The 576,716-nt window shown below is 40.7% G+C and overlaps 27 protein-coding genes and 1 long non-coding RNA gene across 48 annotated transcripts in view; 11 read left to right on the top strand and 17 right to left on the bottom strand.

The window, feature by feature from the left end:
• The window catches only part of exoc5 (exocyst complex component 5), a 13,247-nt gene extending 3,173 nt beyond the window's left edge, over positions 1 to 10,074 (top strand). Inside the window, exons 5-18 of the mRNA XM_072689524.1 lie at positions 2,329 to 2,393; positions 3,024 to 3,052; positions 3,252 to 3,361; positions 4,287 to 4,331; positions 4,435 to 4,575; positions 4,670 to 4,749; positions 4,897 to 5,106; positions 6,280 to 6,427; positions 6,519 to 6,627; positions 6,715 to 6,835; positions 6,954 to 7,040; positions 7,888 to 7,996; positions 8,150 to 8,365; positions 9,040 to 10,074. Of these exons, the coding sequence (XP_072545625.1) occupies positions 2,329 to 2,393; positions 3,024 to 3,052; positions 3,252 to 3,361; positions 4,287 to 4,331; positions 4,435 to 4,575; positions 4,670 to 4,749; positions 4,897 to 5,106; positions 6,280 to 6,427; positions 6,519 to 6,627; positions 6,715 to 6,835; positions 6,954 to 7,040; positions 7,888 to 7,996; positions 8,150 to 8,365; positions 9,040 to 9,228 (1,659 nt within the window). The 3' untranslated portion in view covers positions 9,229 to 10,074. The remainder of the gene's footprint in view (positions 1 to 2,328; positions 2,394 to 3,023; positions 3,053 to 3,251; positions 3,362 to 4,286; positions 4,332 to 4,434; positions 4,576 to 4,669; positions 4,750 to 4,896; positions 5,107 to 6,279; positions 6,428 to 6,518; positions 6,628 to 6,714; positions 6,836 to 6,953; positions 7,041 to 7,887; positions 7,997 to 8,149; positions 8,366 to 9,039) is intronic.
• An 84,665-nt stretch (positions 10,075 to 94,739) lies between these two features.
• On the top strand, positions 94,740 to 100,231 carry otx2b (orthodenticle homeobox 2b). Of its 2 annotated transcripts, XM_072690424.1 has the most exons (4): positions 94,740 to 95,000; positions 97,057 to 97,256; positions 98,042 to 98,193; positions 98,427 to 100,231. In XM_072690424.1, exons 2-4 carry the CDS (start codon positions 97,160 to 97,162, stop codon positions 99,072 to 99,074), a joined length of 897 nt encoding a protein of 298 aa, XP_072546525.1. In that variant the 5' UTR covers positions 94,740 to 95,000; positions 97,057 to 97,159; the 3' UTR covers positions 99,075 to 100,231. The 2 variants fall into 2 exon arrangements, with proteins under 2 accessions (XP_072546525.1, XP_072546526.1); XM_072690425.1 differs by lacking the exon at positions 94,740 to 95,000 and having other exon boundaries at positions 96,998 to 97,256.
• Positions 100,232 to 125,220: 24,989 nt separating this feature from the next.
• Positions 125,221 to 162,214, bottom strand: tmem260 (transmembrane protein 260). 2 transcript variants are annotated; one of them, XM_072689526.1, is made up of 17 exons: positions 161,688 to 161,737; positions 154,112 to 154,143; positions 152,237 to 152,361; positions 151,326 to 151,477; positions 141,288 to 141,465; positions 140,485 to 140,598; positions 139,698 to 139,877; positions 138,296 to 138,336; positions 137,193 to 137,279; positions 135,993 to 136,101; positions 135,487 to 135,659; positions 133,755 to 133,926; positions 133,119 to 133,258; positions 131,481 to 131,657; positions 129,593 to 129,646; positions 129,404 to 129,488; positions 125,221 to 128,893 (listed from the first exon to the last, which is right to left on the bottom strand). In XM_072689526.1, exons 4-17 carry the CDS (start codon positions 151,442 to 151,444, stop codon positions 128,633 to 128,635), a joined length of 1,890 nt encoding a protein of 629 aa, XP_072545627.1. In that variant the 5' UTR covers positions 151,445 to 151,477; positions 152,237 to 152,361; positions 154,112 to 154,143; positions 161,688 to 161,737; the 3' UTR covers positions 125,221 to 128,632. The 2 variants fall into 2 exon arrangements, with proteins under 2 accessions (XP_072545627.1, XP_072545626.1); XM_072689525.1 differs by lacking the exon at positions 152,237 to 152,361 and having other exon boundaries at positions 161,688 to 162,214.
• Positions 162,215 to 176,551: 14,337 nt separating this feature from the next.
• Positions 176,552 to 196,607, bottom strand: peli2 (pellino E3 ubiquitin protein ligase family member 2). Its single transcript, XM_072690426.1, has 6 exons — positions 196,275 to 196,607; positions 189,898 to 190,027; positions 186,071 to 186,172; positions 183,192 to 183,389; positions 182,724 to 182,912; positions 176,552 to 179,498 (listed from the first exon to the last, which is right to left on the bottom strand). The coding sequence occupies exons 1-6, from the start codon at positions 196,349 to 196,351 to the stop codon at positions 178,908 to 178,910; spliced, it is 1,287 nt and encodes a 428-aa protein (XP_072546527.1). The 5' UTR covers positions 196,352 to 196,607; the 3' UTR covers positions 176,552 to 178,907.
• Positions 196,608 to 203,827: 7,220 nt separating this feature from the next.
• Positions 203,828 to 232,862, bottom strand: ktn1 (kinectin 1). 5 transcript variants are annotated; one of them, XM_072689529.1, is made up of 36 exons: positions 232,721 to 232,862; positions 227,957 to 228,570; positions 225,733 to 225,924; positions 224,719 to 224,856; positions 224,199 to 224,329; positions 223,996 to 224,109; positions 222,794 to 222,934; positions 221,735 to 221,841; positions 221,470 to 221,614; positions 221,240 to 221,336; positions 220,583 to 220,770; positions 220,403 to 220,471; positions 220,265 to 220,302; positions 220,067 to 220,157; positions 219,092 to 219,160; positions 218,964 to 219,001; positions 218,483 to 218,573; positions 217,338 to 217,406; positions 217,191 to 217,228; positions 216,973 to 217,063; positions 216,386 to 216,495; positions 216,195 to 216,282; positions 214,980 to 215,017; positions 214,774 to 214,864; positions 213,562 to 213,648; positions 209,443 to 209,532; positions 209,246 to 209,362; positions 209,016 to 209,105; positions 208,634 to 208,726; positions 208,162 to 208,230; positions 207,815 to 207,898; positions 207,005 to 207,088; positions 205,974 to 206,057; positions 205,753 to 205,845; positions 205,290 to 205,400; positions 203,828 to 204,780 (listed from the first exon to the last, which is right to left on the bottom strand). In XM_072689529.1, exons 2-36 carry the CDS (start codon positions 228,567 to 228,569, stop codon positions 204,763 to 204,765), a joined length of 3,807 nt encoding a protein of 1,268 aa, XP_072545630.1. In that variant the 5' UTR covers position 228,570; positions 232,721 to 232,862; the 3' UTR covers positions 203,828 to 204,762. The 5 variants fall into 5 exon arrangements, with proteins under 5 accessions (XP_072545630.1, XP_072545629.1, XP_072545633.1 ...); XM_072689528.1 differs by having other exon boundaries at positions 214,980 to 215,020; positions 232,721 to 232,861; XM_072689532.1 differs by lacking the exon at positions 207,005 to 207,088 and having other exon boundaries at positions 232,721 to 232,861.
• A 1,038-nt stretch (positions 232,863 to 233,900) lies between these two features.
• msh4 (mutS homolog 4) lies at positions 233,901 to 242,490 on the bottom strand. Its single transcript, XM_072689538.1, has 21 exons — positions 242,226 to 242,490; positions 241,854 to 241,988; positions 241,391 to 241,554; positions 240,433 to 240,543; positions 240,040 to 240,155; positions 239,389 to 239,562; positions 238,787 to 238,913; positions 238,657 to 238,699; positions 238,426 to 238,493; positions 238,053 to 238,127; positions 237,856 to 237,920; positions 237,330 to 237,499; positions 237,078 to 237,214; positions 236,877 to 236,980; positions 236,352 to 236,476; positions 235,970 to 236,170; positions 235,681 to 235,799; positions 234,954 to 235,082; positions 234,655 to 234,829; positions 234,425 to 234,513; positions 233,901 to 234,264 (listed from the first exon to the last, which is right to left on the bottom strand). Exons 1-21 carry the CDS (start codon positions 242,488 to 242,490, stop codon positions 234,076 to 234,078), a joined length of 2,781 nt encoding a protein of 926 aa, XP_072545639.1. The 3' UTR covers positions 233,901 to 234,075.
• Positions 242,491 to 243,509: 1,019 nt separating this feature from the next.
• atg2b (autophagy related 2B) lies at positions 243,510 to 265,196 on the bottom strand. Of its 4 annotated transcripts, none has more exons than XM_072689535.1 (43): positions 264,956 to 265,196; positions 262,226 to 262,607; positions 261,672 to 261,834; positions 261,426 to 261,578; positions 260,965 to 261,067; positions 260,287 to 260,449; positions 259,809 to 259,988; positions 259,127 to 259,223; positions 258,838 to 259,008; positions 258,526 to 258,680; positions 257,869 to 257,980; positions 257,522 to 257,765; positions 257,025 to 257,190; positions 256,812 to 256,904; positions 256,290 to 256,478; positions 255,910 to 256,183; positions 255,592 to 255,700; positions 255,280 to 255,487; positions 255,061 to 255,203; positions 254,805 to 254,962; positions 254,430 to 254,602; positions 254,178 to 254,328; positions 253,723 to 253,922; positions 252,376 to 252,456; positions 252,165 to 252,271; positions 251,763 to 251,855; positions 251,574 to 251,644; positions 251,168 to 251,244; positions 250,841 to 251,008; positions 250,516 to 250,648; positions 249,740 to 249,942; positions 249,250 to 249,479; positions 248,912 to 249,029; positions 248,221 to 248,412; positions 247,970 to 248,071; positions 247,189 to 247,267; positions 246,839 to 247,046; positions 246,644 to 246,713; positions 246,456 to 246,538; positions 246,218 to 246,339; positions 245,821 to 245,975; positions 245,330 to 245,479; positions 243,510 to 245,233 (listed from the first exon to the last, which is right to left on the bottom strand). In XM_072689535.1, exons 2-43 carry the CDS (start codon positions 262,385 to 262,387, stop codon positions 245,003 to 245,005), a joined length of 6,240 nt encoding a protein of 2,079 aa, XP_072545636.1. In that variant the 5' UTR covers positions 262,388 to 262,607; positions 264,956 to 265,196; the 3' UTR covers positions 243,510 to 245,002. The 4 variants fall into 4 exon arrangements, with proteins under 4 accessions (XP_072545636.1, XP_072545637.1, XP_072545634.1 ...); XM_072689536.1 differs by having other exon boundaries at positions 258,526 to 258,677; positions 258,838 to 259,011; XM_072689533.1 differs by having other exon boundaries at positions 258,838 to 259,011.
• Positions 265,197 to 266,356: 1,160 nt separating this feature from the next.
• gskip (gsk3b interacting protein) lies at positions 266,357 to 269,304 on the top strand. Of its 2 annotated transcripts, none has more exons than XM_072690427.1 (3): positions 266,357 to 266,435; positions 266,959 to 267,204; positions 267,698 to 269,304. In XM_072690427.1, the coding sequence occupies exons 1-3, from the start codon at positions 266,373 to 266,375 to the stop codon at positions 267,854 to 267,856; spliced, it is 468 nt and encodes a 155-aa protein (XP_072546528.1). In that variant the 5' UTR covers positions 266,357 to 266,372; the 3' UTR covers positions 267,857 to 269,304. The 2 variants fall into 2 exon arrangements, with proteins under 2 accessions (XP_072546528.1, XP_072546529.1); XM_072690428.1 differs by having other exon boundaries at positions 266,428 to 266,460.
• Positions 269,305 to 269,836: 532 nt separating this feature from the next.
• LOC140564257 (NPC intracellular cholesterol transporter 2-like) lies at positions 269,837 to 272,282 on the bottom strand. The gene is made up of 5 exons (XM_072689540.1): positions 272,178 to 272,282; positions 271,748 to 271,851; positions 271,003 to 271,110; positions 270,635 to 270,807; positions 269,837 to 270,371 (listed from the first exon to the last, which is right to left on the bottom strand). Exons 2-5 carry the CDS (start codon positions 271,827 to 271,829, stop codon positions 270,285 to 270,287), a joined length of 450 nt encoding a protein of 149 aa, XP_072545641.1. The 5' UTR covers positions 271,830 to 271,851; positions 272,178 to 272,282; the 3' UTR covers positions 269,837 to 270,284.
• Positions 272,283 to 272,439: 157 nt separating this feature from the next.
• On the top strand, positions 272,440 to 275,468 carry isca2 (iron-sulfur cluster assembly 2). The gene is made up of 4 exons (XM_072689539.1): positions 272,440 to 272,688; positions 273,851 to 274,019; positions 274,115 to 274,230; positions 274,900 to 275,468. Exons 1-4 carry the CDS (start codon positions 272,627 to 272,629, stop codon positions 275,072 to 275,074), a joined length of 522 nt encoding a protein of 173 aa, XP_072545640.1. The 5' UTR covers positions 272,440 to 272,626; the 3' UTR covers positions 275,075 to 275,468.
• A 1,870-nt stretch (positions 275,469 to 277,338) lies between these two features.
• On the bottom strand, positions 277,339 to 349,613 carry eml5 (EMAP like 5). Of its 2 annotated transcripts, XM_072689541.1 has the most exons (44): positions 348,936 to 349,612; positions 322,301 to 322,460; positions 319,136 to 319,234; positions 318,656 to 318,724; positions 312,567 to 312,752; positions 310,227 to 310,362; positions 309,478 to 309,679; positions 308,961 to 309,098; positions 308,477 to 308,733; positions 308,168 to 308,380; positions 307,906 to 308,073; positions 307,322 to 307,428; positions 307,101 to 307,219; positions 306,795 to 306,981; positions 305,227 to 305,332; positions 304,448 to 304,541; positions 302,766 to 302,866; positions 302,312 to 302,505; positions 302,061 to 302,172; positions 301,727 to 301,854; positions 298,869 to 299,010; positions 297,161 to 297,313; positions 296,644 to 296,775; positions 296,046 to 296,134; positions 295,598 to 295,774; positions 295,171 to 295,372; positions 294,861 to 294,987; positions 293,490 to 293,504; positions 292,824 to 292,832; positions 292,630 to 292,708; positions 291,896 to 292,025; positions 289,099 to 289,197; positions 288,905 to 288,925; positions 287,241 to 287,414; positions 286,929 to 287,137; positions 285,455 to 285,612; positions 285,050 to 285,164; positions 283,677 to 283,865; positions 283,330 to 283,502; positions 281,576 to 281,738; positions 281,168 to 281,271; positions 280,674 to 280,827; positions 279,979 to 280,079; positions 277,339 to 278,680 (listed from the first exon to the last, which is right to left on the bottom strand). In XM_072689541.1, the coding sequence occupies exons 1-44, from the start codon at positions 349,130 to 349,132 to the stop codon at positions 278,644 to 278,646; spliced, it is 5,925 nt and encodes a 1,974-aa protein (XP_072545642.1). In that variant the 5' UTR covers positions 349,133 to 349,612; the 3' UTR covers positions 277,339 to 278,643. The 2 variants fall into 2 exon arrangements, 1 of the variants encoding a protein (XP_072545642.1); XR_011980526.1 differs by lacking the exons at positions 277,339 to 278,680; positions 279,979 to 280,079; positions 280,674 to 280,827; ... (9 more) ...; positions 289,099 to 289,197; positions 291,896 to 292,025 and having other exon boundaries at positions 292,652 to 292,708; positions 292,824 to 292,935; positions 348,936 to 349,613.
• Positions 349,614 to 352,072: 2,459 nt separating this feature from the next.
• Positions 352,073 to 392,617, bottom strand: itpk1b (inositol-tetrakisphosphate 1-kinase b). The gene is made up of 11 exons (XM_072689545.1): positions 392,364 to 392,617; positions 391,412 to 391,596; positions 379,494 to 379,518; positions 370,218 to 370,343; positions 367,272 to 367,389; positions 359,182 to 359,280; positions 358,735 to 358,775; positions 357,397 to 357,562; positions 355,062 to 355,129; positions 354,697 to 354,859; positions 352,073 to 353,424 (listed from the first exon to the last, which is right to left on the bottom strand). The coding sequence occupies exons 2-11, from the start codon at positions 391,504 to 391,506 to the stop codon at positions 353,087 to 353,089; spliced, it is 1,239 nt and encodes a 412-aa protein (XP_072545646.1). The 5' UTR covers positions 391,507 to 391,596; positions 392,364 to 392,617; the 3' UTR covers positions 352,073 to 353,086.
• A 1,616-nt stretch (positions 392,618 to 394,233) lies between these two features.
• Positions 394,234 to 402,890, bottom strand: plk4 (polo-like kinase 4 (Drosophila)). Its single transcript, XM_072690430.1, has 16 exons — positions 402,711 to 402,890; positions 401,778 to 401,873; positions 401,543 to 401,638; positions 401,146 to 401,260; positions 399,672 to 400,635; positions 398,311 to 398,396; positions 397,822 to 398,174; positions 397,586 to 397,690; positions 397,378 to 397,480; positions 397,134 to 397,283; positions 396,641 to 396,774; positions 396,238 to 396,332; positions 395,922 to 396,048; positions 395,368 to 395,511; positions 394,644 to 394,750; positions 394,234 to 394,558 (listed from the first exon to the last, which is right to left on the bottom strand). Exons 1-16 carry the CDS (start codon positions 402,738 to 402,740, stop codon positions 394,459 to 394,461), a joined length of 2,805 nt encoding a protein of 934 aa, XP_072546531.1. The 5' UTR covers positions 402,741 to 402,890; the 3' UTR covers positions 394,234 to 394,458.
• Positions 402,891 to 404,044: 1,154 nt separating this feature from the next.
• On the bottom strand, positions 404,045 to 419,575 carry hspa4l (heat shock protein 4 like). The gene is made up of 19 exons (XM_072689546.1): positions 419,178 to 419,575; positions 417,727 to 417,784; positions 417,449 to 417,589; positions 417,214 to 417,336; positions 416,870 to 416,969; positions 416,296 to 416,429; positions 415,812 to 416,056; positions 415,167 to 415,243; positions 414,504 to 414,655; positions 413,102 to 413,208; positions 412,772 to 412,905; positions 411,125 to 411,321; positions 410,249 to 410,326; positions 409,985 to 410,128; positions 408,380 to 408,505; positions 407,894 to 408,001; positions 407,366 to 407,485; positions 405,858 to 406,019; positions 404,045 to 404,971 (listed from the first exon to the last, which is right to left on the bottom strand). Exons 1-19 carry the CDS (start codon positions 419,282 to 419,284, stop codon positions 404,810 to 404,812), a joined length of 2,475 nt encoding a protein of 824 aa, XP_072545647.1. The 5' UTR covers positions 419,285 to 419,575; the 3' UTR covers positions 404,045 to 404,809.
• Positions 419,576 to 420,666: 1,091 nt separating this feature from the next.
• Positions 420,667 to 424,895, top strand: chmp3 (charged multivesicular body protein 3). The gene is made up of 6 exons (XM_072690431.1): positions 420,667 to 420,785; positions 421,508 to 421,568; positions 421,740 to 421,919; positions 422,462 to 422,583; positions 422,780 to 422,894; positions 423,123 to 424,895. The coding sequence occupies exons 1-6, from the start codon at positions 420,741 to 420,743 to the stop codon at positions 423,263 to 423,265; spliced, it is 666 nt and encodes a 221-aa protein (XP_072546532.1). The 5' UTR covers positions 420,667 to 420,740; the 3' UTR covers positions 423,266 to 424,895.
• Positions 424,896 to 426,733: 1,838 nt separating this feature from the next.
• Positions 426,734 to 441,887, top strand: reep1 (receptor accessory protein 1). 2 transcript variants are annotated; one of them, XM_072689548.1, is made up of 8 exons: positions 426,734 to 426,950; positions 430,257 to 430,329; positions 430,453 to 430,529; positions 430,640 to 430,760; positions 431,345 to 431,458; positions 432,098 to 432,266; positions 434,075 to 434,346; positions 436,942 to 441,887. In XM_072689548.1, the coding sequence occupies exons 1-8, from the start codon at positions 426,919 to 426,921 to the stop codon at positions 437,017 to 437,019; spliced, it is 936 nt and encodes a 311-aa protein (XP_072545649.1). In that variant the 5' UTR covers positions 426,734 to 426,918; the 3' UTR covers positions 437,020 to 441,887. The 2 variants fall into 2 exon arrangements, with proteins under 2 accessions (XP_072545649.1, XP_072545648.1); XM_072689547.1 differs by lacking the exon at positions 434,075 to 434,346.
• Positions 441,888 to 441,949: 62 nt separating this feature from the next.
• Positions 441,950 to 446,095, bottom strand: mrpl35 (mitochondrial ribosomal protein L35). The gene is made up of 4 exons (XM_072690432.1): positions 446,040 to 446,095; positions 444,626 to 444,791; positions 443,956 to 444,100; positions 441,950 to 442,305 (listed from the first exon to the last, which is right to left on the bottom strand). The coding sequence occupies exons 1-4, from the start codon at positions 446,068 to 446,070 to the stop codon at positions 442,123 to 442,125; spliced, it is 525 nt and encodes a 174-aa protein (XP_072546533.1). The 5' UTR covers positions 446,071 to 446,095; the 3' UTR covers positions 441,950 to 442,122.
• A 4,961-nt stretch (positions 446,096 to 451,056) lies between these two features.
• On the bottom strand, positions 451,057 to 458,589 carry LOC140564784 (uncharacterized). The gene is made up of 9 exons (XM_072690433.1): positions 458,207 to 458,589; positions 455,888 to 456,055; positions 454,955 to 455,093; positions 454,772 to 454,860; positions 454,490 to 454,553; positions 453,863 to 453,951; positions 452,429 to 452,541; positions 452,030 to 452,186; positions 451,057 to 451,821 (listed from the first exon to the last, which is right to left on the bottom strand). Exons 1-9 carry the CDS (start codon positions 458,253 to 458,255, stop codon positions 451,664 to 451,666), a joined length of 1,026 nt encoding a protein of 341 aa, XP_072546534.1. The 5' UTR covers positions 458,256 to 458,589; the 3' UTR covers positions 451,057 to 451,663.
• A 289-nt stretch (positions 458,590 to 458,878) lies between these two features.
• nt5c1ab (5'-nucleotidase, cytosolic IAb) lies at positions 458,879 to 466,342 on the bottom strand. Of its 2 annotated transcripts, none has more exons than XM_072690434.1 (6): positions 465,843 to 466,342; positions 463,087 to 463,254; positions 462,429 to 462,558; positions 461,868 to 461,990; positions 461,601 to 461,785; positions 458,879 to 460,200 (listed from the first exon to the last, which is right to left on the bottom strand). In XM_072690434.1, the coding sequence occupies exons 1-6, from the start codon at positions 465,945 to 465,947 to the stop codon at positions 459,850 to 459,852; spliced, it is 1,062 nt and encodes a 353-aa protein (XP_072546535.1). In that variant the 5' UTR covers positions 465,948 to 466,342; the 3' UTR covers positions 458,879 to 459,849. The 2 variants fall into 2 exon arrangements, with proteins under 2 accessions (XP_072546535.1, XP_072546536.1); XM_072690435.1 differs by lacking the exon at positions 465,843 to 466,342 and adding an exon at positions 465,175 to 465,312.
• A 3,532-nt stretch (positions 466,343 to 469,874) lies between these two features.
• On the bottom strand, positions 469,875 to 482,178 carry zfyve28 (zinc finger, FYVE domain containing 28). 2 transcript variants are annotated; one of them, XM_072689549.1, is made up of 14 exons: positions 481,763 to 482,178; positions 478,582 to 478,722; positions 478,360 to 478,497; positions 477,876 to 478,078; positions 477,598 to 477,687; positions 476,474 to 476,563; positions 476,215 to 476,316; positions 474,507 to 475,913; positions 474,042 to 474,134; positions 473,329 to 473,492; positions 472,765 to 472,881; positions 471,824 to 471,925; positions 471,294 to 471,397; positions 469,875 to 471,113 (listed from the first exon to the last, which is right to left on the bottom strand). In XM_072689549.1, exons 1-14 carry the CDS (start codon positions 481,799 to 481,801, stop codon positions 470,982 to 470,984), a joined length of 2,922 nt encoding a protein of 973 aa, XP_072545650.1. In that variant the 5' UTR covers positions 481,802 to 482,178; the 3' UTR covers positions 469,875 to 470,981. The 2 variants fall into 2 exon arrangements, with proteins under 2 accessions (XP_072545650.1, XP_072545651.1); XM_072689550.1 differs by lacking the exon at positions 474,042 to 474,134.
• A 929-nt stretch (positions 482,179 to 483,107) lies between these two features.
• cfap99 (cilia and flagella associated protein 99) lies at positions 483,108 to 489,486 on the top strand. 3 transcript variants are annotated; one of them, XM_072690436.1, is made up of 16 exons: positions 483,108 to 483,189; positions 483,293 to 483,417; positions 483,546 to 483,690; positions 483,786 to 483,880; positions 484,085 to 484,197; positions 484,366 to 484,543; positions 484,794 to 484,874; positions 484,958 to 485,026; positions 485,137 to 485,223; positions 485,346 to 485,434; positions 485,973 to 486,177; positions 487,419 to 487,560; positions 487,674 to 487,825; positions 487,927 to 488,132; positions 488,401 to 488,593; positions 489,250 to 489,486. In XM_072690436.1, exons 2-16 carry the CDS (start codon positions 483,310 to 483,312, stop codon positions 489,361 to 489,363), a joined length of 1,977 nt encoding a protein of 658 aa, XP_072546537.1. In that variant the 5' UTR covers positions 483,108 to 483,189; positions 483,293 to 483,309; the 3' UTR covers positions 489,364 to 489,486. The 3 variants fall into 3 exon arrangements, with proteins under 3 accessions (XP_072546537.1, XP_072546538.1, XP_072546539.1); XM_072690437.1 differs by having other exon boundaries at positions 483,159 to 483,189; positions 483,297 to 483,417; XM_072690438.1 differs by lacking the exons at positions 483,108 to 483,189; positions 483,293 to 483,417 and having other exon boundaries at positions 483,627 to 483,686.
• Positions 489,487 to 489,561: 75 nt separating this feature from the next.
• rtkn2 (rhotekin 2) lies at positions 489,562 to 496,622 on the bottom strand. Of its 4 annotated transcripts, none has more exons than XM_072689554.1 (13): positions 496,300 to 496,622; positions 494,969 to 495,073; positions 494,028 to 494,230; positions 493,306 to 493,358; positions 493,169 to 493,222; positions 492,742 to 492,859; positions 492,445 to 492,645; positions 492,256 to 492,350; positions 491,973 to 492,079; positions 491,712 to 491,843; positions 491,359 to 491,521; positions 491,157 to 491,264; positions 489,562 to 491,072 (listed from the first exon to the last, which is right to left on the bottom strand). In XM_072689554.1, exons 2-13 carry the CDS (start codon positions 495,056 to 495,058, stop codon positions 490,486 to 490,488), a joined length of 1,911 nt encoding a protein of 636 aa, XP_072545655.1. In that variant the 5' UTR covers positions 495,059 to 495,073; positions 496,300 to 496,622; the 3' UTR covers positions 489,562 to 490,485. The 4 variants fall into 4 exon arrangements, with proteins under 4 accessions (XP_072545655.1, XP_072545652.1, XP_072545656.1 ...); XM_072689551.1 differs by lacking the exon at positions 496,300 to 496,622 and adding an exon at positions 495,529 to 495,687; XM_072689555.1 differs by lacking the exon at positions 494,969 to 495,073.
• On the top strand, positions 496,055 to 506,174 carry znf365 (zinc finger protein 365). Its single transcript, XM_072689556.1, has 5 exons — positions 496,055 to 496,546; positions 498,574 to 499,298; positions 499,544 to 499,715; positions 499,830 to 499,876; positions 500,811 to 506,174. The coding sequence occupies exons 2-5, from the start codon at positions 498,586 to 498,588 to the stop codon at positions 500,950 to 500,952; spliced, it is 1,074 nt and encodes a 357-aa protein (XP_072545657.1). The 5' UTR covers positions 496,055 to 496,546; positions 498,574 to 498,585; the 3' UTR covers positions 500,953 to 506,174.
• Positions 506,175 to 515,225: 9,051 nt separating this feature from the next.
• Positions 515,226 to 516,761, top strand: adob (2-aminoethanethiol (cysteamine) dioxygenase b). Its single transcript, XM_072690439.1, has one exon. It carries the CDS (start codon positions 515,499 to 515,501, stop codon positions 516,261 to 516,263), a length of 765 nt encoding a protein of 254 aa, XP_072546540.1. The 5' UTR covers positions 515,226 to 515,498; the 3' UTR covers positions 516,264 to 516,761.
• A 2,001-nt stretch (positions 516,762 to 518,762) lies between these two features.
• Positions 518,763 to 523,456, bottom strand: egr2a (early growth response 2a). Its single transcript, XM_072690440.1, has 2 exons — positions 523,282 to 523,456; positions 518,763 to 521,732 (listed from the first exon to the last, which is right to left on the bottom strand). The coding sequence occupies exons 1-2, from the start codon at positions 523,391 to 523,393 to the stop codon at positions 520,651 to 520,653; spliced, it is 1,194 nt and encodes a 397-aa protein (XP_072546541.1). The 5' UTR covers positions 523,394 to 523,456; the 3' UTR covers positions 518,763 to 520,650.
• Positions 523,457 to 534,761: 11,305 nt separating this feature from the next.
• On the top strand, positions 534,762 to 538,464 carry nrbf2a (nuclear receptor binding factor 2a). Its single transcript, XM_072690442.1, has 4 exons — positions 534,762 to 534,931; positions 536,814 to 536,898; positions 536,991 to 537,031; positions 537,485 to 538,464. The coding sequence occupies exons 1-4, from the start codon at positions 534,902 to 534,904 to the stop codon at positions 537,863 to 537,865; spliced, it is 537 nt and encodes a 178-aa protein (XP_072546543.1). The 5' UTR covers positions 534,762 to 534,901; the 3' UTR covers positions 537,866 to 538,464.
• Positions 538,465 to 538,550: 86 nt separating this feature from the next.
• jmjd1ca (jumonji domain containing 1Ca) overlaps positions 538,551 to 576,716 on the bottom strand; it is a 64,479-nt gene continuing 26,313 nt past the window's right edge. Inside the window, exons 3-27 of one of the 2 annotated variants that reach the window (XM_072689563.1) lie at positions 574,404 to 574,517; positions 557,631 to 557,733; positions 557,000 to 557,124; positions 556,485 to 556,622; positions 556,327 to 556,368; positions 555,999 to 556,125; positions 554,021 to 555,759; positions 553,153 to 553,307; positions 550,430 to 552,990; positions 549,633 to 549,834; positions 548,762 to 548,991; positions 548,342 to 548,494; positions 548,167 to 548,256; positions 547,955 to 548,079; positions 546,970 to 547,081; positions 545,368 to 545,531; positions 544,948 to 545,238; positions 544,531 to 544,699; positions 544,165 to 544,255; positions 543,632 to 543,762; positions 543,346 to 543,468; positions 542,473 to 542,612; positions 541,279 to 541,482; positions 540,542 to 540,673; positions 538,551 to 539,582 (exon numbers count right to left, since the gene is read on the bottom strand). In XM_072689563.1, the coding sequence (XP_072545664.1) occupies positions 539,478 to 539,582; positions 540,542 to 540,673; positions 541,279 to 541,482; positions 542,473 to 542,612; positions 543,346 to 543,468; positions 543,632 to 543,762; positions 544,165 to 544,255; positions 544,531 to 544,699; positions 544,948 to 545,238; positions 545,368 to 545,531; positions 546,970 to 547,081; positions 547,955 to 548,079; positions 548,167 to 548,256; positions 548,342 to 548,494; positions 548,762 to 548,991; positions 549,633 to 549,834; positions 550,430 to 552,990; positions 553,153 to 553,307; positions 554,021 to 555,759; positions 555,999 to 556,125; positions 556,327 to 556,368; positions 556,485 to 556,622; positions 557,000 to 557,124; positions 557,631 to 557,733; positions 574,404 to 574,517 (7,566 nt within the window). In that variant the 3' untranslated portion in view covers positions 538,551 to 539,477. Of the gene's footprint in view, positions 539,583 to 540,541; positions 540,674 to 541,278; positions 541,483 to 542,472; positions 542,613 to 543,345; positions 543,469 to 543,631; positions 543,763 to 544,164; positions 544,256 to 544,530; positions 544,700 to 544,947; positions 545,239 to 545,367; positions 545,532 to 545,683; positions 546,529 to 546,969; positions 547,082 to 547,954; positions 548,080 to 548,166; positions 548,257 to 548,341; positions 548,495 to 548,761; positions 548,992 to 549,632; positions 549,835 to 550,429; positions 552,991 to 553,152; positions 553,308 to 554,020; positions 555,760 to 555,998; positions 556,126 to 556,326; positions 556,369 to 556,484; positions 556,623 to 556,999; positions 557,125 to 557,630; positions 557,734 to 574,403; positions 574,518 to 576,716 lie in introns of those variants that run through there. The other variant, XM_072689564.1, reaches the window with a different exon arrangement.
• LOC140564270 (uncharacterized) lies at positions 541,274 to 547,690 on the top strand. The gene is made up of 4 exons (XR_011980527.1): positions 541,274 to 543,810; positions 544,658 to 544,750; positions 544,964 to 545,229; positions 545,391 to 547,690. It is a non-coding gene; the product is annotated as an uncharacterized lncRNA (long non-coding RNA).

Here is a 576,716-nt window from a genome sequence, read left to right on the forward strand (position 1 = left end):
AGTTTTTGGTTGATGCTGTGCAGACATGTGGAGTAATTGTTGAGTTGAACAGTACTATGCAGTCAACTCAAGGCACTCAAACGGTTTAAAAATCTGTTATCTGGCCGATGATTGTTTTTTTTTTTTTTTTTTTTTGTAAAACACTAGCTAAAGTCTAATAAATACAAATATTATTGCAGGGGGAAAAAGTCATTTATATCTTTTGTGCTAGTTATGAGAACGCAGGTTAGGTTCTGGATTTCTCCTCAATTCTTCTGGCCATTACATAGACTTGTTTTAGTTGCACTGCTGATTTAACTTCTTGAAGAATTGATAAGACATACCGAAGATTACAGATAATACTCAGCATCTCTTCTGTAGAGGGTTGGAAATGGTTAAACGGCCAATTGACGTGTATAATTAGGGCTGCACAATGTATTAAGCATTGCCATCAAAATGTGCCCATGTGCAGACATCACATTGTTGGACGTGTAATGTCAAGTTATCATTCACGTCACGCTACAATGCTTTTTTGATACTTATAGAAAAGGGAAATGTACACGTCTCTTTTTTACTCCAATCTTTGATATGTGCATTATTAATGTCAAGACATGTTGGGTCATTGACTTCTGGTGAAATCTGGTGAAAATTCTTGTTCATCACAGAGATGCACGTAGAACCAAGGGGACAGAAAGTAGCAGAAAGCAGACCTCTTCATACTAGGGAGCAAAAATGACAAATTAATGAAATTAAACTGCACCAACTGCAGAGAAGATAAATGCAAAATGCTTAATATCCCAAGGGGATCACATCCCTTTACCAAAAATTGTTGATGATGAAAAATGAAACTAACCGACAGCAGCTCTGACACTGTATTGAGTCTACAGCTGAATAATGTTACAACCTACTGACCGGCTATGTTTCCAAAGTGCTTTTGCCCCCTAACTGCGCTTACACCCAGTAATGTTTGTAAACAGGAAAGCTAGTCTATATATAGCTAAAATAAAATATCATGCGGTGCAGCCCATGTAATCACTTTTTTTTTTTTTTTTTTTTTTTTTGGTACGATTAGTGGTGTTCTGAGCAAATACACACATTGTTCAATGATTTTTCTTTTTCTCAGATACGTAAAACTTTTGCACTGTACAGTATAATTGCAAATTGAATAGCCATAGTGCTCCACCACCACTTATTTTAGTAAACACTTATGTGTTCAAGCATATATAATGGCAATCTAAAGCATAGATTTGATCATCACAGTATTTTGATGTGTGCCAACTTAATTGGAAATGCCCTTCATGTGTTTATCTCTCAAGTCACTCCGAAGAGTTGCAGTGTGATCAACCATGGGTGGCAAGTATTACATCTGGAATGCTATTAGCATTAGACCACCAACACACTTGGTGCGAGAGACGTGTGGGAAATATACCCGGCAGACTTCTTCAATATTTCTCAAACGTGGCCCGCCTCCAGTAGAGAAAAGAGGGGAGCTGCCGGTGAATAGCTAAAGGGGGGGTTAAAAAAAAAAAAAGGGAGAGGAAATGGAGGGAAGGAAGGCTAGGCTAATCCCTGTGAAAGAGAGGGCCGGGCCCAGGCAGTGTGGAGACAAGCGCTGGTAAAAACCCCCACTGCAGGGAGATGGCTACATCACTTACATGGGATTTAGCTAATCTTAGCTGGGGGACAGATACTTAGAAAACCTCGGTGAGGAGAGCAGAAAAAGGCTGGATCCACCTCACGGGAGCACAGTAATGATGTTAGCTGAGGCAGGCAGGAATAGCAGATGGGGGAACAGAGGATGTGTGGACGGCAGGGCCTTTTTCCGTCCCCTTTTTTTTTTATTTTTTTTTATTCTCTCCTTGTGTGTAAGGGGGTGAAGAGCGAGGTGGGGAGTTCTTGTCAGGGTTCCTGTTTTTGGCGAGACCTCCCGCCTGCCCATCGGGACAGATTATGGGAGGCGATTTAGCGAGGCTGCTACGGGATTAGCCGCAGCCCATTCATAATAGTTATATGAAAGTGAGTGTAAAGAGTTAGCTGGGCAGCGGCAGGCAGAGTGGGGAGTTAGTGGAGCTGCTCTGCTGCTGCTGCCGCTGCTGCTGATGGGGCGCAGGTGTACTGAAGCTGAGCTCGCTCTTATCAGCTCCATGCTGGACAAGAGGAAGGAGGGGTAAAGGGAGGGGAGACACGGAGAGATTTACCGTAAGCTGATCCTCAGGTTTAAGGCCAGTGCCTGTGGCCTTTTCTCATGTCCATTTCCCCCCCTTGCCAGCAAGGTGCCCATCTCTTCCTTTCTCACTCACTTCGCACACACAGTATCTCTTATCGTCTAATCTGTTTCATTCCGTGCAGATAAAAGAAGCTGCTGACATCATTCAGAAGTTGCACCTGATTGCTCAGGAGCTGCCTTTTGACAGGTAAGCAATGTGCGAGGCAGCGGAGGTCGGGAAGAGGCTGTGCAGGGAAAGGACAGACGATTGCAAGATATTAAGCAAAGTCATGCATAGGGTAACTATAGGGGTGTGACAGTTCTCAAAGTTGGACAATATACATTTTTCAAAGCAGAACAAACAGAGTGCTTGAAAATCTTCAGTGTAGTAGAACATTGATCAGAGAAGCACAAGCCTTTTGTCATAATACATTAGCTACAATCCAATAAAATAGCCCCAAGCTTATATACATATACCTACCCATCTACCTGGTGTTGATTTCAAGGTGAAGTGAAAGTGGGATGGGAAGGATGGTCTATACTTATTTTGGAGCTGCTTGTTTAATCAGCATTACAATTAGTACTTTATTTTCTTCAGTCTGATAACTGTTTTGTTCTATATCTGCATCTTCAATTGAGGCTGTTATTAAACAGTACAGTATTATACACATACATTATATGTATTGTTACATTCACAATTGTTGCAATTGTCATAAATCCATGACTTCACAGTCATGATAAATAGTTAAATTTGCTACTTTGAATGGGTTTTGTAAAATGATGTATTTATTTCCTTGTATTTCTCTTTCTTGCTTTCTCCTTCTCCATCCTGTTCCAGATTTGCTGATGTTAAAGCCAAGATAGCGAGTGAGTAGGAGTTTTCTTTTCTTTAATACACTAAAGAGCATTATTTGTGAAAAGGAAAATGGATAAACCCAGTTGTGATGTACAATAATAGAGTGGATTAGTATCACAGGAATTAGACTTATTTTATTAATTGGAGCCCATTAGACTGTGTGTATGTGTTAAAACCAATGCATCATGGGATGTGTGTGGTGTTTCTAAGGTAAATACCATGACCTGGAACGACAGTTGATCCAGGAGTTCACAGCAGCTCAGCGCAGGGGAGAGATTGGACGCATGAGAGAAGTGGCTGCAGTCCTGCTGCATTTCAAGGTGAGGATGAGGCTGTCTCAGTAACACCCCTGTGTGCACCATATAGACTAGGGCTGAGCCAATATATCAGCTGGGTGATAGACCATGCACTTTACAAAGATTGCTAAACTGGCTGTGACTGATTGCTATGTTGCAACACAGGCTAAGCTGTTAAGCTATGAAGGTTAATATAACCGAACATGCAAAGTACATCCAGACCTAACCTATAACCTTAGCATGCAATAACATACTAGTCTTCATGAGAGGACTAAAAAAAGAATATTAATGACAAGAAACCAACAAAACTATTAAGCATCCCGAGAAGCTCCAATCCTTGCCCCACAATATTTGTAATTTAAGACATTGTGAGCTTCTGCTAAATATTTAAGTCTGAAAATAGATGACAGACGGTAATATTAGATGGGTCTGTTGGTGTAGCGTAGTGGGTAACAACACCTTTACTATGCCAGAGGGTTTAGTTTCCCAGGTGAGTAAGCACACCACCACAACACCAATAAGAGTCCATGGGGCAAGACTCACTACGTTCGCTTACATGTCAAACATCAGCAAAATGCCATAAATGTAAATGTGTAGCTAAATATATAAATTAAGCCTTATTTTAATGATGCGGTATAGATTATTTTAAGATGCTAAAATTGTTAACAAATAATCTGCTATTAACAGTAATTATAGGTTTTGAGTTCATTTAGGCTTTAGAGTTAAATTGACAGTTCAGATTACTCATAAAATATCATAAGATGTTGTATTAATAAAATATTTGTTATATTAATTAATAAAATATCTGTTGATGTTCATAGGATTTTTGGATCCTTAGATTTGTGATATTAGTGACAACATTTCATATAAATGCAGGAATAATGTAGGTTATACCATTATCTTTGTACTGGGATTGTTGTCTCACATTCTCTCTGCTTTTTTTCCTCAGGGGTATGCTCATTGTATAGATGTCTACATCAAGCAGTGTCAAGAGGTGAGCCCTTTTTAATAGAAATAGCAAAATGCTTTTACAGATGCTGTTAGATTTGTCAAGGCTAAGATAACTTTCTGTTCACTCTCTCTTTCTTTTATCTCAGGGTGCATACATGCGTAATGACGTGTTTGAGGACACAGCCCTTCTCTGTCAGCGAGTCAATAAACAGGTGGGAGAGGTCTTCTGCAGCCCAGAAACCGTGATGGCAAAACTCATCCAGAACATCTTTGAGAACAAGCTGCAGGTTTGTCCTCGGACTCATACACAGGGTAAACGGTGCACATACTAGCCATTTGCTTATCTTAGGTCTGGCAGCTGACTAGGCTGTATGCTTTCAGGCTCATGTAAAGGAAAAACTTGAGACTCGTCCCACTGAGTTGGAGCAATACCTCAGAAACCTGTATGACCTCTATACCAGGTATTTTGCCTTCAGTCTCCTTCTTTCTTTAGTTTTGTAGTTCGTATTTCTGTTAATTCAAAGAGATTAAATGTCTGTTTGGCTTTTTTGATTACTTCTTGAGCAATGTCCACATATTAAAGCCATGTTTGGACCCTCTGTTTTCAGGACAACGGCTTTGGCTGCTAAACTAACAGAGTTTAACCTGGGCTCAGACAAACACACTTTCCTGTCCAAACTGATTAAGAGCATATTCTCCACTTACCTGGACAGCTACATAGACATGGAGCAGCAGTATCTGCAGAACCGCAGTGCCTCAATTCTGCAGAGATACTACGACTCAAAGAACCACCAAAAACGGCCTCTAGGCACCGGGAGGTAAGGAGCTCTCTAAAATGTTGGTGTCTGTCTGGAGGGGTAGTGTTGTGTTGGAAATGACAAAACTCTTTTACTCAAATGTGTCCGCTAGTGCAGTGCAATGTATCATTGGTTTGTTATCCCAATATTGCTTTTGTACAGTGGCATGCAAAGGTTTGGGCACCCCCTTTCAAAATGTCTTCTACTGTGAATAGTTCAGGAAGTAGAATATGGACTGCTCTCCTAAGGTAAGATTACAGTCAAAGATGGAACATCCTTTTTACATTTTAAGCAAGGTGGTAGGAATAGGAATGGTAGGGGTCAAGAAAACCTTCCTAGAGAATTGCTCGTGGGATTACTAGAAAAGCAAAAAAAAAAAAAGCAAAATTAGCAAATTTAGGAGTGGTGGTGCACTGTTCTACTGTGCAGCAACACCTGCACAAATATGATCTTGGAAAAGTCAACAGAAGAAAACCTTGTGTGTGTCTTAACTTTAGCATTAGAACCATTTAAATGACATTTAAAGCCTAATGCATCTTGGGAACAATTCCTTTAGGTTGATAAGTAGTTTAAATAAAACTCACACACAGTGGTCACAGTGATTGAAGATATGTAGTTTTGCATGCCACTGTAGGTGCTCTGATAAATTAAGGTATTCATGTGATCTGATAAATGTAAAATGGAAATTAAGGTTGTAATGATTGCAGTTGCTAGAGCATTATAATTCCACTGCTAGTATTTTACACCATTATTACTTTTATTCCAGCAATTTTAATACAGACCAATCTAGTACAGTTAAACCATCATGGTTAACATAGCGGCACATGTAGAATGCATACAGACCTAAATTGGACCTTAGCATGTTCATTTATTGCAGTATAATTGGAGTGCAGGTATTTTGTTCTGTATTTTGTTATTTTGGTATATTATCTAACTCTAGTGTCCAGTTTCAGTCATAGGCCAATTTTATTTTTTTTGGTCTGTAGCACTTATGGTTTAGGGTCTTTCTTTTCACAGTTGACGATGAGTGTACATTAAACAGCAGTGCTGTAGTCCCCCGGGACAGGCTGACATTTCTGCTCATCTATGCATAAACTGTTTGAGTGCCTGTGAAAGTGTTTGGGGAGAAACATACACACCACACACACACACACACACATATATGCTCATTCTGTCCTCCTCGCATGCACACAGTATACAGGAGCTGAAGGAGAGGATCAGACAGCGCACAAATCTGCCCTTGGGCCCCAGTATTGACACACATGGAGAAACCTTCCTCTCACAAGAGGTTGTGGTCAACCTGTTGCAGGAAACACGGCACGCCTTCCAGAGATGCAACAAGGCAACAAACATTTCATATATTTCTTGACTTGTTTAACTGTTAGCTACTCCTGAATGGTGGAAGTTAATCACTAACCTTTGTTTTCGCACAGTTGTCTGACCCAGCTGACCTCCCTAAAAATGCATACTCCATTTTCCTGCTCCTGGTAGAGCACCTCTGTGTGGACCATATAGACTATGCCTTAGAGATCGGCCTTTCAGGTAAGAGAATACTCATGTCATGTGTACTTCATTTATGGCATTAGCCTGTTGAGTGCTGTCAGACATGATTCTCACTTCTCTCCATAGCTATTCCTTCTTCAGATGCCAAAAATGCCAACCTCTACTTCTTGGACGTGGTCCAGCAGGCTAACACTATCTTTCACCTCTTTGATAAGCAGTTCAATGATCACCTCATGCCACTTATAAGGTGAGTGTGAATGATAACGGATCATGTTCATCCATCATTTTGTGGAGAACAACAACATCATTTTCCTTCTTCTCCTTTACTGGCTTCTTTGACATTCTGTGAACTGTGACTCTTGTAGTTCATCTCCTAAGCTGACAGAGTGCTTGCAGAAGAAGAAGGAGGTGATTGAGCAGATGGAAGTGAAGTTGGACACTGGGATTGACCGGTAAGTTTTTCCATTATAATACTTAAATGTCCATTATTGACTTAAAGCTGTCTGGACTGGATGTTTTGTGCCAGAACTTAAACCACTGATCGATACATGAGCATTGTTTTTGGGGAATATGCTTTCTCAGCCCTTTATTATATCGTTGTTGCTGGATATGCTAAATTTATAGACATATTTTAAAAACGCAGGTATGCTCTTTTATAATGTTTTATAAAGGCTTAAAAACAATATTCCAGTATGTCAGTCAAATTATGTCTAACTATGCTTTGAGTTGAATGTATCCAGCTTTTTTGGCAACTGTAAGCCAAGCATTTCTGGGGAGGTGTGTGTTGGGCTATGGTGTAGAGTACTGCATTTATTTGACGCAGAAATGTAAATTGTCATTAACGTGCGACCCTAGTGTAACTGGATGCGGAAGTAAAAAGCACTTCAACACGTACAGAATTTTTGTTTCTGTAAATGACGGAAGATCATGAACAATTTTGAGAAACGTTTGGGGTTCCAGAACATGGTGGAGCATTTTGTATTTTGCACACACGCCATAGCGGCTATATCAGAAAATGGAAAACAAAACAAAGTACTTAAACCATAAGGGAAATACATCTGTAATACTGCAAGCTGTGGTCAAAAAAGAAAGCAAAAGTAAAAAAGCAGGTCACCATGAACCTCTGACCTCGTCTGAATGTCATCACAATGTGTCCTGGGGGTTTTACAACTACCTTTTCTGAGGTCAAGTGGAACCTCAAGCTGATTGCCAAAAACATGCATGGAAAAAGCCTCTTTGTTCATAATTCCATTCAGCCAATGCTACATTTCCATCGGTCTTGATTTTGTTTGTTTTTAGGACTCTGAATTGTATGATTGGCCAGATGAAGCACATTCTGACCACTGAGCAGAAGAAAACTGACTTCAGGCCAGAAGATGAGAACAACGTCATGATACAGTACACTACAGTAAGAGACCCAACCCAAACACAGATATTTGCAGTCAGACTTTGCACACAGTAAGAGCTACGTTGGGGAGCTTTACTTTTGTCCCTACCAATACAATATCTCAGTGCTGCTTCTGGTTGTCTTAAGTATTGTGTGTTCTTTTCTTTTCCTCAGGCATGCTCTAAGGTGTGTGCGTATGTGAGCAAGCAGGTGGAGCGTGTGCGAAGGTCTATGGACGGGAAGAATGTGGACACGGTCCTGACAGAGCTGGGCGTGCGCTTTCACAGGCTCATCCACGAGCACCTGCAGCAGTTCAGCTACAACTACATGGGGGGCATGCTGGCCATCTGCGACGTGGCAGAGTACCGCCGCTGCGCCAAAGACTTTCGGGTAAGGAGAGGTCAAGGGCCGAAGGTTGTAAGAGTGTTAATTAGGTCTGCAGCTATTGAATATATTCATTTTCAAATAATCTATTGAATGAGAAAAAAAGCTCAAAACACAATTTTTAATTGAATTACTAAATGGAAAAACAGGACAAAAAAGAAATGCTCAGATGCCAGTTTGCAAGCCTTTTTACAACTCTGTTATTCTGCCGATCTTGCAGCAACAGCATCAGCTTGCAAATTCTGTGCATTCATAGCACAGTTTAAATGAAAGAGAGAATAGATTTCACTCCGTTATGTGCTAACTTTGAGCTTACCGCAGAAACTAGTTAACTAGCTTTCCAGAACTAGCTGGTTTATTGCCAGACATTGATGCAAATCAGTGCATGCTAACTAGAGTTCTGGAGCAGCAGGAAAGATATTAAAATTGCAAGACCAATGTTGTTGCTTCCAGTTAGAGCTCTATTACATTGTTAGAAGTTGGTCTCTAGTCATTTCATTCATTTTGTGTTTCATAAAAGCGGTTAAATGATGTTTGTTTTCAATTGACCAATTTATTAAATTTAAATGCATATTTCTTTCAGCTATTGTGTGACTGGTGATTTTATGTTGCAATTTGTGTTATTATTTTAAGAATAAAACCCAACAGGCAAATAATAGCTGTGTCTGTATTCTTCTCAGGTTCCTCTGGTCCTCCAGCTCTTTGACACACTCCATGCTCTGTGTAACCTCCTGGTTGTTGCTCCTGATAACCTGAAGCAGGTGTGCTCTGGCGAGCAGCTGACCAACCTGGACAGGAACCTCCTACATGCCTTTGTGCAGCTGAGAGCGGACTATCGCTCGGCCAGACTAGGACGCCATTTTAGCTAATGATGGGGCATAATGCCTGTGTGCTGCACAGCCGTCCAATCAGAACAGCCCTCTTGGTAGGCAACAACACTACACCCAAACTTTTTTTTTTGGCTTTTGGAATTTTTATATTCCTAAAAGTAACCCCCTCCACAAGAGAATGAGACTGTGTCATCCCACCTGTACTGAACAGTGAATATTTGGACATGGCCCACTCCATCTGTCTTTACAGTTTTTATTTCTGTATTTCTGCTTTTTGCCTTCTGCGCTCATCTTTTAACTACTGCATATGAGAATGTGTGGCATTTCATTTGAAATGGTTTCCTTCACTTCACAGCGTCCTTGCATTACAATTTTAAGGCCTATTTTAATACAGGTGATAGTGATCTGTAAAAAAGAAAATGTTGGAAAGAGGGCTGTTTGTTCATTTTTCTCTGGATTTTGATGTGGAGTGGGTGATGTAGGATAAATTACAATGGACCAGATTTGAAATTCTGCAGAAATCTGAGGGAGAAAAGACTCTACTTATTTGCTTTTGTTTTTATTTTACCAAATATATGTGGCTCTGCTGGCACTGGAGACACTTCAGCAAGCTGCTCTAAAGGATCATGAGCTAACTCACTAATGAGCAACTGCTAAAACCATTTTTTTTTTCTTCTTTCCCTTCCTCACATAGAGTTTAATATAAATCAGATGTGAATTCTGTGCTTGGTTTGCAAGTTACAGACTTGCTCACCACTTACTCAATATGCAGTTCATGCAGTTCAATGTAGTCAAGACCAAGCAACAAAAACCTAATTGCAACACACTACGCTGAACATGTCACTGATAATTAATTAAATAAATCGTCTGAATTGGTAAACAAAACGTAGTAATTCTGATATTTTCCATCCTGGTAGCGAATGTTGTCCTGTGGTACCTGTAGGTCTGTTGTTTTTGCTTATGAACATATGGCACAATCCACTTCTCCTAATCGGAGGATGTGATGAATTAGAAGGGCTGAGCAATATGATGATGGTATATTTTATCCCAAAGAGAGCACAATTATTTCATGTGGTCATGGTTTTAAAAGAGGCTGTATTGGTTTGCTGGTGCAATCTGTTTGTTCTCAAACCTCAGAAAAACACGATGGTATTTAGTGTTGTAATGATATTGTGTCTTAAGTCTTGTCATATTTTTGCCTTATAGCTTACCTCTTTTAGCACATATTCAGTTTAACTGGTAAACGTGCAAAATGACAACAGTTTGGTTAAAATATGATTGCATCATATGCTGTGGAACACATTTAGTATTGTAAATATTGCAGCTTTCCAAAGTGAAACATATCTGCCTCCCACTGACATCTGTGCTCTGGAGCAAGTTTAGCAATCAAAAAAGCATTTGAGCAATGATTTATTTTTATGTTTAGGAAAAATAAATGAAAACAAATGAGGCAAATGAGTTTTGATATATGTAAAATGTCATGCTTTTGTTTGATCACTTCCTAATAAAGTTAAGGGAAAAATACTAATTAATTGCTTTAGACATTTCAATTTAAATTCATGCAGGCTTTATTCTTTTCAAAATTCACTTTTAAAGTTGATCAGACTTATGCAATAACGAATATAGGTGAAAAATCCTAATTAGGGATTAGGATCAAAAGTACTGAACTGGTAATTGCTCTGCATTTTTACATATAATTAACACTTGCAAGCAACGTCCAAAAGTCTGATGCAGTGTCGTATGACTCCTTTTACTTTAACCTTAAAGATCTATGTTGGTGGCAGGGACGAGTGACCCCTGTCTGACCTAGGTGTTCAACAGCTGGATCAGGTGGACATTCAGTGCTTGAGCTCATACATTTATTAAAAAACAGATATTGATATACTGATTGACTGATGGTGAAGCGGCATGATTTGTTTGATTTTATTGGAAAACAATAACCGCATCATGATTTGTTCTCACAGAGGTCAACACCCTGACCTAACAACAAAACGACAAAGTAGGCTCTCAATGACTCTCATTATAAATAACACCGCTGTTTAGAGTAAATTCTGCTCACTATCCTTATAATTATAGCTTATAATATTAATGCTAATCTTTATAATGTCCACACTTTTATTTTATTATAATTAAAATGAACAGTTAATTGAAAAACTGAATTTACGCAATGTCTGTTGTACCATCAGATACATTAGCTAAGTGTCTTGAATTTCCTCCTTTGGATTTGTGTTAACCACCAATGAGTGAATATCCTTCAGGGTCCAGAGTTCAGGTCTAGTCTTGGACGTTTCCTCCTTTATCTTTCCTGGTGAAGCTGCGTTGTCCAGTATTTAACCCCAGTCGGGAAACCAGCCTGTGGAAGTTCGAGGCGCAGCCGTAGACTCACACAGCTTCTTAACGTGTCCTCGCAGCTTCAGTCAAACACTAAAAAGCAGATACCAGACATATCCTGCCATAGCTATTACGCTCGGAGTAAGAGAAAACTGGTTAATCACTTTATTTATTTAGGAATGGGTATAACGGTCGGTTTCGTTTGGGAGCTCCTTCGCAGACCTCCACAGACACAGACTCGCCTCACCTCACAGACTCATCGAGTATTCTTAACCACGGAGGTTTAGGGTAATATATTCCCAAAGGAGGAAAATTATTCTCACAGTTAAAGCGACAGAAAGGGCCAAACTGCTATCTTAACCGCCCAGCGGTGTGTGAGCCGTGTGTGGTCGCGGTGGCTGAGAGAAAGCTAGGCCTGAAAGCTAGCTAAGCTAAACTCTGTCTCCGCCAAAGCGTGCTGTTGTGTCGGAGGTAGGTACACAATGACAAATGGGCAAAGTTAAACAGCGCAATTAATTAGGCTAATATTAATATGATCAATGCCGTGGAAATTCAATTCTCCAAGCCCTAATCACAACCGGATAGCTTGTAAAAATTATTTTGTTAGGCCCCGGTGCAAACACGCAGGCCTTTTCCAAACATTTGAGCACTATTTGTTTTCCGTGGCGATTAGCGTTTACCGTTAGCGAGCGGGCGGAGGGCCGATAAGAGGAGAGAGAGAGAGAGAGAGAAGCGAGGGGGAGAGGGAGCATCCCGCGGGCCCGGCTAACTCACTCACTCACACACACACACACACACACACGGTTAGGGCTGCTGTTTCGGGGGGGCGGGGGGTGGCGCTGTGTTTGAGCAGGTGGCGCGGATTAGGTGCACTGTCAACAAGCCTCCTCAGCTCTACTCATTAGCCTTCATGATTTTACCAGTTCCTCTCCCACACATCCATATCTGCTCTTCTCTGTAAAGATAGCATTTGTTTTGGGAAGGGCTAGTGTTCACTTTCGAATCCCCTTGTGGAAAGCTGCTATTTCTACTGCTCGCTCCTGTTCAGGTGCGGTAAGGCTTAGGGGGCTGTGATAAGGGGGGCAGAAATACAATATATGATACTTTACAATGATTTTTACTCAGTATTTCACACACTGTGCAGCACAGAAAACTAATTCTGCTCTCCGTAATGAAAGCAGGAGGAGCAGTCGCACTGGGACCCATGATGGGGGGCAGAACTCGTCACCTGGCCCTCCTAAAATGCTGGTACTCAGATATACAACCGTGATTTACAGAAGGACCATGTTTCTTACAGTTTAGCTTCAGTCAGCACTACCCAGCCCAGACAAGTTCAAAAAGGGTCTCCCTGATGGTCACTGGTTTTAAACAGATCCCTGGCAACATGTGACCTGATATAGTCATTATTTATCATTTTTATAAGGTATTAGATTAGATAATATAGATGTTATATGCTGGTGGGCACATTAGATATAAAAATCATTTCTTTTATATGGTAGGCTTACATTTTTATACTCTCCCAGCAGGTTTTTTTGTGGAATATTTTTTTTTTTGTTTTTTGTGTTTTTTTGTGACCAGTAGCAGCAGCAGTAGCAGCAGCAGTAGCAGCGTCTAAAATTGTGTGCATGTTAACATTATGAAATTTAGCAGGGTTTGGTCATCATACCTCACTATGAAATATTCTTATTTTGAATCAGTATGACGCTGGCATGTAATTTTGGAAGACGTTGGATTTTGTTTACTTAACATCTCTATATAAAACCAATGAAATATCCATCTGCTGCCGTCATTATTCTGCGTCAGATTCACATTGGAAGTAGACGTTCTGACATTAAATTTAGCTCACCCCACTTACATCACACCTACGTTTAACCAGATAACTGTCTATTGGCATTAGTGGCCAGCTTGGCTGACCTTTAAGATCCCAGTTATGCCCCTGAGTTGGACAGCTTTTTTTATATACCCACAGTTTTTCAACCATTTGTTCAGAAAAGCTTTCATTTTTAAGGATACTGATAAAATATAATCATACTGGGCTTCTGGAAATAAGATACTGAAACACATTTATTAAAACTGCTTTTTCTTGGAAGTGAGGATCTAACACAGTGACTGTGAGACCCATCTTAATATGCTGTCTGGGAATGAAAGAATTGAATGATTGAGGGACGGAAGTACATGTCCCTCCTTTCTAAGGGGTTAAGGCTCCAGACTTCTGGTACATTACTGAGACCTAAAGGAGCCATTAAGATTTCTGAGAGTCACTTCATGTCTCAGGTGTCTCTTATTGTCTGTCTTCAGCCAACAATAACACTTGTCCTGTTGTTAGTGTCCTTCCTCTCAACCATGAGTGGCCGATGTGAAGTGCTTCAGTGCCTCAGTGCCTGCTTGAGCTGATGATTCCCACATATTCTGGGCTACAACTTAACTCAAGAGTCTTATGGACACTCTGTCCCAGCCTAGACCCCCTGTGGAGGGGTTTTTTCCTGTAGTGCTATGTTAAATCCTTTGAGTTATCTCTTTGCTCTCCTCCTCTTTCACAATTTTTTTAATCAGTGCCCCAACTTGAAGATTGATTGATTGGACAAGCTTCAGCAAAGAGTCCAGGCCAACTCTTATTCTAATGAGTCTCGCTAAAAGTTCATGAGAACTTAACAGAGTGTTGTTTATCTAGAGGGTGTGCACCCACACACACATTAAATGGTAATTACGCCTTAATTGCGCTGTTCCCGCTGTTATTGCGATCCCATGGTGGAGCGTTTGGTCCACCCTGCCTCCAGTCCCCTCCAGTGGTTCTAGCAGCCCACAAATCCGAGCTTGAGCGCATCACTCTCTCAAATGGCCCTCCCTCTGCCTCCTGGAGCAGTGACAATACAGCATTACAGCAGTCAATCCATGTCAACAGCAGCTTTGCTTAATGCCAGCTAAAAGCTTTTAAGCTAAATCTTCACCTAATGATGCAGAACGATTAGCACTTGGTCTTTTGGTCTGCCGATGGGCTTCTATCAATTAGTGCTTGCTTGCTTATTTGCTTATTTATTTATTTTTCTATTCTGGCTGAGTTATATAGATATGAAAGCCTGGTTGTTTACATGGGGTTGTGCTTTAGCAGGCCTTCAGGTTTACAGATTCTTTAAAGATTCGAAAGCTCCCTGCTCTTGCAGATTTGAAGGCCCTGCTTTAGAACACAATACTCCAGCTTTACCATGGCCCATCATTAGACTCCATGAACAGAGTGTTTATGTTTTTGTCCTTACAGCACTCTGTGATTAGGTGTTCAGGAAGAAAGTGTGTATGGGACTGAAAACAGATGTGCAATGCCAGTCCTCTGTTTGTCCCCTGCTGCCATGCAGATGTTGCCCTCTGCCCTTCTTGTTTCCGTGCCCACTGGTAAGTCCATGACCACCACAGATTGTACACTGTGACCTAACAGTGCTCAATAAAATAGCTGCTGTATGAGGCCTTTTAATGTCTGTTGGTAAGGCGGGTAGATTAAATAATAAAATATGTGGATTATACTGTGATCATCCAGTGCTGACAACATATTTAATGTTATATTCATATTTAATATTATGTTGTTTAGGCATTTTATTTTAAAGTAGTGGTTTTTACTATGCACATTATTTTGGCAGTATAGTACCTTTTAGGAGTGTAAGAAAAGACCACTGTATTGAAGTATTCCAATATGTTTTCAATATGAATTAATTCTCAAACACAGGTTTGATTTTTAATTAATAGTTTACATGCAAAGATTGGTGGCCACATTTTGAGTTGGTCCTCAGATCCTATAAAAAGTTACATTTTATGCATATGATGGTGTGTTTTTGCCAACACACAGCCCTTGTATCTTCTGATAATAATAAAAGTCAGATTATAACTGACCTGTCTTATGAATAGCTGGCTTTATTAGCTATATAACATATTTTAGCAATACTATATCAATAATCAAGAAAGAAACAGAGGCAGTGTAAAGTGATAACACCCATGTTTATAGACACATTATCCATTGAGATACATTCATATCTGTTCCTGTAACATGAATATTTGCCCTTTAGTTTATGTTTACGATATTAAAGTGTTTTTTGTACATGGATGAAATTTAAGAATGCTATGAAATGCTCAGTGGACCTTGATAATCCAACTCATTGAGCTGTTTTTTGGAGACATTAAGCCTAATCTTAAGCTACATTATCCTCCCAGAGCCAGTTACTCAAACCTAGACTTACAATAGAGGACTCACTTTCACTGACTGTGTAGGTTAAAGAAAGGGTTCACTGAAAAATCACATTCACACAATGTTCCTCTGTCCCCAAACCAATACCCCAAGTCAGTTATTCAAGAAAAATCCAGAAATTTTGAAAAAAGATCATTTAGCGTTTGGATGATTTGGATGGGTTAGGAGAAATGTGAAAAATGCTGGTGGAGGCAGTTTGCTGCAGGCCAGTTCCCAGAGGTTCTGTTTTAAATGTGGGGTTATCAATTATCAGGTCAGCCCTCACTAAATATCTAAAATTTTAAACTTTGAACGGAACGCCAGCTGTACACCATCATTACTTCCTATCTGCGCTATATGGACAAAAGTATTGGGACACCCAATCCTATTTATCCCATTCAACTTCATAGAGTACTGTAGCTCACTACTCGGATGCTCAATACTTGGATGTAAATTAATTTCAGGTGACATTTCTGTTTTATTGTGTGCTAAAGAAGTTTTTTGGGATCTGCAATGTAACCAATGTATGTATGTATATATATATATATATATATATATATATATATATATATATATATATATATATATATATATATAAGGAAATCTACACTATAGGACAGATGCACAGAGACACCTACTGATTCTTCTGAAATCAAAGTTGTTAAAAAAAAGACTTAATCCTGCTTTTGTTGGTCAGTCTCTACTGCTCAGCGAAGGCTTTCTACTAGATTTTGGAGGAGCATTGCTGAGCTCAGGATGTTGGATGATCACCACCCTACTTCATTCCAAACTCCTCAACTCATCTCAGACGTATTGGATGGAGCACTGTCATTCCACAGAACACAGTTCCACTGCTCCACATGCTGGGGGGCTTTATACCTATCCACCCCACACCTTGCATTAGGCATCGTGACAATAGGTCCATGTAGATCTGCACCAGAGAGTCCTATTCTAATAGCAGTACTGTTTTACAGGGGTGTAAGTTGGCTGATTGATTACGTTTTGGGGATACAGAGGAAATTGTGTGAATTAGCTTTTCCAACGAACCTTTCCTTTAATCCAGACTTGCTAAACACACTCCAGTGGAACGTGTCTTTAGTTTGAGACTAAACACTGAAGCTCATGTTTTCGGGCATCATTTCTGAAGCTGTCACTCATCTGAAATTTCTTTCAGTGTAAAGTTTTGCAGCATTTTCACTCCAGTTCACTCCAGAAGCCCTTTACTTGTCCAGTTTGTCCTGATTTCGTGAGGTTGAGTGGTCTGAAAATAAGGCAGAGAGCAGAGTGGTTTGGGAGGGGATATATGTGTTAAAGTGCAAAACGCAAACTCAAGCCAAATTCAAGCCGAGAGCGTGTCGGTGTGCTGACTGAGCCCCACGACTGAGTTGAATGCAGTGCCCTTTGCGAGCAGGTAGAGGGCAGTAGTGCTCTAAAGCAGCCAGCCTTTCCCTCGATGAGCCCTCTCTTCCTCTCAGCTCTTCACAATGGGAGTGCGCCCGGGGGGGAAGTGTTGCTTTTTTAGGTCTATAAGCCCGTATCCCTTAATCCCTCACCATGATTGACAATCATGATTTAGGGTATATGGTGTCCCATTCTAATCCACGAGCACTGCTTTCATTTGCATACTTGCCGTGCGTGGCCTCATTTTCAGGGGAGGCATGCTGCCTGCTGCCTTTGTAAGAGATGCAGAGAGAGGGAAAGAGAGAGAGAAAGAGAGAGAGAGAGAACAAAAAGGGAAATAGCAGATAGAGAGAACGAGCTGAGAGAGGAGAGAGAGGAAAATTTAGAAAGGAGGCAGAGTAAACGGGGTGGGGGGGAGTGGCACTGAGAGATAGAGAGAGAGAGAGAGAGAGAGAGAGAGAGAGAGAATGATGAGAAGTAGATAAATACAGAGAGAAGGAGAGATTAGAAATCAGGAATGCTTGTATGTGTCTGCCAGAACGGAGGATGAGTGTGTGTGTATATGTGTGTGTGTGTGTGTGTGTGTTTGTGTGTATGTGTCTGTCAAGTCAGTCAGTCAGTCTCTGCCATCAATCCACTTCACTGTTTCTCATTATTCCTCTCAAGCACCGAAGATGTGTCCCATGGCACATGGCACACACACACACACACACACAGAAACATACATTCACAGAAAGAGAAAAAAGATTAGCTGGAGACTAAATTAGCATTACTTAATGAGGCGTTTGCAATCACAACATTTCCTGATAACGTAAACAGAACTTCACCAATAACCTGCGAATAACACTACAAATTACACTACTACAATCCAATCGGTGATTTCACTATACTTAGCATATCGTCGCTGTCACGCAAACAAACTCCTATCTCCATTAAAAAAAAATATTTGATTCAATTTTAATCTGGAACTTGTTCTTTTACATTCTGTCAAAACCTAGACAGACAAACTCTTTGGGCTCTGAGCGCTCCAGCGGCATAAGGTGCTGCCACCCTGGTTCGAATCCCAGATCATGTTGCTTGCCATCAGGGATCAGCAGCCAGAGCCTGAGGTAGCACAGTTGGCATTGTGCTCTCCGGGTGGGTAGATGGTTCTCTGTCTCTCTCTACATCACTTCAGGTACTGGCCGGCATGGGCGTCATGAGTTGGGTACCCACCGCTTTTCTCAGAGTGTGTTGCATCGCTGCGTCTGCGGGAGTTCAGTTAGAGGTGGGGGTGGTACTGAACCTCTAGATTATTATAATAAATATAGTAATGGCAGCCAAATGTCAGTGCTTTACTTCATGTAATAATACGAGGTTACATTTCTTTACACTGTAATAAGAAACATTTGTTATTTTAGGTTTAAAACAGTTATATTGCCTGTAAAGTGTGCATGTAAATTGAACATCAGATAGTAAGTTATGAGTACAATTATGGTGTATGTTTCATTTTGTTAAATTACTACTTTAGATTCAATAAAATTGTGCAGATGTAACATGCCATGACATATTGTAAATGAAACCAGTGGAATTTCTTTGAAAGTTACAGAATAAAAATCTCTTTTGTAATAACAGCGTGGGATGGTAGTGCCGCACGCTGGTTGTATAGGAATAGGCTAAGTGTGTGACAGGTTCTGCTGTTTTTACCCAAGAGAAAACAGAGGCTCTCAGTACAGACAGAATTATTAGATTCATTTGGAAAACTGAAGACTGAGTGATTCTAATAGCCCTTTTATAATGAAAAGCCTCTGTGAGACAAACGTGCCGCTGTACTGAAAGCAATATGCGGCCCGATGTACTTGCGCTTCTCTTTATAACAGCCATAGTGAAAAATAAAGAAAATCTATTGCTGCCTAGCTGTGTGTGTATGTGTGCGTGAGCCGTGCTTTTATTGAAATGTGAAACATGTGCCCATGCATGAAGAAGAGCAGGATAAAACATGCCTAAAAACAATACACAGCACTCAGCTCTGTATTAACGCTGCTGGTGTACAAACCCTGCTTCAGTTGCAGTCTTTTAGAATCCAAATCAAACATCAGATCTTTGTCAAGTACAAATAAAATTAAAAAAAAAACACAACTATACTATAAAAATGGGTTCTTCAGGTTCTTTAGTAATGGCATTGGCTTTATAGACAATCGTGACAATTTACAGAACCCTTTGAATGTCTAAATGGTCCTTTACCATCATGGAAATACTGTTTTAAAACAGATGGGTTCTACAAGCCAAATATCTCCTTTCAGCACTATCTGGAGCCTGTCTATGCTAAAAGTGTAATGTGCTGTACTGTTAATGGATTATATGTTTATATGTGATGTCATACACTCGTGAAATAAGAGTTCTATAGGGAGTTTTTACTAAAGGTAATGAATGGTTCTATATGAAATTATGCCAACTCAAACCCACATTTTGATACTTTAATGTTTTTTTGGTTAAAGGGTTCTTTGTATTGGTGGAAAATCTTTTAAGATTGGTGGCATGTATCTATAGTGTAAATGGATCTGTGGAATTACTATTCTTTTTATTATAATTATTACTATTACTATTAACGATAATATCTCTGCATAGGATGGTGACAACCATTTGAATGCATGAAGGTTCTTTTCCTGGTTAAATGGTTCGTAATACACAAGGAAAACCTTTTGGTTTCTTTAAACAACCTTTTAAAAACGCGTAAATAAATAGTAGCACCAAATAGGGTTCCACTGTTGTTACCACTGAAATAACCCCATTTTCAGTCCTATGTGGAACCTTTTTTTGCAAAACAGGCGTTAGAATTTTTTCAGATTTTATTCAGACGAAAGAATAAAAGATCTGTCTGAGAGAGTACCCACTTTAGTATGTTTGTATATGTGTGTGTGTGTGTGTGTGTGTGTGTGTGTGTGATGGCTGTGATTGTCTCTGTTGAAGGCTGTGTATGATTGTATCAGTATGTGTGTGTGGAGTCGAATGGGTTTTTACTCACACCATAAACAATCATCAGTGTTTACCAGTGTAATTGATTTCCTATCACCATCTCTTCACTTACTTAGCTAATTTGTTATTAAGTATGAGAGAGGCTGTGTGTGTGTGTAAATGTGTGTGTGTGTGTGTGTGTGTGTGTGCATTCTAGCGCCTATCTGTGTGTGTGAGCCAGGCAGGGAAAGGGGGGGAAAAAACCTTCACTTATTCCCCCATTTTGAGAAATTATACTCTTGTACTTGATCCAGCTAACAGGATTTTCTTAAATTACTTTATAAAAGACCATCTTTTAACTTTCCCTCTCTCACACACAATCCATTCATTAGTAGGTCTGCCTGAAGGGCCTCCCCACATCAATTGCTTGGGTTAAAGTTCCAAACTTAGGCAGCTCTGTGATGCTCACGCTCACGGTGGTTTGCGGAGGCGGGGGCCGGAATTATTAATTTCTCAAGTATTAGGGAAAAAAAAGCACGAGATTGAATTAAGAGTATTGGCCCTCCGTTATCCTGCACAGCTAGCCTGAGGGCCCAACTGGAGTGGAGGACATTATGCAAATTCTCTCTCTCTCTCTCTCTCTCTGTTTCTCTTTCTCTTTCGCTCTCTCATTCTCTCTCTATCGTCTCTCTCTCTCTCTCTCTCTCTCTCTCTCTCAATCTCTCTATCGTCTCTCTCTCTCTCGCTCAATCTCTCTATCGTCTCTCTCTCTCTGTCTTTTGCTCTCCCTCTCTCATTCTCTCTCTATCGTCTCTCTCTCTCTTGTGCACTATCCCTCTCATCCTCTCTCTATTCTCTCCTTCTATTTTCTCTTTCTATTCTTTCTTTCTCTCTTTCATTTTCTCATCCTGACTTTCACTGTCTTTCTCTCTTGCGCACTCTCTCTCTCCTCTCTCACACACACTCTGTCTCATGTGCCCTTTATCCATTTCTCTTTCTCTTTTATTCTCCCTTTCTCTCTGTCTACAGTGGGGGAAAAAAGTATTTAGTCAGTCACCAATTGTGCAAGTTCTCCCACTTAAAAAAATGAGAGAGGCCTGTAATTGACATCATAGGTAGACCTCAACTATGAGAGACAAAAAGAGAAAATAAATTCTGAAAATGCCATTGTCTGATTTTTAAAGAATTTATTTGCAAATAATGGTGGAAAATAAGTATTTGGTCGCCTACAAACAAGCAAGATTTCTGGCTGTCACAGACCTGTAACTTCTTCTTTAAGAAGCTTCTCTGTCCTCCACTCATTACCTGTATCGATGGCACCTGTTTGAACTCGTTAACAGTATAAAAGACACCTGCCCACAACCTCAAACAGTCACACTCCAAACTCCACTATGGTGAAGACCAAAGAGCTGTCGAAGGACACCAGAAACAAACCTCCTTCCATCAGCAAGGGCATTGAAGATAAAACGTGGCTGGGTCTTTCAGCATGACAATGATCCCAAGCACACTGCCAGGGCAACAAAGGAGTGGCTTCGTAAGAAGCATTTCAGATCCTGGAGTGGCCTAGCCAGTCTCCAGATCTCAACCCCATAGAAAACCTTTGTAGGGAGTTGAAAGTCTGTGTTGCCCGCCGACAGCCCCAAAACATCACTGCTCTAGAGGAGATCTGCATGGAGGAATGGGCCAACATACTAGCAACAGTGTGTGCCAACCTTGTGAAGACTTACAGAAAACGTTTGACCTCTGTTACTGCCAACAAAGAATATATAACAAAGTATTGAGATGAACTTTTGTTATTGACCAAATACTTATTTTCCACCATTATTTGCAAATAAATTCTTAAAAAATCAGGCAATGTGATTTTCAGAATTTTTTTCTCTTTTTGTCTCTCATAGTTGAGGTCTATCTATGATGTCAATTACAGGCCTCTCTCATTTTTTAAGAGAGGGAGAACTTGCACAATTGGTGACTGACTAAATACTTTTTTTACCCACTGTATCCTTTCTCTCTCTCTCACTCTCTTATTCTATATCCTCTCTCATTCTCTCTCTCTCTCTCTCTCTCTCTATATATATATATATATATCCCGTCTTTTGTCTATTCAGTAGCTTTGCGGTGTTCTGTAATCGTACAGTTTCTGCGTGGCTGTTGTGTGATGGTTCTTGGTCCAGTGTTGTCCTGTTCTTTTTCTCCTTCATTTCTTCTTTATTAACAGTAAATGAATATCCTCCCCTTTAGCCGTAAGCTCAGTGATTCAGAGCAGAGACCTTCTGAGACTGCGAGCAGGGCAGCTGTCAAAATATTAACCGTTCCTGTCGTCCCACCCACTCTCTGTTGATGAGAAGTGTAAAAACTTTGTCCAGTGCCACACAACTGCTCCAGCTCAGGACCTCCCTTATTGCTTCATGCCTAAATATAGGGCTGCCTGTCCTTAAGTCCTTCTGACTGTAGAGCCTAGCCAATTAGCAGTTAATTAGTAATTAGTCACAGCCAATGGTCCTTCACCACCTTTGCGGTGCAGCTTTGACATTGAAACCTTCATGGTCAATTTGGGCCTCTAATTAGTTGAAGTCTAGGCAGGCCTTCCGCGGCGTGATGGTGGGGAGGCAGGAGGACGGAGATAGAGCGGGCATGTGGTCTAACGTCATGGGGATGGTGGTCTAACAGCCCAGGAGAGCAGTCAGTCAGTGTAGCCAATGTTGGAAGAGAAGGGAAGGAGAACAGACAGATCTGATGTCAGTAAATATTAGTCTTTGTACGTGTGTGTGTGTGTGTGTGTGTGTGCACGTGTGCGTTGTCTCCATTTCTTGACAAGTTGATTGCATATTCAGGGGCAGATGCTGCTGTGGTGGTGGTGAAGGAATAGAGAGAGAAAGTGGGAGGGGGGGCTACTACTGTCAGGGGAGAAGGTAATTGGTCCCCAGGCAATGGTGGCAAAAGAGAGAGAGATAGAGAGAGCCTCACTCATCCTCCATCACCCCCTCCTTTCCCCCTTGCCTGCTCTCATCTCTCGTTCTGTGCAGATCTGATAAAGATAAACATACAGCAAACGTGTGGGTTGATGAGGGCGGCTCAGGGCAAACAGAGGCAACATGATGAGCCTGTGATATTCCTGCATAAATGTCAGCGGGAGACCCCCCCCACACACACACACATCCACACACACACACACACACACATACAGACCCCTCCTCTCTCTCTTTCTCTCCTTTACTGTCTTTTGAACTGATCAGTTGGAGTCATCATTCTCATTTTAGACTTTGGCTCGTAGTGTTCTGTGCTATTAATTATTAAGAGTGGCTCTACTCGTCCTGATGTGTCAACCATCAGACTAATTAAAGGCTACATTGTGCTTACTTCTAGCTGGTGAATGCACCATGCTGAATGATTTTAACCTCCTAAAGTACTGATTTATTCTTCAGTTATTAATCTTAAGACATGTTACTACATAACTGCTATATGTTATACAGTGACTAGGTTAATAATAATAATGTGTTATTTATTATAATGTACATTACAGTGGGAATATACTTTCTGATGAGCTCTGCATCAGAAAGTATTGAACATTTTTATATTACATTTACATTTACATTTATGGCATTTAGCAGACGCTCTTATCCAGAGCGACTTACAAAGTGCTTTGCTATTTACCCAAGAAAAGCCTTAGCTAGTTAGAATAGACCAATAATTCAAAGGATACCTCTAAGCTTAGACATTACTAAACACAAGACAATAAGGTGACCATAGTACTCTCATCGTCCAAGTATTCTCTGAAGAGGTGGGTCTTCAGTCTGCGTTTGAAGACAGCGAGCGACTCTGCCGTTCGGACACCCAGGGGAAGCTCGTTCCACCACTTTGGTGCCAAGACAGAAAAGAGCCTGGACGCTTGTCTTCCGCAGATTTTGAGGGATGGCGGGTCAAGCTGAGCCGTACTTGAAGCTGGAAGGGCTCTTGGTGCGGATCGGCTTTTGACCATTGCCATCAAGTATGGAGGGGCTGGTCCGTTCTTGGCTTTGTAGGCCAGCGTCAGGGTTTTGAATCTGATGCGGGCAGCTACAGGAAGCCAGTGAAGAGAACGCAGCAGTGGAGTGACATGGCTGATATTAATGTGGCATATATTAGTACATAAGACACCAGACTTCACAACCATATATAAATTCTAATCAGTATGTATATATATATATATATACATATATATATATATATACACACACACACACACACACACACACACACTGCTTCTCTCTGTAGAGAAGTGCTGCCAATACAATAGGACTTTCTATAGCAGATAAACATGAACCTATTGGCACCATGCCTAATGCCAGGCATGGGCTAGAGGGGTATAAATCCCCCCAGCATTAAGTTGTGGAGCAAAGCATCTGTGTTCTCTGGAATGATGGTGCTCCAGCCAATATTTTTGGGAGGAGTTGGGGGTTAAGGTGAGGTGGTGATTATCCAACATCCTGACCTCACTAATGCTCTCATTGCTGTCTGCAATCGAACCCTCACAGCAATGCTTCAAAATCTAGTAGAAATCCTTTCCTGGACAGTAGAGACTGTCACTCCAACAAAAGCAGGAATTCTTTTTAATGCTCTTGATTTCAGAAGAAACAATGAATGACCAAGTGTCCCAATACTTTTGTCCTATAATGTATATTTTCATATATATATATATATATATATATATATATATATATATATTGATTCTTTTGCAAATCCACCATACATGGGCCCACATACACATCCTTGCATTGAAAAGAATTAGTTAACGCAGGCAAATATTAGAAGGAGTCTCGAAAAATAGTTTTTTATGCCATATTATGAGGATCCTTTGGCTATACTTCAGGAAAACTCAACCCAGCTTGGTAAAGATTTTTTTCCCTGGAAATAAATAGAAGTATTTGGCAAATGACTGGGATGTTTAATTTAGTTTCATTTCATACACACATATATATAATCTTGCGTCTGGGACATGTGCTGGGGTTACAGGGGCATATTTTCAGCAGTGGCGTCAAAGAGACGTTTATAGAAGTTCTAAGAAGTAAGGGGTAGGGGAGGCAGGTGAAGGGAAGAAGTGAGGGACTGCCTTTGGACCGCTTCTGCGTGATTTTGCGTGCGCATGAGAGTGAGTGAGAGAGTGAGGGAGATGTGCTTTGTTAATGGAGGAGCTCTGTGTGTGCGCGTCAACCAGCTTTGAAAGCCAAGCCCGCTGGGTGAGTGCTGTGAAGAGCTCGAATGAGACATGCACAATCAGTTCCACTCCTCAAATCTCCCTCAGAAGCATATCTACTGTCACAGCCCTGCCTTCATGTGCCTCTCCATCAGTTAGTGGGCTGTGATCTGGCACATGGTTTTGGCAAAATCACCCTGTACTCAGCGAGGAAGAAATGGAGACTCTTCTCTTATTTTTTTTTTCTTCCCCTCCTCACTTCCTTTTTTACACTTTCTCTCCCTATCTACAACTTCCACTCTGAACCTGCGTCTGCCTCCACTTTCCCTCCTTTATTCTTCCTCCTCTCCTCTTTCAGCTCGCTCCGCAGGGCTCCGCACCAAGTGAAAGTCTCCGTCTTCCTAAGCCAATTGTCTTCTGTCAACAACTTTCACGTTGAGAATATTGTAATTGGCAGTGCAAAATGGCTTAGTTTGAAGGGAAGAGCGCTGAGCCAAAGTGGCCATCTCCTCTCCAACCATATTCCTGCCAGTGGAATACGTGGACTAGAGCTGCCATGGGGCTATATAGTTTAAAAGCAGTTCTGTAATTACACAAATAATCATATAGTTCACATTAATATAGACTTTACATTCTGTATCAGCTAGCTTTCAGTGATCTAAGGACTTTCTTTCATTTCCATCACTGTGCTGGAATTAGAATGTGAAAAAAGTCCAGCTCCAGGTCCTCATGCTGATTTGTTCGCTGCATGATGATGCTGCATAGTTGTATATGTGACTGTTCACCCTGCATGGACTCTACACCAATTTTATCTATTGCACAGAACACTACCAGCGCTGAGAGGGTAAAGGCTAGCACATGCTTCCTTTGAGACGTGTGGAGCCCTACAGCATCTTTCACACTGGGGATATCGCAACACCATTGTTCAGCTCAACACACTTGAAGGAGAGCGCTAACTGCCAGTTCTATCACCTTAGCTAACAGACAGCCATGTTGGCTAGCATCGCTCTGAGTGCTGGGGGGAGAGGAAGGAGGGCCGTTTATGCTCTCTTGACCTCCTGGCCATGAATGAATGTGGCATCACCAGTGACTGAACTTGCAAGCTTCCAATGATAGGGCTAACATGTAGACAGATGAGCCCCAGAACACACACTTCTGACAGAATTCCTGAATTTCAAGGCGTTTTATGGCATAAAGGAAATTAGGAGGATTAACAACTGCTTCAAATGACATGAACATTTACATTTACATTTATGGCATTTAGCAGACGCTCTTATCCAGAGCGACTTACAAAGTGCTTTGCTATTTACCCAAGAAAACCTTAGCTAGTAAGAATAGACTAATAGTTCAAAGATACCTTTAAGCTTAGACATTACTAAGACAATACAAGACAATAAGGTGACCATAGTACTCTTCTATTCCTCCAAGTATTCTCTGAAGAGGTGGGTCTTCAGTCTGCGTTTGAAGACAGCAAGCGACTCTGCTGTTCGGACACCCAGGGGAAGCTCGTTCCACCACTTTGGTGCCAGGACAGAAAAAAGCCTGGACACTTGTCTTCCGTGGATTTTGAGGGATGGCGGGTTGAGCCGAGCCATACTTGAAGCTCGAAGGGCTCTAGGTGCAGATCGGCTTTTGACCATTGCCATCAAGTATGGAGGGGCTGGTCCGTTCTTGGCTTTGTAGGCCAGCGCCAGGGTTTTGAATCTGATGCGGGCAGCAGCTACAGGAAGCCAGTGAAGAGAACGCAGCAGTGGAGTGACATGGCTGAATTTAGGGACATTGAAGACGACCTGTGCCGCTGCATTCTGGATAGGTTGCAGGGGCCTGATGGTGCGCAGAGGGAGACCAGCCAGAAGAGAGTTGCAGTAGTCAAGTCTTAAATTAATGAGAGCCTGAACGAGCACCTGGGCGTCCTCTCTAGAGAGGAAGGGTCGAATTCTCTGGATGTTGTACAGGAGAAATCTGCAGGACTGAGTTACGTTTGCAACATGACTTGAGAACGATAACTGATCATCCAGGCTTCGAGCTTCTGTAGAAGGAGTAACCAGCGAGTTCTGAAAGGAGATGGCAAGATCATTTTTAGGTCCAGCAGTTCCCGGGATGTACAGCAGCTCCGTCTTGCTGGGGTTAAGTTTGAGGTGGGAGAGCTGGAGAGAACATGGAGAGCTCAGGCTTGCCCAAAATGAATGTGTATGTAAAGTGTGTAACAATCTGTGTATTTGACCCTTAACATTATGTTAGGAATGTTTAGTGCGTGCAGTAGTACAGACAATACGCTGTAGCCTAAATGCAAAGGTCTGCATGGCGTTGGGACCAAATGCTACGCTTTTCTCAAGCTAATTGGCGTCTGACTATGGCGAGTGCAAATGATCCACAGGAGCTAGAAGACCCACTGGCTTTTTCAAATCAGCAAGGGTGTTTTTGTTTGTGTTTTTGATGAGAGAGTTGGGCTTAAACTTTAAATGGTTTAATACATCCTAAGTGGAACAAATTTACAAATTAATGGTGGAATTTATTTTCTACCTTTATAACATAAGAGCTCATTTTTATTTTGCTGCTTATAACAGTACAGTGCTCCAACTACCGCAGGGGGAAAATATAGCCTGGTGTCAAGAGGATGTTGATCACATGTGCCTAAAAGACCATTTCAGGATTCGTACAGTGTGTACTAAATATAGGTTGACCCTTGTGTGTATAACGATTTGAACAGTGAATGTTATAAAGCAAACAGTGCAATTTTAGTACCTGAACCTCAACCTAAACTTAACCTACTACACCTCATTCTAACCTAAACTTAACCTAACTCCTACCCTAACCTGTTTAATTTTAGTACTTGAACCTACACCTCAACCTTAACCTAAACTTAACCTACAACACCTAAACCTAATTCTAAGCTTAACCTCACCTAAATGTAACATAACCTACACCTCAACCTAAACCTAACCTACCACACCTAAACCTAATTCTAACCTAAACTTAACCTAACTCTTACCCTACCCTGTTTATTTTTAGTACTTGAACCTACACCTCAACTTAAACCTAACCTACAACACCTAAACCTAATTCTAAGCTAAACTTAACCTAAACGTAACACAGCCTAAACCTAAACTTAACCTACCACACCTAAACCTAATTCTAACCTAAACTTAACCTTACTCTAACCATAACCATAACCCCTCTTTTATGAATTTTACAATGAAGAAAAGCAGAATGCTGAGGGGCTGCTGTTTCTCAGTTCTGGATGAGTTTCTCAGAGTGGATGCGAGCTTCTTGTGACTCGAAAATAAAAATATGTGCGAAATACTGCAAATGTAGTGGTGTTTGTGAGTTTTATGTTGCCTATTTCCACGTTGTATGGAACTTGTACCGGACTTGATGTTCAAACACTGATGTGTTAACCAAACCATAATTTCTATGAACTGTTGAAAAACTGAAGAACCTAAGTTAATGATTATAGTATTCATTCACAGTGTGATGAACCCCTTGTCACTATGGATGTGCTGATTGACATCACATCCTCATGGTTTAGTGGGGCACTGTCCTGTGATAATTTACCCTGGTCAGGGATAGATATTGTTTTTCTGACCCGAATGAAACTCTGCACGTCTTTAGGGTGGGGGGTACACATTCAGAGGGTGCCTCTCTGGGGGTCACCATGTTTGAATCTTCTTGCAATCCCTTTGGAACAAAGGCATCATTGACAGGAGGAATGTGCCAGGCCACCAGGACATGCTACCACCTCCCCTTCTCCCTTCAGCTCTCCACTAATGCACTGAACCTAACCAAGTGATTAGTTGGGGATTAAAATATTTGCTGTGCAAATACCTGCCTTGGCTGTCTGAATCAACGCCACAGCGTAGTTCAAAGACACTCGTTGAACTCGAGCGAGACCCCTAAACCCATTCCTCAGACCCACCCTGACTGCTACTCAGCACAACTCTCCCTTACCCCTAATGAGCTGTCTGTAGTCACTGTTACGCAATCGAAGCTAATTTGACTCTTCTTGTATTGTGCAATATAAGTAGTTGTTCCTTGGCCTGCAGTATTAATATCAGTGTTAATGGGTCCCTTGCTTTGCAGTTTGTTTGGGTTTAGGTGTTCTAGGTTATCCAGTTCTAGTGGAATCAGTGGTTTTCAGTTGGGAACAAGACATACTTCAGTCATTTGGTCAGTCATTCTTTAAAACAGGTGATATTTCCATTGAAAAATTTCCATCATGAGCATAAAAACAAAAATCCATGTAAGATATATATATTCTCCATGTTCAGAATAAAATGTAATGGGATGACAGGGTGGTAATCCTAAAATGGCCACAGTTCTTCATGTGGTCAAGTTCCCGACGTATCACACATGCCAATCAATTTGAAAGATCATTTTCTTTGCATTAATAGTTTAAACCATAAAAAATTGGGAATAAGGGGGTGGTAGGATTAAGCTTGACAGACCCTGTGTTAAAACAGGGTTACACTACACATCATTCCCCCTGATTTTATCCCTGATTCTCAGTCTGGCTGTATCTGTGCTGGTTGGCTCTAGTTGTGTGAGGGATGCAGTCTCTGATTTTTGGCCTCCCGGCTTGGAGCATATCAAACAATTTTTTGACCCAACTCTGAACACAGTCTAGTAGTGTATACTGGTCAGTGACTCAATCTTAAGGGATCCGGTTAATAGCCAATGAAAACGAGCATGGAAAGCGCAGTTTTTGCAGGGCTGCACATTATATCCCTTCAATATAATATGCGCATGTGTGATAGTCACATCCTAGGACGTGCAATGTTAAATTATTATAACACATCATGCTTCATACTTCTTAACTGATTAATACATTGAGAAAATCTGTATTGTTCTCATTTTCCAAAACCTTTCCACCAGATGCATTAGGATTAACTGACCAGTATAATTTATTTTACTATTTTGGATACAGAGGTCATTTTTAAATTCCTGTATTTTTTTGAATATCATGTATTTTTAAAGTACTTTAAAGATTTTTAAAGAATCAGAAAAGGAAATAGGTGGGCAAAATATTCCAAGACTGAAAATGTTTGGGGCGCACCCTCTTTTTCTTAATTGGATTAAGCTTGGATTAGAACAGATGTAATCCAGTCCAATCTTAAAAGCAAACAAAGACAGTGTGGCATTTTCTTAGTTGCTTCAAATTCTAATAAATAAAGACTTATGGATTCATGTTACTTTTCGAATATTATACCTTATACTCAAGCCATCCACTCTGCTGTGAAAGCAACAGCAACTGTTGTTTTTTAATTAGAAAATAAAGTGGAAATTCAGGTTTCTATAAACGTCTTAAGAAAGCAAACAGGAAAAAACACCTGCCAAGCACATTATGGCCTCACAGGTGGAAACAATGCTGACTGTACACACATGCTCTTTGCAACCAAAGGCGCTCGCTCTCAGCAACCTCAACCTCCGCTCCGAAAAACAATGCGGCCCCACCAAGCGTTTTCTGCCAGCTCGTGCTATTCCATTATTAAGGCACCCTAACCCCTGCCACTCTGGCCTCGCATATTATATTTAACCTCCAACAGTCATTTGGCACCAACCTGCCTTAATTTCACCACCCCCTCTCTTTCTTCTTATACCTTTTCAGTGTGCTGCACTCTTGCGCACAAGGCAGGTTGTGGAAGCGAAGGTTTAATTACTTTCTGCTAAATTAATTTGAGAAGGAGAATGAAGTGGCTGGTGGTGGGTCTGCGGAACAAAAGGCAACGAACTGTTGGGAGCAGCGAGTGGAGTGTGTGTGTTGCTGTGTGTGGCGGGGCAAGGGGGGAGAGCACCACAGTCCGACTCCAACAGGTTTCAATTAAAGGAGACCCCCCCTCACACTCAGCCCGGACGGCCCAGGCTACAAGCAAAGTCTGCCACAATCTTAATGATGCCCGCCCTGTACACATCAATCACTGTCAGCCAACTGCACCGTCCACTGCTAATGTATCCTGCTGTTAGTGCTTAACATTCACATTTCTTTAATGCATGTTACCAGAATCATCAGTCTGCTACCAATGGTATAACAGGAGATAGTGAGTCATTTTTGTAGCTTTATTTATTTATTTATTTATTTATTTATCATTGTCATAAAAAAAAATCCTTCTAAAACTTGTTAAACCTAAAATCGAAGGTTTATAGAAGGACTAAATGAATAAATGGAGAATGTGCTGATTCTGAACTTAGTGACAGCACATAAATATGCAGTGGAATGAAAGATTTTGGACACCCTTGATCAGGACTTGTTACTATGAATAGTTAGGTGAGTAAAAGATACCCTGATTTCAAGACATGGGCCAATCCAATACCTGCATGGTCGATCGATCGATTGCCAATACCGATGGAGGGCGGAGCTGGACACTACATTCACTTTTCCAGGCAAACTTAGAAATATATCATCATGCAGGGCTTGATGTAATGATGCATTTGCTGTCCCTCAAGATGAAATGTACTTTACTTTCTGAAATCGACCACATTTAAAGTGCTGTGGAACTCACTGAAAGAGCCCTGTGAATTCCTGTGTGAAACTGCACCGTGGAGCTCAAAGTGGAAACACAGTATCCGATTAGTGATGTCTGCTTCCTCCACAAGGTATGTTAGTAAAATACATGCTACAAATATACGAGTTAGATTTAGACACTGTGAAAAAACAAGCAAACCTCAAGGCACCTCAAAGCCCAGCTTCTGTGATCCTCAACTCGTGAATATAATCTTTCCCTGGCTCTCTTTTACAGTTTGATAATAATGAAAAAGACTCAGTACTCAGTTACAGCCATTTTGGGAAGTTTTTTTTTTTCTCAAAATACTTGAAAACAATGTTTAGGTGTTCCTTTAAAAGCATCTGACGCTGTGGTGGGGACGCAAAAAAGGTTTTCGTCATATGAGTTTTTAACAGAGGTCGTATTTGTGCAGGTGTTGCTGCACAGTAGAACAGTGCACCACTACTCCAGAGCATGCTGAATCTTCCTGAAGGTTTTGATGAACTTTTCTAGCAATCCTACGAGCTGTCCTCTGGGAAAATATGGTGTAATGCTTACAGAGCTGTTCCTGAACAGAAATCCAATCTGGTCTGTGTAGGTGACGGTGGGGCAGTTAGCAAGTGTAGATTCTTTGACAGATTGCTGAGTGTATGAAGCTCTCATTGTACTGCTTTCATATATTTGATACATCATACATTCACCATCAGCGACACACAGCACATAATCAAAATGTCAACAGAATTCCTAATAAAAACTAAAGATACAGTTGTGTTCATTACCGCATTTTGTTTGTGCACACATTCAAACATCATTCAGAATTAATTTTCTATCTACAGACAAAACATGTTTTCAAAGGTGTTGTAAATATTGTTTATGTAAGTAACACAGTTAACAAAATTTAGTATTAAAAAGTATGTAACTTTTTTTTTCTTACAATTTTTCTTTACAGTAAATAGTAAAGACATGTAACACATTACTTTGTACTGTTACCCATAAACTGGCATTTCAGTGATCTTATGTGACATGATTAGGTCATTACGCTAGTCTCTGCAATACTGACTCAGATGTGTGTGTGTCTGAGAAACAAGACGAGATTGAAAATGTGTGTCTGTGTATGTGCAGAATCAGGTCCTGTTCTTAATGCTGAGATTTGGGCCGACTCCAAACCTTTTAGGAGCTGCACTCCCCTTTCTAATCTGACATTCATCAAACTGTCACCTTGCTCTCTGACTGTATTTTACATCTAAACCTTCTTGTGGGTATTTAGTACAGTGGCTTTACTGCGATCTCACAACAAACCCAATAAACAGCACTAATGGTCTACTTATGGGATTACAATGCAGGTGCATGAGTGTGTATGACTGTGTTACAGCACTGCCAGCAGTCTCTGCCAGTATGTGCATTAAGGGAAGCACAGTTACATAATCTCTCTGCCATTGGTGGTTGCTTTAGTGAGGCTATAGTGTTTACAAATACTGAGCATTATCTACACTTAAAATAGTGCCATTAACAGATCAGTAAGAGTAATAGTAGTACAGTTCAGTGAATTCCTGCAATTGTTGCATGTTAGAGTTAGATGTTAATAATATGGTAGCACTTCAGGATTCATTATATTTACGGCAGTTGTCAGTCGACTTCATGGACACTACTAATCTTTCTGACCATTCACATTTATGATCATTTTTCATTCAGACACATAAATAGCACTCCTAGGTCTGGCTCTAGAAGATGTGTAGTCTGTCTCCTCCCTCCAATGTGTTTATTGTTTATTCCCATCTGCAGGTTAAGACTTTGACATGGAAGGGGGCCCTCGTTTTCTTAGACTTCTGAGCATGGAGGACTGTGGTGTTGACAAGTTTTGACATTCTTGACAAGCAGACAGTTAGACAGTTGTGCCACTCTAGAGCTGTGAAACCATGTACACATCTATGTCCAAGAAAGAACAGAAAGGTAAAACATAGAACTTATGTTTTTATGTAGTGTAATTTCAAAGCTCTAGAGTGGCCTAACAGTCTAACTGCCTGCTCAGCAAGTGTGAGGAAATCATAAGTTTAAATCCCAGCCAGGGCAGAGGCCACCTAACAGTCTAACTGCCTGCTTAGCATCATGTTGCATGTATCCACAGCGCTGTGCATGAAACAAATGCAGATTTGCTCTCTAGTCGTGCTGGGGACAGAACAAATAAACCATAAACAAGCCTGTGGAGCATATTTTGAGTGGTTTGAGGATCAGTTGGCTGAAGAAGTACAGTGTTATAAGCGGTTGTATAGGCTGTGCCTGAAATCTTGATGGCTTGGTTCCTGTGCTGTCTCAGAAGTCAGTACATTAGAAGGCAGCATTATGATGAAGGTACTTACAACCGAATCACATTTCAGATGCACTTCAGAAGCAGCAATGTGTCATGAGGTTTCCAGGATACCAATGACTACTGCCAGTTAATGATGTATATCTAGCCAGAAACATAAAAATTAAGGGAAAATAATCTTTAATAACTGACATTTTACAGATTGTTGCTTTCACTATGTTGCTTATTCTCTTGAGACAAGCTGACATTAACCCAGAGAGTCATGGAATACGTAAGGTAGCACTGACTTTGCAATTCGTCCCGTTTCTGCTTTCGCATATTGCCTAATGCAGCATTTATTGTGTTTTAGGCACTGCCATAGTTTGTCCTGAAGTATTATATAAACAATAAAGTAAGTTTGCCCCCTACCGCAAATGTTCGCAATATGTTGGCAGACACATGTCACAGATGTGGAAATTTATTAAATAATTAATTAGGCTTAAAAAAAATTCTGAATTTCTGTAAAATGCTACCAGTAAAATAAAGACATATGTTAATATGTATATTATTATCTGTATGCATCATCATAGCCCAATAAAAAACATTTAACTCCAAAACAGCAACTGTACAGGAGAAGGAAAAATATGTTCTTAACTTTGAATGGAAGTCAATGTAAAACATTTTATTTAAGTCATTTTGGAGCATTGCTATTGGTCTACTCATTAGTCACACAGTGTACAGGGCAGCTACAGGGTTCAAAGGATGGAAAAACTAAAAATGGACAAAAGTGAAAATACATAGTTTACATTTGACAGCAGCGGTGTATATGTATATATATTTTTTCATATATAATTTATTTGACTATATATATATATATATATATATATATATATAATTTTATGATTTTTATTTTTTAGAATCTACATGGGAGATTATGTAGCAAAATCTTTTTTTTTAAATGACAGTCAGTAATTATGTGTATAGCAGCATATTTTTGATAATTATTACTACAAACCGACAGTGTTATGCTTAAGTTATAGGAGTGAAAAATGGAAGCCTGCACCTGCTGGTGGGTCCTGAGCATTTAAGAGGTAATAACGAAAACGTGTAACCTGCATAATTCTCCAAATCTGAAATCCCTCTGGTGCACAGCTATCAAAAAATCATTCACATGTTTGCAAAGGTTTATCTTTCTGCATTTTGAAATCTGCTATGCGTTTTTGAGCACCCTGTTTTTTTTTTTACCTTTAAAACGAGCGGCTTCTGGGTGGTCACAGTCATGTCTCTCACAGCTGTCTGCCCACCCACAGAGTGTAGGTGTGGGGAAATGGGTGTAAAATTTGGACAGGAAGAGAAATGTGAATGTGTTTCTATAGCCCACAGCAGTCTAAGCCCATTATGCCACCTTAGCCCACAGGATGTGTGCGGTGTCAGTGTAGTGAAGCTGGCATACCAACAAATCGTACATTCAATGAGCGCCACGTTGCTTCAGAAGATGTAAGCTCGCTCTGCGGTGAGCACAGTCACTGAGAAATGAACAGACATTATTAAACAGGAAGGTACACAGATGGGTGCAAATGTGAGGCACGTCTGCAGTTCTGACCCAAACACAGTCCCACTAGACACACCAATCCATCTAGACAGTGGTCTATATGTCTGATCATACAGGATGATATCCCCACTGTCCAGTGGTCTGCGTTCTAATTGACTGCCAGTCAAGCGGTGGTATGGCATAGCCTCTGATCTGGTGCTGGACTGTTTTTAAACAGACCCCACGGGCTCTCTTAATCACGTTATCAAGTTGTGAGATCAATAAAGCTTAGGGCTTAAGCTGTGTTTTACTTTAACAGGGCAAAATGGAGGCAGTGTACTCGCTAAATGTTCTTACTGGCACATGTGAATTTCTTAGTACTCAAATTAAGCAGGATTAAACGGGTGAGGAGGTGAGGGTGCGCGCGTGTGTGTGTGTGTCTGTGTGGATTGCCGCAGATCCTGTTCAGTTTGGGTCAGGTGACTAGCTGAATGGTGTTCAGTGTGTCTTGTACCAGACAATCCCAGCTCACACAAACTTACTTTGACAGCATGCTGTTGCCATATAGGTCAACTCTGCATTTGCTTAACTGTAATTTTGAACCATTTCTGTAAGCCCATTCATGATGCACCAATCAGTCATAACATTAGTACCATAACATTAGAACTGTGAAGCGATTATCTTTTAGAATCTGTCATGGGTGGGTATATTAGGCAATAAGTGAACAGTCAGTTATTAAAGTTTCTATTAAAAGCAGAAAAAAGGGGCAAGCATACGGATCTGAGCCACTTTGACAAGGGCCAAATTGTGATGGCTAGATACTGAGATGATCTCCAAAACATAAGGCAGGATATTTGGGTTTTTTTGATGTGCAGTGGTCAGTACCTACCAAAAGTAGTCTAACAAAGGACAGCCGGTGAACTGGTGAAAGGGTCATGGGTAACTAAGGCCCCACCTCAAAACTTTCAGGACTTAAAGGACCTGCTGCTAACATCATCCCACAGGATGCTCTCAGAGGTCTTGAGTAGTCCATGCCTCGAATGACCAGATCTGTTGTGGTGGCAAGAGAGGGATCCTACTCAATCTTAGGCAGGAGGTGGTAATGTGATGGCTGATTTGTGTAAAATTAAAGGGCAGCTGATGTTTTTAGATACTGTAAAGAAAGAAATGGAATGACATGTTTTTTATGACAGTAAACTTTTCTTGGAGATGAACTCCATGAGCCATGAACTTAATTTCAACTTGGAGAGGGCCAGATTTATGAAAACCCTCTGCCAGATTTACAGTGATGCTAGGAGCAGATTACATTGCAGAATAGCATTTGCTTGTTCATAAGCGGGGGACAGAATATCTCAATGCTTTTTTCTTTTCAACTTTTTCAATGCTTTTTACAGCTTTTTTTTTTTTGCTGCCATGGATAGTTTCATATCAGCTATTTCCTGTATGTTTACCAACATACCAGTATTTTTTAGCGAAGAGTACTTTTGCCTATGTTTCTTTTTTTTTGTTGAATTATATGTATTACCACTGAGCTTTATGAATCTGACCCAGAACCTCTACACCAGCCTTCTTCTGAAATGAAATCTTTACTCCAAAAGGGGAAAAAAAACATTAATAATAAAACAGTTCTTTAAATGTGCGAAAGAATAGAAAACTGTACTAATTTGGCATAGTTTAATAATGAGCGTTCGATACGTGGAAATGACAAACTGTGAATATCACACACCTCAAACCTTGTTCATCTTCCTTCAAAAGAAAACTACCTACACTGTTATGTAACCGTCTTGACTCATCAACATGTACGCCCCCATAGTTTACATGCACCAGTGTTCTTGCCTTAGTTCAGGATGGTGGTAGGCTAACACGCAGCAGCCACTTTTTGGGAGTGTGTTGCTTTTGTTACTTTTGTAGTCAATGTTCAGAGACAGTACATAGTATTGTCCCTTCCCCTGGTCTGTTGCCAGGGAATGGGCGTGAAAAGCAATGTGTAAGGAAGTGAAAGCGTTGGGCACAAACAGGTATTCATACTAGGCTAAAGTCTAACCCTGGCCTATAGCATGATTCCAGATGAGTCCATTCAGCAAGCAACTCTAGGGTAGCAGCACTTCTCGTAAAGTTCTGCGTTGGAATAATTGCAGTAGTAATTACAGTGTTCTTCTTACAATGCTTAAAACAAGATGCTGCCTCACTCTAAACCAGCCAATCAGAGCGGAGTTCATCACACTATTCATGAGCCCACCATAAAAGGCAAAACAGCCTGTATTACTTTAAGGCTAAGTTGTAGGACTGTAGATGGATGTGTAAAACCGCATATGGTTATTTTTTAAGTCAGAAACCTTTTTTTAGACATCAGAGAACAATTTAAAATACAGAATAAATGAATTATTTGACTCCTGTAATGTAACAAGATTGAAATAATTTTGACCTGTTTCTTTGTGTCATTTTCAATAAAAATGTAAAGGGCAGCTGGTGTTTTGAAGCATTACTATTTAGCATTTTTACCCTCAAATACAGCATCAAAATAATGGCATTAACAGGGAGAACAGCGCCTCTATCGTTGATACTCTGAGCTCAGCACGCTGCTAACTGCAGTATGTAACTCTGAAGAAGCGGGCAGGGTAATGCTCACAAAATTGGTGTAACGCAGTCATATTTTAATAAAATATACCACGTCAGTCCACATTATTTCATTTATCTCTCAGCTTGCCCAGAAAACCATGTCTTTTGATGTTGGCTGATGTTGGAATTACACTTCCTGACTTTAGGGGGAACCCAGGAGTAAGAAATGCATATTTTCCATAGTGTTGCTTTGAAAACCAAAACGTAAGGGAAAGCAAACTGTATAAATAGATTTGCAAGTTGTCGGTAGGTAAAAAATCATACATCCCAGCTGATCCACAATTGTCATTTCAAAGACGGAGTCACCACCAGTACCCTGTAGGTCCAATCTGCGGCCTTTCACTGCAGAAGCAGCCCAGTGCTGATGTTTGATCTTTGGCTTTCCAGAAACATTCATTGTATTTTATTCGTAACACATATTTGTCAGAAAATTAGTGAAATCGCTTCATACAATACAATAGTGCTCAATTACCCTTACTTTTAATTAACAGTCATGTTCCGGAACGCTGGAAATCAATTCCACTTCTGTTTATTTCTTTTGTTTGTCTCAGTTTATTTGAACCATCTCTAAGCCCTGCCTAAAAAATAAAAATACAACTCCAGCTGCGAAGGAATAGGAGATGAAGGGAAGACCAGAAAGTGAAAGACAGAGGGCAGGAAGAATGAGTGTATGTGTGTGTGTTGTGTGTGTAACTGTGGGTGGCATGAGGGGCAAGAGAGCTAATCTGCTGTGCCTCACTACACCCCAAACAAGGATTATACACCATGGCCAGGCCTCATGACCAGCCGCTGCGGTAGCGCGCACACACACAGACATAGACACACACACTTATGTTTGCATCAGCGTCTAATCCATTTGAATTAAGTAGATAAACTGGGCATTTGATCAATGAAATGAAAGCATTTTACAGTTTAATTAAAATACCGCCACAGCAACAAATTCATCAAGATATGAGTGCTCAGTGTGTCTCTTCTTCCAACGGAACATAAATGTTGAACTAATACGTTCCATGTATTCTCTCTTTCTCTCTATTAGTTAGTTGATTGTGCTAATGTGTGCTGATCCAACACCTTTTAATCCTGGCAGAACTGAGCAAAAGTGACTTTTAATCAGGGAGGAAAGGCTGCGTGTGCTTCAGATTAGAGTGGGGCAGCATTTTGGTGGACACAAACCTGACTAGTGAACTAGCATACATTAGGAAATGACAGGAAATCCTTATTAGGTTTATAGGTTAACTGGCTAGTTAGCTGGCTATGCAGCTAGCTACATTGAAGTGACTCACCAATAATTATTATTTTAAAACCTTTACAGTACACACAAGTTCAGTGCTTTAAAAGGGAACGCCGCTGTTTTGAAATGGTTTATCAAACATGTTTGTGTGACACATTTTCAAAGCAACATTAGCTGATTTTGATGCTCCATTGACATACGTTAAAAGGTGTCTCAGTCATTGCCAGTACAGGTTTGGCACGCTGCTAACTGCACTATGTAGCCTAAATAAAATGGGCAGGACAATGCTTGCGATAACTACATAACGCTGCAAACCATATGACCAAATGACCAAAGTCATATTAGTGTAAAATCCTGTAATAGCACTCTGCCGCCTCTGTCCACATGCTTCTTTCACTTTCAGTGACAGTTCTATATCATTCAGCTTGTCCAGAAATCCCTGTAGAAAGCATGTCCTTTATGGGTGGCGCAAATTACACTTCTCCTCCTGTAATTCTACAGTTGAATATCCTCAAGGGGAGCCCAGGAGCAAGAAATACCAATTTCTGCATGCTTTAAAAAGCTGTTCATGGCGGAGAGATAATTCAGGATGTTCTAGGGCAAAGTAGTCCCCAAAGAAAACGTTTTGCTAATTTTTCACTATTTCACATTTTTTATTTTTACAGTTTTATTATTATTAACATTACATATAAAGCTCAGTAATCACGGGCATACCAAAGTTCTAAAAACTTGCTTGTTTTCCACTGAAGCTACCAGGACTGTTTTGATGTTTTCGACTGTTTTTGAAGGAAGACACAGGACAGAGGGAAGGGTGATGCCATATGAGGAAAAACTGAAACGGAGGGGCTGCTCTGCATCTTTGCAGTTTAACTTTGAGGAAAAAATGAATAATACATAAATAACAAAAACAAATAATAAAGAATATTCAGTTATTTTATTTTATTTAGATTACTGTCAAACATTAGACAGAACTTAGTATAAATATCCTAGTCATTATTGAATGTTCAGCTCGTGAACTGCTTTTATAGTCCTTACAGGCAAACAAAACAAAACAGAAAAATAGCAAAAACACGTAAGAGTTGAAATATACTAATTTCATTAGTTTTATTTGTTGTTGTGGTATTGAAATTGATCCTGAGAATCAATCAACTTTAGTGGCATTGGTACCGACTACCACATTTCTGCTATTGTAACATCCCTGTTTGTCACCTGATATTATAAACAAAATGGCTAGCTGTTAACAACTAATTAAAAAGCTGTGCACAAATGTATTCAATGTAACATTTATTTAAGCAATACACGCACAGTGAAGACACCTGCAGCTTGTAATCCTATCACAGGTAAAACAGAAACCCTTGCAACACGTGTGTCGCGTCCGGTGTAAAAGAACAAGCTCTTCGCAAGGGTTCCGACACACCACACATGCTGTGTCACTTCTAGTGTGAAATGGGCTTAAAAAGCAACCCAGCAAACCCTAACACCAGCCTCAATATGAGTTATTGTCACAGTATATGTTACATGACTTCATTGTCATTCCGCAAAAACCTTTATGCACAGTAAAAGTGATACACTGGTATCAAAATTTGATGACGAATGGGCCAATAGAATTGCTTGGAACATGACTTGGAATAATATCTTTACATTGACTTGCACTGAAAGTAAGAAATGGCAGCAGTGAAAAGTAGGTGGTTGAACACAGTTCAGTTTATATCTTCTCATCTTCATTGTGCCTTAACTCTGAATCGTGCCATAACTTCTGTTCTCTCTTTCTTTCTATTAGTTAGTTGATTGTGCTAATGTGTGCTGATCCAACACCTTTTAATCCTGGCAGAACCGAGAAAAAGTGACTTTTAATCAGGGAGGAAAGGCTGCATGCGCTCCAGCTCAGAGTGGAGGTGCGGGCCTGCGAAAAAGAAACAGCTCTGGAGGAGCCGTAAGAGTGAAATCCTCCCAGTGTGAGTTATTTGTCAGGGTGTCTGCCTGCTCTCTCTCCGCCATCTCCCAGCCCTGTAAATATTCATGAGGATTTGAGGGGTATAAATAGCAGAGGTGTCCACACTGCCACAACGCTTTCTATCTGCATAGGAGTGAGAGTGAGAGAAAAAGGGAGAGAGGGGAGAGCGAAGGGGGGGAAAAAAGACGGCTTAATGGGCTTATTATGAGGCACATTACATCAGCAATGCCCAATTAAAAATCTCCAAAAGGGGACAGGAGGAGACTGGTGCTCTCAGGGCAAACTTTGAGCAGTCTGCTGGAAAAGTTGCATGCAAAGGCAACTTCTGAGTGCCAAGTTAGGCTGTGCTAAAGAATGTGATGGAGTGTACTTGAGCCAGTGTACTGGATCCACCTTCCCCCTCTACACACACACACCCTTTAGGGTTTAGAGGAGGACATCCAAGGTCATTCTTTGAGTCTATGAGGATGTAGCTTAGCCTCATCTGCCATTGCTGTGAACATGAAATGTCTGCTGAATGTCAGCTGCAAGGGTATGCGTGGTTTAGTTGGACGTTAATTTAGAAGTCAACACACGATTAACCTTGTAGAAAAGTTGTAATGGTTCTGCAGGAATAATTAGCACACTGCTGCAGGACACGGACACTTGAGATGGTACTGGGGAAAAGACATCATTCTTAATAACATGAGATCAAACTGGGCATACCATGTTATTCAAAGGAACAGCAACAAATTTACTTGTCAAACATAGCATTAATAGCAGTGTAGTACTGTGATCAGCAGAACAGTTACTTTTGCCATCAATGACAACAATAAAATAAAGCACTTTCAGTAAAGCAGAACGACAGATATTAAACACTAATAGGCCTCTTTTCCACTGCAGGGCCAAATGGTTACTAAGGCCACGCCATACCGTTCTGCACCCTTGTGGACCCATTAGATTGGTTTCTTTTTCCATTTGCTGTGTTAGCTAAACCAATACCAGAAAGTGCGCCATGTCCCGTAAATAACTATGTTGGATGAGGCCTTCTGACGGGCAATGCTAACATGGCAGGAGCGATATTGGATGAGGCTCATAGCCGACTACACTATGCTAAAGTTTATTATGCTACGGTGTTATATAAGTGTACTTGAAGAGATGCCAACTGTTCTTGTACATATTAGATACAGTCCCTGCCATTTTCTGTACTAGAAATATAAAGACCCAGGATCTTGTGGTACAAAGGTAAAGCAAATATGGAGACAGTCAGTGGATCCCTACGCCATTAAGCCCTCCCTCTGAACGGTTCTGTGATCCCAAGTACGGTTACATAACCATGCTCAGCCCGATTTGTAGATGTTCCGTGCCGAGATGTGTTAGTGTGGAAAAGCTCTAGAACAGTTACTCTCCATGCTCACAACCGTTCAACCCTGCAGTGGAAAAGCGCCCATAGACCTCCGTTTACTCCTGGTCACTTAACGTGACTAGTATCTGGATTCTATCCTCATAACATTTTATACATATGTGTTTGCACTTGGTAGTCCAATGCATCTTTGATTAGTCAGACTGAAATCCGAAAGCTATGTGGGATGGAATATGCAAAATTGCTGCTCGTGTTGCAATTACTACTGGTGTTTTGGTTGTAATGGGAGAGGTTTTGGTTGTCGAATGTGTCTTGGAGAGGCGAGGATGTGTTTACACTGCTATAACATGGCACAGACGAGTTTCAGATAAGACTGCACCTGAAAGAATATATGATGTGCATCCAGATTGGCGCAAGCCTGTTACATTGCATCTTTCACTAAACTCCACAACTAAATTTAGCGTTTCATAGTTCCATAATTACAGCTGTAGGAAACCGGAAACTCAAACAGCAACCAGTGTTATGTTTTAGATTAATTACATGAATTCATTCAGATGAATGCTCTTTTTTAAATCAACAGGAGAGTCTTTATTTTTTTTTCACTAAGTTCAAAATATAGGCCTAACATTAATGGTAACACCTCATAATTCTTACTTAATTTATACTTTTACTACATCACATAACCCCTTAACAATCTTAGCACATATATATTCTGTATTGTCATCTATCTGCTTTATTCTTTATAACTGCACTGCCTTTCATCTCTGGTTGGTTTTAAATGTATATTTTTTTTACATTTATTTTATTTATTCTTGTTATTATTGTAATTATTGTATTGTATTACTGTGCTGTATTGTGCAATTGCTACTGACTGCAAAATTTCCTTCGGGATCAGTAAAGTATGTTTCTATCTATCTATCTATCTATCTATCTATCTATCGATCTGTCTATCTGTCTGCCTATCTATCTGTCTGTCTGTCTATCTATCTATCTGTCTGTCTGTCTGTCTGTCTGTTTATCTATCTTTCTATCTATCTTTTTATCCATCTGTCTGTCTAGGGGTAAGGTGTATTACTCCAGGGAAGTCTGTACAAACTGGTGGGGCTATAGAAGTTTGGAATAACACTTTTGGCCCGCTGGCGGGGCATGAATTGATTTAGGGGTTAACTGATGTTTAAAACCAGGCACGTTTGTACGATAACTCAAAAAGTAAAAAAGATATCTAATTTACACAAATGCAGGATATGGTGTACTTTGTGCACCTTTGGTTATACCCAGAGGCTTTGCCAGGGATTTTTGGCCCATAAAAACAATTATTCCACTGTACCCCACAACTTAAATTACAAGCAGATAATTAAGTGATTGTAGCTACCCATGAGTCATTGGTGTAGAATTGTGAATATAGTTATAGTAAGGGTATGACATAAATAAAACTTTAGGGAGGTATCTTGCCATGGGCCCAGATCGACCCTGTTTATTTACTTTCTGCTAAAAGCCAGTTAGCATGAGGCCACTGAAAACTAGCATGAAACCTGGCATTCAAGTCGATATGCGGAAAACAGCTAAAGCAGGTCATACGATCAAGATAAAGTGAACAGGGACATGAATGGTGGGGCGCATACAAAGGTAGGGCAATAGGGTTTGGCGATATAGGGAGGGCTCTGCATGCTCTGCCAGCCCCTGGAAGTATGCTGTAGATGTGGGCAGATTGTGTGGAATAGGCCTAGAGGCACTGTAGCGAGAGGGCAGGTGCGAGAGAGATGGAAGCAGAGATGTGGAACAGCGATCTCACAACGAGTCGGAAGTCTGATAGCGAGCGAGAGATTGGCTCAGTCGACACACGAGATGAGGATGAGGAGGGCGAGAAGAAGAGGCAGCAGCGGGGATCGGCGAAGGACGAGTGTCAGCAGGCGCTATCAGCAGGCAGCCCCGGAGGACTGGAAGGACCCAGGCCTTCCCTCACCGGGTGCTGGTCCAGATGCAGATGTGAGGAGGGGAGAGACAATCGGGCAAGGCGGCCGGGTGGGCACACGGGGAGGGAAATGGAGAGAGGGAAAGAGAGAGAGAGGCAGAGAAAGGGGGGGGGACAAGTACCATCCCCGCCGCTTTTTATCACAGCCATTGATCGTGGCATGTGTGCATTGATCCAAGTCGACCATCTGCTAGAGTTAGATAAGCGTGTGAGGGCCTGGGCATTGTACTGTCACTCAGAGAGAAAGAGAGAGAGAGAGGCAGAAAGTGAGAGACAGAGGAAGAGAGAGAGACAGGAGGGAAAGAGAGAGAGAGAAAGAGAGAGATTAAGCAGAGACATGGTGAGACAGAGAGTGAGAGAGAGAACGTTAGAGACAGAGGCATAAATAGAGCTGGGGGAGAGAGGGAGGAGAGCAGTGATGATGGGGAGGGAGAGAAGGAGAGATGGAGGAAGAAGAGGGGGGGGTGCTTGCTTTTGCTGCAGGGAATTACGAGGGCAGGATTAGCCTCTTCACTCCCAGGAAACTGAATTTTAAACGGCTGTCTCCTGGCTCCCTCTCACACAGACGTAACCCCCCCCCCCCCCAAACATGGCTCTGTTTTTCTCTGTTTTTTCACATCTCTCTACTTCATCAGATTTGTCAGTGTATGGATGTCCCCAGTGGTGGAGTGAGGAGCAGCATATGATGTACCCCCAAGTCCAACTGAGTCATCCCTCTCTCTCTCTCTTTTACTCTCAGTCTCTCTCTCTTATACTCTCAAGCTCGGCTCTAAATCCTGTTCTCCTTTCTTGTCATCTTCTCCTCTTGTTACGCCTGTTTCAGCAGGATGGCTCCTCCACCTATCTGTCTGCTCTCTCACTCCACCTTATTTCATGTGATATCTGCTAACAGGCCCAGGACTGAGATGTTCTTCAGGGCCTTGTTCTTTGCTCTTGCTGAGCTCTTGAAGACTTTACATTTAAACATTGGAGAAAACACAAAAAGGGTCTCCAAAATGTAAAGCTAACACTATTAAAAATAAAGATGCCACAAAGGATTCTGTAAGCGACTCCATAAAATAACTACTTCTGGTTTCTTAATGAACCATATTTGTAGCAGAAATATGTAAGTGACCAAAAAAGTAAATATTCATCTAATGTAAAAGTTATTTTCCTTTATTTAATCTCTATTAGAAACATGGTTATTTGTGGGCTTTGTCCAAAGAACCCTTTGTACCACCTTTATTTTTAAGAAGAGGTAGAGAAGATGAGGACAGATGGTCTGAATTTAAGAAATATTACTAAATACAAATATCTTTTGAATTATTTTTACTGCTCCTTTGGTCTTGGAATAGTTCAAGGCAATTAGAAAGTAAAGGGAAGCTGACGTTAAATTAAATTATTCTTTTATTATTATTTATTATTTTTTAATCCAGAAATCTATAGCACCAGTTTATACATTCGGAACATTTCACTGTCTCCAAAAGTTTTTCAAATAATTGGAACCACTGCTTTTGGTCCATTCATCACAAAATTTCAGTTTTTAAAGAGCAGCTTGGTCTTGAGTATACAAGGGATTCTCCTCACAGTCATAGTGTGATACTCTGAGAGAAGGTTTACAACAATTTAAACCTTCACATTATCTTACTTACTTAAAAAAAGATGCCACAAAAGTTCCTTCTGTAATGCTAGAGAATAACTATGTTCGAACAAGAGATTTGTGATGATGACAATTTGCCAACATAACCAACATAGTACACCAGCTTCTAGGGTTCTTCCCATTTTACATTATGCGAAAGTGCTCTGAACTTCTACAGTATGAAAAGTTCTTCATACTCACTCTCAAACGCAGTAGCTGGATTTCCAGTCAGACATTTCACAACTACCATGATTAGGGGCAGCATCTAAACAAGCAAAATGAAGAGATTTTACTATTTTCTTTTGCTCTTAGCAGAATTGTTTTATGACTGTGTTGTTTGCAGTTCAGACACACCGGGCAGGATGAGCAGTGGCCAACCTAATTAGGGCTGAAACGTCTGTGGCACCCCAGCAACGTCCACCATACATCTGGGAGCGCAAGAACACCAGACAAATCTGGTAGAGCAGTGCAGGGACAATTTATTCAGGCAAACTTTGTATTGGACATTTTAGAACGTCGAAAGAAACCTTTGAAAAATTTTGGCTTTAGATATAATCAAACCTTTTTACCTCATCCTAAAATTCTTTTTTTCAATATTTGTGTGTTTTTTCTATTCAGATTTTTTCAATCTGCAAAAACTTGGTGGATGGAATATCTGCTGTTTACCCAAATGGCTCTCTATTACTGTCACCCTTACTGTCACTTTTATAATAATTACTGTAGGAAGTGAATGTCTCAAGATCAGGTAGGCTTGTGAATTTTGCAGAGAAACTTTTGACTATTAGAAGAATCGCTGTTCTCTCTATATTAAAAGATACACCCAAATACTGTACTAGACTTCAGTAGTTCTTAAAGAGCTTGATGCAAATATAGGCCTTTCACCAAAACTCAGCATGTGGAAACAGTATTGCAGTGGAAGAACATTTTGATATGGCTAAACATGGAGTGTGATGAGCTTGGTGGTTAGAGGGATGCTGGCCATTTGGTAGCCAAGGAGGTTCCCCCTTTTCCCCCTTGTAGCGGGGCTTTATTTGGGGGGGGATGAATGTATGAGGTTATGGGGGAGTCCCGTGGAATACCCTGTTGCCAGGGAAGCCACAAAAGAGCAACAAGAGCTTTTGGGGGGACACAAGGTGCTGTGCCACCCACACCTCCTTTAGACTTCTCCGTCCTCCATCCTGCTTATCTTTCACTCTATTCTTCTGTGTTGTGGCAACTTTTACTTCACTCCATTTTGCTCTTTAGAACGTGCACATTGGGGTCTGACTCCCAGTCAGGACTACGCCATTGTTGAGGTGTACGGGGTGGGGGGGTGATGTGGGGGGAGGTTCCATTGGGGTATGTGGGGATTAGCGGGGCCGGTTGGATCATCTTACAGCCGCCAACCCCCCTCCCGACCAGACCCGCGGACAATGGGGATTAAACTTCTCTTATTCTTCCCCGCGAATCGACGGGATGACAAAGACGGTATTCCTCTGGGCCTTTTAACACTGGGCTGCACAGCTGAAGTTACGGTCGGGGGTGGCTGGGGATTGCGTTGGGGGGGGCCTCACCGAAAATTAATCCTATGGAATTTTCTCCCTCACCTCTCCTTCTCCTCCTCACTGCAAAGGGAGCTTCGCGGCCTCGCTGCACTGTTTCTCCTTGCCCGTTGCACCCAACGCACAGGCACACACACAAACGTCAGTCAGTGAGAGCGGCAGAGAAAGGACAACACTGATGCCTTGGTTATCGTTTAACACCCTTCAGTAGAAGAGTCAGCGGGCTCTTAGCGAGAAGGCCTTGAATAGGCCTTGAGCTGATACCAGTCAGTTTGAGCTAGTGTGCTGTTACAGACAGAAGTGTCAATAATTGGATTTCTTTCAGGGTAGGTTGTCAGTGATAGCATTAATTATGTGTCCTATATGACAGTCTCCCGCTGGACATCCACTTTGGTTAATCAGTGCATGCCATTTAGAACTGGCCTACATGCATGATGGCCCTTATGAGTGCCTCCCACATCATTTCCACACAATTTCAGCTCATTGGAACCATGGCTACTGGAACAGGCTCTCTAAACAGAAAAAAGACATAAATTAGAGCTTATTACTCAAACACCAAACCAAAATACCAGATGTATAGTGATGGTCTGAGCTTAAGCTGATGATCTTTGTTAAATATGCATATAAAGGCAATGTGGGTTTACCTAACTTCCAGTTTAGCTTATGATATCAGTTATTGCAGACAGAACCAATATTAGAGAACTGCAGCTCTGAAGTGTTCTGAATTCAGTGCTTTTAAGCTTAGCATTGTAGCTCTGCAGTAAAACAGGCCTCTCCTTTACCTGAACATTAACCATTTTGAACAAAAGCATGGTGTAATTTAAATTCATGTAAATAAATGTCTCAGAAATGGAAACCTGTAGAATATAACCTGAAGGTACACAACACATCACAAAAATGGAATTATCATCAATGTTTTTAATAAAAAGGAATCCCATTTCTACCACTACGGTTCAAATACCTGGTCAGAGAGAGCACAATTGGCCTTGCTGTCTCAGGGGTGGGTTGATGGCCCTTTCTCCGGCTTTGGCTGGCCACACCTGTGCTAAAGGAGACATGTGCTAGTCTTCACCCTTCTAGTGCTGGGGACATTGCTAGTGATGGGAGTTCACAGCATTGGGTAATTCCTTCCAAAGTAAGTAGAAAATAGGGTACCTTTTTAAAATGATTAAAAAATAAAAAAAGGAATCCCATTGGTTTGCAGATGAATATACCAATCCACCATTGTGTAGCCCCCTCTTGTGCTCCATAGCAGTCTGACCCATCAAGTCATGAACTTCGCAAGACTTGGACAGCATCTGGTGCTACAGTAGCTCTTGGGATCAGACCAGACAAGCTACGCCTGACTCCCAGTACGCATCCTTGAGTCTTGGGCGCTCATGATGTAGCTTGTGATGTTCTGGCCTAGACCTCCAGCCATCCCAATTGGGTCCTTGTCAAAGTCACTCAGATCCTTCTGCAATCTCTGCATATTGCTGGCTTTTGCTGGAGTCACTCTAGTCTCTAGTTTGTGTTTTTTTTTTATTCAACCTGGCTGCTGTGCTCCCAATGCTTTGCTGTAATGCCATTACATTTACAGATGATTGCTTAATACACTGGTGTGTTTTGAAGGGGTTAATTGTTGGGAAATCTCAAACAACAAATGACACCCAACACACACACAAACACACACACTCCCTCTGCAGTAACAACAAAACGATTTGCCTCATAAAAATGCATCTTTTTGATTATGAGGCTAGAGTATACAGAATGTATGCACGTTATCTTGTTCTCTTTACCCTACCCTCTCTCACAACCCCCCCTCCCCCCCTTTCCTCCTCCTATCGCTTCTCGTCCCTCTCTTTTTCTCTCACACGTTCGTTCTCTTTCTCTGTCTCTCGGGCCTCCTCCCTCCACAGTAAATAAAAGATTAAATGAGTGTTCTAAAAACACAGACTGGTCACCAGAAGATAATTGTTTCAGCTTTGTTTACTGTGCGTGTTTTCCTCTCTCTCCTCCTTTTTTTTGTTCCTTTTTTTGTCCTTTTTTTCATTATGTCCCGTAATTAAAATTCCTTTATTTTCAAAGTAGTTTGACAAGAAGGAGCTAAATTGCCTTTTCCGTGTGTATGTTGTTGTCATTAGCCCACTGTTGTATTTGAGAGAGAGAGCGAGCGAGAAAGGGGAGGGGGTTGGGGTGGACGAGAGAGGCAGAGTAAGAGACAGAGTACCCAATGTCCTTGGAAAAGAAGGGAAGATCAACTTCATAGCATGTGTTTCTTGTCTTTACTCCCTTCTTTCAGCATCTCTCCTTCATTTCATCCTCTTCTCCATTACCCGCTTTCGGAGCACACAGACTCAATGTCATTCAGTCCCAAGTGGTTAGATGTTATGAATTATGTTACTCCAGGAAAGTCAAGATGGAGTTGGTCAAATAAATACCACTACAAACTAAAACCATTAGATGTTAGGACATAAATGTAATAGAATTCCTAGCTCGCACGGTCACTGTCGAGATTCTGCCTGGAACAAAAGTTTGGGCACACTGCAGTGCTTAGTGTCTCCCCGCTTGGCAAGTATCACAGCTTGTAAGTGCCTTTCTAGACAACAAAGAGTTCCTCTTAGATTATTCATTCAAAAGGTCAAGGCCTCTTGTCTTACTGCTAGTGATCATGATGGATATCACGTAAGAAGGGCATACACTAGAATTCTTCAGCATCACTGTCCAATAAAAACCGGTATCTCAAAAATGGTGACTTTACAGAGGAAGGCAAAGATTGTCTTAACTTTGAATGGACATTAATGTAAAATAAGCCTATCTCAAGTAATTTAGAGCATTTCTATTGGTCCATTCATCCAGACCTATTTGCACAGTTTACAGAGCAGCTACAGAGTTCAAACCATGGAGAAAACTAAACTTACTAAATGAACAGAAATGGAGATAATTTTCATTGGATAGCAGACATAACCTCCAACCAGCTAAAACATTGTACCAAAATTGTTTGTTACAATTACAGTAATCCCAAACACACATCAAAGGTTGTTGTGGAAATCAACAAATTTAACCATCAACCAGTTCTATCAAGAAGACTAGCCAGAGGAAAATAATAGAACTCAGATGCTGATCTGTGAAGTCTCAGGAGAATTTGCTCAGAATAGCATGAGACATAAGATCTCTTAATTTAATCTCTTTCAGAAGAGATACAGAAGTTAAGGACTAAAGCGTTGTAAACGTATTCAGTTCAGTTTCAATTCAAACAACTGTAGAGACAGTTACCCCAACTTCCTGAAAAGCAGGATAACCTCTTTTTGAATAACTTTGACGTCAGAGCTGAAAAGGCTGTTAGTCCTGAATGAGGATGGTTGAGTTCATAATGAGACTTCTGTCTTTAGGAAAGAGGTGTTATTATTTAGGCAGATCTGAGCACAGTGTGGGACTTTACTGAGATCTGTACTAAAAAGAGGAGACGTGTGATTACTGAGGTCTTTCTTTTTTGGGGGAATTTCCCCACTGCGGGACTAATAAAGGACTATCTTATCTTTATCTTAGGAGACACATTTGAGCAGCAGAAGACTCAGGAGACTGCTCTCATTTATTTTTCCATCTGAGATCTTTGTTTAGATTTTTTGGTTGGAGATTTACGCAGAACTCTGTCAGATGCTTGTTGATGGCTGCCTAAAGCATCTGATCAAGGTGCAGTTTGCTAAGAGACATTTGTTGTGTCCATGTCTGTGATGACTGTATATAAACTTCTGACCACAACTGTATCATATAGATTGTCTCTGCCATTCAAAACTGTCTAGATGAATAGATAGAAAGATAGATATGTAAATGATGGGGTGATTTTCAAAGTGTAAATAAGTAAACAAATTAAATATGGATGAAATATCTGAATTTTGCACATTATAGAGCACACTTCCAATTTGTTTGCTGGATTTTAGCAACTGAAAAAAACACTAGGACTCTTTGCTTTCTGCATCAGTGTAGACCACCTCCTCCAGATAATGAATTCAGAGAACATCATGTGTTTGTCTGTAGTGGGAGCTTATTTAAAAGGTGGCAATGAGATGTTGAGCTAAAATTTGCCTTGTGCTTCTTTGCTTCCTGTACAAGATCGTATTAGATGGGCTGAATGTGAATTGACTTCAGAGTGATGCACTATGGGAGCATGTGTGCCCTTGCACTGTTGTTACAATGACAAACAATGGCAGTTTGGCAGCTTCAGCCGAGGTGGACGAAAAATGACACCTTCTCCCACAGGACTGCATCCTTATAGCAGGTTCTTCGCAGCGAGACACCACCAAGGGCACGTCCACCAAATATAAAAAATGAATGCCTTTGTGAAAATTGTAGACACTAGAATGAATTAATTGATTCATGAAATCTCTGATGGGGCAATTAGAGTTTTGAAATTTGTCACAATGACTCAAGCGATAAACTTACAAATTTACCAAGTAAATCAAACACACACACTCACACTTACGCAGGCTGCTCTCAATTCCGATGAAGGCTTCTCTGCCTTTGCTTAGTCAGGCACTCATAATTGAATCTCAGGTCAGGATTAATTCTAGCAGCCACACTTGACTCGGTCAAAAACAACTATTACAGAGATCCAATGTTTTTTTTTACACAGCACTTCACATTGATTAGGCAATGTGCGGCCATGAGAAATTGCATTGGATTGTAGATGACTGTTATTTGCATCAAATGAGGAGCCGGGGGGCACAGGGGACCCTGCCTGCCCAAACTCCAGTGGAGTGGAACGGGGAGGAAATAACAGCAGTGGAGACGCTGTACAGTGCTTATGACGATACACCAGCACAGCACACCAGCATGGGTATGATCGTTACCTGCCGTTTATTCAGCCCTGAGAAAACAAACACAATGAAGCTGCAGCCTTTTGATCTAACTGCTCATTTCACATAATTATTCCACTGCTTATTTACACAAGTGTGCGTCAGCCTGATGAAATGGTCAAAGAATAAAGAGACAAAATAGTTCTGAAATTGTTTTAGCGTTAGTCTGTGACTACACAGTGCACTCATTTATCTCTAAACCTTCAGAATTGTCATCGCTGTCACACAAAGAAAACTTAACAAATAGCATCTCCAAAATAGCAACTTAGAAAATAAGAATTTATTCCAAGTCATTTTTGAGCATTAATATTGGTCCATTCATCATGTAATTTGGATAGAAGATGAAGAATAGCTAGCAGATTTAAATGAGTAAAAGAAATTAAAAACAGCAAAATTGAGATTTAAATTGAAATTGAGATTGAGAATTGAGAGTTTTTGTGTGTCAGCAACACTTGGAATAAATTAAATCAACCAAAATATGTTGTCAATCAGTGGCTAAAATGAATCTATTATAATCTATTCTAATATTCCAGTGTTGTGCAGCATCTCAGGTCTCAAATATTTAGCAGAAAATTCAAAATCTGAACATTAAAAGACATTGTAGATATATCCAGAATGATGAGAGAAGCTGTAGATGATTGTGAAATGTCTGAGAAAGCTGTAGAACAGTTTTAAATATCTAAACTGTATTGTAATGCTGGAAATATGCCACAGAATCAGGGTTTACTAATGTTATATTTAATATATATATGAAAACAGTTTAACCGTAATTGAATTCTTTAAAAATCACAAGCTGCAGCCTGCTCAAAACAGCGTGTCAGATTGCAGAAGGATTGGCAGTGGCATTAAAATGTAATTAGCAGCGCCAGTGTAGTAAAGGTAGATCTGTAGCGCTAGCTAACTGTGCAGACAAGATCAAATCATGGATCTGGTGGTATTCTTTTATTATTATGGCTGGGGTTTTTTGCATGTTTTTATGAAGTGATGACACCCACTGACACATGTATTCACTGGATCTGACTGATATAAAATGTCATAAAGCAATATTTTCAGAAAATGAACAATACAGAAAGTTTGCTGTGTGCTTATCTCACAGCATGAAGCTGAAATTCCACCTTAACACAGCACCGCACTTACATTCTGGCTCCAGATCAGTTATCACACAGTTATCACACTCCAGTTATCACACAGTTTTAGTGAACAATGAGGGAAAGACATCACAGGAGTGTATGTCAAACACAGAGCTTAAACTAGCACACAGAGCTTAAAAGAGCAAGCATGTGGCCGGTATGACCAGCAAACTTGCGCTGAATAAAACAGGTGTTGCTGTGTTTATGTAGGAGCTGGGTACTAGGGGACGTAGGGGAATTAACTAATTGGAATAAGGATAAGTGACATAAATACATCACTAACTCTGATTGGTTCTTTGGCCAATCGGACATTTGATGGGCCAGATGTAGTCCTGCCCAACCTCAATCCAACAGACAACAATAGAAAAGACCAACATCATTTTTCTCTCTGCCAGTTCAGAGTAAATTCATCACTACTATAGATAACAGAAAAGAATCAGGACAATGAGTAGACACAGGCTTTAATGTTATAATTAACAAGAGTATTCTGAATACTTCATGTTTCAAACGTGGTTCTCAAATCTTGAGGCTTAAAACGGGATAGAATGATTCTAAAGAGATGGTTTCCATTTTATGACAATACCAATTTCTTAGTATGTCTTATTGTTATCTAGTTAATATAATTTACATTTTACTTTTGAACTTGGTAGTAGTGAATGGTACCTAATAAAGACCTTAGTATTCATGTAATTCAAAAATACTCATTACACTATTAACAATGAAGGTGCTTCAAATGGTTCTCTGAGCGATGCCATAGAAGAACCTCTTTTGGTTCCATAAACAGATGAGTGAGTGTAAAGAACCTTTATATCAAGTGTTAGGGTTCTGAAAAATTTCTTCAGTTCTTTACACTCACACATCTCTTTATGGAACCAAAATAAGTTCTTCTGTAGCAATACTCAGAAGACCCTTGTAAGCACAATTTTGTTTGAGGTTTTAGGGGCGTAGACTATTTCATCTTTTCAGCATTAAGCATTTTTAAACTTGCAACTTGAACGGAAAACATGAGCTGATCTAGCTTAGCTACTTCATAGTGGGAAATAACTGTTCTGGATGTTTTTTCTTTTCTTTTCTTTTTTTTTTTCTTTTTTTTCGAGTTTAAACAACAGGGAAATGTGTCGGAGGCGAGAAAGCAGCGGTTGAAAGCCAAGCACATAATACGCTGTGTGGGTTAGAATGCTGAAGAAAGCATTTCAGTCATCAGCAAATTGTCTGAAGTTCAGTCGCCCAATGCAGTCGTCGTGCCGTTCTGGTATCAAAGCAATATTTGTCATAAAGCCTTGTCAATACAACAGTGGAGTTAAAAGCCTGGAATTGCCTGAATAAATGCTCTGTGTTTTTAAGCTTTTGTCATCTCCTAACTTTGCTATGCGAAGAGAGGGAATGGTAATGGAGCGCAGTGAAAGCTGCAGGAGTGATGTAAGACTTGAGGCAGTGTTGGAGGGAGAGAGTGAGAGAGGCACAGAGAGTGAAGGAGGGTAAGAGAGGGTGACAGTGAGAAAGCAGAAGGGCAAGAAGAACGGAGCGGGGGGGGGTGTAAGGGGGAGAGGGGGGTGAGTGATGTAAGAAAGGGGGGTGTTAAAAAAAAAAAAACTCTTTTTCATTTCAGAATGAAAGGCCAAAAAACGTTTTCCTTGCCTCCTCCCGAAGCCCTGTCAAAGTGGATCAGCCGTGAGGGCTGCTGATGGCCGTTCATTGCCCAGACTCTTCTTGCGGACAATGGAGTGCGCTGTGAGCCGCTACCACACACAATCACACACATACATACACACACACACACACACACACACACACAAACACTCCACGAAGCCCACATCCAATCATGGCCTTCTTAGAACAGGCCTGTCAAAATGAAGGGTGAACAAAACCCCTCAGACACATTATTTACTGCACAAACACCAAACACTGCAGAGCCTAAACATACGCAGTGTGTATGTTTCATTTAGATCCCCCGTTAGCCAGTGGAGGTATTGCAATTTGGTGTAATAAATGCAGGGACAAAAAGGGAAGAAGCAACAATGGATATCTTCCCAAGCAGGTATCCCTTCTTCTCTCCTGCATGGGGTTTAGGGAAGGAGAGTGAAGCGTAAGCAGAATCATCCACAAACCTCAGCAGATGGGTCGCTCCAAACTGCAAGACAAATGTAATCGCATCCACAAACTCTTCTCTGATTTGAAAGCCACCCAAATTGGCCCACAATATGGGCGAGGTAAAATGCCTTGAGCCCCAAGCCCTCTGACTCTGAACCCGTAAAGGGCCTTGAATAGGCAAGCCTCAAATCATGTTGTCGAACAAATCTGGTATTAAAAGGAGGAAGAGAAGACTTTGCCCCAATTTACCGTCCCTGAAGACTTTAGTTAAGCTAGTTACTCTGGAGCTTAGGTGGAGATGAGGGGGCTCTGTGTGTGTGTGCCTGTGTGTGTGTGTGTGTGTGTGTGTGTGTGTACAAATCCCTCTTCACATCGGCAGGGCCTGAGAGAAAAGGCCATTGGTCGCCAGACTCTCACTCTCTGACACTCCTTCAACTTGAACCCCTCCTCTTGCCAAGCCTGTGTTTACCCCCACCAAACAATAGGCCTACTATTGGCAATTAAATGCCATTTGGTGATCCCCAGTGCAAGTTAATGGTATTACTGTTGCGATTCTTTCTCTGAATGGTGTGAGGGATTTCTTTCTGCACCAATAAAACACAGCTCACCGTCTTACCAGCATTACATAGCTTACCTTAGGCTTATGATTCACGCCTGCGTGATTACCATTTGACTGTTTCTTTAACGCCGCAGTCACAGCTATGGCTGCCGGGGCAATCTGTTGGATTATTGGGCTCCCTCATATAATTAAGCCTCATTACCTATTTCGTTTGTCTTGCCATATCGCCTGGCCGTCTCGAGTTGATTGCTGCTAATCTCCGATATCAAATTTACATCTGATTATTCAGCGCGTTCAGGCGGCCTAGAACTCACTCCGGCTTGATTCTGTGCCTGTCTTATCTCGCTATTCATTGCCGTCCTGTTCCGTCTGTCAGATGTAAACAAAGTTAATACTGTATATAAAATATGTATACTCCTCTCAACAAAATAAAAATACCCGGGCCTGCATTTTCATCGTCTGTAATAAGGCTCTGTAAAAAATAAGAGAATTCAAATGACTCAATTGTAAACAAAAAAACTGCACTTATGCCTTCAGTGATGCATTCTAGATCATACCAGCAATAATTCCACGTAATAATTCATCCAGTTCATGCCGTGTGTCATATCTCAGTACGTGCCAAATGATGAGATTCTTCTGTTTAGTATACACAACAAAGGCCGCAGAGAAAGGGAATGTGGCGAAGAACCGCATAAAAGGCCAGTTATCTATTTTCCCACTGCTTTCCTTACCCGAGTGATACTCCATGAACAATGTGTGCTAAAGTCCCCCCTGTCGCTTAGCCCTCTCTCTCTCACTGTCCCTCCTCGCTTGTTTGCCCAAAGATCCTGTTTAGTGTGTCGCCTTTTCCTCAGACAAGGGGCTTTGAGAGGAATATGAAAAGACAGATTTAAAGGTGAGAGGTGGCCGGGAGGAGGGTGGGGGGTGGTGGGGGGGCGTATACTATAACAGCTCTCTCGCTACATTTAGATACTCCTCTTTTTAACAACAAGCAGAAAAGCTGGGGGGAGGGGAGAGGGGGTCTGTTAATATAAAAATCCCACCAAAGCAAAGGTCAACTTTCTAAGAGTAGCTGAATTAAACAGGGAGGCAATCTGGGACTGTGTTAAACAGGCCAAATGATTTGTGCCCACGATGTGAGATGGCGTAGCCATGGTAGCTCTCATATAGTCACAGTCTGCGAGATTTCTATTATTAAACCAGCAAATCAAAATCAATGCTTCCTGAACTGCTGTAGAATCTACTGTTCCAAAACATGACCATCACACTGGTCCTTAGGAGGCTGGAGAGTTCATGTTCAGGAGGTTTCATTTAAGTTTCACATATAATCAGTGACACAGAAACACTATTACACACTAAGGTGTATTATTCAGTAACTACAGGGGCTTCTCTACAAACTGGTGGGGCAATTGTTTGGTAATAGAAGTTCGAAATAACACTTAGGCTGTTTAAGGGGTTAAAGTGGATCATGGGGAATATACACAGCCTCTTATGTGCAGTCATAGCCTCAGGGACACTCAACTCTCACTCACTCCATGTACCTGTGCCAAATTATAGACATATACAGTTACTGACTCTGGAATTATACGGTTTGTGTGTGCTTTTTTCCTACATCATAAATAAATTGCAAGATCACATACTTTAGAGTTTATATTATTATTATTATTATTATTATTATTATTGTTGTTGTTGTTGTTGTTGTTGTTGTTGTTTATTAATGTATGTATTTATTTGATTGTGCATGTGGAAATTACCTATAGCCAAGAAACAGCTGGGATATGGATGAGACCTTGTGTGTGACTTTTAGCTATAACTGACTCCGATCAAATCTTCATCTACTATTCCAAATATCATTGACTACTATTGCTTGTCATAAGACACAAAATATTATAAAATATTATAAACATAAAGAAAATTAAAAAAAATATATATATATATAATACAAAAAGATATTTTAATCCAAATAATAAAAACAATAAAAACAAGCAAGGCTACAACAATACATGTAAAAAACAGGTAACAAAACAATTTTGAAAATTACACTTATTTTTATATTAATCTAGTTATATCACAGGTATTACATCATGTGTATGTATCATGTATAAGCTAATATTTAAGTCAGCATTAATATAGTTGACAAATGTGTTTTATTTGAAAAATGACACTATACATAATATTAATCAAGTTATATTAAAATATTTTACAGATATAACATAATAAAATAAGATAATATTTAAGTTAGCATTAATAAAAAGGTAATAAATTCATGCCTACTGAATGCTGCTACTACAAGCTAAATGAATGCCTTAAAAGCCTGATGAAGCTTGTTTTGTCTGTTTAAGTCCAACTTTTTTTCCTCACAAATTATACCAAAGGGAGCCTTACACAGTGTGATAACCGTTAACCAGACAGAAGCTACATATTTAGAATAGAAAATAATGAACTACTTGGCTACAGGGGAGTCACTATTTTATGGACATTATATAATGGCTGTAATGCTCATTATCTGTCAAATACAATGCTAATACCTGAAAACTGCACAGCAGTATCACAGTCACAGTAATCTGGTATAGACGAAATTGTTGGCTTTGTTTTAGTCCAGACTGAATGCAAAGGGAAAGTAACTGAAAGCTAGTGATATTGAGGGATGATTTTAGGGTATGGAGCTGTACAGACAATAAATACTAAGGTTATCTAGCCTAAGTACCAAATATACAGATTAATAACACAAGCTATCAAGCTCACAAGCTTGAAAAGCTCACTAAGGTGGAGTTGGATGAGGCAAGAAAAGGTTTTGTGTAGAAAGATCTCACCTTTAGAAACTGAACAAAATGGTGCTGTGCTGATCAGTGTGCAGCTAAAAACAGGAATGAACTGAAATAACTGAGTGGGGCGGGCAAGCACAATTAGAAATATTGTGTGTACAGAGATCATGACCCTCACCCTCTAGACACCGAACAGGGTGCCCACATCTAGGCCATTATTCCTGTAGGCCACACCTCCATAATTAATGACGTGAGATAAATGTACCCAAATCCTCAAGCGGTATTGTGTCATTGAACCTCTGGCTTCAAATAAAAACCCAGTGCCAGTTGCTGTGCTTTTTCTGTCAGTATATGAAGGTGTAGCAGTGATTTCCCCCTCCCTCACTTTCCCTGGGGACGTGCCTCCTGTAGCGCTGCAATTTAAACCATTTCAGCCCGAGCTATGATCTTAATTAGCTACACCTCCATCGCATTTCTCTCTTACGTGCAATCTCTCTCTCTCCCTATCCCCCTTCTCTTCCTATCTCTCTCTCTCTCTCCTTCCTCTCCCTCTTCCTCTCTCTCTCTCTAATTAAGCTCGCAGTGATCCTTGGCCGAGGGCCTCCGTGCAGGCAGAAGAGAGAGAGAGAGAGGGAGACAGAGAATCTGTTGGCCAGGGATTACAACCTTAAGCTAGGGCCACATCACAGGCAATCATTGCCCACCCTCCACTACCCCCCCAACACACACACACACACACACCCTCCTCATCCCCGAGCACTAGTGCAGCACACAGCTATTTTGTCCATTAATTTGCTTTGTATATTAAGCAGCTCCTTCACTTGAGTCAAAGAGGATTTCCCTCTCTCAGGCAGCCACTGTAATGAGCAGTGTCAGAGGAGGTGGCTGGTGTTAGCGTGGCAGACAGGAGACGAGCGCCGCAGCCTTTTGTAGCCTCCAGATCCCGCTAGTGCCCTTCACTTAAGAGATGCATTCGGGGGCCAATATGCACTCAAGAGCCCGCTGCACTTCTGAGGGCTGTTGTGCCAAAGGGGACGCTTTAGATAACGTTTAGGGAGAGACTAGGTGTCAAATAATGAGGGTGTAGTTACAGCATAGGTTATACATCATACATATAATGCATATTAGAAGTGAACCTGGGCAAAATTATATAACATTTTGATTGTGCTAATTTCATGATATTACAATAGAATAAAATACATTTAAAAATACATTAAAAAACAATAAATGCATTTACATGATATTTGGTTGCTGTCACCTTTTATCTCCTTTTCATAATTTTAATCTGTCAGTTGTGTCACAATTGAACGATGAACGAACCAATAGAAATGCTCCAAAATTACTTAGACTAATTATTTTTTTTTACTTTCTTTTACGTTTTTTTCCATTGGTCTAGGTAGTAAGTATTTATGTGGTCAGTAGAATAGTAATATTAGAACAAATACAAATAATGTTGACTACAATAGTGATAAAAATATAATAATTAATGATTGTATGAAAGCTTCTGTGTTTGTTTAATCATTTCCAAAGCTTCCAATAGCCATGGTGACCCAGTATTACTTCTATCAGTATCATTCAGTAACTGGTTTGGCTAATCAGCACTCCATTATGTTAAATTAAGCTGGTGATGGAATTAAACAAATCCATGTGTTGGCTGTGGAGTCCAGAACTAAACCTTGTTCTTAAAACTGCTTTTTACAACATAGAACATTCTTGGTCATTTGTACTGTCTACATTTTTACATGGATCTGTTTGACTGATCTGTTGTTGTGTTACAAGATATGGATAAGATACACATACACATATGCACCAATTAACCATAACATTAGCCCCGGTGAAGTGGAAAATGTCATTGATTATCTGCAGTGGCATATGTCAAGGTGTGGGAATTATTAGGCAGCAAGCGAACAGTCAGTTCTTAAATATTATGTGCTAAAAGTAGGAAACATGGGCTAGATTATAAATGACTCTTCTGAGACATTTCTGGACAACTGGGTTAGAACGTCTCCAGAACATCAGACAGGTCTTGGGTGTTGTTTTTATTATTATTATTTTTATTATTATTATTATTATTATTATTATTATTGTTTAGTATGCAGTGGTCAGTACCTACCAAAAGTGATCCCAGAAAAGACAACTGGTAAACCGGCAACAGCTTCATGGGAACCTGAAGGCTCACTGATGCTATCCATGGACACCCCATGCGTTATTTTAAAAAGAAGCCACGCGTAGCATCTGCTCTCCTGACATACCCATGAATCTCCTAAACAGACAAAACACTTACTCATCAGTGTGCTGTACTAAAATCATTATAATAATAGTCATCATAACCTTAAGCAAATATAACTGGATGTGTCTGGCAGTACTATTACTAACGTGTGTAGTAATGGGATGTCGAAATTCAAAAACATCAGAAAATCATTTTAACTCAAGCGTTTATGGAAAACCAAACCAGATCCAATTCCTCCCTCTTTTCCTCTCACTCTCTCTCCCTCTCTCTCTCCCTCTTGCGCGCACGCTCGCGCTCCCTCTCTCAGGATGAAAGTGCGCTAGCCGCTGGGTCCACTCTTGCCGAGAAGCAGGCCAGTGATTAGTGGGGCGGAAGGCCAGTACAGCCCCTTTCATTTGGGCCCGGCTTGGGGGGGCCGAAGGGGGGGCCGCGGCGGTGTATCTGTGGCTGACAATGGCGATTACCTTCCCCTTTATCTGGCCAAAAGAAGGGGCTTTGAGAGAGCAATCTGAGGAGCGGAGGAAATGGCACGACACAGGATTAGCCACACAACAGGACGGTAAATTAAATGTTGGAGATGAAAGAATGAGCCTCTGACATGCATCAATAGAGAACATTGGCTGCATTCTAATAACACAGAGGAGAGAAATACCTGCAGAGATTAGTGAGAAAGAGAGAGAGGGGGTGTGCAATCACATACAGTATATGGACAACCATAGCTATGAATGTTAGTAGGCCTCTGTGTGTTTGTGTGTGTACGTGTGTGTGTGTGTGTGTGTGTGACAGATCGAACATTATTCCGTTCTTACCTACCTTCCTTTTTTTCAAAAGGCAGCTGAGATGTCTGAATGGAGTGCGCTGGCTCTCAGAGTGACTTTACTGAGAAACCTGGATTTTCAGTAGATTGGCCTTAAGCTTCAGAGAGAACGGTTATCCTGGCATCATTGCTGTACAGCCTCATACATAAACACTACACACACACACACACACACTAAAGCTCAGGAAGACACTACCAGAAATCTCACCACATAGCTATCACTTCTTATCTCGGATCTTTATTCGTATGATCTGCAGAAGGGAGCTGGAGCTCATGCATACGCAGCACACCCACACTGGGAGAGGGAGAGAGAGAGAATGTAGCAGCTTAGACTGGTCTACTGGGAGCACACTTTCACTCACACACTTAGGTGAGGTGGGTAGAGAAGGGCAGAAGAGCATACGGGACTACAATCTTAGACTGGAAAGGATTTCGAGAGGAAATTCATACATTAGAGACCTGGACTGTGTTTTACCTGACATCTTGTCAGTGTTGCATTCAGACACTCTGGCTCTGCAGCATTTAATCTGTCTCCAGAGTAATGCGTGTACTTTCTGGACGTAGTTAAATGTGTCAGCATGTTACATTAGAGTGGTTCCTCTATGGAAAAGAAGCTCCATGCTGTCTTTATTGTTGGATGCACTTTGGTTGTTTGACAGATACGTTGATATGAGTGAACCTACAAACAACGACACATATATTCAGAAAGATATAAGATCACTAGTGGCTTATTGTTGATTTATACAATATAATGTGTAAAATATGTTTGTTTTGTTCCTCAAAATAAATGTTTATGACAAAACTATGAATGTTTTGCTTTATTATATAACTTGAAAAAGTTGCTAGCTTCATTTTTGCCTCAGCATTAAAGAGGTAACCTACACTACATGGACAAAAGTATTGAGACACCTGCTCACCTGCACCTGTTTATTGTGAAATAAAGGGCATTAAAACTTAGCTGGTCAGTAGGTTGTATCGTTAGTCAGCTGCTGTAATCAACCTAGATTTGACACTGTTTATGAAGTCTTGTTGACTCAAAAATATAGTTGGATTTGTTATTTTAATTTTCTATGATTTTTGGCAAAGCAGTGTGATCCCCTCAGAATATTAAACATTTTATCTGAGCTTGGTGCAGTTTAGTGCACAACAACTCCTTGTCATTTTTGCTCTCTAACATGAAGAGTGCTGCTTTCGCACTAAGGACTGGTTCCTTTAAGGACTAAGGCATTATATATTGTTAATGTTTGTTTCCAGCAAAGCTCAAGCATTTAGCAACTGATAGATTACTGTATACATGGAGCAGAAGACTTCCTCAGAGTTTAGCTGTTCTATGGTGATGTATTTACATCAGCGAAACATGACCGACCACAGTAGACTGACAGGAGAATACCCCAGAGATCCATCCATAAGCCCCCAGTTGCTCTATAGCCGAATACAAACAAGTAAAAACCCACAGTCGCAGGTTTGATCAAGCCACAAGCAACAGTGCGTTGTAAATAATAACACATCAACAAAAACACACCTCCTTCATTAGGCTCTCTGCTGTTGACTGACAGGTATTATATATGGAGTAAAGGTGGTAGAAAAGATGAACCGAAGAAAGTCTTCTGAGACGATAGAATTCGTAACGAATTAGAGGATGAGGAGGGAGGAGAGAGAGAGAGAGAGAGAGAGAGAGAGAGAGAGAGAAAGAAAAAGAAAGAAGACAGACAGAGGCGAGTGAACAGAGATGATTCTATCAAAGCGATGCTTTATCAGCGTTATTAACCCAGCCAGTCAGAAAGATGAAGAGGGTTTGAGCTTAAGCTCAGCAACAATAGCAGCGAACAAAGGCACTCCTCCAGCCACTATCACAGCCATATATCAAATCAGCTGCCTGAGAATGATCCTGGCCCACAGAGCCGGCAGGCTGCTGAACCTGTGGCCTTACACTCGCACTTTCTCATGCAGGACAAGCGCACAGATAAGGAAGCACTTAAACACACACACACACATGTGCTACTGATAAGAGGCCATTTCTTTCTTACATAAATAGTGATACGTTCCCCTTTCAGTCGTCTTCTTGAGGAAACACGTGTTACGGTGTGTATCTCTCGATTTAAAAAAAAAGTCTTGATGTCTAACAAATCCTATGAAGAGGTTTGGCAGCAATACAAAGCTAAACATTTCCTGAAAGGAAAGCGATTATGACACATATTTGCTGTTAACACTATATTGTCACAATCAGCACAAAATCTTGTATCTCTATTTTATTTATTTTATCATTTTAAACTGCCTGCCTCTCTGTGGTTCCTGGAATACAGTATTTGTACATTACTTTTCAGGAAAGTTTAGAGTGTTTTCAGTTTGGAGATACAAGGCTTTGTTTCGATGGTGACAGTTTGATGGTTAATACTTTTGATTTTATAGGCTATTTTGCTTTCACATAACATGAGAAAGAAAATAAGACTAACATGTGGAAGAAAAACTCACCAAGCATAGCAGGACACAGTAGCGCAAATACAAATCGGTGGCTCAGCGGTTAGAGCGCCGGGATATCGATAACAGGGTTGTGGGTTCGATTCCCGGGCTCGGCAAGCTGCCACTGTTGGGCCCTTGAGCAAGGCCCTTTACCCTCTCTGCTCCCCGGGCGCTGGAGTTGGCTGCCCACTGCTCTGGGTGTGTGTGTGTACTCACTGCCCCTAACACGTGTGTGTGTGAGTGTGTGTTCACTACCAGATGGGTTAAATGCGGAGGACACATTTCACTGTACAGTCCACACTGTACAGTGACGAATACGTGCACCTTTATCCTTTATCCAAATCCAGGGTAGGTTTAATGCTTGGTACAACAGAGGCTCTGTGATGAGATTTAGACTATGTTCACATTACAAGCCTCATTAGTCAATTCTTAGTTTGAGTTTTTCCTCAGATCAGAATTGGCTGATTGGCAGATCTTGGTGGTTCACATTCATAAATGTAAGTGACCTGTATCTCTCTGTAATGTGAACAAATCTGTCCTTGAAATGGCACACATGCACACATTGATACGTCACTTAGATTTATGCATGTTGCCTCCGTCCCCTGCTGGTGCTGGCTGATGGTGACAGCACTAAGCGCATGCGTACAGGCAAAAAGACACATGAAATCTGATCCGACTGTTCACATTTATGACGAGGCCCATGAGTCAGATACGTATCCGATCTAAGACAGCATATGGCCGGATTTGACATGTCCACACAGCCCTATAAAAACACATCTGGGACACATTAAAGCAAAAACATCAGATTTGAGTTACTTTAACCTGGTAATGTGAATGAAGCCCTGTTTGCACTGTTTATGTTTATTAATTAGGAAAAAGAGAGTAATTATTTAACTAATTATATTTATGTGTGATTCACTTAAAAATGACCAAAGCATGAAAGTGTTTTTTATAAGTTTATTTATGATATTCCTAAACAGTTGAAAATTCTTCTTAATATTGTTTAACATTTCACTCACTCACTAACAAGTACATCGTGGCTGAGTGTGTTCAAGTAAGTTAAACATCACACAGCTAACAGGTAACATCTCCTGAAATTGTTCTTAAATTTAAGTACTTCAATTATTAAAATATTTAAATTGTGTTTTGTTCTTGTTGAGGCCAGCCTGCAGTTTGTGTAATGCTAACTGCTGGAGATTACCTTTCACTAATGGTTTGCTGTATGTGTTTGGACTGAAGCCTGATTACGATGCCAGTTTTCCAATTTGCCTATTTGAATCTTTTACCCATGCCATATTTATCACATTATACACATTTACCAAGTGAGGGAACCTTTTACTGCCAGCTGTCATAAAATGATTATACAGAACAAGTGTCATCTTCCCCTGTATTTTAGAAAAGTAGTTTAGTCTATGTAAGCATTGAATGCCATCACAGAGGGAACAAAACCTTATCTCAATTTTGTTTGTTTTTTATTGATTAATAATTCATTATTTTATTTTTCATTGGTTCATTTTTATGGAATTGGAAAATATCTGTTGTTTTGTACATTGTAAGCATTTCATGATAAGCAGACCAATAGATAATGTGCAAATGAATTTATGTAAGGGGTACAATGTGTTTTCCATCACTCGTAGGGTGTCCTCAAGCTAAAAGTAAGACTTTTAAAAACTTGTTAAAGCTTTTTATTATTAATAATTGGGATATAGCGCTTTTAACAACAGACATTGTCGCGAAGCAGAGATCTGGGTCCAAGAGTCAAGTGAGCAAGCCAGTGAGACCAGTGACAGGATCATTTATTCAGATGGTTTTTCAGGTAATGTCAGCACAGATAAATACAGGCCATATTTTTTGTGGAATGCCATGGGTTTTAATAGGGCAGTTTAATAGGGCATAAGTGCAGTTTTGCTGGTTTCTGTAATTTAGTTTTTGTTTTTATTCCATGTGCACAAGAACACATTAATAATTAGTAAATACTATTTTACTTACACAAGTGAGCATGTGTTTATAAGCTTCTAAACTAAGAATTAAATATTTTACAATCTCATTTTACTCCTTAATTTTATTCATTGAATTAAAAAATGTAAGTTTCTTGGAATAATTGAGCCCTTTAGTCTGTCTATTACTGGAATGTTGCTGCTCTTTAGAATCAAAATATATGAAACTCATAAACAAACTCTTAAATAGTAATTTAAAAGTAATGTTTTGATGATTATTGTTATTATTAATTATTATTATTTAATTAATTTGTTTTAGCTGACAATAACCAAATGGCCAATACCCATGACCATTAATGAATAATAAAACATCTTAAAAAATAAAATGCTATAGCCAGTTTGCCCTTCTTCTCAGTAGGAACTGCTTTAGACTAAAAGTGTTTTTCTTTCCATTTCTGTAATTAATCAAATATCTATAATAAAAAGACTAGTGAATTGTGCGTCCCTAAAGGAAATATTAAAACGACTTACACCTATATTGCCATTTTCTAGTGTATTTTAGCTTAACAGCAGGTACAATTGGCTAGTAGCACAAGATGTTGTAGTAGTGTGGGTATTTGTGCTGGGCTAAATCTTCTTAGCCTTCTCTTCTCTTCATCATCCACTCTCTTAAAAACAAACTGGACTACCTCAGACTAGAGGTAACCACACATCAGATGGGGAGCTCAAAAGCACCTCATATTAATTATATCAACCCCAGGTAAGTAAGTGGGAGCTAGGCTAAAAACTAACACTACCCAACTAGCTACAGGACACTGATAAAACCTTAGCAACATTATACTGGCGGTGCAGTGACATAAACCAGCCAATCGGTGCAGAGCTCATTTTTTCGGAGGCGAAGTCATAGAGTTGTTATTTGGCTGCATCTGGCATTGCATTTTTCGCTCCAACCAATGTACCATACTTACTTATTATTTTATCATTAATGAGAAACTTAAAACACCTTTAAAGGCTGCAAGTCTGAATGACACACAGTTCTTTTTGGAAATATAAGAGTCGGAAATTGTAGGTTGTAAGGAAGTTGTATGAACTGAGGCTACATAGATGTTGTTTAAATCATGTAAGCAATCTTGTGTAGCATGTGACATGCATAGATCTGAAATATTGATCTGGCTTTTTAAAGATCTGAGGTCAACCTGTGTAAAGTTACCATACAAGGTTTTGTTAAGGCAGCATCAAAAAAAAGTTCCTGAATTACCTCCTGAGCCGTCACCTGTGTTCTACAGTCAGAGCACTCTGTAAGGGACACAGACTCAGTCATACAGCACCTCGCTGAGATTATGTAATAAATTAATACTACATTTTACGTAGTGTAGAAAGTATACAAGCAACAAGAAATGAGTGACAGTGTGTTGTGGCTATATGTCTGTGTGTGTGTGTGTGTGTGTGTGTGTACAAAACCAACGCAGTGTGTGTGTATGTCATCTACTCATGAGCACTCCCTCAGCCTCGCTGCAGTTTCTGACCCCATGTTACCACTAAATGCCACTCTATCAAACTCCATAACCTCTCCCAGAAGCCACACCACACATGGTGACCTTTGAACTCTCAAAGACAAAACCTCCCTCTCGCGCTCCCTGCCATACGGCTGAGCACTAAGTAAAATGTCCTTGCGCCGGATGGCACTTGGCAACAAGAGACAAACGCCGCCAATTTCATTATCCTACAATGACAGGCTAATTATTGTGTTTGTTTGCCACAAATCACTGTACAACAGACAGCCTGTCTGTGTCCTGTTTTCAGCATCTTAATTACTTCTTGTCCTCTCTCTCTCTCTCTCTCTGTCTCTCTCTCTCTGTCTCCTCTCTCTCTCTTCTTCACCCCCCCCCCCCCCCACTCGCTCGCTCGCTCTCTCACTCTCTCTGCTTCCTTGCCTCGACTGTTTGTTTGCATATAAAAGGCGGAAGCTAATTGTCTGGACTATAAATATTCGGCATGCAATTAGCAGGCTGGCCTGCCTTTGCTGAGTGTTATCACCCCAGCGTTTGGAGCATGGACCAAGCTGCTCGCTCAATTCCCCGTATCTAATGGGAGTTTGATAGCAGCAGAGGTCCTTTTGTTTCAAGGAACAAACATCATCCCGACGTTGCCCTTTCTGATATTCCCGTTTTTCTCGGTTTGCGGCGGAAAATCAGGCATGGAAGATGCTTTTCTGCAGAAATGGGCGGCAAAACTGAAAGAGCCGTGTTTAGCACATTTAGCCCTTCCTCTGTGAGGCCGCCAAACCTAACGAGGGCACTGTGAGGCCATGAAGTCAACTCACCCAGTGTTTCCCAATTCCCAATAGGACCATTTTGGAGTTTTTTTTTAGATGTTACTGAGTGCTTTATTAGATTTCTTGCAATCACAGCATAAATATTATCTGTGTTTTTAATATCACAGTTTTGTCAAACAGTAGGAAGTTACTGCCAAACTGCTTAACTGTGCCAGTTTAATACACTGACTGTTCTGCTTTTAACTTTCAGCCAGAGTCCAAGTAGATGGGATAGTGAGGTGGGAAGGGGAATAAAAGATGAGAGAGGAAAAGTGCAGTTGAAAAGACGAGCAAGAAGGAGGGAGAGAGAAAGAGAGAGAGAGAGAAGGGGCGACTCTTCACGGATGAGCGCTGCCCAGCTTGACCTGCTAAAGTGAAGACACAAAGTCTTTCATCTACCCTAAGCACCACTCTCCACGGAGCAAATGAACCTGTCAGCTCACACACACACACACACACACACACACACATTGCACTGTGAGCAATGGAGTGTGAAGACACAACACGGCCTGGGAAAATGTAGGCTATCTTTACCCTCACTTCCAGGATAAGACGCAGCTTAGAGATCCTAAATGATTTTCACATGGATAACTGTTTAAAGGCATGAGAGAGAAAGTGAGAGAGAGACAGACAGACAAGGAATGAATCATGAAACGTCTTAAATGCTGAGTTCTAGGTAGTCAGCACTCAGGAATGTAAAAGGCTGTTGTTATTACATAGGTTTTTACATGCTGTCAGTGATTACAGAATTTCAAAAATCAAAAAATATTCCTCTGTATTAAGAATATAAAAATATTGCTTTGGAGTCAAATCCTAAGATCCATTGCTGCAGAGACTTCTGTAGGCTAATGAAGGGCTACATGATTAGAGTGGCAGGTGAGACTTTGCTAATTATGCAAACTATAGATCCCCTGACCTCCGAGGCAGGGCTGGATCTTGGGAAGGGTTGAAGGGGTTCCCAAGTCACATGAAAGGTAAAAGGAAAAAAAAGCTCTTTGCTAGTATCTTTCATAAGTAGCTTAATTTCTATGTGAAGGTGGCGGGTTAGGATATATCAGTGGCTACTTGAACTCCATGTTGTACAGACTTGGGGAGAGATTATCTTTCATTGACAGAATCCAAAACATGATTACAACAACCCCATCACCAGCTGAAGAGTCCCTAAAGTAATCATTATCATTGTCAGCCTGGTACTTTGAAAGTGCGGGCAGACCAAGTGTACTCAAGACTGTAGCAAGGGGGACCCAAGTTATTGTTGGATTATCAATCATTACATAATTTTACACCCACAACTCCTAGATAGCTTTAGTTCCTTTACAGCTATTAGCGAAGTTTGTGCATGGCAAATTATGTATATGCAGAAAATAAAATAATGTATCTACCTATGTTTTAATAATTTGGGATTTTTGTATGCTGAATCCTTTATTAATTGTTCTTGTTCTTGTTGTTAGGATAATGCACTGAAATAACTTTGTAAGATCCTTACTATGCCATTATCTAGCATACATTTTGAAAATTAGTTAAATAGAAACATTTGTATTAACCCATATTGTGTATTGGATGTGTTGGAGGAAGGCGGAATTTTGGTACTAGGTTTCGTTTCAGGAGTTAAGTTACATTTATTTGGGATTGGAGGAAATTTGAAGGAAAAACCATGCTGTAATGTTAGTGGCTATTCTGATTTTACCCTGCTCCTGATACACTGTGGCAAAGTCAAACATCTGAAGCTAATCTGAACATCTGAGGTGAGTATAAGTCTTCACACTTCAGATATTACAGAGAGACAAGAAATTGCCATGCCATTACCCAGTGGATTGTGAATAATGGGCCCAAGGACAAGAGCTAACAAGGTAAACGACACACTGATCCCACATTCCCCAACAAACACTAATGTGCTAGAGCTGTCGGCCAGCTTTATACTGCTCCAGAAGAACTGACAATTCACATGAATCATGTTTCTCCCAACCATCACACACATGGTGCACTAGCCAAACCCTGGGAGGAACAAAATGAGAAAATATAGGGCTTTGGGGTTTTGTTATGACAGTAATACTGTACATTCCTCAAATTTCTCCTCAGCATCCAAGTTATTAAAATGTCTCATCTTAAGATGCATTTAAACAGTGAGTCTATCATCAGTGTAGGTTTTCTGGCTGTCCTGTTCATGGCCTACATCCTGAAATGGAGATCCCATCATTAATATGGACCCCTTGTTCACTGGCTAATGTTTATAAATTGCCCAGCTGTCTCCACCTTGCCAGAAGACGAGGAGCCCTGTTTACCCTTGAAAGCCAGTAACTTTTACATTTCCTGTTGGTGTGCCCCAGCCGCAGGCTCCATTATCCGCCATGACTATGCAGACACATGGCCGGGTAATGAGATGCGCAGAGTCAACATGTCCCACCGCCCGAGCCCTGCTGACTGCTTCAAGCCAACACCCCGTTCTCCCGTCTCCTGCAGAGACACCCCTAAACGTGCACCCAAACACACAAAACAGTGCCTCCTGTGAGGACACCCTAAACACACATACACGTATCATGTTACTAGCACTCAGCACCCACAATTCTTAGATCATCACATGTATTTCCTCAGGATAGCACATATTCGCCATTAGCTGGATATTCTGCTAGAGAGGGCAGTTGGTGACACCAGCCATAGACAGTGATGATATTACAGTGTCCTGTCTTATTGAGATAGAGGAAGATTTGGTGCTTGGATTACTACTCAGTGCTACTACTCAAATTTCTGCGACTGTCAGCAAGTTTCTGGAGTCTTGTCTTATTAAAGTCAAAGGCTATCAAGACTCAAGACAAAACCGGCCCAATTCAGGTTTTGAGCTTCACTATTCCTATACACAGAACCTTCCTCGCACTAGCTTAAGATTAAAGTTATCCATCTGATTAGCTCTCAGACGCCACAGAGGGAGGCCACAGAAGAACCACTTTAGGAAGCCCTTCAGTGGATGGTTCTTTCTTTCTTCACAGAATTATTTTTGTAAATAAGAGGTACAAATGTAAAGAACTTTTTAAAGTCTGTAAAACGTCTACAGAATGCAGAGGTTCTGTGGCAATACCTAGAGCAATGCATCTGAGCCAACAGCCACTAAAGGATAATGAAATGTGAAATGTGGTATTCAAGACAATGTTATGTGCCCAGAGGTTCAATGTCTATAAAAGCTGATTCAAAGTTATTACATGAAACACTTATTAATACATTATCTGATGCTTTAGACATTGTTATATAGTCTATCTGACAGAACGTGCAGGGCCTTTTGAGACTTAATAGTACCCAAACAAAAATTATTTTATTAGCTTTACCCCTTAGCTTTTTTTTAACCATTATTACCATTGCGTATAAAAGTTCAGAAATTACAATGAGTAGCTTTGATGTAATACTTGTATAGCAATTTTAGTTTTTTTTTTGAAGAGGTTGTTTAATACTGGGTTAATCAAATGTCACGTATGCCCGTCTTTGTGTAGTTTGTCAAATGTCAAATTAGTTCAGATATCTGACTTCCATGGTCAAAATTTCTGTTACTGTGAATAGTTAAGTGAGTAAACAATGGTGACCTGATCTCCAAAAGGCATAAAATAAAAGACAAAGCACTCTATTCCAAATTATTGATGCAAAGTACAAAATAAGAAAACAACAGTATCATGCCAAGGTTGATGCACCAAATGGGATTCAAGCTCTCAGATAACTTTTATCAAGGTCTAAGACCTTTGCTAGAAAGGCAGATAAAAAACTGCTAGATTGCAAAAGACCTTCATGAAGATTCATCAGCCTCTGGAGTGGTGGTGCAATATTCTATTCTGCAACACCTGCACAGATATAATCATGGATTAGTCATGTGGTACAACTTTTCCTGTGTTCTCACCACAAACCTGAGCATCAGACATTTTCAATGGAAACAAGTCCTGTGGGCCAATAAAGATAAAATAGAACTTTTTGGCTGCAGTGAGGAAAGGTATGTTTTCGGGGGGGAAAGGATAGGAGCTTGTGAATGTCACAGAAGCTTTCGAAAATTCCCAAACAGGAACATTGATAATTTTTTAGCTCCTTCAAAACACATTTGCGAGCTGTGGTACCAGAATCAGAATCTCTGTATTTCGCCAAGTATGTTACACATACAAGGAATTTTACTTGGGGAGAGCAACACAAGTATGATATGCAACAACAAACACACAGACTGTTAACAAGTATTACACTAAGAGAGAAAATTACACTAAACAATAATACACAATACACTAATCAATACTTCCCAAAGTTACTAATTACCAACTGTACTACTGCGACCATGCAGAACATCCAAACTACCTATACACGCTAATTGGCCATTAAAACTGCCATCCCAGTGATAAAGCATAATGACGACAAATCAGAAAATAAAACCTTGAGGACTAGCACGTCTCCTCCAACATCCTGAGGCCAGCCACCACCTCTTTTGTGCTGACCAACATCACACTAGGAGTGATGTGGGGAGGAAGTGGCATCAACCCACCCTGAGAGTGCAAGGCCAATTGTGCTCTGTGGTACTCTGGCTGCTGATGGCAAGCAGCATGACCCAGGATTAACAGCACTTATTGTTGACAAAACATTGTATGATTCAGGTGTAAGTTGGTGTTTTGTCTAAATAGATCTATTACTTTTATGACTCTTTGGTGAGGAGGGGTGTGTGTGGTGATGGCGTAGTACAGGGCAGTTCAAAAAGTAAAAGACTGGATCATGCATACATAAGTTGTTTAAGGTGACAGAAAAGTGGTGTAGTTGTCTTCTTCCTTAGGCATGCAGAGAACTGATGACCCCTAGGTTCCTCTACACCCCTTAACACATCAGACCAGACCTAACAGAATGGCCTGGTCCAGTCTCTGCCCGATTGCATGCAAAAGTGTGAAAGCGGCATAGGCCCAGCTTCAGCTCAGCCGACTGCATCACAGTCATGCCTTCCTGCTCCCTCCACAACCGCACCACATCTGTTCCGTCTCCAGAAAGGGGAAATCAAACTTGTGCCTCTTCCAAAACAAATAACTTCAGAGGTGGAGCGGGATAGGGAGTTTGGAGTGTGTGGAGCAGTCTCTCCTCGTAACTGCACTCGCCGCTCCGCTGCCTCCATCTCTCCCAGCAGCTCAGCCGTCTGCCCCCGCCGAGCCTGCCTGCTAATTAAACATCCACGCCATCAGGCAGCCAGCTGCCGGGCCTCCCTCGAGGATGCCAATTAAGTCAGCAAAACATTTAGACTACAAAACTGTACAAGGGGAGCCATCGTACTACAGCAATCATTTGCACGAGTCCCTCGAGGCACCCGCACTGACCTCCCCGGCGGCCCCCCATCTGTGAGGTACTCGGGGAAATACCACCTATACGCGCACCGCGCACTCCCGAGGCCTGGACTTATGATCAGGAGTATATTAACATTAGATCAAAGTAATAATTATGTAATGGCAAGACTTGACACAAACGTTACCAGTCAGAGGCCCATGAATTATTCATTGCTTTCGCAAAGAGTGTATAAATAATTAATGGACAATGTAAACTGCTACTGGTTCAATTAGTGGTGGATGTTCAACACCTGTACTTAAATCTGACAAATGGCAGAAGAAAACACTGAGCATGGAGCGAACTGATGTGGTGATTCAGTAACAGCAAAATCCTTCAGGATGTTCAAGAATTAGGTCTGTGTTGATCCACAGCTTTATTACACAGTTAATCTAGAAAATCTCTGTGATTTGCTGAAAGGAGTGAAAGTAATCTGCTATCTTTATATTGAGGGCTTCTGCTTGGAGTCCTTAACATTTTACAGAACATATTTTGCAATTAAATCTAATTTAATTTAATCTATAGCAAATTATACTGTATGGACAAAAAGTATAGAGACACCTTCTTATTCGTTGTTTATTCTGAAATCAAGGCTATTAAAAGGTAAAGGTGCACGTATTTGTCACTGTACAGTGTGGACTGTACAGCGAAATGTGTCCTCCGCATTTAACCCATCTGGTAGTGAACACACACTCACACACACACACATGTGTTAGGGGCAGTGAGTACACACACACACCCAGAGCGGTGGGCAGCCAACTCCAGCACCCGGGGAGCAGAGAGGGTAAAGGGCCTTGCTCAAGGGCCCAACAGTGGCAGCTTGCCGAGCCCGGGAATCGAACCCACAACCCTGTTATCGATATCTCGGCGCTCTAACCGCTGAGCCACCACTGCCCCCCTTATAGCTTATACTGCCTGGTGAAGGCTTTCTACTAGCATTGTCGTAAGAATTTTATTACATTCAGCAACAAGAGTGTTATTGAGGTCAGGATGTTGGATGATCAGCACCCCACCTCATCCCCAACTCTTCCCTGAAGTATTGGATGGAGCACCATCATCCCAGAGAACACAGCTCCCCTGCTCCACAGCTCAGTGGAGCCTTCTAGCCTATGACTGGCATTAGGCATGATTCAATATGTTAATGACTATCTGCTATTCTATTGGCAATACTTCTTATAGGGACTAGACAAGTTGTGTGTGTGTGTATTTATACATCTGTGTCAGCAATGGGCACATCATAAAGTAGCTGAAATAGTGACCACAAGCATGAGTGCCGATTTTCCTACTCTATCACTCCTGCTAAACCTGGCTATTAGTTGAATCAGGTGCGCTTGTCAGGGTAAAACACAATAGTGTGTAGGATAGCGCATAGAAGAACCCCTTTTAGTACCTTAAAGAACCTTTCAGGGTCTCCTTCTTTAAAGAACCATATTGTACAGATGAGGTATGTGAGTGTGAGTTTAAAGAACATCCACAAAGTAAAGTTTAATGAACGTCCACATTATCAGAGCCAGGTTAAAATCCTCTGGTGGCCCTAGACAGTTGTGGTTCCAATCCCCACAAACTGTGCAAGCATAACACTCTTCTTGTTACACACATTTATCTATAGCAACACATGGCCAGGTATGCTGACGAGAAGGCGTCAGCTCACTCATTAAGATCACTAATGACTTAAGGCACACGTTAAAATGATGTTTCTGTAAATTTAGATGGCAGTCTGATATGGAACTTCTGAATCTATTCATAAGTTTTATGATTTATTGGAATAATTAAAAACTTAATTCTCTATCTGTGTGTCAGATGTGGCCATTCACAATGTAAGACATGTATACTGATTATTTTTCCTAGTCCCGTACTTCCAAGCCTGAAAACTATTTTGGAGCCTATATTCTGTAGATCATAGATACCAATCAGCTGGGCAATCCATTTCCAACAACTGACTTAGTGATGTTATAACAACAATGATTTGTTAAGGAGCCTCTAACAAAACTAGCTTTAGCAGAAAAGACCTCAAGTCAGGTTTTTTTGTGCCTCTAAAATGTAAAATCTATATCACTCAAGCAATATTTCCCTCTTATCACAGCCAGTGTTCTCCAATCATGTGCAAACCTCCTCAGCCTCAGCCAAGGGGCTGAAAGACAGAGTGACAGTGTGAGTAGCTAATTAAGACAGGATGTGTAAACGATCGTCTCATCTCCATCCCAGACCCCCCTGCTCCTGCTCTGGGCTCCTCTATCAGTGCTGATTAGCCGTGATTCATTTGGAAGTTAAACGAAGTTACCGCATGTAATCAGTGTCTCTTTTGAAAGATTGTCCATTATGTCAATACTAACTCTGTTTGGATTTCTTTAAGACAACATTGCCTCCAAGTGAGAGTTAGACAAGATGTCAGTGATGGAACAGAATGGGAGAGGGGAAGAAAATGAGTTAGCGAGAGCAAGGTAGCGTGCACTTTCTATGAATAGATGAGTGGGTTTTTGTGACATAATAGTCAGTCCTTAATGCACAATGAAGGTAACTGTTCCCTCACAAAAAAACAAGTAACACTTGTTTTATAAGGTGACATTTTTTTTGTGAGGTAACACTTGTTTTATGGGATAAGATTGGTGTTTGTGAGGTAACACTTGCTTTATGACGTATAACTTGGTATCTGTGAGGTAACACCTGTTTTTTGGGAGGTAACACTTGTTTTTTTGTGAGGTAATACTTGGCATTTGTGAGGTAAGACTTGTTTTGTGACGTATAACTTGGTATCGGTGAGGTAACACCTGTTTTTTGGGAGGTAACACTTGTTTTATGAGGTAACACCTGTTATTTGTGAGGTAACATTTGGTATTTGTAAGGTAACGCTTGATTTTCTTTAAGATTACACTTGGTTGGTAACGCATGCAAAGTTGGTTGGTTACACTTTATAAGGGTACGCACATAAGCATGGATTAAGGTATAGAAGGCAATCTTTTTTATAAACAGCTTTGGTAAGTATTTACAAGATAATATAAAATGTTCTATAAATAAAATTATATTGCCTTAATAGAAGGGGCCTTTAGCTATAGTGACAAATATTTGTTTTATTCATAACATTGTTATAAAGCTTTACTTCTATGTATAAAGCAGAGGACATAATGTAGGAATTATAAATAACTGGTAATTTTCCTACATATCTTCCTAAATACCAGTGGTAGACATGTTTTTTTCTCTAGGTACTCCAGAACCTCTCCTCCCAGAACACACATGGAAGGAAAATTCTTCATTTTGATGTCATCTACAGCTCCATCTGAAATGTCTTGTAATAAATGGAAGGCTGTGAAGCTGCATTGGAGCTAGCATATGAGAATAATTGCATACATTTAGCTTCATCTAAATGAGGTACACTATATGGACAAAAGTATTGACACCTGCTTATTCACTGTCTCTTCTGAAATGGTATTAAGTCAAAGGAATTAAAAAAAGAGTCTATCCTGCTTGTTGGAGTAACTGTCTCTACTATCCAGGGAAGACTTTCTACTAGATTTTGGAACATTGCTGTGAGAGTTTAATTCCATTCAGTGTTGATCACCACCCAACCTTATCCCTAACTCCCCAGCCTATCCCAAAAGTGTTGTATGGAAGACCATCATTCCAGAGAAGACAGTTCCACTGCTCTGCAGCTTAATGCTGGGGGCTTTATACATATCTAGCCCACACCTGGTATTAGGCATTAGGCCAGTAAGATCATGTTTATCTGCTTCACAGAGTCCTATTCTATTGGCAGTACTTCTCTACAGGGACTAGACAAACTGTGTGTGTGTGTGTTTATTTGCACATCTGCATCAGCAATGGGTGCATATAGTGTTTGTGTACAACATTTGTACATATAGTGTGTGTACATGTGTTTTTGGACACGTTAAAATCAGAACTCTAAGTAATATCTTAATAATCCCCCAAACGCTCTTTTGTTCTCCTGTATTGTGGCTGTATCTGATGACCTCACCGCTCTGACATTGGGGGCTGAGTGGCACTTTGGAGATGACGGCCGCTTTGTTAACAGCATGAATATCATCTCCATTTTATGCTTTTTAGAATGATCACTTCCAGCCAGTGTAATTGGGCAAGGCTGTCGCAGAGGAGTGAAGAGAGGTCAGCTAATTTAATGAACTGTGTGTAGGTCAGTGGAAATAAAAGAGACCTCATTCTGAAGCAGAGCATGGCGAGAAGCCACTCGGCATAACAATATGTACGAATTAAACAGCAACGGTGACTGTTTCTGACCTCAATCAGCTGGAGGTAGGAATGAATAAGAAATTGGATCTGTTGAAGAATTATCTACACTCAGTCTACAGCTGTAGTCTGTCTGCTCCCCGTTTACAGTACTATTTAGACAGAGACACATTTCTAGCCTCCGCACTACCACAACAAATTTGAATTGCAGTAATTTTTAATTTGCCTATTTGTAATTCTACAAATTGTAATTCTACAATTGGCTGATAAGCAGTTTCATGACCAGGTGTGGCCTGCTCCCTTACTATATCTATTATGATCTAATGTTGAATTTGCATTTGGTAGCTATTCATGGGAACTTTCCATATGTGATCCAAAGGAGGTGTTGATGCAAGTCAAGGAGGTAAAAAAAATTCAAAATGGTAGGAGTGTCAACAGTTATATCAAAAAGAACTACATAAGCTTAGCAACACCAAACGGCCTGGAAAACCACAGAAGGTAAGTAAAGTCACTGAAGGCAGAATTAATCATTCTTCAGTTATCAAGTAATAGGAGTAAGGAGTGCTGGGAGTTTTGTGCTTAACAATTTAAACAGACTATTCCAAGACTATTTTTGCTGTTTTCCCAAAAGAAGGCCGATTTGTTTTAGATTATTATTTGAACAGCTTTTCTGCAGTCTTCTGCAGGTTTGTTTAAAAAAGTCCATGATCCCAATAATGAACGAGCTCGCTGATAAAAAAAAAATATATATATATCAGGATTTTTCCACACAAAGAGTCTACATCAGCTTGATATGTTAAAATGCAGAAATGTTTTTTCTCTCTAAACCAAATATGAATATTTTTAAGTGAGCTAAAGAACTAACAAAATGTCAATGTTTGGGGCAACTGTATATCTTTAAAAGGGATTATTTCATTCAAAGAAGGCATATTAGTTTCTAGAAATTAGAAAATACATACTGATTTAGTGTTAAAGTATTAGTCTTATTCCATTGATTTATTTTGTAACAAAAGGGTTCAGTTTTTGAATTGTCTAATTAGGATTCTGTTTTAGTGAAATCTAGGTAGATATGTCAAGCAAAAGATTAGAATCAGATTAGGCACTTGTAGTTGATGTACAATGGGTGGGACCAATTTCATGAGAAGCCTTTTGGAAGTCTTCGCCCAACCAGGATTTAGTCAGTTGCTACAAATGAAGAACAGTATCATCAGCTCTGGCTCAGGGTTCTTTATTGAAGGAGTCATTGTTAAACTGTAAATCACCATGTTAAGTAAATGGCGACATCTGCAACGTATATATGTGTCAATGTCTGCAATGTTTTCTACAAGGTATATCTGTGTTTAATCTACAATATTCAAAATAGGCCTCAGCTCTTTGTCACTAACTTAGCACAAACACAATGTAGTACTAAAATCCCATAGAGAGCTTAACCATGATGTAGAGGTGGTGTTTGGCTTCTTTTCCTTTTAAAGAGTTTTGACATTTATGGCCCAAAGTGAAGGCATAGGTCAAATAGTCACGACTCACCACTCCATATGTGTTTCTGTATATAGATGCATGTCTGTATAGGTTCTAAACACAGAACCCAGAAATGCACAGTACAGCTTATATTAGTGCAACAGTTCTAAACACCAGGAATACTGCAGGGATGACTTTTAAAGCCATTCCTTTTTTTGGTTTTGGAAGCAGTGAAAAAATAAATGGCAATATCTCCTTAGTTGTAATTTTCTTGTCAGTGTTAAATTTCCTACAACCTTATCTTTGTTTTCCCAAAACATCAGTCTTGATGGGCACATGCACACACACACACACCCGGGCACACACACACACACACACACACACACACACACGTGTAATGATGAGTTTTATGAATATCCACAAACTGCATCTTGAGTGAAAATCACACAAACTAATGAGATCCTTTCTTTACAATGAGCAACATTAATATATATGTAAATTAGCAGAGAGAACGAGCTGTCATTGCTATATTGCATTGCCTCTCTCTCTCTCTCTCTCTCTCTCTCTCTCTCTCCCTCACACTTCTCGCACTGCCTCTCTTTCCTGAACACTGGCTTGTTTATAATGCTTCCCTGTTCTACCCGCATCAATTTGTCCTGCATCCATTAACCTAAATGTAAAGATTTCTTTGAGGTTTCCCGAAGGCACCCTAATCACAGTGTGCTTCCTTCCTACATTTATCACCTTCAGATCTTTAATTCCTGGACAGTTAGATGGAGAAGAGCCACATGGTTTGTCTTGGCCTGGTCATTAAGTTTATGATGGATCTGGGAATACAAATGTCTTTTTTAACCAGACATTCAGGGTCTTGTTGATGTTGCATGATGTGATCTGCTTTAATCTATTGTTCAGAACTGATCTGTTCAGATTTGGGTTGATGGGTTCAGCTCTGCATTTGCAGCTTCACTGAGGGTCATTCTGCACAGGCAGTGTGACTGTTCCTGGGTCGGTCAGCGAGTGGCACCAGCATCAGTGTGTAGAGGGCAGCTATAAGGACGGGGGGCTGGGTCTGAGGGCTGTAGGTCGGCTGTTCAAAGCAAACTCTGTGCATTGTTGGGCAGCTGAGGATTAGGTCTCTCCAGCCCTGCAGAATTTGCCTTCTAATTAAAAGGGATAAAGAGGTAGGAAAATAGTGCCGCACTGTTGGGCGGGTGAGAAAGGGAAGGGGGTGAGAGGTGGGTTTAGAAACACACTGCTTGTAAGAGTATTTACCGGCTCAGCAGTATAGGGCATATGGTAGATACAAAGATACAATGCAGTGTGGCCTTTAGGGTTTCTTCTGTTATTATTGTGCTAGCACAACCCTACCTCTTCAGAAAAAAAGAGCAATGCGGTTTTGTACGGTCTGGAAACAAGTCATTCTAGTTAGTAAGAAGCCATAACCATTAATCACTGGTTTTGTGGAAAGGCTAAATCTGCAGACCCCTTGACTCCTCTGGACTGAAGATACCAAAGTTTAAGACGGGTTCCTAAACCTTTTAATAGGATTTGGGGTTCCAAACTCTACAATAAAGACATGAGGTTATTCAGAACCTGCCATTTGAACCTGTCAAATTATAAAATAACTGAAGAAAGAAGGCTCCTGGTTCTAGGTTTGGGTGTACAGTTTTGAAAACAACTTTGATTAGGATACATCTATGTTATGTCCCAAATGGCGCAATCTAGCAAGATTGAGCAACAATAACCTTTTATTAAATAATGTTAAATGAAACTGCCCATAGCTGTGCTAATGTAGCTTTGTGCAAGTACTTGTACCCTTTAGCCAGAGCATCATAAACCACCATGAAAACGAACACTTTATTAAATATATTCCTAATGTACTTTCAATTTGGGTATTTTTTGCTGTTACTTTTAGGTATTTTGGCAAAGTACTCAGGTGTTCACTGAGTGTTACAGTTCTTCTGTAAATCTGCAGACCTGTTGACTCTTCTGGGCTAAAATGTCTAAAGTGTAATGAATAAATAGATGTTCTGATTAATGTTCTATCTCATAGACAGTCTTAACATATATGGTTGTAGGCTAGGACATAAAAGTTTAACATTATGTGGGGGTTCTTCAGGGTGTATGAAGTTTCTTCATGTTAATGTGCCTTTAAAGAGTAATTTATTGAAAGGTTCTTGAGGGAATTAAAGGTGATTCTTCGATTATTTAGATTCAAAGAAAAGAGTAGCAGCTATAATTAAACCAGAAACTGCAGTAGGTGGACCATAGTAGAGACAATTCATGGCCGTCTCAAAAGCTCGGGTCAGCACCTCTAGTCCAGTCTGGCAGGGGTACTTAGCAGTGGGTCCATGCCCACAGGGGACTCTATGTCCTGGGGGTGTTTTTGTTTAAATCCCCCCCTCTCCTCCTCCAGTCCTACCCTTCTCGTCAGCTCACTGTTGGCTTGGAAGCCCATCCCCAGGCATGGGGTCTGCCTCGCCCTCCAGGGGTCCCACAAACAAATGCCCCATGCTATAAGCCTCCACAGCAGCTCCGATTCTCCACAGAGACCCAGGAGGTTAACGACGTAGCAGTGGAAAACATGACCCCCTCCACCTCCTTATTCTCTATCTCCACCTCCCTCGCAATCTGCAGCATTCACTCACCCTCATCAAGCCCTTTGTTAAGGAACAGGTTAAGCCATGCGCTCCAATCTTCTACCTGGAAAGTTTTGCTTATAGAGTTTTTACTGTTTTAAACATCACCCAGCGAATATGCCAAGATGGATTCTGTCAGAAAATGACACATCTCTCTCTCTCTCTCTCTCTCTCGAGCATGTCTGAGATTGCAAATTAGGTAAGCATGACCACAAAACAACCAGCGCTTCAGACGCAGAATTAAGTGATGCCCAAGAGATGAAAATGCAGTTTGACACTCCATTGATGTGGTGATCTAAAAAGGGGAGAGCCTGTCTTTATCTAATTACTGGAGATAAATAGTAAGGCAACTTCGCTTGATGATTATAGCATGTCGCCATTTTGGCGCTTGCATTCACAATTAACCTTTCTCATTTGGTGATTTGCAACACAGGCAAATCCTGTTATCAGCAAATATAGCACATGGCTCATAGACACTCAGCTCCACCACCAAACAACAGCGAGAATGGTGTTTATGGGCCATAACGAGAACAACAAAACAAACAGAGGCTAGATCCGCCCAGTACACAGAGCGCAGCTAGTAATACTGCTATCCTAGTCAACAGTCAACAGACATGGAGAGAGAACCCTGTGCTGCTCATTTAGAAGTCATTGTTAAAGACAAATCCTGGTTACCTCACTTGTCTTCACTTCATGTATATTCACAATAGTGGGGGATGCTTTGGGCACAGCCTTCTATTCAGGTTCTAGTGACCCAAATTTCCATCAGAAACCATTTTAAAACTGTATAGCTGTCACTTCTGTTTCCACATGTCCAGCATTACTGATTTGAGTTCTGTAGTAGTGAAGGTAAAGATTCACTGTGCTCTGAATTCAATTAGGAAATGACTGCCATATAGTGTTGCAATGGTTTCTGAGGGAAACATGCTTCAGCAGTTCCTTAAACTTTACTAGTTAACAATCTTAAGACTTACTTATGGAATCCTAAGAGTGCAGAATTTAATAATGGACCCATATGCAGATTGTTGTTGTTGCACAAAGGCCTTATATATCCATTCTTTTTTACATTTGTCACTTTATAAAACATTTGAATGGACAAATAGAAATGCTCTAAAATGACTATGAATAAAATCTTTTTACATTGACTTCCATTGAAAGTTGAGAAGGTTTCCTTCTCCTGAAAAATTGCAAGATTTTATCTCAATAGCGATGAGATCCTTAAAAAATGGTTCTTCTGTGGTTCTATACTAAAGGGAAAGATTATATTCAGACCTGTGAACAGTCAAAAAGACTATTTAATTGCATAAGTCAAATAGTCAAATGGTTCTTTTCTATGTGTGTGAACCTCTCGATAATGTCAAAGACCATTTTTGGTACCATGTAGAACCCTATGTAGCCAACTGTAGAGTCTAAGGGGTTAACCTCACATATAAAGAACTTGGTTCTTCCAGTGATACTAGACGTAGCCCACCACTTGATGGCAGTAACTGAAATTACTCATTGCTTCTTTGTTGTTTAACGCATTATGCCAGTGGATCGCTGCCAGTGGATTGCTCCTCGCGTGACCTCCTCTGTGCTTCCACTGGGGCCGAGTGTGATATTCTCGGGGCCCACATCCCACCCAAACTCTCGCGCTTTGGCAAACATCCCACTCACATTGTGCACAATCATGAAGGCCTGCTACTGTTGCCATGGGGATACGGTAAGCTTGTGTAGGACTTGGAGGTTGGGGCTGTCAGCCCTAATAGCATACACAGCAGAGGAGGAGAAGCTGTGCTGGATTAGATGATGTCTATGGGGAAGACTAAGACGAGTACAAGAAGAACAATGGATACGTGGAGAAGGAGTGAGGCAGGTCTGCTGGCACATCAGAATAAAGAAGGTAGCCCCAAAGGGCAGAAATGTCAAAGCAAAAAATGAAGGTTAAGGAACTCTGAGGGACCAGTGTGTGTTACACAAGGTAAATCAAAGGACAGGATTAGATGCTTAGTCTCTCTGCCAAAACTGTTTTTATTTTGATATTATGCCTGTCACGTGAAATCCTTGTAGCCACATTGGAATATTTTTTTCGTATTGACTTCCATTGGATGTTGTAGATACAAGGTTTTGGCATGACTGTAACAATATGCTCCGTTATACAGAGATTCCAAATGGTTCTTTGCTTGCCTAATTGGTTCGTCATATGCATATAAATTGTTATTTATATTGTTATAGAGAGTATTTTAAAAAGGATTCTATACAAGCAAAAATAGATCCACTGTTATAAGTTAGTACTACATTTTTTACCAGGATTTTTTAGTAGTACATAAAACTATGTCAGCTCAATGTAATTAGAGAACCACTCTAGTTGTGCCAAATCTGCCCCACAATGATATGTTTGTTTTATAGTACTTTATTTAATATATAGCATAAATTATTATTATTATGGTTATTAGTGTTATTTTTGCTGTTCTGTCTGTTGGCATTATCGTGTAATTGCCAGCCTGATGTATACATAGTTCTTTAAATAGCCTTTTACCAAAGGGTTTTCAATTTTCTTGCTAGTAATAGAACCTTCTTTGGCACTATACAGAAGCCCTCTCTTCAGAGAGTGCAGCAGTGACACAGCGATATCTGTTGCACAAAGTAAGCCCAGGCACAATATGACATCACAGCCTAATCACTCACACACACTACAGAGGTTGCTGTGGTGGGGCAGATCGATTAGGGAAGGCTTTTTTTCTGAGGTTTGGGTCTGGGCCATTGGTTGGCAAGCTGATTTAGCAAGGCTCCAGTTGGTCCACTGGGGGCTGGCTGAGTGATGGGGGAGGAGGGGCCAGGACCAGTCTGGCCCCGGTGAGGAGGGGGGGATCTGGTGGGAATGGCGGAGGGGTGCTGGATTGGGGCCCAGAGTGGTGACTGCCTGTCTGTCCAGGCGCTGGGCCACTCCAGCCTGCTCCTCCAGGCTTCTACCCCTGAGTGGGCATTTCAAAGGGATATGCCTGGCCTCTCTCTTTCAGTCACACTTTTGCCCTTACTCACTCGCTCCAACTCACTTGCCTCTCTCTCTTTCTCTCTCTCTTACACACACACTAGCTCGACCATATTGTCATGCTCATCTTCGCCTATGCACCATCACCCTTTCTGCCCAATTCATCAGAGTCCTAGCAAACTCACTGTGGCGTGAGAGTGGCAGTGAACGAGAGAGAAAAAGAGAGAGAGGGCGACTGAGAGTTGGAGAGAGGGGAGGGAGTTGTAGTGCTACACTGGACCCATCTGCCCGATGTCTTCCCCTGCTGTGGAGCATGATGTTGCACCATGACTCGATGGGCTCCACCGTGGTGCAGACCATTATGCTGCTGCTTTATTGAACTGGGGCCCCATAAGCTCCACAGCCGGGACCATGATGCCTCCAGAGCTACCGAATCAGGCTTGTCCTCCCAGCACTTTCAAATGTTGTACATACCCCAGTTACAAAGACTGTAGCATTGGTAAGATATGTTACGTTATTGGATAGGCTTATTATTATCATTGTTGCTGTTATTGATGACATGGAAGATTTACTTATATTTTCAAGAAATTCTCCCCAAAATACGCCAACAACTTCTACAATGGCCAGAATCTGAACCCCATGCTTTGTACCAGACATTAAGGAAAATCATTCTGCTCCAATCTGCAAAAAAAAAATGAGTTCTTAAGCTGCAACTGCTTTGACCACTCTATCCACCCATTCACTGTCAGCTCCTGAGCCGTGTATCCTCCATGAGCAGCACCAGCCATTAACAGAACTCCCCCATCTTTTCCTCGTTTTCCGCCTGGCATTTTCCTGGCAGTGGGTCCACTCAAATTCCTGCATCCCTGTCGCCAGCCGTGAGGCGCTGGCCACAGAGGCTTCTCAGAGTCTTCCCACCCCCAACACATGCGCACACACACACACACACACACACACACACTGTGCCCTATCCCAGGCTGCAGCTCCATCAGATTCTGCATTCCATTCAGATGTGCTTGGTTCCTCTCAGCAACCAGGAGAGTAAACCAAGCTGTGACCTGTACTGTAATGTTAAAATGATCCACTGAAAGACTTCCACTCTGGGAAGTGTTACATTCTAGATGATGTGACACCATGACTTCCAGAGAATCTAGCAGAGGGACTATGTAACTGTGTAGTGTGTCAGATGAATAGACAGCCTGTAGAAGTTCATCAATTTTGTTAATTTGGTAAAACAAAAATTAAAAAAAGAATACTCATGTTGAATGTGTAAACACTGCAGCACTGCACTGAAACTGGACTGTTAATACTCTTAACTGTGACAATAATTATGAATTTTAAAATGTTGCAAAAAGATTAATTCAACAATGAACGAATGCCTTAAAACCCTTCAGCACAAGCCAAACTAACCAACCCAAGATGGGGATTAAATCCATTTAGTGAAGTTAGCTTTAGGGTACATTTGTTTTAAAGTTTCTAGAGCTGAGGTCAAGTAGTATAATAGTAGTATAATACTCAAACAGATGTTCATCTTTTATCATTCTCAATCAGGGTCAAAACGCCACTCTAGACCAAAATGAATGATGCCACTTTTTTCAGTTGTGTGCAGCAAAACACAACTACACCATTAAAATGAAGGTTATTCAAATGTTTGTTTGTTTGTTTTTTTAGTATCATAAAGTGCACTGGGCCTAATTGATGAATATTTCCCTAATAATTTTCTTAAATTTATTCTTCACAAACAAATGCCTACAAATGTCTTTTAGTCTTCAGTCAAATAAGAAATAAGAAAGCCTCAATAAAAAAGCATTAGAGTATGTCAGAATCGTTGTGAAAACTGTGCTTTTGGGGTTTTTAAGAAGTACTTTCTTCTTAAGAACAGATGGTGAGTAAGGCCCCGTGTTTGTAAAAGAGATATGTGAGTGTAAAGAACCTTTACAGCAAGTGGAGGTTCTCTTTTGTGAGCATGGCTATTTATGGAACCAAAAGTGGTTCTAAGAACCTTTTGAAACACCTTTATTTTTAGGAGTGCAGACGTCCTGATTAAATGAAAATTGCTTGGGTCATTTTCCTTTGATTAAAAGCTATGCAGCAGAGTAGGTCGGAGTCATTTCAGAGTGAATGCAGTGGAGAAAACACTTCAGGGAAAATGAGGTTAGATTAGCCAGTTTAAGCACTGTCACTGCTTCTCTGTCAATAACCTGTAAGTAAGACATACGCTACAATCTGGCTCCCTGTTGGCACACAATACTGTCTTACTGACAGATAAGTGAGATAAGTGTGTGTGTGCCTGCATTTGTGTGGGTGTGTATGTGTGTGTGTAGACTCCACACTGTCTGCTTATCTTGGCCTATTCCCTCTCCAGAGGAGAAAGAGAGAGATGGAGAGATCACACTGATGAGTGTCTGGGTGTCGTTTTATCATTGCTGGACAGCTCACCAAGCTTCAGGAGCCAGTTCGACGCCTCCTTACAAACACACACACACACACACACACACACACACATGCGCCACACAAACACACACTCCGTAGGGCCTTGTGTTTACTCTCCTAATTGGAGGGGAGGGTTCCAGTTGATGGACAAGCCCTCAGAGATCCCCAACTGCTCAGAGCGGCTGGCAGCCTGAGGCTGGGAGAACGGAGGAGCGCAGGCTGGGAACGGGACGGACACGGCAGGAACAGTGGGGGGGACACGGTGGGGACAGGGTGGGAACGTAATGGAAACGTCCAAGTGTCAGGAGGGGAGTCCCGACAGACAACATCCACCAGCCGAAAGAGATATTAAAGAGTTGAGAGGAATTGGCAGTGTCAGGATCAGTGCAGATGTGTGTGTGTGTGTGTGTGTGTGAGAGAGAGAGCAAGGTTCAAGCAAGGGAGAAAACAAAAAGGACAAAAATGGAGACATTTTTATTGGACCAAAGTGATATACACTGCTATTACACTGTTACTACATATAGGGAGATATAGGGAGTTAGACAGAGATATTTATATATATTTGTGTGTGTGTGTCTGTGTGTGTGTACCATGCTCTGACAAGGTATGAAAACAGCTATATTTGAAATATTTCTCCTGTAATTTAATTTGCAAATACTTTAAACTCTCCATATCTCTGAAATCCTCTTCACACATTTAGACATTTGGGCTTTAGGATCTCCCCTTTGAATACTAGCCTAATGCCAAACATTTACACCTGCGGGTAGAGAGAGGGAGCGAGAAGAAATTGTGTGTGTGTGTGTGTGTGTGGGTATATTTTGGAGACTGATGGAGGGTCTGCGAGCACGAGTGCCAGAGTGTCACTCAAAACAAAGTGGGGTTTGGACAGGGCACAAACAAGGAATGCTCAACCCACATGGGGGCTCGTCCTCAGCTCATACGCTTTTCACACTGGATGGAGGGTTAATTATATCACATAATTAAAAGCACAATGGTGTGGCTTTATGTGTGTGTGTGTGTGTGTGTGTGTGAATTCACAATGTGAGTCTGCCTTAGGGAAAATAGATGATGCTGATAAAATGCATCGTTTTGTGTTTTTCCGGGTTTTAAATCAAATAAAGAAATGAGGATGAAGAAAACTCCTGAAACTTTACCTTCAGCTTTTACGGGATATTTACAGTTATTCTCAGCCAGCTCTGTTGCCACTCTTTTCCTCCAGAGCTTGTGGGATATTTTTTCCCCATAATGAGCCAACAACGAAATTAGAAATGAAGTGATGACCATGTCTATACGTCATGGGCTTATCATTTCTAAGCCTTAGAGTTTGGTTTCTGCATTTCCGAACCTCTGGAGAGTGAATGAAATCTCCTACCTTCAGTATGGTGCTATTTCACATCTGTAAACCCACTAGAGTGTACCTTTAAATGAGATGAAGGTACAGTAAAAATGCTTTCTTTAATTAGCATTTTCTGTCAGACAACCTGGGTGTTTGCATGTGTTGTTGCGTGGGTGTCTTAAAGGGCACATGCACTGTATACATACACACCTCTACCTCTAAGGTCGAAGCAGAAGAAAGAACATATGACCACAGACATAAATAGCCATTTCTTGTGCTCACTTGGTGAATTTATTATGGGGATTTCACACAAAATCTCACAATGTAACATTTCTTAAACGTGATCTCAGGGCCTCGCACACTACAATTCAAATCCAGGGGTTTACCAAATATGCCTGAACAAATCCAGCCCTCTGAGCTCCTGTGCCTTTGAACTCGGAGAGAAGGGTGATCTCCACACTGCAGGGCAGGTTCTACCACACACACCACCCTCACACACTTACTCTTACACAGCACAGCAAGAAGGACCAGCCCTGAGAGAGAGGAAGAGGGTTATGGGTTTACTATCACTACTACTGCTATCATAACTGCTACTGTTACTACATTACTACTAATTCTAACATTACTACTGTTACTATTACTAACAATAACCAGCATCATCAACTTATTATTATTTGACATTGTAAGCATTACAACAACTACCACAATTTTTATTATTATTATTATTATTTTATTATTATTATTATTGTTGTTGTTGTGGTTGTTGTTGTTGTTTTTGTTGTTGTTAATGTTGTTATTAGCTGTTATTACAGTCATAAAGATCACTCTGGAACAAGTAAGTGCATGTGTGTGTGTCTTTATGTGTACACCCTTGTCTGTAAAATGAAGGGCTGACTTTACCTCCTCACACTGATGATATGAAGTGCAGACTGTGTTTTAATTGAATGTGTTTGTTTGTCGCTTGGCTCCTGTGCAAACAGCAGACAAACAATTACTGTAGTAATTAATAACACTGCACATTAACATTGCAGCACCCACACCCTCTACACCCTCTCACTGCTGCCTCCCTCATGGGACCAAAAGTCACCTACAGTGTATTATAGCTGCTACACACTTTCTCTCATTTAGAAATGTGACTGTGGAGAATTTGGCAAGAAACTGTCCAGCGAGACTGAGGTTGATATCCTATTTTCTATGAACTTGCTAAAAATGTTTAAATAAAGATAACAGATGATGATATCTCTATGTATTATTTAATGAACCAAAACACGTTATGGTGCTTTTTATATACTATATAGGCTACACAGTCACATAGTCACATAGTCACGTGTTATGTACACAGATTTGCTTTTGCTTTTTTTTTTTTTTTTTTTTACAGGAAATGTAAAGGCATTGTTCACTGAAATGGCATTTTATTTCTTATTGTGTAAAATCTGCTAAATAAGCACATCAGTACCTAAACAGCTAACTGTAATTAGGAGCTGTATGCAGCCTAATTATACCCCCACACATCATCACTGTTCGATAAGGAGGTGCTTCGGCACACAGTGAGGTTCATTACGTTTGTAAGTCAGAGTACTATCACACCAGTAACTCTCCTGAGCTGCAGACTGTTCAACAGACATCTTACCAGGTTAAAATAAACGTAACCTCTCTCTCTCTTTCTCCCTCCGTCCCTCTTTCTCCCCCCCTCTCTCTCTCTCTTTCTCGCTGCTGTGTTACACAGTGTTGGGAAACGCTCCTGCTCTTCTGCCCTGTGGCCGTGACGCGTATCATTTAACCCGGTTTAAGTTGCTCGCGGTTCTCGTATACCTCACGGGCCGCGAGGGAAATTAGGAATGTCAATAAGGATCAAACGGGCTCTTTTATTCACACTAATTACTGTGTGCAAATACACCTTCACGTTCAAGTGCTTCTCTCATTAAACCCGCGCGCTCTGATACCACATTTCAGCTCCTCACAATTATGATACATTCAGGGAAATGCAGCGCGAGACCGCCGCAGAACCACAGCAGACCAGTGTGGCCAGTGTCCAGGAATCCGGTAGCCCATCATTGCCCAAAGGTCAACGCGGGTGACCATTTCAGGACTGGTTAATGGGTACCAGAAGCTTTGATTGATAAGAGTTCATTCGAATCCGGCTGTTTTGTTCATTTGTATTTGGTGGATCTGCAGTTGGTGAGTGTACATATGATGATGAGACAGCTCGCATACATCCCGGGTTATTGGGAATATTCATATCATAATTTCATTTGCAAATACCTTAACCTCTCCATATCTCTGAAATCCTCTTCACACATTTAGACAGTTGGGCTTTACGATCTCCCCTTTGAATACTAGCCTAATGCCAAACATTTACACCTGCGGGGAGAGGGAGAGATTAGGGCCTTTAGAAGTGTCAGTGTGTGTGAGATAGTTAGGGCAGTCTGATACAGAGAGTCAGGGCTGAACAGATAAATAGATGGGCGTGTTTATAACCAGCTCGAGGGAAAACTTTTGGATAGCTCTAAAACAAAAAGAGCTACCCGGCTTAAATACAGCACTGTACCTCACTGTGATCATCACACCTGCTATTTATATTATTAGTTGAACCTCTAATTGCCGGTGTTAAGATAATAATTACAATAATATTAATAATGGCAATAAAAAACAATAATAACAACAATAATAATAATACTATTTATTGTTATTATTATTATTATTAGTAGTAGTAGTAGTAGTAGTATTAATAGTATTATTGAGTTCTAATTGTATTATTGTTGAACATGGACGCCAAAGGTAATGTTAATTATCCATACATGCATTTGGTAATAACAATATTGTATTATAATAACACTAATTATTCTTGGTGTTGTTATTATTACTACTATTCTATATCTATATTGTTATTAATAATAATTATTATTATTAGTAGTAGTATTAGTAGTAGTTGTAGTAGTATATATATATTATTTATAATATAATTTAATAAACATAACATTTTTATTAGCGTTGTTAATAATATTATTGTTTATATTGTTGTTATTATTATTAGTAGTAGTAGTATTTAATTCTACAACAATTTGGAAATACTTATTGAGGGACTTTTACCGTATACTGACGTATGAGCTATGTAAAGTTATTAGAAGGACAGATAAAGTAAATGTGTGTGTGTGTGTGTGTGTGTGTGTATGTGTGTGTGTTTTGGAGTGATGAAGCTCTCTCTGTTCTTCTGCTGGGTTCTGGATCTAACCCTCAGCGCCTGCAGCAGCTCAATCCCCTCCGGAGCGCGCGCGCGTTTAGCGTTTGATAAATAATTTAGCAATTTAAAGAGCGCGAGGCGAAGCTGCGCGAGATCCCCGAGATAAAGGCGCGGGCTTCGACACTGCTGGAATGGAGCACGGCGCGCGCGCCATCTTCACAAATAACACAACATAGAAATAACAAAATAATATTAATAATATTAATAATAATGAGTAATGTGTTTTCTGACTCGACTGTGCACAAGATTCCAAAGCCAGTGTTCACCTATAAATCAGCTGATTTCTGTTTAAAATGATGAAGTGTAGAATTAGTTTAGCTGGTGTTCACTATTGCTCCAGTACTAAAGTACTAGCGATAAAGACGCAAACACAGACTAGCACAGTGTTCTTCTGCTGCTTCAGCCGCACTGCTTCACTGTATCACTAAAATTTCCCAAGATTTTCACTGACCCAAACAAAACACTTGTGTTCTCCCTATCAGCTCTATTGGCCTGCTCACTGCTCAAATCATCAAATCACACTCACAAAGTTGTGATGCTCCAGAATGCAAATATATCTCATCATGATTGGTTTTAGTATCATGTCATCCATAACCTCAACAAAACGGTTCAAACACTGCAGTCTCTGATCAACGCAGGAAAGACGATGAGGAGCGAGCATCACCGAAAAGCTTGATTATCCTTCTGGGCGAATGAAATTAATACTAGAATTACTGCTAGAATTGACGAGTTTTACTGTGACTTTACACCAGCAATGAATCGATACTGGTTTAATATTTGACTTTAATAATAATACTCAAATACTCGTTTTGACAATCATTACAGTGAATAATACATTTCTTTATTACAGTAAATGCAGTATATTATTATTATTATTATTATTATTATTATTATTATTATCATTTTGTTGTAATGGGAAGTCTATATAACGTTTAATTGCAATAATAATGGAAGTATATATAATAATATATAGATTAATATAATATATGTATATATATAATAAAGTTACTATATATTACATATATATTTTATCTAAAATCGATCACGTGAAACATATTATCTGCTCTATTTTAAAACATGTTAAAAGTAAAAACAAGTCAATTTGTTAGCAGAAGTGGTGTAAACACAAAAATCCATGTATACTCACCAGGATCCAGCAAGTGCCTAAATCATTGGCAGATCACAGACACATACAGCAATAACACACTTAATATAATTTGTATTCATACATAAATAAATTCTTCTTTTCTTCTTTTTTTTAATGAACGTTACCTGTTCACTGCAGGCTGGGTCGTGCTGATCGTCCTCTGTGTATGTACTATGTCTTTCAGGACATGTTTAAAAACACGGACTAAACTCTTTCACTATAGTCGTCCTCTCTTCCACGCACAGGAGTCCCGGGTGCATGCTCGTAAATAAAAACACACGCAGTGTTGAATGTGCGCTGCCCCGCTGCCTGCTGCTCTCCTCTCCTCTCCCGCTCCTCTAGCTTGTCTTATAAAAGGCCTTAATCTAGCCCTGTGGCTCTGCTCTCCAATCATCTCTGCTTACAGTTCGGTGTATCAACTTGAGCACTCGCAGTCTGAACGTCATGTGGACGAGAGGACAGTTTTTAAAGCATTAAGTCCCCCTAAATCCCCTCGGCTACGCAGCAGAATGCAGGAGGACTCTGCGCATAAGCGTGTGTATTCATCGTTTGCGTTTTCCCCCCTTTCACCCCGGCGTTTATACACGCTCTCAGGGATAAAGAGGGGCTGAGTCTGCTGGCCTTTTTTCCCTCTTACTCTGGATTGATAATTATGCCTGAGATTAAGGCCATACTCTCTGTCGGCACCTTTAGCTTACAGTGGAGTGAGGAAAGCGATTCACTGAATCAATAAAAGAGCCGCGTTTATTCTTTCACCACACATCTCCTGTGGAAGTGAAGTTGGGGTGGATTCGTGTGAGACAGGTGAAACTTTATTTTACCTGAGTCGTGTGTGGAAACGGGACGGAGACTGAAAATCTCGTTCTCGCGCTGCTCGGCTTGCGGACACCAGCGCACAGTGCACCCAGGCCTTGCTCTCATTGGTTGAAGAGTTTGCGTCAAAAAAGGGAAAAAAAGAAAAAGTAACTCGCGACATTTGTTTCCCCCGCGAGAGCGACCGACTCCAGTCGCGAGCCTCATCATTGGCCAGCGCATCCCGCGAATCACGCGCGAGCAACTTCGCCCAGAAGGAGCAGCGATTTATAACCGTACGGACTTTAATCTCTCTAAAGACTCCACACACATTGTCCAGTTTTGTGCACGAGCTGGGGCTTTTGAAGTGTTTGGCGCTGCTCGGCTGACGGCTGTGTGTGTATTTCTATCGGTTAGAATGAAAACGGTTTCTTTTTAAAAATTTAAGGTTTAACAATCGGATGTAAAAAAAAACTATCGGACGGATCTTCTGTCTCTGAACTGCAGAACGCCACAGAGTGGTTCAGTAAGTAGCTCAGCTTTCTCTGATCATTTAGCTTCACTGGTTCATGTATTATCACTACAATCAGCCTGTCAGAATTTTTTATGATTAAAATAATACTATTATTATCGACCTTTTTATTATAGTGTTTATATACATTAGCTTGCAATTGTTATTATTATTATTATTATTCATAATAATAATAGTAGTAGTAGTAGTTTTGTTATTAGTATTATTAAGCCCGTATTGACCCTTATAAACAACATTACGATTTGTTTGCCTCACTCAGTCATCGATGCTTCTACTAAACTTGTCCTCCAAACTTGAGGCGACCGTTTGACTCTGTTTAATGTGGGAGTATCAGCTGATTCTTCTGCTAACTGTCAGTTTTGTTCGTCTGAACTCCAACTGGGGGTGCAGAATTCAGAGAGACCACCACCCCACTTGTGTAAAGTTGTTTTCCCTCCCGCCTCAGTGTGAGCTCTGGACTGGGGCGAAGTGAAGACAAAGGGAGATGATTAGAGAGAGAAAGAGAGCCATCCGCGAAAACACAACAGTGTAAATAAGACACCGTATAAACACACTACTGGCGTTTTAAATATTAACCGCGTTGTGTTCCGCGTGTTAGGCCACGTTTACCTAATACGGGTTGGTTGGTTTTGTGTAGGCTGGAGAGGAATCATGTGTTAGATGTCCTGCTGCTTTGGGCCTATTGTTATTTCACTCATTTATCTAATTTAGCGCGGTTACGGCGATGCGAGATAAATAGCCCGAACAGAAATATTTAGTTGGGCTAATAAGGTCAAATTATTTAGCACGGAACAAGGCTAATATGAAGCACGAGTGTGTTGGAGTGTGTGTGCGTGTGTGTGTGAGAGAGAGATTTGTCGTCCCGCACTGAATCAATGAGGCCAAATGTTCAGCTGAAGGGTAGCGTCCAGTAATTAGGGGAGCGCGTGCCATCCGGATTATCTCGTTAATTTATCAACAAAAACATTTATCATAATTAATTCTTGGATGAGGTAATTACTATTGAGCGCTTGTGCAACTGGTAGACGAGGCATACTTTAAGTGACAGATTGAGGGGGAAAACCGTTAGATATTAAAAAAACACCCCAGCCCCTTAGTAATTAGGCTACAGCGAGGGGCTCCCACTTTAACATTCGCCTCTTCACGTTTGTGAATGTCTATGGACGTAAGAACTATTTTATTACTGGAATTAAAAAATGCCTTTACCTTTTTATCGTTTATTACGGAATTTTGTTCATCAATAAAACGAAGCCATTCGTAGTCCTGTAGTTCAACAAGGGAAACTTTGCACTGTTTATCCCAATCTCACGTTCTTTGATGCCTAATATTAGTCATGACAGTGAGGTGCGTGCTTTACCTTCTAACCCTAAAGCACTTCGGTTCGTCTCATAACAAAAATCCAATTAGAGAGGCGTTGAATGAGGTGCTAATAGTAAACGAATTCTCCAGCCGAGTCATTAAACACTGTTACCTATCGTTAGTCAAATAGTCCTATTGGCATTCACGAGGATAGTATGGGATACTAAAACACATCATTATGAGTGCATTCATTAATTTAATGGTCACTGTAGGCCCACTGAGTGTAGAAGGATGAGGTCTTCTCGTATTGTTCCCTTTTGCCTCTCGCCAGTAGGGCTTTTGTTATCGGACTTATTTATCAGACTAACAGCGGCCTTTGTTGCCACAAATGGCCTCCAATCAGTTCCCTTATGCTTGAGACAATTAGCTTGGTTCCTATGCAAATCGTTATTCCTCGCTGTGGACTGATGTATGCACATTAGAAAGGCTGTGGTTTTGTGCATTGTGGGGACTTGTTGCAATTAGATGTTACTTTTTTTTTTTTTTTTGGGGGGGGGGGGGGGGGCGTGATGACGGGGTGTGGTGGGGGGTGCCAAGATGAGCCTCGCTCCCTTCTCGAGGCCAGCTGGAGGTCCAGAGCAGCTTTAAGAGCACGTTGCGCCGTGGTCTGAGTTTATTCGTCGTTAAGTTTCCAGTCCGAGTGGCCCCGTCAGCTCACCGTTGGTGAACATCTTTGCTTGTGTGTGTGCAGTTTTGGAAGCAGCCTGGAGCGAAGACAGCAGCCGGGCGAGGAAGAGCGGACAGGACCAAGCTCCAACATTTTCTCCAACTTCACCTCCAACACCAACTTTAGCATGATGTCGTATCTCAAGCAACCACCTTACACGGTGAACGGACTGAGTTTAACCACGTCCGGGATGGACCTCCTGCATCCGTCCGTGGGATACCCAGGTGAGCAGCAAACCAGAAAAGTTCATAACTGTGTGAAGTCTTTTGGTTTCCCCCAGTCAAGCTTACTAATCGTATGCATGAAATTTAGTACACTTCTGCGTTCACACCGTTTTAATTCACAATCCAGAAATCTAGCATATGTTGGGATATTTCTTGTATCAGCAATAAACAATGATTGTGAATATTAGCTGACATAAAAGTTTTTTTGCTATTTAAAAAATCAGTTGAACCGCCAACAATCCTGTCTGGTCCTGCATGGAGTTTAACATTTATAGAAAGCCTATAAATTTGGGGAATAATATTAATAATCTTTTTCCCATGTGTACATATTTTTTAAAGTCAATTGACGGAAAATAACGTTTACGAAGAAAAAACGAAAAATAATTGATTAAATAATCAAATATAAAAAAATATTCGGAATTAAGTAAAGAGTTGTTGCGTGTTTGGTATGTGTAGTGTATATATGCTAGTGTGAATTTGTATGATTTTATATGGGATTATATATTTTTAAAGGTGCATCCACATATACATATACGTTAACATATTCATATATGTTCAAATATTTTAATTATCGTTATGAATTGATTAACAATAATTTTATTTTATTAAACATGTAGCAAGTTTTTTACTGTAAACGCAAAGAGACAACGTTTAGTGTTCTTTGTCGCTGCAGTTGTGATTGAAGTAGATAGAAGAGAGTTTTGTATGATTGTCATTCTGATAGCAAAACTTTTCCCCATTTCTTTGGTAATTAATTACTTTGATTTTTTTCCCCCACTAAACAGCTACTCCTCGAAAGCAAAGGAGGGAGAGAACGACGTTTACCCGCGCGCAGCTAGACGTGCTCGAGGCGTTGTTTGCCAAAACGCGCTACCCGGACATTTTCATGCGCGAAGAGGTGGCGCTCAAGATCAACCTGCCGGAGTCCCGCGTGCAGGTTAGTGCAGGCTTCCATTAACAGGGAAAGTAGCCTAAACCAAGGCTCGTTAACACCAGATATTATATGAATATGCTAAAATTAACCAGTCAAATTGGGTTACTATAATAAAGCCCTGGGTGTGCAGCACTAGTTTGACTGACATTCTAAAACTACATGATAGTTATATTGCATCTTGTTTGAACCCAGTTTGTTTGGTCGTTCTGAATGTTGAAGTTCTGCTATTATTTCAGGTTTGGTTTAAAAACCGCAGGGCGAAGTGTCGCCAGCAGCAGCAGCAGCAACAGAACGGCGGCCAGAACAAGGTGCGTCCGGCCAAGAAGAAGAGCTCCCCGGCGCGCGAGGCTAGCTCCGAGAGCGGCGCGAGCGGCGGGCAGTTTACACCGCCAGCCAGCAGCACCGTGTCGGCCGTGCAGGCGGCTGCGTCCACCACCACAGCAGCGGCGCCCGTGTCCATCTGGAGCCCGGCGTCCATCTCGCCGCTGCCGGACGCGCTCTCTACGTCCTCGTCGTGCATGCAGCGCTCCTATCCGATGACTTACACGCAGGCGTCCGGCTACGGGCAGAGCTACGCGGGCTCCGCCTCTGCCTACTTCGGCGGTGTGGACTGCGGCTCATACCTGGCGCCTATGCACCACCACCAGCTGTCCGGCCCGGCCTCGGCGCTCAGCCCCATGGGCGGCGGCGGCGGCGGCGCTGTGAGCGGTCACCTCAACCAGGCAGCGGCCACGCAGGGCTACGGCGCCTCGGGCCTGGGGTTCGGCTCCGGGGCCGACTGCCTGGACTACAAGGAGCAGGCGTCCTCGTGGAAGCTCAACTTCAACGCCGATTGCTTGGATTACAAAGATCAGACTTCGTCCTGGAAGTTTCAGGTGTTGTGAAAACGAGGAGCGTCCAAAACAAACAAACAAACAACAAAACACTGAGACACTAAAATAAGAACAACAAAAGACAAGACAACAGACACCGCAGACCTGCCATGCTTCCAAAAACACACACGAACAAAACTAAACAAAACAAATTGAAGGTGTTCCGTGCTGTGTGAAACTAAGACGGATGGGAGATTCTGTGCCCTGACTCCAGCAGGTCATCATGAAATCATTATGAACGGTCTTAAGGTCGCACAAGGCGCGGCCGCAAGCTGATGAAGGAAAAAGAGAGAGTCTAAGTGAGTTTGTAATAACTTAGATCACAGCCACGGAACAAGTCCTCACCCAAGAAAATAGAAGGAACGAAAATACATCTAAACAACGACACCATCCTACACGATAAAGGAGCCAATGTTTGGGTGAAGTGTTTGGAAAGGGCAGGTTCCTATAAAGCCTCTTAAAGCTCGCCGACCTGTTTCCATGTTGGCAAGTCGAGAGACACTTCCATCAGGAGAAAGAAAGTGAGAGAGTGAGTGTGTGAGTGTGTGTGCGTGTGTGTGTGTGTGTGTGTGTAAGTGCGCGCCCGCGCTGAACGCCCCCCGTGGCGACCTGGATGCACTACTTTATTTAAGAAAAAAAGTGTTTATAAGGAATCAATATGTAGTTTTTAAGAGACAATCAATGTGTGTCTTCTATAAATGGTACATATGTGTTTTTTTTATCTGTGCTAGCCTTCGAAACTGTGATCTGTTGTAACTGTATGCAATTTGTGAGCTCCCTCGCGAACCGCGAAGACTCGGCTGTGATTTTAATAGATTTTTTCACGTTTTTTTCCTCCTTCTTTGAAGAACCAGTGCGACAAATGATATTAGTCACTTATTGGAATTGACCGAAGCTGGACCTCTACAAAGACCAGTCTGTATGGACACTGGAGAGAGCTGGGGCTCTGCGGGCCGGCTCTTCACTGGTCTGCAGTGTCCTGCTTCCCACGACCTCCAGCGTGGACCTTAAAACTTGTCTGGATTGCTGATGTGGTCCCACCATTGCAGAGAATATTAATAAACGATTTCAGATCTGACTTGATATTCAAAGGCATTTCATCTGACTGAAGGGAGTAGTAAAATATTGTTCTGCGTGTCTGTGTGAGTGTCTGTGTGAGTGCGTGTGTTTGGAAAGTCACATTAGATTAAATTAGTCCAGCAATTATAGATATGTTTTTTATTCAAATTGAAAAACCGAATTCAAATGTTCGTTTACCGTTTAGAAAAACCAACGCCATTTTCGTTTAATATTTTAGTATTTTATCTTTATATTTAAAGATTTACCATAACTCGAATTTAGATAATAAATCTAAATAGTAATACATTATGAAGTTTCGCTTTTAAATAATGAGATGTTAACCTGCTTGGTCCATTTCCCACAGTATTCCAGAGTTTAAGCAGATTAAGGCTGTTCTTCCAAACCCACTTCATGCGGTTTCACTTTTGTTCGTTGACACGTGACAAGTGTGGTTTAATTCTGCAGGCCGTACAAATGTGAACCGGTTTAATATCTAATTCTGTAATTGTGTAAACGGGTTACTACCGCACTTTATTCAGCCCTACCTAAGAATATGTGAACTTTGCGTCCTCATGTTCATTTTTGTAATTGGACTTCCACAAGTGGAAGGTTCAATTAAATGTATTTCTGCTGTGGTATTTGCTTCCTTTCTGTCTTTCCGCCGCCGGCTCCGCTCTTTTCTCTTGGAGCGCTGCGACAGCAGGAATGCGCGCTTTGGGAAAGTCGCACTAATCCCAGCCTCAAAGAGCAGAGCGGCTAATCCCGCTGCTTCACTTCGGCCTTTTCCTCAGGCCAGGGGGCAGGATGCAGAGTGCGGGCCTCTTCTTCCTCCACCTCTTCCTCTTCCCTCAGCTCCTTCATCATTCGGCTTTTTGGCGGTCACTTTACAGATGTCTGTCCCCACTTTTAGCGTTTTAATATTATGTGCCCTGTGTGTTTCTCCAACGGTTATAAATAAGAATGTTGTGGAAAAATAACTTACAAAATAACACGCAGAGATAAACTTCAAATAGTTTAAAAATAACAGAAAGAGTTTAAATTGTAATGATAGAATAGTGTTGGACTCTAGTGTTTACTGGTGTAAAATGTTACAAATTATTCACGTTTCTTTAACTAATACAAAAGTTCACATGCTAAAATGTGAAGTGGTGTAGACCAAATCAAACTGCTGAATTTATGTTCTTCATTAATAAGGCTCTGATACGGAATGGTGTAGCTTATAACATTTTTTTTTTTACAATTATTTTGATTTGTTTTTGTAGGTAACTGGTTATAATGTGTAGTAGTGTAGAGTATACATTTTTAATTAGCTTTTTTCGTTGTTCTTTTTTATGAAACAGGACTTACAAAGTGAACACATCCACCCCACAATCCTCAACAGATCAGGGCAACCTAGAGAGAGTGCTACTAAACGGGCCAGAAAGTTTGTAGAGGACTTGGAGAAACCGGCGGTTCGGTGGTTAATTTCACTCTAAAGTCTCGACTTGAGCCGTAATTGCGGAAACTAGAGGAGGACAGAGAGAGAGAAAGCGCGAGAGAGAGAAAGAGAGAGACGCCGAGATTCGCCACGGCCTCCTTCAGAAACTCAGTGCAGCTGAACATTCAATTAACGCCCTTGACATTGCCAATAATCTCCATTTCATGCACGTCCCCATTGAAGACGCCTTGATTAAAAGAATAGCTTGAAATAATGGAAGGAAATCGTTCGTTTTCGTTTCTCCGAAAGAGTGGAAGCCCTGAAACAACAGTGTTTGAATTTACACTACAACGTCCGTCCGGTGCACATGCGCACAGCCTGCTTTATCAACAAACTGGAAATAAAAAAAAAATATGGACGTAATATATTTTATTAATGTGTAACTGACGCACACAAATATTATTTTTTCATTGAGGAAAAAAGAAAATGCCGCAGTTAATTTTCAGTCGCACGAAATGGACTTTTCTTGACATGTCGGAACTTAAGAGAATGAGATTCTGATTATCTTAAATTGATCTGAAATATTCTCGCAGTTCTCAGTTGTTTGCCACAAACTGTTTCTCCCTCAATTTCCTTCAACCATCCACCAAAACGCGGTGAAGTGGTGAATAGCGACCTAACGGAAAAATGTAAATGTTACTTCATGCATTGTCACATGCCTGCACAGTCTAATAAAGCCAGACTGATATGACTGCAACACAACACACAGTCGCCGTGTGAAGACGGACCAACAACAATGCGCAGTAGAACAAAGGCGTTTCACATGAAGCCAAATTGCACATTTAATTGGCGTCTCCTCCTGTCATGTGAACAGTAATTATTTGTCACTGGAAAAACGGCGCAAATATTGTATCGATCATTACAGAATATACCTGATACTCGATACCAACATAATCTCATAGTACATTAAATAAATGTCACATTATTAATCAAACTCTAACAGACTTTAATCTAAAATAATAATGATCTCAAATAAGCTGTGAAATTTACTAAACTATCTCGATGTATTTCTGTGAATGATCTATAATAATCTATAATTATGCTCTATTAACTGTTAATAAGTTATTCTTTAAACCACGTTTAGCTTAAATGCAAATCTTTTAAATTAGATCATTTATGGAAAAAATATATATATTTTATATACAGTGTTTTGTAAACTTGAACAAAAATACCATAATACCTGCACTAGTTTACACATGCACGTTTTCCCCTAACTGATATTAAGACACGGGGCTTTTAGATAATCTATATCACTTTATGCTCTGATCCAATTATAAAACTCAGTAATGTCATATGGGAAAGAGCCCAGGAAACAACTAAACAATAGCTTTTACCTTCACAAAGTGGAAACTAGCTTATGAATTAGTGATGCCCATCTTGTGATAATTCCCCAATAAACAGCTACTACAGCAGCGTGGGTGGTGTCCATCAGATCTAGTAAATACTCGGTCTATGTAGGTCAGCGGCGACAGTTACTACCATTGTGATGAGACAGACAAGCAACAGTTAATTGAATTTCTCAGTGACAGTTAAGCGAAACTGTACTGTCGCTCCCCTCCCCAGACAGCACAGAACCCACACACTGCACTAAACCAGTCTCTGAACTGAAATTAAACGCTGTAAAAGCGAGGTGGATTGCACATTTACTAAAAGTCAAATATATGAAGAAAGTTGGGAAAGTTGTCTCATAAAGCTGAAAAATATTTTCCTTACATTATATATTGTATATTATATTATATATTGGTTTATCTAAATCAAGCGAACAAACGGTCTACATTTTGAAATAAAAGTAACTAAACACGCCAACATTTGAACGTGGAGAGTGTCTCCTGCACTGTGAACATTAGATTGGATTAGGGTAGCTTTTTATTCATTTGTGAAGGCAAATCAGATTCACCAGTACCATCATCCATTTCTAAATATAAGAGGTTTAATTAACTACCTACTACTTATTACTTTTTAAAATAAAAACAGGACGCGTGACTTTTACACCGTGTCTGTGGTGGAAGACACGTATGATCTGTAGACTTGTAGACTCGATGGACAAGTGTCAGCAGTAGACAGAGATCCGTGGTCACTTGGTGTTACAACTTTTCCAACAACGATCTTCTAGCTCGACTGACTGACTGCTCCACAATACAATGGGATTCTTCCAGGGGTTCTAACTCTGAACTTGTTGTTTTAAAAGTGCACAAGTCACCCTTAGATCAGACCTGTCTCGAACTAGGGGCCTCCATTCCTGCAGAGAGCATCTTTCTTTTTTAATTAAGGCCAACGCGGCCCTACAGTAACATGTGGGACGGGCAGACGCCGGGCTAATCCGCACCCCACCCTGTCCAGGGCTGGACTCAACAATGTGCCACTGTTCTTTAAGCTCTCCCGGACAGCCTGCTTTCTTGGTCCACACGGGCGACTCCAAGTCGCATGATACAAGCAATGGACATGAGAGGAAAAAAAGCCGAGTCGCAGAATAGGCGCATAAACTGAAAACACTGTAGGTGCAAAGAACGCTGATCAAACCCAAACCGTAGATGAGAAGTAGGGCTCCAGCTATACATCTAATAAACCAAATAAAGGCAATATGATGAACAAAAATAAACGAACTATTGGATTTAGCATCTGGTTATCAAATATAATTTTTTTCGTATTATGATATATCTTTAATAGGTTGGATTGAACAAATATATATACTTTTAAAAGATGTGGAATTATATACATATATAATTATAATTAGATCAGTATTACATAAAATAACATAGCAATAATAACAACAACAACAACAACAATAATAATAATAATAATAATAATAATAATAATAAATAAATAAAAATACAAATAAAAGTAAAAATATAAATATAAATAATAAAGGCCCTAATCAATTGAACAACAGGGTTATCTGGTTGTCCACTTATCCAGACTAAGCTGACTATGTTTTCCACTACTTATTTAAGTTTATGACATCATCAATGAATTTGGTAATCTTGTCAAAGATTAAATTATAGGGGTTTTGTGGCCGTAATAACAGATTTAGATGTTTTAAAAATGAAGTCTAAAGGGATTGGGTTAAGCGCACTAAAAAGCATGTGATTTTAATTTCTCCCACTGCTCACATAAATCTGTGGATTTGTGGAGATCCGATACTGATAATATAGTGCTAGCAGCTTGTCAGCTCGGATGGGTGATAATGTACAGGCCACACACCACACAGTCCCTCTCTTTCTTTCTCTGTCTCTCTCTCTCTCTCTTACACACACATACAAACACACGAGAATATCTGTATATGATACAGTTACATGTTATTAGTTTAAAGCTTAGTTTAATTGCAATTGTAGTGTCTTGCTACACCAAATACAGAGTAAGAAGCGTGGTCAGTCTGATCACTTCTGGGAGGCTGTTAGCATATTACTCTCTTCTTTCCTAGCAGAATAAAACTGAACAAGCAAGCAGGCCTCCTACCATTAGACAGAATGCTGTTTGGTTGAAATGGTGGAAAAAAATACATAAGCTGCTTAAGAGGTCTCAACATATGCTGCACTGAAACTGCGTGTCATAGCTCCGTCCACTGGTCACTTAATACCTAGTTAGCTAATGCGCACCCAAGGTCTTCAGTGAGAGTCCATTTAGGCCCCCAGTGAGAATATAAAACTCGTGGATTATGCTGGATGGAACAGCTACACAACATCTAGCCTATTTCCTCAGTTAGAACATTAATGAAAAATCTCCATAAGGAGACAAATGGAAATACTTTTATAGAGGATTACTGGACTCTAATGGTGATATTTTTTCATGGATGCAGGGAGTGGTAAGAGCGAAATGGTAGCCTAATCCCAGCCATGAACAGAAATTCTGGGGAATGTGACGCTCAACATGAACCACATTATTAAGCTAAACGATATCGCATGTGAAACGTTTGGTTTCTACTCTCTTTACAGCAGCATTAAACAATATTCTGGTATTGTTTCTTTAGTATTGTATTTCATAATCTACAGTATACGTGTGGTCAGCATTTATCAGCATCAAACAAAGTCTGTCAGGTGCTATTCTTTTCTTGTTCTCCTCTTACTGAACTGTATTTAGGCCTACTATAAATATTAAAAAAGCTAAGGAGCGCAGGGTGCTCTAATATGTCTAAGAATTGAGTGACCTCCACAAATCATGTTACGTCAAGAATATCAACAATGCGTCACACCGGTCACTGACGTAAGGATATGACACGATGGTTTCGAAGTTGGGGAAGCTTCCCTTTGGCTTCTTTAAATAAAATGATGTGTTAATGAGTTCCCAGGAGCAGGCTCATTATAACTAAGTTTCATGGGAAAGTCCTAAAAGTCCTCAATGTAGGCTAGCGGACTACGTATGTGTCACAACTACGTATATATATCACGTTCTCAAATATCTCCTTATACATAAAATACATAGCCACATGTATTTTAGCTATATGGTACTCTCTGCCCTGTAGACTTTGAATTGTGTGCATGTAAAAATCATACTGTTGCGACCTAATTAGTGCTTTACATAGAGAGCATTTTTATGATGACATTCATGACTTAATTAAGTTAATGACTTTGCCTCAAGAGAATAAAAAAGCTGAGGTAAAGGTCATTTCACCAGTAGTTTTCACCAGAGTAAATATAACAAAATAACTTACAGGTAAACATTATTTTAAGCAAATGACTGTAAGCAAAATTAAGGGGTGTATGCAAAAATACCTTGACATTACCTTGGTAGAGGATGTGTGTTGCTCAGGTACAGTCAGGTTTTGTGTTCAGGTCCCAGGTGTAGCAGGAGTGTCACTTGAGATGTATAGGTAGGCAATATAAGCTTTTACTAGGGTGGTCTTGGGGCATGGATAAATAAAGGAGCCTCCAATTTTTAAAGGATGTATTTTTGGTGAAGTTGCCACAGTAGATCACTCTTAGTCATAGATGTGAATTACATGCTATCCATCAACATTTAATGGATATTCAGTACTGTCAGTCTTTTTTTCACCATTTCTTTAACAGTTTAGTAACAAATTTGTTTTGAACTCAAGTTTAGTTGAACTCAAGGCTTATATTAGCAAGGTTTTAGTTTGAACTGCCTTCTGATTTGTAGTCTAGTCTATGGTTTCAACTGAAAGAGTGGTCACTAACATTATGTTTCATCTTTATAGTTCATTTTCACTATTCTCACTATTCTCCTGCTACAGAACTATCCCTTCATATTCGTAAAGCTGGGATTGCAATAAACAAGAAAGGATAAAATTAAACAAAAACAGAAAAATGAACTGTATTTTCAAGAGAACTCTATTTTCAATTATCATAGAATTAGATTAGAATTATAGTTATATATTTAGAATTATAGATTTTTCTTGTTGGAAAAGGAGTATGAGTAATTTAAAGTGGTACAATCTCAAAAATAAAGGAGCTACAAAGAAGTAATTTTGGCCAATGTCATTGAACAACCACTTTTGGTTCCATAAAGAACCAATTTTATAAAATATGTAAGTGTGAAGAATCTTCAAATTAGTAAAGAACATCGATAGACCTTTATTTGAAAGAGTAGAAATCAGGTTTTTAAATCAAGAGGATGCCACTCAGTACTTTAGCAAGCCCTTCATGTTTCTAAAACATTTACTTCGATCTTCACTATTAAAGTCTCTGGTCTTCATTACACAGGTTTATGGACATCTGAGAGCACAAAGCTGAGTGAATGTTCTTATGAGTGTTTTACTGTTTTCAGTCACACATAGTAGACCGGTTCATCCATGTTTGCTTGCTTTCCATCCTACTTGAACTTAGCATGTTGCTAAATTCACAACTACTGCGGGCTTGTTTTTTCCTCACCTGTTTTCAGAGCGTGACTTCACCAAACAGCTGTTTTGGTGCCTGGATTCTAGTTGTTTCTGTGAATTGCAGCAATCCATATGTTTCAGCTGTTTGTCACAGGATCACTCTGAATTTTTGTTAAATCTGTTTGTACAGTCAATCGCACAACAGCTCTTTCTTGTTTTTGTGGTTTACCAGCCTTCATACTTAACGCTAAGTCTCTATAGTGGTTTGGGGATGCTCCAGGACAGCTTGTAATGTCTGTAGACAAAGACATGGTTAAAGCAGAAATATTTTGTAAATTGAAAGTGCAGACCATAACCCAATATAAAGGTAAAGGTGCACGTATTTGTCACTGTACACTGTACAGTGAAATGTGTCCTCCGCATTTAACCCATCTGGTAGTGAACACACACTCACACACACACATGTGTTAGGGGCAGTGAGTACACACACACCCAGAGCGGTGGGCAGCCAACTCCAGCGCCCGGGGAGCAGAGAGGGTAAAGGGCCTTAAGGGCCCAACAGTGGCAGCTTGCCGAGCCCGGGAATCGAACCCACAACCCTGTTATCGATTTCCCGGCGCTCTAACCGCTGAGCCACCACTGCCCAAAAGCTGTGGAAGAAACAGTTCATGCAAATAAGCAGTTCATGCCAATAAGCCCATTCATATCATTAAGTTAAAGAAACAATGGGATCACATGTCATATCATCAAAGATTCCAACTTCTCTGCATTTGAAGTCTCTTGCTCTTTCTCTTACTCCCACTCTCATTCATTCAGTTATTTTATCTATTATTTTTACAGTGGAGGCTTTTGAGGGGGGGGGCAGACCTCTACTTTGCTATTGCTTTTGTTACTTTTCTACAGGCTGATTCATTCATGGATCTCCAGCAGGCACCATTAAAGGTAGCCTGTTGAAGGTTGCACTTTAAAAGCTATTTAAAGTTTTTAAAGAGGGATACAATTAGGGAGCCTATCACAAAGACATGTAGTGTGTGACCAACTAAGCCTCAGCCTGAACATTATGGATGGTAGAAACATTGTAGAATTTTTTTTTAACTTAGTTACTAGCCAGACTTTCTTATCATTTTAAACTCATTGGACTTGTAGTATTAACAAATTGTGTCTCATGTTCTGTTAATCTATTTGAACTGCAATGTGAGTAGTAACCTTTTTAAAGTCAACACCTCATAATACATTAGGAGAATACATACAGAGCTTTAGTTATTATTTAGTTTTTAGATTTATTTAGATGTTAGATGAAGGGAAAACTATAGCATACATAATGTGGGGTTTCAAGATCTAGGATAAGGTGCCCTTGTGTTAATCCCTAGTACAAAACTATCAAAATTGCACCCAAGTAAGTATAACTGAGTAAATATCAGTACACCTACATTTACACTTTATTTCTATACCTTGACTGCAAAGATTCCATCCTGCAGTAGTCTTTTTCAGGTGTAACCACTTTCTCAAGACAATCAGATAAGATTGAAGGAGCAGCTCTGTGCACCCACAGGGCTCCATTATGAGCCCAATTAGGCAGGTGCAGGAGAGGCGGTCTTACCAATCATTTACCTGTCTAACAACCTCTCACTTGCTCATAATCTCCTGCAAACAAGATGCACTTGTGAGAAAATGTTACAGTGAGTGCAAATTAATTAGTCGAAACCACAAGATTATAGCTTTGAGACTCCCTGGGTGGACAGCAGTGGGTTAGAATCTGAAAATTAGTGGAAATTAAGACTGAAGGTGTAGGGTTACTCAAGTGGGATCATGTGCTCCAGTTTACCGTCATAATAAAGGATAGCGGCCTTGCTCCTATTTCATGCAACTCAACTCTAAATGTCCTGTTTGTGTCAAGCAATGCTTTTTAGTTATAGTCATATAGTATTTATATAGTAGTTATATTGTATTTATAGTCTGTCTAGTGTAGGATACCTTTTGTGTCTTGTTACAGGTTAGGTTGTTTAATTTATGAAGAATTACATATTACACTGTCCAAATGATTAATTGTTGTGTGTTTTCTATGACTGGAAATAAGCACATATAATACTGCTCACAATATAATGTCACATAATGTGTATTTACTGTTATACATACGTTTAAGCATGTTATAAAATACAGCATAATATTCACTATTGCCATAAATCTAGCAACCATTTTTTCTGGTAAATCTCAGGATGCAGCCTTAGACAGTGTAATTAGTCCGCAAGCTCCTAATTGTTTAGGGATAAAAAGATGACCTCCTTAGAGGAATACTTCATTATCCTAATCAAAGGCAAGAGAAATCTGAACACTTAATCATGCAGGTAGAGGTTTGGTAACAGTTCTTACCGACTTCTGAATCACCAGGGTGAGCCTCGGGTAGTATTAATTCTTCTATGTATTCAATCAAACATTTTATTAAATTAGTTAGGAAATAAGAAAAGCATACATTTAGCTATGTGAGGTCATTCAAAGGCAAAAAGGTGGAACATACATCTATAGAAAATGATTTTTGTATTTCATTCCTATTTTTTAATTTTAGTCAAATGGACAACACCAATCTATGAGTCTGAAGGTTTTCTTTGTATTTACAAAAATATTTGCAAAAATCTGAACCATCAGGGGAGAAACGAGACCCAATGACAATATGGCCAGCTAATGCTGAAGATTAGATAACAAATCTGGACAACTTAACATAATAATATATCATTTGGCCATAACAGAATCGCTATGGAGTTTTTCAGTACATAACTGCTGCAAAGGTAACTTTGTGGTTTTGCAGTCTGCAGTCTGCAGTCTGCAGCCTTTAATGATACTTTTCATGACAGGATATTAGTTAGTCAGATCAGTGTTCAGGCCTTGTTTAGAACATTTATCAAATAAATCAAATTTACAGTGAGGACAAGCATCACAAGACAGGTGCATGTTCCTCTACTAGTGCATCTCAAGACAATTTGAATTGTTTTGTTCATAATTTTATTTAAAAAAGGAAACATATTTTATATTCATTATTCATGTCTCAAGCCTTTGATTTACTTATCAGTATAAAAATCAGAATACTTTATTCAATCAAACAGCAAAGAATGTACAGTATAGAAATTTCCAACTTCTGACAAATAATTTATACACCCAATGCTTGGTTGGGGCTCTTTTACCATGAATTACTGCATCAATGTGGTATGCCAGGTAGACAATCAGCTTGTGGAACTTATTAAAGTCCAAGTTGCTTTAGCAAGTCTTTCTCTTGACAACACCCTATAGATTCTCTATGAGGTTCGGTATTTGGCGGGCCAATCAAGCACAGAAATTTCATATTATGGTCAGTGAAACATTCTTTTCACCAAATTAATTGTTTTTGAGTTGCATTAATATATGTCCATGGTCTATCCTTTAAAACAAACACTACTAATCTCTTGACCCACCTGTTTGGTGCACAGACTGGGCACTGGAGACAGCGCGTGCCACACCAGCCGCTTGGCCACCGGTTATTATCCCACCCAGACAAAAGGGCTATTTAGGCTGGGCCGCACAGCCTCAGGGCAGGCAGTGGACCTTGGGGATGGTGGTGGTGGTGGTGGGGGGGGGGGGGGGGGGGTTACAAGATTATTATTGAACAAATCTGGCAGACTTCAGACTAGCAGACTGGCCCTGGCTGAGTGGTGTGTATTGTGGGCAGCTGGGCAGCAACTTGTTTGTGCATAAGGGTGTGGATGACCATGCAATAGACCTCTGAGGATTTGCTCTGGGCCTAAATAATTTTCATCTTTGTAAAAAAAAAAAAAATAAAACAAATGCTAAGTTTAGTCCAAACACTACAATGTCACCAATCTCATCTTAGTAAATCCATGTCAACATATTTACATGTTGACATGAGTAGGTTTAGTAGGTTTACACATTTAGGGTACAGTCACACTCTTAGCAAAAATAGTTTTTTTTTTTTTTACTTGTAATGACAGTGGAACCATTTCTAGTGCTAGATAGAACCATTTCAAAAGGTTTTCCACCAATAAGAAGAAAAAATACATATCATCAGCATAACATCACAGTTAATATTACTATTCTGCTTCCAAACTGGAACATAATGTCCATCTGATACCACATATTTTGCTGAGGTAAACATGGTTATGGTACTAGAAAGGGCAGCTTAATGTGGAGAAATGTGTCCCATCAATGAGTCTTTGGCACCCAGGGGTCCTTTCTTGGACTGCTTTTGGTAGGTGCAGTCAACAAGACCTGTTCTTTTGAAGATGCTCTGACCCAGTCATATAGCCATCACACTGTCAAGTCGCTCAGAGTCTTAAACATGCCCTTTTTTCTGCTTCCAACACATAAACATCTGTGAACTTGCCAATGAGATAATCAATGCCATTTACTTCACCTGTCAGTGTTTTTAATGGCATGGATGATTAAATTAAAATTAATAATGTGACTTTTTGGTAGCACAATATTAGAATTAAGTTTAATTGTTGTCCCATAAATGCATATCTGACTGGATTCTAGATGCTATATTGATTGACTGTCTAACGTACTTGGTTAACTCAGTGCTGTTGAAGCCAAAAAAAGCAGTGACAGCAGCTATTAATCTGCACTCCACCAGTTATAAATATATGGCCTAGCCCAACCCTCAGATCCTGAGTCAAGGTCAAATTTTCTTCTCCTGCTAGCATCTCACCTGGAGGGCTAAACTGTGGGTCATCTATGAATATATATTTTAGGGGAACACCAGCTCAATGTAAATATAGCCAAACTGCATTGATCTTTCTGTTTTGTTCCCTCTGCCCGTGTTGTGTGGTTTCATTGACTTCCCCCTCCCGAGGGAGTCCAGAGAGGCTGCAGAGGTCAAGCCAGAGTCTCTACAGGGAGAAGTGGCTTTAACCTCTCATTCCCCTTTAAAACGATTTATTGTGCCTCAGGCTACAATGTGCTGCATATGTCACCTAAAAATGCTACATCCAGAAAGCTGATAATACTGGCATTTCCTACATGATGCATGAAAAGGCATGAGGGATCAAGTAAAATATAAAAAAGAGGCACTTGCGGTATCTATATTCTCTACTCTTGTGACGTATTACATGTTTTATTATAAACGAATTAGTTAGAAGGTGTTGTTTTTTTTATACGTGTAAAATTATTACATGTGCCATTCGCTGGTTTGCTTGTCCTGGTTCATTACAAAAGATTTGCTTGACAGTTCAGACTTCATCGAAAGTACAATGAACAGTACAGAATCTGTAAAGCACAGCTCTGAACGGCCACAGCTCTGAACAGCGTGTGCTGAAAGCTCCTGCATCTATTCTGTGTGTACTGCACAGTCTAGACTGTATTACATCAAATCACTGCATGCTATGAGAGCTGTTTTTGTTTATTGTTTCCTTTGTCATGGCCGCGTCGCGCCAGTGACCCACAACTCCCCGTCTGTTTGTCAGCAGTTGTTTGGCCTAGTTTCCTACATACAGCAAACCCATTTGCACTGTTTTCTAGCTGTCATTTGTATGTTAATAGAGACAACACGCACTGAATTGTTTGGATTGGGTGGAAAAACAACCAAACAATGTTTCAGTATAAACCCTTACACACAAAGGCACATTTCAGATGTTCATTTTTATGTAAAATGGGATCTCATGTAAATGTTTCAGGCCATGACATGCCACATGTTATCACATTAATCACATGATTATACATGTATTTATTGGTGAGACACTTTCTATGTGTGCATGTGTTTTATACACACTTTACATGTGCAATACTGCATTCCTGTCAAAAAACTATTAAATTGATGATGCAACTTCTAAATCTGCATTACTGGAACACAGCACCTCCTTTCCATTGTGTGAGGAAATGGCCAAATCAAACAACAAAAAGGGGAGAAAGTGTAGAAAAAGGCACAAGCAAAAAATCTATTTTCCAACCACACTAGCAATACATTTTCAGGTGAGCTCTTCAAATAAAACTGTATTTACAAATAAAAAAAATACTACTACAATGGACTTTTTGAAGGCTACACAGTGGACAGAGCTGCCGTCCTGGTCATGAGACTTATGAATAGGCTGGGTAGTCAATGTCTAAAGAATAGAAACAGCACTTTTGACTTTTACCCCTCAATGTCAGAGAAGTGTCAAGTGTTCAGTCTGATCAAACCAACTCTCGTTAAAAGCCCTCCCTTGGCCTCTAGTGGGACAGCAGTAAGCACTCTAGTGTCTTCTAATGAGACCCAGCTCTAATTAGTGGGACACACTGGTTCAAAGGCTGAGTGTGTCTGGGATTTTGTGTAAGACGGTTGCGGCTGATGGGATTGGACTCGAGGTAGACAGTTTTGTTCATGTTGTACAAGTTTTAATGGTAAATAAATCTACAGCCCGGTAAATGTCATCATTAGCAACGAAACAAAGTCCTATCTTTCCCCTTTACTGTTGAGGCTAACCGCTAAACACCACACAACCATAAGTTAATTTTATTTGTTATGTTAGTTTTTATATGTCAAAAAGGTGAGATACTGTGAAAAGTGCTAGGAGTGAATGACATACAAAGCTGTTAATAAAACTGGGAAATAATGGTTTGTTCAGAAAGACGCTACAAATAAACAATATGATGAGTGTGTGTTTGCCATACCATTTCTAAAGCTTTGAGCTCCTGAGGAAGCTCAGTTACCATCCAACGCCTAGTTTATCTAGTTAATCAGCAAATCAGGTGAGCTGCTGATGAAACTGAATGCATATAGGGACTAGAGTTTACAGGGTCTGCAACCAAACCGGTGTTCTTCTAAACTGAAAACAATAGATTCTGGTTATTTTCTACTGCATTTAAGTTTATTTGTATTTATGTTATGTTGTATAGCTTGTTTATTGGAACAAAACTGTCCTATGTTTTTTCTCTATTATACATCCAACTCTATTAAATTACAGGCCTGTGTAGGCCTGTGCATTACATGTTTTTGATGAATATTAATTTTTCCATTCACGTTTTAACAAAGCATTTTAACTGACTACACAAAGACACACATGTGCTGTTTTTGAATGCTAGTGGGCATTCCTGTTGTATACACTATTGTTTCTTAATACACAGCAGGTGCTAGGGTGTGTAGGCACACTTCCTGCACATGGGCAGCATCAAAAGAGGGTGTGCCTGCATGTGTGTGTGTGTATATGCGTGTGCTTGTGAGGTTACACAGGGCGGCGGGGCCCCAGATGGGTTAATGGGGAGCTTAGCATCATGATTACAATGCAACAGTGTCAGCTTCAGATTTGGCAGTGACTGCCCCCAAGCCCACGCGCAGGACCTCACGTTCAATCTGACCTGGGGGGGCACGGGGGCGGATAAACACCAGCAAGCTACCAGTTACACCTCACTATCTACGTCCCCCAAGTCATACTGGACAATCTGCCACTCTGTCTGCATCTACATCTGCCAACCGAGTCATCGAACCAGTCCAGTCAATTTTCAAAAGCTCTGGATTTCGCAAAAAGAGTAGCATATGATACTCTCTGCAGTGTGGAGAATATCTGATGCCTCTACTGCACAAGAAGTAATGTTAAAATAAATAAATAAATAAATACATAAATAAATACAATCACATGCACATAAACAAGGCTTCAGAATTACACAATCACAAAGGTTTGTAAAGAGTATTATAATTTTTCAATTATTTTATACGTTTCAAATCTTTTGCACACTCAGCAAAAATGGTTCTATATTTAATGTACTTAAAGGTTATTTGTCTTGTAACAACAGTGGAACCCTTTTGGGTGCTATGAAGAATCATCTTATAAATTATTCTTTAAAGAACTCACATTCAAACGGTTCTTTCAGTTTTTAAGGTCCTATGCACAGGCTTAGCCTTTACAAAATTTAGCCTTTACACTCAAAAAGAGTGATAACTTAAGAGATGCAATCATTATTATATGTTATTAATCTTCACTCATTCTTGCTGGAACAAAATAAAACACTAAACTCCTTAAAACACCTGTCAGTAAAAAAGTTTAATATTTAAATCTATACAATATTAACAGTTATTAATATAGTAAGTGATTTGAAAAGGTGGCGTATGTCTGTGAAAAACAAAAGACAACACTAAACCCACACACGTGCTTGACTGTACAGTAAGAGGAACGCCCACTAAAATACACAAACACACACACACAGGCCCCCCCACACCGCGGCCTCAAACACCCCACCCACGACGCCTGTCCGTCATAGGCCAGGCTGAGGCGGGTGGAGAAGGGGGGTGGGGGAGCAGAATGAGTGGTTATGGGCAGAGACAACAGCTCTACTAATTAAATTCTGCCAGGTTAATCCCTCTGTGTCCCCTCCACTCACTCTCCATCCCACGCACGCGGAGGGGGCGAGCGAGGGAGGAGGGGGCAAACGACAAACAATAAACATTCATCATTAACAATGGAGGCAAAAAATAGTAATACATAGCAAAAACAATCAGAAAACAGCAGGCCTGATAAAACAAACAATGGGCCACTCGGGTTGAGATGCTGTTATGAGAGGGACGCATGGAGAGCATCTTAACAAACAACCTCAAAGCAGATAACAACAATAACAACAACAACATTAACAATAACAGCAACATAACAATGTCATACACCTGCTGCATGTAACAAGCAACCTATTGTCTTTACTACTAACAGGCATAAAGGAGGAGGTAAACATTTAAAGCCCTAGTAGGTCATTACTGCAAGTGGCAGCAGCAACAGCGTCATTTCACTGTTGACTAAGCTCACAGCTGGTTCGGGTTGGCTGTGGCTTTGTTAATAGAAACCAAATTAGAATCTGAACTTCAGCATCTTAACGACTGTACTGTAAGTGACCAACAAAGCGAAAACCCTAGAAACCCTAACTGACAAGAGCAACCTTTGACCCCAACCGCAGGAGGCCCACCCGTCGGCCTGGAGAGAGCGAGACCTCTGTCCTGTCATTCCTCCCAGCATGCACTGTTCATAAACACACCTCTGGCTGCCTCGCCCTCCACCCCCTCTGGAGTGGCTGGCCCTTGAGGAATGGTGTTTTGATGACCTCTTTAACACAGACTGTGAGAGTCACTCTATCACTTTATTATATCTGACAGGCCTTCAAGGGGGTGGTTAAATATACTACCTACAGCAGTTAATACATGAGACGTGTCATGTGTTCTTGTGAGACGTGACATGTCTCTTTTGAGAGAGTTTGGAAGTCTACCATACGGCCTGTCCAGAAGAGAGAATGTGAGTGTGTACACTGTTTTGTCGCATGTTTTTGTCCTCTTGTTTGCCAAAGAAGGTCTTTTAGAAGGAAGTTGCTCTGAACCCCTTAAAGAAATACCTAGTCACAGCTCAAGGATTCAAGGATTCAAGGAGACTTTATTGTCATTCGCATCACATGTGGTACATGGGGTGGAACGAAATTGTGGTACCCAAGGACCCAGTTTTACCCAGACAGCAGTACTTAAATAAATAAAATATACATAAATATGTAAAAATATATGTAAAAATGAAAATAAAATACAGAGATAGTTATAGTTAACAGAGCAAATGTGTGCTGGCCTATAGTAGTGTACCCCCCCCCCCCCCCAAAAAAAAAAAGAAAATCTGTCAGAATGTCAGAATTTTTGTACAAAAAATATTAGTGGGTTTTAATGAGACATTTCTTCATAAGAATGGTTGGTGAATGAGGTCCATTAGACACAAGACACAGACTTAATCACACCTACAAGCAATTTAGCATGGTCAATTCACTCACCATATATTTTTGGGAGGTGGGAGAAAAACAGAACACCTAGAGGACACACACACAGACACATAGAGAACTCAGGAAACTGTAATTAATCTGTAAAAGTATTCCCAATTGTGATGCTTTCATTCCACCTAAACTGAAGTAAAACACGTTATTTTACATGTTATTTCTGCAGGATGTAATTGCTCAGACCTGATCTCCCTGGAGTTGAGGCAAAAGACAATATGGGATTGTTAGAACTTTCACTTTCACTTTTAATGCTTATGTGTCTTGTATTTTCATAACAGTTACATTTTACAAAGCATTTCTCTACTTTAGTAATACTTCATCCATCATTGCTCTCTGGAAGACCTGCCCATTGCCTTCTATTATAAATGTTTTTGAGTCAACAGGTTCTCTGTATTTCACTAAGCATATAAAAACCCACTGAACTGGCAGTCCATGCTAATCAACCATATGCTAAAAAAAGGAACCAAAAATGATTTTTAATTATAAAAACAAATGGTTTTTAATCAATACCAAATGATGAATATCTTAATCTTTGGATACTGCTCTGAAACTAATATACAAGTTATTAAAGTAAAGACTTAGGCCCTTTCAGATGATTAAAGGGTTAATGTGGGCATCTTACGTACAGTGGTAATACGTTACTGGGCGTTTCAACACTTCAGTGGGCGTCTCTCACACACTCCCGAAGTGGGTGAGTGTGTATATTTGTGTGCGTGCAAGAGAGAGTATGCGCAGTTGGCGTGCTTCCGTAGCGGGCATGCTCAGAGGTGTAATGTCTGATTAGGGGATTACAGGGGAAGTGCTTCTTCGCAGTTCTCTGAGAAACAATTATTAACATGTTGGTGTCTCTAATCCTGGATAAACACAGCTTTTCAAGAACAACAGAGAGGCTCCCTCTCTCTCTCTCTCTCTCTCTCTCTCTCTCTCTCTCTTTCTTCCCTCTCTCCTCTTCTCCCTTTAAATCCATCTCTAAACCCCCATAGTCACTTGAACTCCAAAGCCTAACTAATACCAGTTGAGCAGACAGGGCACTGGCGTGGAACAGTGTCATTAGGAGAATACCTTCGCTGCAAGTGTTGCACCAAAAAGCAATCCTCCTGTACTACAGCAGGCCAACCGGCTGCGAGGAGGAGGAGGAGGAGGAGGGGGAGGGTGAATTTAGTTGGGGGACGAGATAGAATAAGACTGCATTGTGCTGTGGCAGCTTGTTGAAAAGGGCACTGGGCTGAAGATGTTTACAGTATGTAATCTTTTGTTTGTTTGTACACTTCTCCCATGTAATCAGCTTTCTGGTGTTGGGAGGAGATTTCGCAGAGTGCCGGGAATGGAGCTCCCAGGTGGGGAAGAGAGAGAGAGAGGGAGGAGAGAGAGAGAGAGAGAGAGAGAGAGAGAGAGAGAGAGAGAGGGAGGAGAGAGAGATAGTGCTCTTCTAGCAGCCCTATATGCATATAATTATTAATATAGCATGAGCTATAAACCAAACTCACTTAGTATCCAAATCCTGCACACAGACCATCCATGCATTACTGGTCCCGATGGCAGAAGTACATATTGGTGGATCATCATGCACACACGGATCAGATCCACTGAGTGTGTGCTAGACCATTCATGTCTCTCTCTCTCTCTCTCTCTCTCTCTCACTCACTCTCTCTCTCACTCACTCTCTCTCACTCACTCTCTCTCACTCACTCTCTCTCACTCACTCTCTCTGATGGAATTGTTGCCTGGAGCTCTGAAATCAGACACAGACAGGTGATCAAAACAGGCCATTAGTCCCCATTTACACACTCTCACCTTCACACACACCCCAATCTGCTGACTAGACACACACACCAGAGTGTGAACCACTTTGAAGAGTTCAAACCAGGCTTCCACTGCTGTTGCTATTGGTAACGGATGTGCATGTGTTAGGAAGCATCTCTCTGCAGGTACATTTGGAAAGGCTTGAGAAGTGATCACAGTATTTCTCCTGCCCAACGAAACAATATTATAAGCAATATTTGAACAAGACTTAACATAAACATAACCCTTAATATGACACTCCTCAACTTCAGAGCACAGTCCACATATTTTTGACAGGGATGAAGTCAGGCCATTCCAAAAGCTTCATGTTAGCCTGCTTTATTCATTCCACAAGCACCTTTTACGTGTGTTCGGGGTCATTGTCCTGTTGGAACATTGAACTGTTTGCAAGCTTCAACCGTCTAGCTGATGGTGTGAGGTTATCCTGAAGTGTTCTGAGATAGTCCTCCTCCTTGATCATTTGATCCACTTTGTACAACATGCCAGTTCCACTGGCAGCAAAACAGCCACATAGCAGGACACTATCTCCATCATGCTTAACAGTTGGTACAGTGTTTTGGGGGCTGAATGTCACACCTTTACTGTTCGAAACATCTCTGGCCAAACAACTCAATCTCATCAGTCTTATCTGATCATAAAACTTTCATTTAAACTTGAATTGAGCTCAAATGTGTTTTTTTTTTTTGGAACAGGGGCTTCTTTCTTGGACTGCAGCCTCTCAGTCCATGGCGATGTAAAACTTGTCAGCTAATGCCAGCTTCATTGCCTGCAGTCAATTGAGTTCGGCCTGTGCCTTGGTGGATATTGGGTTGTTCTTGACCATCCAAATCAAGTTCTTCTTCCTAAGGTGAACATTTGGGTCTTCTTTACATCTCACAATAACTTGCGTACAGTTGTTGGAACTGATTATCTAGAAAACTCCAGTTGTTTAGCAACAGCCCCATTCCAGAGTTCCAGTGCAAATCTATGTATACCTCATCCCTCTCAGATCTGCACTGAGCTCCTTGGACTTTCAGATTGTACTGTGTGTTGCAGTCCTATCATGCTGTCAAACAAACCTTTTTTATATGAGCACAAAGAAGCTACTATCTGTAGTCTATCATGATCACTAACAAGAAGCTGAGAGGCCATGGCTTTGACATTTTGGAACTTTCAGCACCACTGAGTTAATGATGAAAGTGGGTAAGTGTGAGTATATTTTTGAGCCTGCATGTATTTTGATCGTGGTAATTTCAGAACCCACTCCCAAAAAGTTTAACCTGTGCACTTTAAATTCCATTAAATTCTATGTGGTGTACACTCAATCTGTCCCAGAAAAAAGAACAGTTCATAGAAATCACTAAGAACTCAATATTGCCATGACATTCATGTCTATGCTGCTATGATCCATGCCATGCGTAAAGACAGTATTGTAGCTTGACAAGTCAATGGATATCCTGCATAGGCAAAAGTTTGCCACAAAACAGAAGCAACAAGCATTAAATCTTAAAAATAAATAAGAGTTTTTTGATATATTCACATAATCTGTTTACCTTTCCCCTGTAATTCTCTGATTCTGTCTTTTTTCTTTTTTAAGTTCTCCTCTTTTGGCCAATCCCAGACTAAAAACAAACTGTCACCCAAAGGTCATTCTCTTCATTCTGACCCGCAACAGACCGACAGCCTAAATGTTCTCCAAACTGAATTCACAGGACCCGTCATGTACCAAAGAATGGGTGTTGTGCACATTGATCCCTGAAGGAGGCCTGATGAGTTGGCAGTGCCTGCTGCAGTCTTATACGGGTAGGTGGAGTGGATTTCTACACAGCCAAACACTGCATGATGCAAGATGTTAAAAACATAAGAAATAAACGTCTTGTGAAATTAGTATCTTGTCACAGAAAGACATACTGTAGACTTAAAGAAGAGGCACTCTTTAAACAGCCCTGCATGGAGCAGAAAACAGTCAAATACAAACACAACAGCACAAACACATGCACACACACACACAGGGTTTTAGGCAGAGTAGGGAGAGAGAAGGACAGCATGCACAAGTCACGCATTCATGGAGGTTTAGCAAGTATGAAAGCTACCCTGTGCATCCATGGAAATGCATGGCATCTTAACAGAAAACAGCCCTCAGTGGAAACACCAGTGTGAAGAGAAAGTTGAAAAACAGATCGAGGAACATGAAAGCCCCAAAAAGCAAGATCGATGGACAGTGTTTGTGCACAAATTCGACACATCCACACACAGGTTCAGACAGATGTCACACAGAAATTAGGAAGGAACATAATTACAAAAAGCAGAGCGCGGTATACAAATACATTGCAATACCCAAAAGCAATCACCCCGACATACACACCTAACCACTGTTAATCCCCTAGACACTGGAAAGCACACACACGTGCGCATGCAAACTCTCTCTGTCTCTCTCTCTCTCTCTCGCTCTCGCTCTCACACACTCACACACATACACACACACACAGCATCACTGTGTTTATCACAGTGCGCCAGCCCACCAACACCCGTCAGTCTAATTTCGTTTGTCTGTTTAGATTCGTTTTGCTTTAATCTCCTCTTGTTTGTGCACATCTGCAGGAGCGGCACTATGAGAGAGGGGGAGGGGTGCATAGAAACAGAAAGAAAGAGGGAGACAAGGGGTGCAGGTAAAGGCAGAGAGGCCAATAAAGAGGAGATAGGACATGAAAGCAAAACTCTTAAATGTAGTGAGGGTGGCACATCCGCTAGGATGCAACAACCTATGACGGTAGAGAATTTCAATTCAGTTTCTATATTACCTGTCATGTACAACATACTATGCTTTTTTGACACTATTGCACTGTATTGAATTGTATATTTTTTGCAACTAATGCATATCATAAGGTATAGTACTGCTAAATTAAGACTAGTATATTAGATTATCGAGAGAGAGCACAGTGGGCCTTGTTCTTTCCAGGTAAGTAGATGGCTTGCTCTCTTCCTATATCACTTTAGTGTGATGCTGGCCGGCACGAGCGACTGCTAGCCGATGCTAAAAATAATATGGTAAAATGAAAAAATATTTAGGGGGCTTTGAGTGGTACAGTGGACAAAGGTGCTGCTCCTATGATCCAAGGATTGCTGGTTCAAATCCCGGGTGATGCTGCTTACTATCAGCAGCCAGAATCAGAGAGAGCACATCTCCTAGTGTGATGTTGGTCAGCACAGGCGTCTGTCAGCTGTTGTATCGGAGCTGGGAAGCCGTGCTTTCCTAACGATGCTGCAACGGTAGCAGAACGAAAATGGGAATTGTTTCAGGGAGCTCACATGAATATGAATTGGGTTTTTGGCTATTGGCCTTCCACATTGGGTAGAAAATGGGGTATCATTTGTATATAAACACAGGCAAAAATAAAGCAGGGAAATTGGCAAAAGAGACCAAAAGCAGCAATAATGCACAGGGCTGGGCAGAGCACACAGAATGCCATGCTCAGATGCGCAGTCCCAGCCTTCACCAGTAGAACAGCCAGGCAGATGTGGGCCCAGAGAGAGGCGAGGGGTGCAGCGGCCAGGCCTTCAGGCTTCTGGAAGTCTCTCCAGTCAGTCACACACAACTCGCCATGCAAGCTCCACCACCAGCACAACATTACAGAGCTCTTACACAGCATTACAGCACATCTTATTATCCCGCTCAACTCTCTTCATTAGCCCAATTGGATCCTGGGATTTCCATTTGTAAATGGGGAGCTTTTTAGATTAGCCGGTGTCTGCCCATTATGAAACGTTCTCTAAACGTTCCCCCAACGGCGCGATTAGCTCCTGTCTGTCAGGGTGGAAATGTAAACTTTTCAAAATGTGATTCATCCCTTTAAGCCCTTCACAAATATTTTCCACAAGAAATTTTGAAAAAAAATAAATAAATAAAACCTGTCAACTAAGCAGTCTCTGTTTCAATGTTTGTCACCATTATGAATCATAAACTACTAAAAACTATGCAGAGTAAACCAGCCTTATTAATCCTTTTCATTGATGCGTTTATCATCTGCTTTACTACTGCTGGGATGAAGAAAAACACACACAGCACACTGCCCATAGACTGCAACTCAGGCAAACAGAAGTGCTTCAAATGTAAATTAGGTGGATGCACTCTGTCTCTGGGTAAAAGGGTTCAGGGCAAGTACAGAAAATCTATGCTTTAGAGTGTGCTTTAGAAATTAGACTTGCTTGGGCCAACATCGGTTACCCTAATAATTTAAATAAGCACCAACATTTTTGAAGATGTTAATGCACCAGAGAACTGCTATCATTATACAGTATTATGTAATATCATAAGCTAGCCTAGTTAGCAATTATGTGGTAATTATTACAGCTGTCTTACTCCTAAACCTAATTTTTGCACAGCGTTTACTTCATTGTATTAGTGAGGCCACAAATGGACACAACCTGCGGTTGAAAACTTGTAATATCTGCAGCACCACTGTTTGAACTACTAGTCTTTCCTCTGAACATGAAAATGTAACATGTGAATGTGGGCACTATGCAGTGTACGGTCATAAAATAATTACACCTATTGGGGGACAAAAGAAAAACTGGAATGTGACATCCTTACAGTTGGAGAAAAGGAAAGCTATAGGGCAATCCTCTGTATCGCTCATATGGTACTTAATTGTAACTATACTGATAACTGTTTGTCCTAATTTACATTATTATTTAAAAACTCTATACTAATTTCAATACTAATAGATTTTCATACTTCAGTAGATAAACTCAGGCAGTTTCTCAATGCTTTTGCTTGAGTATGTGTTTTAGTCACTCTGCCCCATTCTGATGAGAGGTTCTTTTTAAAAAATTATGCGTGGTTCTTCTACAGCATCTCTTTAAAGAACATTTGTGGTACCTTCATCTTTAAGAGGGTATGTCATTGACAGTCAGAAGTCTCCAGTTACTGTGGCCATTCTGGCTCTATTCTCCGCTGTCTCTCTTTCCAGTGGAAGGCAGGCTGCTCTTCTTCCCCAGGCTGGCATTCAGACACGGCCACAGCTGCAGCAGGACACATGCACACTGAGGCAGCAAATTATGAAAATGTGGCTGTGTGTCCTCAATGGCGCCGCGCTTTCTTAATGTGGCACAAAATTAGGACCTGAGGGGTGAGAGAGAGGAGCCCGTTTAATTGGAAAAACTGCTCTGGGCCTACACATACGCGCGCACACACACACACACACACACATACATTCACACAGTGAGTAACTCATCGCATGAAAGCGGAGATATCATCTCTCACCCACCAGCAGTGCAGTCTCTTCTATAAGGCACCTCTGCTGAGGCCTGGGGGCATTCATAAAGGTGTCTAATGTGCGAGTTTACCCTCAATTATTTAAATAGTCCTATACAGAGATCACATAATGGGGGCATTCTGCCTCTTTGAGAGTCAAAGAAGATCTCTTCTAAAGTTGCTTTTGATATTCCAAATAAATATCATAGCGGTCTTATCACAGCAAGGCATGTTGTGAACATCTGCTAAACTGCATGTTTCAAAACGTGCACTGCAATGCAATTAAATTCGTCATGTTTCGTTTACTAGTACTAGCAAGCAGGTGCACTGGGGCACAGGCATTCACACACACACACACCTGTACACAATTCATCAAAAGGAGCGAGCCCATTGTCTAAAGCCCCCTCGGCCACTGAATGCCATTCATGCGCCCACATTCCTTCCTGTGTCCTGCAGTGCTATGGTGTGGCCTCATTCCTATCAGAAGTGCCCACGGACTCCAGGTCCAGTGCAGCCATGGCCAGCTCACAGCTTCCCCACTGTTAACCCCCACCCCCAAACCTCTTTCCTCCCTCTCTCGCCCTCTGCTCGCCCACTCCGGCCTGCCCAGTGCTGCTATGTGGGTCCCGGAGCCAGGGATTAAGCAAGGGGTTCAAGAATCATCGGAGGGAAATGGAGACTGTTCCCAATCCCGCCTCTCCCTAATCCGCACTGTATCTACCTCCATTGTTCGAAGCTTTAATAAAGCAAGGGATGGATGTGGAGGAGGAGGATGGTGTTGTTGTGGGGTGGGGGGGGGTCTTGTGGAGGCTAGTGAAAGGCAGTTCAACAGAGGTTGAGCGAGTAGATTTGTATAGCACTGCTTTTGAACTTAGAGTTAGAATCGTTATCATTATGCTTACTGCAACAGTGTAGTGAGTTTCAATGACTTTTATCCACTGCATTAACTCAGTAAGATGTAAACAAATATTTCAGAGAATGTGATGTGAAATGATATGTTGTGAGATACATAACCAACTGCAATTGCTTTTACAGTTAAAAGGTACATTATTTACCATCCAAAACCACTTGTAATATGTATTTTGCAGTTTTCTACATAATTAAACACATCAAAAATCAACTATCCTTCACACTGTGTAAACAGTTCATGATGTATGAGTCAATAGAAATTCTGCTACATTATTTGATTTACAATCTTGCTTACTTGCACTAAAAGCTCAGAAAAGTGCTGCTTTCTGCTGTTAATCTCATTTTGGTGATGCTATGTATTTTTGCCTTACAATACCCATGACATTAACAGATGTTACAAACATGTTTCGGACCAAAGGAATATCTTAAAACTATCATAAAACACTGTCTCTTGTGAGAAAGCTTTGTGAGGATTAAACTTTTGACCTCTGGTTCCATTTACCACCACTGTAAACACTTCTGACATGGCAAGTTTCTCTAGAACAGAGCATCTCACAGCACTATAAATGTCTGGATTTTTCTTTTCATTCTAATGATTTAATTATGCAGATATTAAAAACAAAAAACTGTGGCATTCCCATTTTAGGTAGACACCTTTTCTCTGACCTCAACTCAATTTGATTGCGTCTTTGGGACATAATACATATGTAAATACATAAACTAAAATAGCACATTTCAGATTCTGATTAAATTCAATGTTATTTTCATACAAATCTGTTTTTTTCCTCACTGGTCGTGAATTCACAGTTTAAAGGACATATTCAGTGTGACAGACAACTAAATTTTTTTTTTGTTATTGGTAGCATTAATATTGTTACCAAATTTACTACAAACATTGGTCGTCTGCTTAATATACATTGATACACACACCACTTGACATCCCTAATATCTAAATAGACCTCATGACCTCACTCAAATCAGCCCCCCTCTCAAAGCACCACATCTTCACCCTGCTCATCTTCCCCAGCTCTTTAGTATTACATTCAAATCCACAGGCTCCAAGCCAGGCTGTATATACACACATGAACAGTAATCTGCACTAGCGGCCAAAGTTTCATTTGCACCCCCTCCATAAAAGGCTGTTGGTACAGTGGCCAGCTCTTCCTATTTCTCCCCCTCTCTTCCCTCCTTCCTGTTCTCTAAACACCCCCCCCCTTCGGAGGAAGAAGAGGAGATAGGCCCTGCAGCTAAAGCCCTCTTTTCAGTGTGCCGCTGGCGGGGTCTATCGGCGAGACGCAGCGAGCGGAGGTGTCGCTTCTGCTCTGGCATTTCGGACAGTATCTACTCCTCTCCGGGCGCAGGGAGAGAAAGAAAAACAGAAGGGGGTATTATCAGGGAGGGATGAGAGCAGCGAAGGCATTTTTGTCTTTTTATTCCCCTCCTAAGCCCCGGGCTTTGCTCCCAATCCGATTGGTCGATACAGCCAGGGATGTAAATGAAATGCAAAGAGGAATAAGGCTGGCTTCCCATCTCCTGTGTGTGTGTGTGTCTGTTCCACTGCTCCTCTCTCACTCTCTCTTTTGGCTCTTGCTCAGGGTTTGCCATTTAGGAGCTGGTCTGCCTTTCTCACCTTTTCTGTGCTCTTTCGCGTCTACTTCCCAGTGTTTTTTTTTTTTTTTTGGGTTTCTTTTCTTTTTTTTAATAATGAAATAAGATCACCCTTTGGACTGCAATCCTTCTCCACTGGTGTGTTTACCCTGTCCCATCCTGCTCGTGTTTCTGGCTCTACACTCTATCTTTTCCTTCTCTCTTACTTTCCCCTCTCTCTCTCTCTCTGTCTCTCTCTCTCTCTCTCTTCATCCCCCCCACCTCCCGCTGGCTGGGCTCTCCACTCTTATCTGCTCAGGCGGCCCACATTCCAGTGTTGCCGTGGCGCCCTGCCTGCATCCGCGGTCACGGCGATTCCATGGGTTCACACAATCCCTCAGATGAGAGAGCGGCTGAGAGAGGGACAGAGAAACAGAGCGACAGTCAGCGCAGAAAGAGATCGTGAGAGAGAGAGAGAGAGAGAGAGAGAGAGAGAAACAGACGAGTCAGGGAGACAGAAATGAACAGCAAAATTCTGTGATCATTTTTCAGAGACACCCCACAAAGGGCGTCAGCACTTTCGCACCTTCCCCAACTCTCCTTCTGCACAGTGAACAAATAGCATATGGCAATCCTTCCTTATGCAACATCCCAGCTAGAAAGAAAAACAGCCTATAAATCATAATGTATAAGGTAGGACAGATTCAGATACACATTGGCCTGCATGCCTAAGTGTGTGCATGTAAGTGCATGTGTGAGCAGGGGGTGGGAGGTTCTATGTCACTACGCACTACACCTCCTAAAAGGGTCTCTGGCAATCTGACATACTGTATTCTCAGCTCAATCCATCAGGGATTACCAGCTTGGACCGTCATCTTAACAAATAGATTTATGAATATGAAAGTAAATATAAACAGGCTCATCAAATACATTAGCGTTTGGAGTTCAAAGGAGCTGAGAGCACTGTGCAGCAGAAGGGGTGGAGACAGATGGGGGGCAGGGGGGGTAGAGTGCAGAAAAGGATGGGGCCATTTTAAGAGGCTGCCCTAGATTAACAGGCCATTCTTAATCTCTTATGGCTGCTCCCAAATTGGGTTCCCCCTCCAATCTCAATCCCAGACCGCCATGCTCCTAATGTGGGAGCCAGAGACACATGACAGCAGGAGGGCTAAGGGATAATTATTAGTGAGTGAGTGACTGAGAGAGCTACAGTAAATGAGAGAGAGAGAGAGACACAGAGAGAGAAAAATATACAGACATATCTGGATATTGATAAAGAGGACATTAATATAAGAACATTGATTATATTTCTGAACAAAAATAACATTCTAACTATGCAAATGCAACAAAAACATAACTTTATAAAGTGTTCCCTCAATCAACACCAACTAATTTCAGCTTATCTGGCCTTCCACACTTTAGGACATCAACGGAAGAAACATGGTCCAGCATCTTAGAAGACAATATTGCTATATTGGAGACTTTAACTTACTAGGCTGTTCTATTATAATAACAAAATCTTATGAAAACCACAACTTTTACACCAGTTAAAGACAATATTTGGAAAATATTTAGTACACTATAAAGTCAACGTAAACAAAGGGGTCAAAATGGCTTGAAAATTCCAGAGAGTCCCGTTAAGGCCTTCATCATCATCCGACAGTTCATGTCAAATAACATAAACCAATGGCCAGTCTGTTCAATTTTACAAAGACATGCAGCAGCATAGTTTACAGTTACTTCTATATCCAGTACTGAGGTAGACCACAGCACCCTGATACACATTCACACTGTTATGCTGACCAGTCTCCAGTTCTTACAGAGAGTGAAGGATTTGATCTTTCCTTCTCTGCACTTTTTCCACATCATACCTGCATCAGCATTTATCGGTCAAACTATTTAAAGATGTCCCCGTCATCCTCCGTCCATCTCGCTGTGGCTGTTTAAACCTACACCAGTTTTTTTGAGAATGGGTCCACAGAGGTCTAGTGTTTCTGTCGCTGAGAGTCTCTGAGTCGGTCTCTTTCTTTGCGGAGGTGTATGATGGCTGAGCGGATGGCCCGCCTCTGAGAGTCTGCGGGTTCTCTCTGAAGATATAGGCTGAAGTGGTGGATACTACGGCTCAGGAGAGAGTCTGGCTGATGGCTGCCGCCCCCAGAGCGGAGCAACCGCTCGGCAGCCAGAGCCAGATTCTTATCCCAGTTGGATGGATAGTCAGCCTGGGCATCCACGATTTGACAATACAGCTGTTAAAAACAAACAAACAAACAAACAAACAAACAAACACATGTAAAATGTAACTGAAAAAATATAACTAAACGTACAGTTTTGATTTCATGGTAAAGCAAAATTAGGATGAAGACAGCCGCGAGTGTAAAAGGGCCAAATAACAGCTTCAAAAAGATACACAATAGAACAGAAACAACATGTAATGTGATACAGCTTTATCCATGTCAGAGGCCATGTTATGGCTGGCATAATTAACTGCAAGTTCATTGGGGAACATAAAGGCCAGAAATGATTTATATAAGCTTTTCCTTTGGATTTTTTTAAAAATAGAATCCTCTAAAAACAGAATATAGTAATTTCTTATTAAGCAAGCAGATGATACACAAAGAGGACCTAATAGACACCCTATACAGGTGTAATGAGAATGGCTTTTGTCAATCATAATTTCTAATCAACTAAAAACAACTGGACAGGTCCATGAAAATAAATTTGTAAAACGCTAAACTAGCTGCAACTCTCACACTTACGTTATAAGAGAGGTCATAGAGACGGGCCTGGCCCCCTCCTTCCATCCTCTCAGCAAGGTCAAAGAGGAAAAACGGCATTTTCATCCTACAACACAAGACGTGAAATAGAATTCTGGTTCCAGCTGAAATTTAATTTTAGTTCTATGTGCTTGCTGGAGGATAAGGTAAGAGTGGAGTGGAGTACATTACCTGGCCTGCCACATTTCCTCATTGGCCACTCTTTCCCATGAACCAGCAGGGAAGCTGTGAAGGGTGAAGAACACACAGAAAGTTACGAGACTTAGCTAAATGATCACTGTAGTCAAGACTGTGTGTAAGGTTCTATTTTTGGCATTCAGCTTGTAATCCAACTACGTTTTACTCAATACAGTATATCCTTTTACACAACATCAGTTCTGGTCCCAGAGTGGTCTAGTGGAATAAGGTCCCTCTGAATAGAGGATCACTGGTTCGAATCCCGGTCATGCTGCTAGCCATTGGATAGGTGTCACTTTCTCCCCACATCACTTCAGTGCGACCCTGGCCGGTGCTGGCATCTGCTGGCCCATGCATGAGGGCCGGGTGCACGGTACTTTCCTCTGAGAGCATTGGTTGCCCGGTTGCGTTCAAGAAAAAAATATGGGACGGCTACACAGAGGCTAAGAGGAGGCGCGTGCTGGTCTTTACCCTCCCAGTGTTGGGAGCACTGCATGTGATAGGCGCAGAATATGCATGGGTTACATAATTGGCAATTCATATTTGGAGAAAATGGGTAAAAGTCAGAAACTAAAAAAACTATCAGTTCTATCAGTTTATTGTGATTCAAAATGAGTCACAAGCGCACTGAAACCACATTATGCTTATGTCATTTAAAAAAATACACTGTGTTCCAACGTAAAATACAGCGATTTAAACGCGGTGAACAAGCAGAAGTACTGATCAAGCACTCGTGTCCAATTTTCTGTTGGCACACAGGGCTAAAGGAAACGAATGGCAATCCTGGAGATCATATTCTTAGCATCCTGAAAACATGCGACAGCTGATCTTAAGCAGACTGCAATCTTTAGAAGCACTCCCTGCACTAAATGACCCAAATATTTCTGCATTTCGTCCGTTCCATTTCATTGCACATAACCGTGCGGCCTCTCCTTCAAAGGAATATTTTAGCATGTGACTTCCCCGCTAATATTTGGCTGGCGGGCAGGGACGGACACGCTTGTAGCGGCCGAGAGGAGAGTAATGTCACACCATTCAACCCCGATTAGCCCGCTGAATACCAGGCAGGCGCGCAGAGCCTCTGCGCCCGAGACTAGAACTAATTTCACTTTATACACACGTATTGACACGCCGCAGTTTAGAAAGTCATTAGGGTGGGGTCAGTAGACTAATAACGACTTTGAAGCTGGAGACGGTGGCTGCTTTCCCAGCAGGATGCTGGTGCAGTGGTTAAGTGGACTTCAGTAGCTGTGGGGATGGGGGATATGTGAACGGAAGCTGTGCGAAGGTAGGGATGTGCACCTTGTAAAAAAAATTGATGATCAGAGCTTCAATGTGCTCTATGGCAATGGTCTAAATCTTGCTTTCCAACATAGTGTATTCCTAGCGTTACCCCTTAACGTCATGCTTTGTATTCAGTTATTAATCTTAAGTGGCTATTTATTGCTACTCAGTCATTAACCTAGACTGAATGAAAGGTATGCAGCTATAAAAGTTGTCCTTAGAATTGTGAATTCAAAAACATAGTACATAGAATACATGAGAAAATGTCATAAGGCATCAGTAATAGCTCACGCAGTTAAACAGCAGTGACTCTCAACCTGGCAGTCGCAAGATGGTTGTCTAAACGAGGTATATAGGTCTGCATTGTAGACTAAAAGAGCAATATATACACACACCAAGTGTAGCAGCACCTAGCCAAGCAGTTAAACTATGTGCTTATTTAGGAACATTATAAACATTATACAATTATTAGCAAACTGCAGCCATAACATCCACATTTGTACTTGTACATGTAAAACATATGGGGTGAAATTAAACTGATGAAGATTCTGATCTGGTGCATTGTGACAATGCAGTAGGTGCTAAGGTGGTGTGTTACCTGTCATGTGGCTGGCTCCAGTTGTAAAGGCGCTGTGTGTGCTGTGCCCACTCCTCAGGGTGCAAGCGGCTAGTAACAGGCACCAGCTGCTCACACACCCCCCATGGCCAACGGGAAAATGTCCTCTCCCAGCTCGGGTCCCCCTCTGACAGACCAATACATGCAAACACAGGCCTCCTAAACATACATACACACACACAGCATCAGAGATTGTGTCTTTCTTTTTTTTCTAGTAGTTAATTTATCTCAGAAGTATGTGTTTTTTTACCTGTAAAAACAAGGTAAACATTTTTGGAAAAGGCACAAATAAGCAAATAAAAAGCAAGAAAGATGGAACACTTTTAGAGGAATTCCAGTTTGGAAGTTGACATATTTTTCAACGGCAGTCTGTATATGGATTTGATTAGTTGCACCAAGGATTGATTAGATAAACAAGGTTTGGATTGTAACTTTTAATACAGCTCTTCGTCAAAACCATTTCTAAATCTGTTTAACGCGCACACATGCACAACTTCTTAAAATGTATTTGTATTTATTTAAATGTGCATTATAAACATATTCATTTTAACTGTCACAATACATAACCTTTTCACAAATGCCGAAGACCTTTTCAGAGAGAAAAAGAGAGAAAAAGGGGGGGGGTATAGAATTGTACATTTCATGGTAATAATTACATGGTAACTACACTCGTCCTGTTCAAGAGTCTTCTTTCCAGTAAGTGCTGACTTTTTTTTTTTTCTTTTTTTTTTTAACAGAACCAGCAGCCAATTAGAGCTGTCCCATTTCCAGAATTTAACTGGATTCTTTGCTCAAGTCTGTTGCAGAAGATTGAGCAAGTAATTAAAGAAATATTGATTAAGCCAAATAGCCAGAAACAAAAAACAAGAAAACCCCATTTCAAATTGAATAATCATTTAGAGCTCTGCATCAGTTGGGAATTGCAACACTAGATAATCATAAGTACAAATATTTACAAACTGATATGTAATAAAGGAGAAATCTGAGCATGGCTGGAAAATATAGACTCCTTTTAAATCCAACATAAGCCTAAAAGGTGCTTAGATTAGATGTCTGATTTTTTATTTTGCAGAATTAGTTTAGAGTTTATGTTAAAACACTAAATCTTAATTTTCTTTTCTGGGGCAAAACTACCCATCTTAACCTAATGAAAAACTATATCCTATACGTAGAGCTATTTTCTGCTGTCAGAAAGAGCTCTCCAATGAATCTGATCTGTATTCAGACAAATAGTCTTTAGTATCTGCTTCTGTCATCCATTTCTCTTTTCTCCTTTTTAATCTGCAGGCTTTCCCCAGTGCACTGGGTCCTCTGGGTAGCGCCTCTGGTGACTACTGCCCCCCACACAAGGCTGCAGGGCTTTGGCAAGGAAATACTGCCGTCTGGTGGAGGGAGGCAGTATAGAATCCAACTTTTACTTTTCATATACCTTCCTGTCCCAACATGGTATGTGTCGTGTAGTATAAGCAAATAGAAAGGACATAATAGGATGTAAATGCTGTGGTTTAAGCTGAAACAACGGAGCTAAAAGTACTAATGGATAGAGAGAGAGTATTGAAGGGCGAGTCAATGGAATGAAAAGGGTGTTTTTCTATGGAAGCATGTGCACATTTAACTCACTGCGTATTGTGCTGGAGAAACTCCTCAATGTTGAAACTATTTTTCTTCTCCGTGTTTAGTGGGTCCCAAAGGCGGCCAGGGAACCTCACTCCAGGAAGATGATGATGGAGCTTAGACACATACCAGCTATATGTCATCATCTGAGCAAATAAAAAACAACATAATCAGCAAATAAAACAAACATAATTCAGTTCTAATAATGATTTTAATTAACCCTTTGCAGTTATCTCTAGTAGCAAAAAATAAATAAATAAAATTACTTGTGACCTTTAGTTTATTAAAACAAGTGTAAAACTCCTGTGGAAATTGTGTATTCTAAGCTTTCTGTTATGATGTAAACTTCCATCTATTACATTTAGGCATGTTTTGGTCATTTCTTTCCACATAGAAACAACCAGAGAAACATCTGAAGAGCACATGTAATTGTAACTGATTTCACAATCACGTAATCAATTTATTCTTAAAAAATGTAAATCAAATCAAATATAGCAAATCAATAATATTACCTATTCAATATACATACTTATTTTTATTCAATAGTACTATACTATTGAATATACTATACTATTTTTTATTCAATAGTACTATAATGTGCTTTGCAGGTGATGTAGTGATGGGACCTGCTGCATAACTGACCTCCTGGTCAACAAGACTGACATCCGGCCGCAGGCCCTGGCAGTAATGCAGGTAGCGAAGGGTGTTGCCAGGGAGATCCCCTCGTGTCAACACCATTGAGCCATTTGGGAACGAGAACACAATCTCACGAGCAAACTTTTCCACAACCTCATTACTGCTCTGATCACACTCTCTGAAAAATACAGAAATGCACACATTACATAAAGGGCAAGAAGTCATAGTTACACATACAACTGATAACCATACCTCCAATTCTTACTTCCTTACATTAAATAAGGTGAGCTGGAGTTTTGGTATTAAACAAATCCATGCTAGGGTGCACCAAGGAGAAGAAAAAACAAACCCGTGTTCTAACCAGCTCTTTCGAAACTTTTGCACAATACTCTATGATCCCATGTATGAGAACTCAATTCATGATAACAAAAATGATATACATAACAGAGATAATGCTGAAAGGTATGGGGGATCCGTGACACTATCATGTCTCCAGCCAGTCTGCTGTCAGCTCCTTTCCCACACGGAGAAGCACGTGGTGAGTGAAAGTCTCGCAGATGACACAGCGGAGCGCCTCGCTGCTCTAATCAGACTCCGACAGGTGTGATGAACGCCGACAAGTGCGTCAGTCCAGCAGGCTGATCAAAGCGGTGCAGTGCAGAGTGAGGCAGCCATGCACCAAACCACACGGCACTAATCTACGCAACTGCCGTGGCCAGGACGCCTAATCAACCACAGAATGCCACGGCTTTAATCTGCATGACTGGTGAGGCCAGGATAACTAATCAAATGGAGAGTCAAAGAGACAGAACTTTGCAAACCCAAGAGCTTTGAAGTCTGATGAAGCATGGGCGTGCTGAGGAATTCGGGGAGAGACTACCATGGCCAAGGCTGAGTGAAAAACTACAACCTCTAGAACCCCTGAGTGGAAATGGTAGAAAATACAGCATGAAGCAATGTTCTAAACAAGCTACTGATATTTGGCCGTTCAATAGCCAGTGCAGCCCCCATCATAGTATACTACTTTAATGTTGTTTGGAGCCTGACTATGATAAAATGCACTGCAGGCCAAATGTATAGACTATCAAGTAACAAGTAACTGGTCTGCAATGATGTTCTCCTGCTAGGGCTGAGCGATATGGTAAAAATGCTGCATCACATTATTAAAAGACTTTTTTTCATGATACATGTCATTACAGACTAAAAACATCAGTAGCGACAGATTGTTAAAGACTACAATTTATATACTCTCCCGTGCTGAATAGAGTGATTTTTATTCAACATCTGCTGCTCTTCATTAAATTAAACCAGTCTAACTACACTGTTCATAATGAAACCTGCAGCTGATCAGTGTTTATTAAGCACTAACAGTATCTTCAATATGCTTAGAAAAGCATACTGTCTATTACAATAACAAAATTTATCACAATACGATAAAATATCGTCATCTTGTCTAGCTCTAACTCTTGCTATAAGAAATGATATGGAAAAGACCTCCACAGTGTTTGTTGATAACACTTATTATTTGACCAGTTTAAAATCATTTACACTAACAAACTAATTTAACCAAACTAAAAAGGTAAAAATATAAAAAGCTGTCAATTATTTTACATTCTGTTGCAGGTTAAATTTTTTTGTACATGTTAAATGTTAATGTATATCTTTATCCAAGTTAGTACCACTTCCACATGTGACCTGTAGCAGAGCTGGAATGGTGAAACCATGCATGCTTGCTTACCTATAGTTTGAGTGGACCATTTGTGAGAGCAGTCCGGCAGTAATGAGCCACGCCCCTGCGGTCCACACAGCTCTCCAGCCCAGCCGCTTCTCCAACCAGCACACAGACCAGCTCAGCCCCACACCAGCCAGAACACAAAAACCAGCATCAGCCTGCAGCCAGAACCGCTCCACCTGCCAGTATACATGTACATTAGCATCCTTGCTAAGCACCTAAAACAATAAGTCAGAGGTTGAGGGAGCGCAACAAGTTGTTACACACTCACGAACATAATGTGCTAATACACAGCACTTTATCAGATATGCTTTCTTCAAGAATAGCATATCTGATACTGAGCAGCACATCTTTGTGTTTAACATGGATAAAATGTGTTATCTGTAACTGCATAGAACTGTACTTTAGAGAGGAGTGTCTACATGAGCTGTAAATTTACATCTCACACATGACTGAAACTAATCTTTACAGAAGTATTTCTTTACAGAAGCAATCCCGAAACGGACACTCACCACTCCCAGCAGCAAGGGCTTCTCAATGTCCAGGTTGGCTCTCCAGGCAAAGAACCCAGAATACAGACTGACCATAGCAGCAAACAGCCACACAAACGCACAGCGCCTCCTGTGGGTCGAACACATGCAGAGGTTACTCCTCTATTATGAACATATGTATTGTTTATTGTTTATATAATTTTAAACTCTTGTATTCTGTACTTTGAACTCTGAAAGGACAACAAAAGGAACACAACACAGGAAACTTCAGCTGTACAAATCTGGTAACAAACATGACAACTTCAGCTTTATATTCCTGGTAACTGTGATTGATAGATATGTCAATTAAGAAAACACAGTACAGGTGAGCATTTTTTTTTTATTTTTATTTTTTAGCTGGTTGTTGATATTTTAGTGTTTGATGTTCTCTCAAATAAGAAATGGTTTAGTATGTAAATGAGATGTCATTTAATCAAATATGCATACATTTGTTAAAAAAATCCTTGTAAAAGATGAAGCAAGAATTAAAATGTTTCTTTTTGCATACTGAAGTCCTGTTCAAGCAAAACAACTTAAAAGAAAAACATGCTGTTGGAATCCAATAGTTTTTTTTTTTTTTAAATCAAAGAATAACTTTGCACTGCTATTATAAGACATATTATAATGGCATAAGTCTCAGGTCATTTTTTAGACCACTCATCATGATATACTATTGTCATTGTACTAAGATTTCACTACATAAATTTCTACATAAAACTGGATGAATGCACATATTCCACAAACATAGATTTTTGTTTCTGAATGTAGAGAACTTCTGATTTTGAGAAAAAACAAATTTAGGAATGCCTCTCTGAACTCCGCAAGAGCTCAGCGAGAGCTCAGAGAGAGTTCAGCGAGAGCTCAGAACACCTGCACATCTGCAGGAATGGTGTTATGACAAATAAAGCATATATATTCAAATACACCATTTATATTCTACACAATCAGTGGTAAATGACATGATGTGGTTGAGCTAAGCCTTCATTAAAGTTTCCAACGTTTGGAAAGTAAAGTTAGGCGTCGGTGGATCCAAACTGAAATATATATTTCTGCTGAGTTTGGATATTTCTAAGAAGGGAAGACAAATAGATGCTGTAGATGTTACTTATCAAACAAATCTGAAAACTGGTTGACCGGATCAAAACTGTCATTACCGCCTGTTGTGTTTCGTCTTAATCCTACCTTTTTAATGAAGCATGCAGCAGACCTAACGCTGCTAATATCAGCACAGGAATAGAGAGGTCCTCCACACAGTGATTCAACTGAGCCCTGTAAAACAACAAAAACACATTATTATTATTATTATTATTATTATTACTATGAACATACTCCTTAAAATCCTTGAGTGATAGAGTATCAAAATGAATAAGCCAGCAGTAGTCCTTTAATTGACTTTATACTTCTTTTTGAGGATATACACGCACATTTATTCAAACACTTGAATATTTTCAGCTGTCTCCAGTCGCCAGTCAATGGGCAATTTTCTTGGTCCAGGAGATAGCAGCCTGCCATATGCTTTAATACCATCTCTATTCCTGACAGCTTATTTAGGCACTGTAAGAGGGAGTGAATGTTTGAGACTGTGTCAGCTCCTCATGGCAGGTTTACACACTGAGTGCAACGTGCTTGTCATATTCTCTCTCTAGCATGGCCGTCCATCACTTTGGTGGGGGTAATGGGAAATAGGGGTGGAGAAGTGAAGGGTAGTAGGTTGTCTTAAGATGAGAGAGACAGAGAGAGGAAAGCACCCAAACACATGATGAGGGAGAGCCATGGAGCGGCTCCAGATCCACTGGTATATTGCACTGGCTGTCATCAGAGTAGCCTGTCACGCTCACAACGCCAGCGATCATTTCAAAAGCGAGTGCCTAAAAACACAGCAGCCAGATTTGGCCCGCTAAGCAGGTGCCATGCTGCTTTGATAGAGAGGTGAGGAAACAGGAAAAACAAAGACTGCATGCTGGGTGGCTTCTCTCAGCTCTCTAGCTTCTTTTTTAAAGCTATCTGTTGACTGCGGGGTGTAAAGTGTGGATATTTCTCAAAACGCACCACATCTACCCTATTTTACATCGGGAGAAAAAAGCAAAGCTTTCAAAGAGGTGTCTTCTACTGAAATCATAACCTGTACTTAATGCATAAGGAGCATATTAATGCATGACCAGCATATTCAATCAACCACAATATTCAAGAGATTTAAGACAATGTCTTTTTAAAGGCATATGAATAATGATCCCATAGTGCTATATATGATTATGCCTACTACAGTCTATTGCTGGTATACTTACTGCAGCATCTTCAGCAGGTTAACACTTCCCTCTGATTTTGCCTGTAATCAATTAAAGCACACACACATCCACACACACACACACACATTGCTCATTGGAAGAACACAGTCAAGATATTCCACATGGTCTTCGATCTCAGCTAAAAGTACACATAGTGAACAGCGTTCAGCTTTAGTGTGGAGAATTCAAAATACATAGAGGGGTTACACTACTATCCAAATTCAAAATACTTAGAAGGGCTACACTACTATCGGCGTATTTTTATTGTTCTCACAGTACTTGCAAGTTTCCACAAAGAGCACCTCGTCAAGGGCTGTGTTGACACAACTGATCCATTAGGAGTCGTGTCTAATATAAGAGCAGCAAAGAGCTGACTGAACCGTGCTCTACTGTGCAACAGAGAATGACCAGAATAGCCAGTTACAAAGCACGCTTATGTGTTCTGCTCGGTCCTTAACTACTAGCCTGTAAACATCCTTCAAATGTGATTATTCACACTCTTAGTGTTGCATAGGATGTGTTAAGCAGTAGCTGGTACTGTTGTAACAAAATTAATATATCACTGCTGTCCAATTAAAACTATGTGTCTCCAATTTTTCTGTGTCTCCAAATAATTCTGGATTCAACTGACCAATAGAAATGCTTCAAAATTACTTGGAGCAAACTCATATTTTACATTTATTTTACATTTCACTTCCATTATGTTAAGACCACTTTTGTCTTCTCCTGTAAGTCAACATCTGAGATTCATGTCTTTCATTGGACAGCGATGATATACAATGATACAGATACTGATAATGATACATGATACCAATATAAATAGTCCAAAATGACTTAAAATAAAATAATAGAATAAAATAGAATAAACTCTTTGAAGAGTCTTTTACATTGACTTCCATTTGAAAGTCATGAAAGTTTTCCTTCTCCTGTAAATTTGCTTTTTTGAAAATACAAGGTTTTTGCATGCCAATTTTGCTGGCTTTTGTAGGAGATGGATTGAGCTTTTGTTATGTGTGTTGTATTTTCTGATGTTTGCTTAAAACAAATGTTAGTTAGCTTCATTTTTACTTCATTTTTAGTTACACAGAAATAAACTTACCAACAAACCAATCCATGGCTAAATAAGAGAATACCATTATTGTAATACTGAATAACTTTGCACTGTGTTCATATTGTGCAGCCCTAATAGACAGCAGACACAGTTTATTGTATTCAAGCATTCAGTGTATGATTTTGTTTTTTATAATCTTTTAAGGCAGAAAATGTTAGAAATCTGTGTTTGAGACAAATATAAACGAGAAAATATGGAAAGCCCTTGTATGAATATACAATATATATGTGTCCAAGCATTTCAGTGGTACACACGTAGATTTATTATATTTGTATTAGTAACACTGTGTACCAGGCTAAATGTGCCATATTCAGTCCTCAGCAGGTGTGTCATCAAGCCACTCAAGGATGTCTGGTCTCCCCAGCTCCAGCGGGCTGTGTTGAGGAACGAGGAGATGGGCAGGTAGAGGTATGGCAGGAAGCCAGCCAGGAAACACAGGCCCAGAGAAACTAAACCTGAAAAACATAAGCCCTGAAAGAACAACATTACTAAAATTATTATTATTATTAAAATTATTAGCCTTGCAACAACTACATTCCCCAAATACTCATTTAATGATAAAACTGTCATATTTAAATATTAGAATGAAAATTTAAAGTCTCTAGCAGCACATTATTAGGCCACAAATACACAGGAACAGCACTTAGTCCAGAATGGGTTGTGTGCCCTCCCTCGGAGCAATTTCCTTAAAAACACTGCAGATTGGCAGTGTGTCCAGTAATCTACAGAGCAGCGTGCCAGCTCCTAAACACTTTCCGCAATCACAGCAGAGTGGGAGCTATTCCTGTCCAATAGAGTGCTTAACTGGTTTGCAAAGCAATTTAATTTCAAGGCGGTCCAAGCCGAGCACAAGGGCTAAGCAATTAAATACGTTTCCCTCTGTCAGGCAATTTTCTCTCAAATTTTGTTTAAAAGATGATACATTACATGCATAATGTTTCCATATGGAGGCATAAAATAATATTAGAATGTGGTTCAGCAACAAACCATGTAGCCTGTGACATTAAATGAGCACAGCACCATACATATACCTTTATGCTGAAATATGACTGCAATACGACTGTTTCTCAGTACTCACATTGTGAATGTAGAGCTGGAGCAGCACCCAGGGAATGATGATGAGCACATAGAGAACCACAGTGTGCTGGTTACACAGGCTGAGTCCACAGCACAGCGCCCCCCACAGAGAAAACTGAGGACAGACAGAAGGAGATGACATAATGCCTCCACATTAGGGATGCACGAATAAAAATATATATATATATTAAATAAAAAAAAAACTGATCTTGCAATATTTGGTTCTGTGATATACACCAGCTCAGCTCACCAATAAGAACTGGTTCTTTTAGCTCTAAAGACAAGCTTGGTTCAATGACTCTGCCAGTTTTTTCAGAATCAGTTGAACATGATTATACCTATACAGAATACAAGATTTGGCATATCAGTTTCAGTATTGGGTCAATATAAGCAGAAGATGCTGCATCAGATATTGGAGGGGGAAAAAATCATTCAATGGCATAACAAATCTTGCCTGAAATAGCACAAACTCACTGTCTGATGTCAGTGTTGGAATAGTTTAAACATGGTATTCTTGTTTTAGAAGTTCCTCTTAAATTGTGAAAGTATAAAGGTTAGTATAAAGTTTATTCGTTTTTAAAGAACAAATAGCGGACCTGAATCAGCCAACACTGATGTCAATACTGGTATCGATAAATAAAGTACAATTCGGTAGCAGTAACATGCCAACTGTTCTACAAAAGTATGTGCAGAGCTTTAGTCACTTATATGCATTAATATGACAGTTGTGACTGGCTTTTAAAAAGCAGCAAATGTGTAAAATACCACAGAAGTAAGTAGAAACCAAGTTTTACTAATCGTTACCTTCATCTTCTGAGCCGCAGTCTCTGCAGAATGAAAGCAGGCTAAGAGGGAGAAGAGGAGACCCACAAACAGGTTGTTGAGAGAGAACACCTCTGCCACTACTGACCATTGCCACACCAGTCTGGATACAGCAAAACTGCCCCCAGCCAGCACGGCTCCCGGGCCAGGTCCAGCCAACCTGAAGGGAAAAAAAAAAAAAAAGCAAGACCAGAAAGTGAGCGCTTACCTGAGTCACTGCACACAGAGCCAACTTTCTCTCTCTCTCTCTCTCTCTCTTTGGGATTACCACTGAGCTTCTGTTTCACTGCAGCTAATAAACAAAAGCTACACATCCCTAATCCCCCAACCCGGTATGGATTACAGTCTCTGACTTCTACTGTACATGACAGTAATGAACAGAGGTTACTTTTGTGGCACTGAAAAATAAAATACTGATGTAATACATACCACCACCCACAGATCATACAAATCACAGGCAGATCTTAAAGGAAGAGTTCAGAATAAAAAGTTAAATGTTACCATCACTGAATCAAGGTAACATTCAGAAATTAGCATTATGCTAGTAGGGTAAGCTGTTTCCTTCCATTTGATGTTAGCCATGTTTGTATGTTTAGCTGAGCTACTCCTGTAATTTTTTTAAAAAGAAAAAAAAGAGGGCAATACAAAAAGCATGCTTGATTCTACATGAGGGTCTGACATTATGGCAATTAAATATTCAATTTAAGTCCGTTTGCTGTAATGAGTGGCCATATGGCGGGGTTTACAGAGAGCAGCCTGGTTGGGCAGCTGGTGGCCACTCCGGGGGTTTGGCCCTCACCAAAAGGCCACAATATTGACTGCAACTGAATAACTGCACTGTTGTTCTGCTCAAAGTTTAGACTGCTACACTGATTAAGTTCATATAGGGTTCTTACTCTGGTACATAGTTTAACAGAATACCTTATAAATATAAGCTATTCTAAGTATATGTACCTTATAAGTCTTAATAGTTCAAATTAAGTGATTACAATTACAATATTATATATTTGAGTGTTAAATTAGAGAACTTCTAACAAACATAGGGACTTAAAATACCAGTCAAAATGGAGTATAGAATTCAGGTTGAATATATTGCAAGGCATATACAATTCTCAATATGAAGCAATACACATACACACACTATATATACACATGTATAATGTTTGACGAACCTAAAAAAAGTGTCCTGAATTTGTCAACTGTGTTTTGGAAATATACTCTTCTGCAGACGCCCATCAATTTCCTCTCCTTCATACCCCACTACTCTTCTTCTTTCTACAGCAGAATACCAGTCCTGTATAACACCAGTACAGATAGGATATCCCCTACTATTTAAAAAGGCATAAACACGTAAGACCAGCGCCCCCCTCCCCCAGCCCCCACCCCCACCACTATCCCCATCTCTTTAACGGTAATTAAGGCAAACTTGGGATAAGCTGTCATGTGCTAAGACCCACCACTTATTAGAAAGACACACAGGGTGAGATACAGAAAGAGAGCACACGCGGCAAAGGAAAGGCTAAGAAAAAAACAGCCTCCAAATCTGAATGTGTGCAGGGGGTAGAGGAAGCCAGATGAGCGGGAGGGAGGGGAGCAGAATCTATATGAGACTGGAGTGGATAGAAATGAAGGGTGGGGTGGGTGAAAAAAAAAAAAGAAAAAAAAAAGTTGAGAATGATGCCTGAGAGAGAGCTGCAGAGAGCTAGTTTGGGGGAAGAGGAGGAGAGGAGAGGAAAAAAAAAAAAAAAAAAAAAACTCAGACCAGTCTACCAGCACACTGGCTTGGAAAATTTTGCGGGCTTGACAATTAAAGGGGTGGGGGGGTGTAGGGGGGGGAGTAGTCAGGCAGTATGGCCCTCTCCTCATTGTAGCGAGTGGCTTAGAGTCCTCATCAGCCTATCAGCTAAGTGACAGGCGGAGAGCTGCTCTATTCAGCGGCGCAGATACACGCCGCGGGCCAAGCGGCTGCCAGGTCCCTCCTGACCCCGCAATCCCTCGCCGCTGACAGCTTCAAGCTCCATGGCAAATTAGGCGCTCTCACATTACAATCGCACAAGACAGATTCCATTAACGGTATCTGAAATTGAGTAGAGAGCAGGGCCCCCGCCTTATCAGACCTGACTCATAAGCAGCGGCGGCGCTGCTGCAGCGCGCCGGCGCTTAATCACCAGCCATGATACCATTTAGACGTTTCCAGCGCCCGTTCTGCCTGCCGCTGTGATAGTCGGCCACAAAAGGGCCTGATGAGACTTAGGCGAAGGGGAACAATGGAGCTTTCGCAGGGAAAGCAAAGTAAGTCGAGAAAAAAAAAAGCAGAGAGGAGAGGAGGGTGAGGATGAAAAAAAAGGGGAGGGGAGTGGAACTCTCATGCTCACTGACTACTTCGCCTCTTCCTTCCTCCCCCCGCCACCTTCCTTATTTTCACACTCCTTTCCTTTTTCTCTTTTCTTTTTCCGTCTCAGACGATATGGAGCATTTTCAGCGTACGCAAGTGTGAGCGTGTGCAGTTGAGCTAATGGGTTGTCACAGAGTACTGGGGGTGTCTGTGGTGATATCAGCCGCTTTCTTCCTTACCGCTCATGAAGAGGGAGGGAAGTGAGGAAGAAGCGCTTTGGTGAAGGTGCAGGACCCCCCGCGCCCTCAATTCAACCCCCCTGTGCGCCAATTAACCCCCAGCGCACTGAAGGAGGGGGAGCTGGTAGGAGGGCTGGAGCAGGGGGTGCCGCGCAGAGGTAGGGGTCCTCAGTGTGAAATAATATCACATCCGGCCTGACTTGCCCCCCCCTCACATCAGCAGCTGGGGCTGACAGGAGCACTCAGCCACATTCACTCTTTCCTCTTTGAATCTCTATCCCTCAGAGAGTGCTTGACATCTCTCTATTTACTAGTGTCACTTCGTCTGAGGGAAGGTGTCTGACAGGCGGCGTGTTACACATCTTTCGTTTTAGCACGTGCAGGACCACCCGGGCCTCCCTTTCTCCTTCTCTCTCTCTCTCAGATTTTCTCACTCTCCCTTTTCTGTGATAAGAGGGAGTGAGTGACACTGGAGTGCAGCATCAGAGGCATGCATGCTCTTATCTGTCAATGTGGTGCAGCATGCTGCTGTATGTGTGTGTGTGTGTGTGTGTGTGTGTGTGTGTGTGTGTGTGTGTGTGTGATCGTGAAGGTCTCTGCAGCTCAGAAATATTTGCTCATTCATGTAGATAAAAGTAGCTATGTATATATGTATGCATATGTACACATAACCTCAACATTGGAGTAAAGTAATCTCTCTAGAAGACAGTAAAGGTATTTTTATCTGTCATTAGGGCTTTTAATGTGCCAGAATAAGCAGTATGCTTGTCTAGTACTCATCATTTACTTTTAGCTTCTAAAAGCAGAGTTGAATGGCAATGTTTACATTTAGAAAACATGTTACTGAAGCACTGTTTTGAAAGAATTTCCTGATGCTTGTGGCAAGTTATAAAAAAGACCCTGCTACTAAAAAAGGCTGCTACTACTAAACTACTAAGAATGTACTAGTAGTACAAAAAGTATTGGGACACCTGCTCATTCATTGTTTCTTCAAATGCAAGGACATTTAAAAAAAAAAAAATTGAGTAATTTCGATCTGCGGTGAGAATTTGATTGCATTTAGCAACAAGAGCATTAGTGAGGTCAGATTATTGGGTGACTACCATCCCACCTCATTCCCAACTATAGACAGAGCCCCATCATTCCAGAAAACACAGCTCAATGCTGGGGGGCTTTATACCCCTCTAGCCCACGCCTGGCATTCGGTCATTCATATTTATCTGCTCCAGAGAGTCCTATTCTATTGGCAATATTTATCTACAGGGACTAAACCAGTTGTTTGTGCACATGTGTACATCTGTATCAGCAACGGGTGCAACTTAAAGTAGCTGAATGCATTTATTAGAAGTGGTGTCCGCAAACATTTGGACACATAGTATATATAAAAGGTGAAGTAAAACATTCAAATTCTTTTACATTTTACCTTTGGTTTGCAGGTGTGTGTGGCTCAAGCACACAGGTTGTGTTTTAAAAACCAATATTAGGCTTTTGTGGAAACTGCTTTGTTACACCACTAGCTGTGCAGGGCCAATTAGCAGAGCTGAGAGTAATATGAGGGCTGTAGGAAATGCTGGAACACTACTACAGGACAGTACAAGACATTCTGCACAGCATGTGCTGAAAACTAATCACTCCCCAAACAATAAATATACACACATTTTCCCCCCAGAATGCCATGTATAATCCCCTAACTACTCCCACCATGCGCACAAACACACTCTTAATAGAAAATAAAAATGTGTATGACATTCAGCATTTTCCCCCCACCATCATTATTTCAACAAAGTCATTAGCCATCAGTGGTCCCGTATTATGTGTAGCCCTATAGACTGTATTAATTCGGGATGTATGGTAATAAGCAGTCGCTGATCCTCTCCTTGCTTGGCGACTGCTATTAGGAAGTGCCTGTGGAGACTGAGAATTGTAATATGGGGGTAATACTGACATCCAGCGTGGCAGACACAATCTTGGGCCTCCAGGCAAGGAGAAATTAAAGTAATAGCGTAATACTGTAAAATAACTATATTCCCCTTATTCTGAATGGGGTAATGAGGGAAAAGACATCTTCATTAAACATCTGTTAAAATGTATTACTGCATGTGTGTTAAATGAACCATTGGTCATGCTGGGGGTGGCCATTTACTAGTGCTAAAAAAAAATGCCAGGGAAAGAGGAGGGTCCTCTGTATGACAGCATAGTCACATGAAATGGTCTCAACAGATATAGGGCATGGTCTGATAAAAAAATATATACTTTATTATTATATTTTATTCATTACAAAAGCTAAGAATTTAAACACTTCTCAGAACACACACTAACGCTAGTGTCACCTACCAACAAAGCATGGCCATAAACCCAAAGCACCTTAAATATTAGGCTGATAAACGGGGACATATGTTCTCTAAGCCTTAAGCTGCCAAGAGCTGTTGTTCCTGGGACGATATTCTACCTGACAACAGAGGTGTGAGAAAGCAGTAGCCAGCACACATGCTGCTTTTATTCTGAAACAAATACTTAGCACAGCCACATCGCACCACACAAATCTTCAATACGGTCACACAATTTTAATACACTGTCTAAATAAAGGTGTTACGGAAAATTCCAGTTCAGTGTGGTGATTTCAAACCTTTCACAGAAGCCCTAGCACACCGGGAACTGTAGCAGGCTGGCTAGGTGAATGTGGCGGCTACACAGAGGAAAGTACAGTCACGGCCATATGGTGAAGGCCCTTAGAAAAATACAGAACCAGAGAGACAGGTGGGCTCTGGTGTCCAGTCAGCTGTGTAATCAGCTGCTGCATGCGGGATGGGGCACGCATGACCTTGGCAGGTGTGTACCCTCACAGGTGCGACAGAGACAGGGCTTAGGCCGGGTGGGCCGGGCGGGTGATGGGTGGAGTCCCTTTCAGACCACCTGGCTGCTTCTGTTATGTAACCAAGAGCTCAGGAAGGTGTGGAAAATGCTGAGTGATTGTTGTTTACCACTTTGATATGCATCACTGACTTGTGGGTAGCCGTTTGTTTGTTTACTATAAAGCAATAGGGTCTTCGGTATGCTAAACAATTTGTGGACGTAGTACAAATGAGTTCACATAATCATTTTAGCTAATAACTTGTGATTGCATAATATTGTCAGTGATCAACAACACTTGCCTATTAAAACCTGCATCTGAAGAAAATAACTGGCTCATTGTGCCAGTTTCAGAAAGTTTCAGAATTACTATAACTTCTAAATTATTCCTGTTTGTGGGTTCAAAAATAGTTCTTGTGAACTGTGAGTTAAAATTTTTTTTCCAACACAAAAAAAGATATAGCTTCCATGCAGTTTAAATGCAATGAAAATCAACAATTACCATTATTATTGAGGCCGGCCATCCTCAAAGGCTTGTCAGGCACCAGTGTGGAAACATAATAAGACATGCAATTTGGCTATCAAACCATGTGGTTTAGAAGAGTGTTCTGTAATTGACAAATCAAAGGGAGGCCGAGTGCTGGGTCTGAGACGCGGGGAACTTCGTCTTTGAAAAGAAATGGCTTCCAAGCCCATCAGTGCTCACTCTGCAATTCTACAGGCAGACATCCACCTAATTTGAACATCAAAGACTCACGATACTGAGGATCTTCCTGAAGTTTGGATATTACTGTTCATTTGGAAATTGAAATAATGGAGAGAAAATTTGACTCATGTGCTACCAGAAAGCTACAACAACCCCCCAGCCCAAAATGCTCTAACCACACTCTCAACTACAGTTAATATATACTTTAGTTTTAAGGGTATTTTGTCCTTGCTCATCAAAGCAGCAGGGACGAGTAGATTCACACAAATTAGTCATGCCTTTCCCTTATAAGGATATTAACAATGCTCACTGTTCCTTTCTAATGCAAACAGTAACAGCCATTATGAATACCTTGCTGATTTAAATTACAGCCTGGTCAATATATATCAACTAGTTGATACTGACGACCCATGGTTGACTTCTCAGGTCGTGGCATCACCTAAACTGGTGATCTTCCAATAGCTAAGCAAAAATGCCTACAGTTGTTCCAGTGATTATCCCAAAAAAGGTCAGCCCCAGGCTAACTACATGGCAGAAATACAGGCGATACAAGTGAACAGACTACTGATGTTGTGCTCAGGGTCCAAGCTGTTTTATTAGGCTAAAAATAAATAGGTGTTTGTTTAATGAAAAAATGTTGTTTTAAGACTGTAAGTTTCTACTGTTCATTTGAGTTAAAAGACAACTGAGAACTGACAAGCATGTCTGTCAAATGAAACATTTAACTAATACCAGTTGTGTTTTATCAATATCAATATTTTAGGTCAGTGGTTTACAAACTGTAAGTCTTAGGGCCCTATTTTAGCCAGGTGCGGTCTGCAAAGCGGGGGCACGCTCCTGTTGACAATTCACTACCATGATAGCAATGAACGCCTGACTGTTGACGTCTGCCTAGGTGGTTTTAGTCAGTGGTGCACCTGTGTTTTTCGTTGCCAAGATAGCAATACGGAAGAATTTTACATCAACACACCTCATTTCGAGACAACCACGCCCATCGGCGTAGATATATTCGCAAGCATCGTTGCTATTTAAACGACGCAAGGGGAAGGCATGAAAATAGACTGTTGGCGGGGTGTAAGGTGAGCAATGAGAATCACGACACGCTTTGCGCAAGTTGTAAGATAGGGACCATAAAGTGTGCCATAAAGCAGTATAGACTAAAAGGCTTAGCTTGGACCCAACAGAGCAGGGAAAGAGATGCCCAATCACCCCCCAACAGGCCAAATGCCTGCTTTATTTACTCAACTGGTCTTTTCTTTTTATTGGAAAATACATAAGGAGCTCATTGTATTGCAGCTTTATATGTGCATCTGCTAAAGTACACTGTAATATAGCCTGTTAACAAACTGAACGTTTCGACACAAGTGGCAACAATGATTCACAGGTTTTACAGAGCAAGTGAAGCACAATCGTTTTTCCTATTTGTGAGGAAATACATAATTGTTCTCTAATGAAATAAAGTGTCTAGTAGAGCAAATAAATAGAACACAGCTGTTAAACATGCCATAAGATAAATAGAGATAGTGTGGCTGTAAGTAGGCTAACTACAATTAATACTTTACTCCTTCAGCCCTGCTCCTCAAGTGACAGACAGCTGAAGCTATTTATGGTGTTCTCACTGTGCTATGGTAGCATGAAGGCTGTATTGAACCCTTTCTGTGCTTCTTTACATTTGGTCCCGCTGACTAGATTCAGCACCAGACACTTGACTCACCAGCAGCTTCTCTTGCCAAAGTGCAAAGGCTTGGCACACCCACTACCAGAGAACACAATTGCAAGTGCAAGTTCTTCAGACCCTGAAATTGGTCAAATACAGAATGAAAACATTTAGAATTTCCAGACTCAACCCTGAGAGGACAGAGTGAGCTGGTCACCCACGGAACGAAGTGGCGCAAGGTGCCAGGGTGGCAGTCTGGGGACAGGCCTGCCCGGTAGTGCTCCTACTGCGTGTGGTATGCCACTTCAGCACACCCACTGGGCATGGACCAAGCACCTGAGGACCCCAATGCCAACCCAGAAGGGCGTCCCAGACTGTGCCGGAAGCTCTGAAGCCCCGAAATGCCCTCCCCCTCCCAGCCCTGGCATCTTGCTTCTGCCAGCTACAGCTCGCAGCCCAGCAGACAGGCACGCAAGCCAAAACCTCAGCCTCGGCCCAGACAGATAACCATCAAAGCATTTTACCCCTATGCTTTCAACTGAAAACATAGATTATATACTGACATGGCTTTGGGGTTAAAATGCATGTGTAAGAGCAAGCGTGAATGTGTATGCATGAGAGAGAGAGAGAGAGAGAGAGAGAGAGAGAGAGAGAGAGAGAGAGAGAGAGAGAGTGTGTGTGTGTGTGTGTGTGTGTGTGTGTGTGTGTGTGTGTGTACAGAAATCCTTAGTACCCATCAGCTGAGGGGAGGAGGAAGCGTGGGCTATGGGTAATGACTTTTTAGTTTCGCTAATCCAAAATTGGATCTAAATCCTTTTGGGATTAAGAGCAGGGGCTGCATTTTACATGTAGCCACAGGCCAAATCTTTGGTCAGCCTGTTTTGCAATCCCAACTAAAGTGGCTCCTCTGACCTCAGGCGAGCCATACATCATTTACGTCATTTAGGGAGTCCTTCAGAGCAGTTACATTCATCAACAAGTGTACAAGTTTGGACACACACATGCACATACATGCATCTATATAGGCTGAACAGAAAAACAGAGAAGATAGAGAGAAGTGGCTTAAAACAAACTGAGTATGAGAGGTGGCCTCATTTCCGTAATAATTCCTTTAAAAAGGCAACAAGTCCTCTGATGATTTTTGTCTCATTGTAGTACTCTGAAATTAACTCTAGCACAGTTCTTACTTATGCAAGTTTTACATCAAAATAAATAATATGTATATACAATACCATGGATGCTCTCCATAGTGTATCATTGAAATCATAATCACATCATGGAAATCATTAGTACATAAAGAACATTGCATAACTGCATGTTTAATTGCAAATATATCATATTCAATCCTGTTTAACAGAAGATAGTTTGTGAAATACAAAATCATGATAAGTTTTTAATAAATTTTCTTTTACATGCTACTCCTGGTGTTGTTGGTCCATTTCAACTCAGAGCAGAAAAATAATACTGTGATATTGTGACTATACAGACAAAAGAGGCACCTGCTCATTTATCGATTCTTCTGAAATCAAGGGTATTAAAAAAGTTTATCCTGCTTTTGTTACTGTCTCTACTGTCCAGGGAAGCCAGTCTACTGGATTTTGGAGCACTGCTTTGAGGATTTGATTGCATTCAGTGACAAGAGCGTCAATAGGGTTAATAATAATCAACTCCCCCATCATCCCAAAGGTATTAGATAGAGCACCATCATTCCAGGGAACACAGATCCTCTGCTCCACAGCTTAATGCTGGGGGACTTTAGACCCCTCTAGCACACACCTGGCCTTAGGCATAGTGCCAATAAGTTTGTGTTTATCTGCTTCAGAGGGTCTTATTTATTTTGCAATACTTCTCTACAGGGACTTGACAAGCTGTGTGTGTGCATTTGCACATCTGTGGCAGCAATAGGTGCAACTTAAAGTCGATAAATTGATTTATTAGAAGGGGTGTCCGCAAATATAGACATAGAGTATGTGTATAACACCCTGTCTACTGAAAAAAGCCTCCAAGTACCATTTTTTGTGATGTTCTTTAAACATCATTTTCCAAAATGGAAAAAGCACTGAAGCTTCTCAGAATAGGCACCAAACTGAAAATCAAGACAGGGTTTTCATGCCATGAAAAATTAGTATGTGTCACATGGGTTTTGCTCAGAGTGCAGACAAGCAGTTGCATTCCAGCAGTTTCAGCTACTTTGTGCCTCAGTACACTTGAGAAAGGTATAGGAGGTTCCTACCTGCAGACAGTGTAGCAGAGGGCTCCGCTGCTCCCAGCCCCAAGCAGAGCACAAAGTACATTGGCCCTATGTGCAGGAGAAATGCCTGGCAGCAGACGGAGGGCTAGGGAGGTCAACATGGTAAAGAGAGGGTATCCTGGGGGGTGGGCCACCTGATGAAACAGAGAGCAAACAGAAAATGCAGCTTAAAAAATAGATGGGACAAAAGTCTAAAAGTGGACTGATCTACCTATCAACCTTCCCACGCTTTTACTAAAGGGCAGCCCCCGGTTTGTGAGTTATGGCTTCATACTATTCACCATATCACTTCTGTACACACACACACACACACACACACACACACACACACACCTCTCCTCCTCCCCCTCCCGATCACCCTCCAAAACCCTGATCTCCTGTCTCCTTGCCTTCCCAGCAATTAGGAACTAAGTCCCCTCAGGAGCGATAAGGGGCTGAGCTATTAAAGGCTGTCTCACTCCTACTGGCCTGATAACACACACAGTCACGGCAGGCTAAGAAAACGTAACACACTCTAGAGCAAGGAGATGTCTGAGAGTGGGCAGGGAGGGAGGGGGAGGAGAGTAACGGGGAAAGAGAGGAAAAAAGAGCACTGTATAAAATAGGAAACCCTCAAGCAGGGTGGGAGAGTATCATCTATTGAGTATAATATGGCAGCTGTGCTGTGCTTTTTATTAGAGATGTACCAATCAGTGTTTTGGGGGCCGATACTGATCGTTTTTCAGTCTGACTGGTCGAACTGAAATGCACTTTACTGTGTGGGATCAAACGTGTAAAATGCTGTGGAACTCTGAGAGAGCCTGCAAATTCCTGTGCAGAACTTAACTGTGGAGTGGAAACAGGACTGTAAAGGGCTGCTTATCCATCACAAAAAAAACTACAGCACTACATACCTTTAGCTGCTGCTGTATTTTTGGACGTGGTTAGATAAATGTGGTCTGCTGTTTGCTGTTTTGTGTGGTCAGTGGTCTTTGTTAGCTCTGCTGTGTTCTGATACTCAGTCGCTGAGTGATGTATTCTGGAGGAGGGTATTCGGTTAGTGGTGTTAATAGTCCCAACAAGGCACATTAGGCACATTCTACAAATATATTTTCATAAAAAATGGAAAACTAAATTACATACATATATATTTCAGCACACAGAGTTTAGTAGGTGGTTGGTGTGGCGCAACAGATAACACCACTACCTGCCAGTGAGCTACCATACCGTGTGGGAGACTGGGGTTCGATTCCAGGTCTGGGTGACTATCCTGCGCTACACCAATAAGAGTCCTTGGGCAAGACTCCTAACACTACATTGGCCCACCTCTGTAATACGAGTAACCTTGTAAGTCGCTCTGGATAAGAGCGTCAGCTAAATGCCTTAAATGTAATGTAAATGTAGTACAACACAGGTTTTAATGTGCTGCTGTAGCCGTGAACTAGCTGCGTAGTTCCAACTAGCGGTTGAACAAGGAACTGCAGTGTCCGGTAACTGAGGAGTCACGCACAGAGCTGCTGTAATCCTTAATCCTTCAATAAATATCGGACGGCCGCATATTTTGCCTAAAATGAGGCCATACTGATAAATAGTCATTTTTTCATATCTAAATTATATGACAATTATTTCTATAATCTTGTTCTCTCAATTTGCATGTCAAAGTACCACCAATAGCATTCAGTTAGTAGAACAAGCAATTCCTCCTTTCTAAAGCACTAACTAAACAACGAAAGCCATATTGCCACCTATATTATTACCTAAACAGCACATAGATTATTTAATAATCAATTTGGTCAACTAATTCTTGCCTAACATTCGCCTAGAATTCAAAGTGAATAATTAGAGAGAAAGGAGAAATACAGCAGGACTGGCCGAGAAAACGAGAGAGTAAAGCCATGAAAGAGAGAGAGAGGACAGAGAGAGGACAGAAGAAACAGAGACAGTATGGCAAACAGATGGTAGGGTCAGATGCTATGCCAACAAGGTGAGCATGAGGTGGAAATGGAGGTTTGTGTGTGTGTGTGTGTCATTGTGTGTGTCTACGTTGTGTGTAGCAGGAATGCTTGCACTTGTACAGTGCAGATATATGACATCATGCAGGGCACGTGTGTCGCGAGAATGCATGCCGAAGGAGAGGAGGTGTTATTGTGCCGGTGCGTGTGTGGTACATTAACAGACGTGCAGAACACACAGCTCGAGAGCCCTGCCGCGGGGAGCTTTAAGGCAGAATGGATCCGGGGCTCCAGGGAGCAAGAGGGGAGGGCCGCCGGCCTTCTGCCCTGGAGAGACCCCTCCAACCCTGGGGAGAGCCGGCAGGCAAGCAGGCCACACGGACAGAGGGAGGGATTACTGGCATACTGACACTGCCACAGCCTCCCTAAAAGGATCATGGCGGCGTAATAAACTTTATTAAATAATAAAACTTATTATAACTGGTAACCCGATTTAGTTCATTCTTTGCGGCTTACACAGGCGCACACACATACACGCACAAAAAGAAGAGGGGTTGGAGTATAATAAGCCTTATACCGTACATAAGGCAAAGCCTACAAAAGCCATTGCCTTACCATTCAGTCTAATTGGATTTGAAGAACAGGGTTGCAAATTATAGCATTCTCTAGCCCTAACTTAGTCAAAAGAAGTGCATAGAAAAGAGGGTGAGGGGAAAAAAACCTGTAGCCTGAAAAGTAAATTAATCAGCTTTTTTTCTCCCCCATACTTAATTAAACTTCCTTAATGCCTATAAGAGTTAATGAGTGAATTGATTAAACAATACAGCTAATGCTTACCCCCAGCTCACAAGCAGCGGTGATCAGCTCTCCTGTGGTAGAAAAACAGAGAGGGAAATTAATGTAAACCCAATAATTATTATTAAGAGACAAGTCCGCTCCCGAAAGTTTTCCCAAATCAAATACTTGCACTGGGGTTTTGCATTAATTTGCCTGGATCAAAACCTGCAAATCTTCCCAGTGTGACATTTCCTAAGCGACACGCTCATTCTCTTCCATCGCGTGCCGCTCCCCTGATCCCCATGCAGGCGCTCACACACACACACACACACACACATACAGACAAGTGCATTCAGTGTTTCCATACTCCCCAGTTTAAAACAGAGCACACTGCTCATGTTCAATATGCACACACACACTCCCTCACTCGCTCACTCTCTCGCTCTTTCGTTTTTACACACACACACACACAATACACACTCCATTATCCAAAAACAGAATGATCAACACACCCTCCCAGCCCCAGAGCCTCTACCCAAACCCACACACATAGGGTACACGTGCTGCCACAAACACTCTCCTAGTGCCTGTGATCTTTCCAAGTCTTTCAAATTCCCACTCCTATCTTCCTCCAAGCCTCTCTTGATTCACCTCATTGTCTTTCCTTCTCTTTCTCAAAGGCATACACACAGACATCAGGTAAAATCAGCCTCAAAAACGAACAATCCTAAAGACCTTGCGGTAAAGAAGCCCAAAGGAGTGCAAGAGCACAACTGATTGTTGACTCATTGCTGCACGTTCTCTCAAGCTGTAGTTTGCATGCGCTGCTTTATCTGCTATTTTCTTCCGTCTTGACAAATTAACTTGTTACCTGTTTCCTGGCAACAGCTAGTCATCAGGCTGAGCATGGTAATTAACATCAAACTGTGCCATCTATTGGACAGAGCAGGTGGTGCCTTACGCAAGCGTATGTGTAGAAGTATCAAACACATGAAAATGATCCACCAAGCACCCTTTCTGAGAACGGTCACAGACCTCCAGAGCAAATCTGACTGTAATAACTCAGTAAGGCCCATCATTATTTTATTAAACACTACTTTATTATCTGAAACTAATGGAATTATGTTAAAAGATTTTTAAAGATTTTTTAGAACGTTTTCCAATATTTTTGGAATAAGTAGTTTTTCTAAATAAACACACACACACACAACAATGTCTTTGCATCTTTAAACATGCCACACAGTAGATTTAATTCCTACTACTACTATTTAATATAGGTTAAATTAAACAAACACACAGTAATTGTGCACTGAAATGTGTAGAGGATGTGTCTTTGAAAAGACTGTGAAGTATTTTCACTTAAACGGAATTATGTCATTTGACCAGGTGGGGTCCAAACTTTTGCCCATGACTATACCTGAGTAAACTTGAAGACCCCCCCACCCCCCCAAAAAAAACAGATTTAGAAATCCTTTATATATTTATAACGGAATACTTAATATATTAATAAAAGACTATGACAAAGCAACTGAAATTCAAACATGTAAACTTCTTAGTTTACATGCACATTACTTAACTTCTTAGTTTACATTTTTTCATTCAAACTACTGTCCTGAGTCGTCCTGGCTAAAGGCTTACTATTTGTAAACAGAATGAAACTCGAGATATGGTAAAAATCAGAGAAATGCTGTCTGATGCAACACTGCCTAACCGCTGGAAAATCCTATAAACTATGTTTTCTGATGCAACCTTAAATGTTCAGTGCATCACTGAATTCTGAAATCGTTAGCTGGCAGTTCCAACATTTCACTGGCGGTTGTCTGTTTTGTTGTCACGTTGGAACTCCTATCTGTGCATACAGACCCCTCACTCTTCAGTGCAGGAATTTTCTTTGCTTTCACTCTTCTGTTTAGAACAACCATGAACACAGACACATCAACTCACACATGGTGAGGTCAGGCCTACCACCGCTCCAAGTGTATGGCTTTCCTTTTAATCTAATTTTGTCATGTTATGTACACCGGCAGGTAAAGTTATCACACTTTTTTTTCAGCCATGCGTTGCTGTGTGTCTGGAGCAGCAAAGCCGGGCCTGGTCGTGAGGAGCGGGTTCTGAAAAAAAGCAAAGTGGGGGAAATGCAGCGAAAGCGGGGCAGCAGTGGAAGGAGCCAAGTGTCTTTGTGATAGCAGAGCACTGGGCACCCACAGCAGCCTTTCTGCCCCTTAATCCCCATCATTTCCACACTCGCATTCCTAGACAACAGCGGTCCCGTGGGGCGCCCGCTCAGCCTCTCCAGGGCGCAGCACACCTAAAGGGATTAGGGCTGCGAGACTGAGACCTGGAGAATTTCTGCCGAGTATTCAGCTGGCTCTATCGCACCAACATCCTGCACTGTCCCTAAACGCCACGCTCAGGGGCTACGCCGTTTTCTTCCCCCCTTTCCAAAAACACCCCTTATACCAACACCCTCCCCTCCACTGCCACCCTGGATTCAAGGCAGAGAAAAAAAGCTAACAGGACAGCTTTTCAGCCACTTGGATGTCCCTCCTGACACTTTCCTTTTTGACCCAGCAAGTTGAAAAGAAGCTTTTTTTCCCTTCAATAAAAGCAAAGGCCCAAGCATATTTTTGTGTTTACACTATGTAAGTCAGGTCTCTGTCAGCCAATACAACAGTGGACAACAAAATACATGGGGGCACTAACCTACAGCGGGCTCTCTTTACAAGCAGCTTTCTAAGTGAGAAAGACATGCCTTCTAAAAGGCTGGTTACCATGAACTGCTGGAAGTTTATAAGACTGTCTTGCCACAAGATCTGCAATTCTTTTAATATATGAAATAAAATTCTTCTACGGATTCTATATGCATCTGCAACATTGGATAAGATACATTAAGCACATAAAATGTGCCAAAGCATGTTTCCAAAGCTCAAAGCTATTGATTTAAGTGTGTTAGTTTATAAGATAAAGGGGAAATGTTCTTTAAAATAGAATTTCATTTAAAATAGAATTTTTTTATCTTTTTTTTACTAGTACACAACCGTTTCCACATGTCCGTATTGATCAACATGACATTTGCATCTTACTAAATATATGCTTTATCAAAAGTTTATGATTTGTGTGCATTCCTCAGTTTCACTTACCACCCCGTCACACTAGCTAAACAAAAAATTCTCACATTCTTTTACACTACTGAAAAAATTATATTTATCTGTTGCCTTTTCACATTAGATAGAATCCATCAAAGCTCAAGCCAACCACTATCTTATAATGTTTCACACGATGGGAGAATACAGATAGAGGGATCTTTGACCATTCCTCTTTGCACAATCTCTCTAAATCATCCAGCGACTTGGGTCCTCTCCTCTGCACTCTCCTCCTCAGCTCACCCCACAGGTTTTCAATGGGGTTGAGGTCTGGGGACTGAGATGGCCATGGGAGGAGCTTGATTCTGTGTGTGGTGAACCAGTTCTGTGTAGATTTGGCCATATGTTTTGGGTCATTATCTTGCTGAAAGACCCAGTGACTACCCATCTTCAGCTTTTGGGCAGAAGCCACCAGATTTTGTTTTAAAATGTCCTGGTATTTCAAAGCATTCATGATGCCATGCACCCTAACAAGGTTCCCAGGGCCTTTGGAAGAGAAACAGGCCCACAGCATCACTGATCCTCCCCCATATTTCACAGTGGGCATGAGGTGCTTTTCTGCATACTCAGCTCTTGTGTTACGCCAGACCCACTTAAAGCATTTGTTGCCAAAAAGCTCTATCTTAGTTTCATCTGACCAAAGCACACAGTCCCAGTGGAAGTTCCAGTACTGCTTAGCAAACTCCAAACGTTTGCATTTATGATTGTGAGTGAGAAAAGTTTTTTTCCGTGCATGCCTCCCAAACAGCTTGTTGGCATGCAGATAGCGCCTGATGGTTGTTTTGGAGACTTTATGACCCCAAGAAGCTACCATTTGTTGCAATTCTGCAACAGTGAGCTTTGGAGACCTTTTTATTTCTCTTATCATCCTCCTCACTGTGCGGGGTGGCAAAATAAACTTGCATCCTCATCCAGGCTTGTTTACCACTGTTCCAGTTGTTTTAAACTTCTTAATAATTCCTCTGACAGTAGATATGGACAGGTGTAGGTGAGTGGCTATTTTCTTGTAGCCATTGCCTGACTTGTGGAGGTCAACACACATCTGCCTTACTTGAATGGTATGTTCCTTTGTCTTTTCCATGTTGAAGAGAAATGGCATCTGTGTCACGTCATATTTATACCCCAGGGTAACAGGAAGTTGTGAATTACTAATTAAATGTTCCTACATACTCTGATCAACTTTGTAAACTACTGTAGAATTGACAGAAATACTTTAATTACATTTATTTCCTAAGAAATGTTAGGGGTGCCAATAATTGTGGAACAGGTGATTTTATGAAGAATAATTATTTCTTAGTCAGGGATTTTTTTTTCCCCTTAAAATTCACTTGAGTTAAAGGTTGGATTTTACTCTTTTTTCCATCGTGGTCCTATATTATTTAGAAAAAAACTCAATTTATTAGACACATCTTAACCAGGGGTGCCAATAATTATGGAGGGCACTGTATATATGTATATATATATATATATATATATATAGCCAATATATTTAAATATTTTACACTATTAACACAATATTTCAACTTCACCACATGAAGACCTGCGACCATTAAGGATGAAATTTACCACCGGGTCACATACCACCCCAAAATGTCTTGTGGGATGCCTTAAGCTATAGGACTCTTCAAAATACAAACCTTCTTTTTTAACCATTCTTGAGCTGATCTACTTGTATGCTTTGGGTCATTGCCTTGTTGCATCTCTCAACATCTCTTTAGCTAGAGGTCACTGACTGTTGCTCTTCCATTCTCCTGTAAAAATGTTCTGATGCACCTTTGAATTCATTGTTCTCCGTCCGGACCCAGAGAGAGCAAAGCAAGCTCGAACCATGATGCACCTCCATCATGCTTTGGAGATGAGAAGAGGTTTTGGTGTTGGTGTGCTGTGTTCATTTTCCTCCTCACTTAAAGTTGTTTGCATTTGTGCTACAAAGTTCTTCTTTTTTTTTTCAAAGATGCATTGTAGACCACCCAGGTGGTCTTTGGTAAAATTGAGATGTATTGATTTTGGACAGGTTAGTGTCGTCCATCCATGAACACCATTCTCATTCAGTGTTTCTCCAGTAGTGGATCCATGTGCATTTTTTTTTCTTCTGTAGGTCTTTTCCTGTTACCATTCATATCTTTCACACTTATCTAAGGATTGACAGGCATGTTCTTGAAGTGGTCTTATCAGGATGCCCACTCCTAGAGAGAAGTGCAACAATCCTGAATTTCCTCAATGTGTAGTCGATATGTCTGACTGTGGATTGATGTAGACTCATGTGTTTAGAATGGCTTACACTACCTAAACCATTTCTAAACATATTACAGATATAACAGACTCTGGCTCTCTGTAATGTTTCACGCAGAGTGACTTTTAAAGCATTTGCAGCTGCAGTTCTAGAATATGTGAAAATTACATAGCCTAAACTCTACAGCAAAGTTGTGTTGATTACCACAAACTGCAGATTTTTGGTTGTTTTAAGTGCTGTATGATGTGGAAGGACTAATCATTGGCTGGATTTAATGAACCAGTAGAACTGATGCTGATTGCAGTGCCACTGTCAAAAATGATTGTTCTATGTCGAACATGTGCTTGGGCACACTCATACTAACTAGAGACCAACAAACCCTTAACAAATCCCACCAGTGGAATCATACTTGCATATTTAAAAGACATTTTGTCAATTGACTCCTACAAAAGTAGATCACACAGATGATCACTTACTTTTTCTAGCCTGCACTGTAGATGTTAACTCAATAATCAATAAAACACAAACACAATAAAAAACGTTCATTAATGGTTAGTTAAACAGATTTAAATAGTTAGTATTTTGTTATATTGTGATACACTATATGCTTTTTCTGATCATACTGTGGACATCATCAGTGCTTAAAGAACATTGTACAGCTGCATGTTTTAATACAAAGAACATCATTAGTCCTGTTTATTTGGAGGAAGTGCAACAAACATTGAATAAAAATAGTATTTGGACAGCAGCCACAACTGGTGCACTGGTGCATCTGCTGGTCAAAATACACTGATGAAGAATGTGTATCACGAAAGTATTTTTAAATATTCTGATATAACATTTTCACCCTAGTATCAAGCCATCTCTATCATCCACACTTTAAATGGTCTACAGTTCAGCAGCACACCAGTTAGAATCAGACCTGTCCTGTGGTGTAGGGCACTGACTGGATCTCTAGCCGTCTATCTAAGCTAAGTCATGCTTAGTCAGCAGCCTACAAAGCCAGTGGTACAGAACAGATTTAATTTCAGCTTTCTGTCCCTCCAACAATAAAAACACTCAATTTTAATCCCTCAGATTTGGGATTATCATCCAAACTTGTATCAGTGGACCTTCAGTCACACAGAATCAAAAAGAATCAAACAGAATGCTAACCAGATCCTCTGTCCTAGTTCAGAGCCCCATTTAACATTTGCACTTAGAGCAATGATTTTGATTAAATGATCAGCGAATGGCGACACCCTGTCCTCTGTAATGCAGGGAATTCCCTGGACTTCACAACAATACTACATATACTTCCTGACATGACTCTGTATACTGAGATTTCATGACCAAGGTAAACAAACAAGTTTACAGTCATTATCTCACAACATTTAAAACACATTTTCACTGTATGCACCAGCGGCAGCAGATTTTTAAAAACTGCTATCCACATACAAGACAGGACAACCACTGGACATGAATTTGGCCTCTGTCTTACACCTGAAAACACACAAGTAATCAAACACACACAGTGACAGTGAACACACATGCCTGGAGTGGCGGGCCTCCGGGAAGCACAGAGGGTTTGCTCAAGGGCCCAACAGTGTTTATCGAACCCACAACCCTGTCATCAATAGCCTGGTGCTCTACCAACTGAGCCACCACTGTCCAATACTACCTATGGTTAATACAATTGCTGCAATCCATCCAATTAAAACAGAATTAATTACATTTTTGTAATGAAATACGCAGCTGGTAAATATTCTTTAAACACTGAGAATAACCACAATATGCTTAGGAAAAATATTCAAATATCAAAATGTATCACAATATAATAAAATACTGTCATGGTGTAATAAAATAAACAAATACATCTTTACCCACACATTGCTCTCTGTTGTACCACGGGGACCAGACATCATTAAACACACATTAAATGCACTGTGATTAGTCTCTCGAGCAATTTTAGGTAACAGGCCGCTTCCGAGTGCGGTCCTCTCCATAGGCCGCAGTAAGGGCGCACAGAGGGCGCCAGTGGGACCCCATTGATACTGAAACAGAGAAATGGGACACCCTACGGCCTCGTAGTCTTCGTATGCACACGCAAATGTGGACTCCATGCTAGCAAGTGCGCTTTTGGGAAAGGGTTTATGAGAGTACAGCGCCATTCGCCCTTTTCATTCAACGCATCATGAACGAGCGGCTTCAGCGCGCTGTGGAGAGCGGCGCTCTGATTGGCTGTGAATGTATACAAACGCACGTGACAGCCGTAGCCTACCTGAGTCTCCACCGGGGACTGTGCGCTGGACAGCAGGCAGGTACAGCGCTGAAACACCGGCTACTGTAGCTCCAGTCAATGTCCACGACCATCTGTCCGCCGACATCTCAGCCGTTTAAACTAGCTACCATTAATATGCGTTGACTATTTTCTACCGACTCTAGTCCCATTCATACTGCAGATCATTCTGGCTATGGCTATTAGCTAGCTAGCTACCTTTCTGGCCAGCAAAGGGAAATTTTGTACCAAAATGCGGCACAGCAGCAAGCTAAGAGCAAGCAAGACTGCTGCTGCTGCTGCTGCAAACAGGACAGTGTTAGCATCCAGCTAAACCCTCCCAAAACTGTGGAAACTTGAGCTGCAAAACCGCGGTGCCTTATTTCCCCTGGGTTCCGTTCATAATCTCCAGATTAGTGTTTCCGCGGTTGGACCGTCCCTCCCAGACCGCAGGTTTGTGTGCTGATTTCAGAGATCACTGCGCTAGCATGCTGGAGTTTGGGCTAATTCCGCTTCCTGCTTTGGCCGGCACTGGCGTAAACGGAGCGTCTGTGAGGAACAGCAGGAAGCGGGAGTGTGCTCAGTGACTCGAGGGGGTTAGCGGGAGGCGGTGTCCCTTTGTTTTGAAAAGGGCAGCACGAAAAAAGTACGAAATGTGGTCTGATCAGTGAGATATAGTTTCACTAGAATTTCCTTGTTTCCCGACAAACACATTAATAGCATTGTAAGCTGTGCTGACTGTGCTACCTTTTGGAGAATTTTGGAGCAAATTAATGAGTCTAATATTAACTAACCATATATTAACTTACCTCTCTTATTCTGCCATATATTTAGACGTATTAATTCATCAATTAATTAAAATTAATTCCCCCCCCCCCCCCATAAAATTAAATTAAAATCTTATGTGGATATAAAATATACAACTATGCCCTAAAGTGAGGCTATAGTCATAAACATAGGGAAGGACCAAATCTACCTTTGCTATTAATTTAATAATAATTAAATTAACTTTCTGGGACAAATGGGAACATGAATGTATCCTAAAATTAAATCAAGAAAATATCAAGAAAATATTTTTATTTAGCTGCGGAAGTTATGTGTGAAACTGCGCCCTGCCATGCAACTGTGTTAATGAACATAAATGCACAAACATTTACTCATTTACCAAAACTCAAGTGTCTCTTATGTAAAATATTTTTTAAAGGCAATTTATAAAAAAAAACATTTTTATTTTCATGCCAAAAATAATTATACAATACATCAATAAAATAAAAGAACTATTAAAGGTCAGATAACATCAAACAGATCTGTGTTTATGTAGCTGTTGATGTAGCTGTAGGTACATGTAGACCAATAGCAGCAGTGAGAAGGCGGTACTTACAGAGGTGTTTAAAGCTGTAAAAACCCGCACACAGAATGACGATAGAAACAAACGTTGACGTGAAATCAGTCCCAAATCCCGATAATCCCAATTTTAGGGAACATTCTAGGATTTTATTTTTTTCATTTTCACTATTTGCCTTCTTAACCTGCCTTCTTGAGATAAGATTAGGTGGCTAGTGTTATCTATCTGGATCAAACACTGACTGACAAGGAGTGAACTGAAGTTAATGCCACTATTACTTGAGGTTCTGTTAAATTGTAGAAATATGGCCGCTGCATCAGTCTCGATGTGTTAAAATACCGATCTGTTAAGTTAGCCTTGGTTTTTGAATTTTAAATGTGTGATTGCAGATGTTGCTTCCAACACACAGCTCCCTACTAGCACTGGGTCTTTACCTTAATATATTAATAAAAATTGGTCATCAGCTCACAGTAGCAGGTTAGCTAGTTTTAGCCAATGTTTTCTATAAAGCATTTGTGTGTTGAATTGCTAGTTTCTGGATAAGGTGTATTTTCAGGTATTATCAAATCTCTGTCAGCAAACTATAAGATACCTCATTTTGCCCAACTAACAAGCTGTTCTGTTACTGACAGCACCTTACTTTGGCTGTTGCTTACACCAATAAGCTTTAACATTTATTTTTAGTCAAAAGTCTATCTCAGATAGAGAAGAATATGTCCTTATACAAATATCTATAGATAGATGCAACATATGTTGAAAGGTTCATACACTACCTTATTACTTCAATAAGTAAAAGAGCTTTTATTTGAGCTTTTCTTTATAGGAGATTCCTTAATTTTTAACTAATGTGTTTGTATAAACTTTGTATTATGTATAAATTTTCCAAAATATGATGATTTTTTGTGGGTATTTTCCAATGATAGCATGTAGACATACTGAATGCTAAATGCATACTAAATGCATGCACCAAATGGTGGCCAATGGCAAAATGTACATATCAGGACTATATCAGGTTTTTAAGGATTCACAATGGTATCAAAATCATATCAATTTTATATATTAAAAATATCTTTAAAATATTTGATTACATTTATTGTATGGAGGAAAAGCAGAAAGTTCAGCGTAAGTAGATGTGTACGTAAAAAAATATTGGACATCGCCCCTTAACTCCCGTACCAGGTTTGCCTCACTTTCTGGAATGTAGTGACGAAACAGTATCTCCTATGCAAGGATAATTCATCACCCAACCACTGGCTGTCTGTAACTAAAAGCTCATGGCTTGAAGGCTGAACGGGACAGGCCATGTGCTGGCCTGACCTACATCCATGAGCAGTGTGTGGAGTACACTTAATGCACAATTAGCTGTGCTAACATTCTTTTTGGCGTTGCTCACAGAAGGTGGGTGTGCTATGTGGACCCTTCAATGCCACCTAAGTGGTGAGGTTCACAAGTTGAAGGGTTCCCCTCATAAAAATGTCACGCTAGACTGATTGGTAATCCTGCTGTATCTTAAACGAGTCTGATCCTTGCCTAAATTGAAAGCTTGGAGAGGTAGAGATGTGTCAGCACCTCAGAATTTCTAATCCCCACTCCCTCTCTCCCTCTCTCCTTCTCTCTCTCTCTCTCTCTCTCTCTCTCTCTATCTCTCTCTCTCTCCTTCTCACTACCATCCTCACTGTCTAATCACCGTTTAAGCCCCCTACTCTACCAAACACACACACTCTCTTTCTCTCTCTCTGTCACTCACACACATAGCCTGCACATCTCCACACTTCCTTGTGAACTGCAAAAGGTTTTATATATATAGACATATATTGTAGTATATTTTGATGTATCGAAGCAGTAATATTTCAATAAATATATATCATATATTTTAGATAAAACCATACCAAGGGCCCCGTTCCACATTTTTCTCGTATTTTATTTTTTCCCCAAGGACTAAGGCAGACCTACGGTTTTCCATCATAGTGATGGACCATTTAGTTATTCAAGAGTCCATTGCCTTTACTAAAGTGCCAGTTTATATATAGGCTTACAGAGAGAAAAGCTATGGTAAACAAATCATAAAAAATGATCATGGATAGAAAAAGGAGACACTGTTACTTATTAATTCCCTGCTGACACATTTCTGCTACGCAAGACATTCTGAAAACAAGACATTTGCACATTCGATATCCCAAGGCAATGTGTGCAATAAACAAATCATCTAACACATTGTAGAAGAGGACAAGTATTAGGATTCTTGAGAAAAGTTGCCTTAGGAGGGATTGTAAGCACAGAACTTTACCCTTCAGCAAGAGCACTGCAAGATAGGACATGACCTAATGGTTTCATTGTACTCTTTTTTGCTTCTCTCCATTATTTTCTCCTAACCATGACTCAGAGCTGGCATAGCAACATAGAAGGCCTGAAACAGCTTTGAAGACAAGAAACAGCCAGAGCCCACTCCATATTTCAGATAGGCCTAAATATCGAAATATTGCCCAGGTTCTTTTCATTATTATTATTTTGATACCCCCATAAATTCACCCACTCAGTGCATTAATGAAAGCAGGCTTAAGTTCTTCTAAAGCAGAAATGACTGCCACTCGTTGCGGCATGTTTGATCAGATGGTGTGTTGCTTACTATCTGCTTACTGACTGTAGACTTCCAATATGTTTTAATCTGAACTTTAAGAGCCCGGCAAACAAGTGGATTGTCAGTAAAGCCCCAAATCTGTTGAGAGAAAAGCCCTGTGGCGATTTGTAGTCGCTACATAAATATGTGCACAGTATTCAAAGGTTTCCATATGAAACTGCTCACTGGTACGCGGTATCTGCAGCAATGCTCTTAGCGTAGTGTACTTAAGCGGAGATCGCCGCCGTGCCGGTATTACCGAACCTGTCTGTCACTAGCAGCACTGCACAAAGAACTTATCAAGAGTATTACTAGATGAGGTCTTTTCACAAAGCTCCAGCACAGTTGGTCCTCATGTTAAAGCTGCATTTTTGGAGACTTGGTATTTTTCTGCTCCTGGACTCCCCCTACAGTTTGGGAGTGTAATTGACTTTTTAGAGTAAATTGTTGCAGTCCAATAAAAAACAGTGACTTTACAGGAAAAGGCAAAAAATGTTCTAAACGTTGAATGGAATTCAAATGATGGAGAAAACTTTAAATGGAAATAATGGAAATAATTAATTGGACAGCAAGGATAAACAAATTGCAATATAAGTGGCCCCTCAAATACAGATCTAAATATGCATATTTTGACAAGCTGATGGAAACAGAACCAGGAGCTAAAGTGACTGAACCATGTAAAAAAAAAAAGACAAAACAAAATTGTACACAAATATGACTTGAGTTACGGCTCCACCAAAGTTAAATAGTGCAGTAGCAGACTTCCAAGCCCGGGGTGGCAAAGACAGAGACGCTATTCTCCCCTTTTCAAGTCAGTCTACCATCAAAATGATTTTAAAGCCATTATTTGAAGGTAAAATTGCTACATAATGTTGCTTTAAATGTAGCGCATCTCAGGTTTAAGGTCATTGATTTGATTTTAGCCTTTATTTCGGAACATAAAAGACCCTGCTCGTTTTTGTCTGTTGGCTCCCAGCACAGAAGGATGCAAACCGGACCTGACGCATTTATTAACTAAGAGATGCATTTTGATCACCTTTGAGGCCTGTTTACCTCTTTGTGCTTTTTAAAACAGCCTCCAATTAAAACCATTAGAGATTAGGACAATCATGATCAATATTCTGCAATGGGGCTTTGGAGCATGGGCAGCAACAAAAGCAAGGCCCAGTTGGAATTGCCTTGAGCAGAACACCGAATGGAGGCCAATTAAAATAAGAGGATTCAATTTAGCCAAAGCAACAGGAACCTAAAGATAATGCATGTATCTAAAATTGCATTCTCTTGATTGGACTCTATCATGTTTGTTATGCCATTTTGGGAAGCGACGTGGTGCTGAGAAAGTTGGTGCAAACCGCCTTTTTGAACCGACTGCATTTAATCTAAGAGTCTAAGAGACTAAGAGAAGAGGGCTTGCTTTCCATAGCCAGGACACATTATTCTGGAATAGGATCTGGATACATTTGGACTGGCTGAATAGCGGTACAGTGAAATCATCTGAGTGAATGGTCCTCTCCCCAGATAAGCTCGTCTATGGTCCAAGCAAATACAATGAACTTTAATGACTTCAGTGAAAGGGAGAATTAAAAATATTACATTACGACTGTATTTTGCGCTGAAAGCTTGCTGTCGCGCAGAGCGAGAAAGAGAGAGAGAGAGAGATGGGGGGGTTGAACAAAGATTGTGTGTGAAAGAGGATGTGCGGGTGAGAGGGAGAGCGAGACAGCCCGTCACAGCATGGTCTCTATGTGGGAGCAATCCAGTTACTTAAACTGATCAAGATTTAATTAACACAACACTCGGCAATTACTCTGTAATTAAAGTCATTTGTCCTCTCGTGGAGCTGAGAGTGCCATCATGCCACTGCTTCCATGGAGCTGCAAATTAGAATGGGGGAAGACAGAGGAGGGGGAACACAAGGCAGCAACCGCAGTGTATTCATGGACGGATTGTCCGTGGTTTATCACGGAACCCTAAAAATGGAATTTCTTCACAAGATGAACCTTATTCACAGAGAATACAAGAACCATGCATGCCTTCACAATTCACACGTTACTATCCAATATTCCCAAACAACTGGAGACTGCTGTAATGCTTCTGTTACACAATTACCTTCAGCAGGCTAGACTACAATTAGCTCACAGACCTAAACTTAGTGACCAAACTGCTCAAATTAAATAGGAATGCCTGCTCTGCTCCCTGGCTATAGTGTGTTCTATTAGTTTAAGTGTCTGTGAATATATCAATCATCTCTCACATCCAGACTGAATTATTTTTGCCTTTATTCCACATTGTTGGGAGCTGTGCATTTCCACATGATGGCAGTAGGATAGAACATTAAGAGGATGTCCATAAAAGACCTGTTGACATTGTGTGTGAAATCATATCTAGCATATTTTATGATTTCCCATCTTATCTTCAGCCTTCTGTCCTCCTCTTTTGTCCTCTCCACTTGCAGTACCTACCAAAAGTGGTCCAATAAAAGGCAACTGATAAAAAGGGAAAAGGGTCATGGGCACCTGTGATCCATGAAGACCCAAACTCACAACTTACAGGACTTGTAACTAATGTCTTGGTACCAGATACCCCAGGACTCCTTCAGTGGTCTTGTGGAAACCCTGCCTCGAATGGTCAGATCTGTTGTGGTGGCACAAGTGGGACCCACTCTATATTAGGCAGGTGGTACTAATGTTATGGCTGGTGTATTCTACTTCTTCTGTCATTTTCTTAACTATTTTCTTTGTTCTCCAATTCTCACCTCTCCTCTTGCTGCTGTCCTCCTTTTCTCCTCCTTTTCTTCCCGGTTATTTTCTTTTCACCTCTCCTTCCCTGTTTCTCCCTGTTCTCTTCTCCTATCATCTTTTCTCCTTCCCTTCTCTTTTCTGTGCTCATCTTTTCTTTTTTCCTCAATACTCCTTTTTTCTTCTCTTCTCCTCTTTTCTCCTTCCTCCTCCTCTCCTCTCCTCTTCCTCCCTGTTCTCCTCTTTTCTCGCCCTTTCTCCTCCTCTCTCCTCTCCTCTCCTTCCCTCTGTTCTCCTTTTTTCTCGTCCTTTCTCCTCCTCTCTCCTCTCCTCTTTCTCCCTGTTCTCCTCTTTTCTCGTCCTTTCTCCTCCTCTCTCCTCTCCTCTTTCTCCCTGTTCTCCTCTTTTCTCGTCCTTTCTCCTCCTCTCTCCTCTCCTCTTTCTCCCTGTTCTCCTCTTTTCTCGTCCTTTCTCCTCCTCTCTCCTCTCCTTCCCTCTGTTCTCCTCTTTTCTCGTCCTTTCTCCTCCTCTCTCCTCTCCTCTCCTCTTCTTCCCTCTGTTCTCCTCCCTCCTCCTTTCTCCTCTCCTCTCCTCTTCCTCCCTGTTCTCCTCTTTTCTTATCATTTCTCCTCCTCTCTCCTCTGTTCTCTTTTCTCCTCCTTTCTCCTCTCCTCTCCTCTTTTTCCCTCTGTTCTCCTCTTTTCTCCTCTCTCCTCTCCTCTCCTCTCCTCTTCTTCCCTTTGTTCTCCTCTGTTGTCCTCTCTCCTCTCCTCTTCTTCCCTCTGTTCTCCTCTCCTCTTCTTCCCTCTGTTCTCCTCTGTTCTCCTCTCTCCTCTCCTCTCCTCTCCTCTCCTCTCCTCTTCTTCCCTCTGTTCTCCTCTTTTCTCGTCCTTTCTCCTCCTCTCTCCTCTCCTCTCTCCTCTCCTCTCCTTCCCTCTGTTCTCCTCTTTTCTCGTCCTTTCTCCTCCTCTCTCCTCTCCTCTTCTTCCCTCTGTTCTCCTCCCTCCTCCTTTCTCCTCTCCTCTCCTCTTCCTCCCTGTTCTCCTCTTTTCTTATCATTTCTCCTCCTCTCTCCTCTGTTCTCTTTTCTCCTCCTTTCTCCTCTCCTCTCCTCTTCTTCCCTCTGTTCTCCTCTTTTCTCCTCTCTCCTCTCCTCTCCTCTTCTTCCCTCTGTTCTCCTCTTTTCTCCTCTCTCCTCTCCTCTCCTCTTCTTCCCTTTGTTCTCCTCTGTTGTCCTCTCTCCTCTCCTCTTCTTCCCTCTGTTCTCCTCTCTCCTCTCCTCTTCTCTCCTCTTCTTCCCTCTGTTCTCCTCTGTTCTCCTCTCCTCTCCTCTCCTCTTCTTCCCTCTGTTCTCCTCTCTCCTCTCCTCTTCTCTCCTCTTCTTCCCTCTGTTCTCCTCTGTTCTCCTCTCCTCTCCTCTCCTCTCCTCTCCTCTTCTTCCCTCTGTTCTCCTCTGTTCTCCTCTCTCCTCTCCTCTCCTCTTCTTCCCTCTGTTCTCCTCTGTTCTCCTCTCTCCTCTCCTCTCCTCTCCTTCCCTCTGTTCTCCTCTGTTCTCCTCCTTTCTCCTCTTCTATCATCTCCTCTCCTCTCCTCTTCTTCCCTCTGTTCTCCTCTTTTCTCCTCCCTCCTCCTCCTCTCTGCTCTCCTCTCCTCTCTCTCCCCTCTCGCGCGTCATTAAGGGGGTATTTGCAGCAGTAAACAGTGACTAATTGCGGCAGACAGTAAGCGTGAGGCATTAATAGGGCGCGTGCAGCACGGGGCTCGATCCCCCGCCGCTTCAATTTGCCGCGAGATTAAAAGCGACTGCCAAGCTGCGTGAATGAGACGCGCGGGAGAAAGGGGCGCGCGCGTGGCGTGGCGTGACGCTCGAGCGTGTTTTCAACTTCATCAGTGGTCAGGGAAGGGGGAGATGAAGGGAGCGCGCGCTCACTATCTCTGGTTTACAGGCGATCACGCGCGCGAGGGTAACAGGGCGGGCACAGAGGAGCGCTGGGTGGCACCTGTAGCACGCGACCCGCCGTTCCGCTGGGGGGACACGGGGACACGAAGAGACACAAAGAGTAAAGCTTCCTAAAAGCTGAGACACCGCCAGTGCTGTTTGATTGAGGCTGCAGGAGGGGGAGTGTGTACGAACAACCACCCTGCACTGTACAGAAAACCTGCACACACACACACACACACACGCACACACACACACACAAACACAGAATAGAAACGTGCACTGTGTACTTACATGGCTACTTTCTGAGGTCAATGTGCACAACTGAAGATGTTCATTTCAAGTCTTTGCACACACAGGACATGATGGCACGTGATCAGTTCACCGTTATCCAACATTACTGTATGAAATTGTTTGATATCACAGTGTCATGCATCCCAGATAGCGAGCATATATCGGCCGCTGGCTTAATAAAGCACCACACTGATCGTTTGCCACTGATAATTGTCATGTGTACAAGATTGAACTAGTTTTTAATCTTTACAAGTTTAGAAAACTAATGCAAATATAACAAACATCTGAGAGAAAATAAATAATAACTAGATCTGATAAAAGTGATAATTGAACTGAAAATGATGTACTGATTAATTGATATAATTTATAATTCATAAAATGTACTTATAAAAAAGAATTAAATTGGTCTGTTGGTGGAAAACAAGCAATGAAAAGTAGCATTGTGTCTAAAACACTGTTGGCCAGAAAATGCTGAGCAAAATGCGGTGGACCGCCAGTGGACCGCCAGTGGACCGCCAGTTCGGCCGTTAGTGGGCCAACAGTGGTCTGCTGTCCTCGTGGTATCCGGGATAAGGCATTTGGATTGAACTATTTACCACTGTTTATGTCTTGCAATGCACACCTCCCACCTTATCTTTGATGGAGTCTCTGGGCAAGATGTTAATTCATACTGTATTAATTTTTTTACCATAATTTCAGATATTGGAAGTGGTGGATTGAGTGGATTCTCAACTCAGCGGTGAGCCTGAACATCAAGTTGTTGGTTTTACAGTGATCCTCCACCCAAAAAAAAAAAATGCAGAGGCAGAGGCATGCTCCTGGACAATTCCCATCTCCTTTGCTTTCTATGTTTTCCATCTTAGTGTTTTTGCTGTTCTCTCGCGCTCTGAATTTCTGACTGATTTTTTTAATGAAATGTTTTGCATAATTCAGTGTTTAACCTTCCCAGCATTCCTGCCTTTATCACTTCTATAACGTCTCTATAACGTCTATAACTCTATAACCGCTGTATAATAATGTATAATAAGAAGAGGTTTGATGTGAACTTGGAGCATCTCCATAACAGCAGGTCCTGAGGGGTTTCCTGGGTACCTAGCAAAGGATAACCGGTGAACCGTCAATAGGATAATGACCACGCATAGATCACTGATGCCACCCATGAAGGTCCCACATTAGAACTCACAGGACTCTGTGACAAGATCTGCTGCCTGATTCCTCAGGACACCTCCAGAGGTGTTGGGATGTGGAATCCATGCCTGAATGACTGAGCTAGTCGGATCAGGGGAGAAATGCTGCAGTATGGACCTGTTAGGAAGGGGGCAGTGAGTGTAGATAGACTGGTTTCAGATGCTGCTGATGATCTTATAAGATACTGGAATAGCGGAATTAGCAGAAGTGGCTTTCAAGTGTTCTTGAGGTTTTAACTGATGCTTTTATTTATGGAAACTCCAACTTTGCTGCATCCAAAGTGTTTATCTGAGTCAAACCAGTAAAACGTTACCAAATGAACTTAACTTAAGTTCAGGTTGAATGGACCAGCACGTTCCTTACAGTGCGCGTTTCTTACAGCCTGCTCCAACGGAAAAGACAACAACTAGGATTGGATGTCTCGCCACATCTGCAGCTTCACTTTTCTCCTGCAAGGTGGCACATCTTCCCTTTCCTCTGCGCTTTGATCCCTCAGCTACTCCCTTCTTGAGCTGGCAGGCGTCTCGCAGGCAGGCAGGCAGGAGGCAGTGAATAAAGCAACATTGTCTTCAGCTCTGCACGTCTCTCCATCTTTCTGTCTGTCGGCATGAGGTTAAACACTCCTGTGATGAGAGGCTGATTGCCATAAAGCTCTTAATATTAAGGCCAAAACAGCTGTGTGCGTGAGCCGGTTTGAGCCATCTGAATCAGAAATACAGGGGAGGCATGCGTCTCAGCAGTGTGTCTGTCAGAGTGTGTCAGCGATCAGGCAGCAGTTTGCAGGCAGCAGTTTTGCAGGCGGGGATTAAGGTTTTGTCTTTGACTTAATTACAGTAGCAGCGCCGATTCCCTGAAGAAAACCTGCCTTTGTCTGTGAATCAAAAGCTGGCCATTTGAGTTCGCTTAACCTGGCTCATCCCCATGAGATTCCTTTTTTTTCACATTTTACATTTATGCCAGGATACATGCGCGCACAGATCGCGTGGTGTACAGGGGCATATTTCCCCAGTGTTTCTTCCCTAGCGTATTACATATTACTGCACGCCTCTCTGCACTGTTATATAACATTATCTCACAATGTAGCAGAGCAGGAAAACACATTTCCACAGGAAAAAAGAAAAAAAAAAAAAAAAAAAAAAAAACAGGCTCTGTTGCCACCTCATACAAGCAGAAATGATGTCATTTTTAATAAGCCCTCTTAGGTGAGAGCAAGCCAAGCTGAGATTTCCAAAAGGAACACACTGTCACCTTTAGCACATTCACTGTCATTCAGAAAAAATAAAAATAATAAAAAAAAATCTGCATCGAGTGGGACGGAGACACATGTCCCATCTCTCCAACATCTACGGGAGGAAATGTTAATTAGCACTCATGGCATCCCGCTGATCCCCTCCTTTTCAGAGCAGCTAAATGGCATGTTCTAAATCTAAATCCTTTTATATGCCCTTATTTGTAGAGAGAAACGAAATGAAAAGGACAAATATGTCATCTGTGTATGGTGGATAATGCGGCTGCCATTATTTAAAGCTATTTCACACTGTGATTTCTGTGTAGTTCTTCGTGATGCATAGGGTGAGTTTACTATATGCAGCACAAGCTGAGCTACAGATGATCAGCTGACAGCAGTAATTCTGCTTTTCAATGTGTTTTCGGCTGCAAAAATATCCACATTTGACAGCGCTACAAAAGCCCTGGTTTGTGTGCTGAATGATTAGACAAAGGTTTCCACTGAGGCAGATTTATTTGCTGTGCTCATGCGGTGAATCTGAACAGCTATTTTCATGGTTATGATCACTGGGATAGGAACACGAGGCCCTCTTCTCAACGCACAATGCCTTTTCCTCCCTCCTTAGGAAATCACTTGCTTTTGAAGTTGTATTAAAAGCACAGGTCGTTTTTTATTAGCGATCGTTTATTGTTTGTGATTCACTCGATAAATGTATTTTTACTGCCAGTGTCAGGAACCCGAGTCACTGACTGCGCCCTCTAATACAGCTCATGTGTTTCTAAAAGCCTGAAATAGCTCTGCTGTTACTTTACAGAAACTCGACTCCAGTTCAACCGATTAGTGGGACAACAGCGCCCTGCTGCGGCGGTACAGAGTAATACACGGCAAAAATAAAAAAAAATTAAAAAGTCAGATTTATTTTTTTAATTTGTTTAATTTAGTTGGAGGTTTTTTTTTTAGAGAGGGTCATTCCAAATGACGGAATGTATAAATGCTTGTCTATAAATCTTATCACCTGAATCCTTCTGCTTAAGGGTTCTTTGTAGGCTACTCGCTCTCAGGGGCCTTATTTTGGAAATATGTATTCCACTCTGGCTCTGACTTTAGGTACACTCTGGGTTTGCCAGTTGAGGGCTAATGTGCTATACTGGTCGTACAAATGTACTTTATGTGATAAAAGAAAAAAAAAAAATTCAACTCGAATAACTGCCACGAATGAACCAAAACGAAGCGGGAAATGTTCCACTTGAAACGACGTATTTGCAGTGGAGGGCACAGATCACGCGTTTTTCTTGTATTTTTTAAGAACCAGAAACATGTAGTGTGTTACCTTTTCTAACCTCTCGTTATCCCTTATGAAATAAGCAGGCTGTTTATGCTACTGAACATAAGATCTATGTAAATATGAACTGAGCGCCTTGTATTGAGTCGATTTCAGAAAACCACCCTGGCCGTGATACTCCGTGTAAACAGCCGTAGAGCGAATATGCGTTATATATAATATACCTGATATAAACAGGCTGTTTTAATGTGTTGGGAGTGAATTGTTCAGTTTAAAACGTCGTTTAAAATATGATAGCACTGTTTACATACCAAAAAATAATAATAATAAAATAAAAATAATAATAAAAAAAAATAAAATACTACTACTAATATTTTTTTTGCTCTCATAATATGAGCTCTTTAAGGGCGGGTGATCTGAAAACACTGATTTTATAAAATCACAGAAAAAAAAGTGCTGTGGACGTAAGAAAATTTGTAGAATAAAATTCAAGTACTTTATATATGATGCCCCCTGATCTCACAACGCCAGTTCATTTGTGTGGGAAGGAGTGGGAGGTGGGCGTGACCAACTTCTTTTAATCAAATAACATACGTCCATCAAAGTCACAAAAAAAGAGGGAAAAAAAAAAAAAAAGAGTTAATCATCTCTGTATGATAAATGTGTAAATGAGAAGAGTGCTGCAAAACGAGAGTCATGATGCAACATGTGAGCAAGCCTAAAGAGGAAGATAAAGAGTGTGAATTTCAGCTGACTACTGGGAATCTGGGAAAAATGGAAAAAGCAGCTGAAAGACTTGGTGGGCAGAACTGTGTGTTTATCTGTGACCAGCAACAGTCCACAGCGAGCCTGCTGGAAACATACCCCACAGCACTGCAGTCTACTAACAGTCCATACAGTACAGAAGCACACAGGAGCATGTCTGTAGGTCTTTAGGTCAGTAGGTGTATATGTGTTATTCAGTTGGTTCACTATACATACCAGCTATACCTTTCCTGAAGTAACCTCTGGCACACGCAAAGTAAATCAAGACCAGTGTTTGGAGTTTATTAACAGTATTAACAAAAGGGGCAAGCCTATTTACAACCCTGTTCTTTGGCCTGAGAGTAGTTGTCCTTTTATGGGGGACACGTGAAATAAAAAGCGGACGAGGGAGAGCCTAACGCAAACCCTCATGTGCTCCCCGGCTCTTGATCGTACACTGCAGAGTTTGAGCATCCCTTCTGCATACAATGGCACAGGCGAGGTCACGGTCATGAGGCCTGGTTCACATAGTACCCGTATTCCCATAACTAGCAGAGTCTGGTGGGGATGTGCTGTTTTCCAGTCTGAACAACACCTTGTGTTTTGCTACTTTGCCAGCTTTGAATAAGGCTTTCAGCAGTGGGCTGGGTTTAGGTACATTTTGTGGCTGTACAAATTGATCCGTTTTCCAGCCCCGTTTTGGTTATGCTGGATTTCCTGAAGGAGGACACAACAGGGTTCGAGGTTCATGGCAGGTGAACATATCAAGCTCTCATTATCCAACTGTTTGATACCGTACAAGCAAATTTAAGAGGTGAGGCCAATCAGCAACATCAATTGGTTAACAACCAGTGAAAACTCATCACTGTATATAACAGGGTAAATAAATTCCCATTTACTATTTGTTTTTGTTGTTGTTGATGCAGGGCACTGATCTTCAAGTTGTTAAAAACCTCATAATGCAAGTAAAGACATCTGCATTCAAGTGATTTATGTCAAATCATGAAATGTCCACACAACGTAACAGACAGCTTCGTTACTCAAACGAAAAAATAGAAGTCATTTTGTGTCCCTGTGGAGACCTAGGGCAACTGCCTACTCTGTCTATAGCCTAGTGAAGAAGGGCCTATTCCACTGTTATGAATTGATTTTAATACAATTTAACCAATGCTATTCTGACATTTCAGATACCTTTGTAAGGTCCACTTGTGTGCATAAAACACAGGACACTGATCAATTCTACAGTAAATAGATAAATGCTGACGTCAGGGAGATATATATATATATATATATATATATATATATATATATATATATATATATATATATATATATATATATATATATATAAATATATATATATTTGAAAGATTTTACATTAGTCTCAACTATGTAAACTAAACTGAAGAACAAGCATCCAAAGTTTATATTAACCTTCAACCTTTTAACCACAAGGTGCCACTAAAGTACATGATTTTAAAACAGCGTTGTTCCAGAAAGATCCTTTTTAAAATGTATAAACTTTATTTATAAATGAAATCACTCTAGATGAGTGTAAATGGGACCAGCAGCAAGGCCCTGGAGTGAATCCCCCAAAACAGTAAAGGAATGCTATGCCAGTGAAGAGGAGAGATCAGACAAAAGATGAAGGCCAGATCCCAGTACCATTCCGATACTATGTCAAATTCTGGCGCCACATCAGACAACAGATGACTGAAGACCTACCTATTCAACCAATCCTCCTCACCTACTTAAATGTTTGAAAGGTTTGAGGTTGAGGGCAGTAAATTATAATTCTACACTCAGCTTACACATTCTTTCAGGAGCTAGGTGCTTCAAAACACACAGGCCCTTTGGATGGTATCTACTCTCCAAGAATCAGTTTTTAGTGTTCAGCATAAACCAGATAATATTGGTATCCTAATCATCATAACTCACATCACTGACCTCTGTAACAAACCTTACCTTTTATTAGTGCTCGTAATACAGTACTACACTGTATTAGTTTCAGTTCTTTAGCACAATTAAATAAACACTGGAAATCTGTATTTCAACTCATTAGTGACCTCATATTTTACAGAACCCTCCAAAAATGTGTATAGTATAAAATGTATCAGGTTTGAAAGATCCAGCTTATACCTACATTTTCTAATATGGGCATGATGCAGACTACAGAACCATGGCAGTTCAGTGGTCTATTAACAGTTACACTGCAATCACTATAATCTTACTACAAGATGACGATGATAATGATTATGATGATGCAATGAAATAATTTCGACCAGAAGGAATGTGTTTGCTTCAGAAAGATGTATTTGGTTCTACAAGTGAACAATTTTTCAGGCAGTGCATTATTGCCAGTAAAACAGCCCCCTCCCCCACCCCACGCCTAAATTTCTGCCTGATACGTCAATCTGACAGTCACAGCTTCCAGGTGACAGTATCATCAGGACATGATGCAATACTGAACTGGAAATAACCTTCTCTTTTTAGAAAAGGGCAGCATGTTTGAAATAATAAATAGTTGTTCTGTTAGAAAACTGTACACGGTTGTGGTAGTAGTAAAATACAGAACAGGTGACAAAAACGGGTGCTTTCAATTAGGTTTTTTAGAATCTTTAAAATGCAGTAAACCCCATATTCTGATTAAAATAGCTCATTTAAACCTCAGTAAAAAAAAATCCCCTGTTTGCAGGCACTAAAATCCATCTCTGTACAAAGGTTAAGAAAATAGAAGAATAAAAAATTCTTTCATTTGAAAACAACCTTTAGAATATATATATGTTCACATCCTTTTAAAAGATTCGAATTTCCTCTGGTGGCAAATCTGGAATCAATGAGACATGGGTAGCTGATAGCTGCCAGACTGCCACCTAAAATAACTCATAGCTCCAAAATCAACAAGTTACCAGGTTTTGGTGCAAAGCAAGTTCTAGCTCATAGATGTTTGGATGCTGATTACAGGGCGCGATGCTCTGCTCTCGCGCAGTCCTGATTGCATACTGTTCCTTTCAGCAATAAAAGTAGTTTCAGGATTTACAGTACGATGAAACAGCATAGACTGCAAACACAAAATCAGCAACTGTTAGAGAGAATCATACAGTTCAGAGACATTAGTTGGTCAATACAAATAAGAAAGCTAGAAAGTATAAACCAGTCTTTATCTAGATGCATAATCCTGTCCTTGATAAAGCATTGGCTGAGTGATCATATTTATCCCTGATCTGATAAAGGCTGGTCTAGGTAGCCTATTATTTCAGCTTTGGCAGCCATTTCATCTTTGGACAACTACTATTTTGGCATTTCATATCCAAAATGAGCATGGTGGCCAACGTTGTGGTAAATGTTTAGAAACACAGTATAAAACTATGGATTAACGTGAACTGAATTCGTGATGCGCTTGTGCTAACCTGGTGGCTACTTAACTTGGTCTGTAGCTTTTCAACATCTTATTTTTTTTAATCAGTGGATCTACGCAAGGCTCAGCAAGGTTGTCCGAGTGTTCCCCCAATGCTGGTGGGATGCAAGTTCCATGGAGTTATCCAACAGCTCATGGTACAGAGGACAGACCGCCTGTCTAGAATTTCCACGGCCAACAACTCCGTCGATCTCCAAGGCAACTTGGATATAACTGTGCAAGATGGAGAATATAAACATGCTCAGCTGGACTAAAGCTTCCTTATCCTTCGTTATTACAAAGTATTTCAGTAAATGAGAAAAGCTTCACAGCTTGCAGCGTAGCAATAATCCTTTGTAATGTCCACTGTTCCATCTACCTCTCTAACCTAGGGTCCATTCTGATAAAGCCATCCACCATTCCTGCCTTAGACACACAGACTCAGACTGGCTCAGTCTACTGGACCTTGGAAGATGAGTTTGGAGCATCCTTGTGTAAGACTGAGCTGGGTGGCACAGAATGGGCATGCAGCATGGAAAGCGTGTGTACCGTGCGGTAAGGGAATTTCTGACCAATAGCGGGCAGATTTCTCAGAGCACACATGGCCACAGGGCACAAAAGCGTGTGTTGGTGCGCCCGTGTCCACGTAGAAGGCCGCTTCACAGCCCAGCCACAACGGCACATAGGGCCCCACCGCCCTGCACATAGGGCACTCTCTCTGGGCGTTCGGCTCTCTTTCGGAGCGGTGGCCCCAGTCGTGGTAGCCGTGCACATGGCCGCAGGCCAAGTAGACCCACGGCTGCTTGTCCTCCTGTGAGGCGACGCTGGGCACTGCCCGGCTGCAGCGCTGCATGCTGGGAAAGGCCAGGGTGTTTAGGCCCACAGGGCACTGGGGACGGGCCGCATTCAACTCCTGCCGCAGGGCCTCCAGGTGCTTCTGTGTAGGGGTGTGGAAGAGACCCTCAGCGGTGCGCCATAGCAGTGTGGCTCCACACAGGTCAACCAGGGAGCCGTCCTGCAGTACATTGCTCTCACTGTCCACCTGTTCGGCAAAAACAAGCCACAGATTAGCATATAGAAGCTCACGGTCTTACCAAGAAACTGACTAAAACATTGAATAACATTTATTACTGTTATTCAACTAACTCAGCTCATTTCAGCTCCCTGGATTTCAGTTAGAAAATCTATAGCACAAAGTTTACACCAGCATTTTTTATTTTTTTATTTTTATTTATTTATTTATTTTTTGCTCTCATGCTGGACCAGAATTCTGCTTTTATTATTAGTGACGAGTAAAGATAGCCATGCTGTACAATCATTGAAAACTCAGTGAGAGACATGCAGACATTGTGCAAAAATCACTTTTGACCTCCAGAGGGTAGTAGAGACCAAAAAACCCTCACATGTGCTTCAAGCTCCAAACAGGTGATCACATCTGCAGAACGTCCTTTTGTACAGCATGCTTATTCTTGACATCTGGGGCTTTAGTAAAAAATAAAGCCATTGTAACTGTCTAATGTGTCAAGTTAGAGGCTCCCAGTTTAGTGCTTTCTGGGTCCATGTTTTAAAACATAAGCAGAGACACCACAATGCTGTCTAATGTCCATCTTCTTCATAAGAGTTCCAGCCATGACCTTTTAACATATCTATTTTGTAAATACATGTACAGTTTTATGACTACTTTAAGTCATTTATTGTTGAGCAGTGTACCTAAATCAGTATACTAGATTTAAAACCATGGCAGTGACATAATCTCGCCAGACATTAAAAGACAAAAGCCCTTCTTGGTTGCTCTGCTGCCACCCTGTCCCTACCACAAGGGAATAATTATTCTCATAGTTCTTACAAATGATAATACCATAATACCAAACTAAATTATGTCTTGCATTTATCTTAAAAGCATATCTTTTTTTGTTTTGTTTTTAAATTGGTGCTCAGCAAAAGTTCATTGCGATCTGAAGCCCCTCCATCATCATTTTTAGAGCTATGGGATTTGTGACCACGCATAATGTGTACTTCATTTTTGTACTGTTTATGTATTTGTACTCTCATCCAACTGTCGTGGACACAATAGGTGCACATTATGCATGATGATGTGTGGCATGTTTTGAGTTGGTTCCTGGTTTCGGGGTGGAGGCTTGTTTAGATAACACACACGTCCAAATGTTTGTGGACACCCCTTCTCATGAATTCAGTTTTCAGCTGCTTTAAGCTGCACACATTGCTGACATTTACACACACACACACACACACACACACACACACACACACACACACACACACACACACACACACACACACACACACACAGAGAGAGAGAGAGCTTGTCTAGTCCCTGTAGAGAAGCACTGGCAAAAGAATAGGGCTCTCTGGAGCAGATAACTGGAGCTGAAATAAATATCAGAAGTCTTCAAGTGTTCAACCTGATGTTTTTGGCCTTCTGAGACCTTTGTCTTCGCCAGAGAACATTCAAATGATAACTGTCAAATGCAATAAATTTAAAACTCAACCTTAACATGTAGGTTTACAAAACTATTCAATAATTATAAATACTTGTGTCTAATAAAAACAATAAAAATCTGTTACTACAAGCTAATAGAGCATATCAGCACCTTCTTTGCAGAACACAAATGTTTGCCACCATTCACCCAGGCAGGTCGTGACTGCATGGAAGAGACCCACTGGTATAATCAAGCACGTCAGCTAGCATAATATAAGCTAACAGGCATAGCTGCATTCCTAATTGGCTTGCAGAAACAGATGCGTCTCGGTGGAAAGAAATCAACCATTGCTCTAGTGCGCTTCCTGGGGTTTGGGTTTTTAGGACAGACAGCTAAGGCTGACTGTTAAAGCAAAGGCAGAAGGAACAGCCTTTCACCATTCGCAATGCTGTCAGCGGCTCGCCTGTCCAAAGAATGCCTGCCTACAATTCAAACAGTGGTGGGTTAAGAAACAGACATCCGTGTTTGTAGTGACCATTCTTAGCCAGAGGACTATGAACTCTTGTGTTCTAGCCACACCTCTAAGTCCAAAAGCCCCAAGGCATGGCATAGCTGGCGCCAGCGATGTATGGTTGTTTTCAGAGCAAGAGAGTCAATTAGTCACCTTGCACTGAGCACGGATAGGAAAGGTATGTGGCTCAATCATCAAGTGACAGTTTTATTGCGTATATACATGGTGTAGTCCATCTAAGTAAACAACTTCAGGAAAGATATGAAAGTAGCCACAGAAGAATAACCAAGAAATATCACTAGTTCACAATTAATACTTGTGCAAAAACTGCAATCTGTCTAGCAATACAATTTCTACAATTCTGTACTTTTAATTAATTTAAATCTTAGATTAAATAATCTAGAAGAGCTGCAACTGATGAAAGAACATTTTTTTATGATCATGTTTTTAATACTTCATTGACTAAGCTAGTTGATTTGTAATTGATAAAACAAGAGACTGAATAATTATCTTTAGCCGTTTTCACATACGAACTCAAACATGTCGTGTACAGCTGGAAATTTTCTGCGTCGGACGCATTCTCACTACAGGAAATGTTCTGCGTGGTTTAGGCAAGGGGCGGTGCCTATATAGCTTGAGTAGAAGGCACGACAGGATGCAAAATGTATGCTGCAGAAATAGCAGTGTTTTGTTTACAGCACATCAAAGATAGCAAACACAGCTACTTTTGTTCATTTATAATAATGATATAAACACACTCACTATGAATTCTCCAGAGATTCACCTGACCTGCTCTATTCACACACTGGCTCATTCGGCCATTACCCAAACTGTATATTATGGGGCAGGCAGGACAAAACCCAGATAATGTCTGGTACAACTGATCCAAACATTCCAAAATGTTTTGGGTTACCATGCATGTCTGAAAGAGGCTTCAGACTAGTTGAAATCAACATCCGAGAAAAAACGACTCTTAAAGTTCAGATAATGATGGACTTTATAATGTTTGTAATGTCATTAAAGTTTAAATGATACTACACTTAGTATTACTATGGACAACAACTTTGATATTGCAGTGATGTAGACCCTACATAACATAATAGGGTTGAGGTTCAGCAGTGAAACAACTAATAAATAGAAATAAAAGAACACTATTGACGCCAGTTAGCCTGGCAGAAACTAGCAGAAAGGTAGAACGACTTAAAAAATGCAAAGGATACTAAAAGGAATCTAATTGTTTTTCAGGTAAAATTGCTCTGTAAATCATGGCAGATCCACGACAGATAGACGGAGGGAACACTGTGGCAGCACTAACCAATTTGCCTCGTGTTTGTGCAGAACGAGTCTCTCTCAGCGTATACACGTCTCCACACACAGAGATCTCCCTCCAAACACCGGGTTTGGACTCTTCTGTGAACCCACCCCGCGGGTGCATCACCAGCACACCATTGGTCGTCAGTCCATCCATTTGGCCATCTGGATTCTTCCATTTGGCAGCCTTCTCCTGAGGATAGGTGAACATAGTAAGTGACTATACATGTACACAAACGCCTTCACACCTTCACGACTCCAGCGACTAATTCTGTAGGTGCCTGCACATGCCTATATTTACTAGGTTATTGTAGAAGTTTCCACTGAATCAGCAGAAGACGATACTTCCCTAGTCAGGACATTATGTATATATAGACAGACGCTGCCTCAAATGCCAGTTATAAAAGTAGTAGAGGTTTTGTGTAAACATGCGTTAAGCCAGGGGTGCACTCATGTAGGAGCATGCACTTACCCCTAGAAAGATGTTCTTGGAGGAGTCGAAGCCTGCAGCATAGATGCGAGCAGTATATGGAGGGTTGCGTTCACACACCACTCGACAGGCAAAGCGTGAGATCGTGCTCTGAGTGATGAGAGCGTCCTCGCTGTCTCCACCCCCTGACACAGTGTCCGTCACCACAAAGTCAATGGGGTTCTCCGTCGATCGGCCAATCTACAAACACAGCAGAAACTGCACATTGGCGCACTAGCAAATTGGCCAAAAGCGACTAAAATAGGAAAGCAAAAATAACAGTTATTAATTAAGGAAAAATAGGAGCAGTATGTGGCTGGATAAAACTGAATTTACCAAGACAAAAAAAAGGGTTTATTATCCCACACTTCTGTACAAAATGAGTGTATATAGCCCTATTCGGATGGGAATAGATTTGCATGGGGGAGTTGGAGTAATGCAGTTTCACTACAGGACATGGGTAAAACTTATGACCGATTCAAATGGGATAAAAAATCTCTGCCTCCATGACAGAGATGGGAGCAGGGACTCACAATCACCTCTAAAACAATGTGATGATAACAAATCTTATAACCCAATTAGTAATAATGGAAAACATGTAGCTGCTTATTTTCAAACTAAAAATGACACGTGTGTAGGCTATAGGCTACGTTACACAGTTGCACGGAGCATTGTGTCTATAAGGAGTGCTTTGGCTCATCTTCTGGATTTAACCGAGGTCTGGAACAACTGGAACAACCCAAGATATCTTTGCCGTTCACACCAAAACTAAATGCCTCCTCGAGTGCCTTCTTTTTTGAGAGTGACTGTGAAAACTCCTTTCCCACCGGCTGTAACAGAATATTTACATGCCGGAGAACACAGGATTATCATAAACTGATGTTATTTTTGCGGCTTATATTACAGAAGGTAAAATGAATCCTTACTGATGTGGCGCATTTACTGAGAAACTCAAATTAGATCACATTGTCCCACCTCCCCATATAAAACTAATCCTATACGAAAAGGCCTCAGGTCCAGCATGCAGAGTGTGAAGGTAAAAATGTACAAATGAATGTAGTTCAGTTAGCACTTTTCTGCTCTAGATGGTTTGATATTGTTATTTAATTATTTAATTTAAAACAAAAAACACAAAAAGAAAGGGGACCCGCATCCTTAACCAATGGCTTTTACGTGCTGGCAAAGAAATCTGAGCACGAAAGGAAATGTAGGAAAAACAGCTACACAAGCAACTAGATAGAACAGCCTAGTTTTACTGCATTTTCTCCTCTGAAATACTGATTCATCCTGCTTTAGCTCTTCCATTTTCCTTGTTTTTAATGAGCACGGCTGAAAACGTGCCTTAACTGTATTTTGTGCCTAAAACAAAATTAAGTAACATGAAGGCAAAAAAGTACCCAGATCATTTGCACATTTTATATAAAACCACACAAACAGCAGCAACAGAAAAATTCCTGAATGCATCTAAAAGCAGCATGGCCTTCATTTCACAAGTGAGAGGACAAGCCCTTCTTGGACCAATTCCATTATATTTGTGTTCTGTCTCCAAGTCTTGTAAGAGTATGCACATTAAAGGAAGGGCAGGCCTCTACAAAACTGACCTTTAAGTGGCCTTTACAGGGTGTCGGTTAGCCCTTAATATGGCTTTGGCATAAACATAATAATAGTGCTCTGAACCTACCAGAATATAAAAGGCAGTCTTCTTAACTCTTTCAGGAGTGGAGGTCAGACGCTTTTAGAAATCAGAGATTTGAGACATGGCTTTAAAAAAGCTGACCCGTACACACTTCCTTGAATACTATTTAAAAATAAGTGGGTAAGAAGGGAGACAACCACTAAAATAAACTAAACTGAGTCTCCAGCTCTAGTTCCTTTTTAGAGAGTCGCTGTTTGTTCTCTGTGGCTTACTATGGGTTCCTGTTTTGCTTTTCATTTCTGTCCATTTGTTGCCATTTCTCTGGCCCATTTTGCCTACATATGTGTGCATGGTCTCAAGTGTGCACACACACACGCGCTTCCTCATGCCTGCGCATGCGTCTTTAGCAGTAACTGGTTTCTCATGGGAGTGCTGGAATAGCTGTCTCCTATCACAGATTCAGATTAGCTGTGACGTCGATCAGGCCTCAGAGTGCACAGCACGTGTGTGCCTGATTGAGGAGGAAGGCAGAGGGAAAGAGGGAGAAAGACAGAGCTGGAGAAAGAGCCAGCAGAGACATAACAGCAGTGACAGCTCTAATATACATACACTAAACAAAATAATTGGGTATGGTACACCAAATGAACAACAGTATTGGGACACCTGCTAATTCATTGTTTCTTCCAAAGTCATGGATCTTTATCCTGCTATTGTTGGACCAACTGTCTCTATTGTCCAGAGAAGGCTTTCTACTACATCCTTAAACATTGCTGTAAGGATTTGATTGCATTCAGCAACAAGACTGTTTGTGAGGTCAGGATGTTGGATGGTCACCACTACACCTCATGCCCAATTTCCCAACGCTTTTCAAAAGTATTGGATAGAGAACAGTTCCAGAGAACACAGTTCCCCTGCTTCTCAGCTCAATGCTATGGGGCTTTTTACCTGTCTAGCACATGCCTGACGTTAGAGACATTTACGTTAGAGCCAACAGGTTCGTGTAAATCTGCACCAGAGATTAATTTTCTATTGGCTGTACTTCTCTACAGGGACTAGACAACCTCTGTGTGTGCATCTGCACATCCATGTCAGCAATGGGTGCAACTTAAAGTATCTGAATGCATTTATTAGAAGGGGTGTCCACAAACATTTGTGCATATAGTGTATGCATTGCGCAGATCTACTACAGAGATAATAGAATACAGAGATATGTGTGTGTGTGTTGTAGTTTTGTGTTTTACCATACCTGGAACATGTCGGTGTCTTTATCATGGCTGTACTCCACAACCACAGTCTGGTTTCTGGACAGAGTGTAGGAGATACTGTGCTGGCCCTTACAGTTTACAGCCTGCAACAACACAACAACAGAGATCTTGGTTATCATGTGTATCAAAACACAGTAAAACCACATTCTGAGCAAAAACCATCAGAAACATCACAGAGCAAAATTAATCTGCTTTAATCACATGAAACAAGCAAACAGATCTACCACAGGGAAGCACGTTATATTTAATCTTACATCATAACACCATGTTTACTCTGCTTTACTGAGTGTGAAAAACAACTTCTGCTTCACACTTTCCTTTTTGTTCTATAGTAACAGCAGCTCTCAAGACCAGACCGTTTTCATAACATGTCCAGAAATGAAATAATACCAACAGAGACCTGATTATTATGATATCATGGTACCCATTAATTCTGCTTTTACATTATGATGCAAAACTATTATTATTTTATTTGATATTTTTAGGAGGAATCAATAGCCTATCTGTTCCAAGCAGGATTTGAAGTATACCATGTGCAATACATATAAGATGTTAAGAAGGTCACACAGAAGAGCAGTGCATTGACCTTATTCAAAATAAGGCTGCCTCATGACTCACACAGTTGTAATGCTGCTGTTTTTATTAGAGACCTATTATGGCTTGAGTCAGGGTTACGCTGGTGGGGTACAATGCAGGGGGGGTCAAACAATTTAATTAGCTGCAGCAAACAGCCTTTAACTTTACATTTAGCACAGAAAAAACTTCTTCCATAGAGCTGGATCACATGAAGGAATTTTTCACAGAATTTTACCACCTTCCACCCCACAACCAACATCTCAGTATTCTGCGATTTCTAAATTACCCACATCTCAATCACATGTTCTCAAAGGGGAGTGAAAACTGGGCCATGTGAACAGTGGAAAGAACAGCTAGGCAGAGAAGAATAATGGGTTGGTGTACATGCAGATGATTTCTAATGTAGCCCATGCACGGAGTGTGTGTGTGTGTAAAAGGTAAGTCAAATAAGATTTGCTTTGCCAACAACATCCTTCTTGACACAGTGCATCAGTCACCAGAGCAGTACAGAGGTCAAGAGCAGGGCAATGTAGCTGTTCATGACATTTGGCAATGGTGGAGCTGGCTTGGTGGTTGGGCTGGACAATAATGACGATATTTATAATCATTGCGAGAAATTACGTCATTAAAATATGTTACAAAAAACTTCTTCAAAATGAGGAAGACATTATTTACAACTGTATCTTTTTTTTCCCTTTTTGTAATGCAATATGGGACACACACACAAACGGTTTGAAATACGTGGTTAAGTACCGAGAGGTAGAAAAGTAGTAGTCATGTAAACAGAATAAAATTTGCATAGTGTCATAAGATAATGTCCTTGTTTTTGCTATGTGTGTGTGTGTGTGTGTGTTTTAATTCAGCCAAGTCTGTTTTTCTGAGAATTTGAGTTCTGTCTCAAAAGTCTTCAGAATGGGTTAGATGATTCCACCAGTTGGATTTTTTTTTTCACCCGCATTTAGTCTCTGAATGCATGTATCCATAAGAGATCCACCACTACAATTTAAACACTCTCTGAACTGGGAATAAGAAATAATCACACAAATATGGGAATTGTAGCCCGACACAGACACCCTGGTACATATCTGCTGATGCGTTAACATTTACAAAATGTACAAATTGTGACTAAAGCCATCTAACATGAAACAGCACAGTTTCCTAGCGTCATCTTAACATTCAGCTCCTCCAGAGTCCAATAAATACCTCATTCAACACATATCATTGTGCATCCCTAGTTACCAATGGCTGGGAGTGTGATGTGAAAATACCAGAGTGCAGTTAAATCGATAGCCCATGATCTGTATCAGCACTTAAGGATAAAGGTAAGTGTTAGCGACTGAAAACGAGCAACATTCCAGTTAAATCATGGAGGAGCACTCCTTTACTTTCAGCTCCACAGGGGGTCCACCATCCCCCATCCCATCCCTAACTTACAGTGGGAGACAAAAGCAGCAAAAAAGACTAGAGACAATAGGCCCCGAGGCCCACTGTGCAAAGCACTGCCCTGTTATACTGCATCTGTGAGCAGTCTGTACCCTTTAACAATTAAGGTCTATGAGGAAAATGGTGAGGAGATGCTGTGGGGGTCACAGTGAGCTGTAGTTTTACAGCCCGCTGCCACTGAAAACAGCCATCAATACCACAAAGCTCACAATGCAACACTGACAAAGAAACATTACTCGCTGAAAAACCTCCACAGACATCTATGAACAATCACGCATTGTTCTACAAAGAGTTCTGTGACATTTTGTGACCCAACTGCCTGAATACAAGCCCAGTTGCCACAGTTCAGAGCAACACTGAGTAATCAGAATGGCTATTCTTTGTAACACTTTAACATCACAATAATGCAGCCACAGCGTGTCAACTGCTAGGCAGCAGCTATGCATCCTTTAACCCCTTCAGAACCGGTGCCTTCGAGCAGAGAAAGTCAGGACACACAGTGTTGCAGAGCCTGAGAGCAGTATGATTCACAGATGACAGTGTGTGCAGAGCTATTTTCAGGCGCTCTAACTCAGCATGACAGAGGAATGCAGAGTGACCAACAGCAACAAAACACACCCCATTTCCCCCAAAAAACTGGGAAGAACGAACGCCAGGGAATTTCACCAAGAATGGAAAACAAGGCTTGTTTTGTGGAAGTTGACATATCCTACTTTTTAATATTTGGTTCCTTTTCATCACTAAAATATCTGATATACAACCTATACCACGTTTTTTTATAAGAATGTATGAATATAACCCTGCAAGTAGGTTTAAAACAATGCCAGTGGGCTTGAGGTGAAACATGGAAGTATGCAACATGAAAACGAAGTGGCAAAATTCCATGGCTATTCTGAGCCTGTTTAAGACATGGCCAAGAGAAGGTTTTGGCTCGTTGGCGATATTCTAAACAAGCACAATGAACAATCAGCCACTTCTTGCAGACCTTTGGTCTCTAAGGAGGTGGTGTAGCTTTCCCTAACAGAGCTTATCAAAGAAAAAAAAAAAGAGAAAAAAGGTCAAATCACCTGAAACTATCAGTAGTGCATTTAGAAAGTAATGTAACACTTTTTCAGGAGGTGGGAAAAGTAACGCGAGTCGCAGAGAGACAATTTACTTTCTCTGGCGTTTTAAAAGGGTTTTCCATTCATTGAACAGTCAAATGCACTGATGAGCCACTTGTCATCAGGGACCATCTTCTTGGACAGACCACACTGACAGTTCGCAGCTAGACTTTAGCCACTAACAGGGCATAGGCCATCAGAGGGGGAGTTGCTAAACATTCAAAGACTAAAGGTTATAGACATTTACTTCAGCTGGTACAAAAAACAACAACAACATAAGACTGTATGGAAGAGGAGCTGATCTTAATACCATTTGCATGCTATTCAAAGTTAAGCCACAGAGGCCCCCGCCCAAATCCCTCAAGCACATCTTCACAACGATGGAATTTCCCAAAACAACTCCTAAAACAACTTGTTTAGCGCCAGAGAAGGCGAAAGCCTCCAAGGTCTCTCCACCTGTCGACCAGCGGAACAGTCCACAGGTTCCAGCATCCTGTGGGTAATGAAACTTCCACAGATTCCACAGCTAGCAATCCAAACTTTGCCTTTATGGTGACGACGCCATAGGTAAAGGCAACCTTTTAATGAGTTAGGAAAGACTCAGTAAGACTATTACAGATACCGTTGTTACTCTTCCACTGACCAAGAAGTAAATTCTCTAAATGAAGGTCCTGTTTTGTGGTTACCTTGCTGGACTGGGGGTTGTTGAGGATGTGTACGGTGCTGGGTTTGACACCGTTGGCCTTGGCTCGCTTGTACAGGGCAAAGCGGCTCCTCCGTCGCCCTCTATCACCATTGGGGAGTGATCCATTGTACCTGTGTATGAAAGGAGGGGTGAAAGGGTGAGTTTATATAATAAACAATGATTAATTGTTAGGGCTTAATGGATTAAACAGGAGAAAAAAAATGTTGCAGTGTGTTCTGTATCACTAAGCATGGTCAGCAACTCACTAGTACCTAATAGTTGAAACTAAAAAGCCGTATTACTGGGGGGTGGGGAGCAGCGTAGGTTGTGTAAGTAGCACTGACTGTTCTACATTTACGTGGCTTCCGTACCATCTCTTCCTGCGTGAATTTAAAACCAAACAAGATCAAATGCAGTTCAGTTCATCCTTTCCCTACGCTACCATTTGCTTAGCTAGCTTGGCTACAGATCCACAAGTATTGACGATAAGTGAAAGGCGATGGCTTTTATCCCGTTTGGACTCTTAGCTAGGCTAAACACTGCAGCACAGTCCACAGTCCAGCTAACCCCGGCTCAAATCACACACATTTAGAGGATAAAGCACAGTGAAGGGTCTTAAGGGTGTTTTTGACAGTTTTCAGGTCTCTCTTTAGATCAAACTCGCCAAACACGTCACTAGACCTGCAACTACAGTGGGACCGTTTTCCCCCCCCACCCCCACCCGTTTTCAGAGTAATCAAGCAAACCTGATACACACTCTGGAGTCAGCTGTGTATTTGAAGCAAGAGACCCATTATATTAATACTGATCGTTGCCATTCAAATAAGTTTTCAAAGTAAAAGAAGCAGAAGCAGTTTAGCGTTAATCACAGAAGATTTCATGTAAATCCATTTGACTAATTATGCATGCTTACACACTTTAGAAACATGTTGGTTGGATTGGATGGTTTCGCTTAATCTAGTATAAAGAATTGTGTCAAGACCTTCAGATTAGGTTTTTAAACTATACGCATGACAATAAAATATACACCAATCAGTTAGATCATTAAATTAATAACTGAGTATCTAGGTACAATAGCACCTGTCAAAGAGTATACATGCATCTGTACCTGTAAAGTCATGCCAAAATACTCACCAGATTAGTCTGGATTACAAAAATGACAAGTGACAAAAATGACTAACTGAAAAAATAAAAAAAAGGCTTTCAAACCCTGTGCTGTGGAAGTTCACACAAAATATCGGAAGGACCCTTTGAGAACACAACTGGTTTACAATTGGCCTCTACAGATCCAATACTAAACAGTTCCCCAGGGTATTAAAAACAGTTTCTGGCTAAAAGAGCCCTTGTCCAGACTGTGAATTGTCCAATAAGAATGGTCCAACAAGATTGGACCATTCTAAGGAAAAGGCTACAAGACAATATCTAAATGTCTTGATATCCCAGCGAGCACTGCTGAATCAATTTTGAGAAAATAGATCATACCACCAATGCAAGAAGGTGGTCTGTGGGGGAAGTCACAAAGGCAAACATTGACTCTGAAGGAGATACACGGGTGAGTGACACTGCAGTGAAGGCCCACCAAAATGCAACTGCTCTGTATGGGAGAGTAGTTTAAAAAAAAGAAGCTATTGCTGAAGAACACACATTGAAGCACATGTGGAGTTGGCCAAAACATTTTGTGGTTAGATGGGACATTGCTTATTCCCCAACAAACACTATTCCTTACAGTAAAGTATGGGGGTGGTAGCATCATTTTGTGATAATGCTTTTTGCCATCTTGTTAAAGTCAAGGGTCAGATAGATTGGGCAAACCCATCCTGAACAACCCCGGACAGGAAAAATGAAGGGGGGGGGGGTCCACTTTTAAAAGCAAAGGTTATACAAGGTTCTGTCTTAAGGGGGTTCAAATCTGCATTATGAGTATACGGTCATTACAGCTAGGGTCATCTGTAATCCAGACAAATCTGATGCCTTAAGGGGGTTGAATATGTTTGACTCTGCATGTGGTCAAGGATAAATGTTATTCAGGAGCAGCGCTTGTGTCCACCATGTACAACTGATGTCAAACTCGGCTGAGTCAGGGTGTAACATTTTTCAAAACTGCTGTAGGGTTGATCTTTGTGGTTGTGGCTTGTGGAATTTCTTGGGCTGAAGCTTTTTATCTACAGTGCTCAAATCTGAGAATCGAAAGATGCAGGGTAAGAGGAGTACGAGCCAGAGTAATGAATGGAAATGAAATCTCCATGGTATCCTCCCTCACAGAAGAGCTCAGCTGTAACTAGCTAATTGTAATCTCTTTCCCTTTTGACCTTAGGGCAGACAGGCTGGTGGAGTTATCCTCCGATACAGTGCGGAAGAGATTAGATACACCTGTCCTCAAGTCAGGGGCCTCTCGAACAGACCCATCCGCAGTTCTCGCCACAAATCACGAAGCAAAAACTGCATTACAAGGGAGGAATTTCACAAGTTTGTTAAAATAATCCAGAGGGATTACAGCAGCCATATGGCGGAATTCCTCATCTGCCATCAACTTGACTGAAGCGCCTTGAAACAAAATATAGAGGCACCAGAGACTAGAGATTTCTGAAACTAAAACACAGGAATTTTAATGTAAAAGCATGTTTAAGCATGTAATTGAACCAAGAATAAACATGAAACTGCAACTAAAAAGAATAAAAATTCAATTGACATGCCTATTGATGAAGGAGAAAGGCCTATATGCTGGCACATACACAAGTCCACAGTCCCAAACAACATAGGTTACTTGTAAGTTTCTATTCCTAGAATTAACTGAATGACATGTCTTAACATTAACACTGACATTATAGCCCTTTTATGCAAGTTAACAGTTCCCTGGGGTCTTTTAATTATCTACCAATATTAATATCCTGATATTATCATGCGTCCCTTATGGTTGCCTGTTGAGATTCATGAGTCTTCATACTAACTCCATTGCATGACCTTGTTAAGTGTTCTTTGGGAATCAGCATGTCTCAATGAAATGCCTAGAACATGCTTTTGTCAAAACACCACAACAATCAAGCGAAACAGAAACTGCCACAGATTCACAAGAAATGTGATTATTCACCACACTTTCACAACAGGAACCAAGAAGGAAAAAGCAACTACAGCTCCATTCTTCTACTGGCACTCACTGAAGCCAACAAGCGCAGTATGTCAAGCCTAGCTAAAGCTATTGAGTTCATAAAACTCAACAAAATCAAGCAGAACTGTGTATGGGTACGGGTACTGTGTATAGGTACATGTAATCCTTTAAGGGGCCATAACTGAACATTACAGCACAACACAGAAAGATTTAGAAAATATACAGGACAAACGATGCTTTAACATTTTAACAGGACCTTCTTTTTGAGTATCTATATTCACTCTTCTACTCCATAACATGACTGCTTTAATGTAATGTAAAACACATTTCCAAGGATGTATTACTAATGACATGACTAAAAAGACATGTTGTGGCTTCTACTATTCTAGCGGATGTTAGATAGATGTTAACTACCCTAGCTCTACCTGATGGTAGCTGGGTTTAGAAAAACTGAAGAAAACATGTTGGCACATCATCCATTAAAGAGAAAATACCTTGTAATGCTGAAATGAACCAAATGTTCCAAACACCAACATTGTTTGTGTTGCTTTAACACTCATACCATCACCAAAAAGAAAGGCTGCATGCACGTTACTTTTGTGATCATCCAACACCCTGATCTTACTAATGCTCTAGTCACTGAATGCAATCAAATCCTCAACAATGCTGGAAAGCCTTCCCTGGACAATAGAGACAGTTACTCCAACAAAAGCAGCATGAATGTTTGTTTTTTTTAATGAACAGGCATCCCAATACATTTATTGTGCATATTGTCCATATAGTGGATCTCTTTATAGGGGGGAAAAAAGGTCCTAATTCTGACAGACAAATGTCGCAAGCAAATTTTCACAGATGCATCAGCATTGCCATAGGGAAATCATTCATAAATAAATTTAGTATATAATTAGTAGTAATCTGTTTTTCAATGTAACACTAGTACAAACCATTTTCTGAAGATAATTCATATTAAAAATGTATTTATTCAGTATTTTAAATAGTTTTCTAATCTCTAAAAGAAGACTGGCATTGGGTGAAAAATAGCCAGATGTGGTTTTACATGCCCATCTTAGAACAATACAGGCTGTTTTCCCTTTTATGGTGGACACCTTCCTTTTAAAATTTGATGAGCTCGGCTCTGATTGGCTGGTTTACAGTGAGGTGCTGCGTTAGGGCACAAAGAATTAACATATCTATGGCAATGCTGGCATTGTGGCTAAACAATTTTTTTTGTCATTACTCCTGCCAACACAAGTCTTCGGGCTAGCCGAATGGCCTCATCTGAAATGCTGCTAGTCTAGGGTAAGCGTTTAGCCTAGCACAGACACCCACTCGCTTCCTGAGCTTTCACATCTTCGCGCACCACTTATGATGTCCCTTTCTCAGCTACTAGCATCAAGCAAAGTTGGCGATCACAAGGCCTGGTTCACGTAACTAATTCATGTTCTCAAGAAGCGGCTGTGTGTTACCACGCTGCCATCTCGGACAAGGGCAGGAACGCTGGTTTGTTGATTTTTGGGAGTGTACATAAATAAACCAACACTGTTATGGAAATTGGTTTGTTTTACAGCTCTGTTTTGGTTATGCTGGATTTGCAGTGAGGTACAATTAAGCGATGACCATATAATCTCTTATATCTACATATTTCTATTTACGAACCCTAAATTTGTATCTTCTTTTAGAATGATTGGACAGTCAAGCATTGCACTGCTACTTGTACGACGTGTAAGATCAACAAACTCTGATCTGATTTGAACAACATACCCGGAGCAGTAGAATTAAGCAATTTCAACGAGGCCATGTGCGTGACCATTCCAGGAAAGAGCAGGACACATGACACTGAAAACTGGGCACTGTCAATGACTCAATGGCTGAGAGACATCCTTCTTCCTCAGTTTCACTCCCAAAGATCAGTCACTGGAAATAAAACTCCCATGCCAGAGGTGTCTTCAGTAAGAGGCCAGCAGGGTCACACAAAGCCCCATCAATAAGCCCAGTCAGGCCAGTTAGGACAATGAACAGAGACAGCGGGACTGTGGAGACACAGTGCCTGTGCACAGATCAATAATACGCTCTTTCAGCCGTGGTCTCTCCCCCGAGTGTGCCAGCGGGCAGTGCCAGGCAGGACAGCAAAGGCATGGTACTGTTGTTAAACCTGAAACTGGGCAAAGAGATGTGCAACAGCACACTGGATCACAAACAATAATACCTTGTGAGGACTTCCTGAGGTTCACTCATCACCAGCTAAGCATGGTCTAATGTTGGCCAATCGCTGAGTGAAACCACTTGCATTCTTTGGAAATGTAAACGTTGTAATCTCACACGGATAATAAAGTGTGATCATCTCTAAAGCAGCAACCTCATTCTCAGTAGCCCCCCGAGAAGAGAAATGAAATATAAACAAGGCAAGAACAGCCACAAACGCAGGCTTAGAAAAATGTGGGAAGCATCAGTGTCCCTCTTCAATGAACTTTGAGGATCTCCTTCAGTGGCACTGGGCTCGCTTAAAGGCGCTCCACTGTGCAGCCTTGGTCTAGTTATCAAATCAAGCTGATTTACGACGGAGCTGAGAGAAAGACCCCATGTAAAAGGGGCCAGCGAACTGGCTCAGTCACTGTGGGGGAAGAGGGGGGTAATACACCTATTTCCGAATTCCTTCAGAGCCCTAAATCTCTCTGGAACTTCCTGAGCTAGTGACGAGCGGAGCCTAGCTCGGTGAAATTACTGCAACACAGTAAACTGAGCCGAGCCGCCAAAGCAGAGACCTCGAGATAGCAAGCTACCTCCAAGCGCGAGGGTTTGGGTTCGGCTAAATTTGGTAAACGTGATTACTGGCGTTAAGTAATTAACGGCGTGCGTTTAGCTGCTATAATTAGGACCGTGCAATGCGAGCTATCTCCAAATAATCAGTCCTGTAGCACGGCAGACTAAAGAGTCCGGCCTAAGTTTGGCTATTGCCTGGTGTATACGCGAAGGGACATCGCACGTGTTTCATTTGTTGAGTAACGTGAGCGCGTGAATCGCGAGAGATTGGGGGGGGGGTCCGCTCGCACTCCCGAGTACCGACCGTGTAAACAAGCACTTTCCGTGTGGAGAATTATTAGTAGGTTTTAGTACGAGGGGAAACAATCAGACAGCCGAATGGGTTCATATTGATCATCGCACAGCGTGAGCTCGAATCGGATAGCCCAATCGGCTAACTTCAGTTTTCATTAAAAAAAAAAGCCCATTTGGAGGAAAAATCTAACATTATTCAGCTACTGTTTCAAACTCACCCCAGAACCACCAGCTCCCCGTACTTTACAGGCTCTTTCGTGGGTGCACAGTGCTCCTCCTGGCCCGGTGAAAACATGAGGCTGTTAACTTCACTACTCGAGCGCGTCTCAGGATGCAGTGGTCGAGCCAGTCCAGTGAAAAAAGATCACAGGAAAAATACTTCAAAGGACGCGACTAACAGCCATTTTCCGCCTCGTCCCCGCTCCCTCTCAAGCCCCTCTCCTTCTTCAAAATAAATAGGATGGATTCAGGTATCAGATACAAGGTGAAAAGTCAAGACTGTGCCTTTGCGAAACATTTCACAGTCACGAAAAACGCCTAACTTCGTGCTTTCGCCGTTCTCTCTGCCAAGTGGAAAAACATTACACGGTAGGGGGTGGAACATACCACCCACTTACGCCTACTTTATACGGGGGGGAGGCCGGATTACAACCTTTACACACATTAAAATCTGTCTTTCCGTTTTTTAACATTTCATACGCTATAATATTATAATCATGTACGTAAACCTCAGAATTAAGTACCTGTTTGCCAAGATTATTCCCAGGGAAATAACTTGGAGGTGAAAGTACAGTCTCCCCCTTGAGTGGAGCAGCCCTGGGCCGCCACGGTCTGAGGCGGCACCTTCAATTATGTAAACAAAGAGTAACAGTTGAAAATATTTAAAGGGATACTCACACTGATGGCTGGGCTTAATCAAGCTGGATAAGCTCTCCACCCCGATGGGTTTAGTTTGTTAGAGTGGAAATGTAGTTGGAAATTTGGAATTTCTTTTAGCTGAAACTAGTTTTTTGGACGTTGCCGGTCTGTATCGAGCAGCGCTGAATGTGAGAGTGCTTTTAAGAGGGGAATTCTGCTGCTTCACGTCTTTAAACAGGAAGCTGTAGACCTAATGTTTGGAAAGAATTTATAACAGCAGGTCAGCATTTCTGAGAAAACAGGCAGACTTTCAGACACCGTTTTGCTGGAATGTTAAGAAACCGCTTAACTGCAGTAAAGCAGCTCTCTAGGTTCAGAAGACAGAATCTGAACACAGCTGAAATAAGGGCACCAATAAACTGGGACGCTCTGTTCCAGACATGTAAAACCAGTGTTTGTAGCAACAAGGTTTGGAAATGCTTATGAGGCCATAATGTGACACATCAGACTGTGCTGTTAATGGTCACTGTAGTGTACCATCAACAGCTAAGACAAACATCACCCTTGCTGTCTTTTTGTTGCTGCAAAGGATCAGTGCACATGAATGAGCCATTTGCTCTTGGACAATGTTGTTGGTCCTAGCAGTCATACCCCGGGTAAGTCAAAGACAGAATCACACCATATGACTTTCTATAGCAAATCCCTGCAGCATGCTGGAAATGAGTTTTTGAAACCTCACCCTGTATGTCTTTAGAACTGTAATTCAGCTATATTGGGCCTTGTGTATCATAAGCTCTCTATACAATACTGGACAAACTTCCCAGGCATGTCTACCTCTTGCCTTTTGTCACCGGCCCAGCCATTCACACATCCCTGATGAATGTGTCACCTCCAGTTTGCACAGTTGTCGCTTTCTGGCCCTCTCTTCCTCTGACCCCCATTTGCCAGTAAGTAAGTAAACAGGTAAGGATGTGGAATACTTAGACAACTTGTGGCATTTAAAAAAAAAAGTAAAAAAAGATCATATGTTTGACACGTACTGAAATGTTTAATATATGCTAAACATTGAAGTTTAGTCATTATTTAATGTATTTCTTTTGGTTTCACATGAAGGAAATAGCATCAGACTGTGTGTAAAGTACTTGATTTACTGCTAGAGTTTAATCTGATGTAACATTTAATTTGGGTGGAACTGAATTCTATTTATTATAGATAATAAACTCAATATCCACGTTATTCATACCGCAGTAGACATACCAGTCTTTACATTTGCAGAGGATTAGAACTGAAATGACCATTCATCACACTATAGTTGGTGAGTTTTAATCTCCACGACACTAATCTGTTTTTAATCTGTTGTTAACACAGCAGGCTAGTCTGAAACTCTGCTCCCTTTGTTTCTATTATCATGTTTATTCAGTTCACTCCATTCGGAGTCAATCAAGCCAGACCTCAACAAATCCACAGTTTGTTCTGGTGAAAGACAACGATATGCCGTAAACACCAGGCCGCTAATCCTGGGGTTACTTACAGCAACCGCTGTGTATGTGGTGTTGTGCGAGAAGTGGCTCAGCAAAAGAATACAGTAACTTTAGACCGAAAACTTTGATCCAGTCTCCAAAGCACACTCACAAACACACTTCCAGAGAAAGGATCAAAGGCTTGCGTCGCACATACCATCTTGATGGGTTACAGATGCAAGGAGCCGTTGTTCTTATAAGATATGTGTCTGGTTTTAATCTGTGCAGTGAGTGTTTGTGTGAGTGTGAGTGCACACAATAGAGAAGCCAACTGTCAGGAAGACAAAAGTCATGACACATTTCCTCAGAGTGCGGAAAGTGGGATTGTGCAATAGTGACGCATGTGGCATGTGGACTGGATTGTGACGTGTATGAGGCCTGCTGCCAATTGCTCATCATTACCGCTTCCTCTCATGTGTTATTATGGTTTTACACAGGAATTACTATGAACGTTATGCCTGCTGTCGATTGTAGCAAACCTGAGGGCCTGGGCTAAACTAGCAGGTCTGTGCTTATGCTATGCAAACAACCATAACAAATGACCTCTTGAGGATGTTCTGCCTTTGAGGCGCATGATGACAGCAAAGCGTCAAGGTGATCTTTGGAAAGGTGTTGATTCATGCAGGTATAGCTTTCCACAGAGTGGTAATGCCTTACTCTGCGTTTATATGATCTCCTTCCAAAATCACCGGCTGCAGCGAGCCCTGCTCAGCAGCCAGAGCCTAATGACTTGCTTGCAAACACAGCTGACCATCACTCTTTTACATGCTGACCGGTTAGTCCAAAAATCAGATTTACATGAAAAAAATACTTCCCCCATCTCAACTCTTTTCCATTTTTGCACATTTGTCAGTTTCATATCTTAATACAAATGTACTGTCCAGCAGGGAGAACAGGAGAAAAGACAAAGCACAGTTTTTAAATGATCATTTATCCCTTTGAAGCACGGTGGTCACTGGAAGACACTGCTTTGTTTTCTCTCCATTTTCACTTTGCATTTGTGGTCAAACAGGAAACCTCTAGATTTCCCAAAATATGTGTAATGTTTTCTAGGGATAGCTAAAAAAATAGTAGCATGCAGGAAAAGATGTGCGAACTGTAGCTTTTCTCCAATTGACTGACCCTGTGGGCTTTTTTTAGGTGTCATAAACTAACCTGTAAACCTGTAATCTGAACTAAAACTTTCCAACCTGCTACCACTGAAACATGAAAGCTATTTAGCAATCAACATTCTCATGGAGGTAAAAAAAAAGTCACCATAATGTCAAGATTACTGGCACTCTTGCAAAAATGGAAGTAATTCCTGTGCATCAACCAGACAAAGTGGTTTTATCTTTATTACAAAACATTAAACCAGACAATGCAATCCTAGAGCAAACTGAGTATTAGGTGGAAAAACTAAATGATGTAATCAGCACCACCTAATGCACAGAAATGACCCTTTGACCCTGCACCCAAAAACATTACTCCCTAAATCTGTTTTTTTACAATGGTTTGTAATTTATTCATTTCAGTAAATCTGTGATTTTGATAGAAATCCGATATCAGGTATATTAAAGAGTCTGTCCTGCTTTCACACTTAAAGTAGCTGAATGCATTCATTAGAAGGGATTTCCACAAACGTTTGGACTTATGCTTCAACAATTGCAACAACACTTTTCCTTTTAATTCAGGATTTTGACACTGCCACTTCAAAACCCTCAGTTTGCTTCTTTTAAACCATTCAGAGATGGACTTGCTTTTGTGCTTCAGATCATTGTCTTGCTGCATAACCCATTTGCACCTGAGCTTCAGATCACAGACTGAGGTTATCCTACAGGATTCTTTTGAAGAGAGCATCCTTGCACGGTTGCACTACCCATCTTTCAGAAAGGTTCACCTTTAGTTGTGACATATATGAGGCATGCCTTTATGTTTCTCTTGGTTAGCGGTGGTTTTCATCTTGCAGCTCTGCAAGACTCTTGCAGTCTGTTATTAATGGTGGAATAATGAACGCTGCCCGTATCTTAGCTGAACACAGGCTTTGATTATTTTGGGACTTCCTGAATGAGTTGTTGCAGTGCTCCTGAATACATTTTGGTCAACTCTAAGAAGATAAACCCCTGTTTATTTGTAAATGAGAGCGTTCTCTGTGCGTTCCTGAAGTCCCAGAGTCTTAGAAATGGCTCTGTAGCCCATTTCAGTAATCAAACCTGGGTGTGTCTAGTTAAATAAAGTTTTTTTAATATTCATTATTTCATTGATTTACTTATTAATTTTTTTTATACCCATGGTCAGTTGGTGTTGGGTAATGATGCTTTCTTTCAATAAATGACATTTTTGAAAGAATATTTTTTTTGTGTTGATTTGAGTCAGTTTAGTTAATATGAAACAAAGTGTGAAAAAAATAAAGACAACCACTTTTTACAGCACTGTAATTTTTCCCTTCCATTCCCATGGTTCAGAAACTGGATAACTTAATACGCTGTACTTCTGCTATTTGTAAAAGTGGATAAAAGCAGAGACAAAACTCAGCTTCAGGATCGTTTCTATTACTGTTTTTAGCTCTGGATTTTTTCCTTTTTGCTCATTTCTATAGATAACAGTATGTCATATAGTGGCAGAAAGTGTGTGAGAATTGGGGCATGCTGTTTGCACAGTGCTAAAATGCTGGTTATAAGGCTGCACTGTTAGTTACGTCAGCCTGATAGCACCAGTGCAAAACTAAAGAAGTAAACCTTGGACACCAATTAGTTCTTTAATAATCGACAGGTTTTTGAGGTCAGAGGAAAACAAAACAATGCTGTAAAGTCCTGCACACTGTTCCCAGCGTTTTCCTGCGATTATAGGAAAAAGTAATGCTTCACTAGCAGGGAAACAAATGCGTCAACCGAAGAATGAGTGCATACTGTTCTCTAAGAAGCACCACTCCTGGAATTTATTTCCAAATGTTTGCCTCCATTGCCAATTTTTGTCCTATTACTTCTTTATTTATGGCTGATACATTATGACATGAGCATTGCATGGTAACAGTTGCATGTTATCACACCATGTTAAAAAGCCGGCCTTACACTTAAAAAATGTTGGTCTGTACCATGTATCATGTTGTAGATTGTGTGAGTCATTGACTTGGCTTGGTCTGATATTATGCTGGGCAGGCTGTGCTGTGGGATTTGGGTGGGTGTTAGGATCTCCATGCTGACGAGGTCAGGGCCACGGGGAAGGTTTGGGATCAGCTGACTGCAGTGTGATATGTAGGGAGAATGGCTGGAATGTGCTGAAGCCGTGCTACACAGTCTGCTGACCTAAGAACTGCACAAAAGTGCCATTATTGTGCACGTCATGGCCCTCGCACAGAGTGGTGGGAAGTTCAGGTGGCAGAGTTGGCGAAGGTGGACCTAATTCAGAATGAAAATGGCGTCGGTCAGCTTCCCACTGTAGACCTAGTAAACATGTTCAATATACACTTCATGTTTAAACAAGTTACATCCCTCCAGCCCTGTGTGTACTCTGTACCTGGGTAATGTGGAACCTGCAATCTTCTTGTCCTGTAGTTCCTATTTTGTTACATGTACTGTCTTTTTACATTGTGTTTCATGTGACGTGACTCATGTTTAGGCCCTTTAGGTACATCAGCTCTGTGCTTTGTGTTCATTACTCTCTACAGGATCATCTTTCCCACAGTAATACATCATGCCTGAAAACTGGTTTCTTGGTGCCTTGTCATGAACTTATACTATAGTAAAAGTGACATTTGGACAGTATCAATCATGTCAACTAGTGCAGGAAGATCTCTGAGCATTCAAGTCTGTTTCCATATTTTGTTAAAGCTGACTGCTGTTTATTGAAGTCTATTCCCTGTGAACATCTGTGCTTTATAGTAAGACTTCAACACTGGGTAGGGCCTCCTTTTGCTCTCAGAACATCCTTAGTTCTTAAAGGCCTGGATTCTGCAAGATGTTGGAGCAGAAGCTCAAGGGAACATAATTGCATCACATAATTCTGCAAGTTCATCAGGTTCCCATTCTACCGCATCATAAAGCTACTGCACTGGGTTCAGATCTGGTGACTGTAAAGACCACTGACTCACTAACATGAGCCTGTGCACACTGCAGTCTCAGCTTTCTGTTCTTGGCTGACTAAAGTGGACCTAGATGCATTCTTTTGTTGTTGCAGACCAAACCGCATCAAGTTTAGATGTGTTGTGCATTCGCAGATGCTCACCTGTTCACCACATTTGCAAAGTAGTTAGAGTTACTAGTCCTTTTAAAAGGAGTTTCTGACTGCAGAATCACTGCTCACTGGCTGCCTTTTCTGTATCACACCATTGAGTAACCACTAGTGCATGAAAAAAAAACCCAGGACATCAGCAGTTCTAAAAATACTCAAACCAATCATGTCACACTCAAAATCAGAGATCACCCTCCACCTTCTTGTGGTTGATAAACATTACTGAAAGCCGTTAGTCTGTATCTGCAAGACTGTATGCATTGCCCTGCTGTCACAATTGGCTGGTTAGACAACTATGTGCATGAGTACATATTCAGGTCTTCATAAATTGCTTGGTGGAGGGTGTCAGTAAACTGTTTAGCTGTTGGATAGAAATAAAAAAGAACTCAATATGCAATAATCACACTTTTTCCTATGCATAAAAGCTTCAAGAGGAAATAAATCTGGCTGGTGAAGTGAGAAACAAGTCTCTCGCTGAATGACCGGTGTTGCACATTGCAACCTGGCAACCTGCCGCAATGGGACATGCTGGCATTGTTAAAGAACCTACATTAAAGAATGTTGTGCAGTTACTTCTTACTCACCACTGAAGCAAAAGACAACATGGCAGGTGTGGTTACCACAGTCTCACCTCTGTGAAAAGCATAGCTGAAAGTGCGCCTACAGTACCGTAACCCTCTAATACAACATGATGCACAGGGTCTAACAAATTAGAAACAGCAGAAAGTCTAGTTTTTTTTCTGGCTAAAATTGGTCTTTAGACCAAGTATCTAATTTTCCTGCTGTATGAGGCAGAAGCTGGAGGATCACTGCCCCCAACTGACTAATATGAGACAGTGCAATAAACCAACATACTGTTGCGGTCACGCAAAAAGCTTCTATCAAAATATCTTTGAAACAGCAATATTTTTACATACAGTAAAATGTCTTAACTTTCCAATGATAGTGAAACCATTCATCATGACACTTAATGACATTAAATTAAATAAATAAAATAAAAATAGATAAAAAATAGTAAAAAAGGAAATAAGGCTTTTCCTGTGATCAATAAAAATGAAATACAATCTGACCATGGTTACCCATTTATGTAGATGTGTACAATCACTGCACCAACTGTAATGTACACTCACAGAAACTGTAAAAGACTGCAGCCAACACACTAAACAAAGCAAACACGTAACAAATTTATCAAGCATCCCTTTTAATAACGGTTCACCTGTTTTACAAAAAAAATGAAATATTCTTTGTTAATGAAATTAGCAACAGTATAGAGTGTATAGATTAGATTGGAGATGCCTCTTTTTCTCCCTCTTTCTTTGAGAAGTAGTTACAGTAGAAGAAACCGCTGCTCTGCGCAACTGACCTCCAGTACTAGCAGTCAAAAAGCGCAGAACAGACTCAAACCGCCTGCTTTAGTCGTTAACACAGCTCTTACTTACAATGTACTCTGGAAAACAAATACCATAACATTCAGAAAACTCAAGAGTGTGTGTATGTGTGCACAGGAGTGTATTTGGTCGTATGTATGCGTAATGTACATACATTGCAAGACACGAGCTGGAAACAACGTAGTGAGTGTCAGTAGATCCTAACAGTTATCTTATAGTCTTTAAAATAAACACAAATATCCGCAAATGCCATTTTTACGAAAGGATTAAAAACCCCTCCTGTCAAACTGAGCTAACAAAAGTAGTATTCAAAGTGTTTTGACTGAAAAGGGGTAAAAATTAAATCGAAACTCAAGACACGTCTAACCGTTGCGTATATTCGGATGCCTTTGCTCTGGGAACTCTACTGAAAATGAGGAATGCCATTGCAGAGGAGTTGACAGCCATCATGAGAAGAAAGGATCCGGTTTGATTGGTTCTTGGAGTGTCTATACTGCCGGGTTTCAGCCCCTCCCAGTCCTCTCCTTAGCAGGGTCTTGGTCTTGAAGAGAAGGGGAGATGGTCTACCACTTACATAGCAGGTTGCAGGTGCTGTGGGTTTGGAGAGCACACATCAGATCTGGTATGAAGGGAAGCAGGAAGGGGCCAGAGTTTGACAGGGTTTAGATGGGGCGTAGAGACTGGAACTGGCCATTAGAAGACACACTGACACCACCTTTTCTTTCTTTCAGTTACTTATCTCCATTGTCCTAAGATAAGGTGCAAAGACAGAGAAAACAAAATTAGACAGTTATCCAATCAAAATCAAGTATGCAATCTGATGATCTGCTTAACATACTGCGAATCTCGAATACAGGAGAAAGTCCTTCACAGGTAAATATAATTAGGACTTCATTTATTGGACAGGACTTTATTCTTTTGTTTTGCAAAATTTCTGCATAATTTGTTTATATAACTTACAATATAAATAATTTTTCTAATGGTTCTAAGAAATCTGCTTTACGCCAAAACCTTTTCGTTAAACAATGTCTCAGTCATCAGATGACCTATTGGTAGTCATTTCAAGTAATATGATGTAACTTTCAGAGACATTAAACACTTCAGACATCTGATTCCATTCACCACCAAATAATGACTTGGTATATATCTGTACAACTGAGCACTTCACAGCCAACAACTCTAAATGACTCTTTACATCTTAATCATTTAGTTATGCAGGAATGTTGACAATTTGATGGAAATTCTTTTCAGTTCTCACCCTCTCTTGCCCCTTGGTGAGCTGTCTGTTCACGGCCTGTAGTAATTCCTGTAGTTCCCGTACTGTCTGGTTTAACCCTGCAGTCATCTTCTCCTTGCGGTCGATGTCCTCCTGGGAAAAACATAGGAAAACAAACTGGTCAGCAAATTTAGTTACATGTTGGCAAAACCTGCTACACAGTTTTTAGCATTTTAGTCGCAGTGCCAAATTGCCCACCCTGAAGTTTGTGATGAGCAGGGGCCCCCGACATAGCTTGCATGGTCTCTATGCATATTAGAAGCAGTCAATAACACGGTTGGAACACGGTACATTTTTTGACATCAGTACTGATTGCTGGAGTTGGTTTTATATGGGCATACATTTGGCATGCTGTTTCAGCTGCGACCACAACAAGCAATTTTTTTTAAACATTTATCGTCACTTGAATTACCCACAATACAAGTTACAAAGACTGTGCTCTCACCGTTTGCATGGTAAGGTTACTGTTCTGGATCAGGTCACCCTGGCCAGTCTCCTTCAGGATCTCCTCCTGGATTAGCTCCAAAGACTGCTGGGCCTGTGACCAGTACAGACACAGATGTAAACAAAGAGAGAGAGAGGTAAACACCAGAGATATACAAGCCTGTCTTGAATCAAAAGTGAATCACAACAGTAGTAGTACTATGTTTTGCACCGACACCTTACCTTGTAAAGATCTCCAGCTACTTTCTGCCGTTCACTCTCTTCCGTCTCCAGCTTGCCCAGGGTCTCGGTCAGCTGGGTCTTCAGCTGCAACAGAAAACGGCACATTCAACCAGGCTCCTCACTGTGGGTAAATTACTACCACAATCATGAACCTGCTTTGAAGAGATACGCTTGACCAGATGTTCCCAAACTTAATAAGGCTCCTGCTTGTTCCCCTTTGACCTCCACATTACAACAATGTCTGGGATCAATTCTGGGGAAGAGGAGTAGCCTAAAAGATTAACAATAGTACTGGGCTTGTCCTAGCATGTGACTCATGTTCTAAAATATATTCCCTTGAGGATAATATTAAGCTTATGAGGTGAACCATTAATGAAGCAAGTAGGAACCTGAGTAGTTGTGCAACCTTTCCTTAATTGGGTGAGAATAACATGTCTATCAGGTTTCTGTACATGCATATTCCAAAGACCAAATTTACACAAAGGCTAAAAACCGTTCTTAAACCAAGAGCACTAAACAAAACATTAGATACAAGACAAACACCAATAGAACACAATAGAAAACACGGGTTAGGACATATGAACAACCGACCACACCCAAAGACCTATATAAACATTGAGTGACACAGACAAAACAGCTGGACAGGACTGTGTTTGTACAAGTGTATGTGGTGCATTCCAAGGTTGGTTTAGAAGCAAAAGTACCAAGAAAGCAAGCTAGTTAAGTCACCCCAGGGTCACAGTGTCTAAGGTGTTAGTTAGCTGATTCAAGCATATTCTCGGCAAGGAGCATCCATCCTCCATCATGTTCTCCGCACTCCACAATGGCCACTAATCAATGTGAAACTTTGAATTAGACTTTATTTTAAAGAAAAACAACCATTCATTATGATTATGGATAGTGGATAGAAACTCTTTGCCATATAACAGCAGTGGTGAGAAGCCGAGGGACCCTGACCAGGTGCTAGCTCAGGTGTGGGACAGCAGAGCGATTTAGAGCTACTTCATTATGGCATGGGGGAAAAATCTTACCAAATTCAGCTCTTCATTCTGCCTGACTGCCTCTGTATATGAGCCATCGAGTTTGCTTTGTAACTCAGTCAAGAGATCTTTGAGCTGAAATGAAGTTTGACATATTTAAAGATCTGTGCGTGCGAGTCAGAGTGTGGAGGGGATTTAGAAGCAGATGTGAATGCCACACAGAGCACAATGAGGGAGGACTGGGTATTGAAATTAAGGGCTCCCTGCAAGTGCATTTGCACCTGCATACATCCTTGAACTGAAAGTGATTACTTAATTTAAATAAATGAGCTCTCTACTACTCTAATGCAGATACTAATAAGATAACTTTAACAATTGGAATCTAGGTAGTGCACATAATAATCCTTGTATGTGCAAACTACTATACAATCACCTGTATTCCAAAAAATATTTGACACTAGATTTACACCCACAAATAAACATCACATACTCGGCCACTGAAGACTGTAGATATAAGCCCAAGTCCTGACATTTGTTAGTGGGTAGATAATAAAAATAAATATAGATGTGTGCCAACCTCTCAAAAATACTGTTTAATGAATATGCATGATTTGTACATGAAGAATATCAGGAGCTGAGCTATCGGGTAAGACAGACCCAGAAAACTATTACCCAGAAAGGTAAAAGTTGTATAGGAACCACAAAACTCAAATGTTAGAAATCTCCACAATAAACTACACAAGCTACTGTTAGACCAAATGAAACATGATTACAAGACAAACACAGACCAAGAGACACATGACAGATCAAGAGTATAAACCAAGGCTTCTCCAGCATGCATCAGATGGCTACTTTGCTTACCTCTCTGACCTCAGACACATAGGTGGCGCTCTCACGCTCTGCTCTCTCCAGTTCAGACTCTAGGTGCTCCTTATCTCTTCTCAGCTAAAATGACAAAAATTTAAGACATGTCAGATTTAAATGTGTCCTCTAACTAATGGAATATAACCATTACACTACACAGCTCACATCTCAGTGTATTACAGTCAGCACCTGCTGGTTTATTACTGTAAACAAATTGAGTAAGTATATTGCAAACTTAACATTTATGAAACTAAGTAATAATACACTGAGGGCAAAAAATGTGGCAAAATGTCCTGATTTCCTCTTTGATTTGTATTTGATTAGAAAAATAAAAGCAAACTCACACTCTCCAATTCTCCATCTGAGCCTAGTCTGTCCACTTCCTGTTCCAGCACGGTCACCTTCAAGGTCATCTGCACAGTTCAATTAACAGGTCATTTTTTTAAAGTCTCAACAAGAGAAATGGTGAACATATTTCAAATTACAAGACATTAAAGTCTAGATCATAAAACATTATTTACACTGGAAAACTGAAATTGGGATTAGAGAGCCCCATACACACACTGGAAACAAAGAGTACAATGTTTACATACTACAGTAATCTAATTTTAAAGAGCAAAACTCAGTTTTCCATGATGTGATCGTGAGATTGATACCCTTGTCCTACCTGGTAACATGACATGGTAAAAACCCACATTGCTCACAGCAAAAAATGGGAAAGCCTGAATGTTCAGATTTCAGACTTTAATTTTGTTCTCTAGTGAAATGACAAAATGCCAGACTATTGATGCCTGGTGGAATTATTGTCAAACTTACCTCTCGGAGATCAGTCTGGGCCTGTTCCAACTTCTCCTTCCAGCGGCACTCTTCCTGTTCCACACTGCTCTGGAGCCGCTGCAAAATGCCCTCCTGACAACAACAAATTCAAATGACATTACAGCCTGGGACAGGCACAACTTCCAATCACATAATTCCACCTAGTTCACATGGCCCAAACCTACCAACACTCCAAAGAGAAGTTAAGTTCAAACACTTGGTTTACAGGATCAGCGAGTCAAAGGAACATAAGTCTTTCACTGCCATTTTTAAAAATATGACCCAACATTAAACTGCTAGTATTGGTTACTGAACCATTAAACTCTACTATGAAAACATCACATAAAAAAAAATTAAAAAGGAAGAAATAAAGCCCTCTTACAGTCTCCGCTAGAACTTTCTTGTACGTTTCGCAGTCTTTCTGTAGAACTTTCTGGGCCTCCTCAGCTTCCTTCAGCTTTTCGTTCAAACTCTGTTGAGAACATTGGTAGCCCTCAGTAACAGTATATGAATAGAGGACCTAAAATAACACACATTTGCTTCTTCCTCAAGAGAGGCTTCCTAGACACTGTCAAACCAATTCAATCTCTCCAAGAATGAAGATGTCATCACCTTGGCATCACCATCCTCTGTGGCTGGTCCAACATTTGTTTCTGTGGCAACAGCAGACTCTCCAGATGAGGCCTCCACCATGGAGCTCTCAAAGTTCTGCAACCACTTCTTATGATTCTGAGGAAACAAGATGGTCCTATTGAATCACAGATTTTTAGACTTCCTGGAAATTTCCATGTGTCCATTCATTTGCTCACCTGTTCAGTGGGCAGGGGAACGTGTGGGAGGAGTCTGTGCAGAACTGCCCGACATTCGGCCTCTGCAGACTCCAGCGCTGTCTGACTCTCCTACAGAGGAACACAACAGCGCATCCAACAATTAGTAAGTAATTCACTCAGTCAATTACTATCCGAAACATTGGCTGTAAACTGTGCACATTTCTGTGAACAATCACACCCCAAATCCCAATAACCTCACCAGTGTCAACATATGTGGGTTAACTGAGAAGACCTAGAACAGCAGAGGAGACATCCAACTACAACTCACCCGTGAGTGCCCCCCTAATGCGAACACATTATACCCAGACCATCTAAACACTGCAAACTGACGGCCCCCCTCTCTTCATTTTTCCTGAGCTGACCATTGTCCAAACCCAGCCAGTCGCACCAACTGAAAGCAGGTGGTGTAACAGACAAAAGAAGAACAGAGTCCATTATATAGACTCTTAACATGACAAATATAATAAAGCCTGCGTCTCAGGTGGTGCCATGTACTATAACCAAAGGCCCTTGATTATGCTACTGGTTGTGCCAAGTTAAGTATCTATGTGGTCACATGGACCATTTAAACACTGTAAGACTCCAGGCATGCTGAAGCGTTAAGTTGTGTTGTGTGACCAGGGCTTTAAAATGATTCCATAAAGGCTTATTATTTTCTAATGGTGCAGGAGAGTCATTGACCTTCAGGACAGGAGGCATTACACAACTTGTGTTAGACTTGTGTTAAAGGAGAGCTGAAACAATGAGAAGTAACTAAAATAAAACCAGGGAGAAAATAAAATAAATAATAATAAAAAATAAATAAATAAATAAATAAATACAAACAAAACCGGTACAAGCCTAGTACTTTAAATTTAAATCTAAATTTATGTCATATATTACTGTGTGTATATACAGTGGCATGCAAAGGTTATTACTGTGAACAGCTAAACAAATAACAGATTACTTGATTTTTCAAGAAGTATCAAGTTAAAGCTTCAATTGTTTTAATATGTTAAGCAATATTGTTTTATGTCCATCTTTTACACTTTCAGAATAACAAAAAAGGAAAAGAGCCCCAAAGCAGATGTTTGGGCACCTTTGGTGCCCAGAATTTAAAAACACCAGTTTGCTTAACCTTCCTGAAGTTCTTTTGCAGTCAGACTCGAGTGGCGGTGCACTATTATATTTTTTCTAGCAACACCTGAGTTATCAGGGGGACGAGCGGAAAACAATCCCCACAAACAAACCCAAAACACAACAACCACTCCGCACTTTTTAACCCCAAATTTTTTACGGAACATTAACCTAAGCTGGATGATTTTTGTAAAGATGTCTTGCAGACCAGGTTTTTGAGCAAGTATATTTGGACAGAATTTTAGGACACCTTTCCAGCGGTTAAGCACAGGGGTGGATTGATCATGCTTTGGGAATGTGTTGCAGCCAGTGACAAGGGGAACATTTCCCCAACAGAGAGCAGAAACGATCAGATTAAATACCAGATAATTCTGGAAGCAAACCATGTGTAAAATAGCAGAGGATGAAAAGATAATGGTTTCTACAACAGGATAAATTCCCTAAACACACCTTAAAATGCACAAGGGACTACCTCAAGAAGGCCCAGACTGATCCTCACAGTCTCCCTACCTATAAATGATCAAAATAATCCTATAGATCTCAGAACTAGAAAACTTTTGAGAGGAACTATACCCTCAAACAAGAACCCAAAAAGTCTTAGCTGATACAAAATACATTTACAAGCTGTGATGCATGCCAAAAGGGGGTGTTACCAAGTACTGACCATGATGGCTGTCCAAACTTTAGCATCAGACCCTTCCCCCCTGCTTAAACTGTGCTTAAAATATTAAAGAAATGTTTCGTCAATCTTTCATTAACTTTATGCCTTTTGGAAATCAATTTGGAGTAACAGATTCACACAGTCAGAATGTATCTTCTCAATGAACCAGTAAAAATGCATAATAAATGATTTTCCTACTATATATACACACACACACAGCCCACACAAGTGAACACTGCCTGAAAAAGAAGACGGCCAAGAGCAGATACTGTGATAATCACACGGTACGTTCTGTCCGCTGCTGCAGAAGAGGGGTCCTGGGACACAGCAGAATTACACACATGTAAGCAGAGCTTGAGCCTCAGGCCTGTTTATAGCATCACCAGTCTCTCCTCACCCTCGCTGACTTAAATACCTCGCTACATTTAGTGGCTCTGCACACCCCTAGAACGAAGAAAGCACTTTAGGAGCTGAAGTTTCTAATTACTGACATATCCTCAGGCCTAACACACCACAGGGTTGGAGAGAACATCCACAGTATGAGCAGAATGGGACCAGTAGAAGGAGGAAGGAGAATAAAAAACCCTCAAACACTCACATGAAACACAAAACCTTTTAAAAAAATAAATAAATAAACAAACATAAAAAACAAAAAACAAACAAACAAACAAAAAAACTCATTGTCAAAAAAAAAAAAAACAAAGTCAAAAATGTATCTGCTAATTTTTGGTTAATTAGTGAAATCATATGAAATGCAAAAATCATAGATAAATAAGCAGACTGATGACAGTCAACATCACAGATTTGGGTGGGAGGAAGACATGCTGAGTAGGAAAGTATGGAAATGTGGAGGCTGTTTGGGGGAGGGGGGGGGGTGAGGGGAGGTGGATTGAATAAATGAAGGAGGAAGGCATGACATGATCCATAAACTAAATGAAAACCTAGTCCATTTAATGAGCTGCACACTCATTTTACATGTATAAATTTTCAGCATGATGCTGATTAGATCTTTGTTTCTTTTGGCAACAAGAATGTTTGGGCATCAAAGCAATTCAAGCCAAACTGCAAAGCATCCTCAAGGTTTCATTCTTTAAACGCTTTAAAAAGGGCCCATATCCTAATTTTTCCCCTGAGGTCCACATGTTTGTATATTTTATGTACCAAAGCAGACCCAATTTTATTTGTACATAACCATTTTTATAACTGTTCTATGAGCCAAATCTTTTAACCCACTCACAGATAAAGCAAATAAATGTTATCCCAGCAAATTCGGGGATGCGAGTAAATGTTCATTTATGCGAAATGTTAAATAGCGACAGAGACAGATGTGTATACAGACAAAACCTTCTGTCTGCATTTGTGTATGTTTTGTGAAAGCTTACGGATACAGTCTGAATGCTTTTAGCTTTTTTATAAGTACTTTATTACAATCTCCTTTGCTGTTGCCAGGTTTGTTGTTGTCAGTAACTTTTGGTGCTGAACTGCCCTCTAGTGAATGTACTGCTTAACATCTATGCCAACGTAAATCACATATAGAAGTATATGGGAAGTGATTGTTACAATTGAAACGGACATGTTCATTTTTGTACGTTAGAGTTTAAATGAGCCTTTAGTGAGTTTTTGATTCTTGTAGTCGAGATGTTCGACGCAAGAGAAATGGTCAGCATGAAGACCTGAGTGACTTTTATAAGAGCAAAATTATGATGACCACAAAACGGAAAGACTTCCTGATCAGCTGTGGCAGGTAATGACTGACAGTGGTCTGAGGAGAACAAAGACTATCCCATCTACTGTGGCACAAGTCTCAAACATTTATTGGTGGTTATGGTAGAAATACCTCGTAACCTTTGGTACACGAGAGCTGTAGTTTGCGAAAGCCGTTTACCTGTGTGATACGAATCTGACTTCAATCAAGTAAAGGAACCTGATGCAGATTTATTGGTTCCAAATACCACAGGACACCTTTACAGGTCCTGTAGAGTGAGCGGTTTTGGTAGCACACATGACAATCATCATTTTCAAAAACAACCTCAAAAACAAAACATACAAAAAACAGAAACTAAATAATTTAAAACAGGCTGTTTGAGTAGCTTTGCTTCCATACATGGATTTGGGGACATTTGTCGTTCTGTAATCTGGGCCCTTTAATGTTAGTAACATGCAATGCAGCCAAATAGCAGCCAAATCAAAAAATGAGTATGCAGCTTTACATGACAAAGCTAATGAAAATGCAAATCTCACTGCTCGATTAACGGCAGGAGTTGAATAGAGATGCTCTGATTCAGCTCTAGAGTGAAGCAGACTGGGATTGCGATGCGAACCTTGACGGTCTTGCCGAGTTTTCCCTGAAGCATGGTCTCGGTGGCTGACAGCGCCTCCATAGCGCTCCAGTTTTTCTCCCGAAGCTCCTGGTCAGTTTCAAAGAAACACCACTTTCAGTTCAGCCCATATTCTTGCCACAAAATGAAAAACCCTTCACAGGTTTGGCATTGATCATGATACCAACGACCCAAGATATTACAAGCATTTAATCATCAGAAAATCATTTATTGCAAACATTTTTGTTTAACTAGAAGGTATGCATAGCTGTATCAACTGGAGGTCAGATGAACTTGTGGAGGGGGGAAAAAAAGAATCTCTCATTCCCATATCATTACAAGACCACAAGTCATCTGAGCCATTTGAGGAATGTTAAAGTTCTGCAAATTCAGTAAAAGATTGGAACACAACCACACAACACCAAGCCAAAAACACACACACATACACACGCTAACTTACTGATAAACATTATGCAAACTGAAATTATTAGAGCTACTTAGAATCTGAAACCATCAATTTCAGAAAAGCTATTGGTCCACAGTGCCGCTTTAAGTCTCAATTAAAACTCAATGATTTATTCTAGCACCAACAATGAAAAACTCTGTGACCAAACCTCAATCAAAATTCTGGACTCATTTAAAAGCTGGGTTTTTCCAGAGTGCATCTGGAAGAAAATTGCCCTGCATCTGGGTTAAAACATCCCAACAGCTTAGACTGGTTTAGATTGCACACATCTGACAAATATTTACACCTAACACACCCTCACAGACTCACTGTTCAGCGTTTTTGACACACCTAAAAACTTTGTGATTATAAACACTCAACTGCAACGACAAACAGTGCTATAGAGTATTCCCAGAATTCCAGCATTTTCAGCTTAGAATACTGTTAATAAACAGAGCATATGCTACAAAGACACCACAGAAGTTGGTCTTCACATAGACGATGTCTATGGTTTATAGCACAGCAAGGCCTGGCAAGGTGTTAGTTCACAATCACAATGTGAGTGGTGTTTGGTCAGCATCATGAAAACACATGCATGCACTGCCTTCATCCAATGTAACAAATATTTAAGTTCTCCATGTACCATAAGAACAATAACCCTCAATTCAATTGCCACTTCAATGGTCATTCAAATGTGGCACATAGTTTACACACTTCTGTGACTACTGTGGCCTCATGATTAGGGATGAACAGGTAAAGCCTGCACTTACATTATTCTTCCTCCTGTGAAGCTCCACCGATTCCCTCAGCTCCAGCAGCTCAGCCTGAACATCAGACAGCTGCTTATCCTTTTCTGTGATCCTAAGTAGGGTAGCCACAACACAATGTAAAAAGTAGCCAATACTCTTTAATTTGCCCAGTAAATCTCAACAGAAGAGACCATTAATAAGTACAAATAAGAACATGAAACACTCACGCCGCCAACAACTTCTGACTGGAAACAGCTGATGCCATCTGCTGTAATGGGAAAGAAAAGAACAAAGAAACCCATCGATTATGGCATCCAACTGCAAAACACCAAGGCACTGCCAAGAATACACTGTGTGGAGAAATTGTGTCTCTTTTGAAAGCTGAAAAGCAAGCACTTTTCAGCACTTTGAAGAACAAGCCCATCATATTATAGTCATGATTAATAGGAAGGATACATTCATCTGTGCACATTCAGCAGCTTGAAACCCTACATACACCGGCCGGCCACTTTATTAAAACCACCTGCTTGTTTCTATGCTTACTGTCCATTTTATCAGCTCAACTTTACATACAGGGCAGCGTCCTGTGATGTCTACTGAAGGCCTCGAGGATGACCAACATAAACGGTGCAGCAAAAGATAAGCTTTTATCTCTGACTTTATATCTACAAGGTGGACCAACTAGGTAGAAGTGTACAATAGAGTAGACAGAGAGCGGTAACAGTGTTTAAAAACTCCAGCAGCACTGCTGTGCCAGATCCACTCGTACACACCAACACACCACCACCACGTCAGGGCTACTGCAGGGCTGAGAATGACCCACCACCCAAATAATACCTGCCCTGTAGTGGTCCTGTCAGTATGGAGACCATAGTACACTCTGAAGAGATGGGTCTTCAGTCAGTGTTTGAAGACAGCGAGCGACTCTGCTGTTCGGACACCCAGGAGAAGTTTGTTCCACCCCTTTGGTGCCAGGACAGAAAAAAGCCTGGACGCTTGTCTTCCGTACAGTCTGTAATTGTAGTTCTACGGTCCGTATTTGTAGAACTACAAAGTGCTACTATACGTCAAGTGGAGCTGATCATGTAGAAATAAGGAGGTGGTTTTAATGAAGTGTCTGATCAGTGTATTTTCTCTGCTGCATTCACAATTGCACTGTAGGTGCATTTAACAATTAACAGACAGCATGTCTATATACAATACATATTATAATCATATATTACAGCATTGCTAAGTTCCATCTGTATCCATAAGCTTTCAGAAAACCTGCAAATATGAACAAAATGAACAGAGTACGAACAGAAGGCTATATCCGTATCCATTTTCTACAATGAGCATTAAATGAGCCGACAGAGCTCCTGTATCACTGTAATATTCCAGTTTTGAATACCCTAAACATTCAGACCCACTACATCTGTACACAATATTTAGTATGATCTCACCTGTTGCTCAATGTTCTCTTCTGCTTCTCTGGTCATCTTCTCCACAACCTTCTGCAGTCTCTGGAGCTCCTGATCTTTAGTAGTTAATCTATACGACAGAAAAGGTATAGTGAGCAGTGGAACACATGTTGAACTGCTGCGACAAGTGCGGATTCATATTAGTGTGTCTCAGTACAGCAGTGTAAACATACAAAGTCTGGAACTCCAGAAGCTGAGTAGTGGCAGTGGAGTTCTCCCGAGATTCCCTGCTCTTCACCTCGGCTAATTCAGCTGCTAGAGTCTCCAACTGTCGCTCCAGATTCTGACAACACAAGGTTACAATTCAGTTTTTTTCCCTCCTGCTAGCTAGGCCTCCCACTATTGCAAGAGTTACCAGATTGCAAGGTTGGGAGCTACAATACTTTCACTGAGATGAGTAAAGTCAGCCACTATATTCTTTTACTCAGACAATTCAGTTTCCATGTTTCTGACAGTTTACTTTCAGGAAGATTTTTGTTTGCCTTTTTTAAGCCCATTTTTCCATCAATAAGTTTTAGAGAAATCTCTGCTCAGAGCACCCAGACACTCACTCCCTATACTTCATTTATATTCTCTGGGTTGTATTATTCATAGGTGTTTTTCAAATATCTTTTTTTTTATCTGGGATATAGCTGCATTACATTAGCTGCATTAGCTAAAACTACTAAACCCTACAATTTAGCTAAATACATCTAATGACATGTCTGGACTCGACACATTAAGAAACAGATGGCATTAATAAACGTGTTAGCTTGATTACCTCAATAACTTTCACTCTGCCCGATTCTTTCTCCAGCGCCGACTCTAAACTCTCTTCTACAGATTGGATCTTTTCATTCTTCTCCTGAACCCTGACAAAACATATGAAGCCAATTCTACCTTACATGCACTTATTCTGTTCCCATCTATAATCTGCAATGTATTCATGTAAAAAGGAAGTGCATCCAATTTCACAATTTGGAGATTTGCGTAACTCACTGCCTCTGCAGCTCCTCTAACGTTGTGCCAGACTGCTTCTGCAATCAAGAAGAGAGGAGGGTAAATAAGAGAGGGAACCAACTGCCATATATCATTCACAGAGCACCACAGAAACCTAGTTAAGTGTGTGAAAGATGGCTGTTCTACCTGCTCCGCTGTCTGTTGCTGCAAGGCCTCAACATGCCGCTTCAGAGATTCATTCTCTTCCCTTATTGTCTGCAGAAAAACAGAGAAACTCACTCAATTGTTTACTGTTAGGCCTTTGAAATGAACTAATTAGCATTGGTGTGGCAACTATTCATTCAGGACAGGGTCACCCCGATTATCAGGTTTTTAAAGAATAAATATGAATGAATGATTTGGAAAACAAAAACACTGAATAAATTGATCAATTTCCCCTACTTTACTCAAATGTCTAATTTACAGCAGCAAAGTTGCCTTAGGCTAAAATCCTTTTCAAGTTAAGGTATAACTACTGCTAGAGAACCAGTCCCTACCTATAGGCAATCATTCTATAATTCAGTAAATTGAAACATCACTATGACTATGCAGTATAACAGGCTCTGCATGTTAAGCCTAAGCTTAGATGAAATTTACAGTTTCATTTTAGTGGTTAAACACGTAATCCCTATTAGATACACCAGTTTTGGTTCCATAAAAAACTATTTTTGGAATAGAGATGTGACTTAAGTTGATTAAGAACTTGAACTTCTAAAAGACCTAAAAAATTATTTTAATGTTTTTTATACTCACACATCTCTATGACGACCATGATTATTTATGGAACCAGAAGTAGCTCTTCTATGGCATTGCTCAAATAACTATTTGTAGTCACTTTATTTTTAAGAGTGCAGCATTAAGGTTCCATGGTTCCTGGGATCTTTTCCTCTTTTACAATAGCTCTTCTATTTTCCCCCCAACCAGATTGACAATATTTGTTTTCACCCTCTTTCTCCTCCGACTATACCAATTGCCTACTGTTTGGTTATTCAGCTCTGTGATTTTCTGAGGGGGGGGGGGTTAAGTGATGCAAACACTGTAGTAGCTCAACCTGTGAGGATTTTACTGCTGTCTGGCTTATCACTGAGGTGTGAAATTCTTATTACAGACCCCCACAAGCCACAAGCTAATCTAATCTAAAGGTTTTGTATTCTCTAAACTTCAAAAACATTAATGTTCCAAGTTCTACATGAAAGAGTTTATGCTTAACCCACTTGTAGTTACACAGTCACCTTGTGGACACCAGACGACTCTGTAACCCAAGAGGTTTTCCTGGCACATGTCCAGCTTACCTTAAGTTCCCCTTCCTTATTGGCTACCTCAATAAGGCCTGCCTCAAGCAGCACCTCCACGGTCTTAATCTTCTCCTCCTTCTCTTGAAGGCTGCCAAGAAGGATAAGTGAATCAGTCATTTTGTTGACATAAAATAATAGCAGAACCCACCCAATGATAAACACAAAGATGAGTACCAGGTTTGCAAAAAATGTGAATGCTGGGTGCATGCTGGATATAACAAGATGGAGCATGAGCATTTCAGCTGAACATGACTTTCCCCTCATTTAATGAATTGCTGTAGGGAGGGCAAGTATGGCTGGTTGCGTAAGAAGTAGTTAAGTGTGGATTAAAATCTGCACCTGGGAGTCTGTTTAAAGAACTGTTGTGACAGACGATGAGGTGTGTTTCAGCCTCAGAACAAAATCCACACACACACACACACACACACACACACACACACACACACACACACACACACACACACACACACACACACACCTTTGCTTGAGCTGATCCACTGCCACCTGGGAGGAAGTCTGAGGAAAAAGCAGGAGATCATGTTAGACTGAGTGCATGCTGTATGTGCATTGGTCATAAGAATGGCCATTTATCGGCGTGTGTCTGACCTGTTCAGAAATCTGTGCCTGCAGATTCTGGAGCTCAGCCTTCAGGGCTAGGTTCTCATTGTGAATGGCCTGTAGAAAGAGGACACAGTGCTTATCCGCATGGCTGCAGTCTGCAGAATCAATCACGGATCTACTCTGGTGCATAGATCAGTGGTTCTTAACCTTTTTCAGCAAGCACAAGCAAAAATGTAGAATAGGGTTCATAACCCTCCTCAACCCCCACCCCCCCAGGCCCTTTGTGAATACAAATAAGCATCGTTCACTGAATGAACCCACTGCACAGTGGCTCCTATCAGGCTGTGGCACCCAGTGAGAGGAGAGCAGAGGCGAGCAAAACGATGGAATGGTGAGAAAAGAACGGCTGAGGCTTTAGCGTGCAGGGCAAGGAGGGGGCAGAATTAGGGTGGAGGATGTATGGGGAGTTTAACGGAATTTTCGGAATAAACCAAATAGCAACTACATGCACTGAAATTAGTCATAGTTTAGAGTTTCACTAGAGAATGGGAATATATTTGCAAATGTCCAACAGCCCAAAAGAACCTTCTTTCAGCAATGGTTTAGCAAGTACTATAGCTGCATTACATTCCAGAGGGTCCCAATGCAGTGCCTTTGTACTTCCTCCATGTGATATAAGCTAAGGGAACTTGTTGGTAAGGGAACAGTTGGTTAAATCCCTTCATTCGGAATGGTCTACAAGGTCATCACGTGAAAGTCTTAACTTCACGATTTCTAGCGCTTTACCACTACACAGAAAGCTGATGTAAAGTTTAACAATCACTCAATTCTTCCCAATATTTTTCACTCCCTATGGTTTGGAATTTCACTTTAAAATTCACTTTGCTTCACAGGGGACTACTGGGTTGACTGGAATGCACCTATAGTGTAGCTAGTTAACCAGTTTGATGTTGACGCAAAAAAAGGTATCAAAGTTAACACTTTTGCCAAGAGCTTCTGAACATCCTAACAGTGCCACACCTGCATATTGGTCTCCCTGCTGGCGCCACTGCTCCTCTCTGCATTGAGTGAATCTTCCAGACTCTTCCTCTGGAGCTCCTTCTCAGCCAGCCTGACCGCACACACACATGAGAAAATACAAAATGTAGTGATGCATTTACAGATAAGCAGTTCCAAATGAACAGTGGCCTAGTTTGGTTCAGTAGCTCAATCACTTACAGTTTTTGAAGCTCCTCAAAATGGGATACTGTGTTAGCCTAGAAAAAAAAAACAGAAGCGGAAAACATAAGGTGCATGTCACAAACAACCTTCAAAGTATGTAGCCATAACTGATACAGCAATGGTGGCTGTAGTTACCTGAGAAGTGACCTGAGCCTGAAGACTCTCAATTTGAACTTGGAGTGTTTTGTTCTCATTCATAAGGTCCTGTCAACAAGTTAGACATGCAAAGATCAGCCACTGCACATTCCCACATGTTACAGAAGAGGGGGAAATAAGAAAGAAAAGAAAAGAAAAACGAAGTACTTCGCATGCTACCTGCACTTGAACCTGCAGTGAGTCGTCAGGCTGCAGGCTGTGCTGAGAAACCTCTAGCAGCTGCATGACTTTCTGCTCCACCTGCTCCTTCGACACCATGGTGTCTGTCAGACTGCTATGAAGGTTCTGGATCTCTTTGTTCTTATTACTCATTTCAGTTTCCACCGCCAGCAGCTGACTCTGTAGTTCTGAGGGAGGACAGAAATGTGCATGCATGTGTACATGAGACATGAGATGAGAGCAAGCTTGCAAGAGAAAGAGTGAGAGCCACCCCTATTTCGCCAAAGGTTTTTAATACTTAAAGCATTCATATAATAAGACTTTGTAAGTAAGTTGTTACTGGAGCATTTTTGGCAGTATGGTCAATCAGAATAGTTTGAAAAGATTCCAAACGAAGAGTTTGATAAGCAATGGTGGAAGCAATTTCAGCCCTTGCTTTGCTTGCTATCTCTGAATGGTTAGTACTAGAGACGCGTACAGCTGACAGAACTCAACAGACAGCTATTAAATGTCTGAATCCTTTTACAGCATGCATCACAGATGCAAAACAGTAGCTGATGGAAACACTGATTCATTTCGGGAAGTGCTTAATTTCTGAGAACTTTTCATTATTTTATTATTATTTAAACCTGGCTAAAGAATAGTGAACAAACATACCTTGTTTAGCAGCCTGCAGTTTCTCTCTCTCAGAATTAACACTGTGCAAATAGCTCTGTAGTTCCTCCCAGCGACGCTTAGCATCCTGTAACTGTGCCTAAAGGAGAAAACACAGAACCGTTTCAGGCAAAAGCACAGCATGTTTTCACTAAAACAGCAATCCATGGAATTGCACTTTGAGCTGAAGAAGCAGCAGGGTGAGGAGTGTGTGTTTGTGCCATGAGGAGCACCTCGAGCTGGGACACATTCTGCTTGTAGTTGACCTCCAGGCTCTTCCTCTGAAGCTCCTCCTGCTGTAGTTTGTTATTAGTCTCAGCCAGCTCCTTCATCAGGCTTGAATACTCAGAGCGCAGTTTGTTCAGTTCAGCTGATTGTCTGAAAAACACACAGTATAAGAGCAATTTTGAAGGAATGGCAATAGGTATTCTTCCTGGCCCATTAGAACTGTTCCAGAGAAAAACTATGTATGGTACTTAAGGGGTTTCTGGTACTCACTTGGTCTCCATCTGGTTGGTGGCAGAGCTAACAGCATCTCTGAGGATACCATTCTCTTGCTGCAGTCTGGAAATCTGCCCCTCCAACTGTTCCCTAAGCTTCTGAAACTGAAGAGAAAGATCGAGGCAGATATTACAGGTAAACTGCAAGACCAAGCACATTTTTTATAGCATAGTATAATTTGAGGTGAAACAATGTTTAACCGTATTTGTGTACATGTCCAAATGTTTGTGGACATCCTTTCTAAAGAATACATACAGCTACTTTAACTTGCAGCCATTGCGGACACAGATGTTCATATACATACACACAGCTTGTCTAGTCCCCGTAGAGAAGTACTGCCAATAAAATAGGACACTCTGGAGCAAATAAGCACGACCTTATTGGCACCATGCCCAATGCCAGGCATGGGCTAAAGTGGTGTTAAAGCCCCCAAGATTAAGCTGTGGAAGTGTTCTCCAGAACCATGGTACTCCATCTAATATTTTTGGGATGAGGTAGGGTGGTGATCATTCAACATTTTCTTGTTGCTGAATGCCACTGAACACAATCACATCTTCACAGTAATGCTTTAAAAAAATCTAGTACAAAGACAGTAGAGACAATTACACCAACAAAGGCAGGATAAACTCTATTTAATCCCCTTTTATTTCACAAGAACCAATAAAGGAGTAGGTGTCCCAATACTTTTGCCCATCTACCCTTCAACTCCTCAGAAAAACCTCAACCGAACACCACTGCTACTCCGCCATTAGGGCTGCATAGGCATCATAAAAGTTTGAAAATTCAAGACCAACTGTGACTAAGGATGGGACATTGGCCATCCATAACTGTTGCCATTATCACTATTGCAGGAGCTGCTGGGACAACCGGCAGTCCCAAGTACTGAACTGGAAAGGAAGTGTATGAATGTGAGCATACTGGATGACACCAAACAATCAATGTTGTTCTACTCTGCTGTACACACTACAAATATATATATATATATAATAACCCGCAGCGGCACAGCGAAATCAAGGCGTGCTGCAAGACATATCTATCAGTCGCTGTTCTTCTTACCTTCATCTGCATGGCCTGAAGCTCCTGGTAGCTGCCCTGGGCTTTGGCTTGCATGACGCTCATCTCTTTCTCCATGGCAACCCGCTGGTCCCGCAGCACAGCCTCCGCACGGCCGATCTTCTGCTTTTCTGCCTGCAGCTCCTAGATTACCACACGTGCACAGAGCAAAGCAAAATCCCATTCAGCAGTCACAAAAGCACTGATGCAATGACATGTATTTTGTTTTTATCATTACTGTAATAGGAGTTTTGCATGACAGACACAAAGCAATGGGGCTGTGGGCAAAGTCCCAAAGTTCCCAAAGTAAAAATAAATTACTATATGAACACAGAACCAGAGTGAAATATTGCACTCTGAAGTCATGTGCACATGGGATGTATTTAAAGTCACGAAACAGGGAGATACAAAAGTGAAGAGTTGAACTCTGGCTGACTAACTTTTTTTAAGTAGAGAGCAGAGTTCAACTCTCACTCTGATCTTTATGACAGCTTTAGCAAGAGTGCAACAGACCTGAGAAAATAAACACACCATTTCAATATGCATGTACTCAATTTCCATAAAGTCCAAGCATTAAAGAGGCCCTAGAATGTCAAACTGCAGTTTTCATGGCATAGTTGCATAATGAGAGTTCAGTATATGGAACTGACAAACCATGAACCTCAAATACTGTTGTGTCCTCTTTTCAAAGAAAATCTGGCATAACCAAATCAGGGCTGAAAAACAAGCTAATTTCAGAAACTGTTACGTAACAGTCTTCATTCGTTATATTTACACCCCCGAAACTTACATAAACCCAGCCCACTAGTGAAAGTCAAAGCTGGCAACAGTAAACAATAACCGCGATTTCAGAAGAATATGGTGTTGTTGGTACTGGAGAGCAGATCACCACCACCAGACTCTGCTGGTTATGGGAATACAGGTCTTGTGAACCAGGCTAGGGCTGGGCAACTCTTCAGCTTGTTAACAGTACATACCACTGAGAGGACACAAAGAACAACACTGTAATTATCAAATCGTTTTGTACAGTGTCAAAACTATGCAATAACATGCGTCTTCTGCAAGCTTTTGTTGGTGTTGTAAACCAGCCAAAAAGGTAGAGCTCATATGTTTCACAGTTAAACCATGGACATTATAACTTGTGCCTAAGCAAATGAAGTTAGACACTGGTCAATCATACATTTAAGTGTGTTAGAGTGAACTACCTGGCTGAGCTGTTTGACTTTGTCTTTAGCGATGGAGGCTTCTTCCTGCAGAGTATTGAGAAGGCGCTCTTTCTCTGCCAGCTGCTGAGCAGAGGGTTCAAACTTGGCTGCAGACTGGGGACAGAATGTGACAAAATTGAAGGAAGTGAGAAAAGGGACAAGAGAGAAAGATAAGGAATGTGCTGAAAGTGAACATCTCTCACCTTATACCAGTTGTCCAGGGCGTTGGGGCTCTTATCACGGAGCAGCGAGACCACAGAGACTACATCAGCATCAGACAACACCAACCCACCCAGACTGGCCATCAGCTCTTTCAGCTTCACCCCGGCGTTCTCTGCACACAGACATATTGCCACAAGACATGTGTCAGCCCACTGTTGATGATAGTCTGATATACTGATTACACTGTACAAGTACCTGCAAAAAATAACCTGTGGCCTTAATTATACTCAGCCTTGCCTGTTAGATACGGCGATAGGACACATTTAGTCTGGTGAAGGACACAAAGACGAGACAATTGAGGGCATAATATGTAGACCATATGAGATAAGGACAGGACAGTAAATGAGCCGCACAGCTAAGAATTGCAGAGTGTCACTGAAAGCAGGACAGCAATCAAGAGAGACAAAAATGAATGCTAGCAACTCTGCCTGGACCTGAATCCAATTACGGCAGGCCATGACTCAATCTGATCACTATAGCTGTATCACTGTAGAGGAGCACCTTTGTCAGTTTCGTTCTTCTGTTTCTTGCCATGTTTGGTGGGCATAGGAGCTGGAGCATCATCATTCGGGCTGCTCTGGTGGTTGGCTGGAGAGTCAGTCTGGCTCACAGGAGAAGACTGGACCTGAGCCTCATCAGCTAAAGAGTGATAGAGAAACAAGCAAAATCAATGCTCAAGGATGTTTTTGTATCAAGTGTGTTATGAGTTTTTTTTTAGGAAGGTGTTCATTACAGAGGTTCACTGGTCTACACTGGCACGTTTATTGCTCTGTACCACTCAACAGTCATCATTGCTCTCTGGCATCAATGGCTCCTAGGGCCCCACGCTTGGAGGCACTCAATGTCCATTTAAAAGTCCATTCTAGGTGCACCTTCACTACATCTCAAAGTTTCCGAGACACTACCACCCTTCCCCTGAACCCTATTATCATGCTTTTTTGGACATCAGCGAAACTGCATTCTTTGCCCGGACTGGTCATCATGCAAACCCAGTCACGTTGCACCAGTGATGCCCCGGGTAGGAGTTCATTTTAAACCAGGGGTGATCATAATATTCTGATATGACAGACAGTGGACGAAAAAAGGAAGCATCTGAAAACTACCAAATTAGTGGGATGTTATAGAGCCGCTGTTTGCAAAGGTGCACCAAGAATGGACTTGTGGCAACACCGCGTGCATCCCAACGACATAACATTGGTACCAAAAGGGAACAATGACTCTGGTGAGTGGTGCAGAGTAATCAGCGTACCACTGTAGACCAGTTAACCTCTATAATAAACAGAAAAACACAGATCATGCCACATCTCAATCAAGCCAAAGGGGATTATTCAAACTATCAGAAGGTGGACATAAATAATCGGACATGACCTAAACCTTGGCCACAATTCTGAAGTTTTTTCTTATTCTAATGTTTATTTCTTAACAACAGAAGTCTCGGTTCTATTGATCAAAAACAACTAGACCTGGCCAGACCCATAGCTGTGGTATAAATGTGCCTTTTGTAAAACAGAATACCAGTGACAGCAGCCTCTGTTTTCTGCTTCTTGTTCTTTCTCCGGCCGCTGCCGGTGGAGGCGGCAGGCGCAGCCACAGGCAAGACAGTAGCAGGAACAGCTCCATCTTGCTGTTTGTGCTCAGCCAGGACATGCTCTTCCTTTTTCACCACAACGGGAGACTGGTCAGGCTTCACCTCAGCTGGATGCTCTTCTGCAGCACACAAAAGCACAATTACAGTTCAAGTCTTCACAGATAATATAGATAACAGAAAATATTTGAGTATCTCGAAGTGTGAAACCTCACACTGCAGTGGTCTATATAAGGGGTCTGTGGTGAATACTTTACCCCTCAGTGTGCACTATAAATAAATATTTGATCTGATTAAGAAGACGAGGCAGAATGCTTTGCCATGGACACTAATGAGTGATTGTGGGCAGTGTGACGTGAAGAGCCTCAGGGATACTGCCAACCCTCTCCTACTTCTAGTAGCGTCCTTTTCCTACTACAACTACTAGTGACACACATGCACACACACTGAATCACACAGACCACAGACTGCTACTGAGTTTGTGCCAATTCAAGAGAGCTGCTATTAGCTGGCTTCACTTGGTTGTATTTTGGGTTGTGTCAGCAGTAACTACAGGCACGAGTAAAAGTCTGCCATGAACTGAAGAAGCTGAGCAATGGAGTCAAGACCCCCCCCCCTCCTCCTCCAAAGGGAGCCATTATGTTTGTTATTACCCTGGGCACTTCCATTCTTTGTAAGTCATGTTACCATTTTTGGTTTAACTATTCAGCACAGACACTGCTTCCATTGTTTGCCACTTGCCAGGCTTACATGTGTTGCAAAATTAACATTATGCTTTTGAGAGTGCCAAGAACAAGGACCCTGAGGATTGGTTACCAGACCCTCCTGCCTCAAACACCCAACACTGAAGGCAACAGTTGAATGGTTGAGGTAGAGTCGATTAGGGCTGGAGGTTCATTTCCAGGAGCAAGGTTGGTAATCATGGACCTATATAACTTCATGCAAAAACCTTATCGCCAAAAGACATATCACCAAAACTGCAACTTTATCTCTCAATGGAGGTCAATGTAAATGTAAGAAATGGAGCATTACCACATCTCTATTCATCATAAAACTTGAACAATGTTATGGCAGATTAATATGGCATTTTAAAAACCTAAACATAATTTAAGGGTTTGCGTGCCAGCAGATTATAGACATCTAAAACAGCCCCTTTAAGATAATCTAATGGTGATTAAACTGTAAGGAGTTGCGTGCGAGTCAATATCCTGATTAAAGTCGATGGAGTCATTTATCTGCAAGAGACATATTACAATTCCCAAAAACTACTGGGTAAGCTAATGTGTGAACAGAATTCTTTGGGGACTGTTTTGGTGCAGTTTTTAAGTTTAGCTTTGGAGAGTAAAAAACCACTGAGAAATCCAATTGCAATTGTGATTTTTGATGCTTAATACAAAATTTTGCACTGTTCTCCTTTTCCATGACATACCTACTAGAAGCAGACTGTATCTGCCCAGTATCATTAATTTCCCTCCCATCTTGGATACAAGGAGTGCATTATTAATAGCATTATAGCAAAATAATGTTGTGCCTTGTTTTAATAGAAGATTTTTAATGTTTCAAAAGAGAGAGAGAAATCAAGTGAAAGTGTGTTGTATAGACTCCTAAATAAAGAAGCTTTTGACTGTTCATGCTTAAGAAATCATGCCCTGTTTGTCTACACTTTTATAGCAAGTATGTAGACATGCATGTTGGTAAAATGCCACGCAAGAGCTGCATGTGTAAATGACGAAAGGTTCAAACAGCACCACTGAAGTTATCCTGGTAAAGCTTTGGGTTTTGAGCATGAAAGGGGCAATCTTCATGAGGAGGCACACTTTGTACGCAGTGCAGCAAGCCTGAGATCAGAATCCTTCACTGTCACACACCCTAAAAGATACACGCCCAAACAAGCAAATGCCTAAATTCCTTCACTACTTGGTAATCACTCTGACAGCTACACAGCATTGGCTCCACTAGTAAGATATACGGCCATACACTAGAACACTGCACAAAAAAAACGCTTACGCTACAAAATGCACCACCAAGCAGCTGCATCAGTTTAAAAGGCTGGACCATGTTTTCACTTTCTGGAAGCTACAGCTTCACAGTTATCACACTTTCAGTAGATAAAATAAGTGCACCTTTTTATACATACACTTACAACCAACTTACCAGTTTCACTCTTTTGTTTCTTGGCTTTCTTCTTGCCAGTCGTCTCGGTTGCAGCTGGGGGGGTGGCTTGTGGCTGCGGTGGGCTCGGCTGCTTGGTGAGGGGCAGGGGCTGCTCTTTACGTCCAGCGACAGGCTTCGAGCCGTTGATCTCTGGCTCTTCTGAAGTGACAGGAGGAGGAGCAGGAGAAGCAGAGGCAGCTGTAGCAGCAGCCTTTGCCTTCTTATCCTTCTTCTTCCTCTCCCTCACCACAGCTGGAGGCTCTGCTTGGACAAGGGTGACCACGGGCGGGGACACAGGCACCTCAGACTCTTCGTCATTAGAGGCAGGAGTAGTGGCCTCGGACGTATCGAAATCTCGCAGATCTTCCTCCGATTCGCCTCCTCCGCCCCCTCCGCTTCCGCTGCTCTCTTTCTTCTTGTTCTTCTTTTTCTCGCTCTTTTTGCGGGCATCTGTCTTAACGGGCGGCAGCTTCAGGTCTCGTTTCTGGCGGGCCAGAACTTCGTCATAGGAGGTCTCCTTCATGAAGAGCCAGAAGAAGAGGAACATGAGGGCGATAACCAGCGATGGTGCCAGGATGAGCAGGTATTGCGAGTCAGCTACGTCGATCGCCATTCTGGACAAATGAAAAAGACGAATGGAGAGAAAAGTAAGCAAACACAGCAGAACTGCACAGACCGTGCCAGCCTAAAGAACTCGGACAGTGAAGATGGGCTGATACGGCATTTCTAGGACACGAGCAATGTCTGATAATTGATACGATTGGGACCAGTAACCACACCAGACAGCATTCATTTTACCTAAATTAAGACCATGCTTACTGGTTGCTAAGCAGAACTCTAAATATCTGTTACTAAACTACCATTGCCTCTATAACGTTAGCGAAGCATCAAAAGCAGTCTGAAATAAAGACCTTTGTGGAAAAACTCCTCAATTCCATTGACCTAATTTTCCACTCTACACTTTACCGTGCCTACTTCAGAGTTCTGACTCAGTCCAACGATCTCGTCTGTCTATTCTCTCACACACACACACACACACACACACACACACACACACACACACACACACACCTTCCTCTAATTCACACTACTCCCACCTTTTTGCCGTCTTCCCAGAGGGTCCCCTTTCCTTCTTGCGCTCAGTGATGTGATCCAATTAGGCTATGTGCTGAACACAGTAATCTGGGTTTGCCCACTGAATCTGAACTAAATACAATCCCAGCTGAGCAGTTCACACTGGCCTCAGCTTCAAAATGTGAAGGAAGAAAAGGCTATTAATGCCCATCTACCAAGTGATCAGACTCTCCAGCTTGACTAATATTCATGAGAGTAGACTTTTTGCTACTAGCCAACAAAACTAATACACTTGGTCGTTTAAAAGTCCTCAGAGACACTCCTCAGTTACTGTACTAATATGATAGGTGTAAAGAAGAGGGCTCTTAGCAGAGTCAAAAATACTCAAGCATGGAAATGACACCACTGGTGCCTTTGTGGTGAGAGCAGTGAACAGGGTAAGCACAATCCTCATCAACTAACACTTGCTCGTTTCTAGTGGTCAATTCATCTGACAACCTAAAGACCATCTAAAACACTGTGTGGGCCCAAAGGCTTTAAGTTACTAAACTGAATACAACACCACAAGTCCCTTTAAATTACAGCAACAAATAAAAAAAAAGGTCCTGGGTCAATCTTCTACATTAAAACATTCTCAGAATTGCACCGTGGAGGAAACGAGACTAATGATTTCCCCTTTTAAATCAATAGGAAGTGACTAAGAGCAGAATGAAATCATCAGACCCAAAAAAAAAAAAAAAAAAAAAAAAAAAAAAAAAAAAAAAGTTGTCATTGTCTGAACATCTGTCAGGGTTTTGGTGACCACTCGCATTAGAATCACTAAAGAAAAGATCTATAAACGCTGTGCGCTGCACCATTTGGCCCGAACCCCTTGTCTCTCCAGCATCTGTCAGGAACAGAGGTGTCAGGAGGGGCCCTTTGCACTGTGCCTGACAGGAGGTCACCCTGTCTAGCCTGTCCTGTGTGTGAATGCCTGGATAAGCCAACAACCTTATTAATTAGGAATAACGTTCCACAGCACTGCCTCAGCCGGACCTCAAATCAGGATATCCAGGCTCAACTAGGTTTATCCAACTTAAATGCATATAAGCCTTACTCCAGCCTATGTAACGTCACATTCCCAAGCCAGTGTGAAGTCCTCCCATTTACATTAATGTGAGAAACTTTTACATAGCTGCAAGACCCCTAGAAGGCACTAAACCAGAGGTGGGAAACCTTGTAATAACCTGCAGAGTTCAGTGAGGTGTGTTTCCGCAGAAACAAACACCAAATTCTGTAAAACTCCTATCCTCCAGGGCCAAATCCTGACCAGTTATTGATCAGGCCTGATTGATATACTCACATTTATGGCAGTGAATTATATTCACACACAAACACTATGGTCTCAGTTGGGGCTGGAGTTTCCACTAAATTCGGTCCAAAGTACACCGAACAGGATAGGGATGGGTGTGGTCACTTAGTCATATAATGCGTGCTTGCTTGCTTTCTGAAGCCTGACTCCTTGTTTTGCTCTCGGCCCTGCAGAGAGGAAAGCGAACTCAGAGGCAGATCAAACACGAAGTGGCGTGGCCTCGGGATGGATTCCCAAACACACGGTTGAATTCCTACCGGCATGGGAAGTTTCAAAGAGCAGGTCACACCAAATCTGCGAGGTTGCCCTGTGGCATGGAAATGAGGCGGGAAGACAAAGCTATCGGGCGACTGGCTGCTCGGAATCCGGATGCTTTGCTAGGCCTGCCTGCTTTGAAAAAACAAGGACGTGTCTCCATGCAACCTGCTCGTGTGTAGACGTGGAAAAGCCTTCAAGAGATGTTCCTTTCTAGTTAGTTCATCTGGTCGTCAGCAGGCACACCTTATATGAAGCCAAAACCGATGGACTTCAACATAACCTATTAAAGTGCAATTGAAAAAGAGAGAAAAAAAAAAAAAAAGACCCACTGGCATGAAATGATCACACTGTGCCAGGAAAGATAGGGGCACTAGATTTGAGTGCTTGTGCTAGAGTGTGAATGAACTTTGCTTCCAATACAAACAAAGCAGTATCAAATCTCACTCTCTTGAGAACAGGCAAACAATTACTCACTCTACTATGAACACAAGCCCGTGAAATGCAGCACCCCATGAGACATGACCGTACTTCAACATCACCCTAATCAGATTTCAAACAGCGTGTGGATCAAGGGTGGGTCATGGTGCTGCAAGTGCAACCTGGTGCAACTTTCTGGGAAATAAAAGCGGACCACCAGTTGGTAAGACATCGGACACGTGATCTCCAGCTCCACTGGAGTATTCCTGAGGCGTGCTAACATTCTGCTCATACACAGTTGTCCCTCACGCACGTTTTTAACCAGTTGCTAAATATCAAGACCTTCGCCTTCGCGTTTCAGGAAAATCAAGGGTCCTCTTTTGCAGAAACCCCTATTTAATAGAATTCGGCTCTCTTCCCTGTCTCTCAGCTGGGTGTGAAGGCATGTAGTGTTGGCTCACTGAATGATTGAAGTCCCTGCAGTAAGAGAATGGACTGTGAGCAGGCATTAGCAGAAACACGGACTTGTGGACGCCCTTAGCTCCACCTACACAACTATGAGTACTTATCAACAGTTCCCTTCACAAGGTCTTTGGAGTCACAGGAAGGATATATGAAGTCATGTTCCTCAGTTTGTCTCGGCTGTAAGTGCTAAATTGTACACACGAAGGGACAACAAAGCGTTGCAGCTTTGAGAAATGTAAAATCGCCTGTCCCTGTCGTTCCTGCACTGCTGTTGGAATAGCATGCTCCTGTTAACCACGCTATTAAAAGCCACCCCATCATCCTGCTAGGCTAGCTAACTAATCTGTCGCATTTAGAAACGCCAGACTACTTGACAGACGAAAGAGGCCGGCAAACTAAATGAACTTATGGGCTATTCTTAGGGTACCTCACTAGCTGTGGAAATATCTATAATGATATTACTGGTGATAACTGAAGAAATGAACCCCAACATCTTGATTTCGTAATATCTAGCTAGCTAGCTAACTAACTACAGCACTGCGGGCACTCGTAGGTAGTCTTAAGATCATAGTGCTCCTGCTGCCTCTTCTTATTTAGCTAGTGATAGCTTTTACTTTCCTAAATGGCTAAGAAAGCAGAAGATCAGTGATCAAATGCTGTGATTTAAGCTCACAAATCCAGCGCAAAGCAGAATACCGCTACAAACTGGGAAGTAAACCCTCGGAGTAAACCCTCACAACCCTCACGACTTATTTAGCACTGTTTAAGCTAGCAAACGCTACCTAAGCTACGAGACAAGCTAGGTAAGCTAACGTTAGCAGACGCTGTGGGACCGGACATGAGCTCTCAGTGGGCTTGAAATGACAGCGTGGTTAACCCGATTAAAAGGCCGGCTACAACACCAAAGCACGTTGGTCGGAGTATGAGGTTAACAGCCCATGTTTTGCTCTAAACTACACACGGAACACCTCCAAAAACGAGTAAAGACCATCTGAACGCAAATATAGCTACATACGCTCAGACCTTAACCTCGTTCCCCCAGGACACGGGACGGACAGGCAGTGAGCTAACTAGGCCCCTTGTGCGGCTAACGAGAGACGACGCTAGCTAGCGAGGTGCCTGGACGCGTATGTGATTATCTCCCAGAAGCGACCGGGCTAAAGATCAGTAAAGGCTTTATTAATGAAGACCAGACGTACCTGTAATGATATCTTGAACAAAACTAGTTGCTGTTGTAATGAAAGAGTTGTTCCCTTTGTGGAGCGCGATGGACAGCAGCTCCGGCCCGGCGGTTAGCAGCAAGTCTATCCTGTTTCGGAGAGGCGGGGGCGGGTCGCTCGGCTGAGGCTCCACACAATACGGCAGAGTTGTCCGATTCACTAAAGAATCGTTCTTTTGAACAAGTTCTGTAGGACCTGTCGGTGGAACCGATACACAGGTTCAACAGACTGGAATTTGCAAAAAGCAAAGTTTGCGTGCGTATCACAGGCTGGAAGACATCACAAGTACAGTATTAACAACAGCCATAATAATAGTAATAATAGTAATAATAAAAAAACATTTTAAATCATACTCTGTCCATTTAAATTGAAAATGTTTTTTATTATTCTTACCTGAACATTAATACATGTTATTTAAATTGTTTATGTATATTATATCTGGCTTTTTTTTATTTGCTTTATGAAATCTGACTCCGTTAACGAATAGAATTAGCGATATTGCTCACTAAATTTATTTTTATTGTTTGAAAAACACAGACTAAAAGATTGCCATGTCCAAAATCTCGTTCTGCCGTGCTAAAGAGTATGTAAAAAATGTACGCCGCCATTAGAAAGGACAATTATCACATGCGTTTTGGACCCAGACATTGATTTGACGTCTGAATCAGTGTTGTTGAATCAAACATTTAAACATTTAAACTGACAGTTCAAAAGAATCGGTTCGATCAACTGAATCGTACTTCCAAACACTACCGTACGGCTAGAGCCAAGCCCATCCAGGGAGGACGAATTACAGCCGACCTCGCGTCGAGGGAGGTTCCAGCGAAGCTTCTCGCGATAAGTGAGTCTAGCTCCACCCTCGATGCTGCTCTGACCGTGGTTTCCTTATTTGCTGAAGTAATCAGGGTCTCGATTCACTCGGACGTTGTGACCACAACTGCCATGAATACGTTGTAAATGCCAGCAGTGTATTTTATGGTTGTTATTTTTTTTGACAATGACCATGATTGATGTTTGCAGAGCTTGAGTAATTTTAAATTTGAGACAACGTTTAAATACAAAATTTATTTTAAATATACATTAAATAAACACTATACTGATGGGACAATCTCCAAATAAGATTTAGCATTAACTGCTTAACAGAGTTATATAAACCTACCATAAGAAAACATAAGAGGCTATACTTACTAAACCGTAAGGAACAAAAAGTAAAATTTAACATTAGCTCTTTAAATTTAGCTCTGTAATATCATTGTCATTGGTGCTTAGAAGATCCTGTAGTTTTTGCTTAAACATTGGCATTAGTCCTGTGTCTCTGATAAATCAGGCAGGTTTCACTCCTCCATGTCCATGGACTCAGAGATGTTTTTTAACTCTGCCTCATGCTGTCTCTTTAGACCCTTCAGGTAAAGTCGCAGGCCGTCAGAATCCAGCCTGGAGTTTCGTGCAGTCTGCACCAATCTCATGGCAAGATGATAGTCTGCTTTCTCTCGTTGTGTGGCTGGGTCACTATGATGCTTAGCCTAGGGGTTCAGGAGAAAGAGTACGATGGATTGCAGTTCTCATGTACAGTACAAATGTACAAATATCCAGCTTGTCTTAATATGTCACTGAGGCACTGAATTATCATACAGTCAAAATAACCATGTATGTAAGATATCAAATGACAATCTTCAAATTTACCCATAACTTTTGGCTGACATTGGCTGCAATAGACTTGGCCTCCTGAATGGTAGATAGTGGCATGGAGGTCATCTCTGCTGCTCTTATCCCTTAAACAGCAAACAAAAATAAAGTTTTTAAAGATGCAAACACAATGTGTGATTTTCAGATTTTGTTTAGTTAATTAATTGATAAGTCATTTCAATGCTGTTTCTTAAACATTAATCTCTCAGTAGAAAGACTCAGACTACCGTAATTGCGTTCCTCAGAACAGCCCCGAGTCAGCAGATAGGTGTAGACCACGCTCTCTGTGCTGCTGTCATCCCTCCGGATGTGCTGAACCTGCATGTGCTGGTTCTCCACATTGGGATACAGAGTCTCCAACTGACACAGCTCCAAGAAGTGGGTAGCAAACAGACTGAATGCCTGAAAGACCCACAGAAAGCAGAAAGTGAAGCAGTTGTATTGTTTGTTTATGCTGTTTGTAAAAATCTATTGCTAGCAAGTCAAAAATGATCAGAACAAAATTTTTGAATGCACACTACAATACCTTGAGATTGATGAGGAATTCACAAACTGCGTGGCAGATGCCGATGCCCTCCTCAGCACTGGTGCCACGACCCAGCTCGTCGATAATAATCAGTGACCGGTCACTTGCAGTGTGTGTTATGTATGACGCCTGACAGTACAGTACACAAATGTAAATGTAGTAGTATGATAGTATTACAGTATATAGCAGTTCATACACTATATGGACAACAGTATTGGGGCATCTGCTCATTTCTATTTTTGTTTCTTAAAACAATGAAGTTTATTTTGCTTTTTTTTTGAGTAACCATCTCTATTGTCCAGGGATGGGCCTTTTACTAGATATTGGATGAGCATTTCTGTGAGGATTTGATTGCATTCAGCCACAAGAGCGTTAGTGAGGTCAGGATGTTGGATGATCACCACCCCCCCTCAACCCCGACTCATCCCAAATGTACCACCATCATTCTAGAGGACACAGATCCCCTGCTCCACAACTTAATGCTGCAGGGCTTTAAATCCCTCTACCCTACGCCTGGCATTAGGCATGGTGCCAATAGGTTCATGTTTATCTGCTCAAGTCTCAAATTCTATTGGTAGTACTTCTCTACAGGTACTAGACAAACTGTACCAGTATGCATTTGCCCATCTGTATCAGCAATGGGTGCTTAATGTAGCTGAATGCATGACTTAGAAAGGTTGTCCACAAACATTTAAACATACCGCGTATGTATGATTTTGTCATTTACCTCTTTCATCTCAGCCATAAATGTTGAGGAGTTAGTCTCAAAATCATCATCTACTCCTATTCGAGTGAATATCTGATCAGCAACACGGAAGGAGGCATAATCAGCAGGCACAAACGACCCTGAAGCAATAGAGAAGAGGGAATAGAAGTTACTGCATCATAAATGCAGGTAACAAAGCTCTACTCTTATTTTATTACATAGAGATATCTTATATACCCTAACATTACAAGTTCAAGATAGGAAACTGCATAGTCAAACACAAACCGATTCCAAGAGCAAGCCCAGTTACCTATCTGAGCCATTATTTGGCAAAGGGCCACTTGTTTAAGGTAGGTAGACTTCCCGCTCATGTTGGGGCCAGTGATAATAACAAAGTTGCTTCCTTCAGAGATGTAGCTGTTGTTGGAGATGGGCTGCTTGCCAGCAATGCGTTCCAGGATAGGATGGCGGCCTTGCTTTATCGCTAGTGTGTCAGTGAACTCAGGGCGCACTGAAAGAAACAGCAAGCACACAGAGAAATGGTATCAAGCTTCACACTACAATGGATGGATCTTTGTTCTTAAGGTATTTAATTTTTTCAGTGTATATATTTTAAGATATTTACATATAAATATATTTATAATCTGGAGCATTTAATATTTAAATCATGTATGTGTTATTTTGCTGCCTACCGTAGTCTGAGACTGTGCAAGCATTAGCCAGGGAGAGCAACATATCCAGCATGGACACAGCATCAGACAGCTTATACAAACAATGGATCTGCTCATATACTCCAGTGAGTAGGCGGCATACTACCCTGCAGAAATAGGGTGTGAAGAAAGTGTCTGTTTTTAATAATCTTCATATTTAATAGATTAATTTAATAGATTAAATTCAATAGATCAGAACTGCAGGTTCTCTTGTGGTTAATGCAAAAGACATACTTTAAAAAGTAAGATTAATGTGTTGCTTTCAGAGGGACACAGGTTTGGGTGTTACTTCTCTGTGAACTTCAGCCACTGTATGGATATCTTCAGCTCGCCCCATTTACTGTAATGAAGGATTGACTGGACTAATCTAGGTATTAGACGGTAACTGCTAATGCTGAGCTTCCTTGAGAAGAGGTTCGACAAGGCAACCAGGAAAAAGTAAAAAAGGCAATTGGGCCTAGTATGAGTACACCCTCAAGGCAAGATGCGAGTTTGCCGCATGCTCACACATAAGACATGTGAAAGATCTCCTTCAGGGCCTCTTCACAGCGATCATTCATCTTCATCAGGTCTAAAGTGGTGAAGCTGTAGATGTTTTTCTGTCTGGCTACCTACAGTGAACACATTAGGCCCTTTAGTTTGTTCTAACATTTTCTATTTTCTAGTTTTTGAAGAAGAAAAAAAAAAAAAAACACCTTCATTGCTTACTTTAATAAATTCCCCTGGGAGCTGTCCATGAGGCAAGACCACACCATCTAACTTTAGTTGTATAAAGAAGCTGCGAGCAGTACTGAAACTCGTGCGCAGGGGCAGGCCGTACTTCTCTCCAAGCTGATCTACCAATCCTGAGCAGACAGATACTATATTATATTATAAAAATTATTATACTTTAGCTGGAATCACTTCAGTCAAATCATACACAAAGAATTTATCACATCTACCACAACAGCATCAGCTCACCTGCTATGTCGTCCACTACCTCAGTGTAGGCTCGCCGTGCAATGTCTAGGAATTCATTGACATCAGGGCGCACAGCATAGCACTTCTGGGTGCGCATGTTCAGACTGCCCTTCAGGTAGGTGGTGTCATCATTGATCACTGTTTTGATCTCAGCCAAAATGCTGTTAAACCTGTGCCAAGAGAAGCCGCAAGCAAAACTTTCGCAAATTAAAAACTACTCTTCAGTATCAACTAGTACCAACTCAATATTCTAAATATTTTATGTAAAATGTATATATCTACAATATATAGTAATATATAACATATAGTATAGTATATACATATAATATTTAACTGCTTACACCTGGGACTAATTCTGTGCCATCTACAGCTAGATTTCTAACTATTACAAATAATTAATTCTATTTTTCCTCTCTGATATCCAATCCAGCATATTTTGCTGATAGTATCCCAATAAAAAAAAAACTGTACAAGAGCTCCACTTATAACAAAACACTTAACCAAATGGTATGTGTGTATTTATTACCTGCCATCTTCCAGTGAGGTGTAATATGCTTTCAGCAAGGCTGTTTTAGCATCCTTCAACACCTCCTGTCAGAAAGAGAGCTATGTATGATCTGCAAATTTTTTCTGAGAGCCATTCTCACACTGATCCTGACCATATCAAACCATGACTCAGAATATATATCTTGTGTTGACAGTTATGAACACACCAGTTCTCACCTTCAGTGGAGCAATCTGTTCTAGGGTGCGTTTCAGCTGAATGACATGCATTATCTTTGCCTCAGCCACTGCTACCTATATGACATGGAAGAAACAAGGGGAGTTGAGCACAGTAGACCTATTAATCTCTTCTTCTTCATGCACTAGTTTTCTAGTTCTATCGGTTAGCAGTCTTACAGTCAAGCAGGCTGCAAAGACACAGTTCTGAATCTCATTAAGAACCTATGTAACAATAGCTAGTAGAAGGTGATATGACTAAAACTATTTGTTTTACCTGTGCTTTAAAATATGTCAACACAAGAAAGTCTAAACCCAAAACAATGTCTGTAACTACATCCATAAAATAAAAGCATATTCTCCATATAGACTGTACCGTCTCTTGCTTGGGGACCTGAACAAGGGAAGAAAGCAGCTCATCTACATCCAAGAAGTGTGTAATTGCTGCAAATAAAATAGTACCAGCCATTACCACTCCACGCATAACTGTTCAGTTTCTTTCGCGCAATACAATATACAATATACTTACTAGTAGATCAAATACGGTACAAGAATTTGCCAGCAAAACAAACACCAGAAAATTATCTTAGAAAACAAAAAGCCTTACCGTTCTTCAGACCAAAGAAGAGTTCCTCATCCTGCAACAGTTCCTGCAAATGGACCAAAGAGACACTGAATTAATACATGCTTAGAAGGAATTGCTGTATGTTAGCAACTACATATGGCAGATTGTTCACCTGTATGGTGTCAAGGCGTGTGCTAATGGTGTCAACATCCAACAAGGGCTCCAGAATGTTGGAGCAAAGTCTTCTCCCACCACCAGGAGTTTTGGTGTAGTTCAAGACACCAAACAGAGTGTGATCACTAATAAACATTAGAACATATCAATTCTTTGCTCTCTAAATGTCAATGTGAATCCGCAGTCTATTTCAGCATATGCTACCATAAGATATTACAAAGCACTGAAAAAAAAACATTTTATCAGCTCCACTTTTCATACAAGAGCACTGTGTAATTCTATAATTCCAGAGCGTTGTCCATCTGTTTCTAAGCATACTCGGTTTTCCTCCTTTCACCACAATGGTCAGGACCACCACAGAGTAGGTATTCTTTGGGTGGTGGGTCATTCTCTGTGGTCATGTAGGGTCCTAAGAGGCTAAGAAAGTATGCAGAGAAACAGATGGACTACAGTCAGTAATTATAGAACTACAAAGTGCTCATGTAGGGTAAGTGGGGCTGTTAAATTAAACAATGAGTGTAGAGTTGGTGTTAATGAAGTGGCCAGTCTGTGTGCATATATACATAGCAGACTTACAGTTATATGCTTATAGTCTCTAACCTTTGGTCCCTGTTGTTAATCACTAGCTCCAGGTTCTTGGCTGAAACAGAGTCAATCATAGTAGTCTGCTCACTGCCAGTGAAGCTCACTTTCAGAGACTTGGGTGCATAGACAGAGTTCTGAATGAACTCAAAATACTTAAGAAGGGCAGATGCAGATGCAAGGCAGTAGTACCTACAGAAAGGAAATGGTGTCATAACACAAACCAAAACTGCACCTTAAACAAGTACGATCATTAGCATGGAATATGACATTACTAGCCACCTACAGATTAAAGGGCTTATATCATTAAAACAGTTTATTTTTTTTATAAGATAATAGTTATATGTACATGTCTATGCAGCCTACAGCAATGTAGCCCACCAATTCTAATGTTACAGCCTGGCCTTTTTGTTTTTAGAATAAGGCACATTACAGGGCAGCCAATTAGCACAGTTTATTCAAATGCATAAAAAGGTGGATTAGCAAAGAGAACAGAAGTCAAAATGTGGCTGTGTAAATACTTAGGACTGTTTTTAGCAGATTAAGCGACAAAAACATAAGTGGATCTCAAAACTAAAATTAAATAAACAGCAAGAGAAATGTATTTTATGTAATCGTACATGATATTTTCTGATCTTAGGTCAGTGAATAAATGAGTGTGATGCATACTTGGATTGTACTTCCATAAGGACAGTGCTAAACTCAGGAGCACAGAGCTGCTGGATGTATTCCAGTCCTTTCCTTTCATTAAAGTACTTCCTCTGAATGGCAGTGAAAGATACCGACTGGGGCAGAAGAGGGGATACACTACACTGTGCATTCATTTTGTACATTTGAACAACTTTACATGAACACATTACAATTCAGTTACATGGATTTAACAGAAATGAACCAATTAAAAAAACATTATCGTCAGCTTAATCATGTTCATTGTGTTGAGACTGATAGCTGATACTTAGCTGTGCCTTTAATACACAAGGCTGAAACCTCTGCTGTTCTGTGTAAAAGATCCACCCCTGATTTTTAACCAGACGCAGTAAACAAGCAGAAGCATATCTGTACCGGGAAGTTTTCTGTGATGAGGTTGTACAGCTTGGTCCCCTGGCCTTTCTCACTAGCACTGTCTGGCATGAGAATCTCAAGTGGCATCATGATATGGAGTTTGGTAATGACCTGCATTGATTTTAGACAATGTATATAAACCTGCAGTATCACAGAGACACTCATTTTCTTACTCTACAGAGAATAAGTCTTTAAACAACACATCCAGTCAAATAAAGTACAAAAGCAAACCCTGAACAAATGTTATTATTTGTTATCTTTTACTTACACTAGAAGGAAAGCTATGTTGAGTTCACATACATTACAAGAAAAAACAGTGACACTTAGCTTTGGTTACTGCACAAAGACTTACTGTTCATATAAGGTATGTACATGGCAGTAGTTAAAGTGTAAATATCAAAATTAGCAATTAAAAATGTCAAATTTGGTAATCTGTGAAATTGTTGGTGTGATATAGGCAGATGAATCATCTATTTAAGAGAACAGGTCTACATACATTTTATTTAGTGTAATTTCAGGAATATTTCTTAATTGTAATTAAATATTTAGTCATTGTGACAAATGCTTTGCTGGCCTGTGTGGCACACATGCACATTAGCGTTCAGCAAATGATAAAAATCCAAACATTTATTTCCATTAATCCATATCTGCCTAGTGATTTATTTTTGTTTAGTACCCACAATTTTCCAGCCCAAGCTGTAGGCTAAAAGGTTGGCCTTTTACATTTATGGTAATTATGGTATTATGGTATTTAGCTGACGCTCTTATCCAGAGCGACTTACAAGGTTACTCGTATTACAGAGGTGGGCCAATGTAGTGTTAGGAGTCTTGCCCAATGACTCTCATTGGTGTAGCGCAGCATAGTCACCCAGACCAGGGATCGAACCCCAGTCTCCCACGTGGTGTGGTAGCTCAGTGGCAGGTAGTGGTGTTATCTGTTGTGCCACACCAACCGTACCTTTGCATACGTCCCAGTGTCTGCAAACTGGGAGAGAACCAGCTCAGGGGATTTCACATTGATGCTGGACAGGCCAACCTCTCCTCGGGCTAAACCTCGGCCCTCCACCAGAGCCACGATCACAGAGGCAGAATGAGACAAGGTTGCAGATGAAGACGTTGTCACTACATGAGCACAAGAGTAAAGTGAGCTTATTCTCTTTGCTTTAGTCTCCAAAACATAATGCACCTCAAACTTATAGAAGCACAAATGTGGTTTTTGTTGTTGTTTTTGTGTGGCGATTTTTATATCAAATACTTTTCATCCTGATTTTCAGTTAAACCCTGAAAAATGACTAAATGTGCTGTATGGGTTCATTCTGTCAATGTGGATAACAATTAAGATCATACTGTTTCAGAACACTGTTGGCACAATCAGGTCCAGAAAGTAAATGTTTATGTGTCTCTTATCCTGTTAAACTCACTGTTGAGCTCCCTCTGAGCTATTCGTCCAGGGATCGTGCGCCCCGTCGATCCGGGGGTCCTCCCGGGCAGACTGCTGGAGCTCTGAGCACCACTGACGGGCCATGGAGAACCAGAGGAGCTTAATCTCTTTACACCTAAATACAGAGAATTCAGGGCCTCAGATCCAGTAAAAGCTGTGCATAAATTGACCAGATGAACTCACTACTGCACCAAAGCTAATGTTAGCTAATTAGCTAGCTAGCTACTTGTAGGTACAAAGCTAGCTAGGAATAACTGGCTAACTTAGCTAGCTATGTAGGGGGAGCCCGTGAGCTAAAATTAGCTAGCTAACAGTGCTACATTCTCGTTGATGTTTATCTAACGCTAGTTACCTGCTCTGACTGGTGTTTCGTGTGAGTCTGGTACTCTGGCGCCAGCAGTAGCCGCGGGAGTTGACCCAGAACATGAAGCAACACTGACACCATCAGAGCCGTAGGAGGTGGATAAAGGAGACGGCGTTGGGCCGGTGTCCTGAAGCCGTGTGAACGGAGCTCGAGTAAAGCGGCGGTCAGGAGGTGTCAAGATGCTTGTGCCGGTATCTGAGCTACAGCTGGCCGTTACTTCTTCAGTGCTACTTCGGAGCATGTGTGCATTCATAGCTGCCCTGCCCTTACAAACACAAGCAGTGGTGAAAAGCCCGCGAATTTAGGACTGTAAATTAACGGTAACTCATGCAATCGTGAAGCTAACAGTAGCTAGCTAACCTTTCACGCCCTCTAGTGACTGACTGAGCTAGATAAACTACACTTTTACACCAAGCATGCTGTGTGTGAGCTCAGACCACCCTAATAGTCATTGGGGTCGCAATTAATATATTAGTATTTTATACGCAATGCCCTAAGTGGACCGGTGCTACACCGAAATGTGTGACCACCGAATTCTGTGATTGTAGGGGGCGCGGAAGAGCTCCCTGTAGAATTCAGCAGTCGCCGATTTCGGTGTAGCACCTGTACGCACTGGTATACAATAATTGTGTTTTGTCGAGATGTGCTACCCATCGATGTCCTGCCTACCTGATCTGCGCATGCGCGAATGTACTACATATATTAATATACATTATCGCTTTAGTGATCATTCTTCGTGTGTGTGTGTGTGTGTGTGTGTGAACTTCTTACAATCTGAGCTTACAGTTAATATTTGCTTGAGTGGTACAGAAGTGTGAACTGTAATTCAAATAAAATGATTTCACCTTGATTTAACTTAAAGTATTTAACTTAAGTTATAATTACCCTGATATCAATCAGATATTGATCTGATATAGTCAGATAGTACGTGAAGCCATACTGGCACCATCCTCATCATCTGGGCTGCCAGATGGCAAGCATAATGGACTGAGTCACTTTGACAAGAGCCAAATTGTGAGGTCTTTTTTGTGTGCTGTGGTCAGTACCTACCAAAAGTGGTCCCAAAAAAAGTAACTAATGACCCGGTGACAGGGTCACGGGTGCCTAAGGCTCATTGATGTGGGTCTTGGTGCCAGATATCATAGAAAGTGTTTCTGTGTCTTGTGCCATGCCACAAATGGTCAGATCTGTTGTGGTGGCGCGAGGGGGACCTACTTAATATTAGGCAGGCTGTGTAAATGTTAAAATGAACAGGTAATGAATAGGAATGGGTCAACGTTAGATATTTTATTTCCCTTTTTTGGATATACATGCTTCCATATATAAATTGTGAAATTTAACTTTACATTTATGTACAAGGACTGTTACTATTTAAACAGAACACATACAACACAAGTTTAAGTAGTTTAAGAGGAAGTTGAGCAGGTGCAAATCACATTCTCTGACCTGTAAAGCAAATGCATTGCATCCGTCAGTTTCCCAAATGCTTAATTTAGTACTGTCTTAGTAATGTCTTACATAATGTAAAAAAAAAATCCAAGAGAGCACATGTACAATTCACTATTGCACAATCTGTACAAATAATTCCAAATATGTTCCTGTTAATGACACTTGATATGCATAAGGATGAACAGGTTGTTTGCTTGTTAACAATAAAATGACATTTGGTGTTTTGTATGTAGGAAACTTAGAAGTTTAGGTTTCTGTCTTTGTGATACAGCCTTTTGTGATACACCTCCTCAAAAACCATGTCCTAACCTTTGAAGGTGTCAATGTAAAAAAAAAAAAAAAAAAAAAAAAAAAAAAAAAAAAAAAAAAAGGGACAAAATTGAACAAAATCGAAGTCATGGAAATCAAGCCAAATCTTAAGGAAACCCTTGTTATTCCCAATCCTAAATAGTAGTTCAACCTTATCTGAGATTCAGTACAGTCTAATCACACTCAGCTAAAGAATGGTTCCATTCAACAGTGGGAAACTTTTTTTTTCTTTTTTTATTTTTTTTTAAGTGACTAATCAGGGTAAAGAGGTAAAAAAGTAATAATTTATCTATTATTCCCTTGTTCTTACTCCCTTTTCTAAGGAGAAAATGGCATTTATCAAACAGTCTACCCTACAAACTTCGCCAGTGACCAGGTTGTGTTTGCGTTACCGTACCCGTTATCAAAACTAGTGTTTCCAACTTTCTCTGAGACCCCTGCACTGAAAACTCACTGATCACAACCATAAAATAAAATGGCACAGTTATCGCGCTTAACTCAGGACATCCCTTTCATGGAAAGTTTGGAGCACATATTAACGAGCATTTTATAATATTCCTATGAAGGCACTACAAGGATGTCTGTTGGTGGGGTGTGAAAAGCCAGTTTACAGAAATGTACTCGTACCACTGCTGACAGGACAGGAGGTTTCAGACGACGTTGTTTTATTTTCTACAGTGCCGACAACAATGTTTGTCTGCAAAGCCGCGGCTTTGAGATGCATTATTAGATGACTCCAGTTAAGATTTCAGGTGCTGCCAATAAAGGAAGGTATTTGCTCCAGTGATCTTCTGCCTTTGACAGCTGTATTGACATAAGCCAGGCTTTGCTATCGTGGTCTCTGTTGAATAAGTCAGTGAGACACCACTGTGGCCCTAAAAAAACAGAAGCAGCATAATGGAAACACTGACTATGGATCAGCTGTTGAGGACACTAGGTGACAACATGGCAATCACGTGTAGTGTCATGGCCATCTGGCAGAGACAGAGAGCACTAGCCCTCTCTGTTTACTCTTCTCCCAGACGCCATTTCTGTGACTCCTCTTGGCGAGCATCAGGGTGAATCTGGTTCCTCATGCCTCCCAGCACATTGGAGGTGGCTTCTGTAGCAACGATCAGAGGTTTGACAACAGCAGGAGGAAGCTGGCGTAAGACTCCACCAACTGCGCCTGTCATGCCCCTCTGTTCATGCTCACGGGTGGCTGTGTCGTAAATCGTCAAAGCAGTGTCCGTAATGCCCTACAGGAGCACACACATGCATGCAGGCCAAACTTTTTGTCAAGGGTCAGTTAAAAGCGTTTATCCTAAATAAAGTAGAACAGAAAATGTGCCTACCTCTTTAACTACACTGTAAGCCTTGGCCACACCTTCTCTGAGGTCCACAGGTTGATGAGCCAGTCGATAATATGAATATCGTTTGATCTTTTTGCATTCTCTCTCATCTGGCACGGGAGATACCATGTCATAAGCTGTTTCTGCAGCTGCCTGAACAAAACAAACACACAAAATCAGGCTACGTTTTCAGAATGGTCCAGTGTTCAATTTGTTTTTGTTTTTTTCTGAATTGCCATTGTGATGGTTGATAAACATTATTTGAACCTGCCCTTATCAAGATGATTTTAGGAGTTGTATTACTCCCAGACAATTAGCTGGTCAGATAATTCCATGATGTAGTAGGTGTATAGCTGTTAATAATGAAGTACTCAGCCAAGGTATTTTCAAAGAGCTTGCTTAACAGTGTTAGGATTTTTTTCTTATTATGTCCAACATAAACCAATGAGAGGGAGAACTCTCATGCCCAGGATGCAAAGTAAAGATGAGTTTACCTGGATTGTCCGCACCATGCGATTGGTGAGCTCCAGGGCTGCCATGGCAGTGGAGGTCCCAAAAGAGGCAGTACCCCTTTGGAAGCCCCTCACAATCCGTCCATCCTTCCGATACTGCTCTATAGGCAGCCACACTAGATCCCTAAATCCCTGGACTAAACAGACAACCAGAGATGGAACATGAGTTCATTAGCGCTATTAGAACATTTGGCCCATTTGGCCTAAATCATATTTATTGTTTGACTTCTACAAGCAAGAATTCATGCATAATATCTGGTCCATATCACATTTATCACATTAACTCATAAGAATATTAAAAGCAAAAACATACCAGAAAACACATCTGATCAATTTGGGGCTTTGGGTGTGAGTAAGGAAGTTTAAATAATGTACTTACCAAGCTGCACCAGAGAGTGTATGGGCCCCACTCCACCAAGCAGCCCTGGTAGCTGGTTCTTTTTTATGTCATTGAGCCATTCATTAATGGCATAAGAAAAGAGCTTGTCGACACCCAGCAGTCTACACAGAAAAGTATGCAGATATTCACTTGCATTTTCTGAGTAAATCACTTTTTAAATTAACAATACTTTAATTAGCATATTAAGTTGTAAACAAGAAATGTGATGAATCCACACCCTTGTCGGTAGCAGAGTCGCCGCAGCTTAAGCTCGGAGCAGTTCAGCTGGGTCAGCCCAATTACAATCCCTGCAAAAGTGCCCTAAAAAAAAATCAGTACCCTGACATTAAAGACGGGTGTTTTTTTGCAAAAAAAGTGGACTGAAAAGCCCTTTAAAAAAAAAAAAAATAAAATAAAAAAAATCACCTGCTCCATGGCCATATGTTTTCCGTGGTAATCCAGTCGGATTGGCACCTCAGAAGTGAACCTGAACTCTCTGAAATGGATGAGCATAAGATATTTGAGAGAAATTTTAATCTTTTCCTGGCTTTTGGCAGCTAATCAAGTAAAGCAAGAGCTTAAGAACAAAGGTAAAGATCAAACAAACACACACACACACACCTGAAGAAGATAGGCTGATCAGTGAAGGATGTGGAGGCAGTCTCAGGCACGTGGTCATGGCTTGAGGCTCCAAGGCCGTTCTGACTAGAGCGCGTTTGGGTAGGCACAGAGATGATTGGTGCAGGGTCCTGACCTGCTCCCCCGCTATACTTGGAGAAAGTACATGCTACCTCTGGCCCAGGAGGCTTTTTCACAGATACACAGAGTGCTGCAGGAGAGAGGAAAAAAACAAATCAAGAGGTTAAAAATCACACACAAGCAGAATACCACTGTAGAAAGTAACAATACTTATGAAGTGGTACAGACATCCAAACCAGAGACTAAAAAAAATGGTCACCAAATGCACTTACCCTCCTGCTCCGGTGGGGAGAAGAGCTCTACGTCTGCTGCCAGACTGGTAAAGAAGTCTTTCAGAAAAAATAGAGCATCCTACAAAGAAATAAATCACTGTAAGACTTTGGGGAGAATTTGACCAATCTTACAAAATTTGTGCATAATTGATTCATGATTAAATCGCTAGGTGAGGTTTGCTGTGGTAAAAAATGCTCCATTCTACAAAAACGTAAGGCTTTTTGTTTTTTTTTTTTACACAAGTCTGCACCAATGACCAATTCTGTGCTAATTTGAGGAAGGGGCTCATTTTTACTGGTTTGCTTTGCGATTTGAACTGTGCATAGATTGCGCAACTTTGTTTCTTTTTCGCAAAATGGTAAGGCCTAGATTAATCTGTTTATTGGTTTTCATTATTTTCCTTAGATACAAACACTTACAATGGCAAAAACGGCAGTGTTTTCTAGAGTCATGGCATTTCACCGTGCATGACCATCTGCTAAAATATGAAGAATGACCACCAATTTAAAAAGGACCAGAGATCGGTTCTCTGGGCCACTCGTGAGCTCATAAACAACTTTCATACTTTACCAAATTAACCAAATTCTCACAGAAAGCACTCCTGGGTCTGACAAAAGACAAAAATGCTACTGTGAGTCAATTACTCTAAAAAGAAGACTTGAAAGGGTCTGAGAACTTTCCCTATGCACTTCATCCATCAGTATGAATTGATTAATGAGAGAGAAGAGTTAGAGCTGAGAACGACAGGTTACAGTATGTATGTACAGCATGATGTAACACCTGGTCAATGTTGAGGCGCAGTGGCATCAGGGAGACACGGAGACAGCACTCCTGGGGAGCTTGGCCAGCTTCTGGACACATGTGTAACGCTCTAACCATTAGCTGCAAGACAAATAGAAACAGGCAATTAAAAACATATATTTGCTAAATGCAAAACTGTTGCATGCAAATTATTGTTTATAGTACCTAATGATATCATCTGGACGTTTCTTTTAAAAGTTTACATTAGGCTGTGTGTGCAATTCTCTCACCATGTTGGAATGGGCTTTCCTGGGCATCTCTTTGCTGGAGTAGAGGTAGAGGAACTTGTTCATCATAGAAGAGGCCAGTCTGTCTCGTATCTCCAAGTCTTGCACTGAAAACACCTGTCTAGACACCGGCTGCTCAGACATCGAGCTGGCCTCAGGAGCCACCTGAGGGTAAACCTCGTGTTGGAACCGCACCTAAAAGCACATGATATAACACTTTACTGTAAAACATGCTAATCTTCTCAGATACACAGTTCCACAAGAAGTGACTGCCCCCTGTCTGAATTTCTGATCATATTTTCACAATATAATCAGTGTGATTGTAAGTGGATTATAAAAGGAGATAGAAAGGAGTCTGCCAAAAACACCAAATTGAAGAGTTAATTAAGATGTGATAAGTAACCAGCATTAGTTAACAGCCAGCCTTGATATGGACCAGCCAATCTAAATCTTACTTTGGGCTTTTAAATCAGAGTGAATTAGGCAGCAGACAGGATATCCAGTCAGGCACATAATGCCACAGAGAAAGAGAGATTCCTGGTTTTGGTTTAAGGTGTGATATTATTCAGTGTTTGAAATGCACACATATTCAGGAATTTAGACAGGGGACAAACTTATTTCACAGCACTGAAATGTATTAAGGGGGAACTAAACCCTTTATGGTTTTGCAAAGTTTAATGGTGGTTCAACTGACCTTGCTGAGCTGGATCTCCATCAGCACATCTGGATTCCTGCCCCACCCTCCACCAGAGCGAGAGCCACTCCGGGCCTGCCTCACTGGTGTTTGAGAGGGGGAACTATGAGGAGTGCACCTACACAGAGTCACACACAAACACACACACACTGTGCTATCATAACATCTTCAGCACTACACTGATTAAATGTTTCTTATTGTAAAATTCCCCTCTGTTTAAAGTTCTCCAACAAATTGATCCCTCCCTCAGACCTTGCACAGCCAAGGTTGCTTTGTTCCCAGATATCACTATGATGATTTAAACTAAGGTTAAGAGTGACCTTGACCCATGGCCTTACCCTCGACTGCGGGCTGGAGAGGAGGAGAGTGGCCCACTGCCAAAGTCCTTTCCGCCATACAGGTGCCAGACCACAGAGATCTCCTTTATCAAATACCTGACCTCAGGCACAGGAAAGTTAAGTGGGCCCCTGCTGCCACTGCTGCCCTCTAGAGGCTCACTGAAATGGTTCTCCAGCACCACTATGGGCTCAGTGGTCAGCTTCTGTACAACTGGTTCTTCATCCCTCTCCTGTCAAACACAACACATACAGACAAATGCTGTATACATACCTTCCATGTAAGCATGGAATGAGTTCAAATGGCATAAATTCCCACATTAATGTGGGTGTATTTCCTAAATACATGCTTTTGTAACAATCATGGCATTCAGTAAATGTTTGGGGTTTGGTCACATCCCCCTTATGTGGCACATGCAGCAAGTTGTGTATTTGTTTTCCCAATATTTCCTTAAAATAAACACTAACAACATAGACAGTAAAAGCAGCTCACCACTGATCTAGAGCCCGGAGTGTCCAAGATGCAGAAATCGTCTGAGTCATGGTGTGTGCTTGGTGCAGGTGGGGAAATGAGGGGTGAGTGCAGCGTGGGGTAGGTTGGACTGGGCTCCTGGCCCATGTTCCCACTCTCATCAGGGAAGAGGAATAGATCAGACCGTGGTGGGTCATGATCACTTATCTGGTCCTCACGGACACCTACAAAAGGGTAGACCATTGAACGTATATGAGAAACAGGTGCCATTTTTCTGTTAAAGATATACTTGCACATATCTGTGAACAGCAGCAATGTTACAATAGCCCTTTTAAAAATGTTAAAAGAGTTATTCTATTATCATTGTAATCTATAATTATCACATACGATATATGGACAAAAGTATTGGGACACCGGCTCTTTTTTTGTTTCTTCCAAAATCAAGGGTATTAAAAAGGTGGAGTTTATCCTGCCGCTGTGGACACCCCTTCTAATGAATGCATTCGGCTACTTTAAGTTGCACCCATTGCTCACACAGATGCACAAAAATAGGACTATATGAATCATATAAAAATAAACCTATCAACATAAAGCATAAAGCAGTGTATAACCTTAATTTCAGAAGAAACAGTGTCCATATAATCGATTATCCTTATATGCATCATTGTATTCTAGCTGGTATATAGCAGTGTGTGATAACCATATATCAGATCTGAGACACTGTGAATTTATTCAAAACACATGGACAAATCAATGATCAGTGAAATTCTCAGCCAAGATCAATATACATTCCTGACCATTGGACTGCAGGGTGTGTCCCTGCAGGGAGTCTGTCTCCTCCATAGCATCACTCATCAGGTCCTGTAGCATTTGCTGCTCAGCCTCAGGGAGGAGGGGGGCCTGGGATGGGGGTTGGCTTACTACATCTGGCTACAGAAAACAATGAACAACAAATTAAGTCACTGTCCATTCTGGATTGAATAGTTCCGTTAACTAAATAAAATGAAGCAAAGAGCAAAACAGTGCAAATATCTTTTCTGTAAAACGATTTCTTAAGTCTCAAAAAAATCAAGATATATCTGATCTAGACAATAACACTTTAATAAAGCTTTAATAACTTACCTTTGTTCTCTGCCTAGCAGTGCTCTTACTCTCCTGCCTGGATGGAGGCAGCAGGTCTCCATAGCTGGCAATGTACTGAATGAGGTTCATGAGCGCAGCACAGGAATCTGAGCAGGTGCGAATATGAATGACATCACTCGAGCAGCGCAGCTCAAACCTCGGTTCCGTCTAGACAAGAGAGTCAAAACATTGTTTACATTTGTTCTTTTAGTAGTAGTATTTTTATTATTAGTTGTAAAAGCACAGTTGTTAACAACACAAAGGTGCACTCCTGAAACACAAGATCTGCTACTGCTCTTTGCTACTGCTGTTTTAGTCATGTCTCACCCTCTCCCCATCTGTGCCAGGTTTGACTGCCGTGATCCTGAGCTCCAAAGTCCCCATGTCCATCACTTGCACATAGTCTGGAAAATAAGAGAAATATAGTATGATAAAGCAGACTACTGACGTGTACAAGTGGGTATTATGTGGGTTAGAAACAAGCCATACATTGTTAGCTATGTGTGTAAGCCTACATGATATAAGTATCGGATAATCATTTGTATAGATGCGTATAAAATACAAGGTTTCACACAATGATTATGTAGTTGTTAATACTAAGTTGAGTAATCATTATTTAAGGATAATTTGTCAACAAACACAAGGTATAATAAACATTTTACTACAACACTACTTCTGCTAAGCTTCTGTATTTGTGGAACTGCGACATGCGCCTGGAACTAAGACTTCTTACCTCGAGCCAGGTTGACAGACACAGCATTGCTTTTGTCAGACAGAAAGAGTGCTGCTTCATCTAGAATGATTCTACATGATAGAATAAAGATAATTCAGTATAAAAACATATAAGAAGTGGAAATCAGTGGTGTAATAATGGCTGGTGCAGCAGACAAACGGTCATACACTGACTATAGCAGTGTCCTACCTGAGTGAAGAGGAGGAGTGATCCAGAGACACACTGCTAGAGATACTGAAAGTCTCCACTGTGAGGAGAGACCTCACAGGCAAATACAGAGGCCTGTCATGAGATGAGAGGGTGTGTCATGGTTTTACATTGCATATTTATACTCAGTGTTACACAGGAGTGCAAATCTAATCTGACCAATTCATTTATGATTCCTTAAACAAATGACTCCATTTGGATCTGGGATTTCAGTCCAAAGTAACTAAAGTCAGAATAAAAAAATACGAATCACACACAATTGTGACTTATTGTTGCTTACACAGCAATAATCTCACTGTTACACTGTTGCTGCTTTTTTGTGTTCATATATTTTTGGAAAACTGGCACCAGTATCTATGTAATTAATAGCAAACAGATGGTCACCTGTAGTCCAGGGAGCAGCTCCAAAGGTGTAGGTGGAGGGTAGTCACAGAGGACGGTGGAGTATAGCCAAGGACAGGTTCATCAGACACATTCAGAAAATCTACTATCTGCACAAGAAAGAGAGTAAAAAAAGTGTAGCAGGTTACAGTCACTAACTGGTCACCTTATACTAAATTGCGTTTAGACAATGTGTGAAAGGGCCAGTCATTACCTGATCATACCAGCCCAGACTGGAGGGCACCACTCTATGCTGCAGTGTGGCTCCTCTGACCCCAATGGTAATAAGAAACTCCTGAAATCATCACATAGACATTCTCACTTAGATATCCACACTAACAAAGGAGAGGAAAATATATGTGTGCAAACGATTACGTAGTATTAAACCCGTAACCTCAAGGACCTAAAAGATAAATTGAGTTTCATAATGGTTACAGGATAGTTTACAGTTACTGGTGATACTGGTGAGGCTTAGAGGAAACCAAGTGAACACCCCTGCATTTTCCTTGCCAGTTCAATCTAAATGTTGTGTAATCTAACCAAGTGTATTAAAAATAGAGTTTATCCTGCTTTTGCTTTTTGTTTCTGTCCAGGAAAGGCCTTCAACAAGATTTTGGAACATTGGATTTGGATTTGATGTCAGAAGATCACCACCTCTCCACCACCAACTCCACAAATCATCCCAAAAGTACTAAATGGAGCACTATCATTCCAGAGAAAACACAGTTCCACTGCTTTATATCCCTCCAGCCCATGTGTGGCCTTAGGCATAGTGCCAGCTTAAAGTAGCTTAATGAATTTATTGGTAGGTGGTGTCCACAAACATTTTGACATATAATGTTTTTTCAAAGCGAATTACAAGGTCTTAAATGGTGTAATGATGTGATTGGTTGTCATTTGCTTATAATTTAGTAACTTTATCTGCTTTTTAAATAGAAACTCTCTTGCTCATCCCTCTACAATGAAAACAGGCATCATTAATTCGCTAAATCAACATCTCAAAAATGAATTGGTTTTCACTGAAGAGTAAATACAGAAAAAAAAGACATCAAGTGTAATTACTTTTGCTTCATGAGTTCACACTTCATGAGTTCCTACATTATGGCACACACATGCATTTACTAAGTTAAAAGATACAGAACCAGCATCTGAAGTGAAAGAAGCATGTGGAGACTTTAGAGTAATATTACCGGATTTTACACTCGGGTTATGCAGTGTTGTTCTCATGAGAGGTCTCAAGTAGCTCCACCAAAATTACACAGTGCAGTATTAGTATACTGGCTCAGAGTATCAATGACAGAGATGCCATTCTCCCTATTAATACAGATCAGTTTACCATCAAAATGAATTTAAAGCTGGTACAATTGCTACATCATGTTGCTACATACACGTGTTGTTGATTTTATGCTCTTCACATCCTTTAATATTAATAATTGAATAGGTTTAAATTTTAAGGGGTTAAGAACAAAATACTAAGACTAACAAACCCAACCTACACAGCTACAGTATCGTATGCAGTGTATGTATACACCACCACACATAATTACTTGCTCATACACACCTTGACATTACGCTCCGTGCTGTGAGAGGAAATCTTAAGGGCGAGGGCCAACATACTATGGGACTCCACACTGAGTGCTCCAGAGGGAGAAGCTCTCTCAGCTGCAGACTCACAAGCATAGACTGCCGGCTCCAGCCAATGGGGTCGTGTCCTGCACGGCAGTTTCATGTCCCACACAGGGACATCTCCGTCTACTGTGCCTGGGAAAAGACGAACACAGCTCATCACTCACCCAGCACAGACAAACTCTCTACTCTACCGATCTGTGCCTCTCATGCTGGCATGAGTACCACAAAGTCAGCCCTAAGCCTTGATAAGATGAGAGACTTTGGCAGCTTGCCACTTCATCAAAGCCCACTGTGTGAGAGACTTCCAGAAAAGACATTTTGTCAATAACATCTTCCTGTAGAACTCAATCAATGAGAATACCGTATGAATGTCATGGAGATGGTTACCATGGTGATAGAGGCAGACGCTGGAAGTGTGGAAGCAAACGTAATGTTGGTCCTTATAGCCCTCATACTGCATCACACTGAACACAACTCCGTTCTTCACCTCCATCCAGAACTCCCCATGCTTGTTCCTTAAAACACTTTTATCCTCTTGCTGGTCAAATGCATTAAACAATAAAATGTGAGTCTGCCTGATATATTAATGACATATTTATGAATTAAAATGATGTATTAAATCAAATCTAGATGACTTACTTTAGCCTCCGTATGTAATGCAACCAGGCAGTGATTGACAGACAAAAGCACAGAGAAAAGACTCTGCGAGTTCTTAGGCTGCATTTTATTCTTCCTCTTTCTCATGTTCCTATAGCCCAACTCAGCTGGGGTGTAGTACTGTAAAGTCTCCTCCTCTGAGCCACTCTCTTCTTCTATACACATACATACACACAGACATGTAAATAAACACAAATAAAACATCAGAGGCTAGGAACACATGACAGCCATCATATGACTGACAGTATCACAACTACAAAGATTAAAGTTGCTGAATAATGTCAATATTGGTTGTAAAATATGACCTTCAATCAAACAGAACTTTACAGTGTGGTCCAGCAGAAGAGAAGAGCATACCCTCAGGGCCAGTGGGCCTGAACTGGCTAAAGCTCTCTTTGCTGTAGGTGCTGATGAGCTGGCTAGCAACAGAAAGGCCCATCCCATATGGCATGTTCTCCACGGTCTCCACTGGAGACGGTGCGGTGGGCTCCCACAGAAGCAAATCATTATTAATTCTGGAAAAGAAAAATATCTTTACTTTAACAAACACAGCGAGCGACACCTACATCAAAGTTTTACAAGCAAACTGTAGCAGATTAGAAGATTGACCTACCTGTTGTGCAGTTTCTCATAGAAGGCTTTGTTAGGCAGTGATAGTTGCACATTGGGAAAAGACAGTTCTAGAATATAACGGGAATTGTTCATGGTTTTCTCCTGGAATTCTGTCATTTCCACCACATCTCCTGGAATCACCATCTAACAGGATCACAACATTGCAGTTATTATAGGGGGTCTAATTTAAGCTATAGGGTCCTCAGGGTGAATCTCTTACCTCCTCATTCTCATACATGACCCGGCGTGAAGAGAAAGGGGAGGGCTCAGGTTTGCCAAAATCACACACATCCTTCAAGGAATGGGCAGCTCCTTCCTCTTCCTCCTCTTCCTCCTGTGAATGTCCCTCAGCGCCTTCCTCCTCCTCTTCAGCCGTAATCCGCTCCAAGATTGAGTGCACAGCCATGGGGTTCACCTTTAGCACCACTCTGAACGGAAGCCATAGACAAAAACAAAGAAAGCAGACCATTCATGAGGATGATATTTTACTTATTTACACTTCTTTGTTTGCAGCAATTCTAAAGGACCGTACCTGGGCCAATCAAATTTGCCGCTGTCTGAGGAGGCCATGTTCTCCTCCATGGTGTGTGACACACGTAAGAACCTGGCTGCACAGTGGTCTTTGTCATTTTGGAAAAACCCTAGAACAAAAAGTATGGTATGTCATGAAACAGTAGTAAATACAGTATTCCTATTTCTAGCAGATCTATTCTTATTAATACAATATCTATATTCTCAGACGCAGGAAAGGGTTTCAAAAGAGGTGTAACTGAAAGTCTGGAAATTATTTTATTTAGTAGTTAGCTCATATCATTCAACATGCTTTTTAAATGTTTGCCATCATACATACCACTGAGCTCCTTGAAGGTGAGCTCCATCTTTGTCTGCTCTGGAGAACTGCCTCCAGTAAACTCAGACTTGAGCTCAAAGTCCTCCAGTTCCAGACGCAACATCTCCTTCTGGAGGGACTTCTTAAACCACGGGCCTCTTTCCTGATCTGACCGCAAATCTGGGATTGGGAACCGAACCACCAGTACCAGCTGTGGAGCATTTACAGACACCGACACCAGGCAGTGCGCTGGGGTGCGGCTATCTTCTAGAAACACTTCTGCAAAGGCCTTGTGCTGCAATGTGTAATAAACATATATGAGCCAACGGACAAAGAGTAACATTAACGCCATATTGGACATTTTTTTAAACAAAAAAAGAAATGCTAAAAAAGCGTCTCACTAGGCTGACGGGCTTGTTGTAAGAGGTGTACATGTGGGAGGCCATGGTCTCTGTCGTGACCAATTTCTGAGGCTGTAACAGGGAATTGAGACGGTCTACGATGCTGATGTCACACTCTGAACGAGCCTTACCTAGCTCCACTTGAAACTCAGCTTTGCGAGGCATAGCACTTAGGCGTACCTGCCCACCCTGAGAGAGTGAGAAAAACAGAAATGATAAAGAAGAAATAATGAGTGTGGATGTATTAAACATTATATATTATAAAACACATACATAAAATCTTGCTTTGATATTTAAGTGATATGAAAATGTCAGCTTTTTAAAAATACTTGATGATTACCAAAGCACATTACATTTGGACCTATTTAATTAAATAATAAACTTTTACACTACCATCATTTGTGCTCCACTCTCTAGTACCAGGGTCAGGGGACATTAAATACTTGGAACAATGTTCCTTTCATAACCCTAGTACACTGACTGACAGTCACTCTGAAGGTAACATTCTCCTCAGATGCTCACCTGTGGGCCTTTACGCTCTGTTAGCTTGTAGAGCAGATGAAGACAAGTATGGGTGGGAGACTCACTGCTGGTAGCCTCATCGAAAGTCAGGAGCTGGTGTTCAACAAAGAGGAAAAAGTTATTCTTTCAGCAATAGACAGACACAAACTACATTAACTACACTAACTGATACAGAACACACTGCATCTAATTAACCGTAGTATGGGAGGGCACCTCTGTGTACTGTACACCATTCTGCATGCTGCTAGTGCTGGCATTTTCGGTGGGGTACAGGCATTCCAGCAGCTCCATACGATTTAGAGACAGATCTGTACTCAGTGTGCGCAGGCTAGAGCCCTGACAGTGCTCATAGGTCACTTTTAACCCCTGGCCTACAAACCTGGGGAATACAGACACAAGCATGACAGGCATAAGCAAGTTGGAAAAGATAAAGTACAGTAGAAAAAATGCAGTGTCATTGCTATAGTGATGGTTTTATTCAATATAAGCAAAAATACATTATTCAAGAATGAATATGAAAAAATAAAACAAAACTTTCAGACATCTACACTTATTACTATGCAGTTTATGTAATAAGCATACATGGTTGTTGCTTACAGGCACTTTATAATCTTTACATAATATATACATCAATTCGTACAGACAATATTCATGGTATATTCAACATAATGTGAATTGACACAATGTAAATTGAAGTGTCAAAAGCTCACCTGAGGTGGTCATGGGGACAGGCCTGGTTAAAAACAGCTCGAGACTGGAGGAAGCCCCCTATTTGCAGTTTATCAACAGCTACTGTGCGGAAAAATTCAGAGGCCATTGGTGCAAGGGGGCTCAGGGTGGAGTCTGGTGGTGGGAGGGGGTCGATGTGGAGCACTGACAGGCAAAGATTGCCTACAGTCAGCCTGAAGACCAGCTCAGGCCGTGACTCATCGCAGTGGCCCTTAGTCGAATGAGCTAGAAATACAGGTAAGGGACTGTTGCAGTGAAGTGATTAAAGAACACAAATATAATGCTGTGATTTTAGGGACTGTCACTTTCTGTTTAAAATCCCACTTACAGGTCTGTCTGAGCAGCTTATGTGGAAGCTGAGGGTCTCTGGTGAATAGAGGCGTCTCATGAGTCTGTTTCTCCTTCTGTTTAGGTATATCCATGTACTCGTCCCACACAGCCTAAGAGAAAAAAATGTATATATGTGTTACTATACTCTATAAAGTAATGAGGCAAGGGTGGGTGATATGGCAAAAAAATCTATAAGCTCACAAATAGGCTTATATTGCCAAAAACATTTTTAGAGCAAAAATGTAAAAATCACTGCAGAAGAGACAGAATGGAATGAAACTAGATGTTTTGTAGTTTTGGGAAGAAACTAGGTTGTGAATGCATTTGGTATTCCCATTAAACAATGACTGAACCAAGCCAGGGAACCATCTTTGGTTTTGGAATGGTAAATTGGTGCCACAAATGCCATCCACATTCAACAATTTAGATACAGTGCATCAACACATCCAATCAAGCAGAGCATACCACAGGTTTTTGGAACCTTGGACAGTTTAGCCACATGTGAGTTTCATCTTTGAAATGAACCATTCTGTTGGTCATATTTTTCATTACTAAAGCTTAAAAAAGCTGATAATGATGCAATTTATACGGAAAGCCATTTTATATCACATCGCCCACATCTCATTCACTACGCTATCGATCATTGAGGACTCACAGCTGCATTGCCAGAGGGCGACTCCCCCAAGGAGGCAGAGTAGTTACTGTTAAGAGATAGGTCCAGGTCAACGGTGGGTGGGTCTCCAAGAGGAGGCAAGGATGACAGACTATGTGACATGTCCATGTCAGCCATAGAGAAAAATACATCTTCTGCTTTAAAGACAAGGGAAGAAAGGAAAAAAAATATATATATGAAATATGCAGACAAATGCAGACATGCTTAACATAAACATGACATTTACCTACTCATGTGTTTTATGTCCAGGCAGGGATCTCAGGGCAGAAAAACGTTACCCAAAACAGAACTAACCTCTGCTGGACACCGTTCTGGTGGTCTGGCTCTCAAATAAGTCCTGATCTGTGGCAGCAGACATTGGCTCCTTTTTTAAGCAGCGGTTGAGCTCCATGTGGAGACGGTACTCATCCTCTTGCTGCATGGGCCGACATTTTTTATCCTTAGCCAAGCCCGACCACTCCTGCCCTGCTACACAAACACACTCATTCAGTCAAACTGAGGAGGGAAACAATATAAACCAAGGAAAAACTTTAGTGTTGAAGGTTTGTGAGTGTTTTATAAGTTGCGGTTCTAAGTCTGTCACCTGAACTGGAGAAAACTCCAAACATATCCAGCAGGAGGTGGACTTGTCGTGGTGAGAGCAGCATGATCAGTGAATCAATCTGTCCATCAATGTCCAACTGAGAAAAGAAGAAAATTATTACTAAAAAGAAATACAATTAGTTCTAAACTAATTCTAATAAGTTATATTTTTTACGGAAAAACGTAAATGTAAATAGGCTGTGTAGACCAGAATTTAGTGTACAACACTGGTTAGTACATCCACTGGTTATGGATACCCAGTTTGGGATTGTATCTCTTTTAGCCCTTCATGAGCTGTCAGATTCTAAAAACACGACTGCTGTCAGCAGGATATTTTAGATAGAATTAAATGAATATACAAAACTCAGTCTTTAGTCATCCTCTTGGAATTGAACATCTCAAAGAGCAAACACATCTACAAATAAGATTTGAATAAGATTTGAATGAGCTTTGAATTTAATAATAACAATTAATATACAACATATAATCTTTTTAGTGTAATTCTGGGCTTTATCTGGGTCTGAGAAACTGATACCATGCCGGTTTCCCAGACCTGAATTAAGCCTAGAGAGCAGCACTAGAATTAGCCCTCATTTGGAAAAACGATTCTACAAGCATTTATGGATTGGCAGGAACAACAAATAGATAATGACAGAACGCTTAATGCCTTTATGGCTCCACACCTTGGCTCCAGGCATGGCTTCATTCTGCTTCAGCACCAGGGACAGCTCCAGTCTGCCACTGAGGCAGCCCACTTGCACGGGTTCAAACGGTGTGCTGGCACACACCGGCTCTGTGAACTGAGGGTGAGGCTCACAAATAATTTTGGGATTCCAGCTTGGAGACAGTTTAGGCTCAGTCTCCTGTAAAGACAACAATGTGGACAGACATATGAAACAAGGAACATGGCTCAAAATGTATCCAGATAATTTAATTTAAAAAAATGCAAGCCTGAGCAGTAGAAGGATGTTCATCATTAGTCATCATTTTAGTTTTACCAAAACAACAGAGAAATGCTGCTTTGTGAACTACTTCTCTGATTTACCAATATCCGCTTTGACTAGGCCCTCTACAAACAATGCATGTAAAAGACGCATTGCAACTGTATGTAAGTAACTAGCTACTAGCTTCACATTAATAAGAACACAAAATGAAACTCACTGATTGAGTGGGGGAAGATTTGAGGCTGGCACGCATAGTCTCTGAAAACTCATCCCAGAAAACAGTGACGCCTTCCAGAGTCAGGTTCTTATGTGCAAATGTGGTGGGCTGATGGACATTCACGCTGGAGCCCTCTTCAGCAGCCTCGTCACAGTAAACCATCCTGTGTTCATGGAGGCACAGGAGCAGCTTTCAGAGCCTTTCTAAGAACTCTAATGTAACACTAATGCAACTATGTCATAGGCTAATAATCTACTTCTAGAGGATATTCACACACATATGCGGCAAAAAAAAAAAAGTCATTGGTTCAACATGGCTGCAGGCTATTGTTGCGATCAACCTTGAGAACACCCAGTTACACTGGTTTAATCAGTTGCTCTCAGCCTTTAAAGAGTTGATTAGCTGTACAAGATGTGTTCAAAATAAAATCTAAATAAAAAAAGGCAGCAGCCCTGTGAAATTGATCGGTGACTGACCCTATAAATAATGTGGTAAACATCTTAAATTGAAAAGGTCTTGTTAAACATCACTTTTTAAAAAAATAATCCCATTTTTCTGTAGAAAGTAGGAAAAAAGAGCAGGAAAAACCTTATAACAATACCATACACAAAACCCTCTACATTTGAATATTCTACAGATATTATACAAAAAAAACATTTTGTACCATTAAAAACTTACCTATTGATTCGAATTTCAAGAGCAAAACCTGTTTTGGAATTTTCTGGAACATGTTCAATTCTGAGGACTGTATCCAAGAAAGTGACCTTGACTCTTCTCAAAACTAAAGAATAGAAAGTTGAGACAGTGACTCACTCAACAGCAGGTAACTAAAATTGCTCACCGGTCATCTTATTAATTATTTACACAGACTTAAGCTCAAACAACCCAGTTTACCACTAGATCTTCACTACAGACAAACTGCCTTTTGTTTAGAGCCGAAGAGTATATAAAACCAAGAGCCTCTATATACTGTGTGGTAACACTTTTCATATCTTACTACTACATAACTTACTACAGCTACGAAGGTGGATAATGATGGAAAAAGCATGGTCAACACCAATGAGTTTTAATGAGAATTCAGAATGGCATCATCTATGGCTGGGACTCATCTGTGATGTATCTGGAGCAGAATTGAGTACCTGTCTCTATCGTCTCAGCAAACTTCTCTAGACCCTCCAGAGGCTGGAAGCTCTCTCCCAAATCATCAGTAAGTCTCTGACTCAGACACTCCTTTGCCAGCTGCATACTGCTTGTCATGAAGCTAGACCAGCACATAGGCTCCATGCCAGAGGCTGAACAGACAGAAAAAGAACAAAGTTTCTATGCTAAACTGATGCACGTTACAAAGCTGATACAGGAAGAAAACAATTACATATATGTCTTACCCACACGAGGCCTTGGCCTGAACACCATCTCCAAGCCTTTCACTTCCAGGGCACAATTGTCCTGAAGTAATGAGGCCCATGGGACAGTAAGGGAGATAGCCTGGATGAAGCCCTGACTCACTTCAAAAGGAGCATCTACCGACTCCAGGATCTCGTTCAGCGACTGCAGAAATAAAAGAAAAGGAGATCAGTCACATATTGACATAATATGTGTGGCATTTTCCCCACAGTAAAAGCTGAATTTGACTGGGTTTATTTTCTCTATTATTAGTCATTGTTTTCTTTTCTTTCTCTTTTCTCTTTTTGACTTTTTACTAAATGTAATCAAATTGAATTGTGTCCAGTCAGGCTCTTTTTCTTTACGCTGTAATTAGATTAAAATTTCACTGGAAAACACATACTACAATAAGAAGAAGGAAAAGAAGAAGAGAGGGGCAGAAAGTAATAATAATAAAAATATAATAATAATAAAAGATTCTTACCATTATGCTTACTAGTGATGCTGCTGTTATTATCCTACCAGCTATTACCATAAAAGGTTTCTAGGTACTTACCCATTTGTCCAGTGGCACTTGTGCAAGTGAACCTGTGCCTTGGTAGAGGTCCAGACTAAGCTGATCCAAACTTAGTTTTTCTTGCAGGAAATTGCCCAGATAGCGATGCAGCAGGTACCTGCAGGCTCGCTTCTTAATAGACTCTGAAAAAGGCCACGGCATTCTGTCTACTTTTTGAACTCAGTTTTTGGACAACCAAATAAGAATTTAAGGGAGGAGTGTACTTCCATGGAGGAGACACACAGACATTCCGCTTGACATCAAGGGTCCTGTTGGCCTGATCATTCTGAAGATTAGGAGAGGTCCAACAGCTTTAGAAGTGGAACAATGCAGTTGTGGGTAAAGCAGTGTGCCAGGCGTAATTCAGCAAGAGGCAAAAAACCTGTAAAGAAATTAAATCCAGAGGGATGTATGGGTGGAAGGGTGGATGGATAGACAGACAGACATGGATGGATAGAGAGTGGCAGAAGTGCCACATAAAAGATCAGATGTACGGTCTCCTCTCAATGCACTGGAATGGTAAGACTATACAGTGCTATACACTGAAGACATTTGGCTTTAGGAAGAAAAGACAAGGTGACAAATCAGAATCTCATCTTGTATTTTTTCACATTTACATCTAGATGTGTTAAAACCCAATAGCAATGAGACAGACAGGTGGAGATGTACACCAATGACAAGTCCATGTTTTGATTTATTATATCTTAAGAAATATTTTTTTTTTCCCTAAGGTCAAATCTGAATCTGAATACACTCCCTGGCTAATAAAAGGCAGTGTTATAATTACAGTACTGGAAAAAAAATGGAACCTTTTGTGGCAGACCTACCCATTTAAGTAAGCAAAAGTATAGGAAGGCATTTGTTTTTTTGTTTTTTTTTAAGTAAAGTAAATGAATATTTACTATTTGGTTGCATATCATTTGCTTACAATAACTGCATCAAAGTGGCAACTTGCTAACATCACCTAAATGTCTTTTTTTGTGATTTTTCTAGGATTTTTTTTTAGTTTCTTTAAATTGTGGGAACCCCCCCCTCTCCTGTTTTAGAAGGTGAAACTCGTGTTCCATAGGGTTGTCATGTGGGAATTGTCATGAGTTACGTCATTGAAGATGAGTAAACCTGTTCCAAATGCAGCCATGCAAGCCCAAGTCATGACACTGCCTCCACCATGCTTGACAGATGAGCCTGTATGTTTATATATTGTGAGCAGATCCTTTCAACCTTGATATTTTGAACTTTCCATCCCTTTGGTACAGATCAACCTCGGTCTCATCAGTCCAGAAGTTGTGTGGCTCATCTCTGTATTTTTTCCAAATTCCAATCGGACCTTCTGATTCTTACTGCTGATGAGTGATTTGGATTGTGTGGTGTAATCTCTATATTTCTACACTGCATTTTCTAAAGTCCTTTTTACAAAAATGGATTATAATACCTTCACCCCTGCTGTTAGTCGGCTGTTACGGAGGTCAATGACCTTATCCATGTCAAATGCTTGTGCAATAGCTGTGATCAGTTTTTCCTTGTTTTCTCAGCTTGAAATGATTTAATTTCTTCCAAAAACAAAACTTAGTTAGTTTTAATGTTTATCATTTTTTAAACATATGTAGTCTCCACAGGTGAAAACCAGTGGTCAAACCAATATCAGGCAATCAAATCAATCCCTCCAGGGAATACTTGGCCAATAAGAAACACCTGTCCAATTACTTACTGAAAAAATATGTTCCAACATTTCTGCTTACTTTAGAAATGGGTGGCTTTACAAAAGGTCCCATGTTGTGTATATATGTAAACATAACAGAAAATAACAGCTATGATTCTGATCTATCATTTATCAAGCAGTATTTTAAGAAAAGACTTTTTCCCCAACTGCTCTGGCCAGTGACATGTGCTTTCCAGTGTGTTGTCAACTGAACTGCAACAAGACCACAGAAACAAAAACTGAGGATTATGCCATCTAACTGCATGTTAGATTGGGGTGTAGGACTCACACACTACCCTCAGCTCAGGAAGGATCTGTTCAGGTCTGTTAGGAGCAGTGTAAACACTAACATGTGCAGGGCAGGGGGGTCCTTCAGGACCAGGAGTGGGAAACAGTAGGATAGATGGACAGTAACACAACAACTCATGATTTCCTTTAAGTTGAAGTTAAAGATAACAAAGCACATGTTTACAGTGGGTGACAACTCAGGCTTCTCGCAGAAACTGCAGTGATACAAACCTATGATACTAAAATCTGAGCATGTGTTAGCTAGCATAGCTGCTAGTAGACAATCCAACCAGCAACATTAGCGTTAGCCCTCAAAAAAATACAGACGCAGCTCTCTGACAGACAGCCTGCCAAGACTGACCGGGGTTTGCGTAATTGTAACAAGACAGACAGCTGTCCTGCTAGTCTGCTAAGCTAAGCCTTTAATTAAGCACGTAAAACACACCTGCTTTTAATCACAGGAAAGCGCGCCTGCACATAAACACCGCGCCTGCACTCTCCACATAAGCGGCGGCGCGACCTTTCACTGCAGCCCTTTTAGTTAGCCGGCTAGCTAGCTTTAGCTTCCTAGCTAGCGAGCAAGCTACAAAATAAAATCCTTCAGGGGACGCTCAGCTGAAGTTATTGTGCTCGACATGATTAGGCAGGAGCCTGGGATAATCCGACGAAGCAGTAAAGAAATAGCTACTTCAAGAAGAGGGCCGAAAGGCTCGTCAGTCAGACACCACAGCAGCATCACTCACCTTCCTTTAGGATGTAGCTGGAGGTGTTTACAAACAGTTTCATGACTGCGCACTCTTCAGCTGAGCTGCCCTGCTGCTCTCTCTCTCTCTCTCACACACACACACACTCACACACTCAGGAAGTGTTCAGAATAATCAAATCTGCGCTGTCGAGGCGCTGACTGCAGAAAAACAGAGCATAATGCTTAAAATTTTAGCCTGAAAGAAACCCAGGCCTCATTGTCTATAGGCGAGCGGTATGGGGATAGTGTTAGCCTTGGTGGGTAGATGAATGTTTTCTTCTTCATGAGGGTGGGAGGGTGTGCCTTGGTTTGTGTGGCATTCCTGATGGCATCCTGCCTAACCCTGATGATTCAGGGAAATCTCACACCATGTTTATGCAACAAGCTGTGTACTCAACTCCAATTCTCTCCATATCAGGAGGAAAAAACTATATATGGACTATCATTATAAACTTATAAAATATATATATACATTTACATTTAGGGCATTTGGCAGACGCTCTTATGCAGAGTGACTTACAGAAGAGATTTGCTATTTACTCAAGAATAACCTCAGCTAGTTTGATTTGGCAAAAAAAAAAAAAAAAAAAAAATCAAAGATCCCTCTAATCTTAGACACTACTAAACACAAGTCAATATGGAGAGCATAGTACTCTACTATTCGCCCAAGTACTGGGGGTATGGATTTGTTATGGCTGTATCAGTGTAGAGCCTAATGATGGTGTGTTTTTTTTTTCACATAAGACATGGCCATGTGATAATGTACTGCGCCCACAAAGTAATATGAATTCAATCAGAATCCTTTGAATATAAGCTGTAATGGTTGTTTGAAGAATGTACATTTCGAATTCATATGTGAACAAATATGTTTTTGAGTGTAAAAAAATAAAAGTCATGTCAGCTTAGTTACCGTCAATTGTTGTGACATGCCCACAAAACTGACCTTGGCTTATGATTGTCAAATCACAAAATGTTTCAATGAGTTTTTATAGCAATTAAAGCCCTTTTATGTAGCTACCTCACTTCACATTAGCATGGTGTGTGTAATACTGTATAATTGAACCCTTTCTCTCCTTTAACAATATGTTTGTGTAACACTGCTCATACATGTTGCTATATTCGTATTTCACTCTGACTTCATAATTGTAAAAAAAATATATTTTAATAAATTGACTGATACAGTACAAAAAAAAAAACTTTTCAAAAAACACATTTAGTATTACTTTATTTACCATACAGAAACTCTGATTAATACAGGGGTACAAACGACACACATCAGTTGTCTATAAACAAAGTTATAAAATGGCCATAAAAATATCTATGCATAACTTGATACAGTGAGCTTTCCACGCATCACACTACACACACGTGCGCGCGCTCACAGAGGACGTTCAGCAGAAGGAGGTTTGGTATACATGAACACACCCATGTTTGCCGGCATGAGCCGGAAGTGTACCGCTGAGCTACCCCCGGAGGAGGTTAGTAGCTGTCCAGCTAACCAAAGTAATAACAAATGCTTAGCAAACATTTTAAACCGAGACACGGCGTGTGAGCTCTGATACCGCGTGTTTTTGATCCGGCGTTTTTTCCTCTTTAACGCGGTTACCGTCGCTGCCATTAGCAACCGTTAGCTAGCGTAGCGTTCTGGAACGCTGGTACGTTCCATGACGCACCTAGCTAGCTAGCTAGCATCAGGGCTAACGAGCGCATATGAAAAACAGCCAGCAGCTCTTTGGCGCGTAATACATTAAGTTCACGTTAGCGTCGTTTTTGTTGGTCGTCATGAGCATACCTCGTATTTGGGCCACTGTTAAAGTGAAAGTGTTCTAAAAGCGCTATATTTGCATTCGCTTGGGCTCGTTTCCGTCAGCTTGCCGACGTAAGCCGAATAGTAAACTTGATTACGTCAGTTTTGTGTCGACGCTGCGCCTCTGCTTCCACCCACCTGATCACATAAACACTCAAATCATCTAACTGCTCAGCGTTATACTGTGTGTGTAGGGGATGGAGGTGGACTGCCAGCCAGAGGAACTGTCGAGGTCCTCGTACGAAGAGCGCTGCGCTGATCTCGGAGGCGTCAAAGACATGAGGCTGGAGGCTGAAGCCGTGGTCAACGACGTGCTCTTCGCTGTGACGGACATGCAGGTGTCTCAGACTCTCTCCAGCGGCTTGGACGTGGCGTATATAAACGTGGAAACGAGAGAAGGAAACCGCTACTGCCTTGAGCTCACTGAGGCGGGGCTAAGGGTGAGTGGGGATGGATGACCGTGTACTTGTACTTCTACTTGAACAAAAGTATTGGCACACCTGCTCGTTCGATCGTTCTTCCAAAATCAAGGGTATTAAAAACAGAGTTCATCCTACTTTTGCGTTAGTGAGGTGTATGAAAGGTGTATGATTACTAGTATTGGATGGAGCAGCATTATTCCAGAGAGCACAGTTCCACTGCTCCACAGCTCAACGCAGGGTGGCTTTATACCCCTGTAGCCCACGCATGGCCTTAGGCATGGTGCCAATATGTGCCAATATGTTGATGTTTATCTGCTCCAGAGGAGCCTATTCTATTGCCAGTACTCCTCTGTAGGACCTAGACAAGCTGTGTGTGTGTGTGTGTGTGTGCATTTGCACGTTTGTGTCAGCAATAAATGCAACTTAAGTTAATGACTGTACTGTATGATTTTGCTTGACTGATGTGTTGGACCACCTCTTCCCCCCCCCCCCCCCCCCCCCCCCCCCTCAGGTAGTGGGCTACTCCTTTGATCAGGTTGATGAGGGTCTGAGCACCCAGTATCATGAGACTGTTTACTCTCTCCTGGACTCCCTCAGCCCTGGCTACAGAGAAGCGTTTGGAAATGCTCTGCTACAGCGACTGGAGAGGCTCAAACAAAACGGACAGTGAAGAAGTCGGCACCAAACCAGGAGTTTGGTTATTTCAAAGTACCTTTGCTAGCTAATGGTTACATGCTGCAGTTCAGTGCAACAGTCAGCTTAAAGCGTCAATAGTGTCCTTTCCTGTCAGTGAGACCTTATTGCCTGATTTTACTTCTGCGTTTTAACAACACATCTTGGTCATATAGTAGTTACCTATACAGTTACTTGGTGATGTTTTTATTGTTTTAGTGCTGTAAAAGTTCAAGGTTAGGGTCTAGATCAGGACTTTTGAAATAGCACCCTGACCTGCAGTTATTTGAAGTGTTAAAAAGGGAACAGGACTGAACATACTGTTGCACATGGACGCTTAGGAGTAAATCAGTATTTGCTAATCACTTGGTCAGCTGATATTGTGTCTACTAAACAACTGGGCCTGAATATGATACTGCTGGAAGTTTAACTATGACTCAGCTGGACCTAAGAAAAGCAGAGTAATTTTACTAACAGACTTGGTTTCTTGGATCTTTTTACTGTGATGATTTGGAATTATCAGTTTGACCTGTCTGCAACATGGCGACTGTCTGGAAACCTCTTTGGAATAGACTTTTAATTTGAAAAATAAGATTCAGCTTGTTTGTTTTCTCCTCTCAGGATAGTTGGAGTTGCACTTCATACCACAAAAAATGCATGTTTGTTAAATTGATTTGCTTTTGCTATGTCTCAGTTTTACCCTTTTAAACAAGGTATTGCGAAAAAATCCCAACTATTTATCTGGATGTAAAGCAGGCGATGTTTGGTATGCTTGTTTGAATTTTACTGGGTGTGACAATACAATGACATCTGTTTTACTGCTTTATCATTTGTTTGCATTTTATTTTGGTACATTTTCATTGCATCAGCCATTCTAAAATCAGTTTCCCTTTGTTAAATTGGCTTTTAAAATGTGTGTGTATATATATTTTCTTTTAGGAGCACAGGCTTTCACTCATGCTAAATCATGTGCTCTGTGTATTGCACAAACTCACACTTAAGGAAAGACAGTAGCCATTAACTGTTATGTTTGGAAGGGCTACTGCAATGTATACAAGGTTACATTCCGTTATTTTTTGTTAATGGTTTGATGAGAGAAACATTTGATAAAAGGGCATAAACATGAAAGGATTTTCCTCATGTTTTTATGAGCTTGTTGAAATTCAACCTGCATTTGTAACAGTTTTGTACCACGTATAGCGTTTGAGGCAGATGATAATGTTCTGCTTTGTCTGCATAAGGCCAGTCAACTGAATTGCGCTCAGCATCTCTGCAAATCCTCATGAAACCAAATAAACTCATCTGGAACATGTCTCTATTTTAAGGAGTTTGTTCAGGAAGCCTGGATGAGTGGGTGTCCGAGAGATGACTGGACTGACAAGTTATGCTGTCTCTTGAATGGTTGCTTACTAATGTTTCCATTTTAATAAAAGCACACAACGAATAGTTTCCGCTGTTGCCTGTTGAATCCATTTTCATGGCCAAGGAACAGATCCTAAGTACTGCACAAAGTTGTATATATATATCTATATATAGACGTACAACCTCTTCTCCACGGTTGCTGACCCCTATCACATTTACAAAAAGATTTGTAAATTAGTTACACCCAATGACTATTGGTTTGTCTCATCAGTTAAATCCAAAATCCTTTAGCAGTATTTGTTTATGAGCCACCATCACAGTCCCATTAACTAGGTCTTGTTCTGAGCACAGGTCTATGAAATTACATTACACAGTCTTATTTTCTACTGCAGTATTTTTAGTGGAGCTCACTGAACCATTGTCAGGAGAATAAAACATCTGCCCTTGATCCCAGCCATCATCCTACACCACCCAAAATAAATGTCCATGGCCAAAAGTGGAAGGTCAAATTTATGAGTTAAATTAGCAAGTTACTCTAAAGGTTTGAGCACAGCCTGGACTTTTACCCTTACGAAAGCACAACAAATATTTAGACAGACCCGCAGAGCTGACTCCATTATGATTACTTAAAAGTTCTTTATTTTAGACAGATAAGCAATAAATCAGGTGCCATGTTTAAAATGCAAACCTTTACCATTTTAAGAAAATTAAACATTAAATCAGTGTACATAAAAAAAAAAAGTTAGAAAAATGATTACCACTGTCTAGCCACACAGCAGCCAAGGAAAAGTGGTTATAATCAACACTGAACACTCAACACGACTCCAAGTTACAGTATCACACAGATGATCAGATACCTTTTAAAAACAAGACTAAACATGACAAATGACATTTAAAGAAATTTCCCAATTTAAAATGACAGTATTCATTAATAATTAGAAAATAAATCATCAAAATGGTGAGTTACTAAATCAAATTTCTAAAAAGGCGAGTTCATAGAAAAATGTAAGACTTATTAGTAACGACGTCCCTTTAAAAGCGACTCTTGGCATCCGCATCGACTCTTAGCTCACAATCTGAACAGGAAACTTGATGCAAAACAAATCTTTGCTGGAGTCATCCCTCAGTTCCCACTCCACCACCAGTCTTAGCTGGTAAAAAAAAAAAAAAAAAACAATTTACAAATAAATAAACCAACATCACACACTGAAGTTACTGCACAATCATGTGATTATGGAGGGGTTCAGAGTAAAGGGTTGTGACATGGTTGAGCAATTACTTGAGAACCACTTCTGGTTTCATAAAGAAACATGTTTGTAATGAGATTTATAAAGTGATTTAAACCTTTAAAACACCTCTCTCTAAACATTTGAAGCTACTTTTATTTTTAAGTAGTGTTACTAAAATGACTTACCGAGGGGTACTCAGTCTTGACCGGAAGCTCATTGACATAACTGTAGTTTTTCTGCTTCTGAATCGGGCACTGGATTCCACACTTGCAGCCGTCCTCAATAGGGATGGGGAAGGGGACGGGGACACCAGCGATAACTCCATGAACTACGGCTTTGCTGGTCTGACTCTCAACCCCTGATCAAAACATGACATCACGGAGTTTCAAGCAGCTCTAGTCTCTTCATAAAGTCCACAAACACATTTCAGTATTGTATGTACACATCACTAGTGAAACTGAAACACTTGAGCTCAGTGTACATCACACCTTCATCATTTTTGGGAGGAAAGAATACATACATACATAAATAAATAAATGAAAATAGTAATTACCACTGCTGAATGTCACATTCACAGTATAGCTCTGTCCCTTGTGAAGCTCGCATGGCTGTTTCGGGCAGGGATGAATGTCAACCTGGGACACTTTTCCAACAACGGAACCTGTTGGAAGAGGGGAAATTCAGAAATGCATGAACAGTGACTCAAGGTCACAGTCCTATTACAGATGCGTGCACATGAGTGTGTGAGAAGTGAAATACAATAGTTTGAGATACATACACAGTTTCCTTGTTTGCATCCTGAAATTATACAATTTACCAATTTGCAATTAAGCACATTAAAACAAGTTTTTATATATAATTTATATATTTAATATATTTTTACAATTTGTACAGTCTTGCACTTCCACTTGCCTACTTTAGCACTGTAGATGTAAGGGGGGAAAAAAATTAACAAGTTAATGATCTGTGTTTCGGAGGAAACTGTGAAACTATTTTTCTTAATGAAGTAGTCCTTTGAGACAAAAGGAGAACTGTGGCCTGTAGTCTAGACACAGTGGACGTGTTAGTGTGGATAAGTAGGTTATGCTTTTAGAGCCATACTTTCCTACAAGAGAAAAAAAATAAATAAATAAATAAATAAAAAAAATTAAATCCAGGCAGACTGGACTGCTGGTTTCCACCCACAGATGAAGCCAAATCCACCAAAACTTTCGTTGTTAGCCTGAAAAACGCCCATGTGCTGTAGCACACTGCATAAACACTGGATATGAGGAAGTAAAGAAAGAGGATTCGCTCACCACAGTCAACAAACTTCACCTGCTCGGCACGAGTGACCGCGAGCAGAGAAACCAAGACGGCGCAGATCAGGCGGAAGTCCATCGCTCAGGTGAGTTCTCAATACCTGCGAAGATGAGCAACAAATGAATCAGACAGGAGAGGATTCGGATTTAGGGAATGGCCTCACAAATGATCTCATAGCGAGACGCACAGCCTCAGTCATTAAATCACATGACCCCTCATTCCAAAATGCAAACCGCAGCAGCAGCTCTGAGTGAGTTTGAGTTTACTCAAACACGAACATCAAGTACTTCCACTTTACCCAAACACCGAAATACACAGTACAATAACAGCACCTGGCTAAAGTGAAGCACCCCTGCTTTGTTTATGCCCCATTAATCTTACTTTAAATGTTAAAACAGCTTAAAAACAACAAGCATGAACACACACCACGCCGTCCGCTCCTGCCCAGTTGCTCGCTGCTCGTTTCCTAATCACAAGACCGAGCCCCGTCTTCCACTTTTGATGACCAGCGCAGTCTCATGACGCATTCAAGATTCAGACGGCTGTTCTAGCCAATAGCAGAGCACTCGGTCGATGTCTGTGGCCAATTGGATTACTCTCATCTCATCAACGTACCGTTGACGCCCACAGCGTTGCCAGATTTTCGTGAATCCGTCATCAGGGAGGAATTAATATACGGTGTATTTAAACGCATAAACCGAAGCTGCGACTGCCAGTTTGGCAGTTATTGATATGTAATTAATATATTTATACGGAATATATGTAATATTTCGTCTTTTGATTCATACTTCAAGCTTCCGAGTCATTGGGAGGGATTTGGGACGCCTAGTTAAAACAACGAAACCTGGCAACCCGTCTCCAGTTTGTTGTGGAAGATGTCAGTCGTTAGAGGAGTAATGATAAGCGCGACGAAAACTAAAGCATGGACAGTTATAAAGTACGTATTTACCTGAATGTCAGTCTATATGTCGTGGTATGAGCGATATGTAGAACAGACAGATGTGTTTTATAAAGCTTTTCTTTGTGATTTATTTAAATGTCAGTGCTACGTATCTGTGTTTTTAGCAGCGTTAGCGAACTAGCTAGCTAGCTTAGCTGTAAGCTAGCTGGCTAACCTTACCAGAGTCAAGGGCAAAACCGCAGCGATGGTAAAAGCTAACGCAGCTCATTGAGATAAGAACTTTTACACAGCTTTGATGGATAATTACTAAATTCACTAACTTTAATTTTTGCTAAATACGTAGCAGTGCAGTGAGAAGTAAGGATCGGCGATACCATTCGGTCTGTTAAGTAACCAACACCACAGCGATAACCCGATACCAAAACAGACAGCTAGCTAACCTACCTTTAAAACAGAATTACTCACAAGAGTATAATGTATATTTGTTATTTCTACTGTAAAAACTGTTTACTTGGACAGAAAAGTCACATTTATGTAAAAAAAAATACTTTTAAATTAATAACGTTATTGAATAATCTGAGTTTAAACTGTGCTGCTGTTAGAATGTTTATTTTGTCTCACGTGCTGATGTGTAATGAGCAGAGGGTGTAGGCGAGAGAATCAATCAATCAATCAGTCGGTCAGTCAATCAATCAATCAGTCAATCAGTCAATCAATCCAGCTATCTCAGCCTTTATTTTTTCCCGGAAAATATTTTTGCACTGCAGCCAAGCCTTTACAATGTATTTGAATTGAAAGAAAATGAAAAGCAACATGTAATCAACATAAGTAACAAAAGCACAGCTAGAAGTAGTTTGTCTTACACATTTATATTATATGTTATATATAATATATAATTTATATAATTTACGAACATGCTTAGTATCTCGTTCCATGTTGTTTGTCAGAAATAAACAGGATTTAAGGTATTGATTGATAATTCAGTATCAGTCATCCCACATGTTGAAAAAATGAAGTAAAGGACATAGGACATGAATACAAGCATATTTTTTGTGTGTGAACAGAAAATGTTTACTGCTATATTACTTATATACTTATAGAGCCATATAAAACATAGTTTGCCCTTTGTTACGCTGTGCAGCGTAAGTAAGAATATGTCACAACCAGTTCACTAACAGCTTCCTGTTCTCTTTAAAAGTGCATCCTCTGCAATGGTGCTCTCTGCATCCCGGCCTGTGAGGGTAGTGCGGCCGTCTCAGATCCCCCCTCTTATCTCCACAATGCGGTACAGCCATAGCCCAGCTCAGGAGCAACAGTCAGCCAATCCACTAGAAGATAAAGTTAATCTCACAGAGTCTTGTGTCAAGGTGGGTGAATTTCCCCAACTGTGTGTGATTATTTTGTTACTCATATAAGTCTAAAAAAAAAAATTACCTGCTTTTCAAATATGATTTCTGTTCAGAGGCTCACGGAGATCATGAATAAGGGCGAGTATCTGAGGATACAGGTGGAAGGGGGAGGGTGCTCTGGCTTCCAGTATAAATTCTCTGTGGACACTGTCAAAAATGATGATGACAGGTAATGCAAACCACACACTTATTCTCTGAAAGGTTTTTTTAGATCGTAAGCATTTAGTAAGATAATTCACGGGACAAATACAGTTCAGTTCTTTTTTTTATTTATTTAGTTTTATTTCACCATCTAGGTAACATGTAAGCTAACTTTAAGACAAACAGGACATAAATCAAAGGTGATACAACATACACCAACCGGCCACTTCATTAAATTAGAGGTAGGCAATATGACGATATTTTATCATATGGTGATAAATTTTGTTATTGTGATGCAGAAAATGTTTACTGCTATATTACTTGGAGCCATATAAAACATTGTTTGCCCTTTCTGATCCACTCGTACCAGCGCAACACACACCAACACACCACCAGCATGTCAGTGATACTGCAGTGCTGAGAATGACCCACCACACAAATAACACCTGCTCTGTGGTGGTCCGGTGGAATCTATTGAGGAACATTAGTGAAAGCAGGCTAAAAATGTATGCAGAGACACAAATGGACTGCAGTCTGTAATTACAGAACTACAGTGTGCCCCATGTGGTACAATGAGTGTAGAAACAAGGAGTGGTTTTAATGAAGTGGCCATTTCTGTAGTAATGCTAAAGATGCCTTCTAATGTTTCATTAACGAAACTGCCATGTGTTGATTTTTTTTTTTTGTCTGTGAACAGGGTTTTTGAACAGAATGGCGTTGGGGTGATAGTAGACCAGGAAAGCCTGGATTTTGTGAAAGGAGCCACGCTCGACTTTAGCCAGGAGCTCATTCGCTCTTCCTTCCAGGTCCTCAAGAACCCCCAGGCAGACCATGGCTGCTCCTGTGGCAGCTCTTTTTCTGTCAAACTCTGAGAGCTATAGCTTCATCAGTGCTCCCATTCTAAATGCATTTAACAGTGGTTCTAAATCTCTGTCCCAGAGCATGTATGCAGCCCACATTTTTGTGTTGGGAGATAGCCGCTGATTGAGGAACCGAGTTGCATTGGGTCTCTGGGACCAGGGCTGAGAACCACTAATTTAAAATGTCTTTGCACTTTGTATTCTAAACTAGAGACAAATGAGTGCTTATTTAAAATCCAGTCACAGCTTCATTATTGTCAGTTGTTGCTTCATGTTCAAGTGCTCGCTATTCAGTATGCCGTATGATGGTGACATGTTCAACATTGGAAGAGATAGTGACATTTACAACCTGTATTGTAAATTTGTAAATAGGATATGTTTAATAATAAAATGGTGTTAGAATGGATGTCCTTCATCTCGGTGTTTCTCCTTACACCACACAATTCCTTCTCTTTCCTTTGACATAGCATTAACGTCAGTTGATTTGATAATTACATTGTAAAAGGCATGACCGCCATTGCTTTATTAAGGTAGATTTATTTGTGATCCAGTGGTTCTCTTAAAAGGAGGCTACTGTATTAATGGTATAAACCAGAGTGTAGGCTGTTTGCAGCAAGTACATCAGACCCATCAGGTACCATAAATGATGTAACCATGATTTTCCTAGGCTGCTTGTGAAAAAAGTAGTGATGAGTGTGATGAGTAGTCCTCTCTCACCTCATGCACAGAAGTTTAAGGTGGCAATGACTGAGCTATGGAATCACTACTGCTGGAATGATGACTTGTAGCTTGTAGATACTGTGATGAGCAGTTTAAGGATCAACCAATCACTATTTTAGCTGCTAAGAGTCCTTTCAAGCTCACTTCTGTCTGACCTCTACAATCATGAGTGAAAGATCAGTAAATACCAAAGGAATGTGCAGCGTCATCTTTAAAGACCAGCATTTGCAGAGCTTTGATTTACTGGGACAGTCCTGAGATTAAAACAGGGAGTGATTTGTTTTGGCTATTGTTTGGACTGTGTTTGGCTGTTTGGCCATTGTTTGAGGTTTGATGGACTATTGTTTTGTGAAAGCTCATCATAAGCCTAATGGCATTTAGAAGTTGGTATCTGCTTGCTTTCTTCTGAGCTAATCAAAGCTGCAGCAGAGAGCTTAACATATCTGTGCTTAGTTTACTTCATTATTAAGATAAGAGCTTCTGATTACGTTTATCACAATGTCAACACAACGCTTTTTATTTATTCAGCATCAGCATTTAACTAATTTGATTCCTAAGAGTGATCTACCTTTCTCTTAAATGAATGGTTTGGTGAGAAATCAAATTGATACAACTTACTTTAAACCCTGGATGCAGTCAATAAGACATAAATAAAGACATGTTTGATGCCCACATTTTACAAAGTATGAGACATAACATTGCTAAGAAACACTAGCAGCAAACAGACCTCAGGTTGAGGCACTTTAGGCACAAAGTTTTTTTTTTTTTTTACAGTTCACAGTAAGTCATAAACTAAAAGTTATACCTAAAATAGAAGATGTGGTTTGTGAACAAGTTGAGAGGTGTGTAGGCATGTAGCAATTTAGATGACTATTGACTTCTAGGAAGCCGCATAAACGCAGCACTAAAGAAGCAAAATACAGACACCAAACATTCTTAGCTGAAAGACTAAGAAAGAAGAAAAGGGTAAATAGGAAACTGAAGAATTAGAATTCCTAATACAAAGTATCTGTTGTTAATAAACTGTAAAAGCTGGCGCACCCAAAAAAATCCAAACTGTTAGTGGATCTGCAAAAATCAACCAACCAACCAAAAAAAAGCTGATCAATAAATAAAGTGGGGAAATACCTAAACGATGTGCCACAGCAGACTTTTTCTTTTATTATTTTTAAATAAAATCTCTAAATTTCCCATCCCCCAATTTAGTTACTGCTACTGTCAATTAACAGTAGCTCACCCTAGCACTAGCAATGCTCCTGACACAAGAAGGTTAAGGACTTAACACATGTCTTCTCTGATAGCCTCTTTTCAAACTGGGTCAGCCGTTATGCTCAGAGGAAAGCGCTGGGTCCCCAGCTAACAAACGTCTGTTCCCGCCAACATCGATTTAAGAGTAATGAGGGAAGAGAGCACGGGCAATTGTGGTGCCTCAGACCGGCCGCTGACAGCAAAGGAGCATGGGACTCCAACTTGTGACCACCGGGCCAGAGTGGAATTATAAAGACATAAAGCAAGGGTTCATTTATACACATATTTTTTTTTTAATCAAAGTTGGCCTTTAAGAAAACATTTCACAAAAATATACAAAAGAATGTCTTTACATTTGTATTTACATTGATATCAGAAAATCAAAATATGTACTGAACACATCTCACTGTTAATTAGTATGACAACAAATGAAATAGAAAACATTTTGCATGTTATATCCATCTTTTTCTTCTGTATTCCTCTTAGGCTGGAACATTCCAGTTAAATAACATTAGATCTGTTAGTGGAAGAAACACAATTCTTTCTTTCTTTAAGTATGATATGACTTAAAAAAAAAGGCTTCAGCAGCACAATAAATAGTGATTTAACTGATGCAACAGAGCATCACAACGCATCCTTTTCCTCCCCTTGGTTATTTTTTAAGGGACTGAATAAGAAGTTCTTTTCTTTTAAGATTTTGTTCTCAGACACGTAATACACAGCATACACTTCTTACCTACGCACACACACTCGCACACAGAACTCACGGATACTGCTCAAGCTAAAGATGCTACATATGAGGTTAGGAGTTTCACCTACGTCTGCAGAGGGGGTCTGAGGTTTGATGAGTGAATACCATGTCCAGGGATGACATTAAAGACCACCGGAGAACCACAGTGAGGAGGTCAAGTATACAGTGCATAGAATGCTTTGGCATGCTGACATCCGAGAATATAACGCTCTGTGTTACATTCAGGAAAAAAGGCCACAGGAGTTCTGATCTTCAGTGAAAAGAATTGACAAACCATGGAAGAGACATATGAAAACGTGGTAAACACAAAACATAAAAAACAAGAACGTGAGCATATAAAACGGACAATTTCAAACTGAGAGGTCCAACCTACCTCCATGAAGAACACTCAGTGGGTGCTTTAAGGCCAATCTTATTTTGCTTGCTACACATTTCTTAGTCTTTTGACTGGAAGAAAGTCTTAAAACATCTCAAGGAACATTGACACGCACGTATTTTAACTTAAAAGACATTCCATCTTCAAACTTAGGTAGGGAGGAGGGGTATACAAATATTTAAAGCATCACCTTTGAGTCTGAGAGCAAAAACTCTCTCTAAACAGACCGGCGTCATTCAGAGCCAAATAAGACAGTACAGTAGGTTTCAGGTGTGGGTAATGACGGGCCTGGAGGATCATTCAGATGCATGCACCCGGTGGTGGAAAAGTCAGGATTTAAGCCTGGTTAGGAGCACCAGCCCCTTGCTCACTCTTTCTTTCGTCATGCAGCAGTGCTGTGCTGGACTCCTCACTCTGCTCATGCTGGGCTGGTGTAACAGCCCAGACACCCCTGGGCCCTGCAGTGGCACTGAGGCGAAGGCTGCTTCAGTGAGGTGCATGGACACACTTCCATACAAACAGGCTGTTTAGGGGGAAAAAAGTTCATAAATTACTTACTGTAAAACACTCTGTAAATATGTTATTACTGTGTCAAAGGACAACAGGGCGTCTCAATGACAAGCTAATGCATGCTACAGCATGCTGGTGGTTAGACAGCTGACTACAGCACTCAACCAAAACCTAAGCAAAATTAGTAGATTTATATATGGGATGGAAAAAATATACCACTACTTCTTTCTAGTTTCACCTCAACCTACAAAGAAAGGTTCAGTGCTTCTTATTTCCTCAAAGTTCACACTATCACAAGACTGACTCTCATAGCCCAATATACAGAAGTGAAACTTTTTCTGAGGAAAAGAGGAACTAAGTAAAGGTGGAGTAAAACAAGACATGTTGATAGATACAGTTACAGCAGATACAACAAAAAAAAACTCTTTACAACTCTGCACTAATAATAATAATAAATACTACTAATAAAATGTAGACAATCACAACTAATCTAACTAAAGTAAGAACATTCAAACAGTGCGTTCTCTATTATCTCTATTATTGAGCACAGCAAAGCAGACCCAAACCATTATGCTCCCTTCGTCGACTTCATGACTGAGAGGTTTTGCTGCTGGTGTGCAGTGTTTACTTTTTTTCCAAACAGTGTTGTTGAATTTGTGCTACTAAGTTCTACTTTTGGCAGAGTCATTGTGAAAACTGGAATTAACTGCACTTTTTTTGGACAGCAGTGGCTTTCTTTGTGCTGTCCTTCCACAGACACAGTTCTTAGTTCGGTGTTTCTCTAATAGTGAACACCCTTACACCTATTCTGTAGGTCTTTTGCTGTTCCCCTTTGGTTCTTTCTCACCTCTTTCGGGATTGATGGTTGTACCCCAACTCCTAGAGAGAGTAGAAGCTGTCTACAACTGTCTACAAGTGGATTTATATGAACCCAGAACCAAAAGCAATGCTTTTGTGGCCTTTTACAGCTTCATGCATCTGCTTAACATTTTCTAAGGTCTTGTTAACATAATATTCAATGTAAACGATAAGACATGAAAACGAAGACATGGACAGTACAATGTTTGAGTGTCATTATTTTAGTTAGATTGTGAAGTCTATATATGTATAATTGTGGTATAGATCAATCTGCCCTAATTTTATTAGCAATCAATGCAGTATACAGCAATCACACTGCTAAATAATTAGCATGTCTTCAAATGCATGCCTTTAAAAGATCCTACATTAGTGAACCCTTTAGTTAAAGACATTAAAGACACACCAACATTGTAAATGAAGTTTAACAAATAGCACATTGCTTAGCTCTAGTACCTTCTATCATCACCTCCAGCACTGACGACGAAGCGGTCCCCGTTGGTGAAGCGGATGTTGGTCACATGGGCCGAGTGGCCTAGAAAGCGCTTGTGTTTGGCCTGAGGAGACATGGGAGCTGTTGAAAATCATCCAGTTCACGTTTATATGCCATATGTGTAGAAGAGTGTCTGTAAAGGCTTCAGTGTGTAAAATATTCTGCTTCTCTGACTATTCGTTGCAAATGAGGCATCTGACAGAATGGAAGAGTTTAATAGGAAGATGTGAAAGAAGTGTGATAGCATTAATTCCATTAGTCAATTCCCTTTTCTATTTTTGTGGCTTGTATTTCAAAATGCACGCCTTTAAACAGCTGTAAACATCCAATCAGATGAGTTTTAGTCACTTTATTACTTATGTTTCTACATGATTATATCACAACACACTTGAAATGTTCATTCTGGTTCTCTACAGCCCATCATTACTTCCTGTGTGAATCAGGTGGCCCATGATGCCATGTCTACTACACCACATAATTACACTTTAAGGCTTGGCAATAATAGCATATTAACAGAGCACACCAAACAAGAAATGATAAGCATTTACTCTTGACTCTTGACTTCAGCCTATAAAATAGCTTCCAGTGTCTTTATATTTCTACATGTTTAACGCACACACACATTTTCCCAAACTGAATAAAAACAGAGTGTACTCACAAACTTCTCTGGACAAGGAAAGTCGAACAGCTTTACCATTCCAAAGTCATCACCCGTGACAATGTTGAGGCCAGAGTGGGAGACGCAGGCACATGTTACGTCAGCTTTGTCCGTATTGCGGGACCAGATTCCCACAACCTCGTCCCCCAGCACACTGCAGACACCCAGACATAAAGTAATGCATAGAAATTACTATTGCAGAGGAGGTCTAGAGATCTGATGCAACCATCTCAAATCCTATAATAAACGTGAACAAACTACTGAACTAAAAAAAAATAATAAGATTTTTAATAAAATTTATATTCTAAGACCAAGCTTTCTATTCGGATAAAAGAGGGGGTAGATGAGACATGATGCAATTCTGTGTCTGCTTTGTTCAGCACACTGCAAGGAGTCTGAATACTGATGAACGGCATGTGAGGTGTTTGAATATTTGTTGAAAACGTGTGTGTGGATGCAGTCACTGGCCCTTGATGCTTAACTCCTGCAGTTACCTTGTCCAGGTGGCCCAAGTGATTCTGTCAATGACTGCCTGTTCTGTGACCTGCTTTCCAGAAGGCACCTCATAAACGAGCCGTTTGTAAGCACCAGTAGACAACTACAGAAATAAATGCAGATAGATTATTATTATTATATACTACAAATATGTTTAAAGTTGGTTATAGAACTTATCTCTGGAACAATGAATTACAAGGTAGACACATCTCCATACATGTACATGACCATGCATAGACACTAGGGGTATAAAGATGAATATACTACATAATAACTTCTCATTAAAATGCAAAGCAGAGCCATCCGGTAGCATGTACAACACAGACCTTCACCTAATGAAAGCAAAACATGCAATATGTTCATTAGATAGCAAACACACACACATACACACACACACATAGCTGCACCTGTATATAGCAGCTGTCAGCAGAGAAGTCCATCTGAATGACAAAGCTGGGAATATCTCTGCAGCAGTTAATGCGGTTTAGTTGCGGTCCCAGCGTCAGGTCATAGAAATCCACAGCATTCTCACTTGAGCCCACAGCAAGGTAGCGTGAGTCTGGACTGAACCTGTTACCGAACGTGAGAAATATGGTCAACTATTCTTTAGTTATAGTAAGAATGACAGTAATAATGAGGAATGACTATTAAATACAAGTATGTCATTACAATATTATACAATTTAGTTGATTTAGAAAAAGCAGAATTTGCATGATTTTGTCTCAGATACAGCTGACATCACAAAACACCTGAAATAAAAAGTGGGGGAAGTATTAGGGACGTGTGAGTTTCAGAACACATCTTGCCATTAAAGCATTATGAAGCATTTCTAAGCAGTGAAACTTTGATCAACTAAGGGCACACATTTTACAAGCTGAGAGATATGGAACCAGCATCAAAGTGAAAGAAGAATGTGGTCTTGTATGGCAGAGTAACATTTCAGGATTTTACACAAATATGACTCTGGATATGTGTTATCCTACCCACTTTTCCAAAGTTACAGTTTTCAGTTAGCAGTGTGCAGAGCCCAAAGTAGCAACAATAGCATGCTTCTCTTCTAATTACAAGTCAGTGGAGCCTTTTAAAGCTGTTATGTCAAGGTAAAAAATTTATACTGACTTGTAACATTGTCTCTATCGTTGCTACTTCAGGTTCGGCATGTGGCTACTGCACTACATGTAACTCTGGAGAAGCAGGCAGGACAACACTTGCAAGAACTGCGTAACACTGCATAACACCACATAATGTTTATTTATGTCGTATTTATGAAAAAAATCCTGTAATATTACTCTACCACCTCAGTACACATGATTCTCTCACTTTAAGTGATGGTTCTTATCAGCATGTTCTTTGGTGGTGGCTCAAAGCGTGAATTAAAATTCCCGACTGTAGGGGAGCCCAGGAGCAAGAAATACAGAATCTTTCAGTGCTATTTTTAACACTTTTTATAGCAGTATAGAAATCATTACACAGCAAATGTCAGTGTTAAATCAACATGTTTAATAGTATGTCTATGTGTATGGTACCAGTATGTGTACCATATTCGTTTGGTGCACGCAGTCACACGGAGAATATTAAGTATGCGCTATTAGGGTAAATATGGTAATCTCACAAGTGGGCATGTCACCTGGAAACTTTAAGCTGTAAGACTCATAAAATTATAGTGGATCAGGCGAGGATCACATGTCTGCATTTTTGTGTTTGGGTGGGGGAAAACATATTCCTAATGTTTACACTTTACTGCTTAATTAACATGCTACAGACTGTATTAAATACCCCAGGGAGACTATATGGCACTACATAGGGCAAACTGTAATCTGTGCAACAAATGACATGAAAAGGAACCTCAGTTAGTGTTTTTTTTCCCCTGTACTGTAGTCATATTGCACCATGAGTTGAAACTAAGGTTTGAACCAAACTGTGACTTTTATGTACTGTTACACTCCTACTCACAATGTTAATTTAACTGTGTTAATTTAACACTGACAATTTTGCTGTGTAGCACCAATTCCACACACCAGTCCATTTAACTATGTTAAATGTGGTCACATACTCCTAGTAAAAACTGGTGGCAGATTAAAACAAGTTAAAGGGGACTTCACCATAGTTTCTAGATGTTTTATCAATGAGAAGACAGTGTTAGAATAAAATAAAGTATAACCTGATATCCTGAATTGTGGAGCGGCGATCTCTCTTCTTGCCCCAGATTTTGAGTGAGGTGACAAGGAGAATGATGAACTCTCCATTCTTCATGCCGATGGCTACCATGTCACCCTCAGGACTATAGCTGACTGTGCGTGCAGGATGCCCCAGATTCACCTTATTCAGCATCTTCTGTATTTGGCATATAGGAAAGCAGCACTGTATCATTTTATTCATACATACCACTAATAACATTTCCTGCTTAGTTCTGCTCTTCAGGCCCTGAATGAAATGCTTTCACAGACACTAGTATTACATAACTAGTATCACAAAGATGCTTTGTGTGGATGTGTGTGTAGTGCTTACCCTCTCTGGAATGTCCCAGAGCCGCACTGTGCCGTCTTCTGCAGCAGACAGAAAGACGTCTCGTGTAGGGTGAGCACCAAGACCCCAGATGGGGCCGTCCATGTGACCGTTGACCAAGATGTTACATGCTGCGTTCTTTTCGCCTACCTCAATAATCTCAGCATTTCGCGTGCCCACCAGGATCTTACCCTTAACAAAATGATAGAGGAGTAAGTGAGCCAACCATTAGCAAGTTAAGACAACTAGAGAGAAGGAGAAAGCAAAACACTGTATAATAATTCTACTTGAATAATCACATAATACTAAATCCTTTGGAATAGTCAAACAACCTATGAGGCATTATTTTAGAACCAGTCTTTGAACTTTATTATTTAATTTCAATGAATCAATCTATCTGGTAATTGATGTTTAAAAGTTAACCCAAGCAAGACAGAGCTGCTGTACATTCCGGGAACTGCAAACGGAACTCGGTCATGCAGATTTCTCATGTCACTTGAAGACTTGACTACTGCAACTCTCTTCTGGCTGGTCTACCTCTGCGCACCATCAAGCTGTCTTCAAACGCAGAGTGAAGACCCACCTCTTCCGAGAATACTTGGGCGATAAGTAGAGTGGTCACCTTATTGACTAGTGTGTCTTAACTTTGAACTTTGAATTTTAGTCTATTCAAACTAGCTGAGGTTTTTCTTGGGTAAATAGCAAAGCACTTTTGCAAGTTGCTCTGAATAAGAGAGTCTGCTAAATGCTGAGTCTTTTAAGTTCTTTTATGTATCAAGTATGAACTTGGTTGGGGTGAAAAATTAACAAAAGTTACAAGACTATTTACAACTCTGTAACATAAACACTGTACTAATTTATAGTTTTTTAGGATTGTAGCTGGGTTAGCTTTTAGCCATGCTCCCACAAAGGGTACTTTCCTATGATGTGTGTTTAGCTCCAGTTTTGTAGTTAGCTGAGGAAGTTTAGTTTGTTTTCCAGGGAGTGGACAATAGAAAGAACAGATGGCAAAAAAATGGATGGCTGGCATTAGCTTTTAGCCTAGTGCGGAGGTCCTCCCACTGAAACAGTAAAAGCTGTAGTCACAAGGCCTAGTTCAGGTCTGGTTGTTCTCCAGTATGAACAATACAATATTTACTCTTAAGTCGCTGTCACATTTCTTCACCAGCTTTGAATAAAGCTTTCACTAGTGGGCTGGGTTTGTGTAAAGACTTTTTGGTGTGTCCCAACCTTACGCTCCTCGCTATAATAATCAACCTCGAGATTAATAACCGACTGGAGATCAAGGACATGTATGTTTTTTTCTTCCGGAACCACATGTTCGATGTCTGTGCAGGTCTACTGTCTACTTCCAGAGTGCAGTGTGAGTGTTGTACCTTGCCTCTGCAGACAGAGCGCACACAGTCTATGATCTGGCCTGTCTCCAGCCTGAAAGCTCTGCAGCGCTTCAGCTCCTGATCCCACAGCTTCAGTGCACCACCCTCCTTAGACCTGCAGGGTGCAGCACACACACAGCACAGCTTACATACTAAAAGCCATGCACTCAGACACAGCACATCTTACCTACTATAGCACTGCACTTTCACAACACAGGTCATGCATTAAACATAACATACACACACAAGGCACAGCTCAGTCTCATTTTCAACAAAATATACTATATATAGATTTAACATTAAATTAATATTTTCTCTGTTATTAAAGTCCTCTCTCTACAGTGTTCTAAATTAGTTAAATCTTAATAGCACTGGACAGCAAACTGAAATAGGTGGGTGACTCACGGTCGCTCCTTGCCTCCCGTGACAATGAGTCCATCTCGCAGAGTGGTGTACATGGTGAAAACAGGACCAGTGTGTGCCTTAGCCACAATTCGCACTAGAATGTGTTCCTTCCATACACACACATCTCCACTAATGGTACCTGTAAATGTCAAGTTATTCTGAAAAGAAAACAAACCTGCACTAATCTAGTGACCTCTAAAGAGAGAACAGCACAGCATGGCAAAGCACAGCTCTGTTTTACAGCTCATTCATTGGCAATATCACATGGTTGTTGATACTCTTACATGACTAAACTGATATGACAAGTTAAGTGAAAATACATTGTATCTCTAAAAGATTTTTTTTCCTATACTGCAATTCAATACATGCAGAAACACATTTCTTTCTGGGTAAAAAAATGGGACATTTATATATTAAGCTAGTACCAAGTGGTCTAACATGTCTGTAGTTGGAAAGATTTTAAAGCAATGGAAGCAGTTACCCTTCGGTAGAACATGTTTATACTAGCTGCATAAGACAAAGAAGTGCACAGCTTTTACGCTAGACTATTTATAAGCAGCTTGGTACTAAAAATGACATCTGATGGAAAATCAAAAGCTTTGCGAAAAAGTTCTACTTTACCAAACATAGACGACTGAAGTAATGTGGTTGGCGGCATGCCCTATTTGGTACACCAGGCATAAGCTGGATTTATGAATGGCAGAATTTAATGGGAATTCTCAAAATGTTTTCTGTCTAATTAAATTAAACTGGCTCCTCAAAGCCCCTAGGGTAAATATACAAAGTATGTCTTAGACAAGACAACCATATTCATCATTTGTGTTGGACACAGATGGTATTCAGTCTCCGCCTTCAATCCATCTGTGCAAAGAACACACACATACAAACTAATGATCAAACACACACAGTAACAGTGAGCACACATGCCCGAAGCAGTGGGCAGCCATTGCTGTGGCGCCCAGGGAGCAGAGAGGGTGAACAGTGGCAGCTTGCCGAGCCCAAACCTACAACTCTGTCATCAATAAACTGGTGCTTTAACCGCTGAGCCACCACTGCCCTCATCTTTCCAAAGTCTAATAAATGTCTGCTATTTTTTTATTGTATTGCTTTCCTTTTTGGCCAGTAAACAAAATGTTGTTTGCCAGTAATAGAGGGCTGTCCGTCACACATTTAAATGACAATATCAAATTACGCCCAGTCCGTTCTCAGAGAGGTCTGATGTGTGCATTTTGGCGATTTTTGAGGAGCGTTTTTATCATATTTCTGCTTTGTGTTTTAACATGTGTTACCAGGGCTTTAAAGTGTGAACTGTGCAGCTGTAATATGTCTGAAAATGTTAAATAGCATTGCCCAATTGGGACAGGGGGGCAAAAAACTGGATTGAATTCCTCATTCTCCACTGTTAAACAACTCAGATCTGAGACCACTCAGCCATGTAAAACCTGTGTATTTAGATATAAAGGGATATACTTACAGCACCAAATGCCACAGAGAGCATGGTTTGCATGCGCGCATCCTCAATAGAGCTGATCACTCCTTTCTTGCTGAGTAGAGCCCTGCCTGCCAGTGTCCAGAAGCGCACATGCTTTATCCCTACTGATACAAACTGAGTGTCTGAGTCCGGCCGGAACTCAGCCACAAAGATCCGCTGTGTGTGGCCAGAGCGACTGGCTACTTTGGCACCTTGGGAACAATAATAAACAGATGCTACTATAAGTAAATGACTCCAACTGGTTTCGGTGTAAAACAGCAGAGAGCAGGCCAGAGAGAATCAGCAGTGCTGTACCTTCCTGCCACTTCCAGATGGTGATAGTGTGCTCGGGGTCCAATCCCACAGACAGGAGCAGCTTGCCAGTGGCACTGAAGCTGACTGAGCAGATGCCCCGGGAGTGGTAGCAGCGCAACACAGACAGAGTCTGTTTGTTCATGGCATCCCACACATGGATGGATGGGGATGTGGCTGTCATGCAGATGGAGAATCGGGTTTAAGATCTGACTTTGTAAAACAACTGGGTTGGACTCAGTCTAACCTTTTTAAAAACATTTTTTACATATGTTTCAAATCTGGATGGTCTCTGGATATATTTGGGGAAGATTGTGTTTATACTTTTTTTAGTGCAACCCCAGCGTGACCAGATAAGACCCAATTTTACTTTCCAGTGTAAAAAGCACCAAGGTGGCACAACACTGACTCATACAAGGTTTAGAGGAACAGTGTGAGCTTCCATAATGCAGGGCAACACATGAAGAACTATTTCAACTGCAAGGGAACACAATCTATAATACTACCAGCTGTGGTCGATGATCTACTAGCAAATAAGCATAAGGGCGCACAAACAGACAGTAAGAGAGTGAGAATAAGAAAAAAACAGAATTTGTTTTACTGTTTTCACAACAGTAATAATTATTGGCATTAACTTTTTCCTGATGTATTTTCTCTTGCCTAACTGTAGATGATGATGATGCTGTATTACACTGCTACTTTAAAAACAATAGCCTCATTAGTAGTATTGTGCATTCTCTTTACACTTAAATGTGTTGACCACCATGTGGTTTAAGTGATCTGATCACAATGCGCATTGGGCATCTTCTCATGTGGTCAAGTGAAATCCAAAAGTGATCTGATCACCAAAAACACCTCAACAGCCTCTAATTCAAACCTGTCTGACTCCCTAAACCCCAAGGTAAAGTATCTGTAGTAACATAGTAGTTACCAAATAATATGTTGGACATCAAATTAATGACTAGTGTAGCTGATTTAATTGGTTGCTGCAAGTTCATTTGTGTATTATAATTATTAATTAATGTTTTGAAAGTTGGAGCACTGAATGATCACCAAACTGCAGTATTAAAGGTCTATGTTTGCAAAGGTCAATTGCAAAACAATTAATTTGACACTATTACATTAGTGAGTAGTGATTTGGTTGGTCATTGGAAGTAACTCTAAACAAACCATCAAGTTTGTGTGGAGTGTGTAAAACTGCATGTGTCTTTACAACCAGTAGAGGGCAGTGTGCTGGAAATAACTTGAGCCAAGCCCACCCTGACACTAAAACCAACCCTCTCAGATCACTACAACACAAATCAGCTGCATTCCACCAAACTCACAGTGCAATGCAATACTAATAGGGCAGGGCAAGAATAAAAACAATAGCCTCTTTTAACACAATAACCTCATTAGTAGTATGTCTCATTTATAAAAATGTCAGTTTGTGCATTCCACAGTCCACAGTACTGTACATGTAAAATATCAATCAGAGACTCATTTTGTGTTTGCAGGCTATGAGCGTATTAGTAGTAGGTATAGTAAAGCACATAATAATATAGCAGACTTGGGCTGTTTAAATGCTTCTTTGTTGCAGTAGCAAACTGACACAGCTCCTGCAGGAACAGCAAATTCAGACTGGAGCTCTGCAATCACAGTTAAAAACAGTGGATAATATGTCTTACCTGACATATCACCAGCATCACCTACACAAGAATATGAAAAGGATATTAGGAGGTTAAAGGATATATAAGGTATGTCAACATGATATGGAAATGAAAGCATAATGCCTTTACAATTCATATACACTTGCTATGAAAACATTTAAGGTAAAATTAAGGGAGGTATATAGAGAGCAGCCCACTTCTCACAAACATACCTACTTGGCCAGTCGCCACCACGTTGGGGAACTTAGGGTGTTGATTGATGGTGAGGCACAGAATGTCATCACTGTGTTCGACATAGAAACTCTGGCATGCTAGAAAAAAACACAGAGCACACTCAATACACAATAAATCTGGGATAATAATTGATACCAAATATAGCCAGATTCTTGGACTAGATAACAGATTTTGTAGTATGGAAAAGAATGCTGGGGAACATGCCAAAGAAACTCCAGTACATTAGACTGCACTCCAGCACACAGAAAAAGATGGATGAACTTGTCTATTGTCCCAATGTGGCAGGCTGGCAACATTTTGGTTTCCAACCAAATAAATATCAGCGATCCTACTTTTTCCCTCACATTTTCTAAAACATTTCCAGGGCAATTTCCATGACTTTTATACATGACAACACACATACAATAAGCCCATTAAAAGCCTCTCAGAATTAGTTTTTACACATATCGTTAATAAATGAATAATTCATGAAGTTTAACACTGCCATGCTAAAAATGGCTTATTCCTACATGATGCAGAAAAATACAGTAGTATAGTACACGCATTTTATTACCCCAAGGCTAGACTATTGCAACGCACTATTGTCAGGATGTTTCAGCAGGAACTGCTGTAAACATCAAATGCTGCAAAACTACGAAAACTAGAACGTTTGATCATATCAGCCCAGATCTATCAGAACTGCAATGCCTTCCAGTTAAATTCTGTATTGATTATAAAATTCCCCTACATGGAGATCATACTCCTATTAGGAAAACAGCAAGCTATAAGTTACTGTATCCCCACTCAGCAGCACTACCATCATGCTGCCCTCCCCCTTCTTCTTCTTCTCTCAGAACTTCTGGCTCACAATCATCACCATCATCATCCCATAATGGCTCATCGTCTGGCAGCATCAACCACCCATTCACACATTCCAGCACCCAGCCCCCCTGCTCCAACCTGTCCTTCACAACAACCCAGGTGAGAAATGAGCTGAGGAAGATCAAGCCTAAGAAAGCTACAGGTCCTGATGGAATCAGTGCCAGGCTCCTTAAGTCCTGCGCTGATCAGCTGTGCAGGGTAGTTGAGCATATGTTCAACCTGAGCCTGAAACTGGGAAGAGTACCACAGCTGTGGAAAACATCTTGTGTGGTACCTGTGTCCAAAACACAGCACCCAAAGGACCTAAACAGCTACAGGCCGGTGGCACTGACTTCCCATCTGATGAAGTCACTGGAGAGGCTGGTCCTCAACCACATTCGCCCTCTGGTGAGCCCATCCATGGACCCTCTTCAGTTCGCCTACCAGCCTGGTGTCGGGGTGGATGATGCTGTCATCTATCTTCTACACAGAGCTCTTTCTCACCTGGAGAAGCCCGGCAGCACTGTGAGGATCACCTTCTTCGATTTCTCCAGTGCTTTTAACACCATACAGCCAGGCCTCCTAAAGGACAAGTTGGGACATTGTGGAGTGGACAGTCACCTGTCAAACTGGATACTGGACTACCTCACCAACCGACCACAGTATGTGAGGGCACGGGACTGTGTCTCTGACTTGGTGGTCAGCAGCACAGGAGCCCCTCAAGGAACGGTCTTGGCACCGTTCCTCTTCACCCTGTACACTGCTGACTTCATGTACAGCTCACCGACCTGTCACCTCCAGAAGTTCTCTGATGACTCAGCGATCGTCGGCCTCATATCCAATGAGGAGGACAGCGAGTACAGAGAACTTATTCAGGACTTTGTGGACTGATGTCTGCGGAACCATCTGCAGATAAACGCTGGAAAAACCAAAGAACTGGTGGTGGATTTCCGCAGGTGCAGACACCCCCCTCCATCAGTGAACATCCGCGGTATGAACATCGAGAGTGTGGACTCTTATAAATACCTGGGTGTTCATCTGAACAACAAACTGGACTGGTCAGTCAACACTGCAGCTCTCTACAAGAAAGGCCAGAGCAGACTCTACCTGCTGAGGAGATTGAGGTCCTTTGGAGTGCAGGGAGCGCTCCTGAGGACGTTCTTCGACACAGTGGTGGCATCTGCCATCTTTTATGGAGTGGTCTGCTGGGGCAGTAGCATCTCGACGGCAGATAAGAAGAGACTGGACAAACTCATAAAGAGGGCCGGCTCTGTCCTGGGGTGCTTCTTAGACCCAGTGCAGGTGGTGGGAGACAGGAGGATGACAACCAAGCTGGCATCCATGCTGGAGAACAGCTCCCACCCCATGCATGAGACTCTGGCAGCACTGGGCAGCTCCTTTAGCGACAGGCTGCTTCACCCCAAGTGTGTGAAGGAGCGGTATCGCAGGTCCTTCCTTCCTGCTGCCGTCAGACTACACAACCAGCACTGCTCCCAGCGGACCACATACACACACACTTAACTACACACACATGTTCATGTTCAGGGAATACTATGTGCAATATCCCACCCCCATGTGCAATTAAGAGTCTTTTGCTGTAAATAATATTGTTTATTGCTTTTTTAATTCTTATCTATATTGTGTGTATGTAGTGTAAATTATTTATTTATCTAAATTTTTGTAACTGAGTGTCCTGCTATCCCTTTCTGCTGTTACACTGTGAATTTCCCCACTGCGGGACTAATAAAGGACTATCTTATCTTATCTTATCTATCTTAAGGCTATGTAGTGCTATGTAGTGCTCACATGTGGTACCTTGTAATTCTGCAGATGTTAATCGAAATTGACATTGTCATCCAAGCTTAGTTAAAGCTATTTTCAGATTCTTCGGCATGACGTTTTAGGGAACCTCTTTTAGGAAGGGAGCAGTTATACCTGTTGTCAAGTTGAGGACAACCCCAACTGAGGCTGTGTGGTAGATAATATCCGCCCCCTCATTCAGGTAATGCACATTGTTGCGGCAGTCGTTGCCCCGGTAACCAAACACTAGCTCTAGCACCAGGTCCTGCAGGAAGAGTGAAAGAGAGGGGTTAGGGTCAGGGGTCATCTCCATGGCAATAGCAGAGAGGTTAAGGGACTCTGCTTTCAGGATGAGAAAGGACAGGCAGAGAGGAACCATGCTGCAATTAAATTAAGCGAGGTTAACAAGATGAGCGAAGCTAATGGGTCTCCCTTGGGCTCTGTGTGTCTAGAGTCCACCATAAAACAGGCTTCTGACTCAGCAACCAGATGAGATATGCACTGAATAGACAGGAAGAACTTTATACTGTGCATGCACATATTCACAATACTGCTAATGGACAGATTACCAGAAAAAGAAAATCACACTAAGCAAAATAAACGAAGGATATTTTCTTATATACATATATTCTTATATGATATATTATAAACAATATATCATCACTGTCATGCAATTTTTTTTCTTTTCATTTTTGCCATTTTTGTTACATGTTACAAAGTTTCTTGATGAATAAACCAAGAGAAATCTTTTCACACTGATTTCCAGTGAAAGTTAAAGCATGCTGCCTTTTTTTACACCCGTAAAGTTGGAGTCACAGTGATGATATGTGCTGTTGTACATTTGGTGTGCCAGTCTGTCTTACACTTACCTCAATGGGCCTCTTCTTCTTGCCCACATTGTTGGTTTGCAGTTTCTCTGGCACTGGCAAAGCCCTGCTCACTGGGGGTCTATTCCCAAATAAAGCATAAATGATTAAAACTAAAAATAATTTACAATAAAATAGTTCATTAAAATAATTCACCTTAAAAGAAAAAGAGGCAGAGAACAGCAGGGTAATCTTACCTCGAGCCCCTTTACGGAAGCATTGACAAAAAAAGAGAGAACATTAGAACCACTGTCTCTCATTTAGCAGTCATCAAAGTGCACCAGGTCGTAATAGCACAACACACGGACACTGAGAACACATAAAAATGCACAATACAGAGCTGGAGAAGCTATGAACTCAAATTATTTTCTCAGCAACAACCATGATTATGTAAAAGTGTAATAGTATGTGGCCTAAATCAACTTACAGCTGGCAAAGCAAGAGGCTTACTTACCCCAAAACAAGAGATTCAAATTTCTACTTCAAATAAGGTTACTGACCATGTGAAGTACAAAAAGAATGTGCTTAGGTCCAAAGAACCCAAAATTCTTGCCTCTTGCTGGCATGACCAGAAGCTGAATGACTTTAAAGCGATGAAGGAAGGGCAGCCAGCCAAGCACTTACTGTAATGCAGTGCTATCTATTCTAATGTGGGATTGCAATCCCCTGCTGTCAAAGCACCTACAGTAAGCGTTCCATAAAGAAACATCAGCTAAACGCTAAGTTGCACTTATTATTTTGATGAAGGGAATGGCAAAAGGTGAGCTGAATGGAAACGATGACCACTGCAGAATGGTGTTGCGGAAATTCACAGAGCACACAGAGAGCAGTAGTTTTCTCAATGAGTACTTCGTCATCCTTACCTGACTACCCCCTGCCTTCACATGGTGACAAAGAAGAGTGCAGGGTAGAGATAGACACAGGAGTAAGGAAAAGAGGAAGAGAAAGACACCAGGGTGCCATATTACTCAAAGCCAAAGTGCCCCATATATCATCATTCTGCTTTCAATCAATACTGTGATGTTTCACAGGCAAAAATGAATCTTTTTTTGTGGAATACAGACAATCAAAGACTTGACCACTGCTGGGGTGTACCCTCAACGTGTAGGCAAAAACATATCATATCAAACGAATAACATATCTTTCAATTTATTCGTTTTATTTAAATGAACAATAGTCAAATGGTCACAGAGACATTATGATGCATGATTTAGCTGTCAGTCAAGTGTCTTTGGGCAACTTGACAGCAGTGGAGAGTTTTAGTGCATATTAAGCTGTGCAGTGAAATCTCCTCTGTTAAATGACCTACCTACAAAAGCACATTGAAAGCTTTCATTTTTCTGAGAGGTTGCACTGCATGAGTTAATTCATTCGTGAGGAGCTTTCTAAATGTGTAAAGTTCCCTAGTTGTATCTTGACACAGTACAGAGTTTGGCTTTAGGTAAAATGACACCCACATGAGCCCATCTAAACCACAGCAAAACACAAACTATTAGTGGTGTAGGAATGTGAGCTAAACGTGCACTATGAAATTCTGAAGAACAGGAGAATAGCACTGAACACTGATAGGGGAAACACTTCACATTAGCCAAATATATACAAATATAAACAGTCAAAATGGGTATCACAATATTATGTTTTGCAATACTGTGTTTATTCTTAGACACACAAAATTATTTTTAATTAACAGCTTATATGCTAGGATTTGTGTCAGACAGTGGTTCTTTTTTTGTTGTGTTCAAACCCAGCCTGCAAGATAACAGTGATAACAGCAAGGTAACAGTCTTCAGATCCCACTGTTCTGATTGCATTAAAAGGCAACTTTTATAATTTTTTATGTATAATTTTATGTATATGGTGGTGCATTTTTATACTAGTTTTCAGACAGTTTGATTTAAATAAATCTCAATACATTGCCTAGCTTACAGCATTGCAATATAGTGAAATGTAACCCTTGTATTGTGATGTGTATCATATCTCCATACACAGTCCTTGTAAGGTACCGAATAAAAAAGGGGTCCTCTGATGACAATAACTCAGTATTCAGTAACTGCTTAAGCAAACTCCTTAAATGACACCCCTTCCCCTGAACCATCACTGTTTACACTGTTAAAAAGGGAAACCTGATTCCCAAGACAGGGAAGACCTTGGACCAAGTATCAGATATAGAACTGAACTTTAAAAGCAGGCAAATCATTAGGGAGTGGAAGTAAAACATGTCTGTCCAAACATACCTTTCATCTACTGATGGCTCTTTCTGTTGTAAGTGGGGCTTGACCCCTGTCATGGACCGCATGTTGGTGGATAAGGCCTTGATTACATAGTTAATCTCGTTCTCCCGAGTCACATCACTGTCATACCCTGCAAGAAGCAAAAGGACAGGGCAGAGGATGAGAAGACACTTCACTTTAATGCCTGGAACACCTCATTTTAGCTGAAAGAAAAAAAGTAGTCACATGAAGTATGACTATTTTCTCCTAAAAGCTGGCAAGCATATAACCTCAATCAGGTATAAGGCTACATTGAGCTTTCAGTTCCTCTCACCCCCATCATCTTCACTCTGGATGTCGGACTCCTCGCTGTCGCACTGACGCACCTCCCGGCAGCCCTCTGCCTCATGGCTCCAGATCATGAGAGAGGTGTCAGCTCCACCAGCTGATACCAACAGAGAGTCATCGTGCGTCCAGCGCACATTGGTCACATGGGTACTGTGAGCCACGTAGCGCTTAAACTTAGCATACTTTCCCTGGACAAAGACACATGATAGAGCATTTAAAACAATGTGGTAATTAACACATATTTTTGTTAATAATGAAGGTTCATAAACAAAAACTATGAGTCATACACTTACAATCTAGAGTTTCCAAAAATGATGAGCAGAAAAATATGCTCATGCTCTAAATCAGACTCAATTTCCAGCTGTTCATCACATACAGAACTGCATTGTAGTATTAATGAGCATCATTCTTACCTTAACAGGATACCTGAAGAGCTTGACATATCCAAGGTCATCACCTGTTGCCAGCACTTGCCTGTCGTTGCTAAGACACGCAGCAGTTACCTCGGTAACCTCACTGACCACTGGCCAGACGCCCTCACAGGAGCTTCCTAGCACACATGTCCATGTGCTCCACTCAATCTTCTCCACCTGGAAACAAACATATTAGACAGGTACAAACTGAAATGTTTCCACTCTGCTCCAACACAATCAAAAGCTAGTAAGGTAAGTGCCTGTGATAAAGTTCTAGTGGTCTTAAGCGCGTCCCAATTCTTCGCCTCCAAATTTAGACTTGTGCAAATAAAAAGTGGGCCATGTTCTTGCCCTTATAAGTGCCCTTCCTCCTGTTGAAGCCCAGAATAAGGGCAAGTCAACAGTAACTGCGGCAGTGCCATAGAAACATCCTGAGCGGCACCCTCACCTCTGTGGCAGGAATGGTTTGCTTCTTCCCACGAGGGGCCTCAAAAAATAGCTGCTCCTTAGCTGCAGTGTTGACCTGCAAAAGCTTCCCTGATGAGAGAAGATACAACTGTAACAAATGCTTACCATATAATTCCACAATTGTTCAATTTTAATTGTGATTACAATACCAGACTGTCTGACCTCAGGGAAAAGGACAAAATGGGGGCCCACAATATATTGACGTGTATTATCTTTAAGTGTGTGTCTAATTTTTTTCCAGGTAGAGACATCATCTTTAAGCCAGCGTTCAAATGAAGGTGGAGTGGAACTTTTCCAATTAATCAAAATAAAACAGTGTAAGGGTTTAAAAAGCAAGGACATTGGAATATGCAGCAGAGAAAGTAGAATCTTTGGGCAAAAAAAAACTAATATTTCCACCAGTGGAAAAGGTTACATTTTGCAAATGATTTAAAAACAACATTTCTTTAGGTTTATTTTTGTTAAATTACCTCCATCTCTCAATATGAAGATGAAATTAAGACCAAACATCTAAAACACACATTTTCTCCTCTATGTTTATCTGACATTTATCTGTATGTTTTATAGTACTCGCTCACCTCTTTTGTCCCAGTCTAGATGGGTGATGTAGTTCATGGAGCCTTTGCAAACGCCCACCCTCTTGCTGCTCATCACATTGTATATATCCACAAAGCTGTCGCCTGATGCCACTGCCAAATATTTTCCAGAACCTGCGGCAAGCAGACCAATTTACTAGCTCTTTAAACTGCATGCAAAACTTATTCTCATTAACATGCTAATTTATTCCACAAAATATCTTAGCCTAATTGCATTAGCATACAGCATGTGAAAGCCCAAAACAGCGTATACTATCACACTGAACATGTCTATGTCAATTAATTAATGCCACATGCTCTTAAGCTCAAGAGCAGTTATTTAGAAAAGACATGCCTTCATATAAAACTTTTTCACTTTTTTTCATTCCTTATAGTCTGACTGTGCTGGATTTCATTTTCAAATTTCAAACCCAGGCAAGCTCTATTTGCGGCTCAGAATAAATGGAACACTGTCTCAGACGTATCTGGCTTGTGTGCCAGCACCAGGGTGCCAACTAACCTGGAGAGAAACGGATGTCGGAGATGATGTCCTTGCGGTGGTGGAATGACACAAGGTCCTCCAGAGTGTCTGCGTTAACGATGAGAAAGCTGCCATCATTCAAACCCACTGCCAGAGCCTTGCCATCCGGAGAGAAACAGCAGCAGCGGCCACCTGCAGACCCACAATCATACTGTTACATTCATGTGCCTGCACTCCAACCAACATTTTCTGCTGCCGGAACAACTAATCTACCAGAACATTGCTTATGGTTTCAAAGCAAATAAACAAAATGCTGTTAGAGCACAAGGCATAAGCAGGAACCTACTGTTTTATGTAGGGTCAACTGCTCTAATGTGGAATACCTACATGGTGTAGCTCTTCCTTATATAAACAAAAGTCAGTAAAACTTTGGGTTAACAAGATCCAAATCACTTCTAATAAATGTCCCAAAATATTAATTTAAATGTTCTCAATCTAAGATTAGTATAGATCAATCTTCAAACAGGAACCACCCCAAAGAAAAATGTACTCCTAGGCTAATTCACCCTAATTAACACAGAAAATGCACAAACATTCAAATTTAGTGTTTTCAAAATGATTTAAATGAATCTGATGTTAATCTAATTGTAGAGAGTTACAGTTTTTGATCTCCTCGCAATAATTTGATTAAACTGATTTGGTCGATATTGATGCACGGCTGTCTACAGGGCTGCACAAAGATGACTGCCAGGGATTGGAGAACTTTTCATTGCTACAATTTTCTTAAGTGCCTCTGCCTGCAGAAAGTCAATATGCTCTTAGTATTAATTTGCAATTTGCTGAAAGAGATTCGCTCAACTTATATTTTTCAGTTAAAAAAAAGGTCCAATAATTGATAGAGAGCCAACATCACACTCTCTATGAACAAAAACTACATGGAGAGTAGAGCTGCAGAAAGCATCCATAATTAGGCAGTGGGTTACTCAGAATACAGTTTCACTGTTTCTCAAATGCCTTCTATTACACTAATCCTTTAAAAGCCCCTAAAAACACTTTCATACTCTACTAGCAGTGAGCACAGAAACTGGTTACATATAGTATTCAAGGCTTTGTTTTCCCAAGTCATATACTGTCATTTCAGACGATCAATATTTCTATGTATTAATAGTAAGTATGTGACTTTAGGACTTTGAGTCTAGTGTGGATCCCAATTTGCTCCCCTTGGCTTTTACTTTGTTGCCTGCCGAGTTAAAGCTCCCCTTCTGCCGATGCTGGAACAAGAAAAGTCACATTCACAGGGGCCCATAACTAGCAGAGTCTGAAGGTGATGTGCTGCTCTCTGTACGTTCTTTTTACTGTTTTATCAGCTTTGACTTGGGCTATCATTAGTGGGCTGGGTGTATGTAAACTTTGTGGGAGGAAATATAACAAGTAAAGACTGCTGAATAACAGTTTTGGGGTTTGGGCTTTCTTTTGCTGGAGGACACAACAGTGTTTGTTGTTATATAAACAAGAAAGCCTTTGATATAAAAATAAAATGTATACTAAGTGGGTGTTGCCCTAATTGTCTGTTTCTAATCGTAATAGTGGCCAAAACAAGAGAGTAAAACAAATAAATATGCAAATTAATATTAAAATATATCATCATGTAAACAGCCAACCAATCACTGCCAGTTCAGTGAGAATGACCTATGTTTAATCTATGTGACAGCCCTAGCATCAACAAAGAAACATCTTTTTACCTTACCTTTTTTGAGTTTGCGCACAGCAAGCATACAGTGGCTGGGAGACAGATCCCAGATGCGCAGGGTCTTGTCATCACTCACAGTGGCACACAGTGGCAGGTGAGGGTGGGTGGCCAAACCCCACACTTCTCCCTCCATATGACCCTGGATGCCCAAAACAGAACACACACTTCAATGCAGCACGCACTCTGATTAATGGCCTGTGGGTGCACCTGGGGACTCTTTCACTGCAGCACTCGGAGCTCTGTTCCCCAAAAGCTTTGCAGTGTAATGATCACCATTACATGGTAGAGAGAGATTGTCCAAAGCTTAATGCTGACTGTTTTAGGGAATCCAGATCCAGAGCAGCAGTTTGAAGAGTGCTGTGCATCACCCAGGACACCCTGTTTAAACACAGAGGCTAGGAAATAATTCAGTAACAATGCAGTTGAACCAAATTTATATTAATAAGACAGATAAAAGTGTTTATTTTTTTTTTATAACAAAGCAGCTATAAAAGGGATGGCTTAAAAGGTGTAATTCATGAATACCTACAGTACACATGGACAGAATGGACTGAATTCAATTCTGACATTATTTATGCGATAAGCAAAGTCTGTCATTAAGCCACCTCCCCAAAACAACAATCCTTCTTAGGTCTGATCTACCAACTCTTGGAGAGTGGGCTCGACTTAATTACCAAATCCAGGCCCACACAACACCTGCATTCATTTCGAAATTTCTTTTTTTCATTGGAACTGGAACACTTGGTGAAATTCAAGGCTGTCCAGCCATCTGTTGTGCCTAAACCAGCACAAGCTGTCCTGTTTATAATGCACCATTAAGAAAAACCTCTGAAAGGAACTGAATACACAATCAATTAGCTGTACCTTCGCATTCATATATGCTTGTGTTCTACGGTTAAAAAAAAGCCCAAACCTCCTTATTTCCACCACTAACAGCAGTGTGGAATTATTAATTATGGGGCAGCGGTGGCTATGGGGCAGTGGTGGCTCAGCGGTTAGAGCGCCGGGATATCGATAACAGGGTTGTGGGTTCGATTCCCGGGCTCGGCAAGCTGCCACTGTTGGGCCCTTGAGCAAGGCCCTTTACCCTCTCTGCTCCCCGGGCGCTGGAGTTGGCTGCCCACCGCTCTGGGTGTGTGTGTGTACTCACTGCCCCTAACACGTGTGAGTGTGAGTGTGTGTTCACTACCAGATGGGTTAAATGCGGAGGACACATTTCGCTGTACAGTCCACACTGTACAGTGACGAATACGTGCACCTTTATCCTTTATCCTTTATCCTTTAAGATTTAAAGATTTTCTTCTGAAGATCATTCAATGTCTCATTCTTTAAAATTACAATATAATCTTAATTGACAACATTCAGATAATTGATACAAATAGTATCAAAATAAGAAAGGACTGGACTTCCTACCTTTTCTTCTCTTTCAGAAAGAGTGTAAACAAATATACTCCATCATATTAACCTACAGCAACATCTCAAAAAGAAAACTAACACTGCTTTTTCACAGAAAAAGTGAAAACTAACACCGCTTTTTTTCTTTTTTAAGTTTACAATTGGAAACAAGTTCAGCTGATGTCAGATGGTGTACTGGGTTGTAAACAAATTTAGTTCCCAACATCCGTAAATCATAACAGCTGACCTCTTCCACACTACTCTCCTAATGAACTAAATTAACCAAAGACCAAATCAAATCCAAAGACTTCATTGGAGAAAAGTAAAGAATACTGGGCAGATCTAATCTGCCTTTGGTAGATCTGTCACGGAAAATGTCACAGTGTGGATTTTTCTTTTGAATCAGCAGCAAAACAAGTTGTAATATTTAATAACATTATTAAATTGGCCTCATATGATATTGCACATCCTGCAATGTGACTATTGTGCATGCCCACATTGCTCGATGACGATGCTGAAACGACATATTGTGCTGCCCTACTGAAAGTGCTATTTATGCCTTTTCCAGTGCAAGCATAAAAAAATTACTGTGTGTTAGTACCCCTTGATCTAAGGTTATGGAGAAACAAAAATGACAAGACCCACTGGACTATGCTGATGATCAAGGACATGAAATAACAAAGTAAAACATATCCAGTATGATTTCAAGCTAACTGAAATGATAAATCAGTTCAGGGCTTATGCCAATTTTGCGCTGGAAAATGTGAACATGAAAGTCTTTATATGTAACAAAAAATTTAATGTCTATCAGCATCTGTTTTGTATTGTAATAGTGGGCAGCCAATTAATCACTTCTTACAAAATTTATTGAGAGTAAAACTCCCTTTGAGGTTTAATTGAAGGTAAAACTGTTTTCTCACTGTACTGCTTTATGTTATAGCATGAACTCTATTTACATATGATATACAACATACATATGACAGTAAAGCATACGGGTGCACAACACTTACATAATCTTTTTTTTTTGACTGACACAAACGGACACACACCAACATACACAAATCAGTTGCCATAACACTTGAAATCATCTCAGAATTTACAAATTGCAGCCTTAATGACACCGGACACTTGGTGTAAAAAGCCTTAATAAATGTTTATGCAGGTTTACATCAGATCTCATGGAGGATTTGTGTAGGTGTCTGGTTATTGTGATGAATGCTGCCTTTCAGTCTAACTCCACTGCACTCTCATTACCATTCCTAAACTGTAATTAACTGGACATTCAATTTATTTAACTTTTCAATTCATTCACGCATCATAACACCTGACCATTCAAGTATTATACTTTAAACCAATACTGATCAAAGATCAGACCCAGAAACTTTCTTTAAAACGTCCTTAGAAATCCTTCACATCTTATTTATGAAACCTGTGGAAAGAGACAATACAACACTCCTTACCTGGACCAGCAGAGTGATTGGCCCACTTTTGTCCACCTCCAAAATCTCCCCATTCTTCGTTCCTACAAGTATGTGTCCATGACCCAGAGATATGGCACGAATGGAGGGATTGTCCTCTAATAATAATCCTGCACAGGAGACGTGATATGTCCTGATGCATCAGTGACCTTGACTTTGTTCATGAGAAACAATACAGAAAATGTTCCATTGTGGAAATTACAGCTACGAGGTGCTCTAATAAACACACCTCTTCAATGACACAGTGGTAAAAGCTATGACGCTCTTTATGTGATTACATGCTCTGAATCAAGAATGTAAAAGATCAGATGCCTACCTTTGGACCCTGGGGCAAGCACAGATCTCTTTATGGCATATGTCTTGAGGCACCTCTCAAAAGTGTCATCCCACAAAGCAACTATGCCATCTTTTCCACCAGTCACAAAGCCCTAGAGGCAAGAGGAAAATTATTCATTAATGGTTAAACCGCTCATACAAACATGACAGTACCTGCACTTCAATAAATCAAGTTGATCATTTCAAATTTCAATGATTAATATGCAAGTTGCTATTTCTCTCTCTGGGTACCTTCTCCAGGGCATGCATACTGAAGACTGGTCCATCATGGGCTTTGACTGTCTTCACCAGGAACATGTCCCTCCAGATGCAGATGTCTCCAGTGCATGTCCCAGAGAACACCATCTCTTCTGTCCAGCCATACACTGCACACATCATGGTCTCAGTCTTCCCCATGCTGCCCTTCTTCCCTATCAGACCTCCTCCTAGGCAAACACAGAAAGACTTTTTATGCAGGAAAGTAAAATCTGATTTCATCTGATATCAACAGACCCATAGAGTCACTACTTTCCTATTTACAAGTCAGTGGAGCCATACACTGACTTGAGCCTGTTATTGTAAGGTACAAATGCTGCATAATGTTGCTTTAAAGTAAGTTTATACAGGTTTAATAGAGTAACCATTTTGGACCAAATCACATAAATGTATCCTTTTATGCCAACTGGCCAATGGTTCACTATCTTACCTGCTTTATGCCAGAACTTCATATGCTTGACTCCAGCAGTGATAAGCTTGTCAGGCATATACGGATTGATTTTAACAACAAATATTTTGTCCTTGCTCCCCCTGAAAAAACAAATTCATTCAATTTAATTTAAATATATTTACAAAGCTTTTTTGACAACAAATGTTTTACAGAGAGCTTGGTCCGAGTTTCTTTTGAAGAAGTCAAAAGCGACAGTGGCAAAGAGAAGAAGAAACATTGAGAGGAGCCAAGATTCAGTCTGAAACAGCAGGAATGTAAAGATATATCTTAATAATATTAGCCATCTATCTATGGATACACTTGTCAGCTCTAAAAATAAGGCAACGGAGTAAAGCTGCTCTCTGTCATAACAGAACAGTTTAAAAGTTCACGGGAGCCACTGCTTGGCTGTAATTGAGCTGTCTGCTGTGCCATTTTTACTGTCTGACTCGCAGCAGCCTAGGCAGTAGAGAGGATAGAAAGAGAGACACAGGGAGAGTGAGAGAGAGAGAGCCAGCAACGCTGTCCCCTGCTCTACATTAGGCCCTGTCGCAAAGCGGGCAGAGCAGTGAGCAGTGGCTACACTGTCAGGCCCTATTTACTTCCACCCGCCTTACCACCCTCGCTGCCTGCCAGGGTCCTGTGGTGCAGCTCACTCACGTTATCCCTAGCTTCTGAGCGCACAAGCAATGAAACCAACAGTAGCAACAAGAAGGAAAGAAAAGGAATATATCACACGTTAACATCCAGTATAATTAGCACTCTTGCATACAGTTCTTCCAGTGTTTCCTCAAATTTCACTATTAACAGAGTATTTTGCTTGGAATAAACACTGAACATCCAATAGTGTCGATTACTGTGTTAAACATAGGCTGTCATGTGTGTTTTGACCGAAGAATTAAAGGGTCATTTCCCAGGATAAAGGCTCACTCATTCGTCACGTGAAAGAGAAGGCAAGTAAGATAGAGCAGCAAGTTAAGACTGCTGAGCTAATGACCACGCCTGAATGAGACAGACATAAATGGAAGAGCTTGAGTCAGGTTCTTAGAAAAGATGCAGGGAGGAGAGCAATTTACTATCCGACAAACGTCAATCCATTACCAGAATGAAGCAATAAACGGGGCGACAGCAAAAACAACAAATTCAAGTTCCAAATACAGCATCCAAAATAGACTTGCTATGTTACTTTACTTACGCTGTAAAAGCCATTTATCATTATTCTAATGCAAGCCTTTGTCACTGTTACTGAACTCTAAATCCCATTGTGTGTGCATATGCTCACTTAGAAACTGTTACAGTGCATCCAACAATAAAGGTAGCAGTGTGCTTATTTAATAGGCAGAGCACAAGGTAGCAGAAAAACTGTAATTCCACATTTTTTATATGTCAAATGTTAACATGCATGTGGCTTCAACTACACTGGGGAAAGATGATGAGTTGCAAGGGAAAATATATCTCAATGCCAGTAATGTATCACCAGTGAAATGTTGATAAAAGCAAGATAATATTTAGTGTTTAGTAATGTCTAAGCTTAGAGGTATCCTTTGAATTATTGGTCTATTCTAACTAGCTAAGGTTTTTCTTGGGTAATAGCAAAGCACTGTAAGTTGCTCTGGATAAGAGCGTCTGCTAAATGCCATAAATGTAAATGTAAATGTAAATATTAATAACAGGCAACTAACCGGAAAGCTGAAAGCTTTTCTCCCTTCCTCCAGTCCCAGAGAACAATGGTATGATTGTCATCCAGACCCACAGAGGCCAGTCGCTTTCCATCAGCTGAAAACAAGATGCACAGTCAGCATCAGCTGCTAATGAATGCCATAGCAGTGTGACACATTATGTAATCACTGTCTTATTAGCATGTGACCACTGTAACAATAAAAGAAAGACCTCATTAGGAATGCATTATGACAGTACATAAGCAGAGGCATGGAGGAATTTCTATCATCCAGCATTTGGTCATGCATATAAACGGATAGTGTTTAAATAGATAACGGACAGTGTTTAAGAACCAACTGCTTTGATCTTTAAGAAGCAATAGGGTTAGTTCAACACACAGATCGCAGGTCACGCCCAGAACAGGTACTGTGAGTGTGTCTGTTGCTATTTCCAGCAAGCAGACAGACAGGCAACAGACAGAGAGCTCACACTCTAACAGGATTGCTGAGGGTGTCAATATTAAATTAGCTCTGCTATCCACAGTTAAGAATTCCATTTCAGAGCAAAACAGTCACAGAACGTGAATTATATTCCTTTTGATGAAATTAAAACATGTCTGTTTGTTCTGTACAATTATCCTGATTTAAATATACTATGCAAAATATATTTAAATAATATTTTAAATATAAACATTAAATGTTTACTGATTTTAGACCTAAAATAGCAAAAATCAGTCCAAGGTTATAAACCTTGGTTACAGGTGATGTGTACTGAAACTAGACACTGTGGACTGGCACATTACCTGAAAAGTCAAGAGTGCACACTCCAAACTGATGAAATCCTTTGAGAACTGACAGAGGTTTCAAAAATTCTGTTTCCCAGACGTGTATAGCAGAGTCTCGTCCCACCTGTAAAAACAAATACACAGGTATGAATCTCAAAGCTTTTAGAAATAAATGCACACTTTGACCAGAACTGAGAGGCCAGGTTAACATGTGGACATAGCATTTCAGATGTAGGAATTTACCCAGTTCAGCAGCAGCAACAGCTATGTTAGAATGTTATCAGTAACTAACACTAGATCTTTGTAATCTGCTGTTCCTCTGCCATATCCTTTAACAGCTCAGTCATATCTGCACCTTATTTGAAGCACATGAGATGCTAGCTGCCACTCATCTGTGATAAAATCTACCTTGACATAAGATTCTGTGGTAATGGTCGTCCACGCATCACGTTACAGCTATCCTGCCAGTATTCTTCAATGATTCCATGACTTTGGAACATAGCGTGAAAGCACTTTTTCTAAGCTTGTATTCAGACTGATTACTGATGCAAATCCTTGGCAATAAAAGTTGTAATGGAGTTGTGAGATATTTGCTGCACTCTTTCTGATTTGGGTGGACGTTTTGGCATTGTTTGCTCTATGGTCCCACAGACAAGGTGCTTCCATACACTAGCTTATAATGCAGAGGGTGCCTCACTCATCCTTCTAGTGCCTCTGTTATGTGTACACCACAGATTGTCTGATGCTGCACTTCCGAGCTTCCCCTTTCCATGTCAGCATCAAGATGCATCTAAGAATAAAATTTCCCCCCCACCCTTTGACACAAGACTATCAATATATCCAGACTTTTTTTAATGGGGTGAAGATTCTGCTACTGTGCTGAATTTCTAAAGGAGATGGATCCTGATGGAAACAAAATTCTAAAATTAGGAGCCAGACATTGGTCTCTATAGAACTTGGCTACAAAACGGATGGAATATTTGATTTTTAAGTGTTGATTAAAAGTTACATAATAAAACTTTAATCCCTAATAATAACTGTTCAAATGCTATATGGTGTAGGGGGAAAATCAGCTTTAAACATTTTTTCTTTTTCCATCCCATTTCCCCTTTCTCATTCCACCCTCACCACCCACCTCTACTTCCTCTACTTCCCCAGAGTTGATCTCTGTTTGTTGTTGTTTTGGCTTAAGTAAAGCCTTGAACCTAAAGCTTGGCGATAAGGTAAAAATTACATGCATGGTATTTAAAGACATTTTCACGATATACTACTCTTATTGTGATATTTTTTCATGAAGATAAAATTCACCAATAGCTGCAGATTTAACAACTAACAACTGATATCTAAATACTCACACAAAATGCTTTTTATGCTTTTTTTCTACTCCATACAATTAAACAGGACAGCGTTCTGTAAGCCCTAATGATATTGACAATATACTCAGAAAAGCATAATGTGTATTATGGTAACAAAAATATTGTATATGAAATATTAGATTTGATAGTGAACAGTGGCCATATTGCTTCTTGTTACATAGTTTCAGGGCTAAAGCAAAACATTTGAGATGAGGCAGAGTGTTAGCGTACTTGGCCTGTAGCTACATAGTCCTTGAGGGGGTGAATGGCCAGACAAAGGATGTCGTCGTCGTGGCCCAGGTAGAAGCGCTGTGTGTTCTGCTGTCTGTTATATACCACTCCCACTGCGGCCACATGGTACACAATCTCCCCGGTCTGGGTGTAGAACAAGTTACTTCTGCAGTCGTAGCCTCGGTAACTGAAACACCAGCCAAGCAAAACTGTGAAACCATCATCAGCTCAGGTACATTTTTGTTTTTTTGAATAGAGAAGCAAGCGAGGCAGTGATGGTGTGAAAATGGGTGTGGTGGAGCTTACCCGTGTATAAAGTGCAGTCTTGCTCCACTGGCTGGAGCTCTTTCCCTCTTCTTCATAGCTGCAGCTCGATGCTTCTCTTTGTACTGCTCTTTAAGCTGAGGTAGATCTTCTTTGTAAACCTACACAGAAGCACAACAGGGTTAGAAATCCCATCACACAAAATATAGAGGTAACTAAAAACCAGAACACTGTGATAGGGGGACAACGATGGCTTTACAGACCTGTCGTCGGTAAGTATGCTGTGTTTCCTGCTCAATCTCTGAGTCCATCTCAGGCACATCTGATTGGTCAGAATCCGACTCCTCGCTGTTCGAATCAGCCAACATCTCTATGAGATTAGTAGAGGAAGGTAAAAACTGCTGTAAACCTGAAAACTGTGAATATTTGGCAATCCAGAAGAAGATAAAAGAGTATAAAAGCTATGTAAATCAACAAGCTGGCAACTCTGAAACTGCTTGTTGGATAAGACAGCCAGAACAAACTGTACATCTTTCTTAACTGAATACTGCTCCACTCCTCAGCAGCACCATCAGTCAAACTCACAATGAAAAATGCTGAGCGCTGGTAAACAGCACTGCCAAGATGAGTTGTGAAAGAGCCATTATGAAAATTAACTGCTGTGCGAAATACTGCACTGTAAAATGTGCAAAAAAAGTCTCTGGAGACTTTCTTATAATGTACAAGCATCTGCAACGTAATAAGTGATCACATTAAACCATTTAAACCTTTAACCATAAGTAATGAAATGGAACGTTTAGTTACTACACTATTTACCATCTATAATTGCTTAACTATTGAACTGTACCTTGTGGGGCTATATGGAGAGTTTCTTTCGACTTCCTTTCAGGTACAAATTTCCACTGGAAAACAGAGTGGTCAGCTCCACCGATACTTATTACCCATTGATAATCATGTGACCACCTTACATTGGTTATGTGAGCAGAGTGCCCCAAGTATTTTTTGAATTTTGCACCTAAGACAAAGCAACAAAACATATTTAGTCACAACAAAAGAAAGAGCACCAAAAAGTCTTTAACAGTTATTAAACAAACAAAAAAGACACCAACCTTTCCTTATGCACGGATATCGTAACAATTTAACTAATCCATAATCATCAGCCGTTACTAAAACTTGACTACTGAAGTTGGCATCTACAGAGTTGATATCATTGATGTCAGAGTATTTGGGCCAGATCCCATTAACTTCTGGACCAAGAACGCATGTCCAGGAGGACCACTGGACTAGCTTCAACTCTTCTCTGTTAGTCACCTCCTTCCCACCTGAATGCAGAAACATCAACAATCCACAAAAGAGGTCAGCGCTGAGAATATGGATATGCCAAAATATGGTGAATTGAGAGAATCTGAGGTTCTTACTGGGCATCCTGTAGAACAGCCTCTTGCCACTGCCATCATTGGTCTGCAGGTATTTGCTGTCAGTGGACCAGTCCATGTGTGTGATAAAACTGAGGGAGCCCACACACTCTCCCACCTTCTTATAGCGCTGCACCACACTGTAGATGTCCACTGAGTTATCATTGGAGCCCACGGCTAGATGAGACCCATCAGGAGAGTACTTCAGCTCATGGATGGCCTCCTTACGGTCCTTAATGTGAACCACCTCCGTCATGTCCCTGTGGAAAGAGCCTTATTTTAGCACTGCACACTTTTACTCCTCCATCACACTGTGGTGAGATTACTAGGTGGCAGTGACAACTTGTAGAATAAATATTTTATGTAAGGCTCTTACATTTAATGTAATGTTAAATAAACAAAGAAGCCCAGAATTTATTAGAACTCTTTTAACGGATGTGAAGAACATCTCTCTTTCTTCTGTGTTATGTTCATGTGAGTAACCCACCTGACTCTCAGCACAGTGAAGGAGCCGTCTTTCATGCCCAGAGCCAGATGGATGCCATCAGTGCTCACGGCCGCACAGCGGATGGGTTCCTCCATGTTACATCGTGCTATCAATGCATGGTCTATAAGGCTCCAGATCCTACACAGCAGACAGAGAGAGACAGGTGAATATACACAGAATGTACAAAAGTAGTTACATCTGTACTCTTCTACAGAGACAACAAAGATGCATATATCTGTATCTAAAATCACATCCTGCTATTTAACTAATCAAACATTAATTATAATTAAGACATTATAAATTTCTGCTGTTTGTTTAAGTTAACAAATGACAGTTAGTAAAGCACCATTTAATGATAGTCTGTTTACATTTTTGAGCATATAAAATGATCCAGTATGAGTTTTTCACTTTTTGACAGTATGAATCTGGCAGAATTTCATTCTTTAGTTCCTGAAAAATCAATTGATTGGTCAAATATTGATTGGGTCTAGTATTTAGTATGTGGCCAGCTTATTACCGGACAGATCGGTCATCACTGCCGGTCATGGCAAGGGGTTTGGTGGGGTGGACAGCCAGGGCCCAGAGCTCTCCCTCACAGTGGCCCTGCATGATGAGAAAGGGCTTTGTGCGGTCGTGTACTACCACCTCAAATATCTCACTGTCCTGAGTGCCAACCAGGATGTGATCCCCTCTCCAGCACACACTGCGTACCGACAGTCCTGATTCAAAACCCAGAAACAAGATCAGAAATACAACAAACAATGAGGTAATTTTTTTATTACCAAGGTAGTCAGATGATCCTGGGAGACAGTGAAAATGGAATCAGGGTAATTTGGAATAACAGGATAGCAGGATAACACGACTTCACCAGCTTGACAAATGTTTGAAATGAAACTGGGGGAGCAGGTAAGGACCTTGTGGACATCAAGACATCTGCAAAGAGACTACGGTGGGGGCATGAATTACAGTGGGATTCTTTTAACATGGTAACCTCATCATTGCAACCCACCTCTGGAATTTTCACCTCTAGCTACTGATGAGTCAAAGCAAAGTGTGTAAAAAAACAAAAGAGGAAACAAAGAGCACCAATTAGCAAAGAAACACAGAATAATGATATTTCGAGCTAATGCATTCTAACATATTCTAAGAAGAGGTTTAGAGAAGAATACTATTTAAGGCTTTTTAAAAAAAAACACCCCAGTGCCAAAGATAGAGCATGCAGTAGACATCCAGAATGCCAGGATGTACTGCTAGAGTCTGGATTACCTTTATATCCTTGGTCTGTTTCCCTGAGGTCAATGACAGTGATGGGTTTGAAGCTCAGGTCCCATAGTCGGATGCAGCCATCTCTGCCACCAGTGGCAAAGCCCTCTTCACATGCATTCATGCTGAAAATCCCTGACTGCAAAGGCACAGACATGCACACTCACTAGCTTGAGAAGAACCTACTCTCAAAACACATTTCCTCACCAAACATTTACAGCCTGAAAATGCAAATCACTGGAGAATCCAATGTAGCGTTACAATGCAGTGTTACACATATACATTTTCAGGTTCAATTTTCAAGTGATTTTGTTTTATTATTCTAATATTCACTTTGATTTTTGATTTCATGTCCTAATATGTCTTGATTCTACAGAGCTATAATTGTATACTGCACAGATTCTAATGTATAACATTATAAATAGGGATTACTGAACTTAAAAAGGGCAGTGATTTGACTGTGGTTGTGTGCATAGTCTAAGCTCTTCCCCCTTCTCAGCCACTTAACTCCCAACAAGATTCTGATCTGTCTCTTTTCTTTTCTGATCCTGCCCTAGTGTGCAGTCTTAAAAAGGGGTTCTTCAAGAGTTCATTAGCAAATGTAATGCATATAGACAGCTCAATTTACAATGAACTAAATGATTCTTTGCTTGGTTACAGGGTTCTTTAGATTAGTAAAAAAATCTCAAAGAACTAAAATTACAATCTAGAATTGTTTTGAGTTAAAGTACCTTGTCAGTACTACCCTGATTTCTGTCCACCCTGCCCACTTTTGTCTAGTCTAGTTCCACCCTCTCGTTATTACTAACAGGTGTTTCTTGTCAACGTTCTTCAGGTTACATAACCTGAAATATAAATATTATGCTTTGTATATTTGTATGTTTTGGGCTGATAAATGTTTAACATGTTTCCACTTTTTCCACTTGTTTTTTCCTTTCCTTTTACGAACGTCTTAGGTTTGCCTGGGTTCTGCCACTTACTTCATTGACATGGTCAAACCAAACTCACATTAAATACATTGTATGTCAAAGAATATCATCCAGTAGTGTGTATGTGTGTGTTCACAGAGAATGTGACTGTGTGGAATTTTCTCAGTGATGAGATGCAGCATTTGTCATCATCTGATCCACTGGGAGCTGGCAGTGAGAACTAATTTGACAGCAGCACAAGAACACCAAGTGAGAACTATTCCCTTAGGGCCACCTTCCTAATCATTTTCACCCCCAGTTTCTTTCTTTCCTATCTCATGTAAGTACTGGCTCAAATGAATAAGCATATCATAGAACAGGGCCTGCAAGTACAGTTTCACAGAGCACAGGAACGCAGGATGTGTGAAAAACAACAGCCATGAAATGCAACAAGGACATCAACTGTCTAACAGTCATGTCATTTCAGAGGCTGGTTCACAACCGGCTTCCTTTCAGTGTTGTGAATAAGCTGACACAACAAAATCCTACCCTGCAGCTATAAGATGTAATAATCAAAGCAAAAAAAATAAAATAGTGTTATCACTGCTATAACTTACACAAAGCTCTGTCAGGCAGGTTTAAAGTGATATTTACACCCCCAAAAATTATTTAACACAATATTCCCCCAAATATAGCTGAGTAATAATGCCATGTTTGGATTCTGCATATAGCACTGCAAGCTAAGGTAGCTAACAAGTCTTGGAAGCTTAAATTTCACCAATTAGCACTGTGCAAACTGCATGCCAAAGTGTTTTATAGTAAATGGTAACTGCATTCCAAAGGCTGCATTTCTCAGCCGCTATATCATAGAAGGTTGTTCCAAATGTGTCGTATACAGCCTAGAAATGCATGCCTACGTTTGGAGCCTGCATGCCTACGTTTGGAGCAATTTCAGGGACAACTGAATCTCAGATCTCAGTGTATTGTGGGAATTGTAATGATTTATAAGTATTGCTATGATAACTAAAGTCATGTCTCTCCTTCCAAATTATGGTGGATCGAATGAGGGTGGTGTGTCGACAGTGTTAGACAGCTATAGAGTATGTGTGCTGCAACACATTGAACATGCTAATGTTTATACACTACAGGCTGTATCAATACTTCAGAGGGGGCCAATACTATATTTGGTAACTTATACTAACTTAAACTACTGGGGGTGTTTTGTTGCTTTTTTCTCCATTGTACTGAAAATAAACCAATACATACAGTAAACCAAACATAATTGTTGTGTACCTTTACACCCCTATTAGGCACCAAAAAATAACTGCCACTGACACTATGGTAGGAAGCATGCATGAATTAGATTTTTTGGCTGAACCATGGCTCTATTCGGGAGCCTTTGCTGTTTAAGGGAATGTACTGGGACATTGCTTACCCCGTGTGCCCCCTGAACGGTCCGTATCAAGTTGACTCCCTTCCAGACATAGATATCCCCATTCAAGGCACCTGAGTACGTGACCTCGTCTCTGGCACAGGCCACGCAGAGGATGGTCTGCAGCTCACCCGTCCTCCCAAACACACCACGTTTAGGGGTCAGAGCGTTTCCACACAGACTCCAGAACTGAGGGGAGGAGAAAGACAGAGAGAAAGAGAGAGACAGGATGAAATATCTGTGTGTATTTGCAATTGAACTTTCCACACCAACAAGGTGCTTTCTGAACATTCACTGTCAAGAATCTGCATATTTTAGACTCTTCAAATGAATAGGGTATAACGAGGCCTTGGGAAAAGAAAAGTATTGTCCATTGTTTCAGTACAAACAACCAGCTCTACTCATAAAGAATATCAATCCATGTGTAACAGCTGGTATAGGACACACACACACAGACACACATTTTGTGTTGCCATTAAAAAAACAGGTCTTTAACATGCATGGACACGCTCCATATTCAGAGCAAACCCAGATAACACACAAGGACACCCTGAGCATAACAATTGGCTCATGGTTTGGAACAGGGGTTTGTGTGTGTTTGTGTGTGTGTGAAAGAAAGAGAGAAAGAGACACCGCAGAGTTTCATTTTTCCAGGTCACACAACTATCTGAGAGAACATTATGATTCATCATGATTCATGTGTGTGTGTGTGTGTGAATGAGAGAGAGAGAAAGAGAGAGAGACATTGCAGAGTTCTGTTTCCAGGGTATGCACACCTGTCTGAGAGCGCACCATAAGAGCGATGGGGTCACCTGTGTGTGTGACCTCATCCTGCCAAGCGTAAACTAACCGTGACGGAACCGAGCCAGGAGAGGAATATTCATCCTCTTATTCAGAGCTGTCTTTTAGTCACTTAGCCCCCCCAGACAGAATCATATCAGAGCCTAGATTTAATACTTATAATAATACATATGCACTATGCATGTTTATGCAATATGGACAAAAGTATTGGGACACCTGCTTATTCACTGTTTCATCCGGAATCAAGGGTATTAAAAAGAGCCTATCCTGCTTTTTTTGGAGTAACTGTCTCTACAGTCCATTCTGGAGCATTGCTGTGAATAGTTGATTGCATTCAGTGACAAGAGCATTAGTGAGGTCAGGATGTTGGATGATCCCCACCTCATCCCACACTCCCCAACACATCACAAAAGTATTGTATGGAGCACCATGATTCCAACTTTATACCTCTCTGGCCCACACCTGGCATTAGTGCGTATATGCAGTGTGTGCACATTTTAGCAAAATTTGCAAAACTTGCAAATCTGTCAGCAATGGGTGCAACTTAAAGTGGCTGAATGCATTCGTTAGAAGGGGTGTCCTTCTAACTTCTACTTACTGGGCCAAACTGAAATGCCTCTGAACCATGTACCTTTACATTATTCTGGACCAGTGAAACTATGGAGAGCAGATAATAGCTTTCAATGTATTGTTGCCTCAAATATAGACCTACTCTATCAAAAAGAAGTTAAAAATATAAAGAGTTGGCGAGGTTAAGAGCCAAGTATTGATTTTTACATTTTCCACTTTAAACAGGAACAGTCAAGGATGATTAATAAGGGAGTTCATCAAGCATACAGATTGCAAAGAGGTGAGGCTAGAGAATTTACTAGATAGTCCGAAAGAGGTAGAGGTGGAGAAGAGCAGGTAAAAAGAGAGGGAAATGGAGAGCTTGGTTCAGTGATGACTGTCACAGCGGGACAGACAGTGCTCCAGCCAGGCTGACTAAATTACGTTGGGAAAGCAGCGAGCCTCACTGAACCACAGGCCTTAGGTTTGCAGGTCTGCTCTTTGGAAAAGCTTTTAATGTAATCAAAATGAGTCACTGCTATTTATCTGCCAAGCCCCTCCGCACACACACAACACCACTGCCCTTTCTCTCAGACTCCCCAACTCTCTCCACTGCACACACAGAAGGTAGTGTCGTCTTAATGCTTTAGCCTCTTTCTAGTTCTAATTCACAGAATTAGTGGGAATCAGGAAATTCAGTTTTTGCCCTATAAATCAAGATGTACTAGAATTCCACATTCCACATTCAACACAATTCTCATCCATGTACTGTACCTCAATCAAGGCTTGATATCCTGTGACAATATTACAGGTTAGGATTTAAGTTCATATTTGTTAGTATCTGATAATCAAATCTATTCAATTCATATATCAAAACTATTCAATTGAGGTTGATCATGATAAAGAAATTATAAACTTAAAGATGTTCCAATCAGGTTTCAGGACAAATCATAGCACAGAGAGTACATGTAGTAAAGGATATTAGATCTTGACAGCAAAAAAGCCTTCAGATCTGGTACTACTTAGCCTGAGTGCTGCTTTTGGCACTGTGGACCACCAGATCCTTTTAGATTTAGCAAGCACACTAGGCTCATAAATCTTACAGAATTAGATGCCTTTCGCAGGGAAGAATGGGCAAAAATCTAGGTTCGGACCCTTGACCTATTTCCGGTTAAAATAGCATTTTGGGCATTAGGTTATATTTTACTCTCTTATCTATTTACAGAAACAGACATTTTGACCACCGGCCGCCACTGTAAATGAATGTCTCACTGCTCAAACGAATGACCTGAAATGGACATAGTCCACAGTAACTTTCCATGGCTAGATTTCCTATGTGCTTGCCATTGCAACACCACAGAGCTGCCCTACACAACTAGTGGCAGCTGTGAAGATGTAGCTGAGCTGTGATAGCTGAGAAGCGGCCATGCTGTGTTTCAGAACGTGGTACAGTGGTACATTAAAAAAGGGTAAGGAAGTTCTGATAGTTTACTTTACTATAGTTACTTCTTCTTACCTATGGTGCTAAAACTAGATAGCAATCGTGTGCACATATGTGTGTGTGCATAAACTTCACCTAAATCCCAGGGAAGAGTTTAAAAGTAATATGCAACAATATCCAAATCAACAACATTCCCTATAACTCAGTGCAATCAAGACCTCTAAAAAGGAGTAAATATTATAGCATGGTACTGAAGGCGGTTTTACAAAGCCTCTGTGTTTCCCTATGGCTGTCTCCCAGAGAGAGAGAGAGAGAGAGAGAGAGAGAGAGAGAGAGAGAGAGACACAGAGAGAGAGACAGAGAGCGAGACAGAGAGAGAGGGGGATTACTCCAGGCTAAATCTCCTGCATGCATTGAGTGCTATAATCGCTGACTGAGCACTGGCCCCGGGAGCAGATGTCACATGGTCCAGGGGGGGAAGACTCAGGAATTATGTGGAACAACTGCTGCACTGTCCTGGCACCATGGAAGAAGTGGATTAGAGAGAGAGAGAAAGTGAGCGAAGAGAGAGAGAGAGAGAGAGAGAGAGAGAGAGAGAGAGAGAGAGAGAGAGAGAGAGAGAGAAAAGACAGAGAGGAAAATGAAAGAAAGAGACAGGGAGAGATGGAAAGAGAAAGAGAGGAAAGAGAGACAGAGAGAGGACAGTGTATGAGAGCAATGTCTGAGAGGCAAAGCTATGGCTGGATCTAGATTAGCTGGATGGAATTTTGATAAAGTAAGAGAGCGAGCAGTAGGCAGAGAGAAAGAAAGAAAGAAAGAAAGAAAAAAAAGAGAGAGGGAGAGAGAGACATTTTTAAGCTACTTAAAAAAAATGTAAATCAAACAATAAAAGTGCTAGAAGTCAAATGAAGTCATATTAAGCCAGTCAACCACATCTTTTCTGCTATTGCAACATCACTGGACAGCTGAACAGTAAGACTCTTAGTTACAAAGCAAATATTACTGATTTGGAGTTTTGCTTGTCAAATGGGTCTTGGAGAGACGGATGCATTTACACTGCTATAACGTGGCTCAAAAGCGTCTCAGACCTCCTCCTGAAGTGGTTTGAGTTTTCGGAAGTTGTATCTGTTTTAAATGCATCATGGGTGTGTTAACACATGCATTTTTATCTGGTTTGACCTTATCCAGATATAATCCTGATTTTTAAGACACATGAAGTGACCTGGAGTGAACAAGGTCTAACTGCCTATTCTCTTACTTCAGCTAACAGACACAGGGGCCATACTACCCACCCAGAGAGAGCCAGGCCAATTATGTTCTCTGGGACTCCCGGCCACAGACTGCTGTGGCATCACATTATAGGGTCAATGCTTAGAAAACTACACCCCTCGGGACACACTGAAGAAAGCCATTTAAAATTGGAAAAAAAGATAAATGAATGAGTTTTCTCTCTTTCCCTTTCATACACACACACACACACACACACACACACAATACACTTCCACTTACAGATGACTAAAGTAGATGTAGCTGTGTATAAATCAGATGAAATAACATCTCAGTGCTGCCATAAGATCTAAAGTGACTCATGTTTGGGACTGTAGTCCTAAACTGCCGTGCTTTCCTCTAAAAGGACAGCTTAGTGAAGAACCTCACAAAAGATAAAGCTCTTTCCATACAAATCCCCACCATTCTAGTGTAAAAATAGACAGTTTTTGGGAGCGGCTTGTCACTGCCATGATTTGCCAGTGTGAACAACTGAATTAAAAGGGCTGGAACGGCATATAGCACTTCACTCACATCCTTTCACAGGCAGAACAGCAGAAGCTGAATCAGCAAAGCCTTTTCAAAGCCCCACCAATCCCCTGTATCATAAACTATCACTTCTTCAGTCAGAAAGGTACAGGCCAGAAAATACAAGAAAAACCCCTGTACCTTAAGCCCAGTTTTTTTAGCCAAAATATATATTTTTTTACTTTAAGATCTGTCTTAAAATACTGTTCTAAATACAAAAACATTGATTTAATAAGTGGTCTTGGAAATAAACCCTTTTCAGAAGTCTGTGGGACAAATTAGGTCAATGTTTATTGTTCATGCTATTCACATATATTATTCAATTTAGAGACGAACAAGTGAATCAGTTAAAATATATAACAATGATGCTCTACATTTAGATGTCTTATTTCCTATTTTAAATGACAGCTTCTCTGAGTTACCGGCTAAAGGCAGAAGACACATGATCGGTAGCACTATGGACAGTCTGGGTTCTTATTTATTAAATAAAGATAATTGTAATTTCTTTTAAATAGTTACAGTTATTTTAACAGGGGTCTGAAATGGTATGCTGCTGTGGCTAAATCTAATAAATATTATAATCGAAAAATAATTCAATCTAAAATTAAATAATTAATTCTCAAATTCCAATTTGACACTGTGGGCCCACTACATTTCTATGGCATCTGTCAAAAGAGTTTAAATGGAACCCCAAACTCTATAAGAAACACACAGGAGTAATGTGGGTCGAATAAAAAGGAATTACGGAGACACTCTTAGGTTTGCTTTTAACAATTTAAATTCTTTAGAACTTTGCTTGCTTGAGAAAATAATCTTTCGTAAATAAATTAATAATAAAAATATTTAGATTTTAGGTGGGCTTTCCCTTCTAAGACATGAAAATGAATGGCATTCAAATGGCTCTTTCTTTGCGCTGTTTCTGGCTTGTAGGTATTAAGTTCCTTGTACAGAAGAAATTACATCACATTCAAATCCCCACAAAACAGCTTGGTGCAATCCTTATAGCATGTATATGAATCCACAAGCTCAATTCCACTTTTACACTTAGTGTAAATTATAACAACACATCACTTTTTTCAACTCACAGCACAACTTTCATCTATTCACCAGCATCTAGTCCCGTGATTTGTAGTAGAGCTCAGAAGAATCTATCGAGTTTGTAACAGTGTGTAACCTTTTCAACAAAGAAACATGTTGAGAAGGTTACATGAGAATGAAATAGTGCTTAATTTTGTTTGTGCAACAGATGCAGGTTGGGAAAATACATCCACTTTGGGTAATAGGTACGTGTTTATGCAGGTGGTAAAAAAGGAGGAATATTACATTTTATAGAATGCTTAAAAATAAACAGAATTTAGAAACTAATAATTAACAACTACAAGGAACAGTCTGGTTATTAGATACGTCTGATATCTTATGTCTGAAGAGCCAAGAATGACACTGACTGACTTTGCTAAGTGTAAATCATAAAACTAAAATGATCAGACAAATAAGAAATAAGCAATACCTTGATATGTTTCACTCCACAGCTCACAAGCTTGCTCTGCTGATATAGGTCCCAAGATATGTCAAATATCTTTAGAAAAAAAGGATCAAGAGACAAGACAGTGAAATTTCATTACAGAATGAAGTTATTCTTAATTCAAGGATAGATCATTTATTGGGACCATTTGTAGTAACAACAAGCTAATTTGAAATGAACAGGAAAATACATATTTGCAAAGCGTTTTCTGAACTCTTTGTCTTTTAATGTGAGTGATTGTGTAAATATAAACAGAAAGTAAGATTATGCTAAGAACATAGTTAGCTCTACTGTTCATGTTCATCAGAAATTCATTCCATAAATACATTCTCAGATGATGCTGCCTTGCACTCACTTCGGCACTAACTGGTTTATGGCTGTCTGCTTTGGTGCTGTGACTTCTGAGAAATGACCTCAGAGATGCTTGTTTGTGTGTTGTGTATGAATATCTGTGTGTGACCTTACCCTGTCTGTATGACCAGGAGCAGCAGCCAGCACTTTCCCTCTTCTCCAGTCCCACACACAAATTGTGTTCTTGGAGTCAAGGCCCACAGACACTAAGCACTACAAAAGACATGAGACATCATTGCAGATCAATACATATATGTACAATTGGGGGATGTACCGATACCACAAAAAAAAAATGAAACCAATGAAATATATTCTAATAGTTTCCAACATGAAAAGTAACAAGAGTGGGATGGAGCCTTTAGCTAATAAAGTGGTATCTTCTCTTCAGGTAATAAAAAATGTTTTGATAGTTGAACATACCGTTATTTGCCTAAAAAATACAGTGAATTTATAGGAGGCACATTTTCACAAGATCACGACCACGTTTTGATTAAAAAAGGACTTTATGCTTTCAACAGCTTTGTTTGCTTGTAAAAATTGTAAACGGTTCACACTCTCATTCTTCTTGTTGGACACACATAATAATACACGATAATCTAATGTTTCTGAAAATGCTTAAGAGCTGAAAATGAAAGTTATTTATATTGATTAGATTGACAAGAATATTTTTAATGCAATCTTTATAATACTTGACAGTTGTCCAAATAAAAAAAGTGTACTGTTCTTTAGTATTTATCTATTTATTCCAGATCTTGCTTTCATGTCTACTGTTACAGAATCCATTAAAGCAACTCTATGGTGAATTGTCATTTTTTGCTCTTGGGCTCCCCCTACAGTTAGGAAGTGTAATTGTGTAAACACAATTCTCCCTGGAGCTGTAATTTAGGAAAAATGCTATATAGTAAGCCTTAGCCACTTAGAAGAGCACATGCTTGTTGAGTGTTAGCAGAGAAATGATTACACTGAATTGTTATTATAAAAAAATCTAAGAGTCTAATTGTTTAGCCTAACCAGTCCTAGCAAGTCATTTACAGCCAAACGACTGGCCATAAAAAGGTGTTAATTATTGTTAATTGGCCCAGAAATTTGTGCATTCCTAGCCAACAGCTTTCCAAAGGGGCTGGCCATTTCATGAAGTCATAGGTTTAGGGCTCCTGACAATTTAATAATAAAGTATTTGTTGAACAAATGCTCTCTTAGCTCAACAGCCAATAATCGGTGTACTGCTCTAATACAGCACCAACAGGGTTATATGTGTTTCTGTGGTTGTCTTCAAATACCTTTTTTTTCTCAATCTGGCATATACTGTGAGATTTCCAGACACTTGTTCCTTTAGAGGCCTCATTAGTGTGTGATTTCTTTGATGCAAGTTTTGGTATATTTCAGTGCTGCTTCTTCATTCCATCGACCCTGCTGTGCCTATTTTCAACTCAATTGGGCCCCTATTACATAAGCCACTATGCTGAGGTTTCCTTTGAGAACGGCTCCATGCCGAATCGGTACAAAGTGAGGTGCCTCCAGTAAACCATCTCATGTTATGCCTTTGATACACTTATGAAGTGGAGATTGGCCAGAGGCACTTCAGAGACAGCATCTCTCGGACTGTTTCTGCTTTTCCATCTGTCTAGGAACAAAAAAAGCAAAGAAAAAGCTGATAGCAATTTCCTCTTCCAGCTCTACACAGCCACTGCCTCCCTGATATCACTCTGCTGGGGGCAACCAGACCCCCTGGGGAAAGGGGGAAAGGCGTGTTTTCTCTCTCCCATAAAACCTTGGCAAGTCATGAAATATTGATCTTAGAGATGTGATTTTTCTCCTGTGAGCAGTGAGGCAACTATGAGAGAATGCACAGCGTGTTTATATGGATCCCTGAGGGCAACTAAGCATGGACATCACTCTGCTGTTCATTGTGAGGCAGAAACGCTTTGGCTTAATCAAATATCCAGTTCATAAATTGCTTTTGTTGTTGCAATGTGTACGATTCAATATCCCAGTGAAGTATCACAAGGAAATGATCTCACTTGTAAAAGGGATGTGCACAGTAGGATAGTAAAGTATTTCATATGAGGATAATATTAGTAATCTGAGAACTTCTTTTGTGCTCCTTTTATTGATTTACACAGATCACAGTGGAAGATAGGGGTCATTGTTTTCTCTCCCAAAACCAATTCCGACATCGGAAGTCCTTACCCAACTTGAGTTCCCACCCGCTAGCTACAATATACAGACAACAGTATTCTGACACCAGTTCATTTATTATTACAGGGTTATAAAAAATATTTTATCCTGTTTTTTGTTGGAGTAACTGTCTCTACTGTCAAGAGAAGACTTTTTACTAGAATTTGGAGCTTAGCTGTGAGGATTTGACTGCATTAAGCGACATGAGCGTTAGTGTGGTTGGAATGTTGGATGATTATCACCCCACCTCATTCCCAACTCCATGCGACAACGAGATGCAAACCTTCGGGCCAGAAACTCACTCATCCTCTGGTGATTTTACTGCCGTCAATATGGGTGAGATTTATCACTGAGGAGACGAGCAGTGTTTTTATTACAGATGTCCTCAAATTATTAAGTAACTAGTTTAATCCAATTTGTTTAGTGAAAATCAACAGTGGGCTGATTGCCTGATCATACAGTAATTGGTAAAGCATTACAAGCCAATCAAAATGTAGTGCAAATTTAGTGCTTAGGAATTGGAATGATCGTTAATTTCTAACCAGACACAAATGTGATTTCATTCAGTTACTTTAATAATTAAAAGTATTCATCTCCAAAGTGTACAGCAATAGGTGAAAGAACTGACATTTGGCCACTATTCATCATGGTCACCTGTTTACTTGCCTCAAGTGTAGCTTCGGCTTGTGTGCTGGGGATTTAAAGTGTTGGCCTGCTGTCTGCATTAAAATGTCAGAGGATGGAGGAGATTCAGACTAACTCAAAGCCTGCACGCGTTCGTGCACACACACACACACACACACACACACACTCTCCCTTTCATACTGTCAGTTAGCATGTCAGAGTGACACTAGTCAAGTGCTCACAGATGTGACACTTGAGAGAGCTGTGTGATTAGCCTGACAGCAGTTTCCCACTGATACCCACAGTAAATAACTATGGAGGGGAAAGTCGATGTGTTAATCGCATGCAGGGATGCATCACTTTATAGCCTTTTACTTGGGAATATGATGAGTTTAAACACTAACCCCCTATGTAACAGCCCTCTACTTAACTCATTAAAGATTTTAGCACATGTACAAACAAGCAGCCAGTGCTTACCTGTCCGTCAAGGTCGAAGGCGAGACAGGCGATGCCGTGCGTGTGTGTGTCTTTCAGGATGGACACGGTCTGAACGGTGTAAGAATCCCACACACAGATATACGGCTCCTTCCCCACCTGCCCTGTGGCCACCAACACTCGCTCCGGATGCAGGGCTAAACTGTGCATAGAGAGAGAAACGGAGAGAAGGAATGTTTTTGGAATACTATAATACACAACACAATACTAAAAGTACATTTCAATGACATATTTATATTTGTAGAACCCTAATTAAATTAAAACAGCAAAGCTTAGAATATTTGCTGTTGACTACTGTCAAAGATCTGGAGCCCAAAAAATTGTATTCGGGACATCACTACAAAAAAGAACCCTTGAAGAACCCTTTTGAATATACCACTTTGCAGTGGGTATCCACTAGGGGTGTAAAGAATATTGATATATTGAAGTATTTATCTACTCTCAAACACAGTTTTAATGAATAGTTTACATGCAAAGATTATTAAAAGTCAGTGGCTAATTTTTGTGTTGTGTTTAAAGTAGATTTGTGCAAGAACTGGTATTTCTTGCTCCTGGGCTCCCCATACAGTCACATTTTGAGTCACCACTAAAGAACACACTTTTCATTGCATTTGTTGACAAGCTGAAAAATAATTAACCGCCATTGAAAGTGAAAGAAACTGTGTGGGCTGAGGCGGTAGAGATATATTCCAAGATTTTACACTAATATGACTCACACAGTCCTCAGGAGTGTTGTCCTGTCCGCTTCACCTAACCTACAAAGTGCAGTTAGCGTGCCGAGCCCAGTGTAGAAACAATAGAGATTATATATCCCTTGTTACAGGTCAGTGTAGCATCAACATGATTTTAAACTGTTATTATGAATAAGGTAAAGATGCTACATAATGCTGTTTACACCCTGGCCGCTAGATAGCAGTGTTCAGATCCCACTGTTTTAGGACAGTTTTCCTAAATTCTTTTTAAAAAGAACAATATATTGAAATATACTTAGTAGTAACCCCATAACATGCTACACATTATATCACCTGGTTCTTGACAATAGCCTTAATATCCACCATGTCGAGCACTCAAGAATTTTCTAAATTAGATTTAAAAACATTTAAAAGTTTCAAATCTGAAGTAAACGGTTCTATTTCCAAATCTTCATTTTAATTTGGATCAAGTGATATAAAATCAAGACAAAGCATGTTCCTGGTATCATTTCCTACCATCCTGTGTGAAAGTGAGAGGAAGGCTCTTGGCTATCAGACAGCAAAGGGAATCAGGATGAGATGCTATCTACAACTTAAGACACATCCACACAGCAAAGCAAATTGAGGCTCAGATAAGGAGAACAAGAGTAATGTGTGATGGGGAATAAGAAAAAACAGAGAGGGCAATGAAGGAAGAAATGAAGGGGTCTAGAGTCATCTATTTTAGCCTGCTCATTCAGCTCTTTTACATCTCATGCTGTTGTTTTAAATAGTGCACCAAGTCTCATGACCGTGAAATGGTGGGATGGACAGGAGTTGGAGAAAAGCAGGTCATTGTAATTTATGAGGGTCCGTTGTCCCGCTGGTCCGACATGTGCATTCAGGCTTTCATTCCAATGCATGGGGGGAAACCCTGGAGGCATCCAAATGTTGCATAACATCTGTCCATTCCTATCATGCTCTCTTCCTTACCTCCCTTCCTTTCAACCAGCTCCTCTTTAACAGGACATGAGTGCAGTCTACGAACAGTTAGCTGATTTGATTCCAAGTATAAATAACTTTATTTTATATATACATATACACTGTCCATCAGATGTTTGGGGACATCCAGACTAATTTTGCAATGTTTGCTTTCCATAGTTACTTTAATATTAAGCACAAAAAAAAGGTTCTAAAAAGATTTGTTAGCAAAAAAGCAGCTATTAATTATAATATTAGGGAGAGTTTAACCAAATCACATTCAATCCCTGGTAGATATGTTTTGGATGTTCTCTAGATGGACCAAACAGTTTTTATGTCAGTGTATACAGTTTAAATGTCTTGTTTATCAGTGATTATTTTACTAAAATAAGTAGAATCAGATGAATTTACCTACACTAACTGACGTGTCTCAATTTCAAAACATAATTTTCTGAAACATAACACATTTAATTAAGACTTAATTTTCCCACTGCAATTTTTTTGAAGTTGTCTGCCAAAGTTATTTAAGGGTAGTTTTAAGGGTACAGACTGAATTACGTTGATGCTACTGAGTGCCAATTCACATCAAATCAATCAGTGCCAAATTTTTTTTCGCGTAACACACAGTTAGGGCAATGGCAATCCAACTCAAGTATGGTTACGTTTTCAAAACTTGATGCAGACAATGCTCTCTGCAGTAATAGTAACATGAAATGCAATGCTGCCCATGGAAACACTAACCTGAGCAAATACTCAGTCAATTAATATATCTAAAAGCCATATTTGATAGTTTGATGCCAGTGCTAAAAAAGATGAACCATCCATGACTGAAAAAAGTGAAGAATCTCCAAGTAATCCCAAATAGAAAAACAGAAAAGTATGCGTTCCTTTAAAACACACATTTTATTTATACAAACTACTATTTACTTTAAGCTGGGACCTTCGTTTCGTGTATCTGCGTTAGCCTTGGTGGGTCTAACGGTTCACTTGGTATACTGTTTAAAATTGGTCCTGTGGTCTTATTTCCTGTAATACCGTTTTGCAACAAAGAAATGCAGAGCGAAATTTAGCACAGCTTTTTTTAGACGCATCTGGAACAGCACAAACACTTTGCCCGCTTTCATTAAGGACTCGAGGCAGTTTTCACATCTGCCTGATTTATAGTAAACCTGCTTGCTACTGCTGGCTAATTCATGATTATGGAGCAGACCACACACATCATCATCATGCTACACTAGTGTTGAAAAGGTAAATGCCTTCTGAAGGAAACCTGCACTACAACACTACACTACAACACAGTGAATTATCCTCGCTGCGACGACTCCTAGAATTTGCTAAGGACATCACATGTTCTTCCACACAGATAACAGCGTGCTTACACTATGAGCTGGTGACAGACTGGGGGTTGTAGGGATGGATGTAGGTGGGGAGAAGGAGGTAGAACTTTTGTGTAGTGTGTTATAAATATATAACAATGTTAAAATTTTGAATTTTTACCTAATTCCAGGTACTGGTATGGGTTAAAATGTGAGCAGCACCCGGCCCTTGTAATCAGATTCATTCTCTTCTCAGGTTTTTGTACTGTGCTCAGGTTTTTGTACTGGTTTAATAAAAACTAATATCGCCAGCGGAACACACACAGCCGTACTTTGTTTTGGTACACAGCAATAGCTGGTTAGGTCATAAACAACATGAGGTGTGCCGCTGGCTGTGGAAATGCTCCATCGAGAGAACTAATCAGTACTCATTTCCTCCTTTTTCCTCTGAGAGAGGGAGATTTGTGCAACTTGGAGGCAAAGTGGCACCCTGAATATGGTGTTGATACCAAAGATGAAGTTTTATGAAAAACATTACTGAAAGTCTGCACTGCATGAGACCATTTTTTTGGACCCACTCCACCTGATTTTATCACACTCCCACAGACAAGGCAACATTTGTCTCACTCCCACTTGCACGCTATTTAATGTGGTAGTGTCTTGGTTTGGGAGAATGAAAAATCATTAATTTTGTGGAATATCTACACGTGTTTTATCCTGCTTTCACCTGGCAATAGGTAATGGCAATGGCAAACACAGAAATAGCAGCACAGAAAATTTGTGCAAGAAATTGTGGGAGTGCTCTGATGTGATCTCTACATCAGACCTCTAGACCTTTACAAAAGCACCAAATCAGCCAGGCACTGCATTTTAACTGTAAACTGTAAACACTGTGTTTTGCACAAATGCAGTAATATACCTAAAATCACTACTTAAAAAAAACTTTATTACTGTATTAATGTTTTCTGACTATATGCCTGAAACAAAAATGTTTGCACAGTAAATATGAATTAAAAGTGGTATATATACAAAGCAAGCGCATAAACATCAGAGATAATAGACCTACACTGCGCTCTCGCTCTCAAACTACAGGTGTAGCCACGGCTCAGCTTTCAAACGACTGAACCGACACTCATGCACTTAAGAAAGCACAACCATCAAGCACTGATCTCCACTGCACTTGTTCCACTGTATTACCATGAAGTGCGAGTGTGCGCTCTCTGAGAGGGCTCCCGCTTCCACAGTCTAAGCTCACGGATGAGATTTTCTGAGCCTGCCCGGCTAATTCTATTCAGCAGTAAGGAGGAGTAGAAATGCTTGAAATGGCTTTCTGAGCTGGACCGTTCTAGACCATCACCACATCTCTGCCTTATCGCTTTCTCTCTCCACTTCTTATTCGGTTAGAGGTTTAAAGCCATTGTGGTTCAATTTATGCGAAACCATTATCATTCGAATTATGGTAGCTACGTTCCTATTGATTATATCATTTAGAGCACTCGTTTTCCAAATATAACCATTTCACTTCATTTCAATCTGTTAAATGTGGCTGTTTTACTTTTGTTACTCTTTTATGATTTATTAAATTGGTAATGGTAATGAACCTCTTCAGGGTTTAGAGGTTTCTTTATTATTTTACCCATGTCAGCCATTGCTTTAAAACAGCCCTTCTATGATATGATTATAATATTTTGAGTAAGCAGGTGAAACAGGACCTGATTCCAGGTTTTTGTGTAATGACCATGCCCTGTGTATCATTGCAGAGCAAACACCTCAAATGCAATCACCAGTCTTCACCCTGCCCTCAACAAAACACATAATCTGTAACTAAAAATAGAACAAAGGAATTGTGCTTTCTGGGGCACTGGCGCAATTTCCAATCATCTGTATCCATCTTTGTCCTTTGTCATTGTCTAAATGAAGACTTGTGAAGCAGAGACAGAAAGGCCTGCTATGTTGTTTCTCCAGCTTTCTATGTTATATCTGCAGTTGTGGAAGTTAGTTGTGGAAGTTAATTGCACTCACCATGGACATGAATGACATTGCAATCTTGGGCTCTTGATGATTTCTTTGAACTGATTGCAGTGTAGAATGAGTGTGCAACATACATACATATTTCATAGACAATTCAAAAATTGTATACACATGTTTTAATTTCAGTTCAATCAACACAGGATCCAGATTTTAGATATATGTAAATACACCCTCTTATAATATTATTTCAGAGGTGCTGAATACCTCCTGGAGCCATTTCTAAACAACTGCAGATTCCAACAGCATCAGTTAAAAAAAAGCTAAAAAGAAGCACACATTACTAGAAGGTATAGTCACTTTGCCAAGGTCTGGAGGAAGGCCTACACTGTCCTTCAGCTAAGAGAAAATTAGTCAGGATGGTCAGGAAAAAACCCAAGAACCACCAAAACACAGGCCTACCATGAACTGGAAGCTGCTGGAACAGCAGTGCCACTGTCTACAGTGGTACAATGATTTAAGTTGCGAGTTGCTCAGTGTTTTAGTTCCTCCATGTTGCTTCCATATCTCAATGTGGACCTGACTACATGCGCAGTGGAGAAAGTACTAACAGAATTTCTTTAAAAAATGAAATACGTTGATCAGAAGTTCTGAATGTCGGTTTTGATTAATTTTCGATTAGCTGCCCAACTGCAGTCTATAGTCAAGCGAGTTTTATGTCACCATGGATTTAGTGATTAAAGATGTGGAGTAAAGATGAGGCACTTAATCCCTAAACCCCTGAACGAACTCTTAAGCAAAGTGGTGGCAGCATCATGCTCTGGTGTTGGAACACTGCACAAAGTGGATTGAACAATGCAGAAGAACAATGGCATCAAAATATCAATTTACATAATGACAATTAATATTCAATTAAACTAATCATTGCCAATTCAATGAGGTCAATTTTAATCAATCATTTTTTCACTGATACATATAGCTCATCAGATATATGAGCATGATTAGCAGGCTAAATGCTGTTAATAGAATTAAAAGCTACACGTCTCCTTTTCAGGCTTTTACATTTCTGGATCTACAGTAGATTAAGGCAGATCTGCACAGCGTCTCCTCAGTGTCTGAGCACTTGAACTAGCTTCACCGTAACATCCCCCTGCATGGTGGAGATTACGGAAATCAGGATACTCTCTGCAGCCTTAAGGATGCATCGTGCTCAAGGACATGAGGAAGATGGGGGATTAACCCCAAACCCCTCAATCGGCCCACTCACAGGGACAGATGGAGCGAATCAAAGAGTGCCCACCCAGAACAAGCACCCACACACTAATACACTTGCAAAAATGAATATACAAAAACCATGATGGAGCCTGAACAACAGCCTCTTTACTGGGAGATGGGTGGGTTGAGTCTGAGTAGTCTAAACATAAATATAAAAAAACCCTTGCCTTTAAAATATCAAATTAATCCGTGACACATTGCAGCCAACAATGTCTTCAAACTAAATTAATGCTCAAACAGGCTTCTAAAAAGAATATATAATGATATTCTGACTCACAAAATAACCAGTATGGCCCTCAGTTTCAAGAGAAAGGGTCTGTGTGTGTGACTTCTGCTGGAGCTCTGGTAGTGCTGCAGAGTGTTATCTGAATCTCAGTGTGGCGGGTTTATGGCTTATTCTCTGGTCGAGCAGATCAAGCCCACGCGGTATGTAGGCTTAGAGGAGCAGTCTCATTCTCCACTGCATTTGATCAGCAGACAGCCTTTGAGCTTCCAGTCAAATATTATTTCCATATTAAAAGCGGCCCTGAATGTTTGAAATATACAAGAAAATATTTCAACATCAAAAGCGCTACATTTGACACAGAGTCAAAGACATAATGTTACATGGCTAAAGGTCCTACCAAAGAAAATACCATCTGAGGTTACTTCAGTCTGAACCACAGATAATATTACAATTAGTCTACAGCTTTACAATAGATATTCTAAACTTGCAGTAGTGTTGCAATGTATCAATATTTTACTCTGAGTACTGTTGGACCATATCTGTCGATTGATTCACCATGAAATAACCTCTCCCTCCTTCCTTTTCACTCTTTAACCTCCCGAAGATTCTTCCCTGAGTTCTCCTTCTATTAGCTAATGAGGTGGCGAGGTGATGTAGTGGATGGAACTGCTGGCCACAGCACCAGTCTGAGTGATGTACAGTGTGCTGAGGCCCCTTTACACTATTAGCTAATGGAATTGAGGGAAGCCTTAGTGGGTGGATGGGCCACAAGGGCTGCAGTGCTACAGAGAATGAAACACTGCAAGGTTGAAAGAAACCCCAACGAGAAGACTATGCTTTGTCTTATCTGTCTCCATGTGAGAGCTCATGGGTCTGTTCGAGCAGCTGGCTGACTGGCTAGATTGAAGGATGGTTTGGATGAGTGGCTGGCTAGATAAGATGGAGGGAAAGTGTGAAAGTGGGTGGAAGTGTTTTGCTATATCAGTTGAGGGTGGGAGGCATCAGCAAAACACACTAGCTCAAGCTGGAGAGGTTTAGTATGAATAAATCAGCTTGTCATGGTAACAGAAAAATACGTGGGAGTGGAAAATGCAAGTTAAGACATAGACGGCCTATAGGCATGCCTGACCCAGCCTTGATTTCCAGGCAGCTCTATCACCTGGATTTACTGCACTGCTGAAACGAGTATAGCCCACCCAATTTATCGGAGGTGAGGCAATAAGCTGGGTGAGTTATCCGGAACCAATTGAATTACGCTCAATTCCCAGAGTGAAACTGCATTTGTTTCCAGACATCACATCACTGACGGAGAGATAACCAGAATAAAGATAATAGCTGAGCAGAATCTGCAAGAGACACGCTGGGTATCTGGTGTGGACAAGTGAACATGATTAACAATTACAATCGACACCCTGCAAGATTAAAAAGGAGTGAAGGTCAACAGTCACTAAGCTTCAATGTCCAGTTAGAAAGTAAAACAGATGGAATTTGTGGGAGGTAAAAGAAGAGTGTGCTTCAAATAAAAATTAGTCAAATATTTTTTGGAATCAGATTTAAGAAGTGGGATCTGCTGCAGTCTAGTCAAGTCAAGTCTAGTCAAGTCATGAGGCTTTATAGTCTTTTCAACTATAAACAGAGTACACAGTGAAACGTAACAACATTCCTCCAGGACCATGGTGCAACACACAACACAGTGCAGAAAGAACACATGTGCAACGCAGAACAAGTGCATATAGACATTACAACACAATGCAGACAGTGCAGACGAGACAGAGTGCAGACAAGAAAGTGTATGGGCAGGGTACAATAAATAAATCAGACACTGAGACAGTAGTGGGAAGTAGGGTTGTGAAAATAAAATGTGCATACTATGTTAAAAACAGTAGAGTGCAGCATGGGTTAGTGCAATACTCTAGCAGCTATTTTTCCACTACCTTTATGTAGTGGAAAAAGTGTCTGAGTGTTTTAGCGTTCTATTGCACTGCCACCATTGTGAGTTTGAATCCTGAGCCATGCTGTTGTGCCATCAGCACAATTAGCTGTGATCTCTCTAAGTGGGTAGATGGCGCTCTCTCCCCTCATCACTGTGTTTGCCACCACAAGCATTTGTTGTGTTGCTGGTGTGGCAAAGCTGGGGACCCAGCACTTTCCTCCCAAGCGTGTTGGCTGCCCGATGCCAAGGAGACAGTCAGGTGTTAGGAAAAAAAAAAGAAAAACAATAAACTCTCAATCATATCGAATCAGTCCATTCAGATACTGGCAATGATCCATTTAACATTGAAATCTGCCAACTAAAGATTTAGGACGCATGCATGTTCATGTAGCAAAACATATCAATATGTAGAGTTTGAGATTTCTGTGTACAGGTTTTCTATCACTATACATAAAATGAATGATGCACCCTGTATTGTTTGAAGCTCTGAGAATAAAAAGTGGACCAGCAGGCATTCTTTACGGTTTAGTTTTTTTTCAGAGTAACAATAAAACATAGCTGGTGTATGACTTAAATTTCTATTCATGAGTTGTTAAGGCACCATTAACAGACATTATTCCCAGTCGGCAGAAGTAAGAACGTTCTCAGATGTTAAAAAAGAGTTTAGAGTCTGCAGTGTGGAACCTTTTTACAGTGGAAGATTAAAACATTAGATTGAAAACTATATAAAACTATGGTAGAAATGCTCTGTACAACCAGCGGAAGAACTACATGCCTTTCTTTGTTTTTAAACCAGCACTGAAGAGCACATTCAGAACTGAGAGGAGACTAACGCTAACTAAAGCACATGCTGTAGAAAACCCAATCTTTTCTGCTTCACCTAAATATAAAACAGCTGTTTCACATCAGCAGTCAACAAACAACAGATATCAGTCCGGAGTGTGTACCACTACACACACACACACACAGACACACACATATACACACACACACACAAAGTGACTTGACTGCAGCGTTTTAAAGGAACTGGGAGCTAAATGGTCAAGGAGGTGAGTCAGACTAGATTGTGAGTTATTAAACACTGATATTGTCGATACTCAGAATTAAGACTCTCAGATTCGTAAAGTACACTAGACAAATAAGCATGTCTTTTCTTGGTCTTAAATAAAAGCCCAAAATAAAATTATAACACACATCTTGGCCACACACACACACACACACACACACACACACAGAGGCTAAGATCCAAATTAGATGAGAGTCATGCTAAAGCAGCAGTCACCTTGTATGCTCTTGCTGTGGATTATGAACAAAGAGAGGATTAGAACATTTCTAAAAGTCAGTAGTGCTTGCCTTGGCTTCTATAGAGCATGGTTAATCCCAACAACCAATAAAACTCTGTTGTTCTGCACCTGTCAGCAAACATGAAAAAAGAAAGAACATGTGGCGGTGCACTATTTACTGCAAGCCATGAACCACCAGAACATTCCCCTTCAAAAAATAGTTAAAAAATACAGACAAAATACAACCAAACAACTGAAACGCATAAAGGTAGGGTTTTCATTTTGAACAGACAGTAGTGACAATTACAGTTTGTTCTACCAATGCTGAATAACCCCCCCAAAGTCTTCCATTTTTTCTATTTATTAGATAGTCTTGATTTGTCTTGTATGCACAGCATGTTTAAAGTCAATGCACAAATTTCTATGATTTTTATAATTAGGTTAGGGGGCTTCAGTTTCAGGAAGTCCAGGGTGGTTTTGAGATATATTTTTGGGCCATTATCCTGTTGAACACATTATAGTCTGTACGGCTTCAGCCTTTTAACATGGTTTGACATTTGCATCCAGAATTTGCGGGAATTTAGTGGATTTTTAATTTATTTTCTCCACCTGTGTAATACAACCCAACAGTTAGTAAGGTGTTCCCTTCATGAAATGTAGTTCCTTTTTTCTTCAAACATGCCTTTGCTAAACGGGCCCCAAAAGTGAGCGCTGTGATAAGGTCACAGGTAAGATCCTTCCAGCTAAGGTTTAAATTATAGCCCAGTATCCTAATCTTACCTTCACCACTATTTCATAACGACAAAACATTTGGTCCAGCCAGAAACAAATAAAGCATCAAAATGGGCTACACTAACATTGGACATTTGAAATGTAATCCAATGAACTGATTAAATATGCTGACCCAGTATCAAAAGACAGTGTTCTATACCATGTCTGTCTGACCCAGCTTGGAGCTGAAAAATAGTGTTTTTTTAAAGGTTCATGGCTCCTTAAATGGTAAATGGTAAAAGTGCCAGAAATACTGTTTGTGAAAATTATTTTCAGTCTTATGCTAAAAGATCAAATGAAATATATAATACTTGTGTAGTTCTATGTCAGCTAAAGTTCCAATCACTTGGAAATTGTGTCTTTCCTCAGAAAATGCAAATGTGTAGGCTATTCTCTAGGTAACAAATCCTCTGTTTCACAGTATCAATTGGTTGAGCTAAGCTGCGATTACTGCACCAACAGTATATTTGAAAGTGAGATGTGAATGAATCAGTGAAGCTTCTATTAAGTAAAGGCACTGTGGTGGGCAGTGAAGATGCTGAAGTGCGGGTGTTAGGTAACAGCGCTCTTTTGCACTGTATCAAAGGCTAATCTCCCCAGGCGGGGATGCTCTTTAGCCTACACAAACATTGGCACTCATTGGACTGGCACTGCCTCTTTCACTGTCATGCCGTCTCTAACGCACCACACACACACACATATACACTTAAAGAATGTATTAAAATGTTGTCATGAGTATGTTTATGTGTGTGCATGTGTGTGTGTGCATGTGTAGTCCAGTGGGGGGGTGGGGACTATGCTCTGCCGTGATCGGATAAGCAGCTTTGAGATAATGAATGAATAGATGATTGTAGAGCGTGCACTGGGACTACGGGTTACAGCATCCTGCCAGGACACAGAGCAAAAGAGAGACAGACATACAGACAGACAGACATACAGAGACAGAGAAAATGAGACAGAAAAACAGAGACACCACATATCTTTAGCAGTACTCACCATATGCATGTAACAACTGTTCATTTTGTATTATTATTATTTTATATATATATACATATATACATTAATAATATTACTGTTGATGTTATTGTAGTAACTAGGAGAGTGTAACAATACACAAAGGTTCGGTTCACGCAAAGACTGCTGTTAAATAGGGGCAGGGGAAATATTTTCTTTAAGGATGCATCTCAATGTGGACCTGAACCATTCTGAATCGATTCACAAATGTCAAAAATTGCTTTTGAACATGTTAATTGATAACAGAATGTTGAGGAAATGCCGTACTCGGAAGTGTAGTAGTGCAGGGACTGGACTACTACAACTAAAGATGGATGAGCGAGAAATCACCCTCTGCATTAAAACCTAGCAAATGGAAACACTTTGGCTCTAGTTGGCAGCGACTACAACCAGTTGTTCCCAATCAGAGGACCATCAAGCGAAGCGAATTACAAACTCCATCACAACCTTTATTGCCAAGGATTTGAGTTTGTATTCATAGTCATTGAGAACCAGGGTTTCCGTGCTATATTGCACACTTTAGAGCTTAGATACAGCAGCGTCCTGTCTCAAAGATATTTTACCGACACAGCAATTCATAAAATCATTGAAGTAAACAGGTAAGATAGCTGTAACATGTAATGTATGGACACCCATTATGACAGAATCTATTGTCATGGTAGATGCGCAATTTATCACAGTTGGTAGCTAGCGTCTCATGTGCTCCAAACACAAGCAGTGAATGAGAGTCACACAGGTGCAGATATAGCTGAGCTGTTAAAGGATGTAGCAGAGGAATGGCAGATCACTAAGAAAGAGCTATGACATGCTGAACATGGCCTCTCAGCAAGCTCTCAGGTTTCCCACTGTGTTGAGTCTACTAGGAAGGGTAACCCTTCCAGCTGATTTGCCTCATTAATGATGTATTAATTACAAACACTTTGTTTTTAAAGTATCAAGCAGAGTCAAACAGTGAGAAAAAAAGAAATCCTATAGAAAAAGAAGATGAATTGTAATCAATGCAATCATGAGGTGCCTACAGATTCCCACCCCTATTAAATGGGAGAGCCAGCATCACATAAAACATTTCCTCTACTTTTTAGGATGATGGTAATACTGTAAATCTTCTGAGAACCTGAGCTGGGCTCAGTCAGCTGCTCTGTACCTGATCACCTTTACGAACAGCATTCGTTTCACTCGCAATGCGCAATGCTAACATGAGCACTTTGGTGCAGTGCAGCGAACCAGTTTCAGGGTACCAGGGTACAGTGCAGTGTCTGTGTGCCTTTTATTGTTTTTACTTGCATGCACTGTAATATTCATACCCAGACAGTTTACTGCTGTGACAAAACTTTACAAAATAAAGTTGTTCAAGCTTAACTAAGAGAAAGAGAAACGGAAAGAAAGGCAGAGACAGTTACAGACAGAAGGACCTATAAAACAAGAGAAAGAGGGAGAATAAAGAAAAATGATATTAATAAGGCATATAATTATTATTATTTACTAAATAGATAGTATTTACTAAATAGAAGAAAGAGGGGAGAAAATAGCAGGAAAGAAAAGGGGGAAAGACAGAGGGAGACCTAGAAAGATAGATAAAGAGAGAGAAAAAGAGATGAGAGAGAGATACCCCCCCACACATGTGCCTTTTAGAGTCATTACTTGTAAATAACCTGTAAATAATATTGTTATTGCTTTTTACTTCTATTATTTATTTTGTATATATATTTTGTATATAGTGGTAATTTATCTACGTTTTTGCATCTGAGTGTCTTGCTATCCCTTTGCTGCTGTGACACTGAGAATTTCCCCATTGTGGGACTAATAAAGGATTATCTTATCTTATAGAGAGACAGAGGGAGGCAAAAAAAGAGAGAGCGAAATAAAATGGAAGAGAGAAAAAGAGAGGATTCCCTTCTGCAGGGATACACCAGGGCAGTAATGGGGAAAGCCTGAATGATCACTGGTGAACCAGTAGGCGCGAGAGCGAGCTGTCTCCTGGCATTAACATCACGGTAATGGGCTCACACATGCATGACTGCGCCCTGTCAACACACATGCGCTCTGCTCACTGGGCCTGCACACACGTGCTCTACGAGAGTGCAGATGCATAAACACACACGCACACACATACACTCATGCACAAACACACGTGCACTGATCCACAAAGTCAACAAGCATGCTGCATTGCAGCTACACATGATTTACATGTAAATACTTCACATGACATAATTACACACACACCACACAGACAATTACAGCAAACGATGCCTGAAAACACCCACCAGAGCCGACCATTGCACTCCAGTGAAGAGGAAGTATGAAGATGAAAGTGTACAGCAGTAGTTATGTGCACTCAGGGTTCAGGTTTGAAGGGTAATATTCCTTTTAAGAATCTACCCTGTGAGAACGCAGTCATGCGCACTTCTGTTTCCAAACGTCCAAACTCAAATTCCTCCAAGAGCAGACAAACACACCCACACACACTTACAATTATTTACAATTTAGTTTTTTTCTCATAATACAGAGCTCAGAGCTCAGAAAAGCCAGAGATCATTTCAACATAAAAAACTGAAAATATCTCAGCATCAGAATATGTGTATTGTTACACATACTCCAGCGTTTTATTTAGTATCTCCACTGCAAACAAAGCTAACCGACTTAAGATATTCTAAAGTCATAGAAGTGAGGAATGGAAGAAGGGATCCACTAGTCTCGCTGGGACCTAGGGATTTAAGATGTTTGCACTGCAGTAACAAATCATGGCTGCTGTACCATTTATTTAACATTAATAAATTACTAGGTCATCAAATAAATATCTATAGCTATACTGTGTAGTGCATATCAAACAGATATATATATTTAGTGAAAAAAGTCTTCTCAGAATTATATTTAAAAAGGTAATTTTATATTTATTATACTTAAAATTTAATAAATTCTAAGAATATTTCATTTGGAGGTTAAGTAAATTACTATTCAAACAGTATAAATACTATGTGTCTCTCAGACACCCTCCGCAAGAAGTGTAAGCCACAGAAGATAGTTGCCGAAAAGAAGGTCATTGCTGAAAAGGATGTCTGTTTGCAGAGTTCTGTATCAAAGCATATTAATTAAAGGTTGTCTGAAAGGGAAAATGTGGTAATAAAAGGAGCACAAGCAGCCTTGAGAGGAAAGACTGTAAAGAAAAGTCTATTCAAGAACCTGAACTGAGGCTAGTGTCAGTGCATCAAGAGCCACCATGCAAAGACATGTCCAGGAAAAGGGCTACAACTGTCATTTTCCTCATTTCAAGCCACTCCTGAACCAGAGATGGCGAACTAGAGACCTTTTTTCAAGATGAAAGTAAATTCATCATTTTATTTGAAAACAATTAAGGTCCTAGAGTGTGACGTGTCCTCAGTCTGGTGTTGGTCTCCTGTGTTTTATCAAGTCCAAAGTCAAAGCAGTCCTCGATCAGGAGATTTTAGAGCATTTCATGCTTCCATCTGCTGACAAGCTTTATGAAGGTGTCAATTTCCTTTTTCAGATTCTCTATGGTGTTCAGGTTCGAAGAACCGTAATATCATATCATATCATGGTCAGCAAACCATTTGGTAGAAGTTTTGGCACTGTAAGTAAATGTTAAGTCGTGCTGGAAAACCTTCATAAAGCTTGTGTGTGAGGAGGATGAGACACAATCAATCCAGAAACAGACAAAATAACATGTAATGAATACAAAGTATAAGTTTTACCTTTTTTAATTCAATTATGAACCAACAATCCCCCCATATTATATTTGTTTTAGATGAACTAGTGTGTGGCAATAAATGAATCATAGTAAACTGAAAAGGATGTCTGAATAATTAAATGTCTCCTCGCTTCTATTATGATACCAGTAGTATATTTCATTTCACATATTCCATATACGGGGCTAGAGCCTACCTGGAATCACTAGCCATAAAGGCAGAAATACCCTCCTGGATAGGACACCAGTCCATTGCAGGGTACCACACACAAACAAATATATATATATATATATATATATATATATATATATATATATAATTACATAATTAAATGCCTTGTTTTTAACATTTAATTATTTCTATTCAGTTTTCATTTTACTACATATATATAGTAAATAATTAACTTCAAAGTACAGACAATGTGTGTGTGTTGTGTGTCTGCACAGTACAGACAATTTAATGTGTGTGTCTTTGTATGTCTATACACATTAAAGAACATATCCATCACCTTCACCCACACAGTGTCACACTCAGATAGTACATTATTACACCAGTGCTAAAACTGATATTCTTTCCCCTAGATTGCACTCCCTCCCACACACACACACACACACACACACACACACACACACACACACACACACACTAGCAAATACCACCGCACTTACTCATTGATACAATTAGAGCACGAGCAGCAGGAGGCAGCACAGATTAAGGATTACGTTAGAAATGAGTGCAGACAAATGCACATGGCTTACAGGAGGGCACAACAACCACCACCACCACACGAGAAACATGAGGGGGAAAAGAGAGAGAGAGAGTGACAGAGAGGCTGGGAGAGGTGGAGAGAGAGCTTGAGCTAGGTCACATGGGTTAAATGAGACACAAACCACCCCTCCCCCTGCCCGAGCACAAACCCACATGTACATGCGTACACATCCACATCACATTAAAGCTCATGGATGATCTGCGAGCTGTGGCACTGTCTGATGAAGCTTTTGAGTCTGATATATTCCTGTATAAATAACCTGCTTTGTCACAAGCAGACAGCAGTGCAGGATCGTCCAGGCCATCTCTGTAGTTTCCTGAAGTTTTACAGGTTACACAGAATGCATTTACTGACTATTCTAGGTTGTTCTTTGATGTACACATAGTAAGTTATCAAGCTTTTTACACATCTACTTACAACCCCGTTTTTTTCTCAGAATGAAACACAGATTTTCTTTGTATGGTGGTCTTGTGTACGCATGGATGAGCTCTGCTCTGACTGGCTGGTTTATGTTACCATGACAGCTGACAGGAGCTTTATTTTTAACACTTTAACAAGAACAATGTAATTAAGTTTGTAGTTGTTCCAGAGTCTTACTGGATAGTGTTAGTGACACACACAGTGTGTGGTTAGCTAGCTGGAGAGATTGTAGCTGATCCTCCAAAACAAGGTAAATATGGTTTTCCATTCTAGAGCACCTTTAAGTCTGCAGACTTACTTTTTCACATTGTCTACATTTTAAATTATTATGAAACTCTGACTGTTTCATGTGTAATTATGGGTTAATTGATTCATTACTTAGGGAAAACATTACCCCTCCAATTTAGCCATGTCTAATTCTACCAACAACATGTGCAAAAGTAGCTTTTTTCATTCCTTGGTTGCAATGCGGTGTGAACAACAAAAAACACACTTAATGTGAAGTCCCAGATAGGATGTCTGTTTGTGACATTTATGTGAAACCAACTCAATTTCCCCATAACTGGTTCATCGTCATCTAAATTTTCATTTTACATTTACATTATTATTTACATTGTAAAATCACCACATTGTAACTCAACATATTGCTCTTTTTGTGTGCTGGATTACGCTTGTTCTTTTTAATTTTCTCTATTTATCCTCTAGCATGTTTTAATTTACATTAGCATTGTGCTCCACTGAGTTCACTGAAAGGAGACTATTAATCCTCAGGAAAGACACTGAACAACTGTGGGTGTTGGATGAACGTGCTGTGTGTAGCGCTGTTGTTTTACGCATTTGGGTCAGTTCAGCAGTGTTCATCTGTTCAGACTAATGTCAGATACAGTCCACCTTAAGAAGACCATGTGAACGACCAAACAAAACAATCAGATTTGGGCAGTAAATCCGCTTTGTGAACATAGTCCTGGACTACCAGCCACGCATGGCTATCGCATCATTGGGGATCAAACTCACAATCTTCCATGACAGGGCCAACACCTAGCTGGTTCATACTAATCATGCTGCTGCAACCTATGACTGCAATTTTCCTTACAGCCAACAAACTGATTAAAGACTAGCCTACATTATTTGCTGGATCATGTAAATCACTTCATTTATTCAAACACCCCAAGGGCATGTGTGATTGGTCAAGATGCTCACACCACACAATGAACTCTTTGAAGGGTTTATGCTGCTATCACAAAAGATACCTCACTGCTGTATGATACATGATTAGTTTTGCCATTATCAGAGAAAAATCTTCATTCATTTATCAAGAATGATTTGCCTAGTTCAGATATCAGTATTGTGATAATGATTAACAAGTACACAGCTTTAGAGAAAATTACTAATTTAATTCAGTCCTTCCCTTCCTCTTTTTTCATTCATGTTCTCACAACTCCATTCAGTCCTTTTTGCGTTCTGAGCGCCTCAAAAAAACAAACAGACATCTGATCCTAAGGGCAACACAACATCAGGGGCGCATGCAGCAGGGACCAATTAACCAGAAAATCATCTAACACACAAATAGACATAGGGGAGGCTTTCAGGACACAGATTATGCAGAGACCTCAACTAGTGCTTTAAATCTGGATTAATGAATGCTTTAAACTCACACTCAAATTCTCAAAGATTCGGAGCAATCTAAGTTACACAAATAGGTTTAGAAAAAGGCCATTTTATCATTGAGTTATTCTAGGGCATTAAAATTTTTTTAATTTAGTTAAGTTAATTATTAATTGAAAATGAGTAAGTATTAATTAAGTATTAATTATTATAATATTCAATAATAAGTACACTATCAGTTCCAAAAGAAAAGCAGCCAGGGATTACTCTGCCATTCACTCATTGATGATCTCTCTAGGACTTGGCTATAAGCACTTGTATTTACAGTTCCTTTGGATATGGATAGCAACTCTGCAGAACATTGTATTAAACACGAAGAACACACAAGCATATTCAAATGAGGTTTTTGTAGTTTCTGATTATTTGAGCAGTCACTTGTTTATTCCACTCTGAGCCTCTACTTTTCTAACCTCTTTCTTAAAATTTCTATATTTGTATCTGTGAAAATCTGGATACCTTAAGCAAATCTGTGAATCCTGAATCTTAAATGAACCTTTTAGATGTACCAGTCAAATATTGGTTAAAGGCTTGGACACGCTTACTAGTAGAAGTAGTAGCCTGAAACGCTGAAAAGATTTAGCCGACATTCTACTAGGAGACTCTAATGGCACATCACCTTTACCCTGACCAATCACCAGCTTCCAACCAGTCTTAAAAACACCTCTATTCACACGCCTCTTTGCTGCATTCAGATGCTGACGTTTTGTCTTGCCCTCCTTCCTCCACGCCACCACCAGTTTGGTCCCACCTGGTTGCCCAGGGGGTTGGCTCCACCTCTGCCTTCCATGTTTGGTACAATCTGCAAGGGTCTAGATATTTTAAGACCTGAGCCGACAACAGGGCCTATGTCAAATACTTTAACTTACTCTTCTTATAAGCTTGCTTCTAGATTCTTCTGGTTGAAACAGCCACGTCTCACGTCTCAAAGTGAAAGCTGCAGCCGAGGAAGGACGGACCTGGCAAGCCCTACACAAAGAGGCTATACAAATCTTCTTCAGCATCTTCTTCAGTGCTCAGTCACAACCATTCACACACAAAACCTACAGAAAAAGCTTTTCTGACTCAATAGTGGGACTCTTTCTAGTGCTTTAAAGAACCAGTTTTAAAAGGTTCTTTAAAAAAACCAGCTACAAGACATTTTACATCATGAACCATTTAACCAGCCAATGAAGTATTTAGCAATTCAGTTCAGTTATTTGAGTTGTCATTGCTCTATACAGAATCTCTGAAGAACAAAATGTCTTTAAGATGAGTAATATCATATTCAGTCAGGTCATGTCCTGAGTTTTGACAGGTTCTGTAGGTAATACAAAGTCTACCTTGTCAAATTGGTGTAACATGGCTCAAATAAATGGCTACAAATGCCTCCGATCTTATAAGAACCAGACATCATTATTCTGTTGTTGCCAGTACACACAGCAGAATACCACTGCACGGTGGTACGGATTGGCTTGCATGTGTATTAACTGCTGAAGTTTAACCACAACAGTGTGGAATGTAGTTTTACTGCTGCTGTAGTCTTTCACACAGTGTATTCAAGTGGTACCTTAGTAGCTTATATACCAATGTAAGACAAACAGAAACCGATTTTGCTTTGTGTGTGCACTGCAAATTTGCCAGTGTTAAATAAACACTGATAGTGTAAGATGAACACTGTGACTTAAAGTGTAATACACACACTGTTAATTTAACACCATCAGTGATGATTTAACACTGGCAAATTTGCTATGTGTTGTGTCCGAAGTAAAACAAGCTTTGTGGAAAGGTTCCAGGGACCTGATGCACTCAGAGCCTGACCTCTCGCACAGCTGTAGAACCACAGCTTTTGATTTTGCTGCACGTTCTAAAATTGTTGTTAGTCTGTCAGTTTTTTTTGCATGTCTGACTCAGCCAAAGCTTCTGTAAAATGTGTAAAACCAACTAGCCTTAGGGTAAGTAGAGTAAAGACTTTTAACATCACTCACCTGAGAGAACATCCCTCAGCCCAATACAGCGAGTATCAGAACATAGCAGAACTAGCAAACACCACTAACAGCACAAATGTCTATCTGTATGTGGCAATGGTCAGGCATGGCCACACATCTGAAGTGACATCACCCTGGTGTGTCAGTGGAGAGCAAAGTCATTCAACTGAATATGTATTAAATGTAACTAACCTCAAGTTAAATGGTGATGGTAAATGATTGTCTACTGAATGTAACCCTACACCTAACCCCAATCCTAACTTTAACCTTACCCTTGAATCAATCAAGAGGTGAGCATCTATGATGCATCTACAATGAACCATCCAATTGATTTATTAAGGTTTTTTCTGATCAGTCAGATGCAAAAAAAAATCTGATCTGAATAGTGAGTTTTGTAATCTAAGGAAATCCTATTAACGTGAATGAGCCCATATGTCAGATTTTATTTTATTTGTGTTTTTATTATTTATTTTATTTATTCAAACACTTATTATTATATATTCAAACTCCACTGCCTGAATATTGTTTATTGCAATTGGTCCTGAGACAATATATCATCCAAAAAAAGACCTTGTGACAAGCCTACTTAGAAGGGCTCCTACATGTAATATAGTGAACTCCCCTTTAAACTGGTGATATTTCAGCTTTCCTTTCTCCATTTTAGGATTAATAACTTCACCCCAACTAAGGGCTTAAAAATGTGCTACTTAGCAGGAAATAAGCTGCCAGGGCAACATTACAGTCTGCCTTGTTCAGACAGAGCTAAACTTCACTGAAGAAACTGCTCATCAAGGTTGAGAGTACCTCAACATGTCCTTTGTTAATACTGTGTCTGTCTTCCTTTCTTCAGGTACAAGCAGAACGGTGCTGTGGTTAAATATTTGATTTGTGCTTGTTTGAGTGCAAGTGGAGTGTTTTGACAGGTGCTGTAGATGTTTTTCAGCTGTTCAGCACAATGTGCACTCTGAGAGACCGACTCCTCATTTAAAGCTAACTAGAGCAGCAGCTTGTCTGTTGTCTTAGGAAGGGCCCATTTATTTCTCTCTCTCTGTTCCACATGAATTGCTGCAAAACGAGCTCAGTTCAACATCTGCAGATCAGGCCTGGACCCACCTTCCACCGCCCACTGAGCATTCTACTTCAGGGCAACCACTGCAGTTGTATGAATAAACACAACCACAAAAGCACAACCAGTCACACTGCCACACACACAGTAAACTGCACACTGCCACACAAATATACACATACAACACAGAAACTACGGCCTTAATGAAATATGTACAGACACAAATAGACCATTATTAGAGACAGGATGCACTCATTCAGAAATTATGCAAGTCGATACCAAACTTCTGAAAACGTGACGCTGTTTGTTTTATATGGTACTGAAGGTACTGAAACTACCGCAGCCATCTCTACGAGACTACGATTTCTCCAGAACTGATGAGGGCATGACATCAGATGCAAAGAGAAGAAAAAAACAGTATAACATGTGGAACGCCATCAGAGCTTAAGGTTAAGGCTTGTGCAGCACCGATAAAATGTAGCAAAATATTTAGTATATTTTAACAAAAGCAGTACACTCAGGTACTGTACAGTGGCTGCATTTAGGGCTTTATTAGGATCTATTGTGTGCTCTGCGTCTCCCTGATCTAGATTTTTGGGTAACACTTCTGACATAACCATTGAACGAGAAAAAACAGACCTTGGATCTTATGGCATACCATTTCTCCATTTAATACGAAAACCGTAGCAAAATGTTATACAACAGGTTGAAACTAAACATGCCCAGTCGAAGCAACAGTCATATATGGAGATATTTTACATTTGGGTCAGCTGATTAGGCATAAGTTAAAGTATATCAAAAGGCACGTAAGATATCCCTGCTCATAATGTTAGTAGGCTATTAGCATGCTGTGTCTGAAGAAACCTTAATAGTTTTATTAACCGTTGATACCAGAACCAGGTCAGGGCTCTTCTTGTTCTAATCAGCAAGTTTATCTGTTTGTGTTTAATGTCCAGGCTGAGTACCAGGCTGTTGACATGCTGCACTATAACAGGTTGATTGAGTCTCAGAACACAGTATTGTTCGTTTTAAATAGCTAAAGGCTTTATGCCACGTTTTTGTAATACCAACACATTTTCTTGTTATTATTACACATAGGCTTTTTGCAATATATATTTTTTTCATATTTTAGGCAGCTGAGCCCTGTAAAAAAATCTTTTCTGGATTTGTTAGGACAATATTATTTTGTTTTAAATAACAGTTATGTATTTTTACAACTTGAAGAGAATGTTAATCAAAGGCTCCATCCCACTCTTGTTGCTGGAAAACAACTGTGGTATTGTTCACGATGAGATTTGTTTATTTCTTGAGGTGGAAATTGTTCTTAAGAATTGTAGAATTTCAGTGGTATTGGAAGTGACTACCAAATTTCTGGTATCATGACATCCCTAATGCTGATCCATACACATTTTATAAAATGTAGAAACTGAAACTAGTATGAACCTAATTTAGCATTATACAGAAACATAACATTTGCCTATATGAGATAAGTGCCCTAAAATGAATAAAATGCAGATATTTTATCGCAATAGACCAGGCATAAATGGTAGGGTCTTCTGGAGGAATATAAAGTCAAATACCAATGTGAAATATCGGTCAAATCCAGATATCGGTCCAATGGCAATGTGTTATATTTTAAACAATTATATTCCAATATGACTCATCATGCGTACCCATATAAAAGCCCTCCATAATTGTATTGGGCTCTATTTTTCCATTCAAAGGCAAAAGCAGATTTATTATTAGAAATATTTGTTTAAATTCACCAATCTTCACAGATTAAACTGACCCACCAGGGCAGTAACCTATTTCACCCAAAACTCCAGTACTGACAGTCTAGGTCTTCCAATAAGTACTTTACAAAACACATAAATAAAACATAAAAACTCCTAAATAATAACATGACACTGGTACCATATGGAGGCATTTGATATGCTTGAACGGTGAATGACAGTCATCTCATAGGGTCAAGCACAGGGCCACATTCTGCTACTGAGGTAACCAGAGATGCATGGTTCCCAAAGGGACATCTGAACTGACTTACACAAAAACACACTTCTAAAACACAAGACAAACTGCTCTTCAATGACAGGTCTTCAAAGTGAGGAGTGAGAGGTTTATTCGGCTGTGTCTCATTTCCAGTTCAAGTACTATTATTCTATTCTATAAGTCTTATTCACATTTGTTGAATCATGTCAACACCTTAATTCATCAACATACCCACAGGAGCCTCATCACTGTTGTGGTTGGTTACAGGAATCATTTGCATCTGTAATATCGCTAGGAGTCAATATTGTGATTATTAATATTGTAATTATTCAGTCATTTGGGGTTAGGGGTGGGCAATATAATAATACTTTATAGAATCGTGATAAATTTTGTTATAGTGATACATAATATGCTTGATGAGTATAGCATCGATTTATTCAGTAGAGCTGCACAATAGTGGAAAAAAAACTGACATTGCAATGTGTTTTTTCTGTGATATATATTGCAATATTTAAAACATTTTTTACCAGATCAATGATCCAATGATCCAACATCCAACATAAAGCACAGCCTTACGGTGTATTAAATTTAAATATTATTTTAGTATTAAATATTGTGATATAACATTTTTACATAATGTCCAGCCCTATTAAAGGTGTAAACATTCCAATACAGTACTGTAAAATTAAAACAGAATGTATAAAACTGTATTTAAACTGTAACACTGATACTCCCCTCTATGTCTTCTGGGGGTTCTTATTTGACATATTTCCTGACATCTATAAAATTGAACAAATCCTGAACTCATAACTCATGCGGTGTCAGATACTGTGTAGATATTGCACATACATTTCTAAGGGCTTTTGTGACATGGTGATATTTCAGTTCTAGGGGACTGAAAATAGAGACATTTTATGTCAGAATCTGTATGAGGCAGGTCTGTATCTTTGAATGATTATGACTCAGTTGTACTGTTTAAAAAATCAAGACATTTGAACTCATAAAATATTAAACCTGTACCATATTAAAATATGAATCATTACAGTATATACTATATTATATAGAAGAACAGCTGTGGCAATGATGTCATTAGTCCCTCCCCTCTATTACAAGTGCAAGCCTCCAACCAAACAGCTCAGCTTTAGTCTCTCGATATCGATAAAAGAACTGCAAAAAATCTGTTGTGATCTGTAATCTGTTGATACTGGGACTAAAACAGTATTCAGCCATGTCTGCCTGCTTGTGTGCTTGTGTGTGTGACAGATCCCCTACCCCTACTCCCCTTGCTATTCTTGAGTAAACAGAGCAGGATGCTGAAGCCGATGAGCAGAGGAGAAAAGACTCGATCACACCACAAAATCGAAGATATGACTCCGAAAACTCAGCGCATAATAAAGACAGGTAGCACATAGTCTTTTGTTTGTAAACAGATGCTTTATAAGGCATGTTCAGTCGAATTAGAATTCACAAATAACAGACATTACAAGGAATATATTGCGTAATATGCAAGTAAACAAAAGATTTGTTTGTTCTTTAATATTTCACAGACTCTGCTGACCTGTATCACACCATACACTGAGTCAGAGACTGGAGGACATATGGACAGACTAGTACACAGACTAGATAGATACTAGGGTACTGGTTATATAGGGTAAGTCTTGCTGTTTGCTACAATCCAGCTAGTTTATTTTGGGACAGATATCCAATTCTAGTATTGGATTGGTGCATCCCTAATAGTAATATAAAACAATACTATTTTCCAGGGCATTATTATGATCCTATTCTAATGATGCAGGACAAAAGGACAAAACACAGACTAACATGAGACAAAATGTAAATGTTTTTTATATTTTTTTGAAAATATACATATGTTTTTTTGTGAATATGTAATGTAGAATTCACATCTACATTCAACATTCACATCTACTAAATAAAATTATTCAGTAATAAACAAACTGTATGATTAAGCCCTGCTCTCCCCTATGGGACCTTTTAGGAGCTGTCCAATTCAGCACTAGCTGTCTAGCCTCCTAACTCTGGGTGACTTCATGACTGCAAACTAGTCTCTGGTCTTTAGCCTACTTTATTATCTTTCTCATTCTCAGTCCCAAGGTTAGACACATACCTGCATCACATGCTAACTTGTAAGCCTTGTAAGTGTGCATGATCTGTGGTTCATTTACCTATCAAGCAGTGCAGTGTGTTGCTGGGTGATAACACTGATCATTTCAATCTTGATGCCTGGCAGTTCCCCCATATGAGCTCATCTAATGTCATATAGATTCTGTAGCTTGACCAGAGCATGGCAGCTAGGGTTGTGGATTAAATTCCCGGATTAAGGATGTGTACCCTCTCTGAACAACAAATCACTTTAGACAAACGCACCTGCTGGATAAAAAAAATCATGTAAATCTAAAGCCTCTAAGGTAGACTACAAAAAATGATCACTGCTTACATATAGGAAGACACACATGCACTCCTATAGAAGCATACACAAAGGTGTGTCACATTGGGAAGTCACTGCAAGGTCAGTTTCTTTCTAACCTAATTAATAATACAGGGTTGAACCAGCTGACTAGCGGCAAAGTATACTTGCACCCCCTGCTACAATCACTAGGACAACAAACGCACCAAATTTCTGGTGTCTGTCCGTTAAAGTAGTGCAGTAGAGAAATAAAAAATTGGAAAAAAAGGGAGAATGGAGAGGACAGATCTCAGGAGCAGTAACATGGTCCGCTGACCAGGCTGTGATTAATGTATGAAGATCACAAGGCACAGGAAGAAAAAGTCACAAATTCTTCACAGTAGCACTTCATTGAACAGGTCTGCAGGCTGTTTTAACAGCATATAAGACGTGTCATTAATAAGGAACATGTAGACTATTATGTCAGGAAGTCTGAGTAAAAAGCCACTAACATTTCAGAGAGAGAGAGAGAGAGAGAGAGAGAGAGAGAGAGGTTTCAAAGTTGTAAACTGTAGTGTCTAACACCAGGCAGGCGTGGTGTTCATGATACATCACTGACACAGATAATGGTTTCTGAGGCATGTAAAGGCGCCTGCCATCGTGTCCTTGAACAGGCAATTAACACGAGCGTTAATCAGACCTGAGTCTAACGCATTTGTAGGTGCAGTTTCACCATAGTCAGACAGCCATCGCGTGAAAAACGTGCTGTTCAGCTGCAGAACCATGTGTGCAACCTACAGCTCCTCAAAACTCGCTCCACTCCGGCGCTCCTGCTGCCCAGCACGGCCAACTCGTGAAGGTTAGCGAGGCTACAGCCTACCGGCCACGCTAACACGCCAGCACACACTCTCTCTCACATTCCACGTTTGAACTCAAGTTGTACCGCAACGCTGTTATATAATTAGGCTAGCTAGTTGTTGTCAGCTAGGGGTGAGCAGCTTCACACAGCCTGAACCTCACTTATCAACGTCTGAGCGACCGTTTAAACCGTTATTCGCTTTGTGTGAGGGAGCGTTTCCCAGGCGGGCCGCTCCGCTCTCGCTCTCTCTCTCTCTCTCTATCTCTCTCTCTCTCGCAGGCTAACGTTAGTTTACATCGTTACCTCGTTAGATTTTTAAGCAGTTGGAATAAACCTTACCTGATTATATCATCGTTGTGACCCAGGTAGAATTTCTGCTTGTGCTCCCGTGTGTTGTACACAACTCCCACACCGGCCACAAAGTACACTATTTCCTTGGCCGCGGTGTAGTACAGGTTGTTGCGGCACTGGTGTCCCCGGTAGCCGTAAACCCACTCGAGTCGCAGATGACAGTTCGGTGCTGTTCTGTCAGCCATGTTCGTATTTATTTCTCTCCGAGGCGAAGAGCTGGTGCTTTCTCATTCACGACGACGAGCCCTCATGCAGCCTCTTATCCGCTCGGTCCGCTGTCAGAGCAGCTCGTCCGGCTAAACACAAGTGTGTCCTGACGACATCTTTAACTCGAAGTCCTCTCCTCAACTTTAGGCTGTTAGCATCCTGTGACGGCCACACGGCTTTACTTTTTTTGCTTTTCTTTTTTGAAGCGGTGTTAAGGTTTTTAAAAGCCTGCCTTGTACTTCTTTCACAGGTGTAAAGTATCTAGCAGCTACCTTCCCTCTGCTGCTGACCGGACTGGCGGCTTTGCACTTGTGCCTCGTCAAAGCCTGAAAAAACGGTCATTTCTCGAATCGTTTAAGCAGGACCGCCCAATCGTGAGCTGCAGCGTTGATTGACGTACAATCGGGCCAATCACGGTAAAGGAAATTCACAGCGCAGCTTTGAGTGAGAAGTTACTGACCAATGGAGATCGTCAGAAAGGCTCAGTCATCGGTTAAACGTAGGTTTATTCAGACATTATTTATCCTGCAAGTGTACTGTTAGCTACATTATTCTATAGTATTTCTTTCTATTAATATTTTTTAATATTTTTAATACTCTGTGATCGACGATAGCTCGTAATTACTGCAGTTTGATTAAATATTTTGGTAGAATTGATTTATTTTACCACGCTGGAGGAGAGTAATTGAAGCGTGTCCTCCTCAATAAGACAGACAGGATGCCAGAGTAAGAAGCAGCGGTGGCGTAAGAACGTAAGGAGAAATATGATTTAAAGGATTTGTTTGCTGGTCTTTAAAAACTCAGACTCAGACTGGAAAACATCTGGAAACAGGGACATTCAAATATGCATCCTAAAACCTATGAGCTGTAGTGGGAATACACTGAATTTGCCAACTATAATGTCTGTACAAATCCCAGATTGTGGCTTTAAGCATAGCTGATGAACTCCCCTGACCCCACTTTCCCACCCTGTCTCTCTCACACGCATGCAAACCATCCATATGCTGGCACAAATTCAAATGTGTTGTTAAATGAATATTTAAAGCGCTTAATCCGGATCAAATCAAAGTGTAGACTGATCTGTGACTCACAAAATACATTATGTTGCAGGCCATGATGTGTATGCAGGTGTAGGAGTGTTACACACTGTATGCACAGCTCCATTGTCTATCTCATACCCAAGTAAACAAGGGGATGTCAAGAGAAAAAGGACAAGTAGTTGTATTAAGTAGGGTGGATTTTTCTTTTTCCATTTCAAAGCACAATAAAGGCAAGAGCACAATAGAGAGACACAAAGTAGAGCAGTGTACAAAGCTGTTATACTCTCTGCACCTCACAAGGCTAAGAAATTGGCCGTTTTGGGGTCATGCGCCACAACACAGCCTTCAGTTTACTTTACACCAGCCTCTTTAAGACTATTCCAATGGTCTCGAGTGTGTCTATGAAAAGGAAATACAGCGTGACTGTAATGGAGAACTGCAGTTATTTCAGGTGTTCACAGGGTTGAAGTTCAAAACGTCCAATAAAGTCAGATTGGTTGTGTTCCAGCCAAGCAAAATGGAGATCTATTGTAGCCTGACATCTCTGAAATGATGTCAGTGCTAAGGTGCTTATACATTTTGGCATATATATGTATATATATCCACACACTGAACTGAGAAAATGCTTCACGTTTGAAAGTGGATCCCCCTGCAGGTAAGAGAAAGAACTGCACAGGACATCTTCCAGCTGCTCTCAGTGGAAGTACCAAAGTTCTTCACTACAAAGCTTCAGTGTTGTTGTTTTACATCTGTGTGAGCCAAAGCAGTTCCACAGGTACGAATGAGAAGTGACTGAACACAACACAGCATGAACATCATAGATGCTTTTCCGAACTACATTTGCAGACAATAAAGTCCTCCGTTATGGTTTGTAATGATTAACAATGAAAAGAAAAACAAAATAAAAAGATTCTTGTTGTGTACATGAATGTCCACATGAATAAGCCAGGTAAAAAAAGCAAACAAACAAAAACCCAATAATGATAATAAAATATAAACCACTAAATGTTCATAATTCAGTTTACATGCTAAATCGTTAAACTTACTTTTTAAAAGTAACATCGAATCAGTCAAAATCAATTTATTTCCACTACATTTTGTTCTATTCCAGCCCAAAACATGGACAGTTTAAACTGATTTTAGTGATATTCTATCTTGGTTAAAAAAAGCACCAATATTGCAATATGTAACTAAGAAAAACTGTATGACTACCAAATAAACAAAAATTAGTACATTAATTCAGATCAAGTGAATGCAGAATTAACCACAACAAAGATAGATCAGCCAGAGATGGCACATTTTTGCACAACCAAAGGCTTTTCAAAACCAGTAATGGCTTGTAAAAGCAATGCCCTTCTTTCAGGTAAACCAGGAATACACCTTCCAAACAAATGTAAGCACTTGTTTTCAAACAGGAGCTAACAACACATGGCCTCCTCACCACAATTCAGAGTTGGAGCTAAAGGAGTCACTCTTCGGAATGCACCCCCCCCCCCCCCCCCCCACAGACGTTTACTCTCTACTAATTTAGGCTTTTCATAATATACTGAGACAAATTGGTGATAACTTATCATCATCATCCCATAATTAAGAATTATGAATACAACTAAAAATGATTCCACCACAACAGGAATGGTTATGTTACAGGCATTGAACTTTTGCCTTCAAGTGAAATTCCTCAAAAACATGTAGTTTTCATTCTGCAATTTGTTTTTTCCAAAATAGCAAAATGACTCCATATATACAGTCATCATATAACAAGTCTTTGTTCTTAGCCAAGGGCGTGACTTAATTTAGGAAGATGCCGCTTCATAGAAATGTACAGTTCAAAAACAATTTCACCAGACCACACCCACAATACTGGAACTTGAGGAATGGAACAATATCTGTGGAAAACACAGATACACACACACACACACACACACACACACATACATACATACAAACACACACACACACACACACTCATTCACCGCAAGTGTTGCACTTTCACTTCTGTTTGTAAATGTGTCTCTGTTCAGACCACGCTCAAAAACATTGATGACACTTGACATTGCATTTCACCTGCCATTTATTTTTGGACAGCCCACCCCACCGACTACGTCTCATGACACATGATACAGAGATGAATAGAGAGAATGTCAAGTGTCATAATGCTTTACTAAAGCTTCATGAAAGTTTCATGAGCTTCACAAGATCAATTGCTCAGATGCATTCCATAGCCACTAAAGGAGAGAAAGGGGTAGCGACAGTCTTTTTGTCCCTTACAAGTAGCTATATTTCATCAGTTTTGCTCGTAATTTCAGAGCTGACTGGGAGGTTTGCACGTGCACAATGACACATCAATGCAGGACTGACACTTAACATGGAGTACGGAGCTATTTCAAGTTTCCGATCTTCTAGGGTTGACGTATAGATGTGTATGTGTGTGTGTGTATGCGTCCACTGACAGATGAATAGGTCATGAAGTCTCTCCTCGTGCCAAAAGCAAAGAAAGTCTTCTGATGCTGTTTCCCTCTTACTCCCAGACTGCCTAGTGTGTAACACTTCTCCACTCATTCTCCATGTGATTAAAAAATTACAAACACAAAAGACATACATGAATATTAGAACAAATCAGCTGACTGCTGCTGAATTTTTCAAAAGTTCACATTACAGTACTGTGAGTTATTAGACTGAAAAAGAAAAAAAAGTTGGAAAGGCATAAGGAATCCATCACCCCATCATCAACACCATCATAACCATCATAGTAAAATGTTTATTTCTGATTACAGATATATTAATAATATCAGTTATTATTGTTATTAATTATTATTCACTTTGTGTGTGTTGTTTTTTTTCTACTATTTGTTCAGAGGAAGAGGTGGTGGATGGTAAGGGAGCAGAAGGCGGTCACTGTGAGGAGGCCTTGGTGGCTATCGTGGACACGCAGTGCTGCTGGAAGTTGGGGGACATGGCTGGGGTGCAGCCCAGTCTCTGGCACGAACCCTTCAAGCCTCCCTCGCCCTCCACAATCCACGGGCTGCTGCTGCTGTCCGGCTCCTTGCCCAGTAGGCCACAGCACTCTTGCGAGGGGGCGCAGCTCCGCTCTCCCGAGGCTAGGGCTGTTAGCTGTCCGGAGGTGGGCTGAGCCGAGGGCGGAGCCAGGCAGTCACTGGATGACTGGCCTTGGAGGACGCTAGTAATGTGGTTGAGCAGATCGCTGAAGAATTCTGGAACACCCTCATATCCTGGGAAGAGATAGGGAACAGAGGGAAAGTATGTAGCAGCTAGAGAGCATGGGCTATAGCAAGAGTCATGGACGACAAGAGTTCCACACAGTCTGGCGATTCCCCTACTCCTATTCCAACACACAGACTAAACCTGGTAGTGTTGTAAAACCTGATAGTGTTGTAGTAGATACAGACAGAACTTATATTGTATGTACTGTCATATATAAAGTCATGTACTGTCAAATATAGTGTAACAATATACACTATATGGACAAAGGTATTGAGACGCCTGGTCATTCATTGGTTCTTCCAAAATTAAAAAAAGTTTAATGCCACTTTTGTTTCTACTGTCCAGGAAAGGCTTTCTACTAGACTTAATGAGGTCAGGATGTTGGTTAATCACCACCCCACCTCATCCCTAACTTATCCCCATTCAAACAACACTATGGAAAAATGACATTTGTAGTGGTTTGTGAGGTAAGTCAGGATATGTAATTCACGCTTACAGGACATGCTAAGAAATACAGAACCACCACTGAGGTGGTACAGTAAAATGACCAGATTTCACACAAATATGACTCACAGCATTATGCAGTTTTCGCAAGCGTTATCCTGACTGCTTACTGCAGTTAACAGCATGCCCTACTTCGGGCAAGTGGAGCATCACACCGATTTTGTTATTTTAGGGTAGAAATGCTCCATAATGTTGCTTTAAAGTAGCTGAATGCATTCATTAGAAGGGGTGTCCACAAACATTTGCACATAAAGCATGCTTTATCACTAGCATAATTAGTTTAATTGGATTAGATGCTGCTCAGTATGTCAAGTATTACCTACAATAAAAACTGCTCATGTTCCAACTTCCAAAACCTTAGAAAGTACCATGATGTGATTTTTTTTTTTTTTGCATATTGTATTGTTAATTTCTCTTTAAAAGGGTGTAATTGCATTATGATGCTATTATATTATCAATATAACATTGGCATAAAATAGCCTTAAAATGACAGACAATTTATTATAATGTAATATTGTTTATTGCAATTATTTCTGTGTCAATACAATACCGCAAAACAACTAAAGAGGAGGCTATAAGCTCACGCTGTATATGTACTTCATAGTAATTAGGATCAATACTGTGATCCATTCTAGAATGGGCTTAAGTTCTATCACAAAGATTTGGACAAATCTCTGATGGAATTACCCTGATACCTGGGTAAAACCCTCGACATAATTATTCTACATGAACTAGGTAGCGGAAAGTGGCAACGTTAAAAATAAACAAAGACATACCAGGGAATGCATTGATGTCGATGACTGCATGTTGGCCTGTCTGGTTGTTGATGATGACGTCAATTCCAAAGAGAGACACCCCCAAAGCCTGCCGCAAGGATCTAGACAGCTCCCTGATGACATCATCATTAGGTGGCTGGGAAACACCCTCTACATTATCTCTCTGTAAAAAAGGGAACAGGAAGAGGCACCTTTTGTAATACACTAAACGCAAACCTGGTTCCTTAAAATAAGTGTTCTTAGATTTTCTTTAGAAGTTCACTTTTCAAAAGCATTCCTACAAAAAATTTGTAAGTTGGTAAAATAGCTGAAAGTGGCAAATAAGAGGGTATGAACACACTTTCAGACGTTTCAGAGGTACTTACAGAGGTGAGGTCAGAGGACGACTCTGGCTTTGACACATTGTGGCTGTTGAAGAATATAGCTTTCCTGTCTGAAAAGACAGACACAGATAAATTAATAAGCAAGTCTTAAGATCTAACCCTTCCTTGAACTCTTCTTGTATGCGAGTTTAGGTGTAACTGTGCAGAGGGGCCACTAGGCTGCAGCAGAGGCCAGCAGCTGGGAGCACCAGTCTGTTAGAATGAGAGACTGGAAGGCACAGGCAGGAGCAGATAGAGGCAAGTTGATTTTCCAAGAGGATGCTTATATTTACAACCATAGGAAGCCTCTGTGTGGAATTCTACTGTACAGGCAGGTTTACATATTTTAGATTGGTTTGAAGTGTATGGTGGTTTGGGCACACAGTTTGCATAATATCAGCTTCTATTACTTGCTAGCTGCATTAGCCTCATAGCTCCAGTTCAAAGCTAAATATACAATCATCCAACAGAAATCATGTCTTTATGGATCTGCTGGATTTGGGGAGAAATGTGGAACGTAAACTGCATTTTCGGCTGAACTACTGCTTTAAAAACCTTATCTTTGTGGGCAAGTGGGTGGAGGAGCGTTGCTATTTTCATTTTCTTTTAATGTACCAGCATTAGTCATCAGCAAATCCCCCTAATGCATGGCGGCAGCCAACCCGAGAGCTCACATGCTTCCTTATAGACATGTGTAACCAGCAGCGGACTGACAGGACAGAGGAAGTAACCTAGGCTTCCAACCCAGAAAATACACACAGTCAGTTTTACACTTACGAACCCTTAGTCTGATGTAGCATCATGTGGTATCATCAGGCGGCCCTGGTGTTAGGCAAGTGACCCATGTTCTTGTAATCAGCATTCAAATTCGACAAGAAACACTACCAACTACAAGGCTTAGTAATGAGGTTGAGGAGTACACAAAGTTTGTCGCTGTTTTTGATTTTGACTGAATATCACTGTAATTCATTCTTAAGTCCAGATGATTTCTATGGGTCTGTTCATGAGGATTTCTTTTTGGTGCTGACGTGAGAGTGATGAACAAGCTTTTCTTAAACATTCAAACAGATGCAATACATCATATCATCACAGAAAAGCACCCAAAGCAAACATGGGCAAAAGTACTGAGACACCTGGTCACTGAGTAACTGTCTCTAGTGTCCATAGAAGGCTTTCTACTAGATTTTGCAGCAATGTTGTGAGGACCACCCCACCTCTTCTTCAACTCCCCAACTTAACCCAAAAGTACTGGATGGAGCACATGGAACATAATTCCAAAGAACGCAGTTCTACTGCTCCACAGTTCAATGCTGGGGGGCTTCATACCCCTCTAGCCCTCTTGTGACTCTATAGGCATGGTGCCAATAGAGTCCCATTCTTTTGGCAACACTTCTCTACAGGGACTAGACAAGCTGTGTGTTTGTGTGCATTTGCACATCTGTGTCAGCAATAGGTGCAACTTCAAGTGGCTAAATGAATTCATTAGAAGAGGTGTCCGCAAACATTTGAAAATAACTGCCTGGAAATAACTCTTTTAGACCTTTTGTAATTCTTAGCAACAGGAAGCCCAAACCAAAATGAACCAGGAAACTGTGAGGTGTTTAGAAACTATGAGCTTTGGCTCAAACACTTTCAGTGGTGCTTTCCTTCTTCTTGAATCCTTTTATCAGTCTCTCTCGTCACTAAACTCTAGCATGATCGAGGCAATTAGAATTGTGCCGACCTCTAGAAGTTTGAATACAGCTAGCTGGTTTCTCCAACAGCAGGTACTGCCGATTTGCATAGTAGCTTGTACCGTATGGTATGCAAAAGGCTTGCACTCTGGAAAGGTACAGTACTGAAAGCTTGACTCAGGTAGGCTTTATGCTGACTGTGTTAAAACAAGAGCAAGATCATCACACTTTCTGTCACACTTCAACCACTCAAACAGCCAAACGTTTGTGAAACACAACAGGTCTGCTAGCCTCAGTTCCTGGTTTTGTTTGCAATGTGCTCGACTCAAAACTGGGTTTTTATTACTCAAGAACAAACCCTAAACATTTGCTTCGAGTTGAAACCTCTTAAGCAATTAAATATTCATTAGAATTGTTATTTTGCTGCCCAAACTGGAATACACACTTATACAGTTATATGTGCACACAGTGGAGAATGCAGTGGAGGTTTGCAATTCTAGAGGGCATAACTGCAGGTCAGTATCACGTAACCAGAACTGAGCCCCAATCACTCATAGACCACAGTTCTTAGCCACAAAGTACCAACCACGTGAAGCATCACACAGCAGCAGCAGGTATTATCATACGTAACCATACGCTCAACATAAGGGGTGCTGAATGCTCACCGGCTGGGCCAGACGGGAAGTTCTTAAGGGAAGGTCTCTCGACCACAGTGTACGAGTCGCCTACTACAAACACCTTATACAGCACTGCGTTGTGGTTGATGAAGCTCTGGATTACACATGGGGGCTTCACGTCCTTCAGGTCCTCAGCACTAAAGATGATTGCCATCTGCAGAGACAGGGAGACAAGTGGCCAATATTAGGAGGTGAGAACTCCTCACACAAAAAATCAACAACTTTTTTCATATACACTTCATGGACAAATGTATTGGGACACTTGCTCATTCATTGTTTCTTCGGAAATCAAGAGTATTTAAAAACTAACATATTTCTTTTTTATTTTTAATCCTGCTTTTGCCATTTATTAGAAGGGGTGTCCACAAACATTTGCCCATTAAACATAGCATCTAAATAAAATCATTAGTGCCATGTGCATAAAATAGTAATGAATATATAAAAAAACAGAAAGAAGGAATGAAAAAAACGTAATAAAATCAACATAGATTGAAAATACTTGAAAATAGAGGGAAAATATAGTAATAAGAGCAGGTTAAAGAATACTAAGCTAAATAAAAATGTTAAATGCTCTTTACCCTCTTCATATTTTGGGAACCAAGAGTGGTTCCTGGTTTTGTTTCCATTCCGTTATAACACAGGAACAACGCCAGTTGCATTGCTTTGCATGTAGTTACCAAATAGTAATTCTTGAGGTGTAATGTCATGGAGCATAAGGGGTTAAAAGAAGCATCAATAGGAGTTCATCCTGGGAGCACTTGATGTCAGATGTTGTATATTGTTACTAAGCCATTACGAGATTTCAGAGATTTCAACCCAGTAAAATAATTTTCAAAGCTAAATGAGAAAAACAGGCAGTGTAATGAAGCGAGAACAGGTGCTCAAAATGTTCTCTTTCTCGAAAAGATCCTTGAAGTCGGCCAGTAGACCATTATCATACTTCCGCGTTCATTAATGTGAATACTACGGTGAGTAATTTGTTGAGGGATTATTTACTTTTGTAAGGTGATAGCACTACTGAAACAGCCAGGACTGTGATGATGATGATGATGATGATTAAGGAACTCTGCACTGTTCAGCTTTAATAAAACACATTCATTAGAATGGTGGACTCAATCCGGATGTGAAGTTTAATACATTTTGTTTTCTTGTTTAAAAAAAGCAGAGCTACAAAAAACAAAGCATTAACAATCCAGTGAGTCTGAAACAGCGGAAAGAACTAGGTAAGCATGTAGGTATGAGTATGTGTGCAAGTGTAAATAGTTGATAACCTGCGGTCAGCTACCACTGATTAGAGAGATAGAGTGAGGTATGGTGTAGTCTTACCTCATGGGAGTTGGTTCCGTGTGCAACCCGTGTTTTGCAAACTGAGGGATGAAAAAAAGAGAAAAGACAGACATGCTTTATAGTGCAATAAAGGAGAACACCCACACACAAACACCTTGTATCACCAACTTTACAGGATAGAGGGAAAAAACCTTCTTAGCTTTCAATGGAAGTCAGTGGACAAATCTTTTATTCCAATTCATTTTCCACATTTTCCAAATTTCAACACAATGTGAAGAACAACTGCCATATTCACATCAGGTCAGAAAGTGAAAAATGGCAAAAATGATCAGGCTTTGTGAGGTTTTACAGCATGCAACCGATGTCCTGTGATTCTGCACTGACAAAACCTGATGACGAACCCTGCATTAAGATATAATGGGGCGACTAAGTAAAACAAGCTGCCACTTCCTTTGGCTTTTCCCGGCAGGAAGGGGAGGGACTTACTGAAGGGGAATGTAAGACCATGTTGCTTGATCTGTTCCAGTGTGTCTGGCCCGCACTCACTGTTCAGCACCATGAACGGAGGAGAGCAGATCCGCTCATCTGCAGACGGGGAGAAAGAGAGAGAGAGAAAAAATATATATGAGCAACAGTGTGTGTGTGTGTGTGTGTGTGTGTGTGTGTGAGAGAGTGTGAGAGAGAGAGAGAGAGAGAGAGAGAGAGAGAGAGAGAGAGAAAGACAGAGACAGAGAGAGACAGAGACATGGCAGGACCCAAAAACATGTAGTTGAGAATAGATTTGACAGTGGTAAAGAATTCCCACAATAAAATGTTTCCAAAATGAGTAACAGGTAATTCTACCGAGAAGCTCCGCCTTCTGAGGGAAAGTGTGTTGGGCAAGAGCGGATGTTACCCTGAGTCACCCCCACCCCATAAAACAAGTGCACGCTGCTAGTTCTGAAAGCTCCTCACTCATCAGTTCCTGCTCTTCCCTATTTACACTACTGACCCAGAAACAATGGCCAGATAGCATTCAGCCCAGTCTCCCTCTGCATAACACAGGAGCCAGCAAATAGGGCTGGAGCGATCTGCCCCAAGCGTTCAAGGCTTTGTATGAAAACACTTGTCTTCTCACTGCCTCACACCTCTCCCGGTGACAAGCAAACAATGTGGTGGTAATGGAAGAAAAGAATCGATATCTGTAAATCAATAGCAGCTGTATGTTCAAAACCATGTGCCAGGCCGGGATTCTGTGTGCGGTTACTAAGTCACTAGTCTTGACTTTAACTGCCAGCTGCTCCCACGGACTATCAAACTGTCTGCATAAAACACTATGATTAACAGAGTTTCAGCCTCAAATGCTGCGCCCACAGAGGTACACAGACTGTCTGATGTATACTGTAAGCTATGAAGGCCACAACTACTGGAATTTTGTCAGTTCCACTTTGATTGGCTATCCGCCCTACCATGAATTAAGGAATGAGAAGTGCACTATATATGTCTTAAATGTTTGTAGACATCCCCTCTAATGAATGCATCCCAGTTAAGTTGCACACACTGCTCACACAGATGTGCGAATGTGTACACAGTTTGTTTAGACCCTGTTCATAAGGACTGCCAATAGAATAGGACTCTCTGGAGCAGATAAACCATGAATGTCTAATGCCAGGCATTGACTAGATGGTATAAAGCCCCCCTAGCATTGAGCTGTGGAGCACCGGAACTGTGTTCTCTGGAATGATGGTGCAGCAATTCTGACCTTTACTCCAACAAAAGCAGGATAAACTTTTTAATACCTTTGATGTCAGCAATGAAACAACGAATGAGCATGTGTCCCAATACTTTTGTCCATATAGTGCATGTGTGTGAAAGCAAATTCTGGTAACTGTTTGTAGTTTTCTTCTGAATTTCTCATGCTTATGTATGTGTGTATATTTCTGACCCTGTATGTATTCTTATTATGTTGATTTCAGAACCTCCCCCATAAAATTTGTGCACTATTACTCTATTAAAGATGTGTGTTGTTCACTCTTTCAGCTTCAGAAAAAGTAATCAAGAAATCAATGAAGGCCCAATATTGGCAACATCGACATTCATGCCCATGATCAGTGTATATCACACCATCTAACGTCTAACCATGACCTTAACTCTTTTCTGGCGTACAGAGAATGACAGCTCATCAGTCTTGATGGCAGGGTGTGTGTACACCATCTCACTGCAGGGTTTGCGTGGTTATAATGGCTGATAAAACATTTCTTGCGAGCTGGTGATAAACCATAGCAGGGGTGATTGGTAGTGATTTAATCTTTACGAAACTGATGACAGTGCTCTGATAGAAAATGAAGTGCCTTTAAGAGCTTCAGAGCAGATGTAGTCAGTAAGAATTTTGGAAAAAGGGACTTGCAAAAGTCCAAAAATGTGACATTTTATAAAGACATACTTAATAAAGCTTTAGAATCAAGGGTAATATTGCGAAGAAGGAGAAGTGAAAAATAATAAAATATATATACCAAAATACATTACAACAGACCATGTGACAGCATTCTCTCTGCTTATTGGTAAAACTTGTCTGGGGCAGAAGCAAGAAAGTAAACACCGGAAGAAGGCCCCGTGTGTCGGACTAGAGCATATTTCTTTGCAATTTAACAAGGAGCAACAGCAGAGACGGCATTTGTTCATAGCTGTAGCAATTACCTGAGTGATACCAGGTTACACCGTTAAGCTCCAACTTGGGAGTAGATCTCATAGTTGGGTCGGATTGAAGTCACATTCTCACCACAAACAAACCACTCCAGAGTTCATCTGGGAACGGACTGAGACCACCTCTTCTAAAAGGTCTTGGTATGGTTGTTCTGTACTGTATTCACACCTTCCCAAACGAATCGCATCAAGGATGAAAACAAACCAGATTAAAAAAGTGCAGGTGTGAAACCGCCCTAAATCTAGAACATGGTCTGGATTCTTGCTAAAGATTTGTAAGAGCAGTTGTTGTAGCATAAACTCTCTTTGCAGGAAGCTCTCTATGTTTAACTAGAAGCATGGTCAGCTGAGATGAAAAGATTTAACCTGATATAGCCTGGCTAGAGAGCAAGCTAGCACTTATTTTCCTGTTTAGCTGCGCCGGCGGGTTAGTGATGGTATCATATCCCCAGAGAGATCCTGTAGTGCAGAGAAAGTGAGAAAGTGAGAAAGCGGTGTGGTTGTCTTATCAGTCGACACATATATCCACCAGCAGGGCCTGTGCTTTTTTCGGTTACTCCTTAAGAAGCTTACATAAGGTTTTTTTTTTAAATACTGACAAAATTCTATTCTGTTAAAGAGAGACAACTGAAGTCTGCCAATATATAAAGAGATGTCAAGAGTAATATACTGTTCTACATAACAGAGTTCAGCTCACCAATCTGTTACTCAAGTTACAGAATTACATTCCAGCTCTGCTCTGACTAGAAAGATCTACGATGTTTCACCAAAATCCCAACAACAAACCCCAAAAATAGCAAGAAGCTTTGCCTTGATGTCGGTAAATGAACTGGATTGACAAGAGATTTAAATAAATACAGCAATGTATAGCCACTATTTCAGGCTTTGTGTATTTGATGGCTGTAGAGATGGGATGGAAATTCCGTTTTAAGAGCGTCAACTGAAGCTGCTCTAAATCAATGAAACAAAGTAACATGAAAGAGTGAAGCCCGCTTCAAACAGGTCCAAGCGCTCCACGCTGTGCCTGACCTGGGACTACAACTGAGAGTGTCCAGGATCAATCTCCGGCTCTGTCTAAACACTCCCAGAGGTCTGCAGACCTGCAGGAGCCGGTTCAGGCGTTTATGTGACGTTTGTGGAATGTTTACAGCAGGTTTGTGAAGGCGGGTTGATGGCGGATACTCTGGAGCACAGCCCTGATACTGCTAAAACACAGGGACGGAAGGCGGAGAGGCTGAGTAATGGGCCGAACTGGATCTAAACTTGGTATGTGAGCAGAGATCAACATTCTGTATTTCACTACTCGGCAGTTGTCCTACAAGAACACTTTTCATTCCTCGACTGTCTGCGTTCCATGTTTGGCAAAAGACAAAAACATTAAGCAGGCCTGTTCTTGGATAAAAACGCTTAAAGAGGCCTAACAGGGACCGGTCAGGACGTTCATGCTATACGAAAGTGTCGAATGAATGCTTCCAGCATACATACTCCGTAAAGAGAGTCGTGGATATGACTTGACACATGAGATTTGCAGAATTTCTAAATTCTATAGTTAACTGAGTCATGTCAGTACAGATACAAGGCAGGGTGTCTCCAGGACCAGGGTTGGGAAACACTGAGTTAGACAGTAACAGAACAGAAATCTTGGATGCAGGAGAAATTGGCAGGCGTGAAGCCAAATCGTTATGGTCAGATAACTGGGTCAGAGCATCTCAGAGACTGCAAGAGTTGGGGAGTGCTCCCGGTCAGCAGTGACGAGTACCTACTGACAGTGGTCCTAGGAGGTACAAACTACAAACCAGGGTTGGACAGGATGTCGGGCACCCAGGGCTAAATTATGTGCAAAGGCAATAAAGGAAAGTACATTACACCCTGCTGTATTAGGCTGAATCAGTGTGGTCACAAACCAACCCCTGGGATGGCCTGGTACGTGTGCTCTGTACATGAAGGATTTGTTGGAACAAAAGGTCCAAATGGACAATGGACTCCACTTCACAATGTATAGGACATTAAGGATTCTGCTAACGCACCACAGAGTACTTAAATGTCTTGAAGAGTTGCCTTGGAGGTACGAGGAGACCCGATGCATATTAGGCGGGTGGTCATAATGTTTTGGCTTACTGATTACAACACAGCTTGAATATTTGCTGTAATAAGACCACATAGAATGTTCAAAGCCAGAATAATTAAGAACGGTCTTAGTTAGCCTACACTGACAGAGCAAAGCTTTCCCAGCCCTGCTGGATGTTTTCTTTTAATAACATGTAAGCTTCTGTTTATATGCTTAACACATTAGAAGAGACCCATCCAACTACAACAACGGCATGATATGATAATAATGACACAAAATAAGAATTTTAAAAGGGCAAGTTACACTCCGGTCCTGTTAAGTCCCCAGAGGTAGGACATAAGACAGGAGGAGACAAATGTTTAGGCAGAGCATGCTGAGCTGCGAATGAGTCATATGGAAGAGAGCCTGGACCAAACTCTCGCTCGCTCGCTCTCTGCAGAGTGTGTGCCACTAATCACAGCATAGGGCCCCTCATCGTGACACAGCTGGTGTGACGCAAGTGAAGTGTGTGCATAAGTACAGAATGACACACACAAGAGCATGCATTCATCATGATGGGGTAATGGTGACTTGTACTTGCACATGTTAAAAAGGGAACTCCTAGATAGGCTTCCCTTTACAGGGTCTGTTTTTTATTTGCTCACACTGATTAAAGCAGGGGAACAAAATTCTAGACTCTTTACACAAAAACAAACAATTTTCCTCACAAATTTTCAAACTTCAAGATTTCTTAAATCCTCAATTACTTCAGAATATATTGCTTGAAATATCTCCCATCCCTACAACCGTCTACCCAGGTGCTGTGTGTTCTTACTGCCGAGAAGAGAGGAAAAAGGAAGTAAACTGCCAATATCTCTAACTGAAGCTGATTGGCCTGTTGAAAATAATTCTCTCGCTGAAACTTCGTTACTATAACGTCATCAGGTAACACCGGTATGCATTTTAACAACAAAATGTTCTTGTGGAGGTCACTGGAGATCTACAAACCTTGCAAGTCCTAACAGATGTACCACAAGGCTCAGTACTGAACCCTATGCCAGTTTCGTTTTAAATACTTGTTTTACTGGTACAGAGTCGGTACTGAGCTGTCTTTTCATTTCACCATGCAAATTTCTGTATTTCTCAAGAAAAAATCCCATCAAACCATCAAGCAACACTTCAATCTGAAAGCTGAATTACTTCAATGATTATGCATTCTTTCAACATTTGAAATGACAACATTTCAGGGTTTTGACCATGAATAAGCAGAACTACTGAAGCTGCGTCATCATTCTGTAGTTGGGGTCATGCTCATATTAGAAAGCTGGTTTCTATGGGACACAAATGAACAGGATTTTCGAAAATCACCTTCATCACCTTCTGCAGTAAGTGTCCCAAGGCTGATAATGTGCAGATTTTTCTTTCGAATGCCAGTGGACTCTTTGAAATAAAGGGTTGTTAATGAGTCAAAACGCACTAAAGGAAGTGCTAGTGCAGTATCGCTTCCATTGTCTGTCAGAGGTGCATTCAGTACTAATGAAGAAAAACATGAAGGCACAGAAGAGAGAGCGTGAAGAAGACGAGACAGAAAAAGCGAGACTGACACTTACAAAACATGGGAGCATTTCAGCAAAAATAAACCGATGAACCAAATTGAATGCAGACACTGTAAAGCAGAGTAGTCATTTCACTACGGTGATGCACGTTCACCTGAAACACAGGCACCCTGGAGCCGTAATGTTTGACGTTACTCCGGATGAAGTTTTTGCTACTGCTTTGTGCTTCAGCCAACTAATGTTAGTATCGTGATGTTGCTTAGTTTACCTGCTGGAAAACAAGGTCTCATGTCTGGTGCTTGCTAAGAGAATGCCATTTCCTATAGCTAGCTAACAACTTAAATGTAATAGTTGATTAATAGGAGTAACGCTAGCCTACCTTTCTCTTATTCGCTATTTTTTGCTCGTGTTGATGCTATGTTATGTTAAGGCAGATACTGGACTACAGAGAGACATTCACAGGTGTGCAGACTTGAGCAGGTGAGGAAAAAACATGCATCGGAACAGGAGCTGCGTTCACAGTAAGCAGAGATGGAAGGCATGACTGAAATAATAGCGAACAATTGACAAACAGACAGATTTGTTGGTTAGCTGCAGATTAGTTGCAGCACTATCCTTAAAGAAATTACATTAATGTTCCAATGAAATTATCTGACAGTACTAGAGTACAGTTTAAGTAGCTGAGATTGTTATACAGTAGTGTTGAATTTTGAATGTATGTATTGTGTAACAAAGTTCATATGATTTTTTGACTTGTTAACGACCTCATAATTCAGAGGATCTTGTGGCATTTATAAGAAACAATGTATGCACAACAAAACTTTACAGGGTTTAGAACATTTTGTTTACTACAGGGTGTGATCGCAGCATTTGGAAACCATACCAGTCTGTTAGAATGTGCAAAGAACAATGGGATCACCCTCGTTAGCAAGTAAAAACCTGCTAGAACAGTACACATGTCATTTTAGCATAACAGTGAATACAGAGTAATATTTCACATACATTTTAATTCATTTATATGCTTAACTTAACTTCTAATGCACTTTTGGCTTGTCTGGTTTGCACCACCAGAGTGCAATTCACCCATTCAAAACCCACCTCATCCATTACCTAACAAAACATCCTGCCAGTACTACTGCTTACACATGCAGAAGAAGCATGCTCATGGTTAGCAGTTCACAGTGCACAAAACATGGGCAAACCTTATACTGCATGCGTTATAGGGATGCATACATGGAGGCTGAAACGTGGGAGAAGAAAGGAAAAGAGAGGAGAGCTACAGACTGGGGGCTTACAGATGATTTGGTTACATAACCATCTGCCACGTCGGGTTGCACAGAAAAGGACTCACAAAAAAACTCACTAGACAAATATAGACACAAACACACACACGCGCGCACATGCACACACACACCATGTGTGTGATGGGTTGTGCCAGTTTAGCGCAAAAAAGAGTTTAAGCGCAGGGAAGGGCTTTCTGCTAGATTTTGGAACATTGCTGTGAGGATTTGATTGCATTCAGCAACAAGAGTTAGAGAGGTCAGGACGCTGGATAAATCACCACCCTATCTCATCCCCAAACTATTGGATGGAACAATATCTTTCCAGAGAACACAGCTCCACTGCTCCACAGCTCAAGGCTGGGGGGTTTATTATCCCTCTAGCCCATGCCTGGCATTAGGCCAGTTAGTTCATGTTTATCTGCTCCAGAGAGTCTTTTATTTTGGCAATACCTCTCTACAGACACTAGGCAAGCTGTGTGTGTGTGCACATTTGTGTCAGCAATCAGTGCAACCTAAAGTACGTGAATGTATTTATAAGAAGGGGTGTTTACAAATAGTCAGTTATAAAGGTTTACAGGCTTAAAGAAGTCAGTGTTCAAGGTTCTTTACCAATTTAAAGGGGCAGTGGTGGCTCAGCGGTTAGAGCGCCGGGATATCGATAACAGGGTTGTGGGTTTGATTCCCGGGCTTGGCAAGCTGGGCAAGCTTGTTCACTACCAGATGGGTTAAATGCGGAGGACATATTTCGCTGTACAGTGCACACTGTGACGTGACAAATACGTGCACCTTTACCTTTAAAGGTTCTTCACACAAAAATGGTTCTTTATAAAACTAGAAGTGGTTCTTCTATGGCATTGTTCAAGTCCTTTGTAGAACCTTTACTGTTAAGAGTGTAAAGTATATGTATATATAAGGAATACATGTCAATAACAACACAACCTTCTAATAGAGCTGTATTATGGTTAGAATATTACACAATGACAGACACACACACAGACACACAAATACCTTGCATGAAGTCCTCTATCCGGTGGACTAGCTGATAAGACTTGCAGCGGTCAAGCAGAGTCCTGATGGCTGGCAGTGGATCCAGCACTATGGTCTCTGGGTGAGCATCTATGTAGTCCTGCAAGTCCAGGACAAAAGGTCAGATTTCTAAAAGGAAAGAACTCTGATTGTCAACTTAAGCATTAAGAATGAGATTAAAGCATAATGCAGAACAAGGGGACAGACGGACACTGACAGAAGTGCAAATGACTGTTCCTTCACCACTGATGTGTGTAGCCTAGATATTTCTGTTTAGACCAAGAAAGTTATCGGAGAAGCATGATCTGGCACATGCACCGCACACCCACTTCCTGGGCCCTGTTACGTCACACTGTGCACAAGGCTGTCAGGTTTTTTACATAACCACCACTACCACCACACTCTCTGTCTAGGTCTCTGTCTTTCTCCTCTTAATGCTCTCAGTGCTCTATCACTTGTCATTCTGCCCCTCAAACGCCCCCCTCCTATCCCCACCTCTCTCACACTCACACACACACACACACACACACACACACACACACACACACACACACACACACACACACACACACACACCTCTCAATCAGTGAGCCACTTGGCTGAACCTCTCTCATTTCTACACATCTTCACAGCAGCACTCACTTCGTCTAGCCTCAGCAGGCTCATTAGCATACCATGTCTGTATGTGCACATTTTTTCACAGCCTATACAACAGACCTCTTCATGTATGCACTCTCTCTGTGTCACACATGCATGCACACACGCTATATCTGCTATGTCAGCAGGAGCATCCCTGTGTGGGGAGGAATGCTCTTCTTGCCAGCACAGATCAAACAGAGCAAAGTGTTATGTAAGGCAACCATGCTGCCATCAGAAAAAAACAAAAAAACAACAACAACAGAAACTCTGATCTTTCACCGGGGTCAGAATGACCCATATTTCGCTTCTGAGGACACTGTATGACCTTTCACACAATCAGTGAAATATTCTAGAGGACTGGCCTTGTTTATAAAGCCCTGCCTGAAAACACTGTTCGTCTTCTTTTGTATTATCTGTGTGTGCACATGAAGAGTGCGGGTTGTTTGAAGTAGTCATGTTAATATAAAAGAAAAACAAAACAGGAATTTTCACCAGATTTCCAAAGAAGTCAGTGCTCTAACATGTCATGATATTAAAAATGCACTCAGTGTATCCAAGATTGGAGTAAAATAAGGGAACATAAGAAAGGTGTGACATTTCATTTTGTTTCAAGCAGTAAAACAAGTTTAGGAAATGTATTTGATATTGAACATCCTGCGATGATACTACTGCACATGTGCACACTGTAAAAACTGTACTGGAACGAAGTACTGTGCAGCCCCACTTACAATTGGGCCTGTGTATTTTCAAGAACCTGGCGTCTCAAAGTATCAAGATATTATCGAGATATTAATACTGATATACACTTTGGTACATGTAAATTTCACTGAGCAGGTGATATTTTAGAATGTTTTATAAATCAAGAAGAAATATTGACTTTTTATGAAATCAATAGTATCTGAAGACAGAGTACAGTACTGTTTCAACCACTGAGCCACTGTGATAATGAATACAGCACCACTGCAATACTTCGATATGTTGATATGTTCTAACGTGCCTACTTTCAAGTCAATGGAAAAAGTAATTTTGAGCATTTCTATTGCTCCATTCATTATGACATTTCGGCTCAACATAAACGGCCAGATTTACATCATAATAAAAAGAAAAAATAACGTTAGAAACATCAAAAATGGAGAGGTATTTACAGAACACAGACTATATGTTTATTCTTTTGAGAGTAAAAAAACAACAAACAAACAAACAAACAAAAACACACACACACACACAACAACAAAAACCCTGTGCTGATGGCTCCAGCAAAGGCTGGTGGTAAAGCCTTGCATCTCTTTCCCACTGCAGTTGCAATATTGAATACTAACCGCTTAGCACTTCTTTTGATTAAGGGAATAACCTCCTTGAGCATGCAATAGAACTGTGCATAATAATCACATTGCGAGAGGAGAGGATTATGTTATTCAGTTTGAGAGTGTTATGCATTCACTCTGCAATCAGGTATCTGACTCCAATTCAAAATTACATGGATCACAAAAGATTTTAATCATCTTTTAGCTGTTATGAATTGTGGTGCGTCTATGAGCTAACACACAGCCTAGCCCGAAACCAAACCCAGTGCTTTTCAATCCCTTTTTAAAAGTGACAGAGGAAATATAGCCCCATTTGCACTGCTAAATAATGCACATACTTAAAAATGCAGAACTTTATAAGGATGTGCCTTTAGGATATTTTAACTGTCTAAAAAAATTTGCTGAATCCCAAACTGTTCTTTTGCCTTTTACAGTTAGCTTAAACAGCTAATAGTCCAGTACACTGAATCCATTAATTAACTGTTGTTAAATGTGTGCAATTGAATGTGAAACAGGCCATTCCTAATGGCACTTCAGTACAAATGTCTACCATGATTAGTATAAACAAAGCAGTGGAAGGCTGCTCATCCTAAATGTTCTCTAATGTACGTTGCAAAGGATCGTGGCTTGTCATCACCACCTTAAATTTATATGATGGATGGCAGATGGATTACTGAAATGTTTTGGAATGGGTTCAGCGCTTTTCAAGACCATTCACCACCATTCAGTCACTACACACGCCAGACTAAACATCCAACTTTCCTGTTACACTTCACAGCCATTTAACTGTTAAGTAAAGTACAGCAAGATCCTACCTGCAGCACACTTCTGCCATATAAAAACCTAGAAACCATTTACAGAAAAACTAAAACCTGCAAACCTATTGTCTAAACTTTTTCCCCTCGGCCTATAAGGTTACAGGGTTTCTTTCTGACAGCGACAATACGCAGAACATAGCTTAGAGTGCGCTGCCTCCAGTTCTCACCTGCACACGCTGGACCAGCAACAGGGACTGAGTGTCATTCTGGTCCGCCTCCAGGATCAGATCTGTCAGCTTGTGGATGATGACGTCCAGCGGGCCCTGTTCCTCCAGAGGCTGGCTCAGGTCAAGCTGAAGACAAAAGGGGGAGGACAGCAGTTCATTTAACAAGGTTGGAAAACCGTCAGCGAAAACATTCCAATGTCAGGTGCTAACAGGAGCAGGGGCTGATCCCTTGACATTTACCTAAAATTACAAAGTGATTACTTTATTATGCTGCTTAATGTCCTTACTTCTTAGTCTGATGCGGACAAAGGACACATTATATTAACAACAATACTGTACTATTAATTTCTTTAAAAACTGAACTATAGTTTTGCCCTACAGACTGATTGAAACTGCAATCTAAACGGCGCTGAATAATGGGACAGAATAAAACAGGACAGAGCTGAGTCATTCACTGACCTGGGGCTCACTCGGTCTGAACTGTTATGCTATGTTAAGTTTTTAACTCCACAGAGACAGCTAAATTACAGCTAAAATACAAAGAAATGCATTCCTTGCTCTATTACGAGGCTACAGCGCCTATAAAGTAATCACCCCACTAGATATTTTCCCTGAAATGGAAGTGTAAAATAAATATAGTGTAGAATAAATATTCACACCAGTCCACAGTCCAGTCACTGGTTAATCAGTACTCCTGGCTACAAATACACCATGAACAGGTTACTCAAGAGCATAAGTCAGGGGATGGATACCCCCCACCCCCCTGGGGTTCAGATAAATCCATCATTAAGAAATGGAAGGAATATAGCATATGCAAATCTGCCTAGAGCAGGCAGTCCTCACAAGTGACCACACAAAAGAAACACCAAGACACCTACGACTACTTTTTTATATGAACTGTATATGTTGTAGCTATTAGCAGTTAAAACCAAGTCCAGTACTCACTGATGAGTTTGAGACAGAGAACTAGAGAATATGAAATAATACATAAAACTGCCTTCATTATTTGTCTTAAAAATTTGCCCCTCTTTGCCATGAAGCAGCTTTGAAAACACTTGACATTCTCTCAAGAAGCTTCATGATAATACACCAGGGACCCTTTTAGAAGTTCCACACATGCTGAGCTCTGCTGGCTGCTGAATATGACTTGTTTTGAAAAATAAATTCATAAACAGGCATCCACCTCACTATTTTTAGTATTTATATCTTAGCAAGATATAGCAAGTATTTATATTAATGTCTTTGCATAAGCGCAAGATTGCATATCAGTATCAATTAGAAGAGTCATCAGAGTGAAGAAGAAGGAAAAAGAAAAAAAAGATACAGGCAAATCAGCTAACGAATCTCAAACAGCACACATTAACATAGTGTAATCACATGTAAATGGCTGTGGATGTTTTTGTGGATGTTTGCTTTTTCCTGTGCAGTGCTTAAAAAGTGGTTCCTAAGTGAAGTGCTTCAATTAAGAAATACAAAAACCTAAGAGGTGCCAGAATGTCTTTTCCTTGGAGAACTATTTTCCATGGTACAGTTGTGTATAACCAAAACAGAGCTCGGAAAACAGGCCAAATTCAACCCCAAAATGTACATTTTGCCCAGCAGCAAAAGTCCTAGTCAAAACAGCCAAAAAAGTTAAACACGACAGCAATCTCAAGAGAACATGGTGTAGTTGGTGTGGCGCAACAGATAACACCACTAACTGCCACAGAGCTACCTCACCATGTTGAAGACTGGGGCTCGATTCCCGGTCTGGGTGACTATGCTGCGCTACACCAATGGGCACTTGGGCAAGACTCCTAACACTCCATTGGCCCACCTATGTAATAAGAGTAACCATGTAAGTCGCTCTGGATAAGAGCATCAGCTAAATGCCATAAATGTAAATGTAGTTAATTCTAGATACTAGCACCAAGACTTTGCTAGTTATAGGAATATAGGTTGATAAGAGAAACATTGTCTGTGCCATTGTTCGCAGAAGGGAAATTTAAACACAAGATAGTAAAAGCTGGGGGGAGCAACAAGGATCCGTGCTAGGCTAAAAACTTTTACGATTCTAGCCTTTACCATCTCTTTCTCTCCTGCTATGTCCCAGTTTAGAGGCTGCATTCGAATACCGATTGAGTCCCAGTGGTGCTACTAGGCAGTCCCATTTTGAAGGCTCTTTCATATGCAGCCGAGGAACGAGTCCTTCTTTTCAATGGCAATGCAGAATCCAGTTGGTGCCAATTGAAGCCGTCAAGGTTGCTAGGTGAGAGGTGCAGCGTTTTGTGAGACAACGGTGAGGGCAAAAACAGTGGTGCTGTGATACAAGCAGAAAATCCACCATCAAGCAGACTGTTTCATTTCATTTTCAGCCTTCGACCGTCTACGCAGCCTTCAAGGCTATGCCTTCGTATACCCTGTCCTTCAAAAGATGCAGTCCCTGAATTGGGACACAGCTTCCAACATCAACTCCCTCGAAAACAGACAGGACTACCTTAGCTGACTACCAAATTGGTGCCATAAGAACCAGCTTATTCTCATCAGTAAGACTCATAAAAGCCAAACTCTGAGAATCGAGTTGGAACCAGGCTAAAAACTAATAGCTAAAATAGGGGGTAATTACAGTGTTTTTATTATAGTGAAAAACTATGCTAAACTAAGTCTCTCTCCAACCAAATAGTTCCTATTTATACATTTAAGAACAACTTAAAATATGTAATAAATTGTATTAATAAAGTATCTGAATTAGTACTGTTTTATAAATATATAATAAAAACCAAATTGTATTGTCATTTGTAGGTTGATATACAAAACGTTCAATGCTTTGGCTGGTGCTATTAAAAAAGGGGTCCCCGGAACATTCCACACAACTGAATCCCAACACTCTACACTCCATGGAAATGGAAATGGCAATCAAGCAATAATATTTACAGATTAAAGAGAGTCTCTTCGCGCAAAAGTCCCATTCCGATGGTGTTAGAGCACTGATGACATGAGAAACGGGGAGCTCTAGTGTTGATGCGCTGACAGGCTCACTCTGCTACGTGTTCTCCAAATCTCCTGCTTACACTACACAGAGAGGCCAGGCCTCAGCCCACAGCCGTATGTGGAGTGGAGAGAAACACATACGCCTGTCTGCTACTCCCGTCATTTCCCTGGAAGGAAGGTTTTATACACAACACCTTCGCTCAGAACACATAATCTAAACACTGCCCCTTTCTGCCGAGCACCGGAGACGGAGTAACGGCTCTCGCTCATCGTGAATAACTCAACTCAAAAAAAGGAAACAAAGTTTTTTTTAAAGTGACTGAAAATATTTTGTCACTTTAGCTTCTTTAACCCGGCTTTATTGCTCGTGTGGAAGCACTTAAGGCTGTGCTTGCTGAGGCAGACACAGGAATGATGATTTATTCATGAAACGTGAGAAAGGTAGGGCAGCCTGAAACTACGTGGGACACAATACACCAATGTTTGACCGCCTGTCTGCTCCTCAAGGCCGTATATGACCTGCCCATGTCTGCACAAACGTGTCGAGTCTAGGCTGTGTGTGGCTGAGATGTGGCCCCTCTCTCTCACTTTCTCTCTCTCTCTCTCTCTCTCTCTCTCTCTTTTTATTAACACGTAAACACACAACACAGAGCACAGCCACTGCCAAACAGCAGTCTCCAGCAAGAACTAGGAGGAAGTAGCCACAATTCTATAGCAGTGTAAATTACTGCAGATTAAGGTAGTAAACCATTTCCCCCTTTCTCTAAATATAATCAATCTGTTTAATGCTTAACGTCCAAGGTTTCCTCTTTAGCTGTGTAGCTAAAGGGAAGCTATGAGGCTAAAGCAGCTAAAACAAGTAACAGAAGCTTCTTCTTCACCCATTAGCCCAGTGTAAACTGTATGTCTACATTACAACACACTCGCGTTACCACATCAAAGCTGTTAAGCAATCCAAGTAGATCTACTTGTGCCTTTTCTGACCCTGTATGGCAAAATGCTATTTGTAAACATGTACAGGTTGTACAAACTGCAGAACTGAGCCTGTTGAGACATTTTACAGGTTATTTCTGGGGTGCGGTGTGGTTTTTGTGCAGCCCAGCCTCTGGGTTTGTGACTGTGTCACAATATTTTCACACATACCTTTTTTTCAGTGTTAATTAACAGCACCTGAGGAAGCTGGTTAGAACAGAGTCGCCTAAAACACCTTCTCAGCAGGTGGCAGCACAGCGTCACAGCCCACAGGAACTGGTGAGTGAGCTTCCATAAAATATAGATGTTTTACTTCTAGCTATTAAAATGAAATCATGATTTGAGTTTTAATTTCAAGCAAAAACAACATTTACTTGTATTTTTGTCCTCAGATGCTCATGTGTGAGATTAGTTAGATGTTCTCTAGATGTCTTAATGCCTTTCTATGATTTGTCAGCATACAGCTAAATACTGAGTCCTTTTAAAGCACATTAAATATTATCTGTGTAATTGAGCTGAGATACTTAGCCAACCTTGATAGTTAGCCAAACCAACCTGTTTAGACTAGACTTTTGAAATTGATTAAAGGCATAAATATAAAGAACATCTTATTATAAAACAATTGAGCGGCCCCATGCTGGACTGTGGATATGACCAGAGCTGTGTTCAAAACAGGGAACAGAAAGTGGCAAGGTACTGAACCATTTCAGAAACACTGTTACGTGTGTGAGCTCGCTGCTGTGCGACAGAGGGTGCGTTGCATAAACAATCTTCTTCGGAGAAGCTGCATGTGGTGAATCTTGGAAACCAAACAACGCGATGGATTACACGGGACTGTCACACTGCACTGACTATTCAGCACTGCATGTTTGGACACCACTGCAAAATGACAGAACACAAGCTATTAAACTACATAATGAATAGGGCAGAGTTTTAGACACAGCTCAAGTTGTTTTTATTAAATACTACTACCACTATACTATACTACTATAATAATAATAATAATAATAATAATAATAATAATCATTATTCTTCTTCTTCTTCTTCTTATTATTATTATTATTATTATTACTACTACTACTAGTAGTAGTAGTAGTAGTAGTAGTAGTAGTATTATATATAAGAGCAAGTACTGATGTTAAATAATTCTGGATGTCAACATACAATGATGGTGACATACAATTTTTTTCTGCTATTCAGATGAGCACTAAATAAAGTCAAACAATACTAATCAAGCCCTCTGTAACGAAACAGCATGTTCTTTAAATGGCAACTATATCTGAGCATACTGTTTATCACAATAATGAAAAGATATTATAATATACAGGATAAAATGAAATATTATATTGTCCACCAGGCCCCATCACTCCAGAGTAAGGGTGTAATCATTCAGTTTGCTTCACAGTACTGGCTTTACAATTTGATATGCTCACAATATTATGAACCAAACACAAGAAAGATAATGACTGTATGCAACGATGCATGTTGTTGTTGGTTGGTGCTGATTGTTTGAAGATGTAGATGTTAAAGCATCAGATATCACAATTAATACTCTAGAGAACTGCTCCGTAGGTCAGTGCTTGACACTTCACTTTTCTGGAATCCTTAGGCACATATGTGGCTGCTCCAGAGAGTCTGGATACTTGTGGGCACGCAGAATACCTTCAATCTTCAGCAAGAGCTTGCAGAAAGCAACGGATTCAGTTCTCCAAGAGTCTGCTGAAAGATGCGTGTCTCCGCTTTACTTAACTGCAGCTTCCCTTTCTATGTATATCACAAAATCACTCACCACATCAAGTACTGTCCATTAAGCAAATGTGAGGAGAGTAGTAGCACTACAAAAAACCCTGTTAATTAAAATGTCCACGCTGAGGTCAGGACAGTTCATATCTGAGCCTGCAGCAAAACAGTGAGCAAGTCCATGTTCTCGGAGGAGTCATTTGCCCTCTTAGGAAGACAGGATGGAGGCAGGGCAGGCAAGGGCCACCAAGAAGCTTGAAATAAATTCAGGTTAAAAAAATAAAAAATAAAAAAAATAATAATAATATATATATGTAAAATAAAATATATATATAATAAAATAATATATATATATATATATATATATATATATATATATATATATATATATATATATATATATATATATATATATAATAAAATCTAAATAAATTTGAAAGAATAAAAGCTTGATTGCACTTCAGAGAGCTAAAGATCAGCTTTCAGCCTTGGTGACCCATAATGCAAACTAAGGAAACCCACTGAATGACAACACGCAAACCTTCCCTTAAAATGTTGCTCATTCCCTAAGCATAACCCGAACCCACATTTTTAATAGGCCCTCTAAGGCCTATTTCTGCAAAGTTTATGCAAATGTCACTGCAATCTATCAACCAAAGCATCCTCTCACCACACCGCCCGCTCCGTTCGCAAACCAGCAGCCGTTTGAGGGCGAATGATGCAGTACGCGCAAAAGCCCAAAATAACACAGGGAGAGAAGAAAGCAGAGGAAGAGAGAGGCGAGCATGCCCCTTCTGTGCTGATGTCACTGCTCTTTAATGTTTCCCTTCATAAAATATTGACACACACACACTGAGCCTGTGTTCATATTTTATGAGCAGATATTAGCGAATAGGAGTCATCTGTGGTTCAGTGATGACAGCCATACAAGCTAGCTACAACAGACTCACATCTACCTTTAAACAACAGATGATGGCGATCACATTTAAGTTGCTGAAGATTAAAGTTGAGAAGAGCCTGAGAAATCCTAACTTATGCTTGTGCTCACAATCACAACATTAACTCTATGAAGCAAGCTCGAGCACCTCAAACCATAGAGCTGTAAACTTCCTGTGGGTTTCCATGAAAGTCATATACTTAAAGGAAACCATAGATACTATTAGAGTCTACATGTCCTAACCCAGTATGAAAGAAAGACAAAATTAAGGGCAGAAAGAAAGAAATCAAGGACTGTAGTAAGAAAGACCGAACAGCAGTTTGAACAGGCTTATTTTTTTTTTAGTAGTGACTCAGAACGTGATCTACACTTCCTGACTGTAGGGGGAGCAGAGGAGCAAGAATTCTTTCAGAATGCAGCTTTAAACACAACACAGCTTAAATGTGCTGAGAGTTTGAAAATAAGAAGGCTACAATACTGACATGGTCAGTTATTGGCTACTTCTCACAATACCCTACATACAGCGGCCAGAAGCTTTGTTCTGCCAAAAAGTCCCTTGGACCTTCAAATAGATATGAAAGTTGTGTGTTGCGCTACGTGAGGTCTGCCACATTTGGCAAAGATCTCAATGGCCCACTTGATTTGTGCCAAAGATTACAGCTATACGCTTCCTTGCGCACCTCTGTGTATAATAAATCAACACACACAACTCCTTTCCTGTAATATTTGCATAGAATTATTAGAACCTGGAGATATTTCTACAGTTTGCTATGTAGATGTGCAGTGTGTAAAAATGACTGATGTGGCAGACAAGGGCAGGACTAAATCACTAAGAGCCTGTGGTAATCAGTGTTTCCTCTAGGATTTATTTTCAGCAAACCCCCGCTAACTAATTAGGAAATATGACATAAGAGATCAAATACAGTATAAGGAGACTGTAAAACAAGCTTTGTAAACTATTTATGTTTTCTGAAAGGGCTAGGATAGTAATGTTAGCTGAGGTAACCTGGTCTTAGCATTTATTTATTTAACAAAAGACTGGCTGCCTTTCTCTGTGAAAATGTCAAGTTACATGGGATCTTCTGTGGCTTTCGGTGGTCTCGATATAGCTTTAAATTTAGTGTAGCACTGTCAAAATGCTGCATGGCGTGATGTGGCGCACTGAGGAATCTAAAAGTCAAGTGTGCAGGTGTGCATGCCTACAAACAACGGTTTTTGTGCGAAGAGTTTTATGGTGCAATGAGAACTGAGAACAAGGAGAATGCTCTTTTCAACTGTAAAATCTAACTTAGTTTAACTAGTTTCATCTACCTTTCTCTCTTCTCCTGGCCCTAATATCTCTCTCCCTCGGTGTAGAGATAGGCCTGACTGGCTTGGGACATCATCACACATCTCTGCTTTATATATCTGTTGTTCCCTCTGCTTTTTGTCATTACAACTTCATGACATCATATAATTCTGAAGTAGTGGCGGGCCACAGCTGCAAATATGTGCAGTGTGTAAAAATAACTGAATATATATATATATATATATATATATATATATATATATATATATATATATATATATATATATACATACACACATACATAAAAAAAACTCAAATAAGGAAGTAAGTATGTGAAGGAAAGAGAAATAGTAAAAGAAAGAATCATTCACAGCTGACTACTGACTCTGCTCAGGTAGTGCTGCTGAGTAAAGGAACTGGGCCAACTGGGGAACTTCCCCCAAATTTCTTAGTGTTTAAAATCATCTTAACTAGTAGAGAGAGTGGTCAGCGTAATGCTTGCTCTACCATTTAGGAATAATCTTTGTGCTGGAAATGACCGAATCCGACAAAACCAATGACAAAACATATGACAGGGAACCTACTGCAGTGGCGCTGTATTGTTATCTTCTAAATAAAGGCAGTGAAATTAAAGGGCAAAGAAAAGACCATGGGAACAAAAAAACTCCTATGGGACATACCTTTGTTTTTTTCCCCTCATGAAAATAGAAGTCAGCCTCAGGGGAACGGGTCAATTTTAAGATGTTCGCATGCAATGACGTCACTATCTAAATGAGCTCTCCGGTTCAGTGAATGTCAAACACACACAACAAAAGGAGGCAGCGATGACATCACTTAAAAAAGAGCAACTGAAATTCCAGTGTGTTACACAGTGATCAAGAGACATGAACTACAGACATGAACCAGCTACCAGACTACAGACAAGCCACGCAAAAAGATACCCTACTGAAAACGGCGCAGAAGGCACACTCCCAGGTCTCCAAGTCCATGATAAGTTGTTGCAGCCGCTCTAGGTACACAGACTTAGATGATTGGTGGTGCTTATACTATAGCCTCATTAGTCCAGGGCTGTGTCTGTGGAATGTCTCAGAGAAGCCCCTGGTGTGATATACACACCTTCACAAGGGAATCTACATCTCTGAGACGTCTGGGATACAGCCTGGCTATACTGCCTGCACAGGAGGTTATAAGTTTTCAGGTGGTTGCATGGGAACAGCCAGGGAGCAATATTTTGGTTTCTGGCACTAGCAAAGCAGAGTAGCTGTGGATACTATCAATGCTGATAGAAACAGCAGTAAAACAATTAGATCTATGGATGTAGGTTTAGAGTGGAAGCATTTTGAGTATTTTAAAATAAACAGAGGCTTACCTGAACCACTTCTATCCCTCTTTTCCTAAAAAAGAGAAAAGAAACATAATAAACATTCAGAGGACAATGACTACATGTCTGTTTCAACACTGGCAAACACAAGGACTCCATGTCTGTTTTAACACTGTCTGGTGAAATGTGAAATCTTACAGACTGTAGTCCATCTGTTTCTCTGCATGCTTTGTTAGCCTCCTTTCATCCTGTTCTTCAATGGTCAGGGCCGCACAAGGCCACCACAGAGCAGGTATTATTTGGGTGGTGGGGTCATTCTCAGCACTGAAGTGACACTGACATGGTGGTGGCGTGTTAGTGTGTGTTGCGCTGGTACGAGTAGATCAGACACAGCTGTGCTGCTGAAGTTTTTAGACACCTCAGCGCCACTGCTGGGTTTAGACTAATCCACCAACCAGAAATATCCAGTCAGCAGAGCCCTGTGGTTAGCATCCTGTGACCACTGATGAAGCAGCAGATAAGCTTCTGCCTCAGACTTTACATTTACAAGGTGGACGAACTATGTAGAAGTGTGTAATGGAGTGGACAGTGAGTGTAAACACACAGTGTTTAAAAACTCCTGCAGCACTGCTGTGTCTGATCCCCTCCACACCACCACCATGTCAGAGTCACTGCAGTGCTGAGAATGACCCACCACCCAAATATTACCTGCTCTGTGGTGGTCCTTGGGGTTCCTGACCATTGAGGAACAGGGTGAAAGGATGTTAACAAAGTATGCAGAGAAACAGATGGACTCCAGTCGGTAATTATACAACTACAAAGCGACATCTAAAAACAACATCACAGAAAGCTATTACATGAAATGGCCATGATTACACAGATAGATGTCTGAGAAGGATGAAATTTTATGGTTGAAAAACGCTGTTTGGCTCATATTTTCACTGTAGACATTCTGACCTTTTGGTTCAAACTGCCACCACTGTAATAAGGCCACTAGACCTCTGGATTTCACAGAAAAATAGTCCAGATTTCAATGGGAGAATTATTCAGTAATATTGACAAACCCACATTTTATTATTATTATTGTTTTAGTAACTAGATTCAAAAAGCAGCAGGTTCATGTATCAGCAGCAGTGACAACTGCTTTGTTACAGAGACTACCACATGCCTTTATCTTGGGTTGACAGTTGTTAGATGGCTGTGTGCTTCTCTTTCCATAGCTCACACGTTACGTTTTGTTTAATCTAACAATTTGCAAACCAAAGACAAGACATTGGCCAATCATGAACACAGCCTGCACATTATCTAGCTCCAGTGTCAAGCTGTGAGGCCACGGTTAACGTAAGAAATTTAAGGTCGGTCATCAGAGGTCTTGCATTATACGAAGCACAGGGACATCCAAAACATATGTAGCCATCAATGTATAATGAAAAAGTGAAAGTGCAATCTACACACACACAAACATCCCTTACATCTGGGTTATTTGTCAGTAGAGGTTTCTTTATACTGAGGGTACTAAAGTCTGATCTGTGGTAAATTTGAAACTGAGAACTAGGTTAGATATGTGAAAGTAATATGTAATTAACACAATTAACGTGAGCGCACACAGGATAGATGTGTCCACACCACCAGCTTGGGCCACGTCACCCACCAAACAACCTAATGCTAAAGATATTTTATCTTTTTCAATCTGGACATATTTTTACCACTTACTTTTCATTATGAAAATAAAGAAAACCTAAAAATATCAGTTGCCTAGCAACACAGCCCGTCGAAACACAGAAGCCGGTATTGGATACGGGAGGGGAGACAACATTAGAGGAGTTGATGTCCCCAACACAGATTTTGAAACAACATTAGGGGAAAAGCAAATTCATCATGATGCATAAACACTGCCCCCACTTGCCCCCACTTTTACAGGTGCTCAGACCCTTCAGAGGCCAAGCAGAGGTCAGATGATTTACTGTTAGGACAAGGAGCCAACAGGACTCTATGAACCTTACGACTACAAGTTAATCACATAATCAACAGCATGAGCAGATTAACATACCGTGACAGTATTGTGGTCGTATGTTTTAGTGCATCTGTGAAATTGTAGCATCAGATTAGATTTAAAGAGCGTCATAATAAGCAAAAGATGAGTCACGTTAACAGTACCTCAGGCTATAAGTTTCGAAAGGTTCCAGTCAGTCTTTTCCCAAAAAGAAAAACAGTGCCTGTTAGAGAGGGGCTGACACAACATGCCTAAACTCATCATCCATTCCGAATATGCGGCCAGTCAAACATCTCACTCACAGCAGGGAAGGGCAAGAGCAAGGGAAAGAACTGAGGCCTAGACTGAAAAAATACAGCAGCATGTTATTTAGATGTGTCATGATTATTCCAAGGAAGTACAATTGACCTTACTCTTTTTAAGGAATTTTTGTGATAAAGAAAAACAATAGATCATATATCCCCCTTTTGGACTACAAGAGCTTGGTTTTAGTTAGGCAAGGTACATAAAGGCATGGACAGAGCCCTAACCTCAACTTCATCAAACACATTTGCAATGAACTACATCGGAGATTGCGAGCCAGGCCCTCTCGTCCAACATCAGCGTTGACCTCACAAATGTTCTCTAGGATAAATGGGCAAAACATTCCAAAGACACTCTGCAAAATCTTGTAGAAAACATTCCTAGAAGAGTGGAAGCCTTTAGAGTGCCATATTAATGCCTATGGATTTAGAATAGGATGTACAAAAGTTCTCGTAGGAGTAATGTATGTGTGTCCCAATATTTTTGTCCATATAGTGTAGGTCGGTAAAGCTTTGAGTAGGTCTGGAACGGACCCTACTGCCTTCCAGAGGTGTCGTGAAGAGCTTAGGATTAGAATATGGACACAGCGAATAGGCTGAGCCCAATCTTTTGTCATCTTATCCTGTAGAATTTCATTAATCGTCATGTAAAAAGAATGTTGACTGATCTTGTCACAAGACACCACAAAAACAAAAAGTGGACCACACTTTATGATACAGGCCCTTTAAAATGTTTCTTCCCCACTTACCTCCACAACCATTTGCCGCTTTGTAAGTGCACTGCTAAACTGTAAACAAATTGAGCTGTCCAGAGTAAGTGTTTGCAGAGTTAGAGGCTAGTTCTGTTCTCCAATGATGTGCAGATGAGAAAACATCTGGTACTGTTTCTAAAAAATATCAACCTTGTTTTCAGCTGGTAGTTTAAATACGGATGTGACCCATGACCAATCGCCACAAAACAATAATCCCCGATTACCACACAGCAATCATCTGAATCATCTGACTTGTTGGACTTAAAAAAAAATATGGATTTTTTAAATGCTGTCTCCACCTGCTTTGCTCCTCTACTGCTCATGTTGAAGACTGTGAATATCCACTTCCCTGTGGACCAGGTTTTAACTCCACAGCTTCAGAATTGCAGAAGAGCCGTAGTTCTCCAAAAGTCTTAGAAAACAGCTTTGACGAGTCAGCATGAATATCTATTGATCATATAGCACAATCTAAGGAAAATGGATTCTGAGGTGCTTTATAGACCCAACAAAAGAACCATTTACTCATTCAAATAGTTCTGAGTAGTGCTGGGTGACATGGTAGAAATACTATATCACAATCTTTAAAGACATTTCACGATTCAAAATATTGATCAGAATACATGTAATCACAGACTAAACACATTAGTAGCGTCAGTGTCTTAAAACCTACTGTTCAGATACTCTCCTATACAGAGTACAGTGATTTATATTCAACATCAGCTGCACTTCATCTAATTAAACCAGCCTAATAACACTGTTTATAATGAAACATGCAGTTGATCAGTGTTCTTAAAGTATTAACAATATCCTCAATATGCTAAGAAAAGCATATTGTGTATCACAATAACAAAATGTATCACTATACATTAAACTATCATCATTATATTGCTCAGCTCTAGTTCTGAGTCTCTATGATTCTTTACCATTGCAAAGAACACACATTTATGTCTGTTTTATCAATCAAACATCGCCAGTAAGCTTTTTTTGACCAATATCAGTTGCTGCTACTAAAGCAGTGGCTTTGGGAGATACCAAGAACGGTATTCAGGTATTCTAATCATGAAAGTGTTTGTTGAAAACAATTTTTTCGGTTTAGTCCACGACACACCCAAGGGCAAATGAAATATCGCAATAGAACAATGTGGGGTCTGGCTGGCAGGCGCACCGTGCACACAAAACAGTGAGTGTTTCCTCACTCCATCATCCACACAAATGCACCAGCTATGAAAACGTTTTGAAAATGTTGGCTAACACACAGCTGAATGTTTAATAGTTCAAAACATACTCTAATCCATTTGACAGGATGTAAAAAAGTGAATGAAATTAACGAACATTGACATTCTGTACAAATAGCCTAGTTACTGCCTCTGACTTACTAACACTAGCACTGGTGAGGAGCTGCTTAGACTTACAAAACAGGCCAGCGTCTCAATCATCAGAGGTAAATATGAGAATTTAATTTTAGCATGATCAGTAGATGTTTTGCATCGGTTAGGCTTAGCTCTGCTGTCCAGATTGGCAGGAGGTCTAGACAGTGACCTGTCTGCTTTTATATTAAACATCTTTTCTTGCCCTCTATACAGCCATTTAATTGCCCATGTGGTTGTGAATGGGCTCATGGCGTCTGCCTTTCACTTGGCCTCGGCTTCATCTGGATTCAGCAGGGACTTTTCCGACTCAGCCATCAGCTGTGTAAGACAGGAGTAACACACACACACACATACACACATACACACACATACACACACATACACACACATACACACACATACACACACATACACACACATACACACACACACAGCAAGTGCAGTGCATTCATGGTTACCAAAAACACTCATCGCTTGGCTCTTGAGCCCTGTTGTTGCCATGCTTCGCTTGTTGCCCTGGCTACGAGGAAACTGTTGAAAACAGCCACTGGGTTGGGCTGTGGCCTACAATACAATGTGTGTAGAGTGTGTTCTGAAGGAGAGAGAGAAAGAGAGAGGAAGGAGGAGGACAAGGAGAGGGGGGAAGAAAAAGAGGTAGAGCAAGGGAGAGTTCAAGAGAGTGCGAGAGAGAACAAAAGAATGAAAAACAAGAAGTGAAATGGATAGAGAAAGAGAGAGAGAGAGAGAGAGAGCGAGAGAGAGAGAGAGAGAGAGAGAGAGAGAGAGACACTCCCACCTGTACACCACCCACACAATATTAATCCCCATCAAGTACACCTTTACCCCAATCACTCTGAATAAAACCAGTGTAACTAAAAATACATATTTATTGCTACTATCATTTTTTATGATTTAATAAATATCAGCTTATTAGATTTATTTAACTTTTTTGGGGTTATTATTATTAGTTTATCACCATTTTTATGACTGAAGCCAGTATTTGTCATTAAGGTCATACTTGCTAATATTTCACAGTGTGTTCAGTCATAAAGTTTGTCTGCTTTGGCAACAGTGTAGCTGAACTTGAAAGCTGTACTGATGCCAATAAAGCCATCTAAGAGAACTAAAGAAAGAGAGAAAGAGAGAGCGAGAGATATAGAGAGTGCACAAGAGAGAGCAATAGATACAGATAGATAGACAGCACTTGAAAAAGAGAGAGAGGGCGAGACACAGAAAGAGAGCAAGAGAGAGACTGCATTCATGGTCAGTCCACCATGGCCAGCATACCAACTTCACATGTCAGCAGAGATTAGAAGCCTTTTCACACAGAAGGCCTCGGGACAGAAGTGGGGTTTAAACGCAGGCCAGGGAGGGACCACTTTCAGCTTTCAACACTGTCTCTTCCAAGAAGGAGCTGCTGTGTGCTTCAGATCAACTCTAAGTTGATTTTGAAATAGTACTGAGACGACAACATTATCCCCAGAACAGAGAATAAACTGGACCGCAGTAGCCTCGGCTTAATCTTACGGCCCGTGGACAGCGTACTGAATAGGTTATCTCAGCGATTTTGCTCCAAATGCAATCTAAGACAGAGAAAAGACTCCATGTTTGGAATTTGGATTACTGTTCTTATTAAACCGAGGCTGAGCTCAACTGTACTGAAGAATCTGTGAGCCGGCGGGTGACCTTCACCCCTAAATAAATAGATTATGGGAAAATGGAGATCAAAGAAAAGAGCCGGGCAAAACACTCTACTCAGACCACCACAGATGTTTTCAACATTACACACAAAAACACACACACACTGTAGCTACAGTAAGAACATATTTTCTTCATAAAAAGAAGTATAATGTCTAAACTGATGTACTGCACTCTTAATGAATAATGACTAAATAAAAAAAAAACACCCAAGTTAAAAGTCATTTGGTTTGGCTCCGGCAGCCAGACCTATCCTAACTTGCCCTGCCTCCGGGCAGCTGCAGCAGTTTGGTCAGGAAGGTTACGAAGAGATTACTGTTTTAATCCACAAAACATTTTTAATCTGTGCTGGGAAAATAAATAAATAAATCACAGCGCTTCCGGAGTCACCAGCAGACACATCCACACAAACTATAGAGTGTATTTAGCAACAACTACAACTAACCACCAAGTAACGTCATTCTAATTTTGCCTTCAGGGATTCTTTTTTCTATCCAGCAACATTAATAAACTTTACATAGCCAGGTCCATTTTTACCATTTACACTTTAATACTTGGCATGCTAGTCTTCACCCTCCTCTTGCAGGTAGCATGTGATAGTGGGAGACCTAACTAGCAAAGATGGAAACATATCCCAGATATCTTTTAGCCATTGCTTATTTATTTAATTATCAATATATTGTGCCTCATTCATATATCCTGAGTTCACAGGTTACAACTAAGGTCCCATTCTCACTTGGCAGCACGACGTAGAGACATTTACACCCAGTATTCCCACGTATCTCCAGTGAACACTTGGTTGTGAGTGGACACTTTCACTGCGCCAGCCAAAATTGACCTGCGAGTGCCTGAGCGGTCTGTTACAATCGGCACATATTGCAAACACTACTTGTAAAGAAATGAGAGACGTGATGCAATTGCATTGCACTATGAATCTCTGGTGAAACAGGAAAGAAAATTCACACCAGAACTGCAGGACTCCGTAAATCTCTTTTACAGTCATATAAAATCTGTGATATTACTCTCCCATCTCAGTCCACCATGCTTCCTTTCAGTGGTGGTCCTGTGTCTCTCAGCTTGTCCAGAAATGCATGTGTAAAGTGTGTCTTTTAGGTATAGCGCAAAGCGTGGGAACCCGGGAGCAACAAGCAACAAAATGAAATGTGAACTGGATACATTGTGCTGAGAAAACACATTTTGAGGGCAATGCTGAGCAATGTTCGTTATCCACATATCTTAGATACACAGCTAACATGTTTAGCGTGTATGCCTGCAGAACGAGTGCATTTTGCATGTATTTTTAAACGTAAGCAAATGTAAGCTGCGTTCTCTTCCACACATGATATCTGTGTGAGAGTATCTGAGCACAGAATAGTAGTGTTAACCAGGGGTATAACAATAGCATTAGCTGTATCTGTTTAGTGGTAAAAATATATATATATATCTGCCACGTATTTGAACCAGAAGGCCTAAACCTCTTGATTGAATTTAACAGGTCCCTTGAAGCTCATTTCATTAAGCCTGTATGATTTAGGAATGATCCAGAGTGACAAAAATCATGCATGATGAACGTTATTGTTAACATATACAGTAAATAGACTTATTTTGCTGAGGCCCAGCAGAGATCTGCTTCCCTGTGCACAGCATGTGGTCTGCGCAGGCTATATGAAGCAGGAGCTCCCCTGCAGCAGGGGTACAAGGGGGATGTTTTACAAAGTAAATGTTCAACTGAAATTGGATTGCAGTCAGTTAATACATGAATAGAAACACCCAAGTGTATTAGAAATATAAGTTTTATTCTGGAGCTCAGTAAGGCAGTGTTAAGGTCAGGCTACTGGAGCAAATTGCTGACAGCCGGCTGTTTATGAACAGTTCTCTGAAACATCCTTTCCTAGATTTTGCCTAATCTGGTTGCCATGTGGAGTCATAGGCTGATCAGCTCGGCCAGTATATTGAGTGGCATCTATTCACCTTTCAACTGCTTTTTAGCCATGATCATGATTCAGACCAGGCAGATTGAATCTAGAAAAGCAGACAGGAAAGGACGTTTCAATAAACTATCTGAACTATAGAGTTTATGACCAATGTCAAGGTCATGTCTGAGGTGGAGGTTAGAGGTATGGAGGTTGTAAGCTGTTTCCCAATCAAAAACATGCACAGTAAGAACCTGCAAAAACAAGCAAACAAAAAACAAGTGCCTTCCACTAGTATCTGTAGTTTATCTGCTTAGTGCACATTCTCTGTCCCTTCCGATTAATGCATTTATAGTTAACCCCCGCCTAAACTAACCTATTAACATAGCCCACTTATAATGCAGTAACTCAGTAGTTTCAATTGTTTTCTCATGTCTACATAATTCCCAGATGTAGTTTCAGCCACCCAGGTACAACCAAAGGAAACACACTGTGCTTGTGAATAATTTGATGGGCTCTGCTCCGATTGGCTGGTTTACAGAGAGACACCACAACAGCTTGTGGCATAGCACAGCGTAGCTTTGTTTTTAGCACTGTAACAAGACCACTTTATTTTGTTTTGCAATTATTCCCCTGGTCTGGGTCAGGCCTCAGGCAAAGCCGCGGACACAAGGCCTAGTTCACGTAACAACCAGTTTTTCAATAACTGGCATGGTCTGGTGGTGAAGTGTGGCTCTCCAGTGTTGATGCTCACCTGTGACAAATACTGTCTCTAAAAACTGACAACAAGTAACAAAACCACCATATTGCATTTTGTCACAAAAGTTTTGGGAGCATAATTCATAAGTAGTCAAGACTGTAATGTAACAGTTTTGAGGTTTTGGAATTTGCCCGCTTCAGAGCTCTGTTTTGGTTAGGTCAGATTTTCTTTTGAATGAAGAGACAGCAGTGTTTGGGGCTTAGTGTATGTCAGCTCCACGTTCTGAACTCTCATTATTCAACTACGCCAAGTTGAACTACTGAGTTAAGACAGCTTGGATGCAGAACAGTAGTCAACTTTAGACTTCATTGATAGTTATAATCACTGATTGATACTTACATCTAACACATCTTGCTCTGCACCAATCCAATACTAGTATCGGGACCGATAACCGATCCTAACAAAATTAGCAGGATCGGGTATCGGATAATTAGTCTGATCCAAGGGACCTATCCATTCACAGAATCCAATTAACGCACCACCGGTATTCTAGACTTCATGACCCAGAATCAGAGGAACATACAGACATCATACACATAACATAGCAAACAGCAAGTGTGGTGCCCTCGACCGGTCATCATCTCTCAGTGAGTAATCCAGCTCATCTTCCTTATAAGGAGAAGGGGAGGAGCTGCTAGCCCCTCAAATTATAGAATAAAAGTCCTGAGCCCAGAGAACACTGTGACAAGGTTTTAGCACAGTTACTAATTTTATATTTTAGTGACAAATTAATAGGAAATGGGTTAATTTATGTCTGTGTTGGTTTGTTATAGTTTGTCTTATAGAAAGTAATATTTAAGTGGATCCTGATGACTTATGTCTCTCAGGTTTATATGGTTTATTAATTCAACAATGGTATTGGATTGGTATCGGGTTTGGGCCCTTATGCAAGGTTCAGGTATCTGTATTTACTTGTAAACGGAAAAATATGGATCAGTGCATCCCTAGAAGCAACACCCCTCTGAATAAACTAAGGGACAGCAGCACCATGTTGGTGTTTTCAAACCACTGAGTAAGCCTTTAAATAGGAAATAGGATGCTACATACGCAACCTTCAAGCTGGAGCAAACATGTGGAAATCACACTGCTGACAATACTTGAGTAACTGCTGATATTTTACATCCCACACCAGGTTTGTGGACTATTCCCTCAACACTTGCTGTGGCTCTGTCAGTTCTCTTATACAGGAAAAGATATTCTCGTCCCTACAGTCATAGCTGTTAACACTAATGCTTAGTGACATGCCTGACTGATTCAATTAACACGGACGTTCGCTTCTTGCCCATATCTGACCACTAAGCATTAACACAGTGTATTACATTAACATTATTTAACCTAATATGCACAATGAAGTCCTAATTGAAGCTAACTGACTAAGCAGCATATGTCCTGTGACTCTCCTCACAGCTCTGACTACAAGAACAGCAAGAGTGAGCAGGTTTAGCTCAGACTGAACAGTCTGCAAAACGCGGCCAACTTTGCTCAATCACTCCAGTCGGTGTAGGTCAAAAATACAGGGACATACAACAGGCTAATGCTGACTGACAAGAGCCTGCTGCCTACAGTGATCACATTGTTCTAATCTCTTTACTTCTTCGCCCCCCTCCATCTCCTTCTCACACACTCTCGTTTTCAGTTTCTGAGGGTTCTAAGGAAATCCAATGCAATGCAGGCTCTACACATTACATAATTGTTCATTCAGCTGGAGACTGATACAGTGGGGTACAGCGTGCAGTAACACAAGAGAAAGAGAGAGAGAGAGAGAGAGAGAGAGAGAGAGACAGACAGAGAGAGAGAGACACACACACACACACACACACACACACACACACAGACACGCTCGCTTACAATCTCACTTTCAAATATGGGTTACGGTGGCTTCCTCGCTCTTTTCCTTCACATGTAAGCATACCCACAGTCACATGCAGCTATAGCTACTCGATTTAGGCCACAGAAACATGGCACTTGGCTACTCTGCCACTCTCTTGGCTGGTTTTGATGTTTTGCTGCGCTCACTTATGCTCCCTCTCCCTTGATTCCTGGCTTTGCCCTCTCTGAATGCTGGCTAACAAACTAGGCACCATATTCAAACAGCTTCTCAGAGTAGGAGGGCTGATCCAGGATCTGTCCCCTTCAAGAAGAACCTGAATCCTGAGGAGTCCTAGATCAGCACTAGCTTCACAGAGATCGGCCCAGGATCCCACTGCGATGAACTGTGATGAATAAGCCAGTCTCTCAGACTGTAAAGGTAGACATAAACATACAGATGGCGCACGATCATAGCCTAGAGCTAAGAAATGGAATAAACCACCCGCAATGCTCGTACTAATCCCTTATGACAATGTAGGACAGGCCTGTGTGTCAACACGTCCCTTTATATACACAGCAGAGAGTATGAATAACGAAATCGCAGCACAGCAATCTTAGTCATTGCCACACTCCTAATTTAGCTCCACAAACACCAACGGGATCTCGGACCATGTATAATCCAGGTGATGAAATGCATGAAGCTAAGCTACACAACTCTTAATCTGAAGGCATCTAAACAGCACAGGTTTCTTTCAGCGTGTGACAACAGCAGTGAGTACAGTTTGTAGTATACTTTGTATATATAAAAAACAACAACAACAAAAAAATCTGGATGGATGAATAGATGCACCTTTTGGAGACCATTTCTGAAACTACTTAAGAACACAACGCAGCACTTTCTGAAGTATCCATCCATCTAACAACTAATTTTCATTTTATTTAAGACATGATTTCTATCTGAATACATGAAATTTCCAAAATGGCAGGAAAAATAGCCTCCCTGGATGGATGAATGGATGTCGTGAAATTTGGAGACAACGTAGAGGATTCAAATGATGCAAAAATACAAGGTTTTTGCACGACACAGTCCAGTCAATACTCTGAATACTCTGGAGCCTCTGCACATATTTAATAACTCGCATATCTGAAACATCTACCGATGGTCATTGTAGCCAATCAGCAGTTAGTTATAAACACACTGTATTATTATCCAGTAAAAATAAGGGGGGGAGGGGGGGGCTGTAGCTCAGTCAGGTGATCTAAATGTAAACAGGCTAACCTGATTACATTCCCAGCTCCATTCACCACATTCAGTAACAGGCCATTCACAGACCCGTTACTGACTAATCCTGGTGTCTTCAGCTCTTACCTGCACATGTCAGCGAAGGCCAGAAAATTGAGTTTCTTCATTTTCTTCTCGCTGAGCCAGTAGCCCACACGTCTGCCTCTCAGAAACGTCTGCATCTTCTTCTGTCGAGTCTCAGCCCAGATGTGACAGACTCGACCTAGCTGTAGCTTTCCAGCGACAACAGGAAACCGTTTTCTTACCCAACCCTGTCAAGCCAAGACAGAGACAGAGCCGCTTAGCCAGCAGGTCAGGCATGCACGTCCGCTGCCAATTTCATTTTACAGTAAACACAAAGCCCCTAACTGTCACCGACATCAACACGAGCCACTGGATCCCAATTTCTGCCTGGCAAAGTGATGCTGCTCAAGTTAGACTGCTAACCCTACTAGCTACACTAGGTAGCCCACAGCTCGCTGTTAACATGAAATATGGCTGTATTAGACCGAAATCTATGCGAGCTGTCGATCTCTCCCTTTGACTGTTAGCTAGCTGTCTTAAAAACCACTTCTTAAGCGGAGAGTTAAAACTGTAACTTGTCTTTTCTCGTCAGGATTACCAGAAACCCATCTGAAAAGAGCGAAGCAAATAGCTAGCAGCAGCAGCGGCGGCGGCGGCGGCGGCGGCATAGTTACTGACTCTGACAGTTTGTAAAAGGTGGCAAATCCAGGTCCAGAAAGTCAAAATCCATCCCAGGATTTTGTTTCAACTGCATGAATTGCTTGGCTGCAGCGCAGCCATACCAGCAGTTGGACCAAAGACCTGGGGTGGATTTTGACTTTCTGGACCAGGAACTGCCATCTTTGCAGTTTGGTTTCCAAGGCGTGAAAAAAGCGGAGCGCAAAACATAGATGTAAGTTAGATAGCTACGTAATTACACCACGGGGACGTCTGCCATGTTGTCTTCGACACTGCTGGCGCATATTTGGATCTCTGAGGTTGAAGTCAACAGAAACATGTTCAGTTGGCTACCTACCTAGCTAGCTAACACATCTCCCATTCCGTCGGATAGCGACTGGCTGGCTGGTTAGCTGGTTAGCTTGCTCGAGGTCTCTTCGTTCTCCATGATCTTTCCCGGGGAGCTGGTAAACAGGCGTGATGCGAGGAAAACCGAAAACGATAACTCGGCTATATCCAGCCCAATCGCGCTGAAATTGCGAACTGGACACCCACACTGATCACACCCTCCTGACGTAAGGCTGGCTTCATTCAAGTCGGGCTGCCAGCGCTTTCTTTCCAACCATGACTTACGTTAGCGAGCTGTTGAGCAGCCCGCACAGCACCATTGCCACTTGCTGGTGAGCACGGGAATTTTTTTGGCTTTGTATTTTTGTATTATTATACAGCTCATATAGGTGGCGCTGCTGTAACACATTGTACCACATCTTTACCTTTTCCTCTGGTCTGTAGGATCTCAGACGACACACGTGGGTTGCCAAAAAAAGAAATCACATTTTCTCCTTAAAATACACGACCTGCCCATCGATTGTCTCTTCAGAAATCTTGGATATTAAACATAGTTTATCCTGCTTTTTTTAGGGATAACTGCCTCGACTAGATTTTGGAGCATTGATGTGAGGACTTTTCTGCTTACCTCAGATGATCTCCACCCCACCTCATCTCAAAGGTACTGGATGGAGCACCATCATTCCAGAGAACATGCTTCCACTGCCCCGCAGCTCAGTGCTGGAGGCCTTTATACCCCTCTAGTCCACACCAGGCATTAGGCATAATCCATGAGGGTCATGTTTATCTTCTCCAGAGAGTCCTATTCTATTGACAATACTTACATGTACAGGGACTAGCTGTGTGTGCCTTTGCACAGGGTTGTGGGTTCGATTCCCGGGCCCAGCAAGCTGCCACCTTAAGCAAGGCCCTTTACCCTCTCTGCTCCCCGGTCGCTGTGTGTGTGTACTCACTGCCCCTAGTTCACTAGTGTGTGTGTGTGCGCACCACAGATGGGTTAAATGCGGAGGACACATTTAAGTGTACACTGTACAGTGACAAATATGTGCACCTTTACATTTTAGTTGAATGTATTCATTAGAAGAGGTGTCCACAAACATTTGGACATTCAGGCAGTATGGCGCCTTTTTACCACATTGATCTTATGCATTTATTGCCTTCTCCCATTTCCTCGGTTGGATCCAGAGAGACACGTGGTTGGTAATAGTAGAATAATACTAAATAAATAAAAACAAAATTAATATAATAAACAATTAAAATATGAAACATTTAAAAATATTTAAATAAAATATTTTACTTTTTAAAATATGTTGACATTTTTAACATAACTGTAATAACTAACAAAATCTTAAATCATCCAAAGAAATACACTATATGGTTTGTGGACACCTCTTCTGCTGAACGCATTCTCATTTTACTTTAAGTTGCAACATATAATGACATAGATGTGCGAATGCACACACTGTCTAGTACCTGTAGAGATGTACCATCAATAGAATAGGTCTCTCTGGGGAAAATAAACATGAACCTATTGGCACAATGCTTAATATCAGGCAATTGCTCACAGCAATGCTTCAGAATCTAATAGAAAGCCCTCCCTGGTCAGTAGAGGCAATTATTTCAGCAAAAGCAGGAATTCTTTTTTTATTAAATAATGTATAACTTAGAACCAGACACTCAGGGAGTGTTGGGCAAAGCTTTTTTTGTTCACTATTTAACACTCTCATGTGATCGTAAATAAAAAAAAAAAAAAGTGAGATGACCAGTGGTTTAGCCAGCAGACAGATGTTTATTACTTACATTTTTGTCCATCTGATATTTCATTGAAGCTCAGAGGATATATCTTTTTTGCAGAGTAAAAAAAAAAAAGTTTTCCCCACACAATCCAAATGCACAAGACAACAAATACAGAAAAGTCCATACTGTACAACATAAAAAATATATAATTTTCATAATCTTGGAACTATCTGTACAACGGTTTAAAAATGTATTTACAGACACTTAATGCATTTTCAGAAAGAGATTTTACACTGAAGTAAAGAAGTGCTTTTCACTATGTCATACGATCACAGTGTGGTCCAGTTCCTCTGAGTCATTTCTGCTGCTCAGCGTCGTGCAGCCGGACTGGCCAAAAGGCTCAGGATGGAGGAAAGGCAATGGAGCTTCTCCTTCACCACCTCTGGCAGCTTCTCGTTCTCTTTATACCTAAGAGAAATATGACGCAGTTAGAAACAGACAAGGCAATAAAAAGAGTCAGTCTTTCATTCATACTTTCATTGAACAACGTTACCTGGTGATGTGTCCTTCTGGGGAGGTGAACGTGATGCAGGAGACCCCTGCCTGAACCACTAGCTGGGACCCATCATTAAACTGTACCCACACTTCTCCACTTGTTAGCTAAAATGTAAATACATGGCAGTGAAATTACTACGGTTGTCTAGAATGCTGTAAATCAGGGGTGTTAAACCTTATCCACAAAGGGTCGGTGTGGCTGCAGGTTTTCATTCCAGCCAAGCAGAAGCGCATGTGATCACTTGTTTTAAGACGGACCGCTTGATTAAACAAGTGGAACCAGATGTGTAGCTAGTTGTTTAAAGTGAAAACCTGCAGACATACCGACCCTTTGCAGGTAAAGTTTGAAACCCCTGCTGTAAAGGATCTAGCATAGCAATGTTAATAAAATGCACATATGGCATGTTACAGGAACAAGAATCACAACACTACACTCTAAAAAATAAAGGTGCCACAAAAGGTTCTTTGAGTGATGCCATAGAAGAACCATTTTTTGTAATAGAGATGAAATTCATAAAAAAACCTTTGCATTAAGATATACTTTTTGGGCACTCTATGACAAACATGGTTCTTTATGGAACTAAAAGTGGCTCAGATATGGCATCAGTCGAACCATTCGCAGCACCTTTATTTTTAAGACTGTAGCCCACTGTTTACAATAAATAGTGTGTTTCCAAGGTGTTATTAATTACAAATTGGTGTTAATAATTTGAGTATTTTACCTGAGAGGCCCAGCCAATGTTGGGTACAAAGATGGACTTAAGCACTTTTCCTGTATTGATGTTACACCCATCTTTGGCTGACTGGGGTGAGCTGCCTTTGGCCAAACTGGCTGTTGTGAAATCAGACCCATTGTAGGAAATCATCTACAGTTAAGTGAAGGGGAAAAAAAGAGAACAATGCACCATCTGGCAGATCTAAAATTATACAATTGGATTACACAATATGAGGTCAAACAAAACACACTGTACTAATAAGTCCTTTAAATGTTTGCGTCATTATGCTGACTGTTGCGGACACATAAACGACATGCAGTTTCACCACAGTGAGTCAACCTCACTTGAGTATTACAGCTTTGATGACGTTTGGTATGGTGTTGTGACTGTTCTTCATGAGGCTAACGGGGGCTCAGTTCCCTGTCTGGATAAGCATACCACGCTAGACCAATAAGAGTTGGGCAGGACCCATATACACTACATTTGCCTACTACATCTGTAATAAGATTCAACTGTACATTGCTCTAGTCTGCCATAAATGGAAATGTTGTGTCACTTACAGAAGGGGTGATATGGGGTGGCTGGGGTGGACTCAGGCACACCTGAGCTACCTCGGCAGGCACAGCAGGACCCTGATCAGAGAAGGGCTGGGTCGCAGGGAACGAGGAGGCAGGGTTAGCAGGCCTCCTGAGAAACAAAGTGAAGTAAACAGAGGAGAGACATTTTAGTACAAGAATAGCAATCCCACTACACCCGAAGGAAAACAAACATTATGAAAAGAGAGCATTACATCAGTGTGTTTATCTTTTAAATAATCTAAGTGGTATAAGACGAGAGGAGTTTGAAATACTGCAGAAATAAGAATTCAAATCACACCTGCCAATGGTGATGGGGAAGAAAGGTGTAGCTCTAGCACTGCGTTGCTCCTCAGCACTTATTGCTGCCTCCAAAGACAGACACATTCTGTGCCCCTGACCCAAAAAACACCACATGGTTAATAGATATATTCTACATCTCTAATAGATTCTCTGTGTATTATATTATGGACATTCATCTTTGTGCCCATTAGTAGCAAAGCAGTAATAAAGGACATAAAGTAACAAAAACTAGTATGACTTGAATTGACCTAACAAATGTAGAAACAGAATTCGTGTCTGTAATAAAAACACTAGCATAAGGGAAACAATGAGGTCAGCCACAACTGCCACATGTGACGGATGTTCATTTAAAAGTAAATAATGAACATATCCATGTACAGTGAATTAAAAACCATCATTACCTCATCTGCAAGCTCCATGTAGAGTCTGCACTCAGGGCTCACACCACTCAGGCCTATGTCCCCTTTCATCGTGTATGACTTGCCACCCTTCTCCACCACTCGCACCTGATCACCAGTCTTATGGGTTTTTGCACCTAAAACAAGGAGGCAAAGAAAGGGCACTTTAATATTTACCCAACTGTATTAAAGTGGGGTACTATACTGTATTTTACAATCATATAAGGATAATGAAATATACCTTCTCTTTTCACAAGATAAGTGATTATATCAAGAAAGTTTTGCCCTTTTTATTACTTACTACAATTAAAAACTAAGGAATACAGCGCCTGTATACAAGCAGTATGTTCTGGAGTTAGCTTTGTTAAAATGCAACAATGCTGTGGAACAAGCTGTATTAGACCAGGCTCAAAATAAGACTCAGACTATAGTCAGAAAATAAATAAATACACAATTTAATTTATAAATAAATGTATAAGTAAATTCATATACGCACCATCATAGAAGCACACTTCCAGGTCTGCATTAGGTGAATTCTCCATCAACATGCACTTGGCAAACTTTGTGTACAAGGTCACTTTAGGAGTTTTTGATTTCACCAGCTGAACAAACTTGGTGGCATACTGATACTTCTTCCAGTATTTCTCTAAATGAAAACAAAACTGAGTATAAATAATTGCGTTTATGACAGCAGAACAACCATTCTGCAAACCCCACACCACCATCTCATGCAAGGTTACCTGGCAAATCCTCATAGCTGCATATAAAAATGTCTTCTGGGGGAGAAGGTGGATGATCCAGGACAGGGAACCCTTTACCATCATTGGGCTGATACACGGTGACCTGAATAAATCAGTCAATTGAATTATCATTTTGACATTGTTGTGTAATCAGATAATAAAATAAAATAAAATAAAAAATAAAATAATAAACAAATTCTTCTCATACCATGGAGCCATCACAGGATATCCTGAGCACTTCTTTGACCCTCTCCTGAGTTCCCTGGCCTTTCAGGAGCTCCATACACACCTCTCCAGTGTCCAGGATGCTGACCTGAAAAGAAAATGTATCATCCATTATGCACTCAAAAACAGCTTCATTAAAAACTCTTGGGTACATATTAATTTTAAAATGAAGAATTTGTAAGATGTGTATTCCCTTAAGAACCCTCTCCCCATACTCACAACAGCATTTTTGGTCTTCTGTCTGATAGGCTTTAGCCTGGCTGCACAGAGAGGAGGAAATGGACTCTTTTTCTCCTTTCCCACATTAGCTTTGCTCTTGGACAGGGGAGCACACTGTACGTCTAGAAAGTCCTGAGACGCAGGCAATTGGCCTCCTACTAGCCCACCCCCCCTGCAGGGCCTTGGGTTGTTCTGCAAGGAGGGATGGCTGTATGAGTGAGGGGGAAGGCCACTGGTTCCTCTCATACTTGGTCGGTCACTGCAGGAAGGTACAGCCTCCACTGCCTCCCTCCCAGAATGAAAACTCCCACTGTTGCTGTGGTTGCTCACATCTGCTGGTCTTTTGAAAGACCCTTATTACAAAAAAAATTAAAAAACAAGAGGAATAGTATTAATAATACTACTACTAATAGTACAATATTAATAACAGTCTTGCTACATGTTTTGTTTGAAAGATTCAAAGTCTCTCATTAAACAAGAGTAAAATACCATCAGTACTGAACCACGGCTGTGTCTCGGATTCAGCCATCTGCAGTCTAACGGGATGCGCTGGAGTAGAGAAAGAGGATCCGGGGCTGATGGACAGAAGTAAGAACTGATTAATAAGAACTGACAAGTGATTTTTAAGAACTGATTAGAAGTGAAATATTCAGTACTATCCAAACTCCTGAAGGTACATGCCTGCAGCATAGCCCCTCAAAGAACACAATGTAGCAAAACCATGTAGTTAAGTAGTGGCCAATAGCTTTTATTGATCATTAGAAAATGTACTATTTCTTTGTTTGAGATATTCTGTAAACTGTCAACTAACTGCATGTTGATAAAATGTACTATTCATTCAGCAATATGAGCAATATGATAAGATTGTATTGTACAAAAACTTAAATTACAATACACTTATTACATTTGTATTTTTTTGCGTATCATCAGTACAGTAGCTCCATGCATTATAGGAAATAGAGTAAAATTGAGAAAAAAACAAAACCTGTCCAATTAACTTTCAAAACGCTTAGCTTGAACAGAGGCATCTAACTAGGGCTGCACAATATATTGTTTCAACATTGCCATCACAATGTGCGCATATGCAATAGCCACATCGCAGGATATGCAATGTCAAAATATCAAGCATATTGATGTAGCATGCTAGAACTTTTTTTGCTGCTTGATACAAAAAGGAAATCCCCACTGTTCTTATTATCCATGAGATATCTGCCCAATAACATTTATTTTACTCCAATCTTGGATACATCGAGTACATTTTTAGTATCATGCCATGGTGGATCATTGACATCTGGTAAAATCTGGTGAAAAGTCCTGTATTTTTTTTAATAATGCAATATATTACAGAAAAAAATAATGCAAAATGGAATTAATAATATTTCTAACGTTAAATGCTTCTACCATTTAACCTTATCAATAATAATACATTATATTATAAATTAATTAATTAAGGCTATGTACTGGCAAGAATCTGGCAATACAATATGTATAATAATACAAGAGTCACAATTCATGATTAAAATAATGTAAGCATGATGATATAGTGATATGATTTATACACTTTTGGAAAACTGTCATAGTATAAAACACCATCCTATGCAAAAAAAAAAATAATGCAATCAGAAGAGTGGGATCTGAAGAAGTAGGACTATCTAGCGGTTGAGGCTTAAACAACACAAAATAACCCATCGTCTGCCACCAATCTGTCCATGTAAGTGGTCATTAAAAAAAAAAAAATAAAAAGTATACTCTGCTTTAGAATCTATACATTACTGCAAAACATAATACCCTAATACACTGATGTATCTCTGTGTTCTCACACCCCTAGTAATAATGTTAAAGCGTCTTACTTTGCTGGTTGTTTGACCGGAGGGGAAGGAAGCCGTCCATGTTCAGCATAGCCATGAGGAGTGTCCCGGTAGCTGGAAGTTGATGTGAAAATCCGGTTGGAGCCTGGAATCACCTCCTCTGAGTGGCATCGCTCCAGCTCCACTTCCTGTCTAGCGTGGCTAAATCCAGCACCAGACCGATCAGAGGAGTGGGCGCGCCTCAGGTACCGGGAATGTGGCCTCTCACTGTCTGCATCCACAAGAAGTCTCATATTGCCTGGTGGATGAGGTTGCCAGTCTTGTCCTCCCTTAAAACTGGAGCTGGTAGAATGCTGTGATTGGCTGGGGAGTGGCACCATGCGGTTTGGTAAGGCCTGCCCAATGACCTGCCGGGCTTTTCGGTGGAGACGGCTGCTGCTGCTGCTGTTAGTGGCGTTGGAAGCTGTAGATATTGTTGCTATGCCACTATCTATGGAGCCTCCATCACTAGCGCCAGAATCTTTGCTTGCAGTGGGTCCACTGTGAGTCATAAAAGGATGGTCTAGCACCGCTGAGAGGCTGGGTCTGAGAGTAGGGTCCTTCTGTAATAGCTGCCGAATTAGATCCTGAGCCTCAGCCGACACATGAGTGGGCATCTGATAATCTCCTAAAACCACCTTGCTGAGCGTGTGTTTGACAGTGTCTGTGTCGAAGGGAGGCCTGCCCGTCAGGAAGGCGTAGAACATGCAGCCCAGGGACCAGACGTCAGACTCCAGGCCGTGGGCGCTGCGCGTGGCTACCTCGGGAGAGATGTAGTTGGGCGTGCCGCACATGGTGAAGTGCTTCTCGCTGGGCAGTTTGAGCTGCGTCGCAAGACCAAAGTCTGCTATCTTAATGTTCCTGCTGCTGGTGAGTAGCAGGTTAGACAGGGTCAGGTCTCTGTGCATAATGCCATGGGTGTGCAGGTAGAGCATGCCCTTCACAATCTGGTGCATGAAGAGTCTCACTGTGGCAGGAAAAACACAAATGAGAAGTTATCTAGTACAGAAGGACAAACAGTCAAATAGCTCAAAAATGTTTTTCTCACTAATTGTATTTATTTTATCAACAATAATGGTATTTTATGTATTTAGGTTGGATTTCATTTTGCCTGGTTCAAACAACATAGTATTATATTCAAATATATGTACTAATATATTCAACTGTGTTTGCATCATTTAACCAGACCTTTAAGCAGCAACTAGCTCCTCTGTCTGTTACAGTCAGCCCAACCCATTTACACACACTGGGCTTTTTGCTAAATTGTTGGCGCTGGCAAAAAAGTTTACATTTCCATTTGATGCAGAGTGTAAAAAAAATAATTAATCTTGCTTAATTTTTGTATCATTATAAAACAAAATAGGTTAAATTGTGCCCTGCTCTCCCCAACCTAGATTGGCTCAAACCCAAATTTTGAAAGCCATTAAAACTAAACCGTTTTACTCCATCACACCTCCAGAACAAAATGACTCCGCACCTTCGTCTTCTGTGAAAGGTTTCTTCCTGTCTTTCAGATAGCGGCTCATCTCCCCATTATGGCACATCTCCAGGACCAGGTACACATAATTACTGTCCTCAAAGTAATTGTACAGCTTGAACCGAGAAACAAAGAAAAAAGGTGGGGGATTAACAGATGGTTACCAAAATGCGTTAATGAGCCTGTCAGACAGCTCTGTAGCTACACTTACCTTTATTCAACAAGACAAACACGATTTGAATACATTTTACCCAGCTGAATAATTACACAATTTTATTGGTGAATTACACCTATATTATTATTATTATTGTTGCTGTTATTATTACAAAAGGAAAATCAGGTTACTACAGCTCACCAGCTTTACCTGAGCAAATCCCTGAGGGGAACTGTAACTCACCTCCAGTATTGACGGATGTTTTAAGCGACACTGAATCTCCACCTCATTAATGACACGTTGGACCATGCCAGCTTTGTGCATGGCCTTCTTATCAATCTGCAGGCAGAGACACACGCAGACAGAGACCACATAATTACTCCGAGCAGATGCCACACAGAACCACAGTTCTAAGGCGGAACAGCCATCTGTTCCCACACAAAAACACTGAAAAGAAACCAAGAAGGGACAGTCTTACCATTTTGATGGCCACCTCCAAGCCTGTGTTCACAGATTTGGCTCTGTAAACACATGCGAAGGATCCCTTACCAAGTAAGGTGAGAACCTTAAAGTCCTGAAAAACAAAAGAACATTAATGCAAGCCCACAAATCCAGTTTTAGAAGTTGTAGATACAGTTTTAAAGACCTATAGCATCCCACTGCAGCACATCCAGATCCGTTCTCTCTATTCGGTCCTAAATAATGACACTTTTACTACCTCGATTTTAAGATCCCCAGACGTCCTCAGGATTTTGCCATCTACTGCACAAGTCCCGTTATTTGTTAAGTTCTGCATTAAAGACTGAATCACGTCAAACATCTTTCCTGAAGTCTAACGCGCAGTCCACCTGTTTCCGATGTGACCGCTGTTCAGGTCGGTTCGCGTGTGTGTGTGTGTGTGTGTCTGTCTGCAGCGCTGAGGCGTCCTTGGTTACCCGCAGCTGACAGTGACATTGGGGCGAAGCCACAGACGCGCGTTTCTTCCCGCTGATGCACTTCAATGGGACGCCTTTTCTGTCTCCTAGCAACAGCACAAATCCCAATTCTCACAACACAAACTGCCAGGCTACGATCTCCAGAGACAGAAACAGGCGTCGGAGATACGCGCTCTTCGTTTACGGTCCTTATTTTCCGCGGCGGTCGTTATCGATTCAGCTCCCACAGCCACGTCAATCAACACCAATGCGCTAGCAAGCACGCAAGCTAGCGAGCTAGTTGGTTCTTTAGCTAGTTAGCTAGCTAGTTAGCCACACGCCCAACGTTATTCTAATCTCATCTCATCACTAAACGACTGGTACCATCGCGTAAATTAACAAGCGTTAAAAGAACACTCCGCATAAGCAGCCTCTGAACGTTTAAGACGGTCGGCGGAAACGCTGGTGCGCTGAAGTTGGCCCACAACTTCACTTACCTCAATTTTATCACCGATTGAGACACTCATCTTCACTTCATAGCCTCCTCAGAGCCGAAAAAGTGCATCACCGTGATTAAAAATCCCTCTTTATTCCACAGATCGCGACTCTTCGTAGATCGTAAAGTTAGAAAATACATTTAAACGTTGTACTTTTGTTCCCCTCCAAAATATTTGCTTTTCCTCCATTTTGAAAAGTCCGCCCGTTAGATTCGTGATGACGCGAACCGACGTCATGATGTCAGCTACCAATAAGAGTTCGGACGAGCGCAACACGGAACGACTCCTGCGCTCAAAGCATAATAAAAGTCCTTACTTTTAGTGTTTTTATTAATAAAATAAAATAAATAGTCCTACGTTGAAGGACACGCGACAGTGCGTATGCGTAAGGGAGTTAAATACTTTTAAAAACATGCGGTTAAGTTAACGAACGGTAATACATAAACATTTATTAATTTACCAAAACTAATAAATAACCTTAATAAGCCAAATAATCTTTATTTTCATGACAATAAAAGTACTTGTATGTGAATGAAATAAAGTCCAAAAATTCACTATGTTAATACACACTGTTCAGTCCTCCTGTTTTTTTTTTGTTGTTGTTTTTTTTAATTTTTTGTCAACAGGCTGTAACTCTGTGTATGTGTTGATTTAAACATTGAGATTGTGTTTGATTTGGAAATTTGAAACTCCACTTGGTCCACATTTTTCCTTAATAAAGCACTGATTTGTGTTTTATATTCACATTTTGGCATTTTTAGGTAGAGGTTAAGTGCCATGTGCTGTTCTTGTTAAACATTCTCCTGCTCTCTCTGTCTGGGAAGCAGGGAAGTTTGACCAATGTTGAAGCATGGACATATAGACTGAGTTGGGTTAAAAGGTGTGAGTCTAAAGCTGTATGCGATCCATACACATAATGTAGAAGCAAATTTACATTTACATTTAAGGCATTTAGCTGACGCCTTTATCCAGAGCAACTTACAAGGTTACTCGTATTACAGAGGTGGGCCAATGTAGTGTTAGGAGTCTTATTGTCAAGGACAATAGTCAAGGACTCTTATTGGTGTAGCACAGCATAGTTACCCAGACCGGGAATCGAACCCCAGCCTCCCACATGATGTGGTAGGGCCGTGGCAGGTAGTGGTGTTATCTGTTGCACCACACCAACCACCGCACAGCAAATCAGATATTTTTTCAAACATCCCAGATGTTCCTAGCCAGACACCTTTTTTTATTTTTTTGAAATTAAGAAAAGGATGACATGTCTGGGAAAAAAGAGGACATATGGTCCCCGTAGTCAGCTGTCGTGAGTCACACAAATAAAAAACAACACGTCTTGATCATGACTACATTTTTATTAGATTCCACCTCCAAATCTCAGCACCTGGTATGAAGAAATGCATGAAAGGTAAAAGGGCTTAAACAGCTTATTATATTCTATTTTTAAATGCCAACTTGGAGCTAGAAGCATTGCCATATCAACACTAGGACTAGGACTACCCTTATATACACATCTATTTACTGATAAATTCAAATTACTAAAATAATATTTACATGTCCTAGTCAACACACATCCTTTTGAAAGTTGTGTATTAAATACAAATATATACTGTATTTATATTTATATGTATCATTGCATACATATTTGCTCATGTTGCTTCAACCGTAACGATTGATCAAGCAGAAATTTCTTCATGTTCTCAAAACAAGCTAAAGTGCAATGCAAGTCACCTTAAGAGAACCAGCGCTTTGGATTGCTCAGAATGCAGTTATCACATTATCTTAGGAATAGTACGGTTTGTTGAAAGTGGCAGCATTCTTTCAACTCTTAAGCTACAACTAATTTATATGATGCTGTCGTGGATGTCTAACATCTGCCTACTTTTACACACAGCTGTAACGTTCAGAGGATAGCCTGACTTCAAACCGTTCAAGCACAACAGAAAACCGAAGAGGAGAGCAGACTTAAACAAAGAGACGTGTGAATTCAGCCAACAGAGTTGTGGAAACAGAGAATGGTACTGGTTAACAGGCTCAGAGTCAGTTGAGAGGGTTGGATGGTGGTGTCAGTGAGAATGACAGGAAGGCTGGAGAGGTGTTCAGTCCACCTCCATTTCTCCAGGGTTTTTTGTCTGCTGGCTGCTCTTGCCATCTGCCCCCTGTCCTGTTGCAGGGCCATTGTGTGAGTCGTTGTCCTCTGCTGGCTCTTCAGTTTTGGGTTTGGGTCGGTTCACCACAGGATTGCAAATCTCATCTAGTTCCTGCAAAATTAATCCAAGTACATGGAGATATCACTAACAGCAACAAAGCGCAAGACTAAAGTTAATCATACTGTCAATTTCACTATTAATTGAGCAATGATTATGAAACTAACTGAGGTCTATAAATACACCAGCATGTCAAGTTTGATGTTTATAATACAGCATGTTTCCCGAATCTGCAGAGCCCACCATTTCGATTGCATCTCATTGATCGTACGTGTCTCACATACAGAGTTAGGAGGCTATGAAGATGGGTTGAGAGGCTCATCTCTACCTCTCAATGTGGCTAACTGGTGGATTTGTGTGTTTGTCACCACCTCTCATATGTAACTAGTGCATTCAGTCTATGGTCTTGTGTGAAACTGACTAATGGGCACCTATAAACATTCTGCTACATTTGTGACCCTAAGACTCTGGTAAACCCATTTCAAGCCCCAAACAATTCATCCACATGAATAAAGGGATTTCACAGGAAATATTAAGAATTTCTAAAATCTGACTTTAATCTTTCAGGTTTAGGGTCAGAGTATCTCTTTACACTGTGCTGTAAGTAACATACAGCCTCATCGTAGACAGAGCTGAGATTTGAGAATATAAAATGGGTGGATATTATTTTATATGCAAAGAAAATATCTATATTATAAGAAGATAGGCAAACATCACAAAAATGACTTAGACTGTTAAGGAAAAAGGCCAAACAGTAAAACATGGACTCAACTGACAATCTAAATACACATAAACACTGATGTCTGAAAAACAACTTAAAATTTAATGAATAATTATGAGGAATTGACAGTCTTATAGCATATTCTATTGGTACTCTGATTACTATAACATTCATCCACATGCTTTTTTGTGCCATGAATTCTTGTACAGTTTAACTCACCTGAATCTTCTGAATGATGTCTGCTGTTTTCACAACGGGATCCTGCGCAATGGAGAGTTTGCTCTGAGCGTTCATCTTGGTGTTCATCCAGCTCATTGCCTCATTTACACTCTTCTCCACAGTGCTGAGCTCCTCAGCGCTCAAATGCTGGTAGTTCTCATCCTAAAGGTCAAAATGCATTCCAGAGTTAAACGTGACCACTTTTACACTTTCACTGTTTTACACAAGCAGCTTCACAAAATACATCACTGGAAAGTTTTCAAGCTGATGCAGAAAAAAAGGATTTTAAGTCACACTTTGAGCTCAGAGCAACATCTTTGCTCCTTAAACTTTTTTGTGCTTCTGGAACTGCCTCTCAGGTTATTGCTGCAATCAACACAAAACATTGAAATCTTAAACCAATTCTCATGAAATATTAAAGGAAAACTCACGAGGGGTGCTCATGAGTAAGACACTAACAAAGAGATCAGCTCTTACTACACTATAAAATAACTCCAACAATGCATGTTCATGGTGCCAGGAGATGCAATAATCTAACAGATTCCACAGAGCTGCCCATGGATGATGAAAAGAATGAACATTGTGAAAGTAATTAGGCCCGTCTCAGCTGTGCAATGATCTTCAGAAAAAAAAACAATAAAAAGTTTGAAAGAGCGGTGGTAAACATCTCCCACAGGACGCACAGCATAACAGCCATTTTGCAAAACACAGTACGCCATGTACTTTACAGAGAGGAGGTATTTACACCCTTTCTGGAAGACATAGTCCAGCCCATTTGGATCATTCCCTGCTCAAACACACTTTGTTTAACTTATATGGTAAATGCCAGGTTGAATAGGTGTGAGCAAGGAATGCACCAAACTGCACTGGCCCAAAAGAACACAAAGTAAATACCATTGTTCTAAAGCAAAGGGGTCCAAACATATTATGACATATGCTGAATGAATTCAGGCTGCTGGACATTCGCTGTACACTCTTAAAAATTAGGGTGCTTCAGAAAGGGTCTTTGAGCGATGCCACTGAGAAACCACTATTGGTTACATAAACCTATAAGAACCTTCTCTTAATGTAAAGGTGATTTATCAATTTAAAGGTTCTTCATATTCACACATCTCTATTACAGACATGGTTGGAGATGGCATATCAGTTTCGTGGGTATCAAAAACAGGTCAATATCAGCAGAAAATGCTGGATTGGATATGAGAGGGGAAAAAAGACGGCTCTGCTCCTTAAAGAACATTTTAATCTAGCCTAAAATAGCACACATTCACACTGTGTGATGTGGTGGTGTTAGCTGTGTATTTCTTCTTGTGAAGTAGATGAAGTTGTTTGGCATGATAGCCTACTTATAAATGCTTCTTATAGATGAATCACTTGAATGAAAACAAGCTCATTTTAAAGCCTGGACTAGTGTCAGTACTGTAAAACCAAAAGCATTATGGTGTCACTTAATTCAGTAATACAGTTGTTATAATGTGATCTTTACAGAATCTAAGCATGCCTTTTACCTTCTGCTTATATGCCTCCACAACTTTCAGGAAGAGTTGAATTTTCCTGCCCAGTTCCTCAAAAGCCCGTGGCCTGTCTTCATGCTCTCTGTACCGCTCCTGAATGGGCTCCCCATATGTCTGCAAAAATGAAGTAAAGCCAAACCATTCACATATATGCCAAAACAAGGGAGACAAACAGAAATGTAGTTCTGTTACACATTAAAATAATTTATCCTGCCAATAAGTGCAGGTTATTTTTTTACTAAAAAGAGGTTCTTTAATGTTTAAAGAATGGTAAATGTTAATGTAAACATTCTGTTACATTAAATGTTTTACCTGGAACTGTAAAACATGTGCTAACCAGGAACAACTTAGGAACCTACATTTTTGTGTGTGAGATGTTAGGTTTGATATGTTTAATAATGAAAAAACATTTATATAAGGTAACTGGTCTATACTGTTTAAATATTTTTCCTAGAACTGTATGATCCAACCAAGAACAAATTTCAGAACCTTTACTTGTAGGACTGTCATATGGGTACCTACTTTAAGGTCAGACAGTTTATCTATATAGATCTGTTTTTCTTGGTCTTCTCCCTCCTCATACAACCAGTTCTCCGTGTCCTCAAGCATCAGAGAGAGTCTGTTGCTCTCCTGAAAAAGGCAACAAACACACACATACACAATAAATGAGAATGATAGAAAGTTTAGCTTTATCTGAATAAATTACTGTTACATTTACGTACAGCATATGATACTGCCACTGTTGCACTAAAAAACTATATCTGCATTGCTGATATTTTTCACTTTTTGACATGTTTTAAATGTGGCATTGTGTCAAAGTTGATGGTGAATGGACCAACAGAAATGCTCCAAAATGACTTAATGAAAAAAAATCTTCACACTGACTTCCTTTGAAAGCTAAAGTTACCATTTGGAAGAAACAAGGATTTTGTGTAACAGCAACACTATCCATGCAAAAGGGAAAATGAGAAAAACAGCTATAAATGATCACAGAGGTGATATTCTCACATCTTCAGTGATGTATTTCTCATAGATTCCACACAGCTTGTCTCGCAGGTCATACACATACTCCTCCACAGCGTTCTTCGCATCATTCCTCTCCTTCTCCAACTTGTCCTGTTCTATCATTTTCCTCTGAAAGGGAAAGCGTGAATTGCAGTAAAAAACATATAGTATTGTATACAACTATAATATAGAGAACACAGATGACCTCCACACTGGTGAAAAAAAAAGCTGCAGGGCAACAATTTCAGTTATATTTAAAGAGAGAATGGAAACTGTCAACTTGTTAACATCTCATCATATTCAAGGAAAATACAAAGCCTCCTCGTACTGTCTGTCAGTTTATGTCAGGCTAAAACCTGAGTCAGCCTACATCCAAAATAATCTTATAGGCTCAAATTGAGAGACTCATCTCCAGCCTTAGGTAGGAAGAGACGAAAAAAAAAGATAAGCCCAAAGCACAAAGTGGGCTGCCTCCCACTGACGTAACCATCTACTGATATTCATTCCCTGAGGTTTGAACTGAGCTCAGACATGGATATAGAGTATAGGCCAAATTCAGAGCAATGAGAATCTTGTGTGTAAATGTTATGCTACATAAGAACATAATTGCATTCACGTAACAGGTGTAGCACACAGTTTTACATTTACATTGGCTAAAATATGCTATATTGTACATTCACTGCACTTAACAGATGCCCATTGTTCAAATGCTACATCAGGGTTGTTCAATTCCAGTTCAGGGGAAAGTGAGTATCCAGCACAGTCTGGTGATTTATCTGCTTACACACACCTAAGCAGGTTCAGGAACTTGAATGACTGAGTCTAAGGGCATTGACACACCCATAGTTAGTTTGCTCTGGTCCAAATCAGTTGAAGTAAACTTAAACATATTTCCCTTGGTTTGGTTTTCACATAGGGAAAAATTCAAGTGCACCAAAATGCAACACAGCAAACCACATGAGAACATTCTCTCCTCTTATTGGTCAGACCTGTCTGGGGCAGGAGCAAGAAAGTAAATACAGGAAGAAAGTCCTGTGTCGCGGACTAGTGGATATTCTGTGCTATTTAACATAGAGCAACGGCAGAGGTGGCATTGATTCATAGCTGTAGTAATTATCTGGTCAATATGCCTGGTTAGCACCTGCCTATGAGAGTCATTTAGCTCAAATTTGCAGAGTACACCAGAGTTCACTTGGGACCGGACCGAGACCACTTCTCCTCAAGGGTCTCGGTGCAGCAGTTTTGGTCTGTATCCGAATGCATTTACTGTATTTACACCTGCCCAAACAAATCGCACCAAGGATGAAAACAAACCAGGATCCAATTTAACTGGACTAAAAGTTGGAGGTGTGAAAATGCCCTGAAACTGGTTATGCAAAGCATTCAGTTCAAACTCATCAGTTAATTGCCAAGTTGATGTGTCTGAGAAAGGAAAGTGGCAAAGTGTGTTAGACACTGGCCTTCCAGGACCGGAACCTGGGCTAAGAGATTCCCTTGAGCTTAGGCTCAGAAACACATAGCATGTGAAGGGCTTTAATAGATTTAAAGCCTCTAATAGTTAAGGCTTTGGCCAAAGTAAATCAACCTGCAGAATTGAATTAACTTCACCTCTTCTTCCACCAAGCTGTTCAGTAGCTCTCTTTCCAGCTGCCTGACAGTGCTGGTCAGGATTGGTAGATCAACACTCTTCACCTTTGTCTTGGGTTTACTGCTGCCTGCCCCTTGCTCTTGCTTTTCAGAGGAGCCACCATCCTTTAAAAAAAAAATTCAGGGTATAACTAAAGCATACAGAGAGCACACGGCCAGCATGCCAAATAAAACCAAAATCCACAACAGGTCAACAAGACACATATTTCCATGTGTAGGTTGTACCTTATTATTGGAACTTGGTGCTTTCCCCTCTTCATTGGGATGCTCACCTTGGCCTTCCTGGTCAACCTGCATTTTAGTCTACACAAAGAAAACACTTCAGCATTAGTAGAGTCTGAGACTGGTTATGTCAAGTATTCAGTTCACATTCTGAATTGGCTCTTTTCACTAAATGCAACTACCACATGCAATCACTTTTCCTCGTAAACGGATGACTCCTATACGCACAACACTGAAAAAAAGCATGTATGACATGCATATAATACACTATGTCCATTCAGCAAATTATGTAGCACCCACTGCTGACACATATGTGCAAATGCACACAAACAGCTTGGCTAGTCCCGGTAGAGAAGTGTTGTCAATAAAATAGGACTTTATGTAGCAGATAAACATGAACCTATTGGCACAATACCAAATGCCAAGCGTGAGCTAGAGGTTTTTAAAGCCATCCAGAGTGGTGGAGCAGTGGAACTATGTTCTCTGGAATGATGGTGCTCCAGCCAAAAGTTGGGGATGAGGTTTGGTAAAAACCCTTGATTTCGGAAGAAACAATGAATGAGTAGGTGTCCCAATACTTTTGTCCTTATAGTGTATATTGGTTATGGATACCTTTGCTGTTTTACATTTACATTTATGACATTTACTTGGTGCTCTTACCCAAAGTGACTTAAAAGGTCACTTATTTTACAGAGGTGTGCCAATGTGGTGTTAGGAATCTTGCCCAATGACCAGGAATCGAACCCTAGTCTCCCACATGATCCTTATGCACATCATGTTAACACAGCCTATTCATATTCAGAATTTCATCCACTGATTACATTTACCATTTCATCTATAGATAAGAGGAGGGATTGAGGTATTACAGAATTTTCAAACCTGGTCCTCTGGCCTGTTGTCATTCTGAACAGTGGGCTCCGTCTCCATCTGCACATCCTCAGATTCACCCTTCTGCTTCTCGATCAGAGAGGCACTGGATACGTTGAAGATGCCATGCACATTCACACGCACTTTCACCTTGACCTTTGAACTATCTCCATCAGGCTGAGGCATAACATTCTGGACAGTGAAGCGGCCTGTATGGACAGAAGGAATTTAAATGAGTACGTTTTTTGTATTATATTACAAGTTGCATTAGATTAGGGCGGCCACTTCTGGATATATTACTAAGTAACAAATAGCAGAGCATTCAGTTAAAAAAAGCCAAACAATAAAATTGACAGTGACAGCTCTGAGTGGTCCAGTGGACTAAGGCACTGCCACTATGACGCGAAAATTGCTGGTTTGAATCCCGGGTCACGCTGCCTGGCATCAGAAGCCAGAGCCTGAGACAGCACAATTGACCTTGCTCTCTCTGGTTAAATAGATGGCTCTCACTCTCTCTCCCCATAACACTTTAATGTGATGCTGCTTGGCACGGGCGTCTGCTAGCCAATGCATCAGAGCTGAGTACCCAGTGCACGTTGGTGATATTGCATCAGCGACAGTTCGGAAAGAGATGGTGGCGGGATCACATGTGTGAGAAGAGGCATGTGTCAGTCCTCACCCTCCTGCATTACATGTGATATGGGGAGAGTACTAAAAGATTTAATTTAAAAAAAGAAAAAAAGAAAAGAAAGAAAAATTGACAGTAGCAAACCATATATTGGAAAAAAATATGAAATATATGAAATATATAATATATAAAATATGCTAGAATATGAACCCTACATGGCAAGAAATGTATATAAATGGGTCTATCTGGCTGCTTTTTACTGTAAGTGTTACCAGCAGAACTGTAGTGTAATGCAGCAGGTAATAAAACCCCTCTGGGGCAGACTAGGGTTTGATTCCCTGGCACAACACACTACACCCATAAGAGTCCATAGACAAAACTCCTAACTCTACATTTGTCTACCTGTGTGACATTATTCAAAAGTGAGTCAGTCCAGATCCAGAGCATCATCATTAACTGCTATGAATGTAAAAATATATCCATTATCATTAAGCAAACTAAAGAATCTTCGGTTGAGTTGACAGCCTTAATTCTGATGATCACTTACAAAGCAGGAAACATGAACAGATGGGAAAGAAGATGCTCACCTCCACATAGATATAAAGGGAGACTCATACAGAGAGAATAAATACAGTGCAAACAGAGCAGATATGATAACTCTTTTGGGAGTCAGCGCTTCATAGGACTCTCTAATTACCAGACAGGTGGGTAAACTCTGACACTGGTGCTACACTCCTCCGAGGCTAGCTATTTTAAGTGCACCTGTTTCAGTGGAGCTTTCCTAGTCAATGAAACAAGGATGGAGATACAGCAGACACTGTATTATCAGTGGGATTGTCTACCTAGTAGGCAAATACAACCAAATGCTACACAAAGGTTTGTCCTGCTATTAAGCATAAAAAAGGAGCATAAAAATGGGTACAACTTTTATATTTTATGACGAGACAGGCACAGGTCTGCAAGTCTGGTGCACTACTGAATAGCCACTGCATATGGAGGGTGTCTACAGAATCAATAAAGCAGTATCTCACCTATTCTACTATCTGGGTATGGCAAATCTGGCGGAGAGCTGTAAAAAGCTTCCAGATCAAACGGGTCTTTCTTGTGAAAAGTGATGACTTTGGAGAAAGGTGCTGCATGGTTCTTGCTGTACACCTCACATTCACTATGAAAAAGAACAGAGACATCAGAGAGACAACAGTTGAGCAAAACTGAAACATGTGTACGTAACGTAACAGGTTAAGCTTTAGTTAAAATACAAAATATGAACTGAGGTTAGGTTGAATCTCATTCTACAACAAGAATGTACAAGACAAATTAAATTCAGAAACTATCTAAAAGACTATTCCTACAGCTCTTACCCAACACCCTCGTCTGTGGGAGACTTCCAGCGAAGAGTGATTGGAAAAGGGACCACATCAGTGATAGAGAACTCACGGACCTTGAAAGCTGGGGACAAGATGGCACACTAAACAGACACACACACACACACAATGCACATGAATACACACATGTAAATACACATACATTTAAACAAATTACAAACGTCACTAAAGACACTTTAGCGGTTGAAATCCATGAATAGTTCTAGACTAGGGGTGGCAAACATAAGGCCTGCGGGTCGGAGACGGCCTGATAAAAGTTCTAATCTGGTCCACCAAATAAATTTAGAATCTATGTTCTCAACATCAACTTTTTAATTGAGTTCAGCCACTTATTAAAAGAAATCCACTGTCTCTAAACTGCACTGACACTGGCCTATAGGCACGAACATACAGAGAGGCAAACTTAAAAGCAGAGCCAATTGGAATCTCAATTTCAAATGGGGGTCTGACAACATAGAGTCAAATTCGCAGACAGAACCAATAAAAATCTCAATTTCAGCTGGGGAAGTCGAAATTGAGTGAAATGTAGAGCCAGGGCCAATCAGAATCTCCAATTTATAAAGAAATGGGGCAACAGAGAGTCAAACTCAGAAACGGAACCAGTCATAATCTCCATTTCAGATCAGGGTGAGACAACAGAGAGTCAAACTCAGAGGCAGAACCAATCAGAATCCCCATTTCGGGGAGGTGCAGGACAACAGAGTCAAACTCAGAGGCAGAACCAATCAGAATCTCCATTTCGGGGAGGTGCAGGACAACAGAGAGTCAAACTCAGAGGCAGAACCAATCAGAATCTCCATTTCGGGGAGGTACAGGACAACAGAGAGTCAAACTCAGAGGCAGAACCAATCAGAATCTCCATTTCGGGGAGGTGCAGGACAATAGAGTCAAACTCAGAGGCAGAACCAATCAGAATCCCCATTTCGGGGAGGTGCAGGACAACAGAGAGTCAAACTCAGAGGCAAAACCAATCAGAATCTCCATTTCGGGGAGGTGCAGGACAACAGAGAGTCAAACTCAGAGGCAAAACCAATCAGAATCTCCATTTCGGGGAGGTGCAGGACAACAGAGAGTCAAACTCAGAGGCAAAACCAATCAGAATCTCCATTTCGGGGAGGTGCAGGACTGAATGCAATCAAATCCTTACACCAATGCCCCAAAATGTGGTAGAGAGCCTTCCCTGGACAGTACTGACAGTTACTCCAATAAAGCCAAGATGAACGTTTGATAAATGTTTAATAGCCTTAACCTCAATGAAACAATGAAAGAGCATGAGTCCCAATACCTTTGTCTGTATAGTGTATTGGTCAAGATTAACATCAGGAGATTTCTTTGTGCCATATTCTTAGTGGTCATGACAGCTGCCTGAACGCGTTACCTGTAGAGCACATCCGCGTGCCACTGCCTCATCTGCATTCAGTGTGGTACTGATGTCTTTACCAAAAAACTTGGAAATTCTCTCTTTAATGGCTGGAATCCTGGTAGCCCCACCAACAGCTTCAACAGCATAGATCTCATCCCTGCTCAGCTCTGCCACAAAAAGGAAACCAGTTACTCATGATAAGCATTTACTGTGACACTGACTGAACAGATCCATTCATTTTAACATTTTAGGAGCATTACAGTACACATCTATTTCTGCTCAGTCATCGACTCTTCTTGGTTAATAATGGGACGTCTCAGTGCCGGTGCTGGCATTTATTTGATACATCAAAAACTTAAACTAACAAACAAAATGCAATAAAATGTATAGATTTTTAAATTTCATTTGTGTCTCATCTACTATAGCAAGAAACAAATACACTTCACACTTCAGTCACCTTCTATCATTTCCCCGCATTAAACCGATCAGTAATATATGCTTGCGCACTTGCTCTAAAAATACCACAGTACATCCACCAATAAAGGTAGCATGGTGCTTCTTTTTATAGTAATAAAGAGAGCTCCAATACCACTGATCCATTTTACTCAAGGGGCAGATTTAAACCAGTTTAAAGTGGAGACTGCCAAAGTCATGTTAGGGTTGATAGATCTGACTTACTTGACTGTTCCATAACTGCTTTCAGTGGTGCCTCCACTCTCATCAGAAGGTGGGCACACATCTCCTCAAAGTGACTCCTGTAAAATGAGAATGGCTCTAGTATCTGAGTATAAAAATACATTTCTGTAACTAAAGTTGCCATAGGGGTGGGTGACATGATCAGATTTTGGTACAGTAAATGATGCCAAAATATGCTTTTCTGAACCTAAATGATCATAGGTTTGGCAATAATTCCAGAACACTGAAGAAAACTGCATTAAAAAGAAATTATTTGCTCAGTAGTCAGAAGATAATGAATTTAAGCCAAAAAGATAAATGAGTTTTTGTGAAATTGGATGTAGGGACTGCGGTATGTAAACCACTGAACAAATACAGTATTTCTATTTTTTTAAGTGTTAAATGCACAATTGTGTGTGTTCCAACTTATTGTTGCAAGTTAAAAACGTTTATTTGCCATACTGCCCATCACTAAACTATCATATTTCAACTAAAACATCTTATATAGATTTCACTAGTATTTCTTTTTGTGCAGGTGGTTGCATATGTAACATGGTGCAGAGGTTAGCAAAGCACAGCACTCTATCTTGCTGTCAAGAACCTTGAACGATGCTGAATTCATTCTATGTCCATCCTCTATAATCTTACCTATTCATCTTCCCTGTAACATCAATGTCGTTCATGAAGCACTCAATGTTGAGTGGCAGGTCTGAAGAGTTTGCACTCATGAGCTTCTTCAGCTTCTCACACTCTTGGTAGAGCCTCAGCAGGGCCCGAGGGTTCTCCTTAACATTTAACTTATATCGGCCCTTAAACTCTTCACAGAAGTACTCTACCAACACTTCGTCAAAATTACGCCCACCCAAGTATGGGTCAAATGCTGTTGCCAACACCTGTGGAAAGAGAAAGAGTTCATGATGGTTTGTACAGATGGTTACATGCACAAGAGGTTCTGTACACTACTGGAAAAGGGTTCTTTGACTTTTGGTGCTATACAGATATTAAGTTGCAATGGTCCTATAGAACCATTTTCTTAACCAAAGAATATTTAGAGCATATGCACATGATTACAAAAAGAGTCCATTTGAACAATCAAACAGATTTTGCTCATAAGACTGAATATGTCACTAACCTTCAGTTTCCCCTTGTTGAAGGAGGCAATTGAGACTTGGTAAGATGAGTGACCAATGTCCACAAATACTACATTACGAGGCTTTTCCTCTGGGTTTGGCAGATCCTGCTTATAGATGCCATAAGCCAAGGCCACTGCAACAAGAAACAGAAATCTCTCAGAACAGATTTTGGGGGAAAGAAATATTTTAGAAAGTAATCGCTGTTACTTTCAGTAAGTAAGTAAGTAAGTAAGTATCGCTGACAATGCTACGGTATCTAGAGATGAAGCCGCTGTCCTTGGTGCTGAACAAAATTAATGATAAAACAATCTCCCAATATTATCAGTCATTTGCAATGCAACTAATTTGATGTCAAAAGAACCATGGACAGCACCTGATCATCAAACCCAAACATGACATTACAAATGACTTTGGCCAGTCAGCAGCCCCACTAATGAATATTTCGTATAGCATTCAGAACACATCTTCCCTTAAAAAAAGGCTGCTATCAGGTGCACTGGGACTGAGGCTGCAGCTCCTGAGAAGAAATGGGGAATGTATTATTTTGATGGTGTTGTGCTTTTCTCTACAGACCTGCTGTTGTATCATTAATCAGTCTTAGGCAGTTCAGCCCAGCGATCTGACAGGAGTCCATCAGAGACCTTCGCTCTGCATCAGTAAAGAAGCTTGGGACCTACACAAAAATAGGAAAAGGGAAATTTATAAAGGAAAAGGGGCTTTGTGAAAACAGTGTAGTGTCTGTTAGATCTCTACTGAAAACATGATTACTATTTTAACATAACTCAAATAAGTTATCATGGTTTCAACAAAATTATGACACACTTATTAATGTGGAAATTAATTATGTATTTGAATAAAGTTATATCCAATGCAGCACATTTTTCATTATGGGAAAATGCGCTTACTGGACCACTTACAGAAATCACACAGTCCACCACAGGCTTCTTCAGAGCACTCTCAGAAGTCTCTTTCAGTTTGGTGAGCAACATGGCTGTCACCTGCTCAATAGTGAACACCTTGTCCTCATCCAGGTAACGAACCTATCAAAATGATTTGTTTTTTTAACCTCTACACATTTCACACCATGTCCTTTGAGTTCTGTATTTCCAAACTCCACAACACTGAACTGTAGAATAGAGGAGGGGACCTCACCTTTATTCCAGTGCTTCCATTGGCCAACTTGTGAAGGCTGTAAGGCAACTTGGCTTTCTCCCCCTGAACAAAGGGGTCCTCAAATGCTCGACCATGGAACTTCTTAAAGCCATGTACTGAGTTTTTAAAATTCGTTATAATCTATAGGGAGAAATGAGTTCTGTTGAGGATCATACAGACAAACCATTTAACAAAGCAAATAACCGCACTGGTTTTCAAGTGGTCATTTGAGATGTCCTGGTTTTGAGGTGTTGCCTTCCCAAAAAAGGTATCTTTACCTGACTCTTAGCAGCATTTCCAATGGTTCGGTTTTTAGATGCCAGAGAAACACATGCCCTGTGGAACAAAATAAGCTGCTCATTAATTTATTATTGATATAGCACCCGCTATATTCATGTACATAAAAGACACTGTATCCTCCTTCTGTTGCTCTAGCGATGACAACTCTCCTTGAGGGAGGGGAGGTTGCTGAACAGGACCTCGGACAGCGCCCTTAGTCTTTCTTTCACAACCTTTGGTCAAGCAACATATTTAGATTCAGATTTTGGATTACTGTACTAGTAACCCACTATTAATGCCTATATCTGTCATGGTGGAGTGGCAGAATTGTGACAATTTAGTCACTTTTAAACCCTGAAACCTTTCTGAGACGAACAGTAACATGTCTATACACTCACTGTGAATGTGTTGGTCAGAAACAACCTAAATACTGATACAATCAATCACTTAAAACGGTACCTTAAATAAGTCAGAATTCAGACTTCAGAGTACAAGGGGGAAAGGCCATGACCACAGCTAACCACAGCTTCATCTGAACATCATATGGTTTAAACAGATTGACTGCTCTACATGGAAATCATCACATTACATATACATAAAAAAGAGTAGCTGGAAACTGGAGTCCTACTGGAAACAGCAGGACACTCTGTCCTGCATTCAATGTCAAAGGTTTATCCTATAGTCAAGCACAACCATCTGCATGCAGCATAACAGCAATGACATGTGTTTCCTCAAGGCATTTTAGTCTGCACTTTTGGGTGGAAACGGCTGGGCCAAAATACCCAGAGAATCCATCTAGAAGTCACACATGGATTCAGGACTGGGACCTTTCTAATCTGACCTGTTAAATGTGCCCTCTTTATTGAATTAACTGCCAAAATTGTCCACTACTGAGCAGCAGCTTGTGATTCTATTTTTATGTTTTGTTAAGATAACAGAAAAAAGCCAGGATTAATCTACCCCGCAAAATCCCCAGAGCTGAATGAACACCTACAGTGTTGTCTTTACGCCCACAGTGTTCAGTTAAGTCCATCTGGACACGAATGAACGCAGTACGAGTAAATAAAAAAAGAGGGGGGGGGGGGGGGGGGGGTAGTGTGTAAGACAGAGCAAACCAGCGAGCTAACAAGGGTTGATCTTCTGTCTGGGCGTAGCAATGTCTTACTTTCCTGACTTGTACCCGGTTACACTGTGGAAAACACTGGAGCTACTCTAACATGCAAAGGTAACTGGAACAGTCAGCTAGCCATGTAGCAAAGCCCTGCAACATGTAACGCAACGCAATGTCAAACAATAAGAGCCTAATGTCCGCCCTATTCAAGGAAATAGTAGACTAGAGGACACAAAATATGCAAAATATGTGGGTACATGGCCAGCTTGGCAACAGCAAACATTGCGTAACAAAACACAGCATCGTCTTCCAGGGATGGCAATGCTAGGCTGTACTTACGGAGTGCATCTGTCACTGTACTCATTAGCAATGGTTTCAATGCCGCCGCTCCTGGCAACAGCGATGTAACAGTTCTGAAACCCCACATCAAAACCTACCACAGACATATTCGAGCGAGCAAATTAGTTTATTTTCCCCTTTGTCACTTCCAGATGCTTTATTCCTTTCTCTTTTTTTTCACCGTTGTAGCTGGTGGCGAGCAACCCACCACCCCTAATCTAAGATGTGTGACTACCGTTATTTCGACAGTGCGCTTACAACCGAGCTAAGAGCCACTAGCTATTATGTAAGCCAGGCTTTTTATAGCCAACTCTTTCACACTAATCCTAGCAGAGGACGGTTCTACTGCATTCTTGCAGCCTCCACTGATATTGTCAACCGGCAGTGTGGGCAAACCAGCGCAGTTGGCTGGAGACTGGAATAGCCTCAAACACCGCCCCCCGTGTGCTATAATTGGTTGCCGGACACAGAAAAACGTCCCGATTGGTGCAACGAGTCAGATAAGGAGGAAAAATCTAGAAGCTCGAAAGAGAGGCAGGCTGCCTACGTCACCAGAGATGACCGAGCAGAGGAGCCGCCAATGAGAGGGGACCAAAAACTGACATCACGTCAACTAACAAAGATGATAATCATGATGATGATGATGATGATGAAAAGGTAATCATATTATTATTATTATTATTATTATTATTATTATTATTATTATTATTATTATTATTATTATTATTATTATTGTTGTTGTTGTTATTATTATTGTTGTTGTTGTTGTTGATGATTATACTAGTACTGCTACTACAACTAATAATAATAATAACAACAACAATAATAATGTTATTATGTTGATGAGTATAGTAGTTGTAATAACAATAACAATAATAATAATAATAATAATAATAATAATAACATCATCATCATCATCAACAACATCATCATCATTAAAATATGTAAATTATTCCTATTATCCTCTACAATATGATACAGATGCATACATTAAAACACAGTATAAAAAACATAATAGTTGAATATAGGGTCACTTAAAGTAGCGTACATATTTTGATGATGATGATGATGATGATGATGATGGTGATTGTTATTGTTATTATTATTATTAATAATAATAATAATAATAATAATAATGTTATGTAACTTTACTCTATATTAGATATTCTGGGAGTGAGGCATATGCTTAGCACTCAATGCTGGAAAAAAATCCATGGATTAAAAATCTGACTGTTTAAGTTGTAGCTAAACTACAGTTATTACAATAGTGTACTTGTTACAACAGTTGTTGGTTTTATTTTCATGAATACAATAGTAGATAAATATAGTTAATGCGTCACTGGAACACAACATACTACAGTGGTGTCTGGTGTTACGCATGAAACTATAAAATGATACTTTTAAAATTAAAGTACTTAAAATCACTTTTATTTTGAAGCTGACGTGGGCGCTGATGACGAGAATGACGTGTGTTGTTTAGTCTGGGGAAGTACAGGAAGTTACTGTGTTGTTTTGGTCGCTCCCATCACTGATCGACTGATCAACTACACTCACACTTCTACAATGGGACTTTTCGGGAAGACACAAGACAAACCACCCAAAGACTTGGTGAGCGATTATGTGATCAGCTTCCCAAACACAAGAAACGCTGAACTGTAGGACGGCGAGGGAGTTAGTTAGGGCTAGCTAACCTGTTCGGCTGCTATCGTAACCGAGCTGACTTTAGCTGGCTAATTTAGAGGCGAGAAGAGTTTCTTTTTCTACAGAATCACACCATAATTAAACGTTAAGATAAGTGTTTCACAGAGCAAGTGTTGATGATCATCACTGTGACTTACAAAGTGGTTGTCGTACTGATCGCTGGTTCGTAGTTGGCCAGCAGATGAAAGCTAGCATTGGACAGAGGTGGGAAATCCATGTCCAGAAAGTGAAAATCAACTCCAGGATTGTGTTTCAACCGGGTGGGCCGGTCTGCTGCAGCAGAGACGCCCATGCAGTTAAAATACAACCGTGGGATGGATTTTTACTTACTGGACCTGGATTTGACTGGATTTGAGTTAGCAAGCTAGCTAGATGTACCTCTGACAGGTGGGCAGTGAGAAAAGAGCTCAAAGTTAAAGTTACTTGAAGTAGCTTGATTTACCGGGACGAACAGTATTAGCTACAGTCTTTATTACTTGAATTATCTTAACTACTTTAATTTCAGGTCACATAATGAACACAATTAGTCAAATATGAGTGAATTGGTGCTGCTATTGTTGGTCTATTCCCTATCTATTCCCTAATGTTAAGTGTAAACCAGTAATTTATCATTTTATTTTCCATCATAGATCAATGAATGGTCACTGAAAATACGAAAGGAAATGCGAGTGATTGACAGGCAAATCCGAGGTATGTCTTTAGATGCTTATTTTGCATATTTTATCTGTAATGCAAATCTCAGTAACTAAATTGAATCCATTTTAGCTGCATATTTTAAATCTGCTTAGAAATGTCTGACCTACACATATTCTGTTATATATATTTATTATTATTATTATTATTATTATTTTATTTTTTAAGACATTCAGAGGGAGGAAGAGAAAGTAAAGAGATCGATCAAAGATGCAGCAAAAAAGGGACAAAAGGACGTGTGCATCATTCTTGCCAAAGAGATGATTCAGTCGAAGAAGGCTGTGAACAAACTGTATGCCTCCAAAGCCCAAATGAACTCAGTGCTTCTCAGTATGAAGAATCAGTTGTGTGAGTATGGAATCACATTATATATACACACACAGATCAGCCATAACATTAGTATTAGTGCTGACAGGTGAAGTAATTTAATTGTCTTCATTTACAGTGGCATCTGTCAAGTTGTGGGCTATATTAGGCAGCAAGTGAACAGCCAGTTCGTGAAGGTGAAAATGGGCAAGCATAAGAATCTTAGCCACTTTGATGAGCCAAATTATGATGGCTAGATGACTGGGTCATATATCCATGTCTTGTGAAGTTTTTCTGGTATGCAGTTGTCAGAACCTACCAAAACCAAACCAACCCGTAAACTGGCAACAGGCTTATTGATCCAATCCGTAGGGGCCCCCTTTTTACAACTTACAGGATACCACAAGACTCATTCAGAGGTCTTGTGGAATCTTCAAATGGTCAGATCTGTTGTAGCACAAGGGTGACCTACTCAGTATTAGGCATGTGGTACTAATGTTATGGCTAGTTATCTTAACTGTTTTTCAATGCTAAGTATGCTAACTGTTATAATGGTTTACTTTTGGATTTATGTGTCCGGACAGCTGTGTTAAGAGTGGCTGGTGCATTGCAGAAAAGCACAGAGGTCATGAAGGCCATGCAGAGCCTGATTAAAGTTCCAGAGATCCAGGCTACCATGAGGGAACTGTCAAAGGAAATGATGAAGGTTTGAAACGCTAACCAAGACTCCAGAAAATTGCTGCTACTTTAATCAAGTGATTCATTGATAAATTAAATCAGGAAAATAACTCTCCACTCTCTAGTACCAGAGATGAGCACTCCTACCATAAAGCATCTGTTGTAAAATGGGTATATACACACGTGTATCAACATTTCTGATATGGGCCATGTATGTTGTCTAGGCTGGTATCATAGAAGAAATGCTGGAAGACACATTTGAGAGCATGGAAGATGGGGAGGAAATGGAAGAAGCAGCAGAGGCTGAGATTGATAGGATCCTCTTTGAGATTACAGCTGGTAAGAAACGAGAAGCCATGGCCACAGATTTGACCTGTTTGTTTCAAAAGGCTTCCTCTTCTTCTCAGGTGTTTCTTGTAGTGGAGCTATCCTTTGGGTTAAATAGAATAGTCTTTCTCTTTCTCACACATCCCTGATATTAATAAATATCCATCTACCCCAGCATTTAATATAAATAGTCATCTCAGCTATCAGCTTCTAACAACAAGTGTTTTTGGTTAATTATAGGCGCTCTTGGAAAAGCTCCCAGCAAAGTCACAGACGCTCTTCCTGAGACAGAGTCGATTGGGGCTACAGCAGCTTCGGAGGACGAAGAAGAAGAAGAAAACATTGAAGAAATGCAGTCAAGGCTGGCAGCACTGCGAAGCTAAAACACCATATCTTCTTGCCTCTCTGTCTGCTCTGAAGCTCTATAGGCATAGACCTCGTCTCAGTTATTGAACTATTGAATTGCTTTCTCTTCTGTTGTCTCGTGTTTTCTGTATGTACCTCTATGGATTAGATTGGCAACAATCTAAGTAATAATTTCACACAGAAAACAAGATGAGGAGAGTTAATCTGGCTATGGAGTGGAGAACTCTGGCTCACTGGGGGTCAAATTAACAGCAATCTTGAGCATTCTAGAGCAGTGAGATTGTGGGTGCATGAAAATTTCAGTCTGTTTCTTTTCAAAACACATTTATTCGAAAAGTCAGCGATTTCTGCTTAAATAGTATCGGTTGAAAGCAAGCGGAATCTAATGCCTATAGCTGTGCTACATGACCGTGGATCTGTTTTACAGCGCAGTCATCTTGGTGTTGGTCTTTGTTTGTCTGTCTTTGTTATCTTTACTGTAGTTTCACAAGCCTTATTTGCTGTCCAAAGTGAATGCTTCTTCTCTTCACAACCATTCACCTGTTTGGCGTTGCTGAGTTTGGAGAAATTCATGATAGCCGCTGTATGCAAGTCTGGTATGAATATATATATACAGATTGATATTTATGTGAATTTTGCAACAAACAAAACCCTCATAGATGTGTAACTGGTTCTCTGTTCTGGCTTGTGGCAATGTTACTGATGGCTGTGGAACATTGCTGTGACTACAGTAACTGTAGCTTTTACATCAGGGCCCTGAATCAGAGCCAGTGTTTATAAACCTGTCAGGGTCAAAAATCACTCCTCACTCTAACTGTAAATTCAGATGCAGATTTTGCACTTAGAAATAATGTCCGTTAAGGGAAAAATCCATTTCTAATAGGAGCACTGCAAAAGTAACTAAATAGATGATGGTCCATGTTGGCCTGGATGCACAGGCTCGAGTTTACAGGAAAACTGCTGTTAAAATCTAAAAATGTTTGGCATGTTTGAGAACAAAGAAATTGGAGTTGTCAAACCTTTAATTAACAGTTAAATGCCATCAGCATCCAGAGTCTGGGAGCGCACAATTGGCCTTGCTCTCTCAGGGGTGGGTTGATGGCCCTTCCTTCTCACATCACTCCGTGTCTGTTAGCTGTTGTATTGGAACTGGGGAGCCACGATTTCCGTAGCGATGCTGCATCAGCTGCATCAGCTGCAGTTTAAAAAAAGGGCGCTGACTGGCTTTACATGTGTGTCCAAAAGTTGTAACTGACTGTCTCATCATTACTGGTATTACCTGTTCATTGATACATCTTAGTGAATCATCTTTATGTATGAAGCTGTTAAAAAATGGGCTAAGTTGCTATTAGGAAAAGAATCACACTCCTAATGCAGAGTGGCCCTCTAGTGCCTCATATTAAAATGATTAATTCCTGATTTCACTCTTATATTGTAATGGGTAGTGGCGCAGAGCCCCATGTTCTTTCTTTCTGTTCCATATCTCTGTTTCAGTTTTCAGTGTTCTCGAAACAGCTCTACATGTTTTGGTCTCTGAAATGAACAAGACATATTTCATTAACATGATTGCTTTGTAAAACACTAGCAGTGACAGTTTTTGTGACATGAGATTGAGTTGCTACTTTTTTCTATAAAATGCCACAAACACGACATGACTGATTCTTGCAGCACAATACTGTATTGTGTATGTGTGTAGCCTTTTTCTATAGGGCCTTCCTGTAGAACTCTGTAGAAAGCACTAATAACAGATAATATATCCAGCTTACTGGCATGAGGCGACAGTTTCTCAAACCCGTCCATTTGTGTTTTCAGTCAGATGGCTTTCAAATGTAATGTAGTCTACATGGATTTTGCCAGCCTTTCGTGAGCGTATGTAGGAAAGTCACTTCTTGTAAACAGTCAAGTTTACCCTGGTTGCAGAGATTTTATACCAACCCAGTCACGATAATGTCAAATGGTTCAAAATTATTTCCTGATATTGTTTTGTACAGTCTTTGATGGATTGAGTGTTTTGCTTAGTTTCAGTCCTATACAAAGTGTACACTCATGTGCAGATTTTTTTTCTTTTTTATATGTGTAAAACACAGTGAGGTGTAGGAATAAACTTTTAAGAAGAAGCCAGTGGGATTTTTCTATGTGATTAAAAAAAAAGCAATTTGTTAAGGCCTATAATATGTATTTGTGGACACCCCTTCTAATGAATGCGTTCAGCTACTTTAAGTTTCACTCATTGCTAACACAGATGTGCAAATGCATGCTCACAGCTTGTTGTAAGTCCCTGTAGAGAAATATTGCCAATAGAATAGGACTGGAGCAGAGAAACATAAACCTATTGAAACCCTGCCAAATGCAAATTGTGGGCTAGAGAGGTAAATACCCCCCAGCATTGAGCTGTGGAGCAGTGAAACCGTGTTCTCTGGAATGATTGTGATTCATTTAATACATTTGGGATCAGTTGGGGAGTTGCGGATGAGGTAGGGTGGTGATCAATGACATCAGTGCTCCAAATTATAGTAGAAAGCAATTCCTGGACAGTAGAGGCAATTACTCCATCAAAAGCAGGATAGACTCATAATAATATTTCAGAAGAAACAATGAAAGAGCAGGTGTCCCAATACTTTTGTGCATTATTGGACATAAGGTCTGTGGTTTTACATCGGGGGCTATAATATATCACAAACAGAAAATAAGGTCTGTTCATCTGCACTGGGGTCTATAATACACAGAGTATAATGGAAACAAGGTATTTGGTTCTATCCATATTTACCTTCTATACTTACATCATCCAATTCTTGTGAGAATTAGGTAATGCAAGATTTAAGTAGCATGGTGGCTCCATTGGGGCCTTATTCAGTACAACCCTCATGTGACCCACAGGATTCATTTACCACAAGCTTCACACTGTGTGTGAGGTAACCAGAGCCTGCCTTTTCTCTCTGGGTATCTAGGTAGGGCACATCCACAGAGGATTAGCTTTTCATGGTTCCACGAAATCAAAAGTGTATGGGTTCTTGTGTGAAAGCACACATGTATGCGGAGGAAATACTCTCACATTGATCAGGCCGCATCTGGGACATACATGTACATAAAGTGGAGCTAACAGATTGATTCCCTCTGCCTGTATTGATTTGTCACCATTTTCTGTACATGTCTGCTTCACGTGGAGGGTGGTGGCTCCAGCAGTGACTAAGGGCTTTATAAAACTCCCTTACAGCTGACTGCCAAGGGGTGTGCGCTGTACTTGAGAGGGGCCAGGGAGGGAGACAAAACCTCCTTCGTATTACACTGTTTTTTTTTTTTTTTTTTTTTTTTTGTAGGGTCCAGTAAATCCATGTGAACTTCTATGTGCACTAAATTTCACCAAATGTCCAAAGTCCAAAGCTTCCATAGCTTACTACCATAACAAATGCATTCAATAGGATATCACGTACAGTAAGCTACAGTAAGTATGGTTCCGGACGCAGTCCTGGGTTAACGGAGTGGCGTTGTCCTGGTCCACGTCACATGATCTATCGATTAGCCCGTTTGCCCAAAATTCTACATATCAAAGCGCGCGTGCACGACGCCGCCGAACGCTGACAGGGCGCGTGCGCTGGAGCGCCTGGTAACAGGCAGCAGAAGCGAAGGAAACTCCTCCCTACTGACAACAAGCTCTCCAGCCCTCAGCGCGATGGTCTCCTGGATTATTTCTAGGCTTGTGGTGTAAGTCTTTTCTTCTAGTCTTGGAATTGTTCTCCTCCTCCCTTTCTAGGTCTAATATGGATGTGTTTCTAAACATTTGCATAGATGTGTTACTGGTTTGTCTTTTCTCTGTTTGTGTGTGTAGCGCAAGGTGTCCGCTTTTCAGGAGCTTCGCCTTTAGCTTATCTCTTCATTCTAGGCAGAACAGAGTCGTAGGCGAATAATGTAGGCTTGGTTATCTTCACGGGTTTTGCATTAGAAGGGGTCTAAGCGGTTCTAGAAGCACCGTTGTCCCGGATCTTCAGTCCCCTCATCGATTAGGTATGAGACATGTAGCCTGTGATATCCAGCCCTATGAATAAGGGCCAGACAAAAGCGTGTGACGTGATCTGTTCAGTTATGCAGACGGGCACTGATGTACAGTTGATTTTTTTACTTAAAGATTTTTCAGTTCGTAGCCAGTAGGGGTTTAAAGAAAGCCCACCATCTGCAGGTGTAACCCAAACAGGAACTTAGCATTTTTACATTTGACGGTGGGTCACAGTGGGCCTGCCACTGGTGTCTCTCAGAAAACAATGGGCTGGGTCAAGCGTCCATTAAGTGAAATCTGAGAGGATGCTTTAATACGTTGCAAATGAAACCATTAACCCCCAGCCTGCATATCCCCCGTTTATAGACAGCCAATCGATCCGTTTTCATTCATTTTTGCTCATTATTTAATCATGCTGATTCTGTGTACCTCCCTCGCCCTCACCATGTTGTTCGCGAGGCCTCTAAATAGCGATTCAATTAAATTTAGATTTACAATATCGGATTACATTGAATAGGCTGCCTATTTTACAGGACACTGGATCGCCCTTAGATACTAAACATGGCTTATATAGTGTGGCACTGAGCCTGACGAGCTCCATGTGGCCCATGATTCGCCACGCTACAGTCCAAAAGGAAAGGTTTGTTTGGGCCAGTGTGTCTTTGGGAAAGTGTGTCTGTGTTGGGGGCTCCTGGGCAGCTCGTATGTAGGTCGGTCATTTGATCAGGGCAGACGTGCAGCTGTTGCTGAGCTGTTAGGCCTGAAAGAGCACACGCGAATAGAAATGCTTGAACACAGGTGCGGGTCAGCTCTGGCTCCTTCTGGAGCTTCCTCGGTTCTTTAAGGTGCTCCACGCTATCACGTCTACCAGATTGAGCCAAACGCCCTTTTGCTCCGTTTCCTTTGCTAAGGTCGTTTCTGTGCGTCCATGAGTTCTGATCGTTCAGCTGTGGGAGCTATTTTCGTCCAGCATGCAGAATGTAAACTTGGAAAACAATCAGGGTCGCACAAGCCTGCTTGGCCTGCAGACTGCAGCCTTCGAACACAAGATCTACAACAGAAGCTCAGGAAAACAGTGGATGCTGGAGGTGCTCTCTAGTAACCCATTTTAAAGCACACATAAAGACTAAGGACTGTAGGCCTGCATCACTTGTGTTACTGGTTTGTACTTACAACTACAACTGCAGAGTCCTGATTTAGATATTTTACCATATCTGAAAGTTAGGGAGAATGTATAGTCAATAAGCAGCAAATAATCTCATATATATTAGACTACGCATTATATGATACATAGCTGTACATCATATACAAAAATGGTTCACAAAAATCTGATTTACACACTTTCCCACTTATTCCAAGACTTGTTTGGGGTTCGAGGTTTACTTCATTAGTTTTTGCAGGCTAATATAAGTCTATTCTTCATAGCTCCACAGCAAAACTAAAGAATCCACATTTAGACAGTAAACAAACCCTGGCCAGTGGGCTACAGTTGGACTAAGGAGACAATTATTACTCACCTTTATATAAAAACGTATAGAAATTGCTTGTAATATTAAACAATTCTGCTCATTTTATATACAATATTATCTTATGCAATGTTGAGTTAAATAGTATGAACTAAGATACTAAATGTGTTCTAGGTGTTCAATATTTCAAGAATTTGACTTCTTTCTAGAGCTGGGCGATATTAAAAACTTGATATCACGATATTTAAAGAATTTGTTATGATATATGATAATCACTGCAATATTTTGTCATGTAGACATTGAATTAAATAAGACTGATTACACATTTTGTAATGAAACGTGCAGATAATCAGTGTCTTTTAAGCACTGCTGAAATCCACAATGTACTCATAAATGCATATTGTGTACCACAAACAAAATAACTGAATTTATCATGATACGATAAAATATTGTCATATTGCCCAGCTCTACTTAATGAATTAAAGTCTAAGTAATATCTTTGAAATAGCTAGCTATATAATTTAATTCTGGGTTCTTTTCCCTGAATGCAGTAAATTCATTCTGAATTCTGTTCTGTTGTGTTCTGTCTGGCTACCTCCTGCTCTGGACTACATATTTATTACAATTCCCTTATTAATCCAGAAACGGTTTGCACCTTAAAACACACCTCTGCCTTCACACACACACATTTGTATTTATTGTATTGTATTTTTTCTCAGTTGTCTGTTGTACTTAGTGTCTACTGTGCCTGCACAACTATCCTGCACCAGAAATGTAGCCTGACAGTGTTTCATTGTACTGTATAACCCTGAATTAGTTCAATCACAATAAAGCCAAGACATGTTTGGTATCTGAAGTCTGTTTCTTGAGTTCAGAGCAGGAGATGCTAGGATAACGTTGCTAACAAACACTGCACTCGGGAGTGTCATCAATCTCACCTTTGTAAAACATCTCTCAACCCACTTACAATACAGCCACATCTTTTGTTTTGCACAGACAAGTCAGTGTGGTTTAGAACGTGGTATGATGTACTTACGTTTATATAAACAAACAAATGCACTCGCACAGCTGGTCTAGTACCTGTAGAGAAGTATTGGCAATAGAATGAGACAAATAAAGATAAAATTGCACCCATTGGCACCATTCCTCATGCCAGGAACGGGCTAGAGGGGTATAAAGTTGTAGAGCAGTGGAACTTTGCTCACTGGAATGATGGTGCTCCATCCAATACGTTTGGGATGAACTCAGGATCACCCAACATCCTGACCTCACTCCTGAACGCTCTTGCCACTGAATGCAATCAAATCCTCACAGCAATGCCCCAGAATACAGAAGAAGGCCTTCCCTGGACAGTAGAGACAGTTACTCCTAAAAAAGCTGGATAAACTCTTTTTAAATATGAATGATCAAGTGTCCCAATACTTTTGTCTATATAGTGTAGAAAGTTTGAGTGGTGAAAGCTAGTTGAAGTCTTAAGCTTTGAGAGCTTGAGATTTGAGATTGTGATTAATCTGTTTCTGCTCCTATTGTTCATCTTCCTTTGTCTGACAGGCTCATATTTGGGACCCTTTATCCTGCATACTCCTCATATAAAGCTGTTAAATCAAAAGATGTGAGAGAATATGTGAGTATGATCTGCGTGATGTGCCTTTTCATGGCTTCTGCAGAGATGCACTGCTTTTGTTCATAATCTGATGTAAGTCTGTGCTCACAATCTCTATAATCTTCCTTATGTCTTTTCTGACAGGTAAAATGGATGATGTATTGGATAATATTTGCACTTTTCACTACAGCTGAAGTGATCACAGATATATTTTTGTGCTGGTAAGTTAAAGACTGCAGGAGTTGACTGCATGTTGTCATGTCTGCCTGTTGGCAAAGGCCTGAAAATCCAGACACACGGGTGTATGACTCATCTCTTATGTCTTTTGAAGGCTTCCGTTCTACTATGAGCTCAAAATTGCCTTTGTGGTGTGGTTACTTTCACCCTACACAAAAGGGTCCAGTGTGCTTTATAGGAAATTTGTCCACCCCACATTGTCCTCTAAAGAAAAGGTAAGAGTTTATCTGTTGATGTAAAGCTAAATGTTTATTTCCCTGTAATTCTGGACATTTTAGGCTCTATTAAAAAATAGTTTCTTTGCAAAGCAAGCAAATGCTTTGTATTTTAATGATGAGCAAACATGTTCAGTGCTGCACTTTAGAGGGCTTTTCCAGACAGCTGTGGTGTACCTAGAGTTTGTGCAAAACAGATAAGAAGGGAATTTCTTGTAACAAATGGGTGCCCCTAGGAAAGTGTGTTTTGACCCTGTTTCCTGTAATGCGCTTAGAGGACATGTTCCTGGTCAGTGTACAGTGAACGGTGAGAGGAAATGATATTGTGGTTTTTCCAGAGGCTTTCCTCTGTCTTTAAGCAGGATATTCGTCAGGGTCGTAGCGAAGGAAGAGTGCAGAACACAATGATAGTGAAAAACTGAAAAAGACAGAAACACTCCTTATGCTTTTGGGGATGAGTTTAGTGAGGCCAACACAAGACCATGTTTTTGTGAAAAGCAATCAAGTTTTGAATAGTTCCGTAAATACTGATTTTGCCAGCCGTCCTTCCAGATAAGTAAATTATATGATTATGAATTTTCCAGGACATTGATGAATACCTGTGCCAAGCAAAGGACAAAAGCTACGACACTCTGGTGCATTTCGGAAGAAAAGGCCTGAATGTGGCCGCCACAGCTGCAGTAATGGCTGCCTCCAAGGTGACCGCTTACTATCATCTACTATCACATGGCTACTGAGTGAAAAATCTGAAAAGTGAAGGTTGTTACATTTATAGGCCATATTACACAGGCCAGACGTCAGAGAATCCCATTTAAAGATTTTTTCCCCCCAAATGTAGTTAATCAACCAAGACAAGTTTGGTATCTAAAATGTGCTAATAAGTAATGGAAGCCTATAACCTTCCAATTAACTGTGTGCAAACTTCACTCCTAATGCAGTGTATTTTGCGTACTCTGTAGCGTCAGTCCACATGCTTCTTTCACTCTAAGTGATGGTTCTGTTTCTCTCAGCTTGTCCAGAAATGTATGTGTAAAGCGTGGGGTGGCTTCTTGACTGTGGGGGGGAGGTCTGGGGGGGAAAAAATACCAATTATGGCATAAAATACTTTTTTCCCAGTACAAAAACACACTTCTTAACAGTGCAGATGGGAGTCATGGACTAGCTATGACATGTCAGTTTATTTCTCTTCTTATTGCAGTGCAGTGTAAATATAGTGTATATATGCAGTTTTTATATATAGGAATCACAGCCCTTACAAAGTCTGGCATTTTACAACTGGACAGTGAACTACGGTTTAGAAAAAAAACTAAACTGTTAAAAAAATACTTCTGTCACAGGGTCAGGGTGTGCTATCGGACCGGCTGCGAAGTTTTAGCATGCAGGATCTGTCCTCCCTGTCAGAAGATCAGGAAAAGAGCTCTGCCTCAGTGACCACTCAGCAAGCATCCAGCCAGCACAGAACACGAGCCATGTTGCGCAGCAAATCAGAGACGGGCTACAGCAAGGGTAAGTCCACCTTGTCCAACAAATCACCTCTTTGCTCTTCTTTATCTACTGAGAATACACCTATTTTAAGCCAATCAAATGCTCACATGCTACATGTTCTGTAGACATGTTCAGATACTCCTGTCAGTCATTCTGTAATATAGACCTTCATTTAACCATTGTGAGCATGCCAGTTTATATTAAAGGGCTAATTTCACACTACACACTGCTTATTTTATATTTTCATCTTGAGGCCTAACATAAGATTCGTTCATAATTACAGTAATCGTTTAAAAAGTATGATTTTCATTAAAGCAATAGAACCTGACAGGGAGCATGTACTGTTATTTTATGATAGCACACAACCTTGTGTTCTTTTGCTTTTAGACAACCGTTTATAAAATAAATAAGAGCAAGAAATAAAAAGTCAAGCTGTGAATGTGGCATTTAAGAGGGTTGTAATGTTAGCATTTTCTTCCACCAAACTATAGTTCTTTAACAAGCAGCTTGTTGCTGAATCACAGCAGGAAACTCCACTTTTACACTGAACAGCCTTCCCTTTCTCCAGCATCTTACATAGACCAACAAACTAAACTCTGTTGCCCACTCACAATTTTGTTTGTCTGTTTGTTTCTTGTTATTGTGTATTCTTATCTAATCTTTAGATTTGTTTTGGTCATTCTTGTTTTCTTTTGTTCTGGTCATTTACGTTACTTATTGCTTAACGTGTTCAGCAGAGTGAGACACCGATAGTAAAAAAAAAATTGCTGTTGTGGCAAAAAACAGCACGGTTAGAACGCTTCTCAACCAATCAGCTCACATCGCCAGAACTAACTGTTGTATAAATGATCAGTCAAACAAACAAACAAACAAAAAAACATTCGATCATACGCATAAATAGGTTACCTCGATTACAGTGGTTGAAAGGAAAGGTAGAGATCTCACATATCTGGTTGAAACCAGCTTTTTGGCCAGTGTATTTGGAGCCAAAAATGGAATAACCAATTTTAGTTTCTTAAAGTTGGATCTTTGAAGAACCATTTTGTAAAGGAAATTAGTGTGTGGGAAGATCATTTTAAAGTTTGAAGAACCTCTACATAATGTAAAGGTTCTGTACGCTTAAAGGAATTACCATGCATGTCAAGAACCATTTTGAAACCATGATGAGCCTACCAAGCCTTTCTCGGACTGTACTTGTATATTAGAGATGATTAATTAAATCTTTAAATTAAATTAATTAAAGCAACCTAATTTCACACATTTTGCAAGTTTTCTTATTGTCCAAAGATGATGCTTTAATACAACTGTAATTTCTACAGCATCTTTGCTCTTTTAGCTTCAATAGCATGTGAATAGCTGTGCAGTTTCTTGAGCTCTGAGAAGAGGTAATGTGGATGACTGGCATGAAGTTAAGATGCATTACTAAACCAGCTGTAATTGATTTATTTTTCAACATTTTTATATATTAATAATAATCTGCACTGATGAAATGTAGTTCAGCGACAGTTTTTGTGGCTTGAAACAAATTGAAACAAATACCAAAGCAACAAGTACAAATAGTACTAGTCACTGCAATAGCGATAATTCTGTGGAGAGCCATGAGTATATTTGTGCATTAGGAAGTTAAGGACTATATGTAAACATCTGCTTTTCATTGCAGTTATATCCCAAGGAAAAAGTACCATTTTCTCAGGCTCATTATTTCAGTGCAAGAGGCTTCAGTGGAAGACTTATTATGTCACATCATGTCCCCTTATTTACCAGAGACCTCTCAGTCTTTATCCACCTCAATTTTTTTATCATATCATTTTATCATTATCATGGTGCAGGCCAGGACTTTGACATGACTGAGTTTGAGCTGTTGAGTTTGGAGCCGTGCACTACTGCCGAGCCTCCTTCCCCTCCGACTCCCAAACCCACTACGACTCCATCGCCGCCCTTCATGATCCCAAACCAGGCCCTTGCACCCCCTGAGCCTTTCCAAGACGAGCCCATGCACCCTCCACCCACAGCCCCAGATGTGCCAGAGGACAGTGGGACAGAGGGGTGCGTTCCAGCCGAATCAGCCCGGAGTAGACTGCTTAAAAGGCGTGCCCCGGAGGTAGCCTCTGCTTTTAGAATAGCTGGCGGGTGGTGTGCCTGGCTGTGGTGGGGTGCCCTTGGCCTGGTTATTATCACTAACCCACTGAATCACTAATCAACATGGCTGCTCATTCAGAGGCTGCTGTGTGGAATGGAGTTTTGACTGGGATACATGAGACTGCAATAAGTGTGTGTTTGTAGTCCAACATCTCCCAGCATTTACAGAGGTGTGAGTTATTCAGAGAACGAGATTTCTGTCTAACAAGGCTTGACCCTGACTCTTTGTTATTCAAAGAATTTGGAATGATCTAATCATTTATGAGAAATATTGACAAACATATGTTCATACTGCTGGCTTTTCCAACTCAAGTACAAGGCCTTCATGTAGTCTATATATTCTGTGCTTGGAGGGCCAGTTAAGAAACACTGCTTCTTTGGATTCAGTGGTATATGTTTTGATAGAGGAGATGCAAGGGACCATATTTCATTACATATAATATACTTATGTTGAAAAAAATGTAAATGTGTAAATGTATTATCAATCATAATCTGAGGACGAATTGAGTATATTTATTTTTTAACACCATTTGAAAACTCCAGCCCTTATTTGTGTAGCCACTTAATGGTAAATGAACTAACAGAAATGATCTAAAACTACCCTTCCTCCAAAGCCTCACCTCAAAAACCTGAACACATGCACTGACCGTGCCAGAAAGTCTAAATGCTAGTGCCAATTTTGTTCTAACCAACAATCACAAATAAAAAAAATGACACAAGTGGACACTGACAGCAAATTAGCTAATTAAACTAATTACTTAATGTAAGCTAACACAGAGCTATATAGATGGCTACCATTACTCATGTTAGACTCTGAGCTCACTTTGTTAGCTTCAGATGTGATATGGACAGTAAATCAGCATACCTTTCTGGCAGACATAGTTTGGGGGTGTAGCCATATGGTGTCAAAGCTTTTATCTTGTCTGTCATTACTTCATAGAAACACTAGCCAGCTAAAACTGTAGTGAGTATAATTATTATTCAGCTTTAGAGCTAGCTACATAAATCTACGGTAAAAATATAGCCTCCCTCTGTGAGGTGTGGATGTGCAACATGATTGACATGCGGGTAGATACGCCTCCTGTTGTCCCGACTGTTTGGATGTCACTGGTCCATATCATTACTTGTTTTCTCTGGTTTGCCGAGCCTAGAGCAGCCACAGAGACTGGATTTCTTTCTTCTGAGCGTAGATTTTTTGTAATATTTTATTGTCAGCTGCCAGAATGTGAGAAGCCACTTGTGATGGAGAACTGTAGTAATGCTACATAATTTTCTTGTAAGACTCCTGTTTAAATCCTGTGGTTAAGCCGTACAATTACAGTAGTGTGCAAATGTCAAACACCACCTTTTATGTATTTCATTTCCAGTCACAGTGGCTTTTCAGTTATTCATATTCCTATTCATTTTTAGCATCCAAGCTAGGTCCTGCTACAGATTTCAAGCTATTCTGGAAGCTTGCTTTTGTGTTTCAAGGAATATTTTTCTACCCAAACACATGATTGCATTAATGATGTTGCTTTAGGACTGTAGTGAGAGTGGAGCTTAGTGTCCTTCTCTCTTTCGAAGATGAAAGGTTTAAATACTGTTTATCTGGTGGGAGAAAAGTCTGAGCATTGCAGTTTTTAGGCATTTTCTGTGTATCTGTTCAATCAGTTATTAAACTTTAGTTTTGAAGACTCATGTTTTTTCCCCACTTATTTATCTTAGACTTTTTCATTGCTTAAGCAAGTGGTTTGTTTTACATCTACTTTCCTGGGAAGCATCTTCTGAAAAATAAATAACATTTTAGATGGAAATGAAATAAATGAAGGGTGGTCGTTGACTCTGCACTGTACTCTTATTTATAGTTTACTACAATACACATGTATTATAGATTATAGGAAGACAGGAATTGCATAGGGATGTAAAGGTGTTATAGATCATTGTATTATACACCACTACAGAACTGCATTCTCCTATTACTTCTTATCGATTACTACTACAATCCTTGTCCTTAGGGAGGACAACAATTGTTGTGACTTACAATAGCTGAGCTCACCTTTAAGAACATTTGTCCTTATGCTTTAAAGTTAGGCAGCAATGTTGTTTTGATGTCTGGCATTGGTGAATATGAGAGGAGAATATGCTACAAGAAACGGCATGTTGCCATGGTTACAAATATGATTCTCTTGGTAACAACAAAAACCGTGTCCATAAAAAGTAGGCCTTTGATTTAATATAGGAACAGCATGTTCCGCCATACATTCCTCACTGATTTTTTTAGGTCATTACACACATTTGTTTTGCTGCAGACCGCAGTGACACAGACATACACAGGTGCCTGTTCTCAGACGCTGGCTTGAGAGACTTGTGATCATGTGCAGAGTAAACACAAGGTCACAAGGAAGACATGGTGTGTCTAACTTCACTGTGATACCTTTCGGCTCTGTGGTGGTCTGAATTTCGTCTTTCAATTCTGTTTGTCTTTCCATGCTTTATACTTGCCTAACTCTCTCTCTCTCTCTCTCTCTCTCTCTCTCTCTCTCTCTCTCTCTCTCTCTCTCTTTCTCTCTCAAAGCCTCCTCCTAGAGCCTTAAGACCTGTCACCAGATCCAGATCAAAGAATGCCCTATCTCCAAACCCTGAGGCCATGTGACTGTGCGTACGCCGCGAGACTGCTTTAGCTGCCTTAGCTGCAACATGAGGACATGGAACAAAAGAGGAGACGAAGGGGGGGGAAATAAAACACACGGGGACGCAGCCAAAAAGATCAAATATTTAAAGCAGCCTTGTTCCCTAACGAGGTAACCAAAGCGATGTGCAAACCTTTTCGCTTCTGATCTTTTGACACTCTGGAGGGGGGAGGGAGTATTGAGGTGACACACTTGTATATGCAGCACCATTTGAAGACTCTTCTGAACACTGAACTGTTTTTATTTGCGTTGTACATATTTGCCGTATGTGAGAGTGTACATTTTGCTTTCTTTTATCTGTGTGACTTTGGGAGAGACAGAAGCATGCATGTCCCTCTGCCGGTCCGGTCATGAATGCACCACCAGAATGTATTGTCTCTTTGCACGTAGGCAGTAGCCAGTATGGTCACCCATGGAGGTGTGGCCCTCTCCATGTTTTCAAGGGCTACTTTCCACCTCTTCACTGGGTTTTCCACCAACACTCCAGAGCATAGATGGTTGGTCACAGTGCATTGCAGACTTTAGTGTACCACCACTTAAGGTCAAAGCTTTTTTTTTTCCTTGAGAGAAAGAGAGAGAGAGAGAGAGAGAGAGATGTAGCAAGACCTCAGAGCTGAGGAGTCGAGCAGCAAACTCAATTTTTTTATTTTTTATTTTATTGTTGTTGTTTTTTTTTTTTACAAAGAGTGTCTTTTTTAAATGTGCAGGCTTAAATATAACCAAAACAAAAATGCAGATATGTTAATGAAGATATCAATCATGATGTAAAATATATGAAATTACATGATGATACTGCAGTCATATTACTTTATGGCTGACTCCTCGGAATACGAGAAATAATCTCAGTCCTTTGTATTAATAGTTAGATAATATAATGAGACACTGTACCTGATCATAGATCATCCCAAAAGAAAGACATGTGCATTTATTAAAACAAATTCATCACTGTTGTGAGAAGGAGCTCATTTAGCTGCACCCCCCCCCCCCCCGCATCCATCAGAGTCTCTTAATGCTGAGTAGCAACCGATACTGATTCAATCTTTGTGTTTGTATATAAATAATACAACCACACAGTTTAGATATACTGAAGTAAAATACCTTTATTATTACTAACATTACTTCTATAACTAGGCATCCTGGACTGGTTTATTTGGTTTAGTAGAGACTTTTCTTAAAATGACTGTTTTATAGTGTGTTTAGTATCTTATTATCCAGTCTGACTCTCCTTCCTGACCATTCAGCTCCCAGTTCCATTTTAAACACTGCAGTTAAGTCACTTAGTGTGTATATAGTGGTACACACTCTGTACTGATATCTATTCATGTGAAATAACTGTTTTATAGTGAGGTGAATGCTCTATGATTGGGAGTTCTATAGCGTATGTGTATTAGCATTAGCGTTAGCCTCCACTCAGTTCTGAACACCCTGTTCAGTGCTGCTTTTAGCCTGCCGGTAAAACATAGCGTTTCTCTAACGCTAAACTCTTTTATTTACCTTCTGAGAACATCCTTACTGCTGCGGCATGGACAATTAGGTCCATTGATGGCGCTCTGAACACCATGGTTAAAACAAAGACTCTGGAACTGGATTGGGATTAAAATACATACTTTAAAATAGGCCTGGATCAGCCCTGATCTGGATCCACTGGTTTGGATCGGGACATCCCTAATTACACCTACATTTTCAGGATCACGTTTAAATCTCTGGATTCGATTAGAGTAAACAGACTGAATATTACTATAGTTTCTGTCGCCATGTTTATTCTTTGTTCACTTTTTCTAAACTTGTTTCGATGTTGCATGAAGTCACATGAAACGTGAACAGTCTGTGTTCTGGTTTGTGCCTCTTCATATGCGTTTTAGGGTTCTCAGTATTACTGCATTTATGTACCATATTAGAGCTTGAAGCCTTAGTGGTAAGTGGCGAGCTCTTTGGTAGACTTTGTTACATACAGTACATGGCAGCAGTCTAAGGCATCTAAACAAATGCTATGTAAAGGCTTATTTATCTGGCCAGCAAGTGTTTACCTGTTCCAAAAACCTCTAACTAAATAGAATAAATACAAATAAACAAATTAGCTCACCAATATAATAGTCAAATGTATTTTTCTTTTTAGTACTTGTTTTTGCGTCACATCATCAGTTCTGTGGGAGAGGGATTACACCATGTTTCTTGAGAGCGGAATTTACATTTCAGCCCATTTTAGCTCAATTCTCCGTCTGGAACAGCAGTGAAATGGCAATTTCACTGCTGTTCCAGATGGAGAATTGAGCTAAAAATTGCTAAAAAATTGCCGGTCAGTCAGTGTCCAGTGCTTCATTGCGGGACACATTGGATTTGGACCTATCAGCCTTATAGTTATTATCCTTGAATGTAGGATGTAGTGCCAGTGTTGGGTTCTGCTTGGACATGAAGCACAAAGTCAGTGGACAAGTGAGATAAAACGGACAGCAACAAAAAAGACTTGTGAAATCTTTACCTGATGGGATTGATACTGTTATTAAGGCAAGGGGACCTGTAACCACGTCTGAAATGTTACTCATTTTCCTTGTCTATTGTGATTTACATAGTTCCCATCCAGTACCTAATTTACCTAATCAGTCCTTTGTTAAAGTGAATAAGCTGCTGGTGGAACTGAACAAATCCATACTATAGTCAACAGAGAAGTCAGCACCCAAACCTGTGTTATTCTAACTAACCTTTCAATTATACAGTACTTATATTTATTTCAATTTATTCTAATGTAATATAAGGCTAGTTTCTGAAACAGGGATTAAGCCTTGTCATGGGCTGTGTTTTCCTTCCGATTAAAAATCTCCATTAGTCAGCTGTTGAAGGCAAGGCTTTAGTCCCTGTTCCGGAAGCCTGACCTTAGTGTTTAACAGGCAAAACACACCGCTGCATTAATTTGTGTGTCTACTACTTCTGCACAGTACTGTATGTATTATATTGTGAACATGGTACTTTACTCACTGAATGTAGTTTAGTTGTAGCACTCACAACATTTATCCATGAATGGGAGGAAAATGAGAGGCCCATTAAAGGGAAATTCCACCATGTAAAAAGCCTGCATGTCAAACTGGCTAAGATATAAACAAATTCATTAAGAGTGAATTTGGTGTGAAATGCTCAGTTCTAGAGAAACTTGGGAGCACGAATTGTACAAAGATGTAGTGATAGGAATCAGACATTTCTGACATCTCCCTCACTAAAAGCTTTTACATAAAATGATCATGAATATGACATTGTTTTATGATGGTTTATGGGAAAGCTTTGGACTAAGAGGGGTTATGGTGCAGGATGCTGTAAGGCAAAATAGGACCCGTTGTTAAATGCATTAATATTTTACTATCACTCAGTTCACACCAAACTCTTAATGACCTTGTTTACATCTCAATGACTATAATAGGCAGACAAATTGGTGGAATTCCTTTTTAAATGTATGAACACTGTGCATTCACTCTCTTCTACTTCACTGAGCAGTTCAAACAGAGCACAGCTCAGTATCTCTCTCAGTATCTATCTTAATACAGCATGTAAGGATATAGTGTAAACTGGAGCTGCCCATTCCCCCAATCACTAACTACTACTGAGAAAATCAGCGACAGTGCTTTAGAGCATTTTATAGGCATCATGTTCACTGCTGACTTGAGTTAACCAGACTCTCAAGAAGCCTGTCTGTTAAGTTCTGAGTATGATGACAATCACAGTTTATTTCAACCTCTTGAGTTTCCTCAGATATCAGGTAGCAAATGCTTATATGGTTTGCAGCTGTACAAATGAACTTTTTCTCAGTAGATGTGACTAGATCTAACTAAACAACTGCCTCAGGTACAGTTCCTTTCATCATATCACTATTGCCGTATGTTTACACTTTAAATTGAACTACTGACATTGTTGGGAGAGACAGCAGACATGTCATTAGGAAAACAAAGTGTAAAGCTGGGACTTTTGTTGATTAAAATGTATTTCAGGCCATTTTAGTGACTGTCTTTAGTGCAGGAATCACATCCAGTCTACATGTGTGCTGATGTCATATACCAACATACACCGAAAAAGACAGAAATTGCATGAAACATTTCCGTGCTCTGTGTGAAATCATCTTTGGCCTCATCCTGATGCTACACCTATAGAAAGTAGTCTTAGATTGCCTGAATGTTGTTTATATATATATAAAGAAGTTATTAAAGGCACAACCTTTCCTACTGTCTGAGAACCAGACTAACTGCTTAAATGCATCTATTCCACGTGTGTCTGCCCAGCTTAGTCCGACTTTAAGCCTTCAATATTGTGTTGAAAAACCGCAGTATGGTCTTATGGACTATCTGTTCCAAAAACTGAGAAATGTGAGAGCTGCCCTTGTGCTTTATCATAAATGCTTAAAGTAAAGGCTGTGCCTTTAAAGACTAAAATGCCTCTCATTGATTTTATTCAGTGTATTTTGACAGTGTATTCTGTTCATTTTCTGTTGGTCTGATTGTTTAAGCTCCCTGTACTTGAGCCAGATTGTTCGGAAGAGGGAGAACCAGAGGCGATGTCCTTGTGGTTAGGGCTGTACTTCTTAAGAGTGACAAAACCTCACTTTCTTCCCAATAAAACATAATAGCTTGCAGCATTTCTTTAAAAAAACTCAAACACAGCTCTCATGTCTGGCAGGCCAGAATAATTCTCTCATAATTAAAAAACAAACAAACAAACAAAAAAACAGTCTTGTGTGGGGAAAAAGAAAACGAATCTGGTGTAAAACGGTAGTAGACTGATCTCTGTCAGAGACCCTTCAAATGTATCTGATGTTGTGTTGACCTCAGCTATTAAAAAGGGAGAATCTCAACCCATGACTCGCCTGATTTCTTTTAAGCTCGAATATAAAAATGAACAGACATGAAGAACAACTGTTGTAGGTGCAAGTTTATTTCTGGAACTGCAGCTATTTACACTGATTATGAGGGATGCATATACTGTTACAGTGTGTGTGTTAACATCAATGGTCATTCTTGTACATTTTTACCAACAAGCATGTTCTATATATACTAGTAAAAGGCCAATATGCTAAGAGGGTTGTACATCTAGAGGTTGACTCTGTCATGGTATTTCTGGTATGGGTCATTGAGGTACCAGTTTCTTCTTTTCCAAAAGGATGAGGTCATTTTGTCTAGTTTTTTGCACTGAGTGTTATTGCAGAACACATGTTCCCTTAAACGCTTCTTCCTGACTGCCGACTTCTTCCAAAGCTTCTTCTTGTATCCAGCCTAAAAAAAACAGTCATGGCAAAAATAATAATAATAATGGAAAAAAAAAGCTTACACAGTCATACAGTCATACACAGTGTGTATGATATTCTGTGATGTTACCAGGGATATTCACAACAAAGGTTTCCCTCAGCTTTTACATTCCTTTATTAAAAGAAATTAACACAAAAGTGTTTACTTAAAGTAAAGGTGGCCTACCAATTAATAAAATAGGCAACTAAAAAAGGCTGACATCAGCTTAACACACTGTACTGTGTAAAATGCTGTGAGCAGAGATTCTGTTCTTGGATCACCTGTACAAAATGGTCTGTAAATGTGACATTTTTTTACTGAGATTACAAATGATTAATCATTTTCTTGTGATTTACAATGTAAAGTGCAAGCAGGTAAAGTCATGTGTAAAAATAAGGACACCCCCTGGAAAAAACATTGTATTTAACATTATTTAAACATCTGGATATTTGATAACACTGAAGAAATGTCTCCCCCCTCTCTGAAGGCCTCAGAAAGCTTTATGACTCTCACCATTGTGATTCCACTAAATTCAACAATCAAGAGCAAACCAGACAAAATGTCTGAGGTTTAAATAAGCCAGGTTCCTCCAAAATCCTCTCTAACCATGTTCTAATAATCTGCAGCTGATGTGCTGCACCAGATTCTAATTTTAGACTAATTTTTAAGTACTAATGAATTTGGGGGTGTCTGAACTTTACACACACAATAAACATGCAATTGAATTAAAAACATTTTTACAAATGACTTTTTCAGTTTAGTTAAATAAAGGTTTTCATGGGATACGAAACCATGTTGAGCAGAAAAGCAAATGTTTGGGTCTAAGGTGGCCTACACCAAAAGCAGTGTCAGTGTTTACATTAATGAAAGCTTCTGCTAGCAAACACAAAATAACAGTGAAAAGCAGGGACACTCCCTCTCCAAAACAGAATAAGTCTCACTGCCATCACAGCCAGATGTAGGGCTGGGCGATATGGTAAAAATACTGAATCACAATATTTAAATACTTTTTTTCGCGATACACCATATATGTACTCAGACTAAAAACATCAGTAACAACAGATCCTTAAAATCAACTATTTAGATACTCTGCTGTACTGAATACAGTGATTTTTATTCCACATCTGCTGCTCTTCATCTAATTAAACCAGTAATTACACTGTTTGTAATGAAACCTCAGTGTTTATTAAGCACTAACAGTATCCTCGATATATAAGAAAAGCATAGTGTATTACAATAAAAGAAAAAATTCACAATACGATAAAATATCTTCACATTGCCCAGCTCTAGCCAGATGTACTTATGAATTGTATCGTTTACAGGAGTGATTTGGATGTGCTGAAATGGAGTCTGTGATCCAGAATCAATCATGCCACATCAGTACCTACACTTACGCTTGTGTTGGCAACCAGTTCCTCACAGCAATATTCTAACATCTAGTGTAAACACCCTACGGAAGAGTGAAGGCCCAGAGGGACAGACTCCTCATTAATGCTTTGGATTTTTAGAAGAAATGTTGGGTAAGGAAGTGTCTAGTTTTTGGATACATGTTTGAAATATTTGTAATTTCTAGAGGCTCTAAATTTAGCAGCTACAGATCATCTAAAAAAACATTAAACTTGTGGAGTCCTGCCTTACCTTTCTCCTCACCCACAGGCCACAGTGCAATCTGAGGAACCTCTTCACCACAGACTTCACTGTCTTTCTCTTGCCTTTTTTTAAACTGTAGTATGTTAGGCTTCTACTGGGCTGCAGCATCAATGAAGGTATGAGGGGAGTAACACTGTAGATTAAGACAAAATAATGAATAAACCAGTTTGCAGGACTTAAATATGTGCTTAAATTTAAGTGCTACAATTTTAGACATAATTCCAGTTCATATTCTGAATTTTACATATACACTAATCCCATTATAAATATGTGTTCAATACTAGTCAATACTAGCATTGGCATCGACTGACGTACAATAATACAAATAAACAAAGTATCAGTCTTATGCAATACTTTGGGCACCCATTGATATATTTTCATATCCACTGCTTCCTGGTAAAGGTTTTGGTGGGTCAGGAATCATTATGTGCAACCTGGACAGTGCGCCAGCCTACTGCAGGGTCCCATATACACCCACAGCTAGTTTAGTGTAGAGGATTTATTCCTTCCTTTTTTATTTTACCAGGGGTACCCACATTTTTCCATAAGACTGTATATAAGCAAACAGTCCAGAATTCATGTATCAGTGCATTTCTGTCAATAATATGGTGTTCTGTGGAAAAACCTTAGAACTGGGACTTGTTTTTGAATAACTTACCGATTAAGCACATTGTGTTGCTGAGAGCAAGAACCTTCAATGGCAGGCAGGGATTTAAAGCCAGTGTGTCTCTGGACAAGGGTGGAGAACCGAGGAGACAGCTGGGTGACTCCAGCTGCTTGGTAAAGGCAGCTTCTTCCCAACACTGTCAGAGGCCTCAGCAGACCTGAGGAAGGCATACAGAAGTTGCTGTTATTGGATCACCCAGAAATGCAAACCTAAGTAAGGAGTTTACCAGAGGGGTTATTTTCCCCTAGTTCACCATCAACTGTTTAATATCTGGTCTAAACTATCCTGCACTTAATGGGTGTGATCAGCAGCACTGTGTTTGAGGCTTACTGTCTCTGTGTTTAGCTTGCTCCTTGATTACAAATGTATCTCTGTTTACCTTATTTTCCACTTTCTAGCACCATTTTTTATCTCTGTTAGATACTAACTGCTTTTAGACTGTGTTTAGAGTCTATATCCACAGGCTTATTTATAATCACTGAAAGTGGAGTAGCTGTTTTACCCCTGCAACTAAGTTTTGGTGCAAGTGCCCAAATCTACTACAAGAGGATCCTAGGATCCTGCTGTATTATGGCTGCTGCTGCCGCTGCCGCCAAGTGTATAAGGTGTGGCATGTTCAGTCTAGACCATCTATCCACCGCTAGGAATTATGATAGTGTCTGTGCTAAATGTCAGCTAGTTCGGTCTTTGGTGGTTAAAGCAGACCAGTTAGAGCTGCACATCCTGAGTTTATTACAGTATAGAGAGAGAGAGAGAGTCACGGATGGCGGCCCCGGATGCTTCAGGGAGAGCTAGCTTCACCTCGACCCCGGCGTTAGAGCCCTTACAGCGGCGCGAGTAGGTGACGTCTCGGCGGCATAGACGGAAAGCTAAGGTTAAGCTAATGCCCGCTGAGGAGCCTGTCCAAAGTACTCTGGTAATTAGAGACTCTACTGTTCGACACGTGAAAATAGCTTGTCTTTTAGGGGCTCCAGCAGTTACAGCTAGTGCTAGCTGTTCACAGGGAGCCAGAGCACCGGACATCAGTGGCAGCCTTAAGCGGCTAGCAAAATTATCCTTGCAAGCCACATTTGATATGCTCATCGGTTGTAATTTACAAGGCTCGAGGTGTTTTGCTTAAGTGACACACACACACACACACACACACACACACACACACACACACACACACACACACACACTGCAACTACAGCAGAACCCGACCTGGGTAAACTGCCGTTTCCTACAGCAACTGTCAGTAAGCGTGCTAGCTAAGCGATGGCCATGTTTAGAGAAGCCTACAGACACATGAGAACCTGGTCCAACAGCCTAACACTGCTCTTTAGCGTGTGAACTAAAAGCAGACTAAAGGAGAGAGCTGCAGATTTCTCCTATTATAAAAACATGCAGACTTTTATACAGCTACCTGAGAGACCTCTAGCCAAGGTGGCCGCCATCTTCGAGCTGCACGACGACCCTAAACTACGGTCCGCAGCTTGGACAAACAGAGCGGTGAGCGAAACGCCGCAAGGCTACACGAGGTCCAAGAAAACACGTGAGATCCAGTATAAATAATAATAAATAGTCATCCATCTCTGTGTTTTTGCCACGTATAAGGTGTCCAATCACATCCTTTATTTATCACGAACATTTTCAGATTGGCTATTTTTACTTAATCCTAGTTTTTGCTGCATACAGAAAAAGAAATCTTAATAGAAATGACATTAAAATGTAGAGTCTTATATTTGGAGTTTATCTAGAATTTACTACAGGGACGTCGCTAGGCTGCTTTAATGTTTTTAGGGGCTTCTCCTTACTCAGCATTTTCTCCAAATTCAAAGTACGTGCAGATAACAGGGAAATGTCCTGTGGGAGATGCTGTTGCTTCTGCTATATTTTAGCACTGCTTTCACACTGTGCTGCTGTGGGATTGGATCCACGTTTGAACTGAACTGTCCAAGGTAATTAATGTCCCAGATCCATTAATCAGACTAATGTATTTTAGTAATCTTCACCTGGGATGTAGTCACGTGTTTATTTCTTTACAGATGTTCTGATTTTAGTCGACACACGTTTTTACACGTCTGGTCTTTTTTTGGGACATTATTATATTAACATTTAATTCGAATTTGCACAAAGTAAAATCCTTCTGCTGTACAATCAGCTATACACATCAGTTCCTACACACCTGTGTTTCAGTGTATTTCCCGCACACAACAATTATGTTATATTTACAGGCATTAATGTCTATTTATAGACAGAGCTGTAAATGTAACCCCAGTCAATGAATCTCCCTCTCTGGGGATTAATATTATAGTGCATTAACTTAATTTTCATATCGTCGCTGTCAAAGAAAAAACTCGTATCTTCAAAAAGCAAGAGAAGAAAAAAAACGTCTTAACTTTCAATGGCATTAAAACATCTTTTTGAAGCACTGATGGCCCATTTATCACGATTTCTTTCACACCATGCCAGATTCACATTATGTCAGAAAGTGAAAATGGCAAAAATGGGGAATAGGATCGGATGTGAGGAATAAACGAGTTGCACATAAACCAAAGTTATGAAAAAAACTAACAAGCAGATTTGGATATAGGCGGAACTAGATAAGAAGTACTAGTACACCTAAAAGTACTTTTTTAATTGGATACAAGCAGAACCGAATCAACCATATTGGACAACATTAATATGTGATGGATTAACCTTTGTCCATATTTTTTAAGTTGTATTGAGTGAGCGTATATATAATGTTTTATATTATTAATATTTTATTAATATTGAATGGACTCCTGAGATGCAATCGCGTATTTGTTGTTTTGGTTTGCGTTTCGTGCGTATTTACGCGTTTTGTGCGTATTTACGCGTTTTGTGCGTATTTACGCGTTTCGTGCGTATTTACGCGTTTCGTGCGTATTTACGCGTTTTGTGCATATTTACGCGCACGGTGCGCGTTTTTTTTATACCTATGATAATTTTTTTTTTCGTCTCTTTGCTTTAGCTTAGAAATGGCTTACCATTCTCCTATAAACAGCTCTGTGTTCTCTGCTGGTTTATCCTCTTTAAACAATAAATGCAGTGTTCACAGGAGAAACCCACTCAAATCAAGAATATATATTTAGAGTCATTTACTGTTTAAACAGTGAATCTGACAGTGCACACATGTCTCCTTTCAGTCATATGCATTTTTGCTCACTTGGGTTGGTTTAACTAAGAGGTGTCATATTACTGAGAAGTTGTTTAACATCCAGATGTAAATATCAGAGAAAAAATGAAACTCTGATCTGTCGTCTTATTGAGCAAAAACAGTACAACTGGCCTTGCCATTTCAGTGCTCATATATTTGATATATCAGGATACCCCTACATATGAAAGCCATTTGTCATGTTTTGGACACTGGCTTGCTGGTCAACCAGCATCACAGTAGCACCATACCAGCATGAACCAGCTGATGTACGTTGCTTTTTGTGGATTTATTTTGAATAAATATTGTCTTAAACATATACTTTCCTAAACCAGCCTGTTCCTGTTACAGAACCATGCTTTCTGGTTTTGCTGGTGAGGTTTTGTGTTTACATGCTGTATCTCATTTACTATAAGCTCCACAAGTATCTTAAGAAATGTAATATTGCTTGTGCCAGTTGGTGTGCTGGCTGCTCTTAAATGTGCTGGCTGTATGAAGATGTTCCCGTTGATGTGCCGGATGGTGGGCCAGTTGGTTTGCCGTTTGTTTTAGGATGTGCTGGTTGGTGTGACATTGGTTTAAGGATGTGCCGGATGGTGTGCCGTTTGTTTTAGGATGTGCCGGATGGTGTGCCGTTTGTTTTAGGATGTGCTGGATGGTGTGCCGTTTGTTTTAGGATGTGTCGGTTGGTGTGCCGTTTGTTTTAGGATGTGCCGGATGGTGTGCCGTTTGTTTTAGGATGTGCTGGATGGTGTGCCGTTTGTTTTAGGATGTGCCGGATGGTGTGCCAGTTGGTGTGCCGTTTGTTTGCCGTTTATTTTATGATGTGTCGGTTGGTGTGCCATTTGTTTTAGGATGTGCCGGCTAGTGTACCAATTATCAATTTGACTGCTGTTTGTTTTAGGATGTGCCAGTTGGTGTGCTATTTGTTTTAAGATGTGCTGGTTGCTGTCCTGTTTGTTTTAGGATGTGCCGGTCGATGTGTAATTTGTTTTAAGATGTGCCGGTTGGTGTGCAGTCTGTTTTAGGATGTGTTGGTTGGTGTGCCATTTGTTTTAGGATGTGCCAGATGGTGTGATGTTTTTTTTAGGATGTGCCGGTTGGTGTGCCAGTTGGTGTGCCGGTTGGTGTGCCATTTATTTAAGGATGTGCTGGTTGGTGTGCCATTTGTTTTAGGATGTGCCAGATGGTGTGATGTTTTTTTTAGGATGTGCCGGTTGGTGTGCCAGTTGGTGTGCCGGTTGGTGTGCCATTTATTTAAGGATGTGCTGGTTGGTGTGCCATTTGTTTTAGGATGTGCCGGTTGGTGTGCGGTTTGTTTTAGGATATAAGGATATAAGGATATTTAGGATATAACAAACGGCCAGATGGTGTGCCGTTTTTTGTAAGGATGTTCTGATTGGTGTGCTGTTTGTTTTAGGATGTGCCGGTTGGTGTGCCGTTTTTTTAAGGATGTTCTGGTTGGTCTGTTGTTTGTTTTAGGATGTGCCGGTTGGTGTGCCATTTGTTTTAGGATGTGCGGGATAATGTGCCAGTTGGTGTGTCGGTTGGTGTGTCATTTTTTTTACGATGTGCCGCCTGGTGTGCGGTTTGTTTTAGAATGTGCCAGTTGGTGTGCCGTTTGTTTTAGGATGTGTCATTCGGTGTGCCGTTTGTTTTAGGATGTGCCGGTAGATGTGCTGTTTGTTTCAGGATGTGCCGGTTGGTGTGGCATTTGTTTTAGGATGTGCCGATTGGTGTGGCATTCGTTTTAGGATGTGCCGGTAGATGTGCCGTTTGTTTCAGGATGTGCCGGTCGATGCGCCGTTTGTTTTAGGATGTGCCACCAGGTGTGCCGTTTGTTTTAGGATGTGCCACCAGGTGTGCATTTTGTTTTAGGATGTGCGGATTGGTGTTAAGTTTTTTTAGGCTGTGCCGGTTGGTGTGCCATTTTTTTAGGCTGTGCCGGATGGTGTGCCGTTTGTTTTAGGATGTGCCGGATGGTGTGCCGTTTGTTTTTGGATGTGCCGCCTGGTGTGCCGTTTGTTTTAGGATGTGCCGTTCGGTGTGCCGTTTGTTTTAGGATGTGCCGGGTGGTGTGCCAGTTGCTGTGCCGTTTGTTTTAGGATGTGCCGCCTGGTGTGCCGTTTGTTTTAGGATGTGCCGTTCGGTGTGCCGTTTGTTTTAGGATGTGCCGGATGGCGTGCCAGTTGGTGTGCCACCTGGTGTGCTGTTTTTTTTAGGATGTGCCGGATGGTGAGCCAATTGGTGTGCCATTTGTTTGCCGTTTTTTTTTAGGATGTTTCGGTTGGTGTGCAATTTGTTTTAGGATGTGCCGTTTGGTGTGCAGTTTGCTTTTTGATGTGCCGGCTAGTGTACCAATTATCAATTTGACTGCTGTTTGTTTTAGGATGTGCCAGTTGGTGTGCTATTTGTTTTAAGATGTGTTGGTTGGTGTGCAGTTTGTTTTAAGGTTGTGTTGGTTGGTGTGCAGTTTGTTTTAGGATGTGTTGGTTGGTGTGCTGTTTGCTTTAGAATGTGCTGGTTGATGTGCCGGTTGGTGTGACTTTTTTTTAGAATGTGCCAGTTGGTGTGCCGTTTGTTTTAGGATGTGCCGGTTGGTGTGTCAGTTGGTGTGCCGGTTGGTGTGTCGTTTTTTAAGGATGTTCTGGTTGGTGTGCCGTTCGGTGTGCCGTTTGTCTTAGGATGTGCCACGCGGTGTGCCATTCGTTTTAGGATGTGCCGGGTGGTGTGTTGTTTGTTTTAGAATGTGCTGGTCGATGTGCTGTTTCTTTTAGGATGTGCCGGGTGGTGTGCTGTTTTTTTTTAGGATGTGCTGGGTGGTGTGCTGTTTGTTTTAGGGTTTGTCCGTTAGTGTACCATTTGTTTTAGAATATGACGGTTGGTGTGCCGTTTGTTTTAGAATGTCCTATTTAGTGTGCCAATTGCTATTTGACTGTGCCCACTAAAATTATATATAACATATATAAATAAATAAAAATGTATACATACTATTCTGGCAGCAGACCTAACCCTTTGTATTTGTATTTAACCCTAGCAGCATACACTTAGTGTGGAGCAGTCAAAGATGAGTTTGCATTATTTTTACACAAAACAATGAACATTTTCTTAAAAAAATAACAACTCAAATCTCAAATCCCACAGGGAACACCTAAAAAAATAGCTGGTGGGTTAATTTATACACAGAGACAAATACTGCAGTAATAACCAAGACACATCATACTGTGCATCTCAATTACAGTGGAATGAAAATCATGCACCGTTTTAAAGATGTGCAAAGCCTTTTATTCCAGCACCTGGAACTATCAAGTGTCCTTCTTTTGAAAAATGAAAAACAAGGAACAACACAAACTTATATAACACACAAAGTACCATTCGCAGTAGCACCACTGAATAAATACAATCTAGGGGCAACAAAGGCCAGCACATAATCAAAATCTTGACCAGAGTGTAATGTAAAGTCCAGTGCATTACGTAAACAATACTTAAAAAGAACAAAACACAAAATAACACTTACTTACTTTATAGTCAAGGTGTGCGATTTCATTTTTTTTCGTGGTCTGAGGGAGCTACTAAAAAAGAGGAAAAAATATCCTCTCCTAGGTGAATTGTTACTTTCATTCAATCAAAGTTTCGGAGCCACACAGCGCAGAACAGCAGAGTAAAATAGTTGATGAGATAGTTGAAAATGATTTGTCTGAGTAAACATTCAAAATCTGTACAGCTAAGAACATATATAACAATCTGAGAATGACCACAGCAGCCCACTGTCTTTCCACTGTCCATTTTCAGAGGAAGCCCTACTCTCCCACCCTTTAGCTTGCATTGGCTTGACAGATCCGGTTGTTTTAGTGTAGATGGATCATGTGTCACCACCCTGCATACACAGGCTCTGCATCACAGGGGACTCCATACAATCGGCCAGATGGTCGCTCCTTCCGCAAGAGGGGGGCACGAGAGAGAGACAGTTCACCGTCTGTATCCCTCTTACGTCGTAAAACCAGGAGGATGATAAAAAGGAGAGCCACTAAAAAAGATCAGAGAGAAAGACAGAGACAGGCAGAAGGCTTTTTAATATATTATCATTGGAACACAAAGACACAGACAGTATCACATCTAAAATTTCAAACCTGTTGGACTACTGGAACATCACTTAACATTAAGGGGTTCACAAACTTAATTTATTATAGTGAAGAGTTTTTTTTTTTATTGTAATAGTTTTCTTGTGTTTATACCTCCTCCTCCAATGACAAGCAGAGCTATGGTGACAGGAGCAAGTTCACACGTGTCCCCAGCCTTTCTGAAGAACGTCTCCATGCAGTAACCAGGTGCAGTGCTTCCCTCTGGGCAGAAAGCATCACTGGGGCACTGGATTGGATTCACATCTGGACTCTGAAAGAGGAAGGGGACAGATTTTAGATGAGCTAAATTTAGGTAATGCTTTATTCAATAAACTACATTAGCAACAGCAAGAGCAACGTCTTTGAAGGTGGTCTGGATGGTAGAGGTCAGGTCACTGTATGCAAAACTACCTGTGTGTTTCCAATGTGTATATATATATTTTTCTTCTTGGGTTAATGAAAGCAGGGTTATGTAGATGTGTGAGTGTTTGTGAGTAAATAACAATCACTCACGGGGCAGTAGTGGTTTTCAGGGCAGATGTCGCAGTTCTCCTGGCCCCAGCTGATCTGATAGAAGCCACTGCTGCAGATCTGACACACTGGTTGATGGGAGGACTTGTGCATACCTGCCCAAAATGTAAACACAGACAGTCAGACACCACATACATCATATGCATAGTACTTCACATTTTAATTTATGGCACGACTGCTGTTGAATGATAAATTAGCGCTGAAATATGTCAAATCTCACTGTATCTTTCTTATATACTAGAAAGAAACGTAATATAATATAATGAACATATGATATGCAGATTATAAGTCTGTTATCAAATCAGGCTGTTTACCTTCTTTTCTATTCTTCCTTCACAGCTGTGCAATACATTTACATTCCCTCATTTTTTGACAGCAATAGTTGCTGGGAATAATACTATTCTTAGTCTAGGAGTTGCCAGCCAAGGCAGTTTTGTTAAAAAAAAATGATAATGATAAAAGTTGATTTAAGTCTTCTTTACTAAGGACTTAGGGATAGAAAACAAGGGAGAGAAATCACAGAGCTGTGCGCACAGAACTGAATACAAAATGCCACTGAACCAAATCATAACTTTTGCAAGTTTTTTTAATTTCTAAAGAAAGAGAGATTACATTTTATAAGCTAACTAACATTTACACAAAGTGAAACCGTTGAATACATGTTTGTTTGGCTTTTATGTAGACTGTTAAATAACATTCCGCCTCAGGAGTTGTGTCCTCACTGTGTCGCTGCGTAACTAATAGACCATGACAAACTGGAAAGCAGAAAATACACAGATAACAGGCCATCTAATCAGTTCAGCTGGTGTGTACTGGATATGGACATATTCTATTAACATATACAAACTGTTATCAAACACTGAAATAAGGTAGAGATATTGTAACAAAGCTATTTCACTTCAAATGTGGAAAATAAACATGGCCATGCGTTCAGTAAACCAGCTAAAATAATATTTCATCAGATTCACGCCTTGAATGTACTTCTGCATTATCACTGCTGTCCAGGTGAACAGAAATCCAGTCAGACTCACTGTCTCCCTATCTGATAAACGGGAATCTTTTGAATGCTGTAGTATCAGTCTTGTTGGGCGTTCAACGTGCGTTTACCATTTAAAAGCATTCATGTAACAGATTTATGTCAGATTTCTGCGCCATTCTGATGTCTAGATAAACAGAAATCCCATTAGACTCACTGTCTCCTTATCTGATGAACAGCATGTCTGAACACTCTTTCTGAACACTCATTCATTGTAAAAAGGGACCAACCAAAAATATATATATTAGGACCTGACTGTGTCGCCTCACTACTGTCCATGAATCGTTGGACTTACAGCCTAGACCATTTGACTAAAAGCTCCAACATCTCCCACACTATGTAAGCAACATGCAATTGCACTGGTTGTAAACACAGGTTACCTGGCCGACAAGGAGTGCATTCTATAGCTCCATCCTGTAGAGCCTCAGAGCCCGCAGGACAGATTTGGCATTGGGCACAACTGGAGGAACTGTTAGACAGGAAAAGACAATTACATCACATGGCACTTTATGCAACACAGTGTCACTGATTATAATACTATTGAAGCCTTTAAGTCGTTGCAGCTTCTGCATCTTGTGACTGCCAAGAGTTAACAGAATTTTTTAGAGGAGAATAAATGAATTACGGCCTTTACTGCGCCTCAGGTTTAGATATTTAATATCCCGCAGTAAGAGGCATGTGATACTGCTCTGCAGTTAGAAAGAGCTTAAGGGTAAGAAGGGAGTATTATAATATAATCGAGCACTACAATAAGCAGTGTTACTGGTTCTGTAGCACTGCTGTCCAATACTGTTGCTTCAAATACAGAGAACAGAATATACATTACGGTGTGGAAGACCAGATTGTATTGTACAGCTTCCAAATACAAGACAGTTCTATGTTTATAAGTGTTATTACATTTTGAAGAAAATACAGTCTTCTTTTGTTTTGCTCCCCACAAAAGTGAATAGAGGCCTTCATGACTGTAAACAGTTGTCCACAAAATAGCAGCTCTGTGCACAACTTACTTGCAATATGTGCCCTCTGGACATGGGTTACAAAACGTGGCATTCTGTTCTGATGTATAAAAACCTGCAAAGAAACCCCAAACAAACAGTTTAATACTTTGTGATCTAGGTTAAACTGTCCAAGTTATTTTAATACTCTTGTTACTATGTCATTACGGGACAATATCCAAGCCTAAGCCTAGAATAAGTGGGTTTTACAGTGAAGCATCCACCCATAGTATTGCTGTGTAGTCCATTTTTGTCTAATTACATTAACTGAACAATAATATATCACATGACTACCTGGTGCACAGGTCCTACAGGAGAAGGAGCCAGTGTTGTTGTTGTATGAACCAGGAGAACATGCTTGGCACACAGGGCTGCCTGTGAAGCTGAGGGATGCAATAGAAACAGGTAAAACACTGATGAGGCGCTCAAACATCGAGCCACCAACACTGCTGATATACATGTAAAGTGTTAACCCACTTGGTGTAGAAGCCTGGTGAACAGGGCAGACAACTCTGCTGGCCCGCTAATGGCTGATAGAAGCCCTGAAAGCAGAGTAGACAGGCCCCAGGGAACATGCACAACCCCACCTCCGGACAACACGAACACAGCAAGGTTTCTGCCAGAGAAAGAGAAAGTAAAAGTGGCTGGGTTTATTTTTTTTACTCTATTATTATTATTATTATTATGAACAGTCTTCAGCCTTCAACTTGCATGTGCCGCTATTAGGGTTAAAGAGCGAGTTAACCTAAATAAAATTTTATCTGCAAACATTTACACACATACTGCATATTGCATTTTGTTACAACACTATTTAATTCCGATAAATTACGCTTTAGCTGTTCTAAAAGTGTGCAATATTGAGTCTACAAATCAGACTCAGACTTTAATTGATAATTAAATAGTGAGGATTTTCTCTTAGGGTAGGGTGGTGACCTTCCGAACGTTGGCACTCCAACTGGTGGCAGTGGAAAACTGACAAAATTCCTTTCTCCCTGCCTACTCCTTAATAAGCCCAGCCTCTGAACACTTATCAAGTGATAATGTGAATGTTTTGAATGAGCTGAGAGGGCACTGATATTAATGGTGGATGTACTCTTTAAAATGAATATTTTGCTGTTATACAGATTCTAACAGTCACCTATTTACAGGTAAATTATAGTTAACTTGAAGATTCCTCTGCAAAGGTTTACAGGAACATTTAGCCGGTAATATTCAGCTTAAGTAATCACTGTTTAACTTTACTTAATATACCCTTCACATGCACCAGATAAGCTATAATAGTTCTATAATTATTCTATAAATCATTATTACAAGGTCTTCCAATTATGATATTTATGTATTCTCACTTTTTGGGTGGTCGTGATGAGTTGAGTTAACACAAAATTCCCAATACAGCAATATGCTACTCACCATTGTCGTAGTAAGAGCCTGGAGCGCAAGCCTGGCAGGTGGACGTGTTGAGGGCAGAGCAACCAGGCGCAGTGGTGCTGAGCATGATGGGAGTTGTGGTGGTCACATTCTCACTGACTGTGCTGGCTGTCACTGCAGGGATGAGGGTGGTCTGGCTCCTCACCACTCCTACACACAAACACATACATATACAAATTGCACAAAATAGAAATACAGATACCCAGTTAATACCTTAGCAAAGACCATCTAACACAGGGTACACATGAAAACACACAGTTTTAAAAGTGGAATTTGACCAATATCAATAAATACTCCTGCATTTAACATTTTCATTCTACATTCTACACTTGGTACTGGAATTAAAACTTAAACCTTTGGTATTGTGATGACACTACACAATTCCACTAATGTCCTAATGTAATAAAGACTACTGATTTTACCCAGTAATGTCCATCAGGCATCATCTATACTGGAATAATTTACATTAATGTGATGTTGGGCTATTGTGTCTACAATTGATAAATTTTACTGCATTAGTAATCCTTAAGAAAGAAGTATTGTTTTTACCTGCTGATCCAGGTGGATTTAGTCCAAGTTTCTATATGTAATGAATGTTTATATATATATATATGAAAGACCATGAAAAAAATGGACATTGGCATCAGCCCACAGATCCTGTATCTGTGCATCCCTTCTTAAAATACTTAAAAGTAGGTTCCCCTTCTGGAAATGAGCTTTCTGTTTATGATTTAGCGTGTTCTGTTAGCTTCCCTTTGGTGTCCTTTTGAGAGATGAAAACATAAAAAGTCAGAGTGACTCAGTAAGCATGAGACTATTACTAATGTAAACTTAAACATCATCTGATTCCATGGATTTAGTCAGTAAATATTACATATAAATAATACTGAATTTTCCCAGCACCATCCAGCACGAACATGAGGTCTGCTGTTTGTGCTGATTTATTCAAAATCAAATAATTATTTCTGGGCACTTTTTCAGCACGGACAATATGTACTCAGATGCGTCTACGATCTGGTGATTCCAATGTTGGCCTACTTTTTTTTTTTTATTTACGGATTGAGTAGGCTAACACGGATCACTTTACATCTTGGAATAATAGAACAATATCGGCGTAGTGCCCAGTGTATTAGCTTGAGCAGAATTAAGGGTTTTTTCTTAATGCGCTGACCTAGAAACAATACCAGACACAGAAAAAATGGGTCTATTGACTTATTAAAGGACCATTGTCCAGACATAGACATGCTGACATGATATGAGGACGAATGGGAACATTAGTATGGTAACATGAGAACAGAACAGAGAAAATCTGGGTTGCTTTACTGTCGAGTGAAGTCAGCTGTAGTCCTGCTCAGCCAAACAAGGACATCTTGTGTGTTCTTAAGGGAATCGATGTCAAATTCATAAACACTACAGCAGAAACAATGATGCAAATGCAACTCTGTATTCATACTCTTTTGATGCTTGTTGGCCTATGCCGTAAATGACAGATGTGTGTTTTCTTAGGGTCAGCAGAGAGGGAAACAGAGTCTTTATTGTGAGAGTAATCACATTAAGCATGTGGTTGGCTGCTCTCCTGAGTAACAGACACCCACTTCAGATATGCAGTAATTCTGAGAGGCTGGTCATATGACTCCATCAGCCTCCAAAGATGCTAAGCGTGAGGGAAGTGGGCCATTCCTCGGTTTTCCCCCTCTTAATAGATTTCCCCACATGTAATGGAAACGTTTAGTATGAATTAAGACTTAAATTTCCATTAGTTTCCAATAAAACTAATGGAAATACTTCAGCTGCTTCTGTTTTTAGTTTAGTTTAGATTAGTACAACGCAGCAATAATATCAGATCTGTTATTAATGACCATGAACATTACAAAAGTGGGACAAAAGTTTTTCCAGCTTGAGAAAACGTTTTGATAAATGTTTCCCTGCACCTGGCTCTGTTCGTTAGATAGAGGACGGATGGAGAGATCTGACTGAATAAGCAAATTAAAAAAGGGCGACAATCAGTAAACCACAGTGGCGAGATACTTCATCTTTTAGCATAGCTCACTATATCTCTCTCTCTCTCTCTCTCTCTCTCTCACTCACACACACACACACACACACACACACACACACACACACCTACACATACATATATATATATATATATACACATAACGAGAGAAAACAGCTGGGCAAGTCTCAGCTGATAGCCTGCGAGGTTGAGGGCAACCTCAAGAGGTAGGTAGACACGCTACCTCAGGTAGGAGCGATTCTCACCACACACACAGCGACGCACAGACAGACGCACAGACTTACCGAACAACCAAGCAACGACCACAACAGCCGGGACTCCCCACTGTGCCATGTTTCGGCGATCCCTTAAGAAAAGTCAAACCATCTGGTTTTATCGAACTAAATTCATGACTGAGCCTTTAAACCCGGCCAAAAGTGTAAACATCAGCCGAAAGTTGCTCGGGGATATTCACTCATTCCATCGGTCGATGGTTCAACAATGTCATATGACAAAAGACTAATCATGTGATTTAGTTCCCTGAGAAAAAGCGCAGCAAAGGCTAGTTCTTCACACACAAGGCAGCGAGTTGTCTAAGAAAAGCGAAACCAATCTCCATGAAACGACTTCCACGACGAAGACGGTGCGAACAGAAGGTTTCCGAGGTGGGGATGAGGGTTTGAACTGGAACAGGGTTCAACTAAAAGGTACAAGCAAACTTTCGAATGGAACGAGAAGGACCGCCCACATCGTGTATAAACCCCACCCCTCAGTACAAGCCACGCCCCTCACATGACCGGCTCAGACAGAGGCGGGCCAACATTCATATCGACGGAGTTGATGGATGAAGAAGGTGGAGAGCCATTACTTGAACAACAAAACGTAGGGATTTTTTTGTAAGTAAATAAGTTGCATACTGTATATTTGAAAACGGAATGATGCCTAATTATATCATAAGGTACACACAACAATGTGAATTTCAATGAATTCAGTTTATATTTGTCAAACAAATAAATCAAATTCAGGTAATAAATAGAATAAGCTGTATTTCTGTTCACGAAAGCACAACCCCTGAAAGTCTAAACAATGCTTTACACATTGAAAAAATAAATACATTGATGTGTGCATTTTCTTTGTAATGACATTGCTTTTTCAAAGTGATACAGTAGTTGGGAAGAGTTGCCTGCTGTGTCCCAGCTCGGTTAAACTGGTGTCACACAGTATGTGGTACACACTGAATACAGCAATATATCTTACACATAAAACAGTAGACCAACAGTTTCACACATTTCCTAAAGGAGTATAACATCAGAACGTGCAGACAATTACAATTTTTACAAAACAGACTCTCATGCTTTTCCCAATGATCCAAAACACCATTATAGAATAACTTTAAGGACATAAAAGCAAAGCAAATTTACACATCACACATATTATTTAATCAAACCTGCATTGCTTAACAAAAGCTTTAGGTCCCACTATTGATGGAGAATTGTTTGAAATGAGCTATTTTGATTAATTGTCAGCAATCCACACTTCTAATGCAGGCATTGTTGGCTTATTTAATGTAAAAAAAACGAGAGGCACAGTGTTGTGTTATTTTTTGTAGTACCTGAAAAGTGTGTACTGCCATTATAAGCCCTTAGTAAGTGTACTAGGCTCAATGTATTTAGTAAGCAAGTAGAATACAAATATGGCTTGAGAAAAGTGTAGGTACACCACAGCTGATTAGATCATTAGCTCAGTGTATGTATGGTTAATATTATTAAAATGTCACCTCTGGCCTAAGCGTACCACATTCAGTCCAGGGGGGCAGATTGTATTAGTTGTGGAAAAACTGCAGTTTTTACTCTGAATAAAAGAGTCACCATAAAAAAATTATTTCATTCCACTCAAGCTGTTTAACTAATTAAACCTGGGAGGTGAATCAAACAAGTCAAATCAGAAATCAAGTATCCTTTGATTTCTTTGGTGGCATCTTTTGGGCAATTCCATATGGGACATGAGCCGCCACAGTGCCTAGCTCTGCAGCTCCTTCTATATGGAACATTTGATCATCGAAAAAGATGTGGGGCTTGATCTTTGCCAGCATGGGGCCCTTCGGTGCTCCAGCCAGAAAGAGGGCCTCATCTGTCTCCAAACCCCAAGCACGGAGGGTTTTCAGCGCCCGTGAACCGGAACTAGCCGCACTGCGAGCAGTCACCAAATAGGTGCGGATGGGACAGTCCATGCGGTGGCCTTTGGCGTAGAACTTCCTCTGCAGCTTCCCCAGAGCTTCCAAGAATCCCTTTAGTGGCCCCTAGTGCAAGGAGAGAGTTGTTGCGTTAAGAAAGGGCAAGCCAAAGGGCAAGTAAACCAGCAAATCTCAGAACACATAGCCTTGTACACAAATATACACAGCCTTGTACACAAATATACACAAATGAGCCATTATGACTGGTTCTTGTAGGTGATGTGTTGCTCATAACTGGACTTTTGCTAACGTTTTGTATAATGTTTTGCCTCATTCATTGCAATATAAAGTACAATCCATGACATTTCCATAAGAGCAAAACAAAAAAAACAAAAAAACCCTGTCAACCACTAGTGAAGCACTTAGCAAGGAAATGTCTTACAGTTGCTTTGTGAAAATCTATTGCAAGAGAACTCATAGATCATAATCAGAAGCATACACAGATAAGAAACTCTAGGTCTGAGCAGTTTTTCTTTATGGCAAAAATCAATGCAGTTGCACAGGGAAATTTACTGCTGTTGTACCCTGTGTTGAAAATGTTTCAAAGCTAATATTTTTTGTCATAACATTAAAAATGTAGTTGGTAAAGTTTGCATGAGTGTGACAGTAATATTACTGCTACTACTACTAATAATAATACCAATAACAACAAGACAAAGAACTGGTAATATTATTAATAAGATTATTATACACATTTATAACTATATATGATTATCAAACTAGTAATATTATTGAGCAAACAGGAGGAACAGCATTGCCCCTCTAAATCTTGTGTGCGCCCCAGTACAACAAGCGGTCTAGAAACACTGCTGGGTAGCACCTTTATGAATATTCAGAATGTCTGGCAGACTACATGCATTACAGTATTGTTACATTATGGTTTTGGAAAATTGAAAATCAAAACATTTTTTCAGTGGTAGCTAGATAGATAAAGCTAAACAAGCCCTAGTCCTACAACAGACTGTGATATGAGCAGTAGTCTAACCAGGATTCAGTTAGTTGTTATGGGAATGGGAAACAGCGATGGCCGCTCCATAACAGAGCTCTTTTTTTGTTAATGTCTGCTGATGTCTGTTATAAGCATCAAAATAAGCCTTGAATGTTTGTTTATTCTAGAACGACCAGAAAAATATAAAAAGTGCATTGGCGTGAGCTTCTATAGCATTATGGCCTGAACTCAAGGCCTAGGTTTAATAGTCAAGTTTTGCCACTGTAGGGTCATCAGGTTTAAATTAGTTGTTTTATGTTGTTAATTTTATATCTATTTTACTTTTATATGCATTATTTTCTTATTTACATTGATTTTTTATTATGGAAAACTATGAGCTGCCTTTTTAAGGTGCTATATAAACTGAACACATACATTTCTTTATTACTTTACCACTCAAATAATATTAACTAGTTATGTTCAACCTGGCTTTCCTATTATATAGTTCCGGCTATGCACCTGTGCACCACTAACTTACATGATCAAGGGGCTTGTTTTCATAGGTCTTTTCATGTTCAAAGAATTTGTCCAGTCCCTGGGTTTTATAGATTCTCTCTGACTCGTCTGAGAAAAGCACTGCATCTCCATCAAAGGCCACTCGCAACTGTGTCTCCGACACCTGCGTCACTTTCTCTGCCGAGAACATGGTGGCTGCAGCAATCCCTTAAAGAGCACAGAAACAGGAGTCAAACCAAATTCACACTTTCAGCACACGTCTTTATTTCCAACCAGTTTCCACCCTCACCTTCCTCTATGGCCTCTCTCACTTTCATAGAATCAGCAGATAGATACAGATTAGTGTGGTATGCTTTCAGATACCCAATTGGACTGTTACCACCAGTCATGCAGAAGCGCTCGACGAACAAGTCTAAGACAGACAGGAATGAAATCACATGAATTAAACTACATAGTGTACTTCAAAGAATTCTTCCTGAAAATATAACAAATTGTAATTTCCAACCAACACTGTTCAATCATTAATGCATTTCTCACTTGTAGAGTAAAATTGAGAGGTTCTTGACCAAAGGAGCAAAACATTGACAAGATTTTAATAAATACAGAACCTTGAGTATTATTGGCTGGTCCCTCCCACCTCTTTCCATCACTCACACTACCCCCACATTCACACCATCAGGGCCATCATTATGAACCAGACGCCAATGTCCTCACATTGCCATTTATCACACTAAAAATCACACATCTCAGATGCTCTCATTATGATACTTTCACTAAAGCCTGTGCGAGGTGGACAGTGACCCAATGTTTTCCAGTCTGTCCAGCCCCCCCCTTTGAGCTCTACACTTACTGTGATGATTGATTGAGTTGATGAGCCTAATTCCAGCGTGAGCATGGTTGTTAGTCATCAGAACCACATCGAAGAGCTCTTCACTCTCCGGGTAAAGATTTCTCAGGTGCTCATTGACCGCCTCCAGAGCCTGAAGGTCACAAACACACACACAAACAAACATGAGGTTCTTGGCCCGGACATATGTTTGAAATGTTTGGTTGAAATTCTCAAAAACATTTTCCTTGTACTTCAGAGTTTTACACCAGGATCTAGTTATGGTATTTTTGTGGTTTTATGCACCAGAAACATTTATATTCATGTTATATTAATATTTATGCCTTACAATTAAGCAGGCTGTTTTTGCAGATTGCAGAACATTTCTTATGGGCGGAGCTAAACTGCTGTAATCTAAATAGGTGGCTATGTAAATACACTGGTTCTGTGAATTACAAAAACAATACTTTAAAGAAACATCACTTGAAACCAAAGCATATCTTTTATGGCTTTGTTCCAAAGATTTAAGAATATAGCAGTCTCTCTGTGTAGCTGGATTTCTCCACAGGTAAATTGTTTCTCTAGCCGCTCCACCTTTATAAAAGATGCATCTTCATAGTGTATAGTATGTAAAATCAGCACTGCATTAGTGACCATAGCTGTGTGGCTGTTTGATCTGAACCTTAATGAAAGGGAAAGCAGGTCCTGGTGCAAATGGTTCCGTCTCATGATCAAGCTGGTACTTCAGATAGTCCTCCATTCCTTTCTGTTCAAAGATCTGCTGCTCAAACTCCATGTTGAAGAGCGCCCGTGATGACACAGCAATGGTGACGGCATTTTCAGGCTTGGGCTGAGCACAGAAATATTATTACACAATTTCAGAATAATGCTTTAGCTGAATTTTAATACTGCAATATTTAATATTGCATAATATATAGGCAACCCCCATGCTGTATACAACCCCACAACACAAAGGTCATGAGACTTGTTTACTCTAGTTTCAGCAGCTGCATGTTCTGTACGGTAGAAAAATGAAGCCATGTAGATCTCTAACTAAGTTCGCAGGGACCCCCTGTCTATGTTGTTGTGGGTTGGGTTGGGGTGGCACAAAAAAGCTGGGCTGTTTGGGGGTCAAAAAACACAGATCTTCAAGCCTTACTTTTGCATATTTGAACCATTCTACCAAATGGTCCAAAGACAGAGTGGAAAAGATTGAAAATTTTGTATATTGAATATTTTCCCCTAAGTCTTTGTTTTTGTGTGCATTGTATCATATTTAGTAAAAGTGCAGCCAAATGTGTTAATACCAAAATATAAGTAATAATTCAAATATTATTACTAATAATATTAAAACACAAATTATATTAACTGAACATATTGCATTTTTTTCTTGTTGATTTTCATTCTTGCATCAATCCAAATAACTGCTTTTTATTTACATACTTATAAAGTTTTTAAGACTGTCAAAGTCTGATTGCCGAGTATTCCTTACAAAATGCATACAGTTGATCGATTTAAGTTCAGAACGATTAACTAAAGACACTGCACCTACATTTAACCAATTATCAAAACACTTTACTTGATTATTCAATACTTTTTCAATACATAAATTTGTGATTTAATAACTTTTTTCAAAGCAAAACATTTCTTCCCCATTTCTCCTGTAAAATGTCTGAAATACATTCTGAGATGTGTGACAGTGACAAAATGCAAATACAATATTGAGTAAAGAGTGTTGCTCATTAAGGACTGAACCCCAGTCTTCCATGAGAAGGGTGTTTTGTTTATTAATATATTATATTATTTAGCTTATTTTAAATGAATAACTAGCTAATAACTCAAAAAGCTCACAAATACATGGCTATTAAGCATGGCTTTGAAGAGCTTACAAATATTATTATTCAATAAATTAAAATATTACCTAAGTACCTAATTGCTTTTGTGACACATTTTCACCTAGAGAAAATATGATGTAACTACTCACACCATGGCCATGAGTGAAAATATTATATTTGTATTTAAATAACATATTTGTTAATATGATTCAACTAGATCATTACATGGGCCTTGTAAATATTTAATTTCTGACTGTGTAACTTTTTTTTTTTTGTTGCTCTTTTCATTGTGTGCAGTTTGAACGAGATAGAATGGTCCATTCAGAAGACCTGGATCAACTGAAACTTGATACTGCATAGAAGTGTTGAATTGAAAAACTGAACAAAAACAACAGCAGCAGTGTTCAAAGCCAATGATGGTCCTGGGGTGGTATTGATAAACCATTTCAGAGTAAGAGTGCTGATCTAGGGTCAGTTTTTGTGACTGAGCATACAGTAAACACGGGAGGAATCTGACCTCCACTCAGTAGTCCTATTTAGGAGGCTTTGTGAATACGAGCCTAATGTCATGTAATTCCTAATTTCTCCCTAGCGAGTCAGATACAGTTATTTATTTATTATATATAATACATTATGACATGCTATACATTCGCTATACAGCTATAGAAAGAGATCGACTGAAACTGTGGCTAGGTTATTAATAATTCATACTGGCTTAAGGTAACAACAAGCCTACAGTACACACAAGTTACATGCGCAGAATTCTCTCTAGTTTTCAGCTCCCCCTTAACGGAACTTCGCATTTCTAAAGGCGCCTATTGTGACGCGTTTAATACGCTGACGAAGTCCAATAAACAACGCGGGAAAGTCGCAGATGAAAAGGCGCTGGAACGCAGTCTTTATGACATCATCTTTCCTTTGCAGTAGAAACTTACGAAGAAAACGCCTCCGTCCACTTTTCGCGTGTCTGTGCAGCGGCTCATGATCCTTCCGCCGACTTGAGCAGTCCCCCTGTGTGTAGAGCGGGTAACGGACCCACTGGTAGACCGCGGCTCTTTCGACGACGGTTTTTGATTTTACCATAAAAAAATAATAATTATAACAAGAGACGCAACAATAAGAGCTACGTCACAATGGAATCAGGTGTAGCACGGCGCGCTATTTAACACCTGTTCATCACCACTGCGTGTTTATCAATAGCAACTAGTCTGTGTTGGTCCTGCTGCTGCTGCAGTGTCTCGTCCAGCAGGTCTGGGATCAGCAGAGCTCTATTCAGCTCCTCGTGACGTCCTGCCTCTGCTCTGTGTTCTGCACCAAGTGGCGCTAATTTTGTAAGACATTATCAGACATTATCAGTGTCTGGCGACCATGCAGAGCTAAAGCTCAGAGGGAACTGCACAGGCTGGGCAGGCAGAGCCATTTAACTTGAGCTTGACCCTTTATTGTCAAGCTGAAATGGATTCTAAACTGCTTAAAAGCAAGTAAAATGTCCAACAGGCAGGTTTCAAGAAGCTATTGAAAACCAAACTGTTTAAAAATAGATCAAATAGACCAAACAGACCCCCCCCCCTCCCTCCCCTTATGATGCATAGGTCAGACTTACGGATTTAGGCTTCTTGGTAGGAGTTGAGGGGTCCCTAGCCTTCATCTTCTCCAGAGATTGCGTCTCACCATTGTTGGCCATTCGCTGGTGGTTGAGGCTATTCATGTTTGCAGCAGGTCCGGGTGTATGGCAGAGAGAATGAAGCCTCTGCGGACCTCCTCATCGACAACCATCTGGGGCAGGGTGGATGGAGGCACCGCGATCAACAGTCCGAGCATGCGGAGAAAGGTCGTAAGAGTAGAAACAGTCAGCCTACCGGGGTGACGGCTGGTGATGACTTCATTTCCAGTCCTTCCACAAGCCAAGGTATTCCCTTTCAGCGGGTGTTGCATCAGGAGATCAATCATCTCTCTGGCCACGCCCCTCCCTCGGTCATGTCTGTTCACATAGCTGAATTTTCCTGGTTTGCTTGAGATGAGGCATTTCTGCAGAGGCTCTATGCTTGTTAGAAGAAAGTGTCGTTTATTTTTAGGCTCAGGAGCTCTTTGCCAGATCAATGCGGATACCAGTGTTACCATGACAACCACTGATGTCAGCTTCTGCAGCACCAGTCTGCCGCATCAGCTCTTGTCATGCTCCTTTAACCGGTCCACAAGCTGGTGGCGACTGGCCTATGTGAGGGATATGTAGGACTTTTGCTGTTAAAAGCTAAATGTTCACAATAAACCAATTAATTTACATTTGCATATGGAATGTTGACATGGGTCTTTTATATATTACTTCTTAGTATTCCTGTAAAGGACTTAAAGAGCCTGCAAAGACATTTCAAAACATGGCCAACATCACAAAATAGATACAAGAATTCATTAAAACAACAACAACAAAAAAAAAACACAAATCAATTTTTTTGAAAGAAAAAATTTAATTTATTACTCTCATGGCATGACATAAATACTCAATTTCAGACTTCAGAAAAGTTCTCATGTCTTATTGGATTGAAACAGCCATTATAAAATAAAAACAAGCTTTGAATAAATAGTGTGTACAATTCTGTCACTGTGATTTTCTTTATACAGAGAAAAAAATTTGTACATTTATATATATATATATGTATATCATTTTTGCTCTTTGTAAAATAAAACATTTGTATAGTTCTTTAGATCTGACTTTTCCTTAACGTAAAATGCAAAAATGAAACCGCAGTGACATTGAGGCCTGAGGATTAGCGGCAGGTAAAAGTCAAAAACTTCTCACACAGGTGTCCCAACGTTGAATTTGCAAAGACAAACAGCCATGGGAAGTTCAATGTGTGGCTGGTTCCTTGGCTTGCATCACTAAATCAGAAGTAACCTGCATTTAGAGGTTATGGTCATCTGTTAGGAGCAACCTTTTCTTAGCCTTATGCCAAAGTACAAACATAGTCCTGAAGAACAGTAGCGATAGCAGAAAAGGAAGCAATGTGACATGGGAAGTCAGTACAGATCTATTAAGGGGAAAAAAACAAACAAACAAACACATACACACATTGGGCCTACCGATCAGAAGTGTGGAGAGTAGTCGATCTTGATTTTACAGAGTCTACCATACATAAGCTTCTTGCACTATAGTTTTTGAGGTGAATGTTAGTGTATGCTGTATCCTGTATGGATTCTGAACAGCAGATATGTCTTCTTGTCCAACAATGTGAACAATAAAAATCTGCTTATTCAGCTGAAGGTAAGAATACAATAACTGGTTCAATAATACAAGAGTGAAGACTGAGCAGTAGAGGTACTGTGTTTTTAAAGCTTAGCATTAGCAGACACTGATGTACAATGTACATTAAGTACTGCTGACAGAAGACCTCAAACATTGAGGGTTACCAGAAAAGGTATTAGACAAGGCAGGACAGAGAGCAGGGGGTGGGCAACATTAACTATTAATAGCAAGCAAACTGTCCTGTTAGTGTTACATTAGCTTTCCAGAAAAAGAGATGTTAACAACCTGCTATAAAAGGGTACAAGTATATACAAGTTTTATTAGTGTATTACTGGTAGAAGATGAGAGATATGATCAATATCCTGAGGTGTGTTTTTACGCTTCTCTGGCTTACTTGGTCAAATCTCAGAACTTTCTGTGAATGCAACAGCCTTAATGCAGACTCATGTGAATTGAGGTAAGGTCTCAAAGCATGGTTTTGGAATGGAATTAGGTGATGAAATTCACAGAATGTCCACAAGAGTGAGTTACAGATTACAAATCATGGGTCTCAACTGGGTGGGATTCAAAAATGACATAAAAGAAGATGTAAATCCTGCCCTATACACTGTGAAAAGATCTTTCTTTGGAGGTTCTTCAATTTGAAACTGGGGTTCCTTGAAAGTTCCTCAAAGACGCTAAGAGAATTCCTATTAATTTTAAACTGAAGAACTTCCAAAAATTCCTAAAGGATCTTATACTTTTAACAGTGTATGACCTTAAATGGGTTTTGTTCATGTGTTGGGATGCGGAAACAAAGAAAAAAATAGTAGTATGGCAGACAGGGATCCTGAAAACTGGACACAGAACCACCGATTTATATTAAGGTATAGTAAACATCAGATTCTATACACCACTAAACAAAGCATGCTTACAACTTGGATGTAACTATACATGACCAGCTGTCTGAGGATGTAATCAGTGAGATATGTTGAAGAATGTCAGTTACAGGTCTAGCCCAACGACTGAACTGTCAGACCGTTTGCCACTATGACCTGTTTATTATTATTATTACTACTACAACACTAGTCGGCTTCAGACTGTAAATAAAAAAATAATAAATTGAATAAATAAATTCTTATTTAAGTTTGAAGTTAATATTAAGGCATGATTTTCTACTACAAAGACACAATTTTCCTCATAAAGGAATAATTAAGTTTTATCATAATGAAAGAAGAGGCAAACAATAAAACAACAAGGCAAAGTGAAATGAGTTTTTCCTTCTCACTCTCCAAGGAAACCCTCATGTTTTACTAGGGTAAACTTTCTGCAGACAACTGAACAAGTTAGCTTATAGTTAATTCATGAATGGGAATAAATAAGTGGGTGCAGAGGTAGCTGAAAAAGGGGCAATCCAAGAAAATGTTGGTAAGTGCAGGATAGTTTTGCAGCAGTAATCCAATGTAAAATTTGCTTGATTCTTGTGTAGTGGTAGTTCATGTGTAGTGTAGTGTGGTTTCCATCTTCCTAGGTTTGTATTTGTTGTTGATACCATTAAAATGTACAACAACCAAATACAACTACAGTGAACATTTTTATGATAAAGTTAGACCACAGGTATAGACCAAGAACTGTAAAAAACACTGCAATGTCTTTTGGTAATTTCTCATCAGACACATAAATTATCAAAAACAATTCTATATTAGATTATAATATTTCAATATTATATTCTGTTGCTGTCCAATGGGAAAACATGCATCTCCAAAATGGCGACTTTACAGGAGAAGGCAAAAATGGTCTTAACTTTGAATGGAAGTCAAAGCAAAATAAGAGTTAATTCCAAGTAATTTACAGAATTTATATTGGGTCTATTCATCCAGAATTATTTACACAGTGTACAGAGCAGCTACAGGCTTCAAACCAGGGAGAAAACTAAAAACGGAAAAAACGGAGATACGTGTTTTCACTGAACAGCAGCAATTTATATAACATACACACAGATAAATAAATCTTTAAGCATTCATTAAATTAACTATAAAGTTTTATCACATTTCTTGTAATCGTCTAAGCAAACCAGTAAAAACTACTTAAAACAAGGCAAGAACTGACATTTTTGGGATGTGAGTACACAAGGAAAACGAACTGGTCTGGTACTTATGACATAGATGATAGTATGGGTTTTGAAATGGTACGTAGAAGAATAACCATATTTTAAGGTTATTTGACTGTGGCTAGTGTTAAAACAATAAGAGGAAGTGAGAGTACTACAGGAACAAGGTGTTGGGGAAGGGGGGGGACAGGGGGTTTTGATGTTCCTTTGTACTAAAGTTGGTGCAGCAAGCCTATATTTAGACAGCCCCATGTTACGCCCAAATCACATTACTTTTCCTATTTCCATTTTCTGTTAACCTGGTCTTGTGTGTGTGTGTGTGTGTGTGTGTGTGTGTGTGTGTGTGTGTGTGTGTGTGTGTGTGTGTGTGTGTGTTTAGACTAGCTGGTGCCTTGCAAACACTGGTTTAATGTGAATTTGGTCTAGATCAGAACTGATAAGATTGTATTCTGTGTGCTGTCTTGGATTTAAAGAGGAAAAAAACAGATTGGACTGCTTGTCTAAATGTAGTCTAAGAGCAGAGGACACTGCTGTAAAAGGCAATTACTTTCCAGTTCAGTAAATGTCATTGGAAAAAAAGGATCCAAGTCTACAGTGTTACACATTCATTGCCATTAAGGGCACAAAAAAAATCTTCTGTTTTATCAGATACATAAAATAACAAAGTACAGCATATATACATAAACCTTTTTTGGGCCTTTCCACATATCCCAAAGCCTCAATTCTATATTACAGAGAGCAGCATCATTTGTTAAATAAAAACATTTGGATAATAACAATAATAATAAAAAGAAAACCTTTAGTGTGCTATAATGACAGGCAAAATCAATGGTGCAAATTGTGTTAATATTATTGTCTTCATACTTGTCACAGTTGCTTACATGTTTGTCGTGGTTTACATTCAGTTAGGAATTCTGAGCCCTATAGAACTTCTGGCACTGTGTCGTCACACCACCATTACCAAAAAAAGAATTCTTGTGTGTTAACAGGTGAGAGAAATTTCCCATATAAATGTATGAGATGCACTAAAAGTCACCTGTAACTGCTAGTTAATTTCATGCTCTTTTACAACACCAAAGTTGAGATTCTAAAGGGTAGCCTTATGAAAAAATCTCCAGAGCAATAGAAGGGACTCTGTATGTGCTTAATAAGATTAATTAATTATCATTAGATAATTTTAATCAGTAATTCAAAGCTGATTTGTTCATGGGATGTTTGAGATTTAGTGTATTTGTATTTACATGTACACATGTGTCTTTTTTTGTTTTTAAGTAAATGTGCATATGCACACACTCAGCAATTGGAAAAAAAACAACATGTGCAGCTCTCCCTAAACGGTTTCAGCTCTCTGCATGGTAATGTGCTTATGCCTATGGATTATAATGCTAGGGTGGTGCAGGGGAGGGTTACTGTCAGACACCAGTCCTGTCACTGTAGAAAGGCGTGACATGGAACATGTAGCAGTGAGTGCACACTCTCACAGGTTTCATCTGACCGTATCGGGGCAAAGGGGCAGAGTGTGAAGAGCAGCGAGAGCAAAAGATCTGCAATAGAGAGCATAAAAACAAAACATATAAATGTATCGCTTAGTACTTAATTATATATATTTGAAGGTTGTGGTTTCAAATGTTAGCTGAAACAAATACTTTATCCATCTGAAACATATCCTAATGAACAGTACATAATAGCAGACAGTCTGCCAGGGCTTGCATGCTTTGCTGTACCTTCCCACAGCTCCTACAGTGGTGCTTCCTCCGGATGACTGTAAATGGAGCCTTGCAGGCAATGCAAGAGTTACATGCCTCATCTGGAACCCACTCAGGAGGATCTATGGGGAGAGGAAAAACATATTAGGTTATGGAAACATAACAGCAGCAAGAACTCATGATGGGACAACAGTAGTGTAAAAATGCACTAATACATTATGATGTATCGCATTATTCAGAATATGGTAACTAGAGTAAGATTTTATTATTTTAACATTTTGTAAAGTACATCATTTTTCTGACCACAATATAATGTTAATGCTGAGCACTGTGGGGTGTCTAGCAATATGTAGAAATGTAAACAAGAAATCTGAAATGCGATTGACTCATTTCCTAAAGAATCCTAATTAAATCAATATGAATCATCAGCACTGTCATTTTGGAGCTTTTCAATTGGTTTATTCATCATGGAGTTTTTACACAATGTAAAAAAAAATCAGATGTTCATTATATATACAAGATATACAAGATTTTGTAAAAAGTCAAACCTTCGAACTGTCCATCCCGTGCCTTGGCTGCCAGCTCTGTTGATGAGATGGTCTCTTGGCAGAGAGCACAGTCTTCTAATCCACCATTTCCCAGAGTAGGCCCTGTAAAAAGATGATGAGACAGTAAAACACATCAATGATGTAAAGCACAAAGCCCCGCCAGTTTTTATTCCATAGTACTGTATGATAAACAGCATTCTGTAATAAACACGTTGTTAAAGGCTGCAATGACAGACCACATTGTTTCACAAGCCGTCTTTTCTGATTTCTAACCCATCAGACTACGAGTGAATACTAGCATGTCTTCTTTTCATCTTGAAAGCATGGACAGCCTCTGTTACATCACTGAGCATCAGAGTGACGGAGGAGAGGGAGGCCCACCCAAAAGAGTGAGGCCAATTATGCTCTTTGGTACTCTCTGCCAACAGATGAATGTGGCAGCACCAAGGATCAAACCTGTGATCTCACAAGGACAGTGTCAGCGCTTTAGTTGGCTACATCAAGCACTCAACAGATCTGATATCAGTCTAAAGAGGAAAAAGTGGCTTACTTAAATTTGCCACAAGATGGCCCTGCATGCATGTCCATGGTAGCCACAGCAAAAGGGCTTTTTCTGTGAGCCACCAACATGTTAAATCTGTGGATTTTATGCAGTTCGATATATTGCGACATAGTAGGCACAGAAGCAGTGTGGAAAGGTTGTCCGAGTGTTGATTCTGTATGTAAAAACACCATTTGGATCAGCAAGTGCCAAATATTGTTCTTTTAAATTTAAACAATGATGTCACTCTCAACTGATGTTTGGAGCATACCACTCTACAGGACACTCACAAAATGTTTGTATCCGATCAAAATAATTACATAATAATTACTTATATTATATAGTCTTTGTTATGTACAATGGCTTTAACAAACATAATGCAGCCATAATTCCCACTTGCCTTTCTTCTGCTTCTCATTGTCCCCCTGCTCGGATTTTGTTGCCATGACCTCAAAAAGTGTCTTCAGGATGCTCCGCAGGTCACTCGCATAGTTTGTTTGCAACTGATCAGCAACACCTGTGAAGTACAGACATTAACTGAAGTTAGAAGTGAAAGTTAAACAATAGTGTTAGCATTACTAGGGAATTTATATCCATCTATTTACAAAAGATAAAAGATCTGTGATCTTAAACACTATAGGCACACATACTGTTTTGAGTTTGCGTGAGCATGAAGACTATGATCCCATTTACCAATAAAAGCAATGCTTTACTGCAGTGATTTCAATATTTAAAAGAGAATACTGTGACTTTCCCTTGTGCTAATGTAAATGGTTCTGGTAATGGTACTAATGTGAAAAGCCCAATTCAGTTTAGAAATGAATTATTAAAATTATATGCTACTATGAATAAAACAACATTTGAAATAAAGCAACATTTGAAACAAATCCATTTACATTTCTACAAGTGATATCAGAAACCTTACGCAAGGATACCAATGATATGGTGCAGAGGGAGTGCATACCTGATATGCAGACAAATAGGCGATGAATGAGGTCACTACTGCTATGGAAACGTGAACGTATTTTGTTGTGAGAAGCCAGTTTGGCAGCCTGCAAGGCCAGCTGGATCTCCTGGTGATCAAGATCATCTGATATCTCTGAGCTGGTGGTCAGACTACTGATAGAACTAATAGACAGAAAGCCAGACAGAGACACAAGGTTTTATGTTGAACAGATTATATGTACATTGGTGCTGTACAATGATTAATTATGGTATAAGTGTAAGGGGGGGGGGTGTATGGCCCTGGTGGTTTGGTTAAAGTTCTAATTCAATCCATTTCCCATTTACCCAAATGTTGTCAGTCAGCCAAAACACTGGTGTCTCAAGTTGGTTTCTTTAGTTGTTTAGAAATTCGCTTGCTTTGAAGCTCCAGTGCAAAAGTGCAAGCTTTAGACTTCAATTAAAGTGGAGGGAAAATAATTAAATTATCCCTTATGAATAATAGTACTAATCATGAAATACAACATGCTATAACTACAATAAACATACAAATATTTAAACAAATACTTAAAAAGATAATAAAATGAGTTAGTGTTTCTGGACACCATCCAGGTTAAGTTCAACAGAGTCCAAGAGTCCAAAACATTGACAAGGAAGTAGAGACACCTGCACTGATAAAATAAATACATGTACAGTCACCTTTTACACAATGGTTCAAAAGCCGTCGCTGTTTACCTGGGGGTGTATGCACTGGAAAGACTGCATGTGGTAACAGATACACTTTCACAGTCACTGCTGGTGCCTGAACTGAGAGGGGACTCCTGTAAACTGTAGCCCATCAATCAAAGAAAAAAAAGAGGAAAATATAAAGAGAATGAAGAAATAAGAAAAGAATAAAAACGGAAAATAAACATATCTGAAATACAACAGAAAATAACCAGAAATGCCACTCAAACAGAAGAAAACTAAAAAATTATATTAAATTAGAATGAAATGAAATGGTATAATGGTGATATCCCCACACCATTTCAGGGAGTATAACTGTCCACTAGTGACCATAAGAATGTCTGTGCAAGCATGAGCAGAAATGGGGCATTAATGACTTTTTGGCAGCAATTACTGGCTGCAATTTAGAAAGACAAAAATAATACTAGGATGAAAACTTGCTGATGTCTCTCTTAAACACACTCACATACAGACCTAGAGATCTTTTTGTTGTCTTCTTTAGACTGTTTCTCTTTTCCCGCAGTGCTAGTCACACCCTTGCAGGCTCGGTCCTGATGGGTGCAACTGTCTTCGGACTCCCCCAACTCTCCAGAGTCTCTATACTGGGACAGTGTGGAGCTTGAGCTGCTGCCAAGGCACTTCTCGCAGCACGGGGATTGGGAAAGGCCTGCTCTCTCTTGCTCCTCATCCTCCTCCTTCGTTAGTTGTGGGACAGGAGGAGGGGGCAGGGGAAGAGGGGCGTCTCCCTTCCCTCCACTGCCAGCTCCCACTGCTGACTGGATAACAGAGCTGGTGATTGTGAGCTTGCGTTTATCGAAGTCCAGAGTTCCGCCCCTTCCGGCGGACTCTGTGGCAACTGTGTCATCGTGGCCATCAACGCAGCCAGCGGCGCAGCAGACACAAGAGTTCAGCAGGCAGTGGGTGGCCACCAGAGCACCACCCTGTGAGGCTGTAGGGCCTTCGGCTGTACGAGGTAAGACCACGGCCAGGTCGGACAGGCTGGGTGAACGTGGGTTAAAGATGACTGTGGCAGATAGCTTCATTCCGCCTGTTCGATGAGCGATGACTTCTGCTGTCTCCACGCCCTCTTCCTGTGGCCCCTCCCAGCCGTTCACTAGTGGTAACATGTCTGATGTTGCTACAGGTTCAGAGGAGGGACAGTATTTCTGCTGGCTCCTCTCGCTGACTGGCTCATTTGACTGACAGACCGTCATCCAACCATTACAGGTAGAGTCAGTCGAAGGGGCAGGCTTAGTCTGCACGGTGGACGTGGCCCGCTGTCCCTGACGGACTTCTCCAGTACTGGTAACAATGTCCCCTCCGCTGCTTATAGCTTCTAGGTCGTCCATGAAAAAGACCCGCTCATCTTCCTCCTGGAAAGAGCCAGGGGCTCGGTGGGGGGAATTCTCAGTGCTGGAGGCTGAGCTGGACCCGGCCACACTGGGTCGATATGTCCGAGGCTGGTGCGCTGGAGACTGCCTCTGGCTTGGAGGAGAAAGCAGTGTGGACATCTGGTCACCTACACGGTGCACCATTATATTGAGCTGCTCAATCTCCTCTTCATCATACTGCATCGAGCATGCCAGGTCTGCCTCTGCATCATTCTCTCCCTCGCTTGGGACGTCCTGCTGTTCTTCACTTTCCTCCCACTTATCCTCCTCGTGCTGCGAGTTACACAGAATGAGGTCTGCCTCTTCCTCGGGCTCTTTTCGCTCCTCTCTCTTCTGTAGCTCCTCTGACTGGCTCTCTGTGCTGGTAGAGGTGGCTGGCTCCGGGGTGGAAGAGATGTCTGGCCCTACAGGGAATTCACCATCCTGAGAGATGCACAGACTCCGCTCCAGAGTAATCAGCTCGTCTTCTGTTAGAGTCTGCAGCAGGTCCCTATGTCAATCATCATCATTCAAAAACAACAACAAAAAAATCAGAAGCCTGCTTTGTCATAAGGTGAAACAACTTGCTGAAAAACATGGTGTCATTTTTGCAATCAAAACAGTAATTCAAGAGGGTGTTTTTTTTCTCACCCTTTCTCATAGTGGTTTGGCTATGAGCCATACCACAGAAAAAAACAGACAATGTCATTGCAAGTTAACCAGAACTCAAACAAGTACTGTATATGTATGCTTCTCCACACTAAAGGAGAGAAAGTGATTAGAATGGGCAGAAACACTATGAACATAAGTACCTTATTTTCTTCAGTAAAGTGCGAAAAGGTCGGAAGAGTTCAGACATGTCCTCTGGTTTGTTTTCCAGGTTAAGGGGCCCATCAGGATACACCACAAGTCCACTAATAACACACAACATGAAATGTTATAACAGCTAACAGAATAGCATTTTCCTCTAAAGCAAAAGAAAAAAAAACAAAAAGGAAAAATAAATAATCTAGCTTAACACTTAAATGAAATTAAATATACAATTACTGAAAAATGAGACAAGCCACTTACCATACAATGGCTAGTCGAGGGATTGTAAACATGAGAGCAGGCTCATAGTCATCAATCATGTCTTGAGTGAGATAGCCAAGCTTTAGGGCCCTTAAAATGGACGTCACGTATTGAATTATTGAACCCATGAAATGAAAATGTTGCTGTATTGGTCATTTTAATTTCAAGAACATGTTTTAAAGCATTGGAGAGAAAAAAAGAAGTATTTCTTGTTTTGTGTCTCTGAGTCAGAATATCTGACCACTAAAACAAAACAAAGTATATATTTAAAAACAACTGACTTCACACTCATGTTTTTATAGGTTTTATGTAGCTCATGTTTGTACTGTGTGGGCTGGACAGCAGTGATTAAGATGACTAAGGCAGTAATTTCATTGTGTGCTTGCCGGTCTTACTAGCTAATAATCTATTTAAAAGATTTAGAAGACAAATAAATACATATTTTTAGCAGGAGCGGAAACTATAGCCTACAATGGCATTGGGACCCTATAATATTGCACTCACTAAAACTGCTAAAAGTTGGAGAGATATTTCTCCCCCCTCACAGGAAACAAAATAGGCAGTTCAGAAACAAAGATGAAAAGTAAGTTTAATTCTAATTTTGCAAGCATAAACTGTGCCTCCAATAAACATGGTGGTTTGAGGAATAACTGCAAAACTTTTCTGGGGGGGGAAAACAGCTGAGTTCTTTGCGGCATCTACTTTACACTACAAAGGCAAACACCCATTGCCGGAGACAGAAGAGAGTGGTGTGGGAGCCGACATTGTTAACAAATTTATATAGTGTACAAACAGAACTTTATTAGCTGAAAGTGAGAAGTCGTTCAGTTACTGCATAGCTAATTAAAACCAGCCTAGAGCCACACTAGAAACCTTCCATGTTTTTTAATTAATCTCTCAAATTTCATTCATATGCTCTTAAGCAGGATATCAGAATCCTAGTGGAAATAAAAGGTAAACCACTCAATTGTTACTTTGATACTTAAGATTACGTCCTAACCACACATTTTGACCACTAGAAGAAAATGTCAAGCATAAGCTCATTTTAGAGGTCATGTCATTGTACACAAACTCTCAAACTAGGTTCTTGCTACTGCTTTAGTTTGCTTTTGTCTGACACTCACCTCTCCACAGTCTCACAGAAGAGTACAATCACCTCCTGCTGAATGTAGTACTCTTTAGGAGACTTCACAGGCACCATGGCTGACACATAACTACATAACCAGAACACACAAAAAAAACACACACACACACAAAAGTAAACACATTGTCCTGCAATCTGCTCACAATTAGCCATACAATCATGATAACACACAATGAACCATAATGTTGAAATAAGCCAGTACCAACAGTAGAGCCTTCTGTTCTCTTATATATTTACTTTATTATTTTAGAAGCGTACCTGAGCTCAAACTCAGCAAAAAGGCTGTCAAATTGGCGCAGTGCCTCTCTCATGCGCTCTGTGTAGAAGTTGAGGTCCCGCAGCGCTTGGTCACGTGTGATGTTGCGCACCTCCTCCAGACTGCGCGTCAGGTCTTTGGCCAGTGGGCGCATTGCCATGCTCTCGATCTCCCGATTCATGATTATTGAACCTGCTGCCAGGCACTGGACATAAAGCCAATTTTTAAAAGAGTGTTGTTTACTGTAGGTATAGCCCACGTCAGTGAGGAAAGGACAATTACTATTTTGCTTGCATGTTTAAGCAATGATGTAATGGACAGTATGGCTAAAGCTCCACAACCTGCAATTCATTTACTTATTTTAAAATGGAAACAGCTACATAAGAACATTGTCAAAAAAAAAGTCCTTAATGAGCAAATCGAGGAGAAAGTTAATAGGCTTGGGAAAAACAAAAACAAAAAATCCTGTAATTTAATTGACCATACCTCTGCTCCAAACCACAACTGTCCCGCAAGGTTGTCATGGCGGATCTCCTCTGGGAATTTCACACAGAAGTCTCTGTTTGCTCGATCTTCTGGTATACACTCATCCATGATCTGATTTATGATATTCAGCACATTGTCCTGCATGAAAAAGTCAACACATTAAAAACTAAATCTAATCCCCCCGTGCAGATTTACAGTCAGGCTCATGATCCACAGACTAACCTGGCAGGAGCGAAACTGGTTGACCAGCAGTGTGCACCTCTGAGGGTCCTTTCTGCCATCTAGACTGTCCAACTCAGAGGCGACCTGGTTCAGCTCCTCATCTGCATAGTAAAACTGGGCCAGTAGCTGGGGGTCCGACCTCTGCACCACATGAAAGAAAAAGCAAGAAGCTGGTTAAAAAGCATCTAACAGAAAACTGTTCCATCCAGGACAAAAACAATCCAGTGTTTGTTTGTGTGTACATGTGAATCCACGCTGGTCAGTACAGCCCTATTCCACAACGCTCGCTATTGTTTATGTTAATGTGATAAATCCAAGAGGGAGCGTTCTTGGGAAACAAAGCGCACACACACACACACACACACACACACACACACACACACACACATTGTGGCGACAAAAAATAAACCCCCACAAGCTACTGCATGACGGCAGGAAAGGATGCCACTGCTGGAATCAAAAAGGGCACTGATCCAGAGGCAGACCTTTGGCCTTCTTCTGCCGCATTCCACACTCCACAGGGAACATTCTCCAGGCAGTGCATCATGGGTTTGGGAAGAACGCGTTCCAGAGAAAATTCCAAGAACTTTTCACACATCATTGTGTCTCCCTGCAACTACAGTGGCTTTACGGCATGTAGTGTAGAATTATGAATCATGCTGGTTCCTGTTATTACGGTTTTCTCTACCCAACAATCAGGGTCAATGACTCACACAGGTACACATCACTGAATCAAAAAGAGCTTTTCAATACTTCAGTACAATCCAGCCTCAAGAACACGCTTTGGATCTCAAAGCCTTTTGCTGGATGTTTTTACAAACATGTTTTAAAAGCAGTGTAATATCATTTTTACCATGTTGCCCACCTCTACACTAAAACTCACTTTCTTTAATACGTGCATTATACCCCATCAAGGGTCAAATGTTAATCTGGTAGAGTGAGAAGGAATTACTGGTGGAATATACTGATGGGATATTTCACAATAATCTCCTGTGGGAATTTTGTGAAAGATGAATACCATCAAGGCTCAGTGCATTTCTGCCATATTCAGAAAAGCACCACAAAATGAAAGTGCTGATTTTCTAAAGCATTCTCTAAAGGGTTTTCCATCTGTTGAGAGTAATGTATAACTAGAGTATCTAAAACAAACGTCACATTATTATAAACAGCTGCTGGAGAAATGAGCTGTCAAAAAGAATCACCCTCTTGGTTCAGTATTTTTCCACAAGTCAAGCTTGACAGCATTGGAACGTTTGGGAGCGTATGAATTTGTAATCCTTTCATCGTGTGAGTTGATGTGAACCGGGCTTGGTTATGACACGTGTCTGGCACACGGACCCGTGGAGAGAGTAAGCCGATTTGTGCGCCCAACTGACCCCCAGTTCTGAGATGCTCACTCAACCAATATACACTCCAAGAGACTTAACCACCTGAGAATAATTACTATTCTCTGATTAATCCACTTGAGAGTAACGCCTGCCTGATGAGAATGGAATTCACCTACAGAAGGTCACATTTTATCCTCTTTTATCACCTGGAGTGTTACGCTACACCTCCTGCTGGGTGTTTGAGCTCTATTCTGCACTGTGTAATTAAACACAATTTAGCCTGATAGTAGTAAGAGCCAGAGGTGTGGTTGATTGGTTAGCTGAAAGTCTTTGGAAGGTGCTTGCTCGGTAGCAATTACTGTTAAGCTGAATGACACACCACATTTTCATGCCACTGTGTCTGTAAAATAGCCTTATTCCACTTGACTTGTGATCTCAAGCGGCCTATTCAATCATCTATCAATAAGCGGGGACTCTTGAACATTTGCCAGAAGAAGCCTGTCGTTTCCGCCATTCCAGTATAAAAACACTCACTTCCAGTAAGGTGCACTGTATGTGATTCACTACTGCTGAACTGGGAAATCATTAATATAAGCACTGGTGTATGAGACAAACATCTCAAACACAGATAGACGCTGACAAAACAAGGCAGGCCAGAATCTTCGGGGACATTTGCCACAAATGACAACAACCAACGTTAACATATCCTGATCTACAGTATTACAGTGTAGGGCACTACAATGATACCATGGTCTAAACTGCTACGTGATGCAATTTGTTGACCTGATGCTCTCGCTCTCTCTCTCTCTCTCTCTCTCTCTCTCACACACACACACACACACACACACACACACACACACACACACACGACTAATCCACAGTCATTACTTAACCAGGGGCTCAGGCCAGCTCACTTCGCTGTACCACTTTTCAAAAGAAAGAGGTTCTGTATTTTTTTAATACTGCTCACACTCAGACTTTTATTGCTTACTTTACTTCCTCGTTTTGGGTATGATCAAGCAAATCAAGCTCCACATGGTACCAAATGAAATCTATTAGCAGGGGCAGCAGCTCCAACAAACTAGCGCCCTCATATATGGTAAAGACCCCCTTCTAATTTTACCTGCACTCATTAAGCAGCCCCATTCCCAATGAGGAGGGATCTGCTGGGACAGACCTGCCCTTGGTAGCTGCTGATGATGATGAATGGCCGTCAGTGATGTGATGTAAGTGCAGGTAGTGAGGACCACAGTGATGCAACTACCCATCTTACGGAAAGTGACTGCATAATAATTAATGAAGAAGCTTGAAACTGAACAAATCTTTAAGCGCGACTGTCGCTCATTGGGTGACTTGCTGAATCGAGGCTATCCAGTGCTAGCCTCGGTCAGTTAACGTCACCTATCGAGCTGAATAGCTGGTGATAAGATAAGGTTTCACTCAATCAGCGTAATAAAAGTAACTTAATTTCCATAACCATAATAAAGTAAAACAGGAACGCTGCCCGGCTTGTCATGAAGTTTCTTTCCCCCCAATTAGCTGAGCGATACTGAAGATGCCTCGAAATGACTAGACACCAGAGGTGGAGAAATTAAGGGCCAGAAGGTAAAAATCCTCCCCAGGATTTTGATCCTACTGCCTGAGAAGCTCTGCTGCAGTCTAGTTGCCCAGGCAGTAAGAACAAAATCCTGGGGCGGATTTCTACCCTCTGGACCTGAAATCACCACCAGCACCACTACTACACACAACAATAACAAAACAACGGCTCTCAGAAGTTAGCTATATTATTAGCCATTTACACACTAGTATATAAGCGTTCGCTCAAAATGTGTGGAAAATCCTTTCAAACTTACCTTTGGCTTATAAAGCCACTTTCGGAAGCGATTCATCATTGGCTACCTCGCCAGCTTACCCGACCCTTTGTCACTTCCAACACCCAGGTTGCCAAAGCCGACGAGCGAAGAAGCCTCGTTACCTGAAGCAGCAGCAGCAGCAGCAGCCGCCAACCGACCGCAGCTGTTAGCAAACCTATCCGGGCACCGTCGCTAGCCAATTATGCTAACTGGCTACTGGCTATCTAGCTTTAAACTATTCCGTTTTGACTGAGGTACAATGTGGCTGGAAATGAAGTCAGGTTGCGTTATTCAACTGTACACAAACAGCGGCGTTGACTTCGGTCCATATGCCCGCTTGTCCGGATGCCGTTTCTCCCCGAAAAATATTCCCTTCTCATGACTGAGCTGAGCAGGTATTTAGCTCACTAGCAGCGATGTCCGACTCATAAACCGAATCACTTCGGTTCTTTTCGAACCGATTCAATGGTCCAGTAGATGTGAACATATTCAGCGAACACATCTAATAACATTAGACTTAGGCAACAACTTTAAAAGCTTAGCATTCCCTTAATCTAATCATTTATTGCCTGAATTTAATTAACCGTTCCTTCAATTAAATACATTGTTCACTTGGTTAAATACGTTTTTTGCTCAACTAAAAATCCCTCAATTAAATAAATTGTTATGTCAATTAAAGGAACCATTCCCTCAGTTTAGAAACGAAGGGAATATTTTATTTAAGGAATAATGTATTAAACATGTTAAAATGTTTTAATTTGAATATTTTAGGAGCTGCATAGAATGGTAATAAAAATAATAAAGAAACAAGTAAAATGAAGTTTAAAAGAATAATCTCTTGGAATTTTTTTTATCTGTAACCTGCGCCCGTGTTCATTCATGTATTCATTGTACATGGACTGAGAAGATTGGGGCTGTTGATTAAATCAATGAATCACTGAATCGCATGTTCATTTACCCAAGGCATTGAAACAGACTATTCTAAAGAATCGATTCAGTAAACTGAAGCATCACAGGCTCGCTAGCGCTTGAGTGTAGCCAGGCTGCGGAAGTAGCATCAGACTGAAGGCAGAGAGATTGGACTGGGTTGCCAAATGTTCCTCTTTGACTCCTCTTTTGTGTTCCACCTTTTTTGTTTCCGTGGGTGGACCAGGACCCTAAAGAAGAAAATAATTAATTTATTGTAATACGCCCTTTTGTTCTGGCCCCGAAATATTTTTATTTTTTTATTTCTGACAAAATAATTTAACGTTATATTGTTTAAAAAATCTGAGAAATATCTTATGAGCAAGCGTCGAAATTGGGAAACGCCCCACTGTTGCTTGGCAACACCAAAACATTGTACCTTGCATGACGACTCGGGGGCAGAAGATGGAAATGCCTCTGGCAGTATTATAGAACAGTTACAGTATCTGAACAACGGGATGGTAAGTTTCTCTTGAAAGTATTTCGTTTGTGCAGTATTACAGTACTCTAACTCTGCTGCCTAAAACGTGTGGCTGGCTAATAAATGACATTTTCGTCAAAAAGGTAGAAAGGGTCTCAGGATGAACTGGAAGGGGCTCGTCAGAGAGGCCATCTCGCTGCTGGACAAGTATGAGCCAGGCAAACAGTCTGTGGACAGCTTCGTAGAGGATTCTGCCAAGACCCTTGGGGTATTCTTTTATATTAAATATAAATTTAACCAAATGTCATGAATTGAAACATGATTTCATTGATCATATTTGACAGTGCACCTCGTGTTTGAGTCTTGTTCAAGTTTTTAATGTGTTTTGTACTTCAGGACCATCCATCGGGTGACCAGAAGTTTGTCATAGATGTTATTTATGGATGTGTTGAGTATCAAAGGCTTTTGGATATTGTGGTCAACGTCTTCTATAATCAGTCTGAAAAATCCTTATTCAAAGCTGATCGGAATCAATATGTTGGTAATTTCTTTATATTCACAATGAAATATGAAAAAAAAAAATCATTCTTAGAGCCATCAGTTTTATTTACGATGTTCTTTTCTTTGGTTTCTCAGTGGTCTGTTATCTTGCTATGTTCCATCTTGAAGATTTGGGCTTTGAACAGTTCAGTAGAATAATCAAGTCTCTGGATAGCTCAAAAATGTACATGGTAAGTAGAAAAAATGAAAAAAAACCTACAAACTACTTCTTCACAGCAGCTCAATTATAATACGTTTTATTGGACCGCCACAGTTATACCAAGTCACATATTAACAAAGGGGTTAATATGTGTATGTGTATGTACTGTATATATATATATATATATATATATATATATATATATATATATATATATATATATTGTTTTTCTCAGTTCCTTAGTTTCTTCTTTAATGTCGCCAACCTCACCACTTGGATTCATGGAGAGTGGAGTCAGCTCTATGATGCTGCCTATGTGGAGCACAAGTGGATAGCTCCATTACTGAGGTAATGCAAGGCTACCGATGATTGTAGTGTATAAATTTGTATATAATCCAAATATTATCAAGAATGGTGATAAAGCGTGATGTATCCCATACCGCAGAGGTCAAGCAGGATGATATAAGTTGTTTTTCTTTTCTGGTTAATTTAGTCCCTTCCTGTCCTCTCCATTAGATGGCGGAATGAGATTGAAGGTCTGTTAGAGCACCTTGTCAAGAAAATGACCAAAAGCAGTTTGCAGAGGGAATCCCCTAAGAAGTACACTCAGCCTCAGGAGTTTGGTCTGACAAAGCCCAAACCCCGTCCACTACCAGCTCCTGAGCCTATTCCATGGCAGGAGAAAGCCAAGCCGGTTAGTTGGTTATAATCCAAATAAATAGGACCTATATTACTTTATTTAGTGAATTCATTTATTATTATTATTATTATTATTATTAGTAGAAGTAGTAGTATCATTTCTAATAATAATTATTTTTCATTTTAAGGCTCATAGTTAAGAAACATGTTGAATATATACAGCTCAAAGCTGCTTATGCCCAAGAAGAAGTAATGGTTTTGGTATTATTTTGAGAGCATGCAATTCATACATTGCCTTTTTACAGGTTCCAGCAAGCACCCGCAGATCTCCAAATGAGCCACAAGTTCTGAAGGAAACCAAACAGAAGAATCACCTGAAAGCACAGGTCAGATCTTTTGGAGGTGGTGTTGCTGTTAATGCTAATATGTGTTCATGTATTTATATTCTGTATATGCTGTCCACTTTTAGCAAGTCTTGTACGAGGCAAATATGCAGCAGTTCCGATGTGCAAACCCACAGAAATCTGAGAAAACAAGGGTAAGAATGTTTCTCAGTGCACAATCAATCCATTCAAAACCTATGAACAAAACATTCGTCCGTAAAATGTTTCTCATACAGTCAAATGGTGTAAATTTTTCTGCTGGCAGAACACAATGTCCCAGATTCAACAAAGCTTTGATGCTAAGCTGAGATTTGACACAGTTTACACCTCCGGTACTCCAGCTACCCATAAGGTACAGTGAAAAGAATACAGTGTTAAGTCTTACTGAAAACAGCTACTTGTCCAATTCAACTAAAAAGTCTATTTAAACCTAGTTTTAACACTTTGGGCCTGTGTATTTGTTTCAAAATACAGATGAACGATTTACCCATTAGGCTGAACACAACAGCTATTCTGAGGGAAGGAGCACTGTATAATCGTCAGATGGAAGAGGAGCTAAATAGGTACTGTCTAAAAAGTAATGATCACACATCCAGTTACTACACTAAACAACTCAGTTATTTTTCACATGTTGTGAAGTGACTGTATAATAGAGAGATGAATATGTCTTGTGGTTTTAGATGTGTACAGTTTGATGAAGTGTGTGAACAGTGTTAAAGTCCAAACAGTTTCAGAACAGACCACAAACTTCCCAGTCTATACAGTTTGTATATGAACAGTAACCTGATAAAAATGCCCTTTTTTGAATTCATCAAGTTGTGATGTCAACTTTCAATTTAGAAGAAAGTATTTTAGTCTTTTAGTCTCAAATATTTTAGTCTGAACTTTCTTCTAAACTACAGGTTCTTTCATACTTTTCTGTACCCTGTACTGCTTCATTGTACCTGTGGAAGGGTCTGCCATCCTGGGCCCAGTTTCCCAAAACCATACTTGTGTTAAGGCCTGTTTAGTACATATGAGGACATTATTCATGGAAAAGTCTGGCCCCTTAATGACTAAATTATGAATAACACAGTAAACTGTTTAAATGTGTGTTCACAGGCTTGAGCGTCTGACGCAGGGGGCCAGCGAGCCCTCTGCGTTCCTGCAGTGGCAGAGGGAGATGAGGGAGAAGGACCTGCAGGAGGAACTGGCCCAGGTGGAGCGCAGGAGGCTGGAAGGCAGGATCAGTTACGAGGAGGCAGTGCTGGCACGGCAACGTGTGCTGGAGCTCAACCAGCACAAAGCCCAGCTCAAAAAGGAGGAGGTGAATGCCATGGAGTCAGTGTGTTAGTATTAACGCATGGTAACAACGTGTAATACATTGAAATACTGCTTTGTGGAGTGCGTTTAGACAGCCATTCTAATTAGTGAGTTCAGCACCCACTGCTGACACAGGCATTTAGAAGTATATTTTACTATACAAATACGAATTTTGTTCTCTGGAGTGATCAGGCCCCATCAAATACCAGTAGGAATTAGCTGAAGTGGCGTTTGTGGTCCAGAACGAATTATCCAGCATGTACTAGATCTCACTTACAGTCTTGTGGCTGGATGCATTCAAATAGAATAAAAAACAATACAGTACAGACAAAAACAATACAGTACAAGACAGACTGCAGAAAGAAACAGCTACTTATACAGATACATATACATCTTTACTACAACATGCCTAGACATTTTAAGTCTTTTTAAGCTAAAACCAGAACTACTAGCTTTGTAGTTCTGTTCCACACAAACTGGACCACAGTGGGGGTAATGCTACCACACACTGTGCTGAGGTAAATGTAGTTGTACATTTAGTAGTTGTACAAATGTAGTAGTGGAGAGGATTTTCTAGACTAAAGTAAGTCATACTGTGTTTTAAATCACATCTGTCTGTGCAAAACAAATTAAGGCCTGGCTGCCATTTAAGCAGGTTAAGAGATGTGTATTTATGCAGATGAGATTGGTGACAGTCCAACATTTGTTAGCAGTGTTAACCTAGCATCATCTTTTGCAAACTAAAGAAACATGTCAGGTATTCAAACATGCCTTGACTGATCCACTGCATCTAGGGTGTGTGATAAATCATGTTCATTAGATTTTTCATTAAACTATTCCTTTAAAGCAGCATTATACAAAAGGGTATTTCTTGCTCCTGGGCTCCCCCTACAGTCAGAGAGTTGTCTCTAAAGGCCATGCATTACACTTGCATTTCTGGGCAAGCTGAAAGATACAAAACTTGCAACCAAAGTGAAAGAAGCATGTGGACTGATGTGGTAGAGACATATTGCAGGATGTTACTCAAATATGACTCAGATTACACAGTATTCTGTGTTCTCATGTGTGCTTTTCTGCCTGCTTTTCCAAAGTTAGCTGCATGCTTAACCTGAAGTAGCAACCATAGAAATGCTATTATCGCTTTTAAAAGTCAGTGGAGCATGGACATGATTTTGAAGCTGTTATTTTAAGGTTACAAATGCTACATAATGTTTCTTTAAAGAAGAATGTGTTTGTGTGTCTCAGACTGCAGAGCTGATGCGCAGGTACGCAGAGAAGCGTCTGAGAGAGGAGAAGGAGATTAAGGAGCTGGTGCAGCAGGTTGCCAGCGGCCACAAAAACGCCAAAGCTGCCAGAGTCAAACTGCATGAACTCAAGCAACGTATTGGTAAGTAAAAATTTAGAAATTTTTTTTGAGCAAATCTTATCTTTGAGCTTTCAGAGATATGAGGTTTTCTCACAACTTTCTTACAACTGTGTGTGTGTGTGTGTGTACTGCAGTGAAGGAGGTTTCTGAGCAGAGCCGAGAGCTCCTTCAGCAGGCACTGGAGGAAGCTCAGGCTGAGCTGAGTCGCAAGTTTGAGCTCATCCATCAGATTCGAGCTCTTGAGTCAGTGCCTCACGTCAGACACAAGTTTCTGGACGACACAGAGGTGCTCACCATCTTACACATAATGCAGTGGCTACCAGTGTGAAAATGAACATATCTGATCTAGCAATCATTGGCCACCTTTTTTTTGTCGGCATGTCTCAGACAGGAGGTCACGAACTGCTGTGTGAGATGTCTCTGGTGGAGCTGCGGGAACGCTTAGCTAGGCTGAGGGAGGAGGAGCAGCGGGAGCAGGAGGAGAAGAGGCACAAGATCCTGGAGGAGAAACAGAGCAGAGAGCAGCTACTGCTGGAGCAGCTAGACACCATCGCTATGCGCAGGGCTGGAGCAGGGCATGCCAATGCACAAAAGTAAGTAGGCTTCTCCCAATCACTGACATAACTGGGATCTTATTTTTCCCAATTGCCTTCAGTAAATAAAAACAAATGACTACATATTTGCAGGCTCCAAGTTACTGCTCTACAGGCAAACAGTTGAAGTAGCTATCCATGAGTAATAGGTGTACAAATCACCATATAAGGCATCCAAAAAGGCACAGCTGTTGGTCCGCTTGCATTACCGGTATTTGCATCATTAAATGAACATGTATGTGAGTAACTGATTTTCTGTGTGAAACAGGCAGGAGGAGGAGAAGAAAATAAGACTGAAGCTGCAGGAGGCAGTGAGTAAGGATGAGAGAGTGGTGGCCCTGCAAAAGACTCTGGAAATGAAGCAGCAAGAGAGACAAAAGAAGAGGAAGAGTGAAAAGGCCAAAGCAAACATAAAAAACCAGGAGGCTACTAAGGCGGCCAAGAGCTATATTAATAAAAAGGTGAGAAAAGCACTCATTGTTTATTATTTTATTACCATCAATATACACTGATCAGTCATAACATTAGCACCAGTAAAGTGAAAAACATTATCTCTATGTACCCATCCATCAAGGGGTGGCTACACCAGGTAGCAAGTGAACAGTCAGTTCTTGAAGTTGTTGGGCAAGCATAATAATCTGAGCCACATTGATAAGAACCAAACTGTGATGGCTAGACAACTGGGTCAGAGCATCTCCAAAACATCATGCAGGTCTTGTGTGCAGTATAGTATGCAGTAGTCAGTACCTACCAAAAAGTGCTCCAAGGAAGGACAACCGGTAAACCAGGATAAGAGGCCATAGCCACCTAAGGATCATTGATGCAATTCATGGAGACCCACCTAACAACTTACCCAGTGTAAAGGATCTGCTGACAACACCTTGGTGCCAGACACTATAGGACACTTTCAGAGGTTTGGTGGAGTAATCATGTCGAAATGGGTCAAAGCGGTCGTGTTGGCAAAATGAAGACCTACTCGATATTAGGCAGGTGGTGCTAATGTTATGGTTAACCAATGTATCTATTTATGAATAGTGTAGGTATTGGTTATATTTTATAATGTCCACTGAAAGCCATGCATGTTTTTAAAAGTTATTTCCCCCCCTACATTGAGCAGCAGGCACTGGAGGAACAGCACTGGTTGCACCTGGAACAAGCTTTAGAAAGACAAGTCCAAAAAGAAGCATCAAAAAGAAATACTCCAGGTCAGACTTATGGAATTGCTACATAAGACCTTTTTTCATTCTTCTTTGTTTAAATAAGGTCTGCACAATTAAGAAGTTCAACATCTTGGTGAAACAATTTAATAAAAAGTGTCAAGGAAATCTACATTTGCAGTGTGTATATCTATGCTTGTATATAACCATCATAATAACTTTATAAAGAAAAGAAAAAAAATATATATAAATAAAGGAAATTGCATATGCAATTGGTTTTAGTGGTTTATTCTGGAGTAATGACAACCTGCAAAGAACAAATACATGTACATGGAGGCAATGACAACAAGATTCCACTGAACATAAGTGAAGTATTGCACGTAACTATTTACCACTAAATTTCACTGTCTACCACAAACTCACTGGCTAGCATATTCTAAATCACATTTCACATAGCTTTAAGTGCAGTTTATTACATCTGCATCGATTAAGACAGTCCATCTCATAAGTTGGCCTAGTACACATTTAAGAAGCCATCTGTAGAAAGGATCATTAGTCATTTCATAATATACATTTCTGCTTAAATGAAAAACTCTATGTGCGCTTCTTAACCATCACTAGCAAATCATCAAAATATACTAATATCTGCTACTCAGTCTTTTAAGTTTGCAAATGTTTGACGCTAGTGTTACATTTTCAATGACTTTTCTTTGCCAGTAAAATTATATTGGGCTAATACTACAGATTCTATACTAAATAAGCATCACCCCCGTTTCACCTGTATAACATTATGCTATTAATGTAAACTATAGAATGCTGTACATGGTGTGCTATTGAACCTGAAATCAGCAGCAGCAGCAGCCACTTTATGTGCCAAGGTCCTTATCAAAAGTGCATATAGTTTAGTGGTTCATTATTTTTTGGAGATTGTAAGTGTTTATATATCATTTTAAATACATGCACATTCACAGTTTGTTAGATTTAAAAGACATGATATTAGCTGCCAAAACATTAGTTTCAGTCCTGCCAACTTTGAAGTCTACACTTATGTAAAAAATATTTTTTGGCTGTTAACCAAGAGCTGTTTTGATTACTAAAATCTTTACTAAAATGATTACTTGGTAGTAATAAAATGGGCAGAGATGACAAAACAAAGGGTATATCTTGTTTGTTCAGTTTGAGCATTTTGTACTAGCTCACCAAGCTTTGGGGTTAATCTTCTCCCTGAAAGATTTCCTCAGTTTGTTTCTAGGGGCAGGGATGGGGGGCTGAGGAGCTTGGATGCTGTTCTTTTCTGTGTGTTCAGACTGGCCAAGCTCAATGTCCCTTTCTTTCGGGATGTGAGGATTCTGAGAGGGCTCGATCTGGGCTAAAGGTGGATTTTTGCGAGATGGCGCATGAGTTTTCTGTAACTGCTGGATGATGGCAGAGAATTTTGCATCCAGCGATGGCCGCCCTGTACGAGGCCTTGTCCCCTTACAGGAGTTTTCCTTCTCCAGATAGGACGGGGCAGTGACGGCATGAACAAATGGTAATTTATCAGGGGGAGGTGGAGGGGCTCTTCTCTTCTTGTTGCTTGGACTGGAAATGGAGTGGACACTATCTTTACCTGGTGACAGCACAGTTTTCTGCACTACCATTGGTCGCGACCCCTCAAAGAGAGCTGCCCAGTGAGGAGGTTCCCTTTCCTCTTCTTGACCAATGAGAAAATGCCCATCAGTTTCCTCAATCTTATTGTGAATAATATCAGTCAAACTCTCAAATTTCCCTGGAGAACCAATGCCTGCAAAGCAACAAACCAGTTTCAATTACACAGGTGAAAAGCCATGTACAGGAAATCAATAGACAGTGTACAGCATTTACTTACTCAGGTCATTATAAACAGAGTCTGCTTGTTTGGCAAGGAAAAGTGGGGGTTTCCGTGGGGACAAAACTTCAATTTCCATCAGCCTGTCACAGGTGTGCTGCCACTTACCTATTGCAGAAGCAAACAATTCAGTTTTCTTTATTCAACCAAAAACACACAATAGCTTGTTAATCACCATCTTTCTCACAAGTATCTCACTCACTCTGGTCATAAAGGTGTTGCCAAAGGGCATTCAGCCAGTCTTGCAATTGTTCATGTGTCTCAGCTGTGAATACATGGCTAGCAGGGTCTCCTGTCCCTGGATTAATCAGGCTCAGTCTAGCCCCACTCTTCTGGTGGCCCTCCACCACACGGATGCGGGTGTCCTAGGAATTACACACAAAAATGCATGTAGTTTTGGCTGACAATAGACTACATGTTTGAAACACACTAAATATAAAAGCCTCCAAAGCCTCACAACATTAAGCCAGTTACTTCTGCTAAAATTCTTCAGCATGAGATTCAATGTATGCTCTAAATGCAACTTAATATTACTGTTTTAGTTTGCCATCCTACCTTGTTTATGGCAATAACGAAGCTGGGCTCCACCTTGGCTTGAATCTCCTCAGGGGTGAAGTAGCAAGAGAGCAATCCAGCCTTCAGCACACAGTACAACCTGCAGCAGCGCTGCAAACCCTCCACAATTTGCTAAAACAAACAGATATCATTGTAAACTCACTGTCACATACAACAGAAGTGATACTGCATATGAATGCCTTTTCATTAGAAGTAGTACTATGATACACACAAGATATTTAAAAGATTTGTGCCCTTCACCTGTTGGCTGAGGTAGCCACTCATCATATCCTGCTTCATGCAGTCAGGTTGTGCCACCAGCTGACAGCACAGGTTTCCATAGAGAGGCAGCCATGACGATGCCTCCACTGAGCAAGCAGAGACCAGAATAATTCAAAGTAACATCATAAACTGTGTCCATTCCATCACATGGCAGTTGACAAATCAGAACGGTAGGGTGAGATTTGGAAAGGCGGTGTCAAAATCTCTAAAAGCTCTTAAAAAGCAGGTCAGTCAAAAACATTTTTTTTTCAAAACCACTTACCATTCTTTGAGACTATGAGTGAATGAGACTGAAATGAGCCCTCTGCCTGTTCCAAAGCAAGAGTTGTGTATGCCAATAGAGAATACTGCACCCCACTGAAATCGGAAAAATGGGAGAAGTTACAACCCGTTACGAACATTTGCAGCGAACACTGATGAGCACACAAACTGAAAGAAGACCAGTGCTTACGGTGGCATAGGATTGGCTTGAAGAAAAGCATCAGGATCACTTTCATCTACAACGGGGGAAAGTTTCTTCCCAGATGCTTTGCCAAAAGAGGAACGCAATTTCCTGGCCAGTTTCTTTGGCGTGTTGACCAGAGGTCCCTCCTCTTCTATTGCACAGCTGTAAAGCTCAACCGCCAGCTCAAAGTCCGGCTTAGCCTCAGAACTATGACAAAAGCAATCAGACAGAGACAGGCCTTTGCTGTACTCAATTTCACTCCAATTATAATTTATTACAAATCCTGTCAACCGGAATACTTACAAGACAGTAATGCCCTCAAAGCAGACGTCAGTCACTGTTCGGTCTACAATTACCATCTCTGTGTCAAATATCTCACAGCCAATCTTCATTAGACAAAAGACTGCCACTCGCTGAGGGTCTGTTGAAAGAACTCCAGACTCAGTAGGTGATAAAACAAGCATGATGTGGACACTGTCTTAAATTCTTAAAACTTATTACAGTTAAACAACTAAAGCAGTCATAATATTTCATCACACAGAGTGGGCTGCAGTGTCATATCCACTATGCACTCAGAAAAGCATATTGTGCATCACAAAATGTATTAGGATGATAAAGACCGTCACAATTCTCTCCGATACTCTATTGTGATGTAAAGTATGAGATGTCAATACATTTAGACAGACATCTAATCTAGATATCTATTAAGTCCAAGAAATTAAGCACTCACTCCCTTTGTTGTTGAAGTGTTCAGAATCCTTCCAAAATAGTGGGATTCGCAGACCTGTGTGGGGAGGATTTACACATTATTTAAAGTTTCACATCAAAGACCAAGTAATAACAAAAACAGGGTTTTAAACTACTTGCCTGATATGGCTACTTTCCCCTTACATGGCACTCTGTTCTGAGAGTCTAAGGACCTGTAAAACAAGGCCATTTTACAACAGTTACTTACATTTTGTGTATAAATATGCACAAATTTGAGCGTTATGTCTGATTATATAATAGGTCTACAACAGACATACTGTGGAACTGATCATTTCACTTTAATTTGTTGGTGTGAGACTGCACTAAATGTTTACATATTTGCAATTTTTAATTGCTGCTTGTATGTTTGACCAAGTTACTTATTTATTCTCAGGTTCAGCTGCTAGATTTTATTTTGAATTACGCAAAATATTTAAAAATAAGATTGATTACTGTTTGTGTGTCTGACAAAGTGAAACTACTTATTTTGGCGGATACATTTTATGTATTTTAATATATTCTAAGTTTGACACCTTTTTTTTTAATGCTATGTCAAGGTCCTGCACCACTGTTTATTTTAGTGACAAATAAATAGAAATTTAGTACATTTATATCTATGTGTTAATTTGTTATATTTTGTTTTACAAGTTGATTAAGTGAGATTTGAGTTTATTAATTCAATAATGGTATCAGACTGGTATCAGGTATCAACCAATATGCAAAGTTAATGTATCTGTACTGGAACTGAAAAAGCTGGATCTATGCATCCCTAATGCAAAACCAACAGCAATACATAGCAATGCAAAGCAATATGATCTTTTACTCATATCATGTAGCCCTACCTCCTTCTAAGACTTCTAGCCACGTCCTGCTGTTCTTTTCTCCTCCGTGCCTCGGCCATGTAGGCTTTGATTCTCGCATTGCAGGTTAACAGACTTTTGGCTGCATCAAGGATTTGTTCTCTCTTGGTACTTGCAACCAGAAGCTTGTATGCACCAGCTCTCATTCGCATCTCAAAGTCCATCTTTTCCTGTATATCACAGTCCTAACAAAAAGTCAATGTCAAAGATTAGCAGGGATACTACAAAGCAGACTAATGGTAAATATCAGGTGCAGACTGCAGCCACAAGACAACAGGCAGTGGAATGGGGAGGATAATCACTGCAACACAATTCTCAGGGAAATGAGACGTTATGAGAGATGAAATGGCTGGGAGTCTTCTAAATCACTGCAGGATGGAAGAGCATGGCACAAAAACTACCATAGAACAACAAGAAAAGGGAATATGAGCCTCCACTGCTCCTCCAGTTTCATGAGCAGTGTCTATAAGGCAGGTTTAAAGAATGAGCTGAAACAGGCATGACAAGGGCCTTTATATGCAAGTGGGAGGAGTGTGGAACAAGTATGGTGAATGAAGATGCAGGCTGACCTACACAATGGGACTCACTAGCTAGGAGACCAGATTGAAGAGCTGTGCGGTGATGTCTGAGGATTAAATTACATCAGCTTTTTCTTTGCACAATTTTAGGACCAAAATGTTGTTTTTTTTTTGTTTACCACCAACCAATATTGTATTTTGAATATGCACTTATGTAATGATTATCAAAGAGGTTTGTGAATGTTTAGATCTAAACCGATGAATAATGTTGAAGTTAGAAAGTTAGTAAGAAAAAATGGAAGAGTTCTTTACAAAGACACTATAGAAAGAACTACAGTATTTTTATAGAATGGCAGGGAGACAATCACCACACACTCCCTCAGACATAGTCTACTTGTAGACTACCTGGAATTTCTTAGAAATTTGTCGTATATACAACAAATTCATGTCCTCTATTATCTGCTGAGGGTCATTCAGGCTTGTGCATCGTTTCATGCCTCCTGGTTTCGCCTGAAAGGGATATTAAATGAACGGTTAGGTGGTTAGCAGACACTGAACTAGTCCCAGAATTGAGACTGAGGTCTGGGGACAGGGGGGAAAACATAGCCATCATATATCAAGCGGCTTCATTAACGTAGGACAGCATGTTTGGACTTATAGTTGCAATATTCATTCATCACATGCAACAAAACCCTAAATGACAAAGTAACGGTTTACATTATTATTTTTATTTTATTTTTATTTCGAAAACGGTTAGCTGATATTCCAACAAGGATATTAGCAGTAACTAATTTAATGATAACGCAAATGCCCGAATTAATACCAATAATATATTTATAAAGGCAAAACATTAGATTACACCAGGTTAGTGCAGTAAACAGAAGAATGCTAGCTCGCCACCTGTAAGCTGTAGTTCCCATATCACGCTGCCTTACCATCCGCTACCTTCAGCGAACTCAACCTACCTCATTTTGTAAAAACAACGCACTTTCCCTTATCTTCTTTCTCTTAACTTCCATGGCGAAAGACGAACACGACGACACGGTGGACCTTGCACCAACATTTCGTCTAAAAATTCGTCCGTCCCGCGGTAGATCCATACTGGCTCTTTCCAGGAGAGACAAGCCCCCTCCAGCCCAACAAACCGACAGACTCCGCGACTGTGATTCAGCCAATGGGCTGCGTGCAAACCTCACCGTTGCCTAAACAACCACCGGGTCGTACCACTTTCAAAATTTGAAATGGAGCAGTGGAGATGGAGGTGTCTTGAGTTGCTGGGTGAATATAGTCACCTTACAAAAACCTTCATATCTTAGTAAAATGATATGCGGATGTCTTTAGTATAGTTATTTTGTAGTATTTCCCATTATTAAATAGTATAGCGCTATATTCATAATGTTTTTGGCTGAACTCTCCCGTCTGTGCTCGAATGGTTCGAGCCGATTGTCTGTCGCACTCTGCATCCCAATGAATTTTCAGTCATTCTAACCAAAGCACTGTAGTTCACTGGGACTGTAAGTATTATGACTGTAGCTAGCGAAAGCGGGGTGCTACCATATTTAGATGATCAGACATCACTGGTACTGCACGACGCCGTTAGGTATCTCAGCAAAGATGTCTGTGGCACCCATGTCGCTGTTATTACGGCAGGTTAGCTAGATGTGCTATCGCACCGTCAGGTGGCAACACGACTGTTGAGGGAGGAAAAATCAGAGGAGCCCAGCTAGCCTACCTACCTGTCGAGCAGATCAGAGCGCCCAGCCTGTGAAGCGAAGTGCCCGATCTGATCAAAGACGTAGCTGGTTACTGGAGTCCTGGATATCAGCACGGGATGAGCTTTTATTTTTTATTTTTTTTTTTACGGCGGTTTGATCGGCGGTAGAAGAATAGCTTCATGACTCTGGCTGCACGACTCGGTCTGACATCTAACAGTAACAAGTGAACGCCTCCAGAAGACCACCATAACCAGCCCCCCTCCTTTATGTAAGCCAGCTGAGCTAACCTTAGTTCCAGCTGATAATGACATTGATGTTTTTACATGTTGGTGGAATATAGCTTGTGATTGGAGATCAGAAGCTAGTGCTCTAATAGCTGAATCTGAGTTGTTGTATCTACGTCATGCCCAGTACAGTGGTCGTCTAGGGTTTGTAATCTTGCTCCCACCCTTTAGAATTTTGATGTGTTAAAACTGTAACCTAATTAATGCCATATTAACGTTAGTTAACGTCAATTACTGAAATAACCATGTCTCTTGGTCCAGTGGCATGAAGAGTAGCATGTGATTGTAGTCAGGCGGATGAACCTGTTAGAGCTGGCTGGCAGTGTGTGGGTTCTGCTCCACCTAAATCCAGCTATTCAGGCTGTAGCTAATGCCACAGGATTGTCCTGCCTGTAAATTAGCCTCAAAATGATATTTTAGGGGATCTGATAGAAATTGATGAATGAAAACATGCATTAGAGTGAGGAATACGGACTAGCCCTTTAAAGAGTAAGCATTTGCCATTACCTTGTAATACATGCATCTATAATCAAAAGCCAGAGAAGCATTTGGCCAGCTTAGCCAGACTAACTTAACAGGAATTCAGTTGATTTTTCTAATTGTCTATACGATTACATTTTTGAGATGTAAGTAAACCCATTCAGAGCGGTTTGATATAAGATCCAGTTCTAGAGAAACTCACTAAGCCAGAATTGCTCACAGTAGTGGTGATAGGAAGTATTTATTACCATTTAAAAATACAGTGATGTGAAAAAGGGTGTTAGGACACCCCATGAAAACATTTTGTTTTTTATTTACATATTTAAACATGGACATTATATATGGACATGGATAATCTTTGCAGAAGTCTCTTTAAAAATAATTTGTAAAGTCTAATTAATAAAAATGCTAATTCATTGTGAGGAAAAAGTAAGGATACTCTATGCCCTAATAGCTAGTATTTACCCCATTTGGATGAAATAACCTCCATTAGACATTTCCTATAACTGTCTACCAGTCTCTGACATTGACTAGAGTCTTCCATGCAGAACTCCTCCACTCCTCCATGCAGAACTCTTTTAAGCCTTGTTGCAGCAAAGTGGCTCAAAAACAAGACATTTCCACCTCCATGCTTCACAGTTTGGTATGGGTTTATGTGCTCAAATTCTGTGGTTTGCACCAACCATGTCTTCTGTTACTGTGCCCAAATCATTCAACTTTAGATTCACCTGTCCAAAGCACCTTGTTCCATAAGTCCTGGTCTTTGTCTAGTTTGTCCGACTAACTTTAGCCTTGCTTTGAGATTTCTTTGACAATGGCAAGGTTTTTTCCTCGCACAGTCTCTCTTTGATTGTAGATGCTGTACTTTGAGACCAACTGTGGCTTCCTGTAGATCCTGTGATGACATTTTAGGGCTGTTGGAGACTTTTTACACACCTTTCCTCTTGAGCTGAGCTTGCTAGGACGGTCTGACCTGGCCATGCTGGCAGTTGTTTTAAATGTTCTCGGAGATCTTTTAAATTCCTTCCCAGATCTACAACTAACTTTCTGAAGGCATCAGAAAGCTCTTTGGATCTGGGCATGGTGATGCCACTCACTTCAACAATCAATGGCAAACCAAACTGAATTTCTGAGATTTAATCAAACTCTCATGTGCTTAACCTGATTTTAATTTTAGGTGCTTTAGGTAGTAATAAATGTGGGAGTTTCCTAACTTTTCCTCACAAGAAAACTAAATTTATATTAATTGCATGAAATGAAATTTACAAGAAATTTATTCAGTTTTAAATGACTGATTTACATCTAGGCTGTGCAGATGCGTCTGGATTTTATTAAAAAGAAAAAAAATGAGTGTTGGTTCACTGGCCATTTGGCTATATTTGAGCTGTAGATGATTTCACATCACTCCGCTCTTTGTTTACATCTGAACACGTGGATTATGCAGACCTTTTCACCTCTCATTCTTTGGAGAAGGGTTAAAGAATCTTACCACTCACCACCATACTGAATCACTGTGATGTTATTTCGCCAGGTTATTTCTGACATGCAGCAGAAGTTGTGCACCCGCAACACAACCTTATTTGTGGAGAATGGCCTGGCTTGTGGTGCAGGGGCTCCACCTCAGCTCCCATTTCGCTGCCCTCGGTGTGGAGAGCATGAACGCTTCCACAGCCTGGCTGCACTGAGGGCCCACCTGGAGTACAGCCACACATACCACACCCACCCCAAGCATGACCTCAGCCTCCCAAACAGCAGGGGCCACTCATACCACGACTACACGAAAGACTGCAAAAGGGCCAATGCCAAGACCCAGACAACAAAAGATGCAGGCACCGACACTCATTCTCTCGGGAAGGGGGAGCACAAACTGCCATTGAGCTCTGACCCCTCTTCACTCGAACAGTGTCCAAAGGGGCCTCCATCCCCAGAAAAGAATACAGCTGGCGGGGAGATGCTTGCTGGTACAGAGCTCCTTTCTGTCCCGGTGGCCTCAGTTGGTCAGAGGTTGGAAGGCATGATGAGGACCGCCAATAGTAGCATGGAGCGGCGACTGCTACGGCTGAGTTCCGAACTGGCCCAGACAGACACTGCCCTGCTGTGCGAGCGTGCTCACTCGCACCACCTGGCCCAGGAGCGGCAGGAAGTGCTGGAGCGTGAGCGGGCCCTCAGCAGGCAGGTGGACGCTGCTGTAATGGTCATTGCGACGCTGCGGCAGCAGCTCAGCATGTCCGAACATGAACTGGAGCGCAGGAAACAGTGAGTAATGCACCTCAGACATGGCCTAATAAACAGTGAACAATACACAGCAGAAAAAAGACTTTTATATAGGCAGATAGAGAGATAGTTATTGATTTATGTAAAGCTAACTACCTATGTTAAAATGACTTCAAAATAAATAAATAAGTTTGGTTCAGTTTCAGTTCAGTTTGTGGTGAAAGCAAGCCTATCTGTTTTATTATATAATAATTTTAATATAATAAATTGTTTGGAACTGGTTTTAGGGAAGTGATCACTATTCAGAAATTTCTGGAAGCGGCAGCAGAGCATGAGATGTGTGGGAAAGTGCGATTGCGACGGTTCATCGAGAGCCTCCTGCGACGGATCGCTCTGGCAGAAAGGCTCCTGGAGTACTACCAGAGCACTCCACACCAGCACTACTGCACAGCTCACCCTGTATGTCCCACCTTTCACTGTTGAACTTTGACTACAGTGCAGAGTGCATGCTTCCCAGCATTGATTGTAAAAAGATACATAAAGTTCCTTCTCACTTCTTTGTTATCTATCTAGGGGCCTCCCTCAGCTGATATCGGTCCACAAAGAATAACCAAAAGCAGGTATTGCATGGCTTTTTAGACATTCATAATGCCTTAGTGATGTCGCATGTTTTTGTTTATGCAAGAATATTACAAATACAAAGTAGAATAGAAATAGAATAAACAAAATTAAACATAAAAAGGAGCATGCAGCTAAGCTCTTATAATAATGGACCCCATTGTCCTCGTAAATTGAATAATGAATGTCTGAATTCTTGTGAAAACTGCATAAGTGAGTTTTAAGAAGAGATATCTGTTGGTGAATTAAGCTCATCAAATGTACTCAGGTCATCAGGAAGAGTGCCATTATGGGAAAAGGTTGCTTTTTCTTAAGCCAGGAAGCCGGTATAGTTGACATATTCCTGTTGGCTGATTTAAGGACTCTTGTAACGTGTGAGGTGTAAGGTGTTTGTCGTGGCCTAATTTGCCTTATAAGCCTTGCAGTAGACACACTTTCCCCTATTATTTATTCATTGGGATTGCGCAAGGCTGGTAGAGGATCGTTTTGCTGTAGTTTATAAGTAATGATCCCAATTGCCATAATTTTATAAACAATTTGTGACACTTTGTGTGGCATAGCACTGTTTTATTGAGTTTTATTGAACCTGGAACCAAATATTTATTCAAATAATAAAAATCGTAAATAAATCAAACCAGTAACTAAATAATTCTAATATGACCTTACAACATATTTCTAGTAATATAAAGATATACAGTGTTGTCTAACATTCTTCACACTGCGTTTTAAAAACAAAATACAAAATGAATGATGATTGGATATGCAATGTGGGAGATACAGTGAGCATTGGCATTGGTCCACTGTGCCTATGTATATAGTATATTCTTATAATATATATGTTTTTATGTATGTATGCACATTTTAACAAATGCTTCTCAAAGTGTCAAATCTTAGACTGCAATCTTATACTTTCAATGTAAACCTGTTTTCTTGCAGGTCTACAGGAGAACAGTTGGTCCATGATGAAGAGCAGGCACATGGACGCCAGTCGGGATGGGAAGCATCCAGAGTGTCTGGGGAGAGACTGGGTCATCAGGGCTGGCTCCAACGTAGCAGGTCAGATGGTTATGAGGTTTAAGGGTCTGACCTAAGCCTGAATGTACTGTTTGTTTAAAAGTGTAGCGTATTGAGATTGTATTTTAGGGTAATATGTACACAGAACCTGTACAAAGAAAAAAAAACAACATTCCCGAAATAATATTTAACAATGTTCTTCCTGTATGAGATCCTTTTTAAGATGATGTGGGAAATCAGGCCTACAGACCAAACCCCAGGCTGCACATTGCATCAGAGTGGAAGAAACCTCAGCTTGGGTGGAAGCTAATTAGATGAGGGAGATAAGTGTTGATGAGGAAATTAACATTATGGGTAGATAAAGGCTTGTAAAATAAACAGACGTTTGTGCATACAATCACATAATATTGTGTAACGTAAAATAACTAGCTAACTTCTTTTTTTCTTTATCTTCCATCAATCAAATATAAAGATGTTTGCAGTCTTACAACATTGTCTTCAAAAATATTAGCTGTGTCCAAAACTGGGCAGATCACTTTATAGAGCACCATAATAGGAAATTATATAAATAAATCTATATTGTGTATATAGAATTAAACAAGGTAGTGAATGATTTTGGACATGCATGTGAGCTCATAGCTGTGCAACAAAAGAGTGTGTTGCATAAACAAGAGAAGCTTTTTTGACAAGATGAGAAATATTTCAGGCTTTCTGGCAAGATTGTATGTATGTTGCTCTTGTGGAAGCAAAGTAGAAGTTCCTAAAATTTTTAAAAGAAGGACATCACCAGATATTGTCAATAACCAGGACGAAGTCTAAGCGCAAACGTTGATAGCTAGTTGCTTTTTTGTTACAGAATAAATATTTGAAGACCATGATTTAGGAGGCTTCTTTTTACTTGATTTTGGTATTTTTCTCAGAAGTCAATGTACCAGAGATTCTTTACAACCCTTCAAGAATGTTTCTTTTGACAATTTTAATCTTCCATTAAAATGCAAAATAATAATACTAATAATAAATTAATAAATTAACAAATTTACAAGTAATCCCATGTTTCACCTATCATTGAGTGTAAATGGTCCTGGAGAAACGTTGTTTCGTTTCACTGTGTACTCTGTATGTAGGTGAAATGACAATAAAACCCCACTTGACTTGACTTGACTTGAAATGCTCAGCTAGCTCAGAGACCCTATCCGGTACATCACGGTACACTCTTAAATTAAAGGTATTTTATATGGTACTTTGAGGGATGCCAAGAACCTTTGGTTTCCTAAAGAACCATGTTTGTAATAGAAATGTGGTATGAACAATTTATATTAATTCCCTAATTTTCTCACTAATTTAGCTGAACCATTTAACCCAACCACTCACTTGGACTCCCCCTATCACCTGCAGTGCTCCTGACACTAGGAGGGTAAGGACGAGCACATGCATCTGATACATGTGCAGTCAGCCACTGCCTCTTTTTGAGGCAGTGCAGCATCACTAGGCAGCCATTGTGCACTGGATCTCCATCTCTGATACATCAGCCATCAGCCACTCAGGCTCTGGCTGCTGATGGTGAAATGGCATGGGCCATAGTGTGGGAAGAACCTTTAATACAGACATGTTTCTTTATAGAACCAAAAGTGGTTCTTCTATGGCATTTCTCAAAGAACCATCTAAAGCAGGCTAAGGAAAATGCATTTCGGTTCACATTAATATTAAACTTTTTATGTTGAAGAAGCATTTAAACTCCACCCAAGAAGGAGCTTCTTCCACCCTCAGATCATTGTCCTGGTCTGTGGGGATGAATAATACTGAGTTGGGTTTCGTACCACTCTTCTCAACTAAAAATAGTATTTAAGTCTGCGCTCTGTCGGCTCCTGTGGTGTCCAGTTATGGCATGTCAGTGTTTTGATACTCAGTAAATTCACCCTGTGGAAATATCGTTACACTCCATCTGTGAGAGCTCACTGGTGGCATGGCACACTGGTGGCACAGGATGAAACTGCCCTTTAAATCTGTCACAAACAGCTACCAAAGTTAGCGGTTTACATTCTACAGAAAAATAAACTGATTCTAATCTTGTGCTCACTGAATGCTTCATATCTAACCAATTCTCAGCTCTTGCAGTATGAATGTACCTTATAATATTCAAAACACAACCAATCCTGTCATGCATTGGTCACAATCTGTAGTATCTTAAGCTTGCAGTTAGTTTGTGTTTAACTATGTGTTAGTAGAAAACAGTAATATCCAAATATTCTATTTGTTTGTTGATCTCCAGTATTTACTTTGGTCTCGTTTTGAAGGTGCTGATGCACACTATGAATGTCTGAGATACTTTCTGAACGCATTAATGCACATAACCTATATTTTAGTGGTGCTATTGCTTGGGAATGTCTACCAGCGTCCCAAACAATGTAGTCAGTATTCTGTGAAATGCCTCCTAACAAAATTTCACTTTAAGGGTGAAAATATCTTTGATTGGCAATATGAGCTCAACTCATGTTTCATATTAAAAGAAGCAGGTTATTGAGTTGTATAGTCAGTGATGCTTTACTGGAACTCATCTCCCATATGCTGATAATTATTAATTTTACATGAAGGTGAGTGGGTTAAAATCAAGGTTAAAATCTTTTAAATCAAGGTTAAAATCATTATAGGTAAGTAACTAGAGCAATAGCACTTATTGTCTTAACCTTAATTTTGGCAAATTTGTGTAGCAGTTGTAGCAGAATATAGTAGCCTACATTTTATGTTGCAAAAGTTCAGATGAAGCTTTAACAATTCAGTTGTTACATATTTTGCACCTTGTTTCTAAATTATTATTATTATTATTATTATTAATCATTTAAGTTGAAATTATTATGTATAGTTGTGGAACACCATCACAAAATAATAGAAAAAATATTGTATTTTCTAACTTTTTAATTCTTCATATGTTCTTCATTCTATTTTGTTAAATGGTAATCTGACTTTGTACTGTTTGTGATTTATGGTGGAGGTGCAGTCCTAGAACAGTGTTCTCACCATCAAACATTGGTGTAATGTAAACTAGGGCTGCACTATAGTGACTTAATAGTCGACCACTGAGTCCTTGCGGTTGTGTTCTGTGATCACATTCATAATTACAGGATTTGTGTTCAGTGTGTTTCAGTACTCGAGTACTTACTGGAAAGGAATTTGAGACAAAGGTGTATGATTGCTGCCTGCATCAGAAAATTAAGGCTAGGAACAGCCCAGACTGCTGCTAGTAATCAGAATAGTCCATTACTGCATATCAGCTACTAACTGACAACAACTGGGTCTTGGCTACTAGAATTATATTAGGGCTGTACAATATGAATAAATGAAAAACTAGTTTTGGAATTACATTGCAACATATTGTGATTTGGATACACTTTGCAATATATTAGAAATGCTCTGGTGAATCAGTAATTGACCTAAAAATGTATTTACTTACTGGTGACAAATGTTCGACCCTATTGAAAGTTATTTGTTTTTCATTTAAAATTATATTTAGTAGCTTTAGCCTTAGTTTATACATTGTCAATGTTTCTATTAAACGTTACACTACGAAAAGGTTTGTACTTGAAAAATATCAGATATTGGCATTCAATCACAAAATTAGTTCATACTAAATACATTGTACAGCCCTAATTCATGGTGTTAAAAGAACACACACAGTTTGCCTTTCTGACTCTCTGTTATAAGGAATATTATAAATGATGACTTGAATTAGTAGCTATAAGTAGCTACTAATTAAAACCTGAAGGTTTTTTTAAGTAGGTTGGTGAATAAAAGGCGACAATACACTTTTTTATGGAGAAGGTGGCAACTTTGACCGTTTACATCTGGCCACTTTGTGCATCTTCAGTATCATGATTATATCTAAATAAGGCCAAGCTACATAAAATATGTTATAGCAGTGTAAACGCATCTGTCTCTCCAAAAAAACAACAAACACATCTGCATATTCCGTTCCGATTTCAGTCTGGCTAACCGGAGACGCATTTGACTACCCTGTAAATGCATGTGGCTAAAATTTTATCAGGATACAGTCCAGATACTAGTCACATGAAGTGACCAGGTGCAAAGGGGTCTTCTAGTATTAATGCTTATTTGTTAGTAAAAGACTAAAAGACTAAACTACATATGAATGGATGATATATGAGTAGGTTTGTGGTGTTGTGGATAAATTGTTATCAGCTACATGAGCTGTGCACTGGCACTATTATTATTACAATCTTGTTCTGTTCTTTGTGGTTCCCTCAAGTTTTGTTGATGCTCTCTTCTGTGACGGGCCTACAACAGTAAAGAAGAGACCCATAATAGTGTTGAGAGGCATGAAGTCTGTTCATTGTATATTGTGAGTGAGCATGCTATAGAAGTTCTGTAACTAGTGCAATATGTGAAAATATATTTTTGAGAGAAATCATGTTAAGATGATTGAGGTGGCTTAAAAAAGAAGTCTAGGTACACCATATGGTCAAAAGTATTTGGACACCTACATGTTACCCCTGCAGGAGCTTTCATGACATCCCATTATGAATCAATAGGCATTAATATGGAGTTGGTCCCCCCTTTGCAGCACTAACTGCAGGTTTGGAATTTTACATGGTCTAACACTTAATGGCTAAGTTGCTGCAGTTCCAAGATGCTTCTACTTTTCAGTAATACCACTCACAGTTGATGTGGAATATCTATAAGGGGAGTAATATCACCCACTGGGTTGTTGCAATAGTGGTATCCTATTACAGCACCACACTCAAATTATGTGAGTTCTCAGCAGACTGCGTGGCTAGCTGCTTAAATTCAATACTTGTCCCAATACTTTTGTCCATATAATGTGTCTGGAAGATGTTGTGCAATCATTCATGTACAGTATAAGCTAAATGAAGGTATACTCTGAAGGACAATCAAAAGTTAGACTAATCTAAATAACTTTCTGTTTATTCATTTATGGATCCTAGTTTGACACCCTAATCTGACTATCTGATTTGACTTCACTGCTTTGAATGTGCCATGCTGGTTTCTGTTAAAATCGTCAAGCTTTGTTTTTGCTACATTGCATATCCAACTTGTGTGTGCCTTTCTCTCTGAATCTTGTCGTTGTTATTACACATGCAACACTGTGAGGTACTGCAGGATCTGTGCTGTTCTGTGTGACCTTCTGACAAATAAAAATGTGATTATTAATGATATTAAAGGTATTGACTTGTCATTGCTATCTATATATACATAAATATTACCCAGCACTGTGGCAATTACAGTTGGTTTATTAAACTCTCAATATCAACCTGGCTGTCTTTCTCTCTCTTTTTTTTTAGGCTCACTTTCCTCCCAGCCACATATTCTCTGTTCTAGGTTTCAGAATCAGTCAGCATTGAAGCTTTCACTATGATTCAGTAATGTTTTGAAATTAGGAGGCCATTCCACTAGAGGGCATCCTTGCGCTTATCCTGCATGCTAGACCTGGCCCAGTGTCCAAAAAGTATCATAGTGTGAAGAATGGCTGAGGATCGCTGAACCATTTTAAAATTCAGATTTATGCTAAGATGCTTTAAGGAAACCCAGCCCTAACTAAAATTCTTCTTCATGAGGCACTGAAGAATGTATTTGCTACCAGTGTTAATGCATTGAAGCTCCATTTATACCAGTATGTAGATTAAGGAGACGAGATGGTTATAACCTGTACCCCACTTGAGTCAGATCATTTATGATTCTGCTGATCATGATGATGGTGATGGTGCTTATTTTAAGATGTGAGAAGGAAGAAAGTCATGCTATAGGGAAGTTCAAAATGTGTGGCAAACGTTAAGAGGCATAGCTCAGTATTTAAATATGCATACAGCTCCAGATCTGGACAGCTTGAATAAAAAAACATTTCATATATTCAAAGAACATTTAATTGAAGAAAAAGACCATTTTAAAATACAGTTTTTTAATTATCATTTATTGAAATGTGAAAACATTATACAACACCAGCTTGTGTGAAAGTAACTGTCCCCTTAGTTACTTAGTCAGTTGCCCAAATTTAATTGATTTAATTGGGAATTAACTAGACCCACCCATGCTTGATTACTCAGAACCCTATTAAATCTAAATATAGCTTTTCTAGTGTGGCTAGACCACATTGAAAGCTCTTAACAAACAAGTGGATTATGCCACAATCAAAAGAGATTCCAGAAGAGATAAGAACGTTTATTTAAAGTTATTTAAATATATCTGTCTAAACGGTTACAAAGCCATTTCCATGACTCTGGGAATGAACAACAGTGAGAGCCATTATCTCTAAAGGGAAAACTTGGAACAGTGCTGAATCTTCCCAGAAGTGACTGAAAGTCGTCCAAGAGTGCAGTGACAAAGGTTACTTAGGAACCCAGAAGAAATTCCAAAGAACTGCAAACTTGTCTCAACCAAGGTCAGCGATCATGATTCATTCACCATTAGAAAGAGGCTGGTCAAAAATGGAGTTATGCCATAACTTGTTATTGGGAACAGGACCACGCCTGAACTCCTCTACTCATTCCTCTTACCCTTTATATACCTCGCTTCTCGGTCCAGCAATGTGTTGAACACACTTCGCACTAACCTCTTCTCCATCTTCTCCTTTTTTTCCATCATTCACCACACCAATGGAGGTGCCACGACTTCATGTGCTGACCACAGCCAAGCCAGACTCGGTAGAACTGGAGGGTGAAGGTCCACACTAGCAAAAAGGTATTAACAAGAGACTTGCAGGGTGAACCAAGAGGAACATAAAGAGTCATCTTTGCTTGCTGATCCCCAAGCCTTTTGTGGGGATCAGCAACATTGAAACAATGTTTTGTGGATTGAAAGTGTTTTTGTTGGTGTCTGGTATTAAGATAGCACTGCACTCCACAATGAGAACATTCTAACAGTCAAACATGGTGGTGGTAGGGTGACATTGTAGGGTGATGTTGTACTGCTGTTCTAGGGCCTAGCTGACTTGCGGCAATTGATGAAATCATAAATTTTGCTCTATACCAAACAATTATGCAGGAAAATGTCTAGGCATCAGTATGTGATCTGATTTTAAAAGCCACTGATACAGTGAGTCCAAGAAGTATTTGATCCCTTGCTGATTTTCTTTGTTTGCCCACTAATAAAGACACTATCCTTCTGCACTTTTAATGGTAGATATATTCTAACATGGAGAGACAGAATATCAAGACAAAAATCCAGAATATAATTTTAAAGAATATATTTTAATTAATTTGTATTTCAATGAGGAAAATAAGTATTTGATCCCTCTTGCCAAACACACTCAATACTTAGTGGCAAAGCCTTTGTTTGCAAGCACAGCGGTGAGACGTTTGTTGTAGTTAACCACAAGTTTAGCACACACACCAGGGGGAATTTTGGCCCACTCTTCTTTGCAGATCCTCTCTAAATCATGAAGGTTGGTGGGCTGTCGCTTGGCAACTCTGACCTTCAGCTCCCTCCATAGATTTTCGATCGGATTGAGGTCTGGCGACTGGCTGGGCCACTCCATGACCTTAATGTGATTTTTCTTGAGCCAATCCTTTGTTGCCTTTGCTGTATGTTTAGGGTCGTTATCCTGTTGGAAGACCCAACCACGGCCCATTTTCAGATCCCTGGCAGAGGGGAGGAGGTTGTCCCTCAGGATTGTGCGGTACATGGCTCCATCCATCTTCCCAGTGATGCGGTGAAGTAGCCCTGTACCCTTGGCAGAGAAACACCCCCAAAACATTATGCTTCCACCTCCATGCTTGACGGTGGGCACAGTGTTCTTGGGGTCATAGGCAGCATTTTTCTTCCTCCACACATGGCGGGTGGAGTTGAGGCCAAAAAGTTCAATTTTGGTCTCGTCTGACCACAAAACCTTCTCCCAATAACTTGGTTCATCTTTCAAATGATCATTGGCATACTTGAGGCGCGCCTCCACATGTGCTCTCTTCAGCAGGGGTACCTTTCGGGCACTGCAGGATGTGAATCCATTGTTGCGCAAAGTGTTGCCAATTGTTTCCTTGCAAACTGTGGTCCCAGCTGCCTTCAGGTCATTTGCTAACTCCTGCCGAGTGGTTGCAGGACGATTTCTGACTGTTCTCAGCATCATTGCCACCCCACGAGGCGAAATCTTCTTTGGAGCACCGGGCCGAGGTCTGTTGATTGTCATGTTATACTCTTTAAACTTTCTGATAATTGCACCAATAGTTGTTACTTTCACATCCAACACCTTACTAATCTTTTTGTAGCCCATTCCAGCTTTGTGAAGGTCAACAATTCTGACTCTGAGGTCCTGTGACAGCTCTTTGGTTTTACCCATGTTGGAGACTTGAAATCTGTGTGATCTGTCTGATTCTGTGGACAGGTGTTTTTCACACAAGTGATTAGTGAGAACAGGTGGCTTCAGGTCAGGTAACAAGTTGATTGGGAGTGTCTAACTGGTCTGTAAAAGCCAGAACTGCTAATGAATACTAAGGGATCAAATACTTATTTCACTCCATGAAATACAAATCAATTAATATATATTCCTTAGATTTATTTTCTGGATTTTCTTTTTAATATTCTGTCTCTCCATGTAAGAATACATCTACCATTAAAAGTATAGAATGATCATGTCTTTATTAGTGGGCCAACGAAGAAAATCAGCAAGGGATCAAATACTTCTTGGACTCACTGTATATGTGTCATTCACAAATGCCCTGTCCAAATTAAGATGCTTTGTCGGGACCTTAAACAGTCAGTTCTTTCATAAAAGGCCTCCAATGTAACTACTGTGTACAAAAGTTGGTGTACAAAACAACTTTTTCACATTTTCTCACCTTCAGTGTATCATTTCCGTGCCACTTCACAATTATGTGCTATGTTGTGTTGGTCTATCACTTAAACCCACTATAAAATCAAGTCACTGCCACTGTAAAATCAAGTAATTTTTTAAAATCAGGAGAGGGACTATATTCTTTCACAGTAATGTGAAGGCATGCTCTTCAGTTATAGGATGTGTTTGGTTGCCAGTTATTACATTTATGCAGGCAAATACTTGGGTGATATAGGTTTTACAAAGCATTTTTCTTCACAAAATGAAATGATAAAATCTGTATTTCCTCATGTTGTCATTGTCTTTTAGACAGATAGATCCCCTTAGTGTCATACAAACAAAAGTAAGTAACAGTGGTGTTCACACATCATAAACAGCAGTAAAAATAGAAAGAATTAAACTAAGCTTTGAATGCAACAATAACATTAAATATAATCAAATGCAATATATGGCATATATATAGAAGCTGAGTATAAATATAAAATCTGAAATTTAGACCCTGTTTACACTTGGTCACTTCATGTGACTAGTATCTGGATTGTATCCTGCTAAGATTTCAACCACATGCATTTACAGTTGGTAGTCAAATGCGTCTCTGGTTAGTTAGACTGAAATCTGATCACTATGTAGTAAATTTGCAATTTAAAATTGCAATACAAATATTACAGGAGTTTCGGTTGTTATGGTTGTTGAATGCATTTTGGAGGGACGGATGCATTTACACTGTGTTAATGTGGCTCAAATGCATCTCAGACCACCACCTGAAGTGGATTGAGCAATCGGATCTGTATTCGTTTTAAGTGAGTCTTGGGTGTGTTTACATTTGCATTTTTATGCAGCTTGACCATATCCAGATATAATCATGATACTCAGGTGTAACCAGGTGTAAACAAGGTTATTTCAGCACCGTATAAAAGAACATGCAGTCATTCATGTTTTAATGACAGTATTTGATTTTCCATTTTGTCAGGTAAAATAGTATAAAAACATAACTAATGCATGTGTGTCCTTAGCAGTTATTCAGTAATTATTATATTAAATCAGCTTACAATGGCAAGGCTATCAGGCATAATAAATTTTTTTTTTTTTATTTTACACCTTTTAAAATAAGAATAGAAAAACAAACAATTCTGCTTATTTAAATGACATTATAAAAGGTTAGGGACATTTTTCCCAATTGCAAGAGTTACTATTCGCTCTCCATTCATTTCATTCTAAAAACAAATAGGATCATATGGCATCTGCATGGAATAAGGGCTCCCAACCTGACACTGTAATCAAACACCTCAGATAAAACAAGTGTAGTTTACCCATTTAGATAACACGTCAGTGGAGACGATGAATGAAGGACAGGCCCGTTGCCTGTTTAGAATTGAGGCCCAGACACAGAAAAAATAAACCTCCAGTAGAGAAACCACACATTAGCCCTGTTTTCCTCATTAAACAAGCAAAGATGTAAGAGGGATGCCTAGAAAGCTAGAAAACTAATAAAAAAGGCTAATAAAGAGCTATAATTGGCACCAGCTGAAAAGAAACAACAGTGGCCGGCTTCACTAGGGAAGCGCTTCAGAGCTCAGATGCTTTCTGTGTGTGTCTCTGTGTTGAGCTCTTGAAGATCAGAGAATCTGTTGGCTGGGCTTTGGAGTGCTCCGCTCCCATTGTTTTCATTGTATTTTTGCTGTAAGACCATTCGGAGCACTGGCCTTGTGCAGGGAGCAGCCTCTGAAGCCCAGACTGACGTCATGCATTACATTAAGCATGCCAGGACCATGACCTCACATTTCCATTTTTCAGATGATTACTGCATAACTGAGGCCATTATAACAAGTTTTATTTTAGCCCAATAAGGAATACATTTGAACAGGTTTGCTCACTTTTCAGTCAATGTAGATTAGCTGCTAATTAAATATGCCCAGTATTGTAAGTTCTGGACACACAGACGTTATATTCACTTGTTTGTGTCAGAGGTCATTCAAGCTGTAGCTCACTAAGAATTTCTAAGAAGAAGAGAATTTAGGGCCATCCGACATTCAGAGTCATGACTGTAAATAAACAGAGTCTCACTGGGAGACCTTTATTTGTTTTTACTGGCTGTGAAGAAACTATCACAAGCTTTGCTGAGATTATCAAGCAGAAAGGGATAAATAAAGACGGAAAGCCAAAATACAGAACTATTATACTGTATATAGCCGGTATTATTAGGCAGCTTGAAGCACTGCCACTAAAAAAATCACCACTTGGAGTATTCTTAGAAAAAAAAGACACTGAATTCAGCTACTTGGAAGTACACCCAGATAATCTCCATGGACACACTTTCAATAGATTGGGTACTCTGGAACAGCTGCACATAGATGTTAGACCACCATGCCCAAAAACCAAGCATCATCTATTCCAGCACTGGTTTGTGAAGCAGGGAACTGCTTTCTCTGGAGCAATGGAGCTTCTTTCAATACCTATAGGATGAGCACGAGTGGTGTTTGTGATCCAGAACTGATCATTCAATATTGCTGACTGACCTCATTAATGTTCTCTTGGCTAAATGCAGTCCGATCCTCACAGAAGTGTTTTAATATCTAGTGAAAAGCTGATCAGCAAAAGTGTCAGCAAAAGTGTACACAAGGGGAAAAGGCTTGAAGAATTTACATGATTTAGGCGTTTGTTTGGTTTCACCTAAATGATGTTGCTCATTATGTTGCGTCAACACAAATAAAATAAATAAATTATCTCATGCCCACATTTAAAGCTTATTAATGCAATGTTTGTTTTTCCATGATTCATCCATCCAGACATTTTCTTATCTGCTTCTTCTTGGGCAGGGTTGTGGTGGTTCCAGAACCTACTCAGGGTGATTAGGTGCAAGACTGGAATACCACATGGACAGGGTGCCTGTCCATTGCAGGCTACCACACACAACCAGTAGCACAGCCAATTCACCTACCATGTGTGTTCTTTGTGGGGAAACCAGAGTACCTGGAGAAAACCTGCCAAATGCACACACAGCTTGTCTATTCTCTGTAGAGAAATATTGCCAATAGAATAGGACTCTCTGGAACAGATAAACAACCTATTGGCACCATGCCTAATGCCAGGTGTGGGCTAGAAGAGTATTAAGCCTTGAGCTGTGGATCAGTGGAACTGTGTGGAACTTCTCTAGAATGATGGTGCTCTTTTCAATACTTTTGGGATGAGTTGGGGATTTGGGGATAAGGTGGGGTGCTGATCATCCATCATCCTGACTAGCAGTTAAGAGGTGCAGGGGGTAAATGGGGACATGCAGGTGTATAAGGGAATTGAGACAAGTATTGGTATGCTTACTCAGATTCAAGGTAGACTCTCATGAGAGATGTTAGATCTTAGCTCCCAGGGGGTACCTTGGATTACTGTAATGTTGACCATCTGATCACCTTAAATTTTAATCTTAATCTTTTTAGGAGATGCTGTGTGTTCCTCTCTTTTGTCTCTGTCACATAGCCTGAAGATAGATAACCCTAGAAGGAATGGTTATCCTTAGTCGACCTAGACGACTCTTTTTGATATATATATATATATATATATATATATATATATATCCATGTACTGCTTTCCCTTTATTTGTTATGGTCTTCTGAGCCGGTCGTAATGTGATGTGAACTTGCCATTGCTTCTTGTTGCATAGCTAAGACTTTTTATAGATACAGTGTGTGTATGTGTTTTGTTGTGGGTGTGTACATAAATGATGATGGCTTGGAATGAGGCATATGAGAATGACCGCATGAACAGAGATGACTAAACTGTGAACATTTCTGTTGCTATAAATATCACAGATTGGCCAAATATTCACATGCAAATCATGAGTCATTACTGCATTACTAAATAACCCTCCTTTTCTGTTTAGGAGAAAATGTTCATGTCATCTTGTTTGAAAAAACATTAGTTCCACCTTTTCTCCTTTCCCCCCATACAGTATTATGTATCGCTGCTGTCCAATACATTTTTTTTTGTTTTTGTCCGTTTTTTGTCCATGGTGTGGACCATGGTGTGTACAGCTGCTTCGTACACTGTGTGAATAATTCTGGATAAGTAGACCAAAAGAAATACCCTAAATTATCTAGGAGTCTAAATTAAACACCCATTCTTCCATCACTTCCATTTAAAGTTAAGAACATGTTTGCCTTCTGTAAAATTCCCATTTTGGAGATTCATGCATTAAATTCCTTTTCAGGTTTTCTTGAGTTGTGTTACGTTTGGAGTGTTTTATCTTACAACAACAATAAATAGTGCGTCATAAGGCAACATTGTCTAAACATCAGAGTGTCAACAGAACCTTTGTGTCATTATTTTTGTAATGTTTTTCCACATCATTTATACACCAGCTGTGCATTCTGTTGTTATGATAAATGGACCAATAGAAATAGTCTCAAGTTACCTGGATTAAATCCTTTTACCTTGACTTGCATTGAAAGTAAATAAGCTATTTTTAAGAGTAAATAAAAATATAAAAAAAGTAAATACGCTATTATATATATATATATATATATATATATAATTTGTATATATACTTCAATAGCACTGCTGGGTTTTAACTACTCATACCACCTCCACCATGTCATTGTCACTGCAGTGCTGAGAATGACCCCTCACCTAAATAATACCTGCTCTGTGGAGTCCTGAACATTGACAAACATGGTGAAAGGAGGCTAAGGAAATATGCAGGGAAGCAGATGGACTACAGTCTGTATTTATAGAACTACACAGTACTCTTGTATGGTAAGTGGAAATATGATATGATGACCAATGAGTAGGGAGGTGGTGTTAATGTTATGGCTGATCAGTATAAGACAAACCAAGTCACAAAAAAATACAAATCAAATTTATGTCTCTTACAAAAGACTAAAAATATTTTGTAATAAACAACAACAAAGAAAAAAAACATTTTATTCAGTATTATTTTTCTTTTTTTATTTCTATGCGTTATTACTGAGTTTTAGTTTTCATCACTTTTATTTTATTAACCATTTTTTGTATTGTTTTTTCTTTGCATAATTCTTAATTGTATTATTTTACTATCAATATTTTGTTTTTTTAGTAGTAGATATATTTGTAAACCTGTTTTAGTAGTTATTTTATTATTCTAATCCCACCACAGCGCCTTTTACTACTCACACAGATGACTGGCCTTGTTTCTTTAAGTGCAAATATTTGTTGGGGGAAATGCATCTAGGTCTACACATTTTAAGGGCTTTTGGGTAATGGTGAGGAGGAGGAAGAAAACCCCTGGGGTTTGTGCCCTGTGCCCTGTGCGTGAGAAGTCTGTTCTATATGTTCCCTCGCCTCATTAAGGAAGGGGACTATGGGTGTTGTAGTACAGCCTCTCTAATAATCATGCCTCCACTTCGTTTATTTCATTTCAGAACGAAAGAGATTTTTATCTTGAACAAAGTTCTTACATGGTGAGAAATAAACAGCGGGGACGCTAGTGCTTTGGCCCTGAAACGACTGGACTGGCACCGACTTCTTTTCACACGGAACTACATATCCCAGAATTCCGAGTCCTTCGTGCTGCAATGTCGTCACTGCGGACGTGAAGATCAGATCCCTGTACATGGGGATGCGAAGCTGATGAATGGTATGGGTTTCACAGAGCTAGCAGTTGTGCATATTTTGTTTTTAATTATTGGTCGCCGTCACGTTTGACTCAGGTGGGCGGTTGGCTGCGTTTGGGGTTCTGGGGTGTCGATATCTGCTGGAGCTCCGTGCGGATCACTTGAACTGGGCTCGCTTGGCTAACGGTCAGGGCGAGCGAGAGTGGCTTTGGGCTTCGGGTTAGTTCTGTCGTTATGATGCCTCGGGACAACATGAGCTCCCTCGTTCAGAAACTAGCCAGGCAAGCCCTCGCCACCTTCCGCAGCCACGCCGCCGCTGCTGGAGAGACCAAAGCGTTCATGGAGAACCAGAGCAAGCTGAGGAGTCTCCTGGCCCAAGTGAAGGCGGCAGATTTGAAGATTGTACCCAGGTGTGCGGACAGCTCGGTGCCTGCTCACTCGCTGAGTCCTCCTGTCACCTACATGCACATCTGCGAGACAGACGACTTCAGCATGGGTGTCTTTCTGCTCAAACACGGGACCTCAATACCGCTCCACGACCACCCAGGAATGTACGGCATGCTGAAAGTTCTCTACGGCAAGGTCAGGATCAGTTGTTTTGACAGGTTGGACACGTCGCCTGAGAGCGCCAGCGGGGGGCAGTTCAACCCACCACTACTGCCCTTCCAGAAAAGCTCTTTAAGGCCCTCGTTGCGTCGATCAGTCGGGGAGTACACGGAGGAGAGCCCCCCGTGTGTCTTATCTCCACACAAAGATAACCTTCACCAAATCGAGGCCGTGGACGGTCCAACCGCCTTCCTTGACATTTTAGCACCTCCGTATGACCCGGATGACGGCAGAGACTGTCACTATTACAAAGTGCTGCAGCAGGGGTCAGAGGGGGGCGCTAAAAGTGCAGAAGGTCAGGAGCAGACTGAGGTGTGGCTCATGGAGATCCCACAGCCCAGTGAGTTCTGGTGTGGTGGTGAACCGTACCCTGGGCCAAAAGTTTCTCTCTGAAGGAAATGAACACGAGCCAGCACTGGAAAAAAGTGATGCACTGAATGAGTTTGATTGTAAGGTGTAAATCATTTCCACATTCATTAAATACGTCGACTCATTTTTGTCTCAACTCAAGTGGGTTGATGTGGTGTGTGTATTTATGTGGAATTGAAGTACACATTAAAATCAATTCAATCAATAGGTCAGTTCAGTGCAGCACTTTAACCCCCCAGTGTAACTGTTGGCCATACAACACAGTCTCAACTGCAAGAAAGACTGGAACAGTGGTCCGAACAGTTGTACGTGAAAAGCTTGTTGGCTCTTCAATCAGCAGTCAGTGCGTTCCTGACTAGAGGTTGGACTGTGGACTCCGTGAGCGACATCAGTTTTTTTGAACTGTTATAATCTGCTGCTCTCTCGCGCCATTTCAGTTGGGATTTGGCCTGTCTGGCTATGATGAAGGCCCCTTTTGCCTGTTTTGTTAATGTGTATAAATATTGATTATTTCAACGCAAACTGCTTCTAGACTCTTCATTTGAACGCTGGTTTCCACAAGTATGAGAACTAGGCCAGTCACTGTCCTTTCAGATGTGGATTGTGAGCCGGAACGGGACTGTTTACATGGTTGGTAGTACATTAACAAAAAGTTTCAAAGTTCCTCTAACTTTGCACCTTTTATTGTCTTTTCTTTTAATTGAGTGAACTCCGTCCTGGTAGTTAAGCATGATGCTATAACTGATAATGTAGATGAGAAATGTGTATTTGCAGCACTCAGCTGGAATATCGTAGCTCTGTATTCCCAAACAAGCTAAGCTCTTTAAAGTAGCAATAATGGTGTTTTTATTTGCCAGGAGTTTGGAAGGGAGTCAGAGCATTCCTAACATAGACTTATAACACACACTTTTTATTCCACCTAATTTTAGAAGGGGTGGGTCTGATGAAATTAAGCTTAAGAGGCTGCCTTGTTGCAGTTTCTTGCTGGTAAGTTAAAAAAAAAGGAGTCATTTTGATGCTTTTCCACCAATGATCTTTACATTGCTGGAAACCTTTTTTATATATGACTCTTTAGAGCACCAAAAAGATTTCCACTATTACTATTTGACTTTATAAGTCAAAGAACTCTTTTTGCTGAGAACATTTTTAGATATCACACTAATTTAGGATGATTATGAGTGCCTACATGTGCAGAATCTCAAGTCCTATGGAAGTTGTGTACAGGTCACTTTCAGTGAAACGTTCTTTCATTAAAGAACTGTTCCTTTAAAACCTGTACCTAGAGCGTGTCTGCACACTCGATCACACTGTTAGTGCCTTTTCCTGCTCTACCACACCTATCTCAACCAACCAGCTAATTCCCAACCATGGTCCTGGTCCTGGGGTACCCCCTGTCCCACACTGTTTAGTGCTTTCCTGCTGTAACACACTCGCTTGAACTCATTTGACTTTTTCAGTATCAGGGATCCCGATCGCATCTTGGTGTTACATTTACATTTATGGCATTTAGCAGATGCTCTTATCCAGAGCGACTTACAAGGTTACTGGTATTACAGAGGTGGGTCAGTGTAGTGTTAGGAGTACTGCCCAAGGACTCTTATTGGTGTAGCTCAGCATAGTCACCCAGACCGGGAATCGAACCCCAGTCTCCCACATGGTGTGGTAGCTCAGTGGCAGGTAGTGGTGTTATCTGTTGCGCCACACCAACCACCAAATGTGTTAAAATCATCTAAAAAAAACTCTCTAATCTCGAATTAATTTCTATTTGGGTTCTTAACTATGTTCTACTATTATTATTACCCATTATTCTTATCATTCTCTATTATGATTATATCAGCACACTTGAGCAGAAGAAAAGTCTTATGTGGTGGTACAGTGAATTTTTCGTTTGTTTTTGTTTTGTTTAAGGTTTCTCCCTCCAGCCCTGAGGGAGATTTTTCTTACCACTGTAGCCCTTGACCTGTTGCCCTGTTTATGTTTTTTGATCTTTTGTCCTATTACTGATTTCAGTAAAGCTGCTTTGTGACAGTTGTAAAAAGCAATAGACAAATAAGTTTGATTTGGAATTGGATCAAGCGTGACAAGATCAGAGAGAGCACCCAAACATGCAGGACATGGGGTGCTCCAGGACCACGGCTAAGAACCACTGGGCTACTTAGTAAACCTTTATTACCTTTGGTGAGTTGTAGCAGGGAAATTAAACTCAACCAGTGTTTCTCTGGAGTACCGCTTTCCCTGAAAGTGTTTTCTCTGCTTCCAGCATGCCTGATACCCCTCATCAGCTTATTATCAAGCCTCCCTTGAGGTGAAGTGTGTATGTGTCAGAGCAGAGGAAATACTAAACTATGCAGGACAGTGATACTACAGAGCCAAGATTAAGAAATGTCACTAAACTGTGAAAGGGATTGACTGAAAACCACTGGTCAAAGATTCCCCTCTAGTGGTGTGAGTATGTAATGCAGGACACATCTTCAAACCTGTGCTTGTCTTGCCACAACCGCTGGCTTCTGTGAAGAATCCAGTGTGTGTTTATTTGTCCGTGTACACACGTAAATTAGCAGGTTGTAACAGATTTTGCCCCATGTCTTTTATGTACAGAACAAAAATAAGAAGGGCACAATAGGAACAAATTAAAGCTCTCAGGAAAGGCTCAGTTTCCCAAAACAGATCAGCACAAAAAAGTAGGAGCTGGTATCATACTGACAGTTCGGATAATGGTGACATGTCAGATTTGAAACAGGAGCTCAGTATCGTTTCATTCCATACAACAAGCCACCCTCATCTGAGAACCATTGCAAACATCATCAGTGATCAGTCATCAAAGGGTTAAGCAGTAGACTTATAGAAAGTTCAGTTTCAAGAACCAGAAGATACAAAGATCAAACAGTTAACAGAAGCTTTTGTGGTCTAGACCAGTGGAACCCAACATTCAGAAATGTCCGTGAATGAACATGATATAATTTTGTCTACATTCAACATATGCACACTTAACTGCAGTTAAAACAAGGGCCCAACTCATAACTGGTTGACTGATAATATTGGCTGATACTGACTCCCATCTATTTTTATCTGTATTGGCAAAAACCTATATCACAAGGCACGTTTAGTGGCTTCTTTTACATTGAACTATTCCTTTAATCCACAACTAAGAAGTGCCTATTTCTGCTTTTTAATCTACTCTTCACCATTACGAAAGAACAGGATCTAACGAAGCCCAAAAATGGAAAAACACACCAGTCTCAGCTACTCCAGGGGCAGAATTTAATGATATCAGAGAGTCTGAATGTTTCAGATTAGCTAAGATTACCGGAGTCTGTTTCATTTTTGACCACATGGTGCCATAAAGGGTTCTTTGAACAATGCCTTAGGACACGGGTGTCCATTCTTAACCGCAGAGGGCCACTGCCAGTCATTCCAAACAGGCTGTAGCAGACCTGACTTGACTAATTTAATCAGTTGGTCTCAGCTGATAACAACCTCTGCAGATAGGGTTGGTCACCTTTATCATATATTAAATGTAAAGGTGCCAAAATGATTATTTTACAGTGGCATAGAAGAACCACTGTGCGTACCCAAAAGCCTTATGATGACTGGTCCTGTAAAGGCTAATGTATGAAAATGTTGTAACCGTCACTGCCCACATACTTCTATGTGTCCTTTCTGTTGGCATGGATGTTAAGCAATGCATCCACTAGAAGGCAGTAATTGACAACAACAAACATGGCAACGGTTCAGGAGGGTGTAATAAAGTACTTATGAGCAGGGCAGCAGTGTTAACAGCTGTAAATGGTGAAAAAGTTCAGCCATAAGTTTCTTTTCTGACAGTATGAGCAGAAATGAGCCTGAATGGTTCTTCACACACTCACACAGTCTGTTTCGAAACAATTTCAGCTAATGTTAGGAGAATTTTAACTTCTTAAAATTTATATTAATATCAGTAACAGTATGCTCATATTATCGGTCAGGCCCATATCTAGACATTAATGTGGAGCTGAAAATGAGTCATTTTCGTAATAAACTACATTCTTATTATCTATAAAATACAGCATTTTGGAGTGCAAGTCTAGTGCGTCAAACAAACCCCATTGTTTCATATTTTGAGTAAACCCTGGTCCTAGAAGATCCCTGTCCTGCTTATTTTAATGTTACATGTCCTGTTATATTACAATGACCTGTTGTGAACTAGCTGGTCAGTTAGTTCTGTTGTCCTAATGCAAGGAAAACACGAGAACACGCAGGACAGGGGTAGGGTGGGTTCAGTTTTGAGAACCACTGGTCCAGAGTAACAGTGGAAGAGGTAAACACGCTCGCACACACGTTAAAGCTGCCTTCACGGGTCAGCGCAGCGCTGTCCAGTGCTGATGATAACGGAGGCTCGTGCCATTATTTGTCCAGTAGCTGCCGATCCTCCTCACCTCGCGCCCTCGGCGGGCTGCTGCTGTTGGTGTTGTGGCTGCTGCTGTTGGTGTTGTGGCTGCTGCTGTTGGTGTTGTTGTTGCTGGCTCGCGCGCTCGCGCCTCTCGCTCTGTCTCTGGTGGATCCTCGCGTGGCGCCTGCGCTCGTCGCTCCTGGCGAACTTGCGGCCGCACAGGTCACACGCAAACGGCTTCTCTCCAGTGTGTGTGCGGATATGCGTGGTGAGGTGGTCGCTGCGACCGAAGCTGCGCATGCAGATTCGGCACTGGAAGGGCTTGTGGCCCGTGTGCACGCGCACATGGCGCGCCAGCTCGTCGGAGCGCGAGAAGCGGCGGTCGCAGCCCTCGGCCGGGCACGGGTACGGCCGCTCGTGCACGGGCGTCTTGCACGCGCGCGGCGGGTACCTGCGGGGGCGCGCGATGGGGCGCAGCGGGGCGGCGTGCGCGAGCGGGGGCGGAGGCGGGAGGAGGATACGCGCGGGGGCGCGCGGCCCTTCCGCGAGCGTGAAGTTGCGTATGGTGTTGAGGGGCGTGAGGGGCGGCGGGGGAACGCGCATGGACTCAAGCGAGCACGAAAATGGCTTTCGGTCCTGGAGAAGAGGCGGGACGTCCCGTGGTCCGCTGCTGCTCTGGTAAAAGCCCCCGTAGTCCGGCAGGATGGAGAAGAGCGCGCTGTCCACCGTGGGCTTGGGCGAGGGGGAGTAGGACATGGCGCATGGGTGCGTCACTGCACACGAGGTGGCGGACGAGTACGCGGAGGGGTCCTGGTAGACATCGGCGCTGCAGGTGTAAGGAGGGGGCGCGGTGTACATGTGCTCCATGGCGGAGGAGAGCGGGGCCTTTTCGGGCCCTTGGGAGGACCCCGGAGCCCCTAAGAGGTCTGTGGGTCCCGCGGAGGCAGTGGTCTTCCCTTCTACGTCCGCGCACACCAGGCTGATCAGACCCTCCTGAGTCCAGCTGCCCTGCGCAAACTGAGAGTCGATGGAGATTTTTCCAGTGTAGGAGAGAGGCGAGCTCTGAGAGTCCGCGAAGTCCAGACTTTGCTTCTCCACGGCGAAACTGTCAGGGCTCAGACCACCTGTCGAGTAAACAGAAACACAGACATGCGTTTTAGTTTAGTTTCCAACACGCCAGGCTGCTCTGAAGAAGCCTTGCAGCGTCAGTATTCAGTGGATCAGAGGAGGCTTAGGCGGGTTCAAGGAAACTCAAGTAAAGATGTTGCTTAAGCGAGTTCCATAAAACTGGAGGAAGCTCCCAGCTGGACAGCAGCATCGACAGAGGCTGTTATATGGTTAAATGTAGGTCGTGAAGTCAGATGACCAAAATTCAATGTCAAGACAATGTCTAATGCCAAGGAGTAGAAGAGTGCTGACAGCTGATGTTGAGATTTTGTTGCTTTTAAGTTGTGCAGTAACCAAAATCCAACGTCTTCTAAACATCACAGGCGAACATTTAAGAACATTCAGTTGAGAGGTAAAATGACCAAAGCCCAGAACCCAAACTTTAGCATGTTAACATCCGCACACCATGCCATTCTAACGTTATTAGACGTTGATACGTTGGCGATTTAAAGTCACGGTGTTGAGTAACCAAATTCAACGTCTGTCTAACGTTGGGACTTGATGTCAATCCAGGTTTTTTTGTTGTTTTTTTTTGACAGATATGTGACTTTAATTTTCCAAAGAAAATGCCACATTTTGACGTCAACCACATTTTCATTTTCATTAAACGTTAGAGTCCAACATCTGACGTCAAATTGCCTGCCCGTGGCTGCTGGGTTGAGGCTCCTACACTAGCAGAAAAAAACACACCCCTAAACCGAAATCTTCGGTCATCTATAGAAATCATTCTGGGATGTTGGATGTGAAATGGTTCATTATAGAGAGTCATACAGAGGCATATTCCCTCACAGTGATGGAGATAGAAACCAGGAGTCATGGCGTTACACGTCATTATTTACCTCTGCACCTATACTTCTGTGAGGGAGCTTCCAGAGGAGTTCAGTTCTCCAGACGTCTGGTCCCATTCACCAGCACTGTGAACCATTTTGACTTTTGAAAAGTTTTAAACAACAGAACATTTCACACCAAATCGCGCTGACTGACTTTGCTTACTCCTGACTGACTTTATGATATTTTATATCTGACAAATCTGTACATTTCACCTTTAAGCTATCAAGTTATGAAGTATTCCCAAGCACGTGAGCAGGAGTGGAGTTCATTCCCACTAAACACAAAACCTCATTTCCTCAAGAAAAGTTGTGTCTCAGTTGATTTGCTGACAGTAAGGTTTATATAGTAGCCTAAATATTATATATTATATTATATTATATTATATATTATATATACCTTTATATAATAGCCTAAAGATCAGACCCCTCCGCCTAAAAGGCCTGAGAGAGGGAGAGACCCGGAGAGAGCCGCGGAAACCCATAAATCCACTAATAAACCCATTAATCAATCCATTATAAATCCATAACAAATCCATCATAAGACTTTAAATACCAGGGAACAAACAGCCAGACCCACTGTAGATTGGACGAGGCTGAGAAGAGCTGCAAACAGACCATTACGCCTGCTTTCAGCAGGAGTGTTATTCATGGGTGGAGTGGCTGATCTCGTCCTTACCTCCCGCCGCCTCGCCGAATGATGGGGGGATCTCATCCATAGGATAAGCCGGGATGGAGCGCAGGAAATCACTCAGAGACTCGGCGACTTTATCCACAGTTTTGGAAGTCATTTTAAGCTGCGCAAAAGTTGCTCTGAAGCGCTGGCTTGTGTGAATTCAGGCTCGGCACACACGGGCATTATAACTCAGCACGCAGAGAGCGGTGATGAGCGGCTCTACTGGACATGTTCAGTTAGGATTCATGGCCTGCTCGCCTGTGGTGGATTCACCCCTCAGCTGCTGGCTGTCGTGTGTCAGATCTGTGAGCCCGTGTGTTTGAAGCGTTTAAGAGGAGGCGGTGGATGGCCAGTGACGTCACTGACCATATAAGGACATGGGATTAAAAAAAAAAAAAGAAAAAAAAAAGAAAAAGCGGAGGGCTGGGCTCGTAATGGGCAGCGCCGCTGACGACACGCCGGGACTCCTCACCTATCACACCACCATCTTCCGTGAGTTATCGCTCTGTTCCAGACTGCACCCCTCAGTCACTCCCGCAGCTCAAACAGCAGTTCTGTAGGGGGTGTTTTTCTACACTTCCCGCCGGTTTTTTTCGTTCCTGCTCGTCAACTTTCACAAAATGCACACTCACAAAAACACACCGTCAGGAATTCCGGTCAGGTCATTCCCCCATACATGGGTTTTATCCGGTGACCCAAAAACACGCCCTTCTCGACTAAAATGGAAAGCATCCGGGGAAGTCGACGAGGAAAAACATCGTGTTGTGCGGAGCGTACATCCCACAACAAAACCACACTGCAAACCAGCCGTGACTTCTCTCATTAGTGCAACACTGTACTGGAACAGCTCTGGAAAGAGCTGCTTTTAAAGTTGTGGAGAAACTGAGGAAACATAGACTTAACAACAGCCACGCTTTTCATCTTGGGAGTGCAGTGCAGTGTTTGTGGTGGACCGAGGTCAAACAAATATATTAAATATTAAGAAGTAAAAAAAAAAAAGGCCAGGTAGGGTTTAAATTGAATATTTAAAAATAAATATAAAATAATAAATTATGTTTTGTTACTGAAATACTTAATATATAAATATACAATTGTATTTAAAAGACACACACACACACACACACACAAAAAAAGAATTCCCGTGCTGCCTTAAAATTGGGTTTTTGTTTCTCTGCATTTGATTCCAGCACTTACCTTTTAAATCCTTGTAAAATACATAAATATATAATCTAGTCAACGGCCATACTTTGTATAAAATACCATACAAAGTGTATAGTAAAGTGTATAGTGTATAGTGTATATATATATGGCCTCTGTGTTTATACAATGTGTTGACACAGATGTGCAAATGCACACACACAGCTTGTCTAGTCCATGCAGAGACATATTACCAATAGAATAGGACTCTCTGGAGGAGATAAACATGAACCTACTGGTACCATGCCTAATGCCAGACGGGGGCTAGAGGGGTATTAAGACCTCCAAGCATTGAACTGTTTATTTAAATTCTCACAGCAGAATTGTTCCAGAATCTAGTAAAAAAGCCTTCCCTGGACAGTCACTACAACAAAAGCAGGAAGTCTTTAATATTTAATATAAAGTCTATTTTTTTTAATATCCCTGATTTCAGAAGAAACAATGAATGAGCAGGTGTCCCAATACTTTTGTACAAATAGTGTAAGCCAAAAACATGCAAACAATAACATGTGATGCTGCTCTTTACATCATGTGATCATTTCATGATGAATGTTTTTGCCTTCTTTAAAGTTGCTGTTTTGTAACATGTTACTTATGTGTTAATCATGTTTTTAAAAAGAACACCCTCCTTAAACACCCTCACTATCCACTTTTTGGGAAATCCTTGGGCAATAATAAAAGTTTTTAAAAGCATTTAGATATTCTACAATAAATCTAGAGTGCAGGCCTAAAATAGAAGTGTGATTTAACTGTGTTGCTTTTAAACTTGCTTAATTGTCTTTAATAAGGATTTCCAACCTTTAAGTGGAGAAGGAGTCTGCTTGGTTCAGTGCAGCTCAATACACTCAAATGTTGTGATTTCTACTTACATTTGGGATTTTCTAAAGTTAAGTTAGAATATCCTCCTGTCTCCCATAATGGTGAGACATGTCCAGCAGAAAGTAAACAGAAGACAGATATTTCCTGACAAAACACCTATTGGCTAATTGGCAGGTGTGGACTTATTTTGTGCTTCTGGTGTGAAAGTGTTGTGGTAGATGGTCTGAATCTGTATCTATGGTTTAAATATAGACAATAACTGGCTTTAGATTCATTTAGGCTTTATCCATGAGTCTACATATTTACATGAAAATACCTTAGTTAAGAGGGATTTATTTAGATATTCTTCCCTTGATCTACAGTGTTTGGTAAGTGTTGTGTCTTTAGCAGTTTAATCCCTTAAATTGCAACAGTGTGTATGTGGGTCCAGCCTTCATGAAATGTCCTCAGAGTGTAATACCTTCCTTTTCGTACTAAGAGAAGAAAAAAACGACTAACTAATAAATCTTAAGATGAGTAACTAAACAACACGCCTCCGGTTGTGTAAACATATCATAACAGAAGTAATGGGGAGGATGACATGGGGTGACGTCTTCAGTGGGCCCCACCTAGACAGAGCCTGGAGGGCAACTTTACACCCATAGAACAGTCCAAGATTACAAGATCACCCCTCTCTTCCTCCTCTGAAAACCTGACACACACATGCAGCACCTTCCTCTGACACAGCATCGAGCCTCTTGTGATTTTTATGCCGTCGTGATCTATTTTGATCCTCTGTGGCGTGAGCAATTGAGCAGTTGCTGTACTTGTGATCCAGGCCTAATTTTTGAAGCCACCCACACATCGAGAACAGCCCCTTCTCCTTGGATTCTCAGCCGTGGCAGAGACCTCCTCTCTTTTCCTCTCCTCGCCTCTGAATAGATTCTCCCTCCTACGGCTCTCCTCTCAGCTCCCTCCTCCCTCCCCCGCTCCCTCGCTCTCCTCCCTTCTCGCACGCCCACATACACATGCATGCACATGTCTCACCAGCCCTCCACATGGTACAAAGTGACGCAGCCAGTTGCATAAGTAGTCTGTGTCTGTGTTATCACCCAGGACTGCATTTTATAATTTTTTTTGTGTTCAAAATGTTGAACACCTTGTGTAGTAAACACCTCATAATAGTTAGGTATCAGCACTGCCACCTGTTTCAGGCTGTATATGAGATCAAGGCCAGGAGTGCCTTAAAACTCTGGTCTGTTTACACTCTCTTAACCCCTTAAAGCAACATTATGTAGCAATTCTTACCTTAAAATCATCTAAATAAAATCATGCTGGTGGTACTCTAACTTGTAATAGGGTGAATGACATCTCTGTCACTGACACTCCTACAGCAGTGCATGACACCTCTTGTGAAAATGGCATAATCCTGTGTAAACTTTAATATTACTATTCTTTATCAGTCCACGTGATTCTTTCACTTCAGATGCTGGTTCTGTATGTCTCAGCTTGATAACAAATGCACATGTTCAGTTATCCAAGTGTGATTTGTATTCACGACAGTGGTGTTAAAGTGAACTAGACTCCACAACTGTAGGGGGGGCCCTTTTGCAAAACAAAATCCAATTCTTGCATAATGCTACTTTAAATTTGCGCTGTAAGCCACCTCTGAAAAAGGACATGCATACATGCATTTCTAGATTTTTGAGAGATACAGAACCACCACTGAAAGTAAAAGAATCATATGGACAGAGGCAGTTGATAAATATTACAGCATTACAGTTCTCATAAGAGTTTCCCTGTCTACTTCTTTAAAGTTAGCAGCAAAGTTAGCCATGTCTGGAGTGGCAACGACAGTGATGCTATTCTCCTTATTACAGGTTAGTGGAGTATCCCAGTGATTTTTGAAGCTGCTATTTTAAAGGAAAAATGCTACATAATGTTACTTTAAACTGAATTTTTTAATCAGTCATTAATGATTTCTGTTTACTATGTAATGTTTAGCGCTGTTGCAACTAGCCTATTGGGGATAGATATACTTTCCTAGTGGACAACAGAGTGGTTCTGAAAGCTGCTCTGAATAAGAGCCTCTGCTAAATACCATAATGTAAATGTGATATTTTGTGAAGTGTTCAGGAGATGTGAGTGTGTGTGTGTGTGTGTGTGTTTGTGTGTGTGAATGTGTGTTTGCGTGTACCTGTGTGTGAGGTAGAGGAGGCGAAGGCCATGGCACGTTTTTAATCTCAGTAATTAGAGAGCCATGTCACTCATAGATAAAAGTGATGGCCTGTACACACTGTGTGTGTGTGTGTGTGTGATGCTGAGCGTGCGTAGAGATGGCTCACTAATGAGGCTTCGTCTCCTCACCCTTAAACACACACTACATTAATTCCCCTGCTGTCGTCTGGGTTACTACAGTGATAACAGATAATGGAGCTAATCTGAGAATTCTGTATCAGATGAGCTGTTTAATATCCTCCGGCCTTCAGGTGGTAATGATTTTTAAAGCGAATGTGTCGTCTCTGCTGTCATTCACTTAATCAAATATTTGGAGTCTGAGAGAGGAACGTCTGAAGTCCATGGCATGCTGTTCACTGTTTAGGCCGAATCTGTAATGGCAGAGATAACTGCTCTCTATTATTATTGCTTATTGAAGGTGGCAGTTTTTGCTGTAAAACTTTACTTTACTTTACAGTGCACTGCCTGAAAGAGGTAGGCTTAGAAGAGATGTTATTAGTTCTGTGCTAGATCTAATTAAATAAGAGTGAGGCCCAAACAAACACTTTTTCTGTAAAGAATTCAAAAAGTATTTCAGTATTTTCAGCATCTCTGCATCTTTCTGGCATTTGGCTGACGCTCTTCCCCAACACGACTCACATTTGAGTCATGGCACACAGGTAGGCAAAGGTGGCGTTAGGAGAATTGCCCAAAGACTCTTTTTGGTGTAGTTGGTGTGAGGGAATTGAACCCTACTCTGCCACAGGGAAGGCAGTGTTGTTACCAGCTTACAAGCTACACCAACCAAAATCATTTTATGAACAATTCAGTCAAAAGTGAGTACAAATGTTATTACTTATATGCATAGATGAGGTTAACTGGCAGACTGAGGGAGCACTACTCTGCACAACTCTGCTAAAAATTCCAGCTCAAGACCAGCTTTTGCTGGAGGTTTTGGAACATTTTATGCTGGAAGGGTAAAGGTGGTTGAAAAGCTGGTCATCCAGGCAAAATACCCTATACTAGTAAGCTAGCTGATTGACCAGCTCTTGGCCAGCATAGTGTATGTTACATTAGATTCTGGGCATGCATGGTCATGTGGGTCGACCAGCGTGGTCTTGCTGCTTGGTGATTCCATCAAACTCAAATCATACCCCATGCTAGACAAGAGCTAAGCTGGTCAACCATCTGTACCAGCTTGACCAGCTTTAGCAAAACCTTCAAGTGGGAAATATCTGGCCGATTGCTGACGAAATTTTGGCATGTGGTGATTTGGGAAAAGGTGAAGAAGGCCTTGAAACCTTGAAACTGAAACCTTGAGTTCCATCTTAAATAGTTTATTTATGCAAAAAGTATTTATTTATGCAAAATGTATTTATTTATGCAAAAAGTTTATTTATTATAAAAAGTGGCACCTCTGTGTGGCGCATTGTGTCTATGCCTTTTTTTTTAAAAACAAACAAACAAACAAAAAACAAACAAACCTAATATTAAATATGCATTATGTATTGGGAAAATGTCTTCAAGCATTGTGATTTTTCTGTTTTGCGCACTCTTAAAACATACACACACAAAAAAACACTAGGAGTGATAGCATAGAGAAACAACTTTTTTTTGTTAAAGAGATCTGTGAGTGTAAAGACCCTTTATATTAGTTCTTTAGGTGTTTAAGGGTTCAAAGGTTAAAGGTTCTTCACATCTCTTTACCAAAAATGATTCTTTATGAAAGCAAAAATGGTTTTTCAGGAAAGCAAAAGTGGTTCTTCTATGGTATCACTTAAAGAACCCTTTGTAGACCTTTATTTTTAAGAGTGTAAGGGTTCTCTGCTTTACATCTGATGGAGCTGTTTCGGATTCAGCTCCGCTTTCACTTCCAGCATTGTTGGGGGCAGCTCTTCAAACCCACTCTAAATGTCCTTGTCCTTTGTATCCCGCCCACAGGCACAAAAATGTATTCCCATTGTGTCAGTGTTGCCAGCTTCTCTTTTGGATTTCTATTTTAATCTATTAGAAGAGAACAGGCAGAAGTTAACTGCTGATAACCCCTGTTAGATTAAAGGTAATATAAGGGACATCAATAGATGCTGCTATTTATTTTTTTCTATATGTTTAAAATATAAATAAATAAATAAATAAATAAATAAGAACAACTAAATAAAGTCAGACAGGTCAAAGGTTTAATCAGAGTTGGTAGAAATCATACAGAAATCAGAGCATATTATTTTGGGTGCTTCTTTTTTTTGTTGTTGTTACAGCTTCTGCAGCCCCTTGTCCTCTGTGCCCCTCCCATGCCCCCCTGTGCCCTGTACGCCCACACCACGCCATGTTGGGGTGACCGTTTTGTTAGCGTGCGCTTTGGTGCTGCATGGGGGCCTGATGACCCCTGCACACGACGATTAATCAAACGTCACAAAGCGATTTCTCCAAACTACATTATTCCCTTTCATAAAAACAGCAGACTGCTTTTAAATCTGGCCTTACGCTTTTTTTAATACAGCACCACATTCAGGCCAGAAGCAGTGCCATATGGGCCATTTTCACTTGAATTCCTGTAACTGAATATCATTTCAGTGCTAGATTATGTACACACCTGTAATATCTTGGTGTGTGTTTGAGTGTTTAATGTTTCTGTCTAAACACATCACATTCTCAAAGGAGATCAAAAATTCTAACAGCCCATTTTCATTTTTTGCTAGTGTTTGTTTTTATGCTGCAATAAATCAAGGAGCCTGGCTCCTTATTTAGCCTGTACCTTTTTTCAGTGCAGCTGCAACTTTTTCAAAATTAGATATCAGCTGAAATCATAGTTCCAGCATGACTGAAACAGCAGCAACAAAATCCTGACTAGGGATGGGCTGATATGTAAACTACGGAATGATGATGATATCTGATATTTTTCATTTGAATATCTACCACTGATGCTGATATATCAATTAAATTGAATTATTAATTAAAATGTATACTACATCCTCCTGGATTAGCATTACAGACAAATATAATCTAAATATAATACAATATTTTATTTCTGTAGGGTCACACATAGCCCAGCCTCACCTAAACATTCTGCTATTCTGGAGTTTAAAATACATCATCAAATACAAGTTTGAAATAACATATTCAATTCAATTCATATTCAAACATCTGTTTGATGCTGATAAGTTAAAAAAAAATAATTAGAAAAAAATGAATTCATCATGATGATAATTAATAATAATGAATTTTAAAAAGAAATTAGAGATTCACAATGATTTTGGAAAAATTATTAGCATCGGCATACTGATAACGATTCCAATATTATCATGTATCTCTAATTATGACTATAAATACTCAATGATGCAACATCATCTCTGTAAATACAAAAAAAACTCCAGAATGGCAACTTTACAGCTGAAAGAACTTGTAAAAGATTTTAAGTAATTTTGGAACATTTCTGTTGGTCCATTAATCATTAAACGAAGAAAAAAAGTAGACCTGCCAGATTCAAATTATGCCAAAAAGATTAAAAAAAGGCAAAACTGAAGTTACAAGGTTTGGCAGTGCGGCGTAACAGTGATGTAATACATGATTACATATGTAACCCTTCGCTGATGGTACACAGCTAAAAGTATGCTAAAGCTATATAATCACATAAAACAGGAAACTTTAACACTCACCAGTGTTACAGCATTCGGGGCCTCTTACAGGCTTTCTGTGGACCTTTGGTTTATGCTGCTGAGACCTCTAAGACCAGGACTGTGTATGCTTCCTACTCACTGAAGGCAGCTACAAATCAGACAATGGGTTTGTTCCCACCTCCAAACACCCTCAGAGCTGAAATTGTTATGATAATGATTAAGGTTTGGGAGAGCCAGTAGAGTGGGTCAGAAAGTGGTTCATTGCTATGAGGGGGGGGCGGAGTAGTCCGTAGGTGTTTGGGTCACATATGCGCACCATGCTCGGGGCGTGGTTTCCTAACAGCTGGCCTCTGGGTGACAGGCCTCCACAGAGCATAAGAGTCCTGCTCCCAAACTAGAATCTGGATGCATTTGTAGGTCTCTGTCCAACTTTAAAACATTAATTACATTAATTTAAATGCAGCAATTAATTAAATTAATTAATTATTGGTAATTAATTAATATCTTTATTCATCTCCCCTTATTTCATCACTGCCTGCTCTACTGCATCCCGGCTTCATTCTCTTGAAAAAAGCTCAGGACTGTTTGTGAGTCTACAGTCTGTAATGACACAGCAACTACACCACGGTTCCACTTTCAGTAGAGTGCATCAATCGGGGAAACAGCAGACGCAGCCATTCTGATGAATGCTTCTGAACCATATGAAGGTTTTATAGCCGCCAATACCTATTGGGGAAAAAGTAGGCCCAAAAATGATACTTCCACACTGAGACACCAGAAATGATACACTAAGACTTTTTGGCTTAACGTTCCCAAGTTCCCAAGATAAAATATACAATGCTAATATGTACTCTGCTGACATGTCATAGTCTTATCATTATAAATTATTATTAGAGTGAATACTTGAGGATTAGTTCAGTGGTGTGCAGGAATATGCAAAGAGTCAATGTTCAAAAACTAAAGTTAATATTAGGCTCATGTATTAGAAATTAAAAACACTGTAAGGTTCAGGCACCCATAGTCATTAAAAACATTGAAAGACAGTTTAGGGATCAGGATATTATAAATTGTTACTAATTAAATGTGAAATATTCCTTTTGCAGAAATTACACATTTCATCACTGTCACAAAAACCTTGCATGTCCTACAAAATGCACTACAAGCCATTTTGCAGCATTTCTATTGGTTCATTAATAATTATATTTTGACATGATGTGAAGAACAATTGCCAGATTCAAAAATTGTGATATAAAAGTGATAAACAAAAAGGTTTTTGAGTGACTGTGACAATATGCTAGCTTTGAAGCTTTGTAAGGTAAGAGATAGTTTTACCATGGTTCTGAAGAGTTATAATGACCCAAAGAGAAGGTATGCAAGTCTATTTAGACTACCATCACAAAATATCATCAGTAATCCTACTTTTATTTCATTTTATTTATAGACGGTAGTAACAGACGAGAAGAACACATGGAGAAAAAAGGATGTGATACATTCTAATGAGGGATTGTAACTGTGGTTTGGAGGCTGGCGTGCCCCCCGTCACCCTGAGTCCACAGTGCGTGGGTGGAGAGCGCAGGAAGATGGATGGCCAAGCCCCCAGAGCGTGATGGGTATTGCCCATGTCATCACCCAGAAACAAAGACATAAAGCAGCAGGATGGATTGCATAGGGGTGTTGATCATTAGGTGTAAAATCGACAGCGGCCCACAAAAAAATCAAGACGATATCCTACGAGTTCTGCTCCACACCAGTCTTATTCTCATCACAGCAGTGTCTGCTTGCAGCTGATGGATTTGGCCTGTTTCAGTTGGTTTCTCCCATGATTTACCCAGCGTGCCTGATTATGGGGTTGGTGTTTGTTTTTACAAGCTGTTCCTTCTTCTGAATCGGTTTAAAACAGCAGCAATCAATGTTACATTACAGCCCAGACCTCTCAGACTCCATCAGCACTTTAGAGCGTCTCAGTTCTTCAGTCAGAATCCAATTCATCTGCATCTTTAAAAATGCAGTGATCCGGCCCTGCTTCCCTAAAGCATTGTAGTGTAAGGAGATCATCTTAACTGGTAGAGAGAGTGTTCCATTTAAGAATCATCTTCAGGCTGAGATCCTTTAGAAAACCCAGCCCTGACCAGTCCCCATGATGTTCATTTCATGCCCTGTAAAAACACTAATGTGAAATACTGCTTTAATCATCTAAAGCTATTCACTGTATTTATGTTGACTCGACCAACCATTTTTTTTTTACAGTGTATCTCATCCTAGCAATTCAGCAATTAAAAGAGGTAAGTACTGTTTTCATCATGCAAGTCATTACCAGTAATTACACAGGAGTCTATCACACCTCATACCCCTCAGGGGCAGGACAGATTCATTCTACACTAAAACCACTCTGAGAGCAGAAACCGCACACTGTGATTATATGCCACGTTACTGCAGCCGGCCAAGGTTTTCTATTACTCAAACAAATGCAGGTTCACTCTTTCCAAAATCCCTCAGTATTAAAGAGATGATCTCCAGTGTAATTAAAAGTATTGGTACTTTTCTGCACATGTTTATGTACAGTATATGGACAAAAGTATTGGGACATCTGCTCATTCATTGCTTCGTCTTAAATCGAAGGTGTTTACAAAGAGTTTATCCTGCTTTTGTTGGAGTAACCGTCTCTACTGACCAGGAAAGGCTGTCTACTAGATTTCAGAGCATTGCTGTGAAGATTTGATTGCATTCAGCGATGTCAGGATGTTGGATGATCACCACCCCACCATGATGATCATCCCCAACTCACAGTTCCACTGCTCCACAGATCAACGCTGGGGGGCTTTACACCCCTCTAGTCCGTGCCTGGCATTAGTCATGATGCCAATAGGTTCATCTGTTTTATCTATTCCAGAGAGTCCTATTGTATTGGCAGTACGTCTCTACAGGGACTAGACAAGCTCTGTTTGTATGCATTTGCACATCTGTGTCAGCAATGGGTGCAGCTTAAAGTAGCTAAATGTATTGAATGTATCTTGAAAAAGAGTCACTTGACTTATAATAATGAACCAAATACAAGTTGTTCTTCATCTGGGAGAAGAAGCACGTGGTGTAGTTATTTGGAATGGGATGGGTCTATGTAAGGATAGGGTTTATTATAGAACCTTTGAAGAACCCTTTGTGAGGACCAAAAACCCTCCAGTTTTAGACATTCAGGTTCAGTCATTTAGTTCATGTTTAAGGGGCAGCTCTGGGGTGAAGGTTAGCGAGGCAGGCTCAGGACCAGAAGGTCACCGGTTCGATCCGCTCGACCAGCAGGAAGTGAGGACAAGGGGAGTGAAGGTTAGGTGAATGTCTTCCCCCAACATTCACCAAACCCCAGATTAAGATGGGAGCAGTTGAGGTGGCTGCCTACCCCTGAAGGTGTGTGTGTGTGTGTTCACGGTCATGGATGGTTTAAATGGGGAGTCCAAATTCTGTTGTACTGCTGTGCAGCAGCTATAAGGGATGATCATAGTCTTTATTGCTTTGTAATTGGTCACATCTTTCCTTTTTGAGCATTAACATTTTAAGTTTATACGATGAGAGGTACTAGATGTAGTGGATGTACAGTCCAGCAGGTGGCGCCACAAACCAACAGTGGATTTCTCCTGCAGCGGACAGAGCAGATGCACAGCAGACCTACATTGACAGGTTGCGCAAACTGTAGTGTCCCAACAGTTCAGCCTCGTGTTTTCCTTTGGCCAGGTTCAGAGTTCAGAGACGGATCAGCAGAATTCTGCGACAGATACTAACGATAAGAGACGTCTGGGGTCGTTTAAATGGACCTAATGGAGAGTCCTCTAAACCGCGTAAGTGTCCTTCTCCGTCCTGTTGACAACTTCAGACCAATACGTTGGAGCAGTTTACAGCTGAGAGAATTACAACTGAAAGCTGCTCTAAACACCAGTTAGGTTTGTCTGCATGCCCTCCAGAGCAGGCATTTCTCAGCCTATTGGTGCAGTGTTCAGCCTGTAGCGCCTGTACACCCCCCCCCCCCTTCAGAGATTCATGTGTGTTAATAGCAGAGAAAAGACCAAGCAGTACAATGGACTTCATGCCTACAGATGGAAAACACTGCTGTAAGATACCAAAAATAGAAATCACACGGTAGTTTAGTGTTTATTTAACCCTCCTGTGATGTTGAAAATGTGAAAGCGATCCAAGTTTAAAAATATAGGACAAATAGTTGTAATCATATTTGAAGGCTGGAACCTTTCCCTTTGTGTTGAGCTTAAGTAGTGTAATGAACATGTAAATGGAAAAGACTCATTTAATGACAGCTTGTCCCACAGCCATCAACTCCAAGAGAGATTCACATCAACATGAGGAAAAAAGAAAGAGGTGCCAAGCTAGCAAGTCCTAATTACATCTAAACGAAAAAATCTGAATAAAATAAGAATAATAAAAAAAAACGTGTTAAATGTCTAGTTTTTGCCAACACACCCAAAGCTGTGTAAACATGGCATTAGGCATGGTGCCAATACGTTTATGTTGATCTGTTCCAGAGAGTACTATTGGCAGTACTTCTCTACAGGGACTAAACAAGCTGTGTGTGCGCATTTGCACATCTGTGTCAGAACTCAGAAGTAGCCGAACGTATTCATTATAGAAGCCGTGTCCACAAACATTTGGACATATAGTGTATTTTTCTTAACGAAACGTTCTATATAGTCCTTAAAATGAGTCATTTGACTTATAATAGTGAACCAACTAGGAAAGGTTCTTCATCCGAGGGAAGAACCATTTACACAGATAAACCCTTGAATATGAGTGTTTATTTGGAATGGGATGGTTCTATATAAGGATAGGCTTTATTAAAGAACCCTTAAAGAACACGTTGAAAGGAGAAAAATATACTTTTTACTCAGTCCTTGTTTAGGGGTCAGCTCTGGAAAAAGTATTTTTGCAGTGAATTAGCATAATTAAACCATAATAATCTGTAATGGGTGACATTTTTAATTACACTAAATATTAATTAAATGAGTATAAATGGAACTAAATATAATGTTTATAATGGGACAGCCTAGTTGCACTACTGTGGCTCCATCGGCCCGTAAATACAGCCTGTGAAGGATGCAGTCGCTGAATTGAAACACACTATATGCAATTTGTTTACATTCAAGCTTCTGTATACAAGCTACGTTCTGGCATTGCCATGCCTGCAACTAATTTTCTTGACTACTGGAGAACTTGAGGTATGAGATTACATTTCTGAGCTTGGTGAGGAATCCAGGTACCTTATGTTTGGGCAGTGATTAGTAAAACTCACACCTTTCCCAATGACTCCTGACACTATGTCATCAGTGTGTAGTCGCCCCCCCCAGGCTACCTTCTCTTAAGTATGCAGTTACATTTTATGTAATGGTTGGCTGCCTGACCTCAGTGTTGACTGTTAATATGTCAGTTATCAAGTGCATTAACTCCATTACCTGGATGATGTTCAGAAAGCAGAATTGATCTGAGTGTAATGTAATTGGTTCAGGTGAACATTACTACTTTGAGTTGGACTGGTCAAATTTAATTGTGTGTAAAACACAGTTCAGTTGTGTAGAATCACTGTCCATAATTAAATGAACATTGTTTGAAGAATTTTTAACACAGAGTGTAGTTTTGGATGGTTAAACATGCACCGGGTCAGTTTGACCCGGGAACAAGCGTTCAACTCTTTATGACCTGTCACTTTTACTGTAGGCCCATCAGTGTGGCCGAAATGCAAACCGGTTGGTAGGGCAAGAGTATTACGAGGAGGCGATTTCATGCCACGGGGAAGCAGCAGGTAAGTAACTGTGTTCTTATTTCTGCTCTAAACTCTTTCAAACACCAGAATTAAACTAACTTTCCTAAGTATCTTACTCTCCTTCTGTACAGCTCTCCTGGAAGAAGCATTATTGATGACACAAAATGAGCAGGTAGAACATTAATACCTACATTAAAAACACAGACACAAGAATAAACAAAAGGTAACAACATTGTGGCTTATGTGCTTACCCTTAAAGCTGGTCTAAGATGGTGTATGCTGGTCTGGTGATGGTTTAGCTGTTTACCCAGCATAGATATACTGGAACTGAACAAATCCATACAGTGAAGTTCAGCTGTGTTCATCTAACCACTAAATAAATAACACTGTTACAGGCAAAACAACACACTTACTGAGATTTTGACTGTGTGTGTGTGTGTGGATACCGTAACAATTTATTTCACAAGCCCAAGCATGAAATTACCCCCCCCTACACATGTTTAAAAACATCTTTAGGCAGTAGAGATTTAACAGTTTGCCAGTCACTTCATATACATTCCTGTTAAGTCTCAAGTCTCTGATATGTGACTCAAGTCTGGAGTCTTCAGACATTTTATTTTTTAAGGTCAAGCTCTCTCTTGAGCTCCAGAGAGGCAGACATCTTCAGCAGCAACGCCTCATCAGAGAAACACTCGCAAGAAAACCCTCCAAAGAGACATCAGTACCACCAGCCCCATCTAGAGCAGCCTCCAAACTCCAAACAGCAAGCCAGACAGCCCCCCAGTACATCTCCCAAGCACCTCTACGATGGTCTAAAGCAGCCAAAGATGACAGGACTCGGCTGGAGGAGCAAAGCACAGCCATCGCTGACCTCAGAAATGTTGTGGCTGTCCTGCTGCTGGAGAACGAGAAGCTACTGAAGGAAAACGAGAGCCTGAAGGTGGAGAATGCTCGACTGAAGAGAGACCCCTATGCGGACCAGAAGAGTCCCCACCTAACCCCTTAGCTGAACCCTGCCGAGGCCACTCAGGGGCCACCGCCGCTAGACTTACCACTTTTACATCTGCCCCCTAACCTCCAGGAGGAAATACGCCAGTTGTGGGAGAGGGAGTAGAGGGCAGCTGCTGAAGTTTATTGAAAACTGTTCAAATGGTAAAAAAGCTCCCTGCATTTTAGGGATGTGCTGTATGTTGTGGGCAGATTTGAGCAATCAGTAAAATTAAAGTTGGGTCATGTTCAAAGCTAAATGTTCAAATCCCATGATAAGGCACGATACCCATGATAGGGTTAAATTACCCTTAAGAAGTATTTCTCAAACTGGTCCTCAGGGCCCATCCAGAGGTTTCATAAACCTAGTAAAAACACTGGTACTGGTAGACTGGTACAGGATTGGTAGGTAAAAAACTGTGGGAAAAAGGACCCTAAGGACCAGCTTGAAAATTTTAATTTGATCAGATCATTGTGATTTAAACAAATGGACAATGGACATTACCGTTATAGTCATACTGTAATATTAGTGTTGCTGAACAGCTACTCAGGCTAAGCCACTCTGCTGGTTTTTCATGATTCATGAATACTTCATATGTCTAAAGACAAAAAAATAAAGATAGCTTAAAAAGCTGTTGGAATACTGTGTAAATGATTACTGATGCACAGAAATGATCAGTGAGTATCATTTTCCAGACACAAGATATATTTTGACTGATCCATTATTTAATGGAAAATGTAAAACATCTCTTTAACTTCAATGTACATACAGTAGCAAACAACACAAACAGCAATTAAAGCACACCATGTTATAGAAAAATCATAATTAATATATTATATATGTATATTCTGCTATTTACATAATATATTTCAGCTGTAAATCTCACAAGAACTTTTTTTTAACAAACACATGATATACTGCAAACTCTTTTGTATTCGCTTTCTGCACAGTGAATACCTGCCAAACTGTTAATAATTTAATATCGCCTTTGAAATAAACAATAAATGCTAACAGCTTGGCGTTGGCTGACATAAAGGAATGCTGCCATGGTTGTTGGGCTAGCTGCTCTCCCAACTGTCTGAACCTCAGCAGACAGTGTAACTAAACTGTTAGCAGCACAGTAACTACTGATTAGGAATATGTCTTAGAGCATCTTCATCTGGGAAAAACAAACAAACAAACATTGCAGTTGTTCTTTTCCTAATGGTTTCCCACAGCTTACTGTACACACAGCATGTGAGATTGAAAGTGCTGTGCCTAGCAGTTCACCTCTCTTCCTGCCCTGCAGCCTTGCAGCTGCCTGCTCAGAAGAGAGAGATGTATGTCCTCTGTCCCGCTGGTTCAGCCATGCCTCAGCCCCTAATCTCACTTCCTGTCCGAGCAGGAAGACATCAGGGAGGGGGTTAGGTGTCGGAGGGAGGTGAGAAGAAGAGAATTAAATCAAATGAGAAGACAGAGACATCATGGAGGAAGTGATGCGTCCTTGCATGGAAGCAAAAACGTGTTTTCGCTTCGTTGGTGTGAAGTGTGCAGCTCCAGTTTTGGCACTCAAGACCAGCAGTTCCTTCCATTAAGGTTATGAAGACCGTCATGCTCCTTGGAGCTGGTTTGAGGAAGAGGAGGGACGCTGTCAGGACTCTTCCTCTTTGAACTCGTCGACTGTGCTTTGCTCCTTCAAGTGCCTGCTCAGTGTAGCCACAGCATCTTTTACTGAGTGGTAGAAGATGTTTTTCACCTGGAGAATAAAGACAGATGTAAAGGTGAGACTACTTATGTTGCATTTAAGGAAAATAATGTGGGTTACAACTACAACTAGGTCCCAAGTATTTGGACATATTTATTAATTTACAGAATTAGTTTTAATACTTGGAATCAAATTGTTTGCAGTCAATGACTGCCTAAAGTCTGAAACCCATGGACATCACCAAATGCTACGTTTTGTCGGGTCTATATTGCAGCCACCTTCATGCTCAATAGGGTCGAGGTCAGGTGATTGACCCATTTAATAACATTCAATTTCTTTGCTCCTGGGTTGCTTTTTGCTTTCCATCTGTACTGTGAGATGTCAACTTATTGGTTTTGCAGCATTTGACTAAATCTGAGCTTAAAGTATAGCTCTACACTTCAATCAACATCAGTGACCCAGTGACACATGCCATAACAGTGCCTCCACCATGTTTGAAAGTTGATGTTGAATGCTTTGAAACCAAGTAATCTTGGTTTCATCTGTCCAAAGAATCTTGTTCTAGAATTGGGCAGGCTTTTCAGATGTTTTCTCGCAGTCTAATCTGGCAATTAGCACTGAGAATTCCTGAACAGCTACCAAATGCAATTTTCCAGACCTATCTGCTTAATTTGTCTAGACACAAGGAAAAGACCACAACCGGCCATGAAACTGCTTATTATAAATGTCCAATTTGTTTTGAATCAGTGAAAATGGAACTGGTGTATGGAGCAGATCACATGTACCACAAAAAAAACAAAGCCTAAAAACAAACCTTTGCGTAATGTCACACATTTATCATTGCTATATTATTAAATATACACTATCATCCCAAGGCTAGTGAATGTGCAGACTCCAGCGAGTCCTTTATGCCTTCTACATATAATTGGCAAATGTATTATGGCACTGCTGCAGTTACTGCTATTGAAAAAACATAAAACACAAGAACATTAGTGGGAGAGAAGCGGCACCTGCAGTTTGTCCTCATAGTTAACTTGGTCTTTGAGGGGGCGGAGCTCTTGGGTCAGGTAATAGGAGTTGTGGGCGTGCTCAGGAGAGACAAAGTCCACATTCACTTGGATGCAACTGTGCAAATTCATAACCTGCACACAGTGAGAACATAACCGAATACATGAAGAACATCCATAATTCATCAAATGGAAAAAATGGCTTTTGTGAATTAAGAAGCTGCTGAAAATTCAATGACAATATGTTTGAATGTCACAAAAATGGAAATACAATTTTACTGAATTCAAAAACATGAACAAGAGGAATGCTCAGAGGAATGCTTTTGCAAAAAGACTTTAGGACTATAGGACTAGTACAGTCCTATAGATACTGAAATTGTAGATTCCCTCTCAATAATAGGTAATAAATGCATCCATTTAGACACAAAAAACACTTTCTTCTCCTCAATAGAGACCAAAAAGAATCTTTTTTCACTATAAATAAACACATCCTAACCCAACAATAATATTTAAAGAAAAGCAGAAGCTGTGGTATAAGCCTTTGGCAGGGGTTAAATTCCTCAAACCTACACACACAAGGCTGACCACAAGAAATTAGATTAAATGTCAGGGACGTGAAGGTTCTAATATCTCTGCCCTTCCACTGTATTCAGCCACTGTGTCCTTTATTAAAGCATGTCACAGAATTTGATGAAAAGGCAGCATGACAGAGAATATAGAGGTTGTGGTGTGAAGAGAACCTGGTGTAGTGCTCCGGCCGGGATGATGACAGCATCTCCATAAAACTGGAGCAAAGTGCGGCTCTCCACGCCATGCTCCTCCAGCAACCTCTGCCGGAGTCTAGGGCTTAGGTACCAGCCGCCCTCTCGGAGGGGGTCCGTCTCATTGTCCCATTCAGCATCAGAGTCAGCTTCAGCATCTGCCTCGGCATGCTCTGCTGATAGCTACACACACGCATAAAAACAGGCAGGTAAGAACAAGTAAGAAATGACAGCTGCACTACCCGTCAAACTATCCAAAAGTTTAGAATTTTAAAAAGATATAATTTCAAGGCAGATCATTTAATAGGGTAGTTCTTTGTTAAACTTACTCTATTTATAATTTAATTATAGTTATATTATCATAAAATGCAGTGTTGACTAGAATACACTGTATGCTCAAAAGTTTGTGGATACCCCTTCTAATAAATGCATTCAGCTACTTTAATTTGCACACTTTGCTGACACACATGCAGATTCACCCTGTAAAGAAGTGTTGCCAATAGTGTTTTTAGACTCTCTGGAACAGATAAACATAAACGTATTGGCACCAATACCATGCCTAATTAAGCCCCCCATAATTGAGCTGCGGAGAAGCACAACTGAATTCTCAGGAATGATGGTGCTCCATTCAGAACCTTCGGGATCAGTTAGGGATGTGGGTAGGTAGTGATCATTCAACATCCTGAACTCACTAACAGTTTTGTTGCTGAATGCAATCAAATCCTCACAGCAATGCTCCTAAATCTAGTAGAAAGCATAAGTTTTTTTTAATACCCATGATTTCTGAAGAAACAATGAATGAGCAGGTGTCCCAATACTTTTGTCCATGTAGTGTACTATAATCCAGACACCAGGAGACTTGGGTGAAAGAAATTATTAAATGATGAATTATTAAATTAAATATCAACAGTTACTAATATGTGATCTCTTAAATTGTGGAACAGTAGTGTATGTATGCATTAAGCAAACGCCTCCATGCAGTACCCAGACCGTTGCCAGGCATATTCCATTACACCCACTCAAGTAGACAATGTAGAATCAAATCAGTGGTAATGGACTGAGGCCACTGAATGTCTAGGCCTCAGAGGAAAACACTATATTTTAAGGCTTGCAAGTGTGATACGGTTCTCTGCGGTTAGCCAGTGGCACCGCATTTGATGAGCAGTGCTGTACCGTTTGAAGGAAATCCTGGATTTTGTGGAGGTCTTTACTCAAAAAGATGTGCCACAGTGCTCCAGGAGTTTCATTGGGATCTCTCAGCCTCTTCTTTGCACTCTCATCCAGAGTCTCCCTCTCTAGCAGCTTCAATACTCCTAAAACACACACACACACACACACACACACACAGAGTGCAAACAAAGTTACAGACAGATTAACAGAGCGATACACACACTATTGCTCATAAGATGGCTCATGTGATGATATGTTTTAAGAGATACCAGTATAAATTTCATCACTGCACCTCAAATGCTATTAAACTTTAGACATATGCTTCAAGCCTGTGGGTTTGTTTTCATTGTCCAATTCTCAGCAGACTGCAGGGAAAGCTTGTTGCAGGACAAAAACAGTTCTAGGAAAGGATAAGACAATAATACTAGGGAAATCCTACAATTTACTTTAATACTGAACAGGTTTGTGATACAGCTCATCTTCCAAGAGCCTTATCTCACATAACCTCAGTTTTTGCTGAGTGTGTTGCTGTCAAAGTGAAACCTGTGCAAAATGTCATTCTGAAAGGTTGAGATCAACTGCACTGATGTTGAAATGTTAGAATCAATTATGAGCAACTGTAATAAAACAATAACATAATAATAGGTATACAATTGTTTTAATGTATAAACAATAAACAGTCAAATGGAACAGAATCATGATAAAAATGTGATGATGCAACAAGCCTTTTCCTGAATCAAGTTGTTAAAAGGTCAGAGATTTAATTTCTTCAAACTATTTAATTATGATCTTTCTATTTCAAATTAACATTTTAATTGAACAAATTATTCGATGCCACAGGAAGTTCTGAAGTCACATTCAGAGTGGAATTCTAACCTGTCTTAGAGAGAGCTCCTGTGCCTTTGGCTATGCCCACATAGACTAGAATACTCATGGTGTCAGAGATTTCAACATGCAGATTGCTGGTTCCAAAGTCCTGCTCTGGGCATGCTGTCACACCTGCGCGCACACACACACACACACACACACACAAACACACACACAGGGAGACAGGGAGATTAGAAGCAATCAACTCACAGGCTGGCTTTCTAGAAACAAACTGCTCAGTATGACAGGGTAAAAAACAGTAGGTGGAGGTGAGGGACGAGTCTGAGGTGAATACCATGAGCACAGCAGAGGCGAGGGCCCAGGTCTGGCCGGATAAAGAATGATGGCAGACGTGAGGCCAGGTTGAGAGTGCCGTCAGGACCGGTGTAATCCGGAACTGGCAGAGAGCTCATCACATCGTCATACCTAACAAAGGCAATATCATTGTATCATCATTACTTCATCATAGCTAAGGTAATATTAAAGCTGCACTACACTTGAATCAGTCAAGAATCACCACATCATCATAGATGAGACATCAAAATGACATTATCATGTCTCAAAAAATACAAATCATCTTGTTAAATTCTTGTTAAAGAAATTGCTGATTGGACCTCCCTGTTATGAAAGCATGTAACTGAGAACTGTAATAGTGTCTTCAACTGATTAGGCTGTAAAAGTGTGTCTTCCTGTAGTTGATGCAGAGGTGTATTCAAATATTGCTAAAAGTGTATTCAAATTCTGGACGAGAAACGTGTAAGCACAGGAATTCTATTCAAATATGAAAATATGGGTGAGCTGGGAAGTGCCGATAGCATAAAGTGCTACCTGGATGGCATGAGAGCCAGGAACTCCTCCCCAGACGGCCAGTCTTTCAGTCTGTATACTGCAGGGTCACCTTTAGCAGATTTCGGTCTCTCTGTTGAAGACACACAGACACTGTGGTTAGTAACATATAAGAGTACTGAAACCTTGACTCTCTGAAAGCAGGTTAAACTGTCATTATTAGCTATTACTACCAAAACAGGCACGCCTGTTAATTTTCAGATTCCCCCCCCTACGTAATCTGCCTTTACTACTGGGTATTTAGTAATTCAGTATAGAAACAATAAGTGTTCTTATTGTTCCTATTATTATAAAGCCAAGGTCAAGCTGAAGGAGAGAAAATACTGGAAATGAGAACAGAACACTCACTTGACACATCCTCAAAGCCATCCCAGAAGTCTTTGACACGGGAGTTTGTAATGCTTCCATCACGGCAGTTGTAGATATCGCTGTGGAGAGCAGAGAACTCTCTGCTGAAGTGCTCTGGTTTCCACAGACTGGCGTTCAGACTCTTGTGCAGTCCAGAGACCAGCACCGGCTGCAGAACCACACCAACATCAACATCAGTACCCAACACATACTAATACTGGTAAAATCCCCACTTTTAGTAATTTTACTCATTACTAGCTTTGTGTTGTTAAAATGATACCATGTGTTGAAAAGAATGACTTATTGTAAGAAAAATACATAGTTAAAAGAATACATTTTCCCTGTCCAAAAACACCTCATCTTTCATCTTTCTACATAGTGATAGTTAATGCTCAACTTGCGTGCAGTAACACAAACCTGCTCTTGTGTCCAGTTCTCTTTGAACAGTCTTTGGTTGCCTAGGTGACGGTGATCTTTAAGCCAGAGCAGCCGGTGGCTGCCCAGCCAATCATGAGGGACGCTGGCATGCGGGTCAGCCAATGAGATTTGATTGGGCTTCGCCTCCTCCAGTCCCAACTCCACCTCCTCTTCCGTCAACAAGTCCTGCTTCAGCCCCAGTCTGGCTATCTTGGAGGCGGGAATCTTATTCTCTACTACTGAGGCTATGATGTCATCAAGGAGATTGGGCATACGTGTGTTGTGAGTGATCTAAAACATGAAGTACAAACAAAAGTACATTAATGCATGACTTTATAAAATGATAAGCACAGTTTAGGAGGAAAGCATGAGACTGTACTGCATTCTCCATGCATATATGTGTGTGTGTGTGTGCCTCACCTGATCATTGTTGTTGTAAACAGGTGCGAAGGCTATTCCAGGGCCAGTGGACCCCAGCCGCAGTTTCCCAGCTGTGGAGGTCAGAAGATCACGCAAGGTGGAACCCTGCTCTGGACTGCTGGACTTCTTGCCTAGAGCCTCTAAGCCATCACATTCTGGCTTTCCTACAGCACGCAAACATATATAGCCATTTAAATAAGCCCCAAAACGACTGTAAAAGGGGCCAGAAGGTGATAATGAAACTATACATTTCAGAATGTTAGTATTGATTCCCATTTTATGTCTTGATTTATTATTTTTATTTCTTTAAACAGTTCCTTCTTTCACAGTTGTGTGTTCAGTGTATCTAATACTAATAATAATTACAGTTGCACTCGAAATTATTCATACTCCATTGCTAAATTATTTTTTAGCAAAATTCACAAACTTTCAGCTGTTTGCAATAAACCAATCAAACAAGAACAATTTAAATAGCTAAACACAGCTAATAGACCAAGTGCTTTTCACCCAATTCAACACAGAATACCACTGTAAATAACAACTGCAGGGTCTGAATTATTCAACCCCTTTATGACAATCGTCTTTATGACTTAGTAGAGCACTGTTATGACCTGCTGCAAACGTGATGCATAGCCAGACCCCAGCTGCTGAAAGTGTTCTTGAGGAAATTTAGCCATTTCCTCCAGTTTACTGATATTCTTGAGTTTGTGTGTTGCAAGTGCCTTCTTCAAATCCCACCAAACTGTGTTGACCCCTCCAGAATCTTCCAGGACTTTGGAGGACTTTGAGGTAAGCTTGGGATCACCATCCTGTTGGAAGATCCAGTGATGCCCAAGCTTCAGGTTCAGGCATGACGTCCAGGAGGAACTTCTGTGGCTGGATGGTTTTGAGCAAATTGGAGCCAACTTCACTTGTGCTTTTGGGTTAGCAGAGGCATTCGGGCATGGTAACCTTCAGCATTTACTATGTGCCTTACAGTGCAAACCACCAAATCTTGCTGCAGGCCTTTTGCAGTAACAATGCAAAAGACCACCTGCCTCCTCAGGAATCTACTGGCTTGCCATGTCCAAGTAGTGTAGCCAGTGCTTTGCTGTCTTTTCATATCCTTTTGTGTTCTCTTCTCTGAACGTTTTGGACCACTTTCTTGACTTAGCCATATTTCTAACATGCAAACAAACATCACAGTCAGAGTATGTTTGATTGCATGTTAAAATTTTATAAACATAATTTGCAGTGGGGCATGAATAAGTTTGACCGCAACTGTAAGAGTTAGACCAAATAACTGATTTGAATCATGGCGAGATCCCATGACGCACTAAAAGGCCTCTTAAGAGTTGTAATCATATTAATTAAATCGTTGTACCCAAAGTCATTACAACACCTATGCACCACACACACAGAACTACACTACAAATTCCAACTCAAATAAGAAGCTCAATCTCCCTAACAAGAGCGTGCAGACTTGTTTAATCTTTTGTCTCCACTTTAAGCTGGTGTATAAGCCAGGCTTAATGCAGGCTGATGTAATGTGTACTAAAGAACCAGGGGCTAAATAGATGGTTGGGGTGTGAGTGTGTGTGTGAGCCTGTGTGTATTTCACACCTCTCCTCTCTGTGGGAGTCCTGTGAACTGCGTCCTGTGCACTCTTCTGTGGATCGGAGACCTGTGGCGAGCTGTGCTGGCTCTTTGAGTCACACTGTGCTTTCTCTGGAAGCTGATGCAGCAACACAATCACATTACTCTCTTCACTCAGCACACAATGTTTACTATATAGTACAATAGAGCTGCAGCTAAAGGTCTGTGTCAATGTAAAGTAAATGCAATAGGAGATTATATGTCTTATAGTAATAATGTGTTTACAAACCACATTTCACAAATAAGCAAGATCATGGCAGATAATGGCAAAATAATGGCAAAGTGCTTTTAACATTAAGAAAAGACTGCAGTAATGATGGGTTTACTTATTTATTGCCTAGTTGTGTTTTTTCTCTTTTGCACATAAAAACAACATAGATATAGATGCAGTTGTTGTTGTAGTAAAATATGCCATTGATAACCTACAAAGATAGTCACCAGTTTTTCAACATTCAAAGTCAATTTTAAATGTACTGTTATATAAATGGTTGCCCATACTGCCCACTACTAGAACCTAGGGAAATGTGACTAATCAACAGTCATTTTAATACTTTCATAGTAATAAATTTACATTCTGCAACTGTTTCATACACACTGATTCCTTCATGTACTGTGTCATTTTGTGGGGTCAAGCAGACCCTAAAGTACGTAACAAAACTATTAACGGGGTGACGCTGGCTGCATTATATCAAGTTTGCCATCTAATGCACGAAACGTTGCAGTCACCACTAACTGTTTGTGGTGGAATCAACTCATGAGCTGAGTATATCATTACATGCCGATATAAAGCACTTCAAACGTTATAAGGACTGCCTGGAAAATGGGAAAACTCCAGTTGAGCAAATTAACAGGAACACACTCTCAATGAAGTGAGAGAGTGTTGCGGTAAGCATAGTGAGAACTAATGAAGGCCTTTGGGGTGAGCTGAAAAAGGAAAGGTTGAGTGTGTCACCTGTGAGAGGCCATTGGTGGTGATGAGTTTGGAGGAGAAGGCGTAACTTCCAGAGCAGGAGCAGTGAGAGGGGATGCCATATTCACTCCTTATGGAGTGTATGGAGCTCTGCAAGTCTGCCAACACTGCAGGACATACAGTCAAATTATATTAAAATTATTACCTGACACCTTCTAACCAGTAACACCGACCATCACAAGCACAGTGTTCACCTGTTTCTGGGACTATTTGGGTAGGCATTAGATTCTTTAGGTCGTGGGGCTGGTTTTTCACACACCTTACCCAGGCATACAATTCTTTATCTAAAAATAAATAAAAACACATAACATCAGAAACACATATTTAAAAAAGCTATTATCTACTGTGTTACGCAGGTATATCACTAACCTTTGGCACACTTCCTTTCGCGGGCTTTGTAGCAGTCCATACACACCACAAAACCACACTTGTGACAGGCCCAGTGAATGTTGAATAGAGTGGCCTCACACGCGTCACACATCTCTCTCACACCACGCACCGCCCGCTTCCACATCACCTGGGCTGCACACACACACACACACACACACACACACACACACACATATGCAGAAAGGAAAGAGGACAAAAATAGAGAGTGAAAAGATTATTGTCCTATGGAGATATAAACATCAGTCATTTATTTAGTATCACAAATTACAAATTATACACACACACAAGAAGTCATTTTATGTGAGAGGTAAAAGAAATAATACTTCTACCTCTCACACAAACACACATTTTTTTAATCATGTGGACATTTGGTCCTCACATGCACCAACATAAACTCACTGTCTTTCTTGACCCAGGTTACAGCAATGTTCTCAGTCTTGACTAGCAGGCAGAATTTGTCTCCTATGAGTGTGAGGATATATTTGGCTGTGTTCAGCGCCATCTCTTTTTTATTCCCGTCTTCTTCATCCTCAAATCCAGCTGTCCATACCCTCACTGCATCCTCATCAGTCTCCTCCGCAACAGAGAATCCATCCACACGCACCACTCCATTCTTGCTGTATGAGAGTCTATGTCCAGAGAAAGGAATAAACTAGCACATATGCTTTGCTGGTAAAAGTTTTATTATTATTTTTATTATTTCATGAATCCCACCTCCGGGTCTCCCCAATAAGCCTGATACTGTTATGATTTTCCACAACACGGCAGACTGATAATGAATAATAAAGAACTGGCAGCTTTTGTGGACCTAAATTGTGTCTATTCTTGGACAAACATGTTTAGCTAGAGACTGGGGCTATTTTCCAGACAGAGATTAAGCTTAGTCCTTGATTTAGCAGTTCATCTGGATTAATGAAGACTATATTTTTAAACACACCAAAAAATTCTTTTTTAACCAACATCAGTAATGACTACAACATAAAACTGTGTAGTAATCATAATACGTCTGATGTAACTGACCGGTCTCATCACCAATATCCTTTATTAATGGGAAAAAAAAACACCAAATATTTGTAATACCTGGCGTTTGTAGGTTTATGCCCTGTGGTCTAACAACAGCAGACGTACATTTTTATAATATGAAAGGTTTCAGAAAACATTTGCACAGAAGGCATTTGCAAACAAATAAACTAAATATAGTGGTACATGTAATGCATTTTTGGGAAAGGCGGTACATTTTTGGCAAAGTCTGAAGCTGTGTGATGCTCACCGGCGGAAGTAGTAAAAGCGGCAGAAGACAGGAGAGACGGCAGGCTCCTGGGCTTTGCGAGAGCGGTCCAGCCGGCACTCGCGACACTTTTGCACATTGGCACCAATCTCAGCGCACGAATCGTCCTGCAGGAAGGCTTCACCGCTCTGCTTCAACTTCTTCACCTTCCTCCAGTCCTTCAGCACTGAACGGGGGATGCCATCTGAAGGGAGAGAAAGAATACAAGCAACAACCTCTGTCAACTCATGTACCCTGTACCCTCCCTCAAGTAGGCAAGGAACACGCTAAGATTGGTATTCCCTTCTCTCAATTGGTCGATCTATTTCTTTTGAATGAAGTCACAGCAGGAAATAAGAGGCTGTTGGTGGTGGACACTCTGAGTGAGGGGCTTTGATGCATGTTGTTTTGAAAGGGAAATCTAAATCTATGGATGAAAAACTGTTGATGGCTGAAAAAAGATAAGGTCATGGAAATTTTATTAATTTTTTTAGCCACACATTTGCTCATAGCTGTGAACTAACTGCCCCATCTCCTATTGAAGCTATCAGAATGACAGGAATATATGGGCTAGATATTCAAAGTCAGTGAATAAAATTCTTTAAATGCTGCAATCTGTGCTGCACTGCACTGGATATCTTGGTCGGTGGGAGTCAGGTCAGGCGATTCTAAATCTATGACAATAACCTTGAAAACAACAGTCAACCAATTGAAACTGTATGATATTTTGTTCTTTGATTGGTCTTATTCTACACATATGTTTGCACTTCAGAACAATACAAAACAAAAAAAAAACGTACTGTTGTTGGGTAGCCTGTGAGATTTCTCTTTGCTTGTCCGGAAAGTTCCATTAGGCTTCCCCTCTTCTTCTTCCTCCTCCTCCTCCTCTTCCTCCTCTCTCACATTCTCTCCTCTCTTCTTCAGCTGGTCATTATGCTTTTTAATGAGCATGGGTTTCGGCTGGCGTTTGCCCCCAGGAACAGATTTGCGATTCACGCTGTCATTGCCCAAATCCCCATATTCAAAACCTGACTGAAAGATTTGTTTGTCCCCACAATTACCCTTTTCTGTTTTAATGGTGATTGGACATGGTTTCCTCTCATCCGCACACACCTTCTTGACCTGAGAGTTAAGTTTCTTATCGTCCACATTACCATTTCTCTCCAAGATGTGCTTTACATCTTCTAAGGTAGCTTGCTTGTCCCCCATAACAGGCTTCTTGTCTTCAGTTTTAGTCTTTGTATCACTTCCACTGGACTTCCGGTCCTCTGGAGGGCATTTTCTTTCCAGAAATTTGGACTTCCTGTTGTCCAGACAAGATTCTTTGCACTCTTGGTTGGACCATTTGTTCTCCAGTCCATTGATATCTTGTTTAGTTGGCAGAGAGATGCAGCTTGTGGTAGTGTGGGAAGCACCCATCTGACTGCCCCCTGATACCTGGGAGGTGGCACTACCTCTGTCCTGCTCAGAGTGGCGAGTCAGCCAGGCCTTTTTCAGCTTGTGGTAGTTGTTCTGACCGGACTGAGCAGACTGGTTTGAATGGGCTGGAGAAGCTGGTGGATGACCTTTGGCTATTGAGCCAGGTTTGCTAGTGGCCCCAATACTAGGGACTTCGGAGGATAACCTGGGACATTTTGGAGGGCTTGGAATGAATACTGAGTCTTTCTCCTTGTTCAGAGCATGTGCAGTACATATGGTGTGTGTGCTGTGGGTAGTGTATGTGCCATACCTACTGTGTGGTGTGTGTGAAACACTCTTGGTAGCGTTCAAGGCGTGTGTAGTGTGTAGGGGCTGGACTGTATGCGTGTTATGTCTTGGTTCTGGGGCAGCTAGTCCAGCTCTACGTTTCTTCACATGTGGTAGGTCTCTACCAGGACAGCAGGAGACAGATAGGTTCAGCTTTGGCTGTACTGTTCCAATCTCCTTTCTACAATGTTCAGATACTACGTCTGTTTGTGAGTGTGGGGTATCAATATTTGCAGGATATTTCACTTCGTGATTTGGAAAATGAATTGAATTCATATTTTTAGTTGTCATGTTCAAGGGTGTGTTAATATCCTGCTTTGAGGTGACCATGTTGATTGGATGTACAGTGTCTACAGGGGTCCACAGGACACCCCTCTTACACTGCAAACTACTTTCCTTTAAGTGTGTATTTGTCACACTTTCAAATGTTCGCACATGTTCACAGTGAACTCTGGGTTGTGACCTATCACTGACAGAGTAGTTCAGGGGCGCATGCACATAGCTGGATGGTCGAACAATAACAGAAGCTGTGGCAGACTGTGGGGTAATCATTCCTCCATTTATCGTTTGACCTCCCACCCCTCTCTCTCGCAAAACTCCACCTCTTTGTAAATCATACGTTTGGCTCGTCACAGTTATCGGCTCAGGGGTCATCCTCTTTCCGGCAACTGCTCCATGTCTTAGTTCAGGCATTAGTGTGGGCGGTCTCTGTTGATTCTGACCTTTTCCAGATAAGCTCATTGGCTGGATAGGTGTGAGGGTGGGCGGAGACAATCTACCTTGTCCTGCCTCTTTAGAGGCCATAATGGGTGGGGCAGGAGGATGGAAGATGGGTGCCCTGTGCAGTGAGTGTACAGCACGAGAAGAAGAGTTGGTGACGGAGATAAGAGGAGTGCAGGAGCCCTTTCTCTCTATACTGCTGTGTTCTACTGGCTCCACTGAGACCACTGAGTTGGCTTTACAGGCCAACTGCTCTGCGATCTTGCCCAGGAGTCCTTCTTCTTTTTCTGGGTGGCGCTTTACAAGGGGTGGGGGCCTGGCCTTGACTGTGCTCTGTGTGCTGGGCGAATGAAGGACAGAGGTAGCAGTGTTAGGGCCATTCAGCCTCTCATACAGCTCTTTGCTGGGTGGAGCCCTGCGTGCTGATAGCTTGTTCTCCACAACTCCAGTCACAGGGGTGTAATAGTTGGTCTGGGTGAGTGTGGGAGAGGGGTGGGCTGACTGTGGCCTGGGTGGCAGACTATGCCTAAACACATGCATCTCTCTATCTCGCTCCTTGTCTCGCTCACGCTCCCTCTCTTTCTGCTTGGAATGAAGTGATGGACTCTTGGGATACCGCGGGTCTCTGTCTGAACCCAGTTTGGCCGTAAACGGTGCCACCTCAATGCTCTCCTGCAAAATGCGCCGGCTCTCCTCCTGGTAACGGCTGGTTCGGTCACCTGTGAGGTCATAGACCACCTGAGGCTGTTTTGGGCGATCAGAGGGCGACTCTGGGGCCACTGGGCGGTAGCTGTGCCCATTCTTCTCCACAGTGGCCCTGACTCGTTCTTGCTCTACCTTCACAGGTGTGTGAAGGGTGCTTTGTGTCTCTGTGAAAGTCCTCCTTTCAAGTTCCCTAGAAACAAGTAAAACAGCATGAGTACATTGAGGAGTGAATCAGGCACTTGATAATATTGTGTTTGGGTTCACTCATGATTTCTGCTGAACAAAAAAATGTATTTATCAGATGAGATTAGCATGGCTACGTTGTGTGTGCAAGAGTGGAGTGTAAACTCACTCTGTGGTTTTGGAGGTGGGTGTGCTGGGCTGGACAGCCCTGGATATTCTATGAGGGTCAGCACTCGATGGGCGTACAGGCAGCGGTGGTCTTAGCCCCTGACCCTCTACACTAGTTACAGGAGTAGGCTGAGGGAGCCAGGGGCTTGGTGTGTTCTATAAACATGCACATAAACAAACAAACAAACAAACAAACTGAAAACACAGATGCTCACTTATTGTAGAACAAGTCTGGGGAAAATATGAAAGCTTAGAAACATCACCATGGTTATGGAAAGAGTGAACCAGAGGCAGCAGGAATCTAATAAACATATAATAAGACTCTAAGAACATAAATCAATCCTGGCCCACGAGGGAGGAAGGGTCAGGAACATGTGTGGAAATCAGAAACTCTTATTTATAAAACACACATACATGATACATAGAAATGAGTGTCTAGATTGTAACACAAAGGAATAATCTAGCTTTACCTGCAGGGCTTTCATTAACTTCACAATCATTTCTTTATTTAATAATTTCTTTTGAATTATTCAATGCTTATACCTGTTTTCTTATGCTCTCTAACTTTCCCCACATGCTCACCCTCTACTCCAGGCACTACACGTGATTCCAACCACCTTCAATACATAGCCAACACTATGATTTAAATGAAGAGAACCAACATTTATTTACTATACTGATAGAAGTTGTGCAAATCGATTGTGAAAACCACATAAATCTAATATTAAAAGTTTATATAACTTATGTCTACATATATTTCTTTTGCGCATATGCATATGCGCATATTGCGCATGGTTTTACATATAGCAAAGAATCATTTGTATTGTCACAAATGAATGAGTACATCATTACTGTGAGACTACACTTACCCTCCTCAGGTTAGCCTCAGCCATTCCTGTGCTCTCTGGTGGTGCCCATTTGGACCCCTGTAGGCCAAGGCCATAGTTGTGTGCTCCATTGGGGAATGGCGGCCAGAGGAGAGGGTACAAGCCCAGAGGTGCCAGGTGGCTGGCTCCTGGACTTTGGGCCAAAAGTGAAGGTGTGGCCTGCAAAGCCAGTGGGTGGTGGGAGAGACCCAGAGGCCCCAGTCGAGTGTGACCAGCCAGGAGTGCTGTAGAGGGTGGCAGGCCAGGCAGCAGGGAGGGCAAGAGGTGAGGATGAGGGATGGAGGGGTGTGGCGAGCAGAGAGGAGTCTGTGAGGGGAGAGAGAGGTGAGGGGTTGGGCTCAGTATTTTGCCGTGGGAGGATGTGGAGGTGAGGTTAGGAGAGCTGGAGGATGGGGAGGGACTCTTTAGGTGGTGTTTGGAGTGGGGGTTTGGTGGGGTGTGTGCAGGTTGGATGTATGTGGGGTGGCTCTCTAGCTCCTTCCTCACAAGTGCTGGGTCTCTGTAGACAGTAAAGGGCTCATTTTTGTCAATGATCAGTGGGCTCTTGGTTGTCTTATCTAGAGCGGAAGAAGGATTCTGTGGAGGGGTTCTGGATCGGGCTGGTTGGTCAGTTGAAGTAGGGGAAGAAGCATGGCTACGGTTCGGGATTGTGGAGCAGGTTACTTTGGGACCAGGTGTGCTTTTAAGGCCAATGAGAGCTGTCGCTGTAGCAACTTTGACTGGAGAACTGCTCTCTTTGACTCTGCTAGCCTCAGGAGATGCATTTCGCCTTAGCCTCAATGCTTCTGCCACAGGTGGTTTGGAGATGATCTCTGGAGAGGAGCAAGGACTGGGGTGCACAGTGGGTTTGTTGGTCATTTCTGAAACAGGTGCAGCTTTGAGCTCAGGACCACGAGTTCCAGGAGATTGACTCAGTTTAGCTCCCTTTCCAGCTTCCACCTCTGCTTTGCAAGGCATGATGGGAGACTGAGTCAGAGCTCCTCTAGACTCCTCCTCTAATGAAGCTGCTGAGTCACCTCTAGGTGTGGCAGCTTCCGGGTGGGTAAGCACTGATCCTTTGACCTCTGGATCGCTCTGTGGAATCTCTTGGTCACCTTCCACTGCTTCGCACTCTGGTGGTGATGTGTGTAGCAACACACACGCCGTCTCCATGGAAACCAGCTGCTCACTCTCCTGGGATGCCAGTAAGGCGGACACAGCCTCAGAGTCCTCCTGGGATGCTCCTTCAGTCCTGTCCTCCAGCTGTATCGCTCCATCACCCCTCTCCTCCTCTTTTTTTTCACAAGCCGGTCCCACAGTGCACTGTGGGTCTGAAACTCCAGTGCTTCTAAACGTTCCATTGCAGGATGGGCCGGATAAATGGACTTCACAACGAGGGATTTCACCCCCTCGCTGGCCTTCAAGCTCTGTAACATGGCCAGGAGAAAGCTCCCTGCTTTTAGGAGAGGAGCGAGTCTTCAAGTCCCGCCCGACATGCCCAGCAGGACTGCTGTTTGAAACACAGCAGTTCCTGGGCAGGCTCTTCGACCCCATGTCACAGGACATTTCCTGCAGTCTGCAGCTGCTGTCCTCTGAATCACTGCCATCAGATAGGTCAGAGCCACTGCCGGCCTTCAGCCTCTTTAGCCCAGCTCTTCTCTTCTCGTTTTCATTCTGCTCTTCCTCCTCCCCCACTTTTCTCCTCTTCCTCTCCACATGGTTTATTCGACTTTTGGAGGAATCTAGGAATAAGCAAAAAAAGAGTAAAAAAAAAAAAAGTAATAAAAGCAGGAACAACAGTTCTGTGGAGACTAAGAACAGGACGGAGTGTATTTTAGACACACGCTATTAGACACTGTTTTATGCTGAATGAGAATGCAGTCTCCCAACAGAGCTAATGCAATAAATGTAAATGCAGCTAAATGGAATTCAAACAGTTAAGGGGCTGTTAATATTAATTTAATGTATTGCTGCACCTTACCTGTTCTTGCTTCATCAGCTCTCCTCTCCTCCCTCATCCCCTCTGCTTCGTCCTCAGCCAGGCTGCAGTTGGAGTTCTGTCGGCACAGCTGAGGCTGTTTTCTCTGCACTGGCCTAGAGCTACACGCCTGCAGGAGAGAGGAGGGGGCAGAAGGAGGAGAGACAGATATAAGTGTGGTTGTGTGCATATTACAGTTGCAACACTGTGTTTGTTTGTGTATTTGAGTGTGTGTGCATGTGTGAGAGAAGTCTGTTTGAGTCTGTATGATAAAGTTTTTGTACTGTGTGGGAGAGATGGGATTTTGCATGGGTGAGTTGGGTATGTGTACCTGGTCAGCTGCAGTAGTGTTGTTTGACCTGTTAATTGTGTTCTGAGGAGAGATTAAAAAGACAGAATCAGAGAAAGACAGAACCTTTCATGTATAAACACTCATGTAACCTGAAAATCAAGCACATAAGTCAATCTAAACTGAAGAACTTTCCTTACCAGAGTAGTCCTGTTGATCTTGGTGTGAGGTTTGCGTTTAGGTGTGGAGATATCTCCCAGCAACAATGACTGGCTGATGTCATCCAGGAAAACCACCTGCATAAGTGCCAGGTCTACACTCAGAGGAGGCTCCGACACCTGCGGTGACAAGAGTAGAAGAGTAGACAGTAACACATCCATGACCAACTGCCTATCAAATGTTTGTCTCCTTTGTCACTTTGTCACACCTTGTCTTCTCTTGAACTTTTTACAGTAATGGTTGATTTTCAGTGTTAGTTTTCAGGAAAAAAGGGTTATTATCATAAAACATAAAACATGATTTACCAATACTGTGAAATGAGTCTTGGCATCAAAAAAAAAAAAGATACAACTTAAATAAATCTAAATGTAAACCAGCTTTTACTTTACTAAATTAGGTTAATGAAAACAGACAAAGAAAAAATGCTGTCTGCATTTTACTGTGAATAATTGGCATTTCTTTAGACCAGCTGAAGAGAAAAGAGAAGTTTTCCCACCTGGTCACTCAAAATGGTCATGGTTCTGCTGTTGTGGTCATGGTGGCTGACGGTGCCATAGAGCCACTGTGGTTTGGAGTCGTGTCTGAACACCTTCACCCTGAGGCCCTTCACACAGCCATGCCCTGTAACACACAAGCACCAGCTCAAGAAGCTCAATTTCTGACTGGTTCACCAGTTGCAGCTGTCACTCTACTCAAAATTAAAATCTTTTTAGACATGGATATGTAATGGTGATTAGCACAGGCGAATCTGACAGAGCTGATGAAGATGAAAATAACAGCATGAAACACCCATGGTCACTTAGACAGCACTGACCTACTCAGCAAGGTTAGTCCAAAACAACATTCCCGTACAAACATACAAGAGAGACAAATACACATTAAAACCGGCTCACCAACAAAAAAATGTGCTTGATGGCAGGGGCCCACACTCAACTTTGGACTGAACTGACAGCTTGAGCAAACATTAATTGGAAAAACTCATTTTTAACAGCCCTGACTAACAGAGCCCAGACACCACGTCTATCAGACACCCACCATAACCAGCGCATCATTCCCACCCACAGTCGAAGGATTCAATAAGAAGAATCCTCCCTCCCTCTAGCAGGAGAAAGCAGAGGCCACAATACCTAGCTGAAGAATATGCTGGAGCTGGCACTGTCTGAGCCAGGCTTGGACCTGCTCCCGGCTCGAAGTATCCTCTCTCAGGGCCGAGTCGTCAACTTCACCCTGCTGCAACAAACACAGAATGTACACCAAGTTCAGGACTAAAGTCCTGTTTTTCATGAAAAAAAAATTACACTATATGTTCAAATATTTGTGGACACTGTAGAGAAGTACTGCCAATAGAATAGGACTCTCTTGAACAGGGAGAAGTGTCAGAGTGGACAGTGAGTGGAAAAAGTGTTTAAAAACTCCAGCAGCACTGCTGCGTCTGGTCCACCCGTACCAGCACAACACACACATACCAATAACAACATGCCAATAACTCCCTGTTAGTGTCACCACAGTGCTGAGAATGACCCAACACTCAAATGCTACCTGCTCTGTGGTGGTTCTGTGGGTCCTGAGCATTGAGAAACAGGGTGAAAGCTGGCTAACAAAGTATGTAGAGAAACACATTGACTACAGTCTGTAATTGTAGAACTACACATTGCTCCTACATGGTAAGTGGAACTAATAAAATGGACAAATAGATCCTCCTGTCATATGTGTGCACTGTGTATTTTTAAAAATACTACAGAATCATAACAAAATCATCAAATCAGCCTGAATTGTAATAAAATTTCTTGTAGGAAATAATTTATCTAACCGACACATCTAACAGATCAGAGATTTACACCTTCAGTTTTTTATTGCAATACTAAAGCACAAGAACTGATATGAGTGATGGAATGATTTCTTGTGTTTTGTTCCTTAAGCTTCACTCAGTTGCAATAAATAGTAAGTGAATCTTTGGAATTACATGGATTTCTGCTTTGGTTACCATAAACAGTCTGACCGTTATCTAGGTCACAATTACAGGCAAGCACTAACTATCTAACTATACTAATAACACTCAAACAGTTGCACTGCTCATGTCTTTTCCTCAGCACAGTAAGTTAGCCTCCACAGTGCAGGCTAGAAAAAGTAAGTGAACCCTTGAATTTAATAACTTTAGCAGTAATCACCCCCACCCAGTTTCTGTAGTTGCAAATAAGATACAAATATGGACTATTTCTTCCTGCAAATGTGTTTCAGTTCATCAGTATGTCTGGGATGTCACCTGTGTTCACTATGTACAGCGAAATGTGTCCTCCACATTTTACCCATCTGTGGTAGAGAGCACACACTAGTGAACTAGAGGCAGTAAGTGCACACCCACCCAGAGCGGTGGGCAGCCAACTTTAGCGCCCGGGGAACAGAGAGGGTGAATGGCCTTGCTCAAGGGCCCAACAGTGGCAGTTTGCTGAGCCCACAACCCTGTTATCAATAGCCCAGAGCTCTAACCGCTGAGCCACCACTGCCCCCAATCTCTTCATGATATGTCAAAGTAAGGTCAGGACTCTGTTTTCGCCATTCAAAGACACAAATCTTTTTTAACCATTCTCTAGTCGATTTATTAATTGCATTCAGCGACAATGTTGGATGAATGTTGGATGATTACCACCTCACCTCATCCCCAACCCCCTAACTCTAACCAAAAGTCATTCCAGAGAGCACAGTTCCACTGCTCCACAGACCAATGCCTGGCATTAGGCATGGTGCCCAAAGGTTCATGTTCTATTGGCAGTACTCCTCTACAGGGACTAGGTAAGCTATATTTGTGCATTTGCACATCTGTGTCAGCAATGGGCGCAGCTTAAAGTAGCTAAATGCATTCATCATAAGAAGGGGTGTTCACAAACATTTGAATGTGTAGTGTATAAGATAAATGAGCTCTGTTTGGCTTCATTTGGCTGTCATGTGTTGTGCCACATTCAAAAAGTGAGTGGGAGGCGCTAATCTGTGGTAGGCTGAATAGGTGAAGGTATGTAAATGAGCTGGTTTTCGTGACATCACAGAGAACAGTAGTTTTAAAACCGACTGCTTGTTCAGCTTAGTTTCCATATATGGACTGTACAGACTCTGGGAGTACATGGTGTGTTCTGAACGTTTAACAGTGTTTACATATTACTGCAACCTCCTTTATTTCAGTAAAGTTAGGGAAATGTTGTTTTCCACGACAGAGGTCTTTTGACACTCACCAAAGAGTAGGAAAGGTTGCAAAGGAGAAAGTGGGTGGAGTACAGAGGCAGAAAGACGAAGGAGGGAAGAAATAGAATAGAGAGATAGAGAGAAAGAGAGAGAGAATTAGTGAAGGGTATTAGGCACAGACAGAGACACACAAATGCAGGCACACATGGTATTACTCATCCAGACAGAGACACACCCCCTCAGCATGTGTACGCGCTCACACACACACACACACACACAGACACACACTCACACACACATCCACAAGCACAAACAGGCACACACATTCACAGAAGGCTGAAAGTTATGTAAGAGAAGCCGGCGTGTAGACGGATATTCAGCCGAACTCTTGCTGAACTCCTGTGGCCTGTGTTGCTTGATACAGTATACACAGTATACACATTGAGAAAATATACAAACAACCCTCACACAAAATCAACCACAAATAGCTGCTTAACACACACACACACACACACACACACACAATGTTTTGACATTCACTAAACCAGGACAGCATTATTCCTTTCACTAAAGACCTATCAAACTACTTCCACTTTCAATGAAACCATAAACAAACACCCACACACTCTGTTTCTCTCGCTCTCTCGCTTTTCACTTACACACCAAACACACACACATATTTTCAAATGCTTTCCCTCAGGATTAAGGTTGATCCCTCCTGCTCCAAAAGGTCAAGCTTAAGTCAGGTCTTAACACTATTAGCTGCTCCGAGGGTTAAAACGTGTGTGTGCATCTACAGAGAGTAAGCGTCCTGTCAGCATCCCTTTCCTCTCTCTCTCTCTCTCTCTCCCTCTTTCTCTCTCTCTTCTTTCCCTCAGTGTCCATTCCTCTCCCTTGAAACCTCAGTCCAAGTTCACTGGCACATAAAGCTACCCTCTGCTTCAACCTGCACTTTTACCTCTCCTAGCACAACACACAGATTCTCTCTCTTGCGCGCCTTCTCTGTGTCTGTGGGTAAGCATCTATACATAGGCATGGGTGTATGTATTTATTAAGAGTGTCAGATAGATGTAAAAACAGCTTTCCACTGTGGAACCACAGTGCCACAGAGCACAAACTAACACTGCTTAACTCACAGCGTTTCTTCTAGCGGTCAGATTCACAACAGTGTTTCTAATCCAAACTGAACAAAAGACAAGCAGGATTTTGGACAAAGCATAACTACCCCTACTACTGTTACTACTACTACTACTACTACTACAACAACTGGTTAGTGAGCATTATTACAACAGATGAATGAGAATACGCCCAGTAACCAAATAGATGGTGCCAGAAGTTACTATACAGACAAATTACTGAGATGTGGAGCCATTTTGCCACGGTCTGGAAGAAGACACAAACGGCCATCCAAGAAAACAACGCAAGAATCATCAAGGCACAGGCCTGCTATTAACTGGAATCTAATGGAACACCAGTCACCAGTGTCACCATTAACAGTCAAGCAAGTTTTAGACTGCTATGGACTTCTGACACCTTCAAGCTCAACTAAAGTATGCAGCTGACATCATAGACCATGAAAAAGCCTTCTGGTGAAACATTTTGTGGACCAAGATTCAGGTGTTTGGTTAGAGGTGTGTTTAGAAGAGCCAAGGTGAGGCGCTCTATCTCAGAAACACTGCACCAACTGTGTGCTCTGGGACAGGTCTGCTGCCAGTGGAACAGTTATATTGCACAAAGTGGGTGGAATAATGAGGAAGGAGAACTACTTTAGAATTTCTCAGCATAACCTCAAACCATCAACTAGACGGTTGAAACTTTTGACACAATTGGGTTGCGTTCCAACAGGACAAAGACCACAAACACATCAATGGATGTGGAATGGCTCGTTGGAACTACCTTCCCTGATCTTTAACCCTTTTGGAAATATGTGGACTTGGCTACTTGGCTAATGGCTACCAAACACATCTGGTCAACACTGAACCAAATATTTGTATATTTTCTACCCTGTATGTATAACCATGTGTGGACTTAAGACCCACGACCCAAAAAAAAAAAAAAACCTCTCTGCATTAAGTGCTCACTGTATTTAAAGCACACTGTTATACTGGTGAAACGTGATGTACATTTTGTAAAGAAAACATTGTAAAGAAAAGAAGTTTTCAGAGAAATGGACAGTAATAGAACACAAAACAAAAAAGCGACTGACTAAACGCCTGCAGCAATAGTGTAATTGATTCTTAATTTGCTTTGCTCCTGATGATTATCCTGCAGTTTGTTTTTTGTTTTTTTTTGCAACTCTAATCATCTCCACCTGATTGTCACATTTAGATGCTGAAGGCTTAACTAACTGAAGCAGGTGTGTTACATTAGGATTGTGTAAATAACTGATACCAGCTAAGACCATGTAATATTGTCCTGTATTCTAAAATGACAGGAAATATCCACTGCAAACCAGTGGAGCATTTTTGTCAGACTTCTTTAGTTAAACTAGACGCTACATGGAGATGATTGATTTGCCAGGCCGAGCATACCCCTGAGACATGACAGAAAGCTTAACATTCAGCCGCATTTTAGAGTAGCTGAGACTGGCCGCTGTGTGTGCAGCACACAAACACACACACACATACACATGCTCGCACTGGGTAAATTCCTCTGCTTCATTAGAGCGCTCTGTGATGAGCAGCAGTGGCTGAGAACAGAAGGGCTTGAATGGGATGCAGCGAGTATGGCGCTAAATGAAACACATTAAACGCGGCCCTGTTGTGATTAAGTGTCTGCGGAGGCCAGGACTGCAAAGTCGATTAATAAGTTGCTCACTAAGAGGTCCTTGGAGAAAATTCACCCAAAATTAAGACCCAATTAAAGATTTTACCTTTCATTTGTAATGAAGCTCGTTTGGGTTAAGGCTGAAGTGTGGCACACATTCTGAACACCATAATCAGCTGCATGAAATATCATTACATCTGTTTTATGGACACTGTTAGAAATTCAGTGACCAGTGATGACAGGCTTATAAAACAAACAAACAAAAAAAAACGCAGAACAACTGAGAAAATTGTGGCTAGGTAAAAGTGTGAGGGAGTGTGTGTGTGTCTATGGCTCTAATAATCTCAGTGCATGTGTGTGCGAGACAGACCAGGCATCTCTGATTCCTATCTGACCTTGCATATAAGACACACAGTTATGTGAGAGACTGAAGCAGAGTGGAGAGAGATATAGTGAGAGAGTAAAGAAAGAGAGAGAGAGAGAGAGAGAGAGAGAGAAACAGGGAGTGGAGAGAGTACAGACAGAGAAAGAGAGAAAGAGAGGGAGAGAGACAGACAGAGAGAGGAGAAAGAGAGGGAGGAGGAGAGGGTGTATGTATGTGTGAGTGTGTCTGTGTGTGTAAGTGTGAGTGTGTGTGTATTACTCATCTGTGCCTCAGTTCTCAGGACGAAGGGAAGACATGATTTATTCATTTACCCGCAGGCAGGTTTTGATCTCTCTCTCTCCGTCTCTCTCTCTCTCTCTCTCTCTCTCTCTCTCTCTCTCACACACACACACACACACACACACACACACACACACACACACACACACACACAGACAGACATACACAAACACACACATGCTCTCCCTCCCTCTTCCCCTGTCTCTCTCTCTCTCTCTCTCTCTCTCTCTGTGCCTCTCTCACCTCTCACTCTATTTCTCTCTCTGACAAAAACATGCACATGCACACACACACACACACACACACACACACACACACACACACACACACATCTCCAGCACTGCTTCAGTGGCTTTTAGGAGAAGGGGGAGGGGAGGAGGACAGAGGAGAAATGAGAGGAGAGATAATGGTGTGTGTGTGTGTGTGTGTGTGTGTGTGTGTGTGTGTGTGTGTGTGTGTGTATAAATGTGAGTGAGGGGAGGTGTGTGTGTGTGACTGGAGGCAGCACTATGTGGGCAGGGTGAAGGGCGAATGGAGCTAACGATGACAGTAAGGTTAATTAGTGTTAATTAGTGCGTTACACTGCTGCTTCATTTGATTGGTGGGAAACGCAGACGCCAAAATCTCTGATTTTCTTTTAAGGCAGAGCAGAAAACTACATCCAGCATTACACACACGTCTGCTCACACATGCAGGGGAATAAATGGTCATTCATACACACACATATACATAAATACACATGCACACAAGCAGGGCAAACACACATACACACACACACACATTTGCAGTGTGCACTGAAACCCATTTATGTACCCATCGGTGCACACTCATACACAAATACACCTACATGCACACACTCACATTAACAGCCTCTTTTTCCCCCTAATGACCCAGTCTAACACACTCTCATTATCTCACTCAACACTTAGGTGCGCACGAACACACACACACACACACACACACACACACACACACACACACACACACTCTACTAAGATAAACATGCAGCTGTTGACAACCTGACTTTGCCACCCCCCAACCCCCCCACCTGACTTCAGCAAGCTACAAATACTCCACCATTTTGGCCTGGAATTAATCAAACTAGCAGAGCTGTGGAAAAAAAAGAGCCCTGCCCACACATACAGTACGCCTGAGCTAATACAATTTACAGCATGCAGCAGTGCACTGATACTTGGCATCAGCTCTGGACTCACACAGCACTGAAGTGCTCCTACTCATTACTGGCATCATAATTGAACTCAAATTAGCAAAACGTGATATATGAAGTAGAGTAACTACACCTGCATTTAGAAAGCTACGAACAGAGTCAAACTGCTATTTAAGACTTCCAGCAAAATTCTTCAATGGTAGTCAGTATCAATAAAGGAACCCGACTGATCCTGTTACAATGTCGCAGTTTCCACCGGAGATAAAAGCATGTTCTGATTGTATTACTACTTTGTGTTTAAAACTCATTGAAGAAAAAGCGGAGAGATTCTGTCACGATTACGAAATATGAAACTTTCAGTATCTATACTTAAGTTATGTGTTATTTGACTAATCAGCCTATAGAACCATCATGCCCTGTGCTGATGAACATAATAATAAAATAGATCTCTTCGTTCAATAAAAATGAATCCCATGAGTTTCAGTTAAACACAGAATTATGTGTCATAAATTGGAAGTAAGAATAAGGACTGTGCTATAACGTGAGATAGTGGAAATTAGTATTTCTGTGTTTGAAACCCACAGGGTCTGAGTTTAGTGTACGTATGTGCAGTTTGGGACGCCGTGCGAATAACAGCATGAAATCTTCCGCATTTAGCTTTCGTTTCGTTACAGTGGCTGGTCATTAATAGCTTCATCTTCCGAAATCAAATCAAAACAAATGTTTTCAAAGCCATAAGATTTTATGAACTCATTATCTAAAATTCACTTAGGCAGTCTTTTAATTGTGTAATTATAACGATGCTGCCTTTTTATGGCAGTTTTGATCTTATAAACGATACCGTTGTTGCTAGGTTACGTGTGTATGTGGTGGAGTAATACTTGAAGAGCTTCAGTCAGAGTGCCAGTGTCATGCAATATTGGCACTCCTAGAACGTCTCTAATCCAATCACATTGCGGGGTCAGAAATAACTGTGGTGTAATCATGATTAATCGCATTTGTCTTAGTTGCTTAAACATTTTCAATGTAAAACACTGGTCTCCCTCAAACACTGTACAGGGAAGTATGTCAGAGGTATCGTCAATTAAAAGTCGATTAAAAGTTGGCAAATGTTGCTGTGCTATCATGCCAACATGAAGTGTGTGAGCACAGGGACTTCTGCCTGCACTACTATGGATGGTTAGAAAAGAATGAAAATGTTTTGATGATGATAATAATAATGTATCGGAATAATACTTTATTAATGTGATGACTCTGGCAGTCCTTGTTTTCCACCTTGTTTTGCCACGCCCACTTTAAAGAGAGACTTCCGCTTGTGTGTAGAAGTGCCAGTCATTTTGCATCAAATGGTTTATGGTGGTATCATATTCAAAGCATTGAATGCAATCTGAAGTAGGCTACAAAAAACAAAAAAGACCAAAAAACATTTTGTGGGGTACCATATTCAAAGAAGAGGAAATGCGTCAATGGTTGAAGGCACTAAATTTAAAACACCCACCATGTTCTAATCAAAATAAACAAAGATGGCCAAGCCCCATTGTTTAATGAAAAAAAGGTGGATACTGATGTGGATTATATAGTTATAGTTATTTTAATTAATTATGGAATCCAAGTTGGATGTTAAAGCAATGTTGTTAAATATCTGTTTTGATATTTGGCTGTGACTGATATCAACACCAACTGCTGACAGTTTTGCTATTAAAAACTCTAAAGCTGCACCAAAGATTACAGCTATGTATCCATGACATAGAAAGACCTGAACGTCCAGTAAACAACAATAAGCAGTGGTAGGTGAACCAATGCATTCAATGCATCAATATTTACATACGCACAAGCCTGAGGAAAACTATAGCACCAACTTATCAGTTATTAGTGTTAATAATTTAAAGAAATAATTTTAATTCAGTTTTCCAATACAACAATAATTCAAATACAATCTACAAAACCCATACACTGTACACCCCTTAAGCAAATCTAGGGCTAATAATGATCGTTTCATCACGTTGTTGCTTCATTTCTAAAGCAGAAAGAACATTGAACGAGTTTAGACTAAAAACGTAGTATCAGTTTACTAGTTTGACCATCCTACAATGTTCTCTTTGCCAATACATTGCCCCTCCAGGCTCCTGCATTATGTAGTGCATTTAAAATATTAAAATGTTCTCAACTAAAGTCAATCACTAATTTGCAGCTCTGTGAAGATCCGTGCAGGTCTTTTCCAATCAATTCTTGATCACCGAACTCAAGTTTCTTCCATGTTACATGATGTGCAGCACTACTTCTGCCTAAAAACATCCACACTGCAACCAGGCAGATCAATGTTTCTCACAGGATGCAAATACCTTCTGGCACGTCTGGCCTCAGACGGGGTTCTCCGCATTTTAAAAATGATTATCTGCCTGTGAAGCGTGGCAGACATTCCAAAACAGTAGAGCTACACTGAGCTTCACACGCTGCTGCAGCTCAATCACTGGAACAACTCTGCAGAAGGTTTACAGCGGGCTTTTAATGCAGCCTACAGTAGGCATGGAAGAGTGATACTCTGTCACGATAAGAAAAGCTCGACATGCACTTCTCTTCACTGACTGCATGACAATGGAATCAGATTTTATTCTAATCTATTTTTTCCATTCTTCTGATAATTTATTGAATTAACAGAAAAAAAACATATCTCTTTAAATAACAGAAGACATTTAATTAAATAAATAGTAGGGCTGTCAAACTATGAAACACATGAATTTCAGTTATAATAAGTTCATTAACACACAAGGTTCATGCTATAATGTGAGATATTGGCATTGGTGTACTGATCTTCAGCATTAGCCCTGCAGCCTCATACCGAAGCGCAGTACACCAATGCCCATATCTTACAGCATAGCATTAACTTGAGTGTATTATTGTGATTATACCACAGCTCCACTATTGACGTATATAGATAAAGAGAGCAGAAAATATTTTGTTTATAGTGGGCTTTACAGTAGGCATGTATAGGCAAGTAATATATCATGATAAGAAAAGCTTGACATGCACTTCTCTTTTTATTGACTGCATGACACAAAAATCAAATTATCAGAATACTTTTATAATGTTACTTTTTACAATTAGGATTCTGATCATTTATTGAACTTTTTTATTGATTAGTTTTTTAGCTGAAACCTAATGCAAAAATCAATGATATTATTAGACTGATATGAATGATAGACAATTATTTTACATCAAGAGGCAGAAAGTGCTTAATCCTGGGGATTCTGGCCCATCTGGCAACACTGAAGAGGTTGCCATTGCTGGTTGATCATGTCAGTGATTAGTGGTTCGTAAACGCAGATGGTAACAACATCTTTTAACATTTTCTATTAAAATCGACGGATAAAGCTATCAAGATATGGTCAGATCTCGTCAGAGACTATGATAAAGGTTTTTAAGCTGTTTAAAAGTACTTCCTACTAAAATCAGTGATGTCGTTTGCAGATGCAGTCTGAATACATTTCCAACTGCTAAGGATCTCTCATTTATTCTTAGCAACAAATGCATTAGGAAGCATGTTAACTAGCAATCTGGAACAGGACTACTACAACTCCACCAGGGATCTTTGAATTTTTGAATAGTATATGCCCTTAAGGCTAAAATTGAGCCCTGCTTCTGACTATTACCGAGATTCTGGTGGGATTGGTCACTCAATGTGGCCAAGAAATGTTTATTTTTACAGATGGGTTCATAAGAAAAAGTTGTGTTTGTGTTTCTGTGTGCAGGGTAGAGAACTGCTTGCTGCACTTCATTAGCTAGCATTTAGCTGGATGAACAAAAGTTTGTTCCACATTGAACTGATAAAAGCTGGTGCACGGAAGTATGTGGTTTCACAGAAGAGGTCAAAGTATAAACACTGAACACTGGACTTGGCAGTGAACAAAATGAAGGTTGTGTTTTAAATACCCTCCATTTCCTGAGCAAACACAATTAACTGGCTATGAAAGTGATATATAGCGTGATCAATATTCCAAAACCAGCCTGACTGACACAGTTATCTCATAAGTAAATTGCTTTGACATCTCATTAGCATGACTCTATAAGTAACCTTTCCCAAATGAACCCTGTTTGTATTTATCTGCACTGAGCTGAAAACACACACACAGACACATCAGCCTGGAGCAAGAGAAACTGCTGCCAGACAGAGAGAGAGAGAGAGAGAGAGAGAGAGAGAGAGAGAGAGAGATGATAAAGTAATATCAAAGAATGAGAATGAGATGACCTCACTCTACCACTCTGCCAAACCATCACCACGGCAACACAGCCAAGAGAGACAGAGCGCTGATCCAACTATTGCATCAGGAAAGAGAGAGAGAGAGAGAGAGAGAGAGAGAGAGAGAGAGAGAGAGAGAGAGAGAAAGGAGGAGAGTGTCTGGGAGAGAGGAAGAGTGAGAAGCAGAGAGAGATAGAGAGACAGACAGCGAGAGAGAGACAGATAGAGTAAGAAAAAAGGAGTTAGTCAGTGATTGAGTGACAAGGGATGTGTGTGTGTGTGTGTATGTGTGTTTGTGTCTGTATTCACTTTTATAGTGGACAGAGAGCAAGCTTGTGCACACAAACTCCACACACTCACATATACACACATGCACAGCCACAACACACACACATATCTGCAAACACACAGGTGTGATTACTGAAAAAGGCATAGAAGTGGGGGGGATGATGAAGAGCTGTATGGAGTGATAGAGATAGAAATAAATGAAGCCTATGAGGCTTCATCGAATTTAAATCAGAAAGAGGAATAGGAGGGGGGAGGGGAAATGAAAGAGAGTGTGTGTGAGAGAGAGAGAGAGAGAGAGAGAGAGAGAGAGAGAGAGAGAGTGTATGGGGGGGCACTTGTAAGTCAGACAGAGAGACAGACTCTCTCACACACATACAGAGGTTGATGGCGAGAAGAGAGACAGAGCGCCTGATTAAAAGAGACAGACAGAGAGAGAGAGAAAGTAGCAGGCAGAAGGAAAGAAAGGCAGACAATATATAGAGCAGTAGAGAGATAGAGAGAGAGAGAGAGAGAGAGAGAGAGAGAGAGAGAGAGAGATAGAAGGGAGAGAAAGGAGGTAGGAGAGGGAAAAATGAGGGAAAGAGAGAGAGCAAAAAACAGAGAGAGACAGAGATGGGGGAAAAGGGAGAGAGACTGAGTGATGAAGTGGATGAGGTAATGACAAACAGAGGAGAAAAGTGAGAGAGAATGAGAGAGAGAGAGAGAGAGAGAGAGAGAGAGGGGGAGAGATGAAGAGATGGAGAGAGTGCTCATAAAAATCAATGAAAGTGTCTGAAGAGAAAAGCCTGTCCTTCAGTAACCTGCCCCTGACACAGGACTGAACACAGCATCAAAGACACTAACAGTGAGAGCGAGAGAGAGACAGAGAGATGACATTAGATAGAGAAGGGGGAGAGAGCGAGAGAGAGAGAGAGAGAGAGAGAGAGTGCTCTTAATGACAGACTTTGAAACGAGAGAGCAACATACAGACAGCGGGGGGAAAATGAGAGCGCGAGCGTGAGAGAGAAAGCGTGCGTGTGAGAGAGAAAGCGCGAGAGAGAAATAAGGTGATTAAAGGTGTAGGTGTCTGTGTGTAATAAAGCAGTGTGAACCTCCTCTGTGTTTGGGAAACAGAGGAACACTGTTTGTCCTCACACACACACACATACACACACGCACACGGACTGACAATGACATTTGTGTAGGTTTCAGAGTCTGTGTCTGGTTCTCTGTGTGCACAGTGCATGTCCAAGCATTTCGCGTATGTTTGTGTGAAGGCTTGTGTACTTTGTAAGGGCCAGATGTCCTTATAATGGCAGAAAAACATGACGCTAGGCTTGGGTGGTGTAACGATAATACCATATACTGCAATATATATATAAAAATGTTGATCAATTCTTTTCATTTCTGTTCTCTGTCTGTCTAGTTCACAGCCAAATAAGCTCATTCCCCCATGTGCATGTAATCAGTGTGGGAGCTCACTGATTGCTGAGGTCACGCTTAGAAAACAGGTGTGGAAACAAAACAAGCCCACCAGAGTTGCAAGTTTAGCGACATGCTAATGAGTTTATTTAAAAGCAAGCAAAGCAAGCAAACCTGGATGAGGCAACCTGCCGTCTGCTCTCTCAGATATGTGTATGATTTGAGTCTAGCTTGAACACAGTCTGTGAAACTTTAGCCTGCAGGCTAGATAACTTATCTAAGCCTGGATAGCCGGCTACGAGTCCAAACACGGCAGAACCGGTCTCATTTCACCTTTCTGTCACTCCGACACCAGTCGCTCAGCAGTTAGTCCTGTAAATCTGTAGCTAGCTGAAAACGTCCTAAATTCAGCACCAGGAGGCCAGTAGGCACAAGTAGGCACCATTCAGACGAGCTGATCTGGGCTTTTAGTCAGACCGAACTTGTTCTGTGGTGGGCAGATTGTTATCCTGCTAACTGAGCTAAGGGTAACAAGCTTATTCTAATGCTAACCAGCTTCTCTCCCCTGATTCAGAGCAGTTAAAAATTTGTAACTGTCAGACTGACCGTTTAACATTTATTGAATGATCGGTTGAAAAGTGTGCACTGTGTTCACTTAGTCTGTGACCCCATGAACAAATGCTACTAGGCTAATATTTAGAGATAGTATAAAAAAGTGGATACTGCCCAACCCCATGTGGCACAGCCGAGTACATTTTAGCTGGTCTAGAAAATCAGATGTTTTAAACACAAACTGAACCAAAAAAGGAGCAGAAAGAGGGTGTTTTTGGTTTCTGAGGTAAGGCTTGGGTCAGGTTCTGGTGGAGGTTTAATATTACTTGTCCATAGTAATACGCAAGTCAGCGAAGGTCCTCCAAGTACAGCAGTGTGTGAGTTTATGTGTATTTGAGGGAGGCTGTGTGAGTATGTGTGTGCTGCTCTCCAGCTCCAGGGTGGCTGACTCACAGCAGTCTCTTTCTCACCACAGCCTCAAAAGGGAAAGTGTTCCACACTGGCTAATGGAAACCACTCTGCCTGCTTTTCCCCACACTAAACCTAAACCCTCACTCCCTTTCTCTCTTACACATACACACACACACACACACACACACACACACACACACACACACACTTTCCCATTTCCACTCTTTCTCTCACATCCACACAACCACACACATCTTTCTCTTTTATCCTCCCTCTGTTGTTCTCACTGAAACACATACATGTGCTGAGGAAAAGAGAGAGAGTCAGAGAGAGAAAAGAGAGAGAGAGAGAGAGACAGAGAGAGAGTCAGAGTGAGAGAGAGAGAGCTTGTGGTTTCCTAAAAACAGCTGCACTCTTCCCGTTTCGGCTTAACAGGTCAACAGTGCTTAACCCTTCTTTCATACGCTCACGCACACATGCACACACACACACACACACACATAGTTTCCTAACTTCTCACACTAATGTACACTGCCTGCATACCACAAATACACACACACACACACACCTTTACACCGGCCTCTTACCATGTGCTAAGTAAAAACACAGCTTTGAGTTGTCAAGGAAACGGCAATACATACACACAGTCCTCAGCCAGTTCCCCCTCTCTCTCTCTCTCTCTCTCTCTCTCTCCCTCTGTCTCTCTCTCTCTCTCTCGCGCTCCACCTTTACTCTCCCAGTGTCTCTCTTCCTCCGCTCCCTGTCTGTCCTCGTTTTACTCTCTGTTCAGTAATTCACTCACGCCTTGAGCTCAGAACAGCAATAGTAAGTAGGAGAGGAAGCCTAAAAGAGAAGCAGTGTGAAGTGCAGTGGCTCTGACAACGCTGTACAGCAGAAAAGAAAGAAGTGGGAGAAGAGCGAAGAGAAGAAGAGAAGAAGAGAATAAGGGATACGAGAGGAGAGGGAAGGAAAGGAGAGGGTAAATTGTTATGGTTGTTTTTTCAAGGTGCTTTTCCAGAGCCTAAAGAATTGCAGTGTTCAGAACACATCAGTGTCATGTGCCAGTGCTGTATCCACACAGACACACACACTCAAACCTCCCTCTCTTTCTCACTGTGCCTTTTTTTCTCTCTTGTCTTTTTTCACTCACAGCTTGCTTGCCCGCCACATCTCCCCCTCTCTCGCTTTCACACACACACACACACACACACACACACACACACACACACACACACACACACACAGACAGACACTCACACACATACACACATACACACACACACACACACACACAGATGAAAGAGCGGGACTCTCCCTTTTATCATCCATCCACAGGCATCAGAGACTGGGAGTGATGAAATGATGCAGCAGTGTGTGTGTGTGTGTGTTTGTGTATATGTATGTGTGTGTGAGAACACTATTTCTGCACAGCACACAGTGAATGTAAACTACTCTGCAGTCATGACTGTCTTTTCCCACATCACATAAGAAGTGTTTTTTCTTATCATTGTGAAAAATAAACAACAGGACCAGTGGCTCAACGGTAAGATGATGAAGACTGAATTCCCCCATTAGATGATATTCAATATTAACAACTTACAAGTACATAGATCTATATATGGCTTACAAGTATATAGATCACAAGAATAACTATATCTGAGGTCCAATTAAAAAGTGCTTCACTTCTTACTACCAATGTCATTTCACATACGCTTGTCTTCTACATTAAGCTTGTAAGCTTTCATAGATAATTGGGTCCATATGTTGCTCACTTTTTTTAAATAAGAGATACTGATATAGCATGTAAACTCTGTTAATGTTTCATAACGTATTGTTCACAACAGAGCTGCAAAAACAGCCCAGTATGAATACTGAAGTGCTTCACCTTATTTTCCATCCCAACAAGGGGCCGGTGGGGATTGGTGGGGTATCTTTGTTTACTTTGTGTTAGAACTTTCTGGTGCGAGAGTGGATCCGCTGATATAGCTAACAACCACAGCGATAATAAACAATGAGTAGTATAACATGCTCAGTTAGAGTGTGTCTTAATACTTAGATGTGTTCTATCCACCGTCCTCAAAAGAAGAGGTCCTGTGTCTATGGTTAATTTTGTGGAGGGGAAACCAACACTAGAACACTCTTACCCAGAGATATGACTCTGTTATGAAACTCAGGTGAAGAGGACACATCAGGTGTGAGTGAGGCACCTGACTAACGTCACTAACCTGACAGCCTCACAAGCGTCCAATGTCTCAACTTCACCTGAGCTTCATAACATAAAGGATGTAAAGGAAGTAGAGGCAGGTCTTCTTCTTCGGTAGGCAGTGGATAGCATATAGGGTGCCCCAATATACACTCTGATCTTTCTGTGCTGTGTTGGAGAGCTAGATCTAGCTCTAGCTCTGCTCTAAGCAGCTCTAAATAACGTTAAATAGCCTGGTAGCCTAATTCACTTTTAAGTGCTAATCAGAAACCAACTGATACAAAATGCCCAGAACTTCTAACACAAAAGCAGAAGAAAATAACTCTTAAAAGTGTGCATGGCACAATTGCATAGCACAAGGTGAATAAAGAGGTTTCAGCCTGAAATACTTTCTTAATGAGGCCCATTACAGGACAGCCAATCAGATAAGAGATCATTTGCATATATGAGAGGTTATAAAATGATGTAAATGTAAAACTGAATTACAACTGCCAGTGACATATTGTTTAGATCAAAGCAAGCAATCTTGCACATATTTATAGGCATACACACACACATATACACAACCACACACATACACACAACCACACAACCACAAACATGTTTTATAAGCTCTGCAAAGGTGATACTAATGACTAGTCTTGTCTGATCTGAACTCACATGCATAGTGAGACACAACTGGTTCTTATACTGTTCTCAGCAGTGCTTAAACATGTATAATGTCCTATCGACACATTAGAAAATCCTGTCAGCTAAAATTGCCCTACATTAATCTAGCTCATAAACCTGACATGGCTTGTTTTGATTGGATGGTTTTAAAATAACTACAAAGAGAACCTTATGCAGCATTGTCAATGTCCACCAGACAGAAACCATGTTTTCACAAAGTAAACTTACTATTTATTTAGGTTTATGTACTTTACACTGTTCCTTCAATACAAACCAAGATAGCTCATAACCACCCATGATCACACACACCGGCAGACAGACAGACAAAATCACCCCAATTTAGAGTAACAAACCCTTGCACACAGACCTCATATGGGCGAAGCTCTTCTTGTTCTGTGTAGAACTCCAGCTGTCGATCAGACAGAAACTCCACCACCGACGCCCCACCCACTCGGTCCTGGCCAATCAAAGGCCGGAAAACCTGAAAGACAGACACAACCAATTGGTCCACATGTTTACCAACTGTTTAGATTGTTTACGCAGCCTCCAACCAACCTCAACATTAGAAGAGAAGCAGATCTAGGCTTAGCAGAAGAACATCTTTACTACAGTAGCTAAACATACAAAGGATAAAGACTCTACAGAGCCTGGGTTAGGAGTTAGGAGTCGCAGCTGCAGTAAGTGGGTAGACCTCCTTGCAGTGACTACAGTGACAGAGCAAAGCGGAGCACAGTAGCACTTTGATCATCCATCTACGCGCCTCTGTTCTCTCCTTTCTTCCTCTTTCTGATTTCCCTTGTGTTCTTACATTCCCACAACACACACTGGTACATACGAAACACAGAGCGGGAGACAGACGGAAAGGCGTTCAATAAACAGACAAACACATGCGCCCCCACACAGGAGTACACAAACACACACACTTTCCTCTATAAACCTGACATTTTGCTGAGCTGTATAATACAGCATGTACCAGCTGGTGCAATGCTAATGTGTGTGTGTGTGTGATGAGGCATGATAGGGTCTTGGCTGTGTTAAGCAGTGTGTGTGTGTAACGTGGGATAGTACTGGTGTAGAGCGGCTGTCTCGTGAGAGATCACAGTCAGATTGTCATTGATTTAATCCCTTTCTGTATGCACAGCTTCTATTTATAGCTCTACTAGGACAGTGCAGTCAAACTTTCCATGTCTGATAGCTCGGACAGTGTGTGTGTTATGCAACATAAGAGTTTTCATCTCTCTGAGGTACTCAGAAGTGAAACTCAATCTAAATGAGGGCACAGTGGTGTGGGACGTGTGTGTGTGTATGTGTGTTACTGTGTTCATGGGTGTGAGTTCATAAACCATGAGCTGGAGGGTAAGGGGACAAACAGTGTGTGAGCTATTTTTAGACCCTTCCCTGCATACACACACACACTGCGGTTCAGAGACTCAGTTCTGTCGGTGAGCCAGACAGATGTAGACAGAAAGAAAGGACACACAGCTCCAGCAAAGCTAAAACTCAACACATCCTTATTGGAATATTCTTCACTCATGTACAAAAATGCATTTCTAACGCTTATATATATGTGTGTGTGTGTGTGTGTGTGTGTTTGGATACAGAGCCACACAGCCTAAATTAGGAACTCTAGTCAGCTACTCTAGTGCAGGAAAGTCAGATTTACTACATTTAATCTTTATTTAATTTAATATTTAATGAAGTAAATTGTGATAAATGATCCAACATTAAATGTACACTACTTTACAGTGCCAAGTTTTAAAAAGTGATGTAATTCTACACATTATCACTTTCCACATTCCTCTTTCTCAGGGACAGCGAATCAAGTAACTGGAACTAGTGTAATCAGAATACTAGCTATCAAGCTAACAGATAAATAACAGGTGTAGGCAGTATTCGCGGGTTGAGTTCAGCATGCATCAATCACTGGTATTAAGACCACAGACTTGGAGTTAGTCCAAAACAGAAATGAAGAGTCTCAGTGAGCTCATTTCACCTTTTCTGCTATTCTCTTTCGGTGAGTTTCCTCATGAACAAATATATTACATCAAATGAAACACACTAAAATAATACTATATATATATATATATATATATATATATATATATATATATATATATATCAAAATAAATGCTAACAGCAGCCTACAGACTCCATAGTACCTAACCACTGCTGATGCAGGACCTGACATGGCCTACATTTGTAAGATCTGAGCAGTATTGCCAATATGAAACTGGAACCCACCAAAGAGCCCACAACTTGCCCACCTATTTTCACCACATGCTCTGAATGCTCCTGTGTGACAACATTACAAGCAAACATGCTTGTTAAAGAAGTTAAATTATATCTTTTTATTTGCAAAAAAAACACTAAGACCGTTTACATCAGGCCACTTCATGCATCTTGAGTATCAGGATTATGTGGCCAAACCACATAAAAATGCATGTGTAAACACACATAAGACTCATTTAAACCAGATACAAATCCGATCACTCAAACCAGAGGAGGTCTGAGACGCACTGGATATAGAAGTGTAAATGCATCAGTCGACAAACAAAACCCCTCCCAGTTCAAACATCATAGGTCATAGGTTCTACAGCAAGTTTTTCTGCCTTGGAGCACTGGTGCTTCTTAACCTTTACACTACTTTTTTTTTTTTTGCTCTGATCAACCAAAAAAGGAA

Source organism: Salminus brasiliensis, chromosome 10 (genome assembly GCF_030463535.1).
Source record: "Salminus brasiliensis chromosome 10, fSalBra1.hap2, whole genome shotgun sequence".
Classification (NCBI taxonomy): Eukaryota; Metazoa; Chordata; class Actinopteri; order Characiformes; family Bryconidae; genus Salminus; species Salminus brasiliensis.

Coding starts and splice junctions, on each gene's coding strand:
- otx2b (XM_072690424.1), top strand. CDS start 97,160: ATGATGTCGTATCTCAAGCAACCACCTTACACGGTGAACGGACTGAGT. Junction 97,257..98,041: donor TCCGTCCGTGGGATACCCAG/GTGAGCAGCAAA, acceptor CCCACTAAACAG/CTACTCCTCGAAAGCAAAGG. Junction 98,194..98,426: donor TGCCGGAGTCCCGCGTGCAG/GTTAGTGCAGGC, acceptor CTATTATTTCAG/GTTTGGTTTAAAAACCGCAG.
- tmem260 (XM_072689525.1), bottom strand. CDS start 161,793: ATGTCGGCGGACAGATGGTCGTGGACATTGACTGGAGCTACAGTAGCC. Junction 141,466..151,325: donor CTCTGCTACACTGTCTGCAG/GTAGGAACCTCC, acceptor TTTTCCCTTCAG/GTTGGCTGGACCTGGCCCGG. Junction 133,927..135,486: donor ATGGTCCACTCAAACTATAG/GTAAGCAAGCAT, acceptor TGTATTTTTCAG/AGAGTGTGATCAGAGCAGTA.
- peli2 (XM_072690426.1), bottom strand. CDS start 196,351: ATGTTTTCACCGGGCCAGGAGGAGCACTGTGCACCCACGAAAGAGCCT. Junction 183,390..186,070: donor AAGACACCGACATGTTCCAG/GTATGGTAAAAC, acceptor CTGTGTTTGTAG/ATTGGCCGATCGACGGAGAA. Junction 182,913..183,191: donor CCAAGAACATCTTTCTAGGG/GTAAGTGCATGC, acceptor ACCTATCCTCAG/GAGAAGGCTGCCAAATGGAA.
- ktn1 (XM_072689528.1), bottom strand. CDS start 228,569: ATGGCGATCGACGTAGCTGACTCGCAATACCTGCTCATCCTGGCACCA. Junction 224,857..225,732: donor AACAGAGGCTGCTGTCACTG/GTATTCTGTTTT, acceptor ATCACTCTTTAG/CTGATGAGGCTCAGGTCCAG. Junction 216,283..216,385: donor CTTCTGGAGTTCCAGACTTT/GTATGTTTACAC, acceptor TCTGTCGTATAG/ATTAACTACTAAAGATCAGG.
- msh4 (XM_072689538.1), bottom strand. CDS start 242,490: ATGAATGCACACATGCTCCGAAGTAGCACTGAAGAAGTAACGGCCAGC. Junction 237,215..237,329: donor GGTAGTGGACGACATAGCAG/GTGAGCTGATGC, acceptor CTGTCTGCTCAG/GATTGGTAGATCAGCTTGGA. Junction 234,265..234,424: donor ATGTCAGCCAAAAGTTATGG/GTAAATTTGAAG, acceptor CTGAACCCCTAG/GCTAAGCATCATAGTGACCC.
- atg2b (XM_072689533.1), bottom strand. CDS start 262,387: ATGCCGTGGCCTTTTTCAGAGTCTATTAAGAAGCGAGCCTGCAGGTAC. Junction 252,272..252,375: donor GTCTGGGCTGGTATGATCAG/GTAATGACTGGC, acceptor TTTCTTGTGCAG/ATAGTAGATTTTCTGAATGT. Junction 251,245..251,573: donor GTCTGTCAACCTGGCTCGAG/GTAAGAAGTCTT, acceptor CTTATTTTCCAG/ACTATGTGCAAGTGATGGAC.
- gskip (XM_072690427.1), top strand. CDS start 266,373: ATGAACACACCCATGTTTGCCGGCATGAGCCGGAAGTGTACCGCTGAG. Junction 266,436..266,958: donor CTGAGCTACCCCCGGAGGAG/GTTAGTAGCTGT, acceptor CTGTGTGTGTAG/GGGATGGAGGTGGACTGCCA. Junction 267,205..267,697: donor TCACTGAGGCGGGGCTAAGG/GTGAGTGGGGAT, acceptor CCCCCCCCTCAG/GTAGTGGGCTACTCCTTTGA.
- LOC140564257 (XM_072689540.1), bottom strand. CDS start 271,829: ATGGACTTCCGCCTGATCTGCGCCGTCTTGGTTTCTCTGCTCGCGGTC. Junction 270,808..271,002: donor GAATGTGACATTCAGCAGTG/GTAATTACTATT, acceptor TGTTTTGATCAG/GGGTTGAGAGTCAGACCAGC. Junction 270,372..270,634: donor TCAAGACTGAGTACCCCTCG/GTAAGTCATTTT, acceptor TTTTTTTACCAG/CTAAGACTGGTGGTGGAGTG.
- isca2 (XM_072689539.1), top strand. CDS start 272,627: ATGTCAGTCGTTAGAGGAGTAATGATAAGCGCGACGAAAACTAAAGCA. Junction 274,020..274,114: donor TCACAGAGTCTTGTGTCAAG/GTGGGTGAATTT, acceptor ATTTCTGTTCAG/AGGCTCACGGAGATCATGAA. Junction 274,231..274,899: donor GTCAAAAATGATGATGACAG/GTAATGCAAACC, acceptor GTCTGTGAACAG/GGTTTTTGAACAGAATGGCG.
- eml5 (XM_072689541.1), bottom strand. CDS start 349,132: ATGGCTGACAGAACAGCACCGAACTGTCATCTGCGACTCGAGTGGGTT. Junction 299,011..301,726: donor CAATCACTCTGCTGGTCCAG/GTAAGGAGTGTT, acceptor TTGGGCATCCAG/GGTCATATGGAGGGAGAAGT. Junction 281,739..283,329: donor TCCACAATTCAGGATATCAG/GTTATACTTTAT, acceptor GTTCGGTAACAG/GTTCAGTCCAGACTCACGCT.
- itpk1b (XM_072689545.1), bottom strand. CDS start 391,506: ATGCAGACGTTTCTGAGAGGCAGACGTGTGGGCTACTGGCTCAGCGAG. Junction 379,519..391,411: donor GCCTTCGCTGACATGTGCAG/GTAAGAGCTGAA, acceptor TCTCTTTTTTAG/GAAAAGAGGGATAGAAGTGG. Junction 353,425..354,696: donor CGACATCAATGCATTCCCTG/GTATGTCTTTGT, acceptor ATCTCTTCCCAG/GATATGAGGGTGTTCCAGAA.
- plk4 (XM_072690430.1), bottom strand. CDS start 402,740: ATGAGTGTCTCAATCGGTGATAAAATTGAG. Junction 401,261..401,542: donor AACATCCGTCAATACTGGAG/GTGAGTTACAGT, acceptor TCTCGGTTCAAG/CTGTACAATTACTTTGAGGA. Junction 396,049..396,237: donor TTCCCCATCACCATTGGCAG/GTGTGATTTGAA, acceptor TTTGTTTCTCAG/GAGGCCTGCTAACCCTGCCT.
- hspa4l (XM_072689546.1), bottom strand. CDS start 419,284: ATGTCTGTGGTAGGTTTTGATGTGGGGTTTCAGAACTGTTACATCGCT. Junction 416,057..416,295: donor TCAACAAGGGGAAACTGAAG/GTTAGTGACATA, acceptor CTCTTTCCACAG/GTGTTGGCAACAGCATTTGA. Junction 410,327..411,124: donor ACAACAGGCCAGAGGACCAG/GTTTGAAAATTC, acceptor TTCTTTGTGTAG/ACTAAAATGCAGGTTGACCA.
- chmp3 (XM_072690431.1), top strand. CDS start 420,741: ATGGGACTTTTCGGGAAGACACAAGACAAACCACCCAAAGACTTG. Junction 420,786..421,507: donor ACAAACCACCCAAAGACTTG/GTGAGCGATTAT, acceptor TTTCCATCATAG/ATCAATGAATGGTCACTGAA. Junction 421,569..421,739: donor GATTGACAGGCAAATCCGAG/GTATGTCTTTAG, acceptor TTATTTTTTAAG/ACATTCAGAGGGAGGAAGAG.
- reep1 (XM_072689548.1), top strand. CDS start 426,919: ATGGTCTCCTGGATTATTTCTAGGCTTGTGGT. Junction 431,459..432,097: donor CAGTAATGGCTGCCTCCAAG/GTGACCGCTTAC, acceptor CTTCTGTCACAG/GGTCAGGGTGTGCTATCGGA. Junction 432,267..434,074: donor AGAGACGGGCTACAGCAAGG/GTAAGTCCACCT, acceptor ATCATGGTGCAG/GCCAGGACTTTGACATGACT.
- mrpl35 (XM_072690432.1), bottom strand. CDS start 446,070: ATGGCGGCCACCTTGGCTAGAGGTCTCTCAG. Junction 444,792..446,039: donor CTTGGCTAGAGGTCTCTCAG/GTAGCTGTATAA, acceptor TGCCTTCCTCAG/GTCTGCTGAGGCCTCTGACA. Junction 442,306..443,955: donor GCCTGTGGGTGAGGAGAAAG/GTAAGGCAGGAC, acceptor TGTTTTTTTTAG/GCTGGATACAAGAAGAAGCT.
- LOC140564784 (XM_072690433.1), bottom strand. CDS start 458,255: ATGGCACAGTGGGGAGTCCCGGCTGTTGTGGTCGTTGCTTGGTTGTTC. Junction 452,542..453,862: donor ATGCACTCCTTGTCGGCCAG/GTAACCTGTGTT, acceptor CATTTTGGGCAG/GTATGCACAAGTCCTCCCAT. Junction 451,822..452,029: donor GCTTGTCATTGGAGGAGGAG/GTATAAACACAA, acceptor GATCTTTTTTAG/TGGCTCTCCTTTTTATCATC.
- nt5c1ab (XM_072690434.1), bottom strand. CDS start 465,947: ATGAATAGCCTCAACCACCAGCGAATGGCCAACAATGGTGAGACGCAA. Junction 461,991..462,428: donor CAACTCAATCAATCATCACA/GTAAGTGTAGAG, acceptor TGTCTGTCTTAG/ACTTGTTCGTCGAGCGCTTC. Junction 461,786..461,867: donor GAGAGAGGCCATAGAGGAAG/GTGAGGGTGGAA, acceptor GTGCTCTTTAAG/GGATTGCTGCAGCCACCATG.
- zfyve28 (XM_072689549.1), bottom strand. CDS start 481,801: ATGATGAATCGCTTCCGAAAGTGGCTTTATAAGCCAAAG. Junction 476,317..476,473: donor CCTCGACTAGCCATTGTATG/GTAAGTGGCTTG, acceptor GTGTGTTATTAG/TGGACTTGTGGTGTATCCTG. Junction 472,882..473,328: donor CCTATTTGTCTGCATATCAG/GTATGCACTCCC, acceptor TGTACTTCACAG/GTGTTGCTGATCAGTTGCAA.
- cfap99 (XM_072690436.1), top strand. CDS start 483,310: ATGAACTGGAAGGGGCTCGTCAGAGAGGCCATCTCGCTGCTGGACAAG. Junction 484,544..484,793: donor GGCAGGAGAAAGCCAAGCCG/GTTAGTTGGTTA, acceptor GCCTTTTTACAG/GTTCCAGCAAGCACCCGCAG. Junction 485,027..485,136: donor AGAAATCTGAGAAAACAAGG/GTAAGAATGTTT, acceptor TTCTGCTGGCAG/AACACAATGTCCCAGATTCA.
- rtkn2 (XM_072689551.1), bottom strand. CDS start 495,663: ATGGATCTACCGCGGGACGGACGAATTTTTAGACGAAATGTTGGTGCA. Junction 491,844..491,972: donor GTGGCTACCTCAGCCAACAG/GTGAAGGGCACA, acceptor TGTTTGTTTTAG/CAAATTGTGGAGGGTTTGCA. Junction 491,073..491,156: donor CTCTGTTTATAATGACCTGA/GTAAGTAAATGC, acceptor GTTGCTTTGCAG/GCATTGGTTCTCCAGGGAAA.
- znf365 (XM_072689556.1), top strand. CDS start 498,586: ATGCAGCAGAAGTTGTGCACCCGCAACACAACCTTATTTGTGGAGAAT. Junction 499,299..499,543: donor GAACTGGAGCGCAGGAAACA/GTGAGTAATGCA, acceptor AACTGGTTTTAG/GGAAGTGATCACTATTCAGA. Junction 499,716..499,829: donor ACTACTGCACAGCTCACCCT/GTATGTCCCACC, acceptor TTATCTATCTAG/GGGCCTCCCTCAGCTGATAT.
- adob (XM_072690439.1), top strand. CDS start 515,499: ATGATGCCTCGGGACAACATGAGCTCCCTCGTTCAGAAACTAGCCAGG.
- egr2a (XM_072690440.1), bottom strand. CDS start 523,393: ATGACTTCCAAAACTGTGGATAAAGTCGCCGAGTCTCTGAGTGATTTC. Junction 521,733..523,281: donor ATTCGGCGAGGCGGCGGGAG/GTAAGGACGAGA, acceptor TTTACTCGACAG/GTGGTCTGAGCCCTGACAGT.
- nrbf2a (XM_072690442.1), top strand. CDS start 534,902: ATGGACCTAATGGAGAGTCCTCTAAACCGC. Junction 536,899..536,990: donor ATGCCACGGGGAAGCAGCAG/GTAAGTAACTGT, acceptor CCTTCTGTACAG/CTCTCCTGGAAGAAGCATTA. Junction 537,032..537,484: donor TGATGACACAAAATGAGCAG/GTAGAACATTAA, acceptor TTATTTTTTAAG/GTCAAGCTCTCTCTTGAGCT.